General features: G+C 34.9%; 1 non-coding gene and 1 pseudogene across 1 annotated transcript; both read right to left on the bottom strand.

The window, feature by feature from the left end:
- Window positions 1-74132: 74132 nt before the first annotated feature.
- Window positions 74133-74239, bottom strand: LOC128778520 (U6 spliceosomal RNA). Its single transcript, XR_008424086.1, has one exon. It is a non-coding gene; the product is annotated as a U6 spliceosomal RNA (small nuclear RNA).
- A 123722-nt stretch (window positions 74240-197961) lies between these two features.
- LOC109267421 (39S ribosomal protein L45, mitochondrial-like) lies at window positions 197962-198866 on the bottom strand (annotated as a pseudogene).
- Window positions 198867-576716: the final 377850 nt, after the last annotated feature.

Raw genomic sequence — 576716 nt, 5'->3', positions numbered from 1 at the left:
GCGCACGCACACACACACACACACACACACACACACACACACACACTGGAAAATAATTTCTTTTAACGTTTATTTATTTTTGAGACAGAGAGAGACAGAGCATGAACAGGGGAGGGGCAGAGAGAGAGGGAGACACAGAATCTGAAACAGGCTCCAGGCTCTGAGCTGTCAGCACAGAGCCCGACGTGGGGCTCGAACTCACGGACCGTGAGATCGTGACCTGAGCCGAAGTCAGACGCTTAACCGACCAAGCCACCCAGGCGCCCCTGGAAAATAATTTTAAACAGTATCAAAGATATCAACCTAAGAAAATGTATAACAAGTGATGTACAAGGCACATAAGACCCTAAAATGTTTTTGAGCTAGTTTAGACCAAAAGAAAATAAGTGTAAAGAAATACTATCTATGTTCATGGATTAAAAAAATATTCCATATTGAAATGATATTGCTCATACCAGTTTGTATGTAGATTCAGTGTAATCCCAAACAAAATCCCAACAGTTTTCTCTTTCTCTCTGTGTGTGTATGTGTGTGTATGTGTGTATGTGTGTGTATGTTTGAATGTGTATGTGTATGTGAAACTGTTCAAGTTAATTCTAAAATTTATATAAAAATATAAAGGGCCAATAGCCAAAACAGCCTCGAGCAGGGCAGGAAGAAGAAAGAGCTGCTTTACTGCATATCAAGACTCATTAAGAAGCTACTATATCGGGGCGCCTGGGTGGCTCAGTCGGTTAAGCGTCCGACTTCGGCTCAGGTCATGATCTCACGGTCTGTGAGTTCGAGCCCCGCATCGGGCTCTGTGCTGACAGCTCAGAGCCTGGAGCCTGTTTCAGATTCTGTGTCTCCTTCTCTCTCTCTGCCCCTCCCCTGTTCATGCTCTGTCTCTCTCTGTCTCAAAAATAAATAAACGTTAAAAAAAAAAAAAAAAAAAAAAAAAGAAGCTACTATAGCTAAGACATTTTGGCATTTGTTTACTTTTCATATATACCAATGGAACACTATTAGAACATTTAGAAAAGATCTACATCTTTAGGAACTTAATTTATGATGAAGGTGGCATTGCAGAGTAGTGAGGAAAAGTCAGTTATTTCCATAAATGGTGTTTCGATTATATCTTTATATGGAAATACAAAATTAAATTTGACTCCTACTTCACTCTATGCACAATGATGAATTCCAAGTGGATTGTAAACTTCTATTTGAAAGGCACAGCGAGCCTAGGTGGCTCAGTTGGTTAAGTGTCCTACTCTTGATTTGGACCCAGGTCATGATCTCATATTTCATAGGATCGAGCCCCACTGGAGGGCTCCATGCCCCACTGGAGGGCTCCACAATGCACTGAGAGCACAAAGCCTGCTTGGGATTCTCTCTCTTCTTCTCTCTCTGTCCCTTTTCCACTTGTGCACATGCACATGTTCTCTCTCTCTCTCTCTCTTTCTCTGAAAAAGAAATAAAATTTTAAAAAAAGTAAGGCACAAAAATATGCTTCCAAATGATATTATTCAAAGAATATTTTTATGGTATTAAAGAGTAGGGAAAGAGTTTCTAAATGGTAAGCGCTAACTGTAAACAAAAGATTGATAAATTAAACTACATTACATTAAAACTTATATTTGTCAGAAGATATCATCAAGAGGATAAACTACAGAATGGGAAAATATATACATAAAATAAAATTGATAATGTATCAGTATTGAAAAAAAAGACATACAATCTAAAAGAAAAAAAAAAGATCAAGTGATTTGTATGATACTTCACACACAGAAAAAGGATAATACACATATACAAATGTGATTAAGCCTCAGTACCAGTTAGGGAATTGTAATTTAAAATAAAAATAGAATGTCACCCTATACCTAGCAGAGTAAAACAAGAAGAGTCACAAGACGTAGTGTTGGAGATGAGAAACACCTGGAACTCATACACCATTTGTACCATTGTACATGGATAGAACCACTTTGGAAAGCTGTTTGATATATTTGTAAAGTTTAACAAATAAATATTCTATGACCCAGTACCTGTCTAACTGAAATATATTTACATGTGCCCAAAAGCCATTTAACAAGAATATTCATAAGATAGATAGGTAGACAGATATAGGTATTCAGTTCTCTGTGCAAAAAACGAAAGCTAGAGAAAACTCAAATGTCCATCTGCACTAAGATTGATAAATAGTGTATTCACACAATACTCTTATATTTTAAAGTATACTTCAAGGAAAATAACTGAAATATTGTTATATGCAATAACATGGATAAGCCACATAAACATAATGTTGAGCAAATAAGTCAGACACAGAAAAACAACATGCATATGATTCCATTTATATAAAGCTCAACAGGAAGTGAACTAAACTAGAGTTAGAAGTTGGCATTGTCGGGGCGCCTGGGTGGCGCATTGGGTTAAGCGTCCGACTTCAGCCAGGTCACGATCTCGCGGTCCGTGAGTTCGAGCCCCGCGTCAGGCTCTGGGCTGGTGGCTCAGAGCCTGGAGGCTGTTTCCGATTCTGTGTCTCCCTCTCTCTCTGCCCCTCCCCCGTTCATGCTCTGTCTCTCTCTGTTCCAAAAATAAATAAACGTTGAAAAAAAAAAAAAAAAAAAGAAGTTGGCATTGTCTACCTTTAGAAAAGAAAAGAAGAAGGGGACAATAACTAAGATGACAGATTCCAGAACACTGGCAACATCCTATATTTTGATCAACATGGTGGACACATGGGTAGTCACTATGTGACAATTCATTGAAATATATGCTTATCAGCATTTTCTATTATAATTAAATAAAAATATAAAAGATTGGAAAAAATATATTGAGTAAACCCAAACCAAAGGAAACTAGTATAGTTTTCTTAACATCAGACAAAACACATTTTAAGGCAATTGGAATAACTAGAAAGAAAGAAGAGATACTTGCTTTTGTATATGTTACACTTGAAGTATGTATTATGCCTTCAAGTAGAAATGTTAAAAAGCCAGCCAGATATACCATTTGGAATTTATGTCAGAAGCTAGTGTAAGAACTTCCAACCAAGAGTTGGGGGTCACCAGCTAGTCATGGGACTAGATGAGATCTGCCACGGCAGAAACTGTATCAGGATAAATTCTGATATTAAAGCAGTGGGGATATAGGTTGTTAAAAAACGAAGTGACAAATGAGGTAAAATTACCCAGCCTTCCCCATCCTTCAGCAAATAGAGTGCATTTGCCCCAAGTTTTGCTAACAGTTTCACTCAGACAACTTTTTAAAAAAATATATACATTTCTAAAGTTTATTCATTTATTTTGAGAGAGACAGAGACAGCATGAGTGGGAGACAGAGAATCCCGAGCAGGGTCTGTGCTGGCAGAGATGTGGGGCCCCAACAGATGAAGCTGTGAGATCATGACCTGAGCCGAAACCAAGAGTCGGACACTTAACAGACTGAGCCACCCAGGCATCCCCTACTTAGACAACTTTTAACACATTTTGCAGATCTGTACTTGGAGGGAAATTTGACATGCCAAATTCCAATGTCTAATACAGTTCTACCATATTGAGGCTGACGGTCCTCCTATCACTACTCCCTCGTCCTACAATCAGCAAAATTCCAGAAACATACACTGTTACTAGAATCTGCCTGTATTGTTCCATGCCTGGGACCTGAAGCTCCGCAGAAGCAACGTGCCACACTCAGTATGTACCCTTTTCCTACATGCCCTTGGGAGGCTTTCTGTCCTATTTATTGTGTTTCAAAAGGAATGTATGAATGCTGGGCTGAGATGAATTCCAGCTTTCAAAAACCACAGCTATGCTCTATATAATAGGACAGCTGCATAGATGGCTGTGTTCTGATTTGGAATGATACTAAGTCTTTGAGTCAGATGGCAAAGTTATGAAGAGACTTCTTACCTTTTTCTAGTCATCTTTGATTTTAAAACGTGAAGCCTAGGTAGGCATTTCTTTAGCTAGATTCTCTGGCATTATATTTAATGGAATTCCTACTGGATTACTGATTAAAAAGATTTTATAAATACTTAGGACTTTTGATCTTTACCCTTACTCTTACCTATGCTACCCATTCTAATTTACTGCTTCTAAAATTCTGTTTCATATTTTCTCATTTGAACTGTACTGGACCTCATTTCTACCAAAGCAAACAGAGGCTTTTTATTTGTGTCACATCTGGCTCCTCATCCAGAAGGGGAATAAGCACAACTTAAATGCAATTTATAGATTAAATAAGGAGGAGCTGAGAAATTGTGATCAACAGTTTTGCCTCATATGAAAGAAAATGTCCACATAGTTGATTAACATAGGACATATGGGTAGTCACTGTGTGACAATTCATAGAAATAAAGGCTTATCATCATTTTCTGCCTGTTATAATATAAAACGTTGGAAAAATATATAGAGTAAACACACACCAAAGGAAACTAGTATAGTTGTATTAACATCAGACAAAACATATTTTAAGGCAATTGGAATAACTAGAAAAAACCAGATATGCAATAAGTAGTAAGTGGTTTACAAATCACTAAGACAAAACAAATGTTATCACATCCACAAGATGCCTGACTAGGCACCTATGCCCTGATGGAGATGTAAGCCTTGGTATAAGTCTAGGCCCTCCTGCCAATAAGCTGCATGACCTTGGGCTGGTAGCACAGCCTCCCTGAGCTGCTAACATTCAGAAACAACCTCTGAAAGTTAACTCGAAAACAATTTTGGGTTCTGAGTGCTGAATATGATAAAAGATATAAAATGACTTCAGAAATCATAAACCGTGTTAAAAACCATTAACTTGATTATGCTTACTATTCCTGGGCAACATGTAAGCATCCCGTTAACTTAATGTATTTAAGCCTCCCAAGAACTAGTCTAAATAATTATAGCAAACATTTGTTGGTTTTTCTGCCCAGCTTCTATTAATAACCTTTCTTCTAACAACTCTTCAGAGTTCCTTCAGAGTAATATCCCTTTTCCCTAAGTGCTTCCTCTGGAGTTGACTTTATATCAGCTTAATCACTTGGCTATATAAATTGTTTTGAGGGGCGCCTGGGTGGCTCAGTCGGTTGGGAATCTGACTTCGGCTCAAGTCACGATCTCACAGTTTGTGGGTTCGAGCACCGCATCAGGTTCTGTGCTGACCACTTGCTCAGAGCCTGGAGGCTGCTATGGATTCTGTGTCTCCTTCTCTCTCTGCCCCTACCCTGCTCACGCTTTGTCTCACTCTGTTTCTCAAAAATAAATAAATGTAAAAAAAATTTTATAAATTGTCTTGAGAATGAGCTTGTGACTAAATCATGGCAAAGGGGACATAATTTTGGATGGAATATTAACCCAAGACTCTTCCTCTTTTCCTGTCACATGAGAGCCTCAAAGTTTGCTATCCCAGAAGCAATTGGGAATTCTCTTATAGCCAGGCAGAAGAGGGGAGTTTACCCAAAGTAAGTTGGGATGAAGCATGGATCTTGGGACATAGCATAAATTCTGAATTGAATTGCATCTGAATATACAATTAAACCTGACGCCTAATGGGTAGAGATGGAAAGAGGCAATATCAATATCTTATGTATCACTTATGAGGAACCTGAAGCTCAGGAATGTCAAATAACTTTTCTGAATACTGTGTGTGTGTGTGTGTGTGCGTGTGTGTGTGCATGAATAAAGTTACTGAATAAAGAAGCAGAATTTGAATTCCAAAGCTTATTTTTGGACTCCCTATCTGGATGTTTGTAATTTGTTGGTCCATAAATAATTGTGTGTGTGTGTGTAGTGTGTATTCAATACCGAAGATAGCTTTGTTGCAATAACAGAACTTAAACACTGTTTCTCAGTTTGAGAATATTCTCCAAGGAAAGAATCCTAGAAATAAATAGAATAAGAAATTTTCTCTTTTTAAATAGATAAAATCTCTTCATGCAAACATGCACAATGTCATTTACATGATACCTATCCTATATTTAATCCCAGGCTTTCAAGGACATAAATTCTGAGAAATGATAGGATATACTTAAAATACATTTGTAATTTTATACTTATACATAAATAGGTAAAGATGTAGAAATGAAGAGTCATTTTATGGGACACTTGTAATATATATTCAACTGTATCATATTTGAATTTATTATATATGAAATTCATTGCTTATTAAACGCAATAGGCCTCTTTTTGAGAGTTCTACAAAGCTGTTAATTTTTAAATTCTTGAGACTAGGCCAGATGGCTGTTACACATTTTAAATGGTCTACAAAGTTGATTGTAATGTAAGCAATATTTAAGTAAAAAGTATCAGTATTGAGTCCATTGGCATTTGTATTGATTGTGATTTAGCCATTATTAATTTGATACCTTCCTCTGTGAATCTGTTCACTGCCTCCAGGAGAGACCTAACTGCTTAGGAATACAAAGCAGTATTATCTAACTCACCATAACTTTTTAAATGACATGATGATGAGTTTCAGTAACACTGTGAAATAATGAAGAATGACCAAAAATGTAATCACAGATGTTTTTCATTAATTTCAGCAAAAACTATAAATGCAAAGATAAAACCAGGAAAGGTCTTTTGTGGATCATGAGATGCACAACCTTCTGTGTCCAAACTACACATCAACATCAGGTAAATCTCCCAAATCTCTACAGGAGCAGGTTCTGGCATTTAAAGAGATACTTTTGAAAGAGCAAGGTTGTGATTGTCAGTGCTATCAAAGGCTGTTCTTCCCAGAGTCATAAGTCAATAATCTGAACAAAGGTTTATATTTCAGATGTTAGGTGTCAATTGTTTCTGTCAGCATTGTATTTCCCCGGAAAATATGTCAGGTACATATGATAATGTGACAGCTCTTAAGCATTGTTTCATGTATCAAGAAAAAAAAAAATGGGGTAGGGGTATGGATCAAATGGCAGTATTGTGTTTCTTAGAAAATATTAAAAGAAGAAGAAAAACAAAGAATAAAACTTTAATTAAATCCTGTGGATTTAATTTTATTTTCCCAATTAAAGCAATAACAAGATAGTATTTTTCAATTATTTAAAGGAGAGTGAAAAGTTTAAAAAGGGCCCTAACAAATCATTTCCCTCATTGTAGTGGGTAGGCAGTGGTAAATACTGAAAATAATCTTGAATAACACAAATGCTTCCTCTAGTTTCTGACTGTGTAAAAGTGAGTTTGGGTAACAAAAGACCATGATGTTATTTGATGTTTCATATAGACAAAAATATGAAGAAATGAAGGACTGGGAAAGTCATCACCTGAAATTTTAGGTAGACATTTCTAGCTTTCAAGTAACAGAAAATCTAACTAATACTTGCTCTATTAATTTAGGCATTATTTATTTCATTTTGAAGAAGCTTGAAAAAGGCCATTATGGGATTTATTCAACAATGTCCTGCTTTGTTGTCTTTGGATTTTTATCTTGGGCTTAGGTTTGAGTCACATTACAGATGTCACATCCCTACATCATATCTTCACAACAGTGATCTGAGCACAGAAGAAGGAACCAGAAGTAAAGGACTTTCCTTTTATCAGAGAGGAAAACTTTTTTTTTTTTTTGGATATTGTAAAACAATATGCCATTTACATTCTATTAGTTATAACTATGTCACTGGGTATCCTGAATTGGAAGAGAGGCTGTAAAGTAAATATCAACAAAAGGATGGTCATACCTAAATTGTCCTAATTACCATTCAATCTACTGCTGGGCATATTGCTGTACTGAATCAGACTGAGGCTCTGTGAACAAAAATGAAAGTAAAAGTGGCTATTGGGTGAACAGCAAGAGTGTCTGTGACAGCTATCATGGACTTATTCAACTTCTTCTTTCTCTTTTGCATTGTATCTCACATTTCAAATAGCCTGTTCATAAAACAGGCCTAAAACTCTCAAGCTGATAACTTGGACATATGAAGGAAAAGATGAGAGTAAGAATGTGTGCATAATCTCTTTTTCCTAACTGATTCAGACTACTTTTTTTTTTTTTTTTTGATAAAAGTGCATATAACAATACTGCAGTGGGTTGAATGTTGACCCCCAAATGATATGTCCACATTCTAATTCCCAGAAACTGTGAATTTGTTTTTGTTTGGAAAAAGAGTCTTTGCAGATGGAATTAAGTACCATTTTTATTTAAAATTAAAAAAAATAAGTTTATTTATTTATTTTGAGAGAGATCGAGAGATTGAGCAGGGGAGGGGCAGAAAGAGAGGGAGAGAGAGAATTCCAAGCAGACTCTATGCTGTCAGCGCAGAGCCTATGTGGGACTTGAGCTCAAGGACTGTGAGATCATGACCTGAGCCAAAACCTAGTGTCAGAGGCTTAACTGACTAAGCAATCCAGGCGCCCTTGGAATTAGGTATCTTAAGACAAGATCATTCTGAATGATCTAGGTGAGTCCTATACCTAATGACAATTAATTTTTTAAATTTTTATGTGTTTATTTATTTTTGAGAGAGACAGAGATAACATGAGCAGGGGAGGGAATAGAGAGAGGGAAAGAGAATCCCAAGGAGTCTCTGTGCTGTCAGCACATAGCCTGACGTGGGGCTCGAACCCATGAAACCATGAGATCATGACATGAGTCCAAACCAAGAGTGGGATGCTTAACTGACTGAGCCACCCCAGTGCCCCTAATGACAATTATTTTATAATAGATATACACAGAGGAGACTTGACAGAAGAGGAGGGTACAATGTTATCTATCCCACGGGCAGAGTGGGTGATAAGGTCAAAATCCAAGAAAACACTTGGAAATACCAGAAGCTGGAAGACATGAAGGAAAAAAATCTCTGTGAGAACCTTTAGAGAAAGCACAGTTCTACTGACACTTTGATTTCAGACTCTCAGCTTTCAGAACCGTGGGAAAATAAATTTCTATTGTTTTAAGCCACTGGGTTTAGGTTTATCCTTCTTCCCTCCTTCCCTCCTTCCTTCCTTCCTTCCTTCCTTCCTTCCTTCCTTCCTTCCTTCCTTCCTTCTCTGTTTTTACTTTTGTTGGAAGTCCATCAGTGCAATTTTCTTGGTACCACTTGAGTATATTTTGAGTATACCTACTGTCACAGAGCAAGAATTCCTGTCCCATTCATGACTCTTCTAGCCAGACTAAGAATCAAATGGCATGAGATATATTAACAATCAAATTTAATAGCATATGTACAGGGAATCCACATAAACATGGAAATTCCAAAGGACAGTCAAATTCCAAAGACAGTCAAGAAAAATGAGGTATATGTGTTATCCCGAACTAAGGGAAAAAGGAGTAGGGGTCTGGAACTTCAAAGGGAAGGAATACAATTATCAGGTAGAATGAAAGGTTTGGTAAACAAATGTTTCCTGAACCACTCATAAACAATTCGACTTTGATCAGACTGGTCTTGCTACATTCCTCCCTGCCTACCATACCTAGTTCCTATTATAATTCTACAGTGATAATTCTCTTCCTGGAGCAGGTCTACTATCTAAATTCTTTTTAGGCAGTTAAATGGGAGGTAAAGAGCTTTTCCTAAATCTGATGGGTTTTGATTACTTACAAATCAAAATAGTCTTCATGCTGAAGTGGCCCATTTTGGGGTGGCTTGTTTTTGCCCTATACATCACCTAAAAAATAATCTAGGTTTCAACTGCCCCACCTTGCTGAAGGACAAAGAGTTAGTTCCCTGAAATCTAAAAAAAACAAAACAAATGAACAAAGAAACAAATAACAAAACAGACTCAAATACAGACAACAAACTAGTGGTTGTCAGAAGGGAGGGGGCTTGAGGGGAAGGCAAAATAGATGAAGGGAATTCAAAGGTACAAACTGCCACTTATTAAACAAATAAGTCATGGAAATTAAAATTTAAAAAATACAGCATAGGGGATATCGTCAGTAATATTGTAATAACACTATATAGTGACTATATTTACCATGGTGAGCATTACATAATGTATAAAAGTGTCAAGTCACTATATTGTGCACTTGAAACTAATATAACATTGTATATCAACTATACTTTAATAATAAAATTCTTTTAAGAAAGAGTTATTTCCCTGAAATCAGCACTGCTTTAGGCATTTTCCTTTAGATTGAATCTATCATATCCTCATGGATCTGATTTGAGATTTATGATATTTTTTACATGTTTGGTATAGAGGGACCATAAAGGTGCCTGTTACTTGTGTGAGCCCAGCAACACATTAATATATGCTGTCACTTCCATTCCCCAAATCTACATGTTTTATTGAAAAAGGACTTCTCTGAGTGTCTACTCTGTCATATTATTAGAAGACAACTGTACTACTATTTTTCAACTATTTTTTTTTAATTTTTAAAATTTTTATTTGAGAGAGAGAGAGAGAGCATGTGAGTAGGGGAGGGAGGACAGGGGCAGAGGGAGGAAGGGAGGGAGAGAGAGAAAGAGAATATCAAGCAGGCTGCACCCCCAGTGTGGAGCCTGATGCCAGGTCCTGTCCAAAGACTGTGGGATCATGACCCAAGGCAAAATCAAGAGTCTGATGCTCAACCAACTGAGCCACCCAGGTGCCCCCTACTTTTTAACTAGTATTTCCCTTACCTGATTTAGGGAAATACTTTTATTTGATAGTCTACAGCTCTAAACTAGCACTGTAACTCTACTGGTACATTTCCTACACCTACATTTTAATATATAAAAAATGTCTACATCCTTGAAATTCAATATTATGACAGTATACACTATATTATGATGGATTTATCATTTCTTCTTTAGGATTAAAGGAAATTAAAATGCAAAGATTATGGTTTGCTCAGAATATGGGACTCACACTCATATTAATGCAGGGACAAAAGTGTTAATGTTAATGAGTAAAATGGGTCTACCATTAACCTGGTGAAGGTATAGTCCTTCTACAGCAGGAGAGCTAGTACTCCATCCCAATTCATTGGTGCTGTGGTTCTAATTATTAGTGCAATTTTGTCAGTCTTCCCGTTAGTTTTTAAGATGGACTATATTTCTGATTTTCTTTTAGTAAGCTTTACTGTTTGTATGCATCAAGCATCAAAAAAAAATAGATTATTTCATGTTATTTGAAAACCCTGTATTGAGCAAAACAAACAAAGAGGAAAACACACACACACACACACACACACACAGGAAAGCAACCAACCAACTAACTAACCAACCAAAAAAATTGGGGACTTGACTTAGACTCGAGTCAAACAATATTTTCTATAATTTTACATTTTAGAACTTTGAAGATTCTTAGACATCATCCGTGTAGCATACACATTTCACATACAGCATATCTAAAATTCAGCTACGTTGAAAGATTTCAAGTCACACCACCACTTGGAGTCAAAATTCTTTCTAATATCTTGGAATGCTGACAGCTTATCTGGTGTTTCTAAGTTTCCAGATCCAGTTCAGCAGAGTAAGTGAAATTTGAGATAACTGCTTAAAAATCTCCATTACCACAATGTTCTTAAAACTGTTTGTTTGTACCATATATAATGCCATTTAATTTAAATACAGCTTAAGAGCTAGAGTGTATAATAGATCTGTCTGCTCCAAAAGTACTAGTTCATAAAAAGAAATTTAACAGTTAAATTTATAATCATAATAATAATCTTAAGATAAATGTTACTAACTGATAAGTCTAGGGTGAATGGTCTTCATTACTGAAGACCCTTAGCAACACCAGACATGTCTATAATAACCAGTTGGTTTCATTTCACAAAGTTTATCAAGTATTCAGATCAACAAGATTTCTTTTAAAATACCTCTAAATCTTCTACTAGAATCTGAAATACAAAAATCACACTCTTGGTGTGACTTTATGATCTACATGAATTGCAATTTGTGATTAATGAGATTTGAAAGAACACATACTACTCAATAGCATAAAAGCCCAAACAATCTAATTAAAAAAATTGGCACAGGAAGCTAACAGACATTTTTCCAAAGACATACAAATGGCCAACAGGTACATGAAAAGATCCACAATATCACTAATTATCAGGGAAGGACGAATCAAAACCACAATGAGATATCACCTCACAACTGTTAGAATGGCTATCATCAGAAAGACAAGAGCTAATTAGTGCTGTGATGAGTGTGGAGAAAAGAGAACTCTTATGTAATGTTGGTGGGAATGTAAACAGGCATAGCAAAAGTGGAAAAAGACATGGAGATTGCTCAAAAAAATTAAAAATAGAACCGTCATACGATCCAACAGTCCCACTTCTGAGTATTCATCCAAACAGAATGAAAACAGGGTATCAAAAAGCTGTCTGTACATCTATGTTCACTGCAGCACTCCTCACAATGGCAAAGATACGGAAATAATCTAAGTGTCCGTCGATAGATGGAACTGATGAAGAAGATGTTAGATACAGACATGTGCACACACACAGACGCACAGACACACACAATACAATATCATTCAGCAACGAGAAAGAAGAAAATCCTGCCATTTGCAACATCATAGATGGAACTTGAGGCATATGCTAAGCGAAATAAGCCAGCTAGAGAAAGGTGAACACTGCATGGTATCGCTCATATGAGAAATATTAAAAACAACAACAAGCACAACAACAACAAAGAAAAGAAAAGTTACAGAAATACAGCATAGAAAAGTTGCAGGGGCTAGGAGTGGGGAAAATAAGGAGAGGCCAGTAAAGGTGTATAAATGTTCATTTATAAGATGGATAAGGCCTAAGGATCTAATATAAAACATGGTGATTACAGTTGTTAACGTTGGATTTCATAATGGAAATTTTCTAAAAGGATTGAATGTAAATGTCCTCACAGAAATAAAATATAAATATATATTACATATATTTTTGTTATATAAAAATATATGTATATGAATATATGAAGTGATGAATGTATTATTAACTAGATAATGGGAATGTTTTCATAATGTATCAAATCATCACAATGTACTCTTTAAATATCTTACAATTTTGTTTCTCAATTATATCTCAGTAAAGCTGAAAAAAACACATTTGAATATTCATTTATTTAATAGGTCCTACTCAGCAACGGTGGGTAAGATACAACAGTAGTCTCCACAGTGAGAATAAAAGAGGGAGACATCACGATATGGTGAAAGAATAATGTACCGTAACTTAGGAACTCAAAGTTCAGCTTTTCTATTATTCCTAGATTGTGCACCTTGACTGACTCACATTGACAACACAGATTTCAAGGTTCTTACCTATCAAATGGGGATAATAATGACCTGTGCTGCCATGTTGTCTGAATCACATAATGAATAGAGCAGCCAGCCTCACGTAGAGAGACTGATCAACAAATGTTAGGTACAATTACAAAAAATTCTTCATGGATGTTCTCTCATTTATTTTATAACAGCAACCATACAATGAGTGCTATTATGTTACCATTTTATAGACAAGAAAACTGAGGCTTGGAGAGATTCATTAATTCATCAATTGTCCCACTAAGAGGTAACAGAGTTGGCTTTGAAACTTGTCTAATTCCAGATCCCATACTTGGTGTTCTTTTGTTTTGTTTTGTTTTGTTTTCCCACTACTATAACCTCTGGTTACAAAGTACAATGTGTAAGATGCATTTAAATACCAAATAACATTGATGATAAGTGACATCAAAAAGGTAAAGCAGTAATCAATAAAGCCTTCATAGAGGAGGTGGAATTTTCTTTGAAGAGGAGAAAAATATTGAAGTACTTGGTTTAATAACAGGCAGGGGAGAATCACAAATCAGGACATGTGTTATGTGTCAGGTTGTATTTTGCAAAAATGACCTTGGCGAAATGGCCAGTTTGGGGGTTGCCATGGTCTCCCAGAACCTTGACACTCCCTATCAAGAGGTGAATCCTATTTCTCCTTTTCTTGAAACTCACGGTACCTTTGTGACTGCTTTAACAAATAAAATAAGAAGAGAAGTAAAACTGTTAGAATCTTTTCCTTCACATGTGTGTTACATGGTATGTTAGGGTTCTCCAGAGAAAGAGAACCAATAGATTGTGTAGATATATAGAGAGAAAGATTTATTTTAAGGAATTGGTTCATAATATTGTAGAAGCCGGAAAGTCTGAAATTTGCAGGGCAGGCCAGCAGGCTGGAGAACCAGGAAGAGTAGAAGGAAGTTACAGTCTTGAGTTCAAAAGTTCTTCCTCAGGGGACCTTGATTTTTTTCTCTTAAGACCTTCAACTGATGGGATATGGTCCACCCTCATTATTGAGGCTAATCTCCTTTACACAAACTGTACTGATTTAAATGTTAATCATATCTAAAGACTACTTTCAAAGAAACACCTAGACCGGTGTTTGACCAAACAACTGGGTACCATAGTGTAGCCAAGTTGACACATAAAATTAACCACCTCATGTGAATTGAATAAGTATGTCAACAGAACTGTGTAATAAAAATCAACTTGGGGCTTATGGCAATTAAAGAATTTTGCTGAATCCAAACTTTGCCAGTTCTGCTTTGGTCATTGAGCCCTGAAGAATTTCATTTATATCTATTTTTGAAAACTTATGCTGATATGTCCACCTAACAAAATCTTTGAGCACCCCTAGATTTAAAGAATAATCATGACAATATATTTTGCAAGATTTCCTTTAAAACAATTCTTTGGAAATAAAGTCATCAACTCCCTGCCCTGAGACTTCCAAGAGATATGCTCTAACGTCTTGTTGCATAATTTTGAATATAGTTTTTCTTTGCATGGTAGGAAAATCAGTGATTAAAAAGAAAGATTTGAAGGTACTACTGAAATCTTGAAGTAGTTTCCTGGAAAATGACACAGTCACAGTGGGTGTAGACTCTCCTCCCACAGACCTGACTTTGCTTGTATGAGTTGTGTTGTCTTGGGCAAATCACTTTGTTTCTCTTAGCATAACAATTCTCATTTGTAGAAAGAAATCACTTAAGTATCTATCTCACAGGGTATTGTAAGGACTAAATGAGATTATATAGCGAAAGAGTTTAGTACAGTACCTCGAACAAAGTAAGTGTTCAGTAAGTATCAAATACTAATAAAAAATACAGAAAGCAATACTACGCTGTATGTTAACTAACTTGAATTTAAATAAACTTTAAAAATACAAATTAATGATATAGGTAAGTAGCTCTCAGGAGTACTATCTGTTGAAGTTCTGCAATGAAAAGCTTTTATGAGAACCTGACAGATATATCAAGGGTATACACATCTTTTTCATTATTTCATCCACTCAAAATTGTTACAGAGTGCTAGGCACTGTCCTTGATCCAAGGAAATTCGTGAATAAAAAAAGACATGTTAACTTTCATGAGCTTACAGTTTAGTGAATAAAAAATAATAAATACATGTGAGTATGTGAGTACATATTGTGACAAGTGCTATTTAAAAACTAGTGGATGGAAGCAGTCCCACTTAGACTGGGTGGTACCAATAAAGGTACAGAATAAGCAAGGACCTTGCCATATAGTACTTCACATGCAGTGAGAAAAAATATGGATTTTCCAGTAAGTACAAAATAAAGCCATTTTATGATTTTAGACAGGGTAATGACGTTATCCAATTTATATTTTTAAAGATTTCTTTGGTTTCTGCGTATGAAAGAGCTTCCTAGGAGGGACAAGAAACTAGGAGAACCAGTAAGGGAAGGGAGATACAGTAAAAAACAGAAAATATGTGTAGAAAAATGGAGATGAGGAGAAATGAATTGATTTGAGAAATGTTTCTAAGTCATAAATCATAAGAGTGTTGACAAATTAGATACGGGGGTGGGGGCAGTTAAGACAAAAGAACATGAAGAATGATTCTAGTTGTCTCCTGACAATTGGAGAGATGTTCATGACAAACAGACATAAATAAGACTGAGAATAAAACTGTTTTTTTCTTTTTGGAAGGTTTAGTAATTAAGAGCTTTTGAAGACATATCAATTTTGAGTGATAAGACAGCCGAGTAGAAACACAAAGCAGATAGACATCTAAAGCACAAGGGAGAAGCTTATAATATAAGTAGAATTTCTAATTCCTCAGTATATACTTGATACATAAGGTTGGAGAAGCTAGAGAAAAAAGAAAGAAAAAAAGTGGAGGCATGGGGTGTATTAGTTTCTTAACGTTCTCATAACCAATCACTGCAAATTGAGTGGCTTGAAATAGGCATTTATTCTCTTACAATTTCAGGGGACAAAAGGCAAAAGTGAAAGTGTTGCCAGGGTCATCCTCTCACTCAAGTCTCCAGAGACAGGTCATTTCCTTGCCTCTTCTAGCTTCTGGTGGCTCCTGGCATTCATTGGCCTGTGGCCAATCTCTGCCTCTGTCCTCACAGGGTCTTTTTCTCTCGGTCTTAAATCTCCCTCTCCATTGTCTTACAAAAACAATAGTCATTAAATTTAGCATCCATCCTATTTCCAGTACTATACAAACATAAAATTCTTGTTTAAAAATAATAAGTTTATTCATTATTTTAGAAAGAGGCAGAGGGAGAGAGAGACAGAGAGAGAAAGTGGGGAGGGGCAGAGAGAGAGGGAGATAGAGAGAGGGTTCCAAGCCTCTTCATGCTGTCAGAAAAAAGCCTGACATGGAGCTTGAACCCAGGAGCCATAAAATCATGACCTGAGCCAAAATCAAGAGTCGGATGGTCAGCCGACTGAGCCACACAGGCAGCCCCTAACCTGAAATTCTTAACTTAATTACATCTGCTAAGACCTTATTTCCAAATAGGTCATATTCATAAGTATAACATGTTAGGCTTTGGACATACCATGTTGGTGGCACTGTTCAACCCACCACATGGGGTTATGCCATGGGAATTCTAGAACTAAAAATTTGGGTAGAGAAGGAGGAGACTGCAAAAGACATTAAGATGTTGCTTTCAGAGGAGAGGAAAATGAGGAGAGGGGTGCCCCAAGGCCAAGATCGGCAAGTATGTCAAGAAGGCGAATGTGGCCAGACTGAGTGGAACACTGTTTTGTCATAAATAGTAATTAAGAAATCCACGCAAAACACACAGTGTAGTGCCTTTTAAGTACTCAAGTACTGATGTTGTTTTCACTCCGGTGAACAGAAAGGCCCTAATTGTCTAGAAAAGCATTTTAACCCAGCATTGAAAATTATTCTAGTGGAACTGTCCTGTTATTTGGTTAAGTGATGAATGTTTAAAGGAACTTAAAAAAATGGTCATACTGAATAATGTAATTTTTATCATCTGCACAGAAAAAATAGAGAACTTAATTGAAAGTCCATTTTAGGATACTCTCAATTAATATTTTAGCTTGCTTAAATTTACAATGTGTTTTATTTTTTTCAAATAGATCAAATAATGCCTTGATGTGTTAGTAGAAACTTTCTGCATCGGTAAATGGAACCTGGATTTTGAAGAATAATTTAAGGAATTACAATTTAAATTATTTTTTAAAAATGTTTCTAGCATATATAAAACATATTAAAATATACAAATATTGAAATATATTTCAGTTTCAAAGATCTTGCCTCCTATTGGGGTCATTTCAAATCTTGATTCTGTGCACAGGATTTCAAACTCATTCTGTGTTGCTAAAATTCTTAGGAATGTCTTAAGAGCTTATAGAGATAGGATATCAGAATATTAAACAAATTAGCACTAAATATATTAAAATAGCCTAGAACTCCCTTGAACTAATTCTATTTCCAATACTTCAAACTTGATATTAACATACATTCATTTATTAAGTCGCTTACACAATTTAGGCATATTTAGGCAAAGGCAATGAATGAAGTTCCTAAAGGAGAGCCTTAGAAGTAGGATGGATGGTGGATGGAGATATATATATATATATATATATATATATATATATATATATATATGAGAGAAAAGAAATGAAAAGGGGAGGGGAGTGGAAGGGAGGGAAGGAGATGATTCACAGGTGGTGGTAGTTTCCATAATTTTTGGATCATGCATATCAGGAGTATTTTGTGCATGCAGCAAATATTTTCTGAATTTATTTTAAAATATACAGAGAAACTTCCAAAATATAATCTTTAAACGATGAGGTGAAAAATTAATAGAAAAGATAAAGTTCATTTATTAGCACATTTGAGCCACATTCACTTAACTTTTGAGAAAAGTTAACTTTGAGGCATTAGAGGAGCCGTTGGCCTAGGAGAGTAGTTAAGATGGAGGGCTTGAAAGCCAGGGGACGTAAATTCAGATTATGGCTCTGTCTACCGTTAGTCTGTGAATATTAGACAGATGTAAAATTATCAGAGATTGTTCAGTAACCTGCTTCTGTAAACCGAATTCACTCCCACATCTTCTGACATACAGCATAACACTAAGAGTAGTCATTTCGCTAGAATGTATTTCCAGGTTAGGACAGGATTTCCCTCCATAATAGATGGAAGTACACACGCTTGCAGGATGATAAAATCATCCCAATTTGTTTGGTATTGACTCAGTTTATCACTGAATGTCCTGCATCCACTTTCTTAACCTATTCCAGGCAGAATAAGATGGTTGGTCAGTAACCATATAACAGGGGAAAACAATAGCTAAAATGCTAACACAGTGTGCTAGAGTACTTAGAATTCCTTTAGATGGGTTTTAAAAATGAATTTAAGCTTTTCATTTTATAGTCATTAAATATAAGGTAATGTATGAGAAAATGAGAAATTATAGGGTAAATTAAATCCTTGTTACTTAATGTTAATGTGTGTTTTCAGACACAGTATCAACATCAATGGGAAGCTTGATAGAAATGCAACATCTTAGACCCTAACTGAGACTTAGTAGAATGGGATCTAATTTTAATAACATCCCCTGGGTATTCCAAAGTTTGGGGAAGCACTGATCTATACTAGCAAGGGACTGTCCCTGATTAATTTCTGTACTTAACCCAATTCTGGTAATGTATTAAAATCACCTGTAGCTTTTATATCAGGCCTCACCTAAGGCTTTGGAGGGTCATCTTGGTGTTTTAAGAACTCCATGAGTGTTTCTGATTTAAAATAAAAGTTGAGATATCTAATTGTGAACAAATAGGTGATTATTTCCTTTAACTCAGTCACCTTCTTAGACTTCTCTACCATATACTGGTATTATTTCAATTTATTTCAATTTCAATGAATGAAACTAGAGGTTCTTATACTGCAGTGTTAGATTATTGTGGGATGTTTGCTAAAGCACAGAGTACTGAGTGCTTCCACCTCTATGGCTGCTGACTCATGGGACTGAATTTGTATTTCTAATAAGTTCCCTGGCAATGCTAATTTTTCTGGTCCAGATATCATGCTTTGAGAACTAATGACTAGGTGACCTGGCTGTGAACTTAAAGGATCTAGGTTTAAACTGTAGTATTCCCATCAAGTAGTTCTGTGGCCTTTGGAGAGCTGCCTTACTTCTTCCAGTTTTGTTTCTGCACCTGTAACATGGGAATAATTTCAGTGTGCACCATATATATATATATATGTATATATATATATATATATATATATACATATATATATATATATGATAATTCATATAAAGAATAGCAACTGACATTTAGTAATGTTATGAAGAATTTGTCACTTTTATTGTTCAAAATCGAATACTGAATACTTAATGTTATACACTTTGACCGCTGAATAAGCCTATTCCTATGACACTAGACCTAAGACTTGTACTTTAAATTTTTTAAATGTTTTTATTTTATTTTTGAGAGACAGAGACACACAGTGAGAGCAGGGGAGAGGCAGAGAGAGATGGAGACAGAATCTGAAGCTGGCTCCAGGCTCTGAGCTGTCAGTGCAGAGCCCGACATGTGGCTTGAACTCACAGACTGCAAGATCATGACCTGAACCGAAGTTGGACGCCCAACCAACTGAACCACCCAGGCGCCCCGTAAGACTTGTACTTTAAAAACAAGATTCGAAGACCGGTGCCTGGGTGGCTCAGTATGTTAGTCATCTGGTTCTTGGTTTTGGCTCAGGTCATATCTCACGGTTTGTGAGTTCAAGCCCTACATCAGGCTCCATGCTGGCAGTTCAGAGACTGCGTGGGATTCCCTCTCTCCCTCTCTTTCTTCTCCCGCTCACGTGTGCATGCTCCCTCACTCTCAAAATAAATAAACTTAAAAAAAAAAAAGATTCAATGACCAATTAGAGATGACAAAAAAACTACCCTTAGCTTCTTTTATTTCCTGTAGACTCAAGGCTCATTAGTTTATTAAAGGACCTGAGAAGTGATGCAGTTTAAAAACCTGTTTAGTTTAATATTTTCCAGATTTAAATACTCAGAAATTAATGCTATTTGGAATGTGCTTTGAAAAGCTTTGCCTTAAACAGTTAACTTTCTTTTAAAATGAAATGCTGTGCATTGATATATCAACTCCAGAAAATACTCCCACAAACTAATCAGTATTTCACTGTAAAGGCAGTGTTCTATCTGATAAGCAATCTTTTGAGGATGGATGAAAGAATGTCACGCAACTGAAGTGGGGTTAAAAACAATGGACAGAAGACAATGTTCTATTTCTGTACACAAGACTAAGTGAAAAATGCTCTAACCAGATTTCTTGTAAAGTCCAGATAATGGTGTTATAACTCATTGTCTGAAGTTTGATAAACTATAGAAATGATTCCCAAGACCTTAAGCCTCGAATATATTATAAATACATCTCCAATCGATTGTTAAGACTATTTTTATTAGATTTTGAGGAACCAAAGGGCTTAGAGATAACCTCTTATTTATGGTTTATTAATAAATAACTTCATTCAGAATACCAACTTGCTTACTTCTTAGGTGAACTCACTCAGATTCTTGGCTTTAAACCCATCTATAGATTGATGATGCATCGATTTACAAAACTAGCCTTGACTTGTTCTTTGAACTCAATTCATATATCTGGCCACTGATTTTATATCTCTACTTGGAAGTCTAATAGAATTTCAAATTTAAGTTGTCCAAACTTGAAATCCTAGTTCTTATGAACCTTGCCACTCCCATGCTCCCCAAATCCATTTCTTTCACAGTCTTTTCCAACTTAGTGAATAGCAATCCATCTTACCACTTCCTTGGGCCAAAAGCCTTGGTATCATTCTCTATTCTTCTTTCTCTCACCTCATATTCAATGTGTCGTCATCAGATAGATCTTTTATACATATACCCAGAATCACCCTTCATATAAGTATTCTCATTGCTACCAGCTAGCTGAAAAAACACCTGTAGCTATTGCCTAGAATGATATATTTATATCCTTACTGGTCTCACTGCTTTCTATACTGGGAATCCAACAATCTAGTCTCATAGAACAGGCAGAAAAATCCTTCTAAAAGGCAAATAGGATTACAAATTTCCTTGGTAGATACCTTAAAACAGTTTAAAACCCTCCCACCTCACTCCGAGTAGAACCCAAAATGCTTGTAATAACCTCTAAGGTACTTCATGTTCTGGCCCCCTCCTACCTCTCACATCAGTCCTACCATTTTCCTGAATACTCACTGTGCCTACTGCTCTCTCTATTCCTCCCGAAATACATCAAGTATATTTCCATTTCAATGACTCTGCATGTCCCATTCCAGTGCCTAAAACATTCCTTTTCCAGGTAGGATGTATACGCCTCATTCCTGAACTTTGCTTAGGTCTTTGCCCAATACTACCAAGCAAGACTTCCATCATTACGCTTTCTGAGCTAAAATCACTTCCACTACCTGTCCTTTACCCTCATAGCTGGGAGCACTGTTTGATATATACATTTTTATGGTTGTTATCTATCCACCCCCCCCCCCCACAGAAGGCAATCTCTACAACTATTTGTTCTCTCTACTCCATGATCTAAAGCATACAGTAGACATCAATAAATATTTGTTGAATGAATGGATGGAGTATCTAATTTATTCATGCCTCTAGGTCAAATGCTCACCTATACTTCAATTTAAATTTTCACCAAATTATCATCTACCATAAAAGACATTTTATTGTGATATAAGACTGCTGTAAGCTAAGTACTCCCACTAGATTACCAGAGATCTCAATGCAATTGAAACCTTCCTAGTTCTTACTCTACTAACCAACATGCTCTTCTTTGAAGCTAGAAATTGACAAAACTCCTTTTTCTTACATTTTCTCTGTTCATGTCATGGGATGGGAAAAAGTAATATTTCCTGAGATGAACGTTCTGGTTAGGACACTAATGTCTTGCTTTTTTTTTTTTTTTTTTTTTTTTTTTCTTTAATTCCTTGTAGAACCTTTGACATTGTGCTCAATTTTGTAACCAGGGATCTAATTATACACTGATGAGGACAGCCAAAAACAAAATCCCAAAGAATAAGAACAAAATTGCATGTTCCTATAATAATAATTATTAAAAACCACTGTTACTATATATTGCAATAATTCATTTGAAACTACTTTGCATATTTATTGAGTTCAGCTCTCTTTTACTTGAAGCTTCTCAAAAGGTGGATGGTTTAAAATCTTGATATATGATTAAAGAGGAGGGAAACTGTATGAGCTGAAGCTAAAAATAGGCAAATCTTGTTTTATTCTGACATTTCAGCCAGCAGTTCCAGCTCTCTTCTGGGAAAACAAGTATCAAATAGGAGGACAGTGGCTCTGTTCCTTGTTTATAATCTACAGGGAACTGCTGGTGGTTGGCAACACTTGAACAATTGAAAAAGCCCGACCTCTATGTTCTAAAAACATTTCAGTGAATATGTAAAAGTCTCCATGAGGACTCTGGTGTTTGGAAACATAATGGTAAATTTTGATTGAGGCTCAGTATTGATTAACCTCTTTAAAGTTCTGGCAGTAACATTTCTGCCATTAAGCAGTTTGTCCATGCACTTAATACGGGGAGAACCGAACACCAGAGGTCAAGGGCTTAATAAGAAAAATCCCCTTTGTCTTTTTCACATTCCACCTTCCGCAGAATATACTTTCTGTAGTGTTCATACAAGGGGCTATCAAAAATGCATATAAGGTCCAGGAGCAACAGGAAGTCCTCGAAAAGAATACTGAAAGAAGAGACAAGAGACCAAATTTCCTTTTTTCCCTCTTCTAACGTTTACCTACTGCTTCATAAATCACTTGAGCGCTCGGTGATTTCATTTCTTATCTGTATAATGTGAAAGATTAAGTCTGTATCCTACCTCTCAAAGATATTTGCTAAGAACGACAAAGTTAGCATTGCCTCATGGCTTGAGATAGTCTAAAATAGACATTTCAGCTGTGACCTTGGCAAAAAGACAGTTTCATTCCCACATCTTGTATTCCCCAGCTCGAAACAGGTAACATGAGAAGTCCCCATCTCCCGCCCCTACTTATGTAAAAATAAAAAGACACCAATCTTCCAACTTTGCAGTAGAGACAGTAATAAGAGAGCAAAAAGTGGAAAAAATGTTTTTTTTACTATCTTACTAGAATCATAGATCTTAGTAAGAAGTGACTTCAGCAAGTTGTTTTTAGAATTCCCATTTATATTTGAAGCAATCAAACCCAAAGGAGTTAAATATTCCACCTAAGATTACAATATAATTATTAGAAATAAAATTCCACAGTTAATGCAGAGTTATTTCTACTTCACTTCTTTCATCATGTTTCTGTGTAACTTTTTTCTTATGGTCTGATCTTGCATTTAATGTCCCCCTCCCCTTTATTACCTTCATCTATAGTCAAATCTAACATGAAACCACTGTAAATAAATGTATAAACTTTGATAAACTTTGGCCAAAGGTAATCCAAGTCTTAAGCTTATAAATCTCATCTTCAAATGTCAATATCCCATATCTTTATTTTGCTACTTATAATCAAGCAAGTTTTTAGCCCTAAACTTAGATAAAACTGTTCAAGAAATAAGTTATATTAATAATCTCTCAAATACCAACAGTAACAGAGAAAATATGTAGGATACTTTTGGGAGAAGGTAGGAACTGAGATAAATGTGAGCACAGGAAACTTTCTGAGGATTGTGATCATGGTCTGCATGTTAATGAAGACACTTTCTACATAGGTATGTTCACTTTTTATTTTTTTTTTTTTATTTATTTTTTTTTTTAATTTTTTTTTTTCAACGTTTTTAATTTATTTTTGGGACAGAGAGAGACAGAGCATGAACGGGGGAGGGGCAGAGAGAGAGGGAGACACAGAATCGGAAACAGGCTCTAGGCTCCGAGCCATCAGCCCAGAGCCTGACGCGGGGCTCGAACTCACGGACCGCGAGATCGTGACCTGGCTGAAGTCGGACGCTTAACCGACTGCGCCACCCAGGCGCCCCTGTTCACTTTTTAAAATCTTATCATTTTAGAACTTTTCTGTATGTATGTTACTCATAAAATATTTTTAAATTTATATAATAGTCTCTTCTTAAATTTTAAGATTTGAAATGAGAGAGTGCAAGGAATATAGTTTTCTCCAAAAGCAGTTGGGTTTGTGTGTGTGTGTGTGTGTGTGTGTGTGTGTGTGAGATTGTGTAATTAATACTCATGAAAGTCCATCTATTTAAATTTTGCAAACTGCATTTTTAGGGTCTTTTAACTTTGGGGAGTAAGCTATTTTAAATCGACTGAAAAGAGCAGAATATTCATATCCAAGTGATCTTCCTTGGATAAAACATAGATAAAGTATCAGAGGCATTTTGTCTGGGGATAGCACCTGAGACAGCATTTTCTCTCCCTTGTTGGCAGAGGTAGAAAAGCTTCAGACTGCCCTAAGGGGATAAATTCACTGGTTGCTAATCAGGACGGGTTTTGTGTGATATGGACATCTGTCTAACAAGAGCTAAATGAAGACTGCCATGTCTTTGACAAGCAGGAGACAACTCAACAGCCTTTAAATAGTAATGATTTCTGTCAAGTTGACCTACCACAAACAGATGGCAAGAAGTGACTTAGAGTTGAAAGGTTCCATTGCCCACCCTTAATCCCCTAAACTATCTGGTCCTTTCCTCCTCTTTTGACAAATATGATGTTTCATTCTTTATTGATGCAAGACAGTACCTAGGGTCATTTTATTTAAATCTGTGGTGATCCAGGTGAGCAAGTGTTGAGAAGTTACTTTAGATACATTCAAGCTAAGGGATTAAATTTACACTACAAAATATTTTTTAATCCCATATCAAATAGGCAACACATGGGGAAAAAAATAGGAGTATCATGAAGAAAAAAACATACTGCTAAAGCCAGAGAATGTTTACAAGCAATTCCCAAATCCAGAGATCATTTAGTTTTCTTGAATACATTAATATTTTATAAACTGGTAATATCAGGGCTTTCTACCCTTAAATATCTGTCCAAAATGTTTTATGTCATCTGTTGGTAAATGATTTTAACATTCACTTTTCACCTGATATATCTTCCCGCTCATACAATTCATTTCAGAGGCATAACTTGTTTTCTTTGCTAAGATTTCATTTCCTCCCATCTCAGAATTTGATGAAATCTATTTCTTAGTTCCTCGTCTCCCAGTGAAAGCTGACAACAAGTATCAGACCAAATGTAGCTGTCCCATATGAAGTAATTTATTTCTGTCAAATATTAGACATTATTTTTTTCTTGACATAAGATGACTGATATTGTTCTGTGAGATCCCAGAGGTGCAACTTAACCACTTAAGGACTGAGACTCATTTTTAAAAAAATGTATTCCATTCAGAGGACTAGGTTTTGATTTGGGGAGTTAGAAAGAAAGCAGAAAGACTCAGGAAGAGGGGTAACAGCAAGAGTTGAAAAATAATCACTTACAATTAATACCATCTTAGGTCAAAAGCAGCTATAGGGTAGTGCTAGCATTAAAAGAAGTTTAAATTATTTGTCCATTCTGTATTGTGCCCAAGACATGGCTGTCCTCAGAATGTGCATTTAGCATCTCTATCAACAAGAAGGCAGGTATCATTTTGGTGCACCCAAAGTAATATAAAAAATTATTAATCTTTAACAATATACTGAAGTTGATGGACAGTGCTTTAATGCAAAAGCAGATTTCAAAGAGAGGAAACCCAAGTAGGGCAAGGCCACCTAGAAGTTGGCAGGTGCTCTTTTCTATTTATTTTACAGCATTTTAGCAAGCTTTATTAGGTGGAAGGAAATGGGATTCCTTAAAGCTACTAGCTGCTTCCTCTCACCTACTCAGGTCATTTTAGGAGATGCGAAGGGGAAGTCCAGTAAATTGGCCACTGTATCTACCTTCCTAACTTGACCACAATAGTTCAGCTTGACTCTATTTTTTAGGGGGCACTTCATTATAATATGTAATTTAAAGAAGAAATTACTACTATCAAAAGAAAACAAGTAAGCAGATATCTGGGAAAAATACCAAAAATCAAAAATCTTGGAAATAGCACTCCATTACATAATAGTTGTGCAAACTGATGGAGTCAGCTATTAGATGACATTGGCCCTTTTTTTTTCTAGGTTACTAACAAGCCAGTTTCTTCATGTTTCAAATGATAATAATAAATATAGCCTCTTCCTTGATCCCTTTAACAATGGATTTGCAAATCAAATTAGACTATAGTCATAGAGTACTTTGGAAAATAAAGAGGTGGTAACCAGTAATGAGTCCTTTGTCAGAGAGATCTCAGGCAGCTTCATGCTTTCTGCTTAGCCGTTAAGTCCCACATTTTCCATAGATGGTAAAAAAGAATGGGATTATTCTAGATGTAGAATGGTCATTTTGATTTTTTTTTTTTTTTTTTTTTTGCTACTAAGTATAGCATTGTATGGGGGCATGAAATGATATCCTGATTACTGGTTTAAACTGTGAATAGGCCATGTAAGGGTACTAGGGAAAAATAATCTAACTGAGGGCCCACTATGTTCAGATACTGTATTAGACACTTGCATAGATTATCTCATTTAATCTTCTAAAGAAATGAGAGAAGGCTAAGACAAAGCTAAGGCTAGATAACTGAGGTTCTTTTGGAACACAGTGAAAAGGAATCAAATACTGGTATCTAAATTCCAATCCAAGTATGATTTCTAACTTCCTAGATGGCCAGAGTGTCTACAGCATACTTCCCTTCCATGGTTACATTGTGCTACTAATGAAAGTCCATGACAAGGGAAATCTAGATCTGATGGTGGCTGTCTAGCTTATTTCCTGGTGACTGCCTGGTTATGGCTTCCTGACTAGTTTGCTAGCACCTCCAGCAGGTGGCTCTCCAGAGCATTTTTCTGGATCCCAGCCAGCCTCTGCCCATGGACTACTGACCAACTCTGCTTTGGGACAATTCAGTCAACTTCCCCTGCAATAAATGAGCTACAACCACCCTCTCTCCAATAAGTCTGAATCGAAAATTTGAAGAAGATTCATTTCCCAAACATTTGTTCCTTCTTTGACTACTACTCTCCTTCAGCCCTAGAGTTTTCTTTAGTGTACTTGTTTATTCTCTTAGCTCATTTCCTATAAATTGTTAATAATTTTTATAGTAAGCCTGCCATGTTCATATTTTTAAAAATCTAGAGTATTTATTAATACCTGGGCAATATGGAAGCAGGGATTCATTCATTTATTCAATCATCCATCATTCATTCAACAAATAGTTACTGAGCAGCTGTGTCACGCACTGTTGTAGAAGTCTGAGAAAGAACAGTGAACTGGATAAAAACAAGATTCATGTGTTCATACTATAGAAGATACAAAACAAGAAAGAGTATCAACAAAAGAGTATTTTAGTACTTTATCAATTAGCTTAGTACACATAAAGAGTAATACATTTTGGATAGATTATCAGTGTTATAGGCACATTGTAAGACACCAATTTTTGCTTTTATTTGACCAAAAGGTATACATGCAACATTCCAAATCAGCCTATATGAACCTGAAGTTAAACACCTCTCAACTATTATCACCAACTATTAACACCTCTCAACTCTGTGTTTTTAGGAATCTTTTTAATAAAGTTTTTAATAAAACTTTTTTAGCACTTTTTTATCTTAAATTTTTTTTTCTGATGTTTAGTTTTGAGAGAGAGAGAGAGGGAGAGAGAGAGAGAGAGAGGCAGAGAGAGCCGGAGACATAAAATTGGAAGCAGGATCCAGGCTCTGAGCTGTCAGCATGAAGCCCGACGTGGGGCTTGAACTCATGAACCATGGTTGTGGTTCCTAAGCTGAAGGAACCTGAGCTGAAGTTGGACGCTTAATTGACTGAGCCACCCAGGCACTCCTGTCTTAACTCAATTTTAAAGACTAGTTAAATACTTAACAGTTATTGGCATTTTTTTTTTTGAGAAATAATGATGTTGTTATATGCAAAACTCAGTAAATGTGTCTATAAAAAACTTTTAAACTTTATTGTATATTTCTGAAAAAATGAAGCAGCAAAACTTTACTATATATCCCAGATTTGGTCTAATTCCCATGAAACAAGGGAGCACAACATCCTTGGGATAAATTGGTCTTGGTAAAAGTCAGCCTCTTATTAGCTTTCTTGGTTCCTGTATAATGCAATGAAAATTCAGATGTCGGATCTAGTTATTTGTCCTTATCTCTTCACCCCTGTTAACTAATTCACTGCCATTTAAATTGAACTTAGCTTGGTGCTTTCCCCGCACATGCACGACTTGACATTTACACTCATTAAAGTTCATATTCTACCCCTGAACCATTTAGCAAAGGACTTCCTACAAAACAACTCGACTTTTTGTTGTTGTTGTCGTCACTCCATTAATTTTATTTCCAACTGTACGTCTGACAACATTTATTTAAACAACGTATTACTATAAGCTATTACAATTAGGAGTCATCTGAACTTCAGTCTTCAAGTGCAGGGGGCTTTGTTTTAAACACAGAGAAAAATTCAATGAGTCATAAAACCACAATAAATTGTCCCCATTTTAGAAGTTTAGAAGATTGTATAAAATTCAGACTTGTAAAAGTTTGGGAGGGAAAAATGAGAAAGGCCTTGCTATCCAAATTCAGTTAATTTTAATAGTCATAACATGATTTATTTCCCATGAATCTATGCTATGCTCTATCTAATGAACTATATTGAACAATCATTTTGAAAATACATTACTGAGGCCTGTGTGTATTATCCAATAAATTCTGTGGTTACAACATATTTTTTTTTTAGCAGTTATTTTTATTTTATTTTACTTATTTTTTTTATTTTTTAATATATGAAATTTACTGTCAAATTGGTTTCCATACAACACCCAGTCCTCATCCCAAAAGGTGCCCTCTTCAATACCCATCACCCACCCTGCCCTCCCTCCCACCCCCCATCAACCCTCAGTTTGTTCTCAGTTTTTAACAGTCTCTTATGCTTTGGCTCTCTCCCACTCTAACCTCTTTTTTTTTTTTTCCTTCCCCTCCCCCATGGGTTTCTGTTAATGTTTCTCAGGATCCACATAAGAGTGAAACCATATGGTATCTGTCTTTCTCTGTATGGCTTATTTCACTTAGCATCACACTCTCCAGTTCCATCCACGTTGCTACAAAAGGCCATATTTCATTTTTTCTCATTGCCACGTAGTACTCCATTGTGTATATAAACCACAATTTCTTTATCCATTCATCAGTTGATGGACATTTAGGCTCTTTCCATAATTTGGCTATTGTTGAGAGTGCTGCTATAAACATTGGGGTACAAGTGCCCCTATGCATCAGGACTCCTGTATCCCTTGGATAAATTCCTAGCAGTGCTATTGCTGGGTCATAGGGTAGGTCTATTTTTAATTTTCTGAGGAACCTCCACACTGCTTTCCAGAGCGGCGGAACCAATTTGCATTCCCACCAACAGTGCAAGAGGGTTCCCGTTTCTCCACATCCTCTCCAGCATCTGTAGTCTCCTGATTTGTTCATTTTGGCCACTCTGACTGGCGTGAGGTGATATCTGAGTGTGGTTTTGATTTGTATTTCCCTGATGAGGAGCGACGTTGAACATCTTTTCATGTGCCTGTTGGCCATCCGGATGTCTTCTTTAGAGAAGTGTCTATTCATGTTTTCAGCCCATTTCTTCACTGGGTTATTTGTACAACATATTTTTTTAATGTGACATTTAGCATTCTTTAATTTTTAAAAATTTTAATAAAAAATAATTGAAATGTGGTTTGTACTTACATTTTATTCTTGCTGAGCAGCCCTTTGCCAGCAAAAAGACTTACAACCCATGAAAATGTAGGTATAGTCTTTTTGGTATTTATGAGATTGGAGATTATGTTATCTGGGTATCTGAAAATCCTTTACCCAATACATTTAAAATTAATTTTAATCATATTCAGCTAAATGAGATCTTGCCCTCATTATTCCTAAAAGCATACATGCATATACTTGTATTTTTTTTCAATTGGCAAAATGAAGGAAAATTTCATTTTCCCCTCTAGTAAAGATGGCTATTGTATGATATTCATTCTTAGTTGAACATTTTTTGTTCCAAGGTTTTGGCCCTATAATTCATATTTAAAATATTTTCATACCAAGCTAAATATTGCATGCTATTGGTACTATATTTTCCATCAATTCTCTTTGAATACATTATATACACTAGCCAAATTTTATTTTACAATGCTCTTAATACTGGAGCAGTTTATTGCCCCTTAGAGGTTTTTTGTGGAGCTAGGGTTTACTAACAATTAGCTTTAAAAATCTGCCACACATAAATATATTTATGCTTAGTTTACATATACTCCCCTGGAGATAGACAGATAAGACTGTATGTACTCCCCCTGAGATAACTCTGCATGTCATTACATTTTAACCATCTTTATGTTGATAGCAATTCTTCTCTGGCTTATTCTGAAGGAAAACACGAGCGCGCGCGCGCGCGCGCACACACACACACACACACACACACACACACACACATTCTTTTATTAAAAAAGCATCAGCATATGCTGATTTACCTATAGCTTTGCTTCTAGTCATTCATATGCACACCCACATTCACACCTTCACACTACTGACTACTGTCAAAAGGACATTATTTTCAGCAGGAAGAACAAGCATAGATCATTTTTAAGAATTTCTCCAGTTCTGTTTAGAAAGGAAGACATATGTTGGTCCAGGCAAATGAAATCCCCTTCCAGTAGCATTATCTTAAAATACTGATGGAGAATGCAAACAATGACAAATTGAAAAACAAACAAACAAACAAACAAACAAAAACCAGACAACCTTCAAGCATACCACCATCCAGTGAAAACATTTGTGATCCTCTGTGACTCTTCTATGAGAGAGAAGATATGTTATAGGGATTACTCACCACAGATTTTAAAATTTACAGAGTAAATGTATTCATTATTCAATCTGCTTCTTCTCCATGTACAGGCATGAGCAGGATTAAATGCCTCTATTTTAAAAAAAAATGTCATTAAAAATATATTACATGCTGAATTAATAGTTAAATGCAGAATGCTACTATTCAAATGATAGTTAATTTCAGAACCTTTATAGTTTCAAACATCACTCTTTAAATATATTTCAAAAATGGGACATCTCATTATCAATAAAGAAACAAATGGAATATATATGAATCCCCCCACAAGTCAAATTAGAAAAAATCTAACTTATCAATTGGAAAGTTGAAAATAAATAATTGAAGATAGTTGTCATCAAACTGGAATACTCATGATTTTGTGTGTGTGTTTCTACTCTAATTTAAAGAAAAAAGAAAAAAAAAACTGTTGGAGAAAAAAATGAAGCATCTATCCAAATCCTGGCGTGTTTTTTTATAACATGCAGACTGTAACCACATAGGAGAGGCAGTGCCTCATATAGTGGAGAGGAACTGAAACATGAGTATATCACTTGATCGGCCATTCTGGGTCTATCACTCACTGGTTGTGTGATGTGGGGCCAGTGCCTCAATGTTTCTTTTTATAATTAGTCAAAAGCAGTGATCCTGGGGCATAATGTATGCTCAATCATTACATTAAAGGAAGTACTTTGTGTGAGGAAAGAAATGGAGGAAATTTGAGAAAATATGGAGGATATTTTTTTTTAATGTTTATTTATTTTTGAGAGAGCCAGAGAAAGAGAATACACATGCAGAAGTGGGGGAGGGGCAGAGAGAGAGAGAGACAGAGGATTCTAAGCAGGCTCTGTGCTGAGAGTGGAAAGCCTGATGCGGGGCTCCAACTCATGAACCTGAGCCACCCAAGGCGCCCTATCGAGGATATTTTAAAAGTCACATCTGTTGTTTTGAAGATTTGATTTTATTGGGCTTTATGAAATGGCAGCTGTGTCCAGGGAAGTGACTTTTACATGTTTAAAGTAGACTCACTTGTCAAGAGTTGAGGGATTATCTGGTAAGATTTTATCTAAAGAATATGAAGATTTTTAAAACCTATGAATTTCTAACTGTTCAATTTGAACACAGGAAAATATAAAGAGGTATCATGAGCCAGCATCAATTCCGGAGCTCATTCTTGCTCCCCAGGACTATTTCTGAGGCAGAAAACAGACACTGATAGTGACATGAAGCTGGAAAAGCATGGAATAGATTATCAAAGATCTTGAATTCCATCCTCGGGCTTTAAGATTTAATTCTGAAGGTAATAGAAACTTCTCTCCTCACTGGAGAAATACTCAAACTGACCCAACTTCTAAAATGTAAACATTTCGCCCATGAACAGGGTGGTTTAAAGAGGGTTAAGAGTTCAATCCTAAGGTGTGGTGAACTTAAAAGGACACTGAAGGCCTAAATGAAAGCAGTTTGTAAATATCAAAGGAAAACTTTAGAGACAGCCGCTAAGATAGCTCCTAATGACTACTGCCCTCTGACTGACATCCACACTTTTATGTAATACTGTCTCCTGAAGAGAGAGCTGAACTTCTTGAATCTTTTCTATAAACAGAATATGGCAGGTATGACTGGATGGATTAGAAAAGAGTATGAATTTTGTCCTGGGTGCCCACTTTTGCTCTTTCTTGGACTCTTGCCCTGAAGGAAGGCGATTGCCATGCTGTGATGCAACCTTGTGAAGAGGCCCAGGTAAGAAAGGAATGAGATTTGCCAACAATCACGCGTGCAAATTTGGAAGAAACTTCTCCTAACCCTGGTTGAACCTTCAGAGGAGACCACAGTTCAGGTGACATGACGGCTGAATTGCAACCTTAAGAGAGAACTTGAGCCAGAGGCATCATGTTATGATAAACTGGCTTCCTTTACTCACAGAAACTGTGAGATAACATGGAGTTGTTGTTTTAAGCCAGTAAGTTTGGAGGTGATTTGTTTTGCAGCAATAGATAACCGATACAGAGAGAAATTTAACAATGAAAACGTAAAGATAATAACAATGATAAGGGCTAATATTTCTTAATTTCTACTCTGTTGCATGTATCATATGAAGGGAAATAGAAACAATAGGTAAACATTACAGGGATTATACAAATAAAAATGTTATAAGTAATGTAAAGCCAGTGATGCTCCAAGAGTCAAGGGAAGAGAGGATGAGAAGGGTTGATTCTCACACCCATTCTTATGTGTGGGGTTTTTTTTTCCCCCCACACCAAGCAAATTGGTGACACTAGCTTGGTGTCCTACAATCTGACTCACTTCTGAAGTGCTCTACCTGGAGACAGCATCAGATTCCACAGGTTAAGGGTTCAGTTCCACTGGACCTCCCTCCTATACTGCAGATACCCATCACAAGTCCAAATTGTCACCTGTGTTTCTGACCTACTGGCTACTGATTAGAGGTTCCAAGGATACCCTGTGTGGGTTTGATGAATTTGCTAGAACAGCTTATAGAACTCACAGAAACATTTTACTTCCTACATTTCTGATTTATTATAAAAGGGTATTGCTTAGGAATACCCAGATTGAAGAGATGCAGACGGCAAGTTATGGAAAAAGGAGTGTGGAGCTCCCAATCTATTTGAGTAAGGCTCTGTCCCTGATCTTCTGTGTGTTCACTAACCCAGAAACTTTCCAAGTCTTGTCCTTTTGGCTATTTATGGAGGCTTTAATACACAGACATGCTTGATCAAATCATTGACAGGGGGCAATCGGTTTAACTTCCAGCCCTTCTGCCCTGAGGTCAGGGAGGTGAGACAGAAAGATACAATTCTCCAGTCACATGGTTGGTTCTCCTGGTGACAAGACCCCATCCTTAGGTGCTTTCCAAAAATGACCTCATTAGCATAAACTCAGGTATGATTATAAGGGTTTATTATGAGTATTAAGACATCTTTATCCCTGTAAGTGCTTAGGAAATTCCAACTGTTTTAGGAGCTCTGTGCTAGAAAAGGGGACCAAGACCAAACAAATATGTATTTATTACAAATCACCGTATCATAGAGATTAAACACATTATAGAGAAGAAGAAAATGGGGTAGGCAAATAAAAACAGGAGGTAAAGAAAAACTATTTCAGTGCAATGAGTTTATAATAAATTAATTTCTTAAGTTTATTTATTTTGAGAGAGAGAGTGAATGCATGTGCACACGAGCTGGGGAGAGGCAGAGAGACGGAGAGAGAGAATCCCAAATAGCCTCTGCCCTGTCAGCATATAGCCCAACATGAGGCATGATCCCAGGAACCATGAGATCCTGACCTCAGCTGAAATCAACAGTTGGAGGCTTAACTGACTGAGCCATGCTGGCACCCCTATAAGAAATTAATTTAAAGCTTATTGAAGCAGTGTGATTTTATTTCATTATTGGAAAAAATTAAGTGTATATGTATAAAATATGTAACTATAAAAATACTTTATATAATCTAAAAAGCTGAAAATCAAAAGGAGGTTATTTGAAGAAATTAAAAAGTTAAATGCTCTATAACAAACAGGCAAAGCATTATACATTTTTTTACTTTATGTCTTTCCAACATTTTCCTATTTCCTCTAACTTGAACTTTATTATCTTGATTTGAAAAGAATAAATCTGTTAGCAGCAGATCACTTATTATTTTATGAGCCAAGAGAATGACAAGAAGAGCCAACATTTTGACCACTTCCAATGTGCCAGGCACAGCCTTGGCTGGTTTAAATATTATCTCATTTATTTCTCGCTTCAATGAGCTATGGGTTTGGTATATTATCCCCATTGTAAAGATAAGAAAACAAAAAGTTGGGGATTTTAAATACTATGCCTGAGGTCTCATAGTTACCAAAGGTCGAATGTACTGAAAATCTTGGCCTGTGATTTCCAAACACTCCTTCCAATCCACCATGTCGCCTCATTCCGCAACTGAGATGATTGATCTATAACTTCCGTTTGAGCAGCGAAGGGCTATGGTCACCTATCTTTCTACATCATGTTTTCTCATGCAGTTTTAATAATTTTTAAGGAAACTTTCATCTTGCTGAATCACTTCTTCACCTAAACAATGTCCCTATTCCATGGATTGCTTCCTGAGTTATTTTGCTTTATATACACCATTCGTAGTCCTCTAAACTCATTTAATATATTTCCTTAAGAAAGTAGCCATCATCTTAAAGATCATAGCCTGCTTCTACGTTCTATGTCACTTAATCCACTGACTCATGTATCACTCTCATGAGTGAGAATGACTTGCAAGAATGCTTGATATTTGAACTGGCCTCCCATTTTTCAGAGTCACAAGTGATCTCTCTTTAGATTTAAAAGTAATCACTTAATATGCAGGGCTCACTAAAACCTCCTACTTTCTAAGTTGCACATTTTGTAATCCTAACTCCCGGTGTGGTGACCAAACCACAAGCGATCTTCACCTTTCTACCTTCATTAAGCTCAGGCACATTCTGGGCAATTTCTGCCTAATTGCTCTTCCTCTCCTGATTACTGTCAGCTGGTGATGTTCCTTTGCTGAAGTGCAATATCAAACAGCAAACAGCACAATATACCTATTTTTTTTTTTTTTACATAATCACTTTCTCTCCACCAGAATCAAGAACATAACATGCTAAATTACCATGATTGTTGGAATATCATTTGGGAAATATAGGCTAAAAAAATGCTGGGTTTGGAGGACTACTACTGTCCAAATTGCATTTTTTTGCTTTTTGTCTTTTTGTTTTAGCACATAACTATGCTACTGAGTGGAGGGAACAGCAATTCTAGCTCATTGCTAGTAGGAGGAAATCATGCAAACACCAAGAATCTGGGGTGGATGACAATCTCTCATTTGCTTTTCTCCCACTAAAATATGTAAGTACAGAATAAGAATGTTTTATGCAAAGTGGACTAGCAATCCATGGGGTCAGTTTAGACGAAGTAACTGTAGTTGAAGGGAAACATGTTCATTTCCAAGAATAGTCTTTTCTCCCCTACCTCCCCCCCGCTTTTTTTTCTTTCTATTCTTTGTTGCCTTGCTCCCTTTGTTTCAACCTAGATACTATAATCTGACATTTGTCCAACCACTGAATGCTCTCTGATGTAGCCTTTCTGCTCTGGTAGACATTTGTCCCTTTGGTTATTACTGCACCTTCTAACCCAATTCAACACCATTTAGCGATTCCTCGATATAATGCTGGTACGCAAGTGTCTATCATTGTATCATCTCAGGAAGATCTGCATCAATAATTGGGAAATAAGAATGTGGGAAAAGACAAAAAGAGAGTTGAGCCTGGATCTGTAAGAGACAAATAACAGTATTATTGTGTAATATAACACATGAGAATAGAATAGTGGATAAAATAATTTGGATTCAAAAAAATCTGAGTTCAGGGGCACCTAGTTGGCTCAGTCAGTTAAGCATCTGACTTTGGGGCAGGTCATGGGTTTCAGCCACGATTCTCTCTCTTTCTCTGCTCTACCCTCTCGTACTTTCTCTGAAACACAAACTTAAAAAAATGAGTTCAAGTGGTGGCTCTGCCAATATCTTCTTTAAATATTAGTTTACTCATATGAAATATAGGCATAGTAATATACTGTGCACCATGAGGTTATAAGAATTCAGCGAGATTAAATAAGGTAATATTTACAAAATGCTTACAGTGCCTGATGCACAGTATATGGTCAATAAATGCTAGCTTATATTATTTTTATTAATTTTCATTAGTAACAACTAACAATTATATAAAGAACACTTATAATCATTTGATCATTATATCTTCACACTAAGCCTCAGAGCATTAATATATTCCTTTTGCCAGATTTGAAACATGAGATTTTTGGAGAATGTATACACTAACACTTTTTTAATGATGATGATAAATATAATTGTTCTTCCCAAAATAACTTCCTTCTGAAAGTAAATGTAAGAGATCTTATGACCAGACCTTAAGTGAGTGTTGAAATTCTTGCATTTTATCATATATCACACATTAATTTATCAGGTGTAACTCATTCATTCATTCATTTATTTATTCAACTAGTATTTAGGCACTGGTCTAGGTACTTTGGGAAGACCAATGACCAAAAAAAGACATCTATTTTCGCCTTCACATGTATTCTAGAAAGCCAGACAGATGATAAACAATAAACAGAATATACCTACAAAGAATACAGTTTGGAAATAAGTGCTATAACCAATACAGCAAAAAAAACCCCACAAAAGTTGATCATAATTAGGAGACTTGTGAGTAGTGGGGGTGGGGAGAACTAGTTGCTCTATAAAGCGGGTAATCAAAGTAAGCCTTTGAAAAAGTCAGATCTGAACAGAGCAAGATGGGGGTCAAAAATAGCTGAGGGAAGACTGTTCAAGCTGGAGAAAAGGCTCTTAATTTGGATCTCACCTGGCATGTTTGAAGAACAATAAGTAGAATAATGGGTGGGAACAAAGTAAATGAGGACACAGTTGGCGATATGTTTAGAAATGTTACCAGTGATCCTTATGGACCAGTGGTAGGGATTTGGTTTTCACTCTGAATAAAACAGACATCTCTTGGGGACTTTTGAGCAGAGAAATGCTATTACTTGGCATTCCACAGATGGTAATAGATTGTGTGAAGGCAATAGTTTGTCCACTGGGGCAATGTGTGGGAAGAGAAAACCTACAAATTCAAATCCAAAAATAATAGTAGAAACATAGCCAAAACTTTAAATACGGTTCCAAGCAGAGTGCAAGAAGATACCTAGGCAGCACTACAGGAGACAAGGTACAAACCTAAAATAACTTAGGAATAAGGTGAACAGCCATAAAAGTTAGGCTCTGATTTAAAGTTTCAAAGTTCTTCAGAGGCTGGGTATATGAGAGTGTTGAGGACTGCAGCAAACTAAATGTTTGTTTGCCCTACCTGCACATGCTTCCCTTATCCTGCTCCAGCCAATCTCTTTCATAAAGAAATGGATGACCAGTGTTGCCAGCACTTCAGATTTCTTACAGAAAACTAGGAAATGAGATTTTTTTTTCATGATAATTTCAATACTTTTAAATGATGGCTGAAAAATAAATGTATCAGTGTGGGGTTAAAACCAAATACACCTCTAAGCAGCTTATAAATGGTGAGTTGTTCATAGTCACAAGTATGGAACTCCTGTTGTACAAATAAGTATAAAAAGTGAGGTGTGGAAAAGGGGGGTGGTGTACCCATTCTGAAGACTGACTCCCTACTCTGTGCTGTTCCACGAAGAGCTCTTATTTTTCAGTAAATATGACCAGAAGGCAATGCTCACTGCCTTTATTACAACATCCCTCCATTGTTCCTCCAGTATTTTTCTAATGGACTATCTCTGTCTCAAAAAAAATAATATGTTGTTTTCTGTGAACATGAATTTCACATAGGGTATAAGCCACTTAGAAATGCTTTTGTTCTGGATGGATGGATACAAAAAAAAAAAAAAGTGTGCTTTACTTATGACATAATTTCTGTCTGTGTTATAATGTAATTCCTGATTTTTCTTTCACCCTGATTTCTTTTCATATTTCTGCTCGGGTTCCATCATATCCATAATTAATTTCTCTCATTTATTAGGCAGGCCATCTCTCTGCCTTTCCCTCTCTTTCTTTCTGTTTCTCCAACATTGGACATTTGCTATACGCTACATTCTCTATCAGAACATTTCTAGTCCCTCTATCTGGTGAATTTCTATTCATGCTTCAGTCTTGACTCTTCAGGCTGGAAATTCTGTCTTGCTTCACAGCATTATTACTTATCACACATACTATAGCTGCCTATTTTTTTATATGTATTTCCCACCATTGTATAAGCTCTGAAAGAGCTAAATCTATGTCTGTTTTCTCACTTTGTTCATCATACTAGTTTGATCTCATGACTCAGTGTCTGTACATAGTATATGCTGAATTAGTATTAAATCTAGACAGATTGAGACTGTCTAACTGCTTTCTAAAATGACTATTTGAAATTTATTAGTAAAGTGTACTAAAGATGATATATTAATTTGGAGTTAAAAAAACACTAAATATAGTAATTTATATATTGCATTCATTTTTGTAACCAACCATACACTACCTTGTCTCACTCTAGCGTGTCATTGTTTGAAGGCACTCTCATCACTATGTAATTGCAAATCCCTTAAGTATAAAATGTTCAACACAAGGCCAAACACACAGTAGGGGCTCAATAATGTAGAATTAATAAAATAATTTGATTTAAAACACTGGAATTTTAAGAGTTGAGGTTTAGTTTGTTGCTCATTACTAGGTGCTTTACATTCGGGGAGAGGGGTTATATCATGATCTTTTAAGGTTTTCTTTACGGTATCTCTTTTGCTTGAGCAATCCTATTTATTAAACCTGAGACATCATGGATTCAGTAGATATTTACACTCAGATCATAACATATACATCAAAAGAAAGACTGAGTAGCTAACATGAAGGCCAACTAGAATACAAGCATCATATTTGTGTGTTTCGGGTTGTGTTTTTATTACTAAATTTTTAAAGGATGGAAGAAATATTTTCAGAAATCATTCATTCTACTGCTAGGGTTTCATCCAGTATTGAGTATTATAATGCATTGTAGATGAGTGATATAAGTACTAAAAGCAAAAGAACAGTTATTTTACTCCTACAGAGTCAACATGTGCTTATAAGAATCATATCCATAATTCTTCTGAAAGCAAAAATTTCCCCTTAATTAAGTTCCTATTCTTTCAGTTAGAGATATAAAACACTGGCTCTATTTTACCACAGCAGAAGAAGAAATAAACTGAGAGCTAGAAATCTGTCTACATATGAAAGCTCAAGCTTACAGTTGACTCCTTTAAAAATCATTAAAGGAACTATAATAAATTGCATCCTTTGAAATGGAAATTACCTAACTTCCAAATTCACTTTTCAGGAACTTTTTTTTTTCTTTTGGATGATATGTTCTCAATATGATTTCTTCCAGACCACAATTTTCCTTTTCTTTTACCTCCAGGTTTAATCCCAATCAAAGCTAGCAAGTTCCATCCCTGTGGGGCACTAAAGAGAATTGTTTCACATTGTTACTGGGAGGATTTGTGACTTTAATTATTTTTGCAATTATTTGCTACAATTCAACTGTGATTTTATTCTATAATCACAGTTTTACTTCCTGATCAATTATTTGATGCCTCTTCAAAACAATTTGGTTAATCTAACTTTGGGTCTTACACATTATGTTGTTTCATAAGTGCTCATAGTTTGGTTTCTTGTTGGAATACTTCAGAAAAGCAATAAACCTTCCCATGGGGCAGACAGAGCTTTGCAACTTTTTTGTAACAATTTAATTAGCAAAATTATCAGAAATGTACTTTATACCATTGTGATATTTCAGCCTATTTTATGTTTCCAACCAGCAACCCCCTACTTGGCTACTTAAATATGAAAACCTAGATCATGATTAAGTTACTGAGCAAAATACTTCATTTATTTAGGGAGATACTTAAAAGTCACAGTCATTTTTATGTTATGTCTGATAAGATAATTTTCTTCATTTTTTTGCATACTTTCATTGAAACTGTCCAAAAATATGTTTTTCCTTACCTACTGTCCTTTTTTTTTTTTTTTTCCCTAGTCAGGTTTATTTTCCTTTCCTATTTTTTTTTATTAATGTTTATTATTTATTTTTGGGAGAGAGAGAGACAGAGTGCAAGCAGGAGAGGGGCAGAGAGAAAGGGAGACACAGAATCCGAAGCAGGTTCAAGGCTGTGAGCTGTCAGCACAGAGCCCAACACAGGGCTCGAACCAATGAAACGTGAAATTATGACCTGAGCCGAAGTTGGACACTTAACCGACTGAGCCACCCAGGGCCCCCCTTCCTTTCCTATCTTAATAAAAATGCAATACATGTTTTCAGTGAAGAGAAACCATTTTTTTAATTGAGAGGGAAACAAATAAATTAATACATATGAATTTAGATTTTACATGAATGTGAAATTGTTTTTAAGAAATGAGAATTACTTCTAAGCTGAATTTCAAAATGAGCTATTTTAGAATAAAATATAGTGAATCTTTTCCTCTGGGGTGAGGTTTTTTTGTTTGTTTGTTTGTTTTTTTGTTTTTGTTTTTGTTTTTGTTTTTTTTGCTATCTCTACCTCATCAGTGTGACCATTCAGGTTTACCATTAACCAAGATTTATCTTGGCATCTCACATGAACAGATTTTTTTTTCAAATGACCCAATAAACGCCTGTTGCTAATTATGGCAGAAATGTAATCTAATTGGTCAGAACCAATAGCAAATAAAACAACACTTATGATCAGACAATTCGATTATACACCTTTAGAGTTTCAAACTACTGGTCTCATGTTGATCAGCTCCATAGTTCTACAGGAGTTGGGAAAAATGTAGATTTCATAGACTAGAAAACTTTCGGTTTACTGAGTATTTTAGTTTCCTATTGCTGCATTCACAGCAATATGCTGTGAAACAACATATGCTTAAAACAACATAAAAGTATTTATGCTTAAAAAAGTGTTTTATGCTTAAAACAACATAAAAATATTATCTTGTTGTTGTTATGGAGATTAGAAGGCCAAAATGAGTCTTAGTAGGCTAAAATCAAAGTGTCTGCATGGCTGCACTCCTTTCTGGAAATTCTAAGGGAGAATTTATTTTTTCACTTCCCCCGACTTTTGGAGGTTATCCGTATTGTTTCGCTCATAACTCCTTTCCTCTATCTTCAAAGTCAGCAGTGACCATTTGAGTCTTTCTGACATTCCTTCGCTGTGACACTGACATTCCTACCTTTCTCTTCACATTTAAGGACCCTTTTGATTACATCAGGTCCATCTGGATAATCTAGGATAATCCCTCCATTTGAAGGTCAGCTGAGAGCTACCTTAATTTCATCAGCAGCCTTAGTTCTTCTTTGACATGTGATATAACATATTCACAGATTCTGGGGATTTGAACAGGCATGTCTGTGGACCACACTCAGGAATACTAAAAACCTTAAAAAGATTCTGCATTAACTTCAAAGCACAGCTATCCAAAGTCTGGATGAAGTTTAACATTGGAGCATTTTTGGGGTCTTCTTGCAGTTGGTTCACATTCCTGTTTATTTCTTCATTACAAATGACATAAAAGCAGAATAAATTCTTTGAACTTTTTACAAACCTTTACAATTTCATCATCGATTTTATGGACAATTTCACATTTATATTTTGAAAAGTGCTTTGCCTAAATCCAACCAAATATACACTTGGAAGCTGTTTCCTATTAACTTTATCATATTGCATGTGGAAATCTCTCTCAATCAGAATAAGAAAAAAATGTAGGAAAGAAAAAAATCAGAGCAATGGTGAAATTAAAGTTGGAATAGAATCCAGTGAATTTTTTCTTTTCTTTTTTATGTTTGTCTATACCCAAAGTCTCACATTCATCCTTTACTATTAGTGAAAAGAAAACTAAGAAAAGAATATGCTATAGTATAAGATGATTAGTTGTACTAATTTGCCTACCTTATCTACCTGTCATTTCTGATCCATCCAGCCACCTTTTCATCCATTATTGCTTCAATAAGATAAACAATTATCTATTTTGTCTTTTAGCTCATTCATCAAAGATTTACTAAATTGCCTATCAATTCTTAGGCTCAATCTTAAAAAAAAATATTAAAGTAAGAAAGAGCTATATAAAATTTTTTAGTATGTCTATGGCAGCATGAAATACCAAGTGACTTCTTTCCAGCATTCTCCTCTGGTAGAGATGGTTATTTGATCATCACTCTCCTGTTCCTGTCCTACTGAACTTATGGCTAAATTATATGCCAGTCTCTCTGCATGAGGGTAAGACCATATGACTCTATTTCAGTCAATAAAAATATCATGAGAATAGTGTATACCCTTCAATGTCGCATCCCTTAACACTTCTTTTCACCTTTTTGCTTCCAGATGTCTGGAATAGAGACTCACCCACAAAGTGATGGCAGGCATCACATTTAAGAGAGTGAAGCTGTAATAAAAAATGCCTGTGTTCCATATCACTGATTGGAAGAGTGCAGCCCCATCAGTCCTTCCAAACAGAAGTGCTACCTTTGGACTGTTTGAGATAAAAATAAACTTTTACTAGGTTAAGCCATTGAACTTTCGGCATTTATAGTCACTAGTGTAATTGAACAGATATAAAACCAAAAATGTGAATTGAAAAAAGCATCAGAACTACAAAATCAGCTAAAGTCTTCATAGACATTTATGTAGGATGAAATACAGTAGTAACAATAGAGAGAAAAGTGAAAATGAGGAGGCTCAATATCATTAGATTTCTAGAAATGCAAGCCAAACAGCACTTTCTAGATGTAATGGGCTCATCCTGAAATTACATAATCCTGTAGCCTGTGCATCAAACAAAAGCTGTGAGATTTGAAATTATTGGTACTGTAATCTATGGAACAGAACCCATAGGGGCAACGACATAAAAGATGCTTGGAGAACAGACTAAAAAAAACAAAACAAAAAACAAACAAACACAAAACCAAAAAACAACAACAACAAAAACAACAAAACAATAGGCATTCTGCAAAAAGCTGAACCAGGAAAACTAAACAATAAAAAGGAAGCTAACACCAGATAAATACAAAAAATATTATAAAACTAAAAGGTAGAAAACCAGGAAAACTAGCAAAAGTTTTGATAAGAAAAATATTGCTAAAGAACACATGAAAATTTTGACTAAACATATCTCTGAGGATTAGAAGAATATGTATGAGGCAATGCCTCCTCAAGGAAAAGCACACAGAAAATATACAGAAGAATAAAATAAAAATTAAACTGACAGAAACCGAAGAATACATGGGAGTGGGGAGAAAGGAAAACTACAACCTTTACGAACAAAGAAAAAAAATGGAAGAAAAATATCAAAGAGCAGACACTGTGGAAAATACCATAAGGGATATAGTGGATGCGAACTACGAAGAACAATTAAAATGAATGAAAAAAAGAAGTTATAAGGTAAAATATTTATATAAACAAAAAAGATAATTTTAGATATAAGGCAAAAAAATAGATATAATACTCTTAATTGACTCTGCCGTAGAGGTAAATAAAATATTTGAATGGGAAAATTACATGAAGATACATTCAAGGACATATTCTTGAATAAATTGAAACATGAATCTGTATGGTTAAAAGGCACACCATATGCCAAGAAAAATTGACCCAGAATGGTTAACATGGGATATGCTTTACTGAAATACTGGATCTTAATGATATGGAAAAAATCCTTTGAGCAGATCTAATAAAAAGACCAAATCTTTTATTACAACATCAAATTGACATCAAATTGAAAATACCAATATTCAAAACCAGAGAAGCACATAAAAGATTAAATAAAATGAAAGGTGATAAAATTATACCTATTAGAAAAAGAAATGTGATCTAAGAAATTATTTATCCAACCATGCTGTTCCCTATGTAAAGAGTCAACAAATAAATATTTTTTGAATATGGAAGACTCAATGGACAGATTTCCCTTGAGCCCTTATTTAGAAAAACAGAAAGCCATTAGATGACTTTAGCCAAATAAGAGATTTTTTGTGGGGGTGGGGGATCAGAGTGAAAAGGATTAGTGATAAGTATTGAGTATTTTAAATAACATAATTAAAAATAAAATAGATTCACAGATTATAGTTAGAGATCACACTTTAAATTACATGCCCTGACAAGACAGAAACAATATGACCAAGAGAGTAATTAGAGTAAATAAGGATAAGAAAATGGAAAATTTGAACAAAAAGAAAGATCAGGGCAAGGGGAACTGGTGTGTTTATTGCTATAACCAATAATAGTCTGTTTTGATTGAGAAATCTTGTGTTTAGTTTCATACATGAATATATACATATGTGATTTCACATATATGTGAATATATATATTTATACACATACACACAAACAGCAGAGTCCAAATCACCAATTATAAGAAACAAAAAATACAAAACTTTCCCATTGGATCACAGAGCAAAACCAAAATCTATACTGTGTATAAAAGACATCCCTAAACAAACTTCTTGAGGGAGTATGAAAATGAATGGATGTGAAAAAATGTATCAGGAAAATAAAATATTAAAGCATGCATCATGGTCTTAATATCAGTACAATATATACAAATAAATGCAGTATTATTATGTGAAACAAATAAGAGTGTTTTATAATGATATAGTATGTGAATTATACTGACCCTAAATTCACAAATTATAAATAATAGAAAATACAAGGAGAAATAGAAATACACTAATTGTGGCAAAAATAATGATAATATAGTCTATTAATGAATTCCTACAGTAGTGCTTATAGAATATTCACCAAAAATTTACTGTGTATTACAAAAGAAAGCTTCAATCGGTGCTGAAACAGGGAAAAAAGTATTGAAAAATGTATCATATGTCAATGTAATAATCTAGAATTTAAAAACCAAAATAGAAACAAAAACAGAAAAGATCATTCTTCTTGTATTAAGAAAAAAATGTGTATTCTATTAGTGCAGGATAAAGGAATAACTCAATCAGTGAATAATATATACATATTATTAATCAATTGTGTTGACAATAATGTAAAAAATACATATATCAAACACTAATTTTAGGATAAATGACAAACTGAGAAAAAAATTTTGCAACCCACAGCACAAGGTGATCATACACCAAAATGTATAAATATAGATCTAGGAAATCGGTGCGCTAAGCACTAAAACCAGTACCAAAAAAAAAAAAAAAAAAAAAAAAAAAAAGAGTAAGAAATGTGAACATTCAACTCACAGAAAAGAATGTAAAAACATTTTTAAACATATGCCCAGATGATAATCCTGAACAATATTAATAGAACAAAATTGCTACTACACTGAATTATTCTTTTTCACCTATTCTATTAATCAAAAGGAAATTCAGTAACAAATTCTGTTGGAAAGACTATGGGGGAAATGAGTTTTCAAACATAGCTGCTAGGAATGTAAGTTAATTTAATCTCTGTATAAGACAATTTAGCAATAGTTATCAATATTAGAAACCCTGACCTGGAAATTTCACCATTGTGAACATATCCCACAAACATACTTATGTGTCAAATGTCCTCTGTAATAACTATTCACTATAGTAATATTTTTAATAGCAAGAAATGAAAAATGTCCATTGATAGAAGATTGTTTTAATATATGCAAATGATATATCCAATAGGGGGTTAATATACAAAATACACAAAGAACCTGTACAAGTCAATACCAAAAAAATCAATCAATTATCTGATTTATAAACGGGCAGATGCCCGGAATAGACATTTTTCCAAAGAAGACATATAGGTGGCCAGCAGAAAAATGAAAATACGGTCAACATCATCATCATCAGGGAAATGCAAATCAAAACCACAATGAGATATCATCTCACACCTGTCAGAATGGATAAAATAAAAAATACAAGAAACAAGTGCTGGCGAAGATGTGGAGAAAAAGGAACCCTCATGCACTGCTGGTGGGAATGCAAATTGGTGCAGCCACCTTAGAAAACAGCCACCTTAGAAAATTAAAAATACTGTTACTATATAATCCAGTATTTCCATTACTGGTGTCTACTCAAAGAAAACAAAAACACTCATTCAGAGGAATATATACACCCCTATGTTTATCGCAGCATTACTTACAATAGTCAAGATCTGAAAGCAACCCAATAGTCAAGATCTGAAAGCAACCCATGTATCCGTGAATGGATGAATATATAAAGAAGACGTGGTATATACATACAATAAAATATTACCCATCCATAAAACACAATGACATCTTGCCATTTGCAACAACATGGATAGACCTACAGGATATAATCCTAAATGAAATAAGTCAGACACAGAAAGAGAAATACCATATGATTTCACTCATATGTTGAATTTAAGAAACAAAACAAAGGAACAAACACAGAAAAAAGACTTAATAAAACAAACTCTTAAATACAGACAGCAAACTTGTGGTTGTCAGAGGGGAGGTGGATAGGGGCATGGCTGAAATGGATTAAGAATACACTTATCTTTAAGAGCACTGAATAATAAATAGAACTGTTGAATCATATTGCATATCTGAAACTAATATAACACTGTTAGTTATACTTCAATAAAAAAGAAAAAAATATATTTGTGTATACATGTATATAATAAGTAAAAAAGATAAAGAAACAATGCATATGGTTTCCTATATTTTTACTAGAAAAGAGGGTTAAATGAAGAATCTATATTCATGTTTGTGTGTGCAGCATAAAGGTGCTCTGGAAGGATATAAAATAAACAATAATGGCTTTTAATGGATAGATAGGAGAAAAAATGGGAGGGAAACATTTCCATTGTTTCATATACCATTTATAATTATTTTGTTTTTTTAATATTATAAATATAATTTTATCTAAGCATTGAGTGAAAACAAAGTAAGGAAAAGCCTCCAACGCTCATTTCCCCCAATCGCTCATCTGGTATTCAAATTCCCCAGAGATCCCACTTTTCCTAATGAAAGAATTTGATGATACTTTTCATGCCTTGAATGAAGACAACAGTAAACCTAGAACCAAATACTAATTTAAAGATACCAGCCAGTTGAGATTTGGCTATTCCAGGTATAGATAAATATGACCTAGTAATTTGTAAGCATAAAACAATTAAAAGTATTCCATATTTTCTGTTCTTTGGGAGAATTAATGTTTTTTTACTTTTTTCAGTTCAGGAAGAAAACATCTCTCTCTATCTTGAAAAGACAAGCAAATGGAAATCCCAGTCCAAATTTTATTTTGAAGTTATGTTAGTTTGTCCAGCTTGACAATAAGAACTGTTTTCTTTTTTGTCATCATCAATCTTGTCTGTGATATATTGTATTTTAAGAACATGAAGGCAAGCTACACAGGAACAGAACTGCAATGTAAGTCAACCTGCCATTCAATGCACTAATCCTCTAAACATCTCAACTGTCAAGTGACAGATACCTGGGAGCTCCTGTGCAGCAGATAAAGAAAATCACTGGGCAACAAATGAAAAATGTTCAAAGAAAACTAGATGCACATGCCTTGATACAGTTTTCCATCCCAAATGTGGAAATGAATGATACAGTCGTATTTTAACCTTACATAGTATGTGTATAATACAAATATTATAACCTAGTTACTCTACTAAACACTTGACATCAGTTAAATTCCACAGTAACTATGTAGAGTGAGCATTATTATCCCCATTTTTCTATTGAGAAAAATAGAAGCTCAAGATGGTACGGAAACCTATCCAAGGTCCAAGGGATCGGAGCTGAGATTCAAAACTAGGCTGTTTGATTTCAAAGTATTATTATTCTCATTAAATTGCCAGTTTTAGGGGTGCCTGGGGGGCTTGGTCGGTTAAATGTCCAACTCTTAATTTCGGCTCAGGTCATGATCTTGCAGTCATGAGATGAAGCACCGCGAAGGCCTCCTCGCTGAGTGTGGAGCCTTCTTGGGATTTATTCATTCATTCACTCATTCATTCTCTCTCTCTCTCTCTCTCTCTCTCTCTGTCCCCCTCTCCCTCTCTCTTCCCCTCTCTCCCCCTCTCTCTCCTGCTCACTCTGACTCTTTGAAAACAAATAAATAAATAAATCTTTTTTTTTTTTTTTTTAAACAATTACCAGTTTATAGAGATCTACATCTGGAATGGCCACACTTGATTTGGCTAGTGACTCTTTAAATCACTATTTGATTCTCTGTTTACTACTGTTTTCCTTTTACTCAAGGTGTTAAAAGCATTCCTAATTACTTTGCTCTCCTATGCAAGGCATCACATAAACACTGCTTTTATACTTAACCTCTGATGCACAATAAACAATCTTAGGTAACTGAGCAGATTGATGAATTGGAAGGGGTTCAACAGAAATAGCAACACTTTATACATGTGTATATAACAATTCAATTAAAAACACTCATGTCTTATGTTATACTTATAGGTAATCTGAATTAATTTAAAATTCGGAAACACAGAAAGTCAGAAAACATTACATTACTTGGTTATCTTTACGGTAATAATTACATTGGTTATCTTTTCCTTTGACACACAGGTTATATTTTACCTATGGCTCTGGAAAACACAAATTATTTCAAAGGGTAAGAAATAACCCAAATATCTGCATGGGGAATTCCATTATTAGTGCTGAAATAATATAGATCATCTTTTTAGATACATTTTTATCTGATTATCTCTGTTTTTAGAAGTTTGTACTGTGTCTAGATGCTGTTTCTCTACATGAAAATGATATACAGTTTGAAAATAAAAATTATTGCAAATAAGAGAAAATTCTTAGTCTGTACTTTGTTAGAATACATAAGTATATTTTCCTGTACCTGATGTTCAATATAATTTAAAATTTTGAATCTGAAAGGAAGTAAATCCAATTCACTGGGTCATAGGCATGGGCAGCTATCAAGTTAGAATTCTTTCAGTGGATTTTTAAGGAAAAATGCTTATAGTCTAAAGTCCAGATATGTTTTCATGGACTTCAGGGCCCTAGGTTATCTCATTCCTTTCTGCTTTACCTTCATCTACCAACCTTTCAGCTATGTTGGACTGATCATATGGTGTCATATGGACCTCAATCTGATAAATTCACTCTCATCTCAAAGCCTTAGCATGTATTTGCTACATGTAATTCTTACAACACTAATCCCCAGTTATTCATTCCTATGTTTGGTTCCTGATTTCTTTAATCAGTTCTCCACTTCTTCAGAGATACCATTCTGATCACCCAATCAACCAAAAACCACCAACAATGGACTCTGCTCACTCTCTTAATACATCATTTTTGGTTTCTTTATCGCATATCCATGAATTTATATTGTTTATATACTTGTGTAATATTTTTATTTTCACTAAAAATGTAAATTTTTTATCCTGTGCATCATTAAAGCCTCAGCATTTTGAATAGATGATAACACATAATAAGTATACAATAGGTATGTGTTCCATCAACATTTTTTTTTAAGTTTTTCTAGTAGATTACTACATAAATGTATAGGATTAAAGAAAAGAAATGCTTTTAATATTTCTATTCCAAGGGAGCTTGGGTGGCTCAGTCAGTTAAGCATCCAACTCTTGATTTCAGCTCAGGTCATAATCCCAGGGTCATGGGATTAAACCCTACATCAGACTCTGTGCTGAGCAAGGAGCCTCCTTAAGATTCTTGCTCTCTACCTGTCTGCCCCTCTCCCCAACTCTCTCTCTAAAACAAACAAACAAACAAACAAACAAACAAACAAACAAACAAACAACAAAAATAGGGACACCTGGGTAGCTCAGTCAGAGCCTGGAGACTGCTTCAGATTCTGGGTGTGTGTCTCTCACTTTCTGCCACTCCCTAACTCATGCTCTGTCTCTCTCTCTCTTGCTAAATAAATAAATAAATAAATAAATAAATAAATAAACAAACAAACATTAAAAAAATTAAAGTAAAAAATAAAATAAATAAAAATATGTCTATTCCCATTCTTTCCTTTATGTCCCCCTATTACTGGTATCTCAAGTAGCAGAATGAGCACTAATGTACAGAACATCCATGCTCCTATTAGTTCCGTGTTTAGCTAGCTGTGTAACCGTGGGCCATCACACATTCACCAGTTTTGGTTTCTTTATTTATAAATGAGCCTGAAATTCTTCTTTAACTCTAAACACCATTTTATAAAAATGGGATTTCATAAAGAAGGAAAAATTATTTAATAATACTTAAATAACTGGGTGAACACACACATTTATACATACTGTTTTAGAGAAGAAATAGGTTGGCATATTTGGGATAAAAAAACTAAGACTGCAACATATACTTAAGTTAATTCCTATTTAAATAAATCTTGCAACATCAAAGCTTGGTAGTCTATTTTTTTTACATGCATTCAAAATCCCTAGAGCAATAGGCAGGTTTTTAATGACTCAAAAAGTAGAAACTGCCAATTTATTTTTCCTCAAATAATTAAATCTTTAATTAATTTCACATATAGTTAGTAATAAGCATCATTCTAGTTTTGAACTTTCAAGTATTCCTCAGTTTGCTTTTAGCATGCTTCTGTGCTTACTGGAGCTACTTAAGTCTCACAATCAGTTTGAGAATAGCTCTTAAACTTTCACTTAAAAAAAATAAAACACATTCCAAATGATGTGGGGAACTGTTGAGTCAAGAGATACAAATTATATGAAACCATAAAGTGGCATAATTGAGCAAAGCAATTTTGGTGAGAAACTAAAAAGGAGGGGGAAATCATGTAAATGTGATTATTTCTAATTAGAAACAATGAGTAACCAAATCAAATTATACAATGAGGATTTGATTTAGATCCCTGGAGGAAAGCAACACATGCATTTGCATTCATCTCCAGCATTTCCTTTTCTCTTATTCCTTTTTGAATGCTTTCTTAGACCCTTAATTGTAAGTGAGATGGTTGTTAGTACAGTTCGTTAGAATAGCTGTGTGTATGAAGGTGGATATTCCAGTAAAGATTTATGTTCTTTCTTCATATTCACCAAAAACTTCTCAGGTGTGTGACACAAAGAAGGCGCAAACCTTTTCCAAATTCACTGCTTAGTGTTCTTACATAAACTGTAAGAAGTGAGATTTACTGTGAGATCCAAGTATTGGGTCTAGATTTGTGATAACTCATGAAGTAATCTTGAATAAGTAATCTAATCGTTAATTACCTAAAGCCCTTCTCTACAAAATTAAAGTCTGTGTTGGAGTGGGGGTAAATAGATTAGACAAAATTTATGCAACCTATGTTAAGAAGTTACTTCTGCTACGTGTTTGGAGGAAAGCCAGATTATGTACTTAAGACCCTAGCAAAGTAAGAGCACAATGTAAAATAGAATAGTGTAGACCTCAATGAACTTATCTAGAAATTTAAAATTAAAAAAAACTACTAAGGGGTGGGGGGTTAAGTGATGAATCACTAAATTCTACACCTAAAATTAATATTACACTCTATGTTAACTGATTGGAATTTAAATAAAAATGTGATCCTTTCACAATGTAAAATATATGCATTTATCAAATCATCATGTGGTATGCTTAAAATCTTACAACTGCATTTGTCAATTAGATTTCATTAAGGCTGAAAAAAATCATATTTGTTGAGATAGAAAACAAATTGGTGGCTTTCAGGTCCCACAGTGAGTGGTAGGTAGGAGAGCAACTGCTTAATGTGTAAAGAGCTTCCTTTTGGGTGAGGAAAATGCTTTGGAACTAGATACAGGTGGTAGCTGCACAGCACTGTGAATGTCCTGAATGTTACTGAAGTGTTTGCTGACAATGGTTAAATTTTTGTCGTGTAAATTTCACCTCAGTGAAAAGTTTTTTTAAGGAGAAAAAAAAACAGTTGCTTCCATTTTACCAGGTTGTTAGTCTCTACAACTGACACTGAGTTAGAGGAGAGAATGGCCAACCAGCTTCTTTACTGGATGACGAGTGTATTAAATTCAAACAAAACAAAACAAAACAAACCCCACTAAGGTTATTTTAAATTTATCTTACATCTAAATTATATGTAACTTTAGTTCAAATATGAATTAACAAATGACCCCTATTAATTTGTTCTGATTTATTTTCATGGTTCTCTTCTTTAATCCTTCTTTTTTTTTTTTTTTTTTTTTTTTTTGACTTATCTGCTATTCTTTGAACACAGTACACCCTCTCTCTCATCTTAGGGTCTCTGTACTTAACTATTTCTTCAAATGGAGTATTTTTACTTCCAGGGAGCCCTTACTAAATCACTTATAATCTTTTTATTCTGCTCTATTTTCCTTTATAAAGGTATTATCCCATGCCATTATATTGCATATTTATTTACCACTTTGCTTATTGTCTGACTCACCTACTGTAATATAAGCTCCATGATAGTAGACACATTGTTTGTCCCCCCCCCGCGTTTGGTAACCCCCCAGTGTATAGAAAAGTGCTTTGCTCTTAAGATGAGCACAGTGAATGTAAATGTTTGAATTTATATGGGGGATGGACCTTTCTGGGTTTGGTACTTAGAGCCTCTGAAAGTAATTCAGCATTGCATACAAAGAAAACATAAGCATGGTCCTTGACTTCATAACACAAGGGGCTGTAGGCATAAACTTATTTCTAGTCTCAGATGACTCTGATGCATGCCATGATGCCCATTATAGCATAGCTTCAGATTGAATGGAACTGTAGGACGAATAGACCAACCTGCGATGGATGCCACTGTGAAGATAGCTTTTTGAATTGGCTCATAAATAGTGTGTATAAAGTAGAGGCAAAGGTTGGGAAAAGGGCATAGTGATTAAATGATCTTTAAGTGACCCTCAAGTACCAACATTGTAATTGTAAAAATTTCATTACATTAACTTGTTCATTGGCTAAATGACTGTCAGCATGATATTGAAGTTGTAATTTACTGGGTAGATGGTAGCGTAACATCAGACTAGCACTTCTTAGTGATGAATAATATTCTAAAACTCTCAAGTGAATAAATGTTTCTTGATCAAATAAGTTTAGACAATGCTTTTTTTTTTATTTATCAAGTCTTTGGAAAGTCAAAATATTCTACAGCTTATAAAGCCTTTGAGATGTCTTATAGCAAAGAAGTATTATTAATGCTTTGATTATCCAGTTTATATCCTCAGTACACCTATTTTCATCTTCGGAAACAATATACCTTTGACCTCAGTTTAGAAAGTAGTACTCTAGAGATTATTCTTCTTTAGGGCAGGAGACTATTTCTCAAGTATTGCTTTATAATTCACACATAACCTGGTGTAGGGGGTGAATATAAGAAGGCTGAATGGATGAATGTTGAAAAAGTTAATAAATTATATTCTGTTTTCCTAGAAACAAGGACACATATAAAACATTTTGGAGGCTAAAAAAGAATAATAAATACATATATGAACAGTATTAATATTAATAACAATAATATTAATTATTCATATTTATTATTATAAATATTTCTTAATGGTAGACTTGCATCAGGAGACCTCAGGCCATTTTTCTAAGCCTGTGACTAGCTTGCTTTGGCTGAAAGGAAACATTTCCATCCTAAGTAGGAGACAAAGTCTTCAACTGGAGAAGAAAATCAATTTTAATAAAGGCAATCACTTTCATAAAATAATTTAGAGATAGCATAGTATGTCTGGATTTGATCGATAAGATGCATGCTCTAAAATATCTACTGATTTATATAATTAGTGCTGAAAGAGGGATGTAGTGTTTATGACTCATATATAATATCTAGGCCCCCATGTTAAACAAAATTGTTTCCAGTTGGGCTAGATTTCAACCAGAAGACCAGGAAAATTATATTGTGATTACCTATTTTTTCCAGTCTTTTACACGTTTAAAAAACAAGTAAGTTGATAAATTCATGAGCAGCCATAAAATAATTATATAAACTCAGCAAAGTGTAGTATTTTAATATGCCTTAAAGGGGCTCGACAAATATGCAACAGGTAGCCTTTAATTTCAACCAAATGACAAAGTTTATAATAGTTATAATAACGAGAGTAGCTTCTACTTATTAAGCATCTGACTAGTGCTAGACACCAATTTATTTACTGATGTTAGTAATTACTTAATTTCACACAAGGAATGCTATATCTTTGTAGAAAGAAGATACTTGTGCCACAATGAGTTACCTTAGGTGAGAGCACAGAATATGACTCTTAAAAACCTATACTATGACTATCTTCTTGAAACCACCTTATCTTCCAAACTGATAGCAGGTGTCTTCTCAACAATCTACTTGAAAACTTCCCATTTCAACATACAGGGAAATCGAGACTTTGAGGTCAGAAAAACCTGCATATGCATGAGATCTCTGCCACTTATTGGTCAGGTTAGTTTTCTGATTTCTAGAAAGACATAGCATTTTTCGTGTGTCTGAAAAGCAATTAGCAAATGGTTCCTTTTCCTTTTCTTTTGTGGTTTCCTCCTTTGGAATTCAACTGTAGATAGCCATTTTATTTTTTTTTCCACTTACTCAAGACAAATACCTAGGAATTTTGTGTGGCTTCTCTCCTTCTCTCAACCCCTTTTGAGACTTATCAACAAATTATGTTGCTGCTACTTTCAGAACATATACACAATTTGAACACTTTACTGCCAGTGTTTCCATGTTTCCATCCTGGTCCAGTCTGCTATCATCAGTCCCTGGTTATTTTAATCGCCCTCTAAATGCTCACCTTTCCCCCATGCTGCTTCCACATGAATCCCTGCAATATATTATTCTGAATATTACTTAAATATTACACGGTCTTATAGCCACTATAAAGCCTTTAGTTTTTATTCTGTGTAAAATGGAATGCCATTGGATGTTTTTCAAGGGAGGTGGGCCATCAAGAAACCACTTTTCTGTGCTTTGAACATTACACATAGTCTGCTGCTTCAAGGCCTCATCACAGTCAGCCCTCTGCTCTCAGAACACTCTTCCTCTGAGTGCGCAGGTCTCCCTGCCTCAGCTCCTGCCTCCTTATTGAAATGTCCCTTTCTCAGTGTGGCCTCCCTGGCCATCACATACAAGATTATATCTTCCCTCAGTCCCTTCAGGCAACTTCCATCCTTTCTCCTTTTCTCCATGGCACTTATTGATGTCTATCACAGATACATATTGTGCTTCGTTACTTTCTTTACTTTTTATCTCTCCCCGCTAGAAGGTAAACGTTATGCAAGCAGGGATATCTGTCTGTTTTGTTCACGGCTGTATCCACATCCACATCAAGTACAAGAGGACCTAAAACATAGTAAAGACTCTTGGTAAATATTTGCTTGAATGAAATGGATAAATTGACCTGACACAAAATACCGGTCACTAAACTTATTTAGGTAAGAATTCCTCCAGAACCTAAATTTTATTCTTTTATTCTTCTTTCTTAAAAAAAAAAATGAATACAATATCCAGCCTTAAGAGTGCTTCATTTATCTTTTACAGGTAGGGGATTATTATATACTTGCCAGATGCCAAATTCAGGTGCCACACTATTAATCATATGGCAGCTTAAAAACCCCATGGCTCTTAGTCTATGCCCCCATATAACAGAGAACTGAAGAAGAGAAAATATTAATAAACCTCACAAAGTTGAACTGTATGGCATTAATTGAATGGCTTTAATTTAGAGTAATAAATTATTAGAAATAACTGCCAGAATTTGCAAGCTACAAAGTGCAGAGCAATGACAGGACTTTGAACTAGAAAATGTTTAAATCTCCCTTAGAAGAGATTGAACAGGGCTTAGTTGGTACTGTAGAAATTAATTTGTAAAAAAAAACAAAGCACACACAAAAAACCCCTCTCACATATATGCAAGCAATTGTGTGCCATGCATACACATGGTCACAGGTTTATTCTATGCATGTCTATTGTACTACTTTATATATGCATGTGTGTGTGTGTGTGTGTGTATAATTAAAACATTAAAGATTATAAACATTATAAATAACATAAATAAAATTGATTAATATGTAAGAATTTCATAGGAAACATTTTTAAATAAAAGTCCCAATGCAAATAAATACCTGCAAACAGTCCTTCAAGTTTCCAATATCCAATGAAACAGGGCCCAGTTTTATGGCTAAATGCAATACCTTACTATCCAAAAAAATTACATTTTAAAGAAATTTTTGTTTAACTTCAATCCAAAAGGACTGAGGCAACAGGTTGACACCATAGCGCGATGGGAATTAGGCTGGACCCCCAACATAACTTGCTGAATAAGGGTTATGGGCCATGAAAGAGAGGGCTGAGATACAATGGAAGCTTTTCTTTTTTTAATTTTAATTTTTTAAATGTTTGTTTATTTTTGAGACACACACACACACACACACACACACACACAAACACAGCATGAGAGGGGGAGGGTCAGAGAGAGAGGGAGACACAGAATCCGCAGCAGGCTCCTGGCTCTATGCTGTCAGCACAGAGCCCAATGTGGGGCTCAAACTCACAAACCATGAGATCATGACCTGAGCCGAAGTCAGATGCTTAACCAACTGAGCCACTGGGGTACCCCTACTGTTGGTATCTTAGTTGACAATTTAAGAATACTCCATATCTTGGAGAAGATGACACAATTCACTTATAAACTCAAAACAGTGTAGTCTAATGGTTATAAAGAGTGAGAGATTCCTAAGACTGGATTTCTGGTCCTAGACTTGTGCCAAGCTGCTTTCCCACCTTTCCAAAACTATAGAAGGATAATATGAATGAAGCAGCTTTGGAACTTTCCTTCAAAATGGAGGACTAATGTGAAATCATTCCCAACCCTCTCAACCTCTCTAAGCACATGTCAGACAATATTTAAAAAAATAAAATATATTGCCATGCTTGAAAACAATCATTGGTATTATCCAGAATTTAAGAACAAATTAGAAAGTCACAGATTAAAGCAATCACAACTATCCCAAGCTCTGACTCTCAAGTCCCAAAGAAAAAACTTCCACTCCTGAAGTTACTTATCTTGGACTTAAGAAGGAAATATTAATTATCTTTATACCAAGTTTAAAATATAAAGACAGTTGTTTTCTCTAAACCAATTGCTACCCCTACCCCTCTTTTTTTAATTCTCTAACGAACAGCTTCCATTCTTTTCACTGTCCCTCCTGAAAGATGGTTTGTCAGCTTTGTGTCTATCTCTGCTCTATGCCAACTGTCAGTGCTGTTTCTCAAGTATGTGACCGTGTCTGCATGCCAGGTTTCCAAGTGGCGTATGAACACTTCAGAGTGAAGCAGGGCCAGACTAACTCCTTTCTTGCTCCAGAAACCATAGTTTAATTAATAAAAGGAAATCCTGTATTTGATGTTTAGTTATGCAGATTTGTTAACTCTTGCTAATTGAGTTTTTAATTAAAACCTGTTTTTTCACATGATATTATTTACAACACACCGGATCGAAAGTAATGTTTCACAGGTAAAAAACACACCCACACTCACACGTACATATAATGACTTTGGTGACAGAAAGATCTATTCTTGAATTCCTTCTCTACTTACTAGCTCTGTGACCCTGATGAGTTATTCAACTTTTTAAAAGACTTATCTGTTTTTTTAATAGATAATGATTGATTGCAAAGCTTAAAATACTTCATTTAGTGAAAGTGCCTACTGATATGTGAGCATACTCAAACATTTTGTTTATTTTGAACAGCTAACTTTTATAATTTTTCTGACCCAAGTTAAAAACTTATTTTAATTAAGATAAAATATGCTAGAATATGTTTACTGTTTTAAATTGTGTGACAGCCATCCTGGTGTTTGTTATCTCCTCATAATCATCTATATAGAGATATACACTTTTTTCTTTTTTTTTTTTTTTTTGTAAACAGCCGTGTAAACACTTACCTGTATTATTAAAAAAAAAAAAAAAAAGTTGTCAAGTGGCTTAGAGATTTGTAGCATTCCATTAAAGACTGCTCTATGCTTATGATCATTGAAGTATCAGTAATCCATTTCATCCCTGTGCCAAACTACTATCCAAACATGGTGCCTTTTGAGAATATGCAAAAATATTTTTTTGTTTGTTTTGTTTATTAATAGAATGTAAATTAGGGAAAACTAAAATTAAAAATTGGGTCTGAAGAAAATAACTAGATTTTTTTTAAATTTTTTTAACGTTTATTTATTTTTGAGACAGAGAGAAACAGCATGAATGGGGGAAGGTCAGAGAGATAGGGAGACATAGAATCCAAAACAGGCTCCAGGCTCTGAGCTGTCAGCACAGAGCCCGACGCGGAGCTCGAACTCATGGACCGCGAGATCATGACCTGAGCTGAAGTCGATGCTTAACCGACTGAGCCACCCAGGTGCCCCTAACTAGATTTTTTTAAATCTCTGATCTTCCACGTGTTTTTGCCCCATAACATCAAACAAATGCTTAAGATTAAATTTCCTATCCTGTAAAATGGGAATAATAATATCTCTACCTTATAGTTTTGGTAAGGACTAAAAGAGAAGATACGTGAAAAGTACTTAGCACAGTGTCAGGCACATATGAAGCACCCAAATTAACTACTGTAATTCTAACAGTTCTTTTTAATTCCACCAAGTTTTCCAGTATCATTTGTTTTAATTAATCATATAATTTTTGAAGTTATCAAAATAAAAGTGTGCTAGTTCTCATATATACAGCATGAAAAACTATCATTGAGGATCCATTGGCAAACTGATATGGCAATGTTCTACGTGGAAAAGAAACTTGTAATTTGTGCTTTATTTTTTTTTTTTCCTGATTAAATGTGTGATTCTCATGCTGTCACAGAACCAATAGAACCACAGTTTATATTTTTCAAATATAGATTTTTGTTCATCCCACTTCCCAACTCAAATATTATTGAGAAGGGAAGTGTCATTTCTTTTTTTATTTTTTTAAAAATTTTTTTTAATGTTTACTTATTTTTGAGAGAAAGAGAGAGAAAATGGGGGAGGGACAAAGAGAGAGAAGGACAGAGGATCCAAAGCTGGCTCTGTGCAGACAGCACAGAGCTCCATGTGGAGCTTGAATTCATGAACCATGAGATCATGACCTGAGCCAAAACTGGACACATAAATGACAGCCACCCAAATGCCCCGGCAAGTGTCATTTCTTGTGAATTTATCCCTCACTCCTCTGGTGACACACAAAGATACCTACAAAATCAGAACACTTTATTTTTTGAATACTATTGTGCCTCCAAAGGAGGTTTTACTCCTTCAGTTATAGTGAGTGTTAGAGGCAAGAGGACTCTACAGAAAATTCCTTGTTGAAGAGACAAGATGCAAATTGTTTCTCATTCCAGGCAAATTGTTCTAGAGCCAATAGTCATCAAAGGAGCCGGTTCTTACTTGGGTCCTTATAGGAAGTGTTTGTAAGAAGGTGATGTGTGGGCAAAACTTAGGATTAACTTTAGTTGGGAAAAGAATCCATAGAATTGCATTTAGAATCTTATCAATCTCATAAACTTGAACTGTGGATTTTAGAACATTCTTTATAGCTCATGCTGAATACAAATAATAAAATGATCTCCAAATAAGAAAAGATATCACCTACTTACAAAGAGAAATGAAAACTGTTTTCAGCTGTCATAAAATTCTTGTCAGATATGCAGGCTATAATTAACCTGATATATGTATATAAGAATTGTTATAAAAGGTGTGATTGCACTGTGGATGAGTTATGTTGTTTAGCTAGTCATGAAAACATCAAAATCACATTTATAATTTCACATATATTATTTGGACCTCCATGATTTATTACCTAGTATTTACAAAATTTACACCTAAGAGTCAACCAAAAAATGTTATTTTCCTGTTTCGTAAAAATCCATCTCTTTAAGATATAAAAGCTCTATGGCACCTGAAGAGAAAAAGGGAATGAAAACAAGAGAACAAACATGGGCTTTCTTTCAGGACAGAATGGTTCCATAAGCTAAATTTTATAGCAAGGAAAACAAAAGAGGCTCCTGATACAGTTCTTCATCATTAATCTCTGTCTCCTTGCTAGTGCATAATCTATATGAACAGGGATGGGTCTGGGGGATTTGTGGCAAGTATTAGGTTGAATTTCTCAAGGAAATAACTTTTCGGCTTATGTGTATGGCTTAATCTCTTTAATAGAATAATTCTCTTTTTATTAATTCTTATAACTGTTTTATGACCTTCAGTGGCAAAATAATTAATTATTTTTTTCCATACCCATAAATGAGATGGCAAAGAAATTCATAATAAAAAAAGAAAGAATTTCATCTGGGCTTACCTGACATAGACAAATTCTCCAATCCATTCTCTGCTCAGAAGGTAATGTGGTTCTTTTACAACATAAATGAAACGATGTCCTGTGTTTCAAACCTTTCACTGACTGCCAATTGAATAATATTCAAACATACACAGAGCTTAGAAGTCCCTGCCTGATCTTTCTCCTGAATTCTGCCTTAATCGCATCTTACTCTACTTTTCCTATAACTTATTGGTCTTCTTTGATTCTTGGAACACATCAAAGCTTTACTTTTTTGTTTTTTTCATCTTCTCAAATCCTGCTTCCTCTGTCAGATCCTGTTTCCTCATTACTTGCCTGCCTCATTCTCTATCTTCACGTTTCAGATTAAATATAACTTTCTCAGAAATACTTCTCTGATGGAGCGAATATTATCAGTCCTCAACAATTTCTGGACTTCCATTCCTTCTGACTCACCTGGGAGATACTTCCCAGTTCTCTGAAGTTAAACACAACCATATGACAAGTACTGGCCAATGACATGTGAACAAATGACAAATGTCACTTCTAGGCTGGGTCAGTGAAAACCTATTACATGATTCTTTCAGACTTTCTTCCTTTTTAACAGTGAACTTGTTGAAACAGTGGAGCCAGAGGACCTAGGGATCACTGAAGTACCACAAGGACACATGCCCTAAGGAGTTGGCTGGAGGACAGCTGGTTTTATGTGAACAAAAAACAAACTTCTATTGTGTTAGGACACTGAGATTGGGGGTTTTATCCATGTTATTGTAATGGAAGCCTAACAACACCACTCAAATTAGGTCTGCCATATTATTTTCTTTACTAGCACTTGCCATGATTTCATTAAAATTAAATGTGCATCCATTTCTTTATTCAATGTCTATTTCTACCTGTAGACCAGGGGTTAGCAAATACTTTTGGCAAAGGGACAGACAGAAAATATTTTAGGTTTCGCAGCACCCAGGTCTCTGTGGGAACTACTGAAGTCTCCCTTTCCAGGGCAAAAGCTGTCACGACAATATTTTAAATAATTATTGTGGCTGTGGTCCAAAACTAGGTAATGGGCTACACAGATGTAATCTGTGGCCTACAGTTTTCCAACCACTTCTCTAGACTATTAAATCCACAGATGTAAGATGCATTTTTCATTTATGATGATATACCTTTCATTAAGACAGTTTTTGGTACATGGTAATGAAATTTTTCTTAAAAAAAAATAAATGAGTGAGGTATGCTAAGATCAGACAGCACAAACGTGGGTGTTGGTTAAGTTCCTCTACTGCAGGCTGATAAACTATTTAGAATATCACCAAATTCCAGATTATAGCCCCCCCCATACTATGGGTGAGTCTTAGCCATTATGTCTAGATGCATCTTTATATAAACTTTTTATTACCCTATTTCTTCTATTTCTATAGAAGAGATATGAATAAATGCATGAACTGTATAGGATGAAAAAGAATAGTATACAATAAACTGAATCCTAGAATACATTCATTCCAGACTATTTTTTAAATATAGATTGAAGCACATGCAACGAGAAGGTACAAAACTAGTATGTTCTTAAATAGCTCATTATCTCCACTCACCCAACTATGTCTTTCTTCTTGAAAACTATTGAAATTTTCCTCAACCATGCCATCGAGATCGCATTAACTATGCCTAATTTGCCAAACATTAATTGAACATGTATTATGTGCAAAGCATTCTGACAAACTCAGAATGTAGGACTTCCTTCAATCCTTACATTAACACCATAGAAATATTGCTTTTACTGTTTATATTCTAGAATAAGGAAATAGAGAGTTATGAAGGGATTATTGTAGTGACCAATACCTAGTGACACCAAGATTCGAAATCTAATTTTGAGTGATTCCAAAATGATTGTGTCACAGTATTTCATTTAAATTGTTGATTAAATAGTGGTGATGATATTGATAAGTTGAGAAATGCTTTTCTTAAGGAAGAAAATATCCTAGTTTTCTTGAGGCTAAGGTAGGGACTTGAAAGACTCTAGGCAGACTGACCAACAACTAAATGTTTTCTGGTTTGATACACTAATGACAACTCCAGCAAATCAAACTGGCTGTTCACATCTAATTTGGCACCAATAAAATGTAAGCATAAGTAACTAGGAAGTTGCTAAAAATTTAACTACTGTTCTCCATTATGCAAGTAATGAGTGAATAAAATAAACAGAAACATGAAAGAACAAATTTCAGTATTATAATTTGCGAATGGAAATGTATATTCTCATCATTCCAACATGATATCTATTAACTTAGGGTGTCTGCATAAAAGAAAGAAATTTATTAGAAGATTAACATTTTTCTTAACATTCAGTTTGTATTTTGACAAATATTTGTGAGAATAGATTTGAAGACTCAGTTGATTTCTAATGAAAAATTTTCTAGCCATCCAGCTTCTGCACCATTTTTTTGGAAATAAAAGGTCATGAACATTTTCTAGATATTATTCATTCTGAATAAATCTATTATAATTACTAATAATAGGCAATAGTTTCTTTCAAAATTATATGCCATTCTTAATCTTTTCCCATTTTAAAGGGTTTGAAAGTTCATACTATTGGGATTGTGTAAAAAAAAAAGACATTAAGAATATTCAAATCTCTTAAGTTTTAGTTTATAGAAACTGCTCAACACTATGTCCCACTTGCTTAAAATAAAATGTTTTTCCAAGTAGGGAAGATTCAGGCCCTTGTTGAGTAAATCTTTCAATTAAGTGGTTCTGCAGTGTTTTATTTCTGGTTTTAGTGCAAATAAAATGTTGTAAGCTATATATTTTTAAAATTTTTGTTCACTGACGGGTGAAAAATACCTTAACTGAATACCCAGGATTGATTGTCTTATACATATACATATATATGTACATGTGTGTGTACACACACACACACACACACACATATATATATGTTCATCAAAGAGGAGAAATCTAACCTGTAATAAATAGTTAAAGAAAAATGTTTTGTGACACTGTGGAAATAAGAATGTATACAACCATTCCAATTCTTGAGCTGGAAGGACCTCACGATCATCTTTCTCATTTGATAGGTGAAACTCAGATTCAGAGAAGAGAAATGGCAGCTTCACTATTTAAAAATGAGATAAAGCGATCAAACAAAACCGGGTTGAAATCTAGGCTGTATTGCTACCTGGCAAGTTGCCTAAAGTTCTCTACTTTTTTCTATTAAAAGGGCTAGTGAGTCTTACATATAAGCTATTTTTAGGGTTGAATATTAGGGTTATATATTCATGGTGTCATGTTGAAATAAGGCTTAGAAAGAATACCCAGAACCCTACCTAGAATCTAGCAGGCACTCAGGAAATAACTATAATTTTTATTATATTATCACCAACATCATAAATATCTTGCTCTAGGTATACAGCTAATCACTGAAATAGAAATGAATAGAAAGCTGTTTCCCAATTTCTAATTTAGTACTCTTTCTGATATACCTTATAGGAGTTTGATCTTTTGTTGAGTGATAGGCAGAAACATAGCTTATGGGAGGAGATGAAGTCAGTCAGCCCATAAAGGAGAAGTAGTACTGAAAAAGAAGACTGACGGCATAATCCAGCAGGTGGAAAGGAATGGGGTGGGCAGAGGTAACAGAATTAAATGCTCAGGTATTTAAAAAGTATGCTGTATGGCAAGTTTTCCTGACTAATTAGAAAGTTGCTAACTGTAGAAAAGAAAAATAAATACGAAAGTTTTGTAAGTTGCAACTTGCAATTCAGGAATATTTGAATCTATTGCAGAACAGACAACAAAGAAGCATCATTACAGGTTTTTAATTAATGGAGTAACATGGTGAAATCTCTCTAAAATTAGTCTTTTGGTGAGTAATAATACAGTTAGAACATGGTATTAGGGGACAGTGGAAACTACTGTCAGACCCTTGTAAAAAGGGGTTGTAAAGACACGCAAAAACAATATTGCTTTACTTTTAGCTATTTGTAGCACAGTGATGATTATGGAGAGAAATAGGAATACTTCTTTTTTTTTCATCCCATGAGACAGTGTACTGAGTTTTTTTGTTTTTGTTTTTGTTTTCCCTCAGAAGGGAAACTAGTCAGAACCCAAAATCAAATGCCCATGTTTCATATTTTTTTCTCAGTTTCATGAATGAAACCTCAAGTCTAAGATGGATATAAAAACAGCTCCAAGTCTGGTTCAAAGAGAAACTAGGCTTCATGCTCTTTGAGAGCAATCCGCCCATGGAGGATTATTGGACATCTTGGTCGGGACTGAATTTGAACCAGGTTCCAAGGATGAAAGCCCACAGACTAATCTGCTGAGCTACCAAGCCCACTGTCGTAGAGGTTTATAGAAATCCTATTAACTGAGAGATTGAAGGGAAAGAAGATAAGATAGCAAGGTGTTGGGAATCAAGCTTCAGTAGTTTTAACAGAAAAGGTACTTTTGAACCATACTATAGTATATAGATAGGAACTAAACACTAAACACACACACACACACACACACACACACAATGTACACGTGAATGTGTGTTACTATATACATGAAATTGTACATTTTCACAGATTCTATTTTGCACGTCTTATATGGTATATAAAATGTTCAATATATTTAATATGGAAATATTTATCTTAAGACTGGTGTTCATGTTGAAATCCATCTTCTTATTCTAGCTCTTCCAAGACAACAATAATGAATATCACGAACTACCCTTCTATCGTGTGCTAATAGTCAATTAACAGTTTTAGGATCTACTGCAATAATGACAATTTTATCACTCAGTACCATTTATTTCTCTCCTGATTCTGAAGATACCTGCCACAAACAGTATTTGCTGGCTATTAATCCAGTATAACTGAAATGGAGCAAGAGAGATGCTTTAACTGACCCTTATAAAATTGGAGTTTATATTTGCAAATAAGTTAGGCAGCTAAGATCATCACAAAGAGAATTTGCTATACATATTACGATATGGCTGGGCCATACTGGGAAACTTATATGACCACACTGGGTTTTGTTCTCTTATCCAGGATTGAAGACGTTAGATTGGATTTGGTGGCCAACAGCATTCTTTACTCTTCTAAATAATTTAAAACCCTATGATAGTAAAATGGCTGGTCAATGTGGACAGAAAAGACGAGACAAGCAAAAGAAAAAAAGAAAGAAAACTGCAAAATTAAGGCAGTAAATCCTAAGAAAATAGGAAAAGCTCATAACCCATGGGTCACAAATCTGGAACTAGAATAGTTAAGGCTGTTTCTAAGAGGTTAAGATGGTGGGGATGGGGGGGTGGTGTAATGCTGAAGAATGACTAGACATGTCTCAGCTTTTATCATCACATTTCATCTGATCAGATCAGATGATATTTGGACCTCCTTCTAGCATTAAAACATACAGATTTAATTATTTCTCTAAACTATTAGGTTCTACATATAGTTCACAGTTTGTTCATGAAATCAGGTTAGAATTCTGGCTACCAGATGACATAGGGCATCTTTTCTAAGCTTTGATTTCTTTTCCTAGAAAAGGAGTATATTAATTCTGACTATTCATATGGGTATGTTGTAAAAATTCTATGAATTAAAGGGTGTGAATGTGCTTTTTCTACTATAAGGCACTATAAATGATAAATGAAGATAGACAATCATTATAGTTAAGTTGATTATTAGCAAATGGCCATAGAAATATTAAGTTGATAGCAAATTTTCAAAGTTCCAGGTAACTATTTAGGATAGATGAATTTAGTTCTTCTAATTTTGAAGTATTTTTATCTTTAGTGTGACATTAATTAGACATTTGTGGCACGAAGATTTTCCTTTGCCGTAAAGATAAGATTGTTAGAAACAGCATACTTTTGGAGTTACATGGTTGGAACCAAGCCAATTCTATAAATTTTATAGACAAAACAATAAAAAATAAAATAATAATACAGAGAAAACCAAGAAAAGGGATAGCAAAAGTTTTCTAAATTTTATTTCTAAACTACAGCCATAGTGATGTGCACAGACATAGAAAATTTATTCTGAGTTATTATCTTAAATGAAAAACAGAAGTGATGCTTTGTGTATCGTTGCTGAGAATATTTTAATTTTTTCAAGCACTTTTAATAGTCATGTAATAATTATAGGCAAACAACAATGGGATATACATTCATCCTGGATTATTCTAATGATCAAGATATAAAAGAAATCAGACATTTGTATCTCAAAATTGTTAAGTATGTACTATTCTCCCTTCTTGTGAGTATCTGTAGGCTTTGAACACCAGGAGGGGAATGCTCCATTGAGAACAGAAAAATGAAACTGAACCAGGCAAATAGAGATACTCTGCCTTAAACTCTTAATTTATAACTATTTCTAAGGGCCTGCAGGAGGAAGGGCCATTACAGATATTTACTTCATTGTTTTTTCAAGTGGAGAGTTCATCATTTGTCTCAGTCAATACATGCAGGCAGACTCACACCCAGTTTGCCCTTAAATTCAAACCCAGAACTGTGGCTGTGAACCCATCCATTCAGAACAAACTTTCTGCAAGCACATCCTCACAACATATCATATATGTGTAGCTTTCTATCTCAGGGCCACCGAGCCGTCACTCAAGCTTGCTCCTCAGTTAGCATCTAGGAGCTTGTTATTTAAGAGGGGTTCTCCTTCACAAAGGCCTCCCTTCCTTTAACCTCTTACTTTCAAGAGCAGGATTTCAATTTTGAGGACAAATGTTATTCACACCCTCCTAGATATTTTCATTTGAGTAGGGGGTTCCCTATCTTCCATCACTAGCAACCCTCAGGTACTACCTTTGAAGATTTCTGGGAATTTAGGTCTCAGGATGAAAACATCTGGGTGGACAAATTATTTGATTAAAATTATGGCAATGATCAAACATTTTTAAATGATGTGGATACAGCTTGAGCTTCTCAGTTTAGAAATCTGCAAGACAGAGATGAATTTTCTAATGGGCCATTTTTCATGTTTCTATCTTGTAACAACATTTCCCTGAGTACTATGGAACACTATCCATACCATAAGTTACTCTAATTTTTTTTTTAAATTTTTCAGCCAAATATAAATGTAAGAGAAAATATATTTCCTTCTCTGAATATTCCTAATGCACATATTAAAGGTACTATGAAGTTATTTATGAAAGAAATCTCCTATGTTTAACCCTGTACTGCCCAAGTCATTTAAACATGTGACACTTTTCTCTTATAAAGTCTCTGATACCTCCCATGGCACACTGTGAAATTTGAGTTTTAGAAAGGACCTGGGAAAATACTCATCAGAAAGAGACCGTAGGGTTGGCATTTGGACATCATGACTCTGATATTTGCATATTTGGTGGGAAATGTTGCCTCAGTGCTATGTAACCTATCCTCACATTACCCCTTCCCAAATTTCTTCCCCAATCCCAAATTAGAGTATTCTTGGCCTTCTGTTGCTCATAGTGTAATATTTAAACTCCTAACGTACTATGAAAAGTTTGATGTCTGATGCAAATGTTTCTTTCTTATTCCTCATACTCCTCTTATCACTGAACTTACTGTCTGGCAAAATGATCTACTTACCACCTGCTAAACACAGAATGCTCCCTGTGCTTGCCATTTCTTTCTGCATGGAAGTCCCTCTTTCTCCATGTTTTCATTGACTTGTATCATTTTTCTAGATAGAACTGAAGTGTCACCACCTCTATAAAGATTTATTTTCTTATACTTCTTAGGTCTTTTTTGCTTCATTATCATCTGCATCTTCTTAGACCCATCTGTGTCTAGTACTTTCAAAGAGTATCAAAGTTTTCTCTTCAAATGTCTCTTTACAAGTAAATCTAATCTGGGAGGCTAGAAGTCAGAGTAACTGTTCTCTCTAGATAGGGACTTAGTGACTGGGGAAGGACATAAACAAGCTTTCTGAAATACCTTATTTTTCTTGTTATAGATGGTGATTACATGGATGTATGAATAAGTAAAAATTAAAGTTGTAAATTTAAGATTAATTTAGCAAATCTATTGTTATTTATTGCATACCACAAGAGCAAAATTTTTAAAGATTTTTGATTTAGAGGGAGCATAAAAATGAAGGAGAGAGAGAATCTCAAGAGGCTCCAGGCCCAGCACAGAGCCTGACACGGGGCTCAATCCTATGACCCTGGGATCATGATGTGAGTTGAAATCAAGAGTCGGGTGCTCAATCGACAGAGCTACCCAGGGGCATCATACAAGAGCAAAATTTTTTAAATATGTGTTGCCCTACTAGTGTTTTAATCACCAGAGAGGAGACATTTTATTCATCTTTTTTATTTCCAAGTTATAATGGTGCTAGCACAATGGGGATATGCACATTCCGTGAAGAATGAGTAAGTGACTGAAGAGACATGCAGTCCCCTTTCCTGGGTGCAGCCTTCACTTGTCAAGAGAGGAACACATTTCAGGTAGATGGAGGCTATTTAATAGACTACAATTAGAGCAATCAGAAGACACGGATGACGGTATGTAGCTGATAAGTTTGCAGATGAAAAGAGTGTATGCAGACTGATTAAGAATTCAGAATAGAACTTTAGAGCTTGGCAACATTTCAACAATGTAGTTCACTGAACAGCTCAGCAAATACCTGTGCCACATATGTCTTCTATTTTCCCCTCACACTTAAGACATTTCCCTAAAGGCTAATAAACAATAGATACATCCCTGAAGAACAATATATATATATATAATTGACTCAAATATTATTACTTAACATTAACTGCCAGCTGTATGCAACTTACAACTAGCATAAACTCTTTGCCCTTGAGAATCCTATGTTTAAAAAAAAAAAAGTTACAATGTTAGGCAAAAAGGCAAGAGGAAAAGATTAATTGTTTTCTTAGTTAATGTCTTCTGTTCATTCTTGAGACATATAAGATGTCTATTAGGAGTCAGGAACCATGTTAGGATATGGGCAAAAAAATGGTGAGGAAAACAAGTCTCATGACTTCATGAAAGTCCAGCAAAAGAATAAAAAGTATAAATTGCTTTCATTTACGGTTTTCTCTCTGCTAACTATTCCTCATGAATGTATTTATTGTTCATAGCAAATGAAAGACATATCATTACCATCCCTGCATTATAAATGAAGAGGTTCAAGTAAGATAAATAAGAGGTTCACTTAGATAATAAAAATCCACATATATGATTTTCCAAACTCTATTTGTCAAGTTCTGGAGAGGAGGAAACTGGGCTTGGACTTTTGTGTTTCTTCCTCAGCATACCCAGTGCAGGGCTGGAAACATAGTAGGGTGTCAGATATCAATCGATTTACTGTGATGGGATTTGCCCTACAATTTCTTTCCTGTTCTTGGGCAGCAGGAAAAGGAGGGATATTTCTTTCCTGTGCAAGAGAGATGCCACTATATTAAATTCTACGTTTAACCCATCATTGTATTCTTTGCCTCTGTACATTATCAGAGTAACTGGCATACGGTATGGCTTAGGCTAAATCAACCAAATTTGTTTACTCTCTATGTAGCGTGATTGTCCATGCTTCACTCCCATTACTGCAAATCAAGCTCAGTAGTAGTGTCTGTGTGTCAGTAGTAGTGTCTGTGTGTCTGTGTGCTCTGCTTCTAACAAATGGCACCAGCAGTACAGAAAGCCAGAAGTATGTAGAGTTAGAGGCCCTACTAATCCCTATCCAATGATTAACTTCTGCCGGGTATGAAACTTGAGCTTCTTTCCTCAAGGTAGGACCAACTCTCAGATACAATTCGCTCCCCATAAAACCAGGGTAGGGCTAAAACCTTGCCTGAAATTATACTACGGATGGAACACATCCTTTCCCTCTCCTTTTCCCTCCACTCCTTTTCTAGCTTCTTACTGGAAGTACCTCTTTGCTCAATCATTTACACACGAAGTTTCAGTTCAGAGTTTGCTTCTAAGGAAACCAACTGCAGATAATCTATTTAATCTATTTTGTAGTAGTTAATAGTGTATCAGACAGGATTCTCAAGGGAAGCAGAAGTGATAGGACATTTATATAGAGAGAGTAAAATGTATTTTAATGAATTGGCTCACAAGATTGTAGGGCTTGGAAAGTATAAAATCTATAGGGCAGCCTGGCAGGCTGGAAATTCAAGTCAGGGTTCATTATGAAGCCTTGAGTCTGAAATCCGTATGACAGGCCAACAGGCTGAAAACTGAGGCAGAATTTCTATGTTACAGTCTTGAGGGAGAATTCTTTCTTCCCCATGAAATGGAGTTTGAGCCTTAAGACCTTCAACTGATTGATGAGGCCCACCCACATTATGGAGTATAATCTACTTTGCTTAAAGTCAAATGATTGTAAATGTTCAAGCACATCTAGAAGAGACCATCACAGCAACATCTAAATTGATATTTGGCCAAACAACAGGGCACCAGAGCCTAGCCAAGCTATTACATGAATTAACCATCAGAAGAAGGGGATTTTGGAATGGTGGAATAAGCCGTGGCCTAAGCTGGAGGAGACCACTCACAAGGATTCTGGAACAGCCTATAGTTTGGTTATATGCCTCAACTTTTTATTTTTATTTTTTTCTCCTATGCAGGAGGGTCTTAAGAGTACCTGACGATACATGAGGTGAAAAACAATATTGTACTAGTGGCTTAGCACTTCTGAGATACTAGGCTGGCTCACTGATCAATTCAGAAGTCCAGGCAGAAGTCGAAAGGTCCAAATGATTAGGTTTACATGAGAACCGGAGAGCGAGAAAGCACAATTATTAATTATACATCAATTTGTGTATTTGATTAACAACTTTCTCATAACCCAATGAGGATGTAAGTTCCATGAGATGAAAGCTGATTCTATTATCGCATGCCCAAACCTAGCAGAGTACCTGGTACAATGGATATTTACTGAATCAATGCCAATGACATTAAATTAGTATAAACATCATTGCATTTACATAAATTATATAGACCAATTATATGTAATAAATATACAAATTATACATAAATATATATTTATATATGTGTATACATGTGTGCGTATAAACACATACCCTCATATACTTTTATTAGTTTGTGGATGTCCTGACAAAACTGTGCTTATACTTTATGCTTTTTCTGTTTTTATGTTTATGATACTCCTTTTATAGGGAAAATATCTTTGAGTCTGTCACACAATGAGATCCTCCTTGTGGTCTTTTTGCAGAAGGTGAGGTGACATTCAACCACTGAAATCATCTTTGCTGTAAATCTCTCAACATCAGTTTACTGTTAATAACTCCAAACAGGGGGGAAAAAATAAGACAGACAATCAGACAAGGGGACCCGAGCAGCGGAAAATAATTGGACTCTCTAAATTGTACCATTCTCAAGAGAAATTACTGGAGCACACTGTTTCTTCCCCGGACCACGCTGTGCATCCCTTGGAATCGCTACAGAGGCATTTTATTGCTCATTAAATATTTTTTAATGTGAATCCACTCTTGGCATTTCTATTTTATAGTTTTTCTCACAATCCTTCCTGTGTTGAATACCTCCTTCCCGACTATGTGTAATTTAAAAGAAATTATGTAAGCTTATTTCTCTGATTAAGAAAGCCTAATGCGCAAACACACAAAGGATATGACCAGTGTAGCTCAAGTAGCTAATGAATCTGGCAGTTTTAAGCTCGTTCCCAATAAAAATGGGCCCCACAAATCACTATAAAAAATGTGTTTTGTACCTCAAGAGCCATAATTGTCACACATTTACAATTCATAAGCAGTGACTGCAGGGTGCTTACTCTAGTTAATCCTCCATAGAATAGTGGATATTGATGCTGTGGAGAAGGGGCACAACAAAATCATCTGTCACTTGAAATACTCATTTGGGAAGCCTCACACACTAATGAAATCCTGAAATGTAGCAATGGGAAGGCTGAATGCGTTCTTCTGCCTAAACTGTAAATGGTGACAAAGGTGTAAGTCTGAGATGCCCAGGCATAGCCTGGCGTAGCTTGCCTCTGGTTTACTGACTCTAAAATAGTAAAGATAAAACCTGCATTTGGATTGTCCAAAAACCTATGTCTCAAGCCTTTACTGTACACCTATCTGGACCTAAAGAAACAGGATGGAGACATATAAATTCTAAGAAGCTTCCTTGCCATGACTGATGTAGTTAAAGTGTAACCGGTATATGATGAATAGCTAGACTTAATAATGACTTGATGAACATATTCAATATATTTACAATTCTTTTAGCAAGGGAGAATACTTTCTGTGACTATTACATCCAAATGATTTCCAAATCTTAAAAGTAGTATTTGAATTCAACCAAAACACGTAGATCGTCCCTAAAGCTTGTAGTAAATGGCTATAAACCTACATAATTGAATCTTTGGAGTGTGAGGCCTCCCTCTGGTACATCATGAGTACTTGAAATAGACTCTTGGTCTGGTTTCAAATTCAATTTTTGTTTTGTTTTTAAAGAACATTGATAAAATCAGAGAAAGCATATTGTTTATTCAATCTAATCCATCTGCAAGGTAAGGGAATTACTCAGAATAATGTGAAGACAAATGAAATGGATTAAGTGAATCTTGGATGACCTTCAACATTTTTCTGCCCCTAAAGGCTGGGTTTCCAATAATCACTCAGTCATTTAAACATAAAACACCTGAATGTACGCAGGCCTTGTGTGTATAATTGAATGTGTATAATTGTGTGAATAAATGTACATACATACATTGAATGTACATATGTATGTATAAAAATAAATGTATGTATGTATAAAAATAAATGTATGTATGTATAAAAAATAAAATAAAATAAAATAAAATAAAATAAAATAAAATAAAATAAAATAAAATCAGCTATCCTTGCTTTGGCTCCTCCTTAACATGCCACTTTAACATCTTTATTTTGTTCTCTCCAGCCCCCCCTCTATAACCCATTGCTTACAGTAGCCACTGATATTTCCTTGTATAAAATAATCTCAGTTTGTGATTGAAATAATGATCCCTCACTTCCTGGGTTTGCATTTTTAACCATACAAGCTTTTTAAGTTCAAGAAGAAGAATCAAAATGCATTTATATTCTGTATTACAATAAATGTGAATATCAAAAGTTTCTCCTTGAGTTGTGTGACTGCTGACATTTGAAAAAAAGCCAGAGGATCTTAGAATTGGAAGAAGCAGAAATATGTTTAGTATTTCAATTGACTCCTGATGGAGAGGGAGAGAGGGGAAAAATTATAAGTTCTCTTTGCAAAGTTTTATGTTTTTTTTTTAACTATTTATTTTCTTAGGACCTAGATTAATTACAATTCTTGTTTCAAGACACAAATGGTTCATTCTATTTAGTTGTTTGCTTATTTTATTTTATTTTATTTTTTTCAATATATGAAGTTTATTCAAAATATGGAACGCCTCACGAATTTGCGTGTCATCCTTGCGCGGGGGCCATGCTAATCTTCTCTGTATCGTTCCAATTTTAGTATATGTGCTGCCAAAGCGAGCACTTGTTTGCTTATTTTAAATAACATAGTGAACCTGCATCAATTATGAAAAGTAGAGCCCTGATGGTAACTTAAATAAGCTCACGTGGTCTTCTATTCTTTTCTCTTCCTTCCCCAACCCAAAGTAACAATCATCCTGAATGATCACGCTCTTGGTGGTATATGTGTGCAGAGTTCCTTAATACAGTGTATGCCCTAAAAACACACATCATTTTAGATGTTTTTAACTTTATAAAAAGGCACACACTCTATATAATCTTTTTAAAGTTACTGTTATAAAACAGTATGATAATGCTAAGATTTGTATAATTTACTGAAAGTAACGGTAGTTTATTTTTATTGATATATAGTATTCTATTGTGGTATGTACATTAAAACCTTGCATTTGTAGTAACTTGCTCTGCAAGTGTTCTGCAAGACAAGAAAACATTTCTAATAAATTTTAACTTGATAAATGAGCGATGTCTTACAATACAAGTAGTACGAAACGCAGAACATCACATCTCACAACTGAGTCAAGGTTCTTCTCTCTCTCTCTCTATATATATATCTCTCTCTCACTGCGGGATTGTGGGTGGTCATCTCCCATGCTTGAATGCTCCGTCTCAGGCCATGCTGTTTGGTAGAAATCAGGGATTTCTCAGAATGTTGGAAGGTGCCCTCAACTGGCACTAGTGTATTTTTTGCCACTTAAAAGCACCTATGGACAGTCCTTTGCTCTTCTACAAGAGTAAGCTTAGGAATGCTTTACTTCATTCTAGGTCAGGCTGCCTGTAGATACAGACCCTTCCCTCTACTGCCTTATTGTCAGTTACATTAAATACAGTATATGACAAGAGTTCATTAATACTGTACTGTAGTCAACATCCATGAGAGCATATACAATGACCCCCATGCAGAACAGATTCCATTAAGCCAATAGATCACAGTGATTCTGTTAGTGATAGTGAAAGGCATCCCATACAATAATGCTCCTCTCTCTTGTCTCCCTCACAACAGCCACTAAGGTTTTCAAAGGTAAGTGTGGGTTGTTTACTTTTCTTTATATTTTGTATTTTCTTTATTATTTTGTATTACATTACAGTATTGTGATTTTGTATATGAATATTTTGGGGTTGTGGAACAAATCATCTGAGTTTCCATTATTTCTTATGGGGAAGTTTGGTTCGATATACAAGTGCTTTGTCTTACAAGCATGTTTCCAGAACAAATTATGCTTGCAAACCAAGGGTTTACTGCACTATGTTTATACTTTTAAATCATGAATTGATTCATGAATTCAGTCAACCACTTATATTGAGCCAAGGAAATAATAAAAATAGTGTAGCACATCTTTAAAAGCTTTGGTCCTTTTTAGGAAACTAAAATTAAGGGCACCTGGGTGGTTCAGTTGATTAAGCAGCTGACTCCTGGGTTCAGCTCAGGTCATGATCTCATGGTTTCATAAGTTCAAGCCCCATGTCAAGCTCTGTGCTGGCAGCACAGATCCTGTCTTGGATTCTCTGTCTCCTCTCTCTCTGATCCTCCTCAACTCGTGCTGTCTTTTTTTTTCTCAAAATAGATGAATAAACTTAAAAAAAAAAAAGAAAACTCTGTAAAATTAATGAGTTGTAAGTATGTGGTTTCAACCTGCTTTTGAGCTCTAAGGCAGTCCAGTTTTCTGAGTGGTGAACTTTCCAGGGCATACTCTTAATGAAGATGTTGATAAACTTCTAACATCAGCACTCTTAGGAACAATTCTTTTGCATCCTTTACCTAAGCCTTGCCTTGCAGAAAGACAAAAAGAGCATCCCTCATATATGAACATGCCTGATGTAAGTAAATATGTGTGGGGGAGTCTTTCCAATCTTGGAACAACAGTTCTGTTAGAGGTAGCATTTTGGTTTCCATTTTTATAGTGTTTACCTAGTTGAGTAAATACTTTGGCCAGTGAGCTCATAAAGACAAAAAAAAAAAAAAAAAAATCAGTAATAACTCCCCTCCCCCCAATCTCTGAAGTACAATCATTATAGGGAAAACTAAAATGGTAGGTAAAAGAAAAAGTATCCAGAGGTGAGAATATCTTTGAGGTGTACTTTATTCTACCCTCATACTGATGTCCTATGTTCTCTGAATTTAAAGAACTGTTTTGGGATACTATTCTTCAGATACCAAGATATCTGGGAATATTTATGGTTTATTTGTTGTTTGCCATAACCTGGTAGTTTATTTTATTTCTTTTAATAACACAATTGACATTATAGAGCACTTACTATATCCCAGGCATCACAGCATTTTCTGTGCATTTTTTTCATATATTACAATAATTTTATAAGATTTATTATCATTATTATCCTCACCATTTTACAGCTGAGGGAAAATTTCCAAGTTCACAGGTGAGCCCTCAAAATCCCAACCTTTAACTATGGCTATTATATTCTTTGCGAGTCAGTCACCTTTATGTTACTTTATGTTATTGACTTTAGCTAATAATTTTCTACTTCATTATCTCTATATAAAATGGAGATAATAAAACACACAAAGGATTGTATGTATAGACATGAAAAGTTTCCAATATAATACTTTTGAAATAGTAATATGTGCAATATAATTTTTATTTATGTGAAAATAAAATAGAAAATATTTATTTATATACCTGCATACATATCTATATGAAAAGCTACCAAAGGAAATTACCCCTCAGAAGATAAGAAGTGAGTAGGATTAGAGTGAAATTAAAAGATAAATTATTTTTATGATAAACACTTTTGAAAATATTTTCTAACATAAGCATGTTTTTCTTGTTATTAAAAAAATACAAAAAAAATGGAGACCTATGACAGGTTTTCAAGTAAGTTAGAAACCTAAAGATCAGTTAAAATGGTGACTGAATGAATATTGACACTTATCAATACTCTTCTAAATTACCCCTGTACCAAATCTCACATAAATGCAGAGAAGAATTTATCAGTGAAAAATACCAGAATTGTAAAATAAGTTATAGAATTAGTAAGTGAGAAATTTGGGGGATCTTCTGAAAGAGGGCAGAATTGGTCCTATGTACAGGAAAGTGACCAGAGACAACCATTACCAAAAATACACCAAAAAAAAAAAAAAAAAAAAAAAAAGTTGTTTTCTTTTTTTTTTTTTTTTTTTTTTTAAGAGCCAGAGTGAATGTAGAGGAGAACCAAGCTCCAGGAGTAAATACCCAGGCAAAGGCGACCATTAAGCAAATGTCAGGGTGACCAATCAGACAGCTACCATCAGAATTTTTGGAATGTAGCCCCTATCTCCCAAGCAAAAGTGTAGGAAGTGTGTACCAAGAGAGGAATAATGAGAATCAGCCCTGCGATAGGAGAGGCCAATCAGTGTTCTGAATAATAACAAACCCAGGAGGGGAAGGGATCCCACATCACCCTGCAAACACTAACAGATCTCCTCTAGCAGCTCTCATTCGAGCATGGCTCTGATAAAAGCAGGAGTTCTCAAACACAGACATGAATGGGAAACCAATGATCCCCAAATATTTAAGGAAAATAAACACCATGAAATAGAGCTATGGTAAAATTCATATGGAAAGATCACTACCCAAAATTATGTTAATTGTAATGAGTATAATTGATATAATCAGAGGGAATTAAGAAGGTTTAAATTTTTAAAAAGAGAAAAATACTACCTCATTAGTAGACATATATCTTCAAGTTGGGCTTATCAAACGGGTAAGAGAGAGGCAAAATTTTAAGTTCTTTGACCTTTCCTATTCTGTATGTGAGAGATAGGAGTGCAAGGAAGACACATGATTGCAAGGACTTCCTTTTTTTTTTTTTTAAACAACTTTTTTTTAAATGTTTGTTTATTTTTGAGAGAGAGGGGGGGGGGCAGAGAGAGGGAGACATAGAATCTGAAGCAGGCTCCAGGCTCTGAGCTCTCAGCACAGAGCTCAATGTGGGACTTGAACTCACAAACTGTGAGATCATGACCTGGGCTGAAGTCAGATGCTTAACTGACTGAGCCACCCACGCACCCTGATTGCAAGGACTTTTGGCAGAAAACAGGCAATGCTTCTCCAACCATAATAAGACGGGTACATTGCCCCTTGTGAAATACACAGAGACATAAATCAAGTAAAAGTCTTCTCTTTTAGTACCTTTCTCCATTTTTGGACTGGATCTAAACCCCTTTGGTTTACTCAAAGACAAAAATTCAAGAATTTTATCTTTCAATTTTTCCATTCTGGACCTTGTCTCATGTCAAGTTTATAGGAATTCCTTGAAAACAATGGTATGTACACATTGGTCTCTCTTGAACTGACTCCATCAGGCATTCATCCCTACCAAGGGACATCATCAGCCCTTGTCCGTGTCACTAATGACATCAACATTGCTAAATTCAGTGTAAACTTTCCAGTCTTCATCCTTCTTGACCTAGTATATCTGACAGAACCGATTGCTCCCTGCCTATTGACATTTTTGGCTCCTGTGAAATCACAGTATCTTGATCCTTCTACTTCCTTACCAAACACTCCTTCTCAGGCTCTTTGAATGGTTTATTTTCATTTCCTCTACAATTAAACACAGAAGTGCCCAAATGGTTTCACTCCTCAGTCTTATATCTAACATTTTTAATATCCAGTCTTTAGGATATCTCATGTAGGCCCATGGCTTTTTTAATCTCTCCAAAAAATCTCAAATGTCTACAGAGTCCAAATAATTCCCCTGATCTAAAGACTTTTTTTTTTAATCCAACTGCTATTCAGCCTCCTCTCTGTATCATTAGCAACTTAAATGTAAAATGTCTAAAAATAAACATACAAACCCACTCCATCCACAGATTTTCTTGTCTCTAAGTGGTAAATTCCATCCTCCCACTGCTCACTCCAAAAACTTTAACATCATCCTTGGGTCCTCTCTTTCTTTCATACTACTTTCCCAGTCTGTTTTTAAATCCTGACTCTACCTTCAAAACACACCATGAATCCAACCACTTTTCACTATGTTAAGTGCTACACCCTGCTCGATGCCACCTTTAAATCTCCCCTAAATCCTAATTGGCCTCCAGTTGTCCTTGCTCAGTTCTTCCCCACATCCAAGCTTATTCTCAACCCAGCAACACAGAGGGATTCTTTTAACAAAATTTCCCGTCAGATCACAGTGTTTCTATGTTCAAAGCCCACCAAAGGTTTCCCATCTCATTCAGAATAAAAGCTGATGTTGCTTGCATGGCTCTCAAGTACTGTGTGATCTGCACACCACCCCCATCTGACCAATACTTTTCCCTTACTTAAAGTTCTCCAGCCACTTTGACCTCCTTGCTGTTACTGGAATACACCAGGAATGTTGTTGCCTTGGGCTGTTTCTATTAACACTCCCTTATGTAGAACAATGGCTTCCCAGATATTCACAAGGTTGTTCCTTACTTCTTTGAGGTCCTGCCTCAAATGTCATCTCATCAAGGAAAGCCCTGTCTGACCTTTATAAAATAACGGCATTCTGGTTTCCCTTCCTGGTATTCTCCATCCACTGAGCACTACTTTAGTACCTCTACTCAATTTATCAGGTATTGATACATAATAGGTTTACTTCCTTGTTTACTTTCTGTTTTCTGATTAGACCCAATGAGAACAGAAATTTTATTTTCATTGCAATATCTTTACTGCCTTGTACAGTGCTTGGCACATTACAAATATAAATATTTATTCAGTATTTAATAGATTATTGGCTTACTGTTATTAACCAGATTTGTCTAAAGTGGGTCTCTGTGTTTAAAATTGTCAAAGTAATTTGTTTTAAGTACGTATGGAACTTTCACACAAATGACTATTATATATTATACAAACCACTGAGGAAAATTTCAAGAAATCTCAAAAAGGAGAGATCATAAAGGCTATAGAAGACAAGGCAATAATAATAGAAAGGAACAATACAAGACCTTGAACATAACAGCGGAAAATAAATGTTTTTGCTTGGAAACATTCATTTAAATAACTCTTGATTACAATAGGAAAAAAAAATCACTACAGTTTAGAAGAGTTACAAATAAAAGTACACTATGAGATGCCACCAGAGCAGCATTTGGAAATAAACGTGGGGCTCAACATGTATACATTGGACAAAACCTTGAAATTTAAAAATTAACGCTCATAACTCAAGAGGCTGAGAAGAAAAAAAAAAAAAAGAAAACAAAAGAGAAGGAGGGAAATGAGTCAATGAAGATGAAAGCACAATTTATTGAAATATAAATTCAAGGAAACAGAGTTGATCCACAAAACCAAAATTCTCCTAAAAGACTAACCACATTATAATGATGTCTGAGCAGGAAAGAGAGAAAACTAGAAAGAATAAATAAAACGAGAGATATGAAAAAACTATAAATAGGAATCCAGTGTATTTCAATGTGACAATTTCAATAGCTATATTTATGATAGGCAAAAATAGAGAGAAAGCAAAGGCAGAGCAAGCAAGTAGGAAGCTATTTCAAACTCTGAGAGAAGTGATTTTTGACACCTATACATGAGCAGTATCTCTAAGGATACTTAGAGTTTACGGGTGAGCTAGAAAAACTAAGTAGAAGTGGGTGATTGATTGGGTAAGAGGTTAAAGAGAGATTCATCTCTTTACTTCTCACCCTTGTATTAATTGTGTGAGAGGGGTGAAGGTAAGGGCTGGTAATTTATTTTCATCTTTTTTTTTTTTTTTAATTTGCTCAACACCCGCTATTAACATGAATATTTCAATTACCCTAATTCATTAGGCATTAAAATAGGAGAACTGATGAGACTTGGCCTTATTAAAACTTTTAAAGTTGTATTTTTCTTCTCCATGTGTGATTTAGATTGTGCCTGAATTTCTGTATCTGGAATAACTTTCCAATGAAGTTTAAGAAGTCAATGATAACTCTGCTAGGTACCTAGGAAGTTCATTGATTTAATTAATGAAATTACTACTAAAATCTAAATTTGAGATAAAGGTTACCAAATACTTGACAGGATATTTGACTTCCTACTTTTGCAAGCCCTAATATGATAGGGATTCTTCATAAAACCATGATGAGAATCACTTGGGAGTAAGGGTTTAAAGTTTTAAGATGATGTAACGTAAAAAAAAAAAAAAAAAAAAAAAGCACTAGAAATTCCAACAATCACACTTCTTTCCAGGATACTACCTGTTTCTGAATTTATTCCATAACTGGCTTCTCTTTGATCCACTTTACCATTCTTTCCCAGTCCTCAGTCCCCAAATTCCATGATCCTTGTTCAGACCTTGAACCTCATCTCTTTTTGATCTATGCATTTATTCCCTTAGCATACTCATTCAGTGTCATGAATTTAAGTATTCTGCACAATAATATCTTCTACATCTATAATTCTAACTGGAACCTGTCCCCTGAACTTCAGAATCACATACCTAACTGTCCACCTGACATATCTCCCATGAATTTAGTTGTCATTCAAATGTAGTATATCTGAAATTTACCTTCTGGTCTTTCCCCCTAGACCTATTCTTCCCACATTATTCTCATCTCTTTAAATGACAATTCAACTTTCTAGGTTTCAGAACAAAAGTATTGGAGTCATTCTTGATTCCTATCTTTTTCATGACTGACATTTAATCCTTAGTAAGTCTTATTGTTTTTTACCTTCAAAATGTATGCCTTTTCAGACTTCCCACGCTAAATACTCTGTTCCAAGACACCATTCTCTCTTATGTTATTTAATAGTCTTTCAAATGGTTTTTCTGCCCCTACATTCACCTTACTATGTCTATTCTCCTATAGTTTTAGGAAAACAGCCAGAGCTATCGTGGTAAGATAGAAGACATTTCATTGAATTATTTTATTTAAAACAGGTATCTTCTGAACTCACTTTCAGGAAAACTGAAATCTTCATAATCGTGCACAAACCCTATATAATCCAGTTCTACAATATGTCTCTAACTTTATTTTCAACTAATTCACCCCTGGTCTTCTTGCAGCTCCTCAGTTCAGAACATTCCCAGAACATATCCCCTTTCCTAAAACTCTTGCCCAGATTTCCTACATGGTTCACTTACTCTACTCATCTGGTTTGTCGCTCAGATGCGATTTCTAAGCATCACTCTTGTATTCTGTCCTTTGAAAAATTGTACCTCTTACACTCCAGAATTCTCTGTCTCCCCTCCCTACCTTATTACTCTCCACAATAATTATCACCACCCACATTATTCTGTTGTATAAATTTGTTCTCTTTTTTAAATGTTTGTTTGTTTATTTAGAGAGAGAAAGAGAGAGAGAGAGAGAGAGAGAGAAAGAAAGAGAACAGTGGAAGGGCAGAGAGAGAGGAGGGAAAGAACTCAAGCAGGCTCCGCACTGACAGCACAACACAGGACTCCATCCTACCAACTGTGAGGTCATGACCTGAGCCAAAATCAAGAGTAAGATGCTCAACCAAATAAGCCACCCAGGCGCCCATGTCATATAAATCAATAAATGTAATGATTGGGCTCATTCATTCTTAGATTCGCCAACAAAAGCTATATGGCTCCATAAGGCTCCTTTTAGCTTAGTGTGGCTTGGTCTATTTAGATGGTACTGAGTTGCAAAATATAAAATAATCATACTGTGTGAGTACTGCCATATTAACCACAGCAAAATTCACTTCTTCTCCCTGTCATATAAGAAAATGTGTACAAAATTTTCATTGTATAATATTTAGTTTTTCTGATGACAGTAATGATATTTCACTACAAGAATTTCCAATGTGGAAAAACTGCCCCATGAATCATTCCTAAATGAATGATTCAGGGACTCAGTTGTGAGTCCCTTGGGAAGAGCAATTTTTTGATGACTTTTAACTACATGCAAGCTTAATCAATATTTATAGAATGAAATGTAATATATGCAGAAAAGGCAATGACATGAGACTCCCATATAACAGTTACCTTCCTTCTCTGGGTCGACTTTATTCAGGTTAGGAACCCGAACAAAAGAATCCTTTAATCATGGAGAGACATACCAAAAGTGGCCATACTATGACCTATATAAATAGGTTCAGTATATAAATAGTTCAGTAAACTTGGTCAGTGAGTATGCTGATGTTTCTAAAGCATTTACAACTCAACCAAAAGAATTTGCAGAAGTAGCTGCAGTCTGATCTTACCTGACTCAAAGTAGGAGAAACAGCAAAGACGGAATTAATCCAACGTATATTCCTCATTTTCAGATGTTGATTTCAGTCATCTCAGGAATGTTCAAATGGGTTTTATTTTAAAAATGAGAGGACTTGTAACAACAAGTTTATGTTTCTGCAGGACTCTCTAAATACTTCCAAATTCTGAGATCTGAAGTAATGTACCAACTCTGTTTAACCTCTAAGATTCAGTTTGCTCAACTTAGACATGAGAGGGGTAGACTTGATAGCCATTTGATTCTAGAATGAGGAATATGTTGGCCTGAAAGCTCCCTAATACGAAATTTTTTCAAATTCCCTTTATCCTCCCATGCCGTGTTTACACCCTTCAGACATTACATGTAGATAATCCAAACATTTGCAAATTCAGCAATGTTATCTTATTGTGTCCTTCCTACTCTCTACTTAATAAAACTTCATGGGCCTGAAGGTTGCTATGAAGTTACTCCCAAGACTTTGCTCTTCTTCTGGTAATTTAATCTTCTTTGCTCTTCTTCATAATTCAATTTTGTCAACCTTTTCTTCAGGGGAATTTAAAATTTACTACCATAACTACTTAATAGGCTGCTTCTTGTGATAAGGGGATAAGAAATTTACTTTTGGGGACATATGCTGACGTCCTCATGGGTACCATTTAGTCTGCTTACTGCTGACCTCAGGATTCTGTAACTTCAAAATGTTAATGGTTTCTAAAATGTGAAGAATTCTTAACTCTTCACTGAAGATTCACCTGCAAAGTGTGTCACAACAGCTACTTGTATAATGGATGTTACTTACATTTTTTTTTCTTTTCTAACAAATGTAACTTTCAACTTTCTTGTTAATTATTTTGATTTAAGTATACCAAGACAAAAATGTTTTGCAGCTAGATATACAACTACTCATTTTCAGATGTTGATTTCAGTCATCTCAGGAATGTTCAAATGGGTTTTATTTTAAAAATGAGAGGACTTGTAACAACAAGTTTATGTTTCTGCAGGACTCTCTAAATACTTCCTTCTAAATACTTCCTCTCTAAATACTTCTCTAGCTGTATTTAGCATACAGCTAGAGAATACAAAACATATTAATAGATTTCTGAATGGATATGAGCCTGGTGGGGCATCAGTATTTTGCTTTATACACCTACGTATTCCAAGTATTAGACTAATTGATAAGGGATATATAAGAATATGTTGGCTGCTATAGAAAATTAAATGTATTATGACAAAAAGAGGGATATAAGACATGTAATAAGTTCGGTGGTGATTGTAAAGTCCTGCCATGAATATGGGAGAGAGAGGAGAATTTGAATCAGAACTTAAATAAACAAAAGAGATTAGTACATAGAGTTGGGTGTTAGAGGACAGAGGACATGTCAGGATTCGGGAGAACATGGACAAAGTATGAAAATAATTTACTGTGGCTAAAGATTTCATATCTATATTTTTAATAGTAAGGACTGCTAGTTGTAGTAGTCAACAACCAAACTCTTTATTTTTCATGTCACAGTCTAAGGTGGCTCACCACAGGATTTCTCTTCCACCCAGTCCTTTACCACATGTGCCATGTGCTAATTCGACATGTCACCATTCATGAGCCTTAGGATCTGTCCTTGGATTTTCTACATGCAACTAGATTAGTTTGTAAGCAAAGATATAATATTGTAAGAATGATCGTGTGAGAACTTACAGAGGTCAAATCTGGAGGTAGTTTTACCATTTTTACCCACTTCCCTTGGGATTGCACTAAAAGGTGTTTCTCCATTCGACAGTCAAGAGGCTGGCTGATGTTGGCTACCAGCATGCTGAGGATAAAAGGAGGTCCCAATATATTAATAAGTACAGCATTTTATACTATGGTGCATTCATGTAAAGAACAGATATTTAGTAGAAAAGACCAAAAAAGCAGTTTCTAGTCAAATCATGGAAGGGATTTAGAAACTAGTCTGCAAGATGTAGAAAAAACAACCGTCACCTAAGAGAGTAAATCAACTACCAGATCTGTTTCTTTTAAAGTATACCCAATTATAATTCCTTGCTTCACTTTAGGCAACAAGGATATTAAAAAAAAAAAAAAAAAGAGGAGAAAGAGAATCAAGCTATTTTTAAGCCATCATCAAATGTATATAAACTGCTCTAAATCTGCATATCTAAGGCATTCATGTTATTAGAACAAAGGCATTGAAATATAAGATATATTGGCGTGAGACCTTGGTATTTGGGATCCAAGGTGATTTATTTTCATAGTTTGTATCACATTGTAAATGAGTGTGAGTCAGTAATGGAATATGCAGCACAGTGGATTGTAACTCTACTCAAAGTGGATTCATAATTGTGCCATTTAAAAATCCCCTATTTAGTTGCAAGATTCAGTTAAAAGGGGAAATGACACTTACTTGTGAGGTGTTGCATATCTATCAATGATTTCATACCAGTTTAGATGCTTCTATCTGATGTAAATGAATTTCTGGGTAATAATATGACAAATTCTGTAACAGCAAGAGACTAATTTCAACCTTTTTACATGATAGAACCAATTACATTGGAGAAGGATGAAAGGAAAGAGATGTGAGTTATACCAGCAGAGAGGGGCAAGAGAAAAAATTTGCTGTGTTTTCTTCTCTTTCTCTGAGTCTTTCTCCAGTCTTCAGTGTAAGTGGAAACATTGTCTAGTCTGTAACCAGTTTATTGAATGGGCTAGATTTCTTAGGGCATAAGCAGAAGACAGCTTTATTTTCTCTCCCACCACTGCTTCAAACATGCTCTCTTGTTCCCTGTATTAGTCAGAGTTCTCCAGAGAAAGAAAACCAATAGGATGTGTAAATATATATAGAGAAGTTTATTTTAAGGAATTGGCTCAGGTAACGAAAGAGACTGTCAAGCCCAAAACTGTAGGGTGAGCCAGTAGGCTGCAGACCCAGAGACAAGCCATTATTGTTCAAGTCCAAAGGCTGTCTGTTGCAGAATTCACTCTTGCTCAGGGAGGTCAAGTCTTTTTATTCTAAGGCTGACCTTCAACTAATTGGATGAGGCCCACCACCTCATGGAAGACATTGGCTTTACTCCAAGTCCACTGATCAAAATGCTAATCTCATCCAAAAACACTCCCACAGAAATACCCAGAATAATGTTTGACACATATTGGGGCATGTGGCTCAGCCAAGTTGACACATAAAATTAACCATCACATTTCTCTTCCCCATTACCTACAATAACTGATAATTTACAGTCATGTACAGTTCTAAGACACTGTAATTTTCAGGTAGTCAGACTCTAGTTCTATTTCATATTCACTTCCTCTGACTTCAGTCTGGGTAGTGTTGTGAGGAAGCACACTAAGGAAGCGAGTCAAGTAGAACAGGAGCTGTCTATTTTCCTACTTTCCCATGATTCTTTAGGAATCACCCTTCCATCCCTTTTCCACATTTGCTACACCCACATCCATCTTTTAGGAAGTCTTGCTACCTTACCTACATTTAGAGCTGGGCTGCAGGCATCTTGCTACTTATTTTCCAAAGCTTTTCAATCTTAGCCTACAATTTGCAATAACATTCTAGTTTTCATTTTCAATAGTGTTACATTTATTACCACATTGTTATACATGCAGCTGTACATTCTTGCACAGGTGCATACACATCGCAGTCTCTAGAAGGAACATGTGAGAGACCCAACCTGGTAAATCATACATAAATAACTTGCCTAAGAAAGCAACTAATTCTTTGGAAGTAAATCCACACCACTGATACTATCCCTGCTTGGATAAATCCCAATTACCGCATTATTTAACACCAGCCAGAAACTATTAAATACTATGTAACTCATAAAATTTATTTTAGTGCAAAGACCCAGTTGTTCCATCACATCATATTTCTATCACACATCTCATATAATTCTATAATATTATTAGATCACTTCTCCTATAGAAAGGGGTAATAAATTAAAAGTAGTAACAATGTTATGAATCATCTGTAAGAAGAGTAATCTTGTTCAATAGTCAAATACTCTAATGTAGATTGATTTAGAATAATTTACATATCATGCTGCTTTGTCATGTGTTGCTAATAACTTTCATCATTTCAAAGGCAGATTAAATATATTCAAGTCAGAAGGTCATGGAAATACTCAGTCTCAGAAAGACTGTCTCTTATACTTCCAACTACCTTTTGGTGCAGTGTTCCTCTCCTTACCACTTTTTACTCCCAATATTTGCCATGCACAGAGGAAGATGCATTTTCTCTAAGATATCTCCCCTCATGTGGGCATCTGCATTATCCTGCTACTGCTAATTTTGTTTAAATATAGCATCAGGTTTTGTATCACTTTATAAATTATAAGAACAGAACCAAAAGATCCACATCCGTTACTTGGTTGAAACCTGATAACTTAAATTTAGATAAAAAGTATTACAGTCATAGGTAAATATTAGAACAAAAAGTTACAAAAGCAAAATAAAATGATCTTGACCCCATTTCTTAGGCCTTTTTTCCCAAAGATGAGCACTTTTAAACTAATTATGTATTTCCATTTAGCATGTATTTCCATTTAGAAGTGCTCATGAGGTATGCTCATAACTCATCATCAGAATGTACAAGCCAAAACCACCAGGGGATATCACCTCGCACCTATCAGAATGGCTAAAATTAACAACAGAGGAAACAACAGATGTTGGTGAGGATGTGGAAAAAGGGGAACCCTCTCACACTCTTGGTGAGAAAGCAAACTGGCGCAGCCACTCTGGAAAACAGTATGGAGGTTCCTCAAAAAGTTAAAAGTAGAATTACCCTACAACAGGGCAATTGCACTACTAGGAATTTACACAAAGGATACAAAAATACAGATTAAAGGGGCACGTACACCCTGATATTTATTGCAGCATTAACAACAACCAAACTATGGAAAGAGCCCAAATGCCCATTGACTGATGAATTGATAAAGAAGATGTGGTATCTATCTATCTATCTATCTATCTATCTACCTACCTACCTACCTATCTATCATCTATCATCATGGGATATTACTCCGCCATCAAAAATAATGAAATCTTGCCATTTGCAAAAATGTGTATGGAGCTAGAGTGTACTAGTGAAACGAGAGAAAGTCAAATGCCATATGATTTCACTCATATGTGGAATTTAAGAAACAAAACAGATAAACATAGGGTAAGGAAAAAAAGTGAGAGGGAAAGAAACTCTAAGAGGCTCTTAACTCTACAGAACAAACTGAGGATTGATGGAGGGAGGGAGAGTGAGGGATGGGCTAGATGAGTGATGGGTACTAAGGGCACTTGTGATGAGCACTGGGTGTTGTATGTAAGTGATCAATCACTGAAATTTACTCCTGAAACAAATATTACCATATATGTTAACTAACTAGAATTTAAATAAAAACTTGAAAAGGAAAAAAAAAGGAACTATGGAAGATTGAATGAGTTCTATAAAAAGCATTTAGAACAATGTCTAAAACATGTTTCATGCTTAAGAAATACGTTATTATTAAATATTCTACTAAAATATTTTTGTATGTCCTTCTGTAAAATGATTATTGATATTGTAGTATAATTATCCTTTTAAAATTTACACAAAATTTATACAGATGTCAACCTACTATATACATTGGTCTGCCCTTTATATATTTTTATTTAATACTATAGCTTGGAAAGCATTCCATATCAGTGGATAAAGTCTACCTTAATCTTTTTTTTTTTTTTTTTTTTTTTTTTTTTTACAGATGCAAGCATTCTATTATATGGAATTATGGACCATATTGTATTTAGACAGCCCCTCACTGATATGCATTTAAATTGCTTCCAATTTTTTAATATTATGAACAATGCTTCAGTCAACATACTTGTACAAATAACTTCATGTACTTTGGGAAATATTTCTACAAGGTAAATTCCTAGCTGTGTAATTGCAAGGTCAAAAGATATTCTCATAAATTTTTATAGATTAAAAAAAATAAGTCCCATGGAATTATCACATGTAATTACATTTTCAAGAAAACTATATGAAAATATATTGCTCACATGAAAGAAATGTTAAAATTCAACTAAGGACATGAGAGAAGACAGATAAACAGAAAAAATATCTTATTTCTTTATAGAAAGATTTAATATTGCATAGGCACATTATAAAAGTGTTTATATTAAATTAATACTCTAATTAAAATATCGACTGGAATTTATAGTAACATGACAAAATATTATAATGCATTTTAATTTAAAAATTAAGATTATCCAGAAATACTATTTTTTTAATAAAATTAAAAATAGAAAGAAACATAAGTGGCAGGTAGGGAAGATAATCCTCACAGGGATTAAATGCCTGAAGAGGCTACAATAGTTAAAATGGCAAGTTTGTACTGGGGCAGGAGGGGCACAAAGAAGATCATTTCATACTGTAGGAGAAAATATATTATAACTAAATATCTGAGTATTTAGCCAACAATGAGTATAGCAGTTTCAATTGAGGGAATGGTGGATTTAAAAAAAATAAAATAAATACTACTGCTTTAAATGCTAAATATTTGGAATATAATGAATATGAATCCCTATTTATTTGTTGCATGAAAATCTCAGGTATACCAACATAAATATGAAAACAAGAAATCATAGAACATCAGAAAAAAAATGTCCAGTTTTATCTATAAAACTAAACCAGGGAAGGCTATCAAAGATAAGGTAAACATTTCACCACACAAAAATCCTCAACTGTGTGGAGTGGAAAACAATGCTAGTGACTCTGCAAGACCAATTAGGTGTAAATACAAAGGGAAACAATAAACTAGTATTTGTTTGTTTGTTTGTGTTTTAGATTAGGGGAATAGAGAGCTTATTCTGCAACTATACAATTCTGACTCTGATATTATAATGGGATAGAGGAAACATATTTGTGCATGGTGAAGACAAACCTGGGGCCCTCATAAAAGTTTTGGTTTTTTTTGGTCATGTCATGTTACATACCAAGCTTCTGTAACTGTAAATCTTGTGTGTGACTGGATTCTTAAGCCTCCTCTTTTAGGAAAGATCCAGGATTTGTGCTCAATCCATTTAAATGTAGGGTTTACAAAAGTTAACTGCTTAATATAATACATTCTAGGTCAGATGATGACCATTTTCAAAAATTTCCACTTAATTCGTTTCACTGATACGTAACATAAACAAATACCTCTTTCTTTCTTTCTTTCTTTCTTTCTTTCTTTCTTTCTTTCTTTCTTTCTTTCTTTCTTTCTTTCTCTTTATGAAAAAAGAAAGCTTCATTGTTGCAGAACATTACTATTGTTATGGCTACCTGAGTCAGAATCCATTTGAGAGTAACTGCTGGCTGTGAGTCCAAGCAAAATAAAATACCTTGACCCTTTGTCTGGGAGTTCAGTTGGAAATGTTTTAATTTGCTGAAAAAAAAGATGTATAATTATAAATACAAAACTAAGCACAAGTCATTTCTTCTTTGGATCCTACCAGAAGGAAATCTACTGAAGTAAACCAAAAATATTTTGGAAAAAAAAATCAACATGTTTCTTCTAAAATGAGAGCTGAGAGATAAAAAATAAATGTTCTTTAGATTAAATCTTTAAGCTTTAGCCTTATTTTTTTATTATTATTTTATATCCACTTTATGAAGACCCTGTAGGAGTCTAAAGCCTGAATCAGCTTTTATGAAACAGAATGTATCAAACTGAGATGCTCTCAGTGGGCAGATCATTTGAAGCTGGTGCTGCCAGAGGAGACACTGGTCTTTTTAGAAACGTTTGCATTTTAGAAAACTCTGTTTTCCCACCTGACCACCAATAAATTGTGAAGTCTTCAAAACTTACATCTGACAGAGGAAAAGAAAAAGCCGTTGTGTATTTTTGAGGTCTTTCTTTTGTGTGTGGGGAGGGGAGAATGAAGAGTGTGTATGGGGGAAAAAACACTATTTGTAAAGAAAGATTTCCTGTTCTCAACCTAAATGTATAACAAACTCTCAAGAAGAATGATGCCCTATTATGGACAAATGAAGGAATTTGCCCTATGGGTTAATTTGCAAAACATATTGGTTTAAATGGATTATGCTCTTCCCAGTGCCATAGTTTAAATAACTATTTTAACAACAAAATAGGAGAAAATCAACAAGCACGGGCTACGAAGTCCCTGGACTGTGTTTTGTCACTTCAGGTGTGCATAAGGCAGTGGGCTGAAGCCATTAGTAGCAAACACCTTCCCGTTCATTGTTCAATGAGTGCTAACACTGTTCTAATGTGCCTTAAATGTGTCGAATGCTCATCATGACCTTTGAGGCCAGTGTTTCTAATATCCCCACTTTACTGTTCAGAGAACAGAGGCACACAGAAGTTGAGGAAACAGCCCAAGTTTGCAATTAGCAAGTGGTAGAGTGTGAATTCAGAGTTCCTATCTTCTGAATTTGAGCACACCCTGAAAACCCCTCTGTGCTATTTCTGCAACATCTACTGATGTGTTTATTCTTCTTACTGGGGCTTGCTCCTTTAAAACCTCTTAATATCCAAAAGAAAAAAAAAATCCAGGAACCTTTTAAACCTCAAATTGAAATTTATTCCAGAATTTCTGCCAGTTATACTGTTTGGTACACCCATAGTTGTATAACTAAAAGGGCTCAATATCAACATCCAAAAGTTGAGTTTTTTACTTCTCAGCTATAGCGTAAGAATGGTTAACCTGTCCCTTTTTTTGCAACTTTGGATATGAGAGGGCATTTGCATGTTGTTTAGTATCTACAGTATCATTCATTATGGTACGTGTAATTCATTTAGTACCACCATGTTAACTTTGCTTTGAGCTCTTGCTTGGTAGTGTGATCAAAACAGTATCAAGATGGCGGGGAGGGGGAGGAAGCAAAAGAATGCCAGGCTCCTTAAACCTCACCCCCTGGTTGGCAGAAATGTGCTTTATTCACTCCTATGTCGATAAGAGTGCCTAAAACTATAACGGTTTTCTGTCTAACTTTTAAAAATAATTAGTCCAGGGAGGATACTTAGCTACATGGTCGAATGTTGGCTGTGTTTTACAGCAGAGCATTTTACAGTTAAAGTATTATGATTGCATTAGTGTAGTTTGTGTCAAGTGACCTTGCTATTTTACATCTTGAGTAATACTAGTCGTTTGTGCCTCTTACAGATGAGCTAAATGCAATGCCCTAGAGTGTAGGAAATTGTTTGCTGTTTAAGAACACTTCTATTTGGAATGTATGTTCTCTCTCCATTTCCTTTGCTGCTTTTTTTCCCCTACCCCTGAAACTTTCTTTAACATCCTATTGCCAGCCCCAACCCAACTTGTCAAAAAGGCTTTAAAGAGCAAATCTAACCACGAGAGGTCTACATCTGCCACTCAATAACAATATGATCTTGGGCAAGTTCCTTAACCTCTTGAAGCCTCAGTTTTCCTTTCTGTACAGTATGGATAATGACGTATTTCCTCAATTGTAAATTGTATTTTATGTTTTCCCTGACATTTTAACATTAGTGAAAGTGTAATTCATCTTACAACTACTGGATATTTATTGTAAACATACTTTTTTTTTGCTTCATACATCTATTTTATCATTACAACAAATTAAATTGACAAGTGTCATTAAAAAAATAAGTAATTTAAGGAGGTAGAGATGAAGTGGTGAGAGCTATTATTTTAGATAAGGTAATCTGGAAATGTCTCACTAAGCAGGTGACATTTCAGGAGAGCCCTGAAGAAAAGAGGAAAGAAATAAGAGATCTGGGGAAAGATCTCTGTCTAGACTAGAATTTTTCAACCCCACTGCTATTGATGATGGGGATGGAAAATCCTTGTTGTAAGGGACTATTCCAGGCATTTTAAGACTTTTGACAGTAATCCTGGCCTCTCCCCACTAATGCCAATAGCATCTCCCTTGTTGTGACAGCCAAAAATATCTGCAAATATTGCCAAAGTGGCAAAAATACCCCCAGTTGAAAAGCACAGGTCTAAATAGAGGAAAGAGTAAACAAAAGCCCTTGGGGGAGATAATGAGCTTGGTTTGTTCAAGAAAGGAGGCAAAGGAGGGGAGAGTAAGAACACGAAGTGGAAAGAAAATAGATGTAGGTAGAGCCACACTGGTGCCTAAAGTTTTTGTGGGCCACAATGTGGAGGTTGGATTTTATTCTGATTCAAGGGAGAATGTTGGTTTTGAGCAGAGACTATGATTTCATTTAATTTCCCCTCCATCTGTTCCTTCATCATTCTCCCTTCCTTCTTCCCTTCTCACTCGTTTCTATCAATCTCTCTGGCCATCATCATCGAACTAATCACTCAGCTGTTCCCTAAATTAATCATTCAGTATGCCAAAATTCCAAAGGGATAAACTTGCATAATAAAAAACCAGGAAGACAAGAAAATAACTTAGATTTCTGGAGCTGTATGATGACAGATACTTCATGAAGGTGATAGGGAGTGCAAGATGGCTCAGAGAAAGGTCTGGATGGGGATGGATGGATATGGTGGTGAGACTATTCTTTGGGAAAAGGGAAAGTTTTGAGCAATGTTCTGTTGTTGTTGTTGTTGTTGTTGTTGTTGTTGTTGTTGTTGTTTATGAGGGGGAGATTGAGGGAAAGAGTGAGTACTGGTTCTTTGTGATATGCACTATAAGCCTTTGAGGTGCCCTTTTAAGAAAACATACAGTAATGATCTATATCATTTCCTGTTTTGTATTTAGATTTTGTTTCTTTTTTTGTTTACAAAGAAGCAGACAGATATTGAGGCAGTTTACCTATACTGGGGAACTTTATCTATCTCATCCGTTACTTTTCTTGATATCAACAGCACTGCAAAGAGAACCTTGTGGCTTTTAGCAAGTGAGATATGATGCTACACTTTAGTTATAACAAAAAATACATTTTACTTTGTAATATAATGACTCCAGCCTATTTTTTATGTTTGAATATATCATTTAACTTCCAATTAAATTATTTTTACCTTTATATCAAACTTTTCAATTGGAAACTATTGGTTCTAAATTTGGCTACACAATGGAATGCCTGAAAACTTGAATAAATCATCAGTGGCTGGAGTTCTGACCTCAGAGAATTTAATGTAATTGGTGTGTGCTGTGGCCTGACCATCATATTTTTTAAGCTCTTCACATTACTGTAATGTACCACCTAGATTAAGAATCCCTGGATTAATCATTGTAGGACAGGGTCTAGAATATTATAATATTATGCTGACATCTTGTTTCTGTTTTTCCACATCTTCTTCATTAAATGAGAAAATCATACAAAAACACATCATAAATCATAAGAAAACACACAAGTGTTAATTTTTCTTCCTTATCTAATACTTTCAATAATGCACTGAACACAAAAATGCTTTTAGTTTTGGTAACATTTTTAAATGAGTCATTTTTAAATGAGTCATTAAAGACTTTAATGACTACGCCACACCACCAAGCGAAATTTTATCTATACGTGGGAAAAATTTATTTCACATGGAAAATTTCATTCAGAGGGGCAAGGTAATGTTGACATACTATAAGCCTTTAAATAGTTTCCACACTAGAACACTGCAGAATAAGGTGCTTGCTGGTGTTGGCTGTTACAGTAATGACACTGGAACGTGCCATTTTATTAGAACGATTATTGTAATATGGCTATTAATAACTCTTAAAACCTGAAGTTTATAATAATATGATGAATAACATTAAAGTGATTTAGAATGGCTGGTTATTTGGAACTCTACATGGATTTCACAGGAGTAGTACCAAATTCACTAATGCAGCCAGCTAGCATTGGGATTCACAACAGCAACTGCATGTAAACTAGCCATTTGTTTCCTGGCCCATATGAGTTAGGTGTAATTCATACTAGAGTAATGACTTTCTTCACTTTATATGTTTTTCCAAGTCTCTGTTCTTGCTAAAGGACAAAATATTTCTAGAAAGCTATCCAATATATATTAGCAAATATGAAAAAAGAGCAGTGGTTGAACACATATGATATCCCACTTTAATGAATATCTAGAGAGAGATGTTGCTACATAAAATAACAGTGATTACATCTGGATTTGTGGGATTATGGTGAAATCAAGTTTATTACTTTTACTTGATTATGTAATTTTTATAAACAAGATATAATGCAACTATAAAAATAAATATAAAATCCAAATACCATAAGCTCACAGATAATGTGTTATTTTTCAAGCATAATGTACCATTCTATTCTGACAAAATGTAAAACTCAAACATAGAAAACAAAACAAAAAACCAAAAAAACTAATTCACACATTCTTAATTTAATGTTTGAAGGACGTGTTCAGCTATTGGTGCTTCAGTTACAAGTGTTGGGTGAGATATTTTAAAATTAAAAATTAAAAATTAAAAAAAAAAGTCAGAGAATAAGGGGAAAGAGTCCTGTAGAAGTATCTATTTTTTAAAAATAGATTCCTAATATATCAGTGTTAAAGGAACTGTATTGCTGGGAATTACATATATTTACCTTTCACCCCAAGGAAATAACTACATCATTAACCTGTAATGCCATTTAACACATCACGTTTCTTTCCACTTGGTTTTTAGAAACATATTTTAATGTAACTTCATGTCATCTTTTAGCCTTCACTATTTCTTTAATGTATCCTCAAAAAATGTAAGATTACAGCCATGAAAGGTTTTACAAAAATGACCCATGCTTTCGAGCTCTCCAGTTTGGTCATAATTTTGGCAACAAAAGGAGATAAAAAATGCCCATCTATAATAACATTATTATTAATGTCATAGAATCTCTATTCCAGTTCTTCTCTTGGTCATGAATCTAGTTAATAACTTATTTGTATTTCTATCATTACCTTTCCTCGTCACTTCTACTAATTTTGATATATATTCATTCTAAATCTCTGCTTCATATATTCATTCACTTTTTGTTCATCTTTATTGAGTACTTGTCCATATTAATATCCTACATTTTGTTTCTGTATAGCATTTGTTTCTATCATATAAGTGATATTTATCATGTATTGGAATAATTTTCAATATGGACCATATATAAAAGAATCATCTTGATTTTTTAAAAATGTTTTTATTTTCTTTTTGAGAGACAGACACACTGCAAGTAGCAGGGGGGAGGGGCAGAGAGAGAAGGAGACACAGAATATGAAGCAGGCTCCAGGCTCTGAGCTGTCAGCACAGAGCCCAATGCGGGGCTTGAACCCATGAATTGTGAGATCATGACCTGAAGTCAGACACAACTGACTGAGCCACCCGGGCACCCCAAGAATCACTTTGATTTTGATACCAGTGGTCAGAGGAACACACTTTAAGGGACATTTACATATTTCCTTATAAAGCTAATTATAATTTTATGAGAAATTTTCTTGGCTCAACCAAACTGTCATTTTTATTATGACAAGAATTGTATCTTAGAAATCTTAGCTTCTTTTTAGTGCCTTTTCAACATCGTTCACCCACTGTAGGTGTTCAATAAATATTTGATTCACTGGTAAATTATCCACTTTGTAAAGACATATCAAGAGAATAAAGTTTCTTATTATCCATCAAGAGAATGTGAGTGGGAGAGGCCTCCCCTGGAGAAAAGCATTATGAGTCTTGTGAGAAAACAGGAAGAACACAGGCCCTGGGAGGTAGACCACATTCCAGTTATAAGGTACTAGACAGCACCCAAATCTGTAGTGCCTTAATGTGTGCACCAGATACTACCACCTGACCTGACTCAGTTCAGGAGTCTGAGCTTGAGGATAGTCTCAAGTTCCTTCCTATTCCTGGATATCAGACTCTACAGATTCCTTTTGGTAATAGGAATGCATCAGACTCCTTATGTGCAATTGGCAATTGTGCTTAATCTTTATCCTGCCCGTATGTAGTAGCGGAATATTTTCTCCCTGAAATAGGCAGTGTACCAAAAAAGCAGTCTAATAAATCTGTAGGCAAGATGCCATTGAACTAAAGATAAAGAATTCTTTAATGATCTTAATCAAGAAAGCTTATCTGTGATGCTCACTGAACTTTAATGTAAAACCCATAATTGAAAGCTGAGGATATGATGAGTGGGGAATGTTCCCATCCTGATTAAGCTTGAAGCCCATATGGCCAGTATGACAGTTTGCTAGATTTCATTTTGAACTTGTACCTCAATAGATAATTTGACCTGGTCTAGGACAAGGCCGAAAAAAAAAAATGGCATAGAAATATACTCTAGATATTTGTGATACTTTATAGCAAGTGTTGATTATTTTATTATAAATTATATGAATTGGGGCGCCTGGGTGGCGCGGTCGGTTAAGCGTCCGACTTCAGCCAGGTCACGATCTCACGGTCCGTGAGTTCGAGCCCCGCGTCAGGCTCTGGGCTGATGGCTCGGACCCTGGAGCCTGTTTCCGATTCTGTGTCTCCCTCTCTCTCTGCCCCTCCTCCGTTCATGCTCTGTCTCTCTCTGTCCCAAAAATAAATAAAAAATGTTAAAAAAAAAAAAATTATATGAATTAATTTAAGGTGCATTGTATGCACCTACACTGGGAATAATGTATATGTAGGATCTCTTTGAAAAACAAAGCCTTCTTGGATGTCAAATGTGTTATGTACTTAACACAACTGTGGCTCAATGAGATTAAGTATATTTTGCAAATTCCTGTAGCTTTCTGTGGAAGGGCTTGAAATCAACCCCTGGTTCCAATGATTATCTATTTACCCATGACTTAATGGCTCCATGGCTTTTTTCTCTGAATTTGTTGAGTCATTATAGTAAAATAAATAATTTCTCTTGTTTAATGTTGTATAAATTGAAATGAAGCAACTATTTTATTTGATATATAATGTTAATTCATTACAGATTTGTAGCACTTTGTTCACAATTAATTTTTTATATTCTGTCTTATTTGATTATCATAACAATATGGAATATATGGAGTTAGAGATTTTATTTGAAAATATAAGAAAGTTCAGGCTTTGAGAACCCATGGCATTGGCTTACAGTCCTAGAGCTAGTAAGTAGTGTAAGTAGTAGGGCATTATTGCCCTAGGTTTCTATTATGTAACAAATTACCATAAATGTAATAGCTTAAAACAGCATCTATTTATTAGCTTACAATTCTGGATCTCACGAGTCTGGGTACAAAGCAACTGGGTTTAGAGTCTGAGAAGGCTAAATCAAGGTGTTAGTAGGGCTGCATTCCTCTCTGTAGGCTCTGGAGAGGAACATGCTTTGAAGTGCCCTTGACCAAATTCAGTTACTTGTGCTTGTAGAACTCAGGTCCCATTCCCTTGCTGGTTGTCATCCTATAACCTCTTCCAGCTCTTAGAAACCACCGGCATTTCTTGCCATCTGACCCTCTCTGTCTTCAAGCCAGCAACTGAGAACATTTCTCATTAAATCCTCCTTGCACTTCTAATCTCTCCCTCTATCTCTAGACCCAAGTTTTAAGGGGTTATGTGACTAGGTCGGGCTGTCTTGGATAATTTTCTGGTCTTAAAATCAACTGTGCTCTGTGATATAATTTAATTATGGGAGTAAAATAGATCATACTCACTGTCCCTGGGATTATTTATGGGGTTGGGGATGAGAGAGGGCCATTTTAGAATTCCATCTGTAATAAATACTAACACCCAGGGATCTTGTCCGTAAAACAAGCATTACAGCTGTCATTTACTAACCTCATGATAGATTTACACTTCTATAGGCTATTACCATTAGGCTTGGTCATGTCACTAATTTTGACCAAGGAACCATAACATGAAGTAACTTATTGCTACTTGATAAAAGAAGCTTTGAAAGCCCCCATGCGTTTTCTGTATTTCTTTTCCTCCTATCACAAGGCCAGTATAACCCAGCTAACGAGCTGCTTTTTCAGCATGGGTCTGGCAATAAACAGGACTCATGGAGAAGAACCATAGCAGATGTGCAGCATATATCATGGGCAAGAAATCGACCATCCTGGTTGTAGGCAACTGAAAATTCGGAGGTTTTTGCCACTTCAGCATAACCTTGCTTAAAAATAACTGATACAAAAATTGGAATCAAAAAGATTGTTATAAATAACAAAGAAAGATATAAATAAAATAAAATTTGGTATGGGCTTTACAGCCAGATGGTAGGTGGCAATGAAACTCGGTAAATATTAGAAGGTGGAAAAATAGTGACTGAGGTTATCTAATTGTAAAACCAAAAGAAAATTGAATGATATAGATAAATCATGTACATATTTTTGAGCCTCACTTTTTACATCTATAGCACCGGATACTACCTCTATTCTAACTTCACAGTTATGACTTTTTAAATTTTTATTATTTTTTACTGTTTATTTTTAAGAGAGAGCACAAGCAGGGGAGGGACAGAGAGAGAGGGAGATAGAGAATCTGAAGCAGGCTTCAGGCTCTGAACTGTCAGCACAAAGTCCTATGCGGGGCTCGAACTCACAAACCTTGAGATCGTGACCTGAGCCGAAGTCAGACGCTTAACTGACTGAGGCACCCAGCCCCCCCAGAGTTATGACCTTTTTTAAATGTGCAAAATAGAGCTCTGCTTTTTTAGTTCCTGAGGTATGTTTCTCTGATTACAAGCAGGAAAACAAAACAAACAAACAAACAAACAAAAAAACCCACAAAAAACCCAAAACAAACAAAATAAAAACATTCTATTTCCCCAAACCGTTGTCACTTTATGAACAGTAATAATAATACCTTATGATTCTTAGGCTCTCATTATATAATAGAAACTTTGCTAAACAATTGAGCATGTCTTCTCATATTGGATCTTCACAACTATTTTGCAAAGAAATAGATAAAGGAAAAGAAACGTGAATCACTTCTTCATGCCCACAGATCTAGTCTGGAATTTAGCCCATAAGCTTTTACTCCCAAGTCCAATGCATAATTCAGATTTTTAATTGACATTTTCCCATACTCCTCTCTCTAATGTGGTAGATTTGGAAATAAAGATTTCTCAAAGACAGCTTAAAAACTAAAAATGAAATAATTCTAATTTTTCAAATAAGATTCTTGATTTAGAGGCATAAATGTGCTTTTTTGGGATAGGGTAACCCATAAGATCATACGCTTTCTGAAAACAAACAAATGTCTCCATTCTTTGCATCACTTTTTGTTAAAATCTGAGGAATCCTGGGGCGCCTGCGTAGCTCAGTCGGTTAAGTGTCTGAATTCAGCTCAGGTCATGATCTCACAGTCTGTGGGTTCGAGCCCCGCGTCAGGCTCTGTGCTGACAGCTCAGAGCCTGGAGCCTGCTTCGGATTCTCTGTCTCCCTCTCTCTCTGCCCCTCCCCTGCTCATGCTCTGTCTCTCTCTGTCTCAAAATAAATAAAAAGCATTAAAGGAAATTTAAAAAAAAAATCTGAGGAATCCCTTGACATTCATTTCTAAAACTGCCTCCTGCTAAATTCTAAATCTCTTTCTCTTTCCTTTGAGTTCCCACAGCACTTGGAACTCTATTGGCACCTTGGGTCAATAGAACAGAGTAAGGACTTTGGAGTCAGACTATGGTCAGTCCCTCAAGATATTGAACTGTTTAGAGCCTCAGTTACTTGATCTGTGAAATGGAGGTCATATCATGTATCTTCCAGAATCATTCTGACAGTCAAATAATACATCTAAAGCTTCTGGTGCAATTTCTGAAATTTCCTATTCAGCAACATTAGTAAAAGTTTGTCAACAGTAGTAGTAGTATGATAATGATCAAAATCAGAAGGGTTTTGAGAAAACAGACACTGAATGTAATCACTAGTTAAGAAATCAACTCCCCACTCCTGTTACAGACAGTAACTGTGACTTTTCTCTTCTGCTACTATGACACCGCTCTACTTAGTAGGTTACCCTGAATAAACACTGATGTCATTTTGCCCTCAAGTAGCAAAGACTCCCAAAGTAGAGTTTGGGAAGTCAGAGGAAAGAGATCGAAAGGAGGTTTACAATTCACAATTCAGAATCTTGTTTTTCCTCGGAATAACTTTAATTATAATCTCTTCTGGCTTCTGCTCAACAGAGAAATTGGAGAGAAAAAGAGGAATGGGCATATTATTTAGTGAATCCCATTTGCCACTGCATTCATAGATCACCATATGTTCATCATATATGTAAAGCCTATTTTAAGCTCATTTTTGCACATGTGCCCCCAAATTATTTCCACCTTATATATCTTTATGACGACCCCAGAAATTTAGTTTTTAACAAACCCTTTGAGAGTAGAGCTTGTAACCTTTTACTATTCTAAGTCTAGTTTGCTTTTTTTGTTTTATTTTTTTACATTTCTTATTAATGGCTTTTGAAATATTATTTTCAAGCAACCTGGACTGGTTTTCCATGATTACTATTTTTATATGTCATGGTGAACACATATATAAGAATCTGCAAATAATTAACAGTTTGAAAAAAATGCAGGTAACATTCAAGAGAAATTCGAAACATTAACTGGCACTGTGACCTAAGAGTTGGCTATTTTTCAACACTATGAAATGTGGGTAAGAAAGAGCCTTTATGTGAAATCTCATCTGTCACAAAACCAAACTTAAATTTGAATTTTCCTTCATTTTCATTCATTTCAAGAACATACATATACCTCTCAAACTAATTTATCTCATGTCTTCTTCAAATATGGAGAAAAGAAAAAAAACAAAACAAAACAAACTGTGTGCTGTAGTTAGAATACATTGTTTATATTCTAGACATCTGTCACATAGATTCATCTGCGTCTTGAGCTCCAAACAATAGTTACATTGTTTTAAATCCTACTTTATTTTTAAAATATGGATTTGTCCTTTCCAGGAATTCTGGAATCATTAAGGCGTTTAACAGTCCAGTATTTAAATTATCTCCATGAAAATTGACTCAAATTCTATTTAAGAGGAAAGAGAAAATCAACAATTTTTTTTAATTATTGCTAAAATTATTAAATTTTCCCCTAATAATATATGCAGGTTTAATTTAAATCTCATAAACATGAAGGTCACTAAGTCAGGCACCCCAAATGGAAGCCCAGATCATGTTCATTTCAGTAGGTCACAAAATCTCATTTTGGTAGACACGCATCATCTGTGATAATGCCTTGATTAAAGTGACCCTAAAGGGGCAAATGTGCATTTGGGCTTTGGAAATGAGCTTATCATTACTTCTGAAGAAGTGAAGCAATCAAGAGTTTTATCACTTCTTCTCCCTCCCACGGATCTTTAGAGAGAACATTGTGGATAGTGGATATTTATATTAAAACAGAAAAGACAGAAAATAAAGACCACCAAAAGAAAGAAATACATTCTAGCTAACTTTTACTGTATCTAAATAGAAAGCCATGAAGCTTAATGCTGTAAGACAGTATTAGTATTTCAGTATTTCAAAACACATATGTATAATTACGTCATTTAACCCTGCGAGAAGGAAGAAGTCAGGTAAAAGTATGGAGAAACCAAAACACAAACAAGATTTACTTATATCCGATCACACAAGTTTCTCAGTTTCTAAGGATGACACAAGACCCTGTCTGTTCCAAATGATTTGTGCAGGATGTTAGGATCATGGGTTTCCTGTATTTGCTAACACCGTCCAGTGGCCTAATAAGTACCAGTGGACTAGGAGGCATTCACACACCTTTTGACAGTAACTGTTGGAACTACTAAGAGACACAGAACGTGAACGCTCACGTTTGCAAATTCTGCTTCACTGCAATGTTCATTTAATCAGGGCAATGACTATACACTTCAGCAATGCCTGGCAGACACTGTTCACACCCAAGAAATACTTGCCAGTGCTTCAAGAAAAGCTCTTCTTTTCCACGATGCATGTACAGTCTAAAATCCCATGACCTCTGGCAGTATACACTATCCTTGATACCTGAGTTTCTTCATCCAGTAGATTTGAATGTAGCTCTGTGACTTTCCAAGACCACATGCAGAATATTACACGTTAAATCATAAAACGGAACTAAGATTAATTATGAATGAGAGTCGGTGAAGGACAATACCACAAGAAGCTGCAAACTGAGTGACATTTTAAACAGACTCCTTGATTCTAATGCTTTATGTAGAAAAGGTGGAAAGATATACTACTTCTAAGCCCTTAACACAGCAATGCTTAAATAAGCAGCTTTGAAAGACTAACAATAGATTTTAGCTCTACCCCAGCAACAGCATAACAATGTCACACACACAAAAAGCTGAAGACCCCGTTGAAACATTTGCATCTTAGATATCTTCTAAGAAGCAATGTGAGCACAAAAGATGCCACTGTTGCTCCAACACATGAGCCTTTGATGTTCCCTCATCTTTACATCATAGAAGGAGCTCAAAGGGTTAATTAAAATTTAATGATATCGGCAGTACTTTGAAAAAGTTATGAACTTGGGCGAGATCAATCACTTTCTTGGACTGCCTGACTTCAAAGCCGACATTATGCAAAAGGAGAGAGGGGAAAACTGCTCCCATTCTGAACTGAATTCATAAGCAAGGATTTTCTCATTAGTGGTCTGTACATGGAGGAGATTCCAAGTTCAAACTAAAAAGAGGTAAGATGCCAAAAAGTGGTTAATCTGAATGTTAAGCCTTTGATGCTGATCGCGTTTATGTTTGAATGAACACGTTACCCGAAGCATCAGAACTGAAAGACCCCAAATCAGGAAATTTAGGATTAGGGGGGATAAACAGCTTTTTCTTTTCTTTATTGCTGCTTTTGGAATCACAGTTCGTTTGGCTCAGTTTAGCAAAAGAAGAAAACAAAGAAAACCAACCTAATTAACTTGTTTATTCATTCTCAGTGACATTCTATAAAATGACATTTTCAATGACTAATTTAACTTCTGTCAAAATGTAAACTTTCAGCTGTCTCTTAGGTCTTTTCTTTACCTGTGTCATCCTTGCCGAAGTCCCCTAACCGTACCTCCACTCTCCCTCTGAAGTCCATTTATTTACAAGTATAAAGGGTGATGTTTTTTCAACCAAAGGAAGGTAATTTTTTTTCCCCTCAGACACAGGGTTACACTTCATTTGGGGTTATACAGTGAGGTGGGTACGGTCATTTTAGAATAAGTTATAAAAATAGTAGAAATGCCTGTTTTGAAACAATTATGAATTCTCACTGAAAGCCAGGAAAAGTTCCCAGCCTGGCCCTGAAAAGACCAAATGCAATCAAATGCTGCTATCTGGTAACATCTTGTCTTAAACACGTGGGTACTGAACGTTTGTGGTGAAATAGGAAGGGGAAATTAGCAGCAGCATATAGATTTGGACGTGAGATTTAGATTGGATGCCCATTTATAAAAGATTGTGAGAAAATGAAAAATTGTTGTAAATATTCTCATCTGCCACAATGTTAATAGAGAAATTGAATCATAGTGCTTAATTTGGGAAAAGTTGAAAATATGCTGGATTGCCTCCAATACATCTTTCCCTCCAAATAGCTCTTTCAAGATAGAAGAATAGGATTTCCATAAGATCCTAAACTTAAATGGTCTGCCAGATTTTGTTGGAGAATCACAACCTCATTATGAATTTGTTTGAAAGAAGGTCTGGGTACACGCTTGCTTGTATATTCTCAGGTAATTATCTTGCTTTTATAAATGTATTTAATCCATTTGTAAAGTGCAGAATCTCCCCTGGACTCTTACAGATCCAATAATCAAAAACAGCCTATTGGCGCCATTTTTTACCTGATTGAGTAAAATAGAAATTAACAACATCATTCGGGATTTCGACTCCCTTTTTATTCAAAATGTCAGTCCAAAGCAAGGAAGGAATAGCCTATGGTGACTCAACAGGTAGAGGTGGGGTGACCTATTCAAAGGCACAGAGGGGTCCTGAAGGTAATAAGCATGAACAGAAGGTCAGGCAGAGGACAGTTACAAGTATGAGAAGAGCTGCGAGGTCAGCTCAAGTCTTCCACATTCTATCCATTTTAACCCACCATGGTCACCTAATGAAACAGCTGGTAGTGTGATTCAGCCAGAAGTCACTTGTTCAAAACTTCTGAACTACATTAAATTGTTGTGAATTAAACATAATGATTGTGGGAGATGCCAACGTGGATGCTCTCCAAATTTTCAGAAACTTAATAAAACACTCCCTCTTCTCATATAATGTGCATGCATGTCTATTCTCTGGTTTATTGGGAGGCAATAGCAAGTTTTCTTTTAAATAGCCCTTCTTCATAATCTCAAAAAAAAAAAATTAACCTAGCACCATACATTTTCGTTTCCTGTTTTTTGTCGTTCCTTTTTTTCTATTTTATTTTTTAAATAACAAAATGAAATAAATCACTGCATCCTTTCCTCTCGTCCCTTTTTTTCACACATTGAAGAAAGCATGCTTGAATGATATTTACCTTATTCTTTCATTTCTTTTTGAACATTTTTTAACCTCTTACATAATATACAGGTAAATGATAGAGTAGGCAGAAGGTACTATGAAAAATAACACAGGGTAAAGAGAAGTCTGACATTTTCAGAGGTGGGTATACAGTTACAGTTTTTAATTGGCTGAACATGGTAGAACACAATGAGAAGGTGATATTTAAGTCAAGACCTGAAAACAGTGAAGAAGTGGATGAGGATTCAAGGAGAATAGTATCCCAGATGAAAAGAGCCATGCAAAGCCCTGAGGGAGACAATGGCTGTCATAAACAAAATGAAGGAGCTGGTGTGGTATGGGAGTCAAGGAGAGGTTCTCTACATCATGACTATGGATCAAGTCCTATTTCAATGCACCTATAGCAGAGCTATTTGATAGAGTTCTATTAGCTTCCTTTATTCTTTCCCTGTCTTCTCAACCATCGAGTGTTCTCCCATTTCTCTACCTTAACCCTATTCTCTCTTTCTTATATTTTCTTCTAACACAAACCTCAACTACAGTATCAGGATTAGGTATTTTTTCTAAGTCTCTTTTTATTATTTTTGCTTCTATAAAGAAAAGTATCAACATGGAACAATGTCTAAAAACAAACAAATAAATGTAGTAGGACATTTTGCTGATGATATAGAAGATAACCAACAGCCTTCTCATCTTAACACACACTTTTGCAATCCTTGTGGTGCTGATAAATATTTATTACACATACATTGCCAAGCCATACTTGAACTCTCAGTTTGGGGTTCATTTCATAATCCTTCCTGTCGGTACTGCTTTTGTACTCAAAATTATGAAGTTGTCAAATGAGTGTGGCACCAAATTTCACTGGGGGACAGGGAAGAGGAGAGACTTTTTTATTTAATTATTCCTAAAACTTTTGGCTCATTTATATATTATAATTTCTTTCTTGGAATCACCTGCCTCCATCTTGACTGGGAGGGAAATAGACTGTAACAGTTTGACAAGTAGAGTACTTGAAAAATGATTTTACTTTACACTCAGAATAAATTAGCTGGGTACTTTTCAAGCTACTTTGGTAATACCACTTCATACCACACATTTCATGAGAAAAAAAGACAATATATGTCAGTATTGACCAGTTATGATATTCTTCTACTTCCACAGTATGGCATTTCTCCAGTTTGCATACAAGTCTCTCTCTGTAATTAAGAAAATACTATTTTGATTCTACTTTAAGTTTTTGACATGAAGAAGAAAACTGTACTAAGCTCATTTCACTGGGACTAATCAAAACAAGGCATTGGAGACTGGTATTTTCCATTTTACACAATTAATACTTAAAAACTATTTTTGGAACTTGGGTAAATACCAATGGCCATAAAGAGTTTCCTGTAGATGATCATCAGTGGGGAAGTCCTATGATTGAAGCTTATAGCTTAGAAAACCAAACTGAGATGATGGGTATGTAATCAGAAAAAGGAAGAGATCAATCAAGGGAGACAGATAAGATTAGGTGCAAAAGTCATAGAAAGCAGGAGAAATAAAGGCTTTAAATTTACCAGGCTCAATGAGCAAAGAAAAATTGGGGAGGAGGGGATAAAATAGAGCAAGGGAGACAGTAAAGAAGGAAGAAGAAAGAATTTAAAGTTATGGTAAAAAAAGGCAATGGAAAGCCAGACTAAGTCACTTTACCTGGTCACCCAAGATATATAAAAGGGTACGTTTGTTACAGCACACTTACATTAAAACAAGTAGGTAGTGTGGCATAAAAGCATACTCTGAATTCCAATGACCTGGATTGAAGCCCTGTTTACATTTGGCAATAACTAATTTTCTTGGATTCATCCCTAACTCTGAAATCCTGTTTTCTTATCTGTAAAATATAATACAAGATCTTTAACCCACTGAGTTATTGTCAGAATTAATGAAATTATGTCCATAAAATATTTATTATAGTATCCAGAATAATGCAATATAAATAAATAATATAAAATATCACTTACTATTCTTATTTCAAGCTTAAAAAGTGTTTAATAAAGTTTATGCCACTTAACCCAATTCACTTTTTTCTGTAAACTACCGTATTTCATATTTAACTTCACATGGTATCATTTAAGTATCTACTCCATAATTAGCAAGCTTGTTTCTTCATGTCATCCCTAAGCATAATTAACTGTAGGTAAACTCTGAGGAAAATTTGGTCATTTCACTGAAATTAATGTCTCATTTCCAAATTTTGCTACCACTTTCATTCCAATGTAACCAAAGTTCTTAAACTAAGGATATAATATGGCAAAATCAATTCACACAATGTTACACCTTTATGAGGTATTTCCCCAGAGAAGACCCTATTAAATGAATGTCAGATTTATAGCCACCAGAATTTGTGTAGTATGGGATATGGAAAAGCGGGAGTCTCCTTTACTCATTGGGATCCTTTCTACATCACTAAGTTAGAGCTATAAGACATTTACCTAGTCAGCAACTTCTCTCTTCTCTGGTCTCCTCTCACCAGTTCAGGTACCACCATCCCTCAGAGGGAACTCCTATAACTTGACCCTATCAAGTCTCCACATCTTTTAGACTCTCCTTCCTAGCATTCCTGACAGACAATTTTTTTCTAAATGGGTATGGACAACACAACTGGTCTGAAGAAAACCTGCTATTATCATTGCAATAAACATTAATTTTCTAGAATGGGCTATAGGGCTTTACCTACAACCTCAGTTTCCTTCATTCTCTGTACATTCTCTCCTCATACCCTAATCACACTGTCTTTCTTACAGTCTAACAAAGGCACCTAGCCTTTTCCTGCCCCTGAACCTAACCACAGGCTTCTATTCTCCATCTTCTTGTCCAATGGGGCTTAGGCTACTTTTCTACCCATATTCTGCCACTTTTTCAAGGTAACCCTTGCTCATTCTTCAGATCTCAATGCAGTGCCATCTCAGTAGATCTTTCCTCATCATTCCACTTCTGTTCTGTTTCTATTAATTCAAATGCCCTCCTTATCACTTTCCCAGAACTTTGTATCTTCTTTTCATAGCAGTAAAATATCAAATATATCCTATCATAAATAATCTATAATCTTCCTCAGGACTTTTCTATAAATATCCTATGTAAATGATACCTGCCATTTTACACACACACACACACACACACACACCCTTTGTTATTGTTATTTAATATCTGTCTCCCTATTAGAATTTAAAACTGGGACTTTGTGTTATCTTACCATTATATCCATAGCACCTACTGCAGAGATGAGTAGCATAAATGTTTTACGTACCAATGAATTAACGTAAGTTCCTGGAAGCATATTTGGCTCATTGACTTATGTGACTTTCTGCCAACCAGGAGAAGTAGATATTGTGTTGCTATGTTCCTATTCACAATTGATGAAATCAGCTCCATGAGATTAAACATGTTGCCATAATCACACACCTAGTAGATAACCGATAAGATGAAAACTTAGCTTGAATTTAAAAATGCAAGGCTTTATTCTCAAGTTCAGTTTCAACCTCAGTTTCTTGACTTTTGATCCCACAAGTGCCCAAGTGAACTTACTTCCTATTACTTGCTGGACCTGGTCTCGTTGTTTTGTCAGCTATATTTCATTAACCTTAGACACCATTTAATTCATTTTTGAGTGAAAGAAAATAGGACTCCTACATTCTTGTACAATTATCCACTAATGAACTATACATTATGTGTTTCTCTCTTACCCTACCTACAAATGTTATGAGTGTTGATACTGTCAAAACCCAAACATAATATCAGATAGAGATGCCAGCATCCTTAGATTCCATCTTCGTTGGCATTATTTATCTCCAGTTGATATTAGTGCTACGTGACAGATTCGTTTCAATAAATATATCTTCTCTCTGCTCAAATGAATGTAGTAATAAGATGTTTTGTTCATACAAATTGTACACGTGAAGGTAGTTTGAAATAACACCAGGGGAAGGGAGAGAAGGGAATTAAATGCTTTCGTTTGCTTGTTGTTTTTCCTTCGATATATATGCATCCATGCGTCTTTCCACTGGCAACTAAAATAGCCCAGATAATTGACTGTCTGAAATGTGGGAACTGTAATATGTTGTTTCTTGACCCCTTTCCTCTTCACCAACAGCATCATGTACCTCCCATAGGCATAGCAAAGCCTGGGCACTACATCCTCTTTTACCTATGTGAGGGAAAACACAGCTTCCTATATGCATAACTGAGGCAAAAATGGCTTATTTTTAGATATCAAAATGACTTTAAACGCTGATCCTTTGATGTCCTTAAGGGATACTACCAAGAAATGCCGAATATTAAGAACAAGGCATGAATATGTATGTCCAGATTATATATAAATGATATATAATCACTTGTTAACCTTTATATTCCTTTTAGAATAGGTGTTAAATGAATAAGGCTGGGAGGAATAAGCTGTCTTTTGCCCTTTCCCTTCCCCAGCAGTTATATAGTTCAACATTCCCCACACCATTTTAAAAATATGGTTTTAATATTATTTTCAGAATGGGTTTTACAGTTTAGTATTAGCCCACATAATATCAAAACACATTCTACGTGCATGTTTTCATTGTGAGTGTTTAATTATTGTTGTTAGATCAGAAGTCACAGAAAGGAATAAAATCCTACTTTGCCATGTTTATCACATTTGACACTTGAGGAATAGGGGTGGACGCAAGACCATCTTAATCCATTTTCAAAGTATAGAAAATAGCATCCACAGATATTTCTATATGGTCAGAATATTTGAGAGCCAAATCACAAAGGATGTAATTATTCTGGCTTAAGGGAAGGGGACAGAGCCCTGCCCCCTCAGGAACTTGGTTTCTGTGGGACCACTGAGAAAAATCTTGGGAGCTCAGCTAGAAATTTAACAATCCCTTCCAACCTCCCTGGGTTAAACTGAAAAAACAAAGGTCCACTGTATCATTATGACTTGCCAAAGGGAATGAGGCCCTACTAGTGAAACTAAACTATAGAAGGCAGTTTGTTCTTTCACTGTCTTCTCAGGGCTCCAGGGCACTGACCTCCCACTCATCAAATAGGTTAACTTATTTTCTTAAATACTCATAGATTTGAGTTTGCGACACCCACCTTGATACAAGTATTTTGATGCTGCTTTTAAGAGGACATAAAGTGTTGGGGTGCTCAGTCTGTTGAAATCCAACTTCAGATCAGGTCATGATCTTGCTGTTCAAGAGTTTGGCCCTATTTTGGGATCGCTTCTATCAGCATGAAGCTGGCTTTGGATCCTCTGTCCCCTCCTTCTCTCTGCCCCTCACCCAGTCACACGCTCCCTTTCAAAAATGAGTAAACATAAAAAAAAGAAGACATAAAATGTCAAAAAAAAAAAAATGAAAACATACATTAAAAGATCACTGGGACATTAACTGAATAACTATTTATTTCTGTTATATGTTCCACGTTGTATTAGAAACACAGGACTAAATCATGATCTAAAAGAAAAAAAACAACAGTATCTCTGCCCTTACAGAACTTAAAAGAGTCTAGGGAAGGACACTAGTATTAAGTAAACATCAAAATAAATGCAAAATGGCAACTGCGATAAGAATGAGAGTTGAGTGGCACATGGCAGTAGAAATACCTAAGCAGGGTCTTCTCTCGAGCACCAGGGAGAGTGTTAGGGATATTGTGGACTGAAGTAAATAGTTTATGAAAACACATTTTGTTGACGTGATGCAAAACAATTGAAAAACAGTTAATTGCCTTGTTTCATTTAAAAATGATTTCATAGTTTTACATAAGTCTAAATTGAGGCTTTTGCTTCAGCTTTATGGCAAAATACACCATAAGCATAATAGCTCAATATTCATAATGGTATGCTCTTACAAAATAAAGAACCATCTATTTCCAAGATCTCACCAAAGATAGCTATACAAATACTGTATTTCCATGAACATTCTATATTCTAATGTATGATGTATGACTTATCCCAGGCATGCAAATGCTTTCTTTTTATTAGCAGTAAACTCTTTTTATTATATTGAAGGAGAATATCTTCAATAAAATCTAAACAAAAAGAATAAAACTAGTTTCTTTTGAATAAATGGCCTTGGGATAAAATTCTTTCCGCAACAGGTAATATATATGTCCAATGTTATCATTTCAGTTGCTGATAATTACACCTCACTAACAAATCATAGAAATAAACAATACATATATTTCTTCCTGACAGAGAGAAAGAGACAGGGTATGCGAAAAAGACTGAACATGTGTATTAGGAAGCCTGGATATATTGGCAGGAAAGGTACTCCATCATGGAAATGATTCTATTGCCTGAAATAATAAAGTGGATATTTCAATAAATAAAGATATGCTTTTTAAGAAATCAAAATAAGATGAACTATTTGACTTAAAATACTTTATTTTTTGAAGAGTGAAATGTGACACAATGGTTCTGTGTATTAATCATTATTAAGCAATATGGTATTTGGAAGTGGCTGTACTTGGTAAACTCCTCTAAGATTCTTAAGAGGATGAAGAAAGTCAACACAGCAGTTGATGGGTAATTGGTGTGAAACATGTCAAAATATCTATAGATTCCGTGTTTTAATTTAAAAGTATATTTTAACCTTCAAATTTGTACAAAATACAAAAATCCTTGATTTCTTATATATACTGTTAACAGACTTTCTCTTCTTCCTAATTTCACCCTAGAGAAGAATTCTAACTTCTATACACAACGAGGAAGTATCCTTTGAACTGAGAAGGGACTAAAAATATGTTGGCAGTTACCTTCAAATTTCAGCTTATAGACTGTCTCTATAAGAAATAGAATATGCACCTTATTAGAAATGCTTAAAACTCCGGGTAGAGGAGAAGGCAAATGTTAGAAAACCTTGTTTTAAAGTAAATGAGAAGTAAGCCTTAAATCGAAACTCTTCATAATCTTTCCTTTTACTGGAAGGTCTTTGGTATTGGCATTAGTCAGGCTTCGCTTAAATATGTCTTTATACTTGTCTACTCTGTTCCCACTGCACGCATTATTTGTTCTTTAAGGTAATCACTTTTCATTGTTGTCTCAAATATCATTTTCTTTTAAATAATAAAGAAAAAAGACAAATTTCAAGTCAGGATATTAAAACGATGACCCTACTGTGTTCAGAGTCTGATTGCCCTGCTTATATGTATGAAGCCATATTCAAGGTTCTAGTTGGTCTGTGTTGATGTCACTTCCTGGGAGTAAGTTATCTATACAGAACTCTCCATAGTTCTCTAAGAAACTACCAATATTAATGCATCTTCCTCTGTGTCTCACATTACTGGGAAAAGATGTTTGCATTGCAGAGATCCTCACTGTGGAATAATATAAAACACTGCATGCCTATCGAGATACAAAGACACAGTGGCCAAGAGACTCACAGTTGGTCATCTGAATTCTATTTTCATTTTTTGATTCTGGCTATAAAAAAGTTAAAATAAGAAGAGCATTGCCTACTGCATCTATACGCCCTACCTGTTCATAGGCTAAGCTGTCTAGAAGTTTAAACTGTCTTTGCTACTCTGTTTCTTATTTCTATCAGTCCTAAGTCAGGAAAGGTAGATCTCATCCAGAGAGTTTCTCTACCTGGTTTGCAAACACTGGGGAGGTAGTATGTAGTATGGAGTGTGTTTATGATTTTTTTTTTTTTTTGCATTAAATAAAACTGATTCAACTACTTCATTGCTTTGGGTATTAGCAGGGGCTAAATGATAGGTTGCTGAAATGAGATTAAAAAATTTAGTGTTCCCAGTGAGATAATGGTTTATTTATATTTCATGGAGGAGACTCATGCTCCACAAAGTCATTTAGGGCTACAGTCACGTGCAATAGCTTTGACATGATCCTCCATACACAGCTTCCCTAGTTCCTTCAGACCTCAGTCTTTCCAGTAAGCAAGAAAGAAGGTGGAAAGTGAGGACATGACCCTTTAAATAAATAAAGAAAGAAAATAAATAAATAAATAAATAAATAAATAAATATTTATACTTATAGTTAATTATTAATATTCAAATTATTTTTATTTTTCATAATAATATTCAGTTATTAAATGATTTACAAAATACATCCTGAATTCATAGTTTTGTCAGCAGTGATCAGGCCCTGGTCATAGAAAAAGGTTTGGGCTTTGTTAATACAAGCAAGATTAAGCTGGTTCCCGAATGAGAGTGCAATGTTACTGACACTGCTGAGGATGGTGATTGCCTCTGTGATGGGGGTTCTCATCTCCTCTGGCTTTCTATGGTCACCTGTGGTATGATTCCTGTCTTACATCAGGTTTCCAGAGAAAGTCTCAGCGACAGAGACAGGAGCCGGAAGAGCCCTGGGAACTGCCCATGGGATATACCCCTACTGGGGAGTGAAGGTAGTAAGATTAGATGGAAAGCTGAACACAGGAGCTGTAGCAAGTTCCACAGGAAACCTTTGATCTGGTGTGGTTTTTAACAGTTAATTTAAAATGAGACAAAAGGAATAGGCTTTTGTAATTCATTTACACCAATCAGCTACTGGATACAGGATTCTTCCTGAAGGGAAGTATGCCTGGGTGAGTAAACTCCTTTTTGCCCACGGCAAATTTGGGAGAGGGAATCATTGTACTAAGGACTCTACATTCACTAATTCTCACTATCCTCACAAAAACACCTTACAAGAAATTAATATTATCACATCTGAAATCTCTGTATGGGCTCAGCTAGGGTTGGCTACACACACACACACACACACACACACACACACACACACATTTAAAAGGTGAAAATGGATAGGAAGCCATTTTGACACTCCAGAGTTCTGTGTGGGGTAGTAGCTTTTTAGCCCATGTACTTTGTCACTGATCAGCTGGCAAATCCAGCTGAGGCGGGTCAGTATCCACAGATGCGCAGCTAGTCCACGTCCTGCCAATCTCTTTCAGCTTCTCTGAATCCTCAGTCAGGTGTGTGCAGTGATATGCTGACAGGCACCAATTTATCCAGCAAGTCAACCACATCATCAAGGCTGGGGCTGGTGTGAGATCAACGTGGGTATCAACTGACCGTGTATATTCCAGTTTGCTCACACGGGTCCCAGTTCGTCTTCATTCTCCCCTATTTCATCTCAATTTTCAATCCTGATTGCCTGTCCAGCTGATTTCAGATCTCAAACTGGAGGTAATATTCTTATACAGACTACTCTCATAACTATAAGATCTAATTCCTATTAATTAGTTATTCTCTGAGATGTCTGCTTCACTAATCAAACTGCCACTTTAAATGACGTGGATTTGGCAGAACAAACTGTGGCTCTGAGAAGTTAAGGAACATGCCCGCGCTCACTTCATAAATTTGCAAATAGCAAATAAATAAAGGTGCTAACAGCATCCTGAGGATGCTATTTGCAACTCTTACAGGATTGTCATAAGGATAGAATCATATCTGTATTTAATAAAGTGCTAAACCAGTGTTTGGCACATAGTTGGCTTTATCGAAGAATTTTCTATTTATTACTATTTCTACTGAAATCCAAAGGTTATGCTGTTAACCACCACATAAACTGCCTCCCATAGACAAAGGATACAAAACAAATGTCTCGCTTTATTTCTACTCAAGCATTCTCCAAGGAATCAAAATACAACTTCTAGGATTCTCTAGAGATAATAGACAATATATATAAGCAAATTATATGAATGCTTTAGAGACTTGGAAGAAGACTGGAAGGGGACATAAATTGAACTCAAAATGGACATACGGTAGTGAAAACATGCTTTTCTAAGTTAATCAACTAATATCAGTTGATCACTTCAACTGAGAGATAGGACTTTTTAGAGGTGAAGAAAAGCTCAGGACACAGACAAGTTTATGGCTTTTGTAAACATTTTCTCTCATTCACAAATATCAGGATATTTCTGATTGTACCCAGAGCTTCATTTGGAGATAATATCAAGAATGTATTTTATTTTTTAACATGTTGATTGAGATGCAACACATATAAAGTGTAAAAAGCACACTAATCTTAAATGTATATAGTCAATGAATATGTACATATTTAGTTTCTCACTTTGATCAAGATATTGACCACATTAAGCACACATTTACTATTTTAGTATATGTAGCTTTACTTTCTAATCTTTTATCTTTTACAAGTTGAAAAATTGTACTGGGAGTAGAAAAGAGCTCCTTTTCCTGAGTGCCATCATTGTTTTCTATATTATCGTCATCATCTTCATAGTAGCTACCATTTATGGACTACCTACCACATATCAGGCTGTGCTCTATTTACCCTTGTCATTTCATTTCATTGTAACTACAGTCTTATGCCAAAGGTATTGTTACCCCTTTACATAGATTAGGAATTTGAGGCTAAGAAAGATTAAGTAAATTGCCTAAAGCTAAAAATATCTAAATATCTGTTAAGTGTTGGAGCCAGAAAAAATACACATTTTATCTGGCTCCAAAATCTCTGGTTATAACTATTAAGCTACATTGATTAAAAAAAAAAAAAAAAAAAAAAAGGTGAAGTAAAATGAGAGAAGTTAGAAATAGGAGGAGTTTGGGAATTGAAGGAAGAGGTAGCATGTCTAGAAGAGAAGGCGTGAAGGTCTTTACAGGGAAGCATTAGAAGAGAGAAAATACAGAGTATTCTCAATCCTTAGACAATCCAACATGAAGTAGCTACAAAGCATTTAAGAAAAGCCAATAGCATATCTTGGGGGACTGTTTCATTTTGGGGACCATGAAGCAATCAGGGATGTGGCAAAGTACATATAGATACCGTTTGGAAAAATTCCTTTTAAACTAGTATTATTTGCCAGTAAAGCAAACTTTCAAGTTTCAAGTATCTTGTGGAAACTTGAAGGAAGATAAATTTTAGAAGAAGCAGAGATTTACATGGACATATTTCTCATCATTTATATTTAAAATATAATAGAATTGATACTTTGTTTAATGTATTACATGATTTTATTTTCAGTAAATGGAAATAAGGGATTTTTGAATCCCATTTTTCTTGATTTTTTTTAACTCTTCAGTGATGAATGATAGCCTCTTCTCACAGGGTTTTTTGGATCTCTACTCCATGTGTTTGAAAAAGATATATATAGTATGTCATTTCTCAAAGTATATTTATAAGAAATATGGACAGCTTTGTAGTAGAGGCTAAAGTCTGGGATTGTGATGCCTCCTGCTTTGGTTTTCTTCTTCAATATTACTTTGGCTATTCGGGGTCTTTTCTGTTTCCATACAAATTTTAGGATTGTTTGTTCTAGCTTTGAGAAGAATGCTGGTGCAATTTTGATTGGGATTGCATTGAATGTGTAGACTGCTTTGGGTAGTACTGACATTTTAACAACATTTATTCTTCCAATCCATGAGCATGGAATGTTTTTCCATTTCTTTGTATCTTCTTCAATTTCCTTCATAAGCTTTCTATAGTTTTCAGCATACAGATCTTTTACATTTTTGGTTAGGTTTATTCCTAGGTATTTTATGATTCTAGGTGCAATTGTGAATGGGATCAGTTTCTTTGTCTTTCTGTTGCCTCATTATTGGTGTATAAAAATGCTACAAAGCTGTAATCATCCAGACAGTATGGTATTGGCACAAAAAAACAGACACATAGACCAATGGAATAGAATAGAGACTCCAGAATTGGACCCACAAGAGTATGGCCAACTAATCTTTGACAAAGCAGGAAAGAATATCCAATGGAAAAAAGACAGTCTCTTTAACAAATGGTGCTGGGAGAACTGGACAGTAACATGCAGAAGAATGAAACTAGACCACTTTCTCACACCATTCACAAAAAGAAACTCAAAATGGATGAAGTACCTGAATGTGACACAGGAAACCATCAAAACCCTAGAGGAGAAAGCAGGAAAAGACCTCTCTGACCTCAACTGTAGCAATCTCTTACTTGACACATCCCCAAAGGCAAGGGAATTAGAAGCAAAAATGAACCACTGGGACCTCATCAAGATAAAAACTTCTGCACTGCAAAGGAAACAATTAACAAAACTAAAAGGCGCCCGCGAAATGGGAAAAGATATCTGCAAATGACATATCAGACAAAGGGCTAGTATCCAAAATCTATAAAGAGCTCACCAAACTCCACACCAGAAAAACAAATAACCCAGTGAAGAAATGGGTGGAAAACATGAATAGACACTTCTCTAAAGAAGACATCCGGATGGCCAACAGGCACATGAAAAGATGCTCAACGTCACTCCTCATCAGGGAAATACAAATCAAAACCACACTCAGATATCACCTCACGCCAGTCAGAGTGGCCAAAATGAACAAATCAGGAGACTACAGATGCTGGAGAGGATGTGGAGAAACGGGAACCCTCTTGCACTGTTGGTGGGAATGCAAACTGGTACAGCTTCTCAGGAAAACAGTGTGGAGGATCCTCGAAAAATTAAAAATAGATCTACCCTATGACCCAGCAATAGCAATGCTAGGAATTTACCCAAGGGATACAGGAGTGCTGATGCATAGGGGCACTTGTACCCAAATGTTTATCGCAGCACTTTCAACAATAGGCAAATTATGGCAAGAGCATAAATGTCCATCAACTGATAAATGGATAAAGAAGATGTGGTTTATATATACAATGGAATACTAGTTGGCAATGAGAAAGAATGAAATCTGGCCATTTTTAGCAATGTGGATGGAACTGGAGACTGTTAGGCTAAGTGAAATAAGTCAGGCAGAGATAGACAGATACCATATGTTTACACTCATATGTGGATCCTGAGAAACTCAACAGAAGACCGGGAGGGGGGGAGGCGAAGGGGGGAAAAAAGTTTACAGAGAGGGAAGGAAGCAAACCAGAAGAGACTCTTAAATACTGAGAACAAACTGAAGGTTGATGGGGGGTAGGGGAGAGGGGAAAGTGGGTGATGGGCATTGAGGAGGACACCTGTTGGGATGAGCACTGGGTGTTGTACGGAAACCAATTTGACAATAAATTATATTTAAAAAAATAATAAAAATATGATGTGATTATAAAAAAAAAGGAATATGGACAAAGTAAAAATGGCCTTTTTTGACCCATGGTATTATTAAAGCATAGATATTTTAACTTATATATCTTATAAATTGATGGCTTACATATTTTATAAACATGTATTTGTATACTCTGTTCATTCTGTTTGGAAAATTCTTTCTTCAAATAAGTTCTTGGCCATGTAATTTCTGCTAACTCCATCATATTTGAATATAAATTCAATCTACCATTCTGTAATTATGATTTTGTATAATTTTTACAATTTAAAATTATTGTGCACTTAATTAATAACCGTTTGATGGTTCTCAAATTATCTACCTGATGTTCTTATGAAAAACTGTGAGTCCCACTCTTTAATGTTCAGCAACCCATAGGGATGAAAAACGGAAACTGACTTCACAGCAGAATGTAAGAGGTATTTACTTAAAATAGACACGATGAGCAACATTATAGAAATGTAGGTATTCAAATTTTCCTCCAATCTATCACCAATGGAGATCCAGATGCATATCATGCCTGATAAATATTATTAGACTGACATTGGTATTTGGCTGTCATTGCACAGGGGTAAAGTTTGGTGGCAGAAATCAGATGTTGGGTGTAGGAACATATTATGTCAGTTGTTGACAGTCTGAATCAAAGGGCAGTAAGAAAGTGACAAACAGAAATGAGCATAGAAGAAAACTGAAATGAGAATTGCTATGAAACTAAATTGATTTGGGGCCCTTGTAATTAAGAATAGACATTTTATTGGCAAAGCCTCTTACGTTAACTTCTTTTGAGCTTTTTAAACTCTTCTTGAGAGAATAGACATAAACACATCTGTGTGTGAATGTATGTCACCACGTGCAAGGGCTGGGGGAGACTCTGAGAAATGAGAAAAGTAAGTTTTCTAAATGAGCACAGCTAATATCCTTTACCCTGCAACATCATGTAATTTTCTACTTGAGTTTATATACACATTTATTTCGAAGGTGAAAAACATTCCTAAATGATTACTTTTTCTCATAATTACACATGGATGATCTTCCTAAAATTTACCAGAAAAGGGTGAAATGGACAAGCAATTCTTGGCACCGATATTAACTGTTTAGAAATTCTGTACTAACCAATACCTAGCAACAGACTGCATACAAAAATTATTACTCTTTACTGAAATATGAAAAAGCAGGTGGATGGTTTCTAGAAAGGAAAGATGATCTTTCTAGGAGTATATAAAGGAGATCAAGGAAGGAATTTAAACTTGTTAGTAAATATAATTAATATCTAATGCTATAACTATTTAATAATATTTATTTTGTGGTAGGTAACTTCTGATATGGTCTGCAATAATCTTATTTCCTGGTACTCAGGTCTTGGGAAATCCCTTTTCTTGCCTGTGACCTGGGTCTATCGACTTGTTTCTAATGAATAGACTATGACAAAGTAATGGGATAAGACTTCCTGGATTAGATTACAAAAAGTATGACTCTTGTTTCCCTTTCTTCCCCATCCCCATCTGGGCCTCTTTTCACGTGCTTGCTTTGAAGAGGAAGAAACTGCTGAAGGCCCTGTGGCAAGGAAATGAGTATGGCATCTAGAAGAAATATGACCCCCAGCTCAAATATGACTGAGACACTGTACCCTGTCAACAACCTTGTGAAGGAGATGTGAATATTCTTCCTCATCTTGAGACTTCAGATGAGAATGTACCTTTGGCTGATACCTTAACTGCTGCCTTGTGATAGACCCTAGAGCAGAGGATTCATCTCTGCCAGACCCACAAATACTCAGGTAGTAAATGTCTGTTGTTTTAGGCCACTAAGTTTTATGCAGCAATAGATACAGGTTTCGATGAGAAATAATTTTTAAGCAATGCTCCCAGAAAACTTGCTAACAGTCTCAGTAAAAAGTTCACCCACCTCTGTTTTCTGATTTACATACTAAAAATTAACAAATCAGAGCTGGGGAGAGGACTAAGTATTTTTTCTGTGCTACCAGGGAGAACAATCTAAAACAATCATCTGATTTGTTGTGTTTTTACAAAACATAAAACCTATCTTTCCCTAACTAGACTCTCTCCATAATTTCATTTAGTCATACAGCTTTAAATACCATCTATATGCAAACAACTTCCAAATTTTTATTTTCAACTAGACTTAATTCCAAAGGTCAAAATATATATCTTACTACTGACTTGACATTCCACTTGAATGCCTGATAGCACATCTCAATCACTAATCCCAAACTGAATTGGCCTCATCCCCACTCTTAACATGCTACACTTATAGTCTTCATAGTTTAATTACTGGCAATTCCTTTCTTCCAGTTGCTCAGAGCCAAAATCTTAGTCATTCTTGACACCTCTCTTTAATATACTACCTCCAGTTCACCAGGAAATCCTAGATGTGTCATCAAAATATATTTGGAATCCACCAGTTTCACTACACATTTCCAAGCTACCATAATCTTCCACCTAATTGGCAACAGGCTCTTCATTGGTTTGACTGCATATGCTACCTCCCATCCCCTGTCAGCTCTCAATAAAGTCAATAGGGTAATCTTTTAATACCACTCAGATCATCACCCTCCCCTACTCAAACCATGCAGTCACTCCTCTTTTCATTCAGAGCAAGAGATAAATTGCCTTCAATGGCCTATAAGGTCTATATGATCTTGATCCTGTTATCCCTTTGATATCATGTACTGATTTTCTCTCTTCTGTATTTACTCTTCTCCACAAGACTAACTTCCTCACTCTTCCATTAATATATTAGTCATGTCAGTTGCTCAGTACAATTCCTTCAAGTCTTTACTCAGACGTCATCTTCCCAATGAGACCTACTCTACCCACCCTCTTTGGAAATATAACCTCCTAGCACTTTCTGACATCCTCATGCTATTTTTTTCTTTATTCTGAAGGATTTGTCACCACCTAACATACTACATATTTTATTTATGTATTTTGTTTCTTGCTTATTGTCTGGACTTCTTTATTATAAGCCACAAGTACAGTGATCTTTATTTAGATCAATGATGCATGTTTTATTCACTTTTTAAAATAGTGTCTCATATGTGAAAACAAACAAAAAACAACCCTCAGTAAACATTACTTGAGTGAATGAATGGATGAGTGAATGAATCCCAAAGTAATGTATCCTTAACATGACTCACTGACCTCTAAACTCTCTCTCTCTCAGGGTCAATTCTCTAATGACTTTTCTTCCTTGTCTGGGACTTTTACACCTGCTGCTCTCTCTGCCTTTCACACTCTTTGTTCATCCCTATATTTCTGTAAAATAAGTCTTCTCATTTAACCACGCCTTGAGAGAGCACAGACACTGAACTCCTTTAGTTTTTCCTACTATCCTTTCAAGGGTCATGCCCCCCACCAAAGCTAGGCTTGATGCCCACCTGTAAATTCTTGAAAATTTTTCATTTACCCTTACTACTTATTCAGTTCTGACTGTTCCAGGGACTCTGTAAATGTTATATGTGTTTATTTTATTCAGTCATCATAAAATTTATGTTGAACATATGTGGAGGAAATGTCTAGTGCTTCTTCAGATCATCTTGTACCTTTTTCACAGTTTATGTACACCCCTTTTCACCACTTCAAATGTTGAATTGCCTTCAACAACCTTCACCTGTGACTTTTCTATTGCAGTCAGCCTTCAAGCTATTGGAACCACTTTGCGTTCAGGGCATAGAGTTAGAACTTCTTGGGAACCTCTTTCCTTTGGGCAAGCTGTTAGTCAATGACTGTGGCCTAGAGGATTAGAAGGACCTAACTCCCTTTATTCAGATAGAGACAACTCTTAGGTTTAATATGTATCCCAGATTTCCCTGAAGGGGGTGGCTGTCAGGCTGAAAGAACCCTCTGCTGGACTTTGTTTGAAATTTCATTCTGGCTGACTTACTCTTCTGTGTACCACTCATGGCTAGCATTCTACCAAGTATGGAGTAAACACCCAACAAATATGTGTTGAATTAATATGTTTTAATTGTACTAGCAGGCTTTTACTCTAGAAATTGGCTTTTCTGGTTTAAAATATTTTAATAAAGCATTAGTAATAATCAAGAGTAAAAAATACCAAGGATGACTTTAAGAATTAATATCCTTGACCAATTTCAAACATTTCATAGAATTGACCTATAAAAGAAACCATTCCTTAAAATGCAAGGCATGAAACAGTTTATTTTGCGAATAAAGAATAAAATCTCCCTACTATAAAATCCTCCTTACTTTTCCCTTCAGAGTTTTTCAGTGAAATTGAACAATCTCTTTAAGAAGTGAAATCATATAGGAAAAAAAAATCGTTCTGAGACAATTTCTCTTTAGTGTCTTCTGTGTGATAACGTGGTAATCATAAAGCTAAGTGCATTACAGATACTGTCTCATTAAATCCCGATAAATATCCTCCTTATAGAAGTACTACTTACAGCTTCATTTTGCAGATAGGAAAGCAAAAGTACAAGGGGAGGAAATAACCTGGCCAAGTCACACAAATAATTGTGTAGGCAAAGCTAGAAGTAAAATGGAGTACTAAGATAGAAGTAAACTGTAAGCAGCACTTCAAGGCTGCTCCTCCCATTCTCCATTCATAGTTGATAATCTGTTTTCAATCACTTGTCTGGTTCTCCCTTTCTCTCTCTCTTTCCCTCTCCCATTCTTTTTCTCTTTCTTAATACCTCCTTCTGTCAAAGTATCAGAGACCAGCAAAGCACACAGAATAAAATTAAAGTAACTATTTCCCCCCTAAGAGAAAATCACTTTTATGTATGGCATTAAAAAAGAATACAATTACTTAAGACTTAATATGCTTAAGCACAGTTAATGTAGTTAAGTGATTTATGATTTTTAATTTTTTTAATGTTTATTTGTTTTTGAGAGAGAGAGAGAAAGAGAGAGAGAGAGAGAGAGAGTAAGTGGGGGGGGGGCAGAGAGAGAGAGACAGACAGACAGAATCCGAAGCAGGGTCCAGGATCCTAGCTGTCAGCACAAAGCCTGATACGGGGCTTGAATTCAGGAGCCGTGAGATCATGACCTGAGCCAAAGTCAAAAGCTCAACCAACTGAGCCACCCAGGTGTCCCAAATGATCTATTATCTTTATGGCAGGGAAAGGTTTTATTTGATGTGTACCACTTATGTGGTTAATATCAGTGATATATGCACAATATTCAACTCTTTTGTATAATTACTTTAAATCATGCAATCAACTCTAAGAATAATGTTCATAACAGACACTGCCTCATTTTAAGAGAATCTTATTTTACTTTCATTTAATGCAAACTTTCAAAATTCAAACTTTCTGTAGTCCACAAAATCACTACAAGGAATCGAGGAATGTTCTTTATATAGATATGACTTTTCAATAAATACACAAAATGTTTTAATTTCAAATGAAATATATCCATCTTAAAGACAGGTTGATCATCTATGATTCCTGTTTGAAAACAGTTCTAATAGGGTAAGTAATAAATGCTTTGGCTAAAAACCTTTCAAAGTAATGCTATTGTCCTAGACAACAATTATGTCTGTTATCAGGTGCAATTTATTCCTAAATAGTTCATTTAATGGAAATTGCTTTAATATTTGCCCAAGGAAAATGTTAAAATATTAATAAACAAGTAACCTATTCTTTGACAGTGAATCACTTGTTTGAACTTCCAGTTCAATAACTTACAAAAAAACTCCTAAGATTTAATATAAATAAGGAAATGGAAGTAGATATGTCATGAAAGAAGAAATACCTAGACACATATTTTTCCAGTCAGCAGTGGCAAGTGGAGAAAGTTTTATTACATTTACATGTAACAAAAGTAAAGGTAATGCCTGTGAAAATTAAACAGAAAAAGTTGTCAAAAATGAGAATGTCTTCAGTTTAAAATGTTCAACAGGCTTCAAGTTGTAGTCTTCTGTATTAATCATGGATTTAAAATTAGTTCTTTTTAATCAAAAAGGATGTGAAGCATGTTTTAGAACATTTCATTATAGAAATTATATATATCATTATCTGAGAGGAACATATGTAAAACATTCAACTCCTCTGCATAACTTCTATAGATTTAGGCATTACTGAAGAGAGCATTAACAGTCTGTTAAACGTGCACAAGCGTAAAACACAAGTCCCCTTCATTTTGGCCCTTGTAATTACATAATTGATGATATGTTTCGCATAATTTATTCAACACAGTAAGTGAAATAACTTAAACAACCTGCTGATTGAAATGTAACTATTGCACCTACATCTGTAATTTATCAGTTCTGAGCAATTTAGCTAACCTTCTTCTCTGTGTTTAAATAGTAGTATGTATGTTTGAGCACTTCCCACAATGCTGTATTTCCAAATAAAAGGCTGCAATTCTTTGAAAATAAACATAAACTATTTCTGACAAGAGAAGCAAAAGGAAGATTGTAAGTCTCAAGAGTTGTTATCCTTAGATACTTAAGTAACAATTGCTTTGCTCTGATTCATTTTTACTATTGTTTAATATCTAGACCTCATTTGGCATTTATTTGCACATTTTTTTGTGTGCATTAACACCAAGATGTTAATTTGTTACAGTGATTTACTTCTTTATATATGTAATCTCTAGCATCCATACCCTTCTTATAATTTTCTTCTAGTGCCTGATTCCAGTACACACCATCTTCCTGAAACTTTTGCAAGGGTTTGATCATTATTATTCTTGTCATAACATCCTACAACTTATGACTGACATTCAAACTGCTAATCAAGTAATTGTAACCTTATTGTTCCACTGCTGGGGATTTTTCTTAGTTTTCTGCTGCTTATGCATAATTTACAGTCTCTAGCAGTGCATTCATGGTTCTTAATCTGACCTAATCTTACCCACCTAATTGATTATTTTAATGTTTTATATACATGCAGTGATTTGACAATATAATTTGTATAAGATTTAACATTAATGCTGCAATAAGTGAATACCTGAATAATTACCTGAATAAGTTGTGTTGTATTACACTTTTGAACCTGTGACAAAAATAGGCATTCTATATATACGTAAGTCTATTATTTATAGGTTGTGAGCTTTAAGCACTCTATTTTAGATGCTTAATATCAATCAAGACAAATTTTCTCAACAAAAAGTTTAAGGAAGCAATATATGCCTAAATTATAGACACCATATATAATGTATAGTAAAAATGTGTACATGTACTAGCATGAGTAAAAATGGAATATAGTAAACACAAAATAAATGTTAGGCTTTGTGGTGAAGAAGATGATAATGAAGGTCAGAATGATGTGGATAGAAGTCAAAAAATAATGATAAAGAAATAATGTCAGAATAAGATTTAGCATAATGTCAGTGTTTGCAAACACACACAAACACGAACATATTATTTTGTAAAGTAAAACGTGAGCACAGATATAATTCTAGAACTATATAAACGAATATTTTAATAGTTAATCTCAGTGAAGGTGGCGGTGTACCTCTATGTATATGTGTGTGTGGTTTCACTTATGTGGATATATATCTTAGTAGGACTTTGTTTTAATAGAGATTAATATTGGGGCACCTAGGCGGCTCAGTTGGTTGAGCATCCTACTGCAGCTCAGGTCATGATCTCGCAGTTCGTGGGTTTGAGCCCCAGGTTGGCTCTGGGCTGACAGCTCGGAGCCTGGAGCTCACATTCCATGTCTCCCTCTCTCTCTCTCCCTCTCTGCCACTCACTCTCTCTCTCTCTCTCTCAAAAAAAAAAAAATAAAATAAAATAAATAAACATTAATTTAAAAAATAGAGATTAATCCTTTTATAGATTTTACAAAGCATATTATCCTTAAAATTAAGAGGTATAAACTTTCAGTCATAAAATAAATAAGTCATGGAGATAAAAAGTACAGCAAAAGCAATATAGTCAAGAATATTGTAATAATGTATGCTGACAGGTGACTACACTTATTGCAGTGAGCATTGAATAATGTACAGAAATTTTAAATCACTATGTTGTACACCTGAAACTAATACAACATCGTATGCCAGCTATACTTCAGTAACTATGAAAAATATGTCAATGCTTTACAAAAAATAATAAAGGCACAGTGGAGAGTTATAAGTAACATTTATGGTGATATTCCTTCCACAGATAACAAATATATACTGGACATTACATGAAACCTAACTCAAGGTACTGGAGAGTGAACAAAAGCAGACACATACTAATGGGGTATTGACACTAGGAAGAAATAAATGGCCTTATTTTAGCTTCACCTATTTTGCAGTTTGTACTCTGAGGATAGGTTCCAGTTTTGGCCATGTGGAGTGTTTCGTGTGGGGATGGAAATGCTTAAAGAAATGGAGGAGAGAATTGGGGGAAACCACACTAGTTGGAAAGTGAAAGAGGAAAACCAAGAGGGACAGTGTCACCATTCAAAAACCCATATAACGTGGAAAATTTCTGCCCAAACCACTGACTGAGCAATTAACCTGATATGCATGAGGCACAATCAAAGAAGTATAGTGCAGACTGAAGGACTGAAGAAATTTCAGTTGGTGTCTGCCTTGGTGGAGATAGTCTTTGAAGTTTGAGCTCAGCCAAGCTAATTGCATATTTTTAACATGTGTAGTTTTCAGATAAACAAAATTCAGAATCTTTACAATTCATTATGCAGTGTCCAGCATATAATCCAAAAATTAAAGAGCACCCAAAGAAATGTGCGATAATTCATCAGGAGAGGAGACCATCCCCCAAATGATATGTGAGAAATAATAAACAAAATTTTAAGGTAGGTTTTTTTTTTCAATTATGCTGAATGAAAATATGTTTGAAATGGATGACAGGGTAGAAACACCCAATCAAGAATTAGAAATGAAATAAAGAAGAAAATAGAATTTTGTAACTAAAACATGAAATATCTATCTTTTTATATAATAGATCAGATTAATATCAGATTCATGTTGAAAGAAGAATTTGTAAACTTGTTATTGATGAACATAAATAAATGATTCAATCTTTATTAAAAACATAAAGAGACAGAAAAATATAAACAGCTTCATGAACTGCTGAACAATATTAAAATGTCTAACATTTGGAGTCCCAGAGAGGGGAGAGAAAACGTAGCATATAATTTATTGAAGAAGTATGGCTGAAAATTCCTCCAATGTAGATAAGTATAGAAATAGATATATATCTCCATAGATAGAGATATAAATTTACAAATTCAAAAAGTTCAGGCAACCTCAAAGAGAAAAAATACAAAAGTATTCATATTTAGGCCCACCAAAGTCAAATTAGTGAAATTAAAACAAAGAAAAAATCCTGAAATCAACTAGAAAAAAAATGAAAAATTACATAAATGAATGAATCAAATTGGCTATGAACTCATTAGAAGCTTTGAAGACAGAAGACAATGAAATAACATCTATATAATATTGGAAGGAAAAAAAATGTCAACCCAAAATTGCATATGGAGCAATAGTAATATATGAAAAAAATTAAAACAAAGCCATATTCCATTAAAATAAACTAATATAGTTTGTGCCCCAAAGACTTTCTCTGCAACAAAGCTATAGAAACTTTTTCAGACTGAAGAGGTGTATCACATGACATTTTAGAATGTAGGTAAAAAAGAGAATCAGAAATGATGGATATAGGTAAATTTTTTAAAACACTATGTCTTCATCTAAAGTTTCTATAAATTACATAAAATTATTTAAAATAACAAATTTAATATTATATTAGTTTTATAATGTCTATTGATATGATGCATATATAATTCTACATATTAGAAACAGAATAAATATTCCTACATATTTGAAACTTTTCTACATTTTATATATACTGATACATTATTAATGTTAAGTAAACTACAAAGTGTGAAGGAAATATACCGTAATCTTTAGAGAAACTAAAAATTGAATGCAACAACAAATGGACATATCAATATAAAATTCAAAAGAAAAATGTTTAGTTAATAAAAAAATAATGCAGGTAAAGGTAAACAGAGAAACAAGGATAAAGGAGAATCAAAAAATGTAAAATAAATTTTAAAATATAAAAACTAAGAGTATAAAACAAATTAAGATTTTTTTTAAGATGTAAAATAGAAATAAAAAAATCTCACCTATATAAAAATAACATATACTAATGGAAAAAGCCAAGGTCTAAGAACATGCTGTATGCCAAAGGGAAAATTGATATATATATAATTAGATATATTGAACCTTACTAGATGGGGAAAAATATATATGAAATACAGATGGTAGGCATAAGAAAGTTATAGGCCTATATAAATATTGCTATTATTTGAAGCAAACTAGTATGACCCAAGATATATATATGGACATTATAAAATGACAAATAGTCAATTATTCAGGAAGATATAACAATTTAAATTTTTATTTGACTAATAACAGACCTTCATAATATATAAAGCAAAAATTGACAAAATTAAAGAAATAGATCATTTCACAGGTTTTTACAATCCTTTCTCAAAAATTAAAAGAACAATTAAAGAAGAAGGCAGAAGATATCTAGAAGATTTGAATAATGCTATCAAACTACTAGACCTAATAAACATTGATAGAATACTTCTTACATAAATAGCAGAACACACATCCTTTTCAACTGCAACAGAAACATCAATGAAGACAGATCATATTTGGGGTGATAAAATATACTCAATAAATTTAATAGGATTGAAATCATACAATGTATGTTCTCTGGCAATAGTAAAATTCAATTAGAAATAAATAATAAGATGTCTTAGGAAATAAAACCCAAATATGTGGAAATTAAAGAACATATTTTTAAATAAGCTACTGATCAAATAATAAATCACATGGGTTAATGAGAAAATAAATCTTATTGATTATAAAAAATATATCCAATTATATGTGATGCAGCTAAAGCAGTATTTGGAGGGAAATTTATAGCATTAAGATGCTAATGTTGGAAACTAAAAGAAAGTCTAAAATCAAAATCTAAGGTTAGCTTTTGATAACATTGAAATACAAGAATAATCTAAGGCCAAAGTATGTAAAAGAGAGTAAAAAGAACACAAATCAATAAATTAAATACAGCAAGCAAATGAGAAAATTTTTACATTCGAAAGTTGGTTCACTGAAAAGACTAATGGATTTGACTAACACCTAGCAAGAATGAGAAAGTGAGAGAACACAAATTACCAGCGGTGAAAATGAAAGCGGAGCATCGTTAGAGATTGCCGACATTAAAAGGATAATAAGCAGTTTTATGCCAAGAAGTTTGGCAATTTACATAAAACATACACCTTAAAAAAACACACAACTTACTAAAACAAACAAGATATAGCAGAGAATTCTGAATGCCCTCTACCTATTAAATAAATTTAATTTTTAAAAAAAATTCCTACAAAGAAAAATCCAAGTCCAGATAATTTTACTGTTGAATTTAACCAAATATTTAATAAAAAAAATAATTACATGTTTTATAAAAACGCTTTTGAAAACTAGAACAGGAAACATTTTTTATTCATTTTTCAAGTATATCCTAATCCAATTATCAAAACTTGATACCAATTTCTTTTAAATGAAAGAATTTAGAGACTGTCTTATAAACAAAACATCATCATATCAAATCTAGCAATATAGAATAAGTATGACACATCATTTCCAGCTGTCATTCATCCAAGGAGCGCAAAGTTAATTTAACATTTAAAAATTCATCAGTGTAATTAACCATGTTAATAAAACAATTGAAAAAATCTGTAGATTCATTTCAATACATGCAGGGAGTTAGAAATATTCAACTGAATTCATGATTTAAAAACAAGATGCAAACTAGAAAAATAAACTCCCACAGCCTTAAGAAGAGCACCTTCATAAATCCTCTAGATTACATATTTAATGGTTAAATGTTGAATACTTTCATCCTAAGATTTAAACAAACTAGCATACCCGGTCTCATATTCTCCATTCAACTTTGTACTGGAATATCTAGCTATTATAACAATGAAAATAAGCAAACAGTATAAAGATGTAAATTTCTCTCAATACACACATAAAATGATTGTTTACATAAAAAATCTTAAGGAATCTATAACACACCTCCTAGAATAAGTGAATTTAGCAAAATCACAGTATGTTGGTTTAATATAATGATTAAAATATTTTTATATATGAACGGCATACTATTAGAAAATAAAATTCAAAAGATATTCTATTTACATTAGCATCAAGAAACAAATGAATAGGGATAAGTTTCAAATATATATGCAAGACTGTGATAGTGAAAATTCAAAAACATCCAAGAGAGAAATTTTAAGACTTAATGAAGAGGTATACCATGCTTATGAGGAGAGTTAATAATGTTTGGATGTCAATTATCCCTAAATAATTCTATAGATTCAATTTCAATCATAACCACAATAAGCTATTTTGCAGCAATTACTATTGTGACAAGTTAGCTATTTTGACAAATTACTTATAAAATTCACATGACATTCAAAGTAGCTAGAATGTCTGAAGCAATATTAAAAGTTAAGTAGAAGTAAAAGGAATTGAACTACCTGCCTGTAAAACTTATTACAAGACATTAACAATTAAACAATTAAGAAATGATAAATAGGTCAGTGGAACAGTATAGAGCCCCTACATGTATGTTCTTATTTGATTTTTGATACTGAGGACAGAACAATCCAATCAAGAAAAGCTACAATGTAATGTTAGTGCTCAAAAATAATGAAATCTTGCCATTTACAACAGTATGGATGGAACTAGAGTGTATTATGGTCAGCGAAATAAGTCACTCAGAGAAAGAAATACCATATGATCACACTCATACGTGGAATTTAAGAAATAAAATAAATGAGGGAAGAAAAAATAAAATAAGATAGAAACAGAGAGGAAGGCAAACCATGAGAGACTCTTAACTATAGAGAACAAACTAAGGGTTACTGGAGGGGAGATGGTTGGAGGGATGGACTAAATGGGTGATGGGCATTAAGGAGAGCACTTGTGATGAGCACTGGGTATTATATGTAAGTGTTGAATCACTAAATTCTACTCTTGAAACCAATACTACACTACAAATTAACTAAATTGAATTTAAATAAAGTCTAGGAAGAAAAAATAACCCACACACAATTAAAAAAAACGGCAAGTGCTTTTACCAAAAGTTACTGAGACATTTGGATATTCATTTAAAAAAAAAATCCTCAAAGCTTTCTACACACCCTTAATAAAAACTAACTCACAGTGGGTCATAAGCCTAATTTTATATAAAAGCTAAGAATAGGAGTACATACACTTAAACTTTGCTGTTAAAAAACTGCTTCCCTCTCACTCCATTTTGTCTTAGTAGGCCGACCATTTGGTCATTCATGATACCTGAGTACAATGTTTAAGAGGTGGGCACATGATCTGGACTAACCTCTCAGAACCCCATCCATCATTCCAAAGAGATGTGTTCACTGAGGAGTATGAGGCTCAAACTGACTAATGTCTCCTCTTCCTCTTCAATTTCTCTTGAGATCTTGATATTGTCTATTTGTAAAGATAGTTCATCTACATATTTACTTACCTACCTTCTTACATATCATACACATCTTCCATCAGAAGCAGAAATGAGAAACTAGGAAAGGTACTGTTTGGGTCCCTGCATATAAGTCTGTCTAAAATCCTCTTTATACTTGCCTTTCCCCAAAATACTTATTTTTCTTAAATAATTCTGAGATATGTTTCTCTCCCTGGCATCTCTAAGTGTACTGGTTAATACAAATAATAAGAGAATAGTTATCAAAAGACACAACATGATCAAAAGTAAAGCAGTACAAAAGAGGATATGATGTGCAGGGTACTGTATAAATAGGTGTGCAAGGGTAGGAAGAGCAGGAGTGAAGTGGCTTAAAAATGAGCCTACATAGGAAGATTTCAGCAAATTTGTGAGGGGTTCACTGTATCATATCAGTTATCATTAATGCCATCATTGGAAGAATGATATGGCCAGACTTCTATGGTAGCAGAATAATGGATAAAGGCAGCTTGTAGAATAGATTTGAATATAGGAGAGCGTGGAAATAGAGGAGAAGGTCATCAGTAGGAAAATGCTGCCATGATTAATAGATGAGTTTCTTTAAAGTTTATTTATTTAGAGAGAGACAGAGTGTGCACACATCCTCATGGAAGTGGGGGAGGGTCAGAGAGAGAGGGAGAGAGAGAATCTGTGCTGTCAGTGCAGAGGGCCAAGGCAGAGCTTTATCTCATGGTTGGTGAGATCACGACCTGAACAGAAATCAAGAGTTAGTTGCTTAACCCACTGAGCCACCCAGGTGCCCAGAGTTACTCTAAATGGTAATGAAAGTGAAGGTAGAAATGAGAACAGTGAATAAGAACAAAACAACAACAAAACAAAACAAACAAAAACCAAAACCTCTGAAACCAAAGACACTAAATTCTGTAAAAATTTGTAGTATGTTGAGTGAAAGAAGGACCAATCATTTTGAGATTTCTAATTTGAGTAACTAAGTGGATGGCAGAATCATTTACCAGAAAAGGAAACAGATTCGTTAAGAAAACGTATTAAAAAAAGCATAAATGTTCATTTTATTTCCCTTTTCCCTGTCTTCTGTCTTCTTTCCCCAACCTCCACAATTACTGTTGTTATTATGATTATCATTATGATCATTATCATTTTAGAATTAGAAGCCTAAGTGGCTTTTTTGCAGAGATGTATTTCATTATAACATATAATTTACCTTTTAAAGTTTATGTGTCAGTGGTTTTAGTATAAGACTGTGGAGCCAATCATCACTATCTACTTCACAGAATTTTCATCATTCTGTAAACGCCCCATGCCCATTAGAAGTCACTCCCCATTCCTCCCTGGCCCAGCTTCTGCGAACCACACATGCACCTATTCTGGAAATACATATAAATGGAGTCCTATAATATGTCACCAATAGTATCTGACTTCCTTTACTTAGCATATATTTCAAGGATCATCCCTGATATGGCATGGATCAACATTTCATCCTCTGTATAGCTGAATGTCTTCCATTGTATGAACATACCACATGTTGTCTACCTATTCATCAATTGATGGACATAATCAAAAAGATAAGAGAATAACAATTATAGACAAAGATGAGGCAAAAACTATACCCTTATGTATTGTTGGTGACAATATAAAATGGTGTACCTGCTTTGATAAACAGCTTAGCAGCTTCTCAGAAAGCTAAAGAGAGTTACCATATAACTCATCAAAAGCACTCCTAGGTATTCACTTAAGATTACTGAGGACATATGTTCATACAAAAACTTGTATGTGAATGTTCAGAGTAGTATTATTCAAAATAGGCAAAAAGTGGAAATCACCCAAATGTCCATCAACTAATTGGCTTTTTAAATTTGATAATGATAAGCTTGGCAAGGCATGTCTATTAAAGAGAATTTTTAAAATAAAATGTGATGTAGATATTATAAAAATAAATTTAAATGAAATTAAGATGAGTCAAAGTAAGAGAAAAGTGACTGGGAGAATGAATGGGCCTTCAGGGTGGTAGATGGAAGAGGACAATTTTGTGAGGCTGCTGCTCATCACGTCATTTCCCTCAGCACCCTCTATTGTGACCTAATCATCAGCAGACCTTGCATTGTTTTTCAAGACCTCAGTTTCCACCTTAAAATGGAGACAACGGTTGTATATATTTCCGAGGTTTTGTCAAGATAATATATCTATAATGCTTAACACACACTGTTTTCATTGGTATTGTAGTTAAGAATTAACATTATCTTTTTCATATTATTATCATATTTACTGTGGCCATCACAACAGAGATCTTATAAAGGATCTCACTAAGGGGGAGATATAACTGCTCTGTGATAATCCTGGTATCTTCACATCTTCCGTGACCTTTCATGATTTAGAAGGTCAATCCATTTCTTGAATTTCATTGTATTTTCTGACAGACTTTTTCAGAAGAGAAGAAAAATGTAATGTTGAGACAGAGATAGAAGGAGAGGGTAAGTCCCCCTGACATAAACAAAATTAAATGTTGTGCATGTTGCCAGGTAGCCCAGCCCTACTCCATCCCAGGACATTCTAATTACTGAATGTTAAGATCTTCTTGAAGAGAAATTTCAACATCAGTGGAGATACATATGAACAAGGAGTCTTGAACATCGCTCTTAATTTGGGGAACTGATATTGGATTGGAAACTAAGAATTCGGTGAAAATGTGTATACATTAATGCCATTTACAAACTGGTATTATAGAGCTTCATGCAGAGATAGTAGAAATAGAACAAGTGAAAAATGACATTTATGAGCCTCAAAGAGGTTTCGAATGTAGTTTCATTTAGTTATAGAAAATGTTTTCTTTTTGCCTGAATTGAAAGGATTCACCTCTCTTTTGAGATTACATGTGAGAAAATAAATTATAATGAAATTAACACTTTAATAGGTAAGTGTAAAGGGAAAGAAGGGAAGATAGAAATAGATGAATTTAGCATGAAGAAGCCTAATTAATTACAGCAACTGATATCTGTATTTTTATTACATTCTAGACCAAGCACCCTTCCAGCAAGGTGAGCACCAAATATTTACAAATCATGTATTGCATAAATTTTGACTGCTCCTATTCCAAAGATCCATCTCATTCTTGTGTATCACAGCAAACAGCAATATTTATACTGTATCCTCTCAGTATAAATCTGGAAAAATCAATGGCTCTTGATTAGTTACCTAAATGCTAAATCTTTCATAAAATTAAATAATAGTTTGACCCTAAATTATAGCCCAAAATCCTAAAATAAGATTTTAATAGTTAAAAAATACAAACTTCAAATATTTCAGTAATGTTTACTAACATTCTATCAATTAGAAACCAATGCCTATCAAAACTAGAAAGGAAAAATAATAGATGCAAAACCTAGTTCAATTCAGTATTGCTAAGAATGAATAAAAGTAACAATTATTTTTACCTCTACTACTATTGACCCTGGGCTAACTTCTCCCTAATTGAGCGCAATAGCTTTCTAGTGGACATTCTGCATCAATTTGTGCCTCCCCTCTCCGATCCATTTTCCATACTGTATTCACAGTTTTCTGACATTGATGAAAATCTTGTAATGTCAACTCCAAATGGCTCCCCCTTTTCTTCAGAAACAACAACAACAACAACAACGACAAAACAACCTTGATGTGACCTACTCAGACCAAACATGATACCCTTTTACTCCTCACTTTCTGAGATCCAGCCATACCAAACCCCCTTACAGTTTCTCAATTCACTCTAGTACTTTCCTGCTTCAAAGTCTTTGTCCATCTTCATCCTTAATGCCTGGGACCTTCTTCATCTCTCTCTTCCACCATCACTGGGTCACTAACAATGAGTTCATCATTCAAGTTTCAGCTTCAAGTACCACTGGGAGAAATTTTCTCTGACTTACCAGATCTGCTCCTCTTACAATATAACCTCATGACGTTCCATCCATAATTCTTCGCAGAAGCATTTCTTCTCTTCTGTTTTCTTCTATAACTATTTTCACTCTGATTTCCCATCTCTTACAGTTATAGGCATAGATTAGAGTGACCAAATGAATCTTGGGAATGTACCAAAGGAGAGGCTGTATTGAGGATATATTTAGTTTTGGTTTAGAAAAATTTATTTATTTGGTTTGTTGTCACTTCCATGATAGTGGTTATTCCTACCTGTCCCTGTGAAGAAATGGTTTCCTGTAATAACCCTGAAGAGTACTATGCCATTATGACTTGAAAGTAAAGGACTAAATGTTATATGCTGAAATGAACATGTCCTGCAAAATCTGGCACCAAAACTCTGTGGATGGTGGCAAAGGAACAAGGTTTGAAATATAAAAAGCCAGAAGCCAATCTGTGGAATTTTTTTTTCCAAATCTTGCATCTTAAATATGAAAGGTTTTATCATATTTGATAACACTCTAAATATTTACATGGCATTGCCTACAGCAAGTTGTGATGCTGAAATTAGCTTTTTAAAAGAAAATCACCCACATTAGAATAAAATTAATTACCTGTTTGTTACTCCTATAGAAAAAAAATTACAAAAGCTTTGTTATGTGAAAAGATAATAGAGTATTCAGTCAGAATATAGGAAATGGCTACATATACTTTTTTAAAAAATCATGAGTGTGTTTGATAGATTATATTGGTAAATTTTAGGAAGCTTAATACAATTTCAGTTTTTTGCTTTCTGAGTACTATATGCATTCATTATAACTGTACAGGAAGATGCTATATTACATATGAAATGACAACATGCTAAAAAATGCCAGATCCTTTTAGAAGAGAATGATTAGGATTCCACTATCAGTATCATCATCATTATTGTTTGCCATCTTCAGAGCAGGAAGTGAGAATTATTTCTTTATTTTCTACCAAAGTTCCCATTCCAAACAGGCATTCCAGAAGCATGGTGTATGGGCATTTTTAAAGTTACCTTTAGTTTTTATAGGGGCTGTAGTCTCAGTTTTTTTTTTTTTTTTTTTTTTTTTTTTTTCATCTACTTCACAGACAGCATTCAGAGAATACTGGTTAATAAAAAGCAAGATGGAACATCCAATATTATTGCGTTCATGGTGATCATATTTTTTTTTTGAGAGAGAGAGAAAGAGAGAGTACAAGCAGGTGAGGGCCAGAGAGAGAGAGAGAGAGGGAGACAGAATCAAAAGCAGGCTCCAAGCTGTCACAGCAAAGAGCGTGACATGGGGCTCAAACTCACAAAAGGTGAGATCATGACCTGAGCTGAAGTCGGACACTCAACCGACTGAGCCACATGGTGATCATTCTTTTCCCTACTTTTAAAGTGATCATTTAGTAAGGAAACTGTTTATCCATTTACTATATGTTAGTCCCTATTGTTAGAGCTCTCTAGCAATTCGTCTCAAAGCTAGTTACAACTGTCATGGCAAAGGAAACAACCAATAAAGTAAAAATGAAAACTATAAAATGGGAGAAAAATATTTGCAAACCATACATCCAAAAAGGTTAATATCTAAAATATAAAAGGAACTCCTAAAACTCATTAAAAAAACCCAAATAACCTAATTTTAATACAGGCTTGAAGAGATATTTCTCCAAAAAAGACATACAAATGACATTATTGTATATGAAAAGATATGAAGACATCACCAATCATCAAAAAATGCAAAAAATAACCACAATGATATATCACCTCACACCTGTTAGGGTGGCTACTATTACAGGAAAAAAAAAAAAGACATCTATTGGTGATGATGTGGAGAAATTGAAACCCTTGTACACTCTTGTTAGAAACGAAAAATGTGTGGTAAAAAAAAAAAAAGTATGGATCTCCCTCAAAAAATTAAAAACACAAATACCTTAAGATCCACCAATCTTATTTCTGGGTATATATTCAACAGAATTGATATCAGGATTTTAAAGATATAGCTACACTCCCCTGTACACTACAGCATTATTCACAGTAGGCAAGACATGAAAACAATGTAAATTTCATGGATGGGTAAATAAAAAAAGAAAATGTACTATATACATACAATGAAATCTGATTCAACCTTAAAAATCCAAAGCAAGTTTCTGTTATATGTGACAACATAGAATCTGCAGCATATTATGTAAAGTGAAACAAGCCAGTCACAAGACAAATACTTTATGATTCCACTTACATGAGAAATAAAAAGTAATCAAACTCATAGAAAGAAAGAGTAGACATGGTGTTTGCCAGGAAATGGGAGGAGACAGGATTGAGGATGTGCTGTTCAAAGTGTATTTGCAGTTATGCATGATGAACAGAGATGTGCCATTCAGCATTGTTTTGACAGATAACAAAACCATATTGTGCACTTAAGAATTAGTTGAGGATAGGGGTGTCTGGGTGGCTCAGTCAGTTAAGCATCTGACTCCTGATTTCGGCTCAAATCATGATCTCATGGTTCCTGGGATTAAGACTCTGTGCTGACAGGTCAGAGCCTGCTTAGGATTCTCTCTCTCCCCCTCTCTCTCTCTCTGACTCATCACCACTTGTGCATGCACACACACACACTCTCTCTAAATAAATAAATAAGGTTTAAAAAATGTGTTGATGATAGCTGTCATGTTAAATGTTTCTACCACAGAGAAGGAGAAGGAGAAAGAGAAAGAGAAGAAGAAGAGAAAGGGAGAGAGAAGGAGGAGGAAGAAGAGGAGGAGAGAGACAAGAGGGAGGAGGAGGAGTAGGAGGAGAGGAAGTAGAAATCCTTAAGAGGCAGAGAGGTGCAATAGAGGAAAAAGTCATGTCCTCTCCTTCTACTCCAGATTCCTGGGAATCCTTGCTGTAGAGGGACTATGTGCACTTGTAGGTTGGTGGTTTGTTCTATGTCACTCAAGTATCAGAGGCTTTGTGGGAAACATTGAGGAAGAGTGATCCTGCATCCAAACAGAAGGGAGAAAAAAAAACCTAATGTAGCTCTTGAACTTGGAGGATCTGACTCAACACTAACATATATACAAATAAGACTAGCTGAATGAGCCAAGCACTATTTTTTTTTAACTGTGAGCATTTCCATCATTATATTCAGCAAATTGTTGGGTAAACTGTATTACATCTTTAGCTTTCTGTAATTATAGTATTACTCTTATGTACTTCTGAATTCCATAGCAATTTATTTCTAGAAATGCTTTGTAAATTAATGTGATGCTAAGTAGGATGTAAGTTCAGAAAAGACTCCTTAGATTTCTAAAATGAAAATTCAACTCTTCTGAAACCAAAGCCTGTCTTTTAAGCAAACAAAGCAAGTAGACACCAACCTGGGTAAATATGAGGGCTAACAGATGGCTCCTGTTCTATATGAAATATTTTCCTCACAGAAATCTGCATTTTTAATATGAGATCCTCCTTGCCAAACCTGGAGGATCAAGTGGAGGGAGAAGACAACTGAGGTTTATCTCTAGAAATCCATTTAACATATTGTGACCCAGGACCTGGAACAACATGGGTGGGAGACAGGGGGATTTATTTCAGTAATACTTCTATATATTTTTTGTTGTCAGATTAGCTAGTGATAATACTGGAAAAGAGAGAACAGTGAGAGATAAAGGGTTGGCAAATTTTTGTTGTTTCCATCCTGAAGGTTAGAAGGAAGGAGAAAGGAAAGGAAGACAGGAGAAAGGAAAGGAAGACAAGAGAAAGGAAATGTCTGATCATACTGTCTAGAAGAGAAGAACTATCATAAATGAATTGTACCTGTATCAAAACTACACTTTAATCACCACCTAGGGCAAGGTGATGAAGGTAGCAGATATATTTTTAAAAGCACAAAATATTCCTAAAGCAACCCAAAGAGCAAGACGAATAAACAGTATATTATTTGACTTCGAGAAGTTGTTCATGCATATTTATGCTCCTATAAGTCTTCCAAATGAGTAAATAACAGGCAGTTTTATAGTAATTATTGCATTCCAATATTTATAGAAAACTGACCACCATGAATACATAATTATTCTATTATGTCCACTCTAATAAATAGAAAGACTATTTATTCATTTACCACGACACAAAAAAATTTGTTTTCTTCCTTGCCATACAGAAGTCAACCAAAACACTTGGTGACGAAACATGTGGGTTGAATTTCTATCTTAGCAAAATTATATCTGTATAAGATGAATATAGTTAATTTTGATTAAAGTATACAGAAATGCATAATCTGCTTCCTTAACAACTAAACCATATTTGGCTTAAAATGGAAGGATTTAATAAAGTAACTTTATGGACATAAATACACTTATTATTCTCACAGACTTCACTCAGAGAATCTGAGTATTTGCAACAATATTTACCCAGGTCTTTATAAGAGTAATTGCATATTTGATTGGGTCATTTATTCTTGATGGAGTAATGGGAATATTGTGATTACTATCTTGAGTAGTAATTGGAAAACTTTAACAAAACATGTAATAAGAATTATTTTTCTTAGATTATTTTATCAAAATGAGATAAAGTAATGGAGTCATTTTTATACATTACTTCAAAACTAAAATTGATGCGTATGTATTTGTTAAAAATAAACAAAACAGAACATGATTCATAATTTTTTGGGGAAAGAATGTTCTAGTTATTTATGTCACATATAGTAAAATTGGTAAATGGGAATTTTAGAAAAGCTGAATAAAACAATTCACACATTTTTTCTTAGTATGTCAACAACTAACTACTGACACTCACACATCACTTGCTGTGTGCCACTGTTCTTAGTGCCTTACATACATTAATTCACTTAATGCTAGGATGCAGACTTCAGGATTACATTTATGTTTAGGTAAAGACACTGAGTCACAGGGTAACTACCCTACGCCACATGGCTGAACTAAAATTCAGGCCTCTGCAGACTAGTCTAGAGTCTGAGTGCTTAACCGCTATGCTATAGCACTTTTCACAGCACAGTTTCAGTTGATCAAAGATTAAGCAGAAGGCAGAAATGGAACCACAAGTGGCCCATAAGATAGAACAACTCCACACTAGTTCCAAATGGGAAAACAGAGGTTTATGACAACCCTCAAACATACACATTTCTGTTAAAATTCCTTGACACGGTATTCTTCTTCCACTGTAATCTTTAGTATAAAATAAGCTTCTAAATACTATTATTAGCTCTATTTTACATATAAAGAAAGTAAGCTTCAAGATGGTTAGTCCACTTACCCAAGATTACACAGTAAGTGCCGGAGCTCAGGTTTAAAACATGACAACAGATCAGTGAATACTCTTAACCATGATAATACACACTTTTTTTGCAAATAATTTCATCTTTCTGATCCTTGGTTTCTCCTCAGTGTGTGGAAAATACTAATTTAGAGTATCTCAATATTTCAGGATGACATTTCCATGGTTACAAATGTCATGTATTTAATGGCCACATGGAGCAGTTAGTTTTGTGGGGATCTTGCAAAGGCATGTCCTCAGTTACAAGGGAGGAGTGTACAAATGGACTTACTAATAAAAGTCATTTTTACCAGATTACCTATTTGAAATGCACCCTTCCCAATAAGAATGGTACATAAAAATTAAGAGCCCAAAGAACTGAGCCATGACATAGTTTTTAAATCTCATATTTATCCAAATAGAAAATATTGATCTTTTGAAAATATAATTTCCTTAAATACATTTAAAATGTAATTAACATTATATCTTATTAGAGATAGCTGTGATCTAGAAGATCAGCATTCTACCAAGGTTTAGATGCTTATTTGGTGATTGTAGAGCTTAAAGATTTTGATCTAAAGAATTAACCTTTGTATTAGATGCACGAAGCATCTTTTTTTTCTCTCTGTCCCACCTTAAACCTCTTACAATCTTTTATATGCTTTTGAAAGAAAAAAATCATTGAAAATAATGAAATATTCCTGGAGTAGTATGGTGAGTCAAGAATGAGGACTTGTTTTTCTTTTTTTCCAAGTCAATGCGAAATGTGCTGAACTCCTTAGAGAAAACAACTGCCTAAAAGCAAGGGCTATTATATCTTTAAGCATATCATTTACTTTATAAATATATGCAATGCATATTCACCATCCTATGGGAATGAAACTAAACACATACACTAGGGAATTTTGTTTCATTTCAGCAGAAACGTGGAATATTGATATGTATTCAAATTATTCGTTACAAAAAGGTCTCCAAATAAGACTAGAAACACATATAATTCTTACAGTCAACAGTGATGAAAGCATTCCAATGCACATTCTTTGATAAATGGTGCCAAAAGTTTCAGTTATTTGTCTCACATAGAGTAAACTTGGCAAGTAGAGATTTTAGAAAAGCTGAATAAAACAATTCACACATTGTCTTAAATACCTTTGCACTTGTGCAGTTTGCTTATTCATCTGATATATTTCTCTACTTATACATGCATATGGACAATCTCCACCCCTTTCTTTTTTAATATTACACCTTTTCATTTAAATATACAGAGCTATAGAGTCATCCTCCCTATTACTAGAGGATCAGTTATAATCACAGACTCAAATATTGCTAAGTTTCATGAAACAAGGAGAATCACGAGGCCTTGTTGTTTAACCATACTGAACCGGTGAAATCCTGCTGAGGAAAGTCAATATGACGTCACATTCAGTAATGTTCTAAAAATGTGATTAACATATTGGTAAAACCCGTAATTCACTACTTATGTTGGCCACAGAAAAAGAATTACCCTTGAGAAAGAAAGAAAAAAAAAGATATGTGAGATGCAAAGTGTTTAGTCCTGTCTTCTTTAGTAAGTTTACGAATTTAAAAGAGATAAAAATTATATTATCATTGGTAATAAGACTAAAATTTAAGGGCTTATGATATATCAGGGCTTGTGTTAAGACCTTTAAAAGTATAATATAGTTACATTCAATCCTTACAATGACCCAGTGAGGTATCTGCTCTTATTGAGAGAAACATTTATAAAAAATAAAACAAAAACTGAAGTAAATTGGGCAATTTGTCTATGGTCTCATGATTTTCATCAAAAGAGTTGTGATTAAAATTCAAATCTATCTGGCTCTAAAATCTAAGCTCTCATTCTAACTTTGTTTTAGTTAATAACCATGTAGGTAAATTAAATTAAGTCTTTATGACTAATCAGTGTTTCATAAGATATAGTGAGCTATCACAAATAGAAAGGAGTGACAGGTTCAAGTTATTGTCCTTTAATCAAATGTAGTTATTTGAAAAGAATTTAATGATATAAGGCAGTATATGATTAAGCATAAAACTGAGCGATAAAATAAGCAGTATGGACTTAAAAAAATAGTATATGGAGCATACTGACTTATTTAGTTGAGAGGGGATAGTGTTATTATTCTAATATATAAGTTATAACTCACATATCCATAGAGAAATCTCATATTTAAAAATGGATTAATAGTATATTGGAAGGGGCAGAAAATTTTTAAACTGTCCTTCCACTGCATTTCAGTGCTGATACTCATCATAACACAGAATGTTTTTAAATAACTAATAATATGCCTAGTCAGTTAAAAAATTTAGAATTTCTTTATTAAAAAAAAAAACATTATTTTGATCCTGAAACATTAGGATATCTCACCTATCATATACTCCCTGTCCCCAAGCAAGGCTATATATCATAAAAGGTAACGTATGTGTTATTTGACTGGGCCTTACTGACGGGTGACTTGAACAATAGGACCAAGGACTGAAGGAAGCAGAGTGTTACTTAAAAAGTGAATCACATGGCTAAAAACAGGTACATTTCAAAAAGCTTAGAAGGAAGATGGGGACTGAGGCATCTCTAAAAACTGAATGAATGAATGAATGAATGGGAAAGAAAAAGAAAAGAAAAGAAAGGAAAAGAAAGGAAAGGAAAGGAAAGGAAAGGAAAGGAAAGGAAAGGAAAGGAAAGGAAAGGAAAGGAAAGGAAAGGAAAGAGAGAAAGAAAGGGGACCTTACACAAAACAGTGAACAAATGCATGCAAAGAACTCAATACCTCAATTCTCTGCACCTGAAATCCCATCATTTCCCTGTCCCACCCACAAGGAGACTAATGATGGTGATTGTCTTCATTCCAACAGGATTAACAGATTTAATAAATAAAACTTCAGGATGCTAAACTTTTCATTTCAGGTAAGTAACAAATACAAGATTGTGTAAAATTATCATAAGTGTGTCCCATGCCTTACATTTTTGTTGTAAATGGAAATGAAACAACAACATTAAAATAATAAAATAGAAATTACTCATTGTTTATCTGAAATTCTCATTTAACTGCATGTCCTATATTTTATCATTCAAGCCTGTAGTCCAATGCCTTGCCCATTTCACCCCCTGGTTTTGCTAAATGTCTCCAATGCCCTTTGCCACTCTTTCTTCTATGTTATACTGAAAACATGCTGGCAATGAAAGAAGAAAACTTTGAGAAACTATTTTTGAGTTTAGGATAGTTTTATAAAACCTCATTCTGAGTTAGGCTTGACATTTAATTACTTGTGGATAAAAATGAATACAAATTAAAAAACATAATAATAAAGAGCAGACCTGAATTGAATGATAGAGTATAGAAGGCTGTAAAAGCTCTAAGATGCAAGTTTATTTAGACAGATTTTCATGTAGAGGGTACACAATGTTATCACAAATTCCCTTCTCGACTGAAGTAAAATGAAAGGAAGGAAGCAAAGAAGGTAGGCAGCAGGGAAGAAAGTAAAGAAGGAAAGAATGACAGAAAGAAAGAAGGAGAGAAGAAACAAATGAATTGAGAATAAATGTTGGATTTGGAAAGGTATCTACTGATAATCTTATAGAGCAGCATTCTCCAATAAAAATATAACGCAAGTCACAACTGTAAGTTTCAATTTTATATTCATCACATGAATAAAAATAAAAAGAAATAGGTAAAATAGTTTTTATTAGTATCTTATTTAGCTTAATATATCCAAAATATTATTATTTTAATATGTCATCAATATAAAAATTATTAATAAACGTTTTACCTTTTTTGGTACAAACTGTTAAAAAATGCAATGTGTTTTTTATACTAACTTTATATGTAAGTTTAAACTAAGCTTCATTTAAAGTGGTTAGATAGCCATGGGAGGCTAGTGGTTACCCTATCAGACAGTGCAGCTCTAGAGAAACATTATTGTAACTGGAGATAAAATTGATACATAGGAGACTAAAAGTGGTGGGGAATGAAAGAATGTGGTTTTTTTAAAAAGTAGAGAATCTAATAAGAGCTTTTAACAAATAGACATCAATGAGATTTATAATTCTGATATTTCAGAAGCAACTTTTTGCCATAAGGAATAACACCAAAAATGAACAACTATGTACAGTGACTAGAAGGACATAAATGTCCTGAGAAGAACATTTGCCATTTGTTTTTTACTTATTAGATTGGCAAAAAATAAGAAATATGACTGGTTAGGCTGTGGGTCAACCTGAGCTCACATACATATTGTAAATGAGAATGAAAACTGATGCCATCACTTTGAAAAATAATTGGATATGATTTTAAAAATTTAAAGATACTCATACTATAAGGCCCAGTAATCTCATCATTAAAATAGGTCACTGCACCTTTTACAGATTGCTCCTTGTACAATTTATTTTGCTAGATCAGCTCTCTCTTTTCCTTCAAAAACTTTAAGCACAAATGCCTTCTCTCTATCTCTGTTCATGTTGTCCCTTATCATTTCTTTGCTTTTTTTTTCCTTTTATTCCCTTTCTCTATGTTCAAATCCTATGCATACATAAGTCAATTTAGTCCATAAAAGAAGTATTCATTCATTCAAAACTATGTAATGCTTAGCCACTATGTGTGTCACATGTTTGCAGCAAAACAGTAGACTGAATAAACATGTCTCCTACCCCTGTGCCTTTTGCTTTCTCTCTCTCTCTCTCTCTCTCTCTCTCTCTCTCTCTCTCTCTCTCTCTCTCACACACACACACACACACACACACACACACACACACACACACACACACACCCCTCTCCTATTCTACATTCTTGGTTTCCATACATATGGCCTATGTTTGACTTATTGCTTAATGATACTCTGTTGGTAGCCAAGCACCTCACTATGCTATTAATAGGGCATGAATAAATGCTACCAGCTGACAGACATACACAGTCATCAGCTGCTAAATGCCTTTCTCCTGTATTGCTAAGGTTGTAATGCCCCAAGGTGATTTTGAGCTGGAACTCCTCTGCCATCTACACCACCCTCTTCCCTGCACAAAAGCCTGATTGCTCCCCCGTCTTTCTCTATATTGACTAATTTGGAGGACGTGGGCATTTTTCATAAGAAATCACTGTGACACTTACATAGACCTTGTGAATCTGAAGGCAGATTATAAATCAAGGGTGGGGACAAGCCACTTCCAGTCAGTGTAAATATGGAGAGAAAACATTGTTTATGCTACTTGGTTAACAGCAACATTTTAAAAATGCAGAGGGTAAAAATAATTGAAGTTTTTCTTGGTTACAGCAGTACTTTCTTCTATGCAATTCTCTGAATTTCTAATCATTTATACAGGATTTTTTTTTAACTAGTAGTGTTTTTTCTAGAAGATTGTCAAGCTCTCATTCCATGGTAATAAAACCTGTTTTTCAGAAAGTTGATGCTAATTTACACATACACACTGGTTGTCTGTGAGACTGCTTATGTCTCCCAAAACACACAGAGATAATTTTCATCTTTTTAGAATGTTGGTTATGTTAGACAGCAAAAAGCAAAAAAAGAAAAAGAAACCATACCAAAAATAAGGGCTCTTTTATGTTTTTTTAAAAAATTTATTCCCTTATAACTGAAGTTCAACTATTTTCATATGCTTATTTTTCTTTTGTAGTTCTTACACTTTGAAATTTCCTTACCACTATTGACCATTAAAAAAAAAAAGACCTGAGTGTTTTAAAAATTCTTTAACTTCTGTACCTTTGAAAAGTACTTCCCCAGTTTTTTTATTTATTATTTTTATTTTACTAATAATGACTTTTTCATGTATAAACGTTTGTAAATCTTAATTCAAGTATATTGATCTTTCCCTTGGTGATTGTCTCTGTTGCTTTCATACTTTAAAAGTTTGTTTATGCTTAGAAGTCCACAGATCACAAAAAGTAATTATCCAAATTGTCATTACGTTATAAGGTTTTAGCTTTAAATTTACCCTACATTGACTTTCCATTAATCTATGATTTTAGCTTCTATGTTTCCCTCTTGAATTTATTTTGGTGTATGATGTGAAATAAGGATATAAATTATTGTCCCCTCCTAAAAATACTCGATATGTTCAACTCTATTAAGTAATCCTTCTTTTGCGGAGGATTGTGGTATTTTCTTAATTCTATGCATTGAATTTATATGCATGCAATTACACATATGTTTCTGATGGTTCTCTTCATTCTTATTTATCTGTCTGGATATTTTTGTGAATACGGCTGTTTAATGTATTGTGTCCTTCTAATATGTTCCAAAATTTATGAAATGTTTCAATGTATTTTAAATGCATTTAAAAATACATTTTAAAGTATGTTTAGAGTCACCTAAGTTCTATTCATCTTTTATGCCATGTTGACATGTTTTAGTGTCTGATTTTGAAGAGCATCAGCATTTTAGATAGTTTTCTCTTTTTTTGTAATTTTCTCCTCAACTGAGTCATCTACATATTTAATTAACACAAAGGATCATAAACAATTTTTAAAGCTTCTTTAGGCAATTTAAAACAATAATGATTCATGTCATTATAAAATAGCATACAGCCCTAAAAATAAACCTTTCTTCAACAAAGAATCACTACATTAAACTTTCCTATCCATTAACCTAAAACAACTTAAAGTTTGACTTACGGATTTAAAATAGGACCATAAATAGGTCACTTGAAACCCATGGTGAGCCTAGTAGCACTCTGTCATTCATGCAACAATGTTTTTAAAAACACTAACATGTAATTCTCCAATATTTTTCCAATACAATGATTACTTATAGGTGTTAAGGAGTGAATGAACAGAGCCCAGTGCCAATGCTACTTAAATGACATGGGACCCCCTATGATGGGAAAAGAGTCATTGCTTTATATTTAGACCATTCCTAGGAGCAGAGGAGAATCAAGAGGGGAAAGGTAAGGGTGGGGCACAAAACTAAGGAAAGGGGTCTAGAAGAGATGGGAAAATGACAGGTGAGCAGGAGTGAACTGTAGAGGTGGACGTTTGAAAGGAACTGAAGACATATCATCCCCAACACTTTTTGTGTCTTTCACAACTTGAGACATCTATGCCTGTCCAGGGAAGGGAGAAGAATTAAAAAAACCAGGCATAGTATCATGTTATGTAGATGTTTTATTCTAACAAGGAGTGCTTCATTTAAATATAATGCTGTTTGCTTTGTGCAAAACTGAAACTGAAACATTTGTAAAGGTTTCTTTGTACTGTTTCTAATCTATAATTTAACAGATTTGTTCCACCAGAATAAACATTTGCTGAATGTCATGGAAATGGTTTTGAAAAGTATAATGTCAGCAAGATCGCCGCTGAACACAACAGTTGAACAAGGCAGCACCTGTACACTGAAATACACAGACATACCCACAAAACGGGCAATGTTTCAGATACAGTCAGTGTCACAGCCATAGTTGTATTCTTTCAAACACCTTTATTTTTTTCAGCCCTTAAGACATGCCCTCACACTTTCACTCATATTCTGTGCAAGCACGGGGCATTAATCACACAAGTCTGCATGCCCATTTGTCCCGAATTGTTGCCTATGATCCATCCTTTGAATAACTTATACTCCTGACCTTTCTGATCAATAAGATGAACGATAAAGGCAAAGGCTTGTGGTTTACATCTTCGTAGAAGTTGCCATCTCCTCTGAGTAGTTAAAATAAATAATTCCTTTAGTGTTATTCACTGCCTCCTGCAAGCAATATTTGTGTGTGTGTGGGCGCGAGATGTACTGCATCTTCTTACCTTTGATGTTTGGTCTTGTTTTGGGGCTGCTCTTTTGACAAGCTTTCAAAAGCCCCCTACTATGAATGTCGAATTAAGTACCCTTATGAATATGCATGAATATAAGCCTCATATACTCATTTTGGTGGCTACTCACTGTGCTGGGTTGCCCTGGAAGCCATTCCAAATGGTTTTGATTTTGCGTTTGAGATTCTTAATGGTGGTAATTATCTGTTGCAGCCATGCAGTACCAAATATGATGCGTGTTAGAGATACTTTAAAAAATAATAATAAAAACGACTAAAGATGCTAATTCCCACATTTTACTTCCTACAGGGCAATTAGCCCCTAGTAATGATGTTTATATTTATATGCAAATGTTTCAGGAAAAATGATTCTTAACAGAGACTTCATTTCATATCAATACGATTGGGGGATGAGAGCATTCCATCTGTCTGTAGAAAATGCCTGCCATTAGCTCTACATGTAGCCTATTTCTGTAATAGAAACTATTTAATCTTAAGTAATTCATTCTTCATTTTGTGTTATTTTCCCTTCCTTCTGTTCTTTTATTAAGACTCTTAACTAATGTACAGTATATGCAGCTCTTCAGGGCCCACACATAGGTGACTTGCCACAGTTCCTTTCGAGCATAATCTGTTCTTTGAGTTATTACCTAATAGCCTCACCATTCCTCATTTTGGGATAATAATTGAGTAACCAGAGCAGGCTTCTCAGGGGACACTCAGTTGTTAATATCCTCTATCTTAGGGATTGCTACAACACGCAAGACGGAAATAGGATGAAGAAGCAAAGTTCTTCATTGTAGCTGTAGCTTTTGATTAGCTTCTGATCTGCAGAAGCTAAAACTTACAGCTGTTGCATGAACTCCCTGTTCAGAGTTAGGGAACAGGCTCAGTCTAGAGTCAACCTCCTATTGCAATGCCCCTTCTACTCTACAACAATATCTTAGTGCAGAGGCTCCCTTAATAACAACTACTTTTCTTTTCTGCAAGCATGTTAAACTATCAATTGATAATTCAGCTATTTAATGTCATTTGATATACTGCTTGCTTATCTTAGATGTTCTTTTGCAGAGAAATAAAGTGCACATCCATGATCTCATTTAAGAGTTGTTATTTGATACATATTTTAAAGACAGAAAATATTAGTTTCTTTTTAGCTATCAGAAATGGAGAATCTCTGAATCCATGATGACGTAAAACAAATTGTTAAGTGAATACACAACTCTAAAGGTCTACCCATTACTGCAAAAGCACCGGAGATTTAGTTGAGGATAATGAAAAAAAGGGGGGAAAACCCACAAAGAGCAGTATAGTAAGAAAATTCTGTCATATTGACACCACCTCTATAATAGAAATTCCTTAAGTATGGTAATGGGTAAAGGCAAGGGTAGAATTTGGTGAATCCATTCTTCTTTATCAAATTTGGGTATATAGTAGTCACCCACAACTTTCCATAGGGAAAGATGAACTCACTCGACATCTGCATATACATTCTCCCCCTTTAACCTAGAGCAAATAAGTGATGAAGCCAACTCAATTTCTAAGTGAGAATCAAATGACACAAATAACAACCTATTTCAAACCACAGATGCTCACTGTCACTCACAGTCAAAATCTGGAATGAAGGAGTCTGGGAAAGGGGGAAATTCAGAATCCTGCCAGGGGAAAATCTCATTAGAATCTCTTGAGATTTATCTGTCACTCTGACAGGATAATTTGATTTTAAATTCCATCACTGCTAGCCCTAATTTTTAAAATTAAATTGGAAAAAAAGTGACTTCTCTTTCTCCCATATAATGAATAATAGGGTAATATAAATCAAAATCAAGGGTGCTATTAATCAAAAATTATAAGAAAAAGATCTGAAAATTTTTAAGGTTTGAAAGAAGTAGAAAAGTTCCCTTGCCTCATTCCTACCCACCCATCGTGGAACCAGAAGGAAGATCAGTTAAAAGAGGCTCTTTATGAGGCTCAGTTTAGAGAGACAAAAGTTTTCTTATCAATGCAGTGTAATACTTTCTCAAAAAGTCTGGTCTCTTTCAACAGAGCAGCACTTATTCAACCCGACACAGAGCCCATTGAGTGCATAATTATAATTCATTCTTGAATAAGAGTTTTTCAGAGTGTAGACAAAACAGAGTAAAATGTCATAAACATGCCCTTACTTTTAGATGTAATAGTTAGCATTTATAATCATAGAAGTTTTACAAAAGTCTAGTTCCTTCACATCCTCCGTTTCAATAAAAGACGAATAAACAAGTTAATGCCAGTGATGAGTGAAAATAATGCCACTTTCAGAAGCTGATCTACTTGAAGATCATCGCTTGCTTTTTCATATTTCTGTATAGCACCTCAGAATTCAGGTATTCTCTCAGTTCCATAGTGATAATCAAACTACTCATTAAAAAGAACAGAATTATATCCTGACCAAAATGGAATAGAGTGCCATATCTTGACAATTGCTTTTTATATTTTCAGGTGACATACTCTATATACTCTCCAAATATTAAAATTTCTAAAGAATGAAGGACTTAATGTCAACGTGCTTGTTAGGGAATCAGGTTCGTAAAAGGTGAGGAGAATTTTTTAATATGAAGTCGAGAAGTCAGAAGCGCCTCTCTTTTAGCCTCTTCATTTAGCACATCCAGCTCTGATTGGCTCACCTTCCAATAGCGTTCTCTCTTGTAACATTTACTTTCTCTTTAGGAAGCTTTGCTTCTCATGCCCGGTACCTGTCACACTTTTAGTCCTACTTCTAAGTTTCTCCCTGCCACATTTCTTCTTCTAGGTAAATGAATGAAAAGACACACTGTATCCCATTACTTATTAAAACATCATTGTGGCTTCCTAGGAAATAGGCCAAGGCCAAAAGAGTCTCTCTTTTAATTAAAAGAATCAAAATGCCTCACACAATTTCCTATTTGTATATGGTGGAATATCATGATTCTATTTGGGACATCAAGATGTTGAAACATTAAGCATATTCATATCATTCAAAAATGATCACATTTTCTACTTGTTAGCCTAGTAGTCATTTGATAAAGCTTTTCTATATTTAATATGTGTGTATATTCACACATTACATAACATGTATTATATATGTATATATGTGTGTATGCATGTGTGTGTTTTATATAAATCTCATAAAAGTGGTAATGGCCCCATCACCAAAATATGAATTAAGGACATTTGAGTGAGAAATGTGAATTAACTTTACTCCAACTTATCAAGAAAATATCAACTGTAATTATTTTAAATGATGGCTTCTTACATTGTCTAGATTTTAAAAGCCTAAGACACCTACCTTACCAAGTTACTGAGATTCCTCTCTAATTGACGTGATTCCTCAGGACACGTGCCTGATTCCTCATCAACAGTGCAGCTTTAGAAGCAACTTCCCACCTGTTGCAAATTTAAAATTGAGATCTTTTTGATACAGAAACAAAAAGTTTTCAAGTTTTCTATTCATTTACTTGATAAACTTCCAAAAATATAAGTACACACACACACACACACACACACACACACAAGATTTGGAGTATTAACATACCCTTTGCAAACTTTTTAATCTTTTTTTCTAAATAATTATCATATGTAATGAAACTCAAATGATGGAAAAGTACTATGAAAAAAATTCCATAAAGATATACACTCTTAATATGACTTCATCAGAAATGTTCGGCTCTTGTTTTCAGGAACAAACTCCTCAAAGATTTCACCTTCACCCTGAATATAGCTGTGACAAGCCAGTCAAGGTCCACAGAATCCAATTAGAGAAGTTTTCTGGGAAAAAAAAGTGTGATTCTTGACAATATTAGGGCAAAATATTGGAAGCTGTTTTAACTTTAAGGAGGGCAGTGATAGCTACAGTCATCTTTAGTGCGTGGCTTAAAACTGTGTCATCAAGCCATGAGAGGCCCAGAATATTCAGCAAGCTCTACTGGAAGCAGCCATTGGTTGTTCTACAAAATGATTCATATTCTATTGCATAGTATCAGGGAAATGTTTAGCGGTTAGAAAAATTCAGAGCAGGGGACAGAAAAGTCACTGTCATCTGACATAACGTAAGAAGGGATGATGTTTTGTGAAACGTAGGAAAAAGAATTTAGAAGATTTACTAATTTGAAGGTATATGAGTTACTTCTTCATTCTATCAGTTCACTAAACACTGACAAATCCATCTCCTGAACATCTCTTTGTTTGTGTCTCTTATTACAGGTTTTCTGCCATTTCCTCCATTACCTAAAGTAACAGTGCAGTGAAATTCCCCCTAATAGTCACCCCTACATAGGCCTCTCTGCAGTCCACTCTGTATTCTGCTGGAAGCACCTTTCCAAACATAAATATGATCATGCAAGGGTACCCGGGCGGCTCAATCGGTCAAGCATGTAACTCTTGATTTCGGCTCAGGTCATGATCCCATGGTCATGGGATCTCATGAGCACTATGCTGGGTGTGGAGCCTGCTTAAGATTCTCTCTCTCCCTCCACACATGCAGGAGCACTCACACTCTCCTCCCGACAAAAAATAAAATAAATAAAATTTTTAAAAACATCTAACTTTTGACTAATTTCACACCAATAGTGTTTATACCCTGAGAGCCTTAAGGAAAGATGAAATCTTCATTATCTGGCTTTTGATTCTTTTGCAGACTCATCTTTTGAGTGTCCATACCTTCTTCCAGTTTATTTTGAACCCCAGCACTATGAAACTTCATTTAATCTACAGTCACACTTTGTATATATGGTTCATTCTGCCTTTTAATCCACCTAGAAAAGTTCTATTCTTCTAAGTCCTGCTGAAAGCTGTTACCTTCTCAGAGGCCTTCCCTATTTTACTTCATGAAGGAATTAATCATTCTCACCTCAAAGACGCATCTATACCTGGGTGTTAGTCACTGATCTATTTACCTATCATCCCTCCTGGAACGTGTCTTTCAGTAGAAATCCCATATATCATTTGATCCTTAAACACCTAGCACAGTACCTGATTTATACAGTAAATGCATGCTGGGCTGAGCATACAGATTTTTTTTACTTTCTTTCTCATGTACTACTGGAAATAAGAATTTCTTAATACTGGCAGTCACCAATCCTTGAAGATCTTTTGCACCTAAATTCAAAGTTGAGGCGGTTGTTGGCTCATGAGGCCCTAGTACTTTGATTCTGCAATTTCACACAGTAAGTCTCTAAGTGACTGACTATATTAACTCACCTTTATCATACCATAGCCTGCCCGCCTCCCCCCCACCCGGGTAAAATGCTCAAAATTATTTCAAAACGGCATTCTGAGTTCTTTAAAGTACTTTACAAGAGTTACCAGATTCTAGTCCTCATTTTTAACTGAATTCTTGCCATTCAATAAATAATTTGTCAAGTATGCATGTGGCTTACTAGACCATAATTAATTGGCTAGCATAGATGTTGTTTTTAGCAGTTCATGTGGCACTGAGAAAGAGAAAGAAAAAAAAGGAAAAGGAAAGGGAAGGGAAAAAGAAGGAAAGGAAGGAAGGAAGGAAGGAAGGAAGGAAGGAAGGAAGGAAGGGAAGGGAAGGGAAAGGTAAGAAGAAAGAAAGAAGGAAAGAGAAGGAAAGAAGGAAAGAAAGAAAAAGAAGAGAAAAGAAGAGACGAGAAAAGAAAAGAAAAGAAAAGAAAAGAAAAGAAAAGAAAAGAAAAGAAAAAAGAAGGAAGGAAGGAAGGTGCTTTATTCCTGAATGTCCAATAGCCACCCAACTATACATAGATAAGTTCAATATATAAATTTCTTCCTCCCTGGATTTAATCTCCATAGGTACTACTAGATAGATATTTGTTCCCATAAGGTTAATATTTTCACAGCTAATATTTGGTAAATAAAATCAATGAAACATCTGTGCTGGGTTTTGTTTGTCAATGTTAAAGGAGACCGGACGAAGTGAATTGCATAATTATACCAATCCCTTTACTTGCTATCACATGCTGGACATGAAGCTGTAATATCAATATAAACTGCATTTGATCAACATGCAGGAGGAATGCAAAGGCACTCTCAGGTTTTTCTAATGCTCTTTTCTACCTTTCAAAATTGAGTGGCTTTATATAATCCTCCTGAAACTTCACACCTCACACCCCTTCAAAGCCCAATGCTCGCACATGGTAGCATTAGAGAAAGGATTATTAAAGACCCCCATTGGAACTGTGGCCTATTCATTTTCTGTGTAAACCATGGGGTTCCTGTGCAGACAGTGATGTGCCAACACGAACCCAAACAGCTGCTGTACTAAAGCTGCTCTGAGTGCAGGTGGGGAAACAGCTTGTGATATTAACAAGACTAGATCCTTCTTGTGGCTTTCTATAGCCTTTATTTAAAATACAGGAAAATGCTTTCAAAGACTTATTTATAACTGTATCAAGCACAGATTGCACCAACATTATGCTGCAATGAGCACATGTGTTATTCATACTGATATTAAGTATTTTTTTTCATTTTTGAAATAGCCAAAAAGAAAAAATATATATATATTTCCTGAGGATGATTTCAGATAGGAACTACTAAAACCATATCAGCAAAGCGAACTTGGGTGAAAATAGCTTTTCTGAAATTAAAAAAAATCATGAAAAGAAACAAACAAAAAGACTGAGTGTAAACAGATAAATTGAGACATAAGAAAACATTTTTTAAACAAAGTTTTTATGGCTATCACAGCTGTCACATGCATTTTTTCTTCCTTCATATAAAGATCATAATTAAATTAGATTCAAATGTTCCGCATCACCATGGGCTTGTATTCTAATTTTTCTTTTTAACTCTGCAATAAAACTTACCAGAGTTCTTAATATTGAAGGCTTATTCATTATTTTCCCTGAGCTTTTATTAAGCTCCTACTGTGTGTTGCTGCTCTGTTAAGTGTTATGACCAATGTAAAAATATCCATGTGGTTGGTTTTAAGGAAAGTACACCTCTTTGGTAAGGCAAAATGTTCGTTAAGTGTCAATGAAGATGAAAAGTGGTAATAATAACTAGTTACAAGCCAAACAACACAGGCTTACCCAAGTAATAGATATGCAACCTTCAGAAATTTACTTAGTCTCTGGCCTCAATCCACCCATCTTTAAAATGAAGATCAAAATATTACCTATCTTCTAGACTTTTCCTGAGAAATTAAGCAGATATCACAAGCACAACACTTAAACACAATCAGCCACACAGTAAACACTCAAAAAATAAGAGTTGTTATCATAACGTGGTAATTCATAGGAAGCAGGTTATTTGGAGATGGCATTGACTAAAGACCTTCACAGAAAAAAATGATCTTTTGCATTCAGAGCACTGGAAATATTTTATTTAATAATTGAAGAGGAGAGAGGATGTATCGGGTCTGGGGAAAATAGAGTGAAATTATAAAACTGTGAATGAACAAAGTAATTTAGAATGTGATAGAGTCATGGCAGATATATTTGAAAGGGAGGAATGAATGTGTACTAAATCTTGATGTTAGCTTGGTAAATAGATATCAAAGACGGACATCCATGAATAGAGGGAAGGTCAACATTCCAATGATTTCCTACCTAGTAGCATTTTAACTCAACCATTTTCACGTATGATGAAACAAATTATTTTTACTAAAGTTATCAATTTTATTTGGCATTCAAATTATATTCACTCCCCGTTCAAAACTCTGAGTTGTCTACTTCTATGTTCCACTGTATCCACATATTCACATTGCTTTAATTCTATTGAATCTCCATAACATTCCATTTTTCTACAACTCTACCTTTATCCCCTTCTCTTTAAAGAAATGCATTTTTATATTTGGTCATTCCAAGTATTCCAAATGTCTATCTTACCCTAACCACACACACACACAATTTCTCATGATTCAACAATTAGGAAAACTCTGGTTTTCCATTGGGGATTGGCTTTGAAATCTTGGGCAGTCATTTATTCTCTTTGAGTATCAGTTTTCTCAATTTTAGAAAAATTAAAAATAATGCCTCCTTTATTTGCAAATAGCAGTGAAGATAACAGGCAATAAATAGATCAAACCCATAAAATTACTAAAAAATATGAAACAAAATTATTACTATTTTAATATTCTTAATGTTATTGCTTTGTAAATACTCTTTAGGAAAAATCTTTCAATTTGTGTATCAGTCAAAAAATGTTGAAATATTTTTTTAAATGGATAGCTAAGCCAACCAAAATCATATCCTTATAGAAAGCTCATCTTATTAGGTAATACTGACACACTGTTCTTCTTACAAATAAAGGAGAAACAATTGCCTCAATATTTTTGTTTATTTCAATGCTTAAACCAAATATTTTCAAGGTGGAAAAAATAAAAAGTAGAATGTGATCACATTAAGTACATCTAAAAACTCGTTTAAAGTAATTGTGAAAATAATAATTTTGAATATTATTGACTGGAAAGTTTTAAATATCTAGATACAATTATCAAAACTTTGTATTTTCCTTTGTTAATCTGCTTTATTAAATTATCTTACTATCAAAATTGATTGCCATTATCAGATTCCAAAATTAAGATTTTTAGTTTAAATTTTAGATACCATATGGTATTGCATCACTTATGCAAAACTATATTATATTTTGTGGTGTGAGATCTGTCACATCTTATGTAGTTTAGGATAAACTTAGAGATAATTCTGCTATTTTCTAGGCATGAAATATTGAGAAGTAGAAAGCTTGCATAGAGAACAAGTACAATGCCCTCTGAATAACAAAACTAAAAGAATACTTCAAAAGTAGCACTTAGGTCTTCAATTTTTTTTTACAAACAAGGTAGCCAGAAAAAAAAAAAAAAGAATCAAGTTTGTTCTTTAGTGGTTATTTTCTACTCAGAGAAATTGTGTTGTTTATTTTTCACATATTTATATAATTTCACTTAAAATATTTAATGAAAATATGCTTAGCTTGAAACATAAAAGTAAACTGGAATGCTACAAAATCAAGATAACATTTAAAATATTTGCTAAATTTTAGTTATTTATAAATCAACATAAACCTCTAGAAAGATATAGGAGGAAAGGCTATAGTAGTTAGATTAGAGTTGATTAGGCACCAAATTTTATATTTGTATCTATTATACAAACTTATATGCATTATAATCAACAGTAAAATCATTTTACTATGTGTCATTGCATAGTAATGGGCACTGTACAAGTGTCAGAGATTTCAGAGATTCCTAGTATCGCATGCCATTTGTACAGAATAGGGGAAATGGGCACTTTTATATAGTGTAGATGAAGTCTAAATTGATATGGTCTTTAAAATGCATATATATTATAAAACCAGCATTCTTTTTTTTTAAATGTTTATTTATTTTTGAGAGAGGGAGAGTACAAGCAGGGGAGGGGCAGAGAGAGAGAGAGAGAGAGAGAGAGAGACAGACAGACACACAGAATCTGAAGTAGGCTCCAGGCTCTGAGCTGTCAGCACAGATCCTGATGCGGAGCTCGAACTCACGAGCCGTCAGATTATGACCTGAGCCCAAGTCAGACACGTAATCAACTGAGCCACCCAGGTGCCCCTATAAAACTAGGATTATAAGTCTATGAATTTCACCAAGGAAATGCTCAAAAATATAGACATACACATAGATGTTCTAGAATATATGGAGCAGTACTGTTTAAAATAATCAATAATTTAGAAATTATTCCAATGTCAGCCAAGTGAAAATGTGTTAAAAATTTCCCCATACATACAATGAAATGCCATACAGCCAGGTAAATGATTGCATAGTCAATATGTATTAAGAAAAAGAAAATTATACAGAGGCATATTATTAATTAAATAATAATTAAATGTGCAAATATGTTAATATAAATATAGGGCTTTATTTTGTAGATTATACAATTTGTCTTACTGATTCCCTTCTATAGGAAAAAATGAAAATAAACACAAGCTCCTCAAAATAATTTTAACAGATACATTTATAATTACTCCAACATCCTATATTTTGCTTCATTCACTTCAGACAATCCTTAGAGTATTTGGGGGAAATGATTGTGTTTATAGATATCATTTCACTTTTGTTCAGAGAGCTAAGAGGAAAGTACATAACCAATGTTTAATGTTTTGCTTATAACTTTTGGCCTATCAGTGATAAAGAAGGAAGAGTGAAAGTAATGAAAAAATATTTTCTAGGAGGGTGTTATACTCGATATCTTAGAAAAAGAACAAATAGTTAATTGTAAAACAGTAACAGACCCTCTCCGCCATCATCCAAGATTTGCCTTTCTTTTCCAGCATACAAGTAACCTAATATAAAATGTAAGAATTGTATTACATATCAAATTAATTCAGAACATGACAGGAAGGGCAGACAAGTGGCGGTTTTAGAAATGAATAGAGTTCATGAAGTATTTAATAAGTATTGATCCTGATTTCACCAGAGGGTAAGCTACTCCTTGCTACCAAGTTAAACACTTTTGAAAGCTCCATCAACTGCGGGGTCAGCAGTTCAACTAAGATCCAGTCATGAGCTATTGGCTCAACACACTTCATGAAATGGAGGCAGGTCTTTTCCCAAACCCTCCTCCATTGGTTACCAACCCCATTTGGGAATTAGAAAGAACATATATTTAAATATAGGGCAAAGAGTGGAGGTCATCATTGACAAGCACTGAATAATGGTATAGAAATGAGCCTGTAATTTGCAACTGCTATCAATAGGCAAAAAGAAGGACATTTTCTGCAGATGTTTTAACGCCCTCAGAAAGCCACTGAAGTTACTTAGCGAAACTTGATTCCAGCCTGGTTTTCTTTTTTGTCTCTTTTGTTTTTTGTTTTCAATATTATAGAAACTAGCTACAGTCTCAGAATAACTCCAAGAAAGATCTTAAGGTATACTTCTTTTTCTAAATTTTTAAACTGTGCTTATATGTCAGTCTCTTTGGACTTTGCTTTTCCATCTGGGCTTTGATGCTTATCAGACTCAAAAGCTAACTGAACAGGAAAAGGTGATTTAATAGCCTATGCTTCAAACTGTTCCATAAAAGAATTAGCTAATGTATTACCAACTTTAGAGTTGAACTCTTCTTTCCCTTTCTCTTTCATTCTAGGTTTCCAGATTGGCACATCTAACAGGAAACTTGAAATCCATTTTTAAGTGGAAGAGAGTAAAGATATCTTGAAAAGTTGTTGTTGCTTTAATTTAAAGTGTGTCTTATGCTATGGACAATGTAACTGCTGCCTAGAAACAATTCTTATGCTTTAAAAAGACCTTAGTTTCATCAATGTGCATCCCAGAAGGTAAGAATAATCACTTACCCCTATGGTTTCATGTATTTTGCAGCTCTGTGAGATATTTTCCTAAAACCTAATACTTAATTAAGCCAGCTGGATGGCACAGATTTTTTTTTTTTTAAGTAAAACCTATGCTAGTATGGGAGAATATAAATACAATGATAGGATGAGCCATTTTGCTACCATTACTTCAGTTGATAGAGTTCAAATTCAGGTTAATTTGCTCAATACCTCAAATGCAGATTGGTCACAGTTGTAATCATCATCTCCATTCCTTACGTGGTCAAGATGAGGACTAGAAATAACCTACATTTTCCAGCCAGCTAGAGAAGAGCTCCCTTTTTCTTATTATTCTCTACCCTGTGCTTTCTATGCCTGAGATAAGTATCAAGCCCCAAATTATTTTGCTTAATTTGAAGTTCACTATAAAGCTAATAATATTTACTCAAGAGGAATCTTAAGTTCTGAAACGTCCTTAAGCGATGGTATCCTCCTTCATTAAGTCACTTTGGGTTTTTTGTTTGTGATTTCTTTTGAAAGCAATCCCCCAGGTATGGCTTAGCAGTTAAAATGGCATAGCTCTCAGAGGGAAAACATGCATTTCACTTGTGAATGCTGTTTCTTTGTAAATTAGCAGTTTCCTTAGTGATTCCAATAAAAAAAAATTAAAATTTGAACTATAAATAAAAGTGGGCACCATATTATATATCTTCCTTCTTGTTCTGGTTAACAGAATTCTCCAAATTCACTCAGGCACAGGTAGTCTCTTTGATGAGTCTGATGAAGATTCTTATAAATTTTCAAAATTATATAGTGGTGATAAACATTGAAAATAAGTCAGAAATTTAATCCACCTAGAGCAAGGCAGGCATTGTGTATAAAGCAAATGAAATATTCTCCTCAAAAACAGGTAACACGTTCCAGCCAAAGACCCCAAAAGGTATTTTATAGCAAGGTAACAAACATATTTTAAGATGCCCCTTCAATAATAAGAAGACAAGGTTATCAAAAATTTTAATGTAGAAGAGTATTGAAAACCCACTTTGTCATCTAATAATCAAAGCTATGAAGGACTAGCACAGATATTGACACTTCTATCTGCAAAGTCGAATAAGAATTCAGAATTTTATCTCTAGTAGAAGTTTTAAAATATAGAAATAATCAGAAAGGAGAAGAAACAAGGATTATACACAACTGGTTTGGGAGAATTTATTCATTGTTGGAGGAATTAAATCTGTATCTCATACCAAATAATAAAATTAATTTTAGGTGGATTTAAAACTATTCATGGTAATTATTAGGTCATTAAAAATGAATAGGTGCTAAAGAAGAAAAAATAGAGAAGGTGACATAGGAAACAAAACAGCCAAGTTTTCACTATAACATCAGGAAAGAGCCAAGAATCTGAAGGAGCTCTTTGGGTCTCTATCTTTGAATCTCTTGGAGAAACAGGAACTGTGGCATGGGTGTAAGGGTGGATTTGAGTTGAGATAACAAGTCCAGCTATGTATGAACATCTAACAGGCACTTATCATAGGCTGATTTGAAGTGACTTATCATAGAATATACAAAGCCTTCTGTAATGGAGAAAAGTCAAACTACCCCGAACAGAGGGTACTTTAAATAAATTTACACCAAGGACTTTCCATCTCGTTAAGACACAGGCGAGTTAAGCAAATATTCCAGGACATATTGTAAAGTGGTTACCCCAAAACTGTCCCTGAAATTAGAATCATCTAGCGTTTTTCCAAAATGCCGTGTATTATAGAGCATAATCACAATTATTATATTTTGAACAAAACACATTTCCCAGCTAATACATTTGGCCTAAAATAAAGTCAATAAGTGAAAACTTTTGATACATTTTTATGTCACCTGATATAATTAAAAGAAAGAACCAAATATATGTAGAGTTGGCATTTTTTTATAGGGAAGTGACCACAATTAGACGTCTAGATACTGTCATTAATCCTTTTAGAGGCTTGATATAACTACTTAAGGATCATGGAAATAAACCTACAGGACAAGAGAAGCAAGCACAGAAACAAGTAAATGAACTAACACCAATCCATACATTTTTTAAATGGATATTTATGCATCATAATAAAACGCTAGGAACAGCAGCATGTGCAAATTAAAAAGGAGATCTATCTTAAAGAACTTGGGCAGCAGTGTAAATGAGGTGTTCAGGAAATAAGTCAGAGGGCAGAAATTAGTGACAATAAAAGACAGTGGTAGAAAAGACACAAGTAGGGGCGCCTGGGTGGCTCAGTAGGTTGAACTTCTGACTCTTAATTTAGCCTCCGGTCACGATCTCAGGATCGAGGGATTGAGCTCCATGTTGGGCTTCACACAGAGCGTGGAGCCTGTTTAAGAGTCTCTTCTCTACTTCTGACCTTCACCCTACTTGTACTCTCTCCCCCCCACCCCCCCAAAAAAAGGATACAGGTAAGGTTTTTTGAACCATTACTTGAAATGAGGAAGGAAAACACTACAGTATTTCCCAATATGTTAGTTATTTTTGGTAATGTTATTTTAATGTATAATTTGCCATGTGCATATCCATTTAATATTTTAAGTAGAGATTTGACTACTTTAACTACATCCCCAAGAATTTACATATTCAATTGCCTAACACCCAAAAGCAAACACTGAAAATCCAGTAGAAAGAAACTCAGAGTATTTGTCTGATATTTGAGGGCATTAAGCCTTTCTATAATTTGAGCTTAGAAAAGGTAATTCAAACAAACTAAACATCAACATAAGTGTATGTATAAAATTGTAATAAATAACAATAACTAATTAAAATGGAAACAGGAGGCTTCAGGTTTGGTACTAGTTGGGTTCTTTTTTTTTGTTGTTGTTTTTAATTTTTTTAATGTTTATTTATTTTTGAGAGAGACAGAGAGAACGTGAGCAAGGGAGGGGCAGAGAGAGAGGGAGACACTGAATCTGAAGCAGGCTTCAGCCTCTGAGCTGTCAGCACAGCTCCTGATGCGGGGCTCAAACTCACAAACTATGAGATCATGACCTGAGCTGAAGGCGGACGCTCAACCAACTGAGCCACCTAGGTGCCCCAGTTGGCTTCTTTATTTGGTTCCAAGTTACACAGAAATCTTTGTTTTGTGAAAATACATCAAGGTGTGTTGTTACTATGATTCGTGCTGTCTCTGTATGTATGCTTTATTAAATAATGGGGGATAAAGAGAAAAGTAATTCTAAAAGTGATAATAATGACATTAATATTGCTATATAATAATGGCTTTATATAAATATAAAATAGCAATTATATATATAATATAGCAATATGTAATAGTAATAATTTTTAATGAAAAAGCAGATACAATTGAAAACTAAGACATTATAACAATTAAATCAGTAATATTTCTATTATATTCAACAAATTGATAACTATGATACTAAGACTTCCTCAAATAAGAAAAAAAAAATCCCAGAAGAAATATGTTTGAACACCACAATATTGGATATTCTCCACTTTGAAATTAAAAAGGACTGTGAATTAAATACCAATAGATGTCATTTATAAATTTTCACATCAGAAAAAGAAAATAAGAAAGTTAATAATTATATCCAATGTTTGCTAAATTAGTTTGAAAATAATAGGTAATGTGTTCATATTCTACCTCTGGAAATATAAATTGCTGGAGTACTTTTGGAGAGTTAACCGGCAAAACATTTATAGCTTTTGACCAATATTCCTACCCCTCAGAGTGTTGTAAAAATATTTCAAAATATAAATGATTATATTTACTAACATGTTTATTCTAGTATTTCAAAGTGTGTCAAAAGCAGAAATATAAATGTTAAAAATAAAAATCATTTTAAGAAACATCTATTTAATGAAGTAAAATGAAATGATTAATACTATACACACTAACATTACATAATTTTACATTTATATGTATAATTTTGTAATATATGGACAAAGATGATAAATAAAAATTATTTACTTTTAAAGTATGATAGATTGGAAAATTTAGTTTAACTTAAAATTTAACTCCTTATCCTATTTCCAACAGTTGGTATAATGCTGATTTTCTACTAACAACTGTAAATAAACTCAATATAAATTTATAATCAACATGGGAAATACTAGTATTAGTGAGATGTGTTTTGGATTTGGTTTGTTTTCTTCAAATACATATTTTATTATTTTTGTTCATAGTAGCTGGACAGATTCATTTAGCAGGATGTATGAGACCCCAATTTTATTATTCTTGGAAATTACTTTATGCCGCATATTTTATCACTTAACAATATATCTAGAAAATATCTCTATTTCCTATAGACACATATGTGTATGTGTATATAGATTTTACTTAACCACAACATAAATATTCCACAGTACAGATTTAGTACTATTCATTCAGTAAAATGGTTATGAACACTAGAATGTTTTTAACTCATCTTGCAAAACAAAACTATAATCAAAGTCTTTGTTTATGACTTCTTATGAACGAATTATAATAAATAAATTTTGCCTTTCCAGGCAAAATACCAAGACTTCCATTGTTGGGTTATCAGCAGTTTCCGTATTAAGAGTTAATGAGTGTTTTCCTTCCACAGGCAGCACTCTCTTGAGCAAAAGGACAATTTGCATTCAACAAGCTTATTGGTACTTAATTTCATCAATCTGTATTTTTTGTTTTCCTAATCTGATGAGTAAATAAAAATCTCATTGTTTTAATTTGCATTTTTCTGATTAGTTTTAAGATTACATATGTGTATTTTATATGAATATTTCTCAATTGCATCTATCCTGTTCTATCTATTCTATGTATCTATGTTTTTTACTGTTTTAAAGCATACATAAAATTTACCATTTTGCATTTTAAGTATACATTTGAGGGCATTGAGTACATTTGCACTGTTGGCAATCATCACCACTACTTGCCTCTGCAATTTTTTTAATTTCCCAAATGGAAACCTCAGAGCCTATCAACAAGGACTCTCCATCCTTACTCCGCTCCCTTCCCCACCCCTGACAATTACCCTTCTACTTTGTTTCTATAAATTTTACTATCCTGGGTACCTGAGTAGGAAAAACCTACACTACCCTTGTGTTTCTCCATTACTCACACTGCTACCAAACTCACAATGCTTCTGACACCAGACACGTGGGGATTTTCTTCAACAAGCATCTTTCCATGATACCAGCAGAGTATCCTACAATTTGGGTTTTGGTTTGTTGTTGTTGTGTTGTGGGGTTCTTTAAATATTCTGGATATTAATTCTGTAAGCTGTCTCGTGTGTGTGTGTGTGTGTGTGTGTGTGTGTGTGTGTGTGTGTGTTTCACATTTTTGATAGTGTCCTTTAATGCACAAAAGGTTTTATTTTGAATTCCAACTTATCTAAATTTTATTTTTGTTGCCTGTGTTTCTGGTTCCATATCCAAAAAAAACTGTTGCCAAATCCAATGCCTTGAAGCTTTCTCCCTATGTTTTCTTCAAAGAATTTATAGTTTTAATCTTATTTTTAGATCTTTGATTCATTTTAACTTTATTTTTGCAAAGGGTATAAGGTATGGGTCCAACTTCATTATTTTATATGTGAATATCCAGTTTTCCCAACACCATTTGTTGGAAAAAACAACAACAACAACAACAACAACGAAACAAAGAAAAACGTCCTTTCCACAGTGAATGTTCTTGGCACCTTGGTCAAAAATCATTTCAGTTATGGATGACAGCTTATTACTAAGCTATTTTATTCTATAGATCTATATATCTGTCTGTCTTTATGCCAGTACCACACTGTTTTCATTACCACAGCTTTGTAGTAAGTTTTGAAATCAGGATGTGTGAGACCTCAACTTTATTATTCTTGGAAATTACTTTAAACCTCATATTCCATTTATGTGTGTTACTGGATTATAAATATCTTGAAGTCTTCAACTGTCTAGTTTTTAACAGTGACTTGAACACATCAGATTCCTTGCAAGTGGTTGGCAAGTGACTAACTTATTAGCATTCATGGATCTAATTTCTAATTTAATTCTTGTTACATTTTACCTTAATTCCACATCTCTATTTTCCTTTCTATCTCTGTTCTTTAACAAAAATGCCTTGGTTTTATATTTTACAAAAATTTTCAGCTAATTTAAAAACAGTGATCAAGTTGTGTTATTTTATGATGTTAACATTCATTTTAAAAAGTCATTGCCATCATAAATTAAGGCATATTATACTAATATATATTATCATCTGAGGAACAAAACTGAATTATTGACAGTGATATTAGGAAAACGGTAGGCTCAAATAAATTAGAACTTTAAGTTACAAAGTTAAAATCCCTGGCAGGGAGGAGTTAAAATATATAAGGAAGGAAGGAAGAGAATATTTTTAGCTGAGTTTTAAGGAGAATTAATGAAATGGAGAGTACTGGAAGGCTGTTCTAGATGGCAGATGGCCGATGGCAGGAACTGCAGAGCTGTCCTGATGCAGTCCTGGCTGTGACATTAGTTGAAGAAGTTGGGACTGGAGTAGAAGCTTAGAAAAAGGAGTGATTCCTGAATTTGAAGTGATTTCCAAAGTGAATCTGTGAGAGTTATATAAAATTCTATCACGTTATCAATAAAAAGGAAAACCCTCTCAATATATCCTCAGATGGAAAACAGTTATCAAAAAACCTAAAGGGATATTATGTCAGAAATGATAAAATATTAGTACCTGACTGTATGATATGCTTACTAGTTGGGGGGGGGGCGGTGCAGGGCTAATGACATTCTAAGTATTTCCTTGTCAGCTAGAAAATGGCAGAGGTCAACTGGCATCCAGGTCAGCCTGACTCCAAAGGCAGTCAGTGCTCTTGACCTCTCTCCTCAACTGTTTCCCTTCAGCTTTTTGATAACAGTGCACCAAAGAAAACAGCAAGGACTCTTTCCCTGTATACTTATTTTCCATTTTTTCTTTAATTTTTTTAAAGACTTGCCTTTTTTTAAAGACTCGCCTTTTTTTTAAAGACTCGCCTCATGAGTCTACATAGGGAACATATAGAAATAAGAATAAAAGACAAAAATATTTTATCATACATGCATGCTTTAGGACAATGTAGCTGAAAAAAACATCCTAGCACAGCTTTTGTTTTTGTTTTTGTGTTTTGCCTTCAAGAATTCATTTCAAAATGGGAATTTTTACAGCAAGATTTTGTTCTTATATAGAACCAAAAAGTAATTTTTGTTCTATTCAATAGCCTATCTCAAATGTTATTTTTCTCTGAATATGAATTTATGTACTTATTATTAGGAAATAATTTCAGGAGTAATGATCATTCTGGGGTAGCCTAGTGTTATAGTTATCACTTCTGAGTTCCTCCTTTCCCAATTAGACAACGGTTTGCCTCGCTAGGTATGTGTAACAATCATTAAGAGCTGTCAATGTACAGGGCACTCTACTCATTGCTGGGAGAGTACAATATCTAAGAATAATTCCTGACCTTATGGTTTAGTTGAGAACATGAGACATAAATAAAATAAAGTTAAATTGCTAAATGTATGGTGCAAATGATAAATGCTTTGAATCTTGTGTGGAGAAAAATCACTGTGAAATTTTTCTGTCTGATGCTTAAAATTTGGAAAAGCTTCTCTTTGTGTGCGTATGTGTATATAAGCATTTGGTGATAAATTATATATTTCACTAAGGATGTCAGCAGCTATGTGTATTCAATACTTACATGTAACTGACAACAAGTACTGGGAATTCTAAACAACATATATGTCAGAACATGGACCTTTTTCATTGTTAAACTATGTCAGTTTTACTTTTGGTTTTCCTTCCTTAAATTTTGGAAAATATTCTTAACCTTAATTTCATAGCATAAACCAGATTTTATCTATTCACATAGGATACAAACATAAATAAAATACATTTTATAGAAAAATAGCTTTGACTAGAAAATAAAAATATATTTCTATTAAATATTCACATTGATTTATACTAAGCTTATTTTCAAGTGGATTTTTCTACCTATGAGTTATATAATTATTTCTCATCTTTTACTGAATTCAGTTCCATTATAGAATTACTCTAGGGTCTGTTAAGTCAGTATTCCTTTTTGTGTTTCATGACAGCCAAGATTGACATAGTGGAGGCCACTACTTGATTAAAATAAATGGTAGTCAGTGTATTTAAAATCTCAATGTCAGCATGAGTACTTTTACAGATCTTGAAAAAATATATAATCCTCTCCCAAAGCAGAAAAATATAAAAATTTATTTACTTAAGGCATTCAGGTTTAGCAGATAGTTTTTAAAATAAAAGTTTCTAGCTCATACTCATTTCAGAATGGGAACAAGTTATAGTGTCTGTTAATATTATTCTAATGGCAGAGCAGACCGAGCAGGTCAAAATGAAATCCTAGAGTCTATGTGATTTATTTGGCTGTATCTTTAAAACAACCTCATACGACCTAATCCCACACCACTAAGTAGGGTCAGTATGAACAGAAATCAAGGCATTAATCTTGGTATCAATATCCAACTGGGAATTGACATCAACTAGACAGGTGTCCTTGAGAAAGTAATAATTGTGTCTCAGTTTTGAAATGATCTTAATAGTCACATACATAATCCTTCTAAATCCTGGTTCGCACTTCCTTGACCTCTCTTAAAATGAGTATTCTCTACCCCATAGCACACTGTGGTACTACTCAGTAGTTTTGTTTTTTTTTAAACCAGAAATGTTTTCTCCATTACTACCATTTCAGGCATTCTACTCTCCAAACATCACCTCCTATATTTCAAGCTCTTCCTATTAACTCCCCAGCTTCAACTGTTGCTGTTGTGTCCTAGGACCTGAAGCCATTATTCTAGAATGAGTCCACTCCAAGGTCTTTCATCCTTTAATATGCTAACTTCCATCCTTAGCCAATTTGAATACCATGGTCCATTCCAGAGGTTCATGTCTCCAGTCTCAACTCTACCACTTTCCTTCCTACTACTTATAATTGTCTGGAAATACCCAAATCCCAGTTCAACTGAATACTCTCCTTTGTCTACTCCTATCACAGGACAAATCAGTGAGGCTAGAGCAAACACAATGATGTTGACCTTATGTTCCACTGAACACTAAGCATTATGATTTGTGATAGACCAAATTTTATATCATGATTCAAGGACATAAAACCAACAAGTTTCTCTTTTCTTTTAAACAATTTGATTTGCCCTCTTTACTACTTCACTCTGATTAGCATACCCTATGTGATGATATCTGTGATTTTTTTAAATCACTTTATCGTTAATTTTCATCTTATCACTCTAGCAAAACAAATTTTATGAAAGTCATGACATTCACACTGCTAAATTAAATAGGTAGTTCTCAGTTCTCCTTTTACTCAATATATGAGTGGAATTTTGTAATGATGCTTATTCATCCCTTGAAATATTTCTTGTTTTGCCTTTGGGGAACTGACTCTTTAGCTCTCTTCCAAACACAAGCGCCATCTCCTTTCACTGCCTTTTGTTATTTATCCTCATTTTCCTAGGCTCAGTTCTTATTTGTCTATAATCATTCTCTTTGGGATCTCATGCAGTCTTATGACTTTAAATATAATTTATGTCCTGGCAGCTCCCAAATTCATATCTCCAGCCCATAGTTCCCCCCAAACTTGATTATTCAATTACCTGCTTACCACCTTCCTTTGGAAATCTCATTCTAAACTTATTTATTCCATAGAATCATTTAACAGTAAGTCTATCCTTCAATTGCTCAGATCAGAAACAGTGTCTTCAACTTCAACTCACTTTTTCCCCTCTCACAGCCCGTATCCATTAACAATTTCTATTCATTCTACCTTCAAAATAAACCCCAGATTTGTTAACTTCCAACCATTTCCCCTGCTGTCATGGTAATTTGAGTCACCATCACCTCCCCCCTGGATTATTGCCATAGTTTCTTAACTTGCCTCCTTGCCTCCATCTATATCCACCTGTAAGCTATACAAAACAAAGCAGCAAATATTGTAAAGTTTGAGTCATAATTTTTATATGAGAATTAAGTATAAAGGCAAGTTAAAATTAAAAGATAAACCCATTTTTTACCTCTTAAATTACAGTCTAGCTGTCTCTCAAACATTGGACAACCACCCCTGAAAATATAGCCTGAATCTACTCAGCCAAACTATTTTTTTTCCCTGTGAAAACTCATAGTATCTTGATACCACAGCCAAATAATATTTCTGAGATTGCCCATTGTAATTACTAAGTGTTAATATATAAAACTTAAAACTGTGTATGTATAACAGTGTCAAGAAAATTGTATTTAAAATACAAGTGCTTTGGGGCGCCTGGGTGGCTCAGTCGGTTAAGCGGCTGACTTTGGCTCAGGTCACGATCTCACAGTCCATGAGTTCGAGCCCCACGTCGGGCTCTGTGCTGACCTCTCAGAGCCTGGAGCCTGTTTAAGATTCTGTGTCTCCCTCTCTCTCTGACCCTCCCCGTTCATGCTCTCTCTCTGTCTCGAAAATAAATAAACGTTAAAAATAAATAAATAAAATACAAGTGCTTTGTGTTTATCATTTAACTATACATTTAAAAATAACCTAATGGTTGCTCTATACCTCTTGAATGAGTTACACTACATACTGAATAAGAGAGGCAGGTTTTTCCCTGTTCCTTAAGGTCCCCACTGCTGGATGATACCTTGTTTTTGTGATTTTGCCTTAGTTTGAGTAGGAGGCAAATAATTCTTCTATTTCACTTGGCATTCCAAATGAAATAGTGTGAATCTTCCTTAAACTGCCTCTTGCCTTCAGTTATATCTGCATGACATTGCCCAAAACATGCTTCAGCCCTCTTATTCCAGATCTCTATGTGCTTTACCAACTGGCTTTAAAGAGTTCACATTCCATGTAACCCCAGTTCTTTCACATGGGGTTGCCTACAGTTTCCTGAAGGATTTGCCTATCCTGCATTTTTTCTCAAAGAATCCTCATTCTTTTTTCACTCCTTTCAATTTTCTTCTTTTTTCCAGTCTTTGCTCTTCAACCAAGTAAGCCTGACTTTATCAAAATTCTGTTGTTTTTTCCCCTAGTCTCTACCCCCAACCCTCTTCAGTTAATCTCCCTATTCTCTTTGCCTGCCATCAACCACACTTTCAAGTATAACCCAAAATGGTGAAGGGCTAAGAAGCATAAGTAGATACAGGTCATATAAATTAAGGAACCGGATCCAAGGAAAATAAATTTGCACTGCCTTTTTTTTTTTTTTTTTTTTTTTTTTTAACTCTGGGCCTTTCAATTGTTCCTTTTGCCCAAAATGCTTTTTTTGTTAGCTCTTCTCTTGCTCACTCTTATCCTTTAGATCAGCACAAATGTCATCTCCTCAGAGAAGCTTTTACTGGTCACTCTATCTCAAGTTATTCTATTTTATTACTCAGTGTATTGATTTCCTGTGTAACACTTACCAAAATATATAAGCATATTGCTTATCTATTTGACTTCTTTATTATTCTCTATCTCCCCCACTAGACTGTCATTTCCTAGAGAAATGGGATCTTGCTTGTCTTTTTAACCCTCTCCCCATTGCATTCAAGTCTAATTCAGACGAGCACTAATTACTCCATAAACATTTATTGATTAAATTAGTTGATTTTTTTTTCCTTTTCCTCTTATGACCATACATACCACCTCAATCTCATCATTCAAAACATTATTTTTTTCCTTAGCATTTGGAGATATATTTCTATTCTTTTAAAATTATTTTTAATTTTGGTAAAATAAACATAAAATGCACCATCTTAAACATTTTAAGTGTACAGTTTTGTGGTATTAAATACATTTCATAATGGTGTGTAACCATCACCACCATCCATCTCTATGACTTTTTTCATCTTGCAAAACTGAAACTCTACACTTACTAAACTGTAAAACCTCATCCTTCTCTCCTAGCTTCTGGCAACCAATATTCTTGCTGTCTATGATTTTAACTACTCTAGGTATCTTATCAGAGTGGAGGCATACCATATTGGTGTTTGTTTGTTTGTTTTTGTGACAGCCTTGTCTCACTTAACATGGAGTCCTCAAGGCTCATCTTGTTATAGCATATATTGAACTTACCTTTCTTTTTAAAGCTGAAAAATATTCCATGGCATATAGCCATATATACCACATTTTGCTTATTCCTTCATCCATCAGTAGACACTTGGGTTTGTTAAAAACAAGATGAAATATGCCTCCTAAATGGAGTTGCTTATGCAAGCCTTACAACATCAAACCAAGACTTAGTAACAGTTTCAACTTTTCCAAAAATGGAATCTTAAACCAGTCAATCAGCAATTGCCTGATCAACACTAGTTAGGTACTGTGCCAAATACACCCCTGCCATCCCCTAAAACTAACTTTGCAATATCCAAACCACTTTTTTTATGTAGTATAACTTCCTTATTTCTGCTCCCTTTTGCCTATAAAAACATCTTTCACTGTATACAGCTCCTTAGAGCTCTTTTCATTCTGCTAGGATGGATGTTGCTTGACTCAAATCAATTTTTGCTCAAATAAAGTCTTAAGAACTTTAACATGCCTCAGTTTATCTTTTCTCAATTCTGATGTCAGAAAAGGAAACCAAAGCAGACCCTAAAGGACAACCCCAAGGAACAATTAGCAACCAGCCATTCGTACCCATTGAGCCTCTTGAGCTCACTACTTTCTTACTAACCTCATAGTAAGTTTCTCTGGGATCCTAGTTCTGGAGCTTTTGCCATGTGAGCTTTCAAACTTTACTTGAGCATTTCTTTTCCTGTACTGGGTCTGGAAACCTGCTGGAGTCAGACTAGATCCAATTTAGAAACTGGACCTGATCTAAGTCAGACTGGATCCAACTTAGCAAAGTTAGACCGGGTCTGACTTAAGCTGGATTGGGTCCAGTGCAAGGCCTTGGGTGAAAAAATTTTGTTTTATGGCTAAAAAGGTAGGTAGCCTTACCAAAGATAGTCTTGAATTACAGTGGCTACAGTGGAGAAATTTTAATCTAGACAAGCTTATCCATTTATGAGGTGCCCCAGAGAAAAAAGGAGTCTCAGCCAAGCACTCATCATAAAGGGTAGAGGGAAGTTATCTTTTTCTTCTCTACAGGTTTTAGTGACCAGGATGAGACCCTGTAGAACACCCCATTCACTACAGAACCTAGATGGAATCCTGGTAAAACTGGCAGAAGTCAGCAAAGGGTGAAAATTCTAAGTAAAGTCAGCTCTCTCACGTCTCTCTCTGTTGTGTCTGTTCAAATGAACAAGGTAAATTTTATGTTATCCTTTACTTTCCAAATTCAGATTATCAGGCAAATAAATAAATAATAAAAAATACAAAATACAAACGAACAAAAAACATACTTAAGTATTAGATCTTTGAATTTTGACTCATGATTTTGCCTTTGGGTCTCCATTGGTCATTGATCCCTCCTCTCCCAGGACAGTTATTGCCTTATTGCCTGTCATGAGAACTTGACTTGGCAACTGTCAGGTTAGGGAACCAAAGATATGGTTCAACAGATGTCAATTGTACCCTATTTGCTGCTAGATATGGTTGGACAGAAATGTAGATTATACTCCATTTGCAGCTATGGTCCCTCTCACTGTTGCCAACTTGCAAAGGAATTTTCTGACTCTTTCTTTCTCATGGTTTTCTTTGGGAGTGTCTCTGGATCTTGAGAGGGTACTATTTTTTGCACTCTTTAAGAATGTCTCTTATGTCCAAATGATTACTCAATTCTGCCAGAAATATTTACTGTTTGTCTCAGCTGGACCTGACAACATATTTAAAAGGATTTTTCACCAGATCACATGGTAATTATGATTTTATAAAGATCTGCCATATTGCTTTTTATAGCAGCTATCCTGTTTTATATCACCACCAACAGTACACAAGAGTTCCAATTCCTCTGTATCCTTGCCAACATGTGTTATACTTTTTTTTTATATTAGCCATTTTAATTAGTACAAAGTGGTATCTTATTGTAGTTGCTTTTTTTTTTTAAATGTTTACTTATTTATCTTGAGAGAGAGAATGAGCAAGAAGGGGGAGGCAGAGAGAGGGAGATAGAGAATCCCAAACAGGCTCCACACTGTCAGTGCAGAGCCCAACACAGGGCTCGGATGCACCAAATATGAGATTATGACCTGAGCCAAAATCAAGAGTTAGATGCTTAACCAACTGAGACACCAGGTGCCCCTTATTGTAGTTTTGATTTTCATTTCCCTATTTATTAGTGATGTTGAACATCCTTTCATGTGCCTCATAGCCATCAGCTCTTTGGGAAAATGTCTATTCAAGTCTTTTGCCTAATTTTTTTTTTTTTTTAATATTGGGTTCTTTGCTTGCATTGTGGTTGAGTTGAGGAGTTCTAGCTTCTAGATATTAATCTCTTATAAGATATGATATGCAAATATTTTCACCCATTCTGTGTATTCCCTTTTTACTTTGTTGATATTTCTTTGAAGGTGTACATTTAAAAAAATTTTTTTTTTAAAAATCAAATCCAATTTGTCAACTTCTTATTTTGCTGCCTGTCTTTGAAAGAATTTGCATGTTGATCTTTTCTAAAACTTACAACATAGAGAGTAAGCATTCAATTATCTAATTTACATTAATTTATATTTTTCTGCACCAAATTTTTTAGATCTATCTTTAAGCTGTAAAGACAAATCTTTGAAATTGTTCTGCATTTATTTTCTAAACTCATATTGTCTACTATGACACGAATAGGGAGTGTTTCACTTATAAATGTAGTTTACATGCTATTTTGTACTAGATAAATACTAAGGTTTGTTGTTATCATGTATCTTTTATAATTTTTTAATGTTTATTTTTTTTTGAGGGAGAGAGAGTGGGAGAGGGGCAGTGAGAGAGGGAGACGCAGGATCTGAAGCAGGCTCCAGGCTCTGAGCTGTCAAACTCACAAACTGTGAGATCATGACCTGAGCCAAAGTCGGACACTGAACTGACCAAGCCACCTAGGTGCCCATCATGTATCTTTTAACATGTTCATACTTCAGTGATTTTGGTCAAATATGATCACAGTTACATCAGAGCATGATTTAAAACATACTTAAATACACCTATCACATAAAACTTAAAAAAAAAAAACAACATTTAATGTGTGTACTCTCAGCACTATTACATGTTGAGTTTGTAGTGTTTTGGCATCTTATTTTCTAGCATTTAAAGAATAGTAGGGAAATTTAGTGATATATCAGCCAAATACAGAGATCTATATGCTCTGTTGTTAGGCTTAGGTTGTTGCCACAGAATCTTCTAAAAAACTTGCTAAGAATTAATAATAAAGGACAAGTAATGCTTTAAGGATATTATGTAACCCAGTAAATTATTTTACGATTTGGACAATGTTTTTATTATATATTGCATAACTGATTCATAAAGTAATTGTATAGTTTTAATTCCTGGCCTTATTAATGATGTATTGGCATTTTTAGAAGCTTGCAATTTTAAAAGGGCTTGGAATACAATTTGTACATTTTTAAAGTAAAATAGTATTTATTTTGATTTCATTTTCTTTCATTGTTAAGTGATATTTTTATTTAATTTTTATGTTTTTCAAGTAATCTCTACACCCGATGTGAGGCTCAAACTCACAACCCCAAGATCAAGAGTTAAAGACTCTACTAACAGCTACCCAGGCAACTCAGTTAAATGCTATTTTTAAATTAACTACCTAAAAATCACTTTTAGATAGATAGAAAATATATTCCTACCTATGTTACCTTTAACATAAAGCTATTGCAGATTATTTAATAATGTTGCAAATGGAGCATACTTACAGATTCTTTGACATTTCACAGAACATCCATAATTCAATGAATTATGAATTCAACCCTTAATTCAATGAAAGGGTTAAAAGCACAGGCTTCAATTTTTTTCTTTCACATTTATTAACTATGTGATGTGGGGCATTTAATCTAAAATCTCTAAGCCTTTTTGTCCTTACCTGCTCAAGGTTCTGACGCCACAAAGTTGTCCACAATTCAATGGCTTGACGCGTGGAAACCACTAGGCCCAGAGTTTGTTATATGCTCAAAATGTCAGTTATTGTTTTTATTGACATCACTATGGTTATAATTACTACAGAACTCTAGTCGTTATTCTTTCTAAGCAAATACCATTAATAAATGACAAACTTCTCCTTTTCTTTCTTCACAATTCAGTTTATGTGTGAGAAGCTGGCCATTTGAAGGTGGTGTTCCCCATAACTTCTCTACCTAAGCTCAACAGGCCTAACATGCTTTGTGGAGTTCTTTATTTCTAAAATCAGCTTAAAGCCAAGGTTTATTGCTTTCCTACTATTTAGAAGATTTAGAAGTAGGTGGTTTGAGGGGATACAAAGATGAACAAGCCACAATTATTTGTTGAGGGAAGATCAAATCTAGCTGAAGAGATAAAATGTCCTCAAAGAACTACAGTGGAAAACATAATGTGCTAAATACTACCATAGAGCATCAAAGGACCTCAGGCATGTAGCAAACAGAGCTCAACTGCTGAGTGCTCAAGGCAAGTAGGGCTGAGAAACTCTTAGGATAACCCTTTCTGTTCAAAAATGTTCAGCTTCTTATGAGCTGAATCATGTCTTTGGGGGAGAGGGGTCCAAAAGACGTATTGAAATCCTAACCCTCAATACCTCACATGTGACTTTTTTGGAAACAGGGTCTTTACAGAGGTATATTAAAAGAAGTCATTAGAGTGGGCCCTAATGCAATGTGACTACTATCGTTACAAAAAGTGAAATTTGGACACAGAGACAACATGCACACAAAGAAGATAATGTGAAGATATAGGGAGAAGATCCCGTGTATGTGCGGTGCAAAGGAATGTCAGAAATTGCCTACAACTAAGTTAAGCTAGAAGAGGGAAAGGGATTTTCCCTAGAGCCATCAGAGAAAACACAGTCCAGCTGACACCTTGGTTTCAGACTTCTAGACTCTTAGAAGGGTGAGACAAGAAATCCTGCTGATTTAAGCCACTAAGTTTTCATACACTGTATTGGCAGCTCCAGGAAGCTGATACAGTTCTAAATTACTTGATACTGGAGAAACAGAAAAATACCACATGCCAGGCAGGGAACTGGAAACTAATAACCATATTCTGAGTATATGCATCTAATGTTAAAGCCTTTTAAACTATTTGACTTGTGGAAGAAAAAAAAAAAACTATACAGCATAAGACCTTATTATAAGCCCTTGTACAAGGCCATTTTTTTGAATATTTATTTGAGAGAGAGAGAGAGAGAGAGAGAGAGAGAGAGAGAGAGAATGCATGTGCAAGTGGGGCAGGGGCAGAGGGAGAGAGAGAACCCCAAGCGGGCTCCATCCTGTCAGAACAGAGTCCATGTGGGGCTCCATCTGATGACAGCGAGATCATGACCTGAACTGAAATCAAGAGTCTGATGCTTAACCCACTGAGCCACCCAGTCACCCCAAGAGCATTTTTAATATTTCTATTAGAAATCAACATATCTACTACTTACCTACTTTTTTGCCTTCACAAAAAAATTCTTGTATTTGCAGTGCTATACAGATGGTAGGCTTTGAAAATTGTTTTTTGTCGATTAACCCGTAAAAACAGCATAAATTATTCTTTATTTCAAATGGGGAAATGCTTGCCTCAACTAACTCAAGTGTGTTGTTAAAAACAAAGAAAATAACGAGTATTAAAGTGTTTAAATTTTTCACAAATCACCAAGAAAATATATAAAGTATTATTAGTGAACCTTTTAATATGTGGAATTAAAAACCACACTTTTAAAATAATTTAAGTCTTGGGGCACCTCGGTGGCTCAGTCAGTTGAGGGTCTGACTTCGGCTCAGTTTTTGAGTTTGAGCCCCGCACCGGGCTCTGTGCTGACAGCTCAGAGCCTGGAGCCTGTTTCAGATTCTGTGTCTCCCTCTCTCTGCCCCTTCCCCACTCATGCTCTGTCTCTCTCTGTCTCTCAAAAATGAGTAAATGTTAAAACAATTTTTTTAATAAAAATAAAATAATTTAAGTCTATAATAAAATATATGTTTGTTTTAATTTTTGACCATCTCTTTAAAATGGCATTTTACTTGAAAGGGAAATAATTATTGGATAAGGTATACTTTCATGATTTATCTTCATCTATTTCTCACTAGAACAAAAACAAAAAACAAAAATAAAGACAAAAAATCCTCTTATTACTTGGAGGAGGGATTTGTTCTGACATGAAATAAATTAGAAATGGTACGAAGGTGAAAGACTAAAACTCAAAGAAAAACAGGATGCAAATGTAATTCCCAAAGCACTGTCATTTACAGAGAGATCTTTATTTTGGCTTCTCTGAGTTTTGCATTAATTGTATCTCAAATACTCAGAAAACTCAAAACGAAAATACCTAGAAAAGACAAAATCAGGAAATACTAATTTTATTTATCTGTTTAGGCAAGAATTGGAACCCTACAATCCACTTTCTGAATTATTTATTCCAGTCTGATTCAATGAGTAAAAAGTGGAAATTCTTCCCCAGGTTACACATTAGAGTCATTAGCAAACCTTGACACATTCCATCATTAACTGGGAAAGTTGGAAACACCTGGAACTTTCCTTCTTTCTTTCGTTCTTTCGTTCATTCTTTCGTTCTTTCTTTCTTTCAAAACCTAGTCATTTTTAATTCATGCTAGAGACCTGGAATACTGGTCTCTTAGAACTTTTGGACTTACCGGTCACACCTATTTCATGTTTCTGATGATTACCTCTCAACTAACTCCCTGTCTTGTTCTAATTTAGTACTTCCAAGAAATACAACTATCTTCTTAACTTCTCTGGTGAATATTTCTAAACATAAACACTTGAACCATCACCAATCACTAACTCTTCCTCCCCTCATCTTGTATATGCTCCCATCCTCCATGTTCACATACCCTTTCCAAGAAAATCTAAGGTGAAAACCATCTTTCTTTTGATAGCAGAGTTCCCTTGGAGCAGGTTATCTCTTCTCTGCAGTCCCCGGATTCCTGGCCAAGGAGGTAGAGTTGACAAATCTGGGAGTCCCCATTGTCAATTCTAGATAATCATGCAAAGTTTTATTAGAAATAATAAGGTAAATACTGGTAGGATATGGTCAGTTTGCTTAAAAATATTTTCTTCCAAAATTGTTTCATTCTCATTTCTATCCTCTAAAAGAATGATAGTTTAATAGCTAAGATTGAGAAACTCATATTTTTTCTAGTAACTACTGATGATATAAAATGTACATGAATTTTCAGGCAAAACACAAGCTAGTCTGTTAAGATAAACAAAAAGAAAGGGATTGAGAGCAAAATTTTATTAATGTATTGCTGACAAAATAAAAAGGGGGAAATAATTTTGATCTCAATCTCTGGAAAAGGGTTCAGAGAATTTGTTTCATTTCATTGGAGCTGAATCCAAGCTAAACTAAGATCTTGCAAAATCTGATCTAAGTCACATGAATATCTAATGTAGCAGGAAAAATACATATTTGTGTAATTTATATGTTGTTTTAATCATTGCATAATTATTTTATTTGTAAGAATTGTTCTGACATCCGGGTTTAACACAAATAGATATAGATATACTAATATATAAATATATTGATATATATCAATGTGATCTTTTCAAAGATATAGCCCAAAAGTCCTAAGAAAAATACTTATTTGATTATTTAAAGGGATTAACATTGGGTAGGCCTCAAAGTGCACACAGGATTTTGTTTAAAAATAAATTAAAATATAACCAACAGACTATACAACAACCCAAGAAGTAAAATAATTTTACACCAAGCTTATTTTAGGTGTTGACGGGAGAAATTCATTGGCAAGCTGGTACCCTACACAGTTACTGAACAACAGAGTCTTGGTGTTTTGTATATATCTCTTAAGTCCTTTTGCAATTATGAAGGGATATAGCTAAGTATATTTCTCATATTGTCAATGCATTAAACTATCTCCTGAATTAAATAGCTTACCAATAACAAACAGTTGTCAAATAAAGAAAACAATAATGCTAGCCATCAGTCTGTATGTTTGATAAATAGTACCTGTTAGCTCTTGTAACAATCTCAGGAGGTGTTATTTTTATTATTATTACCTCAAGTGGTTTCTTTTCATTTATACAAATAATAGGACTTTAGCTATCAACACAAACAACACCAGGCCTTATTCTGAAAAGGAAGAAAACAGGAATAAGTGGTGCCAAGTCTTACTCAAGGTCACACGGCTTGGAATTCAGTTTAGTGTCCACTTAACAATGGCCATCTTGGTAGTGTTTTTCTAGATATTTTGGCATTGTAGAAACTTAACAAAAAGTGTCCAAACATGATTGAATGTAACTAGAGACAATGTGAGGCGTTAGGCTTAAATGAGAAAGATTTGGGGAAGGGGTGATAGAACGGGTCAAAAAATAAAACTCACCCTGTGAATCATATAAATGAGTAACAAATAGAGCAAATGTGCTTCTCACTTTTGTAAAATTTAAGGATATAGCTATCTTTTATGAGAGCGTGCATGAAGTACTTCCAATTTGTGACCTCTCAAAGTCCCTTTTATCTCATATAGTCTCTGATTCTATAATGACTACTGCTACAAATAATATTAGTAGACAGATAAGAAACAGACAGGGGAAAAGAGGGGAAATCACCTCGAACAGCGATAACAGAAGGTGGAATTAAGTCATTGTTATACATGGCAGTTGTGCCTTTCAAGACATCACTTTTGTAAAGCTCCTAAGAGAAAAGGGGATTTAAAAAAAAATGTTTCATATTAATTAAATTCCATATTGCATCAACCCATCATCCAGTGTATTACGATCATATTACGGGAAACAATTTGTCATTCAAGAACTTGCTAACCATCTCAATAGCAATGGTCTCTTAGAAACAGATCTTAGGAAGGTGAATAACAACAGGCATGTGTTGCTTGGGAACAGAAGATTTTTCATTTCCCTACTAGTCTGAATAGCCAGTTGATTTATTTAGGAACAAAAGCACAACATTCAATATCTTATGAAAGACACCTACATAAAACCCCTTAAGAACAAATGATTTTTAGGTATAATTTGAAAGATGTGTTCAAGTACTAAACCAGAGTAAAAAATCAGCCACTTTATCAATTCATACTAGTGGTTAGCTGTGAAAATTTAATGGAATACTAGGAAGCAGAAATGTGGCAAAATGTCTTTAGGGAAGAAAATGTCTTTGGGAAGAAAAACTATGTGTAAATCTTCAAGGGCAGAATTTGGGAAGTATGGTATGAAGGGGTTTGGAAATGTATACAAATTATTTTAAGCCACATGTGCACAGATGTATAGGTTATTACTATTTTCCCCACAAATGATATCATAATCCAGATAATTGACTGAAATCATTTTAGACCTCACAAAGGAATACTGAGTGAATTGTGTCTGAGGGCAAAACACAGTGACCACACCTAACTGGGAACTCCTTAATAATTGTGTCTATGTATAAATGACTTTGAGGCCTGAATCAGCACCATTTAACAGTAGTTAAGAACAAGGTCTCTGAAGTTACACTAGCTGTGTTTAAAATTTCTGACCCCAGGGCTACTTGTTTTGGCACTGTAGAGATTTATTTATTACTCCACTAATGCACTTGTTACTATTTATGCAGCAAGGGGTGGGGTGGGGAGAAAAGATCTAATTACAACCTTCAAGGAGGTTCTAGTGGGTCCTAGGCACTTCTGCCTTGTGGGCCTCCTTCATATATATAAGTGTAAAATTGTACTTTATGACCATGTTGGTGTAAAAAGACTATAATAACATGTTAAGACACTTTTATCTCTGTATTTTTTCTTCTGATTTTAAAATTAGAATTTTTGTGTGTGCGTGAGCCTTAGATACTGTGCCTACTGTACCTAAATAGAGACATCAGCCCATTCTGTTCCCACTTAATACATTTATGACCTTTGGCAACTTAACCAATTCTCTATGCCTCAGCTTTGTCATTTATAAAAGGAAAAGACAGTAATAGTACTTATTCAATTTCATTGGATTGCTGTGATAATTGAATGACATAATCTACCTTGAAAGATGGAGGGTGCGCAGGCTGGAGCAGAGGTGAGGATTGATGGGGCAGAGAAGTGTAAGAGACAAACTTATGAGACAAGGATGAGAAGTGGGAGCAGAGTGGCTTTAAGGAGGGGGAAATTTCTAATCACAGTAGCTCCTCGTGCTTTAATGACTATGCTTCATCCATTTATGTGCCACTATTTTTCAAATATAGCTTACACCGAATTAAATAAAATATAAGTTGATTTAAACTTATCAACTCCATATGTTTAGCTTTAGTACATTTTATCAAGCAAACCTGAAAAAAGCACTCTTTTTTTTTTTAAGTGCAGTTATTCTTTTTTTTTTTTTTTTTCAACGTTTTTTATTTATTTTTGGGACAGAGAGAGACAGAGCATGAACGGGGGAGGGTCAGAGAGAGAGGGAGACACAGAATCGGAAACAGGCTCCAGGCTCCGAGCCATCAGCCCAGAGCCTGACGCGGGGCTCGAACTCACAGACTGCGAGATCGTGACCTGGCTGAAGTCGGACGCTTAACCGACTGCGCCACCCAGGCGCCCCAAGTGCAGTTATTCTTAATGTAGTATTTAAGGGAAAATTTATAGCAAAAGAAGGTAATCATTGGTGTAAAGGAGATTAGCTGGAAGATTAAAGAGTCAAAGTGCATGAATAAAAGTTCAGAACTAAAGGCATCACTGGGGTGCCTGGGTGGCTCAGTTGGTTAAGCGTCTGACTCCTGATTTCTTCTCAAGTCATGATCTCACGGTTGGTGGGATGGAGCCCTGTGTCAGGCTCTGTGCTGACAGCATGAAGCCTGCTTGGGATTCTCTCTCCCTCTCAACATCTCCCCAGCTCGCACACATGGGTGCATGTGCACACACACCCTCTCAAAATAAACAAACATTACAATACACAACTTTTAGAACTGATATACATCAAAATTTTAAAGTGAAAGTCACATATTTTGCAGCAGATATAATGTGAGTCTCAGAGAAGTTGCATAATTCCATAAATGGGTTATAACCCCAATCCATGACTCTTCCCTTTGGGGCCCCACCTCACTCCACACCAAATGTAGAGTAGTTCTGAGATGATGATTTACAAAATAAGCATTATTATAGATTGTGTGCTTTTGATAGAAGGAAAACACTGTTTTCATTAATTCAAAAATATTTATTATATTTCTAATGTGCCTGATAATGTTTATACAGTGTGGGAAAAGACATAGTATAACTTTTAAGGAGCTTCTAGTTTAGTCAATAGATTGCACATTCCATAAGTGAGTCAAGTAATGTGTGTACCATTGTGTAAGCTCTACAAAAGAGAAGCAAAGTTCCAGCAGAGTGGAAAATGGGCGCACATAGTATAGCTGAAGCATTCAGGAAATGCTTCCTTGAGAAAGAATGAGTAGGATGAGACACAAAGTTGAGATCAGGCAAAGAGGGTAGGAGAGGGTATTACAGTCAGAGATTACGAAGGCGTATCAAAGTGGAATTGCACTCCAATCACTTCATGGACACAAGGAAAATCAATTTGACTGTCACCTTAGGAGTAAGGAGGAGACTGGAGCAACATGAGGGAGGGGGGAGTTAGATGCAGGACTGAACATTCAGGAATTTTCATAATAAAGGAAGGATAGTCATTTAAATCCTTTATCAATATGAAGTAGATACTACTCTTTCTTTCTCTTTCTTTCTTTCTTTCTTTCTTTCTTTTTCTTTCTCTCTCTCTCTCTCTCTCTCTCTCTCTCTCTCTCTCTCTCTCTGTCTCCCTCTGTATTTTATAGAGGAAGAGACTCAAGTACAGAGAGGTCACAGTTATTTAAGCAGCATGGAAATGACCGCAATTTCATTGAAAGCTTGAACAGATTTTCAGGTCAGGCTTTGAACTATCAAGTGGTGCTGCCTCTCTTAACAGATCCTTCAGGTTTAATCTTAAACAAAAGGTGTAAAGCAGGCCTTATAAATCCACCTGTGGCCTAAATCCTCTGTGTTAAGAGGCTGGATAAGAATTTGGGGCCAAAACTGTAGATCACATTAGTTTTACTGACCTGATATCCTCTTGGGAATAAGAACCCCTATAGTATGTCTCCCAGGTTGAAGTTGGAAACAGAGATTTGTGTGATTGGCTTAGATTCTCATAACACATATAACCAAAATGAGTTTTTTCAATTTGTCTTTCAGCCTTTTTCAACTGCTTTGCCATTAAGAGACTTCAGTTTTATGACAGAAATAAGCACCAGAATGAACTCGGCTTTTATGAATAAAGAAGATATATTATATTGCTATTATTTGGCCACATTTATAAAATCATTAATCCTGCTAAAGCATGAGAAGCAGAGACCTGTGATCTCTGCTCTCCAAAGGAGATACATGAAGCATTAGCTTGCTTAGAAGAGTAAGTGATGTCTTAAGTTACTCAATTGTTCAGTTTTATTACCACACAAATTCCATGTAATCAGTTCTTAGCAAAGCACATTGCCATAACACATTTCATGGTTCATTGACAAAAATGATCCTTCATCCCAGGTAAATAACAGTATGTGTCATATGTGTGTTATCAGATTCTGAGTCAAGCTCGGAGCACCTGAGGTAGTTAAATTTTTAGTGGGAAAATGTAATTCATAAGTCAGATTTAAAAAAAAAAGTCTGAGTAATAGGTCTGACTACAGTAACTTACACTGTTCTTACACTCTGAAAAAGTCAAAATGAACAGAATGGAGATGTAAGAATGCACTGGTACAATGATGAATCCTTTCTTGTTAACGGTTTTTAATGCAGTGGCTGCAATAGCTCATCAACAATTATCAGGTATAAAGCACAATGTAAACGAATCCTACTTTAAATTTACATTATTTAACTTAACTTGGGGATTATGAATAAATTTATCTGACGTGGAACAGCATACTTTAGTGAATGCTGATAAGAATCCTAGTGAGACCTTGCTGTTCATAGAAATCTGTCTCTCAAGGACATAACCTTTTCTGTCATGATTGCAACTCTCATTGCAAAATGAGAAAATTAAATCACTTGGGAATGCTAGAAAAGACAGAAAACTTTAAACTAAATGCCACTCATAACACTAGAAAGCGGAGTAAATGATGTGTTGACTTTGATACAAGAGAACATCTATGACATTATCTATCATTAAGTCGAGAAATCTGTCAGGTATGTTTTCCTTACGATGATGGTTTTTTAACTAAGTCTGGGATTGAGCTGTTTAAATAATAATTGGCACATATATCAATTTAAACAAACTTCTTGGCCGTCCTATAAAACTTAAACCGATGAGAGCTTCAGAGTTCTGGATCCCTTAGCGGTTTTAAGCCTAAATAAATAATAAGCCTAAATAAACCTTTAGCACCACTCTAACCCTCTGTCCTACCTCAATTCACCATAGCCAAATGGTCTCTGCTCAGGGGTATCCATGATTCACTAAAATACAGTTATGTAATATAGTTAGCAGTAGTCTTTCCAAAGGTAAAAGGTGGTATATGGATAGAAAAAGTAAATTAACATTGTAGGGAAAAAATAATTTGGAGGGAAATTGTTTGTTGCCAATACCTATATCATTTTCTGCACACATACAGAAAAAAAAGAAAGAAAGAGATCCTGCTTTAAATTTAACTACATCTTAAGTCACTTACTAGAAATTTAGCAATAAGTTGTCCTTTAGATATTTTTCTCTAGGAAGATAAGACCCAATTACTTGTTCTCTTATTTATAAAATATTAAAAGTTATTTTCATGTGTATTTATGTTTTCTCTGCTCATCGTTCATATTTTTATAATAACATATAAAAGATCCATGATTTAGATCTATCAGAAAATCTGATGGTTCAGCCAAATAAATCTATATTCAGAACAAGAGGGAATATGAAAAATTTTAGACTTCTACTTGAAAGGGTTTCTCAGAAGCATTGTATAATAGGTTAACTTTGAAACATTCATACAAAAACATGTATGTGTGTGTGTGTGTGTGTGTGTGTGTATGTATGCTTTCCCAAATACCAGATTGTAGATCATGTGTGAGACTGTAGGAAATCCCTGATTTCCTTATTTCCTTATTTATTCATTTATTTATTTATTTAGGAAATCCCTGATTTATTTATTCATTTATTTATTTATTAGGAGTAATTGGTACTTCATGATATACCTACTTAAAATGAATCTGCTAGTCTGTAGTAAAAAGTGAAAGAGAACATTGTCTCAATTATGATAGTTTAGGGTTTTTTTTAACTTTTTAATATTTCTTTTTGAGAGAGAGAGAGGCAGAGTGTGAGCGGTGAGGGGGTTGGGGGTAGGGGTGCAGAGAAAGAGGGAGACACAGAATCTGAAACAGGCTCCAGGCTCTGAGCTGTTAGCACAGAGCTCAACGCAGGACTCAAACTCATAGACTGTGAGATCATGACCTGAGCCGAAGTCAGACGTTTAACCGACTGAGCCACACAGGCTCCCCAATAGTTAGTTTTTCTTAGCAATATTTACAGTTATAGTCATCTACTCATTTGTGGAGTTAATACTCAGATCAGTTGTTTTCAGAACATAATTTTCCTGGCAAAAATCTGTTATACCAAGAAAACAATATCTCTCACTTTGAAACTATTATAAAACCATTAAATGGGTTTTTATCCAAAAATATTTCAGAGTTCAGAAACTTTCCCAAGGACCTCTCAACTCTGATGCTGAAATCATAAATTACATGCGTTTGAAGCACCAAACATTTCCCTGTTCTTGTTAATTTTTCCTTAAGAGTTAACTTTTGAGTTTGGTAAATGTTCTAATTGCCAGATGCTCCCATGTTAATCAATGGCTTTACAAGTTATTAGGACAGTTTTCCAATATTGCTCTCATCTACTTCATGAAATCCTGTGGCTGTTTTTAAGATTTACTATGTAAGTTTGCAACCCTGCTGCTCTGTATCTATATAACATTGCCATATTTCAAAACTAAAAATCAGAGAGAGATCTAAACTGTTCAGGCAATCAATAGTATTGTTCTGTGAGAAGATATGATTAAATAGAAATAAATTTTGTTAAGTAGTCATGTTTTAGTAAACTTGATTCATATTATGACGGAATTTGAGCCTCCAATTCAGGAGACAGCAAAGTTATTCTATACAGAGCCCAGGAATAAATATTTTTTTTTTGTTTCTGTCGCAGCTAAGCTTAGTCACGGTAGCATCAAAGCAGTAAAGACAATAGATAAAAGAATGACATGCCTACAGTCAAATAAAACTTTATTTACAGAAACAGTGAGCAGGGTGAGTTTTTTTTGTTGACCCCCTCTCTAATTTAATAAATACTTGGATACCGAGGATCACTCTTTAAGAAAAATATTTCTCCCCAAGAAATGGAAATAAAGGACTTCCTCTATAATGCCCCCCCAAAATCTAAGAGCTTTTGAAATTAAATATAATTTGCATGTTTTCTTTAACACAAACCCCAAATATCACTATTAATCATTCGATTCTGTTATTTCTCTCTCTCATTGTAGTACTTTAAACTATGTGAAAAAAACTGCTTTGAAAATATATGAAAATGTATGTATTTCTCAAATTTGCAGGTTTTTAACTCTCTAATATTAGCACTATTACAAATTAGAAACCCAGATAACCCAAAGATAATATGATAATCACATGTAAAACAAAATGATGATGAAAATGGAAAAAAAAATTACTTCAGAGATAAAAGTAAAAAAAAAAAAAACAATTGTTTACTTCAATCAATTGTATATAATTATTTGCCCTTCATGAAATACCTCAATTAAGGACTTCACCTGGGAAAGTTCTCACGGTAGCAAGTCATTAGCTAGCTGTAAGTAATACAATGATCTATGTGTGTTTAAAATGTTGAAATAATGTGGCTGGTCATCTGTAGCCCTCTGGTCCCTTTCAATAGTATGAGCAATCCAGTCAACAATAAAAAAAAAAAAATAGTTCACTAAGGTGTTACCACCTTATACACAGAAAGCACTACTGACTTGTGTGCATACAGTGTTACATATGTCTCTTTATGCTAAATGTAATTTTTATTAACATGTCCATTTACTATACTGCAGACTGAATTCACGGACATGCAATTGATTTTTAAAAGAAAAGCTAGGCCTTCTTTATCCATTCCAAACCATGTGAATCTGATATCCAAAATTTCTACTTTTAGACTTGGTGGTATGATGGTAAGCATAGCTATCTTCCACAATTCCTACCTTTCTTCAGTGTTTTAAGATCTTTTTTTTTTTTTTCTCCTTTCCTACACATGATTTTGAAAGAGTAATTAGATGTTATTGGTTAATTTAAAGGAGCTGAGCAACCTAAAATGTGTAATATTTATAAATGTCTCCTTATAATTCATTCATGTAAACTTTTTTTTTACAAAATATAAATGATGTCATATTTCTAAAGAGTTGTCACATCTTGCCCTGTTGATATTTTCTTCATAGTATTTTGTTTTAGTGGTAAAGAATAGAACATTTGAACTGGATGGCTATAAATAGATATCAGAAAAAAATCAGTGAATCTACTCTTTAAAATAATTTCTGTAAATAACCAGAGTTTTCTATATGAATATTTCTTCTTGTTACTGAAAGAAAAAAGATTATGCCAGATAGACCATATATCTGAACCATTATGGTATTTTTGGTTTTCTACAATGAACCTTAGGACAATCTTTGTGGGATGAAAAATAAAATTCTCTATACCATTAACACATTTAGGATACACATTTCACTGAAACCCAATTAAGTCAGAGGATATCAGAATATGGACAGTGGGAGAGTAACCATTCCAAAATTAGATGTTGTGTGTGTGTGTGTGTGTGTGTGTGTGTGTGTGTGTGTGTGTGTGTGTATTCAACACATACTGACTTTTGGACAATAGAACTAGCATTTGGAATGTTCCAGAATATGGACTGCCCATCAAAGAAGCCATTGACTACTGCTGGTTAAGGTACAGTTAACTAGTTTTTCTATTTACCAATTTTAAACAGTTTCTCTATTTACCAGTATAGAAAGAGATTCTTCTCTATCAAGGACTCCTTTCCCCCTTTTGTCTGTAACTTATAGGAACCAAAGACTGTGATACACAATACTGACAAAAAGAAATTATCATCAGTGTTATCAAATTGTATAGTTTATTATGATTAAACAATTTACTTCATATATGTTATGCTTTATACAACCTATAATTCCAAAACCAAAATAATTGAAAATAGATAAAACTTAAATAGCCTTTATGATGTGTCAGACCATGCTTTATGATACAGAAGTTATAAAAATCCATATAGTTAAGGCCAATTCTATTATTTGATGCATTCTATAGATATTGAAAATAAGTCACTAAGTGTTGATTTGCTCCAACTCACAGAGCTATTAATTGGCAGTTTCAGGATTGGAACTCACGGAGTCCAGCCTCAGTTCTCATGCTTTTACTACTCTTTTCACAATGCTATTAAAGAAGCATTGCTTTCTCTTCCTAAGCCCTCTTTCATTGAAGGTATTATTTTCAAAGGCAATACTCAAAATTTGCCTAAGCCAGGCCATTACAGCTTTATAAAGTTCATTTATAAGTCATTCCATATATACTAGATGTTATGTCAATGCAAAGCCTGATCTGGGAGTGACCATGGTTTATGCATCTACCGTCTACAATTGACAGATTATTTTCAGTTTGCCCCATCTCCTACCAGAGACCCTCAGAAGACTTTTTAAAAATTAAAATGATGAATAAATCAGCAAATCAGTCATCAGAAACAAATGCTAATCTATTATTCCCCTGCACTTGGCTTTATCAAAAAGACACAACTCACGAGAACAGAAGTAATACGTAAAGTCTTTTCCAAACAACTAAATGGCAATATATATTCTAAAGTCAATATACATTTCAGATTCATCATCTCTTCTTTCAGTTAAACCAGTAAATTTACATAACCTAAACAACCCTTTTCTATATGTTTTCCAATTAATAGGGTTTTAATATGTTTAGAAAATATCTGGTTGAATTTAGTGGAACAGCAAATTATGAACCAGGTGTTTCAATTGTATAAACAGCCTAATATGTGGACTGCATTAATTATGGCAAGTCTTCATCTTAGCTCCAAACCACCCAACTAAAAGTGGAATGAAGATTATTGCCTATTTCCTTATATCTAGATTGTGTTTTAATATCTCATTATATATTTAAAGGATAGACTCAAGGTCTCCAAGGCACACAGAGCTCATTGGTAATTATAAATACAAGATGGTGTTAATAATAAACTTTTATTTCCATTCATTATTCTCATTAATTCATTCTTTTAAATTCTGTACATTGTGGTGGATTTTTTTTCTTCCCCTGTTACAGATGTTTGGATTCTGTAATCCCTTGAGGTATGAGGAGCCTGCATATCCCATCTGCAGTGATAAACATATCCGGTGATTAGAATTTCATACAAAGCAAAATACTAAGACATCATTAAGCCTACAAAATATTTAGTCTCCCATATGTTGTTTGTGCTTCAGATTCCTCAAACATTTTGCTATAAAATACAATTCAGAATAAATAATAGATAAAAGTCAAAGAAAAGAAAAAAAATATCTGGGTTTTTCAACTTCTTTGTTGTATATTTTATTTACACCAAGTATACAGCTCAACTCTCAGTATTCTTTACTAAGTTGACATGAAACCTGAGTATTCAGTGTATGAGGTTTATTGAAGATACTGGTTTTAATAACACATTTGGCATTTAATTGAGCTTAGTTTAAGATGGGTGGGTAAAATTCATTAGAAGTTCCCTGATTGGGCATTAATTGCTAGCCATCTTGTGCTAAGTAAACTATTTTCCACAGTCTGTGCAATGTAGTGAGGATTCTGTTTTGCTACAGAGCCTAAGTGCAGCTTCATGTCTTGCTCCAACATTTAAGAAATAAATCAGTTGTTAAGCAAAACCTACATACATTTTATTGCACATAATAGGTGAGCAAAGCCCAAAGGTGAAATGAACCCACAATGAGAAATTTTGACATGAAGTGAGCAGAAAGCTAAAAAGAAAATTTTTTCCTTGGTAGTCTAGGGTTTGTTTTATACCTGGCAACTGTGCCAAACAAGCAATGGACGCAAAACCACATCAATTGTGGGAAAAAGGAATACAGAATCAACTCTTAAATTTGGACTCTCTGGTAATTATCAGCAAGTTAATGGGTGTTAATTTTTCAACCTCAACATTAGAGCCATTTATGTTTCCAGTAGCTTTCTTGGCTACTGTGTTATATAAATTCTGCTCACCCCTTTCTTTCCTGAGTCCATTTCATCTAGGGTTACTTCAATCTGAGACTAGAATAGTAAATACTAGAGGGACTAAACAAGTCAGTCTCCTCTATTGAAAAGATGTAAATGATACAATATTTCACCCAGTCAACAAACAAAATCAAAGTACTAGATGCAGCACAGCTTGAGACCTGTATATTTTAGTTTGAAATGTAAACATAAATATGACCCTGGAGATTAAACAATTTAATATTTTTCTCATTTAATAAAGACTGGGGGCCTCTTGAGTGTTTCCTGAGTACAAACATCTTAGAAGTATATTTTTCATAAAACTATATTAACCCAAAATGGAAAAGACCTTTGGGTCAGTCAGACCATCCCTTGGAGAACACAGAGGGCAGTTGCCTCGAATAAATACTCCAGTGTTTGGTCCCCTCGAGTGCTAGAGTTCCCTAGTGTTAGGCCAGCTCCTGACCTTTTATTTACAGTGTTATTTATTATTCATATTTTATTAAATATTTAAAATGCCACCTATTGTATCTGATGACTATTATAAGAAAAGGTCCCTGTTCTTCAGATCTAGCTAGTTAATATCCGGGACTTGGCATTAATTATCTGACATTTCCTTTCAAAAATTCCTGAAGCTCCATGGATATATTTAGCAACCGATAGTCAGAAACCACTTTGGCAAAAACCAAACATGGTCATGAAGATAGCCAGAGTCAGGAGATAGTCCTTCTTGATCACTTCATTCATAAATGAATTCATCCTTTATGTCACTTCTTTATGAGTACCACTGATAACTGAGATTTATTGTAAAGTATATACAATAAGTGACAAGAAGGACATTTGTTAAAAATAAAATAATAAAATAAAATAAAATAAAATAAAATAAAATAAAATAAAATAAAATAAATAAAGTAAAATATAAAATGATTTTTCAAATTCAGTATGGGTTCTTCCATAGAGTTGGTTTTAGGCACTTCCCTGGTTATCGCTTAATCACTTATTTGGAATTAAACCAACACAGTCTGTGCTTGTCTGTTTTTGTCAGTCTCTCTCTTCTCAATAGGTTCAGCATTTGAAAGAAAGTGAAGGGGTACATTATCCTGATTATTTAACTGCTTAGTTAGTGTCTAGTTCTTTCTGCAGAGTTTTCTATTCTCACAGTAAGAGAAAGGATAAAATATCCAAACTTTATTGTGGAGTAAATTAATCCTGGGACTATGCTTAAGAATTCTACAAGGAAAGATGCATATCATTTGAGTGAACAGTGAACCAACAACAAAAAGTAAATCCAAAACCAAACCAATAAAAACCCAAAGCATCACTTTTCTTTAATGCTGAGAATCAATTCAGTCCAGTTGCAGAGAAACAGAGGTACCTGGCAGATTTTATTGGTGGGGAAGAGCTGTCCCTGGCCATGAAGAAGCAGTTCAGAAACAAGGCTCATAACTGGTGGAATAAGGGAACCTGTCATAGACCTAAACCTAGTTCCTGAAGTGCACCTTCCTCTTAATTATTTCTCTAAAATTTTATTTAAAGTGATAGTCTATCCTTGGTTATGTTGTATGTGATGCATGAAAGATCTGGGAAGGAGAGCAGCATTTTTGTTGTAGTGGAAGGTGTGACCATAGAAAGGACAAGCCCAAGAGGTCATCAAAAGTAGGGTGACAGTGAAGAACTTTGAGGACAAGGCCAGGATGAAGAAGCAGATAAAATAGTTAGCATATGTGCCTAAGGAAAACCTGGGCAGAGAATAATGCCCCTCCCTCAAATTAAGTCCATGCAGGTTCATGCCAACATGATTTGGATTATGCTAAATCTCATCCTGCTGCTTACAGCTCATTTCCATTCCTTAAATCCTTGCTACATGCCTCTCCAAATTCATGTCTTTGTTGTCCTCCTTATTTATTTCCTTACTCCACATCCCTCAACAATTTCAAAGGATCATAACATCAAGTTTGATTTCTGACTCAATAGAGAACAGATGTTAATAAAAGAAGTTGGACTTCCAGAGATTAAATCTTAGATCTGCCACTGATTATTTGTGTGACCTTGGAAAAAGAAACTCATCTGAAACTAAGATTCTTTATGTATAATATGGGAAAAAATAGTATATACATAGATTTTTCTGATGAGTAAATGAGGTTATTTGGGAAAATCACTTGGCAGAGCGCCTGGCCTACAGTATTTTTATATTAGCTCTAATTATTATTAATTATAATTAACCAGGTGATTCTAAATAGGTATTTCCAGCCATGATACTTTTAAAGTTTTTTTTTTTTTTAATGTTTATTCATTTTTGAGAGAGAGATGGAGACAGAGCATGAGTGGGGAAGGGGCAGAGAGAGACCGGGGACAGGGGGTGGCACAAAATCTGAAGCAGGCTCCAGGCTCTGAGCTGTTAGCCCAGAGCCCAATGCAGCACTGGAACCCACAAACTGCGAGATCACGACCTGAGCTGAAGTCAGACGCTTAAGTGACTAAGCCACCGAGGCACCCTCCAGCCATGATACTTATTCTCAGCTCCATTTTTTTATTTTCAACTATTTACTCATTAAGTTTTCCTATTATTGCATATTCAACACTTGTTAAACTCAACTCATACTGTTTTTTTTTTTTTCCTTTCAAACTAAGGCATTTCTTACGGTATTATCCTCTTGTTCCCTATGTATCAGCCTATTCAGTTATGAAATTCTCTAGCTGCTGCTGGTATACTTCAGCATTCTTCCTTCCTTTTTATTCCCAAAGTAGTATTCTAGTGGAAACCCTCAACCTTGGTTTCTTAATGTTACAATTGTTTCAACTGCCTCCTAACTTTTCTTTTTTCTTTCAACTTGCTGCTCCAATCACTTGGAATTTTGTAGACTAGTCAATATTCCTAAATCACAGATATTAATATATAGACTATCCAAGTGTACAATGATCCTGTAATTTCGGTCCTTTACAGACACTTCCAGCATTTACTACCTTCATACCAAAATTTAAGCTCTAAAAAAATATATTTAATTTTTCTTCCTTGAATATTCTACATGTTTCTCTACCTATCAGTCAACACCAATTCTTTCTTAAATGTATTCAACATTACTATACTTTGTGTAAAATAGTAAATACTCGTCAAGAGTCAATTCTAATGAAATGTTATGTACTAAAACTTTTCTTGATTATGATGTTCCTTTTATCTAACCTTTCTAACATCTGATGTATCTATTTCTCCTGCCATTATAACATGGGAAATGACAGGTGTTTATATATTATATCTTTCATTTATTTTCTCTAGTTTTAAGGTTCCTTGGGGAAGGTTTATAGGCATAATTTAGCCTTACATTTACATTAGTGCCCTGAACAATGTGGCTGTCCCACTGGCTGATGTTCAGATGCATGATTAAGTGATACTAAGTCATTTCAAAAAGTAGACACAAAAATAATTTCTCATATCATCTGGTTAAATTAGTACTAAGTAAGGAAAAAAAATTACAAATTAGTTTCATTATGGGTATAAGCTCCAAGTAGCAATCTAGCCAAAAGTTTATTAATTTTTATTTCTTAAAGAAATTCAGGTCAATAAGAAATTCAGTTACGTTTTTAACAAAGCAGAGTATGTTAGAAATGCCCATATATACTTATGTTTACATTATGCTTATAGAATTAAGTACTAAAACCTAATAATAGAGATTCTGATTCTGGATGGCCAGAAAACATCCTACTAACCAAACAAAAATCAACATTAAAAAAAAAAAAAAAAAACGAATCCAAAATCATCAAAAATCACAGTGAAAATATCTCGAGTACAATTCATATAATTTTTAGGGGTTTTATTTATCTGTGTTTGATAGAGACAATGACAGCATGAGAAAGGGAGGGAGGGAGGGAGAGAGAAGGGAAGAGGAAGAGAAGGAGAAAGATTCCCAAGCAGGCTCCATGCTGCCAGCACAGAACCCAATGCGGGGCTTGAACCCATGAAACCGTGAGATCATGACCTGAGCTGAAAGCAAGAGTCGGACACTTAACCAACTGAGTACCCAGGAGCCCCTCTAGAGTACAATTCAAAATTGCATGACATATGAAGTACCAGGAAGACATTTACAATTCTCAAACAAAAAGCCACATGAGATAAGACAATGTTCCAAATAATAGAGCCATAACTATACTATAAAATGTAAAGAATAACATGTCTGCAAAGAACGAATGTTAGAATATTTTCAGCAAAGAAACAAAAATGATGAGGCTTGAGCTCAGATTATAATCTTGAGGTTTGTGGGTTTGAGTCCTGCCCTGGAGTCTGGTGCTGACAGGTCAGACCTAGAGCCTGCTTCAGATTCTCTATCTCCAACTCTCTCTGCCCCTCCCCCACTCACACTCTGTCCCTCTCAATAATAAACATTAAAAAAAGAAATAAAACTGATAGATAACAAAATGGAAATTCTGAAACAACTGAAATTTAAACATTACTGGATGTGCTTAACAGCCTAGTAGAGGAAATAAAGGAAAAGTCAATGAATGTGTAGATTGATAGTAATTATTCAATTTGAAGTACAGAGAGAAAAATCATTGGGGAAAAAATCAACTAAGACCTGAAGAAAAGTTTTAAAACGTTTAAAATATGTGTAATTGGAATCTCAGAAAAACAGGATAGAATGGAGTAGAAAAAAATATTTTAATCGGTGAAAGTTATAAATTTATAGATTTGAGAAGCTCCTTAAACTATAAGCAGAAATGGGAATTAAAAAAAAAAAAACTGTAAATGCATCAAAATCAAAATGCTGAAAACCAAAGAGAAACAAAGTCTTAAAAGCAGCTAGAGAAAAAGTAACATCTTAATTTTAGGACACAATTTGAATTTTTGCTAACTTCTCATCAGAAAATGTGGATATCAGAAGACAGTCAAACAAATTTAAAATATTAAAAGGAAAAAATCTGTCCATCTAGACATCTATATTAAGCCAACACACATATCAAGAATAATAAATAAATACATTTTCAGATTAGAAAATAGAAAAGCTGTCAGAACTCATTGCCAGCAGATATCAAATACAAGAAAGACAAAGACAGTTTTTCTGGCTAACAGAAGTTGAACACAGATGGATAGGGGGTGACTGGGTGGCTCAATCATTTAAGCATCTGACTCTTGGTTTCTGCTCAGGTCATGATCTCATGGTTCATGGGTTCAAGTACTGCATTGGGCTATGCACTGACTGTCTCCCTCCCTGCCCCTCTTACTCTCTCTCCTTCTCTCAAAATAAAAAAATCCCCTTAAAAAAAGTTAACAGATGGATACATAGATCCTTAGGAAAGAACAAAGGATCAAAAGATAGTAAATATCTGGGCAAATGTTAAAAAACAAAACAAACTTTTCTTCCCCCTATTAATTGCTTTAAAAGAAAGTATAGGGGCATCTGGGTGGCTCAGTTGGTTAAGCACCCGACTTTGGCTCAGGTCATGATCTCACAGTTCCTAAGTTCGAGCCCCACATCAGGCTCCGTGCTGACTCACTCCTCTCCCTCTCTCTGCCCCACCCCTGCTCTTGTGCCTGTGTGCACATGCTCCCCTCTCAAAATAAACATTTATATATGTGGTTTTTTATATAGATATAGATACTATACATACAACAACTGTAACATGGAGGAAATGGAGTTAGACTTATAAAGCTGTACTATTACCTTATTTTATATGAAACAATATTAATTCCATACCAACTATGAAAGGAGGTACACTGCAATCCCAAGAGTAACCACATGAGACAATGAAAAATGGATAACAAAATATTAACTAACATAGAATTCTTAACATATACTTAAATAAATAATTTTATTTTTTAAATATTTTTGAAAGATAAAGGATTTCCTTGAATTTATATTCTATGAGATATAAATGCTGATTACGTGAGTCAGTAAACAAGAAAGGACCCTCTTCAATGAACACTAATTATTTTTCCCAAGTCGGGATTTCCTGGAAGTCACATCACTCACAGTTCAGTCTATCTTCCACTTCTGCCATCTGAAGGCTGATCTACTTCCAACTTAAACCCCAGGAAAGGTACAGAGCCCACCACAGTTTGTCCAATACCCTAACAGTGTTTTATGTAAACCCCTTATCCCTGGCTTTTAATTAAAAAGAGAATTCTGCCAGTTTTCTCCTAACAGTCTCTGCTGCCGGATAAAAAAAGTATCTGCATCATACTTTGCTTGAGACTCAGAAGTCAGACATACAATTTCAAAAGGAAGAAGAAGAATTGGTTCATGGCTGTGCCTATCAGCCACCCATGTGGGCCCAGCCATCAGCTGTGGTTGCCAAGCAGACAGCTAAAAACACCTAAGCAGGACAGGACCGGATAAAGGTAGATCTTTCTATGACATCATGGAGAGATGAGTGACTTCAGAGCTCCCAGACTCCACAGCTTCCAGCTGCGTCATTGTCCATGTGTCACCCCTAGAGTCATTTTTGCCATCAGGATAGCTGAAGCTTATGGGCCTCTCCTTGTGGCACTTCCTAGTCTTCCCAGGGTTTTAGCTGAGGCCCAGGGATCATCACTGCCTTAAGGGCAGGCTGCTTAGGGGGTACCCATGGGGGATGATCTTGCCATGCATTCTCCAGCTCCATAGGGCTTTACCAGGGGCTTTTCAAACCCAACACACTCCAGGATATCCCTGAGCACATCTTCCTGTCCATACACCAACCTACCAAAATGGTCATAAATGGCCAGAGTATGCTGGGTGTGCATGCAGATGATGAGTTGGCCATACATGTTGCTCTGGTGCAATAGACTTGAACAGTGAAGTTGAACCACCAGGTGTGGATCTAAAGATCCTATGAAGCTCCAGCAGATAGTCATATATTTGATGTCCCAGACCATGTCCGGAAAAAAATTTTTTTTCAGTCACCAAGGTATGAAGCCAGTCATGGTCTGAGTTATTTAGACAAAGGTGAGCTTCAGTAAAGATATCCCTAGCTTTTTCAGGAGTAGGATTACGTTCTCTAATCCTCCATATTGAGAATTTTGATGCCAATCTCTTCTTCAATCTCTCACTTCTCTGTGCCAATCGTTCCTTTGAAAGAGAGGACAAGTGAGTATCACTCTCTCGAGGAACAACGATGTCAAAGATACCAGCCGTACAGGCCAAGCATAGGGGATGCTCCAAACATTCTGGAGGAGTGACCAGTCCTGCTTTCCGGGCATGTTTTATAAACTCCATTTCTGATTTGTATTTGGGTTCATAAGTAGGAGGTGTGAAATGTTTCTTAACCCTCACTGGAACTACAACTGTGGACTGAATCACCAGGACTGGCTGCCAAGACCACCACACTAAAGCTCTGGATAAACAAAGCAAACCCCATGGTGTGAGGGCTGCCATTTTTTTCCTTAAAATATACTTTAATACTTTTAAAAAGCAGAAAGGAGGAACAATCAAAGATCAGAGGGACAAAGTAAAGAACAATCATGACAAAATTATATAAAATATTAATGAACTAAATGCTGTCAGTAAAAGTCAGAAATTGTCAAAATACACACACAAGACTCAATAATATAATGTATGTTGTACATTATAAATAATGCATATGTAATACAAATCTACAAATATAACTTAAATAAAAAGGTTAAAAGCAAATAGACGGTAATAGACATCATGCAAAGAGTAAGCAAGTAGACTAAATGGCTAAATTAAAAGCAGGAAAAAAAAATTCCAGACAAAAAATATTACTGTAGAAAAGACTTTTAAAAATGATCAAAGATTTAATTCATGAAGATGATATAATAATTTTAAGTATGGGCACATCTAGTGATGGAAATTCAACATATGTGAGATACAAATTAACTGAATTAAAAATAGGAAAAGATAATACCAAACATATAGCCAGAGATTTAAACAGAATTCTCAGCACTAAATAGAACATAAAAACAAAACAAACAAAAAACAGTAAAAATGGAGACGATTTCAACGGTACTAGCAACCATATTCAGCTAATATTTTTTTCAACTTATAAAATACACCAACTGCAGAAAATACATTTCTTAACTGTATGTAGTGTATTCTCTAAATAGTCAAACCTGTTGTCTCATACAAGAAATTTAAGTTTTAAAAATTGCATCTATATAGAGTATGTTGCTACTACAAAGGAATTAAATTTTAAAAACAGCATATTTAAGAATGCTCACCTATTTCGATATTAAGCAACACACTTTTTTTTTTTAATTTTAATGTTTATTTTTGAGAGAGAGACAGACAGACAGCGCATGAGCAGGGTTGGGGCAGAGAGAGGTAGATGCAGAATGTGAAGCAGGCTCCAGGCTCTGAGCTGTCAGCACAGAGCCTGACATGGGGCTTTAACCCATGGATTATGAGATCATGACTTGAGCCAAAGCCAGTTACTTAACTGACTGAGCCACCTGGGTGTCCCTAAACAACACATTCCTTAAATATCAAGGGTCAAATAATAAAAAATAATAATAATGAAAAATAAAGTATTTTAAACTGAAAGTATTTTATTGTTTATAATAAAACCATATAAAAATTTAGGATGCCAGTAAAGCAGTGCTTTGAGGAAAATTTATAGCATTTAAAGTTTACTTTAGAAAATAAGAAATATTTTAAACGATGACCTATGGTTTTACTTTAAGTATTTAGAAAAAAACAAAGAAATGCAAACTACAAGAAGCCAAAGGAAAGACATAATAAAGATATAAGCTAAAGAAAGAAAATTTTATATGCCACAAGTAATTTTTTGCAAAGAATTCTGAAAAGAATCACAACACAACTAATTAGTTCAGCCAGACTAATCAAGGGGATAAAAGAGTATAAGTGAGTGAGAGAACACACAATTATCAGTATCAGGAATGAAAGAAATGTTATCATTAGTAAAATTATAGACAAAAGACATCAAATGGATGAAATAATTATGAACAATTTCATTACCACAAATTTGACAATCTAGATAATGTGCAAATAATCCCTTAAAAATTACAAAAATAAGACAAATTTAAATGGAAAAGATAGATCACTTAGTGTAAAAAAAATGGGATTTGTTACAGTATATATTTTTTAAAAGATCCACAAAGAAAATTCCAGGTACAGAATTGAATTCTGCCCAAATTTTAAGGTAAAAATAAAATCTATTTTATACAAAATCTTATTGAAACTTGAGAAAGAACACTTCCCAACCATATTTATGAGGAGAGTGTAATTTTAATACCGAAATCTGTCAAAAATAGTACAAAATAAGACAATTACAGCCCTCTGTCTTTCATGAATATAGATCAAGTTATTTCACATTATTAGAAAGTCAAACCAATAAATATATACTAGGGTAATACAGCAAGATCTGGTAGAGTTTATCAGGAAGGCCAAACTAGCTTCAATATTGAAAAATAATGTAATTTACCATATAACAGAATGAAGCACTAAAAACACAATAGGTAAATAAAATATATTGATAAAATTCAGATTTATGATTAACAACATTTACGCTTAACAACAACACCAACCAACACCTCTTAACCCACTATTAATAGAAGGAAACTTCCTCAATGTGATAAAGAGCATCTATTTGTTTCTTTAGAACTATAGCCAACACCCCTGCAATCAGGGTCAAGGGCTAGGATGCCCACTCTCACTAGTTCTTACAACATTGTCCTGGATATCTTAGCTCTAAATATAATGCATTAACATAAAAGTTACCAAGATTCCAAAGAATGAAACGAGCTGTTTTTATTTGCTGATGAAATAAGCATTTACAAAGAAAATCCTAAAGTATTGACAAAACAACTGTTAAAATTAATATCTTAGGATCCAAGGTTAAAAAAGTCAATTGTCTTCTAATATGCCAGCAAGAGATAACTTGTAAATCAAAGTTTAAAGATTTATCTTACAATAGTTTCCAAAAATTGTAAAACATTTAGGTTAAATATAAATTAACAGATCTCTTCCCAGAAAATTAAAAAGCATTGCTGGGAGAAAATAAAGAAGAATCTAAATGAATGGGACAATGTACTGTATTCATGGGTTTTAAAACTCAACATTGTTGACATGTATTTTTCCCCAAATTGACCCATGAGAACAATCTGAATCATGATCCCAAAAGCCTATTTTATAAAACTTGTCATGCTAATTCTTAAATCCATATGACATTGCAAATGACTAAAATATCTAAAACTATCTTCAAATAAACAAATAATGTGGAAAGACTTCCACTACTTGACATCAAGACTAAAAATAAAGCTACAGTAATCAACACAGTATGATACTGAAATAAATACTGCTGAATAGATAAATGGAAAAAAAAAAGTCCAGAAATTGTTGCACACAAATGGTCATTTTTTTAAAGAAAGGTACTAAATCATTCCATTTCAGAAAAGAAACTCTTTCCAAAAAATAGTTCTGGAAAAACTGAATATTGACATAATAAAGAAATATCATTATCTCCTACAGTACACAAAAATAATTCAGGATTCATCAGCGATCTTATTACAAAGTGTAAACTGTAAACCTTTACAAGAAACCATAGACAAATATCTTCATCATTTGGAGTAGGCAAATGTTTTTATATGGATTATAGAAGGCAAGAAATTTAATAGGAAAGAAGTTAGACTGTACCAAACTAAATAAGCTGCACTTTCACTAAAGACATTGTTAATAAAGTTAATAAGCTACAAACTTGGAGAAATTATATATATATTATGTAAATATATATAAATGTCATGCCATGCATGACATGTATAAAACACTTATAACACAATAATAAAAAAGAAACCTCCTTCCCTAAAATAAGCAAAAAATTTTAACAGACCTTTCAGAAAGGGAGATATAGGAATGGCCCACAGGCACAGGAAAAAAAAATGTCAATGTTGTTATTCATTAGAGAAATGCACATATCAATCACAAAGAGATAAAACTTCATACCTACTAGAATGGCTAAAACTGAAAGGTAACATACAACAAATGTGCCATGAACGTGCAACAACTAAAACTCTAGTGTTTTGTTAATAGGGATGTTAAATAATATCTCTAGTTTTAACCAAGACAAATAAAAATGTTATGTATGTACATAAATGAATTTTATAATAATGTCCAAAATAGTTGATCCCTGATAGCCAAGTATTATAAATGTCCTAGATATACATCAACTGGAAAGTTTATAAGAAACCTATTGCATATTTATACAGTAGAATACTATCCGGCAATAAAAAGAAGACAGACCAAGCAACTTGGACATTTAGATATAGATATTCATATATACACACATTATACATTTTTATGTATTTAAAATGAGATAAAAGTACATAATACATGCTTCAATTTATATGAAACTCCAGAACAAGAAAAAAATGTTCTTCATTGAAAAAATAAACCCGAACAATATTTGTCTCTGGAGGGTGTAAATGGAAATTGACAGAAATGAAACATAAGGACACTTTCTAGACTGACGGATGCAAACGTTCTATTGAATCTTTGACAGGGGTTTGGGTTACAGAGTTAATTTGTACTTAGCAAAACTCAGTGAATCTATACTTATGAGACATCAATACTTGTTTCATTGCATGTAAATTTTAATTAAAAAAATACACATTGCACACAAATCTTGGACTCTAATGATATGCCAGCTGAACAATTTAGTACATAGTGTATTGATGTCTGAAATTTAGTGTGAAATTCACCCAAAATAGGATGAACTAATAGAGGGACGGAGATATGGATGCATAGGTACAAATGTGTTGATGTTTTTTTCTTAAAGATTATAGTTAAATATTAATGGTAAAGTTTGAGAAGATGGTGTGTGTGTGTGTGTGTGTGTGTGTGTGTGTGTGTGTGTGTGTGTCTGTGACTCAGCCATAAAATGAATGGCTGCCACAAGAATGAAATCTCGCCATTTGTGACAACACAGATGGACCTAAGTATAATGCTGTATGAAATAGGTCCGAGAAAGACAAGCACTGTATGATTTCACTTATGTGTGGAATTTAAAAAACAAACAAACCAGGGGCGCCTGGGTGGCGCAGTCGGTTAAGCGTCCGACTTCAGCCAGGTCACGATCTCGCGGTCCGTGAGTTCGAGCCCCGCGTCAGGCTCTGGGCTGATGGCTCGGAGCCTGGAGCCTGTTTCCGATTCTGTGTCTCCCTCTCTCTCTGACCCTCCCCCGTTCATGCTCTGTCTCTCTCTGTCCCAAAAATAAATAAAAAACGTTGAAAAAAAAACAAACAAACCAACAAGCAAAATGAAACACAGAACTGGTGGTTGCCAGAAGAGATGGGGTCAGGGGATGGGCGAGATAGGTTAAGGGAATTGAAAGGTACAAACTTCCAGTTATAAAATAAATAAGTCCGATGGATGTAAAGGACAACATAGGAAATATAGTTAATAATATTGTAGTAACTTTGTATGGTGGCAATAAGTAGACTTAACAGCAGTGATCATTTCATAACGTATATAAATCTTGAATCAACATGCTGTACACATGATACTAATATAATATTGTATGTCAACTATACTTCCATCATATTAAGTTGGGAGGTGGGCATACAGATTCTGTCAATTTCTCCAACTTTGTTATGTGTTTGAGTACTTCTTTTTTTTTTTAACGTTTTTATTTATTTTTTGAGATAGAGAGAGAGACAGAGCATGAATGGGGGAGGAGCAGAGAGAGAGAGGGAGACACAGAATTGGAAGCAGGCTCCAGGCTCTGAGCCATCAGCCCAGAGCCCGACGCGGGGCTCGAACTCAGGGACCGCGAGATCGTGACCTGAGCTGAAGTCGGACGCTCAACCGACTGAGCCACCCAGGCGCCCCTGAGTACTTCTTAATAAAATATTGGAGGGGCACCTGGGTGGCTCAGTAGGTTAAGTGTCCGACTTCGGCTCAGGTCATGATCTCACGGTCTGTGAGTTCGAGCCCCGCGTTGGGCTCTGTGCTGACTGCTCAGAGCCTGGAGCCTGTTTCGGATTCTGTGTCTCCCTCTCTCTCTGACCCTCCCCTGTTCATGCTCTGTCTCTGTCTCAAAAATAAATAAACGTTAAAAAAATTTATAAAAAGAATAAAATATTGGAAAAAAGGAAGAAATCAATGGTAATAGGCATTTATATATTATAATTTTATAATTACTTATATACATATTAAATTTTAGATTTTCCTTATTATCTAATTTTCACATACTGTATATTTGCATATCATTAAACACATACACATGTTTAATATAGTGTACAGTAGCATCAGTCAGCCAAATCTTTCAACTTAGATCAATCTCAGAAGCTCCATCAAATCAAAAAACAACAACAATCAAACCCCAAACAAAAAAGCTAACAGAAGCTGTTGAGAACATGGGAACATCCAAGGCAACCAGGACTTGAGGAGCCAAGTTTTCCGAATAAAAGAAAAAGCTCCAAGATGAGCAAACGTTGTCAGTTTTTGTATTGAGCTATTTGCTGAGCCTTAAACTGTCTGGGATGAGGGACGGTGCCTTCAGTTTAGGACTTTCTGTGATCTGACAGGGATACAGGTATAAAACTGCATTTCAAGTTTACCAAGGAGGCCATGTCTGGAGGGGCCAAGATCCCAGAGCAATAAAGGATTGCAGAGTTTAGCATTATTTTTCCCCTCAAGCTATTTGTCAATTTCCAAGTCAGTGGGGAAGAGATTAAGAATCCAATGAGAAAACTGCATCTAAGAAGGAAGGAAACATAACAGCACTTTTGGTACTCTCGCTTTCCTGTGGCCACAAAAACTGGAGTTTGAAAATGCCAAAAAGGAGGAAGTCTGCCAAACATCCTCCTTCTAGGCTTTCAGTTGAGAGCCCTGAGGGCTGTGCTTGAGATATATGTGCAAAGTGGAAATAGTTTAGACCTCAAAAGACTGAAGCACAGACTTACACCATCTCAAACTCTGATTGCCTTTTCTCTAATTGCCTGCCAGAAGAAAACTAAGTCCTCCCTGGAGGAAAACATCATACTCAAGAACCTCTATTTTTTTTTTCTATACACTGTCTTCAGAAATGAATTTTTAAAATACTGGATGCACCACTTCCATTCAACATTGTACTGGAATTATCAGTTTAATAATAAGAAGGAGAAATGAAAAGGTAAGGACTTGAAAGAAAGAATACTGTCATTATTCTGAAAAAATAATTATGTGCATAAAAAATCTAAAGGAATCTAACAATTATTAGTAAGTAAATTTAGGTAGTTTGCAAAGGAGAATGTCAGGATACAAAAATCAAATATATTTCCATATACAAGCAACACACAACCAAAACTGAAAACTTAACACTTATGGCAGAGCACAGAGGAATTTTAGGGCAGTTAAAATACTCTGTATGATACTATAGTGATGGATACATGTCATTATACACTTGCCCAAACCAGCAGAATGTACAGATTCAAGAGTGAACCATAATATAAACTATGGCCTTCAGGTGAGAATAATCTGTCAATGTAGGCTGATCAATTACAACCAATGTACCACTCTGTTGCTGGAAATGTTCATAATGTGGAGGACTATACACGTGTGGGGATAGAGGATATATGAAAAATCTGTGTCTTCCACTCACTTCTGCAATGAACCTAAAATTTCTCTAAAAATATAAAGATTTTGGGGGCACCTGGGTGGCTCAGTCGGTTAGGCATCCAACTTTTGGCTCAGGTCATGATCTCACAGTTCATGGTTCAAGCCCCGCATTGGGCTCTGTGCTGACAGCTCAGAGCCTGGAGCCTGTTTCAGATTCTGTGTCCGCCTCTCTCTCTGCCCCTCCTCTGTTCATGGTCTGTTTCTGTCTCTAAAATAAATAAACATTTAAAAAATCTCTCTCTCTCTCTCTCTCTCTCTCTCTCTCTCTACATATATATAAATCTATACATATATTTAAATGTTTACACTAAGAGCATAAAACATCAAACATCTTTTTAAAAATCTGCAAGAGATGTGGAAAACTTCAACATAACTTTCTACAAAACACCAATGAAAAACTTAAAGCATTAAAACAAATTGAGCATTAGCTACGATAATTTTGAATATGAACAAACTCAACAGCTTATGCTATCAGACATCAAGCTTTGCCATACTACAAAGCCACAGTAATTAATAAAGTGTTGTTCTTATAAATGAATAGGAAAAAATAGTAATTTTTTAGACCTTTTATAAAGGTACTACTGACTAAAATGGGAAAAGGATGGTCTTTTCCATCAGTTGTGCTGGGTCAGTCAAAAACAAATATAAAAATGAATCTTTTTTTATTTTAAATTATACATAAAAGTAAATTACAGATAGTTTTTAGACATGCATATGAATCTAAAATGATAAATTTTTTAGAAGATCACAAAAGTAACTACTTTCTAACTGTGGCATGAAAAGGTATTTCTTTATCTGGATCCTAAGTCACTGACCATAAAGGAAAGACTGAAAAATTGTATTTCATTAACATTAGAAACTTCAGTTCATCATGCCTCTCTTTCTGGGGGGAAAAAAAAGAAAAGTAGCTATTAACAGAGTGAAAAGACAGGAACGAAATATAGCCAACAACAAAAAAAGACTCTCGGTACAGTTAATCATCAGAAAGAGATAAATTAAAACTTTAATGGCAACAGATTTGCTGGAATGGCTAAAATATAAGCTTGACGATATCAAGTGTGGGTAAAAATATGGTTTAACTGGAATCCTAATACTCTGCTGGTGTGAATGTTAATTGGTTAAAATCAATTGTTGTAAATTCCATCTCCTTACAATTCCATGCTTAGGTATATACCAAACAGAAAGGTGTATATTTGAGCACCATAAGACATATGAAAAGATGTCCATAGCAGTGTAATTTACAATACTTTTAAACAATAGAATGAATCAATTATGGCATATTTATCTAATGGTATTCTATAAACAAATGGAATGCAATCAATTTGTTTTACTCTATAACCTGGATGAATTTCAAAAACATACTGGTAAATTTAAAAAAAAAAAAAAAAAGAGTACTCACTATAATCATTTCTTTATCTTCAAAAGCATATGAAGCAAACCAATGTTGAAAGAACTCGGGAAAGTGGTTATTAACAGGATGAGATTCATAGGACTGATAGGGAACACAGGTAGATTTCTGGGCATATGGTAATATTCTATTTCTCCATCAGGACTGAAGTTACACAGATGTGTCCTCTTTTCATTTTTTTTTTAACGTTTATTTATTTTTGAGAGAGACAGAGAGTGAGAAGGGAAGGGGCAGAGAGAAAGGAATACACAGAATGTGAAGCAGGCTCCAGGCTCTGAGCTGTCAGTACAGAGCCCGACGTGGGGTTCAAACCCACAGACTGAGAGATCATGACCTGAACCGAAGTTGGAAGCCTAACTGACTGAGTCACCCAGGCACCTGTGTCCTCTTTTTAAAAAGTCATTGAGGGGCGCCTGGGTGGCTCAGTCAGTTGAGCGTCTGACTTCGGCTCAGGTCATGATCTCGAGGTCTGTGGGTTCGAGCCCCGCATCGGGCTCTGTGCTGACAGCTCAGAGCCTGGAGCCTGCTTCGAATTCTGTGTCTTCCTCTCTCTCTGCCCCTCCCCCACTCGTGCTCTGCCTCTCTCTGTCAAAAATAAATAAACAGTAAAAAAAATTAAAAAAAAAATAAAAAGTCATTGAGTTGATAAATATGGTATACAACTTTTCAGTAAGTATCTTATACTTCAAGACAATTTTCCTAAAAATCAATGGTGTAAATGATATAGGTAAACCTCTAGAGACAGGATTTATTTATTCATTCATTCATTCATTCATTCGGAGAGAGCCACATGAGAGTAAGGGAGGATCAGAGAGAGAGAGAGAGAGAGAGAGAGAGGGAGAATCACCATCAGGCTCCATGCTGTCGGCACAGAGCCCAATACGGGGTTTGATCTCACAAACTATGAGATCAAGACCTGAGCTGAAATCAAGAGTTGGACACTTATCTGACTGAGCCACCCAGGCACCCCAGGTTAGGATTCCTCTTTCTTATTACCAAAAGACAGAATGGTTTGAATATCTAGTCATCTGCATATGAGCTTTCTTTTAGTATATACAGATTAAACAAGAAGTCAATGTAAATATTTTAGCATATTCCTGTAATTATTCATGCTTTCTCACCTATATATTTTTATACACCAAACAGGGTTCTAGATTCTTTTTGAGAGCTTGGTCTTGCAATAGTAAGTTCTGTCTAGGCCCCTATAAATCTGATAAATCTATAAATTTGATAAATGAACAATTCCAGAGGTGCTATTTGAATGGATGTTATTAAGAATATGTGGTTCTAGAATGGGCATCAAAAGCTTTCTTAGTTTCCATATAGGCCACAAGAAATACTTGCTCATTGCCTCATGTTGATTTGCTTGTTAATTAGATCTTGCATTGTTGAACTTACTTTAAATTGAGATATGATTATTTGTATATATATACACACATATATTTGTATGTATATATATTATTTGTATATATATGTGGGCATGAGATAAAATGATCTGTATATGTATATACATATATAAATATACATATATATGTATGTATGCTTTATATATATTTATGTAAATATATGTGTACTTTACTTATATATATGAATAGGCCTGTTTTCTTGGAATATACTATGCCAGATTACTAAAAGTTTTTAAAAATTTTGGTTTGAGGCTATGTAATTAACTAAACTATGGCACACTAATAGCCAAACAATGTTCCCTCAGTGTAAATGTGCCCTTTTATTTCATTTTCTGTCCTTAAGTAACTTGTAAACTGTGATACTTGGATACAAATTATTACAAATTTATTTTTAATTTTTTTTGTTTATTCCCAAATGCAAAGCAACTAGGATCATAGTGATGCTACCTGTGGTTAAGAGTGACTGGTCATAGCCAGGCTCCTGGAATATATTATTACTACATTTGTGATATGATTTGTAATGGGAAAAAATAAATAGCAAAAGCATATGATTATTTCTGTAATTTAACTTACATTTTCTAAAACCGGTAATAACTAGTGTAATTTAGATCTCATAAAAGAAACAGAGATGCTCTACTGAATCTAAAATCAAAGCCCATGAAAACCTTTTATACACAATGTAAACAGACATGTTTAATATAAGCATCTGCCAATCTAATCTGATAATTTTGCTCATGTTGTATTTTTTGCCCATTTGGCATGTTTTTATGCAGCAATTTATATACAACACTGTATCAGCATATATGGGGTATACAACCAGCTGTGTCCTATTATATAATTTACAGGAAAAAAAATAACAAAGAAAATTGCTTTATAATGAAATATGGGGGAAAATTCTAAGATGAGAAACCTGTTGACCTATTTTCCAGTTGAGCCGACAAGGGCATATCCTGTACCTAGACCTTGGCCTGTAATGTTGACTACTCTTACCCAGATTGGCCTATCTACTCCAAAGCAAAACTTACACATTTGCTTCACAAATGAGCCTACCACTTTAAGCCAATCTTTGCAAAACAGGAAACAGCAGCATGCACTTTACTCCCCAAAAGAGTATTGTTTCTGGAAAATTTTCCCCCCGATCAGAAAATTGTAGTTCATAGTAAACAGAGTAAACAGTGATGGTGAGTAACAATGTACAATCAGAAACATGCATGAGATGAGCAGCTGCCAGTCGTTAGCACAGTTTCTGTTCACTGTTTTCCAAAGTACTGTTTATATTACTGTGGTGGGGGGGCGGTGGATCAAGAGAATAAAATTGTACAAAATGAATATGGGTCATAGTCCTCCTCTAAGTGCCGTTCCTCCCATCTTCCACCTCCAATTAATTTCTCCCATATGTTTATTTGGTGAGCTTTTTCAAGTAAGAATCCTTTGATCAGCTATCAGTCCGTCAGCTATATTCACTAGTAAACATCTCCTGCATCTTTCTTAGGTTTTAGTAGTCCATTGTCTTACAATATTTTAGACATCTTGTCAAGATTTTCTTTCTGCAAGATGACCACAAAGTAATTCATTTTTCTGATGACATTTAATTTTTGTGTAACTCTCTTTATTTTTGTGCAAGTCTCATCAGTCAAGTTTGTTCTATTTGATGGCCTATGTCAGTATACCTACAGTATGGTGTTACATCCCTCTGTAACTGTTGTGTGTATCCAGAGGTTAATAAATGTGTTTTCAAAAAGCTCCAAGGTGGTTCTAATACACATTCTATCAGATTCGAGTCAATGACTTAATAGATAGAATGCACTTGTCTAATGGACTACCAGTGTTTCTGGTTACGGACTGTGATTTGCCCTCGAGGATTAACACAGCAGTTTCCCTCTATGAGTTAACCTCCTATGTGGCTTGATCACAGACACAATGCTGATCATAGTGGTTGTAAGTATTTCGGTTCATGATTGTCGATCCCAGAGTATATTAATATCATGACATTCTGAGACTTATTTCTTTTGAGTGTGCCTTTTGGTTAACATGGTTCTGTCTTGCAATTTTTAAGACTTTTTAAAGAAGAGGATCAGATTCTGGAGTATAATAACTTCCTTGGCATATGGCTCTGAGTTGACTAGCTTTGTTTAACCTTTCATCATTTGAAAACAGCACCATTTTATCTTCTACTGTCAAGAGATTAACTCTAGGGGTGCCTAGGTGGTTCAGTCGGTTAAGTGTCTGGCTCTTGGTTTCGGCTCAGGCCATGATCTCAGGGTTTGTGAGCTTGAGTCTGCACCAGGCTCCATGCTGACAATGCGGGTCCAGCTTGGATTCTCTCTCCTTCTCTCTCTCTGCCCCGATCCTGCTTGCTCTCCCTCCCTCAAAATAAATAAATAAACTTAAAACAAAACAAAAAGATTAATTCTCAATTAACTGCTCTTTCTATTAAAACCATCAAGTTTTTATAACATTTATCCTTAAGTCATGGGGCAGGCCACACACTAACCAGATTTGTACAATGGGCATTTTTAGTGCCCTTTACACCTATCTAGTTCCCTTCTAGTATTCCCTACCTTCTCATAATCATACCCAGAATTTTACAACTGCAAATAATAATTACTAATAAAAATAGTACAATAGAAGTTAATATGTTGAACAATTTTCTATGTTCCAAAACTATATGCACTAAGCACTCTGCAATATTTAATTTCCACAAAACCCTCTAGTGGAGGTACTCTTATTTTCCCTGTTTTATAGATAACAAAACCGAGGCACAGAGAGGTTAAGTAACTTTCAGGAAGTAATGTAATTCAACAGGTTTAGCCCAGGCTTGCTTGTTATCACCTTCATTGCAGCACTGTGCTGATTCAGAGGCCAATATCACTAAGCAAACACACTCACAGGTCAACGTGCTACTATTCACAAAGATGCTTTGAGACTTAGGTTTTGGCTTAGAAGGGGCATCTTAAAGGGAGGGGGTGTTAGGTATTGCTGGAAGGTCAGGAAAGTAGTGAGTTTTAGATAAATAAATTACTAGTCACCTTTCATACCAGATTATGTTAAACTGTTGCCCAATTTACCCACAGCATAGGAGATCAGCCATATGTGGTGATTTCAGTGTAGGGAATTAAAATGCTGTTTTATCATCTCCCATAGGAAAATAACAATTCTTCTGTTAACTATTATCACCGAACATGTACTATTTACCAGTTACTGTCCAAAGCATTTTAGCTTCATATACAAATTTGGTGTGTGGAGACAATGGTGAGGGTCACTAATAATAGTGGATATAATATCATCTTTGGGGAAGTAAGCTATTAAAATCCATACACAATGGATGTGACAGATATTTCTTACAAATTCATGAATGGAACAATCAGGAATATTCTTACCTATGACACCAGTGAACCGAGGAAAAAATTTCAAGGATACAGGACAGGAATGTTATTACAATTGAAAAACTGAATCATGTAGAGTATGCTCTGTTCTGAGCAAGGTTATCATCAGGCAGAGGAAAATTTAGACTGCTTCAGCCACAGAGCTTGAACGAACAACAAACATAGTGACACATGGAAACATTGGCAGGCCCCACCCCAGTACCATGAGGGAGGTGGTGGCCAGTGACAGACCTCCTTGAATTGCTACCCACCTGACATGCATATGTGTTACAGAGATTTGAGTCAAGCAAGCTATCAGAGCCAAAAGGCAAACATCTGAAATATATAAATGGCATCTACTTTTCTGATTTAATACTTAATGGGCAAACATGATTATACACTTTTAACATGTGGCTTTCTTTTTAGAGAATGTGCTATTTAGATTGATACTAACATCTGGTTTGATAGTTGTTTTCCCTATTGTAGATTAATATACTGGCATGTTGACATATATATGTAGTTAAGGCTCTACTGGCACGTAGGTTTAGACGGATAATTTGAGTCAGTCCATAGGTAACCAGTAAGTTCAAGAAAACAAAATTCTGAGCCAGCAGGAAAGCAGGTCAGATTAGTTCCTAGGGTGAATGTCACTTAGTGAGACATAATGGCTTGCCCTCACCTGGATAAGACTCCTTCTGCACATCTGGTTTCCATTAGCCACTGCATTTTAACTGTAATGCTTTGTAATTATCACTGCATAGGACTCATTAGCTTTGTTTTTACTCATGAGGAGACTGAGGATCACAGAGGTAAAATAACTTCCTCCAGGTTAATCAACTAGGAAGGACAGAACCAAATACTGAACACAGAACTGTTGGGCTGAAAATTCCACATTCTTTTCACTCTTAGATAGGGTGCATTGCCTGAAAGAAACAAAGCTACACATCATTGATGTGGAGAGAATAATATGCCTTAAAAAGGATTCATTGTGAAAACTCTGGCAAAAGCCAAAAGCAACCAAATCAGAGAACTTAACTAATAGGTAGATTTTCAAGAGTTTCCATTTCCTATTTTTTTGTCAGTTTCTAGGAGGATTAAAAAAAAAAATCTTAAAGCTGTGTTCATAACAGACACCCACAGGGGAAACACAGTGCCCCCTTACTGCTCACACAAGTGGGTTTACTTATCAGAAGTCTGTTGCCTAAATAAGGAAATGCAAGCTGATAGCCCCTTCTCATATCCAGTGTCTACAATTATTCTAGACATAGGCAAGAAGCAACAAATTGGCAGAAGACTCATAAAGAAACAATACATTTGTAAGAAGAGATTATTCATTATGCTAAATTGCATTTGTCTTTCATGAAAAAAGAGGGAGGGAGTATTAATATCACAACTCAAATGACTCTCTCCCTTCACATAAAGCCTATTTTTCAGATTTTTTGAGCCAAATTGCACTGTCAGTGAATCGCTCCAAATTTCATAACCATTATTATGACTCAGGAACATTATGAACTACTCAAAGTAGAGTTTGCCTTAGGCACAATTGTGAAATAAGTGAAATACATCTTCTGGGTCCTTACTGTTCTTTCTCTAGATTTTCCCATGCCTTCTGGCACTGCCTGCTGCTGCCTCTGTTTTATTGTTTCTGTTAATGGAAGAGTTATCAGTCATTTACACTTTAGCATGAATACATGTGAATTAGCATAATGAGTGCCCTTCTTTATTTAGGATAAGCTCATTTTAAGTATTATCTCAGGTTGTAAAATAAAAAGCTGTGTTAAAAATTTTAAGACATCAGGGACAAGATGGAAGAGCTCTTGAAGAAATCATTAAGAGATCCTTTGTATCGTTCCTGAAATGATACTATAAAGGCAATCATCGACAGAAATGATGATAAATAACTGGTGAATATTTTAACTGCAATGTCTCTTAAGTTAACTCTGTATCTAAAAACTAAGACTTTCAAGGAAAGATAAAGGCAGGTGTGATGAATCATTTTCTTGCAATAACACAACTTCAGATTAGGTAGAAATTTAAACCTACCATTAGTCCTTTCTATTTTTCATGTTTGCCCCTTCCTCTTCTGTTAGGAGCACAGAGCCCTTTCTTTCCATTCCACACACAGTTTCTGCCTTGTCAAGCATTGGTCACTGGTTCCCATTATTTCTTATTCTCAGTGATGCATTCCCTACCAACCAAGTTTTCCATTTCTCAGGGACATATTTTCAACAAATGACTATGTTAGATAACAACCTAATAAATTACTGTTTACCAAAATGGGCATGACTTTAAACTGCTTAAGGTTTAGCCATCCATATTCTTAAAGCTGTTTCTTTTTCAATATGGTCTTGCTAACCAAATGAAATGGGGCCTACCTTAAGGTTTTCAACTATAGGCATATAGCAGATATTCATTAACAGGTATATGGGCAAGTCACCTTCCCTACTTCATACCAGCAACAAAAATAGCAAGACCAAGACCAACAAGAGTAAGAGCACTGGAGAAGCAGTACAACCACTAAGACAGGACATGCGATTTTCTACTCTAGGTATGTGCAAGATTGAAGCCACTTTGATGGGACTGTGGCAAGAATGGTATAAATTAACCTCTCTGTTTGCCACACAGTCATTTTATGCATGGCGTGCAGTATTCCATAAACATCTGCGAAGCTCCCAGTCATTAGGAGGGTTAGAGGATGCAGAAATGACTGTCAACATCAAATGGTACTGGAATGATTGGATTTGCAGACAACCCCCACCTATTCATCACAGTTGGGTGCTTTAGAATTATTCCAATCACACTTTAAGTCCATCACTGCTAAAGCTTCCTGGAACAATCTGTAGGATTCTACCTCTCTTCTAGTAGATACATTGTCTCTCACTTCCATAACCCAGCGATGTCTAGAGTTTTTGATCTCAACTGCTGAAAGGAAGTTTGGATTAAAATCTTTAAGCACTTATAGAAAATGAAGTGAATCCTTTTCCTATACAGGCATAACAAAAAGTAACTGTGTGCATGCAGATACAATTCTCTTTCTCAGTCTAGCAGTTCAGATCCCATGACCATTCCTCTTTGATCTTCCTCATGGTCTTGCTATCACTTTGAAGCAGCATGGCACGCACTCTGGGTACCAGCTTATTAAATACAGGTTATTGTTAAAAGAAAATTCCGACTGAGACTGAGCTGATTCATGTATGGTCTCCCTTGTTTACTAAGAATACTTTTGACTGGAAAATATTAAAAGGAAGCCTGCTTTTCATTTTTTTAAAGAAGTTTTAACTCCCTTTTATTTAGGAAAAAGAAAATCTTTGAAGTAAAATTTCACCGATCACTTCCCAAATTTGTTTAATCCCAAAGCCTTTGTACTTGAAGATAGTTCTGCACACAAGTGACTCAGTTAAATATATATCCTACAGTCCCATTAACTAATATTGTCATATTTTTCTTAAAAACAGAGGTTGCATAACCTATGTGTCATTGGAAAGAGTGGAGGGATTTGGAAACACGGATTGTCTTACCTGCATCAATCAAGTTTTATAGCTTATCATTTTTCATAAAAGCAAAACATGAAAAATTACATATAATTATAAAATGCTATTTGTTCAAATTTCCAAATAGATATAATAATCAAATATCATACTTCAAAAATCACATTACATATGCATACAGCGAGAGATGTATATATAGATATGTACTCACACTTGTGAAAGTTTGGATTCTGAGTCAAACAGACCTGTGTTTTAGGCATTTTATATACTATCTGACCTTGAAAAAGTTTTTTTTTTTTTTTTGTTTTTTTTTTTTAACATCGCTGGACCTCCATTTCCTCTTCTATAATGTAAGATTGCTGGACCTATCCTGAAAAGCTGTCGTGAGGGTGACAAATCAGGAACGTGACTACTGGCGTACCTGACATTGAATAGGTAGGTTCTAATAAGTAGGTGCTGCTGCTGCTGCTATACATGCTGCTTGTGAGGTCATTAAGCAGCCTGAAGTAAATAAATACCCTTATCCACTCACTCAGGTTGTTTCTGTGTGAAGTAGCACCATAGGAAAACATATCTTTAATGCAGAACACCTGCCCCTGAGACTTTCAATTTGGGGTCTGTATCGTATAGCCTGTTTTCCTTTGTCCTTCCCACCTTAATAACTATGGTTTGTGTTGCCTATGGAGGTCTCATAAGCTTCTAGTTATACCTATTTTGGCTATTCTGGAGCAGGCTGACCTACCCTTTGGAACTCTCCAATTTGAATTTCAATTACGGTACAGTCCTTTAATTAAAATCAAACTATCTCAAATACATTTTAGATATTTTATGATCATCCATCTAGATACTCTATTGAGGCAGTCAGCAACCACAGGTGAGTAATTTTACTAACGTAACTAATGATAATTCTCTTACCAGATGCTTTCTGGAAAAAAAAAATCCTAAAGAAAATACACTATGGTGAAGACATAGATTTATATAATTAGTATATTTTCATATCCAACAAATACACGGCTTAGTTCTTCCTATCATTATACTGAGATTATAAACCTCATGGTGTCATGCTCTGCCTCCAACCTATTCATTGACAAAATAACATGGGCTATATCAACCCATCTATATCCCAAATCAATTATTTATTAAACCCTTGCTGTGTGTGTCCCATTATGGTAAGTGTTGTGGCTGCATCTGTAATGCTTTATGCCATTAAAATGGTTCTAGTAAAGGCTTGGAGATTCTCAGATTACATGCCAGGCTTGGACTCTCATCCCCCATATGCCATTCATTAAGTGTGAAGGTTTGAACAGTATCTGGAGTTTATTTGCTTCCGTTTTCTCATCTGTGTAACAAGGAGACTGAATCAGATGATGTCTCAGATTCTATGATCCTCCTCCTCTTTCCTGAGATGCTAGGTGAGATTTTCTGCATGGTTCATGGAACACACTCCTTGCTCTAGCCATCGCCAACTACATTCATATTTATCTCACTTTCAGGATTTTGCTAGTGTTAAAACTTTCCATGGAGCATATCCCTCTGCCCTTTACCAGGGTAACTCCCAACTCATCCTTTAGGTTCTGATTCAGAGGTCATTGGTTTGCCCAGTGTCTTCCATAATCCCCTCCCGTCACACTAAGTTAAATGCTCCTCTTTCGTGCCCACAGCATCTTAAACTCCATCCATTGCTTATAATATTCATTACACAGGGCTGTCTTATTCATTTGTCTAACTGAATTCTTCCCTCAGTGGTTGGTTTTGTGCCTTACTTATACATTAGGTTTTTGCCTTTAGGGTAGGATCAGGCTTATACTAGATGTTCAAAGATTATTTCTTAAATGAATTCAGAGTTGAATTTTGTTTTAAATCCTTCAATGACTGCCACATGGACACTGTGCTACTCTTTCCAGACTCTCCTTTAGAAAGGAGGAGCTCACCCCATTAGTTGAAGACAACACAAGAGCTATCAGTAGTATCTCTCTCCAGGAACTGCCCTGGCAGATGGCTACCGTGCCTTCCCACGTACAGCCTGCATGCAATGATTGATTGACACAGGGTTATAAAAGCCCAGCCGCTTTGCCTAAATGCAAAACAATTTAAAGAGCAATTTTAGTCTCACATTGCCCTATGGGAAAAGCTGAGGGAAACATGTGAGGCAAAAGCACTGCAGTTCATTTCCTGTAAGTGCCCAACCCTATTCTCAGCACTTTAAGTGTTGTGCTCTAAAGCAATCTGCAACAAACTTCCTGTCTGCAAAACTCCATTTCAGAGCCTGTTGTCCAAAGAATCTGACTTTTGACACCATAAGTCTGAGAATAAAATCTCAAACCCTGTACAACCATGACTGATTTCTTTCCTTCTTCTATAACCTAGTCTCATCACCATGTCACTCTTTTTTCAATCATACTGTTTGTCCTTCTTTACATTCTGAAACTTTTTCACCTTACCTGGATCTTTTACTTTTAGTCCCTGCATCTACAAGTCCCTAGGATTCTCAGTATACTATCTCAAGGATGGCTTGTTCACAGCCCTGTGGTATCACTTCTGACATGCTTCTCACAGTCCTAGGTATTCAGACGATAGCATTTTTTACAACTAGAGATTATCACACTTCCTGATTGATTGTCCCCATTAACATATAAGCATTTTAAGTTAGAATAATAGCAACAACACACTCATTATTAACTAGGCACAATTTTAAGGGTTTTGCATAGTTAATTCTTATAATTACCCTGTAAGTATTATTATTTCATCTGTTTTATAGATGAGGAAAGTGAGGAACAGAGAACCCGTAATTAGCATGAAGGGACAAGGAGATCCAAACTCAGGCAATCTAACTACCAAGTTTGTGCTGGTAATCTCTACTATAGGTACTAACTACATAAAACCTCTTGTATGAGGTAGAAGAAATTAACAAATTAATTGTATAGTATAAAAAAAAACCCATTTTTAAGGTAACTTTTTATAGAGGGTATTACAGTCACACACAAGAACTTTAAATGTAATTTTAATTGCATGCTCCTTTGGAAAGAGAAGCAAACATTTATGATTTCGGTCTCACCTACTAGGTGGAATCTGTAGTTCTGCTGCTGCTACAGAAAGAAGCATATTTTACACCACTGCCAAATCCGTTATGTTGCCTTACATGCACTCTGGTACTTGTATTCCTAACTTCTCCTTAATAAGCAAGCAGTTCAAATAGGAGTAAGCCATTCAACAGAAGACATATACAGAAATATTACACTTTATTATGTTAGGATAAACATTAAGCTTGGCCCTAAATGTGAGAGCACAGGTTCTCCTTTTATATCACTATAGATATTATAGTATATTTAGCTTTATACAATATAGAATGATTAATTCCAGTAATTCACTACATAAGAAATGTCAGCTCCAATAAAATGTTCCACTCTTTAAATTTCTTTAGTCAGACGCTTTGTCTATAAGATGCCAAATTTCTGGAAGCAAACTGAAAAATGTGGCCACTCATCTGAAAGTTTTGTCTACATTACATTGAACATGTTGTTACTTATAAATCAGAAGGCTGGATTTTTTTTTTTTTTTTTACTTAGTATCCAGAATACTTGGCAAAGACACTAAGTCAATGGAATCCGGCTCCTTTCGTGTAGAATAAGAATCTAATACCACATTCTTCTTCCCCTACCTTTTTGCGTAGGTATATTTAAAATCACAACATACTGTACCATGTCTAAACTGTCTTTGCATTTATATTATTCTTAACTAAAAAGCACAATTAGAAGTACTTTTAATAGGTTAATTACTGGTGCATTATCACAAAATGTGATCATCTTCTTTGGCTTAACAATTTTGGAAGCCATTTGGCAAGATAAAGCATTGCAAAGGAGATTAGTGTTTTCCAGAAAAATGTCTATTACTGGTTTTCTACTTTTATTCCCAAAACTTTGAGTATCAGTTATGAAATAATCTCTTCATAAACCTATATATTTCCATTTCTGAAACAGTGTTATATTTCATAAAAAATAATCTTCCCCTTAGAGTCCATGCATCTAAGAGAACAATCTTGCTGCGAATAAGCAAAGTCAGTTATAGTAATTTTCCTAAACAATTATAATACAACCAATCTGGTCACAACACCATATGTAGAATCAGTACTGATTTTCTATTTTTTTTTTTCCTTTTAGAGCCATTACCATATACAAAGAGCACTTGTGGTACTTTACATTTATTTCAAGAGAATATTTTCTGGGGCAAGCACCGGTTAAATTTTTAGTGCCTAAATGAGGCACTCAATGCAAGTTGGAATAAACCACCTTTACAAAACTTCCAAATAAAATATAAAACTTAAAAAATCCTTCAAGATTTCAGGAACTATGTTTTATCTGCCTATCAATGTCATTGCTCCATTCTCTATTGTCAAGGAAAGAGTCAATCTGAAGCAGATCTTGTGGACACTTAGACCTTATATTTGCAAAAAATGAATTATTTAACATATAACCACCAGCCTGATCATGACATTAATTTAAAATTTCTTTCCCCTCTAATTAAGATAACCATTAGATAAGCATGAATAAGATTTTTTTAAAAAAATCTTTGACAATTTAAGAGTTTGGGAAGTATTTGACTAACTTGAAACCTAATTATTTAACTCAGCATTAACCAGAATATCTTAAAAAAATATTTTAACTGTGGAAAACATCTTCTTCCAGAGTATGTGATAACTTGTAAAAGAAAAATTAAACTCTTCTCCCATCTGCACACTTTCTACTACTTCCATGAATGGAAATTATGCAATTAATATTGTCCATTTTTGTGGCAGTCTGAAGCCAGATCTAGAACAAAAAACATGATAACCCGATACTGGTAATAATTAAATGTATGTTCCTTGAAGGCCCCAAAGTCATTGGCAACAACTGTTGATTCACTATCATAGTATGCTATTATTCAATTACGCCAAAGGTACACCCAGGCATTTATACCAATCTGAAAGTTAAAATGAGGAGAGTATGTCTGGGTCCAAGAGTATGTGCTATTATTTAGTCATTTTTTATAAGGTGAATTCTGATTCATTAGGAAGAAATTTCTTTGGGACTTTTAAATAGTAAATTAAAAAATTCACTTCAGAAATCAGTAATACATATTTATTTCAATTTAAATCTTTTGAAGTGAGAAATTATAAGCAACTCTGAGCAAATAACATTACATGTAATCATGAATAATATTGAATAAGTGAACTGGGAAACTCATGTCTAAAGAGCTGTACAGTAGTAACTGCAAATTTAAATTTCCAAAATTTTTACCTTTCAAACCACCCTAACTCTGAGAGTGTTTTCTTATTCTTCTTCTATAAGAATAAGCATAGAACTTGCATTAACAAATGGCCATCTTCATCATTATATATTGTGTATCTATCTGAGTTGACTAATGATTTTAAGAGAAATTGGACATTTTGGCTTAAGAGATTTTAGTAAGTTTCCAGGTATAAGTGAAAAGAAAAATCTCAATGGAATAGTCAAGAAGAGTCAACCCTAAGTCGTGATTAATCTTAGAACACATTTCATAGTGATAACATGAATTTTATTTTTTCTTTTGTGAATTATACTCCTAAGATATGTCCATACAGGGTTTTTTTTTTGTTGTTTTTTTTTTTTTGTCATTTATAGATTTTTAGGTATTTATAAGTCATTGCAAAGAAAATCCTTTTGTAATGACAGGGTCTTTAAATTTTAAACAGAAGCCATATAAAAGATTTTCTTTTAACGTAACAGTATCTAGCAGATTTCCCTGTCTTCACTCTATTTCAAAAATTAAAGTCATCACTCACAATTTCCCTGTCAATGTTGCCTCATGTGAGAATTGCCTCTTCTGTGGTAGGCATCTTTGGAGTCTTCCCCCAGACAAGGCTTCCTTCTGTGAGATTTGTAGTCCCACCCATAAGGCGGGGCACTGTCACAGTAACCATATTTTTGCTACATGACCCTGCTCCCTGGAAACACCCTCAGGGATTGGGGATGGATATCTGGCCCAACTAGGACCTTCCTATTCGCTCTGTCAGAGTTGAAATTGGACTGGGAGAAGTAAGTTCAGTATTAATGACCTGCCCCACTCCCGTGAACAAAAAAGTACTTCCTTTGCATCTGTGGGGAGGACTCTTGCCAGTGAAGTATAATACATACAGCAGAGAAAGGACCAAGTGAAGATGAAGATTATGCATCCTAAAGGAGATTGAGAGTCATGGTGCTAGAGACTGAATGCTGTCTAAGCCTCGTCTCTGTTCCTCCTAAGGTGGGGGTGTCTTTCTTCCCCTCCCACACTATGAGCTGCCTTTGTATTTCTTACTCAATTCCTCATCTTTGTCTCAGCAAGGGGCAGTAAGTTTCTGTGGCACGAATTCCAAAGAGCATTGATTAGGACATCCATTCTTTTGTGTTATATGCCCTTTTCCAACGTTATTATATGAATAAAAATACTTGGATATGTGTTTTATCATGGTGAAAATATATACGATTTTATTTGTTTTCTTACCAACAAATTCAATAAGTATTAGCCCCCATCATAGGTTTCCTCCCAATGATATGTAAACATCAAAAAAATGCTTTTCAACTTGGCAGTTTCTTGATACATTTTTTCCTTCTAGTTAGTCACCATGCCATTCTTTGGACTTGATACCATACCCCAAAGTTAACAAGTGTATCACTTGTACAGTGTGTCTATTTCTATCCAGTGTGATGACCATATCTGGACCTCTATCTTAAAACCACAAGCCCCTGTGCCGGGTGGCTCAGGGTGGCTCAGTCGGTTAAGTGTCCAACTTCGGCTCAGGTCACGATCTCAGTTTGTGGGTTCAAGCGCCTCATCCAGCTCTGTGCTGACAGCTTGGAGCCTTGAAGCCTGCTTCAGATTTTCTATCTCCCTCCCTCTCTACCTTTTTCCTGCTTGCACTCTGTCTCCCTCTCTAAAATAAGTAAACATTAAATTTCTTTTTCCAAAAGTCATCTACTGTGAAAGTAAAAATTTTCTATGATGGAGTGGGAGGGAGAGAGAGAGACGAAGAACAAAAGAGAGAGACAGGGAGAGAGACCTGATTAAGGACTAATGTCTGTACTTACTTCAACATATTTTAATGTGGTTTCACATGTTTAACTTCCATTATATATTCTAATTGCAGAGTAAGGGCATATTTATCATTAGAAAATCATTTCACAGGTTTTTTTTTTTTGGGGGGGTGGGGTAAAAGTCTAATTAAGATAATATTGTTCCTGGGGCGCCTGGGTAGCTCAGTCGGTTAAGCATCTGACTTAGGCTCAGGTCATGACCTCACAGTTTGAGTTCGAGCCCCGCGTCGGGCTCTGTGCTGACAGCTCAGAGCCTGGAGCCTGTTTCTGATTCTGTGTCTCCCTCTCTCTGATCCTCCCCCATTCACGCTCTGTCTCTCTCTCTCAAAAATAAATACACGTTAAAAAAAAATTAAAAAAATAAAAGATAATACTGTTCTCACTGATCATGAGAGGAGTTAATGTTAAAATGGTTTTTCCAATGAGTCAGTTACTTGTAGTCAGTTAGCAGCAAACAGTTATTCAGTATCAAGTCAGTTAACCATGAACAGTGTGTAAGGAACACTAGACTAGGCACAGACAGGTGATGTTAAAAAATAAAATAAAATTTTCCTTCATGGAGATTTGGAGGAAAATGAACAAGATGAGGTAGGTTGTGATTAAACCTAAGGGGCTTTCTAACATCTTCAAAAAATAAATCAAGTCCTGTCATATGCCACAGCAGGAATGAATCTTGAGGGTACTATGCTCAGTGAAATAAGCCAGTTATGAAAGAACAGATACTGCATGATTCCCCTTTACATGAGGCACCTAAGATAGTCAAACACACAGCAGCAGAACAGATGGTCCCCAGCTCGGAGGAGGTAAAGATAGTGGCATTTTCAATGGGTAGGAAAGTTTTTGCTATGCAAGGTGATTAAGTTATAGAGATCTACTGTACAACACTGTGCTGACAGACCACAATGGTGTACTATTATGCACTTAATGTGGTAAGCTGGTAGATCTCATGTTAAGTGTTCTTGCCACGGTAATAAGAAAGAAAACATCCTAACTCTGCAGAAAAACCAACTGAGAGCTTGTAGCAAACCTAACGGCATGGGGAAAGGTGCCTATGTCCACGAGCCAGATGAGCACAGCAGAGAGCTGCCCACTGTTGCTTGGTTGAGACAAGAGGGAGGTGATTTGTGTGTGTTCATATCATCTCTGCTCTGGGTGGCAGGTGGTGGCAGCGGCACCTGGGCGCAGGGTCTGTGCGCTGCCCGGTTATGCAGACAGCACCGCCTGGGGCGCCGGGTGCTGGGAGATGTGGCTCCTCTCCTCAGTTGGTCTCTGGCAGCTATTCAAATGCAAGTTAAATCCGTTAGGTCTAGCTTTGCAAAACACCTCTAAGCAAGAACTCCCACTGAACATAAAATGGAAATTCTGCTCTTGAAAACCTCCGGAATTAGGTTTCATTTTTGACACCTTGAATAACAATGGAGAAAAATTTGTCTTCCTGCATTAAAAATGCCTCACGTGCATTATTTACACTTTCAACATTTGTGAAGGGGGGGGGGGGTGGAGAACACATATGAAAAATAAAGCCCAGAAATGCTCAGTGATTCTCCGAAGCCACACTGATGACAATAATTTCTACTACAACTACTGCCCTTGCCACTAACACCTCTATCTTCCCAGGGAATTTGCTATGTGTCAAGAACTTGCCAAAAGACTTTACAAATCATCTTTGTCTAATTTTTACAGCATGCCTGGAGGGGCTCCTCACCCCCATTTTCTTGGGGAGGGACACAAGGCTCATAGAGTTAAGGAAGTATCCAAGCACACAAAGCTACTGAAGACATGAAACAGGAGTGTCTACTGCTGAAGCCCACATTCCTAACTACTTCACCGTCAGCCCTCAGTATCTCATGCAAGACTTTCCAGTACATACTGTTATCATGCTTCTATGTATTTATGTACTATTTTCCAAATTATTTCACACATTTTATTCCTACTTAGTGTGCATAAAACAGGTCTCCTAACTACTTCACCGTCAGCCCTCAGTATCTCATGCAAGACTTTCCAGTACATACTGTTATCATGCTTCTATGTATTTATGTACTATTTTCCAAATTATTTCACACATTTTATTCCTACTTAGTGTGCATAAAACAGGTCTTCTCCAACACTGTTTCTAAGGTCAGATATCCTACGTGACTGTTCGTTGAAGCACTACCATGACATGATATGCTGGGGTGGGTGTGTGTGTTTGTGTGTGTGTGTGTGTGAGTGTGTGTTCATCTGTTTGTCTGCCTCCCTCCCTAGAACTTAAAATCTAGAACAGGGACTTTCTGTTTGAACCATTACTCTAGACCCAGTTGCTAGAAGAATATAGACATTCCATATGTATACAGTCAATGAATGACTTATCATCTAGACCCAAAATATCAAGGGCTGCATCTACTATTATAGATCAAAGCTATAGTTATTTTTTAGGTGTAATCATCATCAACAGCTCATTAGGATTATGTTTTTACTTGAGTTATCATTACACCTGATTCTGTAAGTACCCCAACATCATACAGGAAGCATGCAATAGTCAGAAACTGCTAAACTCATTTTAAATGAAGGACCAATGAAGTAGGAGAATTAATATTCAAGAAGCGATACCTTGTTGCAGAGAAAAATCAGGCTTTGAAGTTTCAGAAAATGAAATCCACATCCTGATTCTGTCACGTATGTGACTAGAGGTACGATATTTCTGTTTACGTATAAAAGTGGGAATTAACGCGGACAGTGTAGGGATTACTACAAGGATGACATGAGATAAAATATTAGTCTATGACTTTTAAAACAGAATTTTCCGGACTTTCTCTAAAATGCTGCCTAACAACAGAGTTTTCTATTTAAAAAAAAAAAAAGAAAAAGAAATGAAATTGCAACCCTCTACCAAATCATCCATGGCAAGAAAACAGGAAAGAGAAGAAAAAAGATGTTGCAAGGCCCTCACAGACCTGGAGGTCAGCTGAGAAAACATCAGACAGAACATGGCATCCTGGGTGATACCTAAACAGAATGGCAAAGCCGACAGACGAAAGAGGAGCATGAAAAGCAGCACAAAAAAGAAAGTGGACAACGTGGCTTTAGAACTTAGAACTGCGTGGGGGGCAAACTTCAGAAGCAGCTTAGTGAGATAGTGAGGTAGTGAATAGAACTAAATTCAGACTAAAAAGCAGAGCTTTTCATTTCAAAGAAGGGGACAGAAGGGCCAGGCTGGCTTATGTTTCAAGAAAGCTCCATAGAACTTCACAATCTTTGGGAATTCCCCAGGGTGTAAAAGTTCAATAAAAGAAAATTGGCTTAAAGGACTCAGCACTAAGTGAATATCTCAAGATTAGTTAGGTAGTCCACTTCTCTCCCTCCTTGACTCTTTAGACTGGACACAGTGAGAGAATCAGAAACACAACTAAATAGTTATTAAGGAGATAGAAAAGCTTACAGGCAAGTACTATGTGAAACACTCATGATAAGACTATAAACAGAGTTTGAAAGGTCCCCTCCTCCTTTTTTAAAAGCAAAGTTTACGAGGTGATTAACACTTGGCAACACGGACATGGGAGATGGGAATACAAATTTTTTAAAAATGATTTTTTGGCTGTATTTTCAGGATTCTTAAATTCTATGTGATGCTGGGTTTATACAATTCATGAAGAAGAAAACCTAACTGAATATTTATAATAGCCCCTCAATAGCATTAGCCATGCCTTTTTCTTGAAAGCACAAGATTTATCTGACCCTTTGATAAATACCGTTAAGATATTTAAGACAGATACAAGAAAGAAAGGAATACAATTCTTTCTTGGAATATGAACATTTGGTCTTTGAGTTCAAAGTCTTCAGGCAGACAATACATATTACATGAAGACTATTCTTACCAGTTGGTATATGAAGCATAGTGTATTTTGTAATAATAGTGTTTTTCATAAGTCTGAGGAGTACCTTTTTAATAAAAAAAATAAATAAAAGCAAACACTTAAGCAGAAAGCACAATGTTCGAGTTACTGTCTATAGTGCTTTGTATATATTAAAATATTTCATCCCCCAGCAATTCTGTAAGGTAGGAACTATTATACCAATTATATAAATGAATAAATTGAGCCACATAACAAGTTATATAAGCTTCCTGAAATCACTCACCTGGTAAGCAGCAGAGATGAGATTTAAACACAGACAGCTTAGCTGCATGTAGCATACAGTTACTCAAGTCTTATTTGATTTAGTTCGGAACGAAATGCCAGAGAAAGCAAGTCTGTCTGCTGTTGATCAGACAGACAATAAAATCTTAAAATGTAAATATATTTACTATACTTATAGTAGGATATAACATTTACTCTCTCCTCTCAAATGAATTTTTTCTCGTCGAAATTTTTACCAAACTAACAATATCCGTAACCATATGTTGTCATTATTTTAATGCAGTTATTCTTTTGATACAAAAGGAAGATTTGATCTAAGAATAAATGAGGTCCAAGGAGATTGAACATGGGGAGAGAAATGAGATCAAAGAGTACTACAGTTGGAAATGGGGTTTGATGACATTGAGAGAATATTGTTGAGATACAGAAATGAGACTTATAACTGAACAAGGTCAGAAAAGCAGATAGATAGAAAGCCCAGGGTTTGAGGGAGATCTGGGTTGACATCTCAGGACATCTCGTATAAGTCACTAATGTCTCTCAAGCTTCTAGTTTCTTCGTCTATAAAGTGGGAATAATCACAGAAGCTCCCTTATGGGGTAGTTTTAAAAATTAGAGAACTCAATAAATTGTAGCTAGTATTAACATTACATATATTATAAATGGAATAAGGGATAGTAATTATACTTGATTAAACAAAGTGTTAGTACATGAATAAAACAATACATTATAAAAAATTGAGGACCACGACAGGCGTTGGTACAACCCCAAAATTAGAGAAATACAGATGTTAATTCTATTACTTTTAAGGGCAAAACTAATTGCTTTTGTTAGTTCATTTGCCAAACCTATTTGAATTCTTCATGAAACAGGATCATAACAATAACTAGAATATTATAGATCTTTATGTATCCATAAGCCTAGATGTATATATATATATATATATATATATACATATATATGTGTATATAAATGTATGTATGTGTGTATATATGTGTATATATGTGTACATATATATATATATATATATATATGGAAAACAATAGTTTCCATTATACAATTAACCAGTTTAAAATTTATTATATGACCACATAGTCACAACCGTAAGCTCATTTTTATATACAGAACTTTAAAAATTTTAAATTATAGAAATTAGTAATAGAGATCTTTATGATTTTATGGATATTTTTGTTGGTTTTTAAATGATATTTCTCAAAATTTATATTAAATGTATATAAAACACTGAAGATCACTTGTCTTTGTAAACAGCTTAAGCAAAGCATAATTTAAGAGATACTTGACTTCATACCTAGAGTTCTAAGTTGGTGTGCACATTGTTTAAAAAGGTATAGAATCGGGGCGCCTGGGTGGCGCAGTCGGTTAAGCGTCCGACTTCAGCCAGGTCACGATCTCGCGGTCCGTGAGTTCGAGCCCCGCGTCAGGCTCTGGGCTGATGGCTCGGAGCCTGGAGCCTGTTTCCGATTCTGTGTCTCCCTCTCTCTCTGCCCCTCCCCCGTTCATGCTCTGTCTCTCTCTGTCCCAAAAATAAATCAAAAACGTTGAAAAAAAAAATAAATAAAAAAAAAGGTATAGAATGGGTCCTCTGGTGATTATATGTTGATAGATGATACATGAAACATGTTTTATTGTTTCCATTACTTACATCTCACAAGAATAGTTTCTTTTCTTTTTTTTAAAGTGTTTATTTTTGAGAGGGAGAGAGAGAAAGAACATGAGCAAGGAAGGGGTAGAGAGAATGGGAGACAGAGGATCCGATGTAGACTCCAGGCTATGAGCTGTCAGCACAGATCCCAATGTGGGTCCCCAGTAAAAGTTTCCTTTTTAAAGGAAGGATATAAAATTTTATTTTGAAGCATTTTTGAATTTTTAAAGGCTAAATTTTTAAAATTTATTATTTAAAAAGTGCATTGAAATTGTTACATAAGCAATTGTTAAAATCTACAAATAACAGAAAATTAGGGAGAGTGAAAATACCAAGCATTTAAACTTTAAATAAATATAAGTCACTTTTCCAAGTTTTCTTAAAAACATTATTTTCTATCATGTAATTTTCTATTGTAGCTCAAGAGTTTGGGGCACCTGGGTGGTTCAGTCGGTTGACTGTACAACTTCAGCTCAAGGTCATGATCTCAAGATGTGTGGGTTTGAGCCCCAGGTTGGGCTCTGTGCTCACAGCTCAGAGTTGGAGCCTGATAGAGATTCTGTGTCTCCCTCACTCTGCCCCTCCCCTGTTCACCATCTCTCTCTCTCTCTCTCTCTCTCTCTCTCTCTCCCTCCCTCAAAAATAAATAAAACATTTTAAAATATTTAAAAAAAGCTTCATAAAACACAATTATCATGAAATATTTCCATTGGGTATTCAATGTATGTAGGTAAAAATGACCTGCTTAATTTTCTTTGAATGTGTATTTATGTATATTTGTGTTCCTCAGCTCATATTTAAAGAGATATGTTGACACTAATTACAATCAAACTATCATTCATTATTAAAATCATAACCTGTGTGTCTTTCAACTAGGACAAACTGAGAAACAGTTGGGGCACCTTGGTGGCTCAGTCAGTTGAGCATCCAACTTTGGCTCAGGTCATGATCTCGCATTTGTGGGTTTGAGCCCCACATTTGGCTCTGGGCTGATAGCTCAGACAGAGAGCTCGAGCCCACATTGGGTCCTGTGTTTCCCCCTCTCTCTGCCCCTCCCCTGCTCTTGTTCTGTCTCTGTCTCTCAAAAACTAAAATACAACGATAAAAAAAAAAAAATTAAAGGAAACCAAGAAACAGTTGAAGGAGGAAAGTGTAACTACTAGGACATTTTATCTTTTGAATTAAAATCTTTTGACTTCTCAGATTCCAACACTACCCTCTCCACATGTATTTCCAAACCAACAGAAAGTACACACACAGACATGCAGACACACAGACATACACACGCACACACTCAAAGCACCACCTTGCCCCAACAGTTCTACAGTTCTAATTAAAAGCTACATTTTGTTAAGCAAATTAGGAGCTACAATAAAGTGGAGGGAGCATGTGAAATGAATAATTAACGTTGTATAGACTTCAGCATCATAATTAAGATTAAACGCCGCATATATTCAAACTAGATTAGCACAGCCATTGAAAGCAGGGATGTGCTCAGTGGGAGAGTATGCTTTTGCTAAATAATGTTTTATGAAGAATATTCTAAAAACATTAAGCACAAGGTTGTCATATATAAAATGATTAAAGTTTTATACAAAAGCAGCTGTAATTCCAGTAAATGAAGTAATTTCATTTTCCTGCTGTTTTCACCTTTAGGAACATACTGTAAATGGAAAGGAACTCCATGTGATATCTTATTAAATAGAGTATGAATCCCCTTGTTTGAGATTAATGAACTCTCACTACATAAATTTGGGTAACGGACAGTTCTAGGCACTTAACAGTACTTACTTCTTTGATACCCCTTAGAAAGATTTATTTTGTTTAACTTTTATTTAATGTGTCCCTCAATCTTGTCAGCAAGCGTTTTGGGGGGCATTATTCACAATTAACTTTCTTATGTTTAACTTATCTTTACCTGAAATCTTTCTTGCGTCATGGAATAATTCCTGAAAACTCAGACTTGGCAAAGGTCATATATTTTCTTTGCACGTGCATTTCATTTATGCTAATCACTAGTAACCTTTATGGTGAGATCAGACTCTATTCTCAATACTTTTATTCCCCTTTCTTCCTGTTATTTGCCATTAAGTTTCAACAAATTAGAATTTTAAACCAAAACCAAAGCAAAATGTGATTTTTATACTAGTTTTATTGGTTATAGTCTTTTCCTGACTATCCTACTCCTGCGTTTTGTTCTTGACCTGGAATTAAAAAAAAAATCCTCAATCTAATCGCACGCTGATGATATTATCAGTTTTTTTTTTTTTTTTTAAAGTAAGCTCTGTGCCCAATGTGGGGCTCAAACTTGCGACCCCAAGATCAAGAGTTGCATACTCTACCAACTGAGACAGCCAGGCACCCCAGTATTTGTTATCAAATTAAAAGAACAAAATGAATAAAAAGATTCAAAACTTCTGTTTAAACTACATATAATTTTATGAACATAAATTTATTTTGAAATCAGAAAATCTACATCCTGAATCAGCAAAAATCTTATGTTCAATGTGATCAATAATGAATAAGTAATTCATTGAAAATATTGCAAGAATACGATAGCAAGATTTATACACATACAAAGTTATAGTATTGGCAGATATCTATTCAGAAGAGAAAAGGGGAAAGCATGATTTTTATTTGTTTTATATTTATTTTTTCTTCCTATAATTACTGGAATATGTTGCAACATAGAATATTCCAACCAGAGGCACCTGGGTGGCCCAACCTATTACGCAACCAACTCTTGATTTCAGCTCAGGTCATGATCTCACAGTTCCTGTTACCCAGCCCTGCATTGGGCTCTATGCTGTCCATGTAGAGCCTGCTTGGGATTGTCTCTCCCTCTCTCTCAGTCCCTCCCCTACTCACTCTGTCTCTCTCTCTCTCTGTCTCTCTCTGTCTCTCTCTCTCACCACATAAATATACATTTAAAATAAAATAAACTGGAAAAAATATTCTAAATAGCTCTTAGAAATATAAAATTCATGGAATGTATGTATGTATGTATGTATGTATGTATGTCCTTTATGGAATGGGGTGGGGTGAAATGAGATGAAGCACAATTTCCCATAAAAAATAATATGATGAGACAGTATGATTATTTAAAACAGAGATGGATCTGAGGTTTAATTCACCTTATTCAGATGCTTGTTTTATCAAAATCATACTGTGAATTTGATTTCAGGATAAGGTCACTCCCATAAACTGAGGGACAGATTGTAAAAAACAAATAACAAAAAAAAAAACTTCTCCTTCTTTCCTTGTTAATAAGTTATTCTCTGAAAATAGCATTCAGTACTCTAATAACAAAACAAACCAAAAGAGAAAAAAGATTTTGAATATCAGATCAGAAGTTGGCAATTTAGGGGCGCCTGGGTGGCGCAGTCGGTTAAGCGTCCGACTTCAGCCAGGTCACGATCTCGCGGTCCGTGAGTTCGAGCCCCGTGTCAGGCTCTGGGCTGATGGCTCGGAGCCTGGAGCCTGTTTCCGATTCTGTGTCTCCCTCTCTCTCTGCCCCTCCCCCGTTCATGCTCTGTCTCTCTCTGTCCCAAAAATAAATAAAAAAACGTTGAAAAAAAAAAATAAAAGCTTAAAAAAAAAAAAAAAAAAAAAGAAGTTGGCAATTTATGTCATAACATTATAAATAAGCCAAGGGAAAATCCTAAAACATAATTTATTATATATCTACTAAATATATCCCAGGCAAAACATAAAGAAAAAACTGAAGTCATGAAACTACTAAGATCTCATCAGTTTTGTTTTGTTTTATTTTACTTTTATACAAAGTAATGCTAGGATAATCTTGCAAATAATGGAGAGAATAGGTAACAATAAAAAAAAAATTGAGCTGATAAAGCCTAAAGAGTAAAAAAATACAGTTATTATCTTTGCCAATTAAATTCTTTTTTTTAATTGTATTGGTCAACAGTTTTAATGTAAAAAAAAACACTGTTTTATGGATTCAAGCATTAAGATGAAAGTTAGATACTATCACTATAACTATAAATTACGATTATAGCAATATAATTATAGGTCCTACAAGTAGGTAGCACTAATGGTCTTATCAATTATAGTGCTATAAACATTGTTTATGGCAGCATAAATATTGATATTAATGTAATCAACAATCAATAGTGCTTATTCAAAGTGTCATGCAAAATATAACTAACTTGTAAGATGAAATACTTAACTTTTAGCCTATGTGGAATGTATACTGCCATGCAAGGAAATTCTCTTGTATCAAGTCGAATGTAATTTAAATATTGATTAAAAATTCAAAGAAAAACTGTATTCAGGACATCCTGCACATGGCAAAAGTTTTATAATATATTCTTTTGTTAAAAAAGTTATTTTGTATTAAAAAAAACATATAAATCACACAACAGTGATTTTCAAATCAGTGTGAATGTCTCATGAAGAAATCAAACCCAAATACAGTTTTCCATTTTACTCTTGGTAAAAGTAATGAGTAAAACATGAACAACATTGTTGGGATTCCTATAGCAAGATTCTACTTAATTCTACCACTGTATAAAGGCAGAATTCTACTATGGACACCAAAATTTTTGCTGCTTGGTGGGGATGTCCTGTATAATCTTCTTTTGAGTATAGGTGATCTATACTCAAAAGATGATCTATACTTAAAAGATATCTAGAGGTCAGAGAAGGAGAAAAGTCAGAGTTTTTACGCTGCAACCAATGCTCTCCTTTTGGCCCTAAAACAAGTAAAATGACATGTTTTGGGGAGTCTCACGTGACACAGAACAGGCAGCAAGCTGCTTCTAGAAGTTGAAAACCAGCAGTAAATAAATGGGGTCCTAACTAATGGAACTGAAAGGAAATGAATTCTGCCAAACAGTAAGACTTCAAGGAAACTTTGAGCCTCAGATGGAAATACAAATCCAATCAGCACCATCATTGTAGCCTGATAAAACTCTGAATAAAACCCAACTGGCCTACACACAGACTTCTGATCTATAGAACTGTGATGTAATATGTGAATGTTCTCTTAAGTCTCAAGTCTGTGGTATTGTATCACTGTGTAATAAATTAAGAAAAACTAATATGCCTGCTTTACCCCTTCTGTCTAAAAATCTCCTTATTTCTTCTGCCTATCTGTTCTAGTGTGAAAGCAATTGAAAAGTTGAGAAACCAGCCTGTTTTCCCTACATCTCCAAACGAGTTCCCACTCACAACGATATTTAAGATTCCATACCTCAAGTTTGAAATGTGGGTGCCCATTGTTGATTGCACCATCAGAAGCCAAACACCTATGATGTTTGCACATGCATGATATATAAATGTAAACTTCATTTCATTTCATAAACATAGCCATTTAGCATTGAAAAAAATCAAGTTGGAAGAATCATAGCATAAAATCTATGTAAACTTTAAATTCAAGTATAAATTGTAGAAACAAGCCAGATGTGTGTCACCATATTAGTGGGTAACTGAGTAACTTAATTGTTTTAAAACTCAAACAGGATTTCCTCTCTCCAAGTCTCCATTTTACCAGAAAGCAGGCCTGAGAGTTAAAGTATATTCCCCAATTTCATGCAAATAGTAACATGGTTTAGAAGTATCCTGCTTTTAAGGATAGAGGGAGAAAAACTTATTACCTATCATATGCCATGTACAGACTAGATGCTTTTACTGTTTAATATCCTATGATCATCTGCCACATTTTTAGGGCAGATTACAAAGAGGCAACAACAACAGTCTGAGGTCAGGTAGCATCAGTGTATGAACCAAGGAGATGGAAAGAAGAGGGAGTGCTAGGAATACTCCAAGTGCATGCTTACACAGATGCTGAAATAAAACAAATTCTGAAAAATCCCCTATGGCCAATTGAAACATACTGCTCCCATGGGCTCATAAGAAAAACATAGTGAAATGGTTAGGAACAGAGACTTTGTAATTTGTGTTCTGCAAACCCTATTAGTAAATTACCCAATCTTGCTAAACCTTATTTTCCTCAACCTTAAAATGGGATAAAATAGTGTCTATTCTTAAGTTGTCATAAGAATTAAATCTGATAATACAGGTAAAACACTGAGAACATTTACAGACTAAAAGCATGACCTCAATATAACTAGTAGAAAGTAATTAGAATAGTGGTCATTGAGTAGTAAATAGTATCGACTTTGAAGTCTACTTTCTCGACTCCAATTATTTTGTAATACTGGGGTTGTATACTACACAATTTTCTAGTTTCATACACACACAAACACACAGATATATGTATATGGATACACATATATCTCAACCACTGGATTGTTGTTGTTTGTACTCCTTATATCTGTCCTCGCTTTCCAGCTTGTGGATGGAAGTATGGATATTGAAATTCTGATTATAATCACCTTGATCTCATATAGTTTAGAAGGCAACTCTCCCACTCTCTCACCCCCAACACACATACCACATACAGGCAGGTGCAGCAAGGAATCAATACTTATTAGGTATCTTTTATTCCTTCCTCATGGGAAGGGTATCACATTAGTCTAAATCAGAGGTTTTCAACTTGCAGTCCATAGACCAGAATTGACTAATGGATATCTTATTGGCTAGAACAGTGTTAGTTCTTGCTGTGATATAGAAAATTGATACATATCTTTTTAAAGAATTTTAAATTTTCTACCCTTTTAGAAGATGGTTTCATTCTTAAAATTTTAACTCCTGTATAGTTAACACACATTACTATGTTTAGTACAATAAAGTGATTCAACAATTCTATACATTTTTCAGGGATCATCTTAAGTGTACTCTTAATTTCCTTCACCTATTTCACCTATTCACTCCACCCACTCTCCTCTGGTAACCATCAGTTTTATTCCCTATAATTAAGGGTCTGTTCCTTGGTTTTTCTCTTTTTTCTTTGTTTCCTTTGTTTCTTAAATTCCATATATGAGTGCAATCACATAGTATTTGTCTTACCTGATTGACTTATTTCACTTAACATTATACCCTCTAGATCCAACCCTATTGCTGCAAATGGTAACATCTCATTCTTTTTTATGGCTGAGTAATTTATATATATTATATAATGAAATATTACTCAGCCATAAAAGAGAATGATATCACACACACACACACACACAGCTACCACATTCTCTTCATCTATTGATGAGTATTTGGGCTGCATCTATAATTTGCCTATTGTAAATGCTGTAATAAACATAGAGGTGCATGTATCTTTTCAAGTTAATGTTTTTGAATTCTTTGGGTAAAATTCCAGTAGGAGAATTACTGGAACATAAGGTAATACTATGTTTTTAAATTTTTGTGGAAGCTCTATACTATTTTCCACAGTAATTCCACCAGCTTCCAATTCCCACCAACTATGCAGAACAGTTCCTTTTTCTCTACATTCACACTAACACTTTTCTGTGTTTCTGATTTTAGCCATTCTGACAAGTGTGAACAGATACCTCACTGAGGTTCTAATTTGCATTACTCTGATGATGAGTGATATTGAGGATCTTTTCACACATCTGTTGTCCATGTGTGTATCTTCTTTGGAGAAATGTGTTCATGGCTTCTGTCCTTTTGTTTTAAACTGGATTATATGATTTTTGGTATTGAGTTGTGTAAGTTCTTTATATATTTTGGATACTAACCCTTTATCAGATATATCATTTGGAAGTATTTTCTCCTGTCCTGTAGGATGTCTTTTAGTTTTGTTGATTGTTTCCTTTGTTATGCAGAAGTTTATGTTGCTATTTTTATTTTGATTTAGTCCCTACAGTTTATTTTTGCTTTTGTTTCCATTGCGTCAGGAGACATATCTAGAAAAACGTTGCTTTGGCCAAGGTCAGAGAGATTACTGCCTCTGCTCTCTTCTAGGATTTTTATGGTTTCAAGCCTCACAGTTAGGTCCTTAATCAGTTCTGAGTTTATTTTTGTATACGCTGTCAGAAAATGGTCCAGTTTCATTATTTTGCATGTAACTATACAATTTTCCCAACACCATTTGTTGAAGAGAGTTTTTCCCAGTGTACATTCTGACCTCCTTTGTCAAAGATTAAATGACCTTATAATCATGGGTTTATTTCTGGGCTCTTGATTATGTTCTATTGATTTTTGTGTTTATTTTTGTGCTAGTACCATAATGTTTTGATTACTACAGCTTTGTACTGTATCTTGAAAGCTAGGATTATGATACATATATATTTAAAAACCATTAATTATTTGCCAACATTTATAGTTGAAAGAGTCATATTTAAACATTGATTTCTGGCTTTTTTTTTCCCTATTAGTAATTTAAAAGTAGGTATTACATCACATGGATCAAATCCCCTTTACAACCATGTTCCTGAGACTTTTAAACTTATATAATTTGTAATGCATATATTCAGAAAGAGGGCTTACTTCATTGTATTTGTCATGTTTTATCTAAGCACTCACATTTTCAAAGATTTAGAAATCATCTGACCTTAACAACATTTTGTTCCGAAGATTTGTAACTACAAGTAACTTTTCATATTGCTGGAAAGTTTCATTCTTTTACGACATTTGGCTCCAGTTACCTTATAATGAAGAATTTTTTTCCCAACCAAATCAAATAGAATTCAATCATTAATTATCTGAAAGTTGGATTAAAGTTCAGAGAAAAAGTTTCTGCTGATACAACAAAAACATTTCCCAAATACTGTGGTTTTCTGTGAATACGTCTGCTGCTACTGCATTCTCTGCATTGTCATCCAGTTTAAAAAATTGTTATGAAGTATTTTTGTTGTTGTGGTTTGGAACAGAATAATGTATTCTCTATAACTCATGGCTGAAATTTAGGCAACTTTCTTTTATGAATATTGGATTGGGTCCTAATTACTACTAAGGTGACTTCTCACCCACATTTTTAATGACTATATTGATATGTTGGTGGATACTCAATGCCCAGGATTTTAAAATGTTAAATATAAAGGGACATTTTAATCACCCATGAACAAAACAAAACAAAACAAAACAAAACAAAACAAAAAAAACATAGTTTCCAACATAATAAGTGTCAAAAGTGCAGGGAAGTTTAACACCAGTTAATAACAATCAGGTAATTTATGCTAGTTTCACTGTTAGGGTTAAGTACTCTAGCAAAAGCACTTGTTCACCTTGGAGATTATGTTTCATTTCCAACATAATCCTCAAATTAAAAAGATACACATGTTGCCATCATCCCTGTTTCTTATGCACAGTAGCTCCTATTGTCCTAAAGTGTCCCCTAGGGTCATCTTGCTACGGAAGCAGTTAATGTTTTTTTCCAACATTTGTAACCTACAACTGCATCGCTGGAATTCAGTACACAGCTCTGCATTCTTAGTATGTTTAATTACAGATTCAAAAATTTTAAGTCACTGGCGTCAAGATTATCCCAGAACAAATCATGAAATTGACAAAACTTGAGGCTACAGTACTTTGAGGTAGTCCATATGTTTACTTATGCAACTCCTATAGATATAAATATAGAAATGATATATAGATCTCTTACACCAGACCAAGGTTTGGAAAATAAGAGCTTTTGTTGTTGTTGTTTCCCACTAAGAATCCTAGTTTGGGGCCATGTTAATACTTCCCTTTAGAAATCTACAGAGATGTTTAACCTTCAGATTAACTTCAATACCCAATGGTATCTGGGCTGTCAGGAAAGGTTGGAGAAAAACTCTGTTAATAAAGTATTCAAGGAGGTTATTTGCATAAACTGTCTTCCTTAAACTAAATATTAAAAATGGTATTGTTACTCAAAGCCAAAGTGGTAAGCAATTAAAATCTGAATCCTATTTCCACAGCTACTACTCTATAAAGAAGCTGTCTTGTTTATATAACTGTCTACAATTCTTGCTTCAAGCATCTCTTTAGAGGGCCCTAGATCCAAACAATTGGAATTGTACACCCAAAATACAAACTGGGATTTGTGTTGAGGACCTCAAAAGGATATATGTTCTGTTTATTGGTTTGTTAGGGTGGCCCTAACAAAGACTAACTAGCTTAAACAATAGACTAGGTAGTTTGAACAAGAGAAATTTATTTTCTCATAATTCTAGTAGATACAAATCCAAAATTAAGGTACTCAGCAGGGCTGACTTCTTTTGAAGTCTTTCTCCCTGGCTTATAGATGGCCATCTTCTCCATATGTCTTCACTTGGTCGTGTGTGTGTGTGTGTGTGTGTGTGTGTGTGTGTGTGTGTGTGATATTTCCTTTAATAAGGACACCCATCACATTGGATTAGGGCCCACCATCCTAATTTCATTTTAACTTCATTACCTCTTTAAAGACCTTGTCTCTGGGGTTCCCAGGTGGCTCAGTCAGTTAAGCGTCTGACATCGGCTCAAATCATGATCTCATGGTTCATGGGTTTGAGTCCCACGACCGGCTCTGTGCTGACAGTTCAGAGCCAAGAGCCTGCTTCAGATTCTTTGTCTCCCTCTCTCTCTGCCCCTCCCCACTCGCACACTATTTTGCTCTCAAAAATAAGTAACATTGGGAAAAAAAAGGCCTTGTCTCTAATACAGTCATATTCTGAGGTACTGGGGTTTGGGGACATCAACATATGATTTTGAGAGGACTTAATTAAGCCTATAATAGTCTCTAAGTAAAAACTGATAATTGGAGATTATAGCTCAAAGATTTTTAAATTGATGATTGCACTTACAATTCACATTATTTTTATTCTTACTTTGGTTCATTACTACATAATATATATAAAGTGTTTTTCTATTTACAATGAATGAGCTGATAACTTGGCCTTTCTTCTCAGTATCCTGAACACTGAATCTTGCTAAAGAGCCTGTTAAGATACTTTTAACAGGCTTTCCAAAAACAAACAAACAAAAAAAACCCCAAAAACAAACAAAAACTCTTACAGCTCAAGATACCTGGACAGTAATATTGCCTTAATACTTTCTATCTTTAGATTATAATTACAGATGTAACTTCAAGACCATGAAATTCTAGAAGTATTCATGATAGGATGCTCCCATCTTGGATATCATAATACAGAGGAAAAAGCAGCCATGATATACATTTTGTTCAGCAGTAAATCTTCTTGAGGTTTTCAGTGAGAATGTTTAGTGATTCCCAGAACAAAATCAGTCTGTACTTGCTGTATATAGAAAGGCATTTGGCTCTGAGGGCACTGAGTTAATTGGCAACTTGTAGAAAGAAATTTTCTTTCTACATGCCAGAGACCTTAGGGTATATAGTAACTACTGGACAAAAGACTTACAGGTCTGAAACTCCAGAAACTTTAAGAAAATTAATTATACCACACAAATATTCAGTGAAAAGATAGATATGCAGGCTCTTGTCACTACTTTTCCTAAACACTCAAACTTGTTATAGAGAATACCTTGTTTTATATGACTCTAGTTAATGATCAACTTGCTATTTGTGTTACAAAAGATAAATGAAGTTAAATCATACTTAGATGATTTAATAGATAATTATATATTTTTAAATTATTAATGCAAACATAATGCCAGGAAAAAAGTAAATAATTAATGATGTACTTATAAATAATTTCTATTAGGGAAATAGATTAGGAAAATGATTTGTCCTTACGAGTGGGCTCATAAATATTTAACAATAAATACTGCTGACATCTTTTAGATTCACCTCAAAACCATAACATTTAACCCTCTGTTTATAATAGTACATTTTTAAATGCAAAAAAAAAAAAATAAGCTCTTAGGTATAATCTTTATTTACTTCAGAACATTTAAAAATTATTTTAAATGGCTGCAATATCAGTAGTAGTTCCATTGTATTTAATAAAGATAGGGCATTTTTTTTCTTTTAAATTTGAAGTCTAGAAGATGTTAAAACACAGGGGTTCATTGAAACATCAGTTAATTTTATAGTTCCAATCCATAGCATGCTCAGTTTATGTATTCCCTAACATTATCTATCATGTTTAAGAAAAAAATAACTATGTTACAGGACCCCATTTATATAGTTGCTTTTCCAAAAGACCCAAAACATACACAGCAGGGAGGATAGCATTTGTGGATTCTTTACTTACAGTTCGATGATCCTTGTAGGTCACAAGCAGGGATTTGCTGGGGAAGTTAAGTAGTAGTTACCTGTAAAAACAAAGGGTGGGTGGAGGGAAGCTATCATGTAACCAGTTTCTCCAGAAAACCTCTTACTTGAGGAGTCAGATATCCTTAGCAATGGCAATGGCCAGCTCTCACCCTTGCCCCTTGAACTGGTAAGTCTTTAAGTCCAGACTAGAGGAGGCATTCTTCTCATCTGATCCAACAGTTTCTGAATCTTAACCACTACAAAGACCTTATGTCCTTTAACTGTTTTTTTTTTTTGTTTTGTTTTTCTACCATTTAACATCAATGTTGTGGTGATCTCATATGCATGGACCCATATAAATAATATATGTAAATATATATAAATCTTTATTACTCATAATAACTAGTACGCACCTGAATAGTATACATGTAACTATAGATTATAAACTACATTTAAGTATTAAATGTAAATACTAAAATGTATATATTAATATAAATGTGTAGAAATATCTTTATCTTAATATGTTCAGATCATGAACTCCTCCATATATTTCCAATTGCCCCTTGAATAATTTCATCTATTTCATGTTACAGTCATTCTTTATATATTCAAAAAGTCCAATCAGTCTTAGAGATTCAATGGGAATTCTCTTTAAGATTTCTCTGCTCTTTAAGATTTTTTATTTCTCTGTTCTAATTCATGATTTACTCATCTCTATTCAGATCCATTATATGTTGGTTTAATAATTTACTTATAGTTTTCTTTCAGCTAGCAACCTTTTTTTCAAGGACTTTTTTCCATAGGCCACGTTGGGGAAGTCAGCATTCTCCTCCTCTCAATTACCAAAATATTACCAGTCCACTATTATTAAGAAATTTGGTTATTGTTCTTTTACCTTGTTATACTAACAGAAGCCTGTGCTGTTCTTGTTATTGATGCATTTATTTTTGTATCTTTTATGATTTTATAATCAGGTAGTATTCTATCTATCCATTAGGAGACATATGGAGACTGGAAATTCATTGAAGTCATGACTTTCGTTGTATACATATTCTATGCCCTTTTCATAGCAAAGCAACCATTTGATAAGGATTTGTTAAGCAACAAAAAAGAAGAGGTGTTGATTATTATACACGACAAAACAGAATTAGTCCCAGTAAGCTACATTTCACTAGGGAGATATCATACTTATGAAACTCAGCAGCCATTATGAAGCAAATCTACAGGAGATCCAAGGAGAGTTAGCAGAAACATAGTAATAATAGAATAAGAGATTTTAATATACTACTCTCAGCACACAGATCAAAGCAGAAAAAAATTTAGATAAATAAACATGAGAGGGAAAAATCTAAACGACATTAATAAATCTTATGAATATATTTTCAAATTTATACCCTTATAACAGAGAATACATCTCCTTAAGAACAGTGACACTTTCCCCATTGATCATATTCTAGGGTCACATTAAGTTCTAAGTTCCATGAGGCACAAGTAATGTAGACAACTCTCCCCATCACAAAAATGATTAAAACTAGAAAATACTAAAAATAACTCTTCAGTTGAAAATTAACACAAAATAAACCTCTATTAAAAGACCTCAATAGAAAAGGAAGCCAAAATTCTAAAATTTCTAACAAAAGAAAGCTACATAATAGAGTCTATGTGCTCCATTTAAAGCAGTGATGAGAGGAAAATTCATAGTACTTAACAGTTTTGTTATGAAAAATTAAGGAATAAAAATAAATGAATTAGGAGCAACTGTTTGGTTTAGTCGGTTAAGTGTCTGACTCTTGATTTTGGCTCAGGTCATGATCTCAAGGTCCTGAGACGGAGCCCCACATTAATTGGGGCTCTCTCTTCCTCTCTCTCTGCTGCTCCCCTGTGTGCTCGTGAGTGCTCTCTCTCAAATAAACATTTTAAAAAAAATAAAATATAAAATAAATGAATTAAATATTCAGCTTAAAAAATAATAAAATATTAAAAAACAACAAAGTAAGCCAAAGACAGTACAAGAAGAGAAATAAAGAGCCAAGATTAAGGGGGGAAATAGAAAAAAAAAAAAAACAAACAAAAAAAAACAAACAGTAATATGTAACAAATCACAGTAAGTAGTAATTTAAATAAATCCAAATCCCTTTATTACAATATAATTAACAAAATAGATTACTAGTAAACCTCATTCAAGAAAATGAGGAGAAACTATACCTATATGCATCAAGAAATGAAAAGAGGAAGATACTAAAAGAAACAACATTCTGAAAAATCTTGAGACTCACTTTCAGACCACTAACCAAAAAGAAAAATAAAATAAAGAAAAAAGTGAAAACTTTTATGAAATGCATAATTAATCTTCTAGGTAAAATCAGATTACAAAAAATGACCCCATTACAGACAGAAAGCTTAAACAGACCAATTTCCATGGAAGACACAGTGTTATTAAGGAACTACTTTGCCAACCAAGCACCCGGTTCAGATGATTTTTCAGAGGAACTCTACCAAAACTCCATGTCTAAAGAGTTCCAATGCTTTGTTGTTCTATACACTTAAAAATACAGATTTTCTAGTATCTTTTTATGAAGTTAATAGAACACCAAAATTTTATGGAGATAATACTCCCCTACAAAAAAAACTATAAATATTACTTTAAAATAGCAATGCAAAAGTTGAACATGAAACAATCAACAACTCTAATACTACATTAAGAAATAATATATCATGACTAAGTGGAATTTACTCCAGAAGTACAAAATTAGTCCGACATAATGAAATCTATCAGTATTACACAATTGTACAAACAAGAAAACGGGTCCCAAATTGAATCACATTAAGCCCCCCATCACCAAACCAACAGTACATAGTTTCAGCCTTCCCAGTAATAGAATCCTCAGTCAGTTAATCAGGAATCGCCTGATCCAAGATAGTTAGGTAATCTACCTGATAGACCCCTTGTCCCAAATGGGGAAGGGACTGCAATAACCAACTAGCATTTTTTTTTTTTTTTACCTAATATAACTTTGTTGTCCTCGCTCCATTCTTCCTACACTGTTCTCATCCTGAAAGATGAAAGCTCCTCAGAGCTTTTTTCTCTGTTACATTGATGCTGTCAGATTCAGACTAATTTTACTCCATCTCTCAAACTTTTAAATATGCCCTAGTTTATCTTTTAACAGAACGTATATTAATATATATTAATCTAGTAAGATATTTTAAAAATCATATGCCTATCCCTATAGATGCTGTAAAAGCTGTGGACAAAATAACACTCCTGATTAAAAAATACTGAAGAAATACAAACTGAGTGACTTGTTAACACATTATAATGTTAATTGTTAGCCCTAATGCCAGTATTTTGCTTTGTTTAGAAACACTAGGACATTTCCATTAAGATCAGAAAAGAAGGCAAAAATGTCCCCTATTTCCATATTTGAGAAATCATATAGAGGTATTAAGTTGCTAAGAAGAAACCATCTGTATTTTATACGTGATTGTATAATCACACACTTAACAAGCTTTTTTTTTCTTTTTACTTAATACACTCTGAAAGACAAAGCAATAGACTTTAATAATTATATGAAATGTTAATAAACATGTCAAAAATATTTTATAGAGTTAGGTAAGTTGATATGAAAGTTCCTATGGAAATAAACATGCAGAAACAATCAGGAAACAATTAAAAAGAAAAACTGCCTTGAGATACTAACTCTACTAGTTGCAAAAATATACTGTAAAACCTCTTACAACAATGTGTCACTGGTGCACCAACAAATGGTTCAGTGAAATGGAATGCAAAAATCCAGAAATAGACCCAGATACATAAAAAAGTTCACATGCAATGAAGATAGAATCTCAAATTACTATGGCAAAGATAAACTTCTTAATAATTATTGTTGGGACAACTGGGTAGTCACTTTAATAAAAATCAAACTAGACTCATACTTTACACCATATATAAGAATCAATTTTAAGTGAATCAGAAATCTAAATATAAGATAAAATATAAGTAAAGTAAACCTTAGAAGTACTCCAAGAAGAAAACAGGAGTGATTCCTTCTTAATCTAGGTATAGGAAAGGTTTTGTAATTATGAACCCAAAATACAGAGACAATAAACAAATTTATCAATCTGCCTACATAAGAAGTATTATTTTTGCATTGCAACAAAACATCGTGAAAAAATGAGTGAAAACATGGGAGAAAACATTTGTCACATATATCCCAGACAAAAAGGTAATAATGCCCTTAATATACAAAGAATTCTTAAAATTTGAGATAAAGGCATCAAAAACCCAAGAGAAAAATGAGAAAAAGTAACACATAATTGACAACAAAGTTATAAAATGGTCTTTAGACTCAGGAATAAATGTTGAAGACCACTGATAATGAGAAAGATTCACAATGATACACTATTTCTTGGCTATTTAGGCATGTTAAGATTTTCTTTTCTTTATCTTTTCTTTCTTTTCTTTCTTTCCTTTCTTCTTAATGTTAATGTGAAAATACATCCTGTGGGGAGGACTGTGGACAATTAGGCATTCTCATACACTGCTGGTTAACAATCAAAATCATAATACTCTTTGTAGATGAACATTACAATACCAAGTGAAATTACATATGCTTTTAATTTTTGATCTAGCAGTCCCACCTCCAGGAATATACCATGATGGTACATCCTCAATAAAAAAATTTAAAAAACTATATAGCAAAAACAACAACAACAATGACGACGACAATATGCACAGTGTTACTGCAGTGTTATTTCTAACTGCAAAATATGACAATCTCCCTAATGTCCATACATGGGAGAGTGCTTAATAAAGAAATAGAGTAGGTGTGCCAGCATGGCTCAGTTGGTTAAGCGTCTGACTCCAGCTTCCCTCATGATTTCAAGGTTTGCGAGCTTGACCCCCACATCTGGCTGTCCACTCTCACCACAGTGCGTGTTTCAAATCCTCTGTCTCCCTCTCTCTCTGCCCCTCCTCTGATCCTGCTCTCTCTCTCTCTCTCAAAAATAAAAATCTAAAAGATAAAGAAATAGAGTACAATACATTTACAAAATAAAGTACAATATGACAATTTTAAAAAAGTTCAATACAACAATTAAAAAATGAGGAGGGTCTTACAATTGATATGAAACAGTTTATAAGATATATTTAAATTTTAAAGAAAGCAAAAGACAAAATCCAGAAATTATTAACTTTTGTGTTTGCTGATAAGAGATTAGACATATGCATCTGCTAAATTGGGCAAAGCAAAAACAAACAAAAAACAGAAAGAAACTAAGAACATCTTAACATCTGAAGCAAAAACTACAGAGGGTGGGTAGGAATGAGGGAAAAATGAAGGAATGGGAATTGGGCAGAAAAGATGAGGGGAGTGACATTTCTTGAAAATACTTTTTAAAATGTAGTTCTTATGTTTAGAACCATGATAATAGCTCACATCCTCAAACAGTACATAAAAATTATTATCAACCAGGATGTGAGGGAGACCCCAACATGAATAGTACGAGTAACAAACAACCCTAACTATATTGCAGATGGAAAACATAACCACACTTGGGGACTTGGCTAAGGTGGTAGGGGACTAAACTATGTTACTGTAGAAAACTGTATGTCGATATGATACAGTAAGTCCAAAGACCAGAACCATTATATACAAATATTGTGTCCAGTTAGTAAATTTCTTTTCCACAGAGATATGGGTTCACAACAATCAAATTGCTTTAGTAATTCTGAAGTTATTTTATGGGAGTTGAGCAAATCAAATGTGTGGTCAATATCATCCAGATTCTTACTTTTGGAGGAAAGATTTAACCAATAAAAAGCAAGTAATACAAAATCACTTCTGTGATAGTCTTGCTAAGAAGTACATTATCCTATTTTAATCATGAAGAAACATCAGAAAATCCCAAATTGAGGGACAGGCCACAAAATAAGTGGCTAATATTGGTCAAAATTGTAAAGCTCAAAAAGACAAAGACCAAGGAACTACCCTAAATTGGAGAAGAGTAGGTATATAAGAGAACTAAGTGTACAATGGGATTCTGAATTTGATCTTAGACCAGAAAAGAGCATTAGTGGAACAACTGGTGAAATTACACTAAGATTTGGATATCAGTGAAAAGAATGGTGTCAATGTTCATTTCCCGGTTTTGATAATTTAATTGTATAATGGTTAACTGTATAATGGTTATATAAAATATTAAAATTGTGGCAATTTGTGTAAACGGTAAACAGGACATACTTTTTATAGTATTTTTGCAGTTTTCTAAAGCTGAAATCATTTAAAAAAAAGTAACTTAAGAAGAATGCCTGGGTGGCTCAGTCAGTTAAGCATCTGACTCTTGATTTCAGTTCAGGTCATGATCTCACAGTTTGTAAGATCAAGCCCCACATTGGGCTCTGCGTGGACAGTGTGGAGCCTGCTTGGAATTCTCTCTCTCCCTCTCTCCCTGCCCCTCCCCAGTTTGAGCTCTTTCTCTCTCTCTTTCTCAAATAAATAAATCAAATTAAAAAAAATTAAAAAAATGTTGGATTGCAATGTCAGAGAAACAAAACAATAAGCATAAACAGAAGGTAAATAAAATATTTATCCCATTACTGGTTTAGGGTACTGAGCAAGTCATAAAATGTACCTGTATTCCCCTAGGTCTTCTCTTTGTTTCTAAGTCACTTCTGAAACTAAGGCACCTGCATCAAATTTTTAAAAATCCTAAGAAATGTGTCCCTGTCTCTAAAGGCATGTCCTTCAGGATGACACATTAAAGGTCAAACCACATCACTGGGTCAGGTTATGATAACGCACAGGGTAGAAGCATATAGGGATAACTCAGTTGTTTCTAAAAGCAACTAAAACTGTCAACATCAAGAAAATCAAAATCACATTATAAAGACATTTAAGTGCACAAAAATCGTTAATTGCTGTTATTAAAAATATAAAATTTGTTCTATCAACCATATTCATATAGATGCTACCATTTAACACAAATTCTAGAATACCTTATATCTACAAATTTCTAAATACATGTAATTTCAGGTTTTAAAAAAGATGATTATTTCTCAGAAGTCTTCAATATGTGTATTTGTGTATATACATATATACACATTTTGTTGAAGTCTCTTTCATCAGAATTCTACCTAGGTTTTAATCTTCTATATTTACATTCATCTATATGAACTTAAGTCCTTTGATCCCGTCAGTTTCTTCATGTACTGCATTTATGATACCTATGGTACAGAACCAATTTAAATCTAAAAATCCTATGTTTCCAATTTAAATCTTCCCATTCTGTATCATAGAGCTATTTCTGGGAGCTTCACTTGAGACAATAAACTTGAAAGTACTTGGTAAAAAGAGGTTTATTTTAGTATTTGTTGGTATGGATTGAGTAAGCTACTTGACAATTTAGTAAGCTTACTCTAAAAATAAAAAAAATACATTCTTTCTTTCCTGGGAACATCATCATTAAAAAAAAAAAAGCAGTGGAATATGACCCCTGATATCATAATAATCATATAATATAAAATGATAATCAATTGATTGTAGTTCAGGTAATGCTTTCATTAATCTAACAGGAAAAAAAAGTCTATTTCAACTAGTTCAAATATCCACCCCGACAAAATAATCCTGAGTTCTGTTTGATTGCATAAACATGGTTTTCCACTTACATCCATAATACTACTACCATTACAGGCATTCCATGATGGCTTTCAGACTATTTATTTTCTGTTAGTCAGAAAGGGGATGAGCTATTCTAACACAATTTAATCACATTTCTTCCACAGTTCTATAGATGATTTTCATGTCAACAGGTCTAGAGCCTGCTTACCAGATAGAGAGATGGAAATAAAATACTGATTCTTCAATGGCCAGACATGGGCCATGGAAAGACCATGATAAGAGAGAATGAGCTTTCCCTCTTTTTTAACCAGTTCTATTCTCCTCTTTATCCTCCCCTGTCTACTTGACACATCACTGCCACTCAGGAAGACCCATGAGTTTCAAAGAAGATTGTTTTGTTACTGACAGGAGAGAGGAGGCTTGCATTCTTCGATAGAAATATAATACTCAGAAAATAGTACTACTCTATTATTTTTTTTCAATAACTTGCTCTCAAGAAAATATAGGCATTTCTACATGATGACCATTCAACTCCTTATGTTTATGAAGAGCACAAAGCTATACTTTCATTAAACATTAGCATCAACTCTGTGCTAGGCCTAGGGTATACCATGGTCAACGAAAAGGAATACTCCTCACCATAAATCAACTTATGATCTTATTCATTAAGGCAGAATACAAATAGATACAAAAGTACTTAAGTATAATTTCAAGGGGGAAAACACTCTTAAGATGAGGAATATCTTGTTTCAACAGAGAGTAACACACCTGAAATGGCATAGCCAGCAACATCTGAGAAGGCAGTATTTAAGAGAGATCAGAAGGATCTACCCATGTGATATTTGGGAGTTATTTTCTAGGCCAATGTAATAGCATTTGAAATTGCTATAAGGAATGGTCTATAAGTGGAAAGCAGTGTTCATGGGAAAGACTAATTTTATACATGGTTGGGACAATAAATGGTGCCAAATAATGCAGATTCTCCTAAGCTGTGGCATGGAACTTTTTTTTTTTTCTTCTCCATGAAATGGCAGAAAGTTGTGGGTCTTAAGCAGTAGACCATCACTATTTTATTTATTATTAAAATTACTATTAAATTTATTTTTTGAATTCTGGCTGCTATGTATATAGAATATGGATTAAAGGAGACAAATAATGAATATTAAAGCAATAGAATAGGTGAGAAATAAATGATGTTAGACTGGATTAGGCTGGCAATAGCAGAGATATGGAAAAGTATAGTTATTCAAGATCCTTTGGCATTACATGTAGCAGAACTTGCTGATGGTTTAGATCATAGAAATTCAGGAGGAGAAAATGTCCAGGGTGATTCCAAGATTCTGGCTTAAGCAATAGGTCTGAAGTGATGCCATTTCCTAAAATATCTCTAAACGTCATTCAAGAGAAAACAGAATTGTTATTTGAGTTTTATTACTTTTTTCCTCTCAGAAGAATCTCAGGGAAATAGCCAAAAACCATATAAAAATATTTGCATCATCATTAGTCATTAGGGAAATGCAAATCAAAACCACAGTGAGGTATTACTTCACACCCTCTAGGATAACTATTTAAAAACAGTAATAATAAGGAAAACAAGGGTTAGCTAGGATATAGAGAAATTAGAACCCTCATACATTACTGATGGGGTAGGAAAATAGCTTAGCCATGGTGGGAAACAGTTTGGCAATTCTTCAAAACGTTAAACATAGTGGAGGCACTTGGGTGGTTCAGTTGATTAAGCATCTGACTCTTGATTTTGGCTCAGGTCATGATCTCATGGTTCATGAGACTGAGCCACGCATGGGGCTCTGCACTTAGAGTGTGGAGAGTGCTTTGAGTTCTCTCTCTCTCTTGCTGCCCCTTCCCCTCTTGTGTTTTCTCTGTCAAAAATAAATAAATAAACCTAAAGAAATGTTAAACATAGGATCACCAAAGAATCTAGCATATCCACTTCTGGGAATATATTCCAAACAACTGAAAATAGGTACTCAAACACAAACACATGCACGTGTACACACACACACACACACACACACACACACACACACATTCATAGCAGCACTGTTCACAACACTCAAAAGGTAGAAATAGCCCAAATGCCCATCAGTGGGTGAATGGGTCAATTGTGTAATACACATGCATTATGATGTTATTCACCCACACAAAGAGTAAGTACTGATTCATGCTAATGTGGATTAATCTCAAAAATGTGATGCTAAGTGAAAGAAGCCAGACACCACAGGTCACAGATAATACAATTTCCTTGATATCTAGCATAGAGACAGAAAATAAGTTTTTAGTTATCAGAAGCAGAAAGTAAGCAGGAATGGGAGACAGCTGCTTAATGGGTAGAGGATTTCATTTTAGGGTGTTGAAAATGTTTTAGAAATAGATAAATGTGGAGGTGAGTGTAAAACATTGTGAATGTACTAAATGCCACTCAATTGTTCACTTTAAAATGGTAAATTTTATGTTACATAAATTTTATCTCAACAAAAACTCTTGAAAACTGATTTTTATACTTAAAGCTAATTTTCCAAGGCATACACACAAAAAAACAAATATTCTTAGAATAATAAGATTTTTTCATAGCCCAAGTATTACAAAGGCATTAATTAAATGGCCTAGAGGTCATCAGTACATCATCCATTGACCATCTATTCCTTTAACAAATATTTTTAATTTTTTAAATATATTTATTTTGAGAGAGAGAGGGAGAGAGAGAGAGACAGAGTGACGGAGAGCAAGCATGACCATGTTTACAATTATAAAATAAAGAAAAAACAAACCCCAAATATTTTAGAAAAATTTGGAAATACAGAAATGTATAAAGGAAAAATTAAATAGCATATAACTAAGAAGTGGTCTCTAATGGCATTTTGGTAGGTTTCCTTCCTGTTTTTCATACTGAAGTTCATCCTTCAAGTTGCAGCTCCAGGATGAAATAAATAGTTTGATCCAGTCTGTATTCCATGCCTCCTTTGGAACTTTTAACAAAAAACAAAAGAGACTGTAACTAATCTTTAGCACATCTGGCCTCTAGGCACCCAGACTTTAATTCCATCCTTGCCATGCCAATTTTACTAAAAATAGATGACTGAACCCTCCCTTGACTTCTCCCTCCCTTCCAGATGTACTAGCCCTCTTGCTGGCATCCCAGGGCTATTAATTAAAATGAACAAATATAGTTGAACACATATCTCTAAATGATCTCCATGGTCTTTTGCTCCAGGGATGGCAGATTCAGATATTCGAAGTATTTCCTACTAAGGAAGATATTAGTAGAATGAGAAAAGTATCCCTGCATTCAACATTCACCAGGCAATTCTAGCATACTCAACAGGGGTGCTAGAGCTATGCTGAGTTTGGGGACTAGAAAGATTAGAGTCCTGCCCAATGTACTACTCAGCTTGGTTGGGGAGAAAAAATGCAAACCCATGATAGTTCCACTGATAACTACAAGGATATTCTATAGGTGATGGGGGACCCCAGTTGGAAGTGAAGAAGAATGTGAAGTGAAGTGAAGAAGAAGTGAAGAGTGAGCAGATGGGGGAAGGTAACGAGATGGGAGGGGAGAAGAATGGGAGTATTCCAAACAGGAACAGAATGTGTGCAGCCAGGGGGCCTAGACAGAGTATGCAGACCTATTCTAGGAACTCTAAGAAGTTCATGATTTTTTAAAAAATCTTTTAACGTTTATTTATTATTGAGAGACAGAGAGAGAGAGACAGAGCATGAGCACGGGAGGGGCCGAGAGACGGGGAGACAGGGAGACCGGGAGACACAGAATCGGAAGCAGGCTCCAGGCTCTGAGATGTCAGCACAGAGCCAGATGCCTGGCTCCAACTCAGAAACCTAGAGATCATGACCAGAGCCTAAGTCAGATGCTTAACCAACTAAGTCACCCAGGTGCTCCTAAGAAGTTCATGATTAACCTGTACTTTATCTTCTGACAAAGGGAACAGAATGTCTGGACATGAATTGAAGGGATACAATTAAGGTCTTGAGAGTGGCCCTGGTTTGGGCCCTACTCTTAGTTTTTAGACTTCTTTCTTGGTAAATATTTCCTAAACACCAATTTTGTGATAAGGATGGTGCCTGTCAGGATCAAGAAAAAAAACAACAGACATTTTCCATGACTTCCAGGAGGCTTAGAATTTATTAGTGGAGAGAGCCAAGTTTATAAACAGTTACAAAACTGTATGGCTAATGCCTAGAGGAGACAGGGGGTTATGTGGTGAGGGCAGAGGGAGGGTGAAAGAGGTTTAGTGAGACTGAAGGTTAAGTGAGCCATTTTCATAGAGCTTGCAACAACGGACATGCCACTGTCCCACCTACAGGAGGGCCCCTAGAGATCCAGTCCTGCTCATAGTGCCCTGGGGCTATGGAGGACTACAAGGACCTTGCAATGGTCAAGAAAACCAGGGTTGAAGGGTCAAACTGAACACCTCCTCTCCACACCCACCCAGGTACCCAGCCACTGTGGCTCCTCTCCTCCCTTCCCTATCCCTGTCCCCTCCTTAAGTCCTTCCTCTCCTCTGACTTCCCACTCCATGCTCATTACCCCCAACTGTGCTCTTCTCTCCCACTACCTAGCTCTGCTTTTTCTGACTCTCTACTTCTCTCTCCCTTCAATAATGCACACCAGCTAGGAACAATTTCTTTCACTTCAAGGAATTTATATTCCTGAGTTTCTTTTTTGGGGGAAAAAAGATTTGTTATACATTTTTCCCCAAAGCGGGGGGGGGGGGGGAGAGGGGGAGGGGGCAAGCATTCTTCTTGTATGTGACTCTGCAAAGATTTTTTGATGCAGATTGAGACTTAAAGGGCAAAACAAAAAATGGAAATGCAAATGTTTTCCTCCCTCTTAGATGGCTATCCTCTGTGGTTTGTCCCCTGACTTTAATAACAAGCAATGTGTTTATAATTAGTGATGAGTTACAAATGGCCTCCTTACATTAAAATAGGCATCACAAGTAGGAATGGTATTTCGTAATCCCAATGTCACCTAAAATACATGTCCTCTTAACACATGGGTCAATATTATGGTTTTAATGCCCGAGTTTAACATACTATAGTGATATTTTCATGGCTGAATCGTGCACAAAGCTGCCTATTTGCTGAGGATGTGCTAAAGTACATGTAATATGGGATGCAGAGATTTCTGGTAAAAAGAACACAGATTAAGCCTCAGAAGGTTTGCAGATAAATCCCATCTCTGCCACTTGCCAGTTTTGCCACTTTGGGCAGGTTTTTTGACCTCTGCAAGCTTCTTTCCCCCATTTGTGGAAGGGGGATAACTCCTTCCTTGAGATCCCCCTGACCAGCCTGCTTGACTGCCTTCTGTCCTCTCTTCCTTCCAATGCTATCTATTGAGTGTGAATAGCTACTGAATAGAGGGCTTGCTCTGAAGTTTAAATGAGATCTATGAAGCACTGCTTCCAGCACAGGCACATAGTAAGTACCTGACACACCATTAGCCTCCAATAAAGGTCAATTTATTATCATTGTCTGTATGGTTTAATCAAATCTTTTCCTAAGCAAACACCTTTATACCTTCTGTAAAATGAGGGATGCTTACTTGTTATGGTGTGCAGATGTCACATACCAGTTTTTTCATTTATTGCTAACTATAGATTCTTACAAGCTAAAAATACATTGGCACAAGCCAGTTACTTGTCACCTGTAGAAGACACCACGTTAGCAATTAAAAAAAAAAAAGTTCTCGGTTGATTTTTAAGTGATGGAGGTAAAAATCCTTGTTAAACTACAGAAGGGTGGAGCTGATAAATTTTTAAATCATTGCTTTTTAATGTAACAGCTCACTCTTTAAAATTTTAATGTGTATTACAAAGACAATATAAAAAATGGCACACATCAGTCTAAAATGATAAAAATGTCATTATGACCTTCATGGATTTTTGTCTAGCCTAAGTAATCCCAGTAAACCCTACAGATTGAAGAACGCATCTTCAATCATTTCACTGCTTTTGCCCTTGATTGTGGGTTTTTTTTGTTTTTTTTTTTTTTTTACATTTCTAATACATCTTTTCTTTCTTACTTAAAAGAATGACATTAAAATGAGAAGGCTTTAAATGAAAGTTAGTGACTTGTCAAGGGGACTGGCTTAGATCCTGATACTATAGATTTTACTTGTTTTAATTATACTGGATGTGTCTAGTGTGTGCTTTGCTGTTTTAAAAGAATCAGCATCTCTATTTTGAACGCTTTACAGTTTTGTTTTAAGAAACCCCTTGTGGTAATTTTTGTCATGCAAATTTCTTTTGGAAAGAACAGACTCACAAGGTACTAAAATTAAAGTGGCCCTATTTTTGGCCAATATATCTGAGATTGATGCAGGAACAAAAAAAAAAAAAAGTTATGGAATGAGAACATAAAGAAAAACCTGAGGGCTTGATGACAGCATTTCTGCCTGCGTGCCTAGGACAAGCCTGATCTCAGATCTTCCTGTCCATCAAGGGGTACACTACTACATCTGACCCAGCAGTAGGAATGAGGTTTACTTACATCATACTGAAAAAGGGAGGGGACACTGAAAAAGCATAGATTGTCTTCAACTTGTATGCTGGTAACAATGCCAAATTCTCCAAGACCATAGGAATGAGATCATTTATTTTATGGAAAGGGCTCCATTAGGATACTGTACTAAATGTTACTATTATGTCAGGCAAGAGATTGGTGAAAAGAGTGAGAAAGAGGTAGTGTTGGAGGAGGGCTATGTGGTAAAGGAGGCTACTGAAGGTTAAATGCTGGCAAAGTGCTGAGACGGTCCCCCCAAAACAAATCTTACCTGCTTTGCCATTTTCCCAGAGGCTAGTCCTATAGTTTGTGAAAGAGAAGACACTCCTGCCCTTGTCTGCTCTACTGCCCACACATTTTGTCTCCCCCAAAGCAACCCAAACAATCTACCTTTCCAACCCAGAGCAAATCATCATCTGTTGAGGCAGATGATCTATTTTTCTCCTTACTTCACACTCAGTTATGGTGGCAGATATCCCATCAATATTATCTCTTCCAAAAGAGGAGTCTAGTTATCCAAAACAGAGCGGAAGAGAGAAATTCAAGCAACTGTGGTAGATGAGTTTCTAATTTTGAGTAGGGGGCCACTATGTGTAAGGCAAGCCAGAATTGCTGGAGAGCTGCCTTCTGCTCTTGCTGAAATGTCTATAGCTGATACTAATGTGTTACTCCAAAACCTTTAGTTCTCCCAGATTGCAAAGTTATTTTCCTCATCTTGGCTTTGATTTGGGGAATGGTGGAGGTAGAAAGAGGGTGGGGGGTGTTAGCTAACCTCCAAGACAAGTGCTACCTGCCATTGGTACATTCACAGAAGCCATTTTTTCCCCAGAGCTCTCTTTCTTTTACCAATACGTGACAAACTGCTCGATATAAAAAGTCAATTTATATATTAAAAAAACAACAACAACTGCTATTACTACTGCTAACACTAATAATAGTGGGATCTGAAGTGAGGCAGAAATCTTCAGAGGAAAAAAAAAACATTTCAACTGTTAGCGGTTTGTAATGAAGAAAAGAGGAATTCGCTCATGATTTCTAATCATTTATTGGTATAGATTACATATTATACGTATTTATGAAATGCAAAACTAGAAAGGCCATTTTCCCTTACATTCAACGTCATGATCACAAGGAAGAGAGATAAATGTTTAATAGCCTCTATGTTTTATGTCCTATAAAACTCATGTTCTTAAATTAGCAAGATCACCCAAGGAACACTTTATTTACACAAATAGTATCTATTGTTTTTGAGAAGAGCCAAGGCCATGATGTGTTATCATACCAAGTATTCCAGAGTCATCAGTTAAGAAACCCTTAAATCTCTGCATAGTTATTGGGAGGCAGGAACAGGACTTCGATAACAATAGAAGATGCTACCCTCTTTCCCTCTGAGAAATATGCCAAAGTAAAGATGTCTACTACCCAGTTAATTTTGCCTTTCTGTGTACAATCTTAAATCACGTTTGTTAATCAGTACCAATTAGAGTCAGCTAGGTCTTAGCTACGTTTGGGGAGAGAAGAGCAGAGACCATGAACACATTTGAAGGCAACATGGGGTGCAGGAAACTGGAATAGATAGAGAGTTCAAGCAGCTTCCAAGAACTGCTCACTGAAACATGGGTGCTATCTCAGACACTTCTGAATACTCAAGAGAAGGCCAAAATTTCTATGAATCATTTAGCATGATCATTTCCATGATTCTATAGAGACAGGGAAATTAACAGTGATCCTAGGAACTCATGTCCATCAACTTATGAGTGGATAAAGGAAATGTGGTTTATATATACAATGGACAACTACTTGGCAATGAGAAAGAATGAAATCATGCCATTTGCAGCAACATGGATGGAACTGGAAAGTATTATGCTGAGTGAAGTCAGTCAGTCAGAGAAGGACAGATAGATGTTTTCACTCATATGTGGATCTTGAGAAACTTAACAGAAGATCATGGGGGAAGGGAAGGGGAAAATAGTTTTAAACACAGAGGGAGGGAGGCAAACCATAAGAGACTATTAAATACAGAGAACAAACTGAAGGTTGATGGGGAGGCGAGGGGAAAATGGGTGATGGGCATTGAAGAGGGCACTTGTTGGGATAAGCACTGGTGTTGTATGTAAGCCAATCTGACCATAAGTTACATTCATAAAAAACAAACGAACGTATTTTGGGGTGCCTGTGTGGCTCAGTCAGTTGAGCATCTGACCCTTGGTTTCACCTCAGGTCATGATCTTGCAGTTAATGAGTGTGAGCCCCATGTCAGGCTCTACACTGAGAGTGCAGGGCCTGCTTAGGATTCTCTCCCTCTGACTCACTCTTTCACTCTCTCAATAAACAAACTTAAAACAAACAAACAAACAAAACACACCTATTTTTCCAGCATTTCCATGAACCAGAAATCCTGCTACCCAGATCCGGTCTCAGTTATGTTTCACAGTAACTCAATGAAATGGCTCTAATCATTATCTTATAATGAGTGAACAATCTTAGATGAGTGAACAAAGGTTGCAGGAGACTCAGTATTTTGCCCAAGGTTATATAATGATTAGGGAGAAAATCTAATTCATTCTCAGGTATGTCTCAACTTTTAACCATCGTCATATACTAATTTTAGCAGGACAAACAATCTAGAAAACTTTATAGTTGTTTTATGAGAGAAAATGAACGACCATGCCTTCTCAGGACAACTCCAAATCTTGGCCATGAGTAAATCAATCCTCAATTCATGTAATTCATTAACTGTTACCCTGAATTATAAGATCAAGGTCATATATACAATTTCCTCCAAAGATGGGGTTCTGTATGGTAAGGCATAACGAGGGCCCAGGACACGAGGCTGAGATGCTGTTTCCCCTTTAGAGGTCATTAAATATCTACCCGCCATTAAATACTGCTATACCCCATGATAAAAGGCCAATTGTGGGGTCTCTGTTATGAAGGATGTTAATCAGCAGCACATGCTAATTCCATAATTCCCAAGCAGTTCAACTACCTGATGCATACATCTATGCAATTATGGTTCTATGCTTTTATTTCAAGGATCTTGAACAGTATCAAGTAATCATTCTTCACTAGGAATAATTTGAATAATAGATTTCTAAAGCAAATGTTTTCTAAAAAAAAAAAAACACCTTTCTATTATCTCATTATTAGTGATACAAAGTTATTCTTTAAATGTAATAAAGATACTAAGAGATTACTGAGCTTGTCCCAAGTCACAGAGGGAAGAGGGTGAGGAAATGGGTGAGAAAAAAGTGAGGCAAAGTGGATGGGAAATAGTAAATACAGGAGTTAATTCTAAAACAATGGGTTATTTCGTTTTTGTGGTCTGCTCTTCATAAAAGTAGATTCAGAATTCTTGGTTTCCAAATGCAGATAATGACCTTGATATTTCTTTCTAACTTTTTTTAGTGTTTATAGATTTTTTTTTCTCATTTAGCCAGTTTTGAAGTTTCAAATCTTGCTTGTATTTCCTTTTGGGTATACCCAGAGTGGCTAGATGAGATGTAAAAACTACTATTTATTACAGTAAAAAAGCTAATTTAAAAAGTCAATGATAAGAATTATAATTACTTTTCACTAAAGATGTAATTATACATAGATAACTTCCAATTACACAAATAGTAGAGAGATGGGAAAGAAAAGAGAAAAAAAACTCAAGGCACCCAACAATTATTTTCTCAGTGACTATAGAATCTCAGGTCCTTTGAGACTGTGTGAATCAGAACTTTGTTGGATTCACATGAAGTCTGTAAGCATTTTTTATCACCTAAAATTAAAAAGCAATAGTCAAAATCTGGGTTCAACATTCTGTTTTTAATCAGTCATTTCCTCCTATGGGGACCTTTAAACTCTAGACTGTACCTCTCTTGGTTATAGGAAGTATACCTTGTCCCTAATCACAGTATCCTTAGCTCCAAGGATAAAATGTCCTCAACTTTAATGCATCACCATTGAATAATTAAATATTAAATATTGTGATGATTTATAAAAGGCACTAATGTTCTAGCAATTTATTGCTACAGATTTCATATTCTCTTTATGAAATGCAGTACTATCCAGGCCATATTCCCTCACCTTCAAAATCATGCTCACAAGGAATAAATATGTTTGTAAAGCCATATAATGGTATGTCGTACATAACTCATTTTTTGTGCATTTTTTTTTTGAGTAGGCTAAAATTTATACAGGAGACAATATGAACTTGGTGGGCGATTTCAAGTTAAATGACCAAAGCATATTTTCATCATTTTGTTACATAAAGTTCACTGAAGTTATTGGCAGATGTTTAATTTCCAAATCAATAAGCTTCTTTCTCAGCCTTTTAAGTCTGATGACTATTAAGCTTGTGGAATTCGTACTTTGAACACATGGAGCACTGACCTAAGTTTATTCATAAGTCTGTTTTCCTCTCCTTTTTTTTTTCCCCAAGGCAAATGATATATATATTTTTTTTAATTGAAAACAATGTTTAACTTAACAACCTGAATCTGACTATGCAGGTCACATATTGACCCCAACAAATGGCATATAAGAAAGCCTTTTAGTCATGGGACCAAATTGGATAGATGGCTATTATCATCAGGTCAAACAATATTAATCCACCATCAAATTAAGGAAGTGCCAAGAATGATAATGGCTACTTAAAAAAAAACAAACAAACAAAAAAAAACAATCGCAGTCCAAATGATGGCATCCATTTTAAGATACCCATTTCTCGCTTCCTAAAAAGTTGATCTATTTTAATGTCTTAGCACTAAAGTGATAGAAAACCACAGACTGAGGATCCTCAGAGATGTACATCAGGTATTTCAAGGAGTATAAAACAAAAAAACAACTGTATTCAGGAACTTGTGGCCTTCAAAATCATTGTATTTATAGCAAGTGACTATCCTTTCATGGTCAATTGGGGGTGTTTAAGCATTTAGCTTTACCTGACCAATTTTCTGACCACATTCAGCCTCTGACATCAGCTCTTATGGCAACCATCTTTAAAATTAGGAGATCCCCCAGGATGACCTGTTTATACCTTTTGACTATGAAAATATCAAACATTTCTAAAAATAATTACTTATGAACATATCACCTAACTCCAACCACTACCAATTTTCTGCTCTTCTACTTTATATATCCATACACACCATTCCCACCTCAGTCTCCAACACACACACACACACACACACACACACCCTTTTGTTTGCTTCTTGCTGCAGTTAATGAAAGCATATCTCAAGCATCTTATTATTTCATCTTTATTACTTTGTGTGTAATTTTTTTCAGATTTAAAAATTAAACGAAAATGTATTCTCACATCCAAGGAGATTACCAAAAATTCACAACTATTATCTAAAGTTCCACAAGTTTTGAATTGTTTCCAAATGCCTTAGAGTAACTCTTTCCATTCAGACAAACTTTTTGGGTTTCCTAAGTTTCTAGTGGAATGACATCACTATTTTCCTGATATGATGTTATATAAGATCCACAATCAGCCTCAGTGTAAATAGTATTTCTTAAACATATCAACATTAATTTTCTAATTAATTTTATCCTCATAAATTCCTCAGGTATGAAAACAAAAACCCAAAAACCAAACTTTGTGTAGGATATAACAACATAAATAATAATCTCTCAAGTTTATTTTTTTTATTTTTTAGTGTTTACTTATATTTAAGAGAGAGAAAAAAAAGAGGGAGAGAGTGAGAGCGTGCATGAGCAGGAGTGGGGCAGAGAGACATAGAGCCACAAAATCTGAAGCAGGCTCCAGGCTATGAGCTGTCAGCACACAGCTGGATGTGGGGCTCAAACTCATGAACTGTGTGATCATGACCTAAGCCAAAGTTGGACGCTTAACCAATTGAGCCACCCAGGTGCCCCAGTAATCTCTCAAGTTTAAATTAATATTAAAAATCAGTAAAAATCAGGGGCACCTGGGTGGCTCAGTCAGTTAAGGATCCGACTTCGGCTCAGGTCATGATCTCGCGGTTCGTGAGTTCAAGCCCCGGGTCGGGCTCTGTGCTGACAGCTCAGAGCCTGGAGCCTGTTTCAGATTCTGTGTCTCCCTCTGTCTCTCTGACCCTCTCCCGTTCATGCTCTGTCTGTCTCAAAAATAAATAAACGTTAAAAAAAAAAATCAGTAGAAATCATAGGGCACACTAAGTTTTTATGTAAAGAGACACTCCGTTAAGACTTGATTATGTAAAATGGTTGAGGGTAACACAAACTTAAAGATGAAGAATTGAAATTTAACTGAAGCTTTTGAATATCATAGCTATTTTGGATAAGTTTGAATCTATATTGCTTCACAGTCTCATATGAGGAACAGCACGCAGTGCTTCTGCACAAAAATTTGTGAGGATCAAGTGAAAATATGCTAGAAACCACTCAGCACACAATGTAAGCAGCCACAAAATGTTGGCTCAATATGTTCTATGTAAATTTGATCTTAGCTGTAGTCAAAATTCTTTGATTCTCCCTTCCCAGGGGTGGGGGTGGGGAGGGTTCCTACTCCTTTCATTCTATGAACTTTTCATAAGCCCTCATCCGCTTGATCTCATTTCCCACCTTCCCAGCTAAGAAGCCAGGGTCCCTCATCATCTCTCCTTTGCAAACACCCTTCCGTTCCTTGCCCTTCTCCAACTTTGATACAAAGTTTGACAAGATCACATCCTGATAAGCTTCAACATTCCACCTACTCTACATCTGCACCCATGAAGCTAGCTGCAAGTGCCTAAAGAAAAGTTCATGTTGTCGCTAGTTGGTTTCACTTTAACTTTGTATACAGGAATTTCAAAATGAGTCCTTACTGCTGCAAGGCAATTAAGGGAAAACTTCTCAGCCCATTCATACTCTCTTAGTTACCTTTCTTCCTTAAACCCCTATTATCTCCTCCTCTGCCCTCACTTTCCACTGGTGACCTTGCTGGTTGTTGCACAAACCAACTTAGAACAATGTGAAGACTATCACCCAGACTATCACCACCATGAACCTATACCCTCTCCCTCTACATTCTTTTCCTGTTTCTCTTAATCTCCCATCTTTTAACTACAGGACTATCTTTGGAACGGTGTAACTCACTTTCTTGGTGAGCTCATCCATTTTCTCCATTTTAAAAAACATCAATATGCCGACTCAGATTTACAGCTCTGGCTCAGACCTCTCTTTGAGAGCTCAACATTGTCTGCCCACAGACACTAATGTATTCATACCACAGGTGACTTACACCAAAACCTATTATGTTAATAGGTGTCCCTATCTCAGCATATACAAAGGTCAGCTTTTCAGATGCTCACACCATCCTTCTCTTGCCTTTGTCTCTCATATCGTATATCCAATCCAGCAGAGGATAGCATTGGCTCTAACTTGAAATATATGCAGGGGCGTCTGGGTGGCTCAGTCAGTTGTGCATCCGACTTCAGCTCGGGTCATGATCTCACAGTCCGTGAGTTCGAGCCCCACATCGGGCTCTGTGCTGACAGCTCAGAGCCTGGAGCCTGCTTTGGATTCTTTGTCTCCTTCTCTCTCTGACCCTCCCCCGTTCATGCTCTGTCTCTGTCTCAAAAATAAACATTAAAAACATTAATAAAAAAAGAAATATATGCAGACTTGGACAACTTCTTCCCAACTCCACTGTGAGGTCTACTCTGCTCTGAATCACCATATTCTCTGGTGTAGACACTCTACAGCCTCCTTCCCCCCCAACTATTTCTCCCCTCATTGACCTATTTGCCTTGTATTACTTTTCAAACTTAAATCATTTCACTCTTCAGTCTGATCTTACCAGAAACTCCCCATTTCTCTCAGTTTAGAAGTCAAGTAGTCTCCAAGGGTATCTATACACTGGACCTATATACATGTACATCCTCATGTGTGGTTATACTACTTGCTCATGTTGCTTGGACACATTGGCCTCTTGTTTTTCCTTTGACATGCCAAGCACACACACTTTAGGGCCTTTCCTCCAGCTGTTTCTCTCCCTGGAATGGTCTTCTCCCAGATTATTTGCTTGGCTTACTGCCTCCATCCTATGTATTCCTTGTTCATTTTTGGTGGCCATGAAAAATCTCTGCTGCCAAGCAATGCTGCCTTCATTTACCATCCTCTTTAGGTTGACAAATGGGCTCTACTTGTCCTACATGAACAAAGAATTGTCCAGGCTAAGTTGCTACTTAGATTGGTCTCCTCTCATGTTTGTCATTGTGAATATGCTGGCATAATGACAGGCATTCTAATACCTCCATGTACCGTGTTCCAAGCGAATTTAGGGCAGGTACTTTGCATACATTATCCCCTGACAGCACACCTATACAGTAGGTTTTAGCTTATCTATCCATCCATCAATTTACAGAGCTATAGTAAGAGAGAGATACAGAGACAATCAGAATATTCCATGATATAAATAGGAGTTATTGTTTCATTCCAAGGTTGTAGGTGACTTTTTTCTTTCCTTTGTTTTTTTTTCTTTTGTATTCCCCAGTTATTATATACTTCCAAATTGTTTTTTTAGATAGACAAAATATTTTAAAAAGTGAAGTTTTAGAATTCTTGGCTGTCTAAACCAGATTAGTAAGTCTAATAATGGGAAAACAATGGATTCTAAATTCTAGCACTTTCAATTCTATTTATTAAAACCAGGGTTCCAGCATACCTGCTCTCACAGATTACAGGACATCTACACTTCTCCTAAGTTTTCTTCAAAGCTTCTGTGCATTTGCCCTAATGCTCAACCATTTATGACCACAGGAGCTTATAATGACAAGGACTGGCTTGGGAAGGTAAAGTGGCAAGGGGAGGTGGGGAGGGTCCAACCTCAGCTATATTCTGTGACTTATTGGGCAAATCACTTAACCCTTTCAGGTCTCCTTTGTGTATTTCAGAGTTAGACTAGGTGACTTCCAATCTCCCTTCCAGCTCTAAAGCCTATGAAATAGCTGCCTCTTTCTCATCCCCGTCAATGCTGTCCTGGGAGGTCACCACTAAATAAACTGCAGTTGGAACATGGTAGACCTCAATTGTTTCTGAGTGAAAGAATGACTGTCCAATAACTCTAAGGGACAAGAATGGCCAACCACAAACCCTTCGGCCATTGAACAGTCTTCCTCCCACCTCATCCCGTGGCTCCTGGACCTTAACAACATAAGCTGCTTAGGGTTCTGTGCGCCCCTCCCAAATTATATTTATTATTATAAATTATTCAATATATTTAAACAAACAAGCACACAGAAAGATAGTTCACCCATTTCTCTATTCCCCTGCCTCTGGCAAGTACCAAACTGTTCTTTTTATCTGTCAGTTTTTGATGTTGTTAAAGATTCCACATATAAAACAGATCATAAGGTATTTTTATGGCTGTATTATATAGATACAGTTATAGATATATAGCTTACAATTTCTTTATCCATTCATCATTCATCAGGTTGTTTCCACATCTTGGCTATTGTAAATCATGTGTAATAACACAGGGGTAGAGGTAACTTTTTAAGTTAGTATTTTTGTTTTTTATAGATCAATACCCAGAAGTAGAATTGCCAGATTATATGGTAGCTCTATTTTTTTGAGAAGCCTCCATACGGTTTTCACGATGATTATACCAATTTTCATTCCCAGCAACAGTGCACAAGGTTTGTGTCTTCACATCCTTGCCAACATCCCTCCTGTTCTTTGCCCAGATTTCACTTTTTCAATGAGCCCCCCCACCCCTTACCTTAGACCGTTACTTTACTTCCAACTTCATCCCATGCCCTGGCATCTCCAATCTGCTATTATTTTTTTTTCCATTGCATGATCCTTGTTTATCAGTATGTCCACATCTCCATAATGTATACTCAGGAAAAACTGTAATCTTTACCTGCTTTTCTATCTGATACATTCTCAGTACCTAGAACAGAACCTAGAATATACTAAGACCTCAATAAACATATTTGAATAAATTTCCAAATATTTGTCTGCGTACCTTTTCCTTACTAACGTATTAAGTGAATTTTCTAAATGAGACCTAATATGTACCGAGGTAAACATATAGCATATTAAGACTTGACCATACCAGTATTTGTTCAAATGGTTGATATTGCCCCTTAATTGCTGGCAGAAATTCTCAGTTTACATATGGCAGTTAATATAGAAAAAAAAAAAAAAAGAAAAGAAAAAACACGAGATTTTTAAGTCAATATTCCTTTACCTTAAGTATTTAAAAGGATGTAAAGTAAAATTTAAGAAAAAAAACCCTGCATTTTCTATTTCAAGAGATTATGCTGATTGTTTATTATAGGAGCCACTAAGCAGTTGTTTTTAATTAACTAATTGTTTTTGAGAGAATGCATGTGTGCAAGTGGGGGAAGGGTAGAGAGCGATGGAGTAAGAGAAACCCAAACAGGCTCCATGCCCAGTGCAGAGCCCAATATGGGCCTTGATCCCACGACCTCGGGATCATGACCTGAGCTGATACCAAGAGTCAGATGCTTAACCAACTGAGCCACTCAGGTGCCCCAGATAGTCACTACGTAGTTTAAAAAAAAATTACATCTGTAGCTCTTATAGACAAAATAAGAAATCAGCATCGAAGGCTTGAGCTGATAAATTAATAAACTATTGGGTGGGACTTTTGACAGTTAATAATCTTTAATTAATTTAATCATTGTTTATCCTTCAAGAAAAAAAGTGGGTATTCATTCTTAGGTCATTATTTTATTTAACACAATGAACTTAAATTTAAACTCTTGTGAGGGGCAAACCTTATTATATCCACCTCAAAGATTAATAACATCTTGCACAAGGAGACTGAAGAAATGTAAAGGCCCCAAGCAATGAAAAATTATGGTCTCATCATTCTCCCAATCTTGTATTTAGCTGAAAATAGGAACATATTTGAATTAAGGATAAAGAATTCAAAGAATTTGTTTTCCCTATGTTGACAATTTTACTTAAATGACTTTTAAAAGTAGGTAATTTCACATAACATATGATTCTACCACTAAATTGAAGAAGTTTCCTCAAATCTTATGACCGACTCCCCTGGATTGCAATCTTACTTGTCTGCTCTTACACGGTGAGCCTATTACTCAGATACCAACAGTTTTACACACGTTTCTTAACAGGTTATTGGCTCTCTTGAGAGAAACATACAAGGATCTCCTCTTCCAATTTCTTTCGGGCATATCCAGCCTCTCCCCCTGCCCCGGCTGAGGTCAAATAAAACTTGCTCACACCAGCATGCTCAATGCATTAACTCATCAAATATTTTTGCTCTGCACATCAATCCCTCTACTTTGGGGAGCACCATGCTTTATACAAGAAAATCGATGTTCTTCTAAACCAAAGTTGCCAAACACGCTACTAACCTTGAGTAAATTTACCTTCAGCAGCGAGTCTCTTTCCTCATTTGTGACCAGCACCTTCCTTCTGAAGCTGGGGAAAACACCTTTATTATAAGCGCTCCCAGACACTTTATTTATAACACCTGGAGATTGTAGTCAATTAGCTACACACTGCAAGCAAAGCCCATCAGGTGTATTTTACAACTTTACATGCAGTGCAGTGATGAAAAGTATATATATCTATTTTTCCAGCTGAGGGGAGCAAAACTGAAGGCTAACAGGGAGAAAAAAGAAAGGAAGGAGACAAAAGCATTGTTTTTTGATGGTTCCACTATCCTGTTGATAACTAATAGAAAAAGGAACCTCAAAAGCTGCAATTCTTCCCCTACCCCATGACTGGAATGGAAACTAGTGGAACACTGCGCTTCATTTCAACCTAATGTTCCAGAGGATTTTAGGAAAAGGTATAATACACATTCTTATTTAAAGATTTTTTAAAGGCATGAAATATAATCTCTGAATTAACTTCAAAGAAACTGAATCCTGATACAGATAAGAGGCGCTTAGCTTCAGCAGTCAAGTGGCCCTTTGAAGACCTTCAATTGTATTTCATATGATGTACCCACCTCTCTCCTACTTGGGGAAATAGAAAAAGGGACAAAGATGAATGTTTTTTACCTGCATTAGATATAAGAACTAAGAGGAAGCTGAAGTATTCATGAGGATAATAAACTATTGTTTGTGACTGGCAAAACTTACTCAGATATCAAAGGACTCAATGAGAAAAAAGAGTGACGAGGGAGTGTGTATTATCAAATATTTTACTATTTTATCTCCATTCCAGCGTCTCTTTTAAATAAGAACCCCTCCTTTTAAATAAGAACCCGGAATCACTACTAAGCATTTAAAAAATTGCTTTGTTGATTTTATCTTATTAGAGAACAAATATACTTTCCAATCCCTGTGATACTTAAACTATTTTTTTTTCTTTTTACGTATTTTCAGATTCTATAACTAAAATTATAAAAGCTTATGCAAACAAAATGGGAAAAGAGTTTTGTAGATTGTAGGCCACACACAATGCAGTGATGGAGCTACTCTATGTAACAAAGTTATCTTATGTCAAAATATTAATTCAGTGAAATTGGAATTTAAGAATTTTCCTCACCTCCAAAATAATTGAATCAAATGGGGAAAATGCATCTGTATTTGTCCTTTAATTAAAAGCACAATCAGAAACACAACTGCAGACTATCACCTAAGAATTAAAATGCTAATTCTTTCAAAAGAAGAATTTATTTGATGTTCCCCTTTGAAATGTAAGAAATATACAACAAAGAAAGGAGGAGAAAAATGCCATAGGAAGTCAAACACACATTTGCAAAGCTAATGGAACAAATTCACCACCATTTGACATTTTGTTAAAAGAAAAGCAGTCTTGCAGCTGGATAAAAGAACAATGCAAACAAAGACAGAAAAATACACAGTCTAAATTGATCTGTTGAACCCCAAAGCACTAAGATAGCCTTGTATAAAGTGTGCAGTTGAACCCTGAGCAACAGAGAAAATTTTTGTCGTAACTCTTCCCAGGATCAGAGGGAACTGTAGGTGATCTTTCCCTCTGCTTTTGTTTTCCTTTGTAAGAAACTAACCTAGTTGAAGGACAAGAGTTTAAATCCCTAAACCCTCTTCAGGGTTAACAGATAAAATGCACAAATGTGAATTAAGATTTCCCATCAGAAATGGTGTAAAGGAGACTGATGGACTGTTGCGGGGGTCGTGGGAGAGCCTAAGAGCAACCGTGGAAGTAATTACCTTTTCAGACCGTAATTAGCGCAGTGCACTAATTTGCTAGACTTGGCTTATTTTTGGATCTAAAACTTTTCGTCAACATGCCACTTTCGAAGGGAAAAGTGAAAACCAGATTCATATTTTGTGTTTCCTTATAATAACGGAGCCCCTACATCATCCCTCCACAGCCAGCTTTCCACTGAACCGATTACTGAAATGAAAATGCTGTGATTAATATCCGGGATCGTATTGGCATGGAGCACAGTGTGTGAGGAATGCCGGATCCACATGGAAAATAAAGAACTTCTTATAAGCTCTGTATGGGATGCCAAACAGCTGCCAAGTTAGAGGACCAATCACACTTTCCCTTTGCAAACATCCCCTTGGACCTCATCAAATTCCAACAAAATATTGAATCCATAACTGATAGGAACCTGGCTTCAGGTGATACTGTTAACCTCCTAAGGTACTTATGAGCCCTTTTCAATTTAACCTGTATGTCCTGCAGCTCCTTTCCTGTACCATTGGAAAAATAATGGCTCTTTCCTCTAAAAATGTGGCCTTGGGCATGGGCAGATGCCTGGTGTGCTTATAAAGTTACCTGTCTGCTTTGATATTGGCTTCTTCTTTAATTGCAGTAGTGTTGTGGGTAGAAAGGCCACAGCAGGATTTTCTTCCTTTCACTGGCCTGATGAGTACTTTGGGGTCTATCTTAATAAAGTCCTGTAGGAATATTTTCACCACTGTTCAGAGGAAATGGGGATATCTTGTTAAATTAGTTTCACTCTACAGTGAGAATTTGCAGGGAGGAGGCAGAGCAAGAGATGTTTGCTCAGGAAGAATTGTTTCTGAAGAATACAGCTTCTCCTTACATTCAGCCCAGGTGGCCTGTGTGCTTTCGCTCTTCATCAGTTCTTTCTGGGGAGGTTTTCCCACAGCTTCCAGGCAGGGGGAAAGCAATGAAGACGCTATCTCATGTGGATCTTACTTCCTGTGTCTGAGTGCATCATCTCCCTTTCTGAACATGCCCATGTCAGAGTACATTAAATTCAGAGAGGTAGATTGACTTAGCTCAAGACACAGTAGGGAAGCTGCACACAGAAAACAATATCAAATGACTGCAAGGGGACCTTTAAAAGAAGTAAATTAACTCAACAACCAGCTGTGTGGATAGGAGTCCTGTTCGCACAGCTATCACAATTCTGCCACCAAGGCTTGATTAATATTAAAATAACAATTATACATATGTAAGATTCTGGAACGAGGAATCGCTTCTGTTCCTGAAATCTGTTTCTTTTCCCCAACACCTACTCAGCCTTTTTCCTCCTATAGTATATTAGTTAGAGCCAGAATAAGGAGTTCTGTAGGGAACCTCATTCTTTGTAGAACTGCAGGCTTCTTATGCAGCAAATCCCAGTAGCCAGGAAGCAGTGATTTCATGATTTATTAGCATTCAAACAAACTCTGTATAGATTCTCCCATTCCCAGTTCCTTCCTTAATATTCTACACCAACCCAAATCTTGTACGTGTCTGGGTTTTGGTCTCAATAAAGATCCATATGTGAGGCTCCTAGACCCTACAGGCTCACTCTAAAGGTACTTTTTATTTTTACATGGTCAGTTCTGCATTTCAGCCAGCAAAACTGATAAATTATTAAGCAAATATAGCATTAAAAGGGAAATGGCAGGAACTCAAGAATACATAAATAAGAAAACAAACTTCTTTACATATTATGAAATGACAACATTTACCAAAATCACTTTGATTCAGGAAAAGGGTACATTGAGCACCAACAGTGTGCCAAACTGTATTCTGAGCACTAAGGTGCATTTTTAAATTACAAAACAAATGTTCCTTAACTATTTCCATTGAAATAAAACTCCGCACACTGAAAAATTAATTGACTTTTCCAAGGTCACACAGCTAATAGAGCAGCAGAGTCAAGTCTGAAACCAAATCTCCTTATTCCCAATCCAATTTCCTTTTAACTCCACCACACTCCTTATATCTCAGTGTCTAATTTCAAAGTCCAGGTTTTTGAAAGTCCAAAGATATAACACTGAAGCTTTGATTGTGGCAGAATGTCTCAGCCGTATTATCAGACCTCTGGGGAAATTACAATCTCCCCAAGTGCTTAACCAATTATCTTTATTTCCCACCCCACCCTCCACCTCATTTTCAACAGGCATAGTCTTTGGAGAAAACCTTTGCACTAAATTACTTGGATCATTATATGGAATCACAACTTCTCTCCCAGTAAAACCAGTCTACTTTCCAAATTCTTTTAGATGATGGATAGTTTATGCCTTCTAATAAGATATGTCACTTAAGTATTTTATTTTTTCTCCTGACCTTTCTCCTTATTATTCCTTTAGTTTGGTTTTGTGTAATGTTGTTTTTGTTCTTATTGGGGTTGTTCTCAAACTTAAGCAGAAGATTTCATTACAAATATTTTTAAAGGAGCCAGTTAAAAAGAGCTATTTTCTGTGGTATTTATTCTCCCATGAAGAAAGACTGTCTGCATTTATACAGGTTCCTTTTCTAAAATGAGGGTTTATTTTCTGAAAATTGCCACTTATCTGCAGACTCCATTTCTAAAGTATTCGTTTGAGAAATAGACAATTAGAACATTAGAAAGATGATACATGGATAGATAGAATCTATCTATCTAACGTAATCTGCTGCCATTAATTCTTTACTTTTAAAATGTTAGCCATTTGTGAACATTGACATGTCTATTTTCATTGCACATGCAACTGTCAACACACACACTTTATCTTCCCTTCCAAATAACCAAATTTTCTGAAATTCATTGTTCTCCAAGAAACAATCACTTAGAATTTTTAAATTATCATTATTTAATTCTTTCTATATTCATGTCTCAAGTAATTCCCACTTTCAGAAATATATTCTAAGAAAATCTTCATGGATATATGAATAGATTCTGAGAATAGCTATCTAAACATTGTACTAGCAAACTATTGAAAAATAAATACCCTATAATAAAGGATCAAACACATTTATTATGGTATTTTATATTATGGTAATAGTATATGACACAGCTATTTAAAATTATGTGGTAAAACCCTGAAAAGATGCAGTTGATTTACTTTTGTAAGAAAGAAAATGGGATTACAAAATGGCATGAAGATTAAGATATCATTTTTGCAAAAGAATGTATGAGTTGGAGCATTTGGGTGGCTCAGTCATTTGAGCATCTGATTCATGATTTTGGCTCAGGTCATGACCTCACGATTGAGACTGAGCCCTACTTCAGGCTCTGTGTTGAAAGCGTGGAACCTGCTTGGGATTCTCTCTCTCTCCTTCTCTCTACCTCTTGCTATCTCTCTTTCTCAAAAATAAATAAACATTAAAAAAATTTAAGGGGCACCTGGGTGGCTTAGTCAGTTAAGTGTACAACCGGCTCAAGTCATGATCTCACGGTTCATGGGTTCAAGCTGTGCATCAGGCTCTGTGCCAATAGCTCAGAGCCTGGAGCCTGCCTTTGGATTCTGTATCTCCTTCTTGGCCCCTCCCTTGCTCTCATTCTGCCTCTCTCTCTCTCTCAAAAATAAAATAATATTTAAAAAATTTTTAATTAGAAAAAAAGAATATGAATGGACGAAATAGTTGAAGGTATTGTTTTTAAGATTCTATCTGATACTATTTTGATCAACTCTTGAAATCCTACAGATAGAGTCAGTCGGACGAAAAGAAGGCTGAAACCTATATGAAATTTGGGTTTTAAGAGTTATTTCACTATATTCTTCTTTCCTTCCTACCTTCTTCTTTCCCTCCTCATCTTTACAAAATTTGTGTTCTTTTCTTTAGCTTACTGTCATTGATTTTGCCAAAATAATAAATACCACAGTTTAAATAAATTTATATTTTGTCAGTCATATATATCTTTTTATTTTTTTTCTGTTTATTTACTTTTGAGAGAGAGAGTGCACACATGCAAGCAAGGTAGGGGCAGAGCGGGAGGGAGACAGAGAATCTGAAGCAGGCTCTATGCTGACTGCAGAGACCCTGACACAGGGCTCAAACTCATGAACCTGAGAAAGAGAGAGACACACAGAACCCGAAGCAGGCTCCAGGCTCTGAGCTGTTAGCATATTTCTCGATGCGGGTCTTGAACTCCCAAACCGTGAGATCATGACCTGAGCCAAAGTCAAATGTTCACTGACTGAGCCACCTAGGCTTCCCGTCAGTCATTTGTATCTTGAAACTGAGTTCACCAGAATATTTCCAAAGACAGGATCAAGAAAAAGAGAGGCAGAGAGGGTGCGCAGTAAACTGAGTACACAGCAACTGAATCTCTATTTCTCTCAACATCAGTTTCCCTCTGAGTAATGAGACTACACTAAATCATTTCAAAAACCTTTCTTGCACAGGACTTCTATGTCTATGGAAGGATGTAATTCATATCAAAGGAAGAAAAAGAGATAAGAACAAACAATAGCCCAGAACAACGCCCTATCTAGAGCGCAATTTTATTGTAATCTTTTCCAAATCTGTCTGCCCATCCAAATCGCCTGAAACTTTTGCTAAAGTTACACCAGTCTTCCTTTCTGATTCCAAATATCTGACCTTGGACTTAAGTGTCTGTATTTTGGAAACTCAAAGTGGCTTGGTACAGCAAGACTTTGAACCAGTATTTGGGAACCAATGGTCAAGGCAGGATATTCTGAGCATATTTCTACCCTGGAGTTAGGTAAACAAAACAAGTAAGAAAGCATTTGATCTTTTTATTGGTTGTGCATTAATGTTTGTCACCCCTTCTATGCCAGAAAGGCAGACAGTGGAGTCAAGCTAGTGATATTAATATGACTAGCAGCATAGAATACTTTGCCACCATGTTTTGAAAATATTTATATTTATAGCTATTTCTCAATAAACATTTTCCAATAAGGGTCTTAAAGTTGAAAGTCTCTTTGTTAATTTGAGAAGGCACTGAATTACTTAATATTATATCTGTTGAAAATATCAGCTTTTTATGTGACCACTACATACTGAAGAAAGCAATGATTTCATCAGCTTAATAAGGCTACTGCTCCTGTATTCAATTTATTATGTGGAGCTACAAGGATGCCAATGGAAATGGCTTTGAACATTTCAAACAGATTCAATTTTAGTTTTTGATTCAAAATTCAGTGGATGCTCTGGAAGGGCCACTGTGTGTAATGGAAGATATACATCAAAATTGTATAAGGGAAAAAAAAAATCAGAAGAGTGATAATAGGGGGAATCTAATCCGGAAATTAAAATCTAGGGCATTAAAAAGGCAAATGCCTTTAAATCTAGGCTCTATCTCTATTTGGGGACGCTGTCATTAAGGTAAAATTTCTGATTTCCTTTCTGCCATACACATCTCAAACTTGAAAGGACTTTTCCAGTTGGTAGCTGAGAGTAGGGATCAGTCATGCAAGGCTCAGCCCATTCCCAGTTTGCTTTTTAGGTCTGATGCAGAAAACACAAATTGTTGTTTGTTGTCTCCCCCCCGTGAGAAATCTTGGTGGGGCAGGCTCTGGTATGGGTAGCATGGCAGGTAAGTTGTCCACTGCAATCTAACAAGGGGTGTGTGGGCATATCTAAATTTGGGGAGAATTATCAAGTCCATATGACTTCACATATCAGCCACATCTTCCAGTTCATTAGGCTTCCATTCTTACCGAATAATAAGGTTGATATGTTGATCTTCATTTCTCTGAATTATATGCCTATGTCTAAACTGGATCTAAAGAGTGAAAGGAGGTTGCTGCTTATGGACCTTATAGAATCTCATCTAGGGAATCCATGGAGGACCTTTAGGGATTTCAGGAGGCCTCTCCAAATTATATAAAAAAATATCTACTCAAAGAGTTACAACTGAGTTTTCTAATTTCAATGAACATCTCCCCTCTTAGTCTATACATAATTGTTTTATGACTCAGCTCCAGGTCCCTATCTAAAAACAAAAACAACCCCAGGAATCTCTTCATAAAAGGTGACTTAAAAGTTGCAGGGCTGAGGCACCTGGGTGGCTCAGTTGGTCAAGCAACAGACTCTTGATTTCAGCTCAGGCCATGATCTCAGAGTTTGTGAGTTCAAGCCCTACATCAGGCTCGACGCTCACAGAGTCAGTGCAGAGCCTGCTTTGCAATCTTCCTCTCCTTCCCTCTCCCTGTCCCTCCTCTGCTCGCTTGTTCTCTCTCTCTGTCTCTCTCTCTCTCTCTCAAAATAAATAAATAAACTTACAAAAAAAAGTTGTGGGGGCATTTTGAACTAGTGGTGTAAAGCGTTTGATGACTAGTGTTTATCGACATTCTCACAACCTACTGTAACTCTCACCTTTCCAATAGGGATGGGCACATGATCCTTGCAAAAGAACAATTTGTTCTGAGATGGATATCCAGGCCTGCCCCATGAGAGTCATTTCCATAGATTTGTGTTTTTGTGAAAGCTAGTAGAAAAGAGATTTCCTTTTGTATCTCCGTTTTAAATTTAACCCCGATTTTAATTTCAAGTAGAAAATGTGAATCTGATAGCTTTTATCAGTCATATTTTCCATCTCTTGGAGGAAGTTTTGTTAAAATACAAAATAAAAGACCAAATAGGTGAAAGCTCTTGTCACCCTTGACCTTTGGGCAAAATAGTTGCACAATCCAATATATGCGTTGATCTGCTTGATCCAGTTGAGTTTCTATGTTTGCAGAATCTTGGGTAAAGCAGAAGGCATATAGACTTAAAATCACTTTTTACAACAGAAGGAATATATATTTACTGTCATGAAAATTAAGACAATACAGGAACAGAAATAATTACTGCAAATTGAGGTCAAATGTCAATGTATATTTTCTTTCAGTATATTTCCTAGATGTTTTATAAAACAGAAACATATGCATGCACGTGTCCAATGCAGTTACTATACAGTTTTTCTTTACCCATTTTCTGTTCACCAAGAAATTTATCATGAAAAATTACTTAATGCATCATAATTTTATGCAGCAGATCTTATTATACAGCAAAGACTGACTCTTAATCCTTCCTCCCATCTTTTTTACCCTTCTTTCCGATACATTTGTTAACCTTAGAATGTTCCAGGAATTGTCCTGTGTTCTGGGGATATAGCAGTGAACAAGAGAGGTAAAGCACTTCTTTACATGAAAATATCTTTTTAGTGGGTGAGACTGATATTAAACATGTAAACAAAATAAATCCAGATAGTATAAATAGCACTAGGAAAACAGACAAGGTTGTGTGATAAATTTAACAAGGGAGGGGAAGTGACAATATTAGGTTGGAATGCTAAGTCAAGGTCCTTTGAGAAGGTAAGAATTGAACTAGCAATTGAGAAGAAAAAGCCTGTCATTGAACATCGGGATCTGAGTTTTACAGGCAGAAGAAATAGCTAGTGCCTGGGCTCTGCAGTGGGAGTGAACTTGGTGTGTCTCAGGAATAGAAGACAGTAATGGTGCCTCAAATATAATGTATGGAGAGAACAATAGAAAACTGTGTCAAAAAATAGTCTCTGGCCAGGATATACAGGGTTTTGGAGGCCATGTAAAAGACTATGGATTTTATTCTAAAATGTTTTAAAAAGAAGAGTCATGCAATCTGTTTAGGAGATTTAGTTCACTGGAGACACCTGTGGCTTACATTATTCTGGTAGCAGTTGAGATGCAGTAGACATATTTGTGTACATTTTTGAAGGAGAAGCATAAGACTTGCATTTGGTCACTTAGAGATGAACACCCGGAGCCTCTGTCCCTCATGTATAGATTGAATTAATGACATGAAATTATTCTTGGCTGCTTTTCATGATCTCTGTCATGTTTCCACAAATAGCACACAAATTTTAATAGCACTCTGATGCATAAAAAACTCTGAGGAGGTAACTTCTTTTCTTTTTTCAACTGACTACTGTTTAGTTTCTGGAAAATTATATGGGTGGAAGGGGAAATGACTGATGAAGTTAAACTCCTTTGCAGAGAAGCTATCCTGTTGGAGGGTGGAGAGTTGGCTTAGTAGGCTTAGCAGCTGGTTCAAACATTTTGAATCCCTGGACAGAGAGGCTTAGATCTCAGCAGGACTCACTCGACCATTCATCCTTCCAAGGTAGATAAATTGAGTGTTGCACAATTTAGAATGTGTGCGTCTTTCAGATAATGCCTTAAAAAGCAAATTCTGTGTGAACATTAAAGACTACATAGCACTATAGAACAGTAGGGGCCACCCCTGTGTCCTTGGCCTAAATTTCCTCCTTCATAATGTGGTAGGGTGAATGATTTCAGTTACCAATATTTTACTGTTATTAACTCAATGCAGTTTGTCTGAGTCTTTGGAATCTTTCAGAATGAATGAGCTTTATTAACCAAAAAACTCGTTTGACTTACTGTAAGTGTCTCCAAAGTTGACTGTAGCTTTTCTGCACTTTTTAATGATGTCTCCATTACAGAGGCTTGTAGGTGAAAGGTAGCTTGATCTTTCCTAGGAGAGGTCTATAGTCAGGGAAGTTCTACAACTGAGGGCTCCCTGCCCTGAAAATAACCCCTCTAAAGGTACTGAAAGATGTGGAAAGGAACATCATGAGTGGCTGAAGGGTATGGCACCCAGAGAGTCATTAGACTGCTGTGCCTTTTTTTTTTTTTCTTCTTTTGCAGATTACCACACTCTACAATGAATCTGGTAGGTCTCAATTAGCAATTCAACACTGAAGTCTTGGTCACGTACTTGGCTATAAAAACTAATGGATTTTAAAAGACCTTTTGTATATATAAAACTTTCAACAATATATTATATATTCTTATTGTTAAAGTTATAAATTTTTTTATCCATTCAATAGTAATATAACGGTGTGTGTGTATATATATATATATATATATATATATATATATGTGTGTATATATATATATATATACACATACATATATATTATATAATGGTATATAATGGTGTATATACCCTCAGTCCCCGTGTCCCCCAATTCCTTGTTACTTAGTGAGCTGTTCCTCTCTAAGAAACTAGTCAAGTGGATTCCATTACCAGACAGTAAAACCAAAGAAGTAAGAAATCATTTTTGTTTTGTTTTGTTTTGTCTTAAGTTCCAAAACAAGAAGTGCATGTGTGAGGCAAAAAGACTTGGAGAAATATTAATCCTGATAGAATATGCAATTTTTGCCCTTTGGAATCTGAGAATTGTCCTGATAAAGGAGAAAGGAGTGAGATGTAGTATAGTGAAGACGTAAAATCAGGAGTTCATGGAGCAAGATTTGAAAAAAGTAGGGCCAACATCCAGGAATATCTCAGTATCACCTTAGGTGAGCAATGAAGAGTCATACAAGAAGTGAATCAACCTTACATGCCAACACACAATTAATCCATACTATTAGATTTATTAGGTGCCTACCATGGTACTAAATTTTGTGTCAAGAGATTTTTAAAAATCTGGCTGGATAGCTAACTGTGGAGAAGTTCAAAATTGAGTGGGCAGAAAATATAATAATTATAATACAGAGTAAAAGCATCTGGGAGGTCTTAGAAGGTTATATTTGATTTTAGGGCTGGTTTTCTGAGATAAAATTTTATTTGTTAGGTCTCTCTTTAGCTACCATAGAAGCAGCTGTACGAAATTTTGTTTATTAAAAAAAATAGAACCTCTTTTGGACTGCATGTTCAAAAATACCACAAGATCACCCTGCTCCTCACTCATGAAAATAGAGAAACAGAAACAAGTAATCTCTGTATAATGGTAGAACATAGATGAAAATTGTATCACTAAGAAAGACCATGCTTTCTTAAGAGGCCAGAGAGAATTTAGGAAACATGCGATTTTTTAAACTGTAATCTTCAGGAAATTTCATGATTCACACGTGAATGCAAACCACCACATTAAGCATTCTTTTGGCGTGTCCTGGGGCCCAAATTTCCAATATGTGCTTGTACAGGTGGTTTTCCCATGCCAATAAGCAATCCTTAAACACCCTGCTGGTGTCTGAAAATTTGACTCAATTCTGACACTATTCAACTCAATTCTGATACCATCTACCCAGAGATAGCATCAGATTCCACAGGTTAAAGGTTTAGTCCTACAAGATTTCCCCCACCCCAACCCCCCCAACTTCAGATGCAAGTCACAAGGGCAGATTGTCACCTATACTTCTAGTTATAAAGCAGAGGTTCCCATAAACCCATCCTCTGATTTGATTAATTTACCCACAGAACTCTGAGAAACACTTTAGCCACTAGAATACTGGTTTATTATAAAATTATATAACTTGGAAACAGTCAGACAGAAGAGATACATAGGGCAAAGTATGTAGAAAGAGTGTGGGACTTTTTCTGTGCTCTTTCTCAGAGCTGGCTATTCTCTCCAAATCTCCACATACTCACCAAGCTAGACGCTCTCCAAACCCTGTCCTGTTGGGTTTATGGAGGCTTCACATCATAGACATGACTGATCAAATCATTTGCCATCAGAAAGTGATTCTACTTTCAGCCCCTCTCACCTCACATGAGGTCAGGAAGTGAGACTAAAAGTTCCAACTCTCTTATTACATGGATGGCTCCATTGGCTACCAGCTCCCATCCTTAGATAGTTTCCAAAAGTCACCTCATTAACATAAAAAATGACACCTTTATCAATCTTAACCCATATGAAATCCCAATGGTTTTGGGAGCTGTGAACCAGGAATTGTAGAAGGAGACCAAATATATATGGAAAATATATTTTGGTTATTTGAATGTCCAAATGAACATTTCTTATAAATCACAATATTGGAAGCATCGAGTAAAAATATTTCTTTGGTACTGATTCAAACAGACACAAGTGAAAATGAAATGTAAAGTAAATGAAAGTTAACTTTTTGGTATGATTTGGTTTAAGTTGCTCTTAAAACCAAAATTTACCACTGAAAGAATTGAAAGAAAGGAGGGAAGGAAACTGCAGAAGTTATAAATACTTTGGAAATGAAGTAACAGATAAAGGAGTCTAACATACTTGTATTTGGGATGACAAAAGAGTGTGGTAGTTTGCAGGAGGAGGATATCAAATCAGAACTCAAATATTTTCATTCTATGATAATAGAATCATTAAGATGAATTTGATAATTATCAATTCAATATTTTGTATCTATCTACCTATCATCTATGTATCTATGTAGTCTTTACGACACATACACTATTCAGTTGATTCCCTTTCTTATTCAATCATGGGCATAGAATATAGTAGGATAGAATTCTATAGAAGAATAAAGAAATGTATTGGTCTAAATGTGCATCTTCTAGCTTGAAATATTTAATAAAAATCATGCACAATTTTTATCAATTTGACCTAAGAAAATTTTTAAAATGAAAAAACAAATATTTGCAAATTAAGTCAACTTTCCCTCCACTCTGACAGGAAGCTATTCTAGAGGCTGTAAGATGCTCCAAGAATTCATGCTGGATGTCTTTACATGGACTACCATGATAATTTCTCCTGATATATTTTAGCTAATATTCTCAGAGCTAAGTCACTAGTGACTCCATCTGAAGGAAGAGTTATTCAGCCCTCTCAAAGGCAAAAAATTACATATATCAAAGGTCTCACAAACCCACCATTTTAAGAAACTTTGAAATTGCCATGTAATCCAGACCTGGGCTCCACCAAGAGGAGATTTCCTACACATACATTAAGTATCTGTACTCATGCACTCATGTATCATGCACAATGACACATCCTCACACACCTCTCTTTCTCACATCTTATCCCCTCCATCCTGGGTGCCCTAAATGAACAATGAGTCCTAGCTTATATTAGACTCTACAATTGCTAGATTTTGAATTCAATGGGTCTTAGGTTATATTATTATTCCAGAATTATTATTGCCCACATGACTTGACCTGTGTAATTCTTTGCTTCTACCTGATTAGACTGTCTCTTCTCTAAATCTCTGTCCAAAAACAGTCTCCTTCTATAAACCCCTTCTATTGGTAGCTAGAGACCCTGCTTTCCTATATAACTCATGCCAGGTCTTAGTCCCTCTGGGTTACATTCTTATTCTTTACTAGTGGAACCAGATAAGGCAATCTGCATGGTCTCTTACCCTTTTTTAGCTGAAGTAGAGATAATCACTAAAACATATTGCCAGCTTCCATCCACCAGATTGAACCTCTAGACATCACAATTGCCTATATTTTGCCTGTTTTCAGACATTATTTTCTAAGATTTTTCTTTATAGTCATTTCAGTTTGATCTACTCCTTATTCTGCTGTAGGAACTTCACATTGATGCACATGTATAAGTAACTTGTGACATGAAAACTAACTAAAGATATACAGACAAAAGCATGAGCAGGGCTGTAAAGATCTTGAGCAAACCTAAAATATGCAGCTGGCTGAAAAAAAAACCAAACAAATAAACAGGAAGTCTTTGGGCAACAGATAGAGGACATGATGAGCAATTATGGCAAGCAAGTGAAGAAAAGGCATTCACCCTCCATGCCTATTTTTCTAACAAGACAATTTACAGAGAGTAGGGACATCTAAAACTCTACTAAAACAGACTTTTTTAGAGTCTTTTAACACTCTTCATGATTGGACTTCTCATATGTTCCTACCACATTCCACATTGGTCATCTAGGAACAATATACTACAGAAAAGTCTATCAGGTATATGCCATACTTCTTGCTATTGGTTAACCGACAAAGTAAAATTACACAGACATTTAAAACATGACCTCTTCCCTGAAGTTCTACATAGTCTATTTAGGGAGGCATGACTAAAACTTATAAAATATCAAACAATATAAAATATAGGATTACAGTTGTTAGAAATACAAACAAAAAGCTTTGGAAAGTAAGACACAGTATGGACAATGATGGAAGGATAAAATGTGTAAAAGCAAACTGGCAGGGACCTGAGTGGTTCAAATTTCAGACTCTTAAATCAAACACACCAGAATTTATTTGGATGTTGATGATTCCATTTACTTATACTTGGGCCAACTATTTCAACTGTTGTTGCCTCAATTTTCTTATTGGTAAAATAAGAATAATGAGACAACCACAGGTGTTGGGAGTATATATGAAAATGAAGTCTCTAGCACATAAGAAGTACTTATGTGAACTAAAGGAAGTACAATATTCCCTGAGGAAATACCTCAAAAGATTGAACAAAGTCTTCTAGGTCTAAATTCCTCACATGTTATTAGACATCTGCCAATTTCCAGGTATTGTGTTAAGAAATTTCATGTGTGCAATTCCATTTAAACTTCATGACAAATTATGAGTCAGTAATATTATTAGGCTTTTCTAGATGAGAAAACTGGCATGCAAAAAGTAAAGTGATTTTCCCCAGGTCCCCTATTTATAAGAAAGATTATAATCTGGATACCCTGAATCACAGCCTGGGACTTTGTAGCATATTTACTCCTCATTAAGGAAATAGAAAAAATGACAAACAAGCAACAGAATAAAAAATATAGAGAGATGTAAGAGATGGAGTGAATCATCCTGAAAGAGAAAATGCAGTGCTTAACCACCAACAGAAAAGAGTCTGCAAAAGAGGCAGTTAATTTAAAAATTAAAAGAGAAAGATAAAAAAAAAAAAAAAGACTCTCCAGGTGACAGGTTAATATATGTGAACAGGATTGAAAGGATTTTAGCAAATGCATCAGATTTTGCCATTATGTGAATGAACAGCAAAATGTTTAAAAATATAATCTTTAAATGGAAAGGATAATGATTTTTATGGATAGGTTCACATTTGCTTAGAATGGCCTATTATAAGCAGAGTTTTATTGGTATTAAGGAACTGCTCCACTCAAGTTCAGGAAAAATATGCTTATGATAAGAATAGACTTGTCTTAAAATTTGCCAGGACCCTGGAGAGCAGACATTTTTGGTCATGGCATCTCTGCTTTTATCTGCACATATACTCTATCGATTAGCTACCCATTGATTAGTCTACCTCCAATGCCATTACTGGTCCTTCAAAATATGGGTATTTAGTTTGCCTGGCCAGCTCCAACTCAAAATCAAGGAATTCTCATTGATTATACTCTAGTACTCCATTTCTACCTTGCAAATTCTCCAGAGAGAGAAAAAATGTCTCTTGGAGCTAATCATTTTTTTTTTAATCAAGGAGGTCTTGGGCTAGCCTTTGCACACTGATCCTCCCTTTTGCTAAATAATGTGCTGGGGAAGTCTCACAATGTAAAACAGAGTCATTTAGACAGTAGTTGTGCTTCAGAACAATTCCCTTAGAAGTCAGTATATGTGGGACATATATACTGTTGACATATATCTGTTGAATCTTGTGTCAGAAAGAAAAAGAGGATATAACATTTAGGGGGGTGCACTTGGTCATACAGATAGAAACTGTATTAAATACAATGCAGTGATTTTAACAAAGTGTCTTATTTTTAAAAAGTCACAGATTAAAGGTTTATTACAGAAGTTAGATGAACATTAACTGTTGGCATTATACCCTAGATGCCATAAAATCTCAATTAAACAAAACCCAAATACTTTTTTCTTTTAGAAGTGGTTTCAAAGGTATACAGAGAAAGACATATAAATCATCCTAGAATGAACTACATACTGATTTATAGTTACTAACTTGTGATGGGGAGGAGAACGTGAAAAAAGTGATTTTAAGAGTAAGACTTATCTGAAAATTTTATAATAGGAATACTAGGAGAGTTATATAACATTTTCTTCTTTCCTCTATTTTATTTTATTTTATTTTAGTTTAGTTTATTTTAGTTTTGTTTTGTTTTTGGTATCAAGTTCAGATTTAAAAAAATGAAATACTTTTATCCTCAATAATTTGACTTCACAATGTTGTAGTATTTGTTTTTCTTCCTGGGCTAAACTGTGTATCTGCAAACATTCAAAAGTGAAGTGAAGTTAGTAGAAGATCTTGGCATCACTAACATATTTTATACAGGCCATTTGTCTGCATGACCATTTCCCATAGCTTATCACAGCTAACCTACATTCTTACTCCATTTGTTGCTAGTATTCTTAAAGTCACAGTTACTGACCTATTTTTTCCTTGCTCCCTTGCTGGTGCCTGCATGCCAAAACCTTTTAGTTTTGAACAAGGCACTAACTATTCACTGATTCCAAACTCAAGGTCATTTAATTAATTACTTCGGATTTATAGATGCCCATCCTCAATCAAAGAAGGTTAATGTCAAATAAAAGAAGCAGTTCAGATACTTTTTATCAAATCTCGCTTATCCAAGCTATATTTTATTTGATATGCAACTGTAAGTAAGCCACTTAAAATTTAAACCAATTCAGGGAAAATTATTTAATTTCAATCTTGTAAAAAGTAAGGAGTCTTCCTATTTAAGAAGTTCTTCAGTCAGTAACTGCAGTTCGTTTGCTAGGAGACTTTGAAATATACCAGAAAACAGGCTGGCTGGCAGGTTGGTTTGTGCTGCAAGATATTCTGACAACCTGTCAAAGTTCCACTTTTCTCACATTCTACCAACTTCTCTTTTCTAAAGAAAGCATGAAATGTCAAAATGACAGGTGCCAAAGCGCAGCAGCATCCAGCTTCTGGGCCTATTACCTTAGGAAGGAAAGAGTTGAAAAGTTGTGCAAGTGACATATGCTGAAGAGTGATATAATTTGCCAGGTAAAGGAGTGGCTTGATGGTGCTTGTGTTAACCCTTTGGAACTGACTAATTTGAATTACATCCTCTGGGAATAATTTCTGTGTGTATTTATCGGAAAAAAAATACAGCTTTTGAGCAGTAACTTCAATAAGTGATTGGGCACCATTTTCTTTAGTGTTGGTGACTTTCTTCAGTTAATTTATTGAATGTAATCAACATTGCACAGTTACAGGGAGCTGATGTTGTAATTTTGTTATATTTAAATGGATGAAGAAAGCAATATTGCCAGAGAAAAATTAAGACATGGGAAACCACTGCAATTATATCTGCGTAAAATTTGTTTGTTGATATGTGTGTGTGAGTGTGCATGTGTGTACATACCTATGAGGAGAGTTAAGTATGATTCAGTTAATTTATATTAATTAGGGAAAAGTCAGTCTAAATTAATGGGCATGGCTGAGTTATGAAATAAAGTTTAAAAATTCTATCTTATTACTTTCAAGTTCAGGTCCTGTCTGATGAATATATATGACTAACTTGCAACTTCCAGCTACTTCTTTATAATTTGCAAAGAAGACCTAAAAAACAGTATTTTTTCCTAAGTGATAAATGTCTTTATTATTTGCATTAATTGTTATTACTTTATGTTGTATATATGTATGTTTGAGGAAATGGAAATAAATGCGTAATAATTTTGTGATCATACTGTTTGGCCAGGACAGGGATGAACAAAGAATCTAATAAAAACTGAAAAATGGCTGAGAGAAGGAAAAACAAATTGAATGCCCAGAAGGAAGGTAGGAAGTCTTTACAAAGTTAAGAATGAGAACAGGAAAGGATTCTTTAGTGGAGAGTTAAAGGTAGAGATAAAGAAAGAACTAGAGATGAAAGAGAGAGAGAGAGAGTGACAGAGAGAGAGAAAGGGAGAGAGAGGGAATGAGATTTATTCTACATTCTAGGAGAAAACAATATTTGATGCTACAAGTTTGGAGATGTAATCCTATCTGTACTCTGAGAAGTAACATCATGTAGCAGCAGTTGGGAGTTCAGACTCCACAGTTGTGCTGTTTAATAACTGTGTTTTTATCTCCTACTCAATTCAAGTGGTCCACAATTTATCTACCTATAAAAGATAGGCACTTGAAATGTCTGCTTCATAATATTGTTGTGACAAATTAAATTGATTATGTGTATAAAGTGGCCAGCATTCCATGATTGTATCTTTGGAAAACCATTTTTAAAGGACTCTCCTTCCTATGTCTTCAGAAATTAAAAAGGGATATTGAATTACATTGGAATGAGAAATTAGAGAATTCTCAGCCTCAGGGAAGTTAAAAATCACTACTACAAGAGCAAGGGGCTTTAATTAACCAATCTATTTGTGGTATACTTTGAGAATCTTTGTACTACAGTAGATATATGTACTTATAACAGTTATAGAGATATTTAATTATGTGTGATACTACTGATAAAGACTTACAATGGCAACGACTAGTGAGGAGTAAGCATTTTTTAAACCAATCGCCAGTCAGTATATTAAGAGTTAAAGAGTACATGTAATGTGGTATAACCCACTTATAACTCATTTGGGAATACTTTGGCAGCAGGTGTCTAGCTTATCTTCTACCAATGCAATTCATACAAATTAGACTGAAAGTTGAAAGGTAGACACTAGTGATATTATTGCTACTCCAGCAACAATAAGCAGGTGAGTAGATTCAAATCCTGAAAAATTTGCAGAATCCTTTTAGCAAATCACCTGATTGTAGGCCCCAAGCAATAGTGATTATTGCTTTGGCTTCTGCAATCTCTTTACTCTCTGAATGAAAATGAAAATGAAATTTAGTAGCAAATATGAGATACTAGCAATTTCCCTGACCTTAGATTCTCCTTTTTTGCCAGTGGTTCTATAGCACCCAATTTCTTGTATTATATCCTATCCACCCTTCTAGGAATAATTAGAGGAGTATATGGTCTTGTTTTGATCAATCTCAAATACAGCATTTGTTACCAGAACAAATTCCAGAAAACAAAATTCCAGAAAATAGAGCTTCAAAGGTGGTGATGTAAGATAGCTAATCTTTAATGGTTAGTGTTGAAGGAATCCCTAGAAATGGAAAACAGAACATAGGGTAGTGATGTTCCAAAGCATACAGTGTCAAACAGCTATCGAAATTATTACTTGTATAAGACTTAATGAAGCAAATCAAGTAGTTTCCACAATACAATATTATGTAGGGTGTGAGGCACTCAAGAATTAACTGTAAAGTAGCATGGCTGATTCTGATTGTCCTGGAGAGCATTCAGGAAGACAATGTCAAGATCAGCACTTTGTATTTTCAGTATATGGTCAGAAAGCCATAGAACTTCTATAATTGCCCTTTTAAAAAGTCTATCCATCCGTTTATAGCTGTAGAATGGATCTATCTGAAAAAAAAAATAGAGCTAACAATTAATTCTTCAGGAAGGAAAATCAATTGAGTTTATGGATGCACAAGGTCTCATATGAAAGCTAGGACAGTGTTTGGAAAATGGTTGGACCTAAGGATTGAAATGGGGATATTTGGATAGATGTAGATGCATATGAGTACCTTAACTCTCTAAATGTCATAGAACTCCCTTACTGGTAGATGCAGCTCTCCTGAATCCCCCCTCTAAAGAGACAATGTACTTTGTTTGAATGGCTACAGTGAGCTAATTTGAGGCAGTATTCTTTCAAAGGGATATTAATTCTTTCAGTATCCAATACCAGTACCCAGCTTCCAGACCCTTGACTAGAATCAGATTTCAGAATAATTTCAGGAAAGAATTACAGACTTACACACAAAAAGCTAGTATATTACGTGAGATGGATTTCAGTATTTTGAAATATGAGACTATCTATCTACAAATGGATTCTAAGAGTGCTAGGTTAGGGAAGAAAGAACATAACATTGGATTTGCCTATTTGCCTAAAGCCATTAATAACTGTACATATACCAGAGATTCTGAATTTGAAGAGTTAACATGAACAGCTGGTCATGTTTTTCACAGTTCCCCTAGTTGGTTGACTGAACCATGGACTCAGTGTTGGCCTATATTAGAATGTAGAGAAAAGAATCCAAAGGCTTAGGAGAATAGGAATGTTGGACCAACCTATGCATTCCTTTCACTCACTCCCTCACTATTTTTTCTAGAAGGACTCCAAACAGTCTCTGTTCACCAAAGCATTAGTAATTACACTAAAGATGTTTAAAATGCAGTTATAAGAATCTCTATAATTGCCATCTTCTACTGTTTGGGGTAACAATCACACTATTATTTACCAGCTATTTCCCCTGGGTCAAATTACTTAAAGTCTCTGAGACTCAGTTTCCTAAACTGTAATATGAGAATAATAATCATTTTGTTCAGTCATTGATTGACCTGGCACAAAATAACTGTTAATGTTTTGTTGAGTGTTCTATATACAAGATACTTTGCCAAAACCTTACATGCATTGCATTCTTTAATCTTCTCAGTGATCAAATGAAGTATACACTTTGTCTAATCCCTTTTTCTAGGTAAAACAGTTGATGCTTAGCTAAGTCACAGTAATGAACCTGTAATTTGAACTAAAATAGTCTGACTCTAGAACTTATATTTTTAACTACTATGCTGTACTGCATACAGATTATCCATAAATGTAAATTATTACCATCATCAGCATCCCACTATAATTAGCATCAGTATTATTATATGATCATTTATCTGTAATTTTTGTCATACTTCTATTACAGTAAAGTCCTTGAGATCATTGATAGATGTAGGAAGGTTTTTAGTAACAAACATCTGATTATCAGAGTATAAACATCAGAGACCCAAATAATAACCACTATAGACTTTCCTGATCTAAAAAGTAAGATGTACACTAGCACACATCCTGAGGTCTCTTTTAGTTCTATTTAACAAGTTTTAGCAAGATCAATCTTTGAAGATTGTCAGCTCATAATGCATGGATATATGCATGGCTTCTGTTATAAGAATCATTGGTGGTAGCAATATCAAAGTCCTTCAGTAAACATTAGCTATACTGAGCCTCATCAGAAACCCAGGATATGCTGGTTTTGCTTTTACTTGACTAAATATAAATTATTCGTAGAGGGTATCCTTCTACCTAGTCAAAACTAAGTGTCACAGACTATTTTTTGTTTTTATTGAGATACTATACATTCATTGAGGTTACATACTTAGAATAATGGTGACTTAAAAAGTCAGGGGGCACCCGGGTGGCTCAGTCCGTGAAGGATCCAAATCTTGATATCAGCTTAGGGTGCAATCTTGCTGTCATGAGATCGAACCCCCCACTGGGCTCCACACTGAACACAGCCTGTTTGGGATTCTCTCTCTCCCTGTCTCTCTCTCTGCCCCACACCCCAAATAAATAAATAAATAAATAAACATCAAAAACTGTCAGAAGTGTGCTATTTCCTTAATTTTTATACAATGATTTTCATACAACCTTATAAGAGAATCTTCTTAGCTCTATTGAGAAATTGTAGTGCCTTCTGAAAACTCAATGAAGAGAGTTTACTTGCATCATTAAAATGTAAAACTCAGTAAAATTACAAAATTAAATGCAAGTTGAAAGAGGATCATCTCTATCATTTAGACTTTTGAGATCTTAGGTTTAGAATTTTAACCAATGCATTATAAAACTTAACTCTTTCAGCACTAATCATCATCATCCTGATATACAAAAGATCATTTTTATTAATTATTGTAAGACATAGATAATAAAAAGCAAAAAGTCTAGTTTGAAAATTTACAAAAAACAAACCAAAGATTATAAGACCCTCACATGTGGATTCCACATCAGTCCAAATCAATCAGCTGAAAAATAATAATTCAGCCAGAAAGTTCATTATTTGATGGACACAATACCAATTAGCTAATTTGACACAATGCAATTAACAAGTTTGACTTTTTTTTAAAATGAATTGACTGACTTGGCTTCTTGTTTCAGTGTCATGTAGATATAGCATCAGACAACAGTAACAATATTGAACTGGGAGGTTAAGTGATTTAATTTTGAAGGCATTACTGTTGCAGAGGCCACATTTAATAAATCAATGTGTTTAAGATGTTTGGAGATCTATGGATTAAAGATTACTTTGCTAGTGGAGTGCCTAGTAATCATTATACATTGCAAAACCATGCACAATACTAAGATTTTGTCTTTGCTAGTTGTCAGTAATACTATGCATCTCCAAGTAGCTTCAAACCTCCTCTCCACTAGCTGGTTTTCTTCAATAGATATTACTGCTCTATAGTAATAGATCATACCCCACACCTGTCTACCTCAGCTTTAGTTCAGGGTGCATGATAAGTTTAGTTTGAAATATTAATAGTTATAGTAAGCAGTACACAAGTCATTCATTATTTGAGCCTAAGATGATATTGTGTTTTGGAATTATTTTTTCCCCAAGCAACTGGGTTACTTGCGTGAAAAAGGAAAAAAAAATTCAAATGTTGTTCCTGTGCAGAGAAATGCAATGTCAAAGCAGACCTCATGGCCCTTTAGGCAATTGTTCAGCACTGCTCGTTAATTGCAACTTGCAGGCTATTAAACAGTGCTAACCTCAGTGCATTATATGAAATGTGTAGGAATAGTGGGAGGTGTCCTGTTACAACATAAGGAATACTATATTTAAAAAAAAGAATAAAAACTTTATTCATTCCCAGAGATAAATCTCCAGTTATTTAAATCCATCTTGCCAATTGATACATTTTAGTAGTCGATCATTTTTCATAATAAATTCTAGTGGAAAAAGATGTGAATATTTAATTTGAGTAAACTATCATGAATAACTATAGTGGTAACTAGAATCATAAAATTACAGAAGATGAGATATAGATCAGATATTAGGGATGTCTAGTTCAATCTTTGATTAAAAAAAATACTAAAGTCTAGGGACTTTTCTAAAACTACAAACTTATCAGGAGCAAAGTTGAGTCTAGACTCTGTTTCTTCCTTCAATGTTCTTTCCAGTCCTACTTTCCAGTATTCTCTGAAATAACTTTAGGGGTACCTGGGTAGCTTAGTCACTTAAGTGTCTGACTTTTGCTTGGGTCATGATCTCTCTGTTCGTGAGTTCAAGCCCCACATTGGGCTCTGTGCTGACAGCTCAAAGCCTGGAGCCTGCTTCGAATTCTATGCCTCCCTCTCTCTCTGCCCCTCCCCTGCTAGCTCTCTTTCTCTCAAAAAAAAAAAATAAATAAATAAACATTAAAAAAATTTAAATAACTTTAAAATTTAGGAAATTAAGGGGCACCTGGTGGCTCAGTCGGTTAAGCCTCTGACTTTCAGCCCAGGTCGCAATCTCACAGTTCATGAGTTCGAGCCCCACCATAGGGCTCTTTGCTGATAGCTCAGAGTCTGGAGGCTACTTCGTATTCTGTTCTCCTTTTCTCTCTGCCTCTCCAGCTCTCCCTCTCTCTCAAATAAATAAACATTTCTAAAAATTAAAAAAATAAATAAATAAAATAAAATTTAGGAAGTTTTAGACCAATAAAGATTTTTGGGTTTCTGCCCAAATTGCAGTTGTGTTGTATCATTACTTTGGGGTAAACTCTAAGGAATTTTATTCAAAGCATTCTCCATCCACATCCTGACCCACCACAAGCAATTATATCCTCCCATTCTTGGATTAAGTTCATCTCAGTTAATCCTGGCTTCCCCACCCCTTACTGTCTGATGGAGGCCAGGGCCTCCATATTCTTTGCTGTCCATTGTTAACCTAGTGGCCAGCCAGGTAGACAGAAAGTGTTCAATAAAAATGGATTGACTGAATTAAAATACTCTAATATCCTGACTCTCATGTTAGCACTTTTTCTTCACGTGCTGCTGTCCTCTGATATATCTATGACATTCTCTGATGTAACCATGAAATTATATTAAGATGATCTGATACCCATTCCCACCCACACCCATACAGAATGTTAGTTACAGGCTTTCTTCTCCTCTGAGTCAATAGGGAGTGTTCTTGTTCTTCAGAGAGCGAAAAAGAACCCCAGTGAAAGCATTACTAACTTTGACAAGAAAAAAGAAAGCCATTTAATCCTATGATTTTTTTAATGCAAACTTTAAGGTTGTTTTGAGAATACATCTGGAGGACATTCCTATCCTAGCATAGCTTACAATATGATGTGAATTTTTCATTCACAAAATGAGATGCTAATATCACCAGATGGGTATATAGTGTTTTTATACAACTCTTTTAATTTAGTGGATCAGGTCTGAGATATATACCCCTCCTCTTCCCTGTTTTCTTTGGTTCAATTAAAATGAAGTATTGTTTCTAACCCCACTACACTATTGATAATTATTCTGACCAAATATTACAAGGCAACGTTTCTTCCTGAGAACAAATTTGATAAGTAATAAGATACCAGTTTTGTCATCTATCCCATACAATAATAATAGAGACTTATGTTTGTAAAGCACTATACACAGTTTCTCCATATGCTACTTATTACCTTTGAGATCATAGAGACACTGTGTGGTAGGCAGAGCGGCTCTGATGGACCCCATTTGGCTGGTGTTGTGAGGCCTCAGATAAGGCAGGTGATTAGAACAAGATCACACAACCAAAAAGGAAGCAGAATAGGAAATCACATCACGGATTTCCAATTAAATCTGTTCTCTTGTCTCTGCCGGCTTTGCATTTCCCCAAATTTATAAAGGTCCACGTTACCAGATAAACATGATATATTTCTATGAATTATACATTTTCTTCACTTTTTGAAGGGCATGACACCTAAGTTTTGAAGGAAATATAATTTCATGTGAAATTATAATTTCACAAATATAATTTCACGTGAAAATAAATGTTAGAGAGGAATGCAGAATTTACAATATAAATATATTAAGTGCAATAGTTACAGTTTCTGTCTTTAGTTTGCATACATGGAACTCTTGTTACAAGTTCATTTTCTGTCATGAAGGATTCTTAAATATGAACATGGAAGCAGCTCAGAGCATTTCCTCACAAGTACAGAGGGAAGTCCTGACCAGAGCTCCCTACCCCCATCTTCCTATCTGTAGTGTCCATTGATTCATTCACAGGTATGCATACCTGGAAAATAAGAGGCTTCCGATAATGACAGGAAACATAGGTTCTGATCATAAAATCAATTATATTGGAACTAAATCACATGGATGTTGGTATATAATCCTTAAGGGAAAAAAAATCCAAGTGACTGAGCAATAATTGGTTAAATAGTGGTAAACGTTTTTCTCTATTGTAGAACTTATTAAAGTCTTAAGTTTGCTGCATGATTAGTGGATCCCATGTAAAGTGAATATGTAGTATTTCCTTGTATTTTATTAAAGAAAAAAAAGTATCCTGATACTTGTTATGGTATGGAAGAATTTATTCAATATTTTTGCAATGACAGCATTGTAACAGGGGAGAGAGATTGAGTTCAACTCTAAATAAATGAAAGACAGCTAAGGATTTAGAGTCAAGGAACAGAGGGAAGGGAACAGTGGATGGAAAAATACGAAGAGGAGACATCAAGGGCAGGAGATTCTAGCTAAACTGACTTTACAGGATTCTTCCTGAAGTCAGGCCACAGTGTTCAGACTCAAAGGTGGGAAATTATCACTAAATTGACTTAGGAGTATTTTTGCTACAACTGAGCTAGTAAGTTAAATAAAGATAGACCTCTGTGGTTGGGAGGGTGAGAAAGGTTGAGGCCTACTTGAGAGAAGGACTTAAAAAATGTGGCTAAAGATTGTTCTAGAACAGAGTCTGCGTCAATTTACTTGATGGAGAGCCCTTTTGGTGGGTCCACTTCATTGGACTAATTACCAGGGAAAACATTATGGAAGCCTCTGCTCTACTCCATTCTTTGTGTTATAGTTCAGTTATGACACTATCGGGTATGCTTTACAATTTGCTTTGCATTATTTCTACATGCCAGCCACAGCATATGTGATCCCATCTTGCAGACATCATGTTATGCTTGGGTCAAAATATTGGGGTTATATAGGTAGAGAAAATAAAGAATGGATTTAGCCCTTTCTTTGTTCAACTTGAGCTTCCTCCTGAAACAATATTCACTCATTTGCTGAATAACCTTGGGTAAACCACTTAACCTCTGGGTCTTCAATTTCTCATTGGTGTAATAAAAAGAGTTTAACTGAAAGATCTCTCATGCCTTTCCACAGTATATATACACATATATATACACATATACACACATATATATGTGTGTGTGCGCGTGTGTGTGTGGTTTTCTGTGCTTCTATGTGTTCAATTAATGTTTTACAAAAACAGATTAGAACAGAAGAATTTGAATCAAACAGATCAGGACAGGAAGGCAGGATATCAATTTCTAGTATCTTCTGACAAAAGATGTATTCATTCTGATTTTAGAGCAAAAGAAAATTGAATGTTCTAAAAATAAAAGAATTTTGTTTAAGGATATAAAACTGAGACATAGGCATGAAAAAAGAATCACCAATAAACTGTAAATAGAAAATATTCACATTTCTCAGTGAAAAGCAACTTTTGCATCAGATTTGCAATCTAGCAGTATTAATTCACCACAATAGAAAAAGATGTTATGCAGGTCATATATATATATATATATATATATATATATATATATATATATGTGTGTGTGTGTGTGTGTGTGTGTGTGTGTGGATACTTAACCAAACAAAGTAAATTTGCTAGGCAAGCTTGTTTGGAGGAGAGCAGTTACGAGTAAATTCATTCCAAGAAAGCCACCGTTTTGCCTTTACATTTACAAAATCAACATCTTAAATTTAGAGTTGGAAATCTCCTACTTGGTCCTATCTTTTAAATTAAATAAAAGTGGGAAAAATATATTCTAATATGTATTTTACAACTGTATATAGATATAGATAGAGACAGACTTTAACTCAGAAGACTTGAAGAGCAGATATTTAAACTTACACCTTCCCCTGTTTTTATAAAAAAAAATGTTGCAGTTTGATTACAATTTTTATAGTAAAATCCAGAGTTACAGTTGGAAGAGACCCTCAGAGTCCTGTGCTCTAACCCTTTCATTTTATAGATATGAACACGGAGTTTCAGAAACATAAAGCCCGCAGCTGGTGAGTGGCAGAGTTGGGTTCAGAACCCAGCTTCCTGACTTGGTGCAGAGTTTCCCACCCCCCCACTACTACAAACCAAACAGGAATTAGTCAAGCAATTCCGGAGGCCTAACACAGGGCTCGCTTGTGGAATCAACGTGCATTTGTCCCATGGAATTTGTTATCTCCAATTGTGCTCCTGTTATGGGATTTGTTGTTCTGTTTTCTGACTCTGCACTTGATTTGCAATTCTGGGCCATAGCTATATGCTTCCCCAGAGTACTGAGCAGTGGTCAGTGAATTTAATCTGTCTCACACTGTGATCTGTGAGCTAAATTGTTACATCTCCACCTAGTGGACAAATTCACATAGATGGGAATTGCAAAGGAGATGTGGCCCACTGAGGACGGATCTGCAGGAAAGGGGCAGGATGTATCACAGAGAGGTTAAAGCTGCAAAAAAGTTTTAGTGACAACTGGCAATAAACTAAAGACTGTTATGGAGAAATCAAAGTATAATTATTAGACAGGGAACAAATCAGCTTTCTCATTACTTCAAGGACCTCGAGAGACTTTTTTTTTAGCTTCTGGAGGATGCTGTGCAGTATGAAGAGAGACAAGTCAGAGGATGGAATTAATAGAACTCTCAAGTGAAAACTAATTCTTGAAATTTTCCTAAAAGTGCACACAGACAAATGTACTCCGCCTTCAGAATCTGACTGTCCCCCTAGAATCTCTTAAAGCCTAAAAAGAAAGATGATTCCTGGGCCATAGTCAGATGAACAACCCTACCTGCCTCCAAAATTCATAACAGGTTTACTACGCTCTGTGTTTTAGAGGAGTCCTGACTAGTTAGTTTGTACCATCTGCCTTTTGCGGCTTTTTAAAGAGTAATGAGAACAAAGGGTTGAGTTAATTTGCTATGATCCTCTGAAATCAGAGGTAACATTGTCTCCGAGAAATGAGATCTCCAAAACAAGTGTGCACATGTGTGGGAGGGACCAACAAAAAATTAGTACTCTTTTAGTATAATTTTCCACACTGGGCCCTTCTCCGTCTCCTCTCTACCCCTTTCTTACATTTTTTCTTTTCATTACCAAGGAGCCAAGCCACTTCCATCACAACTATTTCCTCTCCATGCAAACATCCCTGGGACATTTTGCTCCGCATTAAGTATAACTGCTTTCTGAAAAGAACTGACAAAACAATTGCTGCTAATTTTCTTTTATTCAAATCAAGTTCATTTTTTTTCTTTTTAACATCTATATGCTGTATTCAGAAAGCTTTTGCATTGATAGCAATTTTAAGAATGCCCTTGACATTAATGATTTCTGTATTTGAGAGACAGTATATTCTGAAGAGTGTATAATGCTCTAAGGCTGAGTTAGCATAAACACTGCAAAATCACAGGTGAATGACACCAGGCTTGTAGCATACATTCAGGAAATACTTCTTGAATTGAATTGAATTGAACTGAGTTGAATTGAAGTGAATTGAAAAAAGCAGTTGGTAGCCTGATAGGTTTGATTTGATGTGGTTCCCAAGGCAGCTGATTGAGCAACTGAAGTGAATATCCTAGAAGTCCAGGACCTACAGCTCATACTAAAGCTCATACTTTTGGGGTTTGTGATAGAAAGGTCAATCCTAACTCTGCCCCTTACTTGCTGTGTAATCATAAATAAGTTACTCAAAATCTCTGTGACTCAGTTTACCTGATTAAAAATTACAGTGTAGGAATAGCATTTAATTCGGAAACCTCTTGTTATAATACAAAGGTATGTAAAGTTGTAGCACAGTGTTAAGCACAGTATAGCAAGTCCTAAAAATCTGTGGGTACTTTACTGAGAGTTGTGTTTTTTTGATCAAGAATGGATTCTATCAAAGGCTTCACTTAGAAAGGATGGAAAAATAATGAGAATAAAGGATTGTGTATTATTCAATTAATTATAAAGTACTCTCAAGAACTACATTTTTAAAGTATAACTTTGTGTGTCCCATGGATTTCAGAAAACTTTTAGGCAAAAATAAACAAAACTCTGCATTAGAGACTAATAGAAAGTAAAGAGGCGCAGCTTGTACTTTATCCTTGGGAAGTGGATAGCATTAGTAAGGGAAGGACAAGAAACACACAATAAAGTAGCAAAATGCCCACATATCACACACACACACACACACACACACACGAAATCTAGTAATAGGTGTTGTTAAGCAGAAAGAAGTATGTAAATGAGTCCTGGATACTTAGCCAAAGATACTGATGGTAGAGAAATGTGGAATGAATGCAGCTGGATGGGAGTGGGGTATCATGGAAATCTCACAGGATGTGAGATTTGGAGCCAGAAGTGCTACACAGATTGATAGAGAAAAAACTAAATGATATTTTGGGATGTTTGGGAACATACAGCCATTTTCATTAGAGATGTAGCTTGATTAAAAAATTAATAAGCAAGTTCATGTGACTTGCAATTCTATACTCACAACAAATGTGTCTGCTTTTGTAAAACCATACATCGTGTTCAGTAAAATAATGAAATTTACCATTCTGAGTTGGTCAGTATGGTAGGCAGAATACCATCCCCCAACCCATCCAAAGATGTCAACACCTTAATCTCCAGAATCTGTGACTTTGCTACATTACATGGAAAGGGAGTATTAAGGTTGCAGATAAATCAAGATTGCTTACTAGCTGGATTTTAAAATAGGAGATTACCCTAGATTATGAACTATATCCAATGTAATCACAGAGAATAAAGAAGCATAAAAGTTAGTGTCCAAATGATGAGATTTGAAAAATTGTCTATTGCTGGCTTTGAAGACAGAAGACAGTGATGAGCCAAGGAATGCAGGCAGCTTCTAGAAGCTGAAAAGAAACAGATTTCCCCTGGAGTCTTCAGAAAGGAGAAAAGCCCTGCCAACATCTTGATTTTAGCCCAGTGGTACCTTTGTCATGTTTCTGACTTCTAGAACTATAAAATAATACATTTATGTTGTTTTATGCTACTAGGTTTGTGGTTATTTGTTATAGCAGCAATAGGAAATTAACACATATAGCCTTTTTAGTTTCAGGAGGGTAAATACTATTGATGTGTAGTTGTAACAAACCACTTAGGGAGCATTTAGACATAAGGGAGGAGATATTAGAGCAAAGAAGACCAATTTTAACTGCTAAAGATTAAGGTAGGTTCTGCCTTCCTAGAAGCACCCTTGGAAGTCCTGAAGAATAAGTTTTCTACAAGTTGCACTATTACACCTCCTCACTGCATGCTTGTAGTAATCCAAGAATTAAAGAATTGGGACAGTTTTGACAAAGTACAACCAGAGAGGTTGCCCCTGGAAACAGCAGCAGAAGGATGTAGTAATTAAGTCTATAAAATATGCAAAATGTGGGGGATTAGGAAAGGAAAATGGAACAAAGCTTGAGAATAGGGCCAATGGGTAGACTTGTATCTCTACAGACGAGGGCACTCAATCCCTGTATGTAGACACATTACAAGAAAAATGGCAAATGTAGGTTGAATTAAGTCTTACTGAGGAAAATAAATTGACCTTAAAACCCCTACTCTGAAACTATACTTCTTAGGTTTCTATATTAGCTAATTTTCTCATAAATCCTCTGATTTATCCTGTTGATGCTTAGGTAGGTTATTGTGTAAAGTGGAAATAACAAGAAGATCTATGTCATATAATTATTTTGAGAATTGTACCATGTCAGACAGTAAGCATAGTATATAGAACATAATAAGCTATTATTATCATTGCTATTAGATCTAGCTATCACAAATACACTAAAAAGGAGAGATTTATGGTTTGAATTCTATTTATATTTGTATTTATATATTTATATTTCTATATTTTTATACCTTTATAGCACTCACAGACTAGAACAATGTTTCTCAAATTCTAGCATACATTCAAACATTGGAGAACTTGTCCAGATTTCTAAGCCTCACCCCAGAATGAGGCAGGGCTAAGATTTTGAGTTTCTAACAAGAAGCTAGATGATGCTGATGTCACTGGTCCAGGTATCACACTTTTTTTTTAAATGTTAATTTATTTATTTTGAGACATAGAAATAGAGTGCCTATGTGGAGGATAAGGACAGAGAGAGAGAGAGAGGGAGGGAGAGAGAGAATCCCAAGCAAACTCCATACTCAGGGCAGAGCCCAATGCAAGGCTCAATCTCATTGGACCGAAGTGGATCAAAACCAGGAGTTGGATGCTCAACTGACTAAGCCACCCAGGTACCCTGAGTCCAGGTGCCATACTTTGATAAAACTTGCCCTAGACCATACAGCTTGAATTTTCACTATGAGTTACTCTATATTGTGTTATTTTCAAATAAGTCCTTTTAGTCTAAGATCCTATAGCAGGTGACTTTATGTCTCAGTGAAAACCCACATATAGGGAGGGGGATAAGAGTTCATATGACTGCTTCCATTCAATGAGATTAGAGAAAAAGCCATGTGTTTTACTGCCATGCTAAATAATTTAAGAGCTGATGTGTGATCCTCAGTGCCAAGGGAGCCATCATGGGGGTTTTGCGTTCTAGATGGTGTATCCACCAACTGAAGAAACATTATACACCTGTGTTCTTTAGCAGAGTACCTCCACTAACCTAAATAAATATGTCATGTGAGTGAGACATAAGCTTTCATCTACTGTTCATTAAAGAAGTAATATTAATATGTTCCTTCTCTTCATAACCTCAGTGCCTTCTACCCAGCAGGAGTCCATATATGTTTCTTTTGTTCCCACAGCTATAATATTTTAAAATGTACCACAGTGAATTGCTATATCATATGAGTTTTTATAAATGTAGACACACCCAACACATGCTTATTTTGATACACATCACATTTTCCTTTCTCTTTGTCTTCTTCCATTCACTTTTCTTCTTTCTTCCCTTGAGAACTGTGTAGTCTGTTCTACACAAAGAAGAACAGAAAACTGTTTACAGAGAATAGAAACAAGAGACTGGATGACCTTGGAGAGACCCTGACTAAGTATTTTCCTGGATTCCTGAGCAAATGAAGTCTGTGACAGTGAATCCTTGCAATAACTTTCTTTTCTATTATAACCAGCATGAGGATTTTCTCATCCCGACCTCCAAATAATCCCTATCAGAGTTCTCCAGATGTTCCACACACCTATCCAAAATTTAAGTCACACAAATGTACAATATGTTTTCCAGAGCTGATATGAAGCAAAAGATGGAAGAAAAGGAAGCAGAGAGTAAATGTAATTACTACAATGTTTATTTAAATATTTATAAAATAATCATTTTAAAATTGTTGTGTTTGTATGGCATGGTAACATTATTGAAGAAGCTAACATTTGGAATATATCTTCTTTGAAGTAAAGAAGCAAGTATTCTGTATATAGTACACACACACACACACACACACACACACACACATACACACTTCCATGACCTTTTATTCTCATGATATGCTTTAATACATAGAAAGCTAAAATTCTAGCATGAAATATTTACAGTCCTCGAAACAGTCCCTTTCTTTCTCCCTACCCAATGGTCTATATTTTAGATTCTTAAAACAAAAACAAAACAAAACCCCACACTTTCTTAAAGTTACTTCCCCAAGTAAGTCTCTTTTTCAGTAGCTGTATGAAGATGTAAAATCACAACTAATCAAAATCCCTTTGTGTAGTGTTTTTTTTTTTTCATTCATTTTATGATTTCACCTTCCCTTTTCCTTAATGCCGTGTCTACTTTCTACTCTAGATTGTAATTTGCTTGAGGGCAGAGGCTGTACTTTCCCTTTGTTGAGCACACGTATTTTGAAGAAGCCTGGAGTATTATGAGCACTCAGTAGAATTTTGTTGATGATAGTGATGTTTCTGAAAATGTCTAAGAATAAAAACAGACAATTCTGGCCTCTGTGGCCTTCACTTATTTAATCTAAAGTACCTTTCCTTCCTCGCATAAACAGTAATGCACCCAGGCAGCACATATGAAGGGAAGTGAGTCAGAAGAGCAATTCATTTTTCCAGTGCCCTTATGTGACTCCATCAATGCCTTAGGAATCTGCTTGAGGACTTATTTTAAGCACATCAGCCATGCAGTTTCCAGACTCCATAAGTACAAGATCTGATTCCACTCTCTTCTCAATCCTCATATTCTTAATGCTTAAAAACTGTGCCCTTGCGACTTTTCTGTTAGTTAAGAGATGTACAACATAGGGGCAAAAATCAATCTTAATTAAGGCGAACTCTGGAATTATGATCGAAGGAAGGTACATTAGCCCAGTTCTTCCAGACCCCCATACACTGTTGTTATTGATGTTTGGACAGATGGGGAAAGTGAAACAGGAGTCAATACTTCGATCTACTGTGCTCTCTAAGGATCTGAATTTTTAACACATCCATAATGAGTGCTGGTGGTGTTTAATAAATACACAGCAGCCCCTAAGAGTGGCTCTGCGTGTAAAAGACACCAGCAAAGTCCCTGAAGCTTCTGGTTGGTAGATAAAAGTAGGCTCAGCCTGGTAGAATTTAGAAGGAACATCTTTTCCCAATGACTTTAACATCTAGAGATCCTTTTCACCAAGGTGTTTAACTGCTATTCACATAACCTTAGGCTTTTCTCTTAAGCAAAATTATTTCCTTTAAGATGTTATGAATTCACTTACTTCTCCTATTTAGATATAGTAGACAGGTGTTGCCCCATCCAGTAGACCCTCCCCTCTTTGTCTACAACTATTATCAGTACAATAATGTCATCTCAGAAGTAATCTACCTGAAGTCTCCAAATCCCCAAATAATGTTAATTAGTTTATGAATGTCTATCAATTCTCTCTCTTGCAAAACACTTGTTAGAATTCAAGAAGCCTAGGGGCACCTGGGTTGCTCAGTAGGTTAAGCCTCCAGCTCTTGGTTTCAGTTCAGGTCATGATATCATGATGTGTGAGTTCGAGCCTTGCACTGGGCTCTGTATTGACAGTGTAGAGCCTGCTTGGGATTCTTTCTCTTTCCCTCTCTCTCTGGCCCTCCCCTGCTCATGCTCTCTGTCTCTCTCAAAATAAATAAATAAACTTAAAAAAAAAGAATTCAAAAAGCCTCGTTGTTCTTTATAATATAATTGAATGAAAGAGGCATTTAATCAGATGGTCCTGTTAGGGTATCTATCCTTGTCCCTTTTGTATTTGAGATGCAGAGAAACCAACCTAAAGAGAGAAAAAATGAAAATGTTTCCAGAAAGACAAAGAAAATTTCCAGTGGTGAGACACTGATTCACCTATATCACTAACAACAGCTGAACTGAGGTTTGGCTCTACTTTCTAATCCTTGGTTTATGAATTGCTCCCATATCCCTTTCATAAATTTTAATTTTCACTTAAGTTGATTTGAATCAGTGTTTGTTTACTGGAACTGAAATATTCCTAAATCCATTGCTTCCTTTGTCAAAATTTGCTGAGGTTTCAGCAATCTTTGAGTCACTGTGCTGCTGTCTGGGATATGGAAATAGAAAAGACACACTTCTGGGTAGTTGGGTAGATCTCTTGGGTAGTTGGCAAGCCAGATAGTAACACTAAATTAAAAAAAATAATAATAAATTAACACAATGTTGTAAGTGAAATAAAAGGATCAATACAAGATCTGGAAGTTGTTTAGAAAATGAATAGGTTGACAATTTGGAGAAGAGACTTAGAGAGGGAGGTAGTATCTGATACAGGTTTTTAATGGTCAATAGATGTTTTTTAGGTGGATAAAAAGTCTAAGAGCATTCTTTGAAGAAGGAACAGAAGGTGTAAAAACAGAGGCTTAAGAAGGTAATATGTATTCAACTATATATATATATATATATATTATATTATATTATATTATATTATAAATACATATTATATGTATAATATATATTTCTAGCTGTTGAACACAAATTGTCAGTCAATATAAAAAAACTATGAAAGAGAGAAGGGTCAGATCTTAGCCCATCCTAAAAGTCTTAGACTTATGTTATATTTTAATAGATAATTTATGGACACATGGACAAAGCTATGCTCACTGCTAAGGAAAATGCCCCAAAGGAGATTATCTTAAGTAATAATTGTAGTCCAGCAATGGAGGCTAATGGATAAGAATGGTCTCAGAAGTCTCCAAATACCCAGCTGCTTCTTAGGACCTTATGCAGATTGTTAGAACTCCTATGGCTTGCACAATCCGGCTGTGCACCTAGTACATGTGGATTTGGCAAGCATAAATACTCTACTCTTGGCTTATGGTCAGCCTATGAATGCCCATTTATCTTTGCTTTTCACTAAACCTCAATAGGTCTCTGGAAAAGGGAGGGATTTTGCAGGTAGGGAGTAATCTGCTTTGGCTTAAAGAGATTGAATCCATCTGTCTATGATGAACATTTTCCCAGTTTTCTCATACAGCATTGATCACTCCAAGAAAATTGAGAAATCTTTCAAGAGAGAGTTATTTTAGAAAGTATCATATATCATAGACTACATAGAAATAGTAATAATTTGTATTACTATTATAAGTTATAATAGTGACTAATTTTCTATTAAGCCCTTAGTAGGTGTCAGGTACTGTGTTAAGTGCTAATATATATTTTCAGTTAATCTTTTCAACAATTCTCTAAGGTATATTCAATTGTTGACCCCAATTTACAGATGATGATACAAAAACTAAAGATATTAACTAACTAGACAATTTTATACAACCAAAAAGTGTTAGAAACTCTATATATGTTATTTCTAGTTTTCATAATGCTGTGAAATGTATTAATACATTTACAAAAATTTTTATTGGTTAAAAAAACACACACACAAAAAAACAAAACTAGACTCTAAGGACTAGGTAATAGGTACTATTTACGAAAAGCTGTTCCTGGTGCTTTGTGTTACCACATATAATCGTCATAAATACTCCATTAAGCTGATATTATTGTTATCTCCACAAAGGGATTAAAAATAGGATTTGAAGACTCTGTCAATAACAATTAGCATCTGGAAAAATAATGGCTCTCCAAAGATATATATCCTGATCCCCCAAACATATCAATGTGTTAGTTTATGTGGCAAAGGGGAATTAAGACTGTAGATGAAATTAAGGTTGCTAATCAAATGACCTTAAAATAGCTAGATCATCTGGGGTTATTCAGGTGGTTCCAATGTAATCACAAGGGTTTTTAAGAGTAGAAGAAGGAGCGAAAAACAAACAAACAAACAAACAAAAAAACAAACAAAAAACTGAACTAGAGAGATGCCAGTGTAGGCTTGAAGATGAAAGAAGAAGCTCTCGTTCAAGGTAAATATGTGGTCTCTAGAAGCTGGAGAAGGCAAGGAAATTAATTCTCCCAGAGGGACTCCAGAAACGAAAGTACCCTGACAAAACTTTGATCTTGCCCAGTGAGATCCATTTCAGACTCTTGTTCTTATAGAAATGTAAGATAATAAATGTTGTTTAAGCCACTAAATTTGTGGTTTGTCAAAGCTGCCATAGAAAATGAATACAACATTTTACTATCATATTGACATTTAATTTCTACATCAGCCTCCCAACTTTCAAACTATTATTTCTATTTTATAAATAGGAGAATTGAAACTTTGATTCTTTAATTAACATAGGAAACAGGAACCTGCTTTCCCTGATTCTGAAACTTACGGGCACAAATCGTATTTTGGGTGACCCAATAATTCAATAAAGTTTCTAGAGAAACTTTTGGTTGATTTATAATTGGGTATTTCAAAGCAATAAATAGTTCTCTAAATTCCTTAACTTCACTCTCAACCATTTCTCATATTGAACTGTAGAATTTTGTTGTTCCTTAGAGATATACTAAGAGTAGGAGGGATTTAAAGATAAGTGCTTATAATATTACATTTTATCCTTTCCCCAAAACTCAAAATTTCAGTGAAAAAAAAATGTTGCATGCTCTGATGCTATCTAGAAGTAGTAAGGAATTAATGGAATTTCTTCCACAAACCCACTCTGCTCTAATGCCCCGAATTGCTTCCTAGTAGCCAAATGAATTTTCAGGCTTCTAGGTACCTAACTTATTCCACCTGTGAGTTACCTGAACAGATAAGGAACTGTACTACAATAGTGTTTCATTCTGTATACTGAAGAGTAATTTTTCAGGTAAAAAAGACCTAAGGAAACAAACTACAAATGTTTCTAGTATTCATTACTCAGAAATTTCTTTTAAAGAAACTAGGTTATCTTTATAATGCATTTTTCCCTCAAAAAATTATAAGACTTATGATTTTTGTGGGGCTGAGGAAAGAAATAAAAGTGCCTTCATCTACATGACACATGTATTCTTTAGTGGAAAAGGGCAAAATATAGTTCCTTTTAGAAAAACAGTGTGTGTGTGTGTGTGTGTGTGTGTGTTATTTTATTGCAGGATCACCTTACTCACTCACCATCATCCATCTATCCATCAATTCAATGCATATTTTCTAAATTAACATATGCAAGTCACTTCATTTTACGTTCAAAAGTACAGTTATATAGTGTGTAACCTTAAGAGGTTTGCAAACTATTAGAATAGGTAAATTAACAATTGCAATAGTGTATTAAATGAGAATTAGAAAAAATTAAGTTTTGCTAAATACAGTAGTTGTTACCTATATGAATCAATAACGTATCCAAAATAGCTTCAAATTAGAGAAATAAAGCATCCTTTAAATATGAAAACACAATAGCAATGAGTATAAGATGAGAATGAAAATAGTTACTTTATAGGAGGAAAATGATGGCTTTCTGGCTGAAATTAGAATTATATTAATTAATTACCATCAATTAATTACCATAAAATTAACTAATTACCAGAATAAAATTCTGGTTCTGAGTAAATTGTAGTATACTCCATCCTGTTTCTCCCAATGAATACAAATATAATACTTGGACAAATGCATGAAGCAAGTATGTTAGTGGACTCTGAAAAGTAAAAAGTAACAGGCAAATTGGAGTAAGAGGCCAGAATTCAAAATACCACCGAACTAGTGATGAAGTTAGCATTTTTCCTCTCCATTATCCCCTTGCCTAAACTCAGTGAACCAGAACCAGGTAATGGAGAACAGAAAAAGGAAGCTATAGAAAAAGACTTCTATGACTGGCTAAAGGAGTAAGAAAATGAACATCTAATTCTCATAGGAAATGTGAAAAATCCCCTATTTTTGCCCCAAATTTTAAGCAATTCCATTGTGGCAGCAGCATCCAGTAGTAATAGCAGTTTGTAGGAGTTAAACATCTGAAAGTAAGGAATCTTCCTTACCAGTTGGTAGAACTGTGGTTCCAAGAGAGTGAGATGGATTATTGTTACATTACTTTTCTCTCTGGCTTCCCTTGCTTGACCATGGATGTGGGCACACTTGTAGAAACGCATTGCAGAATAGGATAACTAACACCAGATTTCTAAACAGAAGACAGAAAAGACGAGGCCCAGGGAATTGCAAAGTATTGGAAAGGTTACAGAGAGGGAGAAGCTTAGAAAAGCAACCCCATAAAATTGTTTATGAGATCCTGAGTTTACACCCAAAAACCACATGCAAGGATTTGTGCTATTCAGTGCGGGAAAGCCTTTGACTGCCAAACCAGACTAACTCCCATGCCCCAGTTGACCACTGGCTGATGTATACACAGGACAGAATGTCACTGTCATCTGAATGTCACTGCAAAGACTTTAAAAAAAAAATGAACTGATATTGGAACCACAGTCCAAAGAAAGCAGTATGGAACTGTGACACGAACATAACTAAATTGACCACCTGATATAGCAAGAATATAAATATTCTCCATTAGATTTAAACAAGACTTGAGTGTTAGGACGTAATATTCATAATGTTCAGGATATACTTCATTATTACTCAATATAAAGAACCAGAAAAATCTAATCTTGTATAAAAAAATCAATAGATGCCTAACAGATATCACAAAAACTTAACCCACCTACTATAAAAATGCCAACAAGTAAATGAGCCCTCTGTTAAATCGAATAGAAAAACAAAACTTCTGGGGCGCCTGGGTGGTTTGGTCGGTTAAGCGTCTGACTTCGGCTCAGGTCATGATCTCACAGTCAGTGAGTTCAAGCCCTGAGTCGGGCTCTGTGCTGACCGCTCAGAGCCTGGAGCATGTTTCAGATTCTGTGTCTCCCTCTCTCTCTGCCCCTCCCCTGTTCATGCTCTGTCTCTCTCTGTCTCAAAAATAAATAAACGTTAAAAAAAATTAATAAAAATAAAAAAAAGAAAAACAAAACTTCTCAGTAAATAAATAAAAAAATAAGAATGCAAAAATAAATGGATAGTTTAGAATTGAAAAATTCAATAACAAAAATGGGCTGAATGTGGTTGATACCAGAATAGGGATGACAAAGGAAAGAGTTGGAAAACTTGAAGTTAAAATAATAGAAATTATGCAGTCTGGAAAACAAAAGAAAACACACAGGAAAAAATAAAAAGGATCTCAGTAATTTATAGGATAATAACAAATAATTAAAGGTCCAATTTTGTGTCATTAGAATAAAGTATTTGATAAATAACAACAACAACAACTTTAAAGATTCATAAAGCTCAGCATATATCAAACAACAGGAGAAACCTAAAAGAAAAAAAAAAGTTTACAACCAGAGACATCAAAATAAAACAGTTAAAAACTAAAAACAAACAGGAGGAACTTCTGGGAAGATGGCAGAGTATCAGGACATTAGGCTCACCTTGTCCCATGGCTACAACTAGAAAACACTTGCATTAGTGTAAATAACCCAGAAAATGACTCCAAGACTGGCAGAGCAAAAATCCACAACTAAATGTAGAGAAGGGGCCACATCAAGGAGGGTAGGAAGAGCAGACATGCAGTCAGGAACTAAACAGCCACCCAGGACTGTCCACAGGAGGAGAGGATGCTGCAGCACAGAAAAAGGAGAGAAACAAACCCCCATACTGGGAATCCTGCATGGAGAAGATGAATCCCATAACATTTGGCTTTGAAAACCAGAGAGAATAAATTTTTATTTTTATTTTTATTTTTTAATATATGAAATTTACTGTCAAATTGGTTTCCATACAACACCCAGTGCTCATCCCAAAAGGTGCCCTCCTCAATACCCATCACCCACCCTGCCCTCCCTCCCACCCCCCATCAACCCTCAGTTTGTTCTCAGTTTTTAACAGTCTCTTATGCTTTGGCTCCAGAGAGAATAAATTTTATGAGTTCTTACAATCAATGGGACTTAAAACCTTTTCTTTCTTTTTCTTCTTCTTTTGTTAATAGAAATACCAGTAGGATCTGCTCTGGGACAGCTGGGAAGGCAAGAGGAAACTGAGCCCCAGCCCTTAAAAAGACAGCACAACAAATAGCCCATGGAAATACAGCATAGAAGCAGCAGTTTGAAAGGTGCCTGGGTCATATGGAAGAGAGTTATTTACTAACTTTGGAGTATGTCCTGTAAGAATAGAAATCACTGAGGAACCCTCCATGGAGGGGCCACTTCCCTTCCCTGTCCCCTTGTGTAAACACAGGGCCACCTGCAGGACTCCCTATCTAACTTGCTAGCACCACTGCCCCACTGCCTCACTGCCTCAGTGCATTGTGCTTCCACTAATCCATCCCCCTGGGAAGTCTGCCTAAGTTCTGGCACTCTAGGGCTCCTCACAGAGAGGACTTTGGTGCACAAAGCTTGCTAGCACTGCCACCTGGTCACACTGTCCCCCACTCATTCTTTAGTGAATCTTATCCCTTAAATATGCTCTTGTCCATAGCCCATACAGGGTGTTACCACAAACCTGACAGTGGCCCTACAGTGGCCAGCACCACTCCAAAATGACTCCTGTCCTGGACAGAGGGGAAGATAACCAAATACACCAGACAAATGAAGCCATCAGCAATGTGCTGAAGGAAGACATCTGGTCTGACTATAGGCCCTGCCCACCAATGAAAAGTTCTCAGGGAACAACACATGGAAAATGCCCTGCAATTTGGTGCTACTGCATCTCTGGCAACCACTTGGTATGACTCAACTAAAGGCCAAGGTGTCCTCAGACTGACCCACTAACACCATAGGGAATAAACACTATCCACAACAGGCAAAGAGAGCCAGTGAAGATGACTGGACTGAAGAAAACAGCAAGGCACACACAACACACATAGGAGACACGTTTGAAGCTCCAGGTTCTAGTGAACAGGGAACACTGCATAGCAGGGCACTACAGAACCTCTTTTTCAAAAGGCCGTTGCTTTCAAGTGCAGGAGACATAGCTGTATTTCCTAACACATGGAAACAGATACAGAGAGTTAGACAAAATGAGGAGACAGAGGAATATTTCCCAAACTAGAACAAAATCACAGTAACACAGCTAAATGAAATGAAGATCAGTAATATGCCTAACAGAGAATTTAAAATAATGAATAGGAAGATATTCACTGGACTTGAGAAAAGAGTGGAGGACATCAGTAAGACCCTTAACAATGAGATAAAAAAAAGAACCAATCAGAGATAAAGAACACAATAAAGAATGAATCAGCGACCTGGAGGACAGAGTAATGGAAAGTAATTAAGCTGAAGAGGTGAGGGGGAAAAAAATGTTATGCAAAATAAGAACAGATTTAGGGAACTCAGCAACACCATCAAGTATAATAACATTTGTATTATAGGGATTGCAGAAGAAGAAAAAGAAAGGATGCAGAAAACTTATTTGATGAAATAATAGCTGAAAACATCTTGAATCTGAGGAAGTAAACAGAAATCCAGACCCAGGAGGTATAGAGGTTTCCCCAACAAAATCAACACAAGGAGGTCCACATCAAGACACACTGTAATTAAGATGGCAAAAAGTAGAGATAAAGAGAGAATATTAAAAGCAGCAAAAGAGGAGTGCCTGAGTGGCTCAGTTGGTTAAGTGTCTGACTTTAGCTCATGATCTTGCAGTTCATGGATTCAAGCCCTGATTTGGGCTTTGGCTGACAACTCAGAGCCTGGAGCCTGCTTCAGATTCTGTGTATCCTTTCTCTACCCCTCCTCTGCTCATGCTCTCTCTCTCTCAAAAATAAATAGCATTATAAAAACATTAAAAAAAGAGACAAGTATCATCAACATGGATTAAAAAGTATAAGGGGTGACTGGGTGGCTCAGTCAGTTAAGCATCTGACTCTTGATTTCAGCTCAGGTCATGATATTACAGTTTGTGGATTCAAGCCCCACCTGAGGCTCTACGCTGACAGCACAGAGCCTGCTTGGAATTCTCTCTCTCCTCTCTCTCTGCCTCTACCCCACTCTCACTATCTCTCAAAATACATAAATAAACTTAAGAAACAAAAATTCAGACCATATATATACTCTATAAGAAACCCAGTTCACATATAATGATATAGGTAGGGTGAACAGTGAACTTACACTTTATGTAGTTATTGACATCCACATATGATGCCTTGAATAGTCTCAACAGTCGTTGTATTATGCAGAGTGACAGTGTAAGAGCACATGTTTACAAGATTAGGATGCCAAATGGAAATGTGGGATAAAATTTGATGGTTATTGAGCTATATGGCTAACGAATTCTGTAAACTTTCTATTAACTTTTTGATTTGTGAGATATAAATGCTCTTATGTTTAATAACTGCTTGTTGGATTTTTTATGTTAGCTGGAGAAGAAAATGTCCCAAAAGAAATAGGCTCATTTTTCTATAATAACCTATTGATAAATTTCTAGATTTGGGATAAAGAAACTGAAGAGTATAACATCTTAACAGTTGTGTTTAGATTCAAATATCTATAATTCTTATAGGACATGGATGATAAAATGAGAATTAATAGTCTCAAAAATTAATAAAAATTTAAAAAAGAAAGAAAAGTAATAGAAAAAAAGAAAACATAATACTATCTTGTAATGCATCAAAAACATTTATAGCATTTTAAAATGATATTACAATATAGGATAGTAGAAAGGACTTTTGATCTAGCAACTTGGGGACCTGAATTCTTGTCCTCATTTTTTCATTAAGTGTATGATCATTGGTGAATAAAATAATTTTTCTGCCTCAATTAATGATTTGTTAAACTGAGGGGTTTTATTATATATTCTCTAGGTCTTTTTCTGTTTATAAGCATATGATTTTGGTTCTTTTGTAATTAGTAACAATAAATTGTAAATGAAATGTGTTAGTGTTGTGCCTCTTATATGCTTTCCTTAATGGAAAAGAAGAAGAAGAAGAAGAAAGAAGAAGAAGACAATAACAATGATGGAGGAGGAGGAGGGAAGGCAGAGAAGGGTAAGGAGAAGTAGTAGAAAAAGAAAGAGGAGGAGGGGGAAGAGGAGGAGGGGGGGAGGAGGAAAGAAGGACAAGAAGAAAAGAAGAAGAAGAAGAAGAAGAAGAAGAAGAAGAAGAAGACGACGACTATGACGACAACAATGAGGATGGCAGACGAGGAGGGAAGGAGAAGAAGGGGAAGGAGAAGGGGAAAGAGAAGGGGAAGGAGAAGTAGTAGAAAAAGAAGGAGGAGGAGGAGGAGGAGGAGGGGGAGGAGGAGGAGGAGGGAAGGTAGGAGGAGGAGGAGGAGGAAAGAAGAACAAGAAAAGAAGAAGAAGGAGGAGGAGGAGGGAAGGAGGAGGAAAAGGAGGAGGGGAGAAGGGGAAGGTGGAGGAGGATGAGAAAGAGGAAGATGACTGGTATAGCAAATATATTGTGATAAAAATGCTCTAAGCATAAATATGAAAAAATATTATATATATATAATGTATATATATGTATACATATACATATATATGTGTATATATATGTAAATTAAAAATAATTTATATATTTATATATAATTTATATATTATATAAATTAAAAATAGTAATAAAATTATACTAAATGTTGGATTTTTTCTGTCATGTTTATGGGAGGTGTACTATTCAAACATGTATAATATATGTTATATAACATAATTTATGGGAGGTGTAATAGTCAAACATGTATAATATATGTTATATTTAACATATATTTAACATATGTTATATAATATATATTATACATGTTTGACTATTACACCTCCCATAAACATGACATATATTATACATGTTTGAATAGTACATCTCCCATAAACATGACAGAAAAAATTCAACATTTAGTATAATTTTATTACTATTTTTAATTTGGAAAACATTCTCAAATGATGCAGACTGACATCGCCATTAATTGGTCCGCGTTCTTCAGTGGTAATGTCAGTTTATTAAACATGAACTTATTAGTAGAAATGCTTAAAAACCATGAACTCTAAATCTGACAGGTGACTATGAACATTCATTATTAATGAACTGAGATGTAAATGTAAATAATCCATCTGTCTAAACTTTAAAAATTAGAAAATTGCAGAATTTATTTCAAATGGTCAACATTTATTTAACAATAATTTATTGAGCACCAATAACAAACGACAAAGGAGCTAAGTCTCTGTGGAGTCTATTTATGTTGGATAGTGATAAATCTCATCAAAAATTAAAATGTAAACCAAAGTAAGTGGGTTTACAGTGACACAGGGTGGGTAGACCAAATTATAGTATTAATAGGAAGGTCAAGGTATGCTTAATTGAGAAAGTAGTGTTTCAGCATATACTTGAAAGAAGCAAGAGCGTTAGTTATATAGATAGCTGGGTGAAGACTGTTCTAAGCAGGGAGAACTACTAGTGCAAAATCCCAATCCAGGAGAAAATCTTGTTTGTAGAAGAGCAGGTTACCAGTGCAGCTAAAATGGAATTATCAAATGGTAGATTAGTAAGAGATGATGTCAGAGAGGTAATGAGTGGCAGACTATGTAATATTTTATAGACCATTATAATGAATTTAGCTTATACTCTGAGGAAAATGGAGAGCCAATGGAGAGTTTTGAGCAAAGGAATGATACTATATACTTTAAGTTTTAAAAAATGTGCTACTGTAAGAAGGAAGGGAAGAAGAATTTCAGAGGTTACGTCAGTGGTCCAGATGCAAAATGATGGCAGCTCACCAGGGTGGTACTAATAGAGGTGGTGGGAAACATTCAAATGGAAATATTTTTTAATTAAAACCATCAGGGCTTATTGATGAATTGGTTGTGAGGTTTAAGACAGAGAAAAGGTAAAAAAAAATTCCACGATTTTGGTCTTAGCAATAAAAATAATGCAGTATCTATCAACTGGAATAGAGAAGTCTTCAGGGGTGTGTATGTGTGCAGAGACTTAGAAGAAGTTAGCATAGGAGTTCACTTTAGAATATGTTGAGGTGTCTGTTAGAAATACAAGTGCAAATGTTGAGTAAAAACTGTATATACAACTCTAGAATTTCAGAGAGCAATCTAAGTGGTAGATACAAGTGTTGGGAGTACTAGAAGTGTAATAACTAACAAATGAAACAAAGGAGCAATGACAGAATGTAAGAAAAACCAAGAAAATAGTGTCCTACAAGTCAAATGAAGGAAGTATATCCAGAAGGAGGAAGTTATCATCCTGCCAAAAAATGTTTGATAAATCAAATAAAATGGGGATTGAGAATTGACCAATTGAGTTTTAAAAAAGAATAGCAGCATGATTCTGAAACTCCCCTTCACTTTCACAAAATAATAAAAATATCAACAGGGAGAACAATCTTCACCATTCCTAGGAGGCAAAGAGAGGCAACCTTCAAATATTTTCAAGTAGAAGAAAAAAAAACAAATAAATTCATACAACTCCCATCTTTGACCACCATCATACGACTCTGTGTGGGATGAGCAGAAAAGGGGAGCTGGAAGGAGTGAATGAAAAATAGCAGAAAGGAGCTAAGGTCTTATGAAGTAGAGTTAAAATAGCTCTTAGAAGTAGGAAGCAAAACAAAAAATGTCAGGACATTGCACATCAAAGATGTGGAGGAAACATACTCATGAAATAAATAAAAATAGAATAAAACATATCACATCCATATAAAATTATTTAAAATGCTGGAATGCAAGTAAAGGTATGCTGATAAAAATATTTCTCTCAGAATCACTATCAAATAAAGAAAACTGAAATATAGAACCCCAAATTAATTAAATATCCGCAAATAGGCAGTTTAGTGGTATAGACACTTGGATTCAGAAACACAAAACACAAAACAAAAGAAACAAATACTCTATTAGAGGAAATGAGAAAAAATAAAATGAGAAGAATTTAAATTAGTGTTTCATGAATTAATGACATAAATGCAAACAAAAAGACAAAATCTTATCAGAAATAAATACATAATTGGAAGGGGCACAAGGAAACTAGAATTAAATAAAAACAAGACACTGAAAAGAATCACAAAGGTCAAGATAATGAAAATGAGATAAACAATAAAATAAAGAGGGATGAAGAAAAATTGATTGAAATGGAAAACATGAAAAGGAGATCAGACATGCATATAATCAGTGCCCCTAAGAAAAAAGATTAAATAAACATGGAATTAAACTAATATTTAAAATTAGAACTCAAGAAGAATTTTTAGAAATTAGGGAAGACATTAATCTTCTCATTGAAAGAGCCCATTGACTGCAAGAGAAATATGGCCCAGAATGATAAATTCTGAGACATATCCTAGTAAGAGTACTAGACTTAAAGAAAAATCTTCAGGGACTCAAGGCTAATATATACATACACAATCACTTATCTTTGAGAATTAGATTGGCATAATATTTTTTCAAAACACACACAAAGAAAGGCAAGGTAGATAGAGCCTTTTAATAAATTATGTTGAGACAACTGGATAGCTATTTGATAAAAGATACAGTTGGATCCATTATCACACCATATACATGCATAAGTTCTAAATGTATGAACAGTCTATATGTAAAATGGAATCTAATTATTCCCTCAACAAGGAGTATAATGAATTCCTCTTGACTCTGGGTATAGGGTAAGCCTTTCTAACTATCACTAAAAATCCATATACAATAAAAAAAATACAAATAAATTTTATCATATAAATAAAAAATAAACATGGTAAAAAAACAAACTTTTCAAAAACAAATGAAATATTTCTAATATATATCACAGATGAAAGGTTAACATTCATAATTTATAAAGAACTTTTAAAATTTGAGGCTATATGACCAATAATTCTGTATTGTAATGAACAAAATATATGAGCACACTATTCACAAAAAGAGAAGTAAAAATGACCACTAAACACATAAAAAGGTATTCAATATCACTCAGCGTAGGATAAATGCAAATTAAAATGACACTGAGATACCATTTCTCTCACATCAGATTGCGAAAAACTCACAACCTGACAATAATGTCTGTGGGCAGGGTTGTGGGAAAATAAATACTCTCATACACTGATGATGGGAATGTAAATGACATAACTTCTACAAATAAGAATTTTGCAATATCTAGCAAAAATCACATCTACATTTACTTTTCTTTCTTTTTTTAAAATATGAAATTTATTATCAAATTGGTTTCCATACAGCACCCAGTGCTCATCCCAACAGGTGCCCTCCTCAATGCCCATCACCCACATTCCCCTCCCTACCACCCCCCCCATCAACCCTCAGTTTGTTCTCAGTTTTTAAGAGTCTCTTATGGTTTGACTCCCTCCCTCTCTAACATTTTTTTTCCTTCCCCTCCCCCATGGTCTTCTGTTAAGTTTCTCAGGATCCACATAAGAGTGAAAACATATGGTATCTGTCTTTCTCTGTATGACTTATTTCACTTAGCATAACACTCTCCAGTTCCATCCACATTGCTTCAAAATGCCAGATTTCATTCCTTCTCATTGCCAAGTAGTATTCCTTTGTGTATATAAACCATAATTTCTTTATCCATTCATCAGCTGATGGACATTTAGGCTCTTTCCATAATTTGGCTATTGTTGAAAGTGCTACTATAAACATTGGGGTACAAGTGCCCCTATGCATCAGCACTCCTGTATCCCTTGGGTAAATTCCTAAGAGAGCTATTGCTGGGTCATAGGGTAGATGTATTTTTAATTTTTTGAGGATCCTCCACACTGTTTTCCAGAGTGGCTGCACCAGTTTGCATTCCCACCAACAGTGCAAGAGGGTTCCCGTTTCTCCACATCCTCGCCAGCACCTATATTCTCCTGATTTGTTCATTTTAGCCACTCTGACTGGTGTGAGGTGGTATCTGAGTGTGGTTTTGATTTGTATTTCCCTGATGAGAAGTGACGTTGAGCATCTTTTCATGTGCCTGTTGGCCATCTGGATGTCTTCTTTAGAGAAGTGCCTATTCATGTCTTCTGCCCATTTCTTCACCGGATTATTTGTTTTTTGGGTGTGGAGTTTGGTGAGTTCTTTATAGATTTTGGATACTAGCCTTTTGTCAGATACGTCATTCGCAAATATCTTTTCCCACTCCGTTGGTTTCTTTTTAGTTTTGTGGTTGTTTCCTTTGCAGTGCAGAAGCTTTTTATCTTGATGAGGTCCCAATAGTTCATTTTTGCTTTTAATTCCCTTGCCTTTGGAGATGTGTCGAGTAAGAAATTGCTGTGGCTGAGGTCAGAGAGGTTTTTTCCTGCTTTCTCCTCTAGGGTTTTGATGGTTTCCTGCCTCACATTCAGGTCCTTCATCTATTTTGAGTTTATTTTTGTGAATGGTGTAAGAAAGTGGTCTAGTTTCATTCTTCTGCCTGTTGCTGTCCAGTCTTCCCAGCACCATTTGTTAAAGAGATTGTCTTTTTTTCCCTTGGATATTCTTTCCTGCTTTGTCAAAGATTAGTTGGTCATACTTTTGTAGGTCTGATACTGGAGTCTCTATTCTATTCCATTGGTCTATGTGTCTGTTTTTGTGCCAATACCATGCTGTCTTGATGATGACAGCTTTGTAGTAGAGGCTAAAGTCTGGGATTGTGATGCCTCCCACTTTGGTCATCTTCTTCAATATTAATTTGGCTATTCAGGGTCTTTTGTGGTTCCACACAAATTTTAGGATTGCTTGTTCTAGCTTCGAGAAGAATGCTGGTGCAATTTTGATTGGGATTGCATTGAATGTGTAGATAGCTTTGGGTAGTATTGACATTTTAACAATATTTATTCTTCCAATTCATGAGCACGGAATGTTTTTCCATTTTGTTGTATCTTCTCAATTTCCTTCATAAGCTTTCTATTGTTTTCAGCATACAGATCTTTTAAATGTTTGGTTAGGTTTATTCCTAGGTATTTTATGCTTCTTGGTGCAATTGTGAATGGGATCAGTTTCTTTATTTGTCTTTCTGTTGCTTCATTATTAGTGTATAAGAATGCAACTGATTTCTGTACATTGATTTTGTATCCTGCAACTTCGCTGAATTCATGTATCAGTTCTAGCAGACTTTTGGTGGAGTCTATCAGGTTTTCCATGTATAATATCATGTCATCTGCAAAAAGTGAAAGCTTGACTTCATATTTGCCAATTTTGATGCCTTTGGTTTCCTTTTGTTGTCTGATTGCTGATGCTAGAACTTCCAGCACTATGTTAAACAACAGCCGTGAGAGTGGACGTCCCTGTCCTATACCTGATCTCAGGGGGAAAGCTCTCAGTTTTTTCCCCATTGAGGATGATATTAGCTGTGGGCTTTTCATAAATGGCTTTTATGATGTTTAAGTATGTTCCTTCTATCCCAGCTTTCTCAAAGGCTTTTATTAAGAAAGGATAATGAATATTGTCAAATGCTTTTTCTGCATCAATTGACAGGTTCATATCGTTCTTATCTTTTCTTTTATTAATGTGATGTATCACACTGATTGATTTGTGAATGTTGAACCAGCCCTGCAACCCAGGAATGAATCCCACTTGATCATGGTGAATAATCCTTTTTATATGCTGTTGAATTCAATTTGCCAGTATCTTGTTGAGAATTTTTGCATCCATATTCACCAGGGATATTGGCCTGTAATTCTCTTTTTTTGCTGGGTCTCCGTCTGGTTTAGGAATCAAAGTAATGCTGGCTTCATAGAATGAGTCTGGATGTTTTCCTTCCCTTTCATTTTTTTGTAACAGCTTAGGAAGGATAGGTATTATCTCTGCTTTAAATGTCTGGTAGAACTCCCCTGGGAAGCCATCTGGTCCTGGACTCTTATTTGTTGGGAGATTTTTGATAAGTGATTCAATTTCTTTGCTGGTTATAGGTCTGATCAAGTTTTGTAAGTGTGTGGGTGCTTAGGAATTTGTCCATTTCTTCCAGGTTGTCCAGTTTGTTGGCATATAATTTTTTATAGTATTCCTTGATAATTGCTTGTATTTCTGAGGGATTGGTAATAGTTCCAATTTCATTCATGAATTTATCTGTGTCATCTCCCTTTTCTTTTTGGGAAGACTGGATAGAGGTTTATCAATTTTGTTTATTTTTTCAAAAATCTAACTCTTGGTTTCACTCATCTCCTCTACAGTTTTTTTGGATTCTATATTGTGTATTTCTGCTCTGATCTTATTATTTCCCTTTTTCTGCTGGGTTTCGGGTGTCTTTGCTGTTCTGCTTCCATTTCCTTTAGGTGTGCTGTTAGATTTTGTATTTGGGAATTTGCTTGTTTCTTGAGATAGGCCTGGATTGCAATGTATTTTCCTCTCAGGACTGCCTTCACTGCATCCCAAAGCATTTGGATTGTTGTATTTTCATTTTTGTTTGTTTCCATATAGTTTTTTGATTTCTTTTCTAATTGCCGGTTGACACATTCATTCTTTAGTAGGGTGTTCTTTAACCCCATGCCTTTGGAGGTTTTCCAGACTTTTTCCTGTGGTTGATTTCAAGGTCATACCATTGTGGTCTGAAAGTGCGCATGGTATGATCTCAAATTTTTTATACTTTTTAAGGAATGTTTTGTGGCCCAGTATGTGATCTATCTTGGAGAATGTTCCATGTGCACTTCAGAAGAAAGTATATTCTGTTGCTTTGGGATGCAGAGTTCTAAATATATCTTTCAAGTCTATCTGATCCAATGTATCATTCAGGGCCCTTGTTTCTTTATTGATCCTGTGTCTAGATGATCCATCCACTGTTGTAAGTGGGGTAGTAAAGTCCCCTGCAATTACCACATTCTTATCAAGAATATTGCTTATGTTTGTGATTGTTTTACATATTTTGGGGCTTCTGTATTCAGTGCATAGACATTTATAATTGTTAGCTCTTCCTGATGGATAGACCCTGTAATTATTATATAATGCCCTTCTTCATCTCTTGTTATGGCCTTTAATTAAAGTCTAGTTTGTCTGATATAAGTATGGCTACTCCAGCTTTCTTTTTACTTCCCGTAGCATGATAGATAGTTCTCCATCCCCTCACTTTCAATCTGAAGGTGTCCTCAGGTCTAAAATGAGTCTCTTGTAGAAAGAAAATAGATGGGTCTTGTTTTTTTATCCATTCTGATACCCTATGTCTTTTGGTTGGTGCATTTAGTCCATTTACATTCAGTGTTACTATAGAAAGATATGGGTGTAGAGTCATTGTGATGTCTGTACATTTCAGATTGTAGTGATGTCTCTGGTACTTTGTGGTCTTTGCAACATTTCACTCACAGAATCCCCCTTAGGATCTCTTGTAGGGCTGGCTTAGTGGTGATGAATTCCTTCAGTTTTTGTTTGTTTGAGAAGACCTTTATCTTTCCTTCTATTCTGAATGACAGACTTGCTGGTTAAAGGATTCTCAGCTGCATATTTTTTCTGTTCATCACATTGAAGATTTCCTGCCATTCCTTTCTGGCCTGCCAAGTTTCAGTAGATAGGTCTGCCACTAGTCTTATGTGTCTACCTTTGTAAGTTAGAGCCTGTTTATCCTTAGCTGCTTTCAGAATTTTCTTTATCCTTGTATTTTGCCAGTTTCAGTATGATATGTCGTGCAGATCGATTCAAGTTACGTCTGAAGGGAGTTCTCTTTGCCTCTTGGATTTCAATGCCTTTTTCCTTCCCCAGATCAGGGAAGTTCTCAGCTATGATTTGTTCAAATACACCTTCAGCCCCTTTGTGCCTCTCTTCTTCTTCTGTAATTCCTATGATACTGATATTGTTCTGTTTGATTGCATCACTTAGTTCTTTAATTCTCCCCTCATGCTCCTGGATTTTTTTTATCTCTCTTTTTCTCAGCTTCCTCTTTTTCCATAATTTTATCCTCTAATTCACCTATTCTCTCCTCTGCCTCTTCAACCCGAGCTGTGGTCGCCTCCATTTTATTTTGCACCTCATTTATATTTTTTAGCTCCTCATGACTATTTCTTAGTCCCTTGATCTTTGTAGCAATAGATTCTCTGCTGTCCTCTGTGCTTTTTTCAAGCCCAGCGATTAATTTTATGACTATTATTCTAAATTCTTGTTCTGTTATATTACTTAAATTGTTTTTGATCAATTCGCTAGCTGTTGCTACTTCCTGGAGTTTCTTTTGAGGAGAGTCTTCCATTTCATCATGTTGGGTAGTCCCTGTGCTAGCTCCAAACTGCAGGGCACTTCCCCTGTGCTGTCCAGAGAAACTTGTGTTGGTGGTCAGGGCTGTATTCAGACCCGATGTGTGTCCCCAGCAGTAGGCTGGTGTGTACCTTATCTTCCCTCTTCCAGGTGCAGGGTTTACTGTGGGGTGGTGTGGCCCCTGTCTGGGCTATTTGCACACTGCCAGGCTTGTGGTGCTGCTTTGATGGGATATGGCCAAGGGCATATTAGCTGGGATGGATCTGCATGGTTCACAGGGGTGGGAGGGGCAGGCTTAGCTTGCTTTGCCTTAGGTGGTTCCCTGCAGGAGGGGCCCTGCAGCACCAGGAGGGAGGCAGACCCTTCTGAGGATTGGATGCACAGAAGCACAGCATTGGGTGTTTGCACAGTGCAAGCAAGTTTGGTGACGGGAACTGGTTCCCTTTGGTACTTAGGGTGGGTTGTGGGAGAGGGAGGTGGCACTGGTCAGTGCCTTTGCTCCCCCACCGAGCTGAGCTCTGTCTTCAGGGCTCAATAACTCTCCCTCCAAGTGTCCTCTCTCCCTCCTTGCTCTCTGAGAGCAGAGATGTTGACTTTTAACATTCCAGATGTTAAGTCCTGCTAGCTGTCAGAACTCACAGAGTACAGCCCCTCCGCTTTTGCAAGCCAGATTTCAGGGCTAGGCCTTGCTGGGTGGGCTGCCCTTCCACCACCCTGGCTCCCTCCCGCCAGTCCCTGTAGCATGCACTGCCTCTCTGACCTTCCTACCCTCTTCCTACCCTCTTCTGTGGTCCTTGCGTCTACACTTGGCTCTGGAGAGTCAATTCTGCTAGTCTTCAGGCAATTTTCTGGGTTATTTAGGCAGACGTGGGTGGAATCTGATCAGCAGAACAAGGTGAGCCCAGCATCCTCCTATGCCGTCATCCCAGGTCTCAACAAACTACATTTAGTTTTCAATCCATCAATCCTACTATCAGAAATTTATCCTGGATTCACCTCCAAATATATGAATAAGCACAAACAATGCTTATTCATTGCAATATTACCTATGATCATAAAATATTTGAAATATATAATTTTTTAATCATAGGATATTGGTTTAATAACTTATGGTATGTATAAAGGAGTACTTTGTAGCTATAATCATGAATGGAAAAGATTTCTATGCATGACATGGAATAATTTCCAGAACATAGTTTCAGTGGAAAAAAAAGTATAAAAAGCATATAGCAAGCTACCTATTGTGTAAGAAAGAGAGAAAAAAAATATATAGACACTTTTTATTAGAAAACACAGCATAGGAAGAATAAACCAAAAAATACAATGTAGTTGGTTATCTACAATGAGTAGGGATTATAATGAAAGAGATAGGAGTAATATTTCATAACTAAAGTTATTGTGTATTTTTTGGGAAAGGGTGGGGAGGGGAAAATATTCTAAAACTGAAAGCAAACTAAAACAAAAAAATCTAATTTTATTGCAAATAAATATCGTACTCAGGAAGGAAGAAATGAAGGAATGTTTTGTTCAAATAATTTATGAACACAATATTTGTCTATATACTTTCTGCATTGGGCAGGCTGGGTGGAAGCCTACACTTTTTCAGCACCTTCTTTTTATCGAGGTGGCATGCACATAAAAATTCTAAAACTATTTTAGAATCATAATTTCCATCTACTATTTTAGATATATTATAGAATTGAGTAAATGAATAAATGTGTTGAAATTGTTGGGAGCCAGGATTACCACTACAGGAAATTGGAAAAACATATATTGAATGGGGTAAGGAAGAAAAAAAAAACTCTGTGAGAAAGAATTGAAATGAAAGGACTTGCTGTGAACACACAGTTTCTGAAACACATGTAAATTAATGTTCATATGCATGTGTAAATATTGCAAGCATGTTAAGTATAAACATATACTTGCATGCATATATATGTATATGTGTATATACTTGCATGTACTTCGTAGCTCTGATTTCTGAAAGGGCTAAGAAGCACAGTCACAATAGCAATCAGTACATCTTGTGCCCAAATCTTGGTATCCACTGCCATTCCCCGTTGAAAGAAACCAGACCTCCTAGGAGAAATGGCTGATTCCAAAAGTAGTACAGAAATAGGTACAAAGTGAACCAGGAACATCTTATTAGGCCAGAAAGTAAAGAAGTGCTCAAAAAGCAATGAGAGCATATCAGAAGAGCACAGCACCCAAAGTGAAAGTCTTCCCACTTGTTGAATCTAGACAATATCAGCATTAATACAACAGAGTACAATAATAATCTATAAAGCAAAATAGCTCAAGAAATCCAGAGTCCATAAAATAATAAGTAGATAAATGAGAGAGTAGGAAAAGACCTTATTTACAGTAAAATGCTGAAGAACAACCGGTGAATGTGGAAGAAGGCTGGAGTTGGAAAAACATCATTTTGTAACAATTATGATAAAGCTTAGATCAGGCAAGATAATTATGGATGCTAGGTCTAAGAGAAAATTTTCAAAGGAAACAGGAAATTTTCACTGAAGATTTCCCCACAGGCTGTTTATCAGTTGTAGGGAGGAAGAAAACAAAAACAGTAATCATTAGATAGAAAACTCAGATGACACCTTGAATGTGTGAGCAAATTGAAGTCACCAGTGAGGAACAGATGGACATTGCGTACCTTCAGATGTGATACTGCAAGATGCACACAGTGTCATCCATTCTAGGCAAAAAAAAAAAAAAAAAAAAAAAAAAAAAAAAAAAAAAGCGTCCTATTAACAAAAATAGTGTGTGGAGGGACAAATTTTATTTGTAAGAAATACTGAAGCCATAAAGACAAAGCCGATAGAAAGGTTTCAAAATAGATAGGCTAAAGGGATGGGAGGATGACATGGAATAACTAACTCTAGACTAGATCCTGCACATGTGGGGAAGGAAGAGAGGGGAGGGTGTATAAAGACATTATTTGATCTCTGACCAATTTGAAATATGGATGGTAGATTATGTAAAATTGCAGTATTACAAAAATGTATGAAGATGATGCCTGTTTTTAGGAAATACACAGGGAGGTATTTAGGATTAAAGGACCATCAATGATGGTCATTCTCTAACATTTCAGAGCTAAAATTAGAGGTATGCTGGTTTCGGTGTGGTGGGGGGTTATTAGGTGGAGAGAGAGAGAGAGAGAGAGAAAGGGACAAAATGGGATACAAAGTAAGCAACAAGTCAATATAAGTAAAGACTTATGATATGCTTTACACTACTTTCATTTTGGGAACTTCTGTAGGTTTGAAACTATTTCTAAATAACATTAAAAAGCATCCACTATTTGGCAACATAAAAGTTATTGATAACCCTAGTACGGTCATTTTTGAAGGTGTGGCAGAATAAAAACCAAATTATGCTCTAAAAAAATGAAAGCCTGGGTGCCAGGGTGGCTCAGTCGGTTAAGCATCCGACTTCTGCTCAGGTCATGATCTCACAGTACATAGGTTCGAGCCCCGCGTCGGGCTCTGTGCTGACAGCTTGGAGCCTGGAGCCTGCTTCTGATTCTGTGTCTCCCTCTCCCTCTACCCCTTCCCCGCTCATGCTCTGTCTCTGTCTCAAAAATATCTAAAACATTTAAAAAAAATTTTAAAAATGAAAGCCAAAGAAGTAGAAACCTTAAATATAAATATCTTCCTAAAAGTTTGGTGCATGGTAGAGCAAAGAAAAATATTTTAGCTGGTAGGAGAAAGTAGAGTTAAGAGAGTTTTCACTTAAAAAAATGGGAATAAAAGCATATCATAGGCAGATAATTCTTTAGAGTATTAAAAGTAATAATGTAAGAAAGTATTAGAAAGCTAGTGATGTCCTTGAAAAGACATGAGAGGCTCTATTATGCATGTGGAGAAAGGGGATTAGATATGATACCTATGGTTTATTGAGAGTAAAAAAGAGGGAGGGAAAACTGAATGGGTGTGGATGCTGCAAAGTGGGGTAGATGTATTGATGGGAGTCTGTGAAAGTTGTGTACCTGTGATGTGTTAGCTGATTCAACAGGTGCCAAAGATTTCCACATGAGCACAAAATAACTGCTGCTCTTGAAGAGTCTGTATACTGAAAGAGTTTCATACTGAAAACATGGCCTTCGAGGTGGTTTGAATGTAGCACAAGATGAGGCAGGAGAGCTGAGCGAAGATCCTCTGCCATGTTAACAGCAGCTTGGCCATCATCTTCAAAACAGTGTTTGGCCATTTAAAAGAGTGGCAATTCGGATTCTGTGTTTCCCTCTCTGTCTGCCCGTCTCCTGCTCATGCTCTGTCTCTGTCTCTCAAAAGTAAACAAACATTGGAAATTTAAAAAAAGAAAGAAAGAAAGAAAAAATAGAAGAGGGGTAAGTGCACAGCATGATTAATTTGCTTTTTAGAAGTCAATCTACTCTTGCTGCTATTATGTGTGACAAAATGAAAATAGCTAAATGTTGAGTTCTTCCTTTCACTAGGCTATGTGCAAAGCTCCTTACATATGATATCATCAATCTTTACAACAGCTCTGTGAACTCGATGCTGTTACTACCCACATTTTACAGAAAAGTTAGGAAATTAACAAATAATTTTCTGAGGGCCTATAATATACTATGCACTACTTTAAATGGTAGGAATAGAGTTGTGAACAAGACAGTCTTGCCTTTAAGGTTAAAAACAAATAAGAAATTTCTGGAGCTACTATTTGCTATGAAAAAGATAAAACAAGAATATTTCTGGAGTGTGAATGAGAGTGGAGATGGAAGCTTTTTGAGTTTGGATCATCAAAATACATATCTCTGAATTGACATTTAGGTTGAATTTAACTGATTTAAACATTCATTCAACAAAAATCTGTCGAAGGTCTACTGTGTGCTAGGCACCCTTATGGATACTAGAGAAACATTTGTAAACAAAACATAAAAATCCCTGTTCTACCAAAATTTGTGTGCTTTTGGGGAAATAGGGCAAAAATAAAAATCAAGAATATATAAAAGGGAAAGTATTCTAAAGAGGAAAGAAACTAAGGCTCAAAGAAATTAACAAGACCAAAAGCATGATAGGGGGCAAATCTTTGAGGAATTGCTGGGGTTAAATGATAGATTTAGGGCAAGTAAGTAATAAGGAGGCTAAGAGGAGGATGTGAGACCAGGAGACTTGGTCAAAAAAAAGGAATGTTTGAACAGCAGATTTCTATAGTGAAGCCGACAAGACCCAGGGAATCATTATGGATATAAAATTGGATGGAGGTGAATATGATTAGAGATGAAATGGAAAAGAACTGAGACTTCACAGTGTTTGGCTGTTCAAAAGCATACAGTACAAAAAAGGTGATAGCTCAGTCAGGATAGAGAGTAAGACCAATTATGAAAGCCTTCAACAAATGAGGAGAAATGTCCATGACAGTGATGAAGAGAGAAAAGATGATAGTAATAATTCTCAAAGGAGCTGAGGATGTTCCATAAGGGTAAAGGAGTAGATGAATAAATTCTTGGAAGTCACATTAAAGTGCAAGGTCCTAATGATAGCCAGGTTTCAGATCAGTCATGGATATGGTGACCATTTAATTGATCATATAAATAGGGATGCTTCCTTGAGTAAAAGAGAGAATTATTAATAGTGTGCGGAGATGCCAGGCATAAACTGGAACTATCCTGGAACTATCCTGGGCAACTCGGGATGCTTGTTCACCCTAATCACAAAGTCGAGTGAACAGCCAATCAAGATATTATAGGATTGAAGATCTGGTTACCTACAAACATTTAAAAATCAATAAATATGATATATGTAAATTTTATTACAGATATTTTGTCAATGTCTATGTCAATAGAAAAAAAAAACTTTGTACAAGTTGGCATCTTGCAAAACAGATATGGTAGAGACTCCATGAGTAAGACATGCAGATATATGCAATATAAATTCATAATTTAAAAAAACACTTCAGAAATGCCAATGTAATATAAGCAAAATAGCATATTTGGAACTTTAGATGTATTGGATAACCTATAAAAAACATGGAACCAAGGACACGTGAAAATTTAAGACATCACACGAACAGGCAATAGAACAGGATAGAAGCACGTAAGTCACATGAATTTTTAATTTTTTTTGTTTGAAAGCAGAATACTGGGTCCACTCTTCACCACCAATAGGAACAGGATATTAATTCCTTTCTTTAAAAAATGGGTTTTTAAGAGTAGTGACAATAAAGAAAATGTTCATAATCTTACTTTTTGTTTAATTCTTTTAAATTCCATCTTTAAAACAAAAGAAAGAAATGTGAAGTAAGGCTGTAGACTCTAAAATGTCTTGGTATTGCTGATGTATCCGGCAACGAGGATTAATGAGAAAATGTTTGCAGCCACCAGAAACTACATGCTACTCCGTGATATGTTAAGCTTCACATCCCATTTGAGGCCATTTAAATGGTAACAGAGTGAAGCTGAGTCGATAGGCTGTTAAAAATTCTTCATTAACTCTTCATTCTTTAGGAATGGCTTCTTTCATTGGCTATTTCAGAGCTTATTTCTTCAGTGCATTAGATTTTCTATTGCACTACTTAGGCTGGGAGTTGATTGGGAAGAAAAGAAAAAAATGCAGCTCCCAATTGTGAAAGGAGAAAAGGATTGCAATCTATCTTCCTCAGTCACAATTTCTAGAGGAAGGTCAAAAAATGTTCATTTGTTCTCGCTCCCTTTTTCTTGGAAACTTCAACATTTCCCTTCAGAGATTCACTATCCACCTAGGTTTGTTCTTTTATTTTGTAATTTATCATTCATCCTTGAAACAGATATAGGTATAGATACATATATAGAGAATTTAAGTTTCTTGAGGGCAAGGGTCACTGGTTTGTATTATCTATATACCCAAGGGTCTGGAGAAGTTCCTCACATATAGTAAGCACTAAACAGATGTGTGGTGAATACATAAATCTTTCTAAAAATCACACAATTGCATTTAAGACCCAAGTAAGGAGATCCACATTATCAACAAATTGATAGATCAGTGAGTGTTTTGATGGGCTGGAATCAGATGAATTAAAGGTTTTATAAGGGTGTATCTTTTTCTTAAATCGATATACAAACCCCAGATATTCCTTGGGATTACAGTTTTTCCCTACATGTGGAATGAGCAAATATTAGAAGTTAAAATCCTGTTCTGATAGCTAGGACCATGAAAATAGGGTTTATTAAAAAATTATATAAAATCTTGCTATGACCCAACTATGCCAAGCAAATTCTAACAACCAAATTCCAATGTAACCAAATAATATGAATTATGTTTAATACATTTTTTGGAATTGTATGCACATCAAAAAACATTTGTTGTGTACCTAATATAAATTCAGAGCTGTGTTAATATTTGACAAATAACCTGGGCATTATTGGTTTCCATCCTCAAAGATCTTACATTTCAGGGCAGACATGACTTTACAATGAATACTGGGTAAACAAGAAAGAAAGGCACATTTGAGTTTTTGAATTGACTAGACACAGTAAATAAGGACATTATTAGTTTAAGAATAATACACAGGTGAGAGGATCAAGAGGGAAAATAAAATGTGATCTGTTTGGGGTAAGGTGGGGTAAGTTTAAAATACATCTAGGCAGAAGAATCTAGGGGATAAAAATACAATTTAAAATGGAGACTCACTAGAATCAGTTCAGCCCATAGATATTGATAAGATCACTCTAGGAAAAGACATAAAACAAAAACATGTAAGGGCTTGAGATGAAAGAGAAAATCTGAGAAAACCTGATGATAAAGGTAGGATTATAAAGGGAAAGAAAGGAGTAATTAACAGGGTCAGACTATGAGATGAAATAAAATAAGGATTAAAAATAGCATGTTCTAAACAGCATACCTGTATTTCTTGGATAAATACCTAGTAATGCAAGTGCAGGGTCATAGGGTAGTTCTATTTTTAATTTTTTGAGGACCCTCCATACTGTTTTCCAGAGTGGCTGCACCAGTTTGCATTCCCACCAGCAGTGCAAAAGAGATCCTCTTTCTCTCCATCCTCGCCAACATCTGTTGTTGCCTGAGTTGTTAATGTTAGCCATCTTGACAGGTGTGAGGTGGTGTCTCATTGTGGTTTTGATTTATATTTCCTTGATGATGAGTGATGGTGAGCATATTTTCATGTGTCGGTTGGCCATCTGGATGTCTTCTTTGGAGAAGTGTTTAGTCATGTCTTTTGCCCATTTCTTCACTGGATTACTTGTTTTTTTATTTGAAGGGGCACATGCACCCCAATGTTTATAGCAGCACTATCAACAATAGCCAAAGTTGGAAAGAGCCCAAATGTCCATTCATGGATGAATGGATAAAGAAGACACATGCGCGCGCGCACACACACACACACACACACACACACACACACACACTGGAATATTACTCGGCAATCAAAAAGAATGAAATCTTGCCATTTGAAAGAGGGTATTATGTTAAGTGAAATTAGTCAGTCAGAGAAAGACAAATATCATATGACTTCACTCACATGAGGACTTTCAGATACAAAACCGATGAACATAAGGGAAGGGAAGCAAAAATAATATAAAAACAGGGAGGGGGACAAAACATAAGAGACTCTTAAATATGGAGAACAGAGGGTTGCTGGAGGAGTTGTGGGAGGAGGGATGGTCTAAAGGGTAAGGAAATTAAGGAATCTACTCCTGAAATCATTGTTGCACTATATGCTAAATAACTTGGATGTAAATTAAAAAAATAAATTAATTTAAAAAATATTTTAAAAAACTAGCTTGTTAACTTTTGTAGTTGCTCACTCCCTGATGACTATCACAGCAGCCTTTTCACCAGGTGAACTGTGAAAGGGAAGCTTACATTTCTAATGATAAATCTGATATGTAGGTTCTGTGGCCACATAGGTCCATATGTGTTTACCCAGTTCTCTTTACTGATAAATATCTGAGCTTATTTACATTCTACGGTCTGGCATAATCTAAAAGCTTTGGGAAATGGGTGTCTTGAAAAGTTAATGCACTTCCCTAAGCACCTGAGTGATAAATTCACTGGGGAAAACAAGACACCATATGTCTATTTGGGAAATTTATAATGCACGTAATTACTCACATTACATTGTCACATATGAATTATTTCTCAATAACAAGTCTAATCTTAGTCCTCCTGTAATAGAATATTATCTAAAGAATAAAGACTACATAGAACAATAAGTATGAAAAAAAAGCAACTTTCAAGTTCTACTGCAAAGTTAACATAACAGAATGAAGAGCAGTGAACAATTTTTGACACAAGAAATCAAGGAGAAGATTATAAGTAATAAAATACACATTTTAATTGCAAGTGAAACCACTCATTCTATTTTAGGAACAAAGGTAAAAAATTGTTTAATCATATTCCTACACCTTCTCTCTCTCTCTCTCTGTCTCCCCTTTATTTTTTTCCTGCAATTTCACAGTTTGTTTTTTCTGAATGCCATGATATTTAAAGTTAACTTCCTAAATTTCCATGAACACAAATGAAATAAAGCAGATTATCCTGATAACTTCTTTTTTTTATCACCTTTTTTCAAATTTGAATTCATGTATATTAGGTGAAAGACATAGACAAAGATTGTTAGTGGGACTCATGGGGCCTTTTTTCTGGTTTTGAATTTCTGGCAAACAGATTGCTGCAGCTTTGACAGTAAAAATAGCAGATGGGATTAATTAACTGGGTGACAACTCTTCAGACCTACCTAAATTAATATTTTTCTCCAAACAATGTATTCTGATTATCATAAAACTAACTGACGTTTATAGAAATAGAGTTTGGTCCCAATGATTTTCAAAGTGTATGTGGAGCAATTTTTTTTTTCCTAAAAAGGGCTGGTTTAGTCTGCTATTTGCATGTTAATCTTTCTAATAATTTTCTTGAAGAAAGCAATCATACCTAAGGAAGTACATCTTGTTTGTAATGCTAGAATTTGTCCTGACCTCGGATCCTCTTTCCTCTGCAGGGGTAAAAGGTGCAGGAGATCGATTTGTTCACAGAAATTCTTCTCAAACCCAAACCTCCAAGGAACAATTAATTATCTTTATATGAAAATTCAAAATCAACACATCAATATAACATTTTCACCAGACTGTTTAAACTATTTAGGATCTGAGGACCAAGGCACATGTGTTTTTTTTTAATAAAAAAAGCACATTTTATCAAAGTTAGATACTGTAAGCTGACAGAAAGATCACAATTTTATAGACCTTAATATATGTATACATCCTTCATCTCCTTCTTTCTCTGTTTCTATACACATATACACACATACATATGTATATATGAATGCAATATTCATATGTATACATACAAAAGGCTATAAAGGGAAAACCCCATATTTCATAGTATATATGTATACATATAGCTCATAGAATATATGTGAACATATATGCATATATGTATACACATATATATTTATAGTCTATGAAATTATGTATTGTATTCATATATATATACATACATATTTATATTCTATGAAATATGGGATTTTCTTTTTAAAGCCATTTGCAGGAGCACAAGTTCAAATAACGTAGGACTGCAAAGACCAGTGTAGCACTTTTGTTAGCAGGAGGCATAACTTTTAATTTGGGGCCATTTCAGGTCTGACAAGAAAACTGTAGGGAAGAATCACACATTTGGGGGCTTCCTTAGGAATTGCTTTACATACTTTACCATTTAGCATTATGAACTCTACCTACATCGAGAGACCCAAATATGAAAAGCATCATGAACCTGTTATTTAATTTATCATATAAATATTGTTGAGAATTTCCTCACTCCCTTCCTCTTCCTCACTCTACTATAGTTTCCTAGCTATGAAGCCTGGTGGGAAAAATGTTCTTTAAAGTCAAGAAAAGCCTTGTGCAGCCTGTGAGAAATGTCATTTAAGTGATTGGTTAGGTTTGCCTTTCTGCTTTGATGGCCAAGGAGCATAGTACCATATTTGTTGGCAAATTTTACAATGTTTAGAAAATTTGACTTATCCATTCTAATATTTCGTTTGGTTTTGAGGTCCTATTATAATTTAGAGCATTATTTGATATTTTTTTCTAAAATTGTATTTAGGTAGGTAGGTAGGTAGATAGATGTATACACACATACATTATATAAATAGATACACATATATATTTCTATCAATTTCAATTTATAAATATTTTAATCTACAGGTATTCCTATGTAGAAGAGGTTTGGTATAACAAGCAAAGAAGAAAAAACAGAACTCTTGGTCCTAAAACAACCCATTTTAAAAAGAGATTCCTTACCATTTATTAATTGTAAAGTACTACTACTACTAATAATAATAAAAAGTTTTTTCTTGGTTTTCTTTCTTCTTTCCCTTCCTGCCCCCTTCTTTCTCTCTCTCTTTTTTATTTTTATTTATTTATTTTTTGCAGATGGCTCTGAAATAACAATATTCTTCCCTCTTGCGCTATACCTTCCCTCAAATTTAGATTTAAATGCAGATTTATAGCTATAGCTAGTTTTGTTATAAACAAATAAATACAGAATTTACACAAATAAATGCAGAATTTACAGCTATGAAACTAACCAGAGAAAGAGAGTAAGAAGTAGGGCACTTTTTTTTCCTCCTTTAATCTTATGTGAAACAAACTGTCTGGAAGTTTTCCTGAAAAGTTTTATACAAGACAGTTTATTAAAGATCGTGTTTCAGAGTAAGCTATTTTGTACTATGTTACTTCAGAATTCTCTATTAACTCATCCAAGCCCCAAGGGAACTATTTAGCAAATGCCTGATTTAGTCAACCAGCTGAATAAAAGCAAAGGAACTTTAGGTAGAACATAGGATGACAAAACAAAACAAAACAAAACAAAACATTCAGAATACATACTTTAATTTCAGCCAATGATTCCTACTTTTATTTTGCTTAATATTTTATCAATTTTCTTTGCTTTAAAATACTACTATTTCTTCCTGCTCCTAACATTGTTGAAGAGATCCATTAATAAAGGGTAAAACAGTGAAAGTGAAATAAGAGTATTTTAAGAGAAACGTCAAGCACAGATTCTTTCTGGGCAATTTCCTTAGTTTCTTCTGGTATCAGTTTTTTATTTTGAAGGTAATTTATGCCATCCTTCATTTCAGACATTACCTAGTCTAATCCATGTTGAAATACATAATGAGTCTTTGATTAATTAAATACAATGTCCTGTAGTTTTATAAAAACATAAAACCAGTATTTAAAATAAAACAAAATATTAGAAAAAAAATGTTTTTTAACAATGGAAATAGACCAATTTCATGCCAACTTCCTATATCATTATCTTATTAACTTATTAAACCCGATTTCAGACAACTTTAAAATATTAAAAGCATCAAAAATAGTAAAATATATTACTCGAAATAATGAAGTTTCTACTATTAAAGAATTTCTTAAAACAAAATTGTTACTTTTTACATTGTTTGAAAAAAGTCTGTTTTGAAGTGTTAATTTTTTAGGTATCAAGTTTTTAAATGACAAGCAAGAAACTTACAGATTTTTCCAGCATTTTTTTCCTAATCTATGACTTTTCCAGAGTCCCTCCACCTCACCCTTGACTGGATACCTATGCAGTACATTTAAAGTATATTCATCTAATATGTATAATATACTGATGTAAGTCAGTAATGGAGGTATGATATAAAGTCTCTGATCCATTCTTTAGTTACATTTTTTTCTTAGATTCCTAGAACTAAATAAAAAAAAAACAATAACATATAATATTCTAAATATTAATATTGTAGTTTATCATGGTAATACCACAATGACTAAAATAGCAATAGTTTTTGATCTTCACTAACTCAAAGGCTGACATCCTTAATGTATGTAGTATTTGCAGTCTATATCCTTTCACTGACATTTAAGAGTAATCTAGAGCATAATGGCAGTAGTTACTCATAACTACTTAGTATTTCTTGAGAACTAAGACATTCACCTTCATAACCATAGTATAATCATCAAAATAAGGAAATTCAACCAAAATATAATAGCATTATCTAATCCAAAATCCAAATTTAAATTTGATTAATTGTTCCAATAATTTTTGTTTTAGTTATATTTTTCCCCAGCCCAAGAAGCAATCCAGGATCATACATTGCTTTTAGATACCATTACTCATTAGTCTCTTTTAACTTAGAAAAATATCTCAGCTTTTCTTTGTGTACATTGAAGTTGACATCTTTGAAAAGTAAAGGTCAGTTATTTTATAAACTAGCTCTCAATTTGAGCTTATCTCTTGTTTCTCATGACTAGAGTCAGAGTATGCATTTGGGAAGAAATATCACAAAAGTGGTATCATGTCCTTTTGAGGTTCCATATTAGGAAGCCCATGATATCTGTCCCAATATTAGTGATGTTAACTATAATGTCTTGGTTAAGGTGTACAGGTTTCTACTTTATAAAATTATGTCCTCTTTTATAATTTAATGAGAACCATTAGTAAACACTGATAACTCTCTAGGTCCATAATGTTTTCTAGATGTATTATTTTACATCCTACTTAAGAGGAAAACAAATCTATTGATTTATTTTATTTATTTATATCAATGTAGCCCCATAGATACTTATTGTATTCAGTTATTGGTCATTCATCACTACCAGATGGTCAAATTGTCCCAGATATGACAAGAGAAAGCACTTTCAAAACGGTTTCTGTAGGTATCTAATTTTTATCTGCCTAGCTTGCCCTCGTCTATGAATTTCTCAGAAATGCTCTTTCTCCATTTCTTTCTACTTATTGGAGTAACCATGTTTTTGCAATGGGACACTAAGAAATTGAACACGGTTTACTATTCTATGAACAGGCATGTGACTAAAACTAACCAAATGAATATCACCTTCTCAGATGCCACTGGCTGATTTGTCAAAGTGTGTGCAGCTAACCCTACCTGGGCCAGTGGCCTCCCTGCTTAGGACTTGAAAATGAAATTAAATAATTTTAATTTCAATCTACCCAGTCTCTTGGAGGATAAATTAATATTTAACTTAAGGGTGATGTAATCCTTGAACACACTTAATTTGCTCTTGTAATGCCCCATCAAAGTGTATATTCAATACATATTATCCCCTCCTTTAATGTCTTTGTTTGTTTGATTTCTGTCTGCTAAACAAGATGTCGGCTGGCAGAAGACTTTCAGTCTATTATCCCTTGCCTTTAAATCATAAGACTCAACTTTCCTCACAAATAGCCTTTTGGTAACATTCATTACGCTTAGGGTTTCTAGTCTACCCCTTCCTACTCTTGTCCCTAATGCTAATATAACAAGTGCTGCATACTTTTCTCTCAATGAAAAATTTTATCTATTCTTCTGTTTTGCCTGATTTAGAATAGTTTACCTGATGTCCTATGCTCTGAAAGAAGAGAAAAGCAAATCAGACGTGAAGTCCACTCTAAATTCACAACTTTGGGCAGGGAAAGAATTTATAGTCTTTGCTAAAAGCAATGTTAGTAGTCATAGAATCAGAAAACATTGTTCCTCATTAAGATATACTAGAAACTGGGGCACCTGGGTGGCTCAGTAGGTTAAGCATCTGACTTTGGCTCAGGTCATGCTCTCGCAGGACATGGGTTTGTTCACCCCATCAGGCTCTGTGCTGACAGCTCAGAGTCTGGATCCTGCTTTAGATCCTGTGTCTTGCTCTCTCTCTCTGCACTCCCCTGCTTGTGTTCTGTCTTCTTCTCTCTCTCTCTCTCTCTCTCTCTCTCTCTCTCAAAAATAAACATTGAAAAACTAAAAACAAAAAGACATAATGGACATTATAGGGTTCTGACTTACATAACTTATATGTGTATATAAATTATAAAAGTTACATATAGACTATTTAGAATACAATATTTCAGTATACCTTATTAGTTAACTCCTATGTATAATAATACTATATGTTGCTCTATCAATCTTATCTCTTATAAAACTACAATTGTAGTTTTTAAAAATCTTGAAAATTATTTTTAAAGTGATTCATAAGACAAATTCCTATTTGAGGTTATTATCAGGAAACAAATTTTCTGTACTATATTTCCAGCAAACAAAAATGATGTAATAGTATTTCCATTCCTACCCCAAAAAACAGAAAAGCTAAAGGCAATCACATTACCCAAATTAGATAATCCAATTAAAATAAACATATAAAAACATGTACTAGTTATTTTTTTGGATAGTCTTTCTCCTACATTATCCTTATCTGGATTTTCCAAAACTTTATATTACTTTTAAAAATTAATAAAAATGCACAGCTTAATTTATAAGCTAATATAAATATTTTTGAAAGGAGATGGGCAATATAATGCATTAATCACGAATTTTACCAAAGTTAATTTATTTACTGATGAATAGAATCGTTAATTTGCATATCCTCTTGACATAGGTCCTAAGTATTGAACTGATGTGTCAGATAAATAGCAGTCTTCCTCACAATAAAATTTAGTCTTCCCTAAATTTGTGTCTTCCCCACAATAGGAAAAAGTTGTCAGCTTTGGTCTGTCTTTTGCTTTTTGTATGCAGTGAACTGATTTCATTTTGACTTCCATTTTTGGCATTCTTCTCTCTAAATACCCAAAGAAGAGCAATCTATGCCTCTAACCCCAGCAGAGAAGCTGACTGGCTTAAGGCAATTGTCCTCAGCACCCAATGGTTGGTTCAGAAATGAGTAGTTGAAGAAACTGTAGGGAAAATAAGGAGCAAGAAAATATGTACTTGGAGCTTCTGGGAAAAAATGATTACTCATATTTTCATGAAATTTACCTAGATTGACATCTTCCTTCTGAATGTGAACAAGAAAGAATAAAGTCACCAGAATCTACTGAATGCTATCTTACATCAGAAAGGGAGCTAATATTAGGATGAGGTAGATGCCTTATATCAGGTTTATTTATAGATTTTACTATGTCACTGGATTAAGCCTCACCTGGAATCCACTGTCACTATCTCTGTACTTCTTGGTCAGTTCCCTTTAGTGTTTAAGACAGTCAGATTTGCATTTTCTGTTACTTGCAATGGAAAGGTTCTTGAAAGACTTCATACCAACAGTAGTTGTTTGGACGATGGCATCAAATTGCATAATATTGATAAGGAAGGGACTCAGTAAATATTTATTTTATTTTATTTATTTTTTTTCTTGAGTTGGGGGAAAAGGCAGACTAAAGGAAGAAAAGATAGGCACTTAAATATCTGCTGTTGGTTAAACTTAATAGAAAAAATAGTATTATAGTTCTACTCATCTCTATATGCTCCAGAAGCAGAGGAATAAAAGTGTCAACCTGATTACAGCTTACAACAGGGCAGCAAATTGGGATTTAAAGCAGATAACTATGGGAGAAAAGGAATAGATGAATATCCTAGTTGTGAGTATGCAAAGTATCTACAGAAGGTCTTATTTGTTCTTGATTAGACACAATGAACATCTGCATCACTGGTTCTAGAATCTTAATGTACAAAGTAAATCCTTAAAGAATCTATTTAAAAATATGATTTTACTTGCTCTCAAATATGTTTTTAAAATATGATTTTACTTGCTCTCAAATATGTTTGTTTGTTTTTTGAGACAGAGAGTGTGAACAGAAGAGGGGCAGAGAGAGGGAGAGAGGGGACAATCCCATGCAAGCTCCATGCTGTCAGCAGAGTCCAATATGGGGCTTTACCTCACTGTGAGATCGTGACCTGAGCCTAAATCAAGAGTTGTAAGCTTAACCAACTGAGCCATCCAGGGGCCCCTCAAATATTTTTACTTAATTGTTTTAGGGTAGAGCCAAGTATCTTCATCTTTAGTAGCCTCCCCAGATTGTTCTGTTGCAGATGTTTCAATGTTGCAGATGTTGCTTTAGAGCAATGTATGTGTTAACTTCTTTCATTGTGCTTGAAGGATTCCAACACAGTCCCTCACCAGATGCCTTTTTGCCTAGGGCTTGGCTGAACTAAAGCATTGTAGGGAGAGGCAAATTAATTTCCTCAGGCTTCCTCCAGACTCTAGGCAATAACCAATCAACTGGAAATTGCATATTTCATTAAAGGGAAGGAACAACAAAGCACATTACTCTTCTACGCAGCAAACCTGAACCAGAACGTTGGCTCTTGAAAGGAGAGCTTTGTGAGGACCAAGTTCCCTTTCTCTCAAATCATGAGAACTGGCCTTGTGCCTCAATGTGCTCAATCTTCATTTTTTTTGTCTAACTGACTTAAGCTTGGGGGAAAAAGTGAAAATTACAAATTCTATCACTTAATTGAAGAAAGAAACAAAAAATAAATGATGAGTCAAGTACAAAGGTTTCAAAAATTAAAAAAAAATTACAGTTAGAAGTTGAAATTTGGAACACTAACCTCAAGATACATTTTAAACTTCAAAGAAGAGGTCAGTTACACTTCTGCAAAACTGTTCTGATAAAGATATGATGACGGTAAATTGTGCATGGATCTTTCTCTGAAAAAATAGGATTATCAGTTTATCTGTGTCTAATGTAATATTTTCCACTTTCAGTAACTTTTTTTTAATTTTAATTTCTTTTTAGAGAAACAGAGCATGGGAAGTGGTGAAGAGGGAGAGAGAGAGAGAGAGAGAGAGAGAGAGAGAGAGAAAGAGAAAGAGAGAAAGAGAAAGAGAAAGAGAAAGAGAAAGAGAAAGAGAAAGAGAAAGAGAAAGAGAAAGAGAATCTTAAGCAGGCTCCATGCCCAACATGGGGCTTGATCCCACAACCCTGGAATCATGACTTAAGCCAAAATCATGAGTTGGATGCTAGCCTGAGCTATACAGGCACCCCAGCATATTTGTTTTTAAAAACATTAGTAAACCAAAAAAGTGGAATTAAAGACAAATAAAAATTACTCCTGATCTGTCTCATCATCCAAATATATATGCTAATATCTTTTAACAAGCATTTCCTTAGGATGACTTTTATTAAATGTAAGAAATGTTTTCTAGCATAAAGTACAAATGCTATTTGATATTTTAAATATATTTCTATACATACTTCCCCACTTGACTGAATGAATAATCTTTATAAAAATCTTCAATACTGGTTGTGTTCTTATATTCCAATATATGTACATATGTTATTAATTCATCCCTCACAGTTGGATATTGTGAATGTTTCAATTTCCAAAAGTAATAATAATGATGATGATCATAATATTGATAATAATAAATGAACTCCTATTATTTTTGAGTGCTCACTATTTGCCAAACACTAAGGTTTTTGCATGCATTACTCAATATAAAAATCATATTATATTAAAAAATAATGAGGATTCGATTCTAAATTTTATTATGTTATATTAGGAGACACATCCCAAATAATCATAAAATTACATTTTGGAAGATTTAGTCATGTAACAAAAAGCGAACCATTCTACTTAAAAGTAATCTACTGCCAAGTGAAAATTCATTGCTTTCATATTTCACATTAGCATCAATTTGTAGGGGGAAAAAGGAGATGATTGACTGATTTACTATTTTTTTATTTTATTTTATTATTTATTTTTTAATGTTTATTTATTTTTGAGAGAGAGAGAGAGATAGCATAAGTGGGGGAGAGGTAGAGAGAGAGACACACACACAGAATCCAAAGCAGGCTCCAGGCTCTGAATTGTCAGCCCGATGCAGGGCTCAAACTCAGAGACTGTGAGATAATGACCTGAGCCGAGTTGGGCGCTTTATCGACTGAGCCACCCAGCTGCCCTTGGTTTACTATTTTTTTTAAATAAACATTTTATTGATTATATTTTTAAGCAGGTAAAATATGTAGCCTGATTCTGTTCTGCCACTGTCTCCATCACATAGGCAGGTTTTATATGACAGATTTAACTAACAAAAATGGTCTCAAAGCTAACAAAGAGAAAAAGAAAAAAAAATAATAGAGTAGTTGATTTTCCTCTAACTTCTCACCGTTTTTTTTTTTTCCTGAACTTTAAGAAGGATCAGGGAAATGCTAGGGAGGCCTTGTGTAAAGAAGCCCTTTTGTGGCTAGTGGCTACGGGTCTTCAAAGATGATGGAAAGACATGACAGTTTTCATATTTACAGTGGCTAACAAGGGCGTAGCTTTCCTCTTGCAAACTGGTGCAACCACAGGAAAACAGTGTGGAGGTCCTCAAAAAATTAAAAATAGAACTACCCTACGATGCAGCAATAGCACTACTGGGAATTTATCCAAAGAATACAGGAGTTCTGATTGATAGGAGCACATGTACCCCAATGTTTATAGCAGTACTCTCAACAATAGACAATTTATGGAAAGAGCCCAAATGTCCATCAACTGATGAATGGATAAAGAAGATGTGGTTTATACATACAATGGAATACTACTTGGCAATGAGAAAGAATGAAATCCTCTTATCTGGAACAACATGGCTGGAACTGGAGGGTATTATGCTAAATGAAATAAGTCAGTCAGAGAAAGATATCATATGTTTTCACTCATATGTGGAACTTGAGAAACTTAATGGAAGACCATGGGGGGAAGGGAAGGGGTAAAAATAGTTTCAAAAAGAGAGGGAGGGAGGCAAACCATAAGAAACTCTTAAATACAGAGAACAAACTGAGGGTTGGTGGGGGTGCGGGGGAGAGGGAAAATGGGTGATGGGCATTGAGGAGGGCACTTGGGATGAGCACTGTGTATTGTATGTAAGTGATGAATCATGGGAATCTATCCCCAAAACCAAGAGCACACTATATACACTGTATGTTAACCAACTTGACAATAAACTATATTAAAAGAAAGAAAAAAGAAAGAAAGAAAGAAAGAAAGAAAGAAAGAAAGAAAGAAGAGAGAAAAAAAAGAAAGTGCTCAAAATTGTTTACTGTTATGGTTACCAAATATGTAAATAAATTTTTGTTATTAAAAAAAAAAAAACGGTGTCCTATATATACATATATTGGACCTCTGGTACACCTTAACAGAGCACTGAGTCTATGGACTCTCTATCAATATTTGATCACAGATTACTATTAACAGTATTGAACATATGAAATTCCTTCAATAAATCCTTTGTACTATGGCTAATCTTAGTTATTTTGTGGATAAAAACCATTATGAACCCATAAATTCCAGGGCTATTAAAAGATCACCTTTATAACAGAGGAATGGGAGAAAAAATGCTAAATATAACCAAGAGACTGCTTTAAATTTCTTTTCTCTCCCTCTTTCTACAGTAATATAGAAGTCTTAGAAACAGAATAATCTTCCTTCTTAACTAGGAGAAACTATGTTTGGAGTGGGTTACTTCTTTTTTTTCCTTTTTACTCTTCCTCTAAAACCGAAAATTGTCTTTACATGGTGATTTCTACCTGACCAAATAGTCCTAAAACTACTACTAAGAAAATACATACATAAAATTGCTACCTTGGGTTCAACCAATTATGGAAGAAAGCTATCATTCTCATACTCTTAAAAATGACATTTTCAACTGCCTCACATAGTGCATGCCCCAGGGGGTTCTCAGAAACTCAGAAGTAAAAATTAGCCATTTTCATTTCTGAAAATTTTAGAAGTATGAGATAGAGTTTCCTTAAGTCTCTTTACCAAAAATGGCAAAAAAATAAAAAATAAAAAATCTGCTATGACTTTGTACTCATGAAATAATGCTCAGTCACACTCTTTATTCTTAGTCAGGAATATGTTTATTTTTGATGTAAGGTATCTCTAAGCAATTTTGTCAAAAGATACAAATTTTAAAAAGGACTATACATAATTTACTAAGGTGAATGAATTCAGGTTAAAGTGATAAAAGGCGGGAGAATAGGAATTTGGATATAAACAAATCTAGTTATCTTTTGCATCAGGGTTTGACAAAAGAAATTAAGCAAGGAATGTATTAATAAAATATTAATTGTCAATCTTTAACTTTTTAAAATTAATTCATGTATTAATTCTATCATTTAAACAATTAAAAAAAAAAAAGAATGTTACAGTTGGGGTGAAGCTTAGATACCATGTGTTCCATTATGTTCCAAACTGCCTTTTAAGGAAAACTCATTCCATAACATGGAACTAGTTTATTTCCAACAAATAAGAAAATAAAACAAAATAAAGTGTTTCTTTTCAAATAGATTTGGTAATCAATGAGGTCTATTTACTGTGGAAGAATCAGAATATATTGTCCATGTTAAAGTCTTCTTATGAGTCCTGAAGAAAAGAAACACTTAACTTTATTCAAGTATTTGCCAAGCCTATTTAGTCATGGAAAGCATTTTTCATAGAACAATAAATAATGACTTGTGGAACTAATTCTGTGGTCCATAGTTTGGTAAACAGTGAACCAGAATGATATCTATAGTAATAGATGAAGACATTGATATCTAGGATACTCCCTCATCCACAATTAAAGGGTATTTAAACAAGTTGATAATATGCCAAAATAACATAATTTAAAATTTCAATGCCCCATTAAAAAGATATTATATTAAAGAAATATGAATTTTACCAGAAGCCTTGGCTCATAGATCTTCTTTTGCTAATATCTCTACTATTCTCAACGTCAGACAGTTGCATATAAGTAAATCTTATACTAAAAATAACTTATATATCTCATATTAGTTAAGTGTAAGGTATTTGTACAGATTTGGTAGAAGTAAATGTTTGGTAGAAGTGAATGTCTACTTTGGTAGAAGTCATTGAATTCTGTGAAGACATTATGGCAGTTAATAGAAACTAGAGTGTGTCCATATTCCTTTAAACAAAAGAATGAATGATCCAAGTGTAGAGCTGCAGATGGACCAAGTAGACTAGAAAACTCAAATAAAAATTGCACTTACAACACTTGACAGGGATTTAAGACACACTTCTCCAAAACATAGCAGCACCTGGACATACTGAATATTGTAAGCTGAAGGAAATGGAAAAATGGCAAGTCCAGAAAAGACTTTCTGATCTCTCCCCTTCTTAAGAAGTTCCTTGAAGCAAGTCTTAAGACCCTCATTGAGTGCCTTCTCCATGTCTGGAGGAAGAGCATCCTTATATCCAAAGACAGAGGAACACCAAGAAGAATCTAAATGAATGGGCCTCACTTAATTTACCCCAGTTTACTACCATTAGCTCATATCCTTTGTCCTATCACATTTTTCCACGGCTTTCCACTCTTTATCATAGCTGGCATAAAAATGCCCAGGTTTAACTGTTTCTTCAGGTCTTCATTCCCTCATTAAGCTCTCATGTCACATAAAACTTACATTAAATTTCTGTGCTTCTCTCCTATTAATATGTCATCAGTCCAATTTATAGGACCCTAGCCAGAGGACCTAAGATAGACAAGGAAAGATTTTTCCTCCTCTACATACTTCTAGTTACCACCCTTACTAGGCTCAGTCTTCGCATTAATAATACAAGAATTAAAAATGGTACATCAAATAAAATGAACAATGGATATGATAATATACCTAAGCTAACTGGGTCAAGTTTACAGGAAGCTCTGATATAAAGTTTGAAAGAAGTTTTCCCAGTGTCTCTGAGGTTGCCAGCACTTTGAGCATTACAGACCTGTGTCTGCTAATGCAGCTGTGATCAGTATTAATAACTAAATATTTTAATAATTCCTTGTGCTTGTCTAGGAGGAAATCCCAGAACTGACCATGGCTGTGACTTTGGTAAATTGTCTTAAGTTATCAACAGTTATGGCAGCTTCACTCCTTAATTATTTTCCCCAGGCTCTGCTACCACCAAGGAAGTTTTTTCCTGATTAGATAAGGTTAGGGTCAGCTATCAGAATCATTTTGTCTATTTACTACTGTGTTTTGGCTATACAGTTATAAAATCTTCCAAGACTGATATAAATCAGAATCTGCCTATTTCTAGTCATAAGAAAATCACCTACTTTATATAAGACTTTCAAAAGTAGAAATTCCTTAACTATCCTTGGTAATAGGGAATATCACAATGTTAAATAAAAAATGATAGTTAACATTTGTGTGTGGTTTACTTGACACTTTATATGAATTACTCTTTTAAATTCCAATACAGTACTATGAGATAGGTATTATCATTAGATAACTTTGCATTATCATATTAATATATTATTATATCTTATAAGATATTATTAAGATACCTTGCATTATCTGGAATTAGGACTGGATATATTTATGAGGCATTATTTGGCCTACCACGTGATATGTTCTCTCTTATATGCCTTATAGATGTCCAATTTTAAGACCCTAAATATGTTAATAACAATTATTTTTCTCCAGTTAGAAAGAAAGTGAGCATAAATATTAGTTAAGTTGTTCTTATCCTCTGCTTGACAGACTAAATTGGATAACAGGCTTAACAAAGAGGTTTTTTAACAAAATCCCCAGCAAGAATAGTAAAAAAAATGGGCCTGGATTTTCTTCCTAGCAAGCTAAACTTGGGGTTCCATACCCAACAGAATAAAACTGCAAAGCATGGGACTCTGATATTTCCAAAACAACATCCTATTTGGGATTACTCCAAAAATGTAGCCAGAAAATTCTATTTGGAATTTCTAAAAAAAATTAAAAAAATAAAATAGAAAAACAAGGTAAAATAAACAATTTTGGAAAAGATGGTAGGTTTAAAGGTTGGATATAATCTTTGAGACATGGGAGAATAGCATTTGGAGCCTTTTTTAGAATAAAGGTACAGGTTGAAGGCAGAGCTTAAAAAAAAAAAAGTTTAAAAAAAAAGTCTGGAAAGTCGATCCAGTGTTTCTTATCTTTGTTGATGGCATCAACATCTACCCAATTTCTTGGAAAAGAAACCTGGGAGTTATCTTGGCATCTGCCTCTCTCTTCTCCATATCCAATCCATCCCCCAGGACAGTTGATTCTAGCTCTTAAATAGCTCTCAAATCATCCATCATCTACACTGCCTTTTCCATGCTAAGAATATCTCTCAGCAGGATAATTTTAATAGCCTACTAACAGACATTTGAAAATGAGACATTAGTCTATCCTTTACTGATATATTAACAGTTCAATGTATGTAATACAGCTTAATCAACTAGAGTAGTTATATTTTCCAAACAGTTTAATAAGAATTCTCCAGTAATACTTTACATACAAAAAGAGAAAATTTTCTAATTGATATAAAATATGATTCTAAAATTAAGTAGAATTTAGATGTGAACATCATGGCAAATGGTACCAAAAATATGTAAAAACATATTTTTATGATATTAAACTAGTGTTCCCTCCTAAAAAAATTTCCATGAAAAATAAGAAAGAGGAAGCTTATGTCCTTTGCTGTTTTATGATTTACTAAATTATATTAAGCTACTGCAATAAATGACACATATGGGATCACTTTTTATTTGAATTTTTGTTTCTTGTACAGGGTTCATCAAGCTGTTTCATATTTATTTTTCTGATTAATGATATGTCAAAATTCTAATTCTAGTACCAATTTATGGTGTGTTGGCAACTGAAGAATGAAACAGAAATGCAGACAACAGGCGAAATTGATTTTTATCCATTTTCTTTGAATTCCAGTAAATGTTTCCCAAATGTGCCTTTCTGTTTTAACCAAACTAAATATTATAGTCTTATTTCTCTCAACTATTAATTATGCTACTTCTGAGAGTTCAGAATTTCTTAAAGCACAACAGTATAGTTAGATGATATGATTTAATGTGTCAGTCATTCTGAATTAGAGGTTGCATATTTAAGAGTCCCTACTATTAAGTTTCCTCATCCATAAAGACATATCACATCTTAAAATGTTATTTACTGCAAATGGGTTTCATAGGAGTTTTTAAAATGACATGAATACTCTGAATTAATAAGAAGTGAAATACAACTGAATGATTATATTGCACATGGATTCTACAGAAAGAGAAATGAGCTATTAAAAAAACAGAAAGAATATGAGAAAGAAAAAAAAGAGGAAGAAAGGAAGTGCGTAGGAAACACATAGCTCATACATTCAGAAGGTGGAACACTTATTCCACCTATTTAACAAGTAAGATAATGTCAAGAGAGTTCTAAAGACATAAGCACTTCTTCCAAAGGCAACTGTAGCACCATCAAAATGGAGATTAGGACACTGAATTGCTTGTGTTTTCAATGTTTTTATGGATTCAGGGCATGAACTATTGAGTCAGACAAGAAAAATAACTATTGGCATTCATGATAAAATGCTAACAAAGCCAACTTCTTATTCTTTTTTGTATCAAATGGTATTAAAAAATAAACCTACAACTTGTTTGTAGAGATTAATGAGCATATTCTTTCAGACACAACCATCTTTGCCAAAGTTCAAATAGTGCTACAGTGCTTAAAAACACACTATTCATACTTATGAATCTTGCCCCTTTACAAATAATGACACAATTGTTATTTCAACAGTATTTATCAAACAAGGCTCCTTGGAGACCTGAGGATAATGGGATTTTGAATGTTGACTACAGGGAATGAATGCTGCTTAGTCCATTTCAAATCACTGTTGCAACAAGTCATCTTATTCTACCAGGAGTTTACCTTATACAATAGTTAATTGGTGACAGAGAGGTTCACCTTCCTTCCATTAGTCAAGGAGAAACTAGAGTCCTGCATGCACAATCAGTACCTATCTAGGGATTAGGGCAGAATGAAATGGAATGTGACTCACACTGAGTGTCTTAACTTAAAAGTTTGAGAGATACCTGATTAGTTTTTTCAAACAGCATGCACTTTAAGTACAGATGCAAAAAAGAAAATATGTCTGTGTAGCTCAAAATTACTGCAAATATCCCATGTAGAACTGCTTCATAATGTTGTGAGGATTTCTCATTTGAGGTCAGTCAGGTTCAGTCTCTCCTTTTGTAGTCTCCCATTTTCTTTTTGGCTAATTACCTCTCCATCGCTGTGTACAGGCTTGTTGGGAGTGTTATATCTGTTGGTAGCTTCCCAGACTGAAAGATAAAATGACTGAAGTTCTTGTAATTCAAGAGATATTTTAATCCTCTCCTGCCTGAGAAGAAGTAGGGGACTGGTTCCTGACTTAAACACTGTTAATCTCCAAGGCACCAGGGAAGCAAAGAAGAGGCAACATATGTAGGACATTCAACATAGAAATCATCCAACATCTTGACTATGTTGTTTCAGTTACAAGACTATCACTGGATATATCTCTTCTTGGCTTCTGTTGATTTCCAAGTTAGGTCCTCCAACATCCTACTGATTGTCTGATCCTCCATAATACTACTAATAAATTAATTTTACTTAGATGCAATATCATCACTGTATGAATATTGAATTGAGCAAAATAGATATTAGAAATAAACTTATTGCCATGTGAATAATCTCTATCATTAATATATTGAGTTAGCTTTGGACCTTGTTTACTTTAAAAAATAAACAATTAATTTCTCAATAGTATAATCAGAGATTTTTATAATTAAAAAGACCCTTAAAACTTTCTAGTCTAATATCTCATATGTGGTTTCCTTTCATCTGCATGAACAATGGTAGTGAAGTAGTTTGTGAGAATGCAAAGTATCTTCAAAGTCATAAACTGGAAGGAACCACACAAATTCAGTTACATTTACTTTTGTAACTTAAAAAGGATATGTTCAAAGAGAGACAATATTTTTTTCTTATTCTATCAAAAAGTTTTTTGTGTTTTATTTGTTTTTTAAATCAAATTTTATTTATTTATTTATTTATTTATTTATTTATTTATTTTATAAGGAATAGAATTTAGTGATCCATCACTGACATATAACACCCAGTGCTCATCCCAACCAATGTCCTCCTTAATGCCCCTCACCCCTGTAGCCCTCCCCCCACCCAACACCCTTCCAGCAACCCTTAGTTTTTTCTCTGTATTTAGGAGTCTCTTATGGTTTATCTACCTTTCTGGTTTTATATTATTTTTGCTTCATTTGTTTTGAATCTTAAATTCCACATATTAGTGAAACTATATATTTGTCTTTCTCTGACTGGTTCATTTAGCTTAACATAATATACTCTAGTTCCATCCAAATTGTTTCAAATGGCAAGATTTCGTTACTTTTCATAGTCAAGTAATATTCCATTGAATATATATACTGCATCTTCTTTATCCATTCATCATTCAATGACATTTGGACTCTTTCTATACTTTGGCTATTGTCGATAGTGCTGCTATAAATACAGCACATGGGATACATGTGCCCTTTGGAATCAGCATTTTTGTATCCTTTGGATAAATATCCAGTAGTATTGGGTTGTAGGGTAGTTCTATTATTAATTTTTTAAGGAACGTCCATACTATTTCCAGAGTGGCTGCACCAGTTTGCATTCCCACCAGCAGTGCAAAAGGGTTCCCCTTTATCCACATCTTTACTGACATCTGTTTTTGCCCGAGTTGTTTATTTTAGCTTTCTGACAGGTATGAGGTGGTATCTCATTGTGGTTTTGATTTGTATTTCCCTGATGATGAGGGATGTTGAGCATCTGTTCATGTGTCTGTTAGCCATATGTATGTCTTCTTTGGAAAAGTGTCTATTCATATCTTTTGCCCATTTCTTCACTGGATTATTTGTTTTTTGGGGTATTGATTTTGATAAGTTCTTTATAGATTTTGGATACCATTTATCAGGGAACGCTTTATCTGATATGTTATTTACAAATACCTTCTCCCATTCTGTCAGTTGCCTTTTAGTTTTGCTGATTGTTTCCTTCACTGTGCAGAAGGTTTTTATCTTGATGCAGTCCCAATAGTTCATTTTTGCTATGGTTTCCCTTGTCTCTAGAGACATGTCAAGTAAGAGGTTGCTGTGGCCGAAATCAAATAGGTTGTTGCTTGTTTTCTCCTCTAGGATTCTGATGGCTTCCTATCCTACGTTTAGGTCTTTCGTCCATTTTGAGTTTATTTTTGTGTATAGTGTAAAACACCATTTGTTGAAGAGGCTGTCTTTTTTCCTTTGGTTATTCTTTCCTGCTTTGTCAAAGATTAGTTGGACTTACATTTGTGGGTTAATTTCTGGCTTCTCTATTCTGTTCCATCGATCTATGTTTCTGTTCTTGTGCCATTACCATACTGTCTTCATGATTATATCTTTGTATAGCTTGAAGTCCAAGATTGTGATGCCTCCAGCTTTGATTTTCTTTTTCAGGATTGCTTTGGCTATTCAGGGTTTTTCAGGTTCTATGCAAATTTTAGGATTGTTTTTTCTAGTTCTGTGAAGAATGCTGGTGTTATTTTGATAGAGACTGAATATGTAGATTCCTTTGGGTAGTATTGACATTTTAACAATGTTTGTTTTTCCAATCCATGAGCATGGAATGTTTTCCATTTTTTTGTGTGTCTTTTTCAATTTCTTTCATAAGCTCTGTATAGTTTTCAGTGTATAGATTTTTTACACTTTGCTTAGGTTTATTCCTAGTTATTTTATGTTTTTTGGGCAGTTGTGAATGAGACTGATTCCTTGATTTCTCTTTCTGATGCTTCATTATTGGTGTATAGAAGTGCAATTGATTTCTGTATGTTGATTTTATATCCTGCGACTTTGCTGAATTCATGTATTAGTTCTAGCAGTTTTTTGCTGGAGGCTTTTGGGTTTTCAACCTAGAGTATCATGTTGTCTGCAAAGAGTGAAAGTTTGACTTCCTCCTTACCAATTTGGATGCTTTGTATTTATTTATATTGTCTGGTTGCTGAGACTAGGACTTCCAACATTATGTTGAATAACTAAGAGGGGACATCTTGTTGTGTTCCTGACCTGAGGGGGAAAACTCTCAGCTTTTTCTCATTGAGGATGATATTAGCAGTGGGTCTTTCATATATGGCCTTTATGATCTTGAGGTATGCTCCTTCTATCCCTACTGTTTTGAGGGTTTTTATCAAGGAAGGATGCTGTATTTTGTCAAATGTTTTTTAGCATCTATTGAGAGAATCATGTGGTTCTTATCCTTTCTTCTATTAATATGATGTATTACTTTGATTGATTTGTGGATATTGAACCAACCCTGCATTCCATGAATAAATACCACTTGATTGTGGTGAATAATTCTTTTAATGTATTGTTGGATCCAGTTGGTTAGTGTCTTGTTGAGAATTTGCATCCATGTTCATCAGGGAAATTGGTGTGTAGTTTTCTTCTTTAGTGGGATTTTTGTCTGGTTTTGGAATCAAGGTAATGCTGGCCTTGTAGAATGAGTTTGTAAGTTTTCCTTCCACTTTTATTTTTTGAAACAGCTTCAAAAGAATAGGTGTTAACTCTTCTTTAAAAGTTTGGTAGGCTTCCCCATCTGGCCCTGACCCTTGTTTGTTAGGAGATTTTTGATTACTGATTCAATTTCTTTGCTGGTTATGGGTCTGTTCAAATTTTTTATTTCTTGCTGTTTCAGTTTGGTAGTTTATATGTTACTAAGACTGTCCATTTCTTCCAGATTTCCCAATTTTTTGGCATAAAGTTGCTCATAATATTCTCTTATTATTGTTTGTATTTCTGCAGTGTTGGTTGTGAACTCTCCTCTTTCATTCATGATTTTATTTATTTAGGTCCTTTCCTTTTTCTTGTTGATCAATCTGGCTAGAGGGTTATCAATTTTGTTAATTTTTCCAAAGAACCAGCTCCATATTTCATTGATCTGTTCTACCATGTTTTTTTAATTTAATTTTTAATTTTTTAATTTCAATATCATTGATTTATGCTTTAATTTTTATTGTTTCCCTTCTTCTCCTGGTTTTGAGTTTTATTTGCTGTTCTTTTCCAGCTCTTTTACATGTAAGATAAGGTATATAGCATGGATTGACATATACTTCCCTCTTATGACTGCCTTTGCTACATTCCAGATGTTTTGGGTTGTTGTGTTTTCATTTTCATTGGCTTCCATGTACTTTTTAATTTACTCTTTAATTTCTTGGTTAAACCCATTCATTCTTTAGTAGGACATTCTTCAATCTCCAAGTATTGGTGGTCTTTCCAAATTTTTTCCTGTGGTTGATTTTGAGTTTCATAGCACTGTGGTCTGAAAATATGCATGGTAGGATCTCGATCTTTTTGTACTTGCTGAGGGCTGATTTGTGACCCTGGAGAATATTTTATGTGCACTAGAGAAGAATGTGTATTCTGCTACTTTAGGATGAAATGTTCTAAATATATCTCTTAAGTCCATCTGTTCCAGTGTGTCATTCAGAGAAATTGTTTCCTTGTTGATTTTCTGCTTGGATGATCTGTCCATTGTTGTAAGTGGGGTGTTGAAGTCCCCTTCTATTATGGTATTACTGTCAATGAGGTACTTTATGTTTGTGACTAATTGCATTATATATTTGGTTGCTACCACACTGGGGATATAAATATTTATAATCATTAAGTCTTCTTGGTGGATAGACCCCTTAATTATGATATAATGCCCTTCTTCATTTCTTGTTACAGTCTTTATTTTAAAATCTAGTTTGTCTGATATAAATATGGCTACACAACTTTCTTTTGATGGTCATTAGCATGATAGATGGTTCTCCATCTCCTTACTTTTATTCTACAGGTGTCTTTAGGTCTAAAATGAGTCTCTTGTAAGCAACATATAGATGGGTCCTTTTTTCTTATCCATTCTGATAACCTATGTCTTTTGATTAGAGCATTTAGTCCACTGACATTTAGAGTGAATACTGACATATATGAATTTAGTGCCATAGTGTTGTCTCTTGAGTTGGCATTTCTGATAATGCTCTCTGGTCCTTTCTAGCATTTGTTGCTTTTGGTCTTTTTTTCATTTTGTTTTGCCTTTTCTCCACTCAGTGCTCCCCCCCCCCCCACTCCCAACCCCCCTTAAAATTTCTTGCAGGACTGGTTTGGTACTCATGAGCTCTTTTAGTTTTTTGTTTGGGAAAATATTTATTCTATTTTGAATGACAGCCTTTCTGGATAAAGAATTTCTGGCTTCATATTTTTCCAATTTAGTACATTGAATATATCCTGCCACCCCTTTCTGGCATGCCAAGTTTCTGTGGATAGGTCTGATGCAAAATTGATCTGTATTTCTTTATAGGTTAAGGACTTTTATTCTCTTGTCTGTGTATTTTGTAAATTTGACTATGACATGCCTTGGTGATCGTTGGTTTTTGTTGAACATAATGAGAGTTCTCTGTGCCTCTTGGATTTTGATGTCTGTTTCTTACCTCAGATTAGGAAAGTTTTCACTATAGTTTTACTCACATAAAACTTCTGCCCCCTTTTCTATCTTCTGGGACTCTTATGATTCAATGTTATTACTTTTTTCTTAAAAAATATTTTTTTTATTAAAAATGTTCTCTAAGTCTTGTATCATGCTCTTTTGCCTTTGTTTCCCTCTTTTTTTCTGCCTCATCATTCTCCATAATTTTGTCTTCTAAATCGCTGATTTGCTGCTCTGCTTTGTCCATCCTTGCTGTCGTGGCTTTCATTGAGTTTGCATCTCAGTTATAACATTTTTAATTTCATCCTCATTAGATTTTATTTCTTTTGTCTCCACAAAAAGGGATGCTATGCTTTTTTCAACCCCAGCTAGTATTTCATGTTATCATGGTTCTAAATTCTGGCTCAGACATCTTGCTTATATCTGTGTTGATTAAGCCCCTGGCTGTCATTTCTTCTTCTTCTTTTGTGGGGGGTGAATTCCTTCATTTTGTGATTTTTGAGGAAGAAAAAACTACTAAGGTAAAAAATAAAAATTAAAAAATAAAACAAAACAAAAATTATAAAGGAACCTAGATCCTAGGTGTGTTTTGTTCTGCTTGTTAAAAGAAACTTGATAGAATAGAGAAAACTGGGAAAGAAAAAAAAAAGAAAGAGAAAAAAGGTCAAAAAATTAAAATTAAAAAATATATAAATAGAATAAAATGAAATAAGGACAATGAAATAGACAATGAAATATAACTTTAAAAATTAAAAAATAAAAATTTGGTAAAAAAATAAAAATAAAAATACATTTTTCTCTTTCTGTATCCAAGAATGAGGGAGAAAACAAAATAAAAAGAAGAAAAAAGAAAACAATTTAAGCAAAAACAGAAAATAAAACAAATAAATGAAGCAGCGAACAGAATGAAATCCAAATGAAGTTATATCCCATTTCCCCTGGAACTATAACTATAAAGCCTTCTGTAGTCTATACACTAAGCAGGTGGAGTGACGTGCTGGTTTTCTGGGAGATGTGCTTAGAGGGTGCAGTTGGGTGCTGCTTGGTTCCATTATCTACTAAGTGGCACTGCTTAGCTTATCGAGATGGATCGGTGTGGCACACTTCACCTAGCTCCTTGTTCTCTGGAACAGGAACTCTGTGCTCTCACCAACCGGTGATCAAGCACCCCTCCTTTGTCTCAGACCTCCATCCACTCCCTGTCTCTACCCTGTGTGTATCCAAGCTGTCTGCCTGCCAGGCAGCACCTCCCTCTAGAGTTTTTTCCTCAGATATTCCAAATCCCAATGCTTCAGAGTCCCCTGCAGGTTGGACCCCTGCCAACTCTCTGGGGGAGGGTCTCCCTGAGTAATGTCCAGAAGCCTGCTTGCCCCAGAAAATAGTGGAAGGATCATGGAGTGGCAGAAGTTCAGAGATTATGGCAAATCACAACATACAACCAGCACGAGTTTTCACTGCATTCTGGTGTCTTTGTCTCAATACCAGCAAATGTGGCTGCTCTCAGGCACCCGCTGGAACCTTTGCTTGTGGGGAGACCATATGGCCTCTACCAAATGCTCTCCAAGCAGGGGAACCACTTCTGCCCACGTGGCACATGGACACTTCAGATGCTGCTGACTGCTCCTGGGGATTCACCCAGCTTCCTCACCAGAGCGTCGCCAGGCACTGAGTTCCAAAAGTTCAGACTCTGCACTCCACTGTTTATGGAATCCTGATGGTATTGAAACTCTCTCCTTTCCTCCTGTCAGTGGTTTTGGGAAACAGATTTCTTGTTCAGTCCCCTGCGAGTGTTTTTTCTCTTTCTCTTTCTCTCCAGCTATTTTTTGGCAAGTGCTTTTCTTGCACAATCCCAATGTACCACACTCTCCCCATTTCCCTTTTTCTGTCTTCTGTCCACAAAAACAGCTCCCTACCCTCTGCACCTTTTCTCTCCCCCAGTTCACCTCTACGCACCATGTATCTGCCAGGTTATGTGGCTCAGGTTATGCAGATTGTTGTATTAATCCTCAGATCAATTTCCTAGGTGTTCAAAATGGTTTAGTGCTGATCTGGCTGTATTTCAGAGACAAGAAATGCTCAGGGTCTCCATGCTGCTCCCCCTGTGTTTTGTACAATTGTTGCAGTATAAGAAATTATTTTACTGTAGGCTCCCAATTCATGACAGCAGGTATGTAAGTAGTAAGAGTTAAACATTGAATTTTTTGAAATATTCTCAATCCATTCAATTATACTTCTTGATCAATTACCATGTGATTAACTATACTACACAATAAGCTAAGCAACAAAGAAATAGTCAATCGTTCATGTATCTTATTTTCCAATGGAATACATCAGGAATTGAGATGTTTTATTAGACAGTTCTGTATAACATCACTAATAAAACTATAAAGTCTGAGAATAAAATGAAGTACAGCAAAAAAAAAAACAAACCTAGATTTTATGAGCTATGCAAAATCTCCTGTTTAACATGGTAGAAACTGGAATATACCAGTTAAACTGCATGGAGGTAGTTTCAGTTTAAGACAAAAGATGTGTACAATAAAGAAAGTATCAGAGTAGAAAACTAAGATACAGTGACATCCATCTAACACCCCAAATCCTTGCCAACTCTTTTTTTTTGTAACTGTTCTTATATTTTAACTAGAATAACTCTGTAAATCACCAGGGGTCTTTAAGTCTATAGCTTTGTGGTAAGTGGACATATATTTTAAATCTAGATGAGTTGGCCCAAATCCTGTTTAATGAGAATACTGAGTCTGCTTCTACTATGATTTTGGAAAACATTTGGTGTTGATGATGTTGAAGACCATAACCTAGAGAGCAGCAGTGTGAAAGTCGAAGACAACAGTGCCCAGAAACTTGGAAGTATGACAAGCATTTTCATAAAAATGGCTCAAAACCTTTCTTTCCCTTACATCCAACTGAAAATCTCTCTCTCACTCTCCTCTCTCTCTCTCTCTCTCTCTCTCTCTCTCTCTCTCTCTCCAAAAAAAGCTATTCGGTACTCTTGCTTAATTTAAACACTGGACAGAAAATACAGCATCTATTTAAAAATGTGCATGGAGATTCAGAATATATTGGAAGGAGAAAAGTTTCCACAAAGCTAAGCAAGAGGGTGCATCTGTGATTGGAGGAGTCAGACAGATGCACCTGATGCTCAACCAACTTCTGAGGAGTGTTGGAAAAAGAAACACACTTCCCCTTTCATTGGAAATGAATCATAACCATTCTCTGCTTATGGTGCTGGAACACAGTTTTCTATTTTTATTACAAAGAAGTGCTATCTGGCAAGAAATGTGAACAACCCCCTTGCACTTAAAGAAAATAAGTGGAAAGGAAAAAGGCACTAATTGATCCTTCTTAACAAGTTCCTCCACATCTCCACTTTAATTTTTTCCATCATCACTTCTTTTAGATGAATCTTTTTCTCTGTTCTCTCTGAGTTATTGCTTAAATTAAAAGTGTTTTTCAAGCTGATAGAAACAAATGTAAATAAGGACACAAACAGAAAAGTACATTTTCCTTTGGATATTGGCATTCAGGTATTTTAGCTCATGATTCAGCATTAAACAAAGGATACGAATATAAAAAGTATATAATTTTTTCTAAGGATTTGGAAAAGATACTACATAAATGGCTGTACTATACGATTATAATAGCCCTATTTATTAACACAATACATGTGTGCCTACTAGTGCATTTCAAGGTGCATGACTCCATTTCCTGAAATTATTTTTGAACTATCTGTATCAGTTAAACCACTGTGTTTACTGCCCTCCTCAAATCTTGCATATACCAGGTTCTTGATCTCTGCTTAATTTTTTTCTTAAATTGACTTGATTTGACTTCCTTATTTTCACCCCTAAATTCACACTCTCACTTATCCTTAGTCTGAATACTCTGAGAATCTGTTTCCACAATGGAAGCCCTGGCACCTAGGACCCTCCCAGGCCAGCCTGCTTGATTAGCTCATATCTCATCCCCACCCATGCCACTTCCACCTAGCCAAGCATGTAAGATCAAACAATAAGTGATTTTAAAATCTGTTCCATATTCTAGACACCAGAGAGGTGAACAAACCATGGGGACAATTAGGGAAAATTGAAAGTAGATTCTTGTTGGCATAATGTTTGAAAATTTTAGATTTCCATATATTTGAAATTGTAATAAGTACAATAGCCTATATCTAGATGAATAAAATGAAAGCAGAAATCATTCGTCTAATAGATTATAATTATTAGCATATTACTGGAAGAATATATTCATTTAATTAACCACTTGATCAGTGTAGGTAGTTTTAGTAATTTTTACTATGAGAATAGTATTACTTTGCCATAATGATTATAGAGTTCCTTCTGGTACTTTTTGTTTATAGTAGCAATAATTTTGCAAAGAACTTATTATTAACTCTTTACAATAAAAGAGTAGAGTTCTTTATCATGGTCTATTTACAGATCTAACCTTACCTTTATTTCTTGACTCATCTTTTTCCAATGCAAAATCTTTGTTTGATTAAATGAAATAATTTAGAGTTCCTCAAAGCATTTTTCGTTTTCACTTCATCCACAAGAAAAGTCCCTCATCTCCTTTCATGACACTGAAGAATATTATTAAATCATCTCTCAAGACATATCAGCCATCACTCTTTAGAAGCCTTTCTTGACCATGCCCCTAACCAGATACTCTGGCATGATTATATTCTTTCTTTCCTTAAAGTATATCCCATATATACTTCTGTCAGTCACAAAATATGTAGCACAGAAGGTATAGCTTTGGCTCTATCATCCCTTATTTGATTACAGCTAAATTTAAACCTCTGGATCTTATTTCTCTCATTTGTTGTGAAACCCAGCACAATATCTGACATAAAACAGGAACTCAATAAATATTGTTAAATTGGTGTATGATGCTTTCGAAGTTATTTTAAAATAATATTCAGTATTTCTAGGGCTGTTTAATTTTCAGCACATAAAATCTTATGTGGTTATAATAGTTACAGAAAATTAAAAAAGTAAATATTATAAAGATTGAAAGTGTCTTGGGGTGGTTTTAAAATATGTCTACAAATTATTTGATTCTATTTCTTTTAAGGAGTGGAGCTTAATTCCTCTCCCCTTGAGTGTGAGTTGGACTTAATGAATGACTTGCTTCTAATGAATAACATACAAGGCAAATGGCAACGTGTTACTTCCAAGATTAGGTAATACAGGCATTGTGGGATCCTTCTTGGCTCTCTGCCTTGCATCACTTGTTCTGAGGGAAGCTATCTTCCATGCAATAGGGACACTCAGCAGTCTAGAGAGATCCAGGTGGCAAGAAACTGAGGCTCCCTGTCAACAGCCATCTGAATGAGCCATCTTGGAAATGAGTGTTCTAGTCCCAGTCAAAACCTCAGATACAGCAGGCCCTGATGATAACCTGAAAGCAAATTCATGAGACACTCTCATCTTGAATTACCCAAAAACTCACTCCTGATATTACATCCAGAAACTATGATATAATAATTTTTTTGTTGTTTTAGACCATTAAATTTTGGGAGTAATTTGTAATGTAGCATTAGATAACTCATGAAGATCCTTTAAATAACACTTAAATAGTGTAGTATATACCTTTTATAGTCCTTTGAGTAATAGCTCAATATTGTAGTACAGAGAGATAGAAGGGAAATTATGAGACTACGCATTCATATAAACAAAAGTTTGAGGCCAGAGAATTTTCATTATTTTAAAATATAAATTTCCCAATAGTAGTATTAAATGCTAGAGTGGACTACCTCGAGGATGTTGTTTCGTCTCCCAGAGCTTCCTAAAATAAAAAAGTTTTAATTCTGCCTGTATGCGACTTGCCCATAAAACTTAAAAAAAAAAAAAAAAAAAAAAAAAAACAAAAAACAAAACCTCATTGTTATATAACATCAAAATTAAATACTTCTATAACTTGGTATGTGAACGCAGTTCTGCCCTGCCTGTCATATTGTAAATGATTAATGGATATTTAATTTCTCACCATTAAAACTCAGTAAATAAAATGAAAAATATGGTTTTTTAATGTGTTTGGTAAAAATTTTGGTGAAACAAATGGAATTGTTACATGTTACAATACTTACATGCATTAGGAATGTGGTTCTTAATATTGGCTGCACATTAGAAGTACTTGGGGAAATTTAAACAAAAATGATGCATGTATTTAAATTTAATAAATAATGTCAAATAGTATTCCAAAGTCCTTATAGTAATTTGTATTCCTTTTCTGTACTGTATGAGAATTCTACTTTCCTTTTGAAAGGCATTTGCCTTCCTAAATATTTTTTTTTCTGAGACAGTTATATCATCAATATTTTTGAGACATGCAGAAGCTGTATTACTCTAGGTGTGAGAATAAAATTAGTCCATGATTAACCGCAAAAAAAAAAAAAAAAAATGATGCATGGATCCCATTCTTAGAAGATCTGATTCATTAGGTCAGAGAGAGCCTGGGTATTTTTGATCTTAAAGATCTCCCAAGATGATTCAAGGGTAGAGCTATGTTTGAAAACAAAAGTGACTTAGAATAGCCTCATCGACACCTGATTACAATTCTGAAATGGCTCAGCAAATTATACACCAGGAGTTCACAAATGTTAGTTAGGATGCATAAGAATCACTTATGGAACTTGTGAAGTACACAGCACACTGAACCATATTCTCAGAGATCCCAATTGATTAGGTCTGGAATTGGACCCAGAATACTGTAATCAGGCAGCACCTCCAGGGATTTTTAATACATGTGGGACACATAATATGAAACACTGACCCACACACAAAAAGAATAGTAAGCTCATCAATAAAAACACTTAAACCTCAACGATAAGCAAAAACACATCCCAACTTAATGAGCAAAATATCTGTAAAGACACCACATTGAAAAAGATATACAGTAGGCAAATAAACTTTATTCAATATAATGTAACTAGAGAAGCGATACTCAAAACAATGACATCATTATAAATTTATTGTCAATTGCTAAAAAAAACAAAACAAAACAACAATAACAAACCTAACAACAAATTGCTAGCAAGGATGTAGAGCTATATGAACCATCATTCATTACAGGACGTAAATGAAAAATGCTATAGTAACTTTGAAAGACAGTTTGGCTGCTATTTCTTATAAAGCTAAACATAGACTTAACACATAACCTAGTAATTGCCATCTTAGGTATTTACTAAGATTATTTGAAAACAAAAACTTGCCACATGAGTGTTGATAGCTTTATGCATAAGCACAAAATCTAGAAAGAGCCAAGTTGTTCTTTGATAGGTGAATGGAACAAATTAAAAACTGTGATGTGTACATATTTTTTAGCAACCAAAAGGAACAGCTATTAATCCACAGAAAAACATGAATGAATCTGAAATTCATATTGCTAAGTAAAGAAAGCCAGTTTTAGAGAGCTTGGTGGAATATGACAAATGGAGTATTACTCCATGCATATGACATTCTGGAAAAGACAAAACCATAGAGGCTGAAAACAGATCACTGGTTGACAGGGGTTTGGAGCAGTTTTAAAAAGGTGGAGTACATGAGATATTTTAGAACTATGAGACTATTCTGTGTGGTACTATGATTGGTGATACACAACACTAACCGTTTGTCATAACCCACTGAACTATAATAAACTCAGTTTGCTGAATGTAAGGAAGAAAAAAAAAAAAACAACTAGGAGAGAGAGAACACAAGATAGAATGCCGATTGTACCGAAAGAATTTAACTATTAAAAATACATGACATAATCTTACTGAAGGATGTGGGGAAAAAAGCAAGGCTGATCTAAGAAATTTTGGAAGTGAATGAACACAGTAAGACTAAAGATAAAAGGAGCTATAAATAAGTGCTATACTCTAGTTGGCAAAGTTATTTTCATGGGAATATGAATAAACAATTCTGAAAGTGCTGTAAATGCATACCAGGGTTGAATATGTAAATGGATGGCAGCTGATGGAAACCAGATTTGTCACTGTTGGAGCAGGAGGTTACAGATCAACAAGGGGGAGGCTAGAATAAATCAAGATGAACCATGTGATACTGATTTAGAATTAGAGACATTAACATGAACTCAGGTTTAGCTTAATATAGATACATCCATGTATCTATATATCTATACCTATATCTATTTCTATATCTTTATCTGTATACAGTGGCTGTGTCCACTGGGATGCCTTAGAAGCAATGATACCCCAGGAGCAATGAGGACACCCAGTGCCAACCTCTTTGTATCTAATATCATCCTCCAATAAGAGCAATCTAGATTCTTAAATAAATAGCTGATTCTAAAGCTGGGGCAAGGAATATACAATATGATCCTGGAGTATCCATTAATGGCAGAAATTATTTAAATGATAAACAACAAGAAAAAATAACAACTCTGAGAGTATGTCAAAAGGACTCAAGTTCCAACTGAAAGATATATATATATATATATATATATATATATATATATATATATAGCATTGAATCCATAAATTGAGGGAATAGACAGATTTCCAGTGAAGAACAATTCCTATGTATGTAGATACTCCCCATTCAAGAAAGTGGAGTATGAATCTCTATCCGTTAACTGTGGGCTACAATTAATGATTTGTCAAAAAAGAACAAAGTATAGGGCACCTGGGTGGTTCAGTCAGTTAAGTGTCTGATTCTTGACTTGGTTCAGGTTATGATCTCACAGTTTGTGAGTTCAAGCCCCATATTAGGCTCTGCACTGACAGTGCAGAGACTGCTTGGGATTTTCTCTCTTCCCCTGTCTCTCTGCTCCTTCCCCACTCTCTCTCTCTTTCTCTCTCTCTCTCTCTCTCTCTGTCTCTCTCTCTGTCTCTGTCTCTCTCTCTCTCTCTCTCTCTCTCTCTCTTTCTTTCAAAATAAATAAATAAATCTTAAAAAACAAAGTGTAGAACAAGGGAAAGTAAAATAGAAACTTTACTGTAGAGAATCCTTGCAGACTACCTAAGCCATGTGGTCAAGGTCTGCATCACCAGTAGTAAGTCATCTTGATAGACTACATACCATGCACATACACACACATAAGCACACACACACATATACGATATGTTGTGTGGAGAATGGCACTCTCTCTCTCTGGTCTTCCTCCTAATAACCCATAACCCCAGTCTAACCACAAAACTAAAGCAAACAAACAAAAAAAGTCTGAAAAACTATCATAATCAAAAGGAGCCTAAGGAGACATGATGACTAAATATAGTATTCTGTATGGGACCCTGTAAAAGACAAGGGACTTTAGAAACAAAAGAAATTCTGAATACTGTGTGAAGTTTTGTTAACATTAATATATCAATTTTGTCTACTAATTGTAACAAATGTAACAAAGTAACATGATATATTCCCATTGGGGGAATTACATGCAAGCTGTATAAAAAGCCTCTGTAGTGCCTTTGCAACTTTTCCATAAGTCTAAAAATCTTCTAAAATAAAAGCTTTATTTACCAAAAATTGGGCCCAATTTCCAGTCCCCGGGGCATACAGCAAAGTGCTGTCCTAGTGAATTACAGTAAAGAAAGAAGCCTTAATTAAGCTCTCTCCTTAGACTTGAGGGCTTAGTTTGGCCTAACTTTTTATTGGAAAACAATGAGAGAGTTTGCTCACTATGGCAGCAGTTTTCCAAGTCCACACAGCTTTAACAGAAATCTATTAAAGATAAAAAGAAGCTTAAACAGCGTATATTCCTACCTCTTGCTTTTGTTTATACACGTTGAAGAGTATTCAGAATGGACCTCATCTCAAGCTTGCACTAATCCTTAAATAATTACAATTCATCTACTTGATACTGGAAACACCTCATGGAATGTAACTTTGTTTTGCTGGCTTGTCTAATCCGATTCAATTACTTCAGTTCCCTCTCCCAGAGGCTTCACCCTCAGAAACTGAGCTCTGTGTGGAAAAGAGAACCTGGGAGGGGTGATTCAGTTTCAATAGAAATGAGCTGAACATTAAAAACATTTTTTCTTAGTCCTTTCCCAAATATCAGTCCATCAATAAACATGAGAAACAGCTTGTAATTCACAAAGCTCCCAGCACCTCTGTGGTGAGAAGGGCAGACTGGTCTGGCTGAGGAAATGCTGGAGACAGGAATAGTTCACTGGCTTGGACCAATTTGAATGGATGGAAATCACAAAAGTCCCTGAAGCTGGAGAAAATAAAGCTCTGAAGCTGGCGGAAGCTTGTCATCTGCATGCAGAAAGTGACAGAGATATTACAGATTTCCTGTACAAAGGGAACTCCTTCAGTCACCTGTAAAGAGTTCCCTTGTCAATTAGAACCCTCCGAAAAAGGCCGTGACAACTGAGAGATGCCTCCTTCCTCTCCTTGCCAAGAACAGCCACCTGCCCAGAATTAAAACTTTGATTTAAAAAAGAGAATAAAATATCAGAGTTCAGTGATTGCTCAACAGAAATTCCATGAAAAAAGTCGCAATCCAAAAGAGCAGGAAGGCAAAGCACAGGCTCTATCACACGTGAGGATGGATTTGAGGTCGTGTGATCTTCTCAAGATGAAAAAGACCACGTTCTTAATTAATCACCCAGTTTTTGCCAGCAGTAAATGATATGATGAAATAAAAGGGGGGTTGTCATCCTACTCTAAAGTCCAATTCCTGACCCTTTGTTATATTACTTTCAGTGAATCATGTCTTTGATCTCAAAATCATCCTCCTCACTTTCCTAAACTGCCTATAGTTTTGCAGTTGAGAAACGAATAATGAAACATAGGGAAGCACGAGCGATGAATTTAGAGACACTAATCTTTAAATGGAAATTTATGTCTTTTTCTATGTTCCTGCCAATAGTGACAATGAAGGAAAACTTTACCCCTCAGAATTAAAAATGTATTTTGCTCTTGATGCCGTTATCTTCCTGGTAATTGGCAAACTTTCATGGATGCTTTCAAAAGTAGCAAAACATTCCAAAACAGATGCGGCTCCATGAGAAAAACACCATGAACATTTTGAATGCAATAAGTTTAATTCTCTTCCCTGACACTGAGGAGTGACAGTAAATAGATTGTCAGGATTTGAGGAAGTAGCAGGGCACAGATTAAAGAGCTCTGTTCAGAAGCAGAGAGACAAGTGATTCTGTTGCTTCTTCACTGCAGTATTTGATGCTAAATAGTCAAGTTCTATTCGCCTCAACTACCTATAAAATGGTGACAGCAGTGGTATTTAGTATAGCATGGGGAGGATGAAAGCAATCATATAAGTGCTTACCTACTGGGACTATCACGTAGAAGGTACCCAATCATTGTGGCTGTAATCGGGCAGAAATCTATGCTTCTACTATTGGTAAATGTATCAGATAAATAAGACACTAAGCACCACAAAAACTCTAAATTAACTTACAATCTAGTGGGTAATATATATTAGAATATAATTCACCAATTTATTACTTCGTTTATTCAGCAAATGTTTACTGAGGTTCTCTCATGTACCAGGCACTGTTTTTGATGCTGACGATAATTGAACAATGAAAAAAAAAGATAGACAAAATTGTTGTGCACAAGGAGCTTAGGTTCTGGAGTAACATACCATGCTATTAAACTAAATGACCTAAAACTTCAAAAGATCTTTGTAAAGACTATGCCATTGCTATTCTTTTGATTTTTCCAGCAATTATCTCAGCTTTGTTTAAAGATAATCAGTAACAAATTGTTACTATGCACTTTAATCAAATTTGCTTTATTATCACAAAATAAAGGGTAGGGGGGATTGGTTACGGTTTTCAGAGATTGCAATGTATTTAAAAAAAAATTTAATGTTATTTTTGAGAGGCAGAGACAGAGTAAGAGTGGGAGAGGGGCAGAGAGAGAGGGAGACACAGAATCTGAAGCAGGCTCCAGGCTCTGAACTGTCAGCACAGAGCCCGATGTGGGGCTCGAACTCACAAACTGTCAGATCATGACCTGAACTGAAGTTGGACGCTCAACTGACAAAGCCACCCAGGCACCCCAGAGACTGCAATGTATTTTAATCAGTTGTTTTACCCAGATATCTTACATTTTATATTTTTTTATCATTCCAAGTGATTCTCAACAAAACCTGAATCCTTTTGAAATATAGCTGCATAAAGGTATAAAAAAATAACAATATAGAATACTGCAATCACGTTTTCACTAAATTCTCAGGTGGAATTCTATTGATAGACATATTTCAAACTGCAAAAGATCATGACTGAACCCTGACATGGAATCTACTAAAGGGCTAAAGCGTCCTTCCAAGGAGTCCAACTTGAACTACAGACGTTCTAAGACATTACAAAATAAGTCCTATAAGGAGGAAAAAGTCCTGCCCTTTGGTTTGTGAATAACTTCTTTGAGTGGGGATAAAAAAAATCCTCTGAATTCTGGTTGATATTGTTAATCAACCACCAATTCTTCAAAGGTAAGGGACTGAAATAAAATCCACAGCAAAAAACGACTATTTAAATTTCAACTCTCAATGACTTTATGTGGCCCAGGTAACAGAATAATTTTTTTCCTATTAAAATTGTTTCTTATTGCTACAGAAAATAAATCAATGCTATATTGTTAATTAGTAAATTTGTTATAAAGTGTAAAATTTCTTATACTGTGAGTTCAGTTCAAGTAAAGCAGTCAACTCCTGGCCAATGTTTGCTAACCTTGGAATGTTGTATATCATGATTTAAATTCACTAGAGCCATTTCTTCCTTATTTGGAGGTGAGAATTAAGACATACAGAATTGTTTCATATTATACTCATGTGTAGATGGAACGATCAGCCCATGGAAAAGACCAATAAATAGAACCATGGATGTAACAAACAAACAAACACTTTGATAAATGTTAATCGTTTAAGATGAACACAATTCCTGGATAAAAATTAGAGAAATACAGCAACTACATTAAAGTTGACGAAGGGCATCTATATAAATAAAACTGCAGCAACCATCTTACACAATAATGAAAGGTTAGGCTGATCCTCCCTAATATCTAGTAAGACAAAAATATCACAGTCTCATATTCAAAATCGGCCTGGAATAAAGTATGAAAAGCAACATAGGAATAAGGACCAAAACAAAGAAATGGAATTGCCATTATTCACAGATAATAATTCATGGTTACTTCTACAGATATCCAGAGAAAATTATACATAAAACTTTTCTAATAATAAAAGTTTTCATTGAGGATTCTGGATTTATAATCAATCTGTTGAAAAGCCAACCCAATTCTTTACTTAGCACCAACAATTAGAAAATGTTTTTATAAGGATAAAGGCCCCAAACAACAACGTATTTAGAGAATGAATGTAAGAAAAATGTGCAACTAAATAAATGGAAATAAATTCCATTTTCTGGTTTGGTATGAATGAAAAGCATACAGATGCACTATATATATATATATATATATATATATATATATATATATATATATATCTCACTCTATTAAATTAAAGCAATTTCACTAAAAATGTCCTTAGAACTTTTCAGAGTACACCAAATATTCCTGAAAATAATAAATACAGAAAGACAAAATTAACACAGACAATTTTGAACAAGAATAAAGTGTGTGGTTCACATGGCCAGATAGGAAATACACCATTAAAGGCTTCCATTATGATTCTAATGTGAAGGTTAAAAAATGTACTTATGTCATAAGTTTCTCATATATTTATGGGCAAAGTATTAAATATTTATATATTTTAGAAGTGATGTTTTTAGAAGGAAGGAAGGAAAGTACCATGGATACAAAGAAATCACATTTTTATCATTCAGCCCGAATCTGGATATTACCTCTTCTTTGAAGCAATCTTACATTTAACTCAGTAGGTTTCAAAACTCCTTACTTAATTTAAGTAAATTTAACTTAATCCTATTATTGTAGTTCATTCACTGTATTCTAATTATCTCCTTATTTACCTTTCTCTCTTAACAGATTAAGATTTCATTCAAGGCAAGATCTATGGTATATTAATATTAATATCACTAAATTCATCAAAAGGATCTGTAGTCATCAAAGTGGTACACCATGATTTTTTAAGGAAACAAATAGAATTGTGGACTTGGAGGTTATGCTTCAAGAGAATTAAGCATGGACTTCTCTGTATTTCCAAGAATGACAAAAACAACAAAAACTTTTCTAGACCCAGAAATAGTTTTTTTTTGATACATCTGAATATGTATCATAAATACATACATTTATATATATATATGTATATATATATATGTGTATATATATGTGTATATATATATATATATATTTATACACATATATATATATACACACACACACATACACATACATACATACACATGTATGCCCATCTTTGTTTACCTAATACATCAAGCAAACATTTATGCACATATATGTGTATCTGTACACATTTATGTGGATACCTAGGTAACCTCATTTGACTCAATCTAATATAAACATCACTTAAAATGAAGTTTTACTCTAGACTATTCCAAGCTTCATTCTTCATCTATGTCAATCAGGGAGCACCCCTAACACCCTTACAATTCCCTCATCTTTGCTCCTCAGCTCTTATTCTCTGTCCTTCTGCCTGCCTTTTAAGTTAACACTCTTAAAAACCTTCTTTGAAATGTTTACTAAAGCTAGCATCAGACCATGTTTCTTCCCTGGTGTTAAATCAACACTTCCCACTACATCTAGTTTTTGACTGCTGAGTTTAACACTGGGAGGAGGTGAGGATTTCTGTGTCTGCCAATTGGCAGTGCTTGGAAGGAAATCTGGCATCAGAACAATTGCACATTTAAAGCCCATGTCACCAGGCCTCTTTTCACTGGGCATTTTCTCTGTTCTTTTCATGGACGTTTGTTCCTGCAAAACTTCCTATAACTCTCACAAAGGATAATAAAATGAGGGATAGTCTTTGTAGAAATTAAATTTTACACAAAATGGAATGTGTTATCTGGGGATGATGGAACAGAATATCGAGAGTGACTATCACAAGAAAAAACTTAAGTTTTTATATGGTTTAAAGAAACAAACTGGAGGCGCGTGGGTGGCTCATTCAATACAGTGCCAACACAGAGCATATGACTTTGGCTCAGGTCATGATCTTAGGTTAGTGAGTTCGAGCCGTGTGTCGGGTTCTGTGCTGATAGCTCAAAGCTCGGAGCCTGGACCCTGGAGCCTGCTTTGGATTCTGTGTCTCCCTCTTTCTCTGGCCCTCTCCCATTCACACTCTGTCTCCTCCTCTCTCAAAAATAAATATTGAGGGGCGCCTGGATGGCGCAGTCGGTTAAGCGTCCGACTTCAGCCAGGTCACGATCTCGCGGTCCGTGAGTTCGAGCCCCGCGTCAGGCTCTGGGCTGATGGCTCGGAGCCTGGAGCCTGTTTCCGATTCTGTGTCTCCCTCTCTCTCCGCCCCTCCCCCGTTCATGCTCTGTCTCTCTCTGTCCCAAAAATAAATAAAAAACGTTGAAAAAAAATTAAAAAATAAATAAATAAATAAATATTGAAAAATTTTTTTAAAAATTAAAAATAAAGAGGGGCGCCTGGGTGGCGCAGTCGGTTAAGCGTCCGACTTCAGCCAGGTCACGATCTTGCGGTCCGTGAGTTCGAGCCCCGCATCAGGCTCTGGGCTGATGGCTCGGAGCCTGGAGCCTGTTTCCGATTCTGTGTCTCCCTCTCTCTCTGCCCCTCTCCCGTTCATGCTCTGTCTCTCTCTGTCCCAAAAATAAATAAAAAACGTTGAAAAAAAAAATTAAAAAAAAAAAAAATTAAAAATAAAGAAACAAACTGTATCTAGACAAGAGTAAGTTTCTTGAAAACTAGACTGAAATACTGTGCCTGGCCAAATGACAACTGGAAAATCATAAAATGGAATAATACACTTTAAAAAGTAAGCATTCTAAAATTTATCTCTCTGGTTAAGAGAGAGTAGGCTAACATTTTCAGTATAAGAATCAGAAAGAAAAAAACTGGATAATTTATAATCATATTTCAATTTTTTTCTCTTGTGCATTTTTCTTTATTCACTACTAACTTTATAACATCGAGTTTTTGATTAATTTTTTTTTAAATTTTACTTTATTTTTAATCATACTTTTAAATAGGCCATATTGTTGAAGAAAAACAAAGACTTGATGAACTAAAGATTTGAAAAAATATATAGCCCTGGCCTAGAAGTTTAACAATTGTTGTGGACCTTTGCTAATTCTAGTTACAAGCTAAGGATGAGACTTGGGCTGGGCAGAGTAACTAAACTAAGAGAAAAGAAAAGAAAAACAAAACAAAACAAAACAGCTAAGTACTCATGGTCTGGCGGGTGAGCAGGCATGAGAGCCTGAAATTTAGGAAAGCCCTCAAAACATGACCAGTTTTCCCTAATTAAAACTTACTGAGTTCTGAAGCAATAATGGAGGTTAGGGAGCTACTCCAGATACCTAAAAGGTAGAAAGCAATCTCCACCTTGTCATGATACTTAGGAGAGAAAGTCTAATAGAAAGATGTCTGAGGGGTGCCTGGGTGGCTCAGTTGGTTAAGCATCTGATTTCTGCTCAGGTCATGATCTCATGGTTTGTGAGTTTGAGCCCCGCATTGGGCTCTGTGCTGACAGCTCAGAGCCTGGAGCCTGCTTCAGATTCTGTGTTTCCCTCTCTCTCTGTCCCTCTCCCGCTCATGCTCTCTCTCTCTCTCTCTCTCTCTGTCTCTCAAAAATAAATAAACATTAAAAATAATAATAATAAAAAAATAAAAAGAAAGATGTATGAGACTAGTTGTCCCTCACAACATATGCCAAAATATAAGCAACATTAGGCAGGAGGCTAACGAGCTTGATTCAAAACTCTAAAGAGGATAACTGAATTACTTCCCATCTTTCAGAGCTAAAGAAATAAAGAGCTGTAAGCCTCTCAATCAAGAGTCTGTGAGAGACATGTTTGAAGAATTATAGATACTCCATACATGAATTAAAGGTTACTAAATTCACCTGATTATATTGAGTAATTAATTAGACCTTCATACTATCTACTTAACAGAGGAAAGAATAAAGGGGACAAATCCTCTGTAGATTTCTTGGTTCTCCTACACAACTTCCAGACTGTCATATAATCTATATTGATTTCTTTAAAGAAGGCAAATATTTCATGTATGAATGAAAATATCTAATGAAATAAAAAAATATATACATTAAAACATAATTGAGAATTACTGATTTTTTAGAGGAATCTCAACTTAGGGATATAAACATGAAGTGATTTTACTTCTTCTAATAATTACCTCTTAATTTCCCATATTAAAGTCAATTTTCTTGCTAGACAGTGTTTTCTTATTGTCATTTGGTCCCAATTCTATAATTCTTCATCCAAGTTCATCCAACTGAATTTATGAGAATGATCCTATTCTAATATTGGACAATGAGTCTTTGTAGTATAGACTAGTTACCTCTTCATGAAACCCACTCACTGTATCTCTAGGCACGTGGGTAAAATTAGTATCCCAGCTCACTTGCAGTTAAGTGTGAATGAATGTGATATTTCTGACCAATGGAACTGATGTGTTCCACTTACAGTGAAAGCCCACAGAAAATACCCATGCAGAACCCTTAGCGCCAGCCAGTATCAATAGGTTTTTTTTTTTTTGGTTTTGGATCTCTTGTGGTATAGATAGTGAGCTTTTTTTTTTTTAATTTTTTTTCAACGTTTATTTATTTTTGAGACAGAGAGAGACAGAGCATGAACAGGGGAGGGGCAGAGACAGAGGGAGACACAGAATCTGAAACAGGCTGCAGGCTCTGAGCGGTCAGCACAGAGCCTGACGCGGGGCTCGAACTCACGGGCGGTGAGATCATGACCTGAGCCGAAGTCCCGAAGTCGGACGCTTAACCTACCAAGCCACCCAGGCGCCCCTAGATAGTGAGCTTTTGATGGACTTGTTTCCTAAACGGTGGTTGGAACTGTCCACCATCTTTACCGCCATCCCATGCCAACATAATATGAAAGCAAGAAAATGTCTGATGATTTAATACAAATATTTCAGTGTTTATCTAGTATAGAAAGTAGTGTTACCTTCATTAAAATTTCAATTTACACATGACCTAAAGCATTTTTTCCTCTCCCCTTACCACTCTGGACGAGTGGCTCAATGACTTAGGTGGAGAAAAGGAGAAGGCATGGGCTGGTGGATTTCAGAAACCTCTTTTCCGTCTTACTTCCAGACTCTTACAAGGTTAGGCTACATATAATTAGTCATTATTCCTATATGACAGGAATGTTTTACTTGGTGCAAATAGAATCCTATCACATAAGCCAAACTTTCAAAAAGGACTTTGTGAAATAAATTCTGAGAGGGATGCAACGAGGGCCTCTAAATTTTAGCATCTAGTTGTTTTTTGTTGCTGTTGTTTGTTTTTTATAAATTTCTTTTTTTTTTTTTTTTTTTTTTTTTTTTTTTTTTTTTTTACTTTTTAGGTTTACTTATTTATTTTGAAGTGGTGGCAGAGAGAGAGGGAGAGAGAGAATATCAAGCAGGCTCCATGCTATCATCACAGAGCCCAACACTGGGCTCTATCTCACAAACCACGAGACCATGACCTGAGCTGAAATCAAGAGCTTAACTTACTGAGTCACCCAGTTGGCCCTAGCATCTAGTTTTCCAGAAATGTTTTTTGGACAAAAATAAAACCTGCAAGTTCACAAGGTAATTAATGAATGAATATTTTAAACTATAAATTCTGCTTTGAGTGAAACGTGATTACCCTTCTTTTTCATCCAGAAGCTTTAAACATGCTTTGAACAGAATCTCCTAGTAATACCCACATTAGGATCATTGCCTTGCTGTAGTTGTTGCTTATTAGAGTATCATAGAAATCACTGAAATGCAACATCGTGGTCTGCCAAAGAGCATTCCTTTCAATCTGTTCTTGTCTGCCAGCAGAAGACAGGGAAGATACACTAGGGACAAAAAGATACAACTTGGAATAATAAACAAGATTGTGATATCTTTTGTGATAAATATAGAGAGCATGTAAAATCTGAAGGGGCTGACAATTTATTCCTCCATACCAAATTAAACTCACCAAAAATGTTGAGGCCTTTTTAATGTTTTCATTATAAAAACATGTCCCTAAAGATTAAAAAACAGAAACTAAATGAAAAATGAGCTCATTCATCCTGATTTTAGATAAGCAAGTGTCTATTACCTTCTTTTCCTGTTAAAGTTTACATGCACTACATGCACAGCTCACACATGTGCAAACTTGCACACCTGTAAACATGCATGCAAACAAAATACTGTCATGAGCGATCTGCTGATCAGAAAGCTTTCCAACAATCTATAAAGTGATTCAATGATTTAGAAAAGTTACAAATTATGAAAGTCATAGAAAGTTCTATGCCTTTTTCCTTTATATTCAATTTAATAACATGTACTGTTATTTCTTCCTTCTTAAATACCTCTGAGTTTATTTCTTTTCCTCTACTATTGCAACCCGCAGTCCCCGAGCTACTTCGTGTCTAAATTACATCAATAGACTTTTGCTTTCAGACTCTTTCTGCTTCAAACTTTTCCAGTCCCATTGGCGAAGATATCTTTCTAAAATAACCCCTTTCACTGTTACATGTCCCTCTTCCTAGGCTTATCGCTCCTCTGGGAAAACCACTTGGGAAATTGTTCAAAAGTGTTTTGCTCTTTTGATGTCATGTTTAAATCTATGAGGATGTTTTCCATGCTTGATGGAGAAATTCCTTTAACATAAGACTACATGACAAAGGAACTTCTATGAGCCAAGCCAAGCTGGTAAGATATGAGAAGGACAGAAGTAATTAGCAAAGCAAATAAACCCAGAGAACAATCAGTATATGGCAGATATCTGCATATGCATCATCTAATAGAGTGCTGAAAGGAAATTTCCTATGGAGGTTGGGAGTTTGAAAGAAATGTCTCCAGCAGTACCTTAAAAGCACTGTATTCAAAATTAAACTCAACATAGTCTCTTCTAAAAGTATTCCTCGTAATCCTCCTTCCAAATTCTTTATCTTAATGAATGGCACAATCAGATTCTATGTTAACCAAGATGAAAACTTAAGAGGTTTAGTTACATCCTATTAATGGTATTTACTTCAAATCTCAGGGATCTGCCTCTTGTGATGTATCCTTAAACCACCCAGGTCACCTCTCAACTTAACTGCAGTGGTGATATCTACTTTCGATTCCTACTTTCCGGTCTCCCATTTTTCTAATGATATTCACCACACTTCTTCCAAATTCATATTCCTGAAATTTAAAGCTACCTAAAACTTTCAATAGCTTATCCATTCTGTAGTATAATTCAGAATTATTTACTAATTACATTATCATCATAATTATCATCATCATCATCACCATCACCATCATCTTTTCTCTAAGTAACTCCAATCTTGTCTCTTCTTCAATCTCTTCCTTATCTTGAACACTAAACTGGTGATTCCTTAAGTGCCTTATCCCCTTTGCTTACACTGTTTTTTCTTCTTAGAATGCTACTCTCCTCTTCTTAGTTTATATTCACCCATAGTTGAGTCTGCAACATTTGCTGATCTTCCATGTAGACATAACCAGATCTCTTGGGCATGCTCTGCACAGTATAGACTTCTATTACAACACCATAGCACTCTACTTCACTTTATCTGTGCCTAGTTTATTCTTCATCTACTAGTTTTTATCAGTACCATGACCACTTATTATATTGTTTAAATAAATAATTGATTATCTTTAAAACTTCATTTAATGAATGAACAAATGAATGGATAGATATCTGGATGGATTGGTGGATGGATAAACATATGAATATAAGTATAGCTCTTTCCTAATCTAAAATTTCATTATTTTATGAGCTTTTAATGAAGTTTAAAGTTGTGATCATAGCGGCTATGAGATTGAGTAGAAGACTCAATATGTCAAGCACCCCAGAGGAAAAGAACAAAATCAGACAATCTTTCCTTGCCAGAAGTAGAAATCATAAAGGTAAGAATAGTTTAGAAAGGCACATATTAGGTGTCTTGTCTTTTTGACCTTGAGAATTGAGTTACTATGTGAACTAAGATATGAACAGGCCCAGAGAATGTCTCATTCCTTCAGTATGATTGACATGAAGAAAAAGGTATTCGATATTCTATGTAAAAAAAAAAATCATTTGAAAGGCTTTGGTTCTAAAGTCTCATAAGCTTCACATGGAAAAGTTTTATGAGAGAATTCAAGACAAAATGCTGACTCAGTTCTTCCTTCAAAGAGCTTAAAAACCAGTAAGAGGGACAGACTGAAATATTTTCATAAAACATATTTCATTTTTCCTTTAGTGAGAGATAGGAGAATTTCAGTGTTAAGAGAATATGAGGGAAAAGGCACATGTAAGTATAATCAGGAAGTTTAGAGGGGTGTAATTTAAGCTGGGACATGAACAATGAGAAAGAGGCTAAGTAGGTTGAAATGAAGGTATTGTAGGGGACATGGGGAGAGAAAAATGGTTCAAGCTTTTACTAACCCAAGAGTCCATGGCACCAATTCCATGATTATTGCCCATGATTTGCAATAAAGTTCATCAGATTCAAAAGGACTTAACTGTCAATGGATTTGGGTTATAATAAATGATAAGAGCCTAATTTAAGTGGAATTTAGGTAGTTTCCAGTAACTTGGGGATTTTATTATTATTTATTTTTATGGAATAAGATTTTGACCCATATTAAATCGTTGTCACCTCTGCCACCAAGTCAATGTTAATTAATGGAAAGACTGCAGTTTTTAAATCAAGTAATATTCGGAGCTAAATAGACTCTACTATTCTGTTTGATAAACAACAGTCTCATCAAGATGGACTACTGAGAGATTATTTTTTCTAGAACAATTATGAAATTGGCCCAGCATAAATACACTAATTTAAGTAGATAGAGTATGTTTGGTTTATTGAAATGAATCCTTTCAGCAGCGAAAAAAACACCCTTGAGAATGTTGTTAAGACAATATAACAAGTTAGATTAATATAGATTTGACCAGCAAATGATTCCTCACTTACTGGCCTTTGGATTTCAATAATATTTAGCCAGAGGCTGTTTTTCAAGTACTGTCACTTGGGCTTTTTATAATGAAAGGCAGAAAGGAAGCTTTAATGAGCTCTACCCAAGTTCATAACATTCAGACTCCAAAACCCAGGAAACAAAACCAGCCACCTGTAAATGTTTGACCTATCATTCAGAAGGGAATTCTTTGCAAAGAGGTAGAGATTTGTAGAATATAGAAGTGAAGGTGGGAAAATGCCGACAGATAAAACTTTCCTACTTGCAAATTTAATAAAGCCAGCCTGATTCTACTCTTTTAGGTAAAATTATTCAGGAGTATATTCCCAGAGTGATCTGGAAAAATAACTTGCATTGAAAACTGTGCTCAATGCATTAGCACAATTGTGACAACTGTGACAGGTCTGTTACTCCAAAAGTACTAGTGAATGTGTTAAATATTTTTTTTCCTGATAACCCAAAATTTTGGAACTCTTTTGGAATATCTTTAGAGGGAGTAAATAAAGCTACATCTCATAGGAGTTTAACTCTAGACCTGCCATTCTCTCAGTGGGCACTGATATGTATTAGCAAAAAGGGGGTGGGGGGATAGGCCTTAAAATAATGTGAGATTAAAAGTTCCATTTATAAAATACTTACGGTGAACATTTGACTAGATATTTTATCAGGGCTACTGTACAAGGAAAGTATTTCTATTTTACAAATAAAGAAATTCAAACTATGATAGGTAAGTAACTTACACAAAGTCATATATCTAGTAAATAGGAAGGCTGGGATTCAAACTCAGAATTTTCTGATTCCAGGGAATAAGCAATTCTCTAGCATCACCCTAGTTCATTTTCCTCAAATGTGAATCTTACCTGTACCAATTTAAATTTTCATCTGCCTAGGGCGCCTGGGTGGCTCAGATGGTTAAAGCGTCAGACATCACCTCAGGACATGAGGTCATGATTCCGGAGTTTGAGCCCCTCATCCAACTCTCTGTTCTCAGCACAGAGCCCGATTGAGACCCTCTGTCCTCTCTCCTCTGCTCCTCCCTGTTTCTCTCTACCCATCCACAACTCATGCACATGCCTATGCTCTCTCTCTCTGCCTCTCAGAAATAAACATTAAAAGTTCATATCTGCCTGAATTATGTTATTTAGAGAAAAGGTTTTTAATCTTTATATTTGTGTGTGTGAATGTATGCATGTGTGTATGCGCATGTGTGTGAATGCATGTGTTCCCTATCGACCTAGAGAGTATCAGAAGAGCTGGAATCATTTCTACAATATTCTCATATTCTTTAGGATTTTTCTGTAAATTCATAAAGAAAAATTGGGGCATGAAGTGATGATCCTGTGATTATTTTTACTGAAGCTCGTTTTTAAAGTATTTAAAACATCTCATTTGTTTGAATAGAGAATACTGACATATGACTCCAAATTTAAAAAGCATAAACGTTTATACAATGATAGTCCCCTCCAAACTTTGCCACCAGCCAACCAGTTTTCCTGCCTCAGTCATCTAGTGTTATCAATTATTTGAATATCCTGGCAGTTCTTTTTTTCTTTTATACTTATACAAGTAAATACACACCCATACATATTTAAAACATGTATAGATGTATCTCATATACTTATAGTTCCTCTTTCTTAACAAAAGGGTAATCGAGTATACTTCTGCACATCTCAGCATCTTTATTTTCGTTTAGCATTATTCCATATCAATACATAATGAGTTTCCCTGTCCTTTTTTATGGTTATCCATTACTCCATTATACGTATGCACCATAATTTATGTAATTAGACTTTTTTATAATAGACCTTTAAGATGTTTCTGAGTTTTTTCAAAAAAAAACCTTAAATTAATATCTTTTCATACATAAGTGATTTCTTATAAATTCAAGTGGAATTGACAGGTCTAAGGGTGTGTATCTTTATAATTTTGATATACAATTGTATGGTCCACGAATCACATTATGGAAAACAAGCAATGCAGAATGAAAGCCCCTATCAGTAAAAATAAAAAGATCTGTAATTCACAGAATGTAACAGAGCTGCATTCTTATGACTAAATTAAGATAAAACTCACAAATCACATGAATCATAAATTCTCTCATGGAGAATTCATAAAGCTCCCATGGAGCTTTCTCTGTTACCCACTCTCAAATTAATAAGTACAACAAAAACTGCCATTTAACGGACACTTACAAAGGCTAGACTTGTATACACAGTATTACATGTAATCCTCATAACAACCCTACAAGGTGGACACTATTAGCACCATTTTACAAATAAGGAAGTTAAGGCTGAGAAATTAATTAAAAGGGAAACTTTATATATCAAGTAATTGATGGGGCATAAGCAACAAACCCAGGTAAAGCTGATTCCAAATATCTTTACAAGACCACATAATGTTGTATGAGAGAGAATAAAATGGACAAATTTAAATTTTGAAATGCATCTAAGAATCTCTTGGAAAATTCTTAGCAGTGCTACTGCTGGGTCATAGGGTAGATCTATTTTTATTTTTTGAGGAACCTCCACACTGTTCTCCAGAGTGGCTGCACCAGTTTGCATTCCCATCAACAGTGCAAGAGGGTTCCCGTTTGTCCATGTCCTCACCAGCACCTATAGTCTCAGGATTTGTTCATTTTAGCCACTCTAACTGGCATGAGGTGATATCTGAGTGTGGTTTTGATTGTATTTCCCTGATGAATAGTGACATTGAGCATCTTTTCATATGCCTGTTGGCCATCTGGATGTCTTCTTTAGAGAAGTGTCTATTCAAAATTAAAAATAGATCTACCCTAGGACCTAGCAATAGCACTGCTAGGAATTTACCCAAGGGATACAGGAGTACTGATGCATAGGGGCACTTGTACCCCAATGTTTATAGCAGCACTTTTAACAATAGCCAAATTATGGAAAGATCCTAAATGTCCATCAACTGATGAATGGATAAAGAAATTGTGGTTTATATACCCAATGGAATACTACGTGGCAATGAAAAAGAATGAAATATGGCCTTTTGTAGCAACATGGATGGAACTGGAGAGTGTTATGCTATGTGAAGTAAGTCATACAGAGAAAGACAGATACCATATGTGTTCACTCTTATGTGGATCCTGAGAAACTTAACAGAAAACCATGGGGGAGGGGAAGGAAAAGAAAACAAATTTAGAGAGGGAGCCAAAACATAGGAGACCCTTAAAAACTGAGAACAAACTGAGGGTTGATGGGGGGGTGGGAGGGAGGGGAGGGTGGGTGATGGGCAATGAGGAGGGCACCTGTTGGGATGAGCATTGGGTGTTGTATGGAAACCAATTTGACAATAAATTTCATAATTAAAAAATAAATAAATAAATAAACATTAAAAAATAAAAAAAGAAATTCATCTAAGTTAACATTTTCTCAGTTTAAATTTCTTCTATTTACACTTAAAAATGATGAGTCTGAAACTAGGAGAACTTCACAAACCACACTCAAGAGTTTTAGTGACTGATTACATTTAGCAACAATTTTTAAATTTCTGCAATGGAAAAATATTATAACTAATTTCTTAAAGCTCCATTTCAAAGGAAACATCTCAAATAAGTACCAGGTCTTTTGTTTTCATTTTTGTTTTCTTTTGTTTTAGGTGTTATTTCCCAAAGGCCAAAGCATATCACAGAAGAAAGAGGGTAAAATTTTCATGAGGAATGTTGGTTAACTTCTAGTTAGAGATCTGTTCAGCCATATGTGCATGCTAGATGAATCACAAGAAAGAGAATAGTTAGCTGGGTAATTTTTTTAAATTATTATCATTATTATTATCATTATTGTTACAATTGCTAATATGGTTCATATTGCATGAAATTTTGTGGGGTTTTTTTATACTGTAAGAACTCCATTGTCCTGTGTCCTTTCTAAAACATTAATAATAGGGACTTGGAAACATTATCATATGAAAAAAAGCACTTGAAATAGGTTGCCACAGAAGTGCTTTTCTTTCTTTATTCATGTGACACTAATCAATTTTAAAGTGAACATGCAACCTTCAACTAAATATCCCCATTACTAAGATGGACTTAGCTTTTATGCTATTTTGTTGTTGTTGCAATTCTTTATAATGGACAATTACAGTATTACTAAGACACAATTTTTAGGTCGTGTACCTTTTTTTTTTAATCAAAGGAAAAGAAAACAATTGGGTCAGTTAATAGTCTACCAGCTTTTATACTAAAGTTCTCTAAGAAAAAGAGTGTTAGGTTATGTTCTAGATTATTTTCACATACAATAATAATCACATGAACATTATTCTTTTAGGAACCAACAGTAATTCAAACATAAAACAGCAAGGTTAATAAAGTTCCCCATTTGAAGCCATTAGTCCTATACAATATATTGTGTCTGCTGTCAATTCTATTACCTGGCTTCGTCAAAAGCTTCTAACAGCAACCACTTCTTAGATACATTTTTAAAGTAAAACCTTGCCTAAGAATGTTAGCATTCTGCTCTGCATTTATCATGGAGAAGGAAATAGACAATACAGGCCAGATGATCTACATTGCAAAAACACAGTTAAGAACAGGATCATTTAAAACATCTGAAACTTCAGTAATGCCCTTGAACTTCAATCTCTACATTTTGAAACATTATTTCTGGGGTGACTGGGTGGCTCAGTTGGATAAGGGTCTAACTCTTGATTTCGGCTTAGTTCATGATCTCATAGTTTGTGAGTCCGAGCCCCCTTTTGGGCTCTACACAGTCAGTGGGATTCTCTCTCTTCCTCCCTCTTTCTCCGCCCCTTCCTGTTCGTGTGCTCTATCTCAAAATAAGTAAATAAACTTTAAAAATAAAATATAATTTTAAAGTAACATGTAAAAAATGAAGAAAGGGAAATAACATATCCAGAGTGAAGTAAGTCAAAATTATTTCAGATTGTTTTATCTCTAAATTTTAAAGCATGGAGATATGTATGATGGATAAAATGAAAGATAGGGTTTGAATCCTCTCCTAGTCACTTAGCTGTGACCCTGGCATTTAAATATATGGACAAAAAAAAGTATCTAGTGTGACATATGAGGGCATGAATCACAGCTCCTGATGTGGAGTAGTTAGTTGGTCAACGGATGTTACCGTTTCTTTTCTCTTACATCTGCATATTTTTTTATGTCTCTGTTCTTAAAACTTTTTATATTAGACCCCGGCTTCATCCTTTGTTCTACCTCTATGCCATGCACACACAACCTTCTGCAAATTTATTCATTCTTCTACAATCCCATTGCCCTAGATCCTCAAAATGGAACTGCCACACCAGCCTTTTAATTTGGCCTGCTTCTCTACACCTGCTTGTCTCAGTCTATTCTGTACTTTTCATCCCAACTAACTATGATGATGGGGCCCTTCTAAATTATACCGTATGTGTTATTCTCAGAAAAAATAAATGTATTAACTATGTCCCACAAAACTCTGCTCTATGTCCTTTGTCTCAAAAGTTCTGCTGCTTATATCTCTATAAATTTCACTCAACTCAAAGACAAATGTCATCTCCATAAAGAATTTCTAAATGTTTTTAATTTCAAGTAATCTAATCCAACTCTGAATTTCCAAATCTCAAGATAACATCATTTTCCTATTGTAAAATGCACTATAGTTAATTTGGAAAGTATATAATGGAATTTAATAAATTAAAGCCATTTAGAATTCCACAACCAAAGAATACTTATTATTATGTAGACCTGTATGCCTCTAGAGGAGCAGGCAGCATAATATATGGACACATGTGTTTATCTGATTATTTTAGGATATATATATATGTAGACTTAAATTGCTAGGTAGAAACTGTTGAAAAATTCTAAAACTTTTATTATTTAGAAATTTATCTCTAAATATTACATAAATTTATGCCCCATCAATGATACATAATGATGCCTATATCTTCACACATTTGCCATCATTTGAAAGTATATTAAAATGTTTCTGTATTTAAATATTTCAAAATTAAAATCTTTCCCAAATTAGTAATTTAGAATGTTCCCCCAAAGTTGTTTCAAATTTCATTTCTTTGGTTATTAGCAAAGCTAAATATTTTACCACATGTTCGCCACTTTATTTATAAATTATATATTTTTTTGTCCAGTGTTTTCTTCTTAGACTACAATGTTTTTCTCAAATCTTAATAATCTCAGAGGGTAAAATATCAATATATAGTGAAAATATTTTTTACTAGTTTTGCTTTACAAATGTATCAGTTTAATGTCCAGAAATTCAATTTTTCCTGTAACTATATATTTAAATATTTTCATTTATTTTTTTGCCTAGGAGTTTATACTTATAAAGCTTTGTTATATTTCAAGATTGGATTAATATTTACTGATATTTTGTTTCTGGTTATTTAATATTTTTTATTCATTTTTTCATATTTTACTCTATATCTTGAATTTTTTTGGGGGGTGCATAATGTATACCAGCTGAATTGTCCCCCACCTCCAATTCATTCTCTGATATTCTTACCCCTAGAATGTAGCTGTATCTGGAGACAAGGCATTAAAAAATGTAATGAATTTAAAATGAGGTCATGGGGGTGGCCCTAATCCAATATGACTGGTGTCCTTACAAGAAGACCATTTGAAGGAAGGCACAGGAATAATATGGCCATTTGCACACCAAGGAGAGAGGCCTCACATGAAACCAACAATGCTAACACCTTGACTGTGGACTTCTAGTCTCCAAAACTGTGAGGAAATAAATTTTTGTTGTGTAAGTGACCCAATCTATAGTACTTGTATGGCAGCCCTAGCAAATTAATACATATAAGAAAAAAAAAATCCAGCTTTACTTCCTGACAAATAAATACACATTTTTCCAACATTCTTTATTTATGATGTTTTTCATCAAAGAATTAAAATCATGGAATACATTCATATATATATATTTTTTTCTTGAGTATTTATACTGTTCTATTAATTGTAGAGTTACTTTATGAAAATTTAAAAATAATGGTTGATGCAGTTTCTCTTCCTTACTCTTTAATTAAAAAAAAATGTACTGACTTTTCTTAAGCATTTATATTGAGATACACTTTTGGATTAGGCAATAAAGTTCTGAAAAATAATATTAATGAGAGTTTGTTTACAATTGCATTACTTTAAAAATTAATTTGAGAATGATGTCTTTAGAATATTGAGTGGGTCTATCAATTAATTATAAATGGTTTTATTTATTCAAGTTTCTCTTAGCTGTTTAATATATTTAGAGTTTTCTTCATGTTAGGTCTGTATATATTTCTTCCTATATCTTTTCTTCCTTCATTAATTATATATCCAACCATCACAGTGAACAATCTTATTAATTCTCATAACTTGTATAATAAAAATGATAATTTTGACCATCTTTTTATCATATGCACCAATTTATGCTTTTCTTACTACATTAGATAGGACTTTTATTACAGTGAAACTAATAATAATGATGCCAGAAATATTGTTTTAGGAAAATTCTTGGTCAAACATCAAAACAGATACCCATTTCTTTGGCTGCATTCAATTTACACAATAAGTTTCTTTGATAAATCAGTGAGTAAAACGTTTATAACTCCAAAAGACAACCATCAACCACTGAGTTTGTCAATTATATTTATTTTATTTTCAACTGAAGGTGGCATTAATAATCAGATATCGCCCATATCATTTTTCATCTCTTGTTTAATAAGGATTATTTCTTTGAATTGCTTCAGTTGTTGAAGCATTATTGGAGATCCCCACCATCCTGCTAATACACAAATGCCTGTGCATGCACACACACACACACACACACACACATACACCTTGTGTTTTAGGAGAGCAAACTTAAAAGAAATCCTAGTTAAGTCTCCATGATCATAAAAGACTACATCACTAGAGTCAGTGTGAACTTACTCTCCTCCCTCTTTTAAAACAAAAATGATTCATAATTAGGATATCCAACTATGAATTCTACAAAGACCTGATATCATAATTTTGGCGATAACTGTACTGTTTAATCTTGTCCTCTTTTTATTGCTCTAACATTTTCTTCATTGGAAAGTGGTGTGTGTGTGTGTGTACCTATATATATCTTATTCCCCTTTCTAGACCAAAAGCTGCTCAAGGGCAAAATTCATGCTTGATGTATCCACTGTTGCCTACTCCAATACCTTCTACACTGTGGAGATATTCAGTGAATGCATGATGACTGAATACATTTTATTCTATTTTGTGACATTTTTATTTACTCAATGCTTTATTTCTAAAAAGTTATAAATTAATCAATGTGCTTTTCCCTGTCACTTGTATTAGAAAAAATATATTTACAAAGTGTTCTTAATTGGTTTGTTATATATCTTGAGGGAAGTTTTCTCTTTTTGTTAGTTCCCCAAACATAGTAATATGAAGAATGTCACTGAATGTTGGGGTAAGAAACATTAATTCCTGCCCCCTAAGATTCATTGTGAGTCAAAGCAGACATTCAGTAATATTTTAAATATAATTTTTTGAGAGCACTAAAAAGGTCACACATTTCTCTTTTCTATTTTTTCTGTAAAATTATTATATTTGTTTTATAAATTATAAATAACTTTAAATTTTTAATAAACTGTATAATCTAAACACATTTGTATAATAAAATTATAATTTTAAATACACTATGCTTACAAAAACTGTGGTAAGCTGCATAAGACCAGTCCTCAAAAGATAAATCCACATTAAAGTGAAACATCATAAAAAATACATGGAAAAATGCAATAAGAAACAACATAATTACTCTGGATTAAAAAAAAAAAAACAGCATGGAGTGGAGGAGAATAAAAATCTATCAGGTCCCTAGATTATATTATCTTTATTGTGACAAACTTTAAAAAATTATTATGATTAATTTTATTACTCTTAAATAAAATAAAAGTTAAAAATGGACTAAAGGCCTTCCTTTCAGTTTGTTCATTAATATTTGACATTTGACTCATCGGTAAGTCTCTTACCTGGATACACATAAGAAACATACAGTCTTCTAAAATACAGAGCCCCTACCCTAGATGCCTATATTTTAATTCAAATAGTACAGATATAAAGTTCCTATGGACTATCTGAAAATAATTACAAGAAAGTCAAAGAGCTATTTTTATTTTTCTTATACAAAATGGCCCACTATTTTTTCTTAGTTGTTCCTGGGTTTCAGAAAATTGGTTCAAATCTATGAATTATATACAGTAGTGAGGATACCTGTGTAGAGTTTATATATAGCACAAAAAATTGAAATCATTTAACTAACTTTAATCAGTCATATAAATTGTCTTAATACTTAATTTAGAGAGGTGTTTCTGTTCAGAATCCTTGCAAGTTTCCCCTCTGCTTAGACATCCATCCTTGAAGGTCACGATATTAGTTTTCTAAGGGCTTACATAACAAAGTACCACAGACTGGGTGGCATAAAGAAAAGAAAATTGTTTTGTCACTATTTTAGAGTTGAGAAGTTCCAGATCAAGGTGTTGGCTGTATTGGTGTTTTCCAATGTAGATGGCAGTCTTCTTCCATTGTCTTTTCATGGTCTTCCCTTTGTACTTGTCTATGTCTTATTTTCTCCTTTTTTCTTTTTAATTTTATTTCTTTTTAAATTTTAATTTCAGTGTGGTTAACAGACAGTGGGGTATTAGTTTCAAGTGAACAATATAGTGTGTGAACAATTCCATATATTTTACTCAGTGCCCATCAAGGTAAGTGTACTCTTAAACCTCCTCACTTATTTCACCCATCTCTCCACTCACCTCCCTTCTGGTAACACCAAGTTTGTTCTTTATTGTTAAGAGTCTGGTTTTTTGCCTTTTTCCTTTGTTTTGTTTCTTAAACTCCACATATGAGTGAAATCATATGGTAACTGTGTTTCTCTGAGTGGCTTATTTCACTTAACATAATACACTGTAGCTCCATGCATGTTGTTGAAAATGGTAAGATTTCATTCTTTTTGTGTGTGTGGCTGAATAATATTCCTGTGTGTGTGAGTGTGTGGGTGTGTGTACCACATCTTCTTATCCACTCATCTATCAATGGTGACTTAAACCATTTCCATAATTTGGTAGTGTAAATCATTCTGCAATACACATAGGAGTGTATATATCCCTTCAAATTAGCATTTTTGGATTATTTTGACAAATATATGATAGTGCAGTTACTGGATTATAGGGTAGTTGTATTTTTAATACACTGTGTTCCACAGTGGCTGCACCAGTTTACATTTCCACCAACAGCATACATGGGTTTCTTTTTCTCCACATCCTCATCAAATCTTGTTTCCTTTGTTTTTTATTTCAGCCATCTGACAGGAGTGAGGTGATATCTCATTGTGATTTTGATTTTCATTGTCCTGATGATGAGTGATGTTGAGCATCTTTTCGTGTGTCTGTTGGTCATTTGTAAGTCTTTGGAGAAATGTTTGTTCATGTCTTCTGCCCATTTAAAAAAAATGTTAATTTACTTTTGAGAGAAAGAGAGAGAGTGTGTGTGAGTGGAGATGGGGCAGAAAGAGGGAGACACAGAATTCGAAGCAGGCTCCAGGCTCTGAGCTGTCAGCACAGAGCCCGACATTGGGCTTGAGTTCACAGACGATGAGATCATGACCTGATGTGAAGTCGTGAGATCATGACCCGATTAAGCCACCCAGGCACCCCGCATCTTCTGCCCATTTTTTAATTGGATTATTTGGAGAGTTATTATTCATTCATTCATTCATTTAGAATTGTATAAGTCCTTTATATATTTTGGATACTAAACCTTTATTAGTTATATCATTTGCAAATATCTTCTCTCATTCAGTAGGTTGTCTTTTAGGTTTTGTGTTTCCTTTGCTGTGCAGAAGGTATTTATGTATGTATGTATATATGTATGTATATATTATGTATGTATTTATGTATTTATTTATGTTTTGATGTAGTCCTAATAGTTTATTTTTACTTTTGTTTTCCTTGCCTCAGGAGATGTATCTAGAAAGATGCTGTTATGGTCAATGTCAGGAGAGATTACTGCCTGTGCTCTCTTCTAGGATTTTTATGGTTTCAGGTCTCACATTTAGGTCCCTAATCCACTTTGAGTTTATTTTTGTGTAAAGTATCAGAAAGTGGTCGTTTCATTCTTTTGCATGCAGTTGTCCAATTTTCCCAACACTATGTGTTGAAAGCCTGTCATTTTCCCATTGCATATTCTTGCTTCGTTTGTCAAAGATTAATTGACCATATAATTGTGAGTTAATTTCTAGCCTTTCTATTCTGTTCTATTGATCTATGTGTCTGCTTTTTTGTGCCAGGACCATACTGTTTTGATTACTGTAGCTTTGTAATATAATTTAAGGTCTGGGATTGTGACACTTCAGTTTTATTTTTATTTTTCAAGATTACTTTAGCTATTCAGTATCTTTTATGATTTCAAACATATTTTAAGATTGTTTGTCCTAGTTCTGGTAAAAATGCTGTTGGTATTTTGATAGGGATTGTACCAAATCTGTAAGTTGCTCTGAATAGTATAGACATTTTAACAATATTTGTTCTTCCAATCATAAGCATGGAATGTTTTTTCATTTCTTTGTGTTATCTTCACTTATTTTCATCAATGTCTTACAGTTTTCAGAGTGCAGGTCTTCTCCCTCCTTGGTTAAATTTATTCCTAGTATATTATTATTTTCATGCAATTGTAAAAAGGATTGATTTCTTTTTTTTAAATTTTTTTTAACGTTTATTTATTTTTGAGACAGAGAGAGACAGAGCATGAACACGGGAGGGTCAGAGAGAGAGGGAGACACAGAATCTGAAACAGGCTTCAGGCTCTGAGCGGTCAGCACAGAGCCCGACGCGGGGCTCGAAATCACAGACTGAGAGATCATGACCTGAGCCGAAGTCGACGCTCAACCGACTGAGCCACCCAGGTGCCCCAGGATTGATTTCTTAATTTCTATTTCTGCTGCTTTATTATTAGTGTTTAGAAATTCAACAGATTTGAGATTTCTGTACATTGATTTTATATCCTGCAATCTTACCAAATTCATTTATTAATTCCAGTTGATTTTTTGGTGGTCTTTAGGGTTTTCTATATAGAGTATCATGTCATGTGCAAATAGTGAAAGTTTTACTTCTTCCTTACCAATTTGGATGCCTTTTATTCCTTTCTCCTGTCTGAATTTTAGGGGTAAGACTTCCAGTACTATGTTGAATGAGAGTCATGAGAATGGACATCCTTGTCTTGCCCTTGATCTTATGGGGGAGCTCTCAGTTCTTCATAATTGAGTATGATGTTAACAGTTGGTTTTGCATACAAGGCCTTTATTATGTTGAGATATGTTGCCTCTAAACCTACTTTGTTGAGGGTTTTTATCATTAATTGATGTTGTATTTTGTCAAATGCTTTTTCTGTACCTATTGGAACAATCATATGGTTTCTATCCTTTCTCTTATTGATGTGATGTTATCACATTGACTTATTTTTGAATATTGAGCCACCCTTGCATTCCAGAAATAAATCCCACTTGATCATGGTGAATTATTTTTTCAACATATTCTTGGTTTTGGCTTGTTAGTAACTTGCTGAGGATTTTTGTACCTAAGCTCATCAAAGATACTGGCCTGTAGTTTTCTTTTTTGTGGTGTTTTCAGATGGTTTTGTTTAGGATAATGCAGGCCTCATAGAATGAATTTCTTTCCTCTTCTATATTAGAGAATAATTGAGAAGAATAGGTATTAACTCCTCTATAAATGTTTGGCAGAATTCACCTGTGAAACTGTTTCTTCCTGGATTTTTGTTTGCTGGGAGGTATTTTGTTGTTTTTGTTTTTTAAATTACTGATTCAATTTCATTGCTGGTAACTGGTCTGCTCAAATTTTCTACTTCTTCCTGTTTCAGTTTTGGTAAGTTTTATGTTTCTAGGAATTTATTCACTTATTCATATAATTTTTCACAATATTCTGTTATGATCCTTTGTATTTCTGTAGCATCAGTCTTATTTTCTCTTTTTATAAGGACACCAGTCATATTGGATCAGGGCTCCCCTAATGACCTAATTTACCTCTGTAAATACACTATGTCCAAATACAGTCACATTCTGAGGTACTATGGGTAAAGACCAATATATGACTTTGGGTGGGACACAATTTGGCTTATAACAATCACATTCTTGAAGAAACTTTTTCTGATGTCCTCATACCATCTCCCATACTCATTCATGTCTCCAAAAATTGCCGTTTTGTAACAGGCTCACAATGTACATTGTTCTCCAACCTTGGTAATATAATCTGTCTTATATTAGTTTAAAAAATATATATCCTGAAGGGAAATGGCTATCATTTCTCTTTGTCATTTTCCCTATAGCAATTTTCAAAAATTACATCTATTTCATAGGACTGTCATGAATATTATATAGTGTAGGAAGGAGTAAAACTTTCACTATTTGCACATGACATGATACTCTATATAGAAAACCCTAAAGACCACCAAAAAATCAACTGGAATTAATAAATGAATTTGGTAAGATTGCAGGATATAAAATCAATGTACATGGCATTGTGTCTGATACATGATTTGTACTTATAACTCAAAAAATAATCATTATTCTTCACCATCTTACTCTCCCTCATCTTTTCTTCTCTATTACACATAAACATACACATACACACACAGGCACACATGAAGGAAGCACGATTCTAAAAATGTACATTTAATAAGTGACTACATATCTGCTTAAACTGAATGTGGTAAACATTTCTAATTTTCCTTCAGGGAAGCCACAACATGTTCCACGAGAAGAAAACATAATTCGAGGCACATGGATGACTAAGTCAGTTAATCATCCAACTCTTGATTTCTGCTCAGGTCATGCATGATCTCACGGTGATGGTGGGGGGGGGGGGGTGTGGGATCAAACTCTGCATCTGGCTCCATGCTGTGTGTTGTGCCTGGTTGGGATTCTCTCTCTCCCTCTCTCTCTGGCCCTCCCCTGCTCACATTCTCTTTGTCTCTCTTGCAATAAGTAAATAAACATTTTTTAAATAGAGAAGTTATTCAAAAGAAGAAGAACATAATTCTTTAAGCTTCCTTTGGATTTGTCAGTCTTTTCTAGGAATGCTGTCAATGTCCTTATTGACAGAATATTCTTTTTCTAACTAACTTATTTTTTTTAAGTTTAGTTACTTTTGAGAGACAAAGAGACAGAGTGCAAGTGGGGAAGGAGCAGAGGGAGATGGAGACACAGCATATGAGCAGGGTCCAGGCTCTGAGCTGTCAGCTCCAAGCACAATGCGGGGCTGCCACTCATGAACCACAGGATCATGACCTGAGCCGAACTTGGACGCTTAACCCACAGAGCCACTCAGGCCCCTAACTAATTTAAATAGATAACAGTATCTACCATTTTCTGAATACAGTTTTGTTCTTGGCTATGTTCTAGGTACTTCATATACACAACTGAATTTGATATGATAATAATTGTGTATTACAGGTGTTATGTCCAGGTTTTACAGAGTAAAAAGACACACTAAGAGTGATTAAATAATAGAACACATATTAGACAGTGGCAATATTAAATTTTAGCCCAAGCATCTCTGTTGAAACTCTGCTGTTGTTACTATTTTTTTCTTTGACTTAAAACAATAACTGGAACAATGGCAAAATGATTGCACTTGGTTGAATAGTATCCCCTGACAAATTCACATCTATATGAAACATGCATTTGAAATACAGTCTTTGCAGATGTGATCAAGTTAGGATGAGGTTATACTGGATTAGGGTGGGCCCTACATCCAATAGGATCAGTGCCATTATAAGAAGAAATTCTGCCTGAAGATTGTAGCAACAACTTCTGCTGCAGTTTCCAGCCTGCCAACCTAACCTGTGAGTTTTGGATTTGCCAGCCCCCACAATCACATAAGCCAATTCCTTAAAATAAATCTCTTTAAGTATCCTTTTGGTTTTGTTTCTCTCATGAGCCCTGACTGACATATCGATCTCACGAGTTCATTGCCTATTCTCAGGAACTGTCACATCTCTCCATTTCACCTGAGAAACATAGAAAGTTTCCCTGTGATGGAGAATGAAAAGGTTGGATAAAATATCTTCTTAGTTATGACAAAAGAGATGGTCTGGTGTCTTAGACAATTTTTACAAGTAAAATTCTGGGCGCTTGGGGATTTTTACATTCTCCAAAATATTTTTCTAAAATACATTTTATTATTTTTTAATTTTTATTTTGAGAGAGAGAGAGAGGGAGGGAGGGAGAGAGAGAGAGAGAGAGAGAGAGAGAGAGAGAGAGAGAGAGAGAACAGGGGAGGAGGGGCAGAGGGAAAGGGCGAAAAAGAATCTGCACTGTTAGTGCGGAGCCTGACACAGGGCTCAAACTCACCAATGGGAGATCATGACCTGAGCTGAAATCAAGAGTTGGATGCTGAACCAATTGAACCACCCAAGTGCTCCTAAAATACATTTTTGAATACATTTCTCATGCAATCATTCATTTGCCTTTTCTTTGATATTAATTTGATCAATACACTTCAAAGCAATAGAATGTTGTGATTGAATGGTTTAAACCAAGCAATCATACTCATCACTCTGGATAATATCTTTATATGCTGTACACATTTATACCTGTGTTACTCCTCAAAATAAACATGCAATTAAAATACTGGCTTACCATGTTAGTAATACTGCTGTTTAAATTAAATAGCCTTATCTAGAAAAAAAATGGAAGAAGGAAAAAAAGGAAAAAAGAAAAAAATAATAAAACCCTTTCAATCAGTTTGGTGTTCTTACATTTGCATGAATATTTTAACCAAGAACATTTTTTAAATACTTGAAAGCATCCTGTTTCTTAGTTTCCAAGTTTTATTGAAATAGAAATGATATATATCATTGTATTAGTTTAAAATGTATGCATAATGATTTGATATATGTATATATTGAGAACTGATGACCACAATAAGTTTAGTTTCTTAACATTCATCACCTCACATAATGAAAATTTTTTTCTTGTTAAGAGAACTTTTAAGATTTATGCTCTTTCAAATACAAAATACAGTATTGTTAACCATAGTTACCATGCTGTACATTACATCCCCTGGATTTATTTACCTTATAATTGGACGTTTGTACCTTTTGACCACCTTTACTCTATTCACCCATCCCTGAGCCCCCACCTCTGGCAACCACCAATCTGTTCTCGGTTTCCATGCATTTGCTTGCTTGTTTGTTTGTTTTGTAGATTCCATATATAAGTGAGATCACACAGTATTTGTCTTTCTTTTGATGACTTATATCACTTGGTATAATGTCTTCAAGTTCCACTCATTTTGCCACAAATGGCAGGATTTCCTTCTTTTTAAAGACTGAATATTCCACATACCCCATACACGCGCGCGCACACACACACACACACACACACACCATATACCGTACATATACCATACTTACTTTATCCATTCATCCATCAATGAATGTTTAGGTTTTTCCATGGTCTTGGCTGTTGTAAATAATGCTGAAGTGAATATACGAATGCAAGTATCTTTTTGAAAGTGATTAGTGATTTCATTTCCTTCATATGTACCCAGAAATGGAATTGCTGGATAATAGATGGATTTTTGAGTTATCTCCATGCTGATTTTCATAGTGGCTGCACCAATTTATATTCCCATGAGTAGTACACAAGGACTCCTTTCTCTACACAACCTCACTGATACTTATTACCCTTTGTCTTTTTTTAACAGCCATTCTAATAAGTGTGAGGTAATATCTAACTGTGGTTCTAATTAGTCTTTCCCTGATTAGCACCTTTTCATGTAAAATTTGTATGTCTTCTTTGGAAAAATGCCCACTCAGCTTCTCTGCCCTTTTATTAATCAGATTGCTTGTTGTTTTTGCTATGGAGTTATAGAAATTCTTTATATATTTTAGATATGAACCCTTTATTACACATGAACCCTTTATCACATATATGATTTGTAAATATTTTCTCCCATTCTGTAGGTTGCTTTTTCATTCTTTTGATGGTTTCTTTCACTGTGCATAAGGTTTTTAGTTTGATGCATTCCCACTTGTTTCTGTTTTCTTGTGTCGATTGCACATTTAATGTCAAATCCAAAACATCTTTTCCATGACGGATTTCAAGGAAATTACCACCTGTGTTTTCTTCTAGAAGTTTTATGTTTTCAGGTAGCATGTTTGAGTCTTTAACACACTTTAATTTGATCTTAGAGTATGGTGTGACATAATTGACCAGTTTCATTGTTTTGCATGTGGCTGTCCAGTTTTCCCAACACCTTTTATAGAAGAGATTATCCCCTCCCCATTGTATTTTCTTGTGTCCTTTGTCATAAATTAATCGATCATATATGTGTAAGTTTATTTCTCTAAGTTTATTTTCTATTCTATCCTTGCACTCTGAACTAAGTCCCACTTGATCATGGTATACAATTCTTTTAATGTAGTGTTGTATTTGGTTTGCTAATATTTTGTTGAGGATTTTTAATCTATATTCATGAGGGATACTGGCCTTTGGGTATCTTTTCTTTTAGTATCTTTATCTGGTTTTGTTATCAGCATAATGCTGGTTTCATAAAACAAATTCCAAAGTTTTCCTGCCTCTTCTATTGTTTCTTGAAATGTTTGGAAAGCAGTGGTTTAACTACGCTTTAAATGTTTCATAGAATTCACCAGTGAAGCCATCTGGTCCTGAACTTTTCTTTTTTGGGAGGTTTTTGATTACTGTTTCATTCTCCTTATAAGTAATTGATCTGTTCAGATTTTCTATTTCTTCATGATCCAGTTTTAGTACATTGTATATTTCTAGGAATTTAGCCATCTCTTCTAGGTTGTCCAATTTATTGGTTTATAATTGTTCACAGTAGTATCTTATGAGGCTGTGCATTTCTGTGCCATCAGTTGTAATATTTCTTTTGTTTTTTATTTTATTTGAGCCCACTTTCTCCTTTTCTTTGTGAGTCTAGCTAATAGGTTGTCTATTTTCTTTACATTTTTTAAAGCAGCTTTTAGTTTCATTTTCTATTTACTTCTTCATCCCTATTTTATTTATATCCACCCTGATTTTTGTATTTCCATTCTGGGAAATTCCTTATCTCTCCTTCAATTTTGAAGGACAACTTTGCCAGGTAGAGTATTATTGGTGGGTAGTTTTTTTGTTCGTTTGTTTGTTTCAGCACTTTGAATATATCTTGCCACTCCCCCTGGGCTGCAGAGTTTCTGCAGAAAAGCCTGCTCTTATTGTTATGGAAGTACACTTGGACACAAGTTGTTTTTCTCTTGCTGATAATCTTCTTGTCTTTAAGTTTTGACAATTTAATTATAATGCATCTTAGTCATTTCTGGAACTATGGACTTGCTGGATCTGGATGTCTATTTCTTTCCCCAGGTTAGGGATTTTTCTGTTATTATTTCTTCAAATAGTCTTTCTACCTCTTTCTCTCTCTTCTCCTTCTGGGAGCCCTATAATGTAAGTATTAGTCCATTTCATAGTATTCCATAATTTTCTTAAGCTATATTCACTCTTTCCCTATTTTTCTTTTTCTTTTTGCTCCTCTAACTGGATAAATTCCAACCATCCTATTTAAGTATATTGATCTTTTTTTTTCCACTTAATCTAGTCTTCTGTTGATCTCTTCCACTAAATTTTCAGTTTAATTACTGTATTCTGCAGCAATATTATTGCTATTTTGTACTTTTATGTATTCTCTACCTCTTTGTTAAAATTCTCCCTTTATTTATATATCATTCTCTTGACCTCATTGAGAATATTTATGATCATCATTTTGAACTCTATCAGGAAATCACTTATTTCATTTCATTCAGGTCTGTTTCTGGAGCTTATCTTGTTCTTTCATTTGGAACATACTCCTCTGTTTCTTCATTTTCCTTGACTCTCTGTGTTAGTTGGTTTCTGTGCATCAGCCAAAACAGGCAACTTTCCCAGTCTTTAAAGAGTGATCTCATGTAGATTAATCTTATCATTCAGCCTGGCACTAGCTCTTGGTTGTCTCTCAAACCTTTGTGATCATCCAAGCTGCTTCCTTTGTTCTTAGTGGTTTCCGGTAGTTAAGTATTTGACAAGACTTGTCAATGTGCCAAAGGGGAGGATCTCAGCACCTAGATGAGGGCTTTTTAGCAGTGAGACTCAGGCAGCAGCTTTTCAAGTATGCGCATTGCTTTTTTCAGGGAAATACTGGAAGATCAGCATTTCTGCTCCTCATTCTGTGTTCTGCCCTGGTTAGGTGGGGGGTGAGGGTGGGGGTGGATGTTAAGCTGGTTAAGAACTGCTTCTTCATTTGCTACAGTCTTATGGGACACAACACTAGCACCACTGGTCACCAGAGACAGATAACCAAAGAATATGTCCTCTGGGCAGCAACTACAAAAGCCAGGGTTCCAGACATGTGTACAAACTCCTTTCAGAGAGATACAAGTGAATTGGAGCAGGGCAGAGGAAGCACACAGTAATGCTGCCCACTGGCTTCTCCAGTCTCTAGTGAGAATTACAGTTTGCCCTTAGTTTTCTGTTAAATTAGGAGCCCAGCCTGGGCTCTCTGGCTGCAGCTCTTAAGATATGCAAATAGTCTGGGAGGATGGGCTTTCAGTCTGCTGCCTCAAGTCTTTGCAAGCTTGTTAAGAAAGTTTTCTCCATTTGCTACAGTCTTAAGGACTACATGGGCATAAGCTCTGTTGGCTTTCAAAGTCGAGTGCTTTGGGGCTCATCTCTCAGATGGAAGTCTTAAAAGTCAAGATGCTAGATATTGGGTCCAAACTCTTTGCTCCTGAGGAAGAAGCTAGGAGTTACAAGTTTGGTCCTGATTGTATGTTGCTGTGCCAGCAATGGGGTTTATGGTAACACTGTGTTTCTGCTTTCCCTATCCATTTCAATCTTTTTTTTCCTCATGTGCTCAATGTGTAAAAGTTACTCTGCTAACTTCTGGATGTCTTTCAGAGGGAATTATTATATATATATATAGATATATAGATATATATAGATATAGATATAGATATAGATATATAGATATATATATATAGATATATATATAGATATATAGATTATAGCTATATATATATATAGCTATTATATATATAGCTGTAGATTTGGTCTATCTATATTATAGCTATATATATATATAGCTATTATATATATAGCTGTAGATTTGGTCTATCTATGGGAAGAGATGAGTTCAGGAGTCTCCCATGTTATCATTTTCAAATGGAACCTAGAACACTTGATATCATCCTAGGAGCCCATAATACACTTTTTAAAAATGATCATAATTCTCCACCTCTGCATTTGCTAACAAGGTGTTTAGCCAGGCAAGAAAGAGGCAAGAAAGTGGATTCCCTTTAAAGCTCTTAAAAGCTACAATAGGTGATGGCATCAGACAGTACACATTTTTCTTCCACAAAAACACTTTCTATACTTTTTAATACGGTACAGAGAAATAGTGAGGCGATAACCTTGCTCTTCTGTGAGGTGTCCGCTAACTACCTGGGTTAGGGGGAATGAGCACACAGCCTGTTGAAACACTCTGTGGCTCACCATGTTACAAAACTTTTCAGTTTACTATTTGTGGACTTTTCAAAATATTCAAATACCTTGAATATTTCGATTCCCCCATACCCTTGTTAAAAAGGACCTATTAATCATGTGATAATCAATTTACAAAAGAGAAACTGAGATCCAGAAAGGATAAGTAGCTTGTCCAAAGTAACACAGCTCTAAGTTATGATTCAAATTATTCTTTCCCACATTTCCCAATGAGTAGTCCATAATTCTGCCTCTCAATCCTGAAGAGAAATTATTATAAAGCTGAGTAGGAGAACAACTTAATTTGGGTTTCCATAAAAGCAAACCCTGATGAAGAATTCCTACTCAAGCGGTTTATTTGGAAGGTGAAGAAACCACAGCTAGTTGAATAAAGAGGTAAAACAAAGACAAGAAGACAATCAAGAAATGTGTCATCAAACCAGATATCACAGTAAACAAAGTATGTTCTATTTTTCTTGGAGATAATCTGGGGAGCCAATGTAAAATCCAGACCTAAGAGTTTTCCTATCCAAGAGGTGAAGATCTAGAGGGTTCAAACTCCATTTTCCCATATGTCATTGGTTGAAGGCTATTGTGGGGGGATTATTAGTTTTCTTGCAACTATTGGCTTACTATGCAGGGGATAAGGTAGCCTGCAGCAGCAAGAGAAAGTTATTTAGCAATGCAATTTAAGGTGCTAGCAGTGAGAAACCTGGCCAGTATACTCTTAAATGCTAAGGGTTGGGGATATGGAAGGACACCATCCAGGCTTGCTACAGAGATCTTTGTAAAAAACACAACTCAAAATTATGGGAACAGAGATAACCTATTTGTAGCAGAAATTGGCTGGAAGTAAATGGATGGGCCAAATAAGGAAAATAAAGGAAAATTAGGATTGTAGGGCTATTGGGGGGCTATTTATAAATTCTACTAAAAGGATAGCTTATCTTAGTAAATAGCAACCCTTTCATTATATTCTGAGAATAGATCCAGCACTCTCTGGTGGATATTAACTCACTCTCTTTATTATTGCATTTCATGTTGATTGGAGTTATGACTTTTTAAAAACTATATGTTTTCTAACTCCTTCCACTTTTCATACCACGTAATTATTCAATCACACGGTAGTTTAGCCAACATAAATAGTCAATCTGAGGCTGGGGGGATGTCTTCAATCATACCATGGCAAGTAATATCTTGCAGGGTCACTATGGCAAGCAGTTTGAAGATTATCTCCCTTCTTGAGAATGTTTAGTGACTTTTTCTATAAGAGCCAAAGTGTTTTCCAACTCATAAACATTTTAACAAGGAAAAAATAGTGCTCTCATCATCACAAAGTTCCTTTTTATGGGATCCAAGACATCAAAGGATAAATTATTCACCCAAAAACAAAGTAGCATACCCTATACAATATTTGAAGTGTTCATCACAGGAGGAAATGTTGCCCTGCATCTCCCAAGCATAGTAATCTTTGCCAAACCAAGAACAGAATGACCCTCAAAGAAGACATATTCTCTATGCTAATCAGCCCTACACCTTTCAAGTGAGGGAAATATGATTGCATCAAACTGTGCCAAAAGAAACAAATGAAAAATAGAAAAGAAAAATCTATTTGGATTTCCTTTTGAAGCCAGAAGTAACAAGGAATTTCTGACTTTCAACAGTTTAAGTTTGTCATGCATGTGGCAGCTCAGAGTATGCACAAGGACAGCAACCTAAGGCTGCAGAGCCTCTTTTTTTTCCTTTTAAACTATTATAATATCTTAGTAGGCTGAGGATGAGAGCACAGAAAGATAACAGAGAATGCCTCTATAACTTTCTATAAGAAGAGAAAAAGGCCATTTAAGAGTGATTATAAATTCACAGCTAATTAAAGGTTAAACACATGTTACCAATTAGTGTGAAAGATAATTGTTCTTCTTTGGCGACCTGATTATGTGTACAATTTGGTCCAGAAGAATAGTGTTTTCATGTTACTGGTGAATGTGGTCACTAGCTTATGCTGCAGCTATAACTTTAAAGAGACTTATCCTTGGAGGCCAAGGTTGAGATGAAACCCTCCACTTTTGTCAGGAAAAAAAAAAACAATATTCACACAATTTGCAATACTACACATTTGTGATGATTGCTAGTATTGCTTTAGATACTTTAATCCAAGGGTTAAGGTAAGTATTAGGGAGTACAAACAAAATTCAATATTAGAAAGTAAGAAACTTTGTTCACTGCATCTTCCTTGCTAAAATTATACAGCATATCATGAAACACGGTGTGGGCATTAAACAGGAGTGTGTAAGTAGACAATGCAAGATATATAATGAGAGAGATATATGGAGGATTTGTGTCAGCAGTGGGTGTATGCACATTAGCACTTAGAAGAAAGTGACAAATTATGCAAAGATTGCATAGTGTGGAGAGCCTGTCTAGTGATATCATCACCACATGGCACAGAAAGAAAGGATCTGAGGATAAGAACTCAGAAATACTTAGTTACATCGCCTAGCAAACTTCAAACCCCATGCAAGTACTGCTCACAGACGATTTGTTAATGTTGTCTTGAATTGTTGGCTCTGAAAACTGAGGTATAGTTTAAGCTGAAAGGCTAATTTTACCAACTGCACTGGTATCCTGATTGTTGTTTCTTCATTTACTTACTTTTTTTATGACTTTGAACTTTTGCATAAGCACTCAAAAAAGTATTTTACAACCATCATTACCATGTTTTCACTTTTTTCATGGATTTTTGTAAACCTAGACACCTATGTGTCTAGGTATATCATAAAAGCATAATCACATGTTCACTTTAATTTAATAACCATTTAATGAGTAACTTCTGTGCTACAAACATGGTTTTAAGGGTTGCATTATAGAGGAAAGATCCTGGTACCTTTTTAGCTGTGTGACTTTGAATTTGTTAATTCATCCTTCCAAATCTTCCTTTCTTCTTTGTTCAGCCCCTCACGCGAAGGGGGGATAGGATGGTGATTGTACCTAGCTCTAGAGTTATTATAAAGAATGTAAAAGGTAATATGCATGAAATATTAAACAAAAATGAGAAGGATAAAACACCAGTGTTCTTCCCAAATCCTATTTTAACAAGTGCTAGCATCTCTGGAGAAACAAAGAAGAAAAAGACTGTCTCTACTCCCAGGACCTAAAAATTAGAACATGACCACCAATTCAGATACATTTTAGATATATTCTCAGAGAAAGACTCAGAGTACTTGTAAAGGACATTTCTCTTAACTTGAGAGGAAGGGATAATTGTATATCTTTAAGACACCTCCATCATAAATATATGACAATGATTATTATTTCTGAGAAATATCACATAAATAGGCTTGAGGAAGATACAGCTTTTCTTAAACTTTTGGAGACCAGGAAATGCTTGGTAGGCAAAGTAAAGGAATAAGGAAAGAAGAAGCAACACGCTTCATAATCTTATCACAATATCTAACCAATAGTGTCTAGTATGTGCCAGAAACTGGGTTAATGATTTTCATGTATTAAATCACTGACTTTTCACAATAGTCCCATCTGATTAGGTGGCTTGCCCAATATCCACATCAACATCACTCTAGAGAAACCTTTGAAAAAATGGACTCCAAATGTGTGTTTTTAATTATTCCACTACATTATGAAATGCCCCTGGGTAAAATGCCCAAGAAATGCCCAAAAAAATGCCCCTGAGTAAAATGAAAATGTGCACAATGACACTGAAAAGATATCCAAAGTTTCTTTCCTAGAAAATAATATTTTATATTGTCAGTGTATTAATGACTCAATGTTCCACAGCATATACCAAACCACAGCTTTTCTTCTGAAGCTTTAAACTCAACAACAATGTGTATAAATTTCAAAGGGCAATTATAATCATGATTATCAAAACTGCAATTTTATGATCTGATTTTCATATTAGATAGATGCTGCTATTTAAATACAGCCCTGATTTATAATGGTCAGTCTAGAGAATACTGATTGTAACATAACAGTTTTAGAGTAATCACATTTTTTCCTGTTTTCAGAAAATAGTAGTCCAATCACCGTAAAATTAATCCTTTCATGAACACACATTATTGTTGGCTATTTTGAAATCTTTTCACTAGCAGTTACTTCCTCTATAATAGAAAAATAAAATCATACAATGATGTTTAAATTTTTTTTTATCATGAAACACCTGGCTGAAATGATATGTAAATGGCCATGTCAATTTAACTTCTGGAAATTAATAATAAAAATTGAGAATATAACATATTACACTTATTATTTAAAGTTACAGTTGTTTTAATTTTCTGGTCTTGATTTTATGTGTTGCAGAAAAAAATATATAAATAAAATAAACTTGATCGGAAATGTATATTTTGAAAAACACAACATATTAAAATCACAAGTCAATCAAAACTGTAATTTGATCTTTGGTTTATAGTTCTTCATTTACATTCATTTATATATATAAGGGCAAATCAAGCTTACTACTGAAAGCTGCCTGATAACTTTAAACAAAATTGATTACATTTACTAAAAACAAAACTGAAACTAAAACCAAAAGAAACACCCTCCCTCCCCCACCTTATTTTTTCTTAAAAGGAGGTGTTTTCACATAGTAATTTGATGTTTTAGAGCTCTGGTCCTAAAGATGACCTACATAGGTTCAAGTGCCAACTTTAAAGTTTATTAGCTGTATGATCTTAGAAAATGTACCTTTTAGTTTTCATAAAAAGTGAGGTTAATAATTGTATCTGCCTTCTAGCATTCCTCAGAGAAATCAGTGAGCTTATGTTCATGAAAACGCCAGTGTCCATAACAGAGGAAGCATTCAATACACATTAGCCATTATTATTTTTCACATTGTTTTAACGTTGCAGCCAAAAACATTCTTTATAAATGACCAAATAGATAAGCTGTAGCATCACATGAATAATACAATGCCCTTATAAACCATGATGCTTTTGGTTCCAAGTAATTGGAGCCTGAGAAATGAAAGGTTTGCCAGTTACTTTGAATTAACCTGAATGGTTACAATCTGAGTCCTGAATTCCTACAAAGCTTTCCAAAATCTACTTTGGAGCAAACTGAAAGGAACTGCTTAGTCATTTTTATTTGCTATTCCTGACACATTTTTCTCTGTTTTATAGCACCAAAGGTCTTAACATAAAATAGGAGAGAGTTTTTAAGAAAGTGGGTAGATATTTTGGAAATCTTTTACACTTGAACTTCAGCTCAGAAGTATATTTAGACAAAATATAAATCCTTTCTAACCTCATTCAGTCAGTTGCTTACATTTTAGGTTGCAAGATTTCAAACTGCACTCTATATTTATTGAGCTCAGTGAGGCAAATGTCTATTAAAACCTCAGCAAGCAACTTAGAAACTATTAAAAATCCTCCAAAGGGACGTCACTGTTAAAGTCAGTCAATAAATTAACCACTGGGTTAGGCAGGATGGAGGCTCATCTGTCTTTTTGAACACTGTTAATGAAGCCTACATTTTTGTATGTTAGTTCCTGCGAAACTGCCTGTGACACATGTTTCTTAGCTACTTTGCCTCATGTCCAGGCATTAAGTGTCTCGTAGTTCATTAGAACACTGATGATGTGTAATTATCTCACAAAGGTTGTCACCAAACAGAAATTTAGAGAACAATTATAATAGTTGGAAATTATCATTAGAGACACATTATCTGGGCATGCTACATGGCTGCTCTTACACAGACTGAAGAGGCTTCAATGATAAATCTGTGGGCTAACCACCTGTAGTATTATTTTTTTATATATTCCAAGTAGAGATATTTTAACATAACTTAACACATGCACACAAATACAAACATTCACAATATTAGAAAACCATTAAATGTTTCTCGTAATGTAAACTCCAAAGCTCTTCTTTAGCAATGATATCTAATTTTCTTCCCTCTTCAATGGCAATTGTGAGCTGTTCTAACATCATCAGAATATCATAAGGCAAAACAGGCTTTGAAATGGAAACTTATCTTCAGTAAAGTAAACAGAGTTATTGTGCTCAATATCTATACTTCCTTATAGGCCTTAATTATGGAAATTATCAAATTTCCTAAAAAACTAGTAAGTCTATATAGATCATCTGCTGTTGCTGACATTACGTGAAGGTTAAAGAAATGTTCTCATTTACTTTTTCTTCAATATAATTGGATATTAGAAGCTTTCAAGAATAAAATAAGAAAATCATGATGTCATCAAATGATATTTCAAAAGTAAACTATGACCTGACTTATAGTCTAATAATTAAATGGCATGCCCACTTTGTGACATATTTAAGAATCTCCCACTACACAGAGTTATTGACTAAAGTCCACTTTGAATGGTAGCAATATAACATTCATAAAATTAGGACACAATGAGTAGAAAGACTTTATATTAAAGAGTTCAGGATTTTTTTTAAACCTTATAGTTTTTCTACAATACTATTCAAACACTATTTCTCAGCTTAAAAAAAGTCTCCACAGTGTATAACAATTAACATTTTTCAAAACTGCTCCTATGTTTTCTATGGGAAAAGGCTTGAGGTTTGGTCAGAATGGAGAATACTGTCTGGGGCACCTGGGTGGCTCAGTCCGTTAAACGTCCAACTTTGGCTCAGGTCATGATTTCACCATTTGTGAGTCTGACCCCATAACTGGCTCTGTACTGACAGCTCAGAGTCTGGAGCCTGCTTCAGATTCAATGTTTCCCACTCTCTCTGCCCTCCCCCACTCTGTCTCTCTCTCCATAGATACTATGGATACTATGGATTTACATGGCTCTATTGAGAGTTAGGGAGATAATCATAAAGGTATAGAATTTGACAAAACAACAATATATAGTACAACTTATTTTCAAGAACATGCAAGTAACTGGGGCGCCTGGGTGGCTCAGTCAGTTAAGCATCCACGAGGCTCAGGTCATGAGCTCAATGGTTTGTGGGTTCAAACCCCCATGTTGGGCTCTGTGCTGACAGCTCAGAGACTGGAGCCTGCTTGGATTCTGGGTCTCCCTCTCTCTCTCTGCACCTACCCTACTTGTGCTCTGTCTCTGTCTCTCAAAAGTAAATAAAACATTTAAAAAATTTAAAAAGCAGAAGAATATAGAATTTTAAAAGCTAACTAAATATTATGTACCTCTAAAAATCATAGTAGTCCCATAATATTGGAATAATATGAATAATGTTCTCTGATGACAATATAATAAAACTAGAAGTGAAATACAAAATTTTATTTTATTTTTATTTTTTTTTAACTTTTTATTTTATTTTTTTTTTTATTTTTGAGACAGAGAGAGACAGAGCATGAACGGGGGAGGGGCAGAGAGAGAGGGAGACACAGAATCGGAAGCAGGCTCTAGCCTCCAAGCCATCAGCCCAGAGGTCGACGCGGGGCTCGAGATCACAAACTGTGAGATCGTGACCTGAGCTGAAGTCGGACGCTCAACCGACTGAGCCACCCAGGCACCCCTGAATTACAAAATTTTATAAACAACATTTTGCTTAGAAATTTTAAAATTCTCTGATAAATAATTCATCTATCAAAAAGTACAGAAAAATATTACATATATATTCGAACTAATTATAATTTTAAAAACCCTCTATAAGAATCTGTAAATGAAGCAGCAATCATAGGGAAATGTAGAGCCTTAAAATATAAATATTATTTTTTTAAATATGACAAAAAATTAAGTTTCCATTTCAAAAAGTTGAAAAAAGAAGTGCAAATAAAGAGAAAGAAATGAGTAAACAAAAATTCAGAAATCAATAACTAATAAATATAAGTAAATGATATAAAATAAGTTTAAAAAGCTTATTCTTTTATTTATTTTTTAAAGAATAGTTTTATAACAATATTGAATCTTTTTTAATTTTTTAAACGTTTACTTATTTTTGAGAGACAGAGAGAGCATGAGTGGGATAGGGGCAGAGACAGAAGCACACATAGAATCTGAAGCAGGCTCCAGACTCTGAGCTGTTAGCACAGAGCCTGACGCAGGGCTCAAACTCACAAACTGTGAGATCATGACCTGGGCTGAAGTCAGATGCTTAACCAACTGACTGAGCCACCCAGGTGCCCCAAAAGTTTATTCTTTTAAAAGTCAAAAATAGGGGTGCCTACATGACTCAGTCAATTAAGCATCTGGCCCTTGATTTTGGCTCAGGGTCATGATCTCACAGTTAATGAGATTGAGCCCCATGGCAGGACCAGAGCCTGCTTGGGATTCTTTCTCACCCCCTCTTTCTGCACCTCCCCAGCTTGTTGTCTCTATCTCAAAATAAACTTTAAAATAAATAAGAAAAGTCAAAAATAAAGCTAAGCTAACTACTCAATAAAAAGTCATAGACATAAATACTTTTTCAAGACATGATGAAAGAGAAATGGCATTGAAACAAAACAAATTAAAAGACTATGTTATTATGCAAATTGATTTTAACACCTAGATAAAATTGATAAAGTTTCAGGAAAATATGCTTTACCAAATTAAACTCTGGCATATATAAAGAGTTTAAGGTTAAAAAATTGTATAGTAAAGTTAAAGAAGTTATGAAATTAGAAAAAAGTACGAGTACCAAATGGAATCACAGAAGAAATCTATCAAAACTTCCCAAATCAGGTAACTCCAGTGCTACTTAATATGCCCCAAAACACAGAAATATAATTTGCTAAATTATTTTTTGAAATGAGTATAATATAATATATACCTTGATAAAGCCTATACAAAAAGAAAGCTTTAAACTCTTCCTGAAAATTGGAGACCTCCACTCATTCTATAAGATCAACATTATGCTGATACCAAAAACAGAAAAAAAAAAAAAAAGAATCAGAAAAGAAAACTGCAAACCAATATGTCTCATGAACATAGATGCAAATTTCCAGGCAAAATATTAGCAACATGAATCTAAGGATATGTAAAATAATAATACTTGAATATTGAAAACAAAATTCACAATATTAAAAAATAATGAAAAACAATATGGCTTTCTCAAATGATGTGGATAAATCATGTGACAAAACTTAGCATCCACTCTGCAGAAAAACGTTGCACACTAGAAATACAAGAGAGTATCTTCAAATTAGTAAGGGTTGTCTAAAAATCCTACAGATAACGTGATATTTAACTGTGAAAGACTTATTTTATCCTTCACATCAAGAACAACACATGGAAGTGTTTTCTCATCATTTCTTTTCAACATTTTACTTTGGTGAAGTAATGATTTAGACAGTGAAATAAAGAAACAAAAATTAATAGTACACAGCATATTAGAAAGAAAAAAGCAAAATTCCTATTATTTACAACTAGAATTTTATGTATGGAGAAACTCCAATAGAATCTACAAAAATGCTATAAGATGCAGTAAGTTAGTTTATCAAGGTTGTAGGCTCTTAGAATCAATATCCAAAAAAAAAAAAAACACAAAAAAAAACACTGTTTCTCTATACTACCAATGAACTATACATATATATATATATGAACTATACATATATATATATATATGTGTGTGTGTGTGTGTGTGTGTGCGTGTGTATTTGAAATTTTTTAAAATGCTATTATCAAAGCATCAAAAATAGAAAACATTTAGGGATAGACCTGACAAAAAATGTATAGGATTTGTACACTGAAGACTACAAAATGCATTCAAGGGAGAACATAATGTAGTTCCAAGTAATGTTTTAGATGTCAAAATCTGCTTTTAAAAATCTTATATAATAACATAAGACCTTTAATATCTAAAACAACTTTGCAGAGGAAGAGTTGAAGAACTATCACTGTCAAATTTCAAAACATTTTGTTTATTTGTTTATTTAGTTTTAAAGTTTACATATATATATATATTTAATATATATATATATATATATATATATATATATATTTAATGTTTTATTTATTTTTGAGAGACATACAGACAGAGCGCGAGTTGGGGAGTAGCAGAGAGAGGGAGACACAGATCTGAAGCAGGCTCCATGCTATGACCTTTCAGCACAAAGCCCGATGCGGGGCTCTAACTCATGAACTGTGAGATCATGACTTGAGCCAAACTCGAATGCTTAACCAACTGAGCCACCCAGGTGCCCCAAAATTTATATATTTATTTTTGAGAGAGAGGGGGGTAGGGAGCACACATTAGTGGGGAATGGGTAGAGAAAGAGGGAGAAAGAGAATTGTAAGCAGTCTCCATGGAACCTGATGCAGGGCTCGAATTCACAAACCATGAGATCATGACCTTAGCTGAAACCAAAAGTCATGCAGTTAACCAAATGAGCCACTCAGGTGCCCCAAGACTTATTTCAAACTTACAGTGATCAAGGCAACATATGTTTGGTGTCAAGATAGATGAATAGAACAGAACAGAATCCAGAAATAAACTGTCTGTCTATATATCATCAATTTATCCATATCTACATCTACAAATACATCTATATCTGTCATCCAAATCAATCTAATATACTTTCTTTCCTTACCATGAGAGAAAGTATAGTCTTTTCAACAAATAATGCTAGGATAATTGGATATCCATATGCAAATATATTAACTTTGATCCATACTTTATACCACATACAGAAATCAACTCAAAAAATAAACATAGTATAATTGATCATGTAAAACCTAAAAGAATAAAACTTCTATAATATGTTAATATGATGATACAATATTATAGAATATAAAAATATAGGAGAAAACTTATGACTTTAGGTTAGGAAAATATATCCCAAATATAAAACCAAAGCACAATCCATAAAACAAGAAATTGATTAATTGGATTTTATAAAAATTAAATATAAACAATGTTGTTTCTTGAAAGATACTGTTAAGAGAGAAAGATTAAGAGAAAATGTTTGCATTATATATCTGATAAAGGAGTAATATCCAGAAGATAAAAAGAATTCTCCAATTCAATAATAAGAAAATAAACGACCAATAAAATATGGTCAAAACAATTGAGCAAATACTTCACCAAAGAAGACGATTAAAAAATGCATATACTGTATTAGACTTCATGTAATTTTTTAAGAATATAAACTAATCTATGGTAACAGTAGGTCAGTGTTCATCTTGGATTATTAATAATTTGGAGTTAGGGGTTAAGAACAGAGAAGGGTAGGAATAATTTATTGCAAAGAATTATGAGGAAAGTTTTGAAGGTGATAAATAAATTCATTTTCCTAATTTTATGGGTGGCTTCACAGGTGTATACCTATGTCAAAATCATATGAAATTGCTTACTTTCAATATCTATAGTTTATTGAATTCAATTATACTTCATTAAAGCTGTAAAAATAAATTCATGAGGAGTATGTCCTAAGGTTGAAAACAGAATTACATTAAAAATGAAAATCAAGAGAATATGTAGAAAAATAAAAAAAAAAAATTTGGAAATTAAGCAACACATTTCTAAATATAAGAACTATGGAGTAGTGGAGCCTGGGTGGCTCAGTCAGTGTAGTGTCCTACTCTTGATTTCAGATCAAGTCATGATCCCAGGTTGTAGAATCAAGTCCTATGTTGGGTGAGAATGGAGCCTGCTTAAGATTCTCTCTCTCCTTCCATCCCTACCCCCACTTGCACACACCCTTTCTCTCTCAAAGCAAACAAACAAACAAACAAAAACACAAGGGGTGTCTGGGTGGCTCAGTCAGTTGAGCAGCTGATTCTTGATTTCAGCTCAGGTGATGATCTCACGGTCCATGAGATGAAGCCCACATCAGGATCTGTGCCAACAGTGTGGATCCTACTTGGGATTCTGTCTCTCCCTCTCTCTCTCTGTCCCTCCCCAACTCATGTTCACTCTCTTTCTCTCTCAAATAAACTTTAAAAATAAAACAAAACAAAGCAACAACAACAACAAAACAATATGGAATAAGTCTCAAGCGAAACTGGAAGAGATTTTCAATTGAATAACAATGAAAATACAATATATCAAAACTTGAGGGATTCATTTAAAGTGGTGTTGGTGGAAAAACATCATTAAATGCTTTTATTAGAAATTAAAAATCTATAATCGATTAATTAAGATTCTCAGGAGAAATGTAATACTAGAAATCAATAAAATATTCAATATATGAAAATATAAAACTACAAAAAGATCAAGAAAATTGATAAATCCCCAGATTGGTAAAAAAAAAAAAAAATAGAATAGAGTATACTAATATCAGAATGAAAACCCTTTAGATACTAAGGAAGTCATAATTTTATACCAATAAATTTTTCAACAAATAGTAGGTACAAGTTTCTCAAAAAGTAAAACTAATAAAACCATTGCAAAAGGGAAATGTCAGGTCCATCTGATATAACTGGTGAATTTTTTCAAACATTTAAGAAGAAATGACACCAATCTCATACTTTACAATGTATTTCATTCATGAGCCAGAATTATGCAGATATCAAATCCTGACCAAAAAAAGACATTTAAAAACTTATTCTCTAATATGCCTCATTAATGTAGGCACAACAGTCCTTGCAGATAGTGTCATACAGTTTTCTCCTAAGATTATTAACAAAGAATCCCTGCCCCCTCATTATTTCAATTTGTTACTATTAGAGGTGACACTCAATGAATTAAATAAAACAAGATAAAGAAATAAAGCATCAGTTTGGAAGGGAAGAAGTTAAGATCCCATCACTGATCTATGACTTCACTGTTTATGCACAAAATCCTAAGCAATTTACAAATAACTAGAACTAGCCAGCAGCTGAATTTACCAAGTTTACAGCATCTAAGTTTAAATACAAGATTCAATGCATTTTTATGCACAAGTTACAAATTATGACAAACTACAATGTAAAAGGTGCTATTTACACTAATTCAAAAAGGTATATGCACCACTATGTTTATTGCAGCACAATTTAAAACGGCCAAGATATGGAAGCAACTGATATGCCCATTGATAGACAAATGAATAAAAATGTGATATATATATATACACAATGGGATATTACTCAGCCATAAAAAAGAATGAGATTTTGCCATGTGTGACAATTATGCATGGATCTAGAGAATATTATGCCAAGTGAAATAAGTCAGAGAAAGGCAAGTACCATGTGATTTCACTCATATGTTGAATCCAACAAAATGAAACAAATGAACCAGCAAACAAACTAAAATCTAGACTTCAATACACAGAATGAATTGATTGTCAGAAGGGAGGTAGGTAGGGGTGGAAGGGTGAAATAAAGGAGATTAAGAGTTACAAACTTCTAGTTATAAAACAAATAAGTTACATAGATTAAAAAGTACAGCGTAAGAAAAATAGGCAATCATATTGTAATATGTATGGTTTAAAAATGTGCTATTACAAAAGCCAAGAAATAATAAAATAATTAGAAAGAAATTTCACAAAAAAGACATGGGACAGTTCTGCAAGGGAAATGACAAAAAATCCCTGAGAGATGTAAAGGAAGATGTAGATACAAGCATATCTCAGATATATTGTGGGTTCAGGTCCAGACTACCTTAATAAAGCAAATACTGCAATAAAGTAAGCCAAATGATTTTTTTTGTTTTCCTAGTGCATATAAAAGTGATATTAATATTAAAAAGTAGTCTATTAAGTGTGCAAAAGTATTATGTCTTTAAAAAATGTGTGCAACATAATTTAAAAATACTTTATTGCTAAAAACTGCTAACCATCATCTGAGCTTTCAGTGAGTTGGTATCATTGATTACAGATCACTGTAATAAATAAAATAATAAAAAAAAAACCTCCAAATACTGTGAAAATTACCAAAATGTGACACAGAGACATGAAGTGAGCAAATGCTGGAAAAATGTTGTCAATAGACTTGCTGGACACGGGGTTGCTACAAACTTTCAATTTGTAAAAAATGTAGTATCTAAAAAGTGTAGCAAGAAGCAGCACAGTAAAATGAAGTATGTCTAGAAGCAGATATGGCTGTTTCACATATTAGATAACTCAGTATTGTTAAAATGTCATACACCCCAAAATGATGTATAGATTCAAAGCAACTTTAACCAAAATCCCCTCAGGCTTTATTTTATTATTACTATTATTATTATTATTATTATTATTATTATTATTATTATTGGAAATCAGCAGTCTTACTATAAAATGTTAGTGCAAATGTAAATGTAAAGAGCCTAGACTATCAAAGTAATCTGAAAAAGAACATAGTTGGAGGATTTACATTACCTGATTTCAAGACTTACAATGCTATAGTAATCAAGACAATTTTATACTGGAAAAAATTTTGACAAATATATCACTGACAAAATAAAGAGCTCAAATATAGAACCTTTCTGGGGCGCCTGAGTGGTTCAGTTGGTTAGCATCCAACTCTTGATTTGGCTTAGGTCATGATCTCATGGTTCATGAGACCTAGCCCAACATCAGGCTCTGGGCTTACAATGCAGAAAACCTGCTTAGGATTCTCTTTCTCCCTCTCTCTCTCTGCCCCTCTCCCATTTGCACTCTCACTCTCTTTCTCTTTCTCTCTCAGAAATAAAGAAACTCTTTAAAAACAATTAAAAAAAAATAGAACCTCTCTGCCATTTGATTTTTTTTAAATGCCAAAGCACTGCAAAGGAGAAAAAAATTATTTTTAACAAACTGTTTTAGAACAACTTTGTCTGTAAGAAAATGAACCTCAACTCCCACTTCACTCCATATACAAAATTAATTAGAGATGGATGTATAGATTTAAATATAAGATCTAAAATTATAAAGCTATTGTAAGATACATTGGGGAACATCTGCATGATGGGAGAGTAATACAGGTTTTTAGATAAAACATAGAAAGCAAAACTTAAAATTATACCTTATTGAAATAAAACATTTTTTCTCATCTAATGATTCTATTAAAATAAATAGGCATATAATATATGCCTATAATATAAACTAATGATATTTTCTCTATATAGATAGAGATAAACATAGCTGTAGTGTTTTGTTTTGTTTTGTTTTTAATTTCCACTTCTTAATTGAGAGAGCCCAGAGCAATGACTATTCAGTATCTATGAGCACACCTAGTGCCCAGACCCTGCTTTCTACATACCTTACATAATCAAAAGGAACAAGTGTTATTGGAGAAATGTTTTATTCCAGTTCTAAGTTAGGAAAAGGGAGACTTTGAAAGTGACTAACACATGCAATAAATAAAATCCTGTGGTTAGAGGTGACGATGGGAAAAAGAACAGAGAAATAAAATGAAGATAAATTCATTTGTGACCATTGTAGTAACTATTATATCAAGTCCTTACTAGGAAAATTGGTAATTGAAGGATAAGAAAGTGCATGTATCTATCTATTGTAGCTTTGTATGTATCTTTGTATGTATCTATCTATGTATCTTTGAAGAGTATGGTAGTTCATTCTCCTTTGAACCACAAAAGGTAGAATCTGAAGATCATTCTTTGTAAGAGCGAAGTAAAATTAACTCTGCAACTCCCACTAAAATTATTTCAGGCAAGCATTAATGAATATTAAAAGCATTAGTTGTTGTCAATTATTAGCCACAAAGTTTTATTTCAATGGGAAAAAAAAAATACTCAAACAGTTCTGATGGTTGCCCCCAGAACAAAGAAATCAACTTCACTGTCTCACACTGTGAGAAAAACTGACATGGTTTGCAATGAGATGCAATATGAAGTAGATATTGTTACATCAAATGGATGTTTGTCTGAAATAGTTAACTTGAATCTATTCCACCTTTAGATGTAACTTCCAAGGAAGGGATATATGATAAAGGCAAGGCTCCTTGCTACAGCAGACAATCAGAAATATCTCAAATGTAGAGTATATTTCAAGAAAACTATTCTGGTGTCTGATGTCTTTAAAAAGTCATGAGAAATCATAATAACAAAAAAGATAAGACTGTAGAGATTAAAATTATGAGCCTAAGAAGATATAACCTAAAGGGACAAACCTTGATTTTATCTTGGTTTAAAAGAGAAAACAAAAATAGCTCTTAGGGACATTTTGGAATTTTGAACGTGGACTGAATTTTAGATAATATTAGTGATTTTTAAGTGATATTACTATTTTTGGTATAATATTTCTATGACATTTACATAGAAAAATAAACTTTTAAGAGAAACATATTGGAGTATTTAGGTATAAAGTTCTATTATAACTGTGCCAATTCCAATGGTTCAGAAAAAAAGCATACACACAAAAAAAAATCATAGGTAGATAGATATATAAAATAAATATGGCAAATAACTTTAGTCTAGCTGGTGGTTATATAGGTACTTAGTATCCTATCCTTTACGTTTTTTGTATAATTAAAAATTTTAATCATAAAATTTTGAAGAAAATTTTGATTAATACAATGCAATATGTTTTTAAATTTTTAATAGCATTATCAATCCCTTTCTAAAAATGACCCCCATTTCTCCCTAGTCCCTTGGGTTTAGTGACCCAAGTCAGGATTCCAAAAAAAAATTTCTCATAGAGTAATGATATGCCTCAAAATTACAGAATGTGAGTGAATGCTATGCTCTAGAGTTGGTTTTCCCCATTCTAAAGAAGTCCCAAGACCCACAAAGAAAAAGAAAGTCTCAAGAACTAAACAGGAAGAAGGCAACATGGAAGAATGCAAAGAGTATGGGATTTAGAGACAGAATTAGATGAAAATCTCCGTACGGCCATTTCCTAGCAAACAAAGTCTCTAAGACTTTTCATTCTTCATCTGATAAATTAGTATGACAGTGTGTAACCCATAGAATTGTTGTGAGAATTAAATGAAGAATTAAAACATGTAAAGAGTATATCCTAGGGACTGGCATAGTGCATAATAGCATAACCAATTATCTCAGTAAAAAAAGACTTCAAGATGCATTGCTAAAATGGAAGACAGTTAATATGAGACAGACGGAGCCATTAGTAATAGAAATGGTTTATATTTACAGCTCAGACTCTGTAATGGATGCGGAGTGTGGGAAAAAGACGATCTCAGCCATTTCTTTGATGAAGAGCAATGAAACTCCAGCAATCATGGCCTGCTAATGTAAGCTATTAGGAAAACGGCAGGGGGCAAGAATTTGTTCACTGTAAGGGAATGCAATATTTATCAGTGCTCATTAGACTGTGCACTGAAAGTGCACATCATATGGTTTTGCTCTTGCTGAAAATGGTCATTGTACTAAAAACTAAAATAAAGTATAAAAAACAAATATGTTTTATAGCTAGATTGCCAGATAAATTTGTGTCTGAACAGTCAAAGGAACCCCTTTAATGAACTAAGCTAAATAGGGCAGGTGATTTTGTTGGGGATTCTAAGTGAAAGTGTAACAACCCATATCCCAAAAATCTTAGGTAAAGAAAACATAAACGTTATTTTCCTCTTTGTTCCTACATTACACATCTATGAAATGGACAGGTTGGATTAGTTTATTTCAAAAAGCTTTAGGATTCTAGCATTCCAGATCTATGAGGCTATATGTGTTATCCAATACTGACTTAATTATCCTTATTATCTTATCCGATTATACATATCTTATCATTTTTCTCTTTTCTCACTCTGCTGAAGCCACACTCTCCTCTGACTGTTCCTCCAAAGTTCTAGGACCATTCCCACCTCATGACCCCACACTTGCTATTCCTTCAATCTGGAAGTTTCTGTACCCAGATCACTGAATGGTTCATTCCATTATTTTTCAATTCTGTTAAATGTCATTTTCTCATAAGGCTATCCTTACCAGTCTTAAAATGAGCTGGCCAGATGTACATGTCTCTGTCTCTTTCTCTCCCTTTTTAATTACTGAAACACTTTGTTTAAGATGGAAATCAATTGCTCCTGAAACATATAACTGCAACTTTCATTTCTCAATAGATTGTGGAAGACCAATACTCCTGCTGAAACAACTAGAAAAAATTCTAGATAATTTTTTTAAATTATATTTTTAAAGATATCAGAGGTTTGGGGTACCTGGGTGGCTCAGTCAGTTGAGTGTCCACCTCTTGGTTTTGGCTTAGGTCATGAGCTCACAGTTTCATGAGTTCGAGCCCTGCACCAGGCTCTGAACTGGTGGTGTAGAGCCTCCTTGGGATTCTCTCTCTCTTTCTCTCTCTACCCCTTCTCAACTCTCACTGTCTCTTTCTCAAAATAAATAAAAACTAAAATAAAAGAAATAAAAATACATATGTATCAGAGGTTTGTGGAAGCAAAGAGGACAAGATGAACTAAAATCTTCAAGAGAGGAAACAATTTTCTTCTTGAGGACATTTTGTTGATTATGGACACAGACTAAGGATCAAACCAATCACAGACAGAAAGGCTTTGTTGGTGGGGAAAAATAAAAATCTACACACAACTTCTGGTAGATATATGGCAATGGAATAAAAAATACAAATTTCAGTGGTATTGAATGCATAAACAGATTCCTCCTGGGGGCATTTTCTGAGTTAGGGTTGTGCATGAGTCCAAGGAACTAGGGTATATATATTTAAAAAATAATTTTTTTTTACATGTATTTTATTTTTGAGAGGCAGAGAGAGAGTACAAGTGAGGGAGGGGCAGACAGAGAAGGAGACACAGAATCCGAAGCAGACTCCAGGCTCTGAGCTGTCATTACAGAGCCCGATGCAGGGCTCAAAATCACAAACTGTGAGATCATGACCTGAGCTGAAGTCAGAGGCTTAACCGACTGAGCCACCCAGGCACCCCAAGGAACTAGGGTATATTAAAAGTATCTAAAAGATTGAATAAAACCTCATGTTCTTCATAGTAATTATAAAACAGACATGCCAAAGAGAAGGAGTCTATCTCAAGCATACATCCTGTCTTTCCCTCAAGATATGCATTTGATTTTGAATCTTTGTGTGATATAACAAAAGAAATATGGGCTAGGAACTTATGAAAGAAGAAATTTTCCAAAAGATTCCTGGGTTAAAGAGACCCATAAAAGGAAGGCTCTCAAATAAAAGCCAGGAAGGCTAATCTCTAAGCAAAACAAAACTGAGAGAAACTGAGTCTTACTAGAACTGCAACCTGTCCCCAAATCAGCTTAATTCCTGATTAAATTGAGGTAATTGGTCTCTCACTTTATCTACTAAACAAAAAAAAGAAAAAAGAAGAAAGAAAACTCTCTCTGGAATTAGATAACATCACCAGAAGTCTGTATCGTTTCTTCATACAGAAGCTCTTGCAAACAGCCATTCAAAGTTGCAAAAAAATATGATTCATAATTGAAAGAAAAATATAGACAATAGAAGCAGATGCACAGATGGTTCAGATACTGCAATTTTTGTTTTCATTCATCCTAGTATATTTTCTAATTCTTGTCATTTCTTACTTGAAACATTGGTTATTTAGAAATATGTTGTTTAATTTCCACATATTTTCCAAATTCCCAAGTTTTCTTCTGTTATTGACTTGTATTTTCATTCCACTGTGGTAACAGAATATATTTTGTATGGTTTCAGTCTCTTTTTAACTTTTTGAATTTTGTTTTATGGCCCAGTGTATGGTCGATCTTTGAAAATGTACCTTGTGTACTCAAGGAGAATGAATATTCCACTGTTGGAAACAGTATTTTATAGATTTCTTTTGGGTCAGGTTGGTTTATACTGTTGTTCAAGTCTTTTATGTTCTTGCTGATATTCTAATTGTTCTTTTATTAAATGTGGGCATTTTAAGTTTCAAACTATTACTTTTGAATTATCTATTTGCCCTTCAATATTTTATGTGTCTGCTTTATGTATTTTTCATTGCTGTTGTCAGGTGCATATATATTTATTAATTGTTATATCTTCTTGATCAATTGATCCTTTATCTTTATAAATGTCTTTATTTTTCTCTAGTAATGAAATCCATCTTGTTTGTTACTATTATAGTTGCTCCAGCCTTTTTTTTTCTTTGCTTTCAGTTTTCATGATCTATCTTTTTCTATCCTTTTACTATCAATCTATTTGTGTCCTTCTCTTTCTCTTTTTTTTCCCCTCTGGTTTTATTGAGAAATACCTGACATATAGTGATGTATAAGTTTAAGTTATGAGCACAATAGTTTGCTTTACAGATATCGTTAAATGATTACCACAATAGGTTTAGTTAATATCCATCATCCCATATAGATATAAGTAAAAAAGAAAAAGAAAAAGAAAAGAAAAAAAGACCCGAGGATAGAGAACTTTTAGGATCTACTTTCTTAATTTTCCTATATATCATACAGCAGTGTTAGCTATAGTCACTATGTTGTATATTACATTTCTGGTAGTATAACCCAAAGTTTGTATTTTGGCCACCTTCCTCTAATCCCCTCTCCCCCACCTTCCTGAATCTGGTAAACACAAATGAGATCCCTTTTCCTGTGACCTTTATGGGGTTTTGTTTTCTTTTGTTTTAAGGTTCTACAGTGAAATAATACAGTATTTGTCTTTCTTATTCTGAATTATTTTGCTTAGCATAATGCCTTCAAGTTCCATCCATGTTGTCACAAATAGTAAGGATTTCCTCATTTGTTATGTCTTAGCTAATGTAAACAATGCTGTTATAAACATGGGGATGCAGATATCTTTTCAAGTTAGTAGTTTTCTTTCTTTTGGATGTATCTCCAGAAGTAGAATCAGTGGATCTTATGGTAGTTCTATTTTTAGGTTTTTGAGGAACTTCCTATTTGTGACTTTGAATCTAAAGTATATACCTTGTAGACACCATATAGTTGGGTCACGTTATGTTTATTCATTTGGCTAAAATCTACCTTTAGTTGGAATTTTAGTTAATTAAACTAAATAAAGTATTTAAACAATATATTTAATGTAATGACTAAGATATTTATGCTTATAGTAATAAGTATAACATACTGAGAGAATTTACATCTACCATTTTGCTATTTCTTCTATATATGTCTAGTATCTTTCAGTTTCTCTATACCTTTATTCTTCTGTATTAAATAGATTTTTTAGTGTACTTTAATTCCCTTATTTCTTATTTTATTATTTAATTTAAAATTATTTTCTTAGTGGTTGTCCTGGGGATTACAATTAACACTTTAATTTATAACACTTTAATTCAGATTAACATCACCTTAATTTAAATAGTACAGAAAAAGAAACAAAAACTGTGCTCCTATGTAGTGTCATTCCTTCCCACCTTCTTCGTGCTGTTATTGTCCTACAAATTACATATTATACATTATGTGCTCATGAATATGAATTTGTAATTACTGCCTTGTGCAAGTTTCTTTTATATCAAATAGGAGAGAAAAGAGTTGCAGACAAAAAAATACATCTATAACATGTTATATATTTATATATGTTGCTACTCTTACTGGAGCTCTCTTCTTCTTCTTCTTCTTCTTCTTCTTCTTCTTCTTCTTCTTCTATCTTAACATGGATTTGACTTATTGTCTAGTGCCCTTTCAGCTTACAAAACTCTCTTTAGTATTTCTTGTAGGGCAGGTCCATTGGCAACAAAGTTTTGTTCGGATTTGTTTTTCTGGGTATTTCTTAATTGTTTATTTGAAGGATAGTTTTATTGGATACAAAATTCCTTATTGATAATCATTTTCTTTCAGCTCTTTGAATATGTCATCACATCATCTTCTGGCATCCATGGTTTCTAATTATCAACTAGTTGATGACTGTGGATGATGAGTCACATCTCTCTTGCTGCTTTCAGGATAGTTTTTGGTTTTCAGTAGTTTCATTATGACGTGAACAGATACCGATAATTTTGTCTTTATCCTGCTTGAATTTTGTTGAGCTTGTTGGCTATATAGCTTCTTGGTTTTTCATCAAATATGAGAAGTCTTTGGCCATCATTTCTTCAAAAATTCTTTCTTTCACTATCTCCTTCTATCCTGTCCTCTTAGAACTGTCACTTTATGTATGTTGATAAACTTTATGATGGGCTAGGTTCTAAAGCATTGTTTCCTTTTCCACATTCTTTTTTCCCCATTTCTTATTCTGAATAATATCAACTGAGTGGTCTTCATGATTACTAATTTTATCTTGACTTATCAAATATATTGTTTAGTTCCTTAGGTGGACTTTAAAATTTTAGTTACTAGTACTTTTCAACTTAAGAATTTCTATTTAGAAAAAGAAATAGAATTTATTTTTAGTCCTTTTTTATAATTTCTATCTGCGTATTGATATTACATATTTGGTGAAATATCTATGTATATACATATCTAATATATCTATTATATATCTAATATATATATATTAGATCTTTAGACATGATTTCCTTCCATTCATTAAATATTAAAATAACTAATTTAAATCTTTGTCCAGTAAATCTAATATCTGGGCTTTCACAGGGAAACTTTCTATTGATTATCCTCCCCACCCCCATTTATAGGCCATAGTTTGTTGCTTTATGCATGTATTACAATTTTTTGGTAGAAACAGTATATTTTAAACAATATAATGTGGTGTCTTGAAAATCAGATTCTCCCCTTCCCACAGAATTTGTGGTTGTTGTTATTGTTCCAGTTTTTGTTGCTGTTTGTTTAGTGGTTTTTTTTTTTTTTTTTAACTAATTCTATAAAGGATGTATTCTTGTCTTGTGTGGTCCTTGAAGTCTCTACTTGGTTAACTTAGTGGTTAGATAAGTGTCTGGAACCAGTAAGTCATCCTGTCTTTGCTGAGGGCATACTTTCAACCTTGGCCTTCACTTCCTTCTTGCATGGATCCTCAGGGTCAGCCAAAGGTGATGACTTAGGGATTTCTCAGTTCTTTTGTGATCATGTGTACAGACCAGGGCATATATATAGCCCTACACATACATGTGTATTTCTCTATTCTGTTTATGTCAGAGTTTTTTAAATATTCTAAAGACATTCTACAGACATTTCATTCCTAGTCTTTCTTTTAGACTTTTAGTTGTTTGCACCAATGGCTATCTGTTGCCTCTAACTGTGATAAAGTTAAAGGATTTCCCATAAGTCTTGACAAATACCCCCAGCCACAAAGCATTTGCACTAAGGGAGGTCCAAATTAGGACAAAGATAACCTTGCAAATGGGAAATTCCTGGAAGCTACCAGGTCAAATAATGACAACTTTATGAGAATAAGGCTTTGGAGAAGCTCCTCCCCTGTCCTGGTAGCTAGCCTACTGTTGGTTTTTACTGTAATTTGTGGGCTATTGGGTTTTTCTGTTTGTTTGTTTTTTGTTTTTTGTTTTTTAAAGATACTGTCAGGTTGGACATCATGTGATGGGAACATGGAAAGATCATGCCTCAAAACTCATCATTTTTATTAAGATTTAGACATTTTTATTGGAATAAATATGTTGCAGATTGCTGCCATCCTTTGGTTAATTTTCAGAATTATGCAGAGCTGACTCTAAGAATTCCTTTTTTGTTTTTCTTTTGCTTTTATCGAGCAAAAATTATTTGGAGGTCCTTACTCCACCATTTTCATTATTTTCCCTCCTCAGACATTGTAGTTAACATAAGAAAACTTTAAAGTAACTGTGATGAATAGTTCACAAAAATAAAGGAAAAAAATTGTTAGAGTGTAAGAAAGGCTGTAGAATTACACAAGAATATTGGAATCAATGAAAAGAGTCAAATTAACATTCTAATAAAGAAAAATATAATATCTAAATTATGATCTCATAAGATAAATTTAACAGCAGATTGAACACAGCAGAAAAGAGAATAAAACAAAAGAAAAATAAAAAGACCAAACAAGTTGAGAGAAGAGAGAGAAGAAATAATTTAAAACCACAGGTAACAGGATAAGATACACGTGGAATCAGTTCAAATGTTCCGACATATGATTACTTGGGGTTCTAGAACAAAAGCACAGAGAGAATGATGTGGGAACAATCTTTACAGAAATAATGGCAGATAATTTCCCAAAAATGATAAAAGGCATCAACCCAAAGGTTTAAAATGCTCTGCAAACAAAAAGTAGGTAAACACACAGAAAACCACATCTAGATTCATCAGGATCAAAGTACTGAAAGCCAAAGGCAAACAAAATATTGTAAGTACCAAAAATAAAAATAATAATAATAATAAAATAAAAAAGATGCATAGCTATCAGTAAACCAACAATAAGACTAATATGTGACTTTTCAATAAAAATAATGAGTCACAAGATAATGAAAATGCCATCTCTAATATGCTCAAAGAAAATATTACCCAAGCTAGAACACTACTTCAGTGAAAATAACTTGAAAAATAAAGGTAAAATAAACATTTTTAAAGTTTACTTATCTATTAGCTAATTTGGACAAGTATATTTACCCTAATGTTCTGTTTTTATGACTAATCTTTTTTTAGACCAGGTTAGGTTTACAACAAAACTGAGAGGAAGATCCAGAAGTTTCCCATGCATACACGCATAGTCTCTTTACATTATCAGTATCATTCACCAATGATATTTTCTTTCTTTTTTTCTCTTTCTTTTTCTTTCTTTCTTTCTTTCTTTCTTTCTTTCTTTCTTTCTTTCTTTCTTTCTTTCTCTTTTTTCAGTCTACCCAAGAATAAGCCTACATTATCACATCATAATCCATAGTTTACCTGAGTTTCATTTGGTGTTGTACATTCTATGGGTTTAGAAAAATGTACAATGTCATATATTCATCACATGGTATCAAACAGGGAATATTTTCTCTGTCCTAAAAATCCTCTGTGCTCTGCCTATTTATCTCACTCCCTTATACCCACCCTAACTAATGGCTGATCTTGTCACTGTGTTCATAGTTTTGCCTTTTCTAGTCTGTTATGTAGCTAAAGTCACAGTATGTAACCTTTTCAGATTGGCTTTTTCACTTAGAAATGTGTATTTAAGTTTTATTCATGTCTTTTCTTTTTAGTGTTGAATAATATTCCATTATCTGGATGGACTACAATTTACTTATCCATTCATCTAATGAAGCACATCTCCCTTGGTTCCAAGTTTTGACAATTATGAATAAAGATGCTATGACATTCATGTGCAGAATTTGTGTGGAAATATTTCTCCATTTTTCAAGACTTTTTTTTTTTTTTAGGAAAGCTTTAAGTTCATAACAAAATTGAGAGAAATATACAGAGATTTCTCATATACACTCAGCCCCTATATATACTTAACCTCCTCATTGTCAACATCTTCAAAGGGTGCTATTTTTATTATAATTGCACTAACAGGTCATATCACCCAAAGTCCGTAGTTTCCATTGTGGTTAACTTTTGGGGTTCTACATTCTATGGATTTGTACAAATGTATTATTTGTATCACTGTATCAAATGCTTCATTGTATATTATAGTATCTTAAAGTGTATTTTCACTGCCCTAAAAATCCTCGGTAATTCACCAAAATAAACATTTTAAGGAACAAAAGCTTGTGAATAAAAATAACATTATAGAAAAAAACAAGTAAATAATCATTTTGATTCTGAGAAAAATACAAGATTCTATGAGTATTGAATGAGATTGGATCCAGTCTCTCAAATCAGGAAAGACTTATCTGGGAAAGTAACTCAATAATGAGTAGTAACTAAAGACAACTGAAACTGGGATAGCAAAAAAAGTTAAAAGGATGTAAACTGTCAGTAGCAACTAATCAAAGATCTGAAGTCACTGCCTGTGTTTAAAGATAGTTCTTTCTTTTATTAGGTACTACTAGGTATTTAAGCAATTTTTTATGAATGATGATATTATTTATTGTGAATATTAATAATATTAAATAAAGCAAGGTCTATAGCTAATTTTAGGGGCAAGGAAAAGATTTCCTTCACCAGAGGACTAATAAATAAGAATCCAAAATCAGATGTTCACTCATATTTTTAAAGATTTGTTTTCTCTACAAATTTAAATATCATATTGGAGAATGAAAATTTATTCCCTTAACAGTTATTTACTCCTTTATGTAAATGCAGTTATCAGTGGCTTTTAAAAGACTAAAACATAAAAGAGAGAAGAGGGTATTTGTATACTGGGTACCTGCATCAAGTGGAACATAAATGGGGGACATACAATGCTGAAAACCAGTAAATATCTGAAAAGGTAAGGTGCATGAAAACACACTTCATCAATATCCCTGTTGTGTCAGGAATGGATTTTACTCCTCAAAAGTGGGAAGGATGAATGGAGACAGGGATTAGAAGAGGGGTGCATTTACTACAAAGATTATTAAATTAAAATTACAAGCTTAAAGTTTTCCTTGTCAGAAGTACAATAGAGAGAAGCTGAGAGTTGGGATATCTTTCTCCTATTTAGTTTTGCTTTGTGGCACGTTATAAGGCAAATGATATTTGCTTTACCTTGGTTTTAACTAGATCAGGGTTGGCTTTTAGGAGGCTTTTAGGAGGACTTGTCTATTTCCTATTTCCAGCTGCCTATCCCCTATTCTATCCTTGACTGGAAAGCAAACAACCAGATAGAGTTCCTTGATGGTTGGAAATCACCATGGTGAAATAACTGGTGACTTAAAGTTTGGTCATATTGTCAGTGGCTTATCTTGCTGCATTTGTGTTAATTTCAACTCTAGTGTCAGAATTCGGGTACCAAACTTCCAGATCAAAATTTCAAAAACTCAGTTTTCACTCTTATTATCCCATTCCCAGCATGCCATCCCCATTTTCTAATGGTAATAATGACACCTCTCTCATCATCATAATCTGGGAGTCTGTTTAATACCGATAAAAGACATATTCTGGTAAAATCAGCTCCTTACCCTACTGGGACCTATGATCTGCTCTACCCTCAAGGACTTCTTTTTAAGTGAGTAGGTTAAACAAATGCCTTTTCTTTTCTCCTTCCAAAATAGAATTTAAATTACAGTAAAGATTTTTTTTTAATGACAAAGACAATGTGAGAGCAGACAAAATTAGATTAATAGAGGTTAGGCCAATTTTGGAAGATGTAAAATGGAGTGATATCTGACTTAGTAAAGGAAGCTAAAAGTGAACTTTGTGAAAGTAACTAACAAGAACTAACAAGAAGTGGGCTAAATGTATTGCAGAACTATAACAAACTTGAGGAATTCCAGACACTAAAGCTTAAGGCTGTGTAGAATAGGGATACAAATATAGGGATAAGGTGAATGTCTGAATAAAGGAGTAATTAGACACTTTCTTAGATAGGGGTGGATTTTAAGAGAAATAGCCCCAGATGGGGATTTTTATGCAAGTGATTCATTAAGGAGTGTTCTTAGAAAAAAACCTATAAGAAAGAAGGATAGAGCAGTGGAGGAAGCTAAGCAAAATGTAGTTTCAGCTGCTATCTGGCCTCAATCTGAACCCATGGAGAACTCTAGAGTATGGCATCACAGAGTTGTCTCCCCTTCAGGAAAGGAAGTCAGGTTTTTGTACTCATATGAGTCAGTAACTGGCTGAAGGAACTACCACTAGAGTGACCTGGGAAAATATCTTTTTTATGGAGGTGTATCTATTAAAAATGTTTTATTAAAAACACATTATAAAATGTTTGAGTCCATATGACTTATATTGATGTATTGATGGATATTTTGAACAATGGAATACAGAAGATGTATATACATATTTGTTTATTAACCGGTCAGTGCACATTAAGATCGTTCATAGTGCTCAGGTAATATCTTTTCATTTTCAGGTAAAGAAACTATCTATTCATGTTCTAGATTTTCAAATATGTCATTCGAGGATAATTTCATATATCTTACTAGGTGAAAAAATAAGTAGCAATGCTATTCTTCAGAATGTGTTTCTATTGAAAAAATATAAATTTTCTTACCTCTATCATTTATTTAATAAGTTTGAATTATTTCTCATGACACTGCATCATCCATTATGCTGGTCAGTAATAGTGGATTCTACAGATTTTCTAAAAGGCTGTAGGAATGTTTTGTTAACAATGACCACAAATGCAAGTCTGACCTCAAGTGCATAGGAAAATGTGAATGATATATTTTTTTCTCATCATGTTAGGTTTACTATTCTAGAATTTTGATGTAAAGATGACACAACACAATTTTCAACTATGTCTTCTCTTGAGCTCTTTACACTATAATTACTGCATTCTTAGAGTGTTCCAACCTTCCACACCATCACCACCAGGGAAGAGAGGGAAGAAGCCTATGGCCAGAGTGAGAAGAGCCAAGCCATTTATTAACACAAGGAATGTCCATCCTTTGTCCAAAATGGCTATAAAACAAATTAAGAGAGCACAACCTCACCACATAAGCCAGAAGCAAAATAAAATATTAATTGAAATGACCCACTGGATTAAAAAGTAAAGATCTTAAAAGTTTTAGGAGGTGATATGCACAAGCACGAGAAGACAACCTGACACATGGTGTAGGTTCTGAAGGGGTGTTAAGAGTACTGGCAAAGTGTTAATTAAATAAAAAACACTTACTACCACTCCACCATCACTAGGGGCTGTAAAGCAGAGAGAGCACTATGGTAGGAACACAGACAGACAATAGGTAACACACAGGCTCATACATAGGCTCAAACTCATGGGTTGGTGGTAGACCAATGATAAAAGAGATGCAATCTCATTCTGTGTCTGACATGAGTAAGAATAACCACAAATTAGTATGTCAACACCATGCCAGTGGCCCAAACTCATATTGTTCTGTAAAGAATTATCTTGATGGTCAGTGGAAGCAATTCACTTGCCAGAATGTCTTTATGGAATTGGAGTCAGCCATGGGATCCTGGAATGACCCCAGAAACTTGAATCCAGGATTTTCTCAGAATATTTGGTTAACCTCACATGAGTGGGGTGACAAAAGTGCTCCAAAGTAGAGAAATAGAGTATAGGTCCAGAGTCTAGGCTCAGGACCTCCCTTATCCCCAGCATACTGCATGGTGCTTCTTGCTCCTGGTAGCCCAACACATGAGAGGGGACTTCTGCTGAGGAAGGCGCTGTAAAGCACACGGGTCCCTCAGAATAGTGGCACTCACATCTCCCCTACCCTCAAAGAATATTACTGGGAGCTGAAAAGTCCCATATACAAGGTTTTTAGATACCAAAGTTTGCATGATTCCCTAGTAAGTGGTCATGTCCCCAATGTAAGCTATTCTAGTAAACAAAGTGTGCTCCTGTACATAGAACAAACATTTTATATAGTTTCTTCCTGTTAAATGTGAATAAAGTCAATAACCAAAATTCAAAACATCCTATCTGAAAAAAAAAAAGAAAAGAAAAGAAAAATAAACAAATTCAAAGAAACCTAGAAGAAACAAAAAATATAGGGAAAACTAAATACTTTAAAATTACTATTTTCAGTTTAGTCAAAGAAACACACACACAAAAAAGCTGTGTATAGATAACAAGAACAAATACACACACACAAAAGAACATTCTGAGTACACAGAAGAGTTCATATAAGAACAAAAATAACATAAATATAATGAAAGGTAGCTTAAAACCTTAGAAAAAACATGGAAGTCTCTCCCAAAATAAAACTGAAAGACAAAGAGATAAAAGATAAAGGACAGCAAAAAATCCCACTAAAAAAACAAAAACAAAAACAAAAACAAACAAACAAACAAACAAAAAACAACTCTTTTAAAGGAGAGGATTAACAAGGAGAACCAATGCCCAATTACAAGGAATTCTTATTAGAAGTGGAATGAAGTTAACCACTGGTAGTAAAATATAATTTGTTAGATGCAAAGGACATAAATTTCAAGATTAGATTGAAAAGTACTTGTGCTAAAGAATATTATCAGGAAATATCAGAAGAAGAGGAATAAAGAAAACTCTTTAAAACTTCTCAGCCTATAAACTAATCAGTGTAACAAAAATGATCATATTGAAAGAACCGGATATGAAAGTAGTATCAGAGAGTTCTACTCCCATTAATGTTGAATTATTCAAGGGTTTATTATAGAACATATTTCCTTACTTTTAACTATTAAGTAGATGTTAATTTTCAAAAGGAATACACCTCAACTCATTAGAATTCCGGTGCCTCACATTTTGGCTGATTAAAAAAATGTATAGAGGTATTGGATTTGGATTAATAAATAATATTTTTAAAGGTGAGAAAGAGGTACATTTTATCTTGTTAAGTTAAAGCAGGGGATAGATGTACATTTAAAAAAAAAAGATGGGTAAACTTAACAACTTTATTGAGCAAAACATATCAAGAAAGGCTGATGAGATGTCATCCTGACAAGCAAAGAATATTCTGTAAAATTAAACTATAACTTCCTCCATGAAGTGAAAAAAGTCAGAAAAAGGATAAGACAATTAGAAGATCAATGAATCATGTCTAAGACTTAAGTGCCAAACAAATAATTTAGCGACAGCAAGAAAATTATTTTGGAAAAGTGTTGACTATATTAACACTTGAAAGCTACACTGTAGGAGGAAGAAGGATCTGGAAAAAATCCTCAAAGTCCTGAAAAAGTCACAGGTTAGACTTTAAATCTTCTTTTACTTCTGTTAGTTTCAAAAATAAAAAAGTCCATTAGGAATTAACTTGGGATCCCCTTTCTGTTCAAAAGTACTAGTTGCCACATTATTGAGAAGAGTCACAGGTACATACATGATGCCTGATTTAATCTACTGAGCCCTGTAACTAAGTGCCCCAGTTAACGGGGTAATTATTTGGTTTGCTGCTTAGATTTAACACAGAAAATAACTTTCCTTTTATTGATATTCTTCAATTCCTTGAAATCTGGAAACCTTTTTTTTTTTCTTTTATAAAATAAGAGGATATGAAAGGCAAAGATGTTTCTTGGGCTTTAGTAGGCTGGAAGTTAAAACCCATAGGACAATTTTCTAGTTGGTATTGAATGGTTTCCAGGAGCATTATAGAACCAGGGAGGCAGCATCTAAATTTAGGGTCTAGAACCTCCCTAACTTATTGTTAATTATAGTATAAATATGTTATTCTGATGTCTAAAATCCTATATGGTTAAGATACTAAGCATTTTGACATAAATTTATGTCTCTGGAGAGCATTTCACTAAAGAATAGAATTTTTTTTTTCTTTTTTTCTCAATTGTTGTTTTAAATTATATTTTAGCTGATATCTGGCTGAGATGCTTTTTTTTGGCGGGGGGGAAGATATCTTATGAATATGTATATACAAAAGTTAATTTAAAACAATATGTGAGCTACAAGATTAAATTAAAAATAAAGTATTTTAGTCTGAAATATAACATCATCAATTATAAATTTTAGCAGTATGGTCCAGTCTGTAAGGCCAACCGTCAAGGCAGGATGTCAAAATCTGTGGTGAGAAATTCAGTTTAACTGTTCAAACCATTTTTGTATCCTAGCATCAGTCAAAAACATAATATTCCATGCTCCTGGATTCGAAGAACAAATATTGTTAAAATGTAGATACTACCCAAAGGAATCTACATATTCAATGCAATCCCAATCAAAATAACACCAGCATTCTTCACAGAGCTAGAACAAACAATCCTAAAATTTGTATGGAACCAGAAAAGACCCTGAATAGCCAAAGCAATCTTGAACAAGAAAACCAAAGCTGGAGGGATCACAGTCCTGGACTTCAAGCTATATTACAAAGCTGTTATCATCAAGACAGTACGGTATTGGCAAAAAACGGACCCACACACATATGGCCAAACTAATCTTTTGACAAAGTAGGAAAGAATATCCAATGGAATAAAGACAGTCTCTTCAGCAAATGGTGCTCCGGAAATTGGACAGCGACATGCAGAAAAATGAAGCTGGACCACTTTCTTACACCATACACAAAAATAAACTCAAAATGGATGAAAGACCTAAATGTAAGACAGGAAGCCATCAAAATCCTTGAGGAGAAAGCAGGCAAAACCACTTTGTCTTCAGCCACAGCAACTTCTTCCTCAACACGTCTCCACAGGGAAGGGAAACAAAGGCAAAAATAAACTATTGGGATCTAATCAAAATAAAGCTTCTGCACAGAAAAGGAAACAATCAGCAAAACTAACAGGCAACCGATGGAATGGGAGAAGATATTTGCAAATGACATATCAGATAAAGGGTTAGTATCCAAAGTCTATAAAGAACTTGTCAAACTCAACTCCCAAAAAACAAATAATGCAGTGAAGAAATGGGCAAAAGACATGAAGAGACACTTCTTCAAAGAAGACATCCAGATGGCTAATTGACACGTGAAAAAATGCTTAACATCACTCATCATCAGGGAAATAACAAATTAAAACCACAATGGGATACCATCTCACACCTGTCAGAACGGCTAACATTAACAACTCAGAAACAAAAGATATTGGTGAGGATGCGGAGAAAAAGGAACCCTTTTGCACTGCTGGTGGGAATGCAAACTGGTGCAGCCACTCTAGAAAACAGTACAGAGGTTCCTCAAAAAAAAAAAAAAAAGAAAAGAAAAGAAAAAGATGGAACTACCCTACAACCCAGTGATTGCACTATTAGGTATTTATCCAAGGGATACAGGTGTGCTGTTTCGAAGGGGCACTTGCATCCCAATGTTTATAGCAGCACTACTGACAATGGCCAAAGTATGGAAAGAGCCCAAATGTCCACCAAAGGATGAATGGATAAAGAAGATGAGGTGTATATATATATATATATATATATATATATATATACACATACAATGGAGTATTACTCGGCAATCAAAAAGAATGAAATCTTGCCATTTGCAACTACATGGATGGAACTAGGAGGTATTATGCTAAGCAAAATTAGTTGGAAAAAGACAAATATGACTTCACTCATATGAGGAATTTATGAGACAAAACAGATGAACATAAGGGAAGGGAAGCAAAAATAATATAAAAAAGCAAATATAATATAAAAAAGGGAGGACAAAACATAACAGACTCTTTAATTTTTTTTTTTTTTTTCAACGTTTATTTATTTTTGGGACAGAGAGAGACAGAGCATGAACGGGGGAGGGACAGAGAGAGAGGGAGACACAGAATCGAAAACAGGCTCCAGGCTCTGAGCCATCAGCCCAGAGCCTGACGCGGGGCTCGAACTCACGGACCGTGAGATCGTGACCTGGCTAAGGTCGGACGCTTAACCGACTGCGCCACCCAGGCGCCCCAACAGACTCTTAAATATAGAGAACAAACAGAGGGTTGCTGGAGGGGTTGTGGGAGCGGGGATGGGCTACATGGGTGATGGGCATTAAGGAATCTACTCCTGAAATCATTGTTGCACTATATGCTTACTTAGATGTAAATTAAACAATTAATTAATTAGTTAAAAAAGAAAAAAAAACATATTTTAATTAATAAGTTACAAAATTTGGGGCACCTGGGTGCTCAGTTCGTTGAGTGTCTGACTTCGGCTCAAGTCACAATCTCACAGTTCAGGAGTTCAAGCCCCACACTGGGCTGGCTGCTGTCAGCATACAACGCACTTTGGATCCTCTGTCCCTTTCTGCCCCTTCCCTGCTTGCACTGTCTCTTTCTCAAAAATAAATAAACATTAAAAAAATTTTAATAAATTACAAAATTTAGAAGACTTTGTAGATGATCTAATCCAAATGCATCATTTTAGGGAATAGGAAACAAAGGCCTTCAAAGTGTTAGAATCTCACCTTTTGCAAAGCAGGGTTTACATACATGTCAATCTAGTAGTTGCTGGTATTGATATGTATAAGATTTCAAATATCTGATGTGACTGACTTTTCTATATTTGACTACCTATTTGAATTAACTAATTTGTAGTCGATATTCAAATGAATTAAGAAAAAACATGTCAACAGTTATTTTTCCCTCTAAAAGAGATCTTGCAGAAAATGTTCATTGAGCTTAAATTATCTTTTCTAGCTCCCAGATTTATTAGTCTCACCAGTAAATGATAACTTCCTACTTCATTTAACCTGCCTCAAAATGGTCCAAAGGTAGAAATAAAGATGTCTGAATAATATGTGATTCTACAAACAACAACTAGATATGTAGGGAAAGCCACAGATAATCACTTTGTAAATCAAATTAACATATAACTTTAAAGGGGGGGGATAAAAATTAAAAAAAAAAAAATACAAGCTGAGCCAATACGTCCCAAGGAAAATAACAAAAATGTCCTTTCTCACTGAACCCAATTTTGTCTCTTGCCCTATGTGCTGGCAACATGTTTAGACCTTGCCTCTTTGTGTATTCGTATCACTTTATTTCCCTTCATTGTTAGCAGCGTTATCTACTCTTCTAACAATAGAAATCTCAGGGGAACATTTTCTCTAATCCTACTCCCAACTGTTAGTTCGGTTTGTTTATCTACTTTCTTGACTCACAGCCCAAACCTTCTGTATCAGTTTTGTTCCCAACAAGGGGAGCAGGAAGAGGACTCATATGGCATTTTTAGAGCCATTTGTTATTGTGGCAGTGAGGAATCTGTAACACTGCGCAGATTGTCAGTTTGTCCTATGATGGGAGAAATGGTAGTTAGACAAATAGGAAATTCATGGTTTGTACCTAAAAACCCTTCTACATTTTTACAACCATGATGGAAATGAAAGTGAAAAGAGACTGGGAAATGAGAGTTAAGAGTTAAGTGTTGTATCTTCCCTCTTGTTATAAATTATAATTTCAAAGAGAACAGAAGAAGGAGTTTATAGCTTCCTCTCCCTTTAATATTTCTGGCTCATAGATGCTCCAATATATAGGTTCACAATGCCCACTCAAATATGCAGATATCACCCTGTTCAGTTTTCTCAGCTACCAAGACAGGAAACAGAGTAACAGTAACATGAAGGAACTTTCCAGTTCTACCATTCTGTTAAATGCTCTGTCAAATCAGTAAAATTGAGTAAATGTTATCATTTGACTTCATTAAAAAGAACATGCTTAAACTTCTCTCTACTCTTTTTATTGGAGCTCAAATTCTTGATTTCTGAAAAATCTCTTCATGATACTCATTTCAAAGTGGGATTTACTTTGTGGTTAGTTTGAAAGCAGAACTTATTTTATCCAATATTTTAATTTATTTTGTTAATTTTTAAAAAGGTACATTAGTACATTGCAGAAAATTAGAAAATACATTTTTTGGCATAGAAACCATTTTTTATAAAGATAATCTCAATATATTTTCCAGTGTTTTCCCATTATTTATTTTGTATACGCACAATCATGAGGGACTTACAACATTATACTATGTTTCTACATAATACTGTATAATAAACATTTTCTATTTTGCTTCACAGTCTTCAATGCAATAATTTTAGTGTTTTAAATGGTCTGACCATCGAGAGGATATACCAAAATTTCCTGGTCTATTTCATACTGTTGGACATATAGATGGTTTACAACTTCTTATTATCAAAAACGTTATTCAACTGACAAATGTACACAACTTTTTATTATTATTATTCAAAATGACTTCATTCTTAACTAATTAATTCTGCATTAATTTAAAGTAGTTACAACTTGGGGCACTTAGGTGGCTCAGTTCATAAGCATCAGAGTCTTGATTTCGGCACAGGTCATGATTTCACTGTTTGTGAGATGGACCCCAGCACTGGGCTCTAGCTGCCAGCTTGAACAACAGCACAGAGCCTGTTTGGGATTCTGTCTCCTCTCTCTCTGCCCCTCCCCCTTGCTCCTGCACACACATGTGCATGCTCTCTCTTTCTAAATTAATTAATTAATTAATTAATTAAAAGTAGTTACAAATCTATGCAGTCACCAATTATCACCTCCTCTTCCATTTTCCTGAATCATTCCCAGCTCCCTTCTTTAGTTAGCTGAACTTGCAATTTTTTTTCTCTGTCTAATATATCACTTCCTTAGGGACTCCATTCTGGAGACTCTCCACAGTATAGGTGGCTTTGACAGTTATGTATTTCCATAGTACTTTGTTCCAGGAATGCTAGATGTTACATGTTTAGTATCAGTCTACTATAATAGATTCTAAGCATTATGAAGACACAAAAGACACCTTTCTTGCTCATCATAGTAACCTGAGTACCAACAACAGGGGATTCCCCATGCTTGGTAGATGTTTAATAAATTGTTATAAATTTTAATTCAAGAATAGGATTAATAAGAGAATAAAAGCATATATGCATTGATAGCTGATATGAGAGCTCTACATATTCAAAATTACTTTGTTGAATTATTTTAATTCCAATTGCTGCATTTTAAGTGAAAGACATCAAGCTAAAAAAGGCTTAATAAAAATAACCACAGTCTCCATATAAATGACTATTTGCATTCAAACCAGTAAATTACTAAAACAGAGACATGCATTTTTTTTTCTTAATTAATCAGAGATGGTTTCTGTCTCTCACAGAATCTTTCTCAAATTGCTTTTGGTTTTCCTCACTGGATCCAGGTGCATGTTAGAAGGAATTTCAACATTGTTTTAGAATTGTCTCAGGTAAGTTACATGGAATTCTCATGATAAAGGGGTCTACATACTTGCTATATAAAAGTAATGAAAAGAAAGTATTTTAGAGAAATCCAAATTAAGAAGTACATCACATGAATGCATTTTATAGGGAACAAGAGAATTTCTTTTAAGCGATCTGGCTTTCTAACATATAGTGCCAAAATAACAACAACAACAAAAAAATGACAATTCACACAAGTTTCTTGGCATCATGTGCTTGTGGTTTTTCCACAAAGTTGCACAGAATCTTAGGGTTATTCATAGGCCACTCTAGGATTTAAGAGGAAGTCCAAGTGAGCTGTCCTGTCCACTCATCCTAGTATATTTTTATCTTTTTTTTAATACGGAAATTTGAATATGAAATTTTACTTCATAAAAAGTTTCTACAGTGACCCATCTTTTTAAATCTAAAGGATTCAAAACTAACTGAATATTTGACTAAAGATGTAACCTCATCGGTTCATTCCTGAAATATTTAACAAGATATGTGGCCAGGACTATAATATTTAATGGAAATACGTGATGAATAAAACATGGCTATCCAAAACAATGACACAAACATGTAAATCTGAAAGATGATATATTAGAGTTATTATATGTTTAGTGCTGTGGGAATACAGAAATATTGCCACCTTAAAAATCCATGAAACCTTCATATTTGAACATGTGCTTGATAGTTAATAGAGGATTTCAAAGGAGAAAAGTTATGGGGTCCCTGGGTGGCTCAGTTGGTTAGGCATCCGACTTCAGCTCAGGTCATGATCTCACATTCATGGGTTTGAGCCCCGCATCTGGCTCTGTGCTGACAGCTCAGAGGCTGGAGCCTGCTTCGGATTCTGTACTTCTCTCTCTGCCCTTCCCCTACTAACACTCTGTATCTCTCTCTCTCTCTCTCTCTCCTCTCTCTCTCTCTCTCAAAAAATAAATACACATGTAAAAAAATTAAAAACAAAAGTAGAGAATTTAGGTAAGGACATCAAAGGCAGTGAGGCAACTCATGTGAAGAACATGGCATAAGATGAACAGTTCATGTGAAGAAAATAGACACACTGTAAAAAGTTCCATGTGGCTGGAGTGTCAGATTTTGTGATATAATATTGGAAGAGGTAAGTTTGAAGGTAAATTTGGGCCATATTTTGAAGAGTGCAAGTTCTGGGAACACCATGAAAGCAAAACAAAACAAAACAAAATATTGAACTGGGAAACGGGAGTGTTTTAAGTCAGGAGAACTGGATGGGACTGTCAAAATAAGAGAGGAGAATTAAGGAGAACCGAGATTACAAAAAGGAGAAAATAAGGGTAAAGAGTACAGAAGAGATTTATAAGCTATTTCTGAGACAGAATATATACAAGTTTGCTACTGAATGAATGTGAATGGCAGAGATGAGATAAAAATGATTTTAAATATTCTAAGTTGAAAGGGGATCCTGCAGGGTCACAGAGACGTGATAAAGAGAGTAACTTCAGAGATAGATGTAGGTTTGAACAGTCAATTTCACTTGCTAGCCAAGTGATTTTAGGCAAGTCACTTCACCTTTCTAAGATTCAGTATCCTCTTCTGATTAAAACAATTTTTTAAGTATTCAGAGAAATAACGTAAGTTTTCATTAAGTCTTTATTAGTACTATTATTGATTTACAGGCTAATGTTTAATGTCAAGTCATAAGATTTCCCATTCTTTCTATAAAAGTGCTGACCTTTTCCAGATGGATTAGATGTGAATATCTAGATTTGTATATAATGATTTATCTGCTGTTTTTCTGTTCTTCCAACTAATGGAATAACAGTGGATTCAACAGACATTTATTCTGTACCAAATACAGACCTAGTACCCTTCCAGCTGCTCAGGACACCTACATTAAAAGGGTAGAACTTAAAAAAAGGGGCAAAGAAACTCAAAAGAAGACATTGCAGTGATGTGCAAGTACTTGAAAAGGTGCTCAATATCACTAATCATCAGGAAAACGCAAATCCAAACCAGAGTGAAATATCATCTCACGCCTGTTAAAATGGTTATTAGCAAAGACAAGAGATAAGAAGTGTTGGTGAGGATATGGAAAAAAGGAAGTCCTTTTTCAGTGTTGGTGGGAATGTAAATTGGTGCAACCAGTATCGAAAACAATATGGAGGTTCCTAAATATTTTAAAATAGAACTACCCTTGATCCAGCAATTCCACTTCCCGGTATATATCCGAAGGGAGGAAAATCACTATGTCAAGATATATCTGTACCCCCATGTTCACTGCACCATTATTTACAACAGCCAAAGCATGGAAACAACTTGTGTTGACCCATAAGCAAATGGATAAAGAAAATGTGGTATAAATATACAATGGATGTATTAACTGGCCACAAAGAAGAAGGAAATCCTGCCATATGAAACAAATGGACCTTGAGAGCATTATGCTAAGTTAAATAAGTCAGACAGACAAAGACAGATACTATATGATCTCTCTTATATGTGGACTCTAAAACAAAAACAAAATTCAAGAAACAAAGAACAAAGCAGTTATTGAAAAAGGCAGGGGGTGGGGTAAAGGAAATTGTGGGGATGGTCAAAAGGTACAAATTTTCAGTAATAGAATTAAAAAGTTCTAGGGATATAATGTAAACCATGGTGCCTGTAGTTAGTAACACCATATTATATATTTAAAAGTTGCCAAGAGAGTAAATCTTCAAAATTCTCAGCATAAGAAGAATTACAACTACATAAGGTCTCTGACACTAACCAAACTTATTACAATCATTTTGCAATATATATCAAATCCTTATGTTGTACAATTTAAACAAATACAATATTATATGTTAATTATACCTCAATAAAACCAGGGAAAGTTTTAAAAAGGACAGAATTTGTCCAAGAAAATATTTTTTAAAAAGCAGGCAAATAAGCAAAAACCACTTTATTTCAGATTTTGTCTCAGTAAACAATTAAAAATAAAACCTAAATCATATCAAATAATTTTAAAAAAGAAACATAAAAAATGAAAGTGGTGTTCTTTCAATAGGATGGCCAGAAAGTATCTCTTTGACACACTCTGAAGAGGACAGGGATTGATATTGGGATTAATATAAATCCCATAGGAACATCTGGAAAGGTACATGAGGTCATATGTTGAGTTTGTTTTCAGAAGAAATGGAGGCTGCTAATTTGGAGTTCTGTTTAAGTACAAGGGATATAAAGTCTAAGTTTTTCCTATCAATATCATGTTCTCCTTCCTCTCCAAGCATTGAACCCTCTATCTCTCTGTTATTTCTACATTTTTAATCTCTCTGTGTTTCTACATTTTTAAATTGAACAACCTCGATAAATTGCACTCTTATAATATTCTATGTTGTCACTCTTGCTAGTCTATATTTAGGATCTATGGGGTTTTGGCATTTGTTACAGCTATTGAAGCTAAATGAAGACACTCTAAAACACCCTGGCTGCACAGGAAATATACTAAAACCCATCAGTAAGGTTATGAGGGTATATATGTACATAATGTCACAGATCAGGAGGATAAGATAGGAGACCTCCAAGGGCAAAGTTCTGAATGAAGGATGAAAGCAGCAGTGGCAACCCATGATGCTCCTTCTCCCAGGGATCTTATTATCTTGCTAGGAAGCTGTAGGATCTAGAAGAGACTGGAATGTGACAATGGGAAAAGAATCTCCTGTAATTCACATGTAACTTGTTCACAGTTAAATTCTTGATCCAGGGCATGAGACCTCCAAGACCCGTGTCATCAATGAAATCTTTCACGATTTTATTTTTATCATCTAGGATCTGAGTGAGTGTTCATGATACTTGAATTTGCAGTTATTGATTCTCAGAAAGCACAATTCAGCATCCAATTCACAGAGGCTATTCAATAGCTTGTAACTGTAGTAATCCAAGAATGAAGAGATCTCCATTTCTATGTTTATTCTGAACATTGAAAATATGTATTTATGTATATATTTTAAAGTAGTTAAAAAATAAATATGCTGGATACTGTTTCTCTTGAAAACCACATGATTTGGTATGTCTAATATGCTAACTCTGTAAAAAATTTTTGGTCCCCCAAATCATACAAACCTAATTGTTTCACAAATTTCTTAAATTTGACCCTATTATACTATTTTACAGTAGGACCTCATTTGTTTCTGATATTGTATCAGAAACTGATTCACACAGTACTGAATTTAGCACACACACCCCCCCCCCTTTTTAAAATAACTTTCAACACATAACACCAAGAGGGTGAGATGGTTGTTGGCCTCAAATGACTGATTTCTACTCAACAAGCACAAAAGAACGGAACTCCTGGGCAACTTGATGTGAAATGTGTCATCCACAGGTCAACAGGCTACAACCACCCAAACTCATTTGTTTAGGCCTGATTAAGTCCAGCAGGGGGAGTATGAAAATGAATTCAAAAGGATCAAATAAGAGAGAAGCATCAGGAAAACCAAGTGTCGCACGCTTTCATTTCTTTGTACAATAGGAAGCTGTTGCCCTGTGCTGTCAAGTTCACGAACTTGCTAACAGCTTTTTATAGGCACAGTGCATTTTCTACATTTGATCTAAAAGAGACATATCTGACTGTTCACCAGTGTCCACTTGCATCCTGAATTGTGGCAGCATGGAACTCTTCACTGTCTGACATTTTAAAATTGGCCTTGGATACAATGCTTTGTGTGAGGTAAACCTGCTGCACTCCAACACTTCCTTGAAAAGGTTGACAAGAAAACCCAAATGAGACCATGTTTCACTGCCTGGTTGTCATCGTATGGTAGAGTGCAAGTTGAGTTTGGGGGATGTGGGGCCAGGAAAGAGAAAGATAAAGCATGTAATTAAAGCACTCAAATCAATAAGAAAAATCTCTTTTTCTTTGATAAGGCAACATTCTTTATTCATAAAAGACAACTTATTTTAACCTTTTAATGAAGTATTATTTCTGCTTTAAATATTGGAGTATTTGGTTTATGTCTTTTTACTGGTCTTTTTTGTTCCATGGGTCTTTAGATATTTTGGGAACAAATGGGCTCAAGTAGATGGAGAGTCTATGTTGCCCCCTAGTGGCAAGTTATATTATAACCATAATCCTGGAGTTGGAATTCTCGTGCTCCTGCTGTGTGTCAGTCTTTGCATCTTGCATATTTTCTGGCTCAGTCTTTTTAACCATATAAGTAGAATTTTCACCTTGTTTCACTTTCATCAAAATTTACTAGTTACAGACTTTGATCACTTTTCCTATTTTCTCTCAGCCATTGTTTCCTCATCCATAATATGGGGATATTAATACTCCCCACTTCAAGGGGTTGTTTTGAGAACAAAATCTGAGGGATGCCTGGGTAGCACAGTCAATTAAGCATCTGACTCTTGATTTCAGCTCAGGTCATGATCTCATGTTTTGTGGGATAGAGCCCTGCATCAGGCTTTGTGCTCATAGTGTGGTGCCTGCTTGGGATTCTCTACCTCCTTCTCTCTTTCGCTCTCTCTCTCTCTCTCTGCCTCTCCCCCACTCACCTCCTCCCTCAAAATATCTAAACAAACATTTTTAAAAAATGATAATGCAAGTGAAGTCTATTGTGCAGTGCCTTTGAATAGTAACCATTCAGCAAAACGCTAGCTCTAATGATAAGTAATAGCAATACTCATAGAAAACTCATATGTGTGACAAAAGAGCTACATGGGGTTCCCTATGGAGTCTGCTTTTTATTCTGATATATAAAGCGGCATTGTATGTTATCTCCAAGTTTCAAACCAATGAGGTCCCTACCTGTGTAAACTGTCACTTCACTCCCTCCATTTAGCAATCTTACAATTGAATTCTACATACTCTACCAGAATCGGTCTATTCAGAATGAACTAGTAGGTCATGAAATGTTCACACTGTGGATCAGGACCAAACACACGATTAAATTCCTTTTAGAAACTGCTCCTTTTGAAAGGCCACACAAAGTGACAGAAGTAATGTGGAGGCAAGTCTTATTTCACATCATACTGGCAGATGGATATAAAATATCTATCCCAATAATTAATTCCTCAGCTGCCTTTGCCACCTATTATACAATAGATAATTCCATTAAATATGTGCTGAGCGCATATGCTAGAGGCTCTTTGCTGCAATTTATACACATCAGTTCCTGACTCCTTTTCATGAAATTTTAAATGGTGAAAAGAAATAAACACTCTGATTACCTATATGTCTGATAAATGAATGCCGCAACAAAATTTTACAGCTAAAAAGGTTATTTACTTAAGTGAGATTTTTTTGTGTGGCAATCGAAAGGTCAGATTTTTTTTCTTCCATTGCTGTGAAATTGCTTCTGCTTTTTAGCGAATCTTCTAAGACGGCTCTTCTCCTTGCAGTGTTGACAAGGACACGAGAAGGATGTGGCCTGAGGAAATCAAATGAGCAGCATAAAATCCTGGCTGGAATCGCAGGCAGCCCACAGTTTGTGGTTTTTGAAAGTCTGTCAAAAAAGTTGCGTAATATGAAAGTGGAGACAGGACTTCTGAACAAAAATCAATAGCTGGATCTTTTGAACTGCCCATGTACAAAGTTCTAATGAAAATGTCCTTGAGGGGAGTTTTAATAGTGGACTTTGAGATCAGTTTCACCACTGGTCTGATAACACTACAGAGCATTTGAAGTTTTCAAAGAATCCAAGCCCTGGAAAGTTTGGCTCAAACACTGAGGATGTAAATGCCTCTGAGGGGTCTGAGAAATAGCAACCCACCGCTGAAGAATATACGATGTATGTGTTTCCTGAACCATGTCAAATTTTAGCCACAGGATACAATTTACTTCAAGGGGGTTGATAGCTCTCTAAAAAGCAGCACTCCATGTTCAAACTAATAATTGATCAGGCACCAGGTACCATGTAGTAAAGGCATAAGGATGATAAAAATAAATCACCCAAAAGAGCTGATTAGAAGATATATTTTCTAAATATGTTTGATTTAATCTTCTGACCAGATAGGTACCTCTATTCATTGACAGTGTTTTTCTCTTTTTTTTTCCTTTTTTCTTTCTTCTTTCCTTTCCTTTTCCTTCTCTCCTTCTTTCTTTCCTTCTTTTTTCACATTTGTTCATCTCCAGTCAAGCTAGAAATTATTAATAACTCTAAAAGCTGCCATGGTACAATGTACAAATCGGAAATTAAAATTTTTGGTCACTTACTGCCAATCGTTTTCTTTTCTCATCTCTAAATCTTAAATACAAAATACCTATCACTTGTGAATGAACACGTCTTACTCAGTAGGTCGGGAAAAAATCAAACAAAAAAACACCTATACACACACTAACATTCACAAAATCTGGCCTCCAAAATCAGAAATGTTTCAGTTCTCAATTGAGCTGCTTTTGGAAAGTTTATACTTAAGCCACCCTTGAAAATGCCAATGTACCCACCCATTAACGACAAGTAGGACTGTTTACATGGAGTGAGCAATAAATAAAACTGAATTTTTTTCTGTTATTACCTACTATAAAACCTCTACCCCACATAGAATAGAGTAATAGTTTAAAAATTAAATTATCAACTAGTATTTAGGTTGTATCATTGAACTATTTCTTTTAATTTTTTTAATGTTTCTTTTTATTTAATTTTTTAATTGTTTTTAATGTTTAATTTTTGAGAGAGAGAGAGAGCAAGCAGGGGAGGGGCAAAGAGAGAGGGAGACAGAATCCAAAGCAGGCTCCAGGCTCCGAGTTGTCAGCACAGAGCCTGACATAGGGCTCAAACCCACCAGCAGTGAAATCACGACCTGAGCAGAAGTCGGACGCTTAACTGACTGAGCCACCCAGGTGTCCCTGAACTATTTTTAATGTTAAGTAAATATACTACATTTGTTTGACTATTAAGATAATCTGGATAGAAAGGTTGCTTTTTATTACTGGTAATTATTCATCAAATTCACTATGGCTAAATTGTAATTTTTTTTCCCTATTAGACAAATGTTCTGTGAGGTGAATAGAATATTTTAAAAACAGAGACAGTTGAGTAACTTGTCCCATATTGGGATTCAAGCCTGGACTATGTGACTCCTGAGCCCAAGCCCTCAGTCAACATTTATCCATAACACTTCTATAAACTCCCCAAATAAGCTATTCAGACTCCAAGAAAAATAGAACAGATTGTATCACCTAATAGTTCTGCGTCAGAAATCAGCAGCCATCAGTGATGCTGTGAGTCTCACTTTCAGTTACTGTTTAGGCTGGGCTCCTCAGACGTAGTTTGAAACAGGAGGCTTGTGCAGGTGATTTGTTGAGGGATTTCTTGGAAACAAACCCCAAAGCATAAACCCATATGAAAGTAAGAAGAACAGAAAAAAGAAAAAAAAAAAAAAAAAGCCAAGCAAAATGTGGCTGAAATCTAGCCACAGCCTGATCCCATAGGGAGCTCTGGAGCATGAGAAATATCACAGAGTTAGTGCACCTTGGCACAAGAGGGCCAGGCATTATCAGTCATATGCTATCACCTGCCCTGCTAGTAGGGGGCAGAGGCATAAACTCACAGGTATCTCCGTGTAAAGTGACTCCTGTCAGGCAAGGGCAATTCTCCAGAGAAAAGTACTTCTGTGTGTTACTTAGCATCAATAATCACAATAGCTGGGGGAAAGGTTTCCTGTCAAATAAATGATGTGGGAAGGACAACAGCAGCGTCTGCTATAGGTAGGAAGACAAGGTAGGAGGAGGTTGCTTGACAAAGGACATCATCAATGTACTTTGTTTTCCAGTGTAACTACCAGTATCCTGGAGGATGAAACCTCTTCTCCCAGTGTAGTACTAATGCTGTTCTTGATTAAATATTTCTTAATCCCTTAAGGTCTTAGGTATCTCAATCGTAAAATGTGCTTTGTGAACCAGATTATCTCTAAAGTGGATTATAGTTTTCAAAATTATGACTCAATGTCCATAATTTTCTTCCTAGAATATTTTTTTTCTTTCCCCAAAGTTAATTGGCATTTCCTATGTCTAAGGTCTAATTAGAAGTTTCCAAGAATAAGAATTAGGCTCCCTGAAGGAACAGGAATTTCGTTTTTAACCATGGGAATAATCTGCACTTTATATGCTATTCAACTGCTATTCACATGTGTTTAGATTTTATGAAATTGCTACAAACTCAGTACGTCTTATTCACTTTAATATTTTTCCTAAAATTGGCCTCAAGGAATGTGTTCTCTAGACCAGTAGAGTATATACCATCATTTTTCCTGAAAATCAATGCTGAAAAGAGGAACTATCTTTGAATCATATTTCCCAACTCTTATCATATCACACTTTCCTTCATGCACTTCTACTTATTGACAATATTTGTGTCACATGCTTAACCCTTGATGGCTATATTATCAATGGTCCCATTCCTCTCTCTTGATCCATTTTAGGTGTTGTTGCAAGATGTCTGTCTGCAGCTACACCTTTTTATAGAATCCTCACCAATAAAAATGGGAAACAGATAAATGAAAAAAAAAAAGCAAAACAAAAAAAAGTCCCTACAGAAAAAAGAAAAAAGAAAGGTAACTGTGAGGTGATGGATGTGTTAACTAGCTTGATCGCAATGATCATCGCACAATATATCATATACCAAAACGTCAACTTGTACCCCTTAGTACATATAATTTCTATTTGTCAATTATATTCTAATAAAGCTAGAAAAATAATTAAATAATTTTAAAAAGGAAAACAAAACAAAACAAAAAACCAAATAACTCCTCAAAGTTCTTTTATGTTGGCATCGAATGACATTCAAAAGAAATGTTTCAAGGCTATGTTACAACTTTATCTACAAGAGAAGGTATAGTGTAGGGGTAAGGGCACAGACTGTGCAGACAGACTGGGTTAGAATTACTGCATTACCAGTAAATGCTGTATGATTCAGGGAAAGTTATTCTACTTTTTTTCTTTCATTTTTTTTTTCAATTACAAAATGGAGATAATAAAAGTACCTATTGTACTGGGATGTCACATTATAATAGTTAACAATGCAAAGTGTTTAGATCAGTGCCTAACACATAATAAAAACCCAACAAAAATACTATTAATTATTATCCTTGTTGCAAACAGATCTATCCAATATCCAGAAATACCCCTTACATTCAAATATTTTCAAATATTCACTTCTTCATTAATTCTTCAATAGCTATTTAGTAACACCTAATTTGTACAATGAGTCCAGTACCAGTTTAGTGGTATAAGAAACAAGAACAATTCTGCCTTCATGTAAATTAGAGTCTAAATGTAAAGCTAACAATAATAAGTAATGCCAATAACTGTCCACATGTCCATACTGTGTTCTTCCTTTCTCTCACTTGTAATACTTTTCTTCTCATTTTCTACCCATTGATTTCTAACCCATTTTTTCAAGGCCTAGCACAAACTCAAGGAATTTACTTGGAAGAGAGTGCTCCAATAGAATCATTTTTTATATCATTTTATAACACTAAGTGTTATACTCAGTACTATACTATCCAATTGTGTTCCATTGTACTATGGACTTATTTATTTATACATTCTTATGGCTTCTTTTAGAATGTAAACCACAGCAATCATGAGGGCAGAGATCAAGATATTCTCTTGTTTTTCTTCAAATTCCTAATAATGCAATGAATCAAAACTGTGAAAAAAAAAAACTAATGGGTTAGTGATCAATCTTTCAATTTATATACTCAGAGATTACAGTTTAATGGTCTGTTGCCACAGATATTTTCTAGCCTGCTTTGTAGAGATGAACTAAATAGTCTTGTTTGTCAAAGAAAGAATACGAGTGCTCAGATCTATCCCACTGGCAAAGGAGAACTTAAATGAGAAGAACCAGAGAACACAGAAGACTAAATCTCTGATTTCTCCAATGTAAAGAAAGAGAAAACTAAAGGTCCTTGTTGCTGAAAGTACAGCCTTTGATAATAGGGAGCTCTTTCTTCAAGATGGAGAAGAATTTGTCTAGCTTAGAGCTGGCCAAACATACTACAAAGACCTAGGATAAAGGGCATCATTAACTTCAGATCGTGAGCAAGTGAAGGGATTTTTCAGAACATCTCTGAATCTTGCCACAGAAGCAGAATTCTAGCCTGCCATACCAGCTATCACATATCTTGAGCTCTAGCTCAAGATACATGCCCTTATTTCATTTCATCCCACTTACAGGCCAGGGATAGAGCATTAGTCCTAGAATCCCTCTCATCCCATCTCATTAATCCCTTCTTTATACAACCCTTCCCCTCCCTTGGATTCTTGAACCACCTCAGTTTCACCTCAGCTGGGAATCCCAAATATTTACATTCCTTAGGTACTTTATTTATTAGGGGCCTACTTTAACCATGTATTGTTCTCTGAACTTGAGATATAACAAAAAACCAAAGAGACAATTTATAAGACCCATAAGGACGTTATATTCAGAGGGAGGCAAAAATAAACAACTACTACTAGTACTCTCTCTCTCTCTCTCTCTCTCTCACACACACACACACACACACACACACACACACACACACACAGCAAAAGAGACAGAGAGAGAGACACTTAAAAGAGCTGGGGGAAAAAGAGACAGGATAAAAGGATGCAATACCAATTTGATGGTCATAGGATAGAGGGAATGATCACTATTTTATATGGAGTGGTCTAGGCAGGCTTCCTTTTATATAGTAGTTAAGAATCCAGGATTTTGAATTACATTTCCTGGATATGAATCTCAGATCCAACATTAATTAGTCTTAGGATCTTTGGATTTTTTTTCCTTTTAGATTTTAGTATCTTACTTTAAAAATTGAATGTAAAATAATATTGACTACATAAAGTTACTGTAAGGATTAAATGAGATGCTATATGCCTGATGCTTAGAAAAGGGGGCTAGCATATATTAAATACTCACTATTATTGTTATTGTTTTTAGATCGAATCTAACTGCCAACTCCTAAAAAACCTTAAACAAAATCCACACTTTTGTAAGAATTTGGATATATTTGGAGAAAAAGTGATTCAAGGCAATTTGACTGAGCATCTTATTATCTAGTAACCTAGGGTTTTCTTATTCATGATGGATATGATGCAGTTAAAATATTATTGATGTTTAAAGGAATACATCCAGGAGCACCTGGATGGTTCAGTCCATTAGGCATCTGACTTCAGCTCAGGTCATGATCTCACCATTTGTGAGTTCAGTATTGGGCTCTGTGCTGACAGCCTGTTTTAGATTCTATGTCTCCCGCTCTCTCTGCCCCTCACCTGCTCACATTCTGCCTTTGTCACTCTCAAAAATAAATAAACATTAAAAAATTTGTGTTTAAATATAGTAATGCATCCATACAAACTAAGGTATAATATGTAGATGATCCTATTCCAAAGGAAAAGAACTGGGGAAACAAGTTAAAGAGGAAAGAAATAGAACTCTCCACATTAGGAATATTTCATTTACTAAGAGCCATACTTGAATTTGGATTTCTTCATAAATTATAAATGTGTTCCTGTTATCCCATTTTTTGCATAATAGGATAATATCAGCTATCCATATATTGAGGCCTCAAAGTAATTGGCATTCTCCGTGACCTCTTGTAATTTATTTCCCCAGACAACCAGTGGATGCTGAGGAGAACAACCAAAACCATGATTTTTTTTTTTTTTACATTAGTTGTTAGAGAATACTATCTTGTTTTCATACCTTCCATCAAGGGAAGGGAATTCCAATGGACTGACTCTTTCATATATAATGCATTTGAATCAATTCGATATCAAGCAGGGAAGAAGGTAAGAAATTAATCATCACCTGCTTGGTTAAATTTATAAAGTCCACTTTCTTTCCTTTTATTTTTTTAATTTTTAAAATGCTTTATTTATTTTTAAGACAAAGAGATACAGAGCATGAGTGGGGATGGGGCAGAGAGAGAAGGAGACACAGAATCTGAAGCAGGCTCCAAGCTCTGAACTGTCAGCACAGAGCCCACGCGGGACTCAAACTCACGAACTGTGAGATCATGACGTGGGCCGAAGTCAGACGCTCAACTGACTGAGCCACCAGGGTGCCCTGTCCACTTTCTTTCCTGATGAACATTCACTTAGTTTTAATTGAACCAGTACTTAAATACCACAAGTGGACAAAAGTCTTTGGAGAGATTTTTCCACCACCAACATTAAAATGTTTTCTGTTTTAACTACTATGTCATGGTTTCCTATTACTGTAATAAATGTAAGGCAGAACTATAAGTGATTCAAGGACAGTTGGAAATGATAAAGATTTTTGTCATTATTCTCATCCGCTAATCTGTTTTGAAACACAAAATGTAAATCCACAAGGGGATGCTTAATATAAAATAATGAAAAATGAATGAAATGAATTTTTCATTATGTTTTTCAAACCAGCAAAATATACAAAGAAGCAAGTTTTCTGCTCTACTAAAACAAATCAGAAGACCACCAGAAAATTAAAATAAAACATAACAACACTAGAATTATTTTTAAAAATGCAATTTAAACTCAAATAAAATGTCAGCTAGGTTTTTTTGACTGAAGTAAGCAGATGTATTAAAGAAGGGCAAAAACTACTCGTTACTAAAAAAGAATTAGCAAACTCCCTGCATATAGGACATTTGAATGCTGATGTGATTTCATTAAAAAGGTAAGTAGTAGTTATTCCACTCAGTCAGGAAGTAACGTGCAACACTATGCTTCTCTCAATTAACATGAGCAAAATTATCTATATCATACTTTCTCTCTAACTATATGGATACTGCTTTCATTATTATTTTTAAATTAAAATGTGATAATTTTTATTATGGCCAAAAGACACTACATGACACTTTATCAAGAGTGGATTTGTCCTTCTATATCTAACAAGTTTTTAAAGAATGCCTTGTCAAAATTTCTCCCTACAACAAACCACTCTCAAATCTACTTCCATGGGAATCCTGATCTGGCCAGTAATCCATCAAAGATCAAAGCAATAGAATCCTACAAAGAACCTGATCCGTACAAGCTTGGACAGGGTGGAAGGATCTGTGACCTTTGAGGCTGAACAGAGCCTCTGAAACCAATAGCTTTAGACTTTGAAGTTGCAGGGCTTGTTGAAGTAAAAAATCAGCTTATCCCACAGGGGAGAGGGCAGAGCAGGAGAAAGAAGAATAAATACATCTTCATAACTTTGAATTGGTGAACTTCCCTAGTAAGGGAGAAATTATCTCAATTTGGGGATAAATTAACTCAGTTATTTTCCATTAGATATCTTTCTTTGAGCATAAGGTGTGAGCACCTTCTCTTCTTACATCTTATGCTATCACCACACAATGAAATACAGGAGACTTGTTGAGCAATGTCCCGGAGAGCCCTAAATTGGCCTTCAAAGGTAATAATTTAAGTAATAATTTGCAATGTAAGAAAACTGTTCAGTGAATCCAACTTGTTGATTATTAGCAACTGCATGAGATCAGAATGAAGGATAGAGAACCAGAAATTACATTTTTGTGGAAATATAATATAGGATGCTCCACTAAAGTGGCCTGGGTCAGGAGCAAGTAGACTGGAACACTTCAACTTGACAGGTATCTGTTCTACATTATTTTATTTCACTAGCAGCAGAAAATCCTGTTAAAAAGAATGAACATATCAACAACAACAAAAAATGATATGGAAAGATAGCCATGATGTATTAAGTAAAACAAATAAGCACATTGCTAAACTTGGCCTCATTTTTATCAAAGTCTGCTTATTAGTGAACATATAGAGCAGAAATCTAGCCAAATATACATAGGAACTATTAGCAGTAATTAGCAATGATTATCTCTGGGAATGAGATTATGGAAGTTTTAAAATTTCTGTATTGCATTCTGAAATGTCTAAATTTATTTTGTAACATGAGTGTTACTTTGGTAATCAGGAAAAAAAAGATATTTTAAATTTCATAAAGATAGCATTTATAATTAATTGTTGTCTTGCCAGCAACTGTCCCTTTTCCCCCACAGGATCTTTACTATTCATTATCCATGTGACTTAATTTTAATTCCTATCTTACAAGTGAGAAAAAATGAAACCCAGAGTAGTTCAATGATATATCCTTGAACATAGCTCTAACAGGGAAGCCACCAAGAATTTGAATTCAGGTCTTGAAATTTTACACTAATAAGTTTTTCCTCTTGTCTACATTATGAAATAGACATGTTACATAGCCAAATTATGGAAAGAGCCTAAATGTCCATCAACTGATGAATGGATAAAGAAATTGTGGTTTATATACACAATGGAATACTATGTGGCAATGAGAAAAAATGAAATATGGCCTTTTGTAGCAACATGGATGGAACTGGAGAGTGTGATGCTAAGTGAAATAAGCCATACAGAGAAAGACAGATACCATATGGTTCCACTCTTATGTGGATCCTGAGAAACATAACAGAAACCCATGGGGGAGGGGAAGGAAAAAAAAAAAAAAAAAAAAGGTTAGAGTGGGAGAGAGCCAAAGCATTAGAGACTGTTAAAAACTGAGAACAAACTGAGGGTTGATGGGGGGTGGGAGGGAGGGCAGGGTGGGTGATGGGTATTGAGGAGGGCACCTTTTGGGATGAGCACTGGGTGTTGTATGGAAACCAATTTGGCAGTAAATTTCATATATTAAAAAATAAAAAAAAAAAAAAAAAAAAAAAAAAAACAAAAAAACAAACAAACAAAAAAAAATGAAATAGACATGTTACATTAAGGTTATTAAACTCAAGTAAGGGAATCCAGGGCATAGTTTAATCTATTTAAATTTTATTTCATAATATCACAGGAAAAAAAAAAAAACAGTAGGTATAACCCATTGTCTCAAATAGAGAAGCTACTACAAGAGTTTTGAGAGACTTATAAAAGTGACATGTGATAGTGCAATTAGGATAGGTCCTAATGAAGAAGAAATAAAAAATGCATTGTAAATGAAAACCACGAGAGGATACAAAAGGATCAGAACCTTCAGGAATGAAAAGAAATGGTTGCCTGGATTATAAAAACAGTAATAGGAAAAAGAAAACTCAAAATGAATTAAGCTGGTGAATAATGTTAAACGTAACAATTGGCAATTTTATAATATTCAAAATAGGAACAACTACCAGGCAAAGAACTGATGCTTCATGAAGTATAAATGGTATAATACAGTCTTGCACTATTTTTATTCAATATATTTGTCAAGAAAATTATATTCAGACTGGGAAATGTAGAGTAATAACTGAAGCCCAATTAAGTGGATAAATTATTTTTAAGTCTATCTAAATGAGTTCAGATACAGATGAATTGTATTCCAGGGTCTTGAAAGAACTTATAAATGTGATTTCTGGAAGATAGGCCATTTTAAAAACATTTTCTGTAAGGATAGTTTCTAAAACATGAAGAATCTGACATGAAATAAACGGTTGGTCAGAGAGCTTGTAAATGACTGTGAAGATGTCAAACAGCACAATGCATGAATATTTAGAAAAGCAAAGAATAGTATGCAATACCAAAATGCTTGTGCCATGACTGGTTTATTATATTTTTTGGTAAAGGAACTAGACTTATAGAAAATAAGGTAAACACAGTATACATGGAGTTAAGAAGGCATTTAACAATACAGTTCTGTATACTTACAGAAGATGACTGAGAGGCATGCTTGGTTAATGATGTAATTAGATTCACAGTTGGTACTAAATCCTTATCTTAAGTGTCCTGAAAAAAGGATAGGTAACAACCTGGAGAAATTTATGTAGGGTCCTGATGTATAACTTCACTTCTAAGTCTATTTGAACTTATCCTGGCACCAGACAACATTTCTAGATGAGTTACATAAGGACATTAACCCAATACTGACTATGCAACATTTGTATATGATCTTAATATGGAAGGTCTAAAATCGTGAGAATGATAGATCCAATCTAATGATGACACTTAATCAGTAAATGTAATTCCTGCACTTTGATGTATTAATAAACAACTGTAATATATTAATATTGTAATTAATGTAATACATGTAACATAATTAATATATTAATTACTAACAACTGTATACATATATATGATTGTTGGCAGATAGGCAATTTTAAAAACATTTTATATAAGGATAGTTTCTAAAACATGAAGAATCTGCCATGAAATAAACGGTTGGTCAGAGAGCCTATAAATGACTACTCATATATATATGTGGATTACATGCAAATATATATATATATATATATATATATATATATATATATATATATATTTGTAGGGAACTTCTCTCTCTCTTTCTCTCTCTTTTTTTTGCATGCACCAAATATATTCACTCTCCACCTAAAAGCACCATGGTTTTCCATTAAGGAACCAGTTTGCTCAACCCTTAGACCCCCTATCTGATGCTTGACGTCTGACTCCTGGATATGAGCATGTGATTCAGGGCAGACAATGAGAAAACTTGACTCCCTGTAGGCACAGGGATTGGTACACTCAGGAAAATAGCACTGATGGATGAATCAAACCATCTCTAAGATTTTTGCTAGAACTGTTGAGAAGAAGAATCTTTTTCTACTGAGGTTGCTCAGCTGTAGGAATATAAGTGTGGATCTTCTGATAGCTATCTTAGTAGCCTAAGGGAAGAACTTGCCAGAGAATCATGCCAACATAAAGGAAAGACAAAGTGGGAGTTGATAAGACGGGGATTCCTGATGGCATTGTTTTAAACTAGGATCTAGACATGCCTAAAGTCAGAGACCAAACATGGATTATTATTTACAATTCTGAGTAACACGTTCCAAATATGAGTAAAGACAAACTGAAGAATATGACATAGCAAATTCAATTATCTTGTGATAGGCTTAACTAATCGGTAAAATGTGCTTTTAAACCTTAAATATTATTTCAAAAATTATTTATAATGTCTACTTAAACCCAACTTCTTACTTTTGATTAGGAACTATATATGCTCCTATATAAAATTATGATGAGGCTCTTAGCTCATTATTTTAAAAGAATCAATTCTTTCATTAAATAAACTACTACTGTTTGACAACTAAGTATCAAAAATACCTTAATTCAAGTAACATGTAATTGGGTTATTACTGTAAGTTTTAAAACTATTGAACATGTCAAAATAAACTTAAAAAGTTTTAAAAGATAATTCAGTAAGATTTTTAAATATACATTTCAAACTTCTTTTTTGACAAAAATACACAAAATGATAAGGTACTAAGCAATATGAAAGAATATGTGAAATAAACAAAGTGCTATTATAACTGATAAAGAATGGTTTTAGAACAAGAAAAGAAAAAAAGATAAGCAAAAAAAGATAAAAAGTTCCTTACCTATAATGGAAATGGATCATACATCAAAATTAACTACAGAAAACACAATTACTCAAAAATATATTAAAAAAATTAAACTGTATGAATATAAAAATTATTCTAATTTAAAAATGAGATTGGGCGCCTGGGTGGCGCAGTCGGATAAGCGTCCGACTTCAGCCAGGTCACGATCTCACGGTCCGTGAGTTCGAGCCCCGAGTCAGGCTCTGGGCTGACGGCTCAGAGCCTGGAGCCTGCTTCCGATTCTGTGTCTCCCTCTCTCTCTGCCCCTCCCCCGTTCATGCTCTGTCTCTCTCTGTCCCAAAAATGAATAAACGTTGAAAAAAAAAAATTAAAAAAAAAAAAAAAATAAAAATGAGATTATTTTGCCCACTTGGCAAAGATTGTTAAACTTTGTTATTTTGTTCCCATCAGTTGATGGAAGCATAAAAAGCATAAACTTTTTTTGAAAGCAATTTAATAAATTTATCAAAGTTCAAATTATGATAATGTTCTTTGACTTAGTCAAAGAACGCTATTTAGATTACATACTGAAGAAAATAAGCAATACAGAGGATATTTGTTGCACCATTATTTATGCTATTAAAAATGAACAGCAGGGGCTCCTGGGTGGCTCAGTCGGTTAAGCGTCCGACTTCGGCTCAGGTCATGATCTCATGGTCCGTGGGTTTGAGCCCCGCGTCAGGCTCTGTGCTGACAGCTCAGAGCCTGGGGCCTGTTTCAGATTCTGTGTCTCCCTCTTTCTCTGACCCTCCCCTGTTCATGCTCTCTCTCTCTCGGTCTCAAAAATAAATAAATGTTAATTTTTTTTTTTTTTAAATGAACAGCAAACTATTCAGAAAGAGAAAAAATATTTTAAGTTATTTTAATTTATACAATTGGACACTATATAACCATTAGAAGTCACTACCCTCAAAAAATAGATATACATTACAGTGCTAAATTCAAAAAAAAATGCACATGTTATGATTCCAAATTTTATGTTAAAAATTCCAATTTTTAAGCATTTTAAATGGCTGCTAATAAATATATCAAAGCATATTGTTATTTGAGTATATGTGATTTTCTTTTGTAAATATTATCACATTAAGAAAATTCCCCTACCCTAAGCATAGAATTTGATGAAATCCCTGAAACCAACTTAGACTTCTCCCAGGCTGTACATCAGAAAATAAGGAGTTACTATCATGACCTCTAACACTATAAATTAGTTTTACCTGTTTTCAAATTTCATACAAATGGAACAGTGTGATATTACTCTTTTGTCTGGGACTTCGGCTAAATATCATGTTCATGAAATGTATCCATGTTGGGGTATGAAATTTTCAATAAAGCATTTTCATTGCTTTATTGTATTTCATTCTGTGAATGCACCATAGTACATTTATATCAATTCTACTGTTGATGAACATTTGGGTAGTTTCCAGTTTTAGTTATTACTGATAGTGCTGCTATGAAGATTCTCAATGTTCATGTCTTACAGAGGAGGACATTCTCAATGTTACATGTCATATATATATATATATATATATATATATATATATATATATATATATTTCTGTTGGGCATAGTTTTAGGAGTGGATGCGTAGAACCATAGAGTATGGCTATGATCAGCTTTAGTAAATACTGCTAACAAGTTTTCAAAGTGTTTTTCACCAATTTATACTACCACCAGCAGGATTCTTGTTTCTTTACATCCTCGTCAAAATTTGACATTTATTTTTTGTCTTTTTTATTCTTTTTTATTTTATCTCAGTTTAGTTTAGTTTAGTTCAGCCATTCTAAGGGGCATGTAGAGGCATTTGTTTTGTTTTGTTTTAATTAGCATATTTTTTATGATTAGAGAAGTGGGATTATATGTGATTTCAATTTTCTTCCTTATACTGTTTTGTAATTTTAAATATCTCTATGAACAAATATAAATCCAAAACCAAATAAAAATTTCTAAACAAATGTGCATGTATTGCTTTGTACCATATCATTTTTCTAAAATCAACTGTTGGTTTTATATTTTATCTCAGAAATAAGATTACAACTTCAAAAACAAGGATAATACTTCTTATTGCATTCCATATAATTTGGAACAGAATATTTGAATTTGGAAATGTCAGTTAACAAGATAATTTTTTAAATTTATTTTTCCTTATTATGTGAAAGTGTAGGCTTGATATAATTTATTTCTTATGGCAGAAAGAAATAAGTAGACTGAATGTTTTCCTCCTGCTAATTCAATTCAAACTGTGACTCTTGCCATAATATTATGTAAATGTATATTCCAATGCATACCTTTTTCTGTTCATACATATTTACTATAAACATATACAACCACTTCAATGGAAAATATATGAATTTTCCAAATGAATAAATACTATGAACTATTATAAAATGTCTACATAACTTATTTTTTTAAATGTTCTTCAATGATATCAACTATATAAAACTTGTTTATGGGTGCCTGGGTGGCTCAGTTGGTTAAGTGTCCGACTTTGGCTGAGGAAGTCGGTTCAGAAGTTTGAGCCCGGTGTTGGGCTCTGTGCTGACAGCTCAGAGACTGGAGTCTGCTTTAGATTCTATATGTCCATCTCTCTCTGCCCCTCCTTACTTGTGCTCTGTCTGTCCCTCTCAAAAAAAAAAATAAATAAATAAATAAACATTAAAAAATTTTTTAAAAATACAACTTGTTTAGCATATAATATAATCAAACAAGTTTAGACTAAGTATCTCCCTGGCAAACCCCTCCATAATAATGCTTAGGTAATGCTGAGTCACACTACTTCTAAATCATTTGGGTTCTAACACTTCTCACTAACAAAGATCTCTGCCTGACGGAATCATTTCTGGAATTATGGGAGAGAGCAGGCTCTTCCACCTTCCTAAATCATGGATATATTTGACTAAAAAGCTGTCATTGTTCTATACTTTCTCTCAGGGTACAGAATGCTGGTCTCAGTAAAATATCAAGTTTTCATAGTTTGGGAGGTGAGAAGAAGAAAAACGCAAGGAGATTATTCATTTTCTTCATTGATATTTAACTATAAAACTTGTTAGTAGAAAGATGGAAATTGTTTTTGGTGTAGAAAAGCTGTTTCTGAGAAATAGAGTGAAAGAAACTCTACTTACTGCAAAGGACACATGAAAATGTCAGCAAGTCTAAGCGAATTTTCACAAAGCTTAAATTAGTGGGTCTGATTCCTTGTAAGAATTACCTTGATCTTATCCCTAAAAGAAGATCTGTTCAATAAAAGATATCTCCTCTTATCCTTTAGAATGGCACTTTGGAGACATTAGAAGACATGTATTTATATATATTTTAAGGTGGGGGTTACTTGCTTAAGGAAGAAAAGCATCAGTGTGTGTAGAAGGATGTCTGATACATAAGTTATGAAGCAAATGAGAAAATTATGAAACATTTTTCCTATAAATCATAAGAAACTTTTAGAATCTAAATCTGATTTAAGAAGGTAAACGTGTTGTCATAAGGTGTTTTGAATGACATTATTAAATGTCGTAAACTGAAGATTAACTTTCCTTAGTATAAATTTGCTTGTATTTGAACAGCAAAGATTCTAAATAATCCCCCAAAAGACTGGGTAGAAGTCTGCGGCTTGTATAAGCCTTTTACCCTTCTTTAATGTGAAAGTAAACTGGAAAAGCTGTTATACCTAAGAAAAGGGTAATCAAGAAAAATATCATTAAAGTGTATTTGAGATTAACTGTTACATGAAAGAGCTAGTCTGATACCTTATACAAGTAACTGGATTTTGTTTTCCAGTGTATGCTGATTGACTCAACGGTCAGAACAGACTGAATTGTATTTTTGTAAGGCTCTTCAACAGGCAGCCAAATAAATAGCTTTTCCCCCGCTGCATGGTTTGCTGTTTGCTTAAGCAAAAATCCAATTTCTGGAGAGGACTCCACAAGGGCTAAATTCCCTGCCATTTACAAGTGTCCCATTAGAGTAGCTTTCTATATGGAAATAACATTCCAAGACAAGGAGAGAAACGTTAGGTCTGAGGTCCGCTGTTCCTGATGTGTTTTATTATTTCTTTTTCATTTGAAGAGTAGAGCTGTTCTCCCAGGAGAAAGAAGGAGAAAGAGAGAGTCCTGTTTGAATACAAATGTCTCAAGAAAGTGGAGCTTCTTTTAAAAGTGAAATCTCTCCTTTTTTTTTTTTTTTTTGGTATGCATCAAGGACAAGGGTAGAACTGACAGCTTCACACTCAAGCTGCCTCTCATTAAAAGACTTTTTTAATTAAGAATTCAAAGGAAAAAAATCCAAGTGGAGTAGCATATATTAGAGATGGTGAGGCTTAGGTTTGATTACTGTTTCCTTTGGTACATCTGGAAGGAGCTTTTATTTGAAGGCAATTAACGATTAAAATGGGACAACCTATATGGCTGGTTTATAGGATACCATATAAAGGCCTGGTAGTTTCACGATAGTTTTTTTTTTTTTTTTTTTTTTTTTTCTAGAAGGTGCTAAATATACATTTTATGAAGGTTTGAAGAATTTCAGGAATATTTTTTTAGCTATCAAAACTAGTGCCACTGATGTTAATAAAATTTTAATTGATTATTCTAAAACAAATCATTGGGGTATAAAATCTCTGTAATGGATTCAAATGTCTAATCTAATGTACACTTGGTTTTAAACAATCGATGTACAGCTCTTGCAAACAAATAGCCACATACCTTTACATTAGTGGCTTCAATGTAATGATTCAATTTAAAGAAATGAACACAGATTTAGTAATATAATGTGGCTATTTAAAATGAATTTACAAAACAAACACAGGGAAAATGTCTTAGAAAGTGTAATTGTATTACAATGTTAGCTTGCCTGAAACAGATAAATGTCTATTGACTTAGCTGTTATATGTACTGTAGACACTGAAAGATAAAATGGTGTTAACTATGAACACTTCACTAAAAGAAAAGTTTAAAGTATCCCCATGAGGTCAAGATGATTGTTTACCAAATGTCCTTTTCACATAGCTCGGGAGTGGTTGTGTTTGTTTATCCACGATCATCAGGGCTCTACTTTAATATTAACAAGGGTCATGAAAAATAATAAGTCAAGTAAAGCCTCAGTAATATACAACCTCTTGGAAACAAATTGTATCTAGTTAAATAACAAGCTTGAATTTTTTTTTTTTTTTCAAAATCCCGTTAGTCTGACTTCATATCAGAAAATAACATTAGAGTGAAACAACTTTAACTGGAAGCCTTGATTTAGCGTGAAGAGAAGCGTTTTACTACTTCTTTGAATTTTTTTTATAATGTTTGTTTATTTTTGAGAGAGGGAGACAGAGTGTGAGTGGGGAAGGGGCAGAGAGACAGGGATACACAGAATTCAAAGCAGGCTCCTGGCTCTGTGCTGACAGCTCAGAGCCTGAAACGAACGGGGCTCGAACTCACCAACTGTGAGATCATGACTGATCTGAAGTCCGACGCTTAACCGACTGAGCCACCCAGGAGCCCCAAGAATATCATAATTCACACTTGGAAGAAAGTAAGAAAGACACAAGATCTAAGACACTTAAAAGAACCTGATGATTACAGAACGCTAGTACTTTGACTTTGCCCAGATCTTTATACATATTTGACCGAGGCAGGACTTATTAGAAGAATATGAAACAGAGAACAAAACTTTAGGCTAAGGGCAAGTTCTATGACGGTGGGTCATTTGCCCCATTCCTTCACTTTTTAATTTCCTTCTCTGTAAAAGTACAGGATTTGGATGACGTTTTCATTAAGCTCGTTTGACCTTCCAAATGGTGATCCTGTATGATTTACATGTAGGGCTTTCTAGAAATTCCTTTTTTCATGCATTAAACACTCCTGCATTTGATCACCTTTTCTGATGTACTCATATCATAAAACAAACCTGGCCTTATCTTTTGTATCTCCCTACAAGATGTTGGTATCAAGAAGACAGGAATTTGGTCAAGATAGATTTGCTTACATACAACATCAAGTGATTGTTCATGTTTCAAACCAGAGGATTTAGGGGATTTTCACTGTCTAGATGGTAGAACTGAATTTTTCAAAGCAGCCAAAGTTTTGCTCATATTTCCTTCACTTGCTGATGTATAGTTATATTAAAGATGCAGTACACATCATACATTGAATTATTCCATATTCTTAACTTACCAGTTGAGCTGATGAATTATGTCACTAGAGGTCAAGATAATATTTTAAGGTGCTAAATGCGTTTATTTAAAAAAGGAATAAAGTACTTCATTTAAATTAGATAAAAAAATGTTATTCAGAATTATTTGCAGGTGTCAGGAAAACAAACAAAAACACACTACCTTACACAGTCACATTCTTTCCTGTCACTAGGACTTTGGATTTAATTTTTGAGAAGAATCTCTCATCATTGAACAACTACTGAGCCAGAAGCCTTTTGCTTTTTGATGGCATTTTAAGGTGAAACCATCAACGTGCATGTGTGGTTCTGGCCACTTAATGTTAAAAGGGAAAAAGAAAGAACACTTACCATTTTGTTTCTTGATTCAAAATTTAAATTGAGTAGCTGGGAAAAATGATATAATCTGCAATGAATTCCCAATCATCCAAAGACTATTATCATACCTTTGTTATCACTGAGGGCTGGGTGCACTTTTGACCAGCTTCCTTAGAATGAGAAAATCATACAATAGGCAATGGAAGTTTCCACTGGAGCTGTTTCCTCAAGGCCAGCAGCTGAAATAAGAAAGCAAGATCTTGCAGACATTCTCATTTGGCAACATTTTGCCTCTTTCTGAGAACCTGGCAGTATTTGGCTTGTCTCAGAAGGTGAAGAGGGATCTGAACAAACACATGTTAGATTTTTGGTCTTCTCCTTCCAGTAAGGAAACAAGAAAAAAATCACTCAAGTAAAGCATGGGAGATCCATGTCATCACCTCTGGATTCAACTTGAAAAGAATTCTTTAAAGCATCCATAAAAGACAAATGCAAACAAACTAGCCTACTCTATATAATAGTTTGTTATTTCCATCATTTGCTTATTCTTTCAATTATATTTTGTTGCCAATGACCATGTGCCTATCTTTTCTTAATTATTTCAGAAATATTTAAATTTACTTTATATATATCATTTATATGTTAATGATTAAAAGGATCTTAGGGGATTTATGTTTACAGGATTTAGTACTCTCAAATTCTATAGAAGCAAATTATAATTTTATAATAAAATTCATATAATTGAAAATCTTTAAGATTATTGATGTGAATGAGGTTTGCATATGTGGGTAACTTTTCATTACAAGTGCAAATTTTGTACACAAGGAACCATTCAAATGAACCTCTGCAGACAACTGAACACTGTCACTGTAAATGTAGGCTCTATTTCTGTGTACCTGTTGAATCTATGTGTCTTTTACCTAAAACTACTTATTAGACATACCCCTGGGCTCTCCCTTATTACCCACATCCACTGCCCCTATGTCTCCTGCTTCAATCTTATCCTAAAACTTCTGTTGAATGAATAGTGTACATTTCCTTATCAGCCTTGGCCACAATCCACTGGATTAATAGTGGCCACTTCACCTAAACTGGATCATATTCTGTCTACATTCAGAGTTGGAATGAAGAGGTTCTGTGTAGTGACAAGAGTCTCTGCTTCCCTAAAACTAGAGCACCAACACAGAGAAAGCCAATGTGTAAAAGTGAAGTGAGCACACGTCCACAGGAAAGTAGACGTAGAAGTGCTTATAGCACTGGGGAGGCAAGATATTTTTCCGCCATTCCAGTTCTTCGTTCATTCCTTTTTGAAGGAAGAACTATACTTCCTCACATTTGATTCTGACGGTCTATATTCTGGTAAATTCTGCTTTTTGTCTTTTTCTTTCAATACAACCTAGTCTGATGGAAGTATCTGTCACTTGTAACCAAAAAAAAAAAATCATAATATACCAGACAAGAAAAGACAATAAAAATCTGACTACCCTCAAGAAAAGAGATAGTAAGCAAAATAATTACACCAAGCAAGTTTCAAAAGAGGAATGGAATTGCAAACTAGAGTGCACTTTACTATGATATTGGGATGCTGAGCCCAATACTTTCTTCATTAAGTAATATTTACTTTAAAAGCTCAAGGGATATCCTGAGCTGAATCCAAGTGCATCTCTACCACTTCTGACCTTTGCCTTCTAAGAAAATGGTTTGGATACTTACTTCTGAGACTTTCAGTTTGAATCAGATTCCTACTTTAATACTCATGCTTCGAAAACTTTGAGATAACTCAAAATAGATGTATTAAAAAGTGTGTTCTGAGATAGTACATGTCATCTCAGAGTTCTGGATTTTATGCTTAAGGCAAGAATAATAAATATAGAATTGCATTAATCTTGTTCAAAGAACTTTCTGCAGCATCTTCTTCTAACAATTGTATTTTTATACCAAAGTCAAGTTTAAATCATTTTTTTAAAAATTAAGAGGCAAAGGAGACTTAATCCCTTACAGATCCAGGAGATATAATGATGTTAGTTTAGTTTATTTAGGGGAAATTTTAATCTTTAAAATAAGAACTAAGAGAAAAAAAACTCAGTCCTGCCTCAAAACTTTTAGACAATTCTAAATTTTAAAAGCATACACATCTTCACTTATTAACAAAAATGTATATTCTCATTAACCCAACAATATGGCCAATTTTCATTATGTTAGTGATGTGATTTATATGGACATTTGTGTATTATTATTCACATATACCTATATCATTCTTTGTTAAGGTTTTGATAAAGGGCTAACATTAAATTAGTACTGTCAAGAATTTCAGTAAATACGTCAAAGTTGTTTTGTGACTTATTTTAAGAATAAATTTTACCTCTATGTAAATTATCCTTGTTTCTCTCTCTGCCTGTCAATTCAATGAACATTTTAGTAATATATTAAAAAAATGATATTTCAAGTACCATTAAAGATTCTGATCAACAATGTGCCATCGGCAAATCTAGAAGTTAACACTTGAATTAGTAGAAATATTCAGTTCTTTTTTTATTTTTCCTGCTAACCTTCCCCTGTCCTATCAGATTCACATGTGTCATGATTCAGTTTCCACATTAAACTTTCTGATTTCTACCAAAATTTACTATAGCTGATGTACAAATTTTATTTTATATTTGTGTGGTTAGCCAAAATCTCTTAGACACACCTTTAGAATAAAACTTCAAACATGACTGTTTGATAGCTGCCTATCACTTTATAATTTTATTGAAACTACATGGGGCAAAATGTGTCACAGAATATAACTAGTGTGTTAACACAAAACTAAAAATAGTAGATGCTCATCTCAAAAGATGCAGAAAAAGCATTTGACAAAATACAACATTTGCTCATGTTTAAAAACTCTTAACAAAGTGGGTTTAGAGGGAATATACATCCACATGATAAAGTCTATCTATGAAGAACCCACCGCTAACATCATACTCATTAGAGAAAAACTGAAAACTTTTCCCCTAAGATCAGAAACAAGACAGAAATGTCGATTCTCACCACTTTTACTCAATGTAGTACAGAAAGTGCTAGCTACAGCAATCAAACAAGACAAAGAAATCAAAGGCATCCAAATGGATAAGGGAGAACTGTCACAATCTGCAGATGACACAATAGTGTGTATGTGTGTATATATATATGTATGTATATATGTATGTATGTATATATATGTATATATGTACATATATATGTGTACATATATATAAAGCCTTAAAGATTGCACCAAAAAGCTATTAAAGCTGTTAAATGAATTCATTGAAATTTCAGGACACGAAATAAATATACAGAATTATATTTATATAAACTAATAATAAAGAAGCAGAAAGAGAAATCAAGAAAGAAACCGCATTTATAATTGTCCCAAAAAGAAGAAAATACCTAGGAAAACAAAAATAACCAAGGAGACGAAAGACCTATACTCTCAAAACTATAGGACATTTATGAAAGAAATTCAAGATGACACAAACAAGTGGAAAGATCATGCTGTGGATCAGAAGAATTAATATCATTAAAATGTTCACACTATCCAAAGGAATCTACAGACTCAGTACAATACTTACCAAAATATGAATACCATTTTTCACAGAACTAGAACAAATCATCTAAACTTTGTATGGAACCACAAAAGATTCCAAAGAGCCCCAGAAATCTTTAGCAAGAAGAATAAAGCTGGAGGTATCACATTCCCAGACTTCAAGATTCACTACAAAGCTATAGTAATCAAAACCTTATGGTACTGGCACAAAAACAGACACACTGATCAACAGAACAGGATAGATTACCCAGAAATAAACTGATACACATGTATGGTCAATTTATCTATGTCAAAGGAAGCAAGGGTATAGAATGGGGAAAAGACAGTCTTTTCAATAAATGGTGCTGAGAAAAACTGGACAACCACATGCAAAAGAATGAAATTGCGCCACTTTGCTATATCACACACAAAAATAACCTCAAAATAGATTGCAGATTTAAATATAAGACCTGAAACCATAAAATTCCTGAAAGAAAACATAGGCAGCAATTTCTCTGTTTGTAATTAAAATTACTGGTGTTCTTGGAAGATCATGCATGCCATATCTTGCTTAGTCACTTCAATTTATTCCTAAAAACTCTCTTGCTATATGAAAGTCATGATGTGAAAACATATATTCCTTTAATCGTAAAGAGAAAAAATTATGATGCAGTCCAAACTAACCCAAGATACACAATATTTACAGGTAGAAAAATATATCAATTAGCAATAAAAAAAAGTTCATACAAATGATGAGTAACAGTTTGAAAACAAACACTAGTTTGTACACAGTACATATAGTGTACCCTCCAAAGCAGGAGAGTGGCAGGTGACTGGCAAAAATGTGTACAAGGGATGGGGTGCCTAGGTGGCTCAGTCAGGTAAGTGTCCAGCTCTTGATTTCAGCTCAGTCACAATCTCACTGTTTGTGAGATCAAGCCCCACATCAACCTCTATGCTGACAGTGTGGACACTGCTTGGGTTTTCTCTCTCTCCCTCGCCCCACCCCTGCTTGCACTCTCTCTTTCTCTCAAAATAAATAAACATTTTTTTTAAACATTAAAACATATGTATAAGGGAGAAATTCTTTGAAAAATAAATTCATTCTTTTTGATACATTTTCACCAATTTTACAGACTTTAGTCAATCATCTTGCACTCAACCTGTATTTAAATATACAGCTAAGGCACTTTTGGAGCAAAATTAAGGACAAACATGAGGGCACTTCAAAGGAAGTATAAAAAACATAAATGAATAACAAATAAGTACTTATAGAAGATGCTACCTCCACATCTTTCTTGCTAATCATACACAGACAATGAGAACAATGTTAGGATCACTCAAACTTGAATGGTGCACAATTCAATTTTGTTCCATATGATATGCTCTGAATTCACTCCCTTAGAATTTCATTATTGAAACAATGAATCCATTATATTGTATGCCTTCTACTATCCAATCATTATATTAGATGAAGAGTACAACATTATGACCATTAGAATAAAAATATTTGGTATAACATAATTCTAATAAAATTCCAAAAGCCAAACTAAATCTCAATTTTACCTCAAGCTTTCATGACCCTTTCTGAAATCCAATGATTTTTAGTGCAATTTTTAAAAAAGAAAAATTTTTTAAAAAAGCAGAAAGTATAAGTTTGTAGCACAATGGATTTTTGCAAAATAAGGAAAGTTCTCTAACTAGCACCAAAACAAGAAACAATATCATTGGAACTCCAGAAGTGTTCTCACGTCCCTTTACTAATTGCCTCCTCCAAGATAACTGTCATGTTGACTTCTCATACTGTAGATAGTATGGACTTAATAAAAGTATAATGATACAGTTCATATAAGTAAGAAGTACATATGTCTTCTTTCACTTAAAAATATCTTTGTAAGATCATCCACATATTGATGCATTTTCTACTCTACTGTGTTCATTTTTCCTTCAGTTTTGGGCTACTATACAGACATTACAGACATTTGCTATTAATGTTCATGTACAAGTATTCATTGTAATTCATGTCAATAAGTTTTCATTTCTTCTGACTAAATAAATACCTAGGTGGCTGGATTAACTGATAAGAATATATTTAAATTAATAAGAAATTAACTGTTTTCCAAAGTGGATGCAGTGTACCTTCTCTAGTATTTGGTCCTGATTCAAGTTGCTAATATTTTAGGGATTTTCACATGAATATTCATAAAAGATATTGTTTTGTTTTGTTTTGTTTTTTTTTTTGTAATGTTCTTGACTGATTTCAACATCATGATCCGGGTGAGATGCAAAGTGTTCCCTCTTTTCTCTATTTCTGAAAAAAAAAAAAAAAAAAAATGTAGTATTGGTATTATGTGTTTCTTACATACCTCTGGGTCTGGCCTTGTCTCTGTGAGAAAATTCTTAATTTTAAATACAAATCTAAATTCTTCAATAGATACAAGGCTATTCACATTTTTTATTCCTTTCAGTGTCAGTTTTGATAATATATATAGTTCAGTTTAATTATTCATGTAATCAGGGGTGCCTGGGTGACTCAGTTGGTTAAGCATCCAACTCTTGATTTTGACTCAGGTCATGATCTCACATTTCATGGGATTATGCCCCATGTGGCACAGAGCCTGCTTGGGATTCTCTCTCTCCCTCTCTTTCTGCCCCTCCCATTTTCAAATTAAATAAACATTTAAAAAATTATTCAGGTAATCAAAATAAAGTTGCTTATAAATTTCCTTATTCCCTTTAGTAACACGAGGATATTTAATGATATGCTTTCATTGACTCCACTTGTTTTCTCCTTTTTTTGTGATCAGCACTGAGGCAGATCAAAATTTTAATATTTTTAAAATGCCAATTTTAAATTTTCTTCATTTCTGCACTATTTCTACATTTTATATGGCTGTATTCTTACCTATTATTCTTCTTTCTACTTGTATTGCATTTAATTTATTTCCATGTTTCCGGCTTCTTAAGATGATCCTAAATTTCATACTTTCATTTTTTCTAATATAATCACTTCAAGGAACACATTTTCTCTAAGCACAGCTTTTGTTGAATTCCCCAGATTTTGAAATATAATTTTTTTCCATTCATGTTTTTATCTAATTTTATTTTTGCCTTATTCCTTGACCCAAAGGTGACTTAGGGACATTAGGAATTTCAAAATGTTAGTTTAATTTCAAAATTTTGAGGATTTTTTTCAAATATTGTTCTGATATTGATTTTTCATTTAATTCTATTTTTATCAAAAGACATACTCTAGATAAATATTTTAAAATTTATTGAAATATGCTGTATGGCATATAATACAGTCTGTTTTGTGGAAAATATAAAGTGCATTTGGACAGAATATGAAATTTTTATATTGGTTAGATTAATCTATGTCAATTAGCTCAAGTTGTTTGATAATCTATCAAGTTAGCTGTTTAAATATACCTTTACTGATTTTCTGTCATCTTGATTTATTCATTTTAGAACGGTATTAAGTATTCAAAGCTGAGTATGAATTTGTCCTTTGATTCTGTCAATTTCAGTTTTTTATATATTCTGAAGTTCATTTACTAGGCAGATACAAATTTAAGAGTACTATAAATTCTTAATAAATTATAAATTTAATCCTTAGTAAATATTCCTCTCTTTTGCTGGTAGAATGGATTGTCTTAAAGTCTACTTTTTCTGGCAATAATGTATGCACTTCAACTTTCTTATGATTAGTGTTCACATAGAATATGTATGTTTTCATCTTTTTACTTTGACCCCTTCAATTTAAATGTAATTTTCTTTGGGGCGCCTGGGTGGCTCAGTCAGTTAAGCGTCCGACTTCAGCTCAGGTCATGATCTCACGGTCTGTGAGTTCAAGCCCCGTGTCGGGCTCTGTGCTGACAGCTCAGAGCCTAGAGCCTGCTTCGGATTCTGTGTCTTGCTCTGTCTCTTCCCCTCCCCTGCTCATGTTCTGTCTCTCTCTGTCTCAAAAATAAATAAAACATTAAAAAAATTTGAAAAAAAATAATAAATGTAATTTTCTTCTGTAAATAGAATATAGTTGAATGTTAATTGTTTTTATTTAGTTTGGCAATTAATACTTTTAATTGGAATGTTTTGTCAACTGGTACTATTTTTAAATTTTTTTATCAGTTATTTATTTTTGAGAGAGAGACAGAGTGTGAGCGGGGGAGGGGCAGAAAGAGAGAGAGAAAGACACAGAATCTGAAGCAGGCTCCATCCAGGTTCCAAGCTGCCATCACACAGTCCAACACGGGGCTCAAACCCATGAACTGTGAGATCATGACCTGAGCCTAACTTGAACACTTAACCGAATGAGCCACCCAGGCATGTCTAGTATTTTGTATAATTATTGATAAGGTTGATTTTAAGTCTACCATCTGTTTTATTATATCTGTTTGCTCCCTCTGTTCCTTTCTCTTGGTGTTCATTCTTTTAATCTCCTCTCTTGATTATTTTTTACACATTTATCTTATACCTCTTTGACTTAATTTTTGTGGTTGCATTAATGATAAAAATATATTAAAGATTAATACTTACAACTTCACATATCATTTTAGAAGCTTCCAGCAATATAAATCCTTTTGTCACCACCTAGTCCTTTGTAATATTATTATGTATATTTATTTTATATGTGTTTTTTTTTTTCCTGGGTTTGACGTCCAGTTCTGCCACTGATTTGTATGTTTTTTATTTTTTTAAATTTACATCCAAACTAGTTAGCATATAAATTTTACATGTTTTACATCAAAACACTTTGTTAACAAAATGCATATAAATTATGTAATAAATCTTTTTTATTTACTAATATATTTACAGTTTCCTATACTCTTTATCTCTTCATGTAGACCTGAGGTTCCTTCTGATATCATTTTTACTCACCCTGGAGAATATTCTCTAATATATCCTTAACATATTTTCTCAGCTTTAGCTTATGTGAAAAAGTCTTTGTTTCACTGTCTTTTTTATATTTTTATATTTTTTAATGTTTATTTATTTTGAGATAGAGAGAGCACACATGATCAGGGGAAGGGCAGAGAGAGGGAAAGAGAGAATCTTAAGCTGACCCAGCACGGAGTTAGATCCCATGACCCTGAGATCATGACCTGAGCTGAAATCAAGAGTCAGACACTCAACCGACTGAGCTACCCACACGCCCCTCACCTTCATTTTTAAATGATATAATCAATAGGATTAGATTTCTACACTGTTTTCTTTGGTCCTTTAAAAATATAATTCCATTTTCTGCTGACTTACATTGTACTTGATAGGATGTCAGCAATTAGTTCCATTGTTTGCCTATAATTAACACTTTTTCATGCTCTGGTTGGTTCTGATATTTTTTCCTTGTCTTTGATTTTTGCAATGTGACTATCAGTAAGTTTTCCTTGAATCTATCAGTTTTATATTTTATCATATTTGAAAAATCGCTCTTCTTTCCTTCTGTTTCTTTAGTTACATATACATTAAGCAACATGAACTTTTCTCCCCTCAACTCACTACACACGTTTTTCTTGTTTTATTCTCTATTTGTGCTTTAGTTTGTTAAATTTCTTCTAATATGCCTTTAAGTCTGTTGAAGTTTTTTTTTTCCATCTTTAGTGTCTAATCTTCAGTTGAGCTATACTGAAAAATGTTCATTTCAGACATTTCAAATTTCAGTTTTTGAATACTCATTTGGTACTGTATCATATTTTTCACTTCTCTATTTTTTTCCATCTATCATTCATTTTGTACATATTTTCATTAAAGTATTCAACATTTTCATAATAGCTATTTCAAAGTTCTTGACTGCTGATTCCAACTTATGTAGAATCTCTGCTGGTATTTCTCTTGACTTTTTTCTCAGAGTAAGTTTTTGTTTGCTTGTTTTTTCTTAAGGAGAAAGGGAGACAGGGTATAGTTATTCTTTTTAGAGGTTTTCTCAATATTGTGACTACTACTTTTATGTCTGCCTAAATTGTGTTCTCTTACTTTAACAGTTGCTGAGTTGTATAGTTTTATCCTGTCACGGGTTTGCTTTAATCTATGTTACGGTACATTTACATAAACTTACTGCTAAGGTTTGACCTTGCTGCCAAACTACACAGGCATTCAGTGGAATCAACTGAATCCTGTGGAATCAACTGAATATTTGGTAAGTTCAGAAATGTTTCTCTAATTATTGATAGTAAAAATACGAATGTCTCCCAATATTATGGAATTTCAGGGAAAAAAAAATTCAGCTCAGATATTCAACAGTTGTTTTCTACAAAGTCTTACAGTGTTTTATCACATGCACATATTAGTATTTAGCTAAATACTCAAGTGGAATCTTATGCAAATTTCTAAGACACCTTCTCTGCACAGATCCTTTGTGTCTAATACCCTAATTTACAAATTTCAGCCCCTGAGCAGCTCCAACTCTGACTTCTATTTTTTCCAGGCAGTGAGGCCTCTGGTTTATGTTTGAGTTTCATTTCTCTGTGTCACATTTTGGAAAGTGTCTTCATGTAAAAATCTGGAATGCAGGCTAAACACATCTTTTACATTTTTCTTTCTCAAAGATCTCTCTGCAAGCTTTCTACTATCCCAGATCTTAAAATTGTGGTCTCATATATTTTATCCAATTTTATGAATTATGGAGGCAAATCTGATACCCATTACTCTATCATGTTTGAAATCATAAACCCGCCCATGACATCTGATTAATTTTGACACTGTTTGTGTCATGAGATATTTGACTAAAATAGTTACCTCTTTGACTGTTCAAGCTGTTCCTTAGTACTACTGCCTCTTTGAAAAAAAGCTCGGAGTTTTTGCTAAGGCATACTAAAAGTACCTTTTTAAATGAATGAGATGCATCCAGTAACTTTTTACATGTGGGGAAAAATAGAAATTAAATTTCATTTATGAAGATTTTTCATTTAAAAACATTCCCTCAATCCAAAAGAATATGACCTCTCCTTTTTGATCACTATTTGGCAATGTCATATAATTTTACAGAAAGAATAATATGCAAAGAGTAAAACCTATAAGGGAACTAGCGTAACTAGTAGTGTTTCACTGCTGACTCCTTCAAACATATGAGCAAATTTATCAAATGTACTAAAAATATAGTGGTGTGTGTGTATGTCTTTTGCTTGCATGGTGCCTATCAAAATTCAAGTCATTTATACTCATTAGCCAAATGATAGAAATAAAGTCAAGAGTTCACACTGTTGGAATAATATTCATTTTTATAATAGATGAATCATTCCTTATCCCAAGTCTCAGTGCCTACTTGGCAAGAATTTAGAGGATATGAGTGAAAGATGGAGCAAGTGTAACAATTCATACACACACACACACACACACACACACACACACAATTTATTATCAAATTGGCTAACATACAGTTTGTAAAGTGTGCTCTTGGTTTTTGGGGTAGATTCTCGTGATTCATCGCTTACATACAATGCCCAGTGCTCATCCCAACAAGTGCCTTCCTCAATGCCCATCAACCATTTTCCCCTCCCCAACCCCTCCATCAATCCCCAGGTTGTTCTCTGTATTTAAGAGCCTCATGCCTTGCCTCTCTCCCTCTCTGTTTGTAACTATTGTTTTATCCCCCTACCATTCCTCCATGGTCTTCTGTTAAGCTTCTCAAGATCTACATATGAGTGAAAACATATGATATGTCTTTCTCTGAGTGACTTATTTCACTTAGCATAATACATAAAGAACTTACCAAACTCATCATCCGAAAAACAAATAATCTAGTGAGGAAATGGGCAAAAGACATGAATAGACACTTTTCCAAAGAAGATATGTAGATGGCCAATAGACACATGAAAAGATGCTCAGCGTCACTCATCATCAGGGAAATACAAATCAAAACCACACTGAGATACCACCTCACACAATTCACTTCTAAGTATTGTGTAATACGCAGGAAATAGACCCAATCTTGAAAGGGGGGATTAAATCAAATCAAGAATCAGAGAGCCTATACATGAGAGCTACAGAAAATGTAAAAATGTTAATAATATAATTCAGTCCCTTCATTTTATGAAGGGGAAAACTAGTTTCAGAGAGTTAGCACAGAATGGAAGGAACAGGAACTTGGAGTGAGATAGATCTAGCATTGAATGTTTACTACTTCAAAGCTCTGATATGAGACAAATCAATGAATAACTTTGAAATTTGGTTTCCTCATCTCTAAAATGGGTAAGGCAATGTTAAATTTACCAAATAATTATGAAGAATACCATTCAAATACTTGCAATTTACCTGAAGAGAGTTCAGACTTTTAAAAATTATATTTTCTTTCTATTGGATTTGCCCAAAGACACATCATAAGCAATTGACAACTCTATAGCCAGCCCAGTGTTCTTTATATACAGACACTGTACTTCACAACAGATCAATATTTGCTCATATTTAGTAACTCCCCTATAGAAAACATAAACAAGTTATACACTTAATATTTTGTATGTGTATGACAAAAATAAGTCGTTATACAGTGAAGCTGTAAAAAAGTTTGTTGTAAGGAAAATTTCAAGTATTTTTCAAAGGACCTACTGCTACTTTGATAATATTTTTTTCATGTCTGATTAATGAGAAACTTTTTGAAACAATTTAATCTATCCAGGGATGTGAATGCTAGCTTCCATTTTTCAAGCCTGATTACAGAAGAACTTCTAAAGCAGTTTAATCTGTTCAGGGATGCTAAACAAATATGTCAACATTCATTTTGCATTTATGTTTGCAGCAGTTAAAGGAAGAAATGTGGAAATAAACAGAATTTAGAATTTACTCTCTCACTTTTTTTAAGAACTAAGAGACTCTAGTGCATTTCATTTTTTTATAGAGGATTCAAACTCCTAACTGAGATAAATGTATTTCAGATTGAAGTTTTTAGTAGCTTTACCAACCAGTTTATGGGTTGGCACTCTGCCACAAAGTGATCTATAACCTTATAGCTCACTATTATGCAAATAAAAATTTGGCAAGAAGACATGTGTTCTAAGATTTTCTCTAAGGACAATCACATATTTCAAATTTTGAATACAAAATTATGTTTGACATTAAATTTGAACTTGGCTTACCCTTAAAAATAAATAATATAAAATCTGTCCTGTAGTACTTTGGTTAAAACAAGTGGTTTTCTTCTTTCTCGATATTTTAGGTTTATATCTTCAGTAAGTATTACATATAATGCACAGTATATATGTATATGCTATATAGGGATAGCATATATATGTATTCAGAAGCTTCTCTTGGTCTTAGGAGACCCATAAAACATTGTTCCAATGAAAACATAGCATATTAGAAAATATAATTTACATCAGTAAACATATTCCATGTTTTTGAAATTCATATATCTAATCATAATTAATTCTATAAAATGGGGCTGACAACTTCACATGCATTCAACCAAAGTGTACAGGAATTAATACTGGAGGGTGAAAGATAAAATATAACCAGGATTGAATGTGAGTTATTAATCTGAGAAAAGTCAGTTTGGGAAGGGAAAATTTTTCTTTTAATCTTCTTACATTTAGCAAATAGGGGCCAGTGCCACAGCTGTGGTAGACATTTCTCATCATCTTCCATCTTCTGAGCTACTCTGATGCAGATACAGCCCATTTTCAAATCTCAAAGGTGTCAAATCAAGATGAACAATAGTTTTAATATCTGAAATTATGCTGAATACTTTGACTATTCACAGTTTTCCTAACAATCAAGTAAGTGCCCGACAGACTTCATTTCGATGTGCTGGGTCAATCAGCACACACATTAAGCAAGGTATATTAGTTAAAATTCATTGCAAGTTGATAGTTTGTTTTGCATTGCATTGGAATTTCTGATACCAAAATAAATTGCATAATGGATCACCTCCAAGGAATCCATTGACTTTGTATTGGAGAATAATGGAATATACAATATATAAAGTAAAATATCTCATATTTTAGCCTTATGCTAAGTGAAAATAGCAGATGCAGGTGGACCCATGTTTATGAGAGTGTTTTCTTAATGTGTTGGGAGGAAAACTTACACACATTGTGACATGTTATTTCGTCTCAAGACTGCCACGCACCAAATAAGATTCACCATATTGCCAATTTCCTTGTATTTTCACTCACTAAGGCAGTGGAGGGGAGCACCATGTGAAGGCTTAACATTTGGCATTGTTTAAATGATTTCAAAAAGATACATATGTAGGTAGATAATATTATGATCTATGTAGATATCATTAGCACAATGCAGTAAGGAGAGCCACCATAATTTCTTGGAATTCCAATTTGTTTACTGTCTAATGTTTGACTTTAGGCAAATACGATCATCTCACCAAGCCTCACTTGTCATGATTGCAAAGTGTAAATATCAATTCCTATCTGGAAGGATTTCATAAAAAATAGAGATAGGTGTAAGAAACAGAGTTCAGCACTCACTATCTTTGTAATATTCAATATCTGGTAAACAATATATTACTATAAAATTTGCTAGGCCTCCACTGAGCAATGTGGCACAAAGACTGATGAAAATAACTATATAAACCAAAATATTTGTAACACTTCTCTCTTCCTTTCTCATGCACCTATTAATCTCTCTCACACACATGCATAAATATATCCAGAATATACAAAGAACTCCTAAAATTCAAAAGAATACAAACAACTGATCCAATGAAAGTATGGAATTTTATACGAGCAAGAAATTTATAAAGGAAGAAATAGAATGACTAATAAGTGATCAGAAAAATGTAATTAAAACAATGAAATATCTGTAACAATGAAAATATCTAATGCTGAAGAAGATGTAGTGGAATGAATTCTCACGTATACTTATAAGCCAATATTTGGGTATCTATAAACATTTTTAAAGTGTATTCACTTTTTCTCAGCAATTCTGCATGTAGATTTCTAATAAAGATACACTCACAAGTTAGTCAAGGGAAATGATGTTCACTGTTCTTATTATTTATATATAAAAAAGGAAATATTCTAGATTCCATGAATAGAATCATGCTTTAATAAATTGTTGTCTATAATGGGGCGCCTGGGTGGTTCAGTCGGTTGAGCGTCCGACTTCTGCTCAGGTCATGATCTCAAGGTCTGTGAATTCGAGCCCTGCGTCGGGCTCTGTGCTGACATCTCAGAGCCTGGAGCCTGTTTCGGATTCTGTGTCTCCCTCTCTCTGATCCTTCCCCACTCATGCTCTGTCTCTCTCTGTCTCAAAGAAATAAATAAAGGTTAAAAATTAAAAATAAATAAATAAATAAATAAATAAATAAATAAATAAATTGTTGTCTATAATGTGGAATGCATTCATATGTTTGATGATTTACATTATAAGTAGGCCTATTAATTTAGCTATTGGTATCTATGGAATTTCTTCACAAGGTAATTTAAACTGAAAAAAAAAGTACAATACTGTTGTTCAAAAGTATTGATGGAAACACACACACACAGATTCACACATACCCACACAAAAACACATATGAAACTGTACATTTCTGTAAGCAAATTTCTAGAAATGCATTGCAAAAATGAACAGTTTTAGATGGAAAATGTAAGAAATGCACAAGAAAATAAATCTAACCCTTGCGAAGGGAAGTAGCAGAGCTGTGGGATGAAGACAGAATTTCATTTTTTACTCTAATCGTCTTTAGAGTGTTAAAAGAATACTGAATAATACTTTGGGACTTTTAAAAAACAGACTACATCCTTCTGAAACTTTGCTGCAATGTTGAGAGGAAACAGGCTATAGCTGGGAGTTCTAAAGATTATATTGAGCTCAAATTAGATCTCAAATTTGAACATGTGTTAGAAATTCAAATCAATTATAAAAAATATTTCATCTAAAAGTATATGAATCCTCAAAATTTCATAATATTAATAATTAATATAATTGGCCATTTTGAATTATACATTACATTGTATGGCTTTGAGAATTCCTACCAAGGGTTAACTGCACAGATTTATAATGGTATGATATGACAAGTGGAGTGTAACATCAGCATATTAACTCTTTAATACTAATCAGTTTCTTTTTCTTTTTAAGATTTTTTAACATTTATTTATTTTTAAGAGAGAGAGAGAAAGCAGGGGAGGGGCAGAGAGAAAGGGAGACACAGAATCTGAAGCAGGCTCCAGGATCTGACCTGTCAGCACAGAGCCCAACACAGGGCTTGAACTCACAGACTGTAAGATCATCACCTGAGCTGAAGTTGGACACTTCATAGACTGAGCCACCCAGGCACCCCAATACTACTCAGTTTCAAGTTTAACAGAATTGTGCAAAATACAATATCTAAGCCACTATCCATCTGATCTTACTCACCAGGGTCCATGATTACAGGTCTGTTACCTTAGAACCACAGGCTAATATATCACAACTTTACAGTACATCTCAAAGTTTCTCAGAAAAGTGTGCTGCTTTAATCATGTGCTTTTTCGAGTTGCAACTTATCTGGAGGGGGAAAAAAAGTTGGGTTATGCATTCACTACCCAGTCCTGCATAATAAGGAAAATGTTAATTATCTAACAGCATGTTCACATTTTCTACTAGTTGGCAAGTATAGAATTTGGCTGCTATGACTTCTCCAATAGGTATTGAAGTTTTACACATTTGTTATCAGCACAGAATTTGCCTTGTCTAGTTGTACTGCCTACATATTCTTCTGTTCCAGGAGTCATTTAAGCATATAATAAATTGAGTTTCAATGAGCTGGAACCTCCCGCTTCAACCGATTTTTCAGCAAATTATTTTCCAGCTGTAGCTTCAGCAGGAGTTTTTCCCACTCCTGAAAAGATGGCTGTAATGGCCACATATTTTATATGCCAATTCTAAAATCATTTTAATCGGCTAGTTACTATGCATTAAGTCAGTGATGAGCACATTTAAAAAGGGTTCAAATCACTCTATGATATGGCAAGTGTCTTTAATAGACTTCATGTTTTGGCACCAAAGCCTGATATGACAAAAAACAAGGCCAATACATTTGTGGTTTTGCCACAGAGCAGGAAAAATGTTTTGCTATTTATAGCATACCTTCTGCATATCCATGTTCCAACAAATATCACTGGAGTATGAAGCCAGTATTGATGTTTGAGGATCAGAGAGCCCCAAACTTTGACTCTAGCTTAATCACTTGCATCTGTTCCCATTTAAACTCAAGTTCTCTCTTGAAGCAAATAGATATGAAAGGTATTCAAATGAACCAGACTGAGATGGACCTTGTGTTGTGGATCACTGATTTATCCCATTTGGGATTCTATACATACTTGGCAGTTGCCTAATTGGAGATAGAGATAAAGTTTTCCCCACCTTGTGCAACCATAAGGAATGGCAGAGAACACTGCAGGAAGAAATAAAATAGAGTGTGCTTCAAAAAGTTTGCAGGCCTATTGAAAAAAGTCACAAATAAGTTATATTTCAGGCAGGGAGTTTGAAGAAAGCTGCACTCACAAACTGGCAAACCCAAGAAACCGAAAGGAAAACTAATCAGATGCGATGGCTGGGATTTTTCTGGGGCTGTGCTTTAATTTTCAATGAGATGCTTCAGAGTTTTCTAAGAACTCCAGACACCATGTAGGGCTGCCATCTCTGTTCTAAAAGGGAATGTGTCCACAGAATGGGTGTGATTGTGAAGCTCTGAACATTAGCAATTTATGTGACCTTACACAAATACCGTACAAACCCTGAGTCAACCTTTCCTTATGCGAAAATAGGAGTACTGAATTAAATGGCTTCAAGTTGCTTTCCAGCTCTATAATTTTTATCTTTTCTTTTGGAAGGAGGGTCACTGTATTGCTAGTTATCTTGTTCAAGTTCACACAGCTAATAAACTGTATAAACAGGGTTTATCCAGGGCGTTATTGTTGTTTTTGCTTCTTGTTTAATGCTACCAAAGCCTGTGCTCTTAACCAACAGGAAGCACTACTTTCCATGGCAATGTTCTTTGTTCTGAAAGAGTACATTGCCTAGGTTCCTAGGGAGAAGAACCTGTAAATAGATAAATTTCCATAAAACAAAGGCTTTAAACAAATCGTCTTTCTACTGTAATCATCCTTATATTTCATCTTTTTGAAGTATACTTCAAATGGTGCTTTTTAAAAATATTTTTTATGTTTGAGAGAGAGAGAATATGTGGGTGCACTCAAGCAGGGGAAGGGTGGGGGGGGGAATCCCAAGCAGGCTCTGCACAGCTGGACGTGGGGCTTGATCTCATGAACTGTGAGAGCGTGACCTGAGACAAAATCAAGAATTGGAAGCTTAACTGACTGAGCCACGCAGGCATCTCATAAATGGCACTGTTTTAATTATTTTGTTCTGTCATTCTTCACCACATTGCCTAAATTGTATTATTTTGTTTGTTCTACATTGCTTTTTTTTTTTTTTTTTTTTCCCCTGATTGGAATATCATGTTGACTAGCTACATATACGGACCACAAATATTATGTTTTCATTATTTGTGGAATTTATTTGCTTTACTTGGTCTGTATGAAGTAAGTATTAATAAGAGGGTCAATCAAAATCCTTTAATGTAACCAACTGAATCCCTTTTTCTCAGCTTGTTCAACTCACATCTCTAATTCAGTTGGTAAATACACTGAGTGATCACAATGTCAACATTTGGTTACTATTTAACTGACCATTCAGCAGGCCATTTTCATCCCCCATGTGGGCCCATACTTTATTATTATTATTTTTGTTAGGGCTCTGTTTCGTCCAGCACTTAGTATGGGGCTCAGTAAGTAGTTAGTGAATACTGACAAAATTAAGGTTAAAATTTAATTTCCTACCAATATTCTCTTCCAGTACTTTTACCTGTTCTCCATTTCAAAAAACTAGAAAGAAGTGAATATCCTTAGAGTCACCAAGTGAAAATGATAGAAATGGCTTTACATGCTCTATTTTTGTAGTAAATAAACTGGTAGGTTGGAGGACATGCTTAAAACAGAAGCTAACTTCAATTTCTACTATATTTCACCCATTAAGAAATCTGTTCAGTAGGCTCCTCTACAATCAGAATAATCATGCAATAATATAAATCACATCACACTAAATGAATACTTAAAACCTTCCAATGGCACATCAGTGTAACTAATATAAAATCTAAACTCCACAGAATCACAATCTGGGCCCTAACATACCTGTTTCAAATGATCTGAGATGCCAACACTTTTCATCTTCACTCCCTATTCTCCAGACACACACTAACCTTCTTTACATTCTTAATTATAAAAAGCTTAAATCCACATATGTCCTGAAACTAGCTCTCCTCTGGGCTTGAAATGTTCTTTCCCCAAGTCTTTTAGTGGCTAGCTTCTTATTATACTCTAATCAGCCTAAATACCACCTCCTCAGAGAAACTCTCTCTGATCACCCAGTCACTAACTGTCTTATAAACCTATGTTAAACCTCATTATAAAATGTAAAATGATCTTTGTAGGGTATTTAATGATTTTCTGTTTGTTTCTCTCTCCCTCACCAGAATATAAATTTTGTTTTTGTAAGTAGTAGAAAAAGTGACTAAAGTCATGGGTTGGAGTCAGACTTCTGTGATTGGAATGCAGACACCAACAATTCCTAGATGAATTACTTTGGGCCAGTCCATTCCCTTCCTTAAAATTCAGCACTTCCTGCATTAAAAAAAATAAAAAAATAAAAAAAAATTGGCATAAAGATAGCATCTACTTCATAAAGTTGTTGCAAGGATAGGATGAGACAATGCAAAGTCTCAATAATATTATCATTATTCCCCACCCTATGCCACCCTATACCCTGTAACAGTGCATAAGGCCTTATAAGTTGATATTTACTGAAAGAATAATGAGTGAATACAATAACATTACTGTGAAAATTGTTAAAAATTAAACTCTTCTTCCTTGGTTCTTTCTGTTTCCTGTCACATTCTCTCCCATCCACTCAGTGGTTTTTCTCCATCATTTTTCTCCCCTCCCTCTTTTATCTTATCCACTCTCATTATCTTTTGCACTTCAACACACTCATGATTCTCCCATCTAAAAAAAAAAAAAAAAAAGGATACTCCCTATGTACCCCTTTCCTTTTTTTATGGCTTTGAATAAGCAGTTAAACTTGTCTCCATTCATTCCTAAACCTACTACATTATGGCTTCTATTTCATTACTTTCCCGGGATTGCTGCTGACAAGGCCACCAGAAAATTTCTCTGTTCTTAAGTCTACTAGACAATTTCTAATCTTTATCTTACTTACTTATCAGGGGCAGTTTACTCTTTAGATAATGCATAGGCACTGAAGCCAGAGAGATCGGAATTAAACTGTGCTTCACACATTAAAGAATTTTGAGGCCTTGGGCAAGTTACTTAATCCTGAGCTTTAATCTCCTCAAATGCAAAACGATAATGAAACTAATCTACCTCATTCAATTATTTACTCAACATTTATTTATCAAGATCATACTCTGTGTCAGGCCATGTTGTAAACACTGGAGGTAAATCAGTGAGCACAAGAGATGAAAATTCTTACACAGATATTATAATCTAGTGGTTACTAAAGAAAATAAACAAGCATGTTATGTAATATGTTAGTTCCTGATGAAAGGTGAAAGCAAATCATGTATAGAATGATGAGTGGGTGGGGAGAGTTGCTATTTTGAAAAGGGAATTGCAATTTTAGATGGGTTGTGCTTTCTTGAGAAGGTGACATTTAACCAGAGATTTGATGGAGGTGTAACTATTGATAAAGAGTAGGGGTGGGAATGGAGGGTGTTCCAGGCAGAAAGGACAGCTAGTAGAGAGGCGTTCTGATGGAGGAGAGAGGGGATGTTCAAGGAAGTAGAAGAAGACAATGGCTAGAGTTATGCAAAATAGGAACAAAAAGAAAAGAAGGTCAGAAAGGTAATGTGGGATGGGAGGTAAAGTAAACAGAGGTCATACAGGGCTCTGTTGGTCATCACAAAATTTTTATTTTTGCACTGAATAAACTGGGAACACTGGCATGATTTGACACACTGTAAGGGTTAAATTGTAGTGTCGGGCTAACCTACAGCCTTGAGAAATAACAGCTTTGTTTTGACACTGTAGGTTAAGAGATAACAGCCTTGTCCTATCAATCCAGGGAACAAAAGTTCAAGGAAAATCAACTGGATTAGTGTTTGATTAGATTGGGGCAAGGGCATTTCTGAACTGTTTCCACCCCCATCTGGGAACTATTTCTTTGTTCTGTTCCCAGGTGATGATAAGACAATGTGGTGGACTATAAAAACTCTGTACCCCAGCTGTTCATGGCCGCAATCTGGTCAAGAGTGTAGGTCCCCATCAGTCGGCCTTGCCTCTCATTGCAATAAACTTTGTGGTGACTGTCACTGGTGTCCTTAGCATTCTGTTTCAGGAGTCCTGTAGCTCCAACAATACCAGTTCAACTGCTTTGTTGGAAGGAAAGCAAAAGAAGTAGCTGGCAGACCACTTGGAAGCTATTGCAGTAATCATGTGAAAGAAATTGGTAGTTTCCATGAGAGTGATAGCAATGGAAATAAAGAGAAGAGTCAGAATCCTGATATATTTTAAAGATATATTTAAAGGTCAACTGTATTTCTTGATTAGATGAAGGGTGTGAGAAGGAAAAGAAGTCAAGGGCAATTCAAACTTTGGCTTGGGTGATTGGTAGAAAGGAGTTATTATATACAAGACCAGGGAAGATTTCAGGAAAGACGTTGATTTGGGGAAGAAGATCAATGTCAACTTGGTTGGCATTAAGTTTGAGATACCTGGGGCACCTGGGTGGCTTGGTCGGTTAAGCGTCTGACTTCAGCTCAGGTCATGATCTCACAGACCTTGAGTTCGAGCCCCGCGTCAGGCTCTGGGCTGATGGCTCAGAGCCTGGAGCCTGCTTCCGATTCTGTGTCTCCCTCTCTGTCTGCCCCTCCCCCGTTCATGCTCTGTCTCTGTCTCAAAAATAAACGTAAAAAAAAAAAAAAAAAAAAAAAAAGTTTGAGATACCTTTATATGTCCAGGAGTAGACATGAATATTTGGTTTGTTGTTCAGGAGAGATATCAGGATTATAAATAAAAGTTGGAGTCATCAGCATATAAATGGTACTTAGAGTCATGACACTAGATAAGAATATGAAGAGAAGGAGACTAAAAGAAAGTAAAGAGATGCAAGGACTAAATTCTGTGAGAGTCCACTGTTGAGAGGATGAAAAGATAAGAAATCTGAAAAAGTGACAAACTAAGAAGTCACAGAAATAGAAGGAAAACCAGTAGAATAAGTTCTTCTAAATGCCAATTTTATGAAGTGTATTAAGGAGGAAAGACTGTATCATGGCTGTTGATTGGCCAAGTATGAGGACTGAGAGGACAGAAAAACAAACAAACAAAAACACTGGGTTTGCAGTGTAGATTAATTAGCAACCTCAACAATGGGGTGTGTGGGTGGCTCAGTAGGTTAACTATCTGGTCACTCTTGATTTCTTTGGCTCAGACCCTGATTATGGTTCAGTTCCTGAGACTGAGCCCTGCACTGGGCTCTGTGCTCAAAACCTGGAGCCCGCTTGTGATTCTCTCTCTCTCTCTGTCCCTCTCCTGCTCACATACGTTCTTTTTCTCTTTCTCAAAATAAATAAAAATAAACATTAAAAAAAAATTAGGGGCTTCAACAAATGCAGGTTATCATGCGCCCTGAGGGAAAAGTTGGAATGATGTACATTCAAAGGAGAACTGGTTTCAAGTTAAGAATGCAGATTGAACCCATGCATGCAATTTTTCTTCCTCCCAAACACCACTATAACTATTAATAGAGTGTTCGTGAGAGAGGAGGAAGATGGTGGCGTAGGACGATGCTGGGCTCACCGCGTCCTGCTGATCACTTAGATTCCACCCACACTTGCCTAAATAACCCAGAAAACCACCAGAAGACTAGAAGAACAGATTCTCTGGAGCCAAGCGCATATGAGAGGCCCACGGAAGAGGGTAGGAAGGGCAGAGAGGCTGTGCGCACTACACAGACTGGCGGGAGGGAGCCGGGTCGGAGGGGCAGCCTGCTGGCAAAGCAGAGCCCCCGAGTCTGGCTTGCAAAACTGGAGGGGCCGGTCGGAGTGTGTTCAGACAGCAAGTGGGACTGAACATCTGGAAGGTTATAAGCTAACAGCTCTGCTCGGAGAGAAGGAGGGCTGGAGGACAATGGGAGAGTTGTTGAGCCCCGGATGACAGAGCTAGGCTTGGCGGGGAACAAAGGGGCTTGCCAGCGCCATCCCCCTTGCCCATCCCTCAGCCAAAATCCCAAAGGAAACCATTTCCTGTCAGGGAACTTGCACACAAACACCCAACGCTGTGCTTCTGTGGATCCATCCCTCCGGCAGTGGGTCTGACTCACTCCCGGTGCCGCAGGGCCCCTCATGAAGCAGATCACCCAAAGAAAAGTGAGCTGAGCCTGCCCCTCCCGCCCCTGTGCACCTTGCCAATCCACCTCTGCTAATACGTCAGATCCCCAGCACCACAAGCATGGCAGTGTGCAAGTAGCCCAGACGGGCCACGCCACCCACAGTGAATCCCGCCCTTAGGAGAGAGGAAGAAAAGGTACACACTAGTCTGACTGTGGCCCTAGCAGTGGGCTGGGGGCAGACATCAGGTCTGACTGCGGCCCCGCCCACCAACACAAGTTATTCAAGACAGCACAGGGGAAGTGCCCTACAGTTCCGCACCACTCCAGGGACTATCCAAAATGAAGAAATGGAAGAATTCCCCTCAAAAGAATCTCCAGGAAATAACGACAGCTAGCAAACTGATCAAAAAGAGTTTAAACAATATAACAGAAAGTGAATTTAGAATAATAGTCATAAAATTAATCGCTGGGCTTGAAAACATACAGGAGAGTAGAGAATCTCTTGCTACAGAGATCAAGGGACTAAGGAACAGATAGGAGGAGCTAAAAAATGCTACAAACGAGCTGCAAAATAAAATGGAGACAACTATGGCTCTGATTGAAGAGGCAGAGGAGAGAATAGGTGAACTGGAAGATAAAATTATGGAAAAAGAGGAAACTGAGAAAAAGAGAGATAAAAAAATCCAGCAGTATTAGGGGAAAATTAGAGAACTAAATGATGCACTAAAGAGAAATAATATACGCATAATTGGTATTCCAGAGGAGGAAGAGAAAGGGAAAGGTGCTGAAGGTATACTTGAAGAAATAATAGCTGAGAACTTCCCTGATCTGGGGAAGGAAAAAGGCACTGAAATCCAAGAGGCACAGAGAACTCCCTTCAGACGTAACTTGAATCGATCTTCTGCATGACATATCATAGTGAAACTGGCAAAATACTAGGATAAAGAGAAAATTCTGAAAGCAGCTAGGGATAAATGTGCTCTAACATATAAAGGGAGACCAATAAGACTCGTGACGGATCTCTCTACTGAAACTTGGCAGGCCAGAAAGGAATGGTAGGAAATCTTCAATGTGATGAACAGAAAAACTATGCAGCTGAGAATCCTTTATCCAGCAAATCTGTCATTCAGAATAGAAGGAGAGATAAAGGTCTTCCCAAACAAACAAAAACTGAAGGAATTTGTCACCACTAAACCAGCCCTACAAGAGATACTAAGGGGGATCCTGTGAGACAAAGTACCAGAGACATCGCTACAAGCATGAAACCTACGGACATCACAATGACTCTAAACTCATATCTTTCTATAATAACACTGAATGTAAATGGACTAAATGCGCCAACCAAAAGACACAGGGTATCAGAATGGATAAAAAAACAAGACCCATCTGTTTGCTGTCTACAAGAGACTCATTTTAGACCTGAGGACACCTTCAGATTGAGAGTGAGGGGATGGAGAACTATTTATCATGCCACTGGAAGTCAAAAGAAAGCTGGAGTAGCCATACTTATATCACACAAACTAGACTTTAAATTAAAAGTTGTAACAAGAGATGAAGAAGGGCATTATATAATAATCACAGGGTCTATCCATCAGGAAGAGCTAACAATTATAAATGTCTATGCGCCAAATACGGGAGCCCCCAAATATATAAAACAATTACTCACAAACATAAGCAGCCTTATTGATAAGAATGTGGTAATTGAAGGGGACTTTAACAACCCACTTACAGAAATGGATAGATCATCTAGACACACGGTCAATAAAGAAACAAAGGCCCTGAAAATACATTGAATCAGTTGGACTTGACAGATATATTTAGAACTCTGCATCCCAAAGTAACAGAATAGACTTTCTTCTCAAGTGCACATGGAACATTCTCCAAGATAGATCACCTACTGGGTCACAAAACAGCCCTTCATAAGTTTACAAGAATTGAAATCATACCATGCATACTTTCAGACCACAATGCCATGAAGCTTGAAATCAACCACAGGAAAAAGTCTGGAAAACCTCCAAAAGCATGGAGGTTAAAGAACACCCTACTAAAGAATGAATGGGTAATCCAGGCAATTAGAGAAGAAATTAAAAAATATATGGAAACAAACAAAAATGAAAATACAACAATCCAAACGCTTTGGGAGGCAGCGAAGGCAGTCCTGAGGGGAAAATACATTGCAATCCAGGCCTATCTCAAGAAACAAGAAAAATCCCAAATACAAAATCTAACAGCACACCTAAAGGAAATTGAAGCAGAATAGCAAAGACACCCTGAATCCAATAGAAGAAGAGAAATAATAAAGATTAGAGCAGAAATAAACAATATAGAACCTAAAAAAAAAACCAAAAAACTGTATAGCAGATCAATGAAACCAAGAGTTGTTTTTTTGAAAAAAATGAACAAAATTGATAAACCTCTAGCCAGGCTTCTCAAAAAGAAAAGGGAGATGACCCAAACAGATAAAATTATGAATGAAAATGGAATTATTATAACCAATCCCTCAGAGATACAAGCAATTATCAGGGAATACTATGAAAAACTATATGCCAACAAACTGGACAACCTGGAAGAAATGGACAAATTCCTAAACGCCCACACACTTCCAAAACTCAATTAGGAGGAAATAGAAAGCTTGAACAGACCCATAACCAGCGAAGAAATTGAATCAATCATTAAAAATCTCCCAACAAATAAGAGTCCAGGACCAGACGGCTTCCCAGGGGAGTTCTACCAGACTTTTTTTTTTTTTTTTAGTTTTTTTTTTTTTTAATGTTTATTTATTTTTGAGACAGAGAGAGACACAGCATGAGCAGGGAAGGGGCAGAGAGAGAGAGGGAGACACAGAATGTGAAGCAGGCTCCAGGCTCCGAGCTGTCAGCACAGAGCCCGACGCAGGGCTCAAACTCATGAACCGGGAGATCATGACCTGAGCCGAAGTCGGACGCTTAACCGACTGAGCTACCAGGTGCCCATCTACCAGACTTTTAAAGCACAGATAATACCTATCCTTCTCAAGCTGTTCCAAAAAATAGAAAGGGAAGGAAAACTTCCAGACTCATTCTATGAAGCCAGTATTACTTTGATTCCTAAACCAGACAGAGACCCAGTAAAAAAGAGAACTACAGGCAAATATCCCTGATGAATATGGATGCAAAAATTCTCAATAAGATACTAGCAAATCGAATTCAACAGCATATAAAAAGAATTATTCACCATGATCAAGTGGGATTCATTCCTGGGATGCAGGGCTGGTTCAATATTCGCAAATCAATTAATGTGATACATCACATTAATAAAAGAAAAGATAAGAACCATATGATCCTGTAAATCTATGCAGAAAAAGCATTTGACAAAATTCAGCATCCTTTCTTAATAAAAACCCTCGAGAAAGTCAGGATAGAAGGAACATACTTAAACATCATAAAAGCCATTTATGAAAAGCCCACAGCTAACATCATCCTCAATGGGGAAAAACTGAGAGCTTTTTCCCTGAGATCAGGAACATGACAGGGATGTCCACTCTCACCGCTGTTGTTTAACATATTGTTGGAAGTGCTAGCATCAGCAATCAGACAACAAAAGGAAACCAAAGACATCAAAATTGGCGAAGATGAAGTTAAGCTTTCATTTTTGCAGATGACATGATATTATACATGGAAAATCCAATAGACTCCAGCAGAAGTCTGCTAGAACTGATACATGAATTTAGCAAAGTTGCAGGATACAAAATCAATGTACAGAAATCGGTTGCATTCTTATACACTAATAATGAAGCAACAGAAAGACAAATAAAGAAACTGATCCCATTCACAATTGCACCAAGAAGGATAAAATAGCTAGGAATAAATCTAAGCAAAGATGTAAAAGATCTGTATGCTGAAAACTATAGAAAGCTTATGAAGGAAATTGAAGAAGATATAAAGAAATGGAAAAACATTCCGTGCTCATGTATTGGAAGAATAAATATTGTGAAAATGTCAATACTACCCAAAGCTATTTACACATTCAATGCAATCCCAATCAAAATTGCACCAGCATTCTTCTTGAAACTAGAACAAGCAATCCTAAAATTCATATGGAACCACAAAAGGCCCCGAATAGCCAAAGTAATTTTGAAGAAGACCAAAGCAGGAGGCATCACAATCCCAGACTTTAGCCTCTACTACAATGTTGTAATCATCAAGGCAGCATGGTACTGGCACAAAAACAGACACATAGACCAATGGAATAGAATAGAGAACCCAGAAATGGACCCACAAATATATGGCCAACTAGCCTTTGAAAAGGCAGGAAAGAATATCCAATGGGAAAAAGACAGTCTCTTTAACAAATGGTGCTGGGAAGACTGGACAGCAACATGCAGAAGGTTGAAACTAGACCACTTTCTCACACCATTCACAAAAATAAACTCAAAATGGATAAAGGACCTGAATATGAGACAGGAAACTATCAAAACCCTAGAGGAAAAAACAGGAAAAGACCTCTCTGACCTCAGCCGTAGCAATTTCTTACTTGACACATCCCCAAAGGCAAGGGAATTAAAACCAAAAATGAACTATTGGGACCTCATGAAGATAAAATGATTCTGCACTACAAAGGAAACAATCAACAAAACTAAAAGGCAAACAATGGAATGGGAAAAGATATTTGCAAATGACATATGGGACAAAGGGCTAGTATCCAAAAATCTGTAAAGAGTTCACCAAACTCCACACCCGAAAAACAAATAATCCGGTGAAGAAATGGGCAGAAAACATGAATAGAGACTTCTCTATAGAAGACATCCAGATGGCCAACAGGCACATGAAAAGATGCTCAACGTCGCTTCTCATCAGGGAAATACAAATCAAAACCACACTCAGATATCACCTCACGCCAGTCAGAGTGGCCAAAATGAACAAATCAGGAGACTACAGATGCTGGAGAGGATGTGGAGAAACGGGAACCCTCTTGCACTGTTGGTGGGAATGCAAACTGGTGCAGCCACTCTGGAAAACAGTGTGGAGGTTCCTCAAAAAATTAAAAATACATCTTCCCTATGACCCAGCAGTAGCACTGCTAGGAATTTACCCAAGGGATACAGGAGTACTGATGCATAGGTGCACTTGTACCCCAATGTTTATAGCAGCACTCTCAACAATAGCCAAATTATGGAAAGAGCCTAATGTCCATCAACTGATGAATGGATAAAGAAATTGTGGTTTATATACACAATGGAGTACTACGTGGCAATGAGAAAGAATGAAATATGGCCCTTTGTAGCAACACGGATGGAACTGGAGAGTGTTTTGCTAAGTGAAATAAGCCATACAGAGAAAGACAGATACCATATGTTTTCACTCTTATGTGGATCCTGAGAAACGTAACAGAAACCCATGGGGGAGGGGAAGGAAAAAAAAAAAAAAAAAGAGGTTAGAGTGGGAGAGAGCCAAAGCATAAGAGACTCTTAAAAACTGAGAACAAACTGAGGGTTGATAGGGCGTGGGAGGGAGAGGTGGGTGGGTGATGGGTATTGAGGAGGGCACCTGTTGGGATGAGCACTGGGTGTTGTATGGAAACCAATTTGACAATAAATTTCATATATTAAAAAAATAAATAAATAAATATCTATTGGTTAAATGAAAAAAAAAAATAGTTTATTCGCTATTTAGACATAAACCCATAGAATGGAAAGAAAAGGAGAAAAGAATCAACAACATTATGTAATCTGAAAATCAGATAGATGAGGAGAAAGAAATTTACCTGACAGAAGAATTGCAAGCTGGTAGGGAAAATTCCAGAAACTAACCTGATTTATACCTCAAATTAATTGAGGTATGTATGTGGAATGCTTAACTCAAAGAATCTCAACACATTTTACAGAATGCTAGCTCCCAGAATACCGGTATGTAGACCTCTACTCTCTAGTAAAAGTTTGAAGAAGCTTTCTCTGGGAAATCTGACCATTCTAAGAAGAAATATCAAAGAATGCTTATCTAAGGAAGTTCCAACAAATGGCTTTCCCAGTGACATCCACAGTGAAGACCAAAGTCAACAAACACCACCTAAGTATTCATAACTTCAAGTTACCTCTTAAGTTTCCAAATATAATCATGAAATAGACAATCAGGATTACAACACATCTAAAGAAATTCCCTAATATGGAGAACAGAGAACAAAACCAGTCAATATAATGAAACACGGATGAAACAAATTATTCAGAAAAGAAAACTCTAATCATTACCTTCAGGTTGATAAGAAAGTATATCCTCTCATATGCAAAATTATATTGTTATTTTTGAAGAATTATTTAGAGAATAAAAATGGTCCTTGAGGGGAACATGGGTGGCTCAGTGGATTAAGTGTTCAACTTCCGCTCAGGTCATGATCTCAGGGTTCGAGAGTTCAAGCCCCGCATTGGGCTCTCTGCTCTTAGTGAAGAGCTTACTGCGGATCCTCTGTCCCCCTCTCTCTGCCCCTTCCCCACTCACTCTCTCTCAAAAGTAAATAAACATTGACAAAAATAAACGCTTCAAAAGAAATTGGTCCTTGATAATAAAAACCATAATGGAAAACTAAAAAAAAAAAAAAAAAAAAAAAAAAAAAAAAAAAAAGCCATCAATAGAGAGACTCAAAGATAAAATTAAGAAAATTACTAGAAAATATGTCAAAAGGACACAATAATGAAAGATGTGGAAAAAGATATGAAAACCAGAGCACATAATAATATTGTCTCACATGGGATTAAGAGGAGTTCTAAAACACTGAGAAATGGAAAAAAAATAATAAAATAAAGTGTTTGAGAAAATTTCCAGTTCTAAAGGATATGAGTTTTGGTATTAAGTGTCCTACAGATTGTCTAGAACAACTAGAAAAAATAGTAAAAATGTCCTGAAATATGGGGCCAAAAAGAATATTCTAAAATTTTCTGAAGAGAAGACTGGAAGTTGTAGACAAATACTGGATATCAGAAGGTTTTGCAATTTCCCAAAAGCACTATCAGATGCTTGAAGACAATAGAGCAAAACTTCAAAATTTTGAAGGAAAATAATTTCCTACTTAAAATTATATACTGAGCTAAAATATATCTGAAAGGAAAAGGTAGAATAAAGTCATTTTAAGTCAAATAAGATGTTTTAAAAATCATACCTGTCACACAGTTTATTATTATTATTATTTTTTATTCGGAACATTACTAAAGAATATGCTTCATCAAAATAAAGGTATAAACCAAAATAGAGGATTATATGACTGACATGCAGGATATATGAGCCAAGGAAGAGCCTAGCAGGTTTACCACGAGGGAGAACTAGTCATTTCTTTCCATTTCACCTTTTTGCTCCCCTCGTATCACTCTATACTCTTAACTGCGGTCACATTCCATTTCCCAGTTTATACCAGCCTTTTCCTCTTTACACTTTGCACATGCTGCTCCCACAACACAAGGATATTTATCTATCTTGAAACTATCTTTTAGTATTCGGTTCAGAAATATCTACGCTTCTACTTACTCCCTAAAAAAACCTTCAGTGTTGCCCTACTCTGAGTAAAGTGACTTTGCTCTGAGTTGTCCAAGCCTCTAGGGAAGCATTAAATATTCTGTACTTTGTCTCCTTAGAAGCCTGACTCCTGCCTACTGAGCTACATATCCCTTGAGGACAGGGGCTGTGTTATATTTCCTTTGTATCTCTAGTAACCTGTCTGATGCTCAATAAATATTGAATGAGTAAATGAAGGAACAAATTTAATCCATTATTTAGAGATAAGCATCTGATTAAGGAGCTCATTAAGTTCCTAAGTGATAAAAGGACTAAAAATTATGAATAGTATATGCCTGTATAGCTACCCCTTATTAAGTGTTTATTATATTTGGTAAGTAGCTCACTCACAATCTCCTACCCAGTAAGTCATGGAATTGGGATTTGAACTCATGTCTGTTGAACTCTAGTGTCAAAGCAAGCTTTTTTTTTTTTTTTTTTTTTTTTTTTTTTTTTTTTTACGATGTAGTTCTTCTGAAGAAAAGCAGAGGTTCTACTGCACAAATATATAAAGGCTAATTAGGACATCCTATTTTTTAGAGAAAGAGATTTTGTAGCAAAAAAAGGAGTCTGTGAAGTCCAATTGTATGAGAAGAGACAGCCGGTATATTCTTTTTAAACAGTTGGTAAAAAATAACACCTTTCTTCCCTAGATGAGAGTTTATCTGCCAAAACTAATCCTGGAGTGAGTTTTATGACCACGTTATAAACCTCTGTAAAGTAAAGAATGTAATAGAAATGCTGACAGAGCCCTCCTTACGATGGGTTTAGAAGGTACAGCTATAAAACAGAAGTAATTTCTGGAATTTGGAAATTATGCATAACTGTAAAGACAAACATATTTGCCATAAATTGAAACCCACACCTGTATGGGGATATATGGGCTCCCACTTAATTCAAGGTCAGCAATAACTTTAAAACAAATTCTATTAAACTCTCATCAAGCTGTTCAGGTTAAAATTAAAGGGAGAAAAAAACACAACAAAACTCTCTGCAGAACACTAAATCACACAAAATCTCAAATAAACTTAAATTCAGCTAAAGGAAACTAGGAACAAATCCTCCTTTAAAAATATTTCTCCTATAACAGCAAAAGAATCCAATAGCTTAATAGCAAAAATCTGAAGAGTTTGTAAGTGTTCTAGAAACAAAACACTATGAGTCTGGTTACATAGAAAATGAAAATGAAACAATCTATCAATAGTTCAAAAAGCCACTTAGTCAACTGTGATCTCTTTGATGGAACTTTTAAAATATCTGTCTTCCCTGGCTAGGGAACAGGAGTAGACTAAGAAAGATTTCAACAAATAGAAAGTTAGTCTATTGACACTCCTGTTCTGGGTTTTCTGTGCTACTCAAGCACAACTGATTACATATTTTCTACCTAAAGTTTCCTACGGCCTTTTTCCTTGTCTCCTCCTTTTGAGGTCATGTACCATAATGCTCACCTTTGTAATACTTTTGCCCCCATTCAATCTCACTTATCCTGTATGTCTTGATTTTGCGGCATTTATAAAATATATTTGAAAGATCTTCGGCCCTGAGATCAAATAAAACTGTATTCAAATCTTGGTTTTGTATATAATTGAGTGAGATTGCACAAGTTATTCATTTATCCCCATTGCTTATTTATATTATCTATAAAATGAGGGTCCATAAAACATACCCATATTAATAGAAATGCCCACGAAAATGCCATTTTGTGGGACAATGTGTCCTTGTTTGGGTACCTGGTAATGACAGCAGTTATTTACTTGAGTCACTCAAATTTCTAAATAATTAGGTAAATCTAACATCTTAAATTAAAATGAAACTGATGTCCTTAGATGACAATAGAGATAGATAAATCAGATACAAATGGCCGGTTTGGAACCTAAAAGTTCCACTAATGTTTTATAATATTAAAAAAAAAAAAGCATTGGTAGATTATTTGAGTACAGGCCCACCAAGACTTTAAAACATGGACATGTTTGATAAGAAAACACCAGAAAACTAAGATCCCTATTATGATCTCTTGAGTGCATCTCAGACAATAGGACATACCAAATACAAGCTCCTATCATGAATTATTACACCTGTGGAGTTGGTGTTCTTTGTTTTAATCTTTTGGTTTGGTATAATGACTGACACCTAGTAGGTATCAATAAACATTTGTTGAATAAATGAAAGAATGAGTGTAGTGAAGACAGACTGAGTCAATAGGTCTTTTGTGAGCTGGAAAAGGGAGCAGTATGGAAATAGCTGGAATGGAAATGGGAAGACTTGGGATTTGTTTTTTCTTCTTTCTTTTTTTAATTTCTCTTTTTAATGGTGAAACTAGAGTGCGTTTGAATGCTGATGGGACTAATATAGTAGAGAAAAATAGAATTATAATAGAGAGGAAGGAGAGAATTAAAATAAATAAAGCTGTACAGATCACAGTATCTGTGAAAGGAGAGAAAACAAGTTCCAGAGAGACAGATAGATGAGCCTTTGTTATCAGGGAATACACTTCCTCCGTGGTCAGAGGAGGGAAGGAGAACACAGCTCAAGAAGTAGGTGGGGTTATACTCCTATTAACTGGAAGTGAAATTGTGCACAAGGTCCAAATCCCTGAGGTCTGAAGCTTATTGACTTTTTAAGGTCCCTTTGAAGATAAAACATGCAAAAATTACAAACACAATTTAAATATAAGTCCTCAGAAAGAGCCTGTACAAGTGAGTGTTCCTGAATCTTACATTTCATCAGTTTTGTGGAAAATTTCTTTCTCTGCCTAAAATCAAATCCTGGCTCCCTATCTTGTCAGCTATCTGAATTCAGGCAATTTACCAATGTCTCTGTGCCTAGGTTTCCTCATCTCTAAAGTAGGGACAAACATGGCATCCATCTCATATGGCTTTGGATACAAAAACCCATGTAAAGATAATCAACATAAAGCATTTAGTTACTTCTCAGTAAATATTATTATTATTATTATTATTATTATTAGAATCCCCGATACATAGGAAAAACACAGTAAATATTATTTTCTATTCTAGCTAGATGAAAGTGATTTTTAAGAGTTCATGTTATACTTCATTTGAAGTTTAAAGAATTCTTATTGCACATTAGACTCAAACACACACACATGCACACACACATACACAAACTATTACTAACCCTCTCCCTGTTCCTCCTTCCACTCTCCTCTTGCTTTTCCTCCTTCTACTCTTATGGGCCTGGAACTGTGTGGGAACAGAAAATCCATATGTAAACTAACTCACATCACTCCTAAGGGTAGGAGCTGTATCATTAATATCTGACGTGCAGAGCATTAAGCACATGGTAGCTATTCAGCAAAATTTTGCTACTAAGAATATTATTGATATTATACCATCATTCACAGTTCAGTAATCCAATAGAATTTGAATGCTAAAAATGGTCTCAGAACCAATGGTGCACTTGATGACCTTTTAGAGTATATGACATAATTCTCTTCATTGTTGTAGCCCTAAGTGTGATCATAATGGAATCCTATCTCTGACACAGAATCCACATTCAATAAATGCTCAGCGGGTGAATGGTTCATCATGAGAGAAGAAAGGTAAATATAAAGGGTGACTGACTGGAGTTTTCTCACACACTGCTAAACTCTAAGAGACAGAATGCCTGCAAGGCATTCTCTATCAGAAAATGTTCATTTTGATAAGTCTGTCACCAAAAGAAATGCAAAACAATGTTAAAAAAAAAATTACTTCCAGTATTCGTAACCAAAAAGCTGTTCATTCAATTTTCTGCACTGCACATACTCAAACGATGCATAAAACATTTAACACTGTTGTTCTCCAGGTTTATTAATGCTTGCTAACTCATTTATTCTCATGCTGATAATCTTGCCTGAAGCATCTCACTTTTTGTAAGGTACTAAAGTGACTTGGGTTGCAACCAAATCTGTAGTAATTAGTCAGATAAATCTGTAAGAAACTGTTGGGATACTTTGTTATTACACAAAATATTTCAGAATTCTAAGTATTTACCTCAGAATACTTCCATCTACCATATGTCCATGCCTGCACAACTTGAAGGAATAAAAGAGAATCTCTGTAAATATTTTTTTTAAAAAGGTGTTTTTGTTGTTGTTGTTGGCTTTGTTGGGTAGAGAGATTCCCAATATGTGTATTTGTAATAAGCAAAGCAAAAAATGAAACAAGAAAGTAATGCTAATGGCAATGAAAGTATGGCTTTTTATCCTCTACAATGCATTCTAGAAAGCTTTCTTCAGTAAAACTTGGATGGTGGAGAAATCTATTTCTCATAAGGTTTGGATGGAAGTGTGAAAATATTTAAGATACAAACTCAAATGTATTCAATATAAGAGGCAGGATAACAATGTACAAAATGTCAAACTACAATGAAACAGATTCAAACCTGAGTTAGTCCCCAGAAAAGGCAGGCTCTGGGTACAGGCAGTTCCTCCTCTTTTCATTCCCAGCCTTTTAGAAGTGCTAAAAGTGTATTGCTCATTGGAAATGTGCTCTGACACTTAGTATGACTTATATCAGAAATTGAAAGTAGACAGCATCTTGTCCACCTCCTTAATTTAACAAAACAATCTATCAAGTCCAGAGAGGTTAAGGGACTGATCCACGTTAAGACAGCTAATTTGAGCACCACAGTGGAAAGTGGGGCAGCAAAAGGAGGTACAAAGTGTAGGATCTTGTAATCATGCACATCAGAGCTGAAGTTCCATCTCTGTCACCTATCTCCACAAGAAGTACATGGTGTGGTGATTCACACTGCTAGTTCTCAGCCAGGAGGACCTTATTAAGTTAGCTTCCAGCTTCCATATCAGTAGAAAACTCGTGATCACATTGCCCTTTTCCAGACTGTTTTGCCCTTTACATCACACAAACAGAAATGAAAGTGGTGTTCAATACCTAGGATGTGTTTGTCAGTATTCCACTGGACATACAGCCAGAGTTGCTTGAGAAGAAAAACTACATATTTGCTGTTGCTCCTCAGATGGGCTTAGTCCATAGACAGGCTGGGAACCTGGTGGACTGAGCCGATAGGGAAGGGGAAGAAGCCAAGGTAGCAGCAAATAAATTATCCTGAGAGGTAAGCTCCATCAGTAACACTCTATCAGGTAATGTTTACCTATAGGAAGTCAGCCTATTTGGATATGATATAGGCCAGTGACCATGTCCAAAAGGATATAATCTGGTCCAGAGGACACAGGGGTTTCCATAAGTGATAGTACTCAAAGTCAAAGCAATATAGCCCTCAGTCTCTCTAAACCAACCTTTTGGGACAGGCAGAGGCACAGAAAGTAATGGGAAAATAAGCAGAAGTACCTAAGAATATAGGCCAGTGTCAGGGCTGTACCAAAGTTATGACTTTAAGAGAGATTGAAGTCCTGTGGAAGTTAGGAAACCAAAGTCATACAAACTGACAGAAGTAACCAGTTGGAGGAACTTGAAGGGCAAGGCCTACAAAAGACTAATGTAGTTCCACTCTGATCTGTTTTTATGGGCCGTGGAAACTTCCCTGAGAGACTCAGGAACTAAGTGTGGCCGAACCTTTAGGAGTAAGGTATCATGGAATCCAAGTTGGTCAGAGTTGGACAGGGGTTGACACTAACATCCTACAAATCTTGACATCCCTGACCCTGGGAGATTTGGCAGCGATAGGATGTTGGCTAGATGAATGAGAATCCCTTCACAGACAAAACACACTTGAGCTTCATCTGGAAGTAAATCCAAGTCTGTCTCATCCTTCTTTTAAAATAAACACTTTTCTTCTTGAAATTCCTCTTGAATAAGTCATTTTCTTAAATTATTTTCTGTTTATTTATTTTTGAGAGAGAGAGAGAGAGAGAGAGGGAATGTATGGGTAGCGGAGGGCAGAGAGAGAGAATCCCAACCACGTTCTGTGCTATCAGCACAGAGTCTGATGTAGGGCTCGATCTCATGAACATTGAGATCATGACCTGAGCTGAAATCAAGAGTCGACACTTAACTGACTGAACTACCCAGGCACTCCCTCTTAATAGGTTTTACACACAAATATAGTTAAAGATTTATTAAAGGATTTTTATACTTCTCTATTACACATGTATTTTCCTAAAATGAATGCTTAAAACCCAATGGGGTGTGTGTATGTGTGTGTGTGTGTGTGTGTGTGTGTGTGTGTGTGTGTGTGTTTGTGTATGTTTTAAGGGAGGTTCCAAAAGTTAACTATCAAAATTAAAAAAGCTATAATACACGGGTAAGAAACTAATCATTCTTATGCACTTCCTATACAAGCAGTCACTCAGTGAATGAGCCAAAAGAAAATAAAGAGGATTGCAAGGAGAAAATTTACTCATCTTCAAGTGGAAATTATTTGAATGATAGCACTGAATAGAAATTACTTTTTTTCCATACAAAAACAAGATAAATCTTGATAATGTTCTCTTACATTTTAAAGTGCATTAGTCAGAATCCCTATCAAGTGCAAAATAACCAAGTTAGCATTTCGTTACAGAACGGAAGTAAAAAACTGTATAGTTCATCAGTGAGCAAACAATAATATAAGCCCAAAGTCCACATGAAAAGCTTACTATATATACTTTATACAAATTTATATTTTATGTAAATATTTATGTATTTGCCAAAAAGGTCAGCATGAGAGTTACAGGAGGTAAACATTATCAAAGGCAGTAATGCAAGAAAGCATCTTCAGAGAAGGGCTCATTGCAACTCTACTTTTATTAGCCATGAAATCTTATCTTCCTATAACCTTGCTTTACCTCAGTTTCCCCATCTGTAAAATGGAAATTGTAATAACAGGTCATCCCTTATAGAGTCGATTAAAGTAGTAAAATGAAATAATTCATGCAAATTTAGCATATACAATAATTCATGGTTGTTATTCATCAAGTTTTGTTGTTATTATTAAGGCACGTTTCAGGGAAATGTTCAGAAATTTACCAAATAAATAAATAAATAAATAAATAAGTCTGAGGTTAACACAGCAGTAAATTAGGCAACCAGCATTAATATGCCCATCTGTATTCATCTGCTTGTCAAGGACTTGCTTACTAAATAAGATAATCCATTTATCAGACCTCTCTAATTAATAAGTACACAGCTCCTCTCCCTATGCTCTTTTATCAGATATATGACATTAGTTGCAAAATGACATGACAGTGATATAAAAATTACAACATTAACAGGCTCTGAATAAATAAAACCTGAAGCAAAATCTTTCCTGGCGCCAAGAATAGAATAGCTGAGATGCAGAAGGATATTTCAGAATTGAGTATAGAACAGTAAATCATACAATACTGGCAGAACACTAGAGATGATGCTTTTTCAAAGTAAAACCATGAAATATTGGTGGGGACATACGGTTCTGCTATTTCATTGTGAATGACATAGTCAGTCTAATAAAGTAGCTGATTTATTGAAAACCTTATCACATTTTAAAGGGAGGTGTTTCACTGATTCTCTTTAACCACTACAGAACTTGTGCTGTTGTGCCAACAGACGGTTTGATCTTTATTCAAGCAAAAACCGATTTCTTCTATGTAAGGACAGTAGGAAATTCAGCCTCCACTCCTTTGAATATAAACATGTCAACATATGCACTACCACAGGCATGTGTTAATATTGAAAAAAGTCAATCAATTTTATAATCAATGACTATAGTGGCCTATGTCAGAGATATGATTTTGGTCTGTTTAATACCATTATTTCTATTGCATATCCATGTTTTTCTTAAACCAACAAAGGGTATTATTTTTCTCTCACTTCTCCAGAGAAGGAATCATAGTATATTCCATACAACAGGGGAGTAGGATGGGGAGTTGTGGGGAACTTGTCCATTCCTCTAACTCTATTATTAACTCCTGGGTTCCCAAATATCTCAGCTTAGGCTTCTGTTTTCACTGACTCACTGAGAAAAATAGCTGTGATATGTACTTATAGCCCTCTATGTGATCGGTGGAACCATGTTGGGTTAATAAAATAAGCCTCTTAATTAATATTCCCTGTTTTGCTTCTCAGGAAACTACACACAAATGTTTCTCTTTGGACTCATTTTCTTTGTCACTGACTGCTGCACCCTCCTCACCACTCTCCCCTCCACCCCCTGCAAGCCATATTTCTTAGTTCACACAAATATATGTCACACTGTTCAGTAGTAACACCTTAATGCCAATTCCTGGCCCCCCATTAAACAAGTAATGGTCCTTCAAAATAAATTAAAGGGTTTTTGTTTCCATTTTAGTAGCACTTCATGTCTTTGATAAATTAGTAGAACGTAACCACGAATGTTTATAACCTTTCTTTTAAGGAATCATCTACTTATTGGATATACCTCATAAATATCCTTCTTCAATTTCCATAAAAGAATGGTGCATTAAATAACAATTATGTAATTTCCTAATCAGCTTTGCAGCACCGGACAACCATTACAATATAATAGATTTGCCATCAAATAATGCTGTATTAAACCTTCAAAAAATTACACATCACGGAAAGTCTTAAAATATTTCCAACTATCTTGTTTTAAATAGTGATTTTTCATGTCTCAGTATAAATTCAAAGAGTGTATGATGAAAGAAATGATGTCTCAAAAAACCAATTTGGGTACTATGAATTTAAACAAGTTAATTGACCTGATAGCTATTCAGAAGTGTTTTGTTTTGTTTTGTGTTTTTGTTTTTTTTTTACTTTTCACTTTTCTATTGTTTTATTATTTTTATATCTTAAAATTTGATTTTGAAAGGTATAACATAGTGAATATAGTCAATGATACTGTAATAGCACTGTGATTTTAGCTATACTTGTAGTGAGTATAGCATAACGAATGAAGAGGTTGAACCACTATGTTGTACATCCCAAAACTAATGTAACATTGTGTGCCAACTGTACTAAAATAAAATTTAAAAAAAATTAAATAAAAAAATATTTGATTTTGGAACATAGCTATTATTCAGTTACTGATTTCCATTCTTTCAGCACCAAGACTCCCTAGAAAAAAGTGTCATGGTAACAGTGAAAGTAAAGACACATTTTAAAGCTGAAATCTGTTCTGTAAGTGTCACTACTGGTCATAACATTGACTAAATCATTCCAAAATATTTGACAGTATTCAGCACCTCTCTTTCTGAGTAGTATTTGTTTCCTATTTTCTTATTTTGTTCAGAGTTTTCTGGAATCGAAGCGTATTTTGCTTATCGCATCAATTTGCTATTTGTGTTTTATTTTTAATTGTCCTTTACAAGATTCCCTACTCTAATTAAATGTGAGCATTTAATATTTACTTGAAAGGGAAAATATAAAGAGAATCAAAAGTTACTGAGGCAACAATAGTATTTTCATTAATATAACTCCTCACCTGATGATTATGCTAGCCTTTCATGGATTGCTGCTAAGCCTTATTAATATTTCAATCATTTTCTGTTAGAGAAGAAAAGGAAAGAGAATATGAAAAGTAAGATTTAATTAAAAATTAAAAGCTTAGAAAGTTAACTAATCATTCCAAAACTATATGACCTATTAATGTTGAAAAAAATTAACCTTCATAAACACAATATTTAACCAGAATTTCAGGAAGTTCTATTACTTAAAAAAAAAAAAAAAATCCAAAATGGTTCCAAGGAAGGAGGCCTTAACCTAGTAGGCGTTTATCTAAGATACTTCTTAGGACAACGGTTCTTTCACAAGTGTGGTGATTTAAAACGACTTAGGTACTATGTTCACATGCTCTGGAGAAACAAATGAGCTTTTAAAATGTCTAATGTGAATAGGCAAGGACTGTAAGTTCTCCCTACTGATGAAAACATCCTTTCTTCCTCACCCTCCTGAGCCTTTTTATCCTCTTGACATCTACAGAAATCCTTAGGATGAGATCATGCTACCTTAATATAAATGCTGAGTTTATTTAACACCATCAAACTGCTATGTCCAATTGTCCAGATGGGTTTGCATATGGATTTTATAAAGCATGTATGCAGCTTAGAGTAAATTCTAGATTAGCAAAATTTTATTTGTGCTACTCTCATACCTCAATCAGGGATAACATTAAAGTCATCCTATATATTCAAATACATGGAAAACACTAAAAATAAAGTAACCAGATATTTTCAAAGTAGCTTTATAATGAACTACTATGTCTATAATTACTGTGAATAAAATACATATGCGGCACCTTTCATATATTAAATATTAATTAAAAATACTTAATACACAAACACTTCTACTACCTAAAATTATTATTGGTTTTATATTTTTTCATAATATGATGAACAGTTTAGTTTGTAAGATCTAAGAAAGCACTATTCTAAATAAAACAAATTCATTTTTCAGCAAAAACATTTGCTGTTTTTTAAATTTATTCTGTGTTCAATGTGACTTTGTTCTGTTCGCCCCAAGTTTAGATTTAGATTTTCTTTAAAATACTAAAATGAAAACAAAGTTACCCACCTAATTTAGACTATATTTTGTCTTCAGTATATGGAATAGCAAACATTTTGAAGATGATAGGAAATAGAAAGCTCTGAATAAAACTACAGACTTTTTTTCTTGGAAAACAATGCAGCATATGTATATATATGCTGTATTGTATATATATATATATATATATATATATATATATATATATATATATATACACCCCACATTGTTTTTCAAAATAGCTGTAGATCACAGGTTAAGAGTATCTGACCTAGAATATTAATGGAACAATATTCTATTTTTCTATTATTAAGCATCTTATATTCATTTTTTTCTTATTTCAACTTTCAAATAAATATCTGGCCATAATTTTGCCACTACAAACGTGAAAACTTAAAGGAAGAATGAGAAAATCAGAAGTGAAACTGTAAATGTACCACTAATAGCATAATTTAGAATAAGTGCTTTGGCTCAAGAGTCATCTACCCAAACTCTGAAACTTCATCGTTTTCTTTTTTCTCTTGCAACACCTCCAATGACTAACAGTATGTAATTATTATCTCTGTACTTTGAATAATCTGCTTTGATCATATCCATATATTTTCTTATTATTACTATTTTTTTTCCCACAGACACTTGAAGGAGAGAATCTGAAACCTAAACCAGATGGCTTCTTGTTATATATGTCCTCAGGTTAAGGGAAACTGTTCATTTGTTGACTGGGCCAGAACACATCAGCCATCACCCAAGGAGGAACAAAAAAAATCCCCCCACCAACTGAATTAATGGCATGTTCTGTCTCTTAAATTAATAGCTAGTTTAGATTTTTTAAGTGAATGCATTCCAAAAGATTGATTAGTTTTGGATGAAATCAAGTACTTGCAGTACTTGCATCAAGAGTTTTTGTTTTCACTGTTTTTTAATAGATAAATATTCAACATGGGAATTTCCATACAGGAGTGGGAAATGTTGCATTTTATAAGCCTATTTGACCTCAGTTCCCTTTATTAGAAGAGAGCTTAAAATGACTTAGTATTTAGTATTTGCAGTTTCGTATGGTCCATTACGATGACATACTTGGAAGAGTGTACAGTCTGGAACCATTGCTACTTGGGTTCAGATTCCAGCTCTTGTATCCCCTAATCTGACACCTTGATCCAGGTAATTTTTTTCTTTAATGTTTATTTATTTATTTTTGAGAGAGACAGAGAGAGCGAGTGAGCAGGGGAGGGGCAGAGAGAGAGAGAGGGAGACAGAATCCCAAGCAGGTTCCATGCCATCAGCACAGAGCCTGATGTGGGGCTTGAACCCACGAACCAGGAGATCATGACCTGGGATGAAACCAAGGGTTGGTTGCTTAACCAACTGAGCCACCCAGGTGACCCTTGAGCCACGTATTCTACCTTCTGTGTTCCTCAGTTTTCTTATCTGTTAAATGGAGAGAGTATTTGATACCATTATAGTACCTATCTCATAGAGTTGTTTTGTAGATTAAACAAAATTCATTAATTCAGTTCCTGAGTTACTGTGCTCAGAACGCTACCTAGAATACATAAGTGCTATATGAGTATTTTCTATTGTCAGGTGTTATTTACTTTTGGCTTCTTTAAATAAAATCTTTTCAGTTTAGAGGTATTTTTCTCTTCATAATTACTACCAAAATCCATTGTCAATGTTGGCACTAATTTAAAATGAGAATTATTCTGGGGGAAGGGACAGAGGGAGGCAAAAATAAAATAAAATAACGAGACTTACTCTGATGTTTATATGCAGACATCTTTGTATTAATGGACTACACTTCCGTAACTACAGACTCATTTATTTCAAAATCCTATAAACATACAATGATAGAATATATGTCTATTTTGTCATTCTCAATGTTATTAAACCATTGTTATAATTATTATCAATAATATATGCCAGTGAATTTGCATTTTCACTAATGAACATGCGTACTAAAAAAATTCCTTGGATAATATAATTAAACACTTTATTTTCTCTTTGAGCTGTCAACATTTGTGTGGAGACTTTATAATTTTTTTACAACTTGAGATACAATTTCTGATATTTTCCCCCATGCTTGGTTAGTTTCTTGTTCTCAAATAAACTGATAAGTTTGACATGCCCTATTTAAAACTATGCAGGGATTTCCATATTTTTCTAATGCATGATATAATGCTAAAATATAAAAATGCCATGTCAGTTGCTCTCCACAAAAAGTGTTCTCTCTGTATAAAATAATATTTCCTTCAATATTTTGAAATACAGTTACTCCAGAAATTCTAACAGTACATTAACATTGTGGAGATAGCTTATAAAATAGATTTTCACAAAAAGAACAACAATGACTGAGCTCTTAAGGATGAATGAGTTGTTGTGGTCCTACACATAACAAAAAATTACTTTAACTCCAACTGCTATAATATAATTAAACATTTAGCAGCCTATAGGCTAAGTATTGCCTATAAAGAATTAAAATGATTAACTAAAAGGTAGGAGAATCACATATTTTCTTCACAACAAATATTTCTCAAAGTACCTTCTTTCTCTTTGAGAACTCTATTTTTCTAACTATTTATCTACTTCATGGAAAAGGGAAAATACACATAAAATACACATATATATTATATATATTTATATATTTTATATGGGTATATATGTACTATATATAATTATATTAGTATATGCAAATATGCATATATATAAATTTAATATACATTATATCCTGTGGAACCTATAAATATGATGCAGTATTAAGTGTCATTTTTAAATAAAATTTACACAGAAATATATTTAAAAGAAAGTTCATCCCAGTTTTGTTTATAAAAGCAAAATATTAGAAATGTCCTACCATTTACCAATAGGAAAGGCACAAAAAATTGTGATAAGTTCATACAATGATAGAATAGGCAGCCATCAAAAGCGTGTTGGATAAAAATATTTTGCAATTCCCTGATCTTAATTTTTTAGTATAGGTTTAGATATGCAGAGACATAGTTATACATATGTAAATATATTACATGCCAAGCCAAATGCTTTAAATACATTATCCTGGGAGGTAGAGAATTGACACTCAGGGAAGTGAATTAATTTGTTCAAGGTTACACGGCTATTAAGTTGGGTTGCAACCCATGTGAATCTGTTCTCTTGAGTGATATATTCAACTCCCTATTTGTGAAATAAGGAAAAACTGTAATAAAGGAAAAGCTATAATATAATTGTTATTTTTAAATAGAAAAAAATAAACATGAAGTATAAAGAACAGAACTAAATATTTCTCCTGATGAGTAATAATGGAGATTTTACTATTCTAAATAAAACACGTTTAAAAGGAGAGGGATTAGCAAATATTCACATACCAGTTTCTACACACTATTGGTTATGTCTGATCTTACAATGTATTATTTTATCATGAAATTAAATTCTGTGAAAGTTTGCTTGCTTAACCGGACAACATTTTGCTTAAATATTGAAAGTGTGTGTTTTTTGCTTTTATTTTCTTCTTCGTAGGTGATTCTGAATGTTTGTTTTAAGAAACTACATCTGGTGAAATATTTATTGTAGAAAAATATCTGTACTCATTTAAAAATTTTAAGCTATGTTTACCATAGTAGGTTGATTTTATCCACACTTTGGATAATTAATTCACTAGGAAGTCTCTTATCTAGCTTTAATTAACTCAACCTGTATAAAGATACTGTGGGTTTGTTTTGTTTTTGTTTTAATTAGGATCATAGCTAATAGTATATTTTCTCTTTTAAACAAGTATTAGCAAAATGCGGCAAGTTTAACAAAATAGCTTTAATGTATAATACTTAATCCCCATTTGTGACTGTACTTAAAAAGTCGATATGCACTGAGCATGTGATGGAATGATTAAAACATTTCAAACAGAAATCTGTTAAAGCAAACAGAATAATGACTATTCAAACAAAGGTTTGGTGTCAAGATGATGGGATGTAACAAACTAAATTATCTACTGGCAAACTATTCCTTAAATGTCATATTTAATTCTGACAAATTTTAAGATATTATAAATAAGAAAAATGTATTGCTAGTGACTGACTCTCTCCCTCTTTTCCTCCCTCCTTTCCTTCTTCTTCCAGGTCTTAGTTCTTTTTATTTTCTTTATAGAATCCCTTTGAAAATCTACCCTCCTTCCCCAGCTAGGTAGAGAAAAACATGACCCATCTGGGGCCAGAATGAAGCACCCTCTTTGTTTTGCCTTTTTTCCTATCTTTTTGATTTTCAACAAAATATTTGACTCTTTTATGCCATAGTATCCTCATATGTAAAATAGAAATAAAAGTTGTTCTTTTATCATAGAATCTCATTTAATCCTCTTAACAATTCTATGATCAAGGAACTACTCTTATTCCCAACAAAGTACATGACTTATAATAAATGCTCAAAATACATTAGCTATTGATATTATAACTATTAATTGAAATCACTATTATTATAATACTGTTTTTCTGATCTATAGGTAGACAAGTGAAACTTCCACTAGTTGTTAGATAATCTGCAAGGGAGACTGGGTCTTAGGAAACCTGTTTGTTAAAGTTACCACACTGAGTATACTAAAAAGTGAATAGCGGAATTAACTGACTATGCTCTTTTAGGTATACCTTAAAGGTATTCCTTAAAGAGCTCTTCAATATTATTACCTCATTAGGCAGATCCAGAGTCCATGTTTTCATTTATATGGAGATGGTAGTGACATGCCCCGGGTAACTCTGTATGACTGTGAGCTAAGAATATTTTTTAATTGAAGTTCAGAGGTAATATTCACTTATGAGGTCATAAAAAAATCATAGATATTAAAAAGTGGCATAATGTTAAACATACATTTGGAGAGAGACTACTGGGCACATTTTCAAGTTAACAATGGACACTTTACTTTGTTGTTTATTCTCTATATAATTTTCCAAAAGTGCATTTGAGGTGTCTTAATTTACACTATTATAGTTATGATACAACATGGACATGCAGAAAACCTCGTGCAACTTTTTTTGGAAGTTGTTGTAGCAATCATTTATCCTCTGGATTAGTTTAGCATTATTATAGGTGGAATGAGTGGCTGTATCATATTATAATCCATCACCTTAATTCACCTCTCTAAATTCTCCAACATGTACTTTCTCTTATGTTCTATTTCCCTTGGATACCTATGCAACATGGCACCATATCCATTTTAGCAATTTTACCCGTTTAGAGTTTGGGGAATCAGGGAGGGTGATGATTGGTATAAAATTTGCTATATGCAAGTCCTGCACCTCTCCAGAGATGATATCCAGGATCCTTATTCCTCATTTTCTTTCACTGAATCTAACTTTAACATAGTTGTTGAACTCTTTCTTTCTTCCTAGTAGGTGGTATAGGTTTTACACTGGCACTCACTAAGGCCTCCTTTCATGCCAAGGAGATCATCTGATGGAATTCAGAGTCCTCCTTCCAGTGGAGTTAGAAAACATCAAGCATAGCTTTTTATTAGAACCAAAAACACTTTATATGCTAATAAATATCTTCAAACATATAACAATTTCAATAAATTTATATTAAGTACTTAAGGGATTTTAATTTCAAATGTTATGTGATATTGATTCACTGAGTGACCACTGTGGAAAAAATGTAATCTAACAAATTGAACCTCTTTTCCTGTGGAGATCCTGAAAGAACTATAAGTAGGAGGATTAAAAGTTGTGATTTTTAAGTAGAGGATGTAATTGATAATGTAATTATTAAATAAATTGAAAGAACAAATTTCTTCCCTTTCCTTTCACTTTATGCTGCTTTGTCCTTGTCCTAATATGACTGGTATTAGAGTGAAGACAAGCAAAAACATGCAGTGGCCGAACAGGTCTATACATGAGGATCAGAATCTGTACCATACAGCAGCATTCAAAACCTATTGAGCAGTGTTTTGCAGACCTCTGTGAAAAAGCACCAGCTATTTTTTTTAATTTCCTGTCAGTTGCATACTGGTATTTTTGTAAATAAGTAAATTCTACAAAGATGATCATGCATGTGAATACCACAGAAATGTCAAAATGCTATAAAAGGTTCTAAATGGATAGTCTTAATTTCTTTATTCATTTCATTACAGATCAGCAACAAATAGTTTTTAGATTGTCACAGCTAGTGGATCACATTTGAATGGAGAATATGAATATTTAAGAAATGACTTCTGGTAAAGTAGGGTGCATGCTCCATGATTAGTTTTAAAAAACCCTCTCCAGAAGGGGAAAAAAACAAAAACAAAACAAAAACTTCCTACCACTAAAAAATAAACAAATTGATATTAATGTATGCAATGACTACATTAGAAAAAGTAGCACAACAAGTTATTATTCACAAAAATATGTGACAACTTAAAAAAGTGATTGCCTGGCTTTTATCCATTTTGTTGCTGGACAAATGATCCTGGAGATGTTAAAAGAATTTTCTGAATCAGAATCCAGAGTTTTGGTAATTCATCAAATCACCAGGATTTTTTTCCATTCTTCATTCCATTGACTACTGACTGTAGGAGAACACTCTCCCATATGCTGACTATAATGTCTCATTGTACAGTAGTCCCTCCTTATCTGCAGTTTCGCCTTCTGTGATTTCAGTTACCCATGGTTAACCATGGCCCAGAAGCAGATGATCCTCCTTCTGACATATGGTCAGAAGGCCAACAGTAGTCTAACAGTACATCATAATGCCTATGTCATTCACCTCACTTCCCCTCGTCTCACATGGGTATTTTATCATCTCAGATCATCACAGGAAGAAGAATGGGTACAGTACAGTAAGATATTTTGAGAGAGAGAGACTAATTTACATAAGGTTAATTATGGTATATTGTTATAACTGTTCTATTGTATTATTAGTTACTGTTGTTAATTTCTTACTGTGCCTAATTTATGAATTAAACCTTATCATATGTATGTATGTACAGGAAAAAAAAAACTACGCAGAAAACTATGTAGAGTTTGATACTACCTGTACTTTCAGGCATCCACAAGAGGTCTTAGAATGTAGCCCCACAGATAAAGGGTGGAGGTGTTACTATACTACAAAATTTCTTTTAGCTTCCACCCAGTGCCTCCTTCCTCTGCATTATTAAATGACTGGCACTCAGAGGAAAATTTACTTTTGAAAAAACAGTTCAGTTTCAAGTTTTCAAACCAAACCAATACTATTCTAAATCTCCTTAAAATCAACTCCAAAAATACAAAAATAAATTACTAAGGTTTGTGCCATGACCCTATGGCCATTCATAATCTGAATGTTCATGCTAAATCAATGGACTGTTTATTATTATTATTTCTATTAAAAAAACATGAATTCTGGATTGAAATCTTCCAAAAAAATTTAGTTTTGATCACATATGATGTGATTACTGAAAAAGAAAGTTATGTGTTTAAAATATAAAGTGTGATTAAAAGATTCTCAGGGGTTATTGTAGTGAAATATTTCTTACGGTTGGCAGAGGAAAGGAATCCCTCTCATGTTAAAATAAAATACACAATAGACAAGTTTCAAGATGTAGTCTGCCAGCTGGTAGTATTTTTATCAGTGAGAGAACTAGTAACCTGCTCAATAGATTCCAAGGAAGATTCATTAAAATTGTACCATAGATTTCATAATGTTCACTTTCTACTGTCATTGTGCTGGTTCATTCATTTCAGTGCAGTGCAAGGAAGCAGATGCAGGAAAAACATCTAGAACATCGATCAAAGGGAACTGTTAGACTTGACCAGGTGACATGCCTTTAAAATACCATTGGCATTCCCAAAAAAACAAAACAAAGCAAAATGAAATGAAACAAAACAAAACAATGGGGGCACCTGGGTGGCTCAGTCAGTGGAAGACTTTCAAGCCCCGTGATAAGATCTGCACTGATGGTACAGAGCCTGATTGGGATTCTCTTCCTCTCTCCTGTCTTTGCTCCTCCCTGACTTGTGTTTTTCTCTCAAAATAAATAAAATTAAATAATAATAATAATAATAATAAAATACCAGTGGCATCCCTTTGACAATGATAAAAATTACCTAAGTGAGTTAAAACATTGAGCAGAATCAGGGACTATTGAGCTTAGGACAAGTAGTATATTTTAAGCAATTATTTTATGCCTTGGTTGTGTTAGAAAGCATGCACCTGAGGGACAAGCTATATTACCATTTAAGACAATATATTGCCTAAGTGGCATATTATTATTATTATTACAAAATTACTTTTAAATAAAATGTCATGTTTGCAGAAAATAACTTAAATCAGTAGAAAAGTTATCTATAACATGTAGACATTTCCAATTTTCCTTAAAATTCCACAGAAATACTTTTCTTGTGTGTGAGAGCAAGAGTGAGAGCGAGACCAAGAGCTAGAGCATCCAAGCACTCCCACATGTGCGGGAGGGGCAGAGGGAAAGGGAGAGAATTTTAAGCAGGCAGGACTCAGGGGTCCATCTCAGGGCCCTGGGATCATGACCTGAGCTGAAATCAAGAGTTAGATGCTTAGCCAACTGAGCCACCCAGGTGAGACTTTCAAAGAAAAAAAACCTGATATTGAGGAAACCCAAATTCAGAAACCTTACTATGAATTTTTTCTTAATTGTACAGTTCTTCAGGCAAGGCTGAAGGTGATTTTCTTCCTTCTCCCTTTATTCCTTCTCCCTTTCACATTTATTGAGTACCTATTAACTACAGCACCTAAACTGGGTTTGCCATGGTTTTCTTGTAGGAATAAAAATGAGAACATTTTTGATCTATAAGCCCTCAGCCCCAGTGATTGAATTAGGTTGTTGGGTTACTCAACCTGTACACTAAGTTCTTCCTTGCCTTAGAAATATCTTAATGGAAAATGAGCCCATCATCCAGTCCCCAATTTCAAAGAGAGTGTTAACATTTTTGATGACCTCATTCTTAAAATCAGAAGCACAGCACAACTTTTGAATACATATGAGAGATGATTATTCTTAGAACAAATACATCAGAAATTAGAAATCTAAGTATATTAATGTATAAAGAGACATATTGAGAGATTAAATGTTTTCCAATGATGTTGCCTTTACTCAAAATGTATTTGTCATTTCTTAGTAAATAGCCTTCACAGTATATGTTTAAATGTTTTAATTTTCTCTAAATATTTTTCCTTGAGTATTTCACTTTATGGAAACAGTCTAAGGTCATCCAGAACTAAAAGGTGAGTAATTCAGGAGACATAAAATATGGCTGAGGCTTAAAAAATAATAATAATAAAGTTATATTATCTGCAATGAGATTTTTATTTAGGATCATAAATAGGTCAGAGACAATTGGACAAGGATTTCATAAATGTATGAGATAATGGCAACAAAACTAGAAAACATCTAAACCTTATTATCATTATTTTTTGGAAGCATACTTTTTATTTGCACATTTATATTTAAAAATAAGGAGTATTAATCCCTCATTAGTTTAGAGTCACATGGATAAATGTTCATGAAGTCTCAGGTGTTATCATGTATATGACGAAACAGAACCTTCCATTACTTGAAGTTTTTAGGAGAATTCTGATTTCCAAGAAGGTGTGTGGTCCCAAACCAACCAGATATTTCCTGAGGGAATTAGGACCTGGTTAAAATGACCAGAGTAGGACTATGCTATTAACTTGAAGTCTTTCATGTATAATCAAAACCATACTAGCTAGAGTTCAGTTAAAAGGATTAGAGTTCAGTTAAAAGGGATTCAAATGCAAAATGGCAAGTCCAGTTTATATTAGTGATGCAGAGGTTCTATTCAGCAAGAAAGTCACACAATTAAAAATCACAATTACCTCCTCTCTTCCTCTGCCCCTAGCTGAATCACACACACTCTCTCTCAAAATAAACATTAAAAAATTTTAAAAAAAGAAAACAAAAACAAAAAACAATAAACGGGGCAACTGGAAGGCTCAGTCTGCTAAACATCCGACTTCGGCTCAGGTCCTGATCTCACGGTTCATGGGTTCGAGCCCCCACATCCGGCTCTGTGATGGCAGCCCAGAGCCTGGAGCCTGCTTCGGATTCTTCGTCTCCCTCCCTCTCCTCTGCCCCTCTTCCGTGCGGGTGCGTGCGCACGCACCCACGCACACACTCACTTTCTCTCTCTGTCTCTGTCTCTGTCTCTGTCTCTGTCTCTCTTTCTCTCTCAAAAAAAAAAAAATGTTAAAAAAAATTTTTTTAATCACAATTAAATAGCTTTTTTTTTAGTTTACCAGGGAATTTGCAAGACTGTGTAAAAGTCCTATTGAATGTTGAGGTACATTACTAAAATTACTGTACCTTTTTAAAGAATGTATATATATTAACGGACAATTTTATGTTGAAATTACTACACTTTTTTAAAAATGCAATAAAAAAGACTGGTTTGAAGAAAACATTATGGTAGTTATATAGTCTCAAATTACAAAACAGAGTGGATCATAATAATTCTATTATTTGTGAGCACAATGGAGGAAGATTTGGTTGGAATAAAAGTTCAAAATTATTTCTAAATATGGTATACTAGTACTCAGTTCTATTAGAAGTTGTAGCCTAGTAAATATATCTTATGGATTCATGTAATTAAGTTAAATTTACTGCTTCATGGGTAAGTTTTGTTTAGAGATCAATCCTCACACATGGAGAATACATGAAACAAAGAGCATATTTCTAAAATTGCTAGTAGCCAGTTAATAGTTTTTTTAAAAAAAGAATCATTGTATTTGATTACATGCAGACTTAAGATATAAATTGCTTTTTCAGTTTACCAGGGAGTTTCCAAGACTATGTAAAAGTCCTATGAAAGGTTGAGATACTTTACTAAAATTACTGTACCTCTTAAAGAATGCAAAATCCATCAAGGTCCATTGATATCAGCAAAGGAGATTAAGAAAAGACTCTAGTGGAAAGAAGAGAGGAAGAAAACCAAAAGAAAATGGTGTGCTGGAAGCCAAGGACAAATAATGGGAAATGCTACTGATAACTACTATGTGGAATGGGATAACTGGATTGACTACTGTGTAAGAACTGGTGATCTTGATAAGATAGTTTGATGGAGATTTAAAGGAGACAGCCTGACTGGTGTGAGTTCTAGAGTATATGGAGAACATTAATTCTTTGGATGAATTTTGCTCTAAAATGGAAAGAAGTGAAGTGATAGTTAAAAAGCGAAGTGTGGTCAAGAGAAGGGTGTTTTGAGAGCAAATTGTGTGTGTGTGTGTGTGTGTGTGTGTGTGTGTGTGTGTGTGTGTAATGGGAAAAATTTGAGAGTATAAAATCATAAATATCAAAAAGTTAAAAAAATGTTAGTCTCATACATATAGTGTGATAGTCAATTCTATTTAACTTACTAATGAGAGAACAAGCACCATGGTAAAGAAGATTCAGAAAAAGGAGAGCTTGGAAAAAAAGGAATGTGAGATAAGATTGCAAAGTTATACAAAAAGAAGATCAATATCTTATAGTAATTAAACTGTAAACTTTGGGGTTTTATGTGTGGGGGTGTGATTTGTTGTTGTTATTTTGTTTTTGTTTACCTGTAGGATAGCAAACATTTGTATGTTTCCAGATGAAAATAGTTCATAATTTATCAATCTTCTACAAGTTAACATCAAACTTTACAGGTTGGGGGCCATAATCAATAGTAAATAGTACATCAAACAAAATTTTACCTTTTTTATAATTTATTTTAAAATGCACTAAAGATAAGATTAATAAATGGATAGACAGTGATAAAGAAAATTTCAACTTTTAATGTTGTGGGCTCTGCTCCTGGGATGGCAGGGAAGCTATATTTTTAACCTTTACCAAGGTCAGAATGACTTTACCAAATTTCCAAGTATAGGCTCTATTTTTGCCCCAAGCACACATTGTACATCAGCTTTGTTAGCAAATAACCTAAAAGAAACATTTCAAACATAAAGGTAAGAGTAAGAATCTCCCTAAGTTCCCATACCTCTCAAGCTTGCAACCTTGCACATACTAAAAGCATAAGATAAAATTTGTGTTTTTCTGGGTCTTATGTCATGACAATTTGTAGCTCTTGATGTAAGAAATACACAACCCTGTATTAAAAATTCCTTCTCTGGAACACTCTTTCCTGAAGATTGCGTATCCCAGGCACCTTTCCCAACTTGGATTCAAATAAAGGCATTTCTTTTAGAAAAAAACTAAAAGTTTTGTTCATTTGCATCAACAAAAGTGGGGTAAATTGGACTGATACATGAAAAAAAATAAGTACAGTAAGGTACATGTTACTCACTGTAAAATTATTTTAATTTGCAATATGTTTGATAATTCTTAAAACTTTCTTAGGAAAAATACATCCCCAAGAGTTAGATGGTTCTTAAGCAACATTATTAGAAAATGTTCAGTGTAAGTTTAAGAAAGCACAAAATAATTTTACTAAATTTCCAAGTTCTTATAATTTTTTTAACAGAAAAAAATGAGAAAAATTGCTAGAGGAGAGATCAATACTCACATGTACAAGAAGGGAAGAGATCCTATGCACAAATAAACACATTGGCCTTAACTGCTATCACTGTTAATACACAGTATTCATTGAAGGCAGAATATTGGCACTAATGAAGGTAGTTCAGGGTATGTTTTGGTGGGAGTTCTACAAATTCTCTTCTGAATGCTTGTTTTGGAAGCAAAGATTGAGATTTGCAAAGAGAGAGAGAGACAGAGAGAGATTTATGACAGTTGGGATGGTGGGAGACCAGCCAGCAGCCATGTGAGTTTTTACCTGTGTTCAATTGCACAGGTGTAGGTGTGGTATAGGCAGTTGCATTTAAAAAGTTATAGTTTTGCCAAGTGAATATATAGACTACAAATATCTGTGTGATACAAAGAGAACAGCCTTTGGTCTGTGATGTTAAGTCTTAAAACATTATTAATGATGAGAAATACAATCATTTTTACCTAGAAAGAAGCTAAATTCAAGACAAAATTGAGATGCACGCATGTAGTGATCCATCTTTCCATTTCAGTTATTCAATCTACATTTTGGAAAAGATTCTCTGCCTTGTAAAATTAAATAGTGGCAATGTTTCTACTTAAGGACACAGGTTTGGGTGTACCACATACATTTCACAAATAATGTTGACTTTTCTTCTCCATTAATACTGGTAGGAGCACATGAATAAGCTTGGCTTAGCAAGCAAAATAGGGATAATTATGTATTGTTCTATAGGTACAATATTAAATACAGAAACTGAGCTGTTGTAAAGTCACATGTACAAACAAAATTTAGCCCACAAGTAAGACTAGAAGTATCCAGAATGAAATTTCCTACTGGATTTTTATAATATATTGCATGAAACTTTGCATTTTAAGTGACTTTCTTTTTAAAACTCATTAGCTTTTAATTTAAATCTGAGAAATTATCATTTGTTGTACTTTTGCCTAAAAAAATCAGCCTGTATTATAACTTTAACTCACATCCAAACTTTCTTTTCTTAGATGAATGCATTTAACTCCTGCTTGTTATTTTTTTTTAAATCACTTCATGCAAATTTAATGAAAAACTAATTACAGTTTCCTACCAAACAGTGTACTTAGGCAAATAGTAATTGTATTGGTCTGTCTTCTTTTCTGTTTCTCTGAAAAGTTGTGTTCCTCAAATGAATAATTACGTACAGAATAATTAAATGTTGCTGATATGGTCTACTCATCCCCTTTGTACACAAAAACACCAGAGTCGTCTTCCTAGAAATCTGTCTCCGTCATGTTGGATAAGCTTACTGTCCATCACACAACTGGCATCAATTCACACTCATTTGCACAAGAATATAGTACTATATGAAAAGACAATTTTAATCACTGACAACCTGTGAGTCCATGTTCCATTATAGATTAAAAGGACCAATTATTTTTTTAAAGTAATGCTCTAATGGAAAGTCTTAGGAGTACACAGGCAGTATGGCTCTGTCTGCAATCTAAGGTGTACTCTCAGAAGTTTGCAAACAACTTAGACCATCATAAACATGGCCATTGTTTTTATTTGAAAACATCTCTCTTGAAAAACCTGAGAAATTATGACAACATTGTTCCTATCTGCACTTCCAACTCTGACATCCTCCAGCGCCAACCAGCTATTTGGACATGCAGTTAACTGGGTGTGGTGATGCCTCTGGCTCTGCTGGGATCTGTCAGAGACACGATAAAGGGGTTTCTTCCCAGAAGTGCTTGAGCAAGATGGGGGAAACACTAAGTTAGAGATAGGAACAAGAAAGCAGTGCATTCAGGTAAAAGTTTTCAAATTAGAAAAGCGTGGACCACTTGCAGAATGGTCACCTTTGATGCTTGAACTTTAACCTAAAATGATCAAGAATCTCCTTGAACCCCCAAAGTTAAAGACTGCTGGGTTTCCCTCTCTTGGGCTCAGGAGGGTGCCATTCTAAGGTATTATAGCTTCTCTACAAAACTCAGTCCTAAGGGACCTTTTAGCATCCACCATCCACAAGATACCTATATAGAACACTCCATAATAAGAACTGAGCCCAGTTAACAAGTGAAAATACCAGCCTATCTCAGGGATCCTAATAGCAAGATCAAAATCAGGTAGAATAATTGCAATATTTAGTGAAACAGAACTGCTAGAGGAGCAAGACCAATACCTAAAGAAAACAAAAGTAACAAAAACAGAAATGTATTTGAAGAGCACAAATCTTCTTCAACCTTCTCTTGTCTCATCCCCTTCTTTCTTTAATTTTTTAACATAGCATTAACATAACAATTAATTGCATATATTTAAAGCTTATGTTTGTTAAGTATACACCAGGGAATCCATCACCATTAAGCAAATTAATAAATGTATCCATTATCCCCCCAAAGTTTCTTCATGCCCCTTGGTAATTAACCCTTCCATTATCAAACATGATGCCCCACCCCCCCAGTCCATTCCACACAACCACTGATACATTTTCTATAGATTATAGAATCTTAAGAATCACTGTAGATTAGTTTGAGTTTGCTAGAATTTTGACTCTTGAACATGAACTATGCACATCTTCTTACAAGCATATTTTTTTTTCAATAAATATATTGGAAAAGTTTTTGGAGATTTTTGACATTTTGAAAAAAACCTCACAATTGAACCAAAAAAATTAAGAAAAAGTTAGGTATTGGTTTAAGAATACAGTATATAATACATACAATATATAAAACATATGCTAATTGTCTATGTTATTTGTAATACTTTCAGTCATCCTGAGGCTATTGGTAGTTAAGTTTTAGGGAAGTCAAAAATTATATTTTTGACTAGGTCAGGGAGGTGCTCCTAATTTCCCTGTTGTTCGACAGTCAACTGTATATGTAATCATATATTAGGTATTCTTTTTTTTTTTTTTTTTTTTTTTTTGCTTTTTGCATTCAGCATAATTATTTCCATATCCATTCATGTTGTGGTATGTATCAATAGTCAATGTTCATTACTTTTGTTTGTTTGTTTTCTTTTTAATGCTAAGTAATGTTCTATTCTATCTGTCACCTATTGAGGGATATTTGAGAAATTTTTAACTTTTCCAATATATTACAACCTTTCTCTTAATATCCTTGTATAAGTGTTTATAGACACATATACATTTTCACTTGTTTAATACACAAGTGTAGTATTTCTGAGTCATATGATAAATATTTTCCCATGTGGTTGTACCATTTTACATTCCCACCAGCAGTATATGGGCTTCCCGGGTGCTTTACTTCCCTGATAATATTGAGTACGGTCATTTTTAGCGAATCTAGACATTCTAATGGGGGCTTAGAGTTATTTCATTGTGGTTTTAATTTTCATTTCCCCATGGACTAATGATTCTGAGCATCACTGAAGATATTTATTTCCCAAATATCTTCGATGATGAAGTGGCTGTTAAATTTCCACACATATTTTCAGAATTATTTCTTTGGTTTGTTATTGTTGAGTTTTCAGAGTGTTTTATATATTCTGGATACAAGTCCAAGTTTGTGGCTTATCTTTTTATGTTTTAATTCTTTTTTTAACTAGATATTAATTTTAAGTCCAAATACCAATCAATTAATCAAAGACTGAACTTTTCTTGTTATACCAAATAAACTCTGTCTAAACCAAGGTCATAAAAATTTTATTTTATATTTTATTCCAGAATCTTTATAGTTTTAGCCCTTATGGTTATGTTTATGAATAATTTTGAGTTAATGTATGCATATAATGCAAGGTTTGAAGTGTTTTTTGTTTTTGCTTCCCCCCCCCCCATATGACAGATACTCTGTTGTTGAAACACTATTTGTTGAAAACACTACCCTTTCTCCCTTGAATTTCCTTTGCACTTTTCTCAAAAATCTATTGACCATATAAGGGAAGGTCTGTTTATGGACTTTGTTTCCTATTCCATTAAACTATTTGTCTATCTTGCTAACGCAGCCTTTATCAATGAAACTTTGAAATAATATTTAACACGTGAATCCTCCAATATTGTTCTTTTTTAATGTTGTTTTAGTCTAGGTCCTTTTTATTTCCACATGCAATTTAGAAATTAATTTAGAAATTTAGCTTGTCAGTTTTATATAAACTCTACCTGACTGTGGATTATGGTTAGGATGAATCAGTATGTCATTTTGGGAATAACTGCCTTCTTAAATAATACAGAGATTTCTCATCCATTAACACAATACATCACTCCATTTATTTAATTCTTGAATTTCTTTCAGCAATGTTTTGTATATAACCAAAGCTTATATACATTTGGTAATATTTATCCCTAAATATTTCATATTTTTATGTCATGAGAAATGATAATTTAATTCCAATTTCTAATTGTTGCTGATATACAGAAATACAAAATAATTTTTTTATATCAGTCTTATATCCAACCATATTTTGGTATAGTCAGCTGATTCTACTGTGTTTCTTTGTTTTTAGGCTTTCTTTTTAGTTTTGTTTTTGTTTTTGTTATTTTGTTTGTTTGATGTTTTGTTTGTTGTAGGTAGGTATCTTCTATAAATAACTCAGTGTTATTTCCTTTTTTCCAGTTGAGATCCCTTTCTTTTTTTCTTACCATATGACACTGACTAGACCTCCAGTATAGTGTGAAATAAGTGGTAAGAGAATACATATTTACCTTGTTTATGTAAAAGCATTAATTCATTTTTAAATATGATGTTAACTGTTTTTCATAGATGCCCTTTATAAGCATGAGGAAGTCTCCTTATATTCCTAGTTAGCTATGAGTTTTACTGGGAATAGATGATGGATTTTGTCAAATGTTTTTTCTGCATGCAATGAGATGACCATCTGGTTTGTCATTTTAAGTATAGTTATATAGTGAATTACATTGATTGACCTTATTTTTAGAGTAGTTTTAGATTTACAGAAAATGTGAAAAATACTACAGAGTTTGCACAAATTCCACACCCAGTTCCTTCTATTTTAATATCTTACAACAGTATGGTACGTTTGTTATGGTTAATGGAAATATTGGCATATCATTAACTAAAATCCATAGTTTATTCAGATTTCCTGGGTTTTTATCTAATGTCTTTTTCGTGCTCCAAGATCCCATCCAGGATATCACATTATATTTGGTCATTGTCATAATTCATTTGGGCTATTCTAACAAAAATACCAGAGATTTGGTGGCTTATAAACAACAGAAACTTATTATTCACAGTGTGGAGGCTGTAAAGTCCAAAACCAAGGCACAAGAAGATACAGTTTCTGGTGAAAGCCTGCCTTCTGGTTCATAAATCGCAGTCTTCTTGCTATAATGTTTCATAGTAGGAGTGAGAGAGCTCTCCAGAGTCTCTTATATGGCAGTAATCCCATTTATGAGGGCTCTGTTCTCATGACCTAGTCAACTCCCAAAAGCCCTACTTCTAAATCTCAGTACATTGGGGAACTGGTTTCAATATATGGATTTTGAGAGGATATAAACATGAATTCTGTAACATTCATGTTATCTTAGAGCTCTCTGGACTGTGACAGTTTCTCATACTTGACTTGTTTTTTATACACTTAACAGTTCTGAGGAGTACTGGTCAGGTATTCCAGAAATATGCCTCCTACAGAAATTTGTGTGCAATTTTTCTCATGATTAGATTGGGATTATGGGTTTTGGGCAAACAATCAGGAAGCTAAAGTGCCACCATATTACCTCAGGGTACATACCATCAATATGACTAACAACTGTTGTTCTGACTTCATCACCCGATTGAGGCAGTGTTTAACAGATTTCTCTACTGTGAAGTTACTCCTCCCCCCACCCCACCGCCCTTTTCATATGTTATTCTTTGGAAGGAAGTCATTATGCAGAGCCCATACTAAAGTAAAGGAGAACTGATTGATTCTAAAGTGTTAAATAACATTCATATTCCCAGGTAAACACTGTTTGATCATCATGTATTGTCCTGTTCATATAATGTTAGATTAGATTTGTGACAATTTTAAGATTTTTGTATCAATATTCATGAAGTAATTGGTCTATTGTTTTTGTTTCTTATAATGTCTTTGCTTTTGGCATCATTTACTTAGAATTATTTATTTTTCTTCCTTAATTGTTTGATAGAATTCCCCAGTAAACCATCTTGGCTCAGAGTTGTCTTTGTGGGGAGAATTCTTGTTTCTTTAATAGTTATAGTTTCATTTATCCATTTTTACTCATGTGAGTTTTGGTAGTTTGTGTCTCTTAAGAAATTTTACCATTTCAGCTGTCATTTTTTTTTTTTTTTTTTTTTTTTTAGAGAGAGCATGCATGAGTGGGGGGTGAAGGGCAGAGGAGGAGGGAGGGAGAGAGGAGACAAGGAGGGAGGGAGAGAGGGGGAGAGTGAAAAAGAAAGAGAAAGAGAGAGAGAGAGAGAGAGAGAGAGAGAGAGAATCCTAAGTAGGCTCCACGCTCAGTGCAGAGCCTGACATGAGGCTCCATTACACAACCCTAAGATCAGGACCTGAGCTGAAATCAAGAGTCAGATGCTCAACCGACTGAGCCACCCAGATGCCTCTGGTTGATAGTTTTTAAGTTTTCTATATCCTTATTTATTTTCTGTTTACCTGTTTTAGATTTTAAATATATAAAACTAAAAACAAAAGTGATGAAAGAAAAAAAAATAAAATAGATTTCATCAATATTAAAATTCGATTTCAAATTTGTCCATCCAAAATTACCACTAAGAAAGATAAATGACCAACAACTTACTGGAAGAAAATATTTATAAAACACATTTCTAATAAAGGAGTTGTATCCAGATTATTAGAAAAAAAGGAGAAAAATCTAAAACTGCTACAAGTTGATAATAATCTCAAAAACTCAATAAAATGTGCAAATATTTGAATAGACATTTCATTAGAGGACATGTATGAATGACCATGAACACATGAAAAGATGCTCAACATTAGCAGTTGTTAGAAAAATACAAACACCATGATGAGATATCACTTCATATCCAGTGGAACAGTTTTAATAAAGATAAATGGTAACAAGTGTTTAATAGGATGCACAGAAACTGAAACCTCATTCAGTCTTGAGGGGAACCACTACTTTTAAAAAAAAGAGAAGTTTAGCAGTTTCATAAAAAGTTAAATATAAATTTACCATATGCCCCCAAATTCCAGTTGTAGGTATCTGACCAAGGGAAATGAACATATATGTCTACACAAAGACTTGGTGTAAATGTTCTTGATAGTATTATTGATAATAGCCAAAAATTGGAGATAAGACTCACAACCGCAAACTGATAAATATATAAACAAATTATGGTATATCCATACAGTATAATACTATGTGCTAAAAAAATAAATTATAAATCATAACAACAACATGATGACACTCAACAGCACCTTGCTAAGTAAATCGAGCCATTCACAAACATTACATATTGTATGGCTTCATTTATATGGCATGCTCAGAATAAATAAATCTCTAGAGAAAGAAATTAGGGAAGTGGTTGCCTGGGGCTGGAAGTAAGTGAAGAGTTTGAGAGTAACTGCTTATGAGTACAAGGGATCTTTTTGGTGGGATGAAAATGTTTTAAAATTGGATTGTGTTGATGGTGTACGGCTCTGTAAATTTACTAAAATCACTGAACTGCACACTTAAAATGAGTGAATTTTAATTCAAAGGGATACATGCATCCCTTTGTTTAGAGCCACATTATTTACAATAGCCAAACCATGGAAGCAGATGAATGGATAAAAAAGATGTGGTATATATACGCAATGGAATATTCCTCACCCACACAAAAAGAATGAAATCTTGCCATCTGCAATGACATGGATGGAGCTGGAGAGTATAATGCTAAGCAAAACAAGTCAGTCAGAGAAAGACAAATACCATATGAGTTCATTCATATGTGAAGTTTAAGAAACAAACAAAAACAAGCCAAAGGGGAAGAAGGGAGACAGAGAGAGAGAGAGAAAGAGGGAGAGATAAACTAAGAAATAGCCCCTTAACTACAGAGAATACACTGATGGTTCCCAGAGAGGAGGTTGGAGGTGGAGCATCAGTGAAATAGGTGATGGGGATTAAGCAGTACGTTTGTGGGTAGTGTGTGGAATTGGTGAATCACTGTATGGTACACCTGAAACAAATATTACACTGTATGTTAACCATACTGCAATTATTTTCTTAAATGTTATTAAAAAAAACCAATAAACTCCTGCCCAGCAAAAATTTTAAAAGAGTTATAACACCCACATCATACAAATGTGGAGTAAAAGCTAACCATACACTGATAGAGAAAACATGAACTATCCTTTTAGAAAGTAATTTGAGGGGCGCCTGGGTGGCTTAATTGGTTAAGCGTCCGACTTCGGCTCAGGTCATGATCTCACAGTCCGTGAGTTCGAGCCCTGCCTCGGGCTCTGTGCTGACAGCTCAGAGTCTGGAGCCTGTTTCAGATTCTGTGTCTCCCTCTTTCTCTGCCCCTCCCCTGTTCATGCTCTGTCTCTCTCTGTCTCAAAAATAAATAAACATTAAAAAAATTTAAAAAAAAAAAGAAAGTAATTTGAAAACATATTCAAACTACACACAAATCTTTCTCACAGAAGTAAAATAATATATTAAATAAAATGCAAGGACATTGCCTTAGCTCAATTTTCCTTCAAAACAGAGTCCAGAGCAAAGTTTACCTCTTAAGAGGTTAGTGAAGGTGCAATCCAGAGCCATCGGGAAAGAAGGAAAAGGGCATATAAAGTGTTGTGTTATTAAGCTAGCTATGGCTTCCCAGGAAACATAGGCCTTTACTTAATCACCAGTGACATCTGTTGCGAAGCTCCATAAAACTACTGCCCTCTGAACAGTCATGGATGAGAATAAGGAAAAGCAATGAATTTTCCTGTCCAGTTCTCCTTGTCTGCATGCACGCCACTCCACCCACATGAGCAATGTATTCTGAACTCTTTCTCTGGTAGCTCCTGGTGAAAGTTAGCACTTCAGACATTAGTTCTTCTTCCATGGCAGCTGTGATGAAAACCCATTCTAACCCTCAAGAGAGGCCTAAAGAACCAACGATGAAGATATGAAGTAATAGTGGCCATTTGACTTTCCCCGGAGCAAAAAGTCATTTGTGGGAATGGGGAATGCAGGTGGGGCTAAGCCAGTCTGTTGAGTCCTATATATTAGGTCTGGGGCAGACATAAGCAAGAATGGTTGAGGCACTACTGTTCATAATGGCAAAAAACAATTAATTAACTAAATAATTAATTAAGAAACAAAGCCAATGCTCAGGAAGGATAGTTGTACAAATTCTGGGATATCCAGATCATGTGAAAAATTGTACAAATGAAAAAACACAAAAAAGAAGTAGAAATATTCCATACTTAAATGGTTTACATGAGATACTACTGAATGAGAAAACTAAGTTTCAAATATTTATGTATAATTGATCTCCTTTTAAAAAAAAACAATTTATAAACATTTGTTATACATTGTATATGTACATGATACTGAGGTGTATACTTGAGTATACATATATGGCTGTGTGTACATATAGAGATAAATATGATTCTTCATAAATGAAGAAAAAATAGGGGCGCCCAGGTGGCTCAGTCAGTTGAGCGTCCGACTTCTGCTCAGGTCATGGTCTTACATTTCGTGAGTTCGAGCCCCATGTCGGGCTCTGCACTGACAGCTCAGAGCCTGGAACCTGCTTCAGATTCTGTGTCTCCCTCTCTCTCTGCCCCATACCCACTCATGCTCTGTCTCTCTCTGTTTTAAAAATAAATAAAATATTAAAAAAATTAAATGAAGAAAAAATATATTACAGTATGAATCATGGAGTGGGAGTCAAAGAAAATACTATTCTAAAGATACAAATATATAATCACGTTTTGCATTCATATACACTTTGTTCATACACATCTTCCTGAAGTAACTTAGTAAAAGTCTAAAAATTTAAAAGGAAAACAAAGACACAGTTTCAACATGGAGTTTAATACAAATCCCAGTAATGATCATGTAATACTTCTGCTTTTCCACTTGCCATTCATATAACTTTATTTCACTGCATGCCCTGTGGCCAATTTAAGCTTCCTCCAAACCTATGTTTTCATCATCAACCTTCTACTCAAATGGCATCAAAAGTACAATACTATCTGCAAATCCAGTCAATCTCATTCAACCTATGATGGAAGAATTTGTTTATAACCCTGCCTTCTTGCTTGTCAGCATGTTTTACGCATGCATTTCAGTCCTCAACTCTCCACCATTATCATCATTCCTACTAAATCAATATGTTTGCTGTGCCAATTAGACTTACTGCTGTTTCTTTAATCATTGTAGTTCCTTCAAATGAAATATTCCCCAGCCACTTTTTTACCAGTTCATGTCACTCACTTCCCTTAAAATACCACTTCATTGCAAATTAAAAGACTTAAACCCATCCTTATTCATTGATCCATTTCTGGGAATAGTCAATGAGGGTCAAAAAGATTTAGTGACAAGGATTTCATTGATACTTATAATAGAAACACTAGAAAGTACGGTATGCTGAGCAGGAAAGAATTAGTTAAATGAATTATATAGCACCACAATACAACAACAACAAAAAAAGACATTAAAAATTATGTTGTTGAAAACTATATGACCTCACGGAAAAAAAATAATATTTAATGTTTACCCCTAAATTAAAAAAAAAGTTGAAAATACAGCAATTGTTTAATTGATGGAGATTTATATTCCGTAACATTGCAGATATATAATTTGTAAGAAAACATAGTAATTAGTTTCCCAGAGTAGTTTCTTATAATATTCTTCATGGATGGACAGTGGTATCAATGCCAAGACCAATATGAGAAACGTAATTTAAAAACATTTGAAAGCAAAAGGATCAAGGTAGGAGAGTACATGATGTTGAGCAAGATGGCTTACTTACAGAGCAGAGTTTAAAGTATTTGGAATGGACAGGCTATATCTTCTAGGAAAGCTTTCCTAAACATTGGTTCTTTTGGCCGCAGTTATGTATAATTATGCACACCTAATTAGAAGCAGTGAGTTAGAAATTACATTCTCTGGCAAATATCTAGAGCACAGATTTTCTATGTTATCAGTTAAATGAAATCAACAAATTTAAACTATCAGGTAAAAAATTTAACGCCTGATATGACAGATGCTGAGCCAACAACCCTTTACATTTTTTTCCCCCCTTTCCATAGAAGAAGTATAAAGACAAGAAAATTAAATAGCAATTTTCACAGCCTCCTTTACAGCTAGGCTTGCTAATGTAGCATAGGGATATACAATGAGTTGTAAGGAGAAGTTTCTTTGTGGGTTTCTGGGAATTTCTATGCCCTTAATAAATGACAGATAAAATCAGCACCATTCCTTCTTACACTTTTCTTCTCTTAAACACAGATATGATGCCTAGAGCTTTTCAAGTCACCACAAGGAAAGGGCCATGAGGATTGTAGATATTAAACAAGAGATTTTCTCAAGTAATTTCAACTACTATAGTTTAGATAAGTGCCTCAAAGGAAAAGTAGAGGGTCTCCAGCTGTTACTAAAACATTTGATCTTATAAATAATAAATACATTTATTAATTAAACTAAATATGTGAATATATTCTCATGGTAAACATTCAAATGATCAAAAAGTGTGGTAAGAAAAATTACACAGATATGCCTTTCCTCATCTCTAGTTGCAATTTTCTCTTTATTTTTCAGACTTTATTTTTTTAAGGCAGTTTCAGTTTTATGACACAATTGAGAGGAGGATACAAAGATGCATTTCCCTTTTCACAAGGAATCACTGCAAAAAGCTTGCTCATTGTTCTTCAAGGCCTCTGTTTAAATATTTACATACTAATATATAGAGCGTAAAAGTATATGGTTTTAGTTTGAAGGATTTAGTCAGAAATGGTACTATATGTTTCTGAAATATTCTTTCCTTGCTAATGTGACATGAAAATCTTTCCAGGTTATCTCCATATAGGTTTCACTTCATTCTTTTTTATCTACTGTATCGTAAAATATACTATAAAGGCACCGTTGTATTTTTAATGTTCCTTTATTGAAGGGAACTTAGGTTACATTCAATTTTTTGCTAATCCAAGTGTTTTTATAATAAACATTCAGGTAACATGAATTTTTTGTGCATATGCGTATTTCTTTGAGCTAAATACCTAGTTCTACAATAGTGACAGAAGAATACATAAGCAAGTTATAAATTTTGATAGTTACTGTCAGGTTGACTTGATAAGAATGTTTTATAAATGTGTACTATTACTGGTAAATAAGATATTGTTTTACACAACCTTACCCTAAACTGATACCATTAATCATTTTGTTATTCTTGTCAATGTAGTAAGGGAAAAAAATATAAATAAATTTGCATTCCCTAATTATTCAGTTAACTTGTCATAACTTTATTGAAATGCATATTACATTGTTTTGTGCATAGCCTATTCATTTATTTTGTCTTCTTTCTATGTAACCTCCTTTTGTTGTTGAATTTTAGGAATTTTAGCATTTCTTTTTATATTTCTGTGTTAATTTTTGGCCATTATAGAAAGGAAACAAATATTTTACCCAAATACATCAATTAAAATTTTATCTTTGTTTATATATTTCTTTCCATAAATCATTTAATTTTTATATAGTTAAATTTAGCAGTTTGTCTGTCTTTCTTTCTTTCTTTCTTTCTTTCTTTCTTTCTTTCTTTCTTTCTTTCAAGATTCAGCTGCATTCTCATGCTAAGGCTGAATTACTCTTACCAGAAAATTATAACAATTATTCAATACTTCTTTTAAATGCTTTCATATTTGGCCCTCAATTTTACTCTTTAGTCCATCTAGAAAGAATCTGTGTGAATATTGTGATCTATGGTTTGATGTTATTAGTTTTCCAAATAGAAGGTAAGGATATTATTTTATCGTGTTTCATGAAGTACCATTTCCCCCCTTATTCACTTGTTCATACTTTCATGATATTTTATGTTATCATGAAATATTTCAGACATCCAAAAAATCACAACGAATAACACAGCAACTTTGGGTGGCTAGTAACTATATCTAATCTTGTTTTTTCTTTTGCTTGAGATTGATTAAAGAGGAAAAATATTAGTACAGATCATACTCCCTTCTAATATCATTCCTCTCTCTTTAGACATAATTACTTCCCTGCAGTTATGGTACATCATTTCCATTCATGTGATTGTAAATCTTCTGCACTCATACATAGCCATAAACAAGAGACAGCAAATTTTCCATGCTTTAAGCTTTACATTAAGTGATACAATATTCTGGCATGAGTCCACAATTTCCCTCCCCACCATTTTATTTCTTTGATTTCTTTTTCTAGATGATTATTATGTTTAAATTCAAAAGCTTTTTGTATGCAATCATATCACTTACTGGTTTCTCTGCCCTGCTCTTTCTCTTATTCTATATCTGCTTCTTGAATTTTTAAACCTATCTTGCTAAGCTATGTTCTCTCAAAATTAAGAATATATCTGTGGGTGGTTAGAATTTTCAGTTCTGACATTACTAAAACCATACTTGTTTTCCTTCATCCCTTGGATGTATCTATAGCAGAGTATAAAATTTTGTATTATCATTTCCTTGTCATCTAATAATAAGCAGCTCTCCTCATTCTATTGAGATACTGACTCTTATTTTGTAGTTAATTATTTTAAATTCTCTTTAAAAATCTTAAGATTTCTCATCAGCCTTGGATTAATCACTTTTCTGCACAAGTATGATGTAGTTCTTTTTTCATGTGTTCCACCTGAATTAGGTCTGTAACTTTCACTATAAATAATTATGAATGCATTAGCTTGTGATAATTTTCTTCTATTGCCTCTAATTATTTATTTTCATTTTTCATCAATTTCTCTTTGTAAAAGTTGTGCTAGATGAATAATGGTTTTTATTTTTCTTTTTTCAACTAAACGTTTTAAATTTTCTTTCACATTTTTTATCTTTGCTTTCCTTTACCTTAGTCTCATTGTTTCCTCCCATTTACAATAAAAAAAATCTATTCTATCCATGTGCTTGTCTAATATATATTATTATATATAATAAATGATAAAATTTTTCCATTTTCAAGGTATTTATTTGATTCCCCCAGCATCCAAGCATATAAAATCCATTCCCACTCTCTGAGAATATAAAATATATTAGAAAAAAAAAAAGACTTGTATTTACTCCATTGACATTGTGACACTGGATATTATTTTTTCCATTTTTCAGTTTGGTTGTTTACTTTTAATGTCATTGATTTTCCTCAAATAACTGTCAATTTTTAGTTATATGTTATATTTGTATTTGGGATATCATATTCATTCATTTTAAGATGACATTTCTATTTACCATAAACTGTTTTCAGTGACTACAGGTAAGCCATGGGATTGCTGGCAAATGAAATGTGCTGGTAGCTTGACTTCTATCATAAAGACCTCTGAATCCCTAACCACTGATAATACCTGTTAACTTTCTGGAAGCAGAGCATTTTCCTAGTTCTTTCAAACTTGGGACGTATATCTCTGTTGTTCACTGCTTGATATAAAGAGGGAACAGACTTTCAAACCAGTCAGCCAACTTAACCAGAATGTTTTCTCACTTTCGTTGATAGGTGCCCTGGGATTTCTATCTCCTTATTATAGGTACTGCCTGTGAGTGACAAAATGACTATGACAGTAGAGTCATTTGTCAGTTCCAGAGAATTCTGATTCATGGAATAACACTCATTTAAAACTTAAACATTATGATACAAGTCCTCTTTATACTATTTGGCATAACAATGTAGCCATAGGTGGATTCACTCTGAAGGCCAGTTTCCTTATGTGTAATAAGAATGATAATAGCTTTACCAAAAGTTTATACTAAGGAGTAGAAATACCATATGTAAAATAGTTACAATAATATTTGACACATAGTACCTGCTTTAGAAGTGATAATTACCCCACATATTTAAATGCATTAACTATGGCAAGTGGTGAACATTTATCTAAAGACATTAACAATCCTAAACATTTATTTAGCTGTTATTTAGTAAAGAGAAAATATTTGAGAACATGAGGGTACCAGATAGCTACATTTCATTGGATTCCAAGACTAGAAATATTGTATGAGGCACTACACTAATAATTCCAGAGTAAAAGCTTAATAATTTGGAAAAGGCAATTAAAAAAAAAAAAAACTTGCTTTGCAGAAGTGGCCTCATATACTGTCTCATTCTAGATGCAAATACAGATGGTTGATATAATTGCTGCTTCATCCTCAGATTTTATGAAGATAAGCAAGTATTTGTGATCAAGCATTCTTATTGTAATATGAAAGAATTCACAGTTTATGCAACTTTGGATACTAAGTTTAAAGAGTAGAAGGAGAGAAGTTGGTCAAGAAGCAGTTATATATAGATACTTCCAAAAATAGGAACTGTCTATATTTTATTTTTATTATTTTTTAATGTTTATTAATTTTTGAGAAAGAGAGTGAGAGACAGAGCGCAAGTTGGGGAGGGGCAGAGAGAGAGACAGGGAGACACAGAATCCCAAGCAGGCTTCAAGCTGTCAGCACAGAGCCTGATGCAGGGCTTGAACTCAGGAACTAGGAGATCATGACGCGAGCCAAAGTCTGAGGCCTAACTGACTGAGCCACCCAGGAGTCCCTAGAAACTGTCTATATTTTAAACTGTTTATATTTTACACACAAGGGTCAGTTTCTGAGCCTGCAAAGTAGATTAGATGCCATGATAGATGTGATTCACCTATTCAATGATCAATTTGATTCATTTTTCTATAGCACAAAAATATATACAGGCCAATTGTGTAGATGGGTTGTTATTTTGATCATCTTATTGTCTCAACTAAACCAATACTTCAGTTTCTATTTCTTATATATAATAGCTTAAAAAATCAACTAGATTTATAGCTTAAAATTATTTTATATGTATTCAATTATGATTTCTTATACTAAGCACTTAAAATGTGAATGAGAAAGTGTAAACTGTGTTTAATGATGATAATATGCATATATCAGATATTTCAGAGGGCTCATGTATCTCATTACTTCTTCAATAATGAATTAGAAAAAAGTATTTTTTAACAAACATTAGAGAAAGAATGGAAGTAGAATTATGGGCTGCTTATACACACTAGGAAGTCAAATTACATGAAGAAGAAGTTTAATTTACGCATTAAAAGCTGCATGACTTTAGGCAACTTCTCTCACCTTTCTAGGCCAATTTTTCACCCAGTCTGTAAAAGAGAGATAACAATAACACTTACCTCATAGGATTGGTGGAAGAGCTAAGGAGGTAATTGTACACAAAGCACATTAACACAGTGGAAATAATAGGTACCGACTAAATATTAGCTATGAGTATTTTACTTGCATATATTAAGCCCTTTTCATTCTACAGTTTGCAATAAGAATAATGGACAAGTTTGACACATTTTAAGCAGATTCTGTTTTGACAAACACTTGAACCTGGCAAGGAAATCTCACTAGAAAGGCAGATTGGGTTTCTGTATATTTTTGTTCACTTCTAAACCAGTGTAATATAGACAACTGAAGAAGAAAACAGATCCTCTAATTTGGTTCTCAGTTTAATCAAGGCTGTGAAAATTAGGTCAGTTTTTGGAAAAGGAATGGATTTGTAAAACAAATAAACAATTGATTAGCAAGTCAATAAGAGACACCAACTCCTTTAGTGTGTGATCTTTTTAATTGCCAAGTTAAGTTAGAGATGATCAGAGAAAGGCAGAATTTAGGATCAGGAAATCTTTTTTATCCTTAATTATAATGCAGAAACTTACATGCTGGCTGACCTCATATTCCAAAAAGACCAAATATGCTTTAAAATAAATTTATGTTGATTTAGCCCTTTGATTGTATGTTCTTTATGTTGTTTCCTTTCCTTCTAAATAGTATTGAACACTAAACCCCTAATAATGGCTAAAGTCTTTGAACACATTCAATGACTGCATAAATAAGCAAAGTATATAAATAATTTCTTTTATACAACTTTATTTAAGTTTCAAAGCAATTGGTGTAATAGGCTGAGTTCCATAGTATTTTAAAATTTGAAGCTCTTATTCAGTCCCTTCATTTTTTCTTTGTCAGGAAGATTTGTTATTTATATATGATAATTAACTTCATCTTTATTTTAACACTTGAATTTAAAGATAAGAGGACCTGAAGTCTTTCAGTATAATTTAGACAGGTATTTATCACAAATCAGTAGGCAGAGGTATTTCCTTCTTCATTCATTCAAGTGTTCACTTCATCAATTGTTTGTGCAATAGAAACCACCAAAATTTATTCAGTTGGGATTGGGGATGATGGGAACAGGAAAGAAATATTTGCAAAAAGAGAAAGTTATAGCTCTCAGATTTCTCAAGCTTTACTTATTATTAAAAAAAAATACCTAAACTGGCCATTATTGAGTAATTTAAAAAATACCTTTAGCTTTACTGCTGTTAATTTTGACATTCAGATCTTTCTATTTTGTGGTCATTTTATCAGACTGTGCCTTTACGTGCATTAAAAAAAAACAAATTTTATTACTACTTCTTATGATGAAACAGTTTGTAAGAAACCAAAACTTCTAATGAGAACAGCTTGAAACGATGGATACATTACAAGGAAAAAAACAAAAACAAACAGAAAGAAAAAAGAAACAAAGAAAGAAAGAAAGAAGAAAGGACTTTCAATGCTTCAAGTCCAGCTGAGGCAGGCAAGAATTGGGGGTACAAGGCACTAGAGAGAAGGAAAATAATTGAAGCCAAAAGTAAGAAATCTTCAATATGCACCTATTTAAAGTACTGAAAGAAAATAACTGCTAACATAGAATTCTATATCCAGTAAAAAAGGCCCTCACAGGTAAAGGCAGGTAATTCTACTTTTGAGACATTAGTATGAAGAGCTATGCAGACTCACTTCCCATTAAATCAAAAACATATCTGATAAAAAATATAAAAGAAACCAACTATTTAATACCCTTTGAAATTGTCCTAATGACATGGAGCATATGAAAAAACATTCACTCATAAAACTTGATAAGAATCAGCATCTATGGCATTTGAGCCACACCTTATTCTTTCCACCCCCCCTCACTCTAACCCAGCTTGATGGAAGCTCCATTCTAGACAAGTACGACCCACAAATCAGGGATCTCTCCCCACTCAGCTTCCAATCAGAGTTTAGTGTATCTCACTAGGTGTGGTAAGCCACCAGCATTTCTTATCTTTTCCATCTCTAAGTTGAAGAAGTGAAATTTCTCATGGATATGGCCAAAGGTTGAGGGCTTTTTTCATCCAGCTGGCCCCCACACATAAGATTTAGAAATTCTATCTCTAGATGACATGAGAAATAGAGAAAACAAAACAAAAAGCAGATGTAAATTCAACAACAACAATAATAAACATGAATGGATTAAATAATACAACATAAATTAACATGTTTTAATTTCTTAGCTTTATATGGAAATACTAAGAGTACTGGTATATTTCAAAGTTTTTTATTTATTTTTTATTTTTTTAATGTTTGTTTATTTTTGAAGGAGGAGGAGACAGAGTGTGAGCAGCAGAGGGGCAGAGAGGGAGACACAGAACCCAAAACGGGTTCCAAGCTCTGAGCTGTCAGCACAGAGTCCAATGAACTCATGAACTGTGAAATCGTGACTTGAGCTGAAGTCAGACACTTAACTGATTGAGCCACCCAGGTACCCCTCAAAGTTTTTAAAGAACTTAAGAGCTAGGGTAACCAGAAAATAAATAAGTAAGTAAGTAAGTAAGTAAGTAGGTAAGTAAGTAAATAAGTAAATAAATAAATAAATAAATAAATAAATAAATAAATAAAATAAAGTAAAAGAGAAAAATAAAGAAAGAAAAAGTGAATATAGAAGTACTCTGTGACTCAGTAATTCTACTCTAGCAGAATAAGCCACAGAAATATGTACATATGTGCCCAAAAGCATATTTAAGAGTTCATAGTTGTACTATTTGTAATAGTAAAACCTGGATAACACACCATAGTCTATCAACAGTAGAATGGAGAAATAAATTTTATATTCATACAAAATATGGTATAGTATTAGAATAAAAGAACTAACTACCTTCTTCAAGTAACACAGAAAACTCTTACAAACATAATATTGAGGGAAAAATCCAAAAAAATGAAAAGTTTATAAATAGATTAATCTACAGACAGCAACATCAAGTGTCAGTATATCCATTCTCTTTTGGTCCGATAGGACAGAGACTGACACAAGGCCTCTAATGTGCTGACAATGGTCTAGTTCTCAATCTGCCTGGTGTTTTCTGTTTTGTTGTGTTTTGTTTTTTGGGTTTTTTTATTGTTGTTTTGTTTTGTTTTTTAGGGTTTCAACTACTGTTTATTAGTGTTTTTCATAATCTCATACGTAGTGACCTATACTTAGCTACAGAAAATACTTTAATAACTTTCATCTGACAACATGGAAGATGATATTCAGAAAAAATGGGAGAAAAAATTACAAATTTATGTGAACAGTAGGGGTGGGGTAGCGTGAAACAGACAGGTAACAGATTGCACACATGGGGTCTGTGTGTCCAAGCACTAGTCAGTAGTGATTTACATATGGTATTACACTTAGCTCAAAGCAACCAATTCTATGAGGAAGGACTTTGGTAATGGATCCCCTGGACAATCTCTTCCCTGGGCCCTCTTCTCTCTGGAAGATGCCATTTTGAAAATAGACATACTCTCTTTGGTCATTAAATTCTCCCCTAAAGTAGCTAAAAGTTAGTAAGTCTTAGATGTGCAACTGAACTATCAATTTGGTCTCTAATAGGTATGTCTGAAATGTAAGTTGGTGCCTGGTTTGAGCTAATAAATGCCTCGTTACCACTGAGAGACCCTGTTGGCATGGCTCCTGGATACCTAGCTTCTCAGGATCAGTCAGGACAACTCCCGCTGGCACCATAAAAAGGAAGACCCAACGCCTAGTTCTCCAAGATTACCTGAGACAATGGAACAAACTTCTGTTTTGCTGCTACTCTTGTACACATTGAGACCCCATGACTCTGGAGACATTCCTTCTCTGACAAGGAAGAAGAAGGACCCAGTTTCCTGGGTACCCACAGACTGCCAGAAGAAGTTCACACCCCACCTCTTCCATCACTGTGTGTCAAATCCCAATAGTGAGAAACTGCTACAACTCTCCCCTTTCTGGCAAGGATCCTCTTCCCCACAGTGCTTTATTCATCTCCATGAGTCTGTTTCTCTATTTAAAAGCTCTCTTAACTGTAGAGGAAAAATAACACAATTCTACCTGTGAAAACTGAAATTTAGTTCTTAAAGCACAAAGCAGGCACCAGTATCCTTATTTCATTGATGAGGAACCTGGAGTTGAATGAATTATCATTTTAACTTATTTGAGGAGCCTTGATTTTTCTCAAAGTATATAAAATTAGTTGATCAAATAAGGGTTATTATAAATTTACATAAAATACAGAGACATTATTCTCTGTATGTCTCTCATTTCTTCAGTCTTGTAAAGCTTCAAAGTTCTAAGAATTATTCTCTGTATGTCTCTCATTTCTTCAGTCTTGTAAAGCTTCAAAGTTCTAAGAATCGATATACAACGCTTCAAACCAGAGATCAACAGAAATGTACTCTATGCTATATAAAATATGATGTCTGAAAATCTGCGTGTGAACTCAGTTTCAGTCACTGATGCTAAAAAATTAAGTTACTTGCCCATAATCACACAACTAGTCTGTATGCAATCAAGATTCAAACCCAGCACTGTCTGTCTCTACGGCTATGCTCTTTCCACTCTATCACAATGAACCCACATCAGAACAAGAGTTCAAAGTCAAATGGCAAAACTGACTGAATTAAATATCTTCTCTTTCTGTTTTCTTTTGTTTTGATTTTTGTAGGGATCTTTATTTGGGGGGAACATTCCCATTACATGTGTCATAGGCTGATATTTGTAGTCTTTGTGATATTGGAAAGCAGATGAAAAGTGTTCAACTTTGAGAAAGGGGAAGAAGGAGGAATGGAGGTGAAACTCATTCAAATTATTAAAAAAATAATAATAATTAAGTACAATATGGTGGTCTGGATTGGATGCTGGGTTAGAAAGAGGGCATTAATGAAAACACTAGTGAAATCCAAATAAAATCTGGAATTTAGTTAATAGTAACACAAGGAAACAAAGTTGATTAAAATGTAGGGGCTAATATTTCTAGAAAAAAATGTCCGTGCTGATGAATCTAACTCTGGCATGGTGTTTTCACACTGAACTTATGATGAGTGAACCCTTCTATATGTGTTGTAGGGCAATTAAATATGTGTATCTACTGATTTATTTTACACTAAAGCTTTAGAAAGTATCATTTTTCACTTTATTATCAGTCTCTTTAACAAAAATTTCATCAATGATTTAAAAGTGTTTTCATGGGGCGCCTGGGTGGCTTGGTCGGTTAAGTGTCTGACTTCGGCTCAGGTCATGATCTCACAGTCCGTGAGTTCGAGCCCCGCGTCGGGCTCTGTGCTGACAGCTCAGAGCCTGGAGCCTGTTTCAGATTCTGTGTCTCCCTCTCTCTCTGCCCCTCCCCTGTTCATGCTCTGTCTCTCTCTGTCTCAAAAATAAATAAACGTTAAAAAAAAAAAAATAAAAAAAAAAAATAAAAGTGTTTTCATGCCTTGAAAATGGTTACTAACGAACAAATGATGAAATCAACTCTTTTGGTTTTATTACCATTAATATATCTACATTAAACTATTTAAGTGATAGTGTCTGTGGAAATATCAAATATACTATATATATGCCTCATCAGATATTTTAAACATCATAAGGTACTTAATTGGAAAATGACCTTCCTTTAAAATTGAAATATTTACTAAAATGTACTTTAAAGAGAATTTTCAAATACATGAATCACATTGCTTCACAAATAGATCCCTAAAGAGAAGTGATAAACAAAAAAAAAAATACATTAAATTAAATTAAATAACTGAATATGAATTTACTAAAAACATACTGCAAAGTTGCTACAACACCCATTATAACCCAGATATCTACTCGTGGGAATAATCCCACCTCTTTAATTATAATTTCTATTATAATAGACCTCATAAGGGAAAGAAAACAATTATATGTGTCTACCACCACCTCCAAATAATTCCTTTGAATATATTAATATTCAAAAGAGTAGTTTATTTGTTTTAATCTTTTTCCTTCCTTCCTTCCTTCCTTCCTTCCTTCCTTCCTTCCTTCCTTCTTTTCTTCCTTCCTTCCTTTGATCATTTCATTAAAAGATCTTTTAATTAAAAGATCTTTTGATCTTTGATCTTTGGATTAAAAAATAGTTTCCTAGGGCACCTGGGTGGCTCAGTCAGTTAAGCATCTGACTCTTGATTTTGGCTCAGGTCATGATCTTGTGGTTAGTGGGATCGAGCCCTGTGTTGAGCTCTGCACTGAGAGTGAGGAACCTGCTTGAGATTCTCTCTCCCTCTCTCTCTGTCCCTCCCCTGTTCATGATGGCACACACACTCTCCCACTCTCTCAACATAAATAAATAAACATAAAAATAATAGTTTCCAATGAGGGGCAAGATCACATTAGTGTATACAATGACGTTCTGTAAATTAGCAAAAGGCACCCTATCCTCTGTGGGGAAATCGAACAGGTCCTCTTGGCAACACAAAACAGAATAGATTTCATCTGCATTTGCCCCTTCATCTGGGTGTCCCAGTATGGGACATAACCTATCAACTATACTCATTGACCCTGATGAAGGGAATGGAAAACAAAATATAAATGACACTCCTTTCCCCCAACATGTGACTAGTGGTGATTTTAGGAGCATGAGAATGGAAAGTAGACTGTGACTAAATAAGGGCATTAGTTAGAGAAGGAATAAAATTTTCTAAAAAGTGAGAAGTGGAAAAAAAATAATACACCTAAAGAATATTTGAAAAACTTTTTGAAACCCTGGTCAGGGGACCATATGATAGAGGTCACAAAAGTTTTAAAAGATGCAAAAAGCTTGCAAGTGAAAATACACTATTTTAAGAGAAAGGTCAAAGTGAAATGAATAGAGAAACACATATTATGTAAAATGTGATTGCAATTTAGAAATGAAAAATGACCAGTAAAGTTAACTAGTAGTAACTTTATAACAAGTTAGATGTTCTTTATATAACTCATCTAAAGAAGCAGTGGGGCCATTTGGTGATCCTGAAATAAAGAACTCATTAAGGGCTAAAAAGACTATAGTGGAAAACCAATTTTTTTTTCCTTCAGGCTATACTGAAAAGATTTAAGTGAAAGTCAAAAATGCATTTGAACTGGGCAGGTTACAGGTACTAGATCTAATCATACTAAGTGCACAGAAAAGCCCGTAGATAAACTAGAGATAGATAAATCACTACTGGGAGATGGACCCACTCAAGCATTTTGAGGGAATTCAAGGGTAAAAAATTAACAGTTAAGTAAAATGAGTAGCCTGTCCTTATAAAAAGACTACCAAGCTGGAGAAATGTACAGTGCCAATGTAACCCTAATCCACAAAAATGGTCCTAGAATGACTCGTCAATGTCAGAGACAGCTTCCACACAAGACAAGCTCATGGGATCTATTATTTAAAAATATGGAAAATGACACCTAACTGTAAAAAAAAATATGGAAGAAAAAGTGACACATTTTTATAAAGGAAAATCATATTATGCATATTTGGTAATACTTGTATTTTATTAATTCATTTATATCATCATGATAGCAATTTTATCTACACAAAAACTTTACAGATAAGTACTATTATTATTTTCAGTTGTTGGAGAAAATTCCACATTCCAAGAGAAATGTGTATTTATTTTGCATATTTTTAGTGAATACATTGAAAGCAAGGACATGATCCCTATCTTCCAATACATAAAAAGAGCTAAACATAAAAGCACAATAAGAGAAGAAAAGAATATAGTAATATAGAGAATAGTAATATAGTAAAAAATATTATAGTAATATAGTATGGAGATTTCTAGAAGGAGAATATTACTTATTGATGAGGTAAGTAGGGGTATTTATTCTTCATTTTAGAAAAAATATTTGACCTGGGTCCTACAGAATGTATGGGGATGTTCAATACTAAGTTCTAAAAAGCAGGTTGGCAAATGGTAATGTTTGAGAAAATAAGAGAAATGGAAATATTTAAAAAAAACAGAGTCAAAGTTATCACTTTTTAGTTTTATCATTCATACACAGATGGTATGATTGTACATAAACAATAAAAAGAATAAATCCAAATCTTTTGGAATTAACAAAATCATTTAGTTAGAAGGCTAAAAGAGTCACATGTCAATAGCTTTTTTAGACATCATCAATATTCAACTAGAAAATGTGTAATAAAAGATCTAGTTCACATCAACAAAATTTTAAAAGTCAGGCAAACAAACTGAAAATGTGATCTGTAAAATAGGAAACTACAAAACTTGAAAAATTAGTATAGAAGCACTTGGATTAATGCAGAGCTTTGCCAAGGTAAATAATGGAAACAATCAGATGGATATATTTCAATTCTCCCCCAATTGTTTAAACAATTAAACAATTAAAACCCTTGTTTTGTGGGGTGTGCAGGAATTCAGTTTACATAAAAATTCTAAATTTTACCTGGAAGAGTACATGTAAAAACAAAACTCCAGAAACACTTTATAAAGCAATAATGATGAATTGTTTCCATTCCTATAATGGTACCAAAAACACAGGTATTGGTAAAAGAAAAGCTTTCCAAAAAAGTGGGGAAATGGAAGAGGTATGGACTCTTAAAATGAATACAGAATGCTAGTTCTACAGTAGAAATACCAAAACCCAGAACAGACTTGTTCACTTTGTCCCTGGGCTACTGAAAATGCTGTTGATAAGCACATTAAAAATGATTTTTAAAAATGTGACTTTAGGAGTGCCTGGGTGGCTCAGTCAATTAAGTGTCCGACTTTGGCTCAGGTCATGATCTCATGGTTCATGAGTCAAGCCCTGTGTTGGGCTCCGTGCTAACAGCTCAGAACCTGGGGTCTGCTTTGGGTTCTGTGTCTCCCTCTCTCTCTCTCTGCCCCTTCCCCTGCTCCATTCCTCTCTCTCTCTCTCTCTCTCTCTCTCTCTTTCTCTTTCAAAAATGAATACACATTTTAAAAAATGTGACTTTAAACAAGAGTCAATTTAAGTTATCATCAAACTGGGCGGAGTTTAAGATGGTTATCAATAAAAGAACATACAACATCATTAAGGTTAGCTAGAAAGTTTGGGATACCTTTGTAAAATACTGGTAACAATGGAAAAAAAATAAATAAATGGCCCTCAGGTCTCCTGATGCCCTATAGATTAGGTACTTCTTCCTTTAGGATCCCATTGCAGTGGGAATATCCTATAAGACTTGCAGATTAAGCTCAGTGGGGAGAAATCATCACAATGTGTCCCCCGTACTTGGCAAGAAAGAGACGTGGCATTATACTTAAATTGTGAAATTCATTTTGGCTGAGAAAGCCGGGTCTTGAAATGTGCTTGCCAAGAGAGTAAAATGATACAAATATGCATGCTGAATTATACATAAATATGCATATATACATAGCCACCCACACACACCATGTTTGGATGATAAATAGACCAAAGACTGGTATTGAGCTATTTAGATAGATAGCCAAAGGGTAGTCTAAGGAAGGCTCTGGCTGCATTGTACTTCAGGAGAACCCTAAGCCCCCACACACAGTAGCATGTTTTCCAGAACCCATTTAATCTGAGTTCAAAGGGATTTGAGGCTAGTGAGCTGTTAGGACTTGAAAGATGAGAATGGGCTGCGAGTGACATGAGCCACAAATCTTGAGCATATGGAAGGGGCTGACCCGCTGTGCTCCACACATGAGAAATTTGTCTCTCTTGGCTTTTTTGGAGGTGCTTGTGCTGAGACCCTGGGAAAGAACAGCTCTCCCAGCAAAGCCTGAAGTGACAAACACGTTATTCACAACACCTTGCAATTTAAGTTTGAGGCTGAATCTAATGTGCTGGGAAAGAGGTCAATTGTAACAAACAAAGGGGAAAAGAGCTCCACAGCTGTAACTTGCACCATCAAAGCTTCTCAACCACGTTTATATTTCAAATGGGAGGCAGAAAAGGGGTTTGAGGAAATAGTCCGGTCTCCCTCCAAACAAAACAAAACAAAAATATTATGGTGTATTCCACCTTGTGAAACTGACAACTGACACTGGGGCAAGTTAGCTTTGAAAACCTTGGGAATGAGGTAGAGGTGGGCTCCAGTTCATTTAAAAACGCTTATTTGATTTCACTGTATTTTTAAACCAAGGTAAAATAACTAAAGGTCAAAAGACAAACAGTTCTTAACTCACTTCCCGTTTCTCCTTTGCTTGTGATTTTTAAAGGTACAGATGGTTTGCATTCTTTGCCTCTGCTTTCTGAGGCTGTGGGATATACAAAATGTGATGCCAGTGAACTGAAGAAGCTGAGCTATGTTTACATTGCTAGTGCCTGGGATTAACTTCATCAGGTGACACTTGTTGCCTTATTAGGTAACAGTGGAAATAATTTGAATCTCTAATTGCTCTCAGGAACAAGAGGAAACACCTGCACCTTCAGTCATCCCTCCTCTCTAAGGCAGGCTTATGGGATTCTTCACAAACTCTCTGGTATTATGACTCCTCAGATCAATAATTGCAGTCCTTAAATTCTATTCCCTATGATGAGTATTTTTCCCCTTCTCGTAAAGTCATCTTTCACTTGTCCCTGTGAAATATATATCTTAATGAAATAATGGGCCCAAACAAATGAGTTTCTCTTTGGATGACACACTGGTATGGCTTGCTGGATAGAAGATGAGGTAAAACATGAAGGCGGTGTTGATGATAGTGATTAAAACACCAGCTTTGACAGGGCAATAACTATAAAATCTTGCTGCTAGTAATAATCTCTACAATACAACCGGAATATCAGTGCACCATATGTCACAGCATAGCAATCCATCTCTACGAGTGTCACTTACTTAAGCAGGTTCCAGAAGGACCTATCATTATTTTTAAGTGGGGGGAAAGAAGGACACAATTCCATCGCCATACCGCATTAGTCACTCCAGTTCAATCCTTCAGCTGACTTATTTATTTTCATGAAAAGGAATCTGTATACTTCAACCGATTAGATCAGATATCTTGAGTTCTGTGGTTTACATTTTTTGTTAGTGTTCTTTGGATCATTTATTCCTTATCATGCACTTATCCTGCAGTCTTTTAGGAGTCTGAGCTTGTTTTTTAATCATGTTTAATTTGAACAGCCAAAAAGTTTCTGATATTATTCAAACACGTATGTTAATTTATTATTATTGGATATAAGAAGAATTGAATACCTGCAGATACAGTACAAGATGGGATTTAAGGCCAGAACAGAAACCAATAGCAACAGAAGGACAACACAACAATTTGGCAAAAGAGAATCTTCAGAACCTAAAAATAAAAATGGTAACTTGCCTTTCAATTATATTGGACCTTGACAAGGGGTGTCTCTTGCATTACAGCAAAGGAACAGTGACTAAAGTAATTATTACCAGGCTCCAAGTTTGCAAAGCAAGCGATGTTGATAATGAATAAATTAATTGTACTGCTGAAGTGAAAAAAAAAATCATTTCCCTAGCAAATATTTGTTGAAAATACCATCTAGGGACTATTATGCAGCTTATACATTTAATGATTATCATTTCAGAAGGACCTGCTTTACTTTTGATGTTATATCTCATATTAGTAAATTATTGGAGACGATAGGTTTCTGTGACTCAGTTCCCCATGTGTAAAAAGAAGATAGTAATACCTACCTCAAAGGGTTGCTGTGATTAAACAGTTGCTAAATGTAAAATGCTTAGAATAATTCCTAGATCACAGTGAATGCAATACAGGTGATTGCTACTATCGTTTTGTTGTTATTTATAAGAGTTAATTATGGAGTCAGAGCAGATTTAATTCCAATCCTAGACTGCCAATTACTTGTTGGGTGATAGTGAGATCAATTGGCACATGATTTAACCATTTGAAGCCTGTGTAAAATAGACAATGACAATTTCTTCCTCAAGCTGGGAAGAGTAGATGAGATCGTGCAGGTAAGCCCTTATACTTGGGTCTGGCAGAGTAAGTTATTTTTAATAATCATAAAGGAATCTGCACGATTACATTGCCTGCCACATTACAATAAGAAAATTAATCTATCCAAGTAAATGGAATCTGCTTTTGTTTTCCAACCTTTTAAGTTAATGAATTCCACCAAAATCAGCCATCTTTTCCTGGAGAACATCCAGGCAATCCCTGGCTGCTTATATCTTATATGTGGCTTTTTTCAAGATTTGATGAAAAGACCTGAAACAAATAAATTATTTTACAGAAATGGATGCAAATATTTCTTCTCAAAGCTAAGGTAAAACGTAGCTGGCTTGGAAGGACGAGACAAGTAATAACACACTCCTCTTTAAGCACTTTTCCAACAAAGTGGTATTTCAAATTTCTCAGCAGATGGGGGGCTGGCGGACATGAGGACAGCTTGTTAGAAAAAGACTCAGACTTTTTGTGTTGAGTCCATCACATCTTTTTCTTTCCTTATTAATTCCCTGATCCTTATTCCATGATATAACTTAACTATCTCTACAAGCAAAAGCTGTATCTAGTCCTCACTACCACTCTTTAGAAGCTTGTACAGTTCTTGAGGCATAAGCCAAGAGGTTTTCCCTAAATGAGAAACCGGCAGGAAACTTTCACCTGCTCTGCAGGCGAGCAACACTTTTCAGTGAATCTCAATGAACTCAGTACAACTGCTCTTTTGTTTCAGTGTTTGATGTTGCAGGTAGAGAAGATATTTCACTCCTATGAGTACTATAGGTCGGACTACCTCATTCAAACAGAAACATATCACCAAAGATTTAAAAGAAAAGGATGAAAGAGATAATATGGCTATACACAGAAAGGGAAAAAAAAAAGTGTTTTATTTGGTTTTTACATGGATAGAATATTAGCTACCTAAATCAGACCTACAGAGATGTGCACTAAATCTGTTTTTGTGCTCCCGTATCTTTCACTCGTGTTGAGATTAAGCCAGTGGTGTTCCCATGGAGATATCTCACACTGTTCACTGAGGGTTTCTTTTCTAATTAATGATTAATGCCATCTCCTAATTACAGAGAATGGCAGATTCAATAATGTGAAGGATAGTCAGAAACTTTGAATTCCTGTGGTTTTCTTTTCAATCTGTTACTAATTTGTGGCACTAACATGTAACTTTACCGTACCTTTTCCTTATCTATAACAGGGAACACAATTTGAAAACAAAGATGGAAACTTGTGGAAAACAAAACCTCAGGCCCTATTTGGGTGGCCTGTGTGCCAGATCCAGCCCACAGAGGTAATTTTGCTGGCCAATGTTTTTACAAGGTTTGGATCCTTATTTAATATTTAAGGAGTATTAAGAAGTAATGATTTGGATTTTGAGTTTCTCTTGAACAACTTGAAAATCTGGCAGCATTACATTAGAACACCTGCAGGACAAAAGTTGGCTACGTATCTAGTGTTTCCTTTAGATGGGGCATTTGCTTTTCAATTTACCAGAAATTCCATAATACTCTCTTATCTTATCCATCTCACCTTTCACCCATTTACTATACTTAAAATGCCCCATAAGCCTTTGATTTTATGACCTCTACCTCCAATTATCAAAAGCCAAAACCCTTCACCATTAAGTCAACTAAAAACCAACCCAACATAAATGATTGTGCAGGTAGGTCACTCTGTTATTGCTGTGAGGTTACACTGACAAATATGATCATCTCTGTTCTCAAGGATGTTAAAATCTAGAAATGGTGATCAAATGTATTGCAAAGATAATATAGATAGTTCTATACACCTGTTAGTGCAACTTACAAAGACACAAAATACTTTGAAACTTTGGACACAGGAGAGGGGAAAGGGAGAGGGGAAAAATCCATAAACTACTCATCAAAGGGTGATTCTAGGTCTGCTCTGTCCAGTGGAAATATAATGCAAGCCACAAATGTAACTTACAAATTTCTAGTAGTCATAGTAAAAACAAAAACAAAAACAAAGTCAACTTAATTTTAGTAATAAATATTATTTATCCCAGTAAATCCAAAATGTCATTTCAACACTAATCAATATATAATATTTGAGATATTTTACTTCTCTTTTTCAGACCTAGTCTTTGAAATGTCATGTATATTTCTGGCACCTACCAATTCAGACTAGCCACATTTACAGTGCTCGGTAATCACATGTACTTAGTATAAAAGAGCATTTCCATCATTGCAAAAAGTCCTACTGACAGTACAGTTCTAGAGCACATTCCAAGTAGAGGGAACCACAGAAATGCAGGCATACCAGACATATGAAAGCCAAAGTCATTTTCTGGAAGTCCATTTCAATTTGATACAGGTCAGATGTGTGAAAGTAGTTAACACAAGTAAGATGCTTAGTAAGCTATGCAACAATTTTTTGGCTGCAAAAAACATTAAAAAGTATTCAAACTAGCATATTGCACATTATTGATGTCGAATAAAAAATTTATAAGTAAACCACCAAAATTTTTAAATTCAGAAAATGTTCCAATCAATTAGTGGCATGTGCACCGGTATGTATGAAATTACTGGCTCACATAACCAAATAGTTCAGAGATGGCTATAATTTCTGGAAGAGGCAGATTTAGGTGGACTGATTACTTAGGATATTTTATATTTTACTAATACAACTGCTATGGTCACTTATATAAAACTCTGTTGCACTATTTCCAATGGCCTTGTAAATTTTTTCACTAATTTTATTTCTGACTGTTTCATTTAAAATTTAGCTCAATATATTTTCTATGACTCAATGAAATGTATATAATCTTTTGTTTTTTATTAACATTATTAAGATATAAAGGACAAAAGTATAAGGATAAAGGTCTAAGTGGATAAAACATCATGTAGAGGCATTCTGTGTGATACACACCTTCTCTTAGAAATTCAAGTTCATCTAATTTATTACTTCTTGGTAATTTCCTTCCAATCAGGTTCTCAGACATTCACTTACTTTCAGAGTTATTTTACTTTTGAAGAGTTCATTCTATTTGATGATATTCTGCCATTTAGGTATATATACTGAAATATTTAACTTCAAATAAAATATTCAAATACTTTGAGAGAAATTTATTATAAATATTAGTGGGAAAATATGTCCAATTTATATAGTTTCTACTTGGATAACAATAGCATTTGCAATATGTATCCAAAAAGTTTTATTAGGGGGTATAGCTCAGGGGTAGAGCATTTGACTGCAAAAAGTTTTATTTATTATATGAAAATATAGAATAAATCTAATTTTAATGAAGTTTAAAGTTGTATGTGATATTAAGTTAGAGTTTTTAAAAAATATGGTATCATCATAAATTAATACTGCATTCCAAGTGATAATTTTCATAGATAGTTGTCATAGCATCATTCATGTCTTTTGATATTTTACAAGTACCAAGTATTGTCATTCTAATAATGTACTACAAATATAATATAAAAGCATAGGGTTGTAGAGTAAGAGACTAGGTTTACAAAATTGCAATTATTTAGGAAATTCAGAGTTTAAAAGCAGCTTATAGTAAGTGCTGATTTAATTCTTATTTAATAGAAGGTAAATACCTAACAAACTGCTTTACATATTTTTACAGGCAAATAAGACTTAAATTACCAAATAATTTTAAAATTATATTTTATTCCATTATCCCAAGATATCTACATAGTCTCTTGAGTCTCTTATCTCAGGAAAGGAGATTACTGAAGCAATTTTGCAAAAGAATCAATGAAAACAATATTTTAGCCTACACTATCAAGAAAATTAAGGACTGCATGTGTTTATTGAATGAATTACCTTCAACCTTTACTATTAAGAGAGTACTGGAAAATACCAGTCATTTAACTTTCAGTAATGCAACTGTAATGTTAAGAATCCATTATGTGCTTTTTAGTCACTCAAAAGATAACTGTTGAATGTATGAATGTATGCATGCATGGCAATGGTAATCTTTTTGTTTTGCTTTTTTTGTTTTGTTTTGTTGTTGTAGCTGTTGTTACTATTCTATTCTAATGAAGAGTATTGTGCCAAGATTGAATAGTTCCAAATGAAGACAAGTCAAAGTAAGAGGTTTACTGTGTTCAGTCAACAGTACTGAATGCCACCATTTCCTGCTCATAATAAAAGGTACTATTTTGAACTGTCTGCTTCTGAATACCTGTCTGAAGCTGTCTACACGTTCTAAAGGTGCAAGTTAAGTATCACAGTTTATATGGCATAATTTTAACTTAGATCGCATAAAAAATTGAATTCCCACACTCTATATTTGCAGATTCTAGCTCCATAGGATTAATTCTGCAAGTACTAAGAATCTATATTCTAAACAAGTCACCCTTAATTTGTTTTTTTTATCTGACCACTCTCAGTATAAAAAAACATTGTACCTATCCACTTAAATATATAATAATCTTTAGGTAATACTTGTTTCGTACTCTACCTCTATCCCCATCCCTACTACCATGTCCGGTGAACTACAATTAATCTTATGTACTTGGCATTAATGACGCTGACAGAATTGATCATGGAAAATATTACATATATTCCTTAAAACTGTCAAATATATTATAAAATATTATATTTTGTTGAACATTTTTAACATATTTATAATATCTGTTGTTTCTCCAATGTCCCAAAGAAAATTGAATTGTTTAGCTATAACAAACAATTATCACCAGTATATACTTCCTTCAGTTTAGCATGATAATTCTCTTTCTTCCTCTTTCTCTGCCAATAACAAATGTATATCATTATGATTAGGAAAATTGTTTTAGAATCCACAGGCACTCTACCAGAATGGAATCTTATTGAAGGTGTCCTCTAATGCTACCTGGGGTAAAGTTTCCTAGATATTTCAGACTTTGACTCTCAAGTAAACTGAGAATCACATCTATAGGTAATGAGATGAGGTCATCACCAAAATGTAGATTAATAAAAGAAAAATACTACCCTGCTTTCAACCAGTTCCTGCCACCAGATCTACATGCCATCGATAAACTACACTAACAATACAAATTCCAAATTCTCCTCTAAAAGAAAAACTCCAGTTTCCTCGACTTAAAGCATTTCTAATACAAAATGTGTGGTGTTTTCCTGCTCATTGAGCAATTCTGACACTATCTGGAGTTAGCTCAGAGCCCATAGGTTAAGGAACTCAGAAGCAAAAGACTGCCCCCAACAGCAGATGCCGAGTGCAAATCCAGGTTTCCCATACTTAGACCAGCTATAAATTAAGAGTTCCCACAACCCCTTCTCTAGTTCAACAATTTGCTATAAAACCTCACAGAACTCAGGGAAACACTTTATTTTCTTTGTGATGACAACTCAGGATTTACTCTTTTTAATTTTTTTTTTGGGGGGGTGCAGAGGGAGAGGGAGAGAATCTCAATTAGGCTCCAGGCTCATTATAGAGCCCCATGTGGGGCTGGATCCCACAACCTTGAGGTCATAACCTGAGCTGAAATCAAAAGTTGGACACTTAACTGAGTGAGCCACCCAGGCGCCCCCAAGAAACATTTACTTACATTTATGTGTTTACTATAAATGATATTGAAACCACTACAGAAATGTAAAGATGGATGGAAGTTAAGATGGACACACAAATGCTTCAGTAAGCTTGACTTTGAACAATTTTTTCTCTTCTTCATTCCTGAAAGCCTCCCTGTCCTCTTCACATGTTTCTCTATAGACTTTCGTTCCAGGAACTCAATATCAATATTGACATCTTGGTAACCCTGATGTATACTTAGTAATAAGAATCAGATGGCCAGCTAGTTGAGACCACCTTGAAAACATGATGAGGAACATGGCTAGCAGCACCTACCAAATTGCCATCAAAACCCAGATCCTATATTTTCCTATAAAACCCCTCAGCTTTTTACCCTGGGTGGGTCTGCAGTTTTGAAGGCATTAGCCTGCTGAGGCCACCTTTCCCTGGCAAAGTAATAAAACTATTGTTCCTTTTTATCACCAAACTCTGGTTTTATGTTATATTTTGGCTCCAGAGCACAGAAGTCAGTTGTTGACAATATAATAAAGAATACAGATAAATGGACAGATGAAGACTTACACAGGGCAATACATGAGGGCTGTGCATAGAGCTCCCACTCCCTCTTTATATACATCACTCTCCTATGACTTACCGTGTTCACCAACCTGGAAGCTCTTCAAACCCTTTCTTTTATGGTTTTCATGGAGGTTCCATTACTTAGTCATGGAAAATTTAATCATTGGTCACTGGTGTTTAACTTAGTCCCCAGCCCCTTTCTCCTCCTGAAGGTTGGGGGATCGTGCTGAAAGTCCTAACCCTCTAATCACATGGTTGGTTCCTCTGTAAACTAATCTCCATGTTCAAAGGGTCAACTCTAGCATAAACTCACGTGTAGTTGAATGGGGCTTATTATGAGTAACAAAAAAAATGTTCCTCTCACTCCTATTATTCAACAAAGTATATGATTTTAGGAGTTCTATGCCAGGAAATGGGGATGAAAACCAAATATATATATATATATATATATATATATATATATATATATATATATATATATATATATTTACTATGTAATGCCACAATATTGCATTATCCAATAGCATTGCTGAGTATTTTTATAAGATTTTCCTAATGATTTTATGAAGAAATGAATGGAAGAGAGTATTATACTTAACTGACAAAACTTATGTTATTATTCGTTCCTTCCTCAAAGTTTCTCTCTCTCTTACTGAAATCTCTCCTTCCTAAAGCATCTAATCGCCTCACCCTACACTGAGCTCTCAGACTGACATCTTATCCACACCCATCCTCACAAGAACAGAAGCTGCTTTTGTTCAGATCCACCCTCCTCTTTAGAAGTAAAGAACAAATTAATTTTTTTTCTTTTACTGTCACTTTAGTAAAATGGAGTCAACAAAAACATACATGTGACTTGAATGTAGTGGAGTCAATTATGTTACTATATTTAAAGTTGGGTGGTATTAAGAAAAGGAAGTTGTTAAATAAAAGAGGATCAGGAAATTGAGATTGAGGTCAGAGGAAACAAAGAGTTCCCACAGATTATCTAGAACACTTGAATCTGTTGGGGCCAGAATAAAGAGGGTGGTAATAGCCCATGGGAGCCCTGCTGTTAGTTCAGGACTCAATTTCAAATACCTCTACCAAGATGCCAAACATTATAAAATGGACCTGTATTCACTGACCTTGTAAATATTTATAGTACTAACTGGATATTTTTAAGCTATAGTAAGTATTAGGATCATTTATGAATTTCCACAAAAACAAACAAATTCCCTTCCAAAATTCTTAAAATTTTTTTTATTATGTTTCTTTATTTTTGAAAGGCAGAGAAAGAACACGAGTGGGAGAGGGGCAGAGTGAGAGGCAGACACAGAATCCTAAGTAGGCTCCAGGCTCTGAGCTGTGAGCACAGAGCCTGATGTGGGGCTTGAACCCAAGAACCGTGAGATCATGACCTGAGCTGAAGTCGGACGCTCAATGGACTGAGCCACCCAGGCGGCCAATCCCCTTCCAAAATTCTTAACTCTGAGTGAAGTATGTACTGAAACTTCAATACCTGAATGTAGAACATATGTCACAATGGAACTTCTTACATTATTCAGCATTCTTTCCTTTGGACATTGATCAACACAGCTACTTTTAAAAGTTAAATCATCTCTAAATACCTACATTCCTAAGACAATAGTAATGTTCTAGTCCTATAGCTGTTTTTTTTTTTTTTTTTCTTTTCTCAAATACAGATTCTACTAAGGTGATGATGCATACAGTAAACACAACCATAAAATATAAAGGATATACTCTTAAAATTTTATTTCAAATACATTACTCTAGCTTAAGTAACCAAGCACTTAGGCAAATGCTTCCTATGTTTGAGTATAAGCACTCATTTTGCTAAGTGAAGTCATGTGTTTTCAGATGACAATCCAAGTCAAAGTATTTTGCCCCTAGAGTCTTCATTCAGAGTATTTTCCTGTGGTGTCACAAGTGGATAAATACAACTAATTACTAGATTGTACATCCTGATATATGTTTATTCGGCTAGGCAAACAACCCACCAAATGTACAATTTTCTCTTCTTAAAAAAGATAGTAATTTAAATGCAAAAGATATGTTAATCAGTATTATCATTGAGCTTTTTCATATGTCAAGTTGGGATGCTTGGAATGATCATTTTGTTGCCAGCAATAAAGCAGCTTACGTTGGAAATCCTTTATGGAAATATCTCAACATTTTCAGTGCAATAGAGCCCGCAGTCCCCCTGTCAGACTAAGGCAGCATGGTCCTGGCTTTTATAAAATAATAATTTGGTAGGTATAAACTGTTCCCAGCAAGAGTAGGGAAAGGTAAAACCTGGGCTAGCTAGAATACTGTAGAAAAGACTTTATAAGACATTAAGAAGAATAAAAATTTGAAAATGAAGGGAATAAATAGGATGTACTCTTCCAAATTACTGTACAGTTCTTCCGAGGTAGAGGTAGCCATTGCAATATAAAAATTCGAAGTTGACAGGTTTTAATCTTAGGAGTGGTGGGAACTCACCAGCATAAGGGTGCCCCTATTAGCATTTCCTACAGTAATTATTATTTTAATTGATTGAAATAAACTATAATGCCCCAGGCCAGTGATAACTGTATAGGTTGGCAGCTTTCCCTTCAGGAAAGAGACCCATTAAGAGAGCTTATACTTTGATGACAAAAAATTAAAAAGGAGTGTTGTTACTCATTTGTATCAATGAAAAGTAATCTGGAATCTCTTCTCCAGGTGCCCCCTCCACAAAATTCCGACATTGCAGATTTGTATTTTATATTCAGACAGAAAAGTTTCATTGGGGAGTTGTTTCGTAACTAGGAATTTACTCCAAATTGCCTCCAAACCTTCATCTCTGCCTTCCCACTTCATTTCCAAAGCCATGAAAACTCTAAAGCATTGTTATTTTGTTACAAATCCTGGTTAATTAATAGGGTGAGTATATATAAACTTCTGGGAATCTATATCCTTTAAAAAATGCAATTATTTCATTTCTGATACATTCAAGTGTATACTTTCTAAGTACAAAACTATACACTGATAGTATGAGATTTCACAAGAAAACATGCTGTTCCTCTCAAGTTTAAAATGAAGGTAATGAGATGCATCTAAAATTTTATAAACTCATAGAAAAATAGAAATGCCATTTAAGAAATCTCATTATTTTACCTTGGTATGGGCTGAATTTCAGTTTTGGGGTATAGACATGGAGACCCATTAGGAAGACGATGTGTTAGTTCAGAAGTGAGGGCATGAAAGCTTGAGCAAGGATGGGGTTGCAGTGGGATTCTGCAAATAATGGGTAAAAGACTTGATATAAAAGTAGAAACAATAAGGTAAAAAAAAACTAAAATTAGTTGTAAATTGTAAAAGAGTATAAAGCCTGAAAGACTGAGAGAACTATAAAATTGGAAAAGGGATGTTGAAGTAAAAGATGATTAGTTCATGTTAACATATGACATTGTGATGGCATACATATTTAAGATTTAGAGATCTACACTGCTAGGCATTTTGGAGTGAGAAATACTAAGCAGTAGAAGAGAGATTCAGTTTTAGAAACATTCCTCAGTACCAGAGACTAAAGAGCATTTTGGCATCTCAGAAGATATGATGTAAATATTATAGCGAAAACATAGTATACATATATCAATTTAAAAAATCATCTACCATAAAACCCAATAAACCATGTCAATAGATTGAATATCCAAACAACATAATAATAGTGATAAATAGTTCTGCAATCTCAAGCACCATGGCTTGATCACATAAGAGACACGGTAATAAACACAAGCAACATTTTCCCATACCTTCCAAGAAATTAAACAGTGAAATGTTCTCAGAATAAAACTGAACTTTGATTTGCCCTAACCTATCCTATAAAATCTTTAAACTGTCTGTTTCCCTCAAAAGGTTCACTTTAGACCTACTCCTATCTTGCAACTGCTTTCACAAAGGCTTGAGCTAATGAATTTGTGGGTGATTCTTCTCCCATAATCTTTATAACAGGTTAACCTTATATGGCCCTACATCTTGAGGATTCTATATAACCTTCAGTTGAATTCACTTCCCACTATTTTTTTTTTTTTTTGAGCAGCAGATTTGTAACTCCTTTTGGAGTTTGGCAAATTAATTGAGAAATATCCCAGAATAGAGAGAGAGAGAGAGAGAGAGAGAGAGAGAGAGAAAAGCCATAGCCATATTATATATGGGGGTTATCTGAGAAATAGAATCACAACAAAAGTACAATTTACATTATATGGCTTTCCTACAAGTCTGCAAATTGCAAGAACACAAGCAAAAAGGTTAATCTTTGACAAAGATTCTTTGCTCGACCAAACTTTAGTCAATCTCCAAAAATTTATTCTAGGTATACCTGTGTACTTTCTTGTAAAATCTAGTTTTAGCAAAAACCCTGCTAGGTCACTTTAACCAATACACCCACCCTCAATTTCTGATCAACCTTGATCTGATCAGGTTCCTCATCCTCCACCATCTCCCAGATGATGTCTGATCACTCTGGACTGTCTTCGACAAGAATCCTGATGTTTCCTCTTAGCAATTTTCTATCCACTGACCACCACCCCCCCCCATCCTGCCTCACAGCTTTAAGTTCCCACTGGCCCATGCTATATTCACAGGTTGAACCAATCTTTCTCCCAATGCAGTGGATCCTGTATTTATGGTCATAGTCCCTGATAATGTCTACCTTACCATTTTTAACAAGCGTTATTCAATGTGTTTTTTCTTTAACACCTTCTATCATACTCATGCTGTCTCCCTCATTAACAATAGTAACTGAAAATCATTTATATTAATTTCATTCTGACTTAAAACACATCCACTTCCCTTTGAAACTGAATGGACCCTTTTCTGGAACAACAGAATCTGTCTTCATAGACATTGGGTAGTTGGATGTGGAGGTATCAAAATGGCTGCTGACAGACCACATCATTTAAAGCAACTTTTTTAGAATAACTGATGAGAAGTCATCCATAAAACTCCCCCAAAAGATGCAATATAGGAACTATTGCACTTCCTACCAAATAAAATCATTCAATTTAGAAGGATTTTAGCAAAATCTTTCCAATTTTGAGTTAATTTTATTTTTCATTTTAGAGGTAAGGGAAAAATAAAACTGTCTTTCCCATGAAGAGCATTTGTAGAAAAGCTTAAAAGAAATGTATGTTGACAGACCTACCTGTGGTAAAGAACAGGTTTTCTGATGATTGGAGCCAAGATGAGGATTTCCTGCAGACTGAGGTTTCTTAAAGTGCTTCAGGGTCTCTGTCTGCTATTTTCTTATCTAATGTATCTTCACCTCTCAGCCCTTAATGACAGTGTTCTAAGGACCTGAAAGGGGGGGAAAGAAATTTTTGAAAAGACTGCTGAGTTATAGCAAAGTCACCTTGTACTTGCTTCCGATGTTGTGCACTCAGGAATATAAAACAGAAACATCTTGTTATAGCAGTCAACCTGCTGAATACATGGTCTGGGTGTACAGGCTGGGGCGTATCCAAGCAGTGTAAAAAAGGAGAAGAAAAGACACTCACTGTATGTATACACAAGGTCAGTTTGGTTTGGGGAATTGCTTTCACAAAGGATGCTACTGCATTTTGTTTGAGAAAGGAAGCGGCAGGGGTGAGAGGAGCAGGAGAGAAAAATCTAAACAAGGCCCTTATTCAATACATATTTATGGAGTGCCCACTACAGTCAGTTATAATGAAGAACGAGATGCAGATTATGTCTTTCCAGAGTTTCCAGTGCAGCTGAGTAAAGATTAAAAAAAAACGCAATTATAATGCAATGGGATAAATGTGATGGTAGCAGTTGAAGTGCATGATTATGGTGGAGACCACACAGTTCTAAATTTGGGAGGAGAAAAAAGGGTCAAGGAAATCTTCCCAGGAAAAAAGACTTCTACCCAGAGAGCTGAAGGCAGTGCAGTGGTTAATCAGGTTAGAACACTGGAGACACAGGTACAAAAATTACAAAAGGAAGGGCACCTGGGTGGCTCAGTCGGTTAAGCATCCGATTTCGGCTCAGGTCATGATCTCATGGTTTGTGGGTTCGAGCCCTGTGTTGGGCTTTGTGCTGACAGCTCAGAGCCTGGAGTCTACTTCTGATTCTGTGTCTCCCCCTCTCTCTACCACTCCCCTGCTCACACTCTGTGTTTCTCTGTTTCTCAATAATAAATAAATGTTAAAACATTTTTTTTTAAATTACATACAGGAAGAGGGATGAGCAAGGGCTAAACAAGAAGGTGAGGAGATGGATTTCACCTTAACTTCTCATGCCTTGTTTAAGAGGCAGGACCTGAACCTATAAAGCACAATTCAATTTTGAGCAACAAAAGCAATGTCTAGTGGAGTGTTAGCCTCATGGGAGGGCTTAAGAAAGTCTTACTAAATTAATTTTACCAACCTTACTTTCAACCCATTAATAAAAGCTTTCCTAAAGTTAACTTAAAATGTCTCAATTTAATGTGTTTTTGGATCTAAATCAAATGAATATATGTAACATATGTATTTTTTTTAAGAAACCAGCTTTTATTTTTTTTAAGACTGAACAAAGAAACAAGTTTTTCTTTGGATTTGGCTAAGCTAATATGCTGATAAGATGGCTGTTTGCAAATGGACCAGTTTGTGTCCACAGTGTAATATATATATAGGCACTCATATAAATATGCATTCACATATGTATACACATGTATGCTTTTCTTTTGTTTCTTTCCTTGTCTTTCTTTCTCTCTCTTTATTTCTTTCTCCCTCCCTTCTCTTGCTCCCTTCCTTCCTTTCTCCCTTTCTCCGTTTCTTCCTCTCTTTTATCTTTGATAACTATGTTGGCAAACCTGCATATGTTTAGGAATTTGTAATACGTTTGCAGAATAAATTGTTTTCATCTAATGAACATATGCAACAAGCAATTTAGCCATATAGTAAAAATATCACATATATCAAATATTAAAATCTATTTGATCTGAAGTTCTGAAACAAAGTCACTCAAGTGTATTAACCTACTCATTGGTTTGAAAAGCAGTTTTACATAATTCCCTTTATAAACTGGATTTTTCAACTGGTTTCCTCCAGTTTCCTCTAGACAGAGAGAGGAGAGTTTCCTGTCGAAATGCATAAACATGGTGGTAACTCTTCAGATTTTAGTCGTCTCATAGAACAGTGGTTGTCAACACATGGGCCTACTTTCCTCCTTGGTAGCTTCAGAGCACCAATCTAATTATCTTTTACCTTAAATGCCAGGCAAAAAGAGCTATCAGAGAGGAGATGCTGCAGGTGGTAGATCAAAATGGATCGTGTGTTTTACTCGCTGTAAGAACTACTGAGCCTATAGGTAAGGTTCCCATAAATGAACAGTGTGCACTACATTTAAGTTCCTCCACCATCAACTTGGATTACACTCAGTTATATGCATTCCAAACCAGTGGTCTAGACCCAGTAGTATGAGTGAATTAAATGAGAGTTCAGTTTCAAGCTAATGAATTTGTAGTGACACATCATTTCTTATAAATCCCTAGTTATGCTGACATGTAGAAATTACATCGTATCCTTTCCTACCTTGAGGTCATGATCATATTATGCTAAATTTTAAATGCTATTATTAATTATCCATTGTTACAATAATATGCTATAAGATCTAAGTGAAAAAAGAAATCTGCCTCTCAGTGTAAAAACTCCAAAAGAAATGATGTAGTAAAACAATAAAACTTATTTTAAAATTAAAAAATAATTATGGTTTCAGTCATCAGGAAAGCACAGTTGTGCCATTATACATATGGCGTATTATGTTATGTTTCTTAATTGGTCAGGAAAGTGGTTCTTTCTTCTCTCACTGAAGCTTGCTATAGTCACAACGTGTTGTGTTTGCCTACTCAGAGCGATCCTCTCTCTTCTGGAAATAGATGACCTCAATTACTTGTTAGAGAACATGATCCCTTCATTTGGCTATCATTTTGACGGGGGTACTTATATGAGGTGCTGATTTTAACATTAGCATAATATAGGTGGAAAATGACCCAAATTAGGTCAGTCAAAATCTCTCTCAGGAATTTGAATACTGAGTACAATGAACTAATGGAAAAGTTTCTTCATTCTGTTACAGTGGGAACCTGATGATTCTTTTAAATTGTTTTAAATCCCCAGATCCTAGGAGTTATCCTATTTCTTCCTTTCTAGAAGCCTTGGTGGTCTACTTTTCCATTCATTCTATGAGCTGCCCCATTTATTAAACAAACTAACAAAACAAAAACCATTTTAAAAAAAAAATTCTCAAGGTAGCCATTGATGGTTTCTATTGCTTGTAACCAAAGAAACCTGACATAAAGACTGAGAGCAAAGCTCATAGGGGATAAGCAAGTGCTGAAAGAAATGCATTATAATTCAAAATTTTAAGTATTATAGGAAGAAACAAACAGTACATTAGGAGGAAATAAAGGAGGGTGAGCTCGTGTTTTCTTAAAAATAAGTTTTTATGGATGAAATGAAGGAATCAGTGGGATTTTCAGAAATGACAGGATTAGAACTTGCCTAAGGAGGAGGGGGCAACATCAGCAAAGGGATCAAGGAAGGACAAGTTCAAGATGGGATCAAGGGTTAGCAATATTCCCAGTTCACACATATATCCTGGGGAACACAGAAATGGGAGAAAAGATTGGGAGGATTGATTTTTCCACTTTTAAAATAAATGTTTATTGTGGTTCTGTGAGGAAATGGTAAATACAACAAACATGTTCCCTACCTTCAGGAAACTGATACCACTGCAGAGGAGAGACAGAAATGGCTAACAAAAACATTCTCCAACAAACAAATAAATTACTTAAAAATGCAACACATTTTGTGTGGGAAAAAAGGAGCTAAGATAGAGAATAACAGCAGGGATTGAGGGGTGGTATGAAGGGAGAACTGGAGGAAGGCAGTGATATTTTAGATACAAATTAAATAATGGGAAATGAGAAGAATGGGGAATTCCAGGGAAAGGAAAAGAACCTATAAATATCCTAGGGAGGGAAGACTTTGACTTGTTCTCAGAATTGATTGGTGGTGACTCCAGCCAGGTACACAAAGGAAACTATAGAATAAGACAATCCTGGAGAAACAGGCGGGGGCCAGATCACATAGGTTTTATATCCTAGAGAGGAGTTTGGAATATATTTCAAATTTATGAGTAAGCTCTTTACATTTTATAAGGATCAACTTAAGGGTTATGGGGGGGCAATTAGTCTTGAATGATAAGTGAGATTTATGTGATGAAGAAATGTGAGGAATCAAGAAGGGCATATCATAGCAGACATAATGGGAGATTTAAATGGAAGCATGATGTAGGATTTTTTTTTAATCCACTAGATGATTTAGAACTACTGAAAGAAGTATTTATTATAGTAATAACTACCAATATTATATTATTCATAATATATCTCTACTTCTTTTTAAATTTTATTTAAAAAATTTATTTAATGTTTATTTATTTTTTGAGAGAGAAAGAGAGCACAAGCCAGGGAGGGACAGAGAGAAAGAGAGAGAGAGAGAGAGGGAGAGGGAGAGGGAGAGGGAGAGAGAGTGTGCCACAGAATCCAAAGCAGGCTCCAGGTTCTAAGCTGTCAGCACAGAGCCCAATGAGGGGGCTCGAACTCATGAACCATGAGATCATGACCTGATCTGAAGTCAGATGCTTAACAAAGTGAGCCACCAGGTGCCCCACGTATTTCTACTTCTAATGTGCTATACTGCTTATATTTCCTACTATGTAATTAGCACTTAATTACATGCTGACCAGTATGATATATTTTATATTATATGTTGTTTCCCACCTAGATTGAAAATATCTTGAGAACAGTGCCCATGCCATATATTTCTGTATTTCTCACGTTACCACATTACCTAGCTTATATTTGATATAAATATGAATTAGTAATAATAATAAATATATATAGTTAATGCTTACTATGCCCTAGGCACTGTGCTAAGGGCCTTTACATGTATAAATTCATTTAATCCTCATTCTAATTCTATGAAGAAGTCCCAGTTATTATCTGTGCTAAGGAACTTTACATGTATAAATTTACTTAATCCTCATCCTAATTCTATGAAGAAGTCCCAGTTATTATTTTATAGATGAAAAAAATAAATTTGCCATAATGAAGTCCCTTGTCCACTTACTACTAATTGATTAATTGACTTACAATGTTTTAGAAATGGAAAAAATATAAGTATCTGGTCAGGTAGACTCTTGGTCAGAGGATTTTGAAAATAATATATGTGAATAACATTTTCATGATATTTCATTCCCTGGTCCTTTTGGAAATCAATTACAAATCTGTCCAGTGTGATAGAATCCCACATATTTCCTCCTTGTGCCTTTGTTAACTATTTTCATATTTAATAATGGAAGAGTTTATATAGTAGAGATTATAAGACACTGTCTCATTTACCCTCTCTTTCATTTAATTAAACTGAACTATATTTCTCCTACCGCTAAATCAAAAAGATGAGTACAGATTGATTCTATAGTATATGTGAATGATTCATTTTTTCTAGATCCTAAGCATTTCTAACATCTAAATATATATGCAGAAATACCCATCAAATAATGATTGTGACACAGATTATGATTGGGGCCCAATCATCTCAACAGATACAGATGCCATGAAGTTTAAAAGAGAAAGGAGACAATGATATGAAGGGGAAAAAATAACAAACACAACACTAATGGGAATAAGAAGAAAACATAAAGACTGTCAAAGAAAATTACAGTTGGGCTCACTACGGGAGGACACAAAAAGGAAACAAAAATAAAAATAATTTAGCTTCTACCCTGAGGCATAGAGCTATAAAAACAATGGAGGAATTTTAATTGGGAAAAAGTGTTCTAAATGTTTGCTTAAAACTATTTCTCTCCTTAAAACACAACCACAGTGATGCCACACTTGACATTTGTTCACAGTCCATTCTCCTCACCCAAAGTTGAAATTTTGTAAACAGGCCATTCCAGTTTCTATTTTGGTTCACATTCTGAATGCAAATAATTACGTCTCATGCCCCCTCAGGAAGAGAGAATTTAAATAATAAGTGGAAGACAGTATTAAAACAAATATCAACACACCTATCTGTGCAGAAAATCAGACAGATGAGACAAGTTGTTTGGCAACAGAAGTAGTGGAGATGAAGAAGGAGATATGGGGAGAGGACGAGGAAAATGAGAACACCATCATCACACACACACACACACACACACACACACACCCTTAGACACTGATTGTTTTAAAAACTTCAAGCGTTTAGATTTGCCCAGTTCTTCCAGGAATAATTCATTTTCTGGCCATGTTTAATATCTTTTCCACTCTCTCTGCCCCTCTTCCCCACTCCTAATTTTGTGAAAGTTTCTTGGCTTACAGAAAATTGTTTCATTCAGAAATATTAGGATCACAACAGGCTGATTAATAACTGTGTTGAAAAGCTAAATTTTGGTGATAGACCACATAAATCTTTCTTATATGACATGTCGGTTCTGCAGCCTGTAGGGGTGATAGAGTTTAGATCTTAGGTTTAACTGAATTTCTTTCAGCGCTCTGGCAAAATAGGACCACAAAGAAAATGCCATTAGAGGCATTCATATTTTATTAATGGAGAGGCAGAAACTTGGTTTAGGAAAACTCTGCAAATTATCACTGGCTATTTGGGTAAAGTTAGAAAAAGTGCCATAATAACATGTGACTGAAAATTCTTTTAAAATAATATTTAAAGGCAATCCTCAATTTTTCAAGAATTTAGAGAATTATTTACTTGTTGCCTCATTTAGTACTCAAAATCAATTTAGCCTAAAGCATTTTAATTAATATAAAAGGCCCAGAAATATGTGAAAATGACATTTTATAAACATCATATGGCTTCATAATTTGGGGCCAATTTACACATATTACATTTTTTTCTTATACATATTACAAAATATCCTCCTTGTTTTTAACCATTTATTTCACTTTATTCATACATTTTCTCACCAGAGAAGCAGTTTTTAAAAGGAACACCTATCAAAATATCATGGGACACTAGTGTTCAACAAACATAATTTAAGAAATGCTAACAAGATTGTTTTTTCCCTTCCCTGAATAAAACAGCAACTCAGAAACTTGGTCAAGGAAGCAGGGCATTTAAGAGATGCAGAAATTAGTCTAGAAGTTGAAGATGAAGGAAAGGGAATACTGTTCGAAGTGAAGTCACAAAATTAAGGCCCTTACAACATTGTGGAACTTTCTGAAAATCAGCCACTCTTCATATGTATGGACTGATTTGTGGTTCTATCTCAAACATTACAGATTTTCTCTGTTCCTAACTTTGTCTTAATAACATACAATAAAGTCAGTAAACGGTTGTGTTAATAGCACAGACCCTGGAACATGACTGTAGGTCCTAAGCCCTTTCTGCCTCTTACTTCTTGACCTTTGGAAAGTAATTTAATCTCCCTATACCTCATTTTTTTTCATCTGGGAAGTGAAAATAATACCAATACCTACCTCATAAGTTGTTATGTTGGTTAGTATTTATAAAGGCCTTAGAAAAAAGACTGTGGCATAGTAATGCTATATAAGTGTAAAATAAGTATATGAAGTTAAAAAATACGTTGAGTCAGTAAAGGATCAATTAGGCACCTAAGCTAGTCCAAGCCATGTTACACATGATGCACAAGGTAGAACAGGTCAAATCTGTGAATTATGCAGCTCATGTCCTAGAGAAAAATAATAGAAATAAGTGTGTCAACAAATAAATAAGATATTTGGATGGAGGTATGGATATGAAGAAATGAGTGTTGAGTGATAGTGAGGGAGGAGAATCTCTCATTGGGAATCTCTTGGAGAATCTCTTCTGGGACCTGGTGTTTGAGATGAGAAGGTAGTATCGGCATAAGAAACAGGGACTCTAAGAACTTAGCAGTGAGAATTACAGACTGTTCCCGAGACAAGGGGCAAGGGGCTCAGAGAAGGAAGTGAAAAGGAATATATAACGCCAGAGAAGCAGGCAACACTTTCCCGATAGCCAGGACTCAGTTTTGGATTTTAAGCGCAATGTAAAACCAATGCACGATTTAAAACTGAGGACCAAGTTGATCTATCTAGTTTAACTGGTAACAAACTCCTTTCTTTCTGCATGGTGACTAAAACCCAGTGTGCATTGGTATGACTTACTTTTTGCATTGGCATGGTGCTTTTGATCCCGAAGTGTAGCTTGCTATTGAGTCAATAAATGCAAATGATACTTATTGGATGGTATATGTGTATCTGTCACTAACAGGTTTTATTTCCTAATTGCTGGTTAGCTACATTCATCTAGTTATATATAAATCCAGTTACACTTTCTCTCTCACTCTATTTCACTCATCCAAAGTTTGGTTGATAATTCCTCTTTCATTTCTTGCCATAAACCCTGGACATTTCTTGCCATAAACCCTGGATCAGCTATAGGCAGCAAACTGTAGTTATATGATGCACTAAGCACCTTTTACAGGATAAAGGCCTTCTTTATTACTAGACTATTGTGGTACTTAAAATTTCTCTGTGGTTCTGCAAAACTTTGGTGGTTGCTTGCTCAGATGTCTTTAAAGTTTTGGGCATAGTTTGCTGGTTGGTTGAGGTTATTAATCATAATATTCAAATACATAATTTTAATTTATGCCCATTCTGTTTCTCCAGTAAAATCAGGTAATAAAAAACCACATTTTTGCATGAAAAAGCCCTATTTTATAGATTCAATAGGGCACTAAACTGTGAATATCTTAAACTTTTAAACATAAGTAAAGCCAAATTTCAGCGTTTAGCATTGAAGTTATTTAGCATTTTTCTTTTTTTTTTTTAACGTTTATTTATTTATGAGACAGAAAGAGAGAGAGCATGAACAGGGGAGGGTCAGAGAAAGAGGGAGACACAGAATCTGAAACAGGCTCCAGGCTCTGAGCTGTCAGCACAGAGCCCGACGCGGGGCTTGAACTCACGGACCGCGAGATCATGACCTGAGCCGAAATTGGACGCTTAACCGACTGAGCCACCCAGGCGCCCCTATTTAGCATTTTTCAAATGCAGTAACCATGATCTTATCAGAATGCTTTCTGCCAAACTCTCTGTACCTAAATTCAATAATTATTATTATTTTCTCTTTGTGAATGAGTTTTTCCTTAATTATTTAATATCCTTTACTGATTGAATACCCACTTTGGAAAGCTATGTTGGCTAAACATTAATATTATTCTTTGCTTTGTTTCAATTGTAACAAGAAATTAGGGGACTTGTTTCTGGCATTCAGGTGTCTCCCTACTGAGATGAATAAGCTGATTAACTGGATGTATGTTTTAGTCTTATGAAGTCTGTGATTTGTTATAGTCACATGACTTTTAATACCTTGATCTCATTTTTATTCTTTTCAGTTTTTCTGATAAAAACCCTGATTTCTTTAAACTCAAACCATAGAATTATGCGTATGTATGGGGTTAGCTTCCCTGAGTCTATGTTAAATTAAATATTGACTTTGTGAGCTCTATATCATTTATTATTTACCATTCTCAATCTGTGGAATTTATTAAAAAATTGATAAGAATGCCTGGTAGTGAAATCCCCACAGATGTCAAATTGGATGACCCATCCAAACCAATCACAAAATTGACAGATCTATGGTTACTTCAATAAAAATGACACAATTTGACTTTACCAGGTTCTGATATTTTTAAAGGACACTTTGAGATATTTTCTTTGAAGGAATAATGTTCTTCAATTTTAGAAAACTACTTTTTTTTTTCTTCCAGAAAATGCTTTCTTGTGAGCCTTATTAGCGTTTCTGTTCTTTCTGCCTTTTCCTAGAAGTTGATTTCTCATTCTTCGGCACTTTGGAAAATGTTGGGAGAGAATTTCAAGTATTTAAAAAAATATTTTTAGCAGATTTACCTTTTGTGCAAAGTGTCAGACAGTTCAAGGGGGCACCCTGAGCTTTCTCACATCTTTTGTCAGCAGAAGAGAATTTCATCCCTAAAGAACAGTTGTTCACATTACAAAAATAAGTCTCCTACGCAGGTGCCCTTGCTGGTACCCTCCAGAGAAAGGACAAAAAATAAATGATCCTATAGACTGATTAACCCACTCTCTGTCCCATCACCAAACCTAGGGCTCTTGGTAAAGTGGTAATGAAAGGTTCTGCAGGGTTTCAAAAATGCTTTCCAGTTTCCTAAACAGTTTTTTAAACCTCTATCATATGACTGTTTTCTAATTTAGCTTCTGTGGGCAGAGGTCATATAAGAACAAAATGTCAAATGAAGCATGGTAGCTTTGAGAATAATGTTAAAAATATCTGTTACCATTCTTTCATACTCATGATGTTAAGCATATCAATAGCTCTGGTTAAAAGAAAGGGGGAAAAGCTCCCTACTTTCAAGTCTATGCAATTATCAAACAAAAACTTACCCTCTATGACTCAAGCTATCTGTTCACACATACATAGTTAGCACAGTTTCTCAAGCCACGCTGCACTTTAGAATCCCTTGGGGACCTTGTAAAACTTCCCATTGCTGGAGTTCCAGCCCCAGGGAATCTGCTTTAATCGTCCCACAAATGGGAGAAGGTATTGGCATGTGTTAGTCAGTGCTTCCCCAGATGACTCTAATATACAGTCACGACTGAGCTGGGGCAGACAGACACCTCTCTTCCAGTGTGTGGTTGAAAATATCTGAAAGGTAAAATTATTAGGAAGAATTATTCTTTCTGATGAAAATAAGGCTCATCTGGAGATGGCTGGCTGTGTGTTTCACTAGCATTTATTTTTTTCTACATATGCAATTACTCACTCCATGGTTTTATTGTTAGTCTTAGTATCATTAGTAGTAGTACAGCTTCTGTTAACCCATCTTTTGGTTAATCAATAAATCAACATATATATTTAGATTCATTGCTCTGTGGTAAGTTCCAAACATCAACAACAGCAACAAAATTAAACTTGATCCTTGAACTCAGGGAAATTACCCATGTCCATGTTGCTCTGAAGACCAAAGGGCTGAGGAGGGATACAGATGGTAAAGAAAACAGGACTGGGTTTATGCACTGTTATATTTCTAATATTGAAGTTTAGGGGAGAGAAGTTCTTAGGAAAGCCACAGATGCAGGTGACATTTTTAAATGCTATGCTCTATCATTGACATCGGACAAACAACTCCATGTTCCATCCATTCCTGCTTTCCAATTCATTCAATACTCAACAATCAGAAAATTTGGACAGTACAGCATGTATTAGGTAGTATGCCTTTTACAGTAGAAGAGTCGTGTTTTGCAATGAGCTGTCACTGTACAAGTAGATTGGCTGGGATGAGTGGTTATCTCTGTGTTATTGACAGAGATTAGTAATACTGTAGTGAATCTTTGAACAGCAATGCCATATGTCTCAAAATTGTATTATAATAAAATGATTAAGAGCGTGGACTCTGGAATCAGACTCCCTAAACTTTTAGGATTAGTGAGTGTGCTCAGACTAATAATAATTTCATCTTTAGGCCTTGCGTATCCCTACATATTTAATGAAGTGCCTACCTGACTGAGTCAGTAGAGCATGTGATTCTTGATCTCAGGGTCATGAGTTCAAGCCCCATGCTAGGCATGGAACTTACTAAAAAAAAAAAAGTATATTTCAGTTGGTTTTTGTAAAATTACTTTCAGACTCCATATCAAGTATTCAACAGTGTACCTAGTACATGTCAGTCCTCAAGAAAATGCAAGTTTATGATTATTTTTTTTTGTTGCTGTTATATTGTTATTACTACAAGTAATGCAAATATGCCTCACTGTGCATCCTAGTGTAAGAGACCATCAACTAACAAAATAAACAGAGGGGCAAAGCATTACTAACAGAATCATAGTTTAAAAAGCTATAATGGTAGAAAGTCATGCTCAGCCTAAAACAGTACTGAAGATGTGTAATGACAAAATGTCCTTCATGCAAATGGGAACACTGGGAATGTTCACAACCCACTGTTATAAAATTGCAGGATCAACTTTGGTAATGTTGGCAAAATGTGGGTGGTAGACTGTTCAACAAAATCAAGTTAGAAATGCTAGTTTTAGCTTTTATATGTTGTCCTTTAGTAATTAAGAGTAATGCCGTGATGGGGCGCCTGGATTGCTCAGTCGGTTAAGTGCCCAACTTCAGCTCAGGTCATGATCTCACTGGTTTGTGATTTCGAGCCCCACATCGGGCTCTGTGCTGACATCTTGGAGCCTGGAGCTTGCTTCCAATTCTGTGTCTCCCTCTCTCTCTCTGCCACTCCCCCACTCACACTCTGTCTCTCTCAAAACTAAATATACATTAAAAATTTTGGCTGCCTGGGTGCCTCAGTTGGTTGAGAGTCCGACTTCAGCTCAGGTCATAATCTCACAGTTCGTGAGTTCAAGCCCCGCGTGGGGCTGTGCTGACAGCTCAGAGCCTGGAGCCTGCTTTGTATTCTGTCTCCCTCTTTCTCTGCCTCTCCCCCACTCATGCTCTGTCTCTCTCTCTCCTTCAAAAATAAATAAAAAAATTATAAAAAATTAAAAAAAATAAAAGAGTAATGCAGTGAGCCAGTACTAGTAACGGACACATAGGTGTTACACCAGCTGAAGTTTATGGAGTTTTGATACAGAGTATCTTCTGTAGTTCCTATGAAAATATTAGATCCAGTAGAGGATAGCTCAAGTTTTCTTACAAGGAGTATTTATTATTAAATATAATACATGATTTCCTGGATCAATTTTAACTTTTTGAAGGATCAAAACTTGAAACCAAGGAAGGAGAAAGTCTTTCAGGAGATGAATGGACTATTCCTGATGGCCACACTATCTGTGTTTAAATGTTGAGTTGTGATTATGCCACACGAAGGGATACTGAGACACTAGGGGATATTGACGCAGCTGATGCAAGAAGCAGAGAGAGCCCATTACTGTCAGTGAGAAGACTATGAATTTGAGGATGAACAGATGTTAGACTTCTTTGAAATATGTGCCATGGTACTAATTACCAGTGTGAAAAATGAGAGAGGAGAGTGGGAGATAGCAACAGAAGTTTGACTAAGTTGGAACCATATGCATATTTAGAGGGGAATGGGTGGAGGGCTATTTGAACAGAGAGCACAAAAGATGAAAATAAGATTGGCATCACATCATATAGAGATTTTCAGTGTGGCCGTAGAACCTATGCCACAGAAAGTCCTTGGATAAAGATACATGATTTGATTTCAAGTCCTTAGGTACATTTTCTGTAAAACCAAGAATCCTGGGCAAATCACATAGTGGGTGTGCAGTAAGCAATGGGTGAAGGAAAATAAATAATGAAGAGAGAAGGAAGTTTAAAACAAAAAAGCATCATAGGAAGAAGAATGAAACAGCAAAGATTCAAAATGATCCAAAGGAGGTAGAAAAAGGACACTCTAAATCAGGAGAAATGTATGCACAAAAACATTAATACAAACGTTTAGACACAATAACTTTATTTATTTTTTTTTTTAACGTTTATTTTTGAGACAGAGAGAGACAGAGGATGAACGGGGGAGGGTCAGAGAGAGGGAGACACAGAATCCGAAACAGGCTCCAGGCTATGAGCTGTCAGCACAGAGCCCAACGCGGGGCTCGAACTCACGGACCACGAGATCATGACCTGAGCCGAAGTCGGCCGCCCAACCGACTGAGCCACCCAGGCGCCCCAATAACTTTTATTCCATATCCAGGTGGTAGGTTTAATCAGAGGGCTTCCTTGATTATGTCAAATAATTATACATTAGCATTTTATAAAAAGTGTATTTAAAAGAGCATCAAATGTAATGTTTATGATTTACCTGAATAGATCTTTGAAGAAAGGAAAAAAAAAATGATATAAAAACTTTACTTATTTAGGAATAACATTTGACTTAGGCTTTATAGTAGTCCAGAGGAAACAAACAGGGAAGCATAGTTTACAAATTTTCATTATGCTTGGATACACTATTAATAAACTCTTCTTGCTGGAACATTCATTGCAATGTCATATCTATCAATACCAGCCTTCCAGTATTAATGCTATCAACAACAAAACAGTGATCACAATTTCACAACTGCTTATGAAGAGCTTATAAGCTTTAATTTGGTAGTGAGTTATAAAGATGGTCCATGACTCTCTTAATATGAACACTGTGTGTGTGTGTGTGTGTGTGTGTGTGTGTGTGTGTGTGTGTGTGTGTGTTTTCCAGGAACCAGGGTAAGAATTAAGAGATTCCGATCCTAAATGTCTGTATTTTGTTCACCACTTGAAAATGGAGAATAAATCCCATTATATAAAGATGTAAGTAAGAAACTTCTGAGAGGAAAAGTGAAAATGTCTGAGGTTAGAAATACCCAATTATTGAGTGGTTCCAAATACAGATATTTAAGGAAGGAGGTTAGTTTGATGCCTGACACTTCCACATGAATCTATTTTACTTCTCACTCTGTGATAAAAGACAAATTTTAACTCACTTAAATCCACAAAATGGGAAATTCATTTTACCTCAGCTGATTCATTTCCTTCAGTGGAAACATCTTTATTATAATGTGCTTTTGTTGGGATCAAAGGGGATTCTTAAGGGGGTCATTTAATTCTACAGAGAATTGTGATACTGGTGATGAGTTCTCAGAATATGCAATCAAAAATTGTAGTAGTATGATTAAAGTAAAATAACCTGTATTTTATTTGAAATTACATATTTCATCGGAGTATATATTGCAAGTTGCAAATAGTTAAGTCTCCAAAATTTTACCTGAAAATAGATTATTAGGGATTAGGATAAAATTTTATCTATTAAAGTATGTAATAAACAGTGTCTAGATTGCCAGGAACATCCCCCAAATTAAATTTAATCTACAATATTATTGACATATAATTTTGTGAAAGAAGTACAACATAATACTGTTGTTACTCTAAACACAGGCATTTTAAAATAGAATTATCTTTTTAATACTTTTGATCTTGGGTGCTTGAGGTTCAATTAGATAAGAAGTGTCTGAGGGTTCCTGTGGCTATTCTAAAGACAAAATGAGTGACCTTTTCCTTTTTTAAAAAAAATGTTTATTTATTTTTAAAAGAAAGAGACACAGAGCATGAGTGGGTGAGGGGCAGAAAGAGAGAGGGGGAGACACAGAATCCAAAGCAGGCTCCAGGCTCCAAGCTGTCAGCACAGAGCCTGATGCAGGGCTCAAACTCACGAACCGTGAGACCATGACCTGAGCCAAAGTCGGGAGCTTAACCGACTGAGCCATCCAGGTGCCCCATGAGTGACCATTTCTAAGTGCCTACTGTATGTCGAAATATTGTGCTAGATGGTTTACATAGGTTAACTAAATTAGACTTCATATTAACTCCAAAACTATACATTTTAACTTACTATAAAAGTGAAAAAAACATGTATATTTAAGTAATCCGTTAAGCCCCATAGATCATAAGAGGTACATATAGAATTTTAAATCATGTTTGTCCATTGTTTATTTTCTGGATTTTGAGATTTTCAGACTCTTAGCATCTTAGGGTTCTGGATATTTATAATGACTAATTTTACTTCAAAACCTAACTTTTCTTTTCCAGGACACTGGATGAGAAACCTATCAGAGGACAACAAAGAAGGAACACCGTGTCCTAAACTATCAAAGGAAGATCCACCAGCATCGTGTTTATATGATCAGCTTTGCCGTCATCTCTCATTACCAAGGACTTACTATATGTGAGATACTGTACAATGCTCTTTACATATATTGTCTTATTTGATCTTATAAAAATTATACAACTTAGATTCAACTATTATCTTTATTTAACTAAGATACTTAAAAGTTTAGTAACTATTATCCCCTTGATCAAACAGGCTGATTCCAGAACCCATCTTCTACACTACTATGTTAAAATGCCATTCCTCCAACATCCATATAGAGGTACCATATATTTGTTTTAAGTTCTATTTCTTGTATCCTTCATGAGTATTTAAAGACCTCCACCCTGGAACTAATAGCAGAAGTTTCCCATTTTTGGTAAGGCACTTAGATTTACTCCCTTCTATTGTAATATCTTCCACTTGGGGCTTTCTTTCTAGGGGGCAGGTTTGATTATATTTTCATCTAGATTTTCATGATGGGTATCAGACAGTACATATTTCTTTACTGGAAGCTCCTTCTGGTTGCTTTCAAATCAGATGGCTGATAGGACCATCTAATTAAGACCAAAGTCATATTATGGCTCAGGAGCAAATTAAAAAAAAGCGGGGGGCAAACAAGGAAAGGGAAGCACTCTGAGCAATAACTTTGAATATAATATAAAGTTACACATCTGGAGGTGCCTGCGTGGCTTAGTTGGTTAGCTGTCTGACTCTTAGTTATGGCTCAGCTCATGAGCTCGCAGTTTTGAGCTCCGCGTTGGCTCTCCACAGGCAGTGTAGAGCCTGTTTGGGATTCTCTCTCTCCCTCTCTCTCTGCCCATTCCCCATTCATGCTGTCTCTGTCTCTCTCAAAATAAATAAATAAAACTTAAAAAAAATTAAAGTTACACATCTGGGTTCAAATTCTAATTTTATGACATTGTCCAAGCTAGCATTTCTGCACTTTAGTTTTCTCACTTGCGAAAAACAAAAACAGAAAGGAGGTAAAGTAATGCTGTATTTCATCAATCCTGAATTGTACTTCCTCCCACATTTCAGCATCTATGAAGATGAACATATCTTACAATCAATGATGTGGCATAGTTTAATTGACAATATCTCTACTTTCTCACTGGTACCCAAAATTATGTGTCTTAAAATTGACAGTGACTTAGATTTGACAAAATATAATGTGTTCTTTAATGATTATTATATTCACTTTGCTTGATGCCTCAACATCTAATTCTCAGATGATTTAGTTTAAGCAAATGTTTGTATATCCATTCCCTTGACAAAGATGTAACCCAGAAACTTCAGGGAAGGTTTTTTGTCCTACTAGGAAAGACACACAGAGACATCTTTCTGAACACTGTCATGTGACTTTTAGAATGGCTACAGCCATCTATTTTCCAGTTTGAAATTAAAAATACTAGCAAAGAATAATAGAACCACAAGAAATATTAGAAGCAGAGGCAGGAATCATGATTCATCAAGGGCAGAGCACTGTTGTTCTTGTTATATATGGCAATACATTTTCTTCTTACTAACAAAATACAGATCATGAATAATCAATGTTGTGTGTTGTGGAAAGGGTTTACTGTTACACTACTGAAAATAAGCTACGTATCAATAAAGTTCAGTGTGAAGCCACTTTTTGAATCTTTTATAAATAAATAGAAAAGAGTATATAGAAATCATATTTATCATATTTTTATGTTCATCATATTTGCACTGGAAACAAAATTAGAAAACTAGGTGACAGGACCAGGGTTTTAAATGATTCTGATATTATATCAGATAAAAACAGTAACTGTAAGTTAGACTGCTTGGGTTTATAACTTTCCTTCAACTCTGCCAGCCCCAGTTTTGTCATCTATATCCAGGGTATCACTGATGTTTCTCATGATGATTCTTATGAGAATATAATGAGTTAAGACATGTCACACTTGGATTTCAAGATATAGTACAAAACTTTAGTAATCAAATGCATATGGACTAGCACAAATATAGACACAGAAATCAATGTTACAGAACCAAGAGTCCAGAAATAAATCTACACTTCTATGCTCAATTAACCTATGACAAAGGAGGCAAGAATATACAGTGGGGAAAAGAATCTCTTCGATAAATGGTGCTGGGAAAACTAGACCACTACATGCAAAAGAATAAAACTGGACCACTTTCTAACAGCATACACAAAAATAAAATCCAAATGGATTAAAGACTTAAATGTGAGACCTGAAACCATAACAATCCTAGAAGAGAACACAGGGGATAATCTCTGTGACATCTTTTTCTAGATGTCTCCTAAGGCAGGGGAAACAAAAGCAAATATAAACTATTGGGATTACATCAAAATAAAAGCTTTTGTACAGCAAAGGAAACCATCAACAAAACAAAAAGGCAGCCTACTGATTGGGAGAAAATATTTGCAAATGAAGTATCTGATAAGGAGTTAATATCCCAAGTATACAAAGAACTTATGCAACTCAACAGCAAAACAAGAAACAATCTGGTTAAAAAATGGGCAGAAGACCTGAACAGACGTTTTTCCAAAGAAGATTTACAGATAGCTAACACACATGAAAAGACATTCGACATCACTAATCATCAAGGAAATGCAAATCAAAACCACAATTAAGATACTACCTTAAACTTGTCAGAATGGGTAGAATAAAAAAGACAAAAATACACAATGTTAGTAAGAATGTGGAAATAAAATAACTCTCATGCATTATCAGTAGGAATGTAAATTGGTGCATCCACAATGGAAAACAGTGTGGAGGTTCTTAAAAATTAAAAATAGAAATTCCTTATCATCTGGTAATTCCACAACTGGGGATTTACCCAAAGAAAACAAAAGCACTAGTTTGAAAAGATATATGCACCCCTTTGTTTATTGCAGCATTATTTACAATAGCCAAAATATGGAAGCAACCCAAGTTTCCATCAATAGATGAAGAAAGAAGATATAGCATATACAACGGAATATTACTTAGCCATAAAAAACAATGAGATTTGCAACAACATGGATGGACCCAAAGGGTATCATGTTAAGTGAAATAAGTCAGAGGAAGACAAATACCATATGATTTCACTTACATGTAGAATCTAAAAAACACAGCAAATGAATAAACAAATACAAAGCAGAAACAAAACCATAAATACAGAGAGAAAAATGATGGTTGCCAAAAGGGAGATAGGTAGGGGATGAGCAAAATGAGTGAATAGAAATGGGAGATTTGGGCTTCCACTTATGAAATAAATAAGTCATGGGAATAAGAGTTACAGTACAAGAAATATATCAATGTATTATGGCATATAATGACAGATGGTACTTACACCTTACACCTGCAGTGAGCATAGCGTAATGTATAGACTTGTCAAATCACTACGTTGTATAATTGGAATTAATGTAACATTATGTATCAACTATAGTGCAAAAAGTATGGCACCTGGAGCAAAGTACTTGGACCATATTAAACAGTAAAAAATGCTCACTATTATTACTATTAGGCCAATGAAATGTGATTTATTTTTATATATTACTTATGATTGCTTCAGTATTTGTCATGTGGGCAATCTACCATGCTGAAGAGGGGAAAAGTTTTAGGTTTAATTGGTAACAATAAAGTATGTTGTTAATGAGTTCAAAGGAGATATTGGGAGAAAAAAAAACAGAATATCTGTATTCCTGCAACCACAAGGATAAGTTAAACCATGAATACATTTGGGGTTTTATTAAATAAAGAAGAGGCTCTTTATGATATTGGATTGCACAGATGCCACCACTTATATTTTAGTTATGGCTTTCCCTTCTGTGTGTTAATGGTATTACAAATTGATAGGCTATATGCAAGTGAATGAAATAGTAAGTAAACACTGAAAAAAAAATGAGATCTAGCTCATTCCATCTTAGGAGAAGACCAGGGGGGTGGTTTGGGAGGGTTTGCACAAGGAACAAAGGATTGGTTACAATAGAATGAACATGGCTTTTATTTTATATTTTTTATTTTTATTTTTTTTAAGTTTATTTATTTTTGTTTTATTTATTTATTTATTTATTTATTTATTTATTTATTTAATATATGAAATTTACTGTCAAATTTGTTTCCATACAACACCCAGTGCTCATCCCAAAAGGTGCCCTCCTCAATACCGATCACCCACCCTGCCCTCCCTCCCATCCCCCATCAACCCTCAGTTTGTTCTCAGTTTTTAACAGTCTCTTATGCTTTGGCTCTCTCCCACTCTAACCTCTTTTTTTTTTTTTTTTTTTTCCTTCCCCTCCCCCATGGGTTTCCGTTACGTTTCTCAGGATCCACATAAGAGTGAAACCATATGGTATCTGTCTTTCTCTGTATGGCTTATTTCACTTAGCATCACACTCTCCAGTTCCATCCACGTTGCTACAAAAGGCCATATTTCATTTTTTCTCATTGCCACACAGTATTCCATTGTGTATATAAACCACAATTTCTTTATCCATTCATCAGTTGATGGACATTTAGGCTCTTTCCATAATTTGGCTATTGTTGAGAGTGCTGCTATAAACATTGGGGTACAAGTGCCCCTATGTGTCAGTACTCCTGTATCCCTTGGATAAATTCCTAGCAGTGTTAATGCTGGGTCATAGGGTAGGTCTATTTTTAATTTTCTGAGGAACCTCCACACTGCTTTCCAGAGCGGCTGCACCAATTTGCATTCCCACCAACAGTGCAAGAGGGTTCGTGTTTCTCCACATCCTCTCCAGCATCTATAGTCTCCTGATTTGTTCATTTTGGCCACTCTGACTGGCGTGAGGTGATATCTGAGTGTGGTTTTGATTTGTATTTCCCTGATAAGGAGCGACGTTGAACATCTTTTCATGTGCTTGTTGGCCATCCGGATGTCTTCTTTAGAGAAGTGTCTATTCATGTTTTCTGCCCATTTCTTCACTGGGTTATTTGTTTTTCGGGTGTGGAGTTTGGTGAGCTCTTTATAGATTTTGGATACTAGCCCTTTGTCCGATATGTCATTTGCAAATATCTTTTCCCATTCCGTTGGTTGCCTTTTAGTTTTGTTGGTTGTTTCCTTTGCTGTGCAGAAGCTTTTGATCTTCATAAGGTCCCAGTAATTCACTTTTGCTTTTAATTCCCTTGCCTTTGGGGATGTGCCGAGTAAGAGATTGCTACGGCTGAGGTCAGAGAGGTCTTTTCCTGCTTTCTCCTCTAAGGTTTTGATGGTTTCCTGTCTCACATTCAGGTCCTTTATCCATTTTGAGTTTATTTTTGTGAATGGTGTGAGAAAGTGGTCTAGTTTCAATCTTCTGCATGTTGCTGTCCAGTTCTCCCAGCACCATTTGTTAAAGAGACTGTCTTTTTTCCATTGGATGTTCTTTCCTGCTTTGTCAAAGATGAGTTGGCCATACGTTTGTGGGTCTAGTTCTGGGGTTTCTATTCTATTCCATTGGTCTATGTGTCTGTTTTTATGCCAATACCATGCTGTCTTGATGATGACAGCTTTGTAGTAGAGGCTAAGGTCTGGGATTGTGATGCCTCCTGCTTTGGTCTTCTTCTTCAAAATTACTTTGGCTATTCGGGGCCTTTTGTGGTTCCATATGAATTTTAGGATTGCTTGTTCTAGTTTCGAGAAGAATGCTGGTGCAAATTTGATTGGGATTGCATTGAATGCGTAGATAGCTTTGGGTAGTATTGACATTTTGGCAATATTTATTCTTCCAACCCATGAGAATGGAATGTTTTTTCATTTCTTTATATCTTCTTCAATTTCCCTAATAAGCTTTCTATAGTTTTCAGCATACAGATCTTTTACATCTTTGGTTAGATTTATTCCTAGGTATTTTATGCTTCTTGGTGCAATTGTGAATGGGATCAGTTTCTTTATTTGTCTTTCTGTTGCTTCATTGTTAGTGTATAAGAATGCAACTGATTTCTGTACATTGATTTTGTATCCTGCAACTTTGCTGAATTCATGTATCAGTTCTAGCAGACTTTTGGTGGAGTTTATCGGATTTTCCATGTATAATATCATGTCATCTGCAACAAGCGAAAGCTTGACTTCATCTTTGCCAATTTTGATGCCTTTGATTTCCTTTTGTTGTCTGATTGCTGAAGCTAGAACTTCCAACACTATGTTAAACAACAGCGGTGAAAGTGGGCATCCCTGTCGTGTTTCTGATCTCAGGGAAAAAGCTCTCAGTTTTTCCCCGTTGAGGATCATGTTAGCTGTGGGCTTTTCATAAATGGCTTTTATGATCTTTAAGTATGTTCCTTCTATCCCGACTTTCTCGAGGGTTTTTATTAAGAAAGGGTGCTGGATTTTGTCAAAGGCCTTTTCTGCATCGATTGACAGGATCATATGGTTCTTCTCTTTTTTTTTTTGTTAATGTGATGTATCAACTTGATTGATTTGCGAATGTTGAACCAGCCCTGCATCCCAGGAATGAATCCCACTCGATCATGGTGAATAATTCTTTTTATATGCTGTTGAATTCGATTTGCTAGTATCTTATTGAGAATTTTTGCATCCATATTCATCAGGGATATTGGCCTGTAGTTCTCTTTTTTTACTGGGTCTCTGTCTGGTTTAGGAATCAAAGTAATACTGGCTTCATAGAATGAGTCTGGAAGTTTTCCTTCCCTTTCTATTTCTTGGAATAGCTTGAGAAGGATAGGTATTATCTCTGCTTTAAACGTCTGGTAGAACTCCCCTGGGAAGCCATCTGGTCCTGGACTCTTATTTGTTGGGAGATTTTTGATGACTGATTCAATTTCTTCGCTGGTTATGGGTCTGTTCAAGCTTTCTATTTCCTCCTGATTGAGTTTTGGAAGAGTGTGGGTGTTTAGGAATTTGTCCATTTCTTCCAGGTTGTCCAATTTGTTGGCATATAATTTTTCATAGTATTCCCTGATAATTGTTTGTATCTCTGAGGGATTGGTTGTAATAATTCCATTTTCATTCATGATTTTATCTATTTGGGTCATCTCCCTTTTCTTTTTGAGAAGCCTGGCTAGAGGTTTGTCAATTTTGTTTATTTTTTCAAAAAACCAACTCTTGGTTTCGTTGATCTGCTATACAGTTTTTTTAGATTCTGTATTGTTTATTTCTGCTCTGATCTTTAATATTTCTCTTCTTCTGCTGTGTTTAGGCTGCCTTTGCTGTTCTGCTTCTATTTCCTTTAGGTGTGCTGTTAGATTTTGTATTTGGGATTTTTCTTGTTTCTTGAGATAGGCCTGGATTGCAATGTATTTTCCTCTCAGGACTGCCTTCGCTGCATCCCAAAGCGTTTGGATTGTTGTATTTTCATTTTCGTTTGTTTCCATATATTTTTTAATTTCTTCTCTAATTGCCTGGTTGACCCACTCATTCGTTAGTAGGGTGTTCTTTAACCTCCATGCTTTTGGAGGTTTTCCAGACTTTTTCCTGTGGTTGATTTCAAGCTTCATAGCATTGTGGTCTGAAAGTATGCATGGTATGATTTCAATTCTTGTAAACTTATGAAGGGCTGTTTTGTGACCCAGTATATGATCTATCTTGGAGAATGTTCCATGTGCACTCGAGAAGAAAGTATATTCTGTTGCTTTGGGATGCAGAGTTCTAAATATATCTGTTAAGTCCATCTGATCCAATGTATCATTCAGGGCCCTTGTTTCTTTATTGACCGTGTGTCTAGATGATCTATCCATTTCTGTAAGTGGGGTGTTAAAGTCCCCTGCAATTACCACATTCTTATCAATAAGGTTGCTTATGTTTATGAGTAATTGTTTTATATATTTGGGGGCTCCGGTTTTCGGCGCATAGACATTTATAATTGTTAGCTCTTCCTGATGGATAGACCCTGTCATTATTATATAATGCCCTTCTTCATCTCTTGTTACAGCCTTTAATTTAAAGTCTAGTTTGTCTGATATAAGTATGGCTACTCCAGCTTTCTTTTGGCTTCCAGTAGCATGATAAATAGTTCTCCATCCCCTCACTCTCAATCTAAAGGTGTCCTCAGATCTAAAATGAGTCTCTTGTAGACAGCAAATAGATGGGTCTTGTTTTTTTATCCATTCTGATACCCTATGTCTTTTGGTTGGCGCATTTAATCCCTTTGCATTCAGTGTTATTATAGAAAGATATGGGTTTAGAGTCATTGTGATGTCTGTATGTTTTATGCTTGTAGTGATGTCTCTGGTACTTTGTCTCACAGGGTCCCCCTTAGGATCTCTTGTAGGGCTGGTTTAGTGGTGACAAATTCCTTCAGTTTTTGTTTGTTTGGGAAGACCTTTATCTCTCCTTCTATTCTAAATGACAGACTTGCTGGATAAAGGATTCTCGGCTGCATATTTTTTCTGTTTAGCACACTGAAGATATCGTACCAATCCTTTCTGGCCTGCCAAGTTTCAAAAGAGAGATCAGTCACGAGTCTTATAGGTCTCCCTTTATATGTGAGGGCACATTTATCCCTTGCTGCTTTCAGAATTTTCTCTTTATCCTTGTATTTTGCCAGTTTCACTATGATATGTCGTGCAGAAGATCGATTCAAGTTACGTCTGAAGGGAGTTCTCTGTGCCTCTTGGATTTCAATGCCTTTTTCCTTACCCAGTTCAGGGAAGTTCTCAGCTATAATTTCTTCAAGTACCCCTTCAGCACCTTTCCCTCTCTCTTCCTCCTCTGGGATACCAATTATGCGTATATTATTTCTTTTTAGTGTATCACTTAGTTCTCTAATTTTTCCCTCATACTCCTGGATTTTTTCTCTCTCTTTCTCTCAGCTTCTTCTTTTTCCATAACTTTATGTTCTAGTTCACCTATTCTCTCCTCTGCCTCTTCAATCCGAGCCGTCGTCATTTCCATTTTGTTTTGCATTTTGTTTAAAGCGCTTTTCAGCTCCTGGTGACTGTTCCTTAGTCCCTTGATCTCTGTGGCAAGAGATTCTCTGCTGTCCTCTATACTGTTTTCAAGCCCAGCAATTAATTTTATGACTATTATTCTAAATTCACTTTCTGTTATATTATTTAAATCCTTTTTGATCAGTTCATTAGCTGTTTTTATTTCCTGGAGATTCTTCTGAGGGGAATTCTTCTGTTTGGTCATTTTGGATAGTCCCTGGAGTGGTGAGGACCTGTAGGGCACTTCCCCTGTGCTGTGGTGTATAACTGGAGTTGGTGGGCGGGGCCGCAGTCCGACCTGATGTCTGCCCCCAGCCTCCCGCTGGGGCCACAGTCAGACTGGTGTGTGCCTTCTCTTCCCCTCTCCTAGGGGCGGGATTCACTGTGGGGTGGCGTGGCCCGTCTGGGCTACTTGCACACTGCCAGGCTTGTGGTGCTGGGGATCTGGTGTATTAGCTGGGGTGGGTAGGCAAGGTGCTTGGGGGGCAGGAGTGTCAGGCTTAGCTCGCTTCTCCTTAGATGATCCACTTCAGGAGGGGCCCTGTGGCAGCGGGAGGGAGTCAGATCCGCTGCTGGAGGTTTGGCTCTGCAGAAGCACAGAGTTGGGTGTTTGCGCAGAGCGAGCAAGTTCCCTGGCAGGAACTGGTTCTCTTTGGGATTTTGGCTGGGGGATGGGCGGGGGAGATGGCACTGGCGAGCGCCTTTGTTCCCCACCAAACTGAGCTCTGTCGTCCGGGGGCTCAGCAGCTCTCCCTCCCTTTGTCCTCCAGCCTTCCCGCTTTCTGAGCAGAGCTGTTAACTTCTGACCTCCCAGACGCTAAGTTGCGCTTGCTGTCGGAACACAGTCCGTCAGGCCCCTCCGCTTTTGCCTGCCAGACTCGGGGACTCTGCTTGGCCGGCGAGCCGCCCCTCCGCCCTGGCTCCCTCCTGCCAGTCCGTGGAGCGCGCACTGACTCGCCGCCCTTCCTACCCTCTTCCGTGGGCCTCTCGTCTGCGCTTGGCTCCGGAGACTGCGTTCTGTTAATCCTCTGGTGGTTTTCTAGGTTATTTAGGCAGGTGTAGGTGGAATCTAAGTGATCGGCAGGACGCGCAGTGAGCCCAGTGTCCTCCTACGCCGCCATCTTCCCTCCCTCCTAAGTTTATTTATTTTTGAGACAGAGAGAGACAGAGCATGAACGGGGGTGGGTCAGAGAGAGGGAGACACAGAATCGGAAGCAGGCTCCAGGCTCTGAGCTGTTAGCACAGGGCTTGAACCCAGGGGCTCGAACTCATGGACCACGAGATCGTGACCTGAGCTGACGTAGGACGCTTAACCGACTGAGCCACCCAGGCGCCCCTGAACATGGCTTTTAAATATAGTTGACCTGTGAACAACATGGGTTTGGACTATGTGAGTCATATTATACATGGATTTTTAAAATAAATCTATTACAGTAAATATATTTTCTCTCTCTTATTAGTTAATAGCATTTTTTTCTTAGCTTATTTTATTGTAAGAATATAGTATATAATACATATAACACAAAAAACATGTGTTAATCAACTATTTATGTTATCAGTAAGGCTTCTGGTCAACAACAGGCCAGAAGTTCTTGGGGAGTCAAAAGTTACACATAGATTTTTGACTATCAAAGGTTCAGTACCACTAACTCCCAGGTTGCTCAAGGGTCAACTATAATAGGGATTATAATGAGTTTGCTTGTTCAAAAATTTGTTAGGTCTTGCAGAATTCTTGCCTCACCTGCAAATGTGGTTAAGTGTAAATAAACGGTTCATGGATACCTTCTTTAGTTGGTAATAACTTTATAATATTGTTGCTGCATAGAATTAAACCCTAGGAATGAAATTAGATGGAACCCATTCTTATGATGTGGTGGCTTTCGATAATTTGCTTTCCAATTTGTGTACCCTATCGTGAGGCATATTTTGCCTGCCCCCGCTACCATCATCAAGTAGGACTAACCTTATTTTGAAAAGAGAATCAGTGAAAAGGAGGGAATGGAATTATTTAAAATATGTCACTTGCTATTTTTTTCATTTGAAAAAAAAACTCAGGTGGGGAATAGTTGACCAGACAGTTACAACTGTAATAGATAGATTTTAAATCACATCCAAAGACTTACCTCAATAGCCTTTTATACTCTGTCTGACTGGTTTTGTTTTCACTTCAAGATGCCACTTTATAGGTGAACTGGAGATAATCTACAGGAAAAAAAAATAACACATGAAAAAGTATGAAAACTATTTCATAAGAAGTAACTGAAGGAAATTTGTGAAAGTTGAGGTCTGAATAATATAATTTTGGGTCATAATAGAGCTGCTCAAATATTTGAAATGAAACTATTCAGAAATCTTAAAGATATATTTTATTACTATCAAATATAGGAATAATAATAATTGCAAGTCAAAGAGAAACACTTTCAACATCAATTTAAAAATTATAAAATACAATAACTATATCATGAGCTATTTAATAAGTTGCCAAGCATCTACCTCATCAATGAATTTATTAAAACGGAAGCTGGATGTCATCTGTTACGATAGCTGCAGAAGGCATTTCCATATTAGTGGATGATGCTAGAACAGATACCTTTGTATATCCTTTCCAACTTGAAGTAAACAACTCATTTCATTCGTGTCTATAATCTATAAGATGTTACTCTAGATTTAGAAATGCAGAAGTAAAGCCCACAAGAAGCTTTAGTCTAGATGTTAAGCCAGATCATTCAGTAAAATTTCAAAATGATAGAGTGCTACACAAATGTTATGGAAGCATAGAGGTGGAACAAAAATTTGAGAAGAAATGGAGATAATGTGGTCAGTCCTGAAGGATATGTACAGGAGGTAGTAGGTGAAAAGACAGCAGAAAGATACTCTATAATATCAGATGAAATAAGAGAAGAAAGATACTCTATAATTTCTATTCAATATATATCTGTAATATATCTTTATTTTGTTCACCTGGTAATAGAGCAAGAAGAAGATTTAAGAATGTGGATTGCCTATACCATGGTTACCTTTAATTCTGTGTGTGCATCTACCCTAAATTAATTCAAGTACCATTAAAATAATAAACAGTAGAAAGACAAATGTCAGCAGCTTTTCAGCTTGCAAACCACAGGAGAAAATATGTAAATAAAATCCCACTAATAATTGCTTTTCTTAGAGCATTGAAATTTAGAAACTAAAAACTGTTATCTTGTCCAATTAAAAAAATCCCCAATAGTTAATAATTCTTTGCATGTCTCAGTTACCATAAAAGATGTTTGTGAAATTCTTTAGTAATGTGAGAATAATAATGAGATCCCTTTATGACAGGTGTAGCAAATATCATAATTTTCTAATGGATTCCCTCTATAAAGTGAATTGTGTTGGGAAGTATGGCTTAAAAAGTTAAATCATTGGAAATATAGCAGGAAATACATATCACAATTTCTATGGAGCTGTCCCTATTTCAAATATTATTTTAATGTAAAATATGTGTTTTAATTTCAAGTTACAAAAGGTGGTTACAGAAGATATTCCTTAATGATTCTCACCTCCTAAAAGTCACAGCCTTGAATAGCATCCTCCAACGGTGAATAGGACTGGGCTGTGTAGCAATTAGGATATTGTGAAAGTGACAACATCTGACATCTGGTCATAAAAAAACATTGTGGCTCCTGCTTCCCTTTTTAGGATCACTTGCTCTGAGGAAAACCATCTACCATTACATGAGGACATTCAACTTGCCCTGTCAAGAGAAACCCAAGGCAAGGAACTAAGGCCTCCTGCTCACAGCCAAATGAGTCAGCCATATTGGAAGTGAATTCTCCAGCCCAGTCAAGCCTTCAAGTGACTGCAGTTCCAGGTGACTTTTGGTTATAACATCATTAACGGCACTGTGCCAGAACCAACCAGCTAAGCTGCTCCCAAATTCCATACGCATGCGCTCGCGGGCGCACACACACACACACACACACACACACACAAATATGAAAATAATTATTTTTTATTATAATAGCTTTATTGAGATGTAGTTACATATCATAAACTTATCCAGTGTAAAGTGTCCAATTTAGTGGTACTAAAATAGATTTACCAAGATGTGCAACCATTACCATGATCTAATATTAGAACACTTTTATTATCCCCAAAATAAATGTTTACCCAACAGCAGTCACTCATCACCCCCTCACCTCATCACTTTCTGGTTCTCAGCTCTCAACCTTAGGCAACCACTGAGTTATTTAGTTTCTAAACAGAGAGACATTCTGTCTCCATGCTTATTATGGGCATTTCACATAAATAGAATGATACAATAATGTGGTCTGTTGTCACTGGCTCATTTCACTTAAAATAATGTTCCTGAGGTTCTTCCATGTTGTAGCATGTATCACTTCATTTTCATTTTACAAAATTATATATTCCCACTGTATATCATTTTTTGCTTATCCTTTCATCAGTTAAATATTTGAATTGTTTCTACATTGGGCCATTGTAAATAATGCTGCTTTGATCACTTATTTGTAAGTTTTTGTTTGTTTTTGTTCTTTTTTACTGGAAATATATTTTCCTTTCTTTTAGGTGTAAGCCTAGGAATGAAATTCCTGGGTCATATAACTCCATGTTGAAGTTTTGAGGAACTTCCAGGCTGTATTCCAAAGTGGCAGCACTGTTTTACGTTGCCACCAGCAGTGTATGATGGTTAAATTTTTCCACATCCTCACCAAAACTTGTTATTACCTGCCTTCTGAAGTTAGCCTTACAAATGAGTGTGAAATAGTATCTGACTGTGGCTTTGATTTGTATTTCCCTGATGACTAATCATGTTGAGAGTTTTTCTCTGGTTATTAACCATAGGTATCTCTTCTTTGTACATGTCAGTATTCAAATCCTGGCCCATTAAAAAAAAATGGGTCATTTGTCTTATTATTGAGTTGCTCATTATTTTAAGTTCTAAATTTTCAAGTAATTTGGTAAATAGTAAAAGATAACTAACATATGCATTACTTCTACATTTTCTTAGAGAAAATGTGATGCTGATGCATTTTAATTGATCAGAAGGAAAATATACTCGTTTGCTAGAGAAAAAAAATGGCATTACTGTATTCTTAGCACTGGGATTCATAAACATTTAAAGTTAAGGTATAAAAAATAAAGGAAATTTCATCAGAAATAGAAATAAAAACATAATTCAAATACATATGCTTGCCTAGGTACTACATTGATAATTATTGATGATCCAAGGAAATTTCCAAAAACTCATTATCAACCACAACAATTTTTTCAAATATAAGAAAGAACTGAAAAAGTTTGATATGTTTTTATAAATATTTTCATTTAGAAATTTTCAGTGCATCATCTAGACCTTCCTTTGTTTATAAGAAATAAAGAATATTTAGCATAAAACAGAGAACTGCATTTCATAATGCCTTTAAAATGCATGTCTAATAAACTCATGTTTTTCTTTAAAAAGTTATAATTCAAAATGGGATGATTTTGAATGATATAAATTATTTGGTCAGTGCTATTCATTACGTTCAGATTTAGAAACCAAATTACGTTAAGCATTTTGCAAATCTTTATTGATATTTGTGTTTGAAGAAAAAATTCATTTAGTATGGTTTTAAAAAGTTATTTCTATATAATTTTTTTGTCTTCAGTTATTTTATTGATTTAGTCCCTACCATGTGATATAAATATGGGAAAGACAGATACTATAGGATTTCACTCATATGTGGAAATTAAGAAACAAGAGATTACCATAAGCGTGTGGGGCGTAAGGAGAGAGGCAAAGGAGAAAACACATTCAACTGCAGAGAACAAACTGGGAGTTACTGGAGGAGAGGTGGGTGGAAGGATGGGTTAAATGGGTGATGGGTATTAAGGAGGGCACTTATTATGAGCACTGGATGTTACATGTAAGTGATGAGTCACAAAATTATACACCTGCAACTATATTGCACTGTATGTTAGCTAACTAGCATTTAAATAAAAACTTGAAAAAGACAAAAGAAAGAAATAGATGGCCTAAAACAAGAATGGGAAGTGAGTGAATATGTGCTTTAAAGCAACATCAGTAACTATATAGGTTACAGAAACATTTCATTTCTCTTCCTCGACTGATAAGAAAGATCCTTAAAATCCTATCGAGCCAGAGATTTAAAAATCCCCCAACTATCTTACCTCTGAACTATGTTATTTTTAATATAGTTTACTTCTACTTTTCTAGACTATGATAAAGAAAATTCAATCAATTTATATGGATGTTCTTATTGCTGTCTATAGTACTGTATAGACAGTACTTGCATTCTTTTATTCCCAAATGCTTGTTATAAATAATGAATTTACTCAGTAAATATGAGCCCACATGCTTTCAACTTAAAATTACCATGGCATATCTGGAGAAAATGGCAGCAATAATTGTATTTATTTTAAATAAAAAGTTGCTAAAAGTATATTTAATGTTTTTCCCCCTGTAACATCTGGATGAACACACAGAATTAAACTTCAGGAATTGATAATTATATAGAGAGACCCTCTAATAAGTACAAAAACATCAAAAGCAGCTCCATCTGAAGA

The sequence above is a fragment of the Panthera pardus genome, unplaced genomic scaffold (assembly GCF_024362965.1).
Source record: "Panthera pardus isolate Hobbes unplaced genomic scaffold, ASM2436296v1 HiC_scaffold_2, whole genome shotgun sequence".
Taxonomy (NCBI): Eukaryota; Metazoa; Chordata; class Mammalia; order Carnivora; family Felidae; genus Panthera; species Panthera pardus.
The sequence above is the reverse complement of the archived record's forward strand: the minus strand, read 5'-3'. Positions and strand labels throughout refer to the sequence as shown.